This window comes from Eretmochelys imbricata, chromosome 3 (genome assembly GCF_965152235.1).
Source record: "Eretmochelys imbricata isolate rEreImb1 chromosome 3, rEreImb1.hap1, whole genome shotgun sequence".
NCBI classification, from domain to species: domain Eukaryota; kingdom Metazoa; phylum Chordata; order Testudines; family Cheloniidae; genus Eretmochelys; species Eretmochelys imbricata.
This window is the reverse complement of record NC_135574.1, coordinates 89,103,660-89,572,930: the sequence shown is the minus strand read 5'-3', so window position 1 is coordinate 89,572,930 and position 469,271 is coordinate 89,103,660. Positions and strand designations below refer to the sequence as shown.

General features: G+C 42.3%; 8 protein-coding genes and 1 pseudogene across 17 annotated transcripts; 2 read left to right on the top strand and 7 right to left on the bottom strand.

Annotated features, from left to right (window-relative positions):
• Positions 1-10,367: 10,367 nt before the first annotated feature.
• Positions 10,368-29,029, bottom strand: RWDD1 (RWD domain containing 1). Its single transcript, XM_077812982.1, has 7 exons — positions 28,888-29,029; positions 26,567-26,632; positions 23,373-23,503; positions 19,736-19,879; positions 18,055-18,187; positions 14,869-14,931; positions 10,368-10,720 (listed from the first exon to the last, which is right to left on the bottom strand). Exons 1-7 carry the CDS (start codon positions 28,958-28,960, stop codon positions 10,608-10,610), a joined length of 723 nt encoding a protein of 240 aa, XP_077669108.1. The 5' UTR covers positions 28,961-29,029; the 3' UTR covers positions 10,368-10,607.
• A 19,791-nt stretch (positions 29,030-48,820) lies between these two features.
• On the top strand, positions 48,821-91,538 carry TRAPPC3L (trafficking protein particle complex subunit 3L). 2 transcript variants are annotated; one of them, XM_077811713.1, is made up of 6 exons: positions 48,821-48,862; positions 50,753-50,800; positions 53,083-53,180; positions 56,804-56,903; positions 90,306-90,491; positions 91,419-91,538. In XM_077811713.1, the coding sequence occupies exons 1-6, from the start codon at positions 48,821-48,823 to the stop codon at positions 91,536-91,538; spliced, it is 594 nt and encodes a 197-aa protein (XP_077667839.1). The 2 variants fall into 2 exon arrangements, with proteins under 2 accessions (XP_077667839.1, XP_077667840.1); XM_077811714.1 differs by lacking the exon at positions 50,753-50,800.
• LOC144262079 (calcium homeostasis modulator protein 5-like) lies at positions 77,370-89,573 on the bottom strand. The gene is made up of 2 exons (XM_077811715.1): positions 89,034-89,573; positions 77,370-77,759 (listed from the first exon to the last, which is right to left on the bottom strand). Exons 1-2 carry the CDS (start codon positions 89,571-89,573, stop codon positions 77,370-77,372), a joined length of 930 nt encoding a protein of 309 aa, XP_077667841.1.
• A 2,133-nt stretch (positions 91,539-93,671) lies between the features above and the next one.
• Positions 93,672-95,960, bottom strand: LOC144262375 (calcium homeostasis modulator protein 5-like). The gene is made up of 2 exons (XM_077812136.1): positions 95,421-95,960; positions 93,672-94,064 (listed from the first exon to the last, which is right to left on the bottom strand). The coding sequence occupies exons 1-2, from the start codon at positions 95,958-95,960 to the stop codon at positions 93,672-93,674; spliced, it is 933 nt and encodes a 310-aa protein (XP_077668262.1).
• A 12,718-nt stretch (positions 95,961-108,678) lies between these two features.
• CALHM6 (calcium homeostasis modulator family member 6) lies at positions 108,679-112,561 on the bottom strand. Its single transcript, XM_077812981.1, has 2 exons — positions 111,991-112,561; positions 108,679-110,010 (listed from the first exon to the last, which is right to left on the bottom strand). The coding sequence occupies exons 1-2, from the start codon at positions 112,519-112,521 to the stop codon at positions 109,591-109,593; spliced, it is 951 nt and encodes a 316-aa protein (XP_077669107.1). The 5' UTR covers positions 112,522-112,561; the 3' UTR covers positions 108,679-109,590.
• A 33,345-nt stretch (positions 112,562-145,906) lies between these two features.
• Positions 145,907-211,955, bottom strand: DSE (dermatan sulfate epimerase). 5 transcript variants are annotated; one of them, XM_077812975.1, is made up of 6 exons: positions 211,698-211,955; positions 183,175-183,643; positions 163,955-164,208; positions 160,941-161,180; positions 152,556-152,763; positions 145,907-149,674 (listed from the first exon to the last, which is right to left on the bottom strand). In XM_077812975.1, exons 1-6 carry the CDS (start codon positions 211,705-211,707, stop codon positions 147,919-147,921), a joined length of 2,937 nt encoding a protein of 978 aa, XP_077669101.1. In that variant the 5' UTR covers positions 211,708-211,955; the 3' UTR covers positions 145,907-147,918. The 5 variants fall into 5 exon arrangements, with proteins under 5 accessions (XP_077669101.1, XP_077669102.1, XP_077669103.1 ...); XM_077812976.1 differs by lacking the exon at positions 211,698-211,955 and adding an exon at positions 205,399-205,563; XM_077812977.1 differs by lacking the exon at positions 211,698-211,955 and having other exon boundaries at positions 183,179-183,263.
• LOC144262077 (transmembrane protein 250 pseudogene) lies at positions 207,205-207,633 on the bottom strand (annotated as a pseudogene).
• Positions 211,956-219,017: 7,062 nt separating the features above from the next.
• NT5DC1 (5'-nucleotidase domain containing 1) lies at positions 219,018-464,002 on the bottom strand. Of its 5 annotated transcripts, none has more exons than XM_077812970.1 (13): positions 463,840-464,002; positions 460,199-460,290; positions 457,743-457,814; positions 454,124-454,230; positions 452,407-452,486; positions 447,446-447,527; positions 306,540-306,714; positions 299,965-300,062; positions 264,284-264,402; positions 262,959-263,117; positions 250,072-250,240; positions 223,775-223,870; positions 219,018-219,152 (listed from the first exon to the last, which is right to left on the bottom strand). In XM_077812970.1, the coding sequence occupies exons 1-13, from the start codon at positions 463,930-463,932 to the stop codon at positions 219,100-219,102; spliced, it is 1,395 nt and encodes a 464-aa protein (XP_077669096.1). In that variant the 5' UTR covers positions 463,933-464,002; the 3' UTR covers positions 219,018-219,099. The 5 variants fall into 5 exon arrangements, 4 of the variants coding, with proteins under 4 accessions (XP_077669096.1, XP_077669097.1, XP_077669098.1 ...); XR_013345618.1 differs by lacking the exon at positions 219,018-219,152 and adding an exon at positions 242,537-242,599 and having other exon boundaries at positions 223,764-223,870; XM_077812971.1 differs by lacking the exon at positions 219,018-219,152 and having other exon boundaries at positions 220,568-223,870.
• On the top strand, positions 424,415-438,581 carry COL10A1 (collagen type X alpha 1 chain). The gene is made up of 2 exons (XM_077811711.1): positions 424,415-424,553; positions 436,687-438,581. The coding sequence occupies exons 1-2, from the start codon at positions 424,415-424,417 to the stop codon at positions 438,579-438,581; spliced, it is 2,034 nt and encodes a 677-aa protein (XP_077667837.1).
• Positions 464,003-469,271: the final 5,269 nt, after the last annotated feature.

Genomic DNA, 469,271 nt, shown 5'->3' with positions numbered 1-469,271 from the left:
ACACTTTGTACAACTACAATAGGACCTCAGAGTTATAGTTCATATTTCTAGTTTCAGATACAAGAGTGATACATTTATACAAATAGGATGACCACACTCAGTAGATTATAAACTTTGTAATGATACCTTACAAGAGACCTTTTGCATGAAGCATATTCCAGTTACATTATATCCACACTCATTAGCATATTTTTATAAAATCATATAGAGTGCAATGTCACACCCACAACTCCCACTTTCTTTTGGTCTGGAATGACACTGAAAAGAAGCCATTTACTTAAGTCATCTGTAGGACTGGAGAATGTATTTCACATGATCTTACAGAACTAACATGGGAGTGTGTGGTCATAATTAGTCTATTCTATGTTCAGTCTATTCTAGTTTTTCTGAGCTTTTTCTTTAATTTTCTTGAAATATGGAATTTCCTTAAAGTTGCCAGAAATTAAGATGTTGGTTTTGGGTTTTTTTTGCTTTTTTCATAACTGCACTCAAAACCAAAACAATGTAAAACTTTAGAGCCTACATGTCCACTCTGTCCTACTTCTTGTTCAGCCAATCGCTCAAACAAGTTTGTTTACATTTTCAGGAGATAATGCTGACTGCTTTTTGTTTACAATGTCACCTAAATGTGAGAACAGGTGTTTGAATGGCACTGTTGTAGCTGGTGCTGCAAGATATTTACATGCCAGATGCGCTAAAGATTCATATGTCCCTTGATGCTTCTATCACCATTCCAGAGGACATGTGTCCATGCTGATGATGGGTTCTGCTTGATAACAATCCAAAGCACTGCTGACTGATGCATGTTCATTTTCATCATCATGAGTCAGATGCCACCAGCAGAAGGTTGGTTTTCTTTTTTGCTCATTCGGGTTCTGTAGTTTCTGCATCAAAGTGTTGCTCTTTTAAGACTTCTGAAAGTATGCTCCACACCTTGTCCCTCAGATTTTGGAAGGCACTTCAGATTCTTAAACCTTGTGTCGAGTGCTGTAGCTATCTTTAGAAATCTCACATTGGTATCTTCTTTGTGTTTTGTCAGATTTGCAGTGAAAGTGTTCTTAAAATGAACAACGTGCTGGATCATCATCCGAGACTGCGATAACATGAAATACATGGCAGAATGCAGGTAAAACAGAGCAGGAGATATACAATTCTCCCCCAAGGAGTTCAGTCACAAATTTAATTAACGCACTATTTTTTTTTTTTTTGAAGAGCATAATCAGCATGGAAGCATGTCCTCTGGAATGATGGCCAAAGCATGAAGGGACATATGAATCTTTAGCACATCTGGCATGTACATATCTTGCGATGCCAGCTACAACAGTGCCATGTGAACGTCTGTTTGCACTTTCGGGTGACATTGTAAACAAGAAGCAGGCAGTATTATCTTCTGCAAATGTAAACAAACTTGTTTGAGCGATTGGCTGAACGAGAAGTAGGACTGAGTGGACTTCTAGGGTATGTCTACACTACGGAATAAGGTCGAATTTATAAAAGTCGTTTTTTTAGAAATCGGTTTTATACATTCGAGTGTGTGTGTCCCCACAGAAAATGCTCTAAGTGCATTAAGTGCATTCACTCGGCGGAGTGCTTCCACAGTACCGAGGCTAGAGTCGACTTCCGGAGAGTTGCACTGTGGACAGCTATCCCACAGTTCCCGCAGTCTCCGCTGCCCATTGGAATTCTGGGTTGAGATCCCAATGCCTGATGGGGCTAAAACATTGTCGCGGGTGGTTCTGGGTACATATCGTCAGGCCCCCGTTCCCTCCCTCCCTCCATGAAAGCAAGGGCAGACAATCGTTTCGCGCCTTTTTTCCTGAGTTACCTGTGCAGACGCCATACCACGGCAAGCATGGAGCCCGCTCAGGTAACCGTCACCCTATGTCTCCTGGGTGCTGGCAGACGCGGTACGGCTTTGCTACACAGTAGCAGCAACCCCCTGCCTTGTGGCAGCAGATGGTACAGTACGACTGGTAGCCGTCATCGTCATGTCCAAGGTGCTCCTGGCCACGTCGGCTGGGAGCACCTGGACAGACATGGGTGCAGGGACTTAATTTGGAGTGACTTGACCAGGTCATTCTCTTTAGTCCTGCAGTCAGTCCTATTGAACCGTCTTATGGTGAGCAGGCAGGCGATACGGATTGCTAGCAGTCGTACTGTACCATCTTCTGCCGAGCAGCCATGAGATGTGGATGGCATGCAGTCCTTCTGCACCGTCTGCTGCCAGCCAAAAATGTAAACGATAGATGGAGTGGATCAAAACAAGAAATAGACCAGATTTGTTCTGTATTCATTTGCTTCCCCCCCTTCCCCGTCTAGGGGACTCATTCTTCTAGGTCACACTGCAGTCACTCACAGAGAAGGTTCAGCGAGGTAAATCTAGCCATGTATCAATCAGAGGCCAGGCTAACCTTCTTGTTCCAATAAGAACAATAACTTAGGTGCACCATTTCTTATTGGAACCCTCCGTGAAGTCCTGCCTGAAATACTCCTTGATGTAAAGACACCCCCTTTGTTGATTTTAGCTCCCTGAAGCCAACCCTGTAAGCCGTGTCGTCAGTCGCCCCTCCCTCTGTCAGAGCAACGGCAGACAATCATTCCACGCCTTTTTTCTGTGCGGACGCCATACCAAGGCAAGCATGGAGGCCGCTCAGCTCACTTTGGCAATTAGGAGCACATTAAACACCACACGCATTATCCAGCAGTATATGCAGCACCAGAACCTGGCAAAGCGATACCGGGCGAGGAGGCGACGTCAGCGCGGTCACATGAGTGATCAGGACATGGACACAGATTTCTCTGAAAGCATGGGCCCTGCCAATGCATGCATCATGGTGCTAATGGGGCAGGTTCATGCTGTGGAACGCCGATTCTGGGCTTGGGAAACAAGCACAGACTGGTGGGACCGCACAGTGTTGCAGGTCTGGGACGATTCCCAGTGGCTGCGAAACTTTCGCATGCGTAAGGGCACTTTCATGGAACTTTGTGACTTGCTTTCCTCTGCCCTGAGGCGCATGAATACCAAGATGAGAGCAGCCCTCACAGTTGAGAAGCGAGTGGCGATAGCCCTGTGGAAGCTTGCAACGCCAGACAGCTACCGGTCAGTTGGGAATCAATTTGGAGTGGGCAAATCTACTGTGGGGGCTGCTGTGATGCAAGTAGCCCACGCAATCAAAGATCTGCTGATATCAAGGGTAGTGACCCTGGGAAATGTGCAGGTCATAGTGGATGGCTTTGCTGCAATGGAATTCCCTAACTGTGGTGGGGCCATAGACGGAACCCATATCCCTATCTTGGCACCGGAGCACCAAGCCGCCGAGTACATAAACCGCAAGGGGTACTTTTCGATAGTGCTGCAAGCTCTGGTGGATCACAAGGGACGTTTCACCAACATCAACGTGGGATGGCCGGGAAAGGTACATGACGCTCGCATCTTCAGGAACTCTGGTCTGTTTCAAAAGCTGCAGGCCAGACCAGAAAATAACTGTTGGGGATGTTGAAATGCCTATATGTATCCTTGGGGACCCAGCCTACCCCTTAATGCCATGGCTCATGAAGCCGTACACAGGCAGCCTGGACAGTAGTCAGGAGCTGTTCAACTACAGGCTGAACAAGTGCAGAATGGTGGTAGAATGTGCATTTGGACGTTTAAAGGCGTGCTGGCGCAGTTTACTGACTCGCTTAGACCTCAGCGAAACCAATATTCCCACTGTTATTACTGCTTGCTGTGTGCTCCACAATATCTGTGAGAGTAAGGGGGAGACGTTTATGGCGGGGTGGGAGGTTGAGGCAAATCGCCTGGCTGCTGGTTACGCGCAGCCAGACACCAGGGCGGTTAGAAGAGCACAGGAGGGCGCGGTGCGCATCAGAGAAGCTTTGAAAACCAGTTTCATGACTGGCCAGGCTACGGTGTGAAAGTTCTGTTTGTTTCTCCTTGATGAAACCCCCCGCCCCTTGGTTCACTCTACTTCCCTGTAAGCTAACCACCCGCCCCTCCTCCCTTCAATCACCGCTTGCAGAGGCAATAAAGTCATTGTTGCTTCACATTCATGCATTCTTTATTCATTCATCACACAAATAGGGGGATGACTACCAAGGTAGCCCAGGAGGGGTGGTGGAGGAGGGAAGGAAAATGCCACACAGCACTTTAAGCACAGCACTTTAAAAGTTTACAACTTTAAAATTTATTGAATGACAGCCTTCTTTATTTTGGGCAATCCTCTGTGGTGGAGTGGCTGGTTGGCCGGAGGCCCCCCCACCGCGTTCTTGGGCGTCTGGGTGTGGAGGCTATGGAACTTGGGGAGGAGGGCGCTTGGTTACACAGGGGCTGTAGTGTCAGTCTGTGCTCCAGCTGCCTTTGCTGCAGCTCAACCATGCACTGGAGCATACTGGTTTGGTCCTCCAGCAGCCTCAGCATTGAATCCTGCCTCCTCTCATCACGCTGCCGCCACATTTGAGCTTCAGCCCTCTCTTCAGCCCGCCCCTTACTCTCTTCAGCCCGCCACCTCTCCTCCCAGTCATTTTGTGCTTTTCTGCACTCTGACATTATTTGCCTCCACGCATTCGTCTGTGCTCTGTCAGTGTGGGAGGACAGCATGAGCTCGGAGAACATTTCATCGCGAGTGCGTTTTTTTTTCTTTCTAAGCTTCACTAGCCTCTGGGAAGGAGAAGATCCTGTGATCATTGAAACACATGCAGCTGGTGGAGAAAAAAAAAGGGACAGCGGTATTTAAAAAGACACATTTTATAAAACAGTGGCTACACTCTTTCAGGGTAAACCTTGCTGTTAACATTACATACATAGCACATGTGCTTTCGTTACAAGGTCGCATTTTGCCTCCCCCCCACCGCGTGGCTACTCCCTCAACCTTCCCCCTCCCTGTGGCTAACAGCGGGGAACATTTCTGTTTAGCCACAGGCAAACAGCCCAGCAGGAATGGGCTCCTCTGAGTGTCCCCTGAAGAAAAGCACTCTATTTCAACCAGGTGACCATGAATTATATCTCACTCTCCTGAGGATAACACAGAGAGATAAAGAACGGATGTTGTTTGAATGCCAGCAAACATACACTGCAATGCTTTGTTCTACAATGATTCCCGAGTACGTGTTACTGGCCTGGAGTGGTAAAGTGTCCTACCATGAAGGACGCAATAAGGCTGCCCTCCCCAGAAACCTTTTGCAAAGGCTTTAGGAGTACATCTAGGAGAACCGCGAATGCCAGGGCAAAGTAATCCTTTCACATGCTTGCTTTTAAACCATGTATAGTATTTTAAAAGGTACACTCACCAGAGGTCCCTTCTCCACCTGCTGGGTCCAGGAGGCAGCCTTGGGTGGGTTCGGGGGGTACTGGCTCCAGGTCCAGGGTGAGAAACAGTTCCTGGCTGTCGGGAAAACCGGTTTCTCCGCTTGCTTGCCGTGAGCTATCTACAACTTCATCATCATCATCTTCTTCGTCCCCAAAACCTGCTTCGGTATTGCCTCCATCTCCATTGAAGGAGTCAAACAACACGGCTGGGGTAGTGGTGGCTGAACCCCCTAAAATGGCATGCAGCTCATCATAGAAGCGGCATGTTTGGGGCTCTGACCCGGAGCGGCCGTTCGCCTCTCTGGTTTTCTGGTAGGCTTGCCTCAGCTCCTTCAGTTTCACGCGGCACTGCTTCGGGTCCCTGTTATGGCCTCTGTCCTTCATGCCCTAGGAGATTTTGACAAAGATTTTGGCATTTCGAAAACTGGAACGGAGTTCTGATAGCACGGATTCCTCTCCCCAAACAGCGATCAGATCCCGTACCTCCCGTTCGGTCCATGCTGAGCTCTTTTGTGATTCTGGGACTCCATCATGGTCACCTGTGCTGATGAGCTCTGCATGGTCACCTGTAGCTTGCCACGCTGGCCAAACAGGAAATGAGATTCAAAAGTTCGCGGTTCTTTTCCTGTCTACCTGGCCAGTGCATCTGAGTTGAGAGTGCTCTCCAGAGCGGTCACAATGGAGCACTCTGGGATAGCTCCCGGAGGCCAATACCGTCGAATTGTGTCCACAGTACCCCAAATTCGAGCTGGCAAGGCCGATTTAAGCGCTAATCCACTTGTCAGGGGTGGAGTACGGAAATCGATTTTAAGAGCCCTTTAAGTCGAAATAAAGGGCTTCATCGTGTGGACGGGTGCAGGTTTACATCGATTTAATGCTGCTAAATTCGACCTAAAGTCCTAGTGTAGACCAGGGCCTAGGCTCTAAAGTTGTACATTGTTCTATTTTTGAACGCAGGGTATTTTTTGTACATAATTCTACATTTGTAAATTCAACTTTCATGATAAAGAGATTGCACTACAGTACTTGTATTAGGTGAATTGAAAAATACTATTTTGTTTTACAGTGCAAATATTTGTAATAAAAAATATAGTGAGTACTGTACACTTTATATTGTGTTGTAATTGAAATCAGTATATATGAAAATGTAGAAAACATCCAAAAATATTTAAATAAATGGTATTCTATTATTAACAGCATGATTAATCACAATTAATTTTTTTAATCGCTTGACAGCCCTAATGACTACCAAAATCTTTCTAAACAAGTAGTTGAGTCATCTGAAAGGATAATCTTGTTCTGTAACTGTGACCAAAAACACTCCTGTATTCACACCTTACATACTATTGTAATATATTTTTGTACAAAACATCTTTTGTGAGGTATCATCTGGAAACGAGTAACTTTCTGGCCAAAAATATCATGGTGAAATGTATGTAGTGTCATCAGATGTTTGGCTGCATGCATGTGTTCTGAGTACTGCACTGGCTCTGGCCAGATACCCAGTTTAGCAGGCTTCAATCGAACTGCCCAATAAGACCACAAGACTTGGTTTAGCAGCGAAGGCGCCCAGCCAGGTTTATTGTCGATGAAGCACAGGAATAGCACCTGGCAGACTCTACAAGGATACTAGCACATGTATGCTCATGACAATGGATGCAGCTCAGTCAGTGGCAGGACTTTCCACTGCTCCCTAGGCTGGCCAAAGACACTCCCTGTGAGATACCTCTTACACACCAATGCAAAAAATTATGTATTGACCCTGATGTACCAGGGTGCCACCAATTACCTTGTATGTGTTGGTTTGATCCAAACATCTCTATCCATCATACTATCATCCTGACCTTATCTTCAGGATGGGTCAGTGTGTTTCTGTTATCGTTGGGGAATGTGCTGGCATCAAGGTGTTCTGGTACCACCTTTCTGGAATGTGTTTGCATCTATATGCTTATGCCTAGCACTACTTAGGAATATGTGTTTCTGCAATATCAGCCCTGTTCTTGCCAGATTCTGTGATCTGGGCCTACCTTTTGCTCACAACTTAACTTTGCTTTATATTAGCAAGTTATGACCATTACTTTATCCCAGGCCTCTGATACAAGGCCTTATGTTTCAGGCCATCTTCTTACTACATGTAGCAACATTATATGTAAAGTTATAAATGCCCCCTGTATGATATTGTCAGCACATATTCAAACCCACCCAGCCCTGCCTTGGCAAAAGTTGTTCAACTGGTTTATCCTGCACAACAAAATGTGTGTTTCCCTCAATGTACATATAAGTAGTAAACAGGATCCTTGAGACAGCAAGACGGGAAATGGCAGGAGATAAGGCAAATCTGCATTTCAGCATACACAGGGAAGAAGAAAGAGCAAGGAACCACCTTCACCACCCAACTCCATGTTACCTTCTTTACTGTTTGAATAAACTTTGCTTTAAGGGGTAATCTTTAGAAGAATCCATTGCAAAGGGTGACTCGACTATAAAAGTGAGAGGCAAAAACACCCCCAACAGATCTCTCCCTGCCTCTGTGTCTCTTTCACCTAAGAGAGACACAGTAACCACCTCTGACTCTGAGGAAAAACCCTGAAGAGAGAATATGGTCATCTGTGTTGCTGAGAACCTGCGGTAAGGATTTTACCTTGAACCAAGTCTAGCTTGTTAAGTTTTAGCTACTAGAAAGCATTTTGTCTTTATTTCTCTTGTAACCATTCCTGACTTTAATACTTAACACTTGTACTCACTTAAAACCTATTTTAAGATTAAAAAATGAAATAAGTTTATCTAACTACAAACTAATCCAGTGTTGTGTTTAAACTGAACGGTTTGGTAACTCCAGGAGAATAGCAAACAGCTGAATTTTGACCCCTTACAGCTGCAAAGGACCTCTAATATCTGAACAGTCCAACATTTGGGAGCGTGTCGGGGTCATCCTGAAAGTAGTAACCAAGGTTGCTGGAAGTCAGTGTGGTGCTAGTATGCTGTTGAGAGGCTGCTGGGGTCAGAGTTGCTGGACCAAGCGTATAGCTATATGTGGACACTCAGAGTGTGACCTGGATGCTGGCAGGCTGTTTGGGGGTGGCCCAGACTGGGAGCTACAACAGTAAAGCACTGAGGCACACAAGGTTGCAGGGCAAGCAGTGACAAGCCCTCAGTTCTGAAATGCACCCCAGAATGTGACAGTATCATGCTACATAGGGGCTTCTGGGCTGAAGGTTCCCATTTCTAAATATGTAACTAAAAGTTAAATATTTCTAGTTCTCAGAGCAAATGCGGCAATAGCAGTAAACACTCCGCATACAAAAAAATTAACTTGCTTGAAGCCCTGATAGCTAAAATAGTCATACTAAAAATACATTAAAATTTAGAGTGCGCACACAAACCTCCATCATCTAGAGGCTTGGCAGCTCCCTGATCCCAATTTATTCAGAGACCTGTGTCTTGAAATTAGCTTTACGCCTAGTTATTGTTTGAACAATCACTCATACGATAACAAGGCATACCTGTACTTAGTTCCTTTTGTATACAGTATCCCAAACTACTTTATTCAAAAGAGCCTCAAGTCATCTTTGAAAAATATTATATTACATTATGAATATTTTTCCATCAGAGGAAGCGAGATCGTATCTTCATAAACAAGAAGTAAACCTGCTAAAATATTTAGCAACACGGAGATCCTTGGATTTTCATTTATAACTGATGATCAATAGCAAACATCTATTGCAGCTTGATCTATAATCACAGAGGAGTTACAATAGTGTCTTCTCCCCTCCCTCCATGTCTCACTAGCCTTCCCTCCCCAATTCAGTTATCCACTTTTGCTTATATTTCTTGCCTTGGTTTATTCACTTTCCTCTATTTCTCCATTTAAAATGTTTTCCTGTTCCTTCTTCTAAGGAAAATACAGCATCCTCCTTACTCTTAGACCCACACTCACATGCTACATCTTCCTCTCATTAGCAATAGTCTTCCATTTCGCACCTCTCTCCATAGCCTGTGATCTTCCAGCAATCCTACTGCTCTTCTCCTAGCTGTACTATTGTGGAACACAAAACAGTGCAGCAAAGCACAGAGCAAGCTGATGCCACTCTAACCCCAAGGAAACAGCTGAGCTAACATCTGCATGTTGGTTCCTGCAGCTTGGCTGGATCTTTTTGCTCTGTCTTGCACTAACAGACTTTTCACCACGGTTGACTTCAACGTAATGCCACACCTAGTAATTACAAGGTGCCATGGTATCTAAGAGAGAGTATTCTGAACTGTTACTCAAGTTTAACAACAATGGTGTGGTCTTGTACTCTGCTGATTGTAGAGAATAAGTCCCATTAATTAAATTATTGTTTTTATAACATTTTCAATAAAGGTTAACTACTGCACAAGTTCAAAATAGAAGTTGCCTTTCAAGCTGATCTATCAAACGTTTGAAAGTTATTTTAAGGCTTCCATGTCCTTTAGAACTTTTTTCCAAATTCTTGTCTGGATTATGGCCAAGAAAGTTAAAATTTGAAAATAAGAGCAATTAAAGGGTTTTTACTGCTCTGGTTTTACTTTTAAAAAAATCAGACCCAAGATGTCAATTTTAAACCCTATGTATCCTGCAATGGCCAAGTTATCAAATCACCTTTCTAATGCAGAAACTATTTTATCTTTAACATCAGCAGTGTTATTGGTGGTGCTGCTGTAGTATGGGGAAGAGGAAGGATATCATCTAACATGGAACTCTGAGGAGGTGGTGTGAAGTTGGAAGGTCACCACCAGTCAGTCTCTCTCTAGCCGTTAATGAATGAGAACGGTTACAAGCATCATTAATACATTGTATACGAAGCATTGTAGAGTCCCACAGATAGAGCAGGTTTATAGTAAGCACTCCCCATTTCTTCACCAGAACTTCCACACGTATCTCAGGCTGAAGAGAACAGAACAGGTGCTCAGCACACCTTTGTACTGCCGCCCATGCAGCATCTGCCCTAGCACCTTTCCACCTTGCATGTCTGATCTCTTCAAGGGCAGTTATTGAGGTGGGAAGGGAGAACAGAACAGATGTCTGGGTTTCTAGACTTCATACAGGTTAACAATATGCCTAACATTTCACATTTGAAATGTTAAAGCCAATTTATTAATTATGATGAAAGTCATCAGAAGAGTATTCTCCTGAAATTAAAAGAGTTTGGTTTTTTTCCTTCAAAAATGAAAACCAATACATGCTTGGTAGAGCCACAGATGCTGTGGCTTTCCTGACTGCCTCTTTCTCCCTACATGTGTCCAAGCATACCAATGAAACAGCCAGTTCAGCAATTTCAGTTTAGTCACTATCTAAATCAACAGCGTTGTAATCAGGATCATCCTCTTCATCGTCCAACTCCAAGTCATCCATTTCCTGGAACAAGGATTCATCCACTTCCACGCTGTTTCCAGCTGTAAGGGGGAAAAATAAAACAGTGTTTTATTATGGATTTTTATGGAAACAGGAAAAAGAAAATTAGGGGTTTTTCCTTCATTCTTCAGACAGAAAAGAAAGACGTGTTGCTCTGCTGCTTCTCCACCAGCTAACTCAGTGGTTTTCAACCTGTGGTCCGTGGACCCTTCGGGGTCCATAGATTGCGTCTAAGATTTCCAAAGGGGTCCGCACCTCCATTTGAAATTTGTCAGGGGTCCGCAAATGAAAAAAAAAAAAAGGTTGAAAACCTCTGAGCTAGCTGAAAAGATCAGATTGTCTAAGAACCTTTGAGTCCTCTGCTTCACCACAGAAAACAATTCCCCAGTACCAACTATTTACAGTTATTCCATGATGCTGGTCCAAATTTAATGAACTTTACTGTTTGGTTCACACATGTTGACTTGAACAGAATGGGGAGAGGTGGAGGAACAACCCCCACCCCTCATTTCTGATGAACTAGAATAACAATGCTTTCCCCACCCCAGTGTTTAACAGAGGTGATTGTGACATAGGTAAAATATCCACAGCCAATTGATGAACTGATGTTACCACTGCTAGTTCCAAGAGATGGCAACTATCCGATTCATTCCATTTAATCCATTTAATTTATCCGATTCATTTAATTCATTTAATAATCCAATTCCATTTAATTTATCCGATTCATTCCAAGATAAGTGCATCAATTCCTGGAAGCTGCAAGGTCTGTATGGCCCCAAACTTGCAAACACAAGTGTAAATAAGAAAATAAATTAAAAAAAAAAATCAAAAAATCAATGGGACACGTGTATGAAGATACTCTAGGCTTAAATGCAAAATATGGGCCTATGGGAATATTAGAAACACAACATCTCAAACACTACGTCTAACATGATAATGCCACACGTCGCTTTCAGGACAGCAACTACTGGAATGTTATTTGAGAACATCTGACCTACAGCAGTTTAGAAGAATGCTGGTTAGACCAACATAAGTTCTTTCCATATGCCTCAAACCTCCCTCTTCTCAGCACACCAAGCAACAGTCTGAAATTTTCCAAACAAATTTAGCTCCTGAAGCAGTATCAGTTACTTTACACAGAGGGAAAAATTGCAAAGCTATATGAGATTTACAAGGAAGCAACAAAACCTGACAAATTTTTCTTTAAAGCCAACCACCCTTTTTCATACGTCGATCCTTCTTATTGGTTACACACATGAAAAATAAAATTATATTTTAAGTAACTGCTAAGGCCAGACTTATGGGGAAAAAATCATGAAAAATATATTCAAGAGTTCTACATTTAAATCACTGATTATGTCTAATGGGAAAAAGCAGAGCAGATAAAATTTAAACACCTGTACTTTCACAAAAAAAAAAAAACAAAAAAACCAAACAAAAACCCCATCGTTTCAAGGTTTCAGTGGTGGTCATAGCAAGTTTTAGGGCTTGTCTACACTACAGGTTATGTTGGTATAACTTATGTCGCTCAGGGTTTGAATACCCCCCCCGAGCAATGTTAAGTTACACTGACTTAAGTGTCAGTGTGGACACAGCTACCACCTCTCGGAGGTGGTTTTATTATGCCGACAGGAGAGCTCTCTCCAGTCAGCATAGAAAAAGAGGTGGGCAAACTATGGCCTGGGGGCCACATCCGGCCCACAGGGCCGTCCTGCCTGACCCTTGAGCTACCGGCCAGGGAGGCTAGCTCCTGGCACCTCCCCTGCAGTCCCCCGCTGCAAACATGCCTCCGCGCGGGGAGTGTGGCTCGCTCCGGCTGGGCGGTGCGGCTTCCAGTTCTGCCGCTCTGAGCGGCATGGTAAGGGGGCGGGGAGGTTGGATAGCGGGCAGGAGGTCCCGGGGGGCAGTCAGGGGACATGGGACAGTTGGATGGGGCAGGGGGGCGGTCAGGGAACATGGAACAGGGGCGGGTTGGATAGGCGTGGGAGTCCTGGGGGGCCTGTCGGGGGACAGGGAGGGGGAGGCAGTTGGATGGCGTGGAGGTTCTGGGGAGTGGGGGGGGAGGGAGAAGGAGGCGGTCAAGGGACAAGGAGCAGGGGAGGCTGGATGTGTCGGGTGTTCTGAGGGGGGTAGTCGGGAGTGGGCGGATAGGGGCAGGGGGGACAAGCTGTTTGGGAGAGCACAGTCTTCCCTACCTGGCCGTCCATACAGTTTTGCAACCCAGATGTGGCAAAGAATTTGCCCACCCTTGGCAGAGAACATCTTCAGCAGACCCGGTGCAGCTGCACCACTTTAGCGCTTTAGTGTAGACTAGTCCAGAGAGATGCTGGAAGTGCAGCTTTGTACATTTTCATATTTCCTTCTGAGACAGCTAAAGAAATGACTGATAAAACCTGCAGTATGTCACAGCCGGGTCTGCATGGAACAATGGTGACATCTACTGGCCACGTAAAACAATCCCAGGCTTAGATTTCTCACCTGCAAGTATTTCACAGGAGGCATCTGTTTTCAATTAAAAGGTAATAATATAGAAAAGGTTTGAGATTTATCCACCCCCTTCCCATTGTGTATTAATGTCAGAATTACAATATGGCACTCTATTAAAGTGGAGTTATTTAAAACTAAACTGCAGTTTCTTACTCAGTCTCATGTTGTCATGCACACCTCAGTTGTGCCCGTGGTAGAGGACAGCAGAGCAACATCCTCATTTAGGGCCAGATCCTGTTCTTACTGAAGTCAGTTGGCGTTTGGTCACTGACAGGAGTAGGACCAGATGCACACTGAATTAGGGCCACCATATGGTTCAAAAGTTAATGCTTTAAAGTAAAGGTCATTTACATGGGGGGAAAAAAAAAAAAACTTGCTGAAGACCCGAACGCCTTTAAATAAACTGTACATAGCGGTCTATTCTTCTGCTATAAAAGTTGCTGATGATATCATCAACATGGCAGGACCTGCATAAAAATATACACTCCCCAATTCAACAGCCTCTTCTACTTGTGTGCATTCAGAGTTATCTGCCAATATCAGTGACAAAGTAAGATTTTACTGTTTTTTTACTTCCAAAAGACCTAAAGAGTCAAGAAAGCCAGGAGACAGCTAGTATCAGAAGGGTAGCCGTGTCAGTCTGAATCCTCAAAAACAATGTGGAGTCTGGTGGCACCTTAAAGACTAACAGATTTGGGCATAAGCTTTCATGGGTAAAAAACATGGAGTCCATGCATCTGAAGAAGTGGGTTTTTTACCCACAAAAGCTTATGTCCAAATAAATCTGTTAGTCTTTAAGGTGCCAAGAGACAGCTGAATTCTATTGCTTCTTGTGCATTAACTGACTGAGTTAATAAGGCCTTGGCTACATGAGAAAATTACATTGGTTTAACTTAAAACCCTTTTAAAGCTGGTTTAGAAGAAGACATATTTTGCTAATGCTCTAAGTGTTTTGGGTTTGTTTGTTTTTTGTTTTTGTTTTTTGTTTTTTTAAAAACACACTACTTTGCAATATTTCTGCTAAAGAAGTTCTCCCCACATTAAACAAACATTTAAGACAGCTTTTAACCATAATTAAGTCTCCGATTTAGTCACGGAGGTCACAGATCCGGTGACATTACGGGAACTCCATGACTTCTACGCTGGCGGAGACAGGACTGTACGCCCCTGCCCTTCAACTGGGGCTGGCTGGAATCAGGACCATGCAGCCCCAATCTCACAGCTTCCACTGGGGCCACACACCCCAGCCGCATGGCGTCCTGGGCTTGGCAGGGGCTGCAGCCAGGGCCACACGCCCCAGCCTGGTGGCTGCAGTGGGGGCCATACACCCCCATCCTCCACTGCAGCTGGGGCTTGGTGGTGGTTGCAGTCAGGGCTGCGCACCCTATCCTGCAGCTGTGGCCAGCTCCAGAGCGGGGGCTGAGTCCACCCCGTGGCTGCAACCCTGCTGCGGCCACAGGGACTCCATTCCTGCCCCCTTCCTTGCTCTGCCTGCCCAGTTATTTTTAGTAAAAGTCACGGACAGGTCATGGGCTCCGTGAATGTTCGTTTATCGCCCGTGACCTGTCCATGACTTTTACTAAAAATAACATGACAAAATCTTAGCTTTAACCATAACTTAGCTGCACAATTTGAAGTTTAGTCAGATTTCTAAACAAGTCTTTCAACAGTGCAAATAACGGAAAAAAAAACAGAAGTTTACCTTCTTCTAAGAACTGAATGTCAGACGTGTCAAGATTATGATCTGTTTCAAATAGTTGTTTTCCTAAAAGAAATAATAAATATTAAAATTAGTGATAGCTTGGAATGTAGTTACTAAAACCAGGCAACATGAAATTTTGTAAGAGTCTTTTAGAATTTTGATATTTAAATAACATTGAAGTAATATTTGATAATTTATGTACCCTTGGCATTTTCCTCAGACTATACTTGGACCAGTTACTTCTTTGCCTATCTCATCTATTAAATTTTAAGCTTTCTGGGCAGATGTTGTCCATCTTTCTGGGATTCCTTCCCTTGCAGGTGAGACAGGCTCTGCAAAAGAGCTCCATGCAAGAATTAATGCAGCCTCAGGTGAAATCAACGCTGAGAGAAAGGATATACCCCCACTGTCTCCTCTGGTTTTGCCTGGAGGCCACACACAATGCTCCTGAAGTGTCAAGGGGGAAGAATATAGTGCTGTGGATCCATCACATTTACGCACAACAGGTCAAATTGTCATCTCCATGAACTGACTTGGGCCATCAGGCCCATGTTTGCTGCATTCAACATGTATTTGACTCCCCTTCCTACCATGTGTCCATTTAAAGTAAAATGGAAGCTTTTGTAAAAATGGACATGAATCTTTCCATGCTCACATTACCTATCTTCCGCGAATTTAATGGAATTCATTTTATACTGATTCTACAGTCTACTCGAAAACCATTTAACATGCCTAACGTTCATATTAAGTTGCTTAAGTGTATATTTGTATTGCTACTACACGACTTCTAAAACATGTCAGATTTAGCAAAATCCTTTCAAACATACATTTCCATTAATTTAGCCTAATAAATTTTTAGAAAACATATATCCTCACAAGTTATATGTGTGGCTCGAAAGCTTGTCTCTCTCACCAATTGATGTTGGTTGAGTAAAAGATATTACCTCACCCATCCTGTCTCTCTAATATCCTGGGACCGACAAGGCTACAACTACACTGCAAAAAACTCTTTGACACTGCAGGGGCCAAATCCAGAGGTCCTTATTCAGTCAAACTCCCATCGAAGTCAATACCTCAGGATCTGAAGCTACATCTCTGATATCAATCTATTTCACACAAGCGTCACCGTTCGTATTTGCTTTGTGGGCACAATCCTGGTTCTCTTCATGCACGAGCAAATTGGCTTAAAATGCATCATTTTAATTGTGTTTAACTATGTGGAAGGTCAACCAGCAGAAAGTCTCTGTATTGTCTTCACCCTTTCTGTGCCATGGAGCCAAGCTCTGCAGCATTGCCCTGATTTTAAACATGGAGGGGATACTTTCAGTGGGCCAGCATGGTCCTAAAAAAAGAAGATATGGATCTACAAGGCTGTAATCCCATTGGAGGAAAGGGGTCAATGATAGGCCATAATCATGACTCCTCTCCAGCCACAACCAAGTTGTGCAGTTGTCTGGGAGTGAAAATTTCTTTCCGCATAGACCATTCCTACTGGTAACTCAGGCTTTGCTCATTTGATAGTCACTTTGCTCCCTCTTATGGCATATGGCCAGATCAAACTGAATTATATGGACAGTAAGAATACTGCATCACCACCTAACCCTGCTTCTAAACCTCTCAGAGGACAAGACATTGTGTCTTCCTTATACTGGTTACCTGTCTCATGCATTAACAAATATATCACCTATTTTGCAGTAACAAACCAGAAACAATACAAACATCTACATTCAACTAAATAATTTCATGAGGAGCTGGCAATCTACAGTAACTCCCCACTTAAAGTCGTCCTGGTTAATGATGTTTCGTTGCTGATCAATGCTCGTTTAAAGTTGTGCAATGCTCCCTTCTAACGTCGTTTGGCAGCCGCCTACTTTGTTCACTGCTTGCAGGACGAGCAGCCTGTTGGAGCTAGCTGGTGGGGGCTTGGAACCAGGGTGGACCGGCAGCCCCCCATCAGCTCCCCGCTCCCCTAAGTTCCCTGTGCAGCAGCCAGCCATCAGGCTATCAATTGCCGGCAGTTCAGCTGTCCCTCCCCCCACAGCCATGTGCTGCTCCTGCCCTCCCCAGAGCCTCCTGCTTGCTGTGTGTGTGTGGGGGGGGCGGCGGGGGGGGGACGGGACATGTCGGTGCGTGAGGGAGAGGCAGGCTAATGTCAGGGTGTCCTCCTCCCCCTTGCTCCTGCACCCCGCTTACACCATCTTCCATAGAGCAGGGGGATACACACAACAGGGCTCAGGACGGAGGGAGCTTCTCCATCTCAGTTCGCTGATTAACTTAAAAAGGCAGTGTATTTAGAGTGGGGTCAGCATCCTTAAAGGAGCAATGCGCATCTCTCTCTCACACAGGGTGTGTGTCTCTGTCTGCCATGCTATCTCTCCTCCCTCCATTCCTGCTGCCTTGTAGAGCATGAGGCTACATTAACAACGAGTTAACCCTTGAGGGCTCAGCCAATTGCTAGTTCATCATTTATCAGTAAGGCGTTCCCTGGGAAATAGCCCACCCTCTGACTTCACCACCTCGAACAAGCTTCACAATCATCATCGCTATGTTCCAGTGTTAAATTGTTTGTTTAAAACTTATAGTGTGTGTGTGTGTGTGTGTGTGTGGAGAGAGAGACACACACACAATAGTCTTTTGTCTGGTGAAAAAAATTTGCCTGGAACCTAACCCCCCTATTTCCATTAATTCTTCTGGGGAAATTGGATTCACTTTAACATTGTTTCACTTGAAGTCGCATTTGTCAGGATCTTAACTACAACGTTAAGTGAGGAGTTACTGTATATGTTCAAATAAATTGGTTAGTCTCTAAGGTGCCACAAGTACTCCTTTCTTTTTGTATATGTTCCAGCGCAACACAGACTATCTTATCATATCACTCTCCATTTTCCTCCCCTTTCCAATTTTCCTCACCATTCCTTGATGCTTGAATGGGTCTTGTGTGAGAAATGGACTACTCACACTTGCACCAACACAAATGCTCAAGCCTCCTTTCTAAGGCACAACAATGAGAAGTTAATGCTTAGTTTACAAGATAAATCTTCCCCGTTAACAATCAGACCTTGATTCGCATCTGACAATACTATACTAATCTTTTACTATAAAAAATAAAATTCTTGGACATGGTTTCATTATTTGACATACTGGTCTGATAAGTTGGCAAACTTGGAGAAAATTGCAAAGTCATACCACTTAATTTATTTTTGCCTGATTGCTCTTCTTCTTTCATCTTTTTTCTTTTAATTTCTAGGAGCTCTGCATCAAACTTTGCTTTCCAGCTTAGGAAATTCTCGATTGTAACAGGAGTGCCATGGAAACATAGCTGTAAAAGAAAAAAAAAAAGTTATGATTCCAGTGGCAAAGCAAAGAGTTAAGATTAATATTCTCTTTATGGTTGAAATTATTGTATGCCAAGAGGCAGTAACTACTAGGCACCAATTTTAACTAGGTTTCTTATAGCAAATTAACCCCCACTACAATAAGAAAGTGAAAAATGTGATATTCTTAGTCGTTTTTATGTGTGGCTTGCAAATTTATTCTCAGAAGACTATTGTAGAAAATTCCTGTTTTGATTTGGATCTATAATGCAATACCAATAAGATAAAGCAGCATATACACAGGTGGGTAGTGCACCTTGTTAGTGGTTTAGGTCAAGTCACAATGAAAAAGGGGTGTGTACATGAGCGCTAAGGATGGATTGGACAGATATGCTTTGTATATGAATATTTGTTATTAAAATTCCTAAAACCACAGAACACTTTATATTTAATATCTGTACCACACAGGGGGGTGACATATACGACCAGCAAGACTTCTCCTCTATCATGGAGGAAGAGGAGAATAACTGTTCCTTCCACCATGGCAACTACATAATGACCCTACTGTGCAATCACATTCCTCCATACGATAGGGCTTCCAGAGTGCTTTGTGCTTGTAAAAGCCCATGGCCAAAGCTCGTAATCTGGGATTTCAGAAATGCAGTGCACTCTGAGGTGTAAATATCTGGGAAACACCAAAGAGCATGAGTGTGTGAACAGACCTATAGTGATGGGATCCAAACTGAAAGGATATGGAGTCCTACAGCCCTCTAGCTGCTACCAAAAGAAGGAAGTGAAAACTCAGTGGTGGAGTTTCTTCTAACACATCTTGAGAAGGGGAAGAGCTACTTAGTGGTGGCAAACAAATACCAGGCTACAGTGAAGAGGCTAATGGGTCTGGCTGACTCTAGAGTTTGAGCCATCCAACTTCCTTTCCATCAAGTCAATTGACAGAGGAATGGAGTTGCCCCGCTTCTTGGTGGCATTCATGTTATAAAGGAGAGAGAGGAAGCATCAGAAAACTGTACAGGCTGTTCAAACCTTCAACAGCTGGCCACGGTCCTGCAGGGACTGTACAACATCTGAGAACAGTGTGAGGGTAATGCAATATACTCTAGTCCCTCCTGCTCCTCATCCCTTCCTTCCACTTAAAATGAAAGCCACACGGAGGATGGCATGGCGCTGGTAGCGCAGAGCTGGCGTTAAAGTGGGCACTCCCTCATTTCAGGGAAGAATATCTGGCTAGAGGGATGATGTCAGTGTCCACTCTCTGTGCTGTTTGGGGGTCCAAAGGGAGAGAAGTAGTCAGAGGACATCCCCAAACCTTTCAAAGCAATGCCAGAAAAGTTCAACCTGGAAAGTGCAATATTTATGATTTAATAAATCACGGAAGTTGTGCTCAATGTGTGGCTACTTCTGAAGTTTTAAATATTGCTTCTGCTTGTTGTGTGTGTCTGGGACAATACTACTGCTAATCAATCCTACCTCAACCACAGCACCTTTAGGAAGGAAAGCCAGAAAACTGTTAGCTGAAAATGGAATACTTCACCCACCTTTTCTGCCTCCTCTGCTTCTCTTTCCTTCTGTTTCTTTTCCTCCTCTTGTCTTGTTTTTATTTGATCCACTATTTCATTTAATTTCTCTTGTACAGCTGACACTAGAGTGAAGATCATTACCATCCCCAAGTTCTCTTCTGCCTGCAACATAAAAGGCGGCAGCCTCAGACAGGCAATTCACTAGGCAAACTTGTCATGGACAGAGAGGTTACACATTATGCCTGTTTGGAAAGTGCTTATGCTTAGTCTTGTAGGAATGCAAGTTTCACTGCTGAATTGCCTTGCACCAGTTTTGGAAATTAGTCAAATTTATTTCACTGGGTTTAAGCCACTTAAAAATGATCCCAGGTGAGAGAGGAGGGAAGAGCAGTAAACATCAACACTGTTCTCTCAGGTCACTATTAGAGATGTAAATAGGGTTTAAAAATAGTAATCGTTAAACCTATTAAAATTCTATTGGTTAAATGAGTAACCGTTTAGAAGTTCACATAGGTGGTGAACTAAGGGTGCAGGGGGTGCTGCAGCACCCCCACATTTTATGTGGGACCCCACTGCCTGCCACGTGGGGCCAGCAGTGGAGTTTAACCATTAACCAAAACTGATGCTTATCTGTTAACTGGTTCAACTTTTACATCCCTAGTCACTATCTTCACAACAGGTTACCAATACCATCTGATTACAGCCCGCACTCTTGGCAGGAAGGGGATACGGGGTGCTGCTAATTAACCAAAAAAACCCAAACACATTTGTTAAATTAAATAATTTTAAAGCAGGTGGGGATAGAACACCCTAGTCATGAATTTCTGGAGCCACACACTGCAGTTCACAGCAAGCCTTCCAGCCCAGTAGGCTGACTCGTGCTAAAGGAGCTTGAGCCAGCACACTAAAGATGGCGAAGTGGACAATGTGGCTCTGGAGGAGACTCAGGTTAGTACCTCAAGGCTCAGACCCAGGGGGTTGGGTGGGCTTGAGAGCCCAAGCTGTACCGTCTGTACAGTTATTTTTAGCAGGCTCGCTCCCAGCTGCAGGGTAGACATACCCACAGGTGCTTACTAATTGCCCGTACAAGCCATTATGGTAGCGAAGACCACATTTCTGCACTGTGTCCCCAGTCCTCACTGCTGTTACCAGTCCTACGAGAAACATGGATGCTAGGATCGTTCAGCTAGCTCAGGTAATAGCAAGGTCTTATCTTGATTTTAGTTTCTTTCTTAAGTGCCTTAATACTTCCTATACTCTAGTTGTCCAAAGACCTAGCGGATTTTCCTGTATTTTGGAAGTCTTAATACCTGGCAACTTATTTACACAAAACTGTTAAATACAATCAAAGGCATCTGTGCCAGGCAAAAGTTGTGGAGCAGGAGAGGTGTTAAACAATTTATTTAGAGCCTTCCCATTTCAGAGTTTTGTTGTTGTGTTTGTGAACCCTAACACAGGGGGCAATTGAACCTTACTTTGTCATACTCAAAGTTTAAGGCTAGAAGGGACCACTAGATCATCTCCTTTGATATACAGGAGATCACAGGCCACCACCACCACCCAACACTGACACACTAAACCCAACAACCAAAATTAGACCAAAGAATTACAGCCCAGAGTAGACTAAACTATTATGTGCCACTGGCAGAGAATAGGAGGGACCAGTGCTCCAGACCTCTGCAATGGCAGGGTATTCATTAAACGAAATATACGCAGATGATCCTGGCAAGCTACCTGCACCTACAATGCAGAGGAAAGCAAAAAGAAAAAAACCCAGTGTCAATGCCAATCTGAATTGGGGGAAAATTCTTTCCCAGTCCCACATTTGGTGATCAGTTAGACCTTGAATACGTGAACAACCAGCCAGCCAGACACCTGAGAGAAAGAATGCTTGATACCAGCTCCAAGCACCAGCCCATCCAATGTCCTATCTCCAGTCATAGCCATTTCTGATGCTTCAGAAAAAAAGAAAAGAAAAAGAAAAGAAAAAGAAAAAAAAGAAAAAGTGGGGTGGGGCGGGGCGGTAGGGGAATCCCTTCCTGATCTCAGCAAGTGACTGGCAGAAGTCCTTAAGCATGAGATTTTAGGAAATATCAGACAAGAACCAGAGAGAGGATCCCCAAGACTGCAGCTGCCAAGCCCTGCCTCCTCACAAACTCCTCTCTCATACAATCCCACTTGTAAATTTGTCCAGTTCTCTCTTAAAACTAAGTTGTTTGCCCCACATCTCCTATTGGGAGGCTGTTCCAGAACCTCACTTCTCTGACAGTTAGAAACCTTGTAATTACCAGCCTGCATTTGTTGATGGCCAGTTAATACCCAGTTGTTCTTGTGCTAACATACACTAAAGGACTAAATGGCTCTTCATCCTCCCTGGTGTTTACTCCCCTAATGTATTTAGAGAGAGCAATCAGATCCCATTGCAGACTTCATTTTCTTAGGGTATGTTTATACTAGAAACATAAGTCGACATACATTAGATCAACTTTACCGCAGTAATTACCATGGTGGTGCATGTTCACACTTCCCTCCTTGGGTTGGTGGTACATGTCCTCACCAGGAGCGCTTCCACCAATCTAAGACAGGCAGCATGGGGCGCTGAGAACCCGGTCTCTTAGCTCCGCTGGCAGCTCCCTGCTGGGACCCCAGCTACCGCCCAGGCTCCCAGCAGACTGCCCCCTCCTCCCCCTCTGGGAGCAGTGAGGTGAAGCCACCTGGAGCTTCTCGCTCCCAGGGAGCGGGGTCCAGTTGCTCCACTTCTTGCCCTCCCCTGGCCTGGAGCCAGGCAGCCTTGTCAATATCACAGCTCAGGAAGCCCTGAAACTGACAAGGCTGCCCATCTCCTGGCCAGGCGCAGACTCCCAGGGCCCAGGCTTCTGGCTTCAGCTCCCAGCAGGAAGCAGGCTCCTGCTGTTCAGGCTTCTCGCCCCAGCTCCCCAGGGAACAGCTGGGCTCTCGCTGCTCTGCTTTCTTGTCAATTTCAGGATTCCTGCCGTGAAACTGACTTGACAGCAAACAGCCAAAGTAAGTAATGCAATGTCTACACAGACACTGCTGTCACCCTAACTATACCGACATAAGCCCTGTGCCTCTCGTGGAGGTAGAGTTATTATGTTGGGGTAGTAGGGCACTTACATCGTCAAGAGCAAGGCTGTAGTGTAGACCTGACATAATTAGGTCAACATAAGCTGCCTTACATCAACCTGTGTAGCGTAGACCAAACCACAGGCTAAACAAGCCAAGCTCTTTTAGTATGCTCTCACAAGATAGGCCCTCCAATCCTCTGATTATCCTACTAGCTGTTCTTTGTACCTTGTTTAACACAGCCATTTCTAAAGCTAGATCATGCATCTTTACGTGGCTGATCACATGCATCTTTACGTGGCATTTAAAAAAAAAATCAGCATGTTTTGTTTTTGATATATACCACACAACTTTTTATAACGGTCAAAAAGCAAAGTCTTAGGGTTTGGAAAATTAAACTCAAGTTAATGTCAGTCACTCCCTACAGCAGAATGCACAAACCAATTCGTAAGACATATGCTCTTCTAAGTTTTGGTTAGCATCAGAATTTACTGTGCCTACTTCACCTCTCAAACCAATGAATTATGAAACAACATCAATAAGAGAGTCGATATAGTCTTAATTTCCTTACCTGTTGTGCTAGAAGGTTTAGTATGTCTGTGACATCATTATCTTCAAGGTTCTCCTGGGAGAATATTTCATAAAGTGGAGTTTCATCTGGATATTTTTCTCCATAGGTAAATTTAAGGGTTGCCTGGACAGCTACGGTACAAAAGGCAATCTTAGTGTGACAGCCTCAAACTTCATAAATATTAACTCTTAATGCTGAGGTTTATATTAGAGTAACAATCTTGTTTTGTTTAACAATCCACAACAACAACTATTTTAAAAATGGAACTAACACCTTACAATAATTATAACAGTTGGTTTGAATATAACATACGAATCTCAACTCATCATTAACCCTCAGATGTGCTATAAAAGTTACCCATGACACAGGAGACAATTCTTGGCACTTACTGGCTGTTTACACCTTCAATTCACATTAGAAACAGTAATTAGTCTATGTAATACTCCTCTGAGGTACTGCAGATCAGCAAGCAATATCCCCTTTTAAAGAGTAAAGTAAGAGAGAGATTAAGTGACTTGACCAGGGCTATAAAGTGGGTCAGCAGCAAAACCAAGATTAGAATCCAGGAGTCCCAGTACTGTGCCAATCCAGTACACCATGCCACCAAGAGTATTTCTTGCCACATTTGGTATGTAAATTTGTACCACAATATTTGGTACGTAAATACCTAGTCAGCATGTGATACGAAGACATACTGAACCACTATTGTGACTGACTGAGAGCTTCCTGCAGTTCTGAACTGCTATACACTTCAAATCTACACTTTCCATAGACTGTCATGTTTTTCTGATTAAGGACCCACTCTTATTGACTTCAACAGAAGCAGGACCAGACCCAGCAAACAACCAACTACATTTTTAGTGGTAGCAGTAAGCTATATTTTAAACATCACAAGGAATTGTTCTGATTGGGCAAGTCACAATCTACTGATCAGAACATATTAACAGTAGATTAAGAGTTCTTAAGTAACAGATCTAGGAAAAAAGAAAAGGAGTACTTGTGGCACCTTAGAGACTAACCAATTTATTTGAGCATAAGCTTTCGTGAGCTACAGCTCACTTCATCAGATGCATTCAGTGGAAAGTGTAGAAGATCTTTTTATACACACAAAGCATGAAAAAAAAAAACCTCCCACCACCCCACTCTCCTGCTGGTAATAGCTTATCTAAAGTGATCACTCTCCTTACAATGTGTATGATAATCAAAGTGGGCCATTTCCAGCACAAATCCAGGGTTTAACAAGAACATCTGAGGAGGGGAGGAAAAAACAAGGGGAAATAGGTTACCTTGCATAATGACTTAGCCACTCCCAGTTGCTATTCAAGCCTAAGGTAATTGTATCCAATTTGCAAATGAATTCCAATTCAACAGTTTCTCGCTGGAGTCTGGATTTGAAGGTTTTTTGTTGTAATATCGCAACTTTCATGTCTGTAATCGCGTGACCAGAGAGATTGAAGTGTTCTCCAACTGGTTTATGAATGTTATAATTCTTGACATCTGATTTGTGTCCATTTATTCTTTTATGTAGAGACTGTCCAGTTTGACCAATGTACATGGCAGAGGGGCATTGCTGGCACATGATGGCATATATCACATTGCTGGATGTGCAGGTGAAGGAGCCTCTGATAGTGTGGCTGATGTTATTAGGCCCTGTGATGGTGTCCCCTGAATAGATATGTGGGCACAGTTGGCAACAGGCTTTGTTGCAAGGATAGGTTCCTGGGTTAGTGGTTCTGTTGTGTGGTATGTGGTTGCTGGTGAGTATTTGCTTCAGGTTGGGGGGCTGTCTGTAGGCAAGGACTGGTCTGTCTCCCAAGATTTGTGAGAGCGTTGGGTCATCCTTCAGGATAGGTTGTAAATCCTTAATAATGCGTTGGAGGGGTTTTAGTTGGGGGCTGAAGGTGACGGCTAGTGGCGTTCTGTTATTTTCTTTGTTAGGCCTGTCCTGTAGTAGGTGACTTCTGGGAACTCTTCTGGCTCTATCAGTCTGTTTCTTCACTTCTGCAGGTGGGTATTGTAGTTGTAAGAATGCTTGATAGAAATCTTGATAGAGATCTACAACCTATCCTGAAGGATGACCCAACACTCTCACAAATCTTGGGAGACAGACCAGTCCTTGCCTACAGACAGCCCCCCAACCTGAAGCAAATACTCACCAGCAACCACATACCACACAACAGAACCACTAACCCAGGAACCTATCCTTGCAACAAAGCCTGTTGCCAACTGTGCCCACATATCTATTCAGGGGACACCATCACAGGGCCTAATAACATCAGCCACACTATCAGAGGCTCCTTCACCTGCACATCCACCAATGTGATATATGCCATCATGTGCCAGCAATGCCCCTCTGCCATGTACATTGGTCAAACTGGACAGTCTCTACATAAAAGAATAAATGGACACAAATCAGACGTCAAGAATTATAACATTCATAAACCAGTTGGAGAACACTTCAATCTCTCTGGTCACGCGATTACAGACATGAAAGTTGCGATATTACAACAAAAAACCTTCAAATCCAGACTCCAGCGAGAAACTGTTGAATTTGAATTCATTTGCAAATTGGATGCAATTACCTTAGGCTTGAATAGCGACTGGGAGTGGCTAAGTCATTATGCAAGGTAACCTATTTCCCCTTGTTTTTTCCTCCCCTCCTCAGATGTTCTTGTTAAACCCTGGATTTGTGCTGGAAATGGCCCACTTTGATTATCATACACATTGTAAGGAGAGTGATCACTTTAGATAAGCTATTACCAGCAGGAGAGTGGGGTGGGGGGAGGTATTTTTTTCATGCTTTGTGTGTATAAAAAGATCTTCTACACTTTCCACTGAATGCATCCGATGAAGTGAGCTGTAGCTCACGAAAGCTTATGCTCAAATAAATTGGTTAGTCTCTAAGGTGCCTCAAGTACTCCTTTTCTTTTTGTGAATACAGACTAACATGGCTCTTACTCTGAAACAGGTCTAGGAAAACATCATTGTAAACTATTCTGAAGCACCAACTACAGCTATAGACTTACCTGATATTCAGAGCCCATTCACAAGAGGACAACCAGATTTCCCACAACAGGTTATTTCACATTATATCTACTAGAGATAGACACAGATACTTGGAATAATATTTTAAAACAATCAGGCCTTATAATTTCAGAAGTTATAAAGAAAAGTTTTCCCCATGACCGACTTACTTTCATCGTTTTCTCCTGCTTCAGATGTCACTGTGATGGTGAAACTTGTTGGGTTTTCTGATAATACTGTAAAAAAGTAAAGAAATAGTACATAAATGAGAGATTCTTAAAGTCAGACACCTTTTCTTCACTAGCCTATGGGTGCTACCTTGCTTCTGTTATTTCATTAAACCGGAACATCTTTAGGTCTCTAACAAGAAGCCTCCAATCCATTAATTTTTTTCCCTAGATTAACAATTTTCTCTTCTTGATGATTTAATATCTGTTTTGTTCTTCTGCTATTACAGAGTGTACATATAGTACCAATCTCACACAAAATGTTTGTCCACCAAAAGGATATAGATACAGTGCAAATCTAATCTTGATTAAGTTTTTCTATGTGAGGATATAGGAGAACAAATCATTTGAGTAAAAAAAGGTTAAAATGTCTGTTTATGAATTAATTATATGCATACTGAATACCAGGCGCTTTCTTGGTCTAAATGCAGCTGCTCATTCACTACCTATTCATTACCAGTCTCACTGGTAAGCAGAAGAATAGCAACGGGTGCATTTCTATCTTTATTCTAAGAAGAACATGTAGTAACTCTACAAAAGAGAAATCAGCTCCTATTGATATTTTTAAAAAGGCACCAAAAAAGTGGGAAGTACTTTTCAGAGCAAACAGAAGTGCTTGGATCCTGCCTCAAAGAATCAGCAATCTAACTTTGGAAGTGACATGACAGGTGAAGGCAATTAATTGCTGACATGAACAATTTAGAGATGAAAGTTAAATTCACCCAAGACCTCAAAACAAGGTCCTAACCACCAGTTACTTTATGAGTACTATGTAGGGAGCCCCTAGAAGCGTGGCACCACAAGGTGGTTTCTGACAACTGTGCATAACCTGGGAAGATGGATGGGCACACGAGACCCACAATTTTGCAGATTAGTGGCTCCAGCTCATTGTATAGCTTTTTCAGAGGGGCTGTAGCACATTACCCCGAGTAATGGCCACAGGAGAACTCTATCTTCTCGTTGCAGATCCAGACTGTGGGCTGTCAGAGTGAATTTCACCTGATTATTCAGGAGTATAAACAAGTGAAAGATTTTCACCAAGAAGTCTGAAAATCTGACCTAAGCCCTGTTGTTGTTACAGACTACAATATACTTTTTTCTGGGCTTGAGGAAATCCTAGCAGTGAGCTGGCTCAGCTCAAATGGCATTTTACAGCTTTAATCTAGGACTTCATTTTGTTCTATGATTCTGCATCTTGAGTCACTGATAATAAATTCATACACCTTTGGCTTAACAAACTAAAATAACTTCAACACAGATTTTAAAAGGCTGAAATAAGCAGCAAGACAATTAAATAAGAATCTGAAAAAGAGCACCCCAGCGCTTGCAAATTTAATTGTCAAATAAGAGTTTGGATTTACCGCCACTTCCTTTACCTAACAGGTCATTACAAAGCAATAAGCAAAAATGAATTATTTTGGAAAAGCTCTGTGTTTTATGCTTTACAGGGATGACAGACGAGATGATCACAGTGCTCCATTCTGATGTTGGAAACTATGAAAAAAAGCCAGGCATTGGAAATGCAACAAGTATGGAGGCAAACTGAGCATCTGTTACCTACTCAGCAATGCCACACGCCTGGCGAGGATCAGAAACGAGAAAAGAAAACCAAGCAGGGCTCCAAGTTGCCTCGTTTTTGTCTTTAATTTCCACCCAGGTGTCTGCAAGAGCCCTGCTTGTAAAGGCTCACCCAAAGGCGCTCACCCTAGATCTTCGCCCACGTCCTGCTGGAGCAGGGTGAGCTAGGAGTGCTGGGGCCTAGCAGCAGCGAGGGGTGTCAGAGAAACCAGACTGACACACGCCACAAAAAGCAACTCAAGGTCAGGAACCTACGGAGGGGCTGGGAGGGAGCAGCCTGGGGCTAGCGAGAACTAACCCAGCGCAAGCCAGCCGCTCTGCTCAGCGGGGCAGGGGGCAGAGAAGCCAGCCCGGCTCTGCTGCCCCCAGCCCCGGGGGAAGCCTAGGGTAACGCCACAGGACTCCCGCAACCGGCGTATTTAAAGAGGAGCGGGGCCCCCGCACCCGCTGGACCCTGTTTAGACCGGCCCAGGTGGGGGGCCCCGCTGCTAGGTGCGTGGCGCTGCGACCCAAAGCGCGGCTCCGGCACCCCCAGCTCCCTGCCCGGGCACGCCGCAGCAGCAGCCGGGAGGCGCTCGGGGAGCTGCGCGCCATGCAAGGACTGGGGGGGGCGGGTCCACCCTCGCCCCGCTGCAGGGAAGCTCGCGCCAGCTCCCCGAGCCAGGCTCCCCCCCCCCGCGGCTGACCCGTGAACGAGTCCGGGTAGATGGACTCCAGCGCCTCCCGCTCGTTGCGCTGCTCCTCGCTGCAATCGGCCATGGTCCCGCGCCGCCGGCCATGGAACGCTCCGCCACGGCCCAGCCACCCCGGCGGCCTGCGCAGGCGCACCCCGGCAAGGGGGCGGAGCTGAAGCCGTGACACATCCGCAGCTCTCAGAGTAACAGCCGTGTTAGTCTGTATTCGCAAAAAGAAAAGGAGTACTTGTGGCACCTTAGAGACTAACCAATTTATTTGAGCATGAGCTTTCGTGAGCTACAGCTCACTTCATCAGATACATACCGTGGAAACTGCAGCAGACTTTATATATACACAGAGAATATGAAACAATACCTCCTCCCACCCCACTGTCCTGCTGGTAATAGCTTATCTAAAGTAATCGTCAGGTTAGGCCATTTCCAGCACAAATCCAGGTTTTCTCACGCAATCACAGACATGAAGGTCGCTATCTTAAAACAAAAAAACTTCAAATCCAGACTCCAGCGAGAAACTGCTGAATTGGAATTCATTTGCAAATTGGATACTATTAATTTAGGCTTAAATAGAGACTGGGAGTGGCTAAGTCATTATGCAAGGTAGCCTATTTCCTCTTGTTTTTCCCCCCCGAGATGTTCTGGTTTAACTTGGATTTAAACTTGGAGAGTGGTCAGTTTGGACGAGCTATTACCAGCAGGAGAGTGAGTCTGTGTGTGTATGGGGGTGGGTTTTTGGAGGGGGGTGAGGGAGTGAGAGAACCTGGATTTGTGCAGGAAATGGCCTAACTTCATTATCATGCACATTGTGTAAAGAGTTGTCACTTTGGATGGGCTATCACCAGCAGGAGAGTGAATTTGTGTGGGGGGGTGGAGGGTGAGAAAACCTGGATTTGTGCTGGAAATGGCCTAACCTGACGATTACTTTAGATAAGCTATTACCAGCAGGACAGTGGGGTGGGAGGAGGTATTGTTTCATATTCTCTGTGTATATATAAAGTCTGCTGCAGTTTCCACGGTATATATCTGATGAAGTGAGCTGTAGCTCACGAAAGCTCATGCTCAAATAAATTGGTTAGTCTCTAAGGTGCCACAAGTACTCCTTTTCTATCCGCAGCTCTGTTCTCGACCTGGGCCGCCAGCCGCACCCCCTCCACCCTTTGCGGTTTGTCTACATGTGGAGTGACTTCGGATTAGCTGTGACAGGCGCCCCGTGTGGACACTCGTTCTGGACTAAGAGCGTCTCACTCCGGTTCTTCTTAATCCACTTTTAAATGGGAAATTACTCGGGAAGAGCTATTGCTGATTCACTCCATGCGTTCACATAGTCAAGCATAAGAGTGTTTTAGTTTGAAGGACCTTAAACCAGTGTAAACCAGCGAGGCTCGTTGTCCGTTTTGGAGCCGGGTGCCAGCCCCCTGTTGAGGTGCTTTGTCCCTCCCCGACATGGACAAAACCTGACATGCTTTGTTCAATGCCAGACAAAACTTGGACAAAACCTGACCTGCTTTTGTCTGGCATTGGACAAAGCATGCTGCCCTTTCCAGTGTCAATGCAAAATCACTATGCAGGCAAAACCACATCTGTGGGGGCAGGAGGTGATGTGCTCTTAAAGAGGGCCACACACCCGCTGTGTGTACAAGCCCAGACTAGCAGGGGCGGCCCGTGCCTTTTCTGGAAGTACCAGCTCATCCCTTATGCAAGGAATGTCAGAGAGGCCACCCTACCATAAACTAACTCAGAATAAGGTATGTTTGTTCTGGAATAAAATTATCTGGCAAGGAGTTAATCCCAGAGTAGTAACCAGCCGAAAATTCACACCCTACATTAATCCGCATTAATGGTCAAGTGTAGACTAATTGTGATTGACAGCCCGCCCCACCCCGCCTTTCCCGTTCTACTTGTCCCTGCCCCGCCCTTGGGACGCAACCAGCGTTGCTTTTGGTGGGCATCGCTCGTCAGGGGATGTGTTAGGTCTGAGGCTTGGCTGTCATGTGTCGGGGTGGGGGCCGCTGAAGCGCGACAGGGGCTGCAGGCTACGCCGTGGGTCACATGATGCAGGAGTTGGGCTGCGTCCTTGGTGTCCTCATTTCCGCCTCTGCCGTCACGGTTGCCCGGTCGAGGAGGGGGCGAGCCTTGGCCTCCAGCCCCAGCGCTAGCCGAGATCTGCAGCAGGGGAAGGATCAGGGTTTGGGGTGGTCGGTGCTGCAAAATTCAGATATTCTGGCTCATAAGCTCTGCGATTGCAGAGACCAACCTGGGGGTTTGGCCGGGCCTGCGATGAGTACTGCACTGCGGTCTCACTGGCCTGCTCATAGGGCGAGCAGTTACTCTGTCAGCGCAGGGACGTGCAATGAGAGGAGCTGGCAGAGCCAAGGAATCTTTCTTGCAAAATTCCAAGATGGATTGCTGAATTTTCAATAAAAATCTTCATTTCCCCCATACTCTAATGAATTCTCACGGAGTCCGTTTTTTGCAACCTCCTTCACAGTGTGCAGGCTGTATAAAATTGTGTATGGGCAGAAAATCTTTCAGGCTAAATCATAAAAAGCAGCAGCACTGACCCACTTACTTAGGTCACCTTTATACACTTTGCCTCAGGTTAGCCACCTGTTCAATTGACATAAATACTTGCTTCTCTCATGGGGGAAGTGAGGTTTAGAAGGAACCCAATTTAAGTAAAAGCAGTCACAGGTACTAGAACTTTCAAACTCATTCTGCCAATGGTTTTGGTTTTGCAATCACATATTCCAGGTTTGAATAAATAACCTCTCCTCTATTACTGCATTACCCCCCCACACACACACACACACACACCCCACAAACAAAAGTGGACACTTAGCTGCAGAGAGAAAACAATTAAAATGACTAGATACAAATTACTATCAAGTACATGAAGTAAACACACCGAAAAAGATTTTCTCACTAATCTTCGGTTTTAGGAGATCTGGCGTAAATATGGTAGCTATTTTTTTTCCAGAAAGGAGTGAAATTTCTTTAAATTTAGTGCCCCTTCAATGTTTATGAAGAGCTTTGTGAGATTTAGCTTGGAGGAAATAACATTGCAAAGTCTTATTAGTGGACAATTTCATACCTTCTGTTTTTAATTAGAGCTTCAGAGCTGCAATTTTTTAGTGGAGATGTATGAATACAATATACAATTTTAAGTCCACGTTCTGAACACGGTTACTCTACACATTCATAACTTTAAGCATGTGGGTAGCCCAATTGAATGAATATGCTTAAAGTTTAGCACATGTATGTTTCTGAGATCTTAGTACAGGGTGAAGAATTTGGAACCATTTTGAAAGCACAAACCACCAAATACAACACAGCACCCTGTTTAGCAGAATGCTGAGCAGCTGAAAGATTTGATACTTTGGATGGTGGATGAAGCTATTGTTATATTGCCATAATAACCACAAGATCGTGATGGAAAACATTAGTAATTCACAAAATGTCAAGAAAATATGTTGGTCATGAAAATGGCTAATGTTATGAATTAAAGAATTTGGTGACTTTTCAGCAAAGGGAGGGGATATACTATTAAACTGGTTTAAATGCATTCTGCATTACTTCATTGAAAAAACCAATGACAATTTATAATCTTTTGGCTGCAGGGTTCCCAGGCATCTGGTTTTCGACCAGAACAGATGGTCCAAAAGGGACCCTGGTGGCTTCGATCAGCACTGCTGACCAGACTGTTAAAAGTTGGTTGATGGCGCAGCGGGGCAAAGGCAGGCTCCCTGCCTGCCCTGGCTCTGCGTGGCTTCCAGAGGCGGCTCGTATGTCTCTGTGGCCCCTAGGCGCAAGGGCGATTAGGGAAGCACCGCGTACTGCCCGAGTGGCAGTTCTGCAGCTCCTATTGGCTGGGAACCACAGCCAATGGGAACTGGGGCGGGGGAGGTGGTTCCTGCGGGTGCAAGCAGCGTGCACCATGCAGAGCTGCCTGGCTGCCCCTGCGCTTAGGAGCCAGACATGCCGGTCGCCTCCCGGACCAGCGTGGAGCTAGGGCAGGCAGGAAGCCTGCCTTAGCCCCATTGCTCTGCAGACTGGGAGCTGCCTGAGGTAAGTGCCACCCAGCTGGAGTCCACACCCCAAACCCCGTCCTGCACCCCAGTGCCAAGCACCCTCCCACACCCAAACTTCCTCCTGGAGCCCACACCCCTGCCCTCACCCCAGCCCTGAGCCTGCTGCCACAGTCCGAACCCTTTGGCTCCAGCCAGAAGCCCCCTTCTCCACCCCAAACCCCGCATCCGTGGCCCCACCCCAGAGCCCGCACCCCCAGCCAGAAACCCTCACGCCCTTCTGCATCCCAACTCCCTGCCCCAGCCTGGAGCCCCTTCCTGCACCTTGAACCCATCATTTCTGCTCCCCCCCCTCCAGAGCATGCAACCCCAGCCGGAGCCCTCATCCCCTCCTGCACCCCAACCCTCTTCCCCAGCCCAGTGAAAGTGAGTGAGGGTGGGGGAGAGTGAACGGTGGAGGGAGGAGGGATGAAGTGAGTGGGGTGGGGCCCCGGAGAATGTGTGGGGCAGGGCAAGGGTGTTTGTTTTTGTGCAATTAGCAAGTTGGCAACGCTATTTGGCAGCAATAATTTTGCTGCAAACTGGGTCAAATTTACAAAAACAAAACCAAAAAACCTCACATCCTTGATCCTTCTCTTTACAGGCAATGTGATGAAGAAGAGAGCTGCTCTTAAAAAAACTTTTAAATGAAAATACTGTCAGTTTTGAGATGTGTGTCATCACTAGAGTGTCAGGCAGTGCAAGAAGAATGGCAGCCCTAGTTATTGAAACAATTTCAAGCTAATCAGAACCTTATCATGTGTTATAAAATTAATGAAATAGTTATTGGACTCCATTTTCTATCTCTGTTGAAATCCATTAGTATCTCTACCTGTTCATGCTCTCCAATTATAACTGATTTCTATGAGGAGGACTATGAAGTGGTAAGAATTTTCACTTGGATTGTTGTTAGGGGGAAGAGTCCTGTTATTAGATATTTAAGGAAATGGGTCTTTTTCATTTAGTGGCAGCTGAAAGAACACAGTCTTCATTCAGCTATGGAACAAGATTATTTGTCTCACTAAAACAAAGATTGTTCCTAGAGGGAGAGGAATGAAGAAGGACAAATGCTAGACAATTTGACGCAGACCCATAAAGCTATTTATACCTTTGTAGATCTGGACCCATTGCATACTACATTATTCCAAGGAGTTCTGCTAGCACAATAATGAGCATGACTGAACTGAATAGTAGAGACACACCGAGCTGCACTCAAATGCTCTTTTCACGTCGTGTGAGGCAGGGAGTGTGCATTTTACATCTGTCCAAACTCAGGTAGTGCTCAAAAGGAGTCTATCCTCCCCCCAAAAGAGTGGATTATGATCTAATAGAGAACCTAGTTTCTAACAGAGATCTAATTCCACCAAACTGCGTTCTCTAGGTTGGGGTTCACTTATAGAATAACCAAGTTGAATAAGACAAGCTTTTTCTAAATAAGGAATGATACTAGATAGTATGTTCTGGTGGTGTCCAAACCAATGTTCTGGTTGGGCAGGGTTTGTCTGTTTGTTGGGGAGGAGACGGATTTTATAGCATGGCAGCAGCTTCCATTGACTGTACAACTACAGCTCTTCAGTGGGGTAGGAGAAGTACCTTGTGTCTTTGAACCACCTTGTAGCACCCCGAAAGCAGAGCTAATTAGAGAATTAACTGTTCTCTTGCTACTGTTCTTTGGCTGTCCATTTCTCCTTGCTGGGTTGATGTATAAGTAGGGGCATTGACAGCAGATCGAGGGAAGTGATGGTTCCCCTCTATTCGGACATTGGTGAGGCCTCATCTGGAGTACTGTGTCCAGTTTTGGGCCCCACACTACAAGAAGGATGTGGAAAAATTGGAAAAAGTCCAGCGGAGGGCAACAAAAATGATTAGGGGACTGGAACACATGACTTATGAGGAAAGGCTGAGGGAACTGGGATTGTTTAGTCTTCAGAAGAGAAGAATGAGGGGGGATTTGATAGCTGCTTTCAACTACCTGAGAGGTGGTTCCAGAGAGGATGGCTCTAGACTGTTCTCAGTGGTAGCAGATGATAGAACAAGGAGTAATGGTCTCAAGTTGCAGTGGGGGAGGTTTAGGTTGGCTATTAGGAAAAACTTTTTCACTAGGAGGGGGGTGAAACACTGGAATGTGTTACCTAGGGAGGTGGTGGAATCACCTTCCTTAGAAGTTTTTAAGGTCAGGCTTGACAAAGCTCTGGCTGGGATGATTTAATTGGGGATCGGTCCTGCTTTGAGCAGGGGGTTGGACTAGATGACCTCCTGAGGTCCCTTCCAACCCTTATATTCTATGATTCTATGATGGCATAGTGACACAGACCCACCTCTTACTGGATGCCATGGGGATCAGGGGTGTCCTTCTTGACCCTGTCCTCATCCCCTTGCTCCAGCTGCCTTCCTCTGTGTGGAGCCTTGAGCACACAGAGGGTGTTCTATGCAATCCTGGTCAAGGGAAGGATGAGGGGTTGGAGGGCAGGAAAGAAATGATGCCATGAAGTCAGTTGAATACCACTCTATACAGGAGGGCTGAGATCCAAAAGGGAGAGGATTCTCCACATTCAGATCATGGAGGGATGGCACCCTCCTTAGAGATGGTCAACATTTTAAAAAACTGAGCTTAGGAGGAAAGATTTTAAACAAACCCCTCAGGCATATTTAGTCTCGAGGGGGAAAAAACATGAAGGGGGAGCTGATAACAGTCCTCAGGCAGGGTAAGGGTTGTTAAAAAGAGAACAGGGATCAATTGTTCTCTATGTTAATTGAAAATAGGACAAGAAGTAATTGGTCTAATCTGCAGCAAGGGAGGTTTAAGTTAGATATTAGGAAAAACTTTCTAACTATAAGAATAGTTAAGCGCTGGAATAGGCTTCCAAGGGAAGTTGTTGAATCCCCATCATTGGAGGTTTTTAAGAATAGGATAAACAAACACCTGTCAGGGATGGTCTAAGTTTACTTGGTCCTGCCCTGGCGCAGGGGCTGGACTTGATGACCTCTTGTGGTTTCTTCCAGTCCTTCATTTCTATAATGCTAACAACTGAGATCCAATCATAAGACTACCCAGCAAGTTGGCAGGCAGGCTGGCTCCAGGGTGAAATAGCAGTTGTGCTAAAGGTGCATTGGCAAATATGCAAGTAAAAACTTCCACAGCAACCTCTCAAGTACCTTTGAATTACTTGGTCATATGTACCATATAAGTTACAAATGTAGAATGGGCCAAGACAAGGTCAGAGTTTACACAGAGAGTTAATACTGAATTACCTGGCTTAGACTGTGAATAGAATTTTAGCAATTGTATGTGGGAAAATAACCCCTGTCAATACCTGCAATACTGTATATAGAATGGTTTTAAGATAAATCAGTTTGCTGTGATTATGACAAGCACACTCTTCTCCATCTGTTTCACAAGCTCTAATTTTTCCAATAGCTGCATTTAGGAGAGATAAAAAATGGACAGTTTGAGTTCTAAAGTGAAACAGGTAAAGTATGAATTGATTTTGGATGTGACTCAGCCTTCAACAGACATATTTATTCTCCCCATGTCATCTTATTGATTTCTGATAGTCACAAGTTCTTTTGAAAGCTGTGCCTTACTCTGCACCAGTCTAAATATACTTAAGAATTGAAAAAACAGGCCATCTCAAACCAGCTAATTGCTTTTTTGTTAGCAACAGTACCATTCTCTCAGGAATACAGTCCTCTGTAAACTTTGGCAGATGGACTTCAGAGGCTAAGTAGTATTTGTAATGACTACTATATAAATAAATATATTATATTTGATATTATAAACAAATTTTAAATCCCAAAATATCAACCGTCTTTAAAAAGCAATCACTAATTTCAAATATTTGGACTTTCATTTGGGGAGGGGAGCGTACTTGTGGGAGACACTATCATGTTAATTTAGGGTTTTTAAACACAAGAGTTTATAAAACATAACATCGAGTAGAGATATCTCCATAAATTTAAAAAAAAATCTAATGAAAAATCTTTCACACCCAAATACAGCTTATTTTTAACCCTAAACATTGCATCATTTTGCCACTATGGTGCATGAGAGCCATGAAAGTAAAACTGACTAGCTTGGTTTTTATTGTCCAAACATAGAAAATGGAAAAATATATAGCGTATTGGTGGGATTTTTAAAAGGAGCATAAGAAAGTTAGGTACACAACTCCCATTGAAAATCCTAGCCTACACATTTAAAGTGGTAAGTTTTATTACTTGATGGTGTTATCTGTATAACTGCAGTAAGAACAGGACACTTGTTTTAAAAAAAAATGTTTTTAACATGACAGTCTCTCCCCTAAAGTGAAGTCAAATCAACTTTCCCTTGAACAGTTAAGGTACGAAACTAATAATGTAGTGCAGTTATGTTTATTTTTAAATTTGCCAAATTAGTCATGTAAATCACAGATACATTTACATTACAGCTAATTAATTCTTGGAAAAGCCAGAAGAAGTTTCTCATGCAGAATTATCAAGTGGTAACAAACTACATCTCCCCCACTGATTACGTCTTATATGCAAATCTTTGAGTCTGCAAAATGCCTGTTTTTGTTTGTTTACAGATTAAAAAAAACCACACACACACAAAGTCATGCTCACCTAGATTAATATTTTAGCACAATCCCTACTCCTGGCTCCTGTATACAGAGCAGAACATGGCTAAACAATAATCTATACATGACTGTTTATCAACACACAGAACAAGTGTTTTGGCTAGAGCCACAGTGATTCAGTGGTATAGATGTAAATATAATTCAGCTCTCCTGACTCCCAACCCAGTGTCTTATCCACTATTCCACACTTCTTCTTTACATTACAGGTCCTTGGCAGGAAGAATAGCCCCTGATCCTACAAATACTTACACACGTTTAACTTTAAGTATGTTGGGACACTAAGGCCTGGTCTACAGTACGCAGTTATTTCAGAATTAGCCGAGTTACCTCGAAATAAAACTGGTTCCGTCCACACAACCAAACCAGTTTTTTCGATTTAAAGGGCTCTTTACTCTGATTTCTGTATTCCACCTCGTCAAGTGGAGTAGCGCTAAAATGGAGATCGCAGTTCCAGGTTACAGGTACTGTGGATGCAATTCGACGATATTGGCCTCTGGGAACTATCCCAGAATGCTCCCTTGTGACCACTCTGGACAACACTCTGAACTCCAATGCGCTAGCCAGGTAGGCAGTAAAAGCCCCGGGAACTTTTGAATTTCCTGTTTAGTCACCATCAGCACAGGTGACCATCAGCAGAGTCCGCCATCACAGGTGACCATGCAGAGTCCGCCATCACAGGCGACCATGCAGAGTCCACCATCTCAAGAGACCACGCAGTCCTGGATTCATTGATGAGCTCCAGCATGGTCTGAACGGGAGGTACCGGATCTCATTGCATGTTGGGGAGACAAATCTGTTATGGCAGAACTACATTCCAAAAAAAGGAACGCAAATACGTATGCTAAAGTCTCCGGGGCCATGATGGAAAGAGGCTACTCCAGGGACACAGAACAGTGTTGTACAAAAATCAAGGAGCTCAGGCAAGCGTACCAAAAAGCCAGGGAGGTGAACGCGCGCTCTGGCTCACAACCCCATACATGCCGCTTCTACCGTGAGCTGCATGCAATTGTGGGGGGTGACACCACCACTACCCCACCATTGTCCCTGGACACCTGCGAGGGGGGAGTAGCACATAGTGGGGAGGATGAGTTTTTGGAGGACGAAGAGGAGGAGGAGAAAGAGGAGGACAGTGCACACGTGGCAAGTGGGGAATCTGTTTTCCTCCCTAGCCAGGAACTATTCTTAATGCTGGATCCAATAGCCTCCCGCTACTCCCAAAGCATGTTCCCGGACCATGACCCTGGAGAAGGTACTTCTGGTGAGTGAGAACTTGATCGGGCCACACGGTGGCGGGTGGGGGAAACGCAGCCTCACTGGGCTGTTCGCATTTAGTTTAAAGGGCTCATCCCTGCTCAGAGCCTCATCGGAGCCATGCTGGGCTGTTCGCGTTTAGTTTAAAGGGCTCATCCCTGCTCAGAACCTCATCGGAGCCCCGCGGTGTGTGGGTGTGGCGGGGGAGGGTGTTGTGTGAAGCGATCATCCCAGAGAGCCCACAGGCTGCCTGTAAACTGAATTCTGTTGCCCGGACTCATGTGATGTCTTACTCACACCAAAGTAGTAGGCACTTCCGTATAAGAGGCAAAGTGAGACCTTGTACAGAAAGAACATGTGCTGTGTACTATGAATTGCCTGTTTCACTGCGAAATGGTGTCCCCTTTGTTCTCTAAAATGTATCTTTTAAAATACTACCCTCTCTTTTCCTCCTCCTGCAGCAGGTGCAAATCTTTCAATGCAGCCCCATCTACTCCGTCCCAGAGGCTGGTCCAGATTAGAAGGCGGAAAAAACGAACTCGGGATGACATGTTTGCCATCTCTGTGGTAAATACACAGCTTGTGATATATGCAGCTCATGCAGTCCTCCTGCACTGATAGGGCCCAGCTGAATGCGTGGAGGCAAATAATTGCGGAGTCGCTTAAAGTGTTACATGAATACGAAGAGAGGAGGGACGTGAGCGATGAGAGCAGGCAGGATGCTTTGGTCAGCTCATGGGGGAGCAAACTGACATGCTCCACTGTATGGTGAATCTAATGCGGGAAAGGCAGCAAGACCACAGACTACCGCTGCAGCACCTGAATAACCGCCCTCCCTCCTCCCCAAGTCCATAGACTCCTCACCCAGATGCCCAAGAACACGGGCGGGGTGAGGGGGGAGGCTACGGGGACCCACACAGTCAACCCCAGAGGATTGCACAAGCAGCAGAAAGCTGGCATATCCTAAATTTTGATTTGGTTTCTGGACTTGTCCTTCCCTCCTCCTCCACCCCCCTAACCCAATCCCCCCCCCCCCCCCCATCTAGCGTCTGATTTCTCTCAATGTTTTGTGCAACAACTAATAAAGAACGATTTTTAAACAATTGTGACTTTATTTCCTTTCATATATATAGGGGGCAGGTAACTTTAAGAGAAACAAACACAACTCTCACACTGTACCCTGGCCAGTCATGAAACTGGCTTTCAAAGCTTCTCTGTTGTGCAGCACGCCCTGCTGCGCTCTTCTAATCATCCTATTGTCTGGCTGTGCGAAACTGGCTTCCAGGTGAGTTGCCTCAATCTTCCACCATGCCATAAACGTTTCCCCCTTACTTTCACAGATATTGTGGAGCACACAACAAGCAGCAATTACAATTGGAATATTGGTTGTGCTGAGATCTAACTGAGTCAGTAAACTGCGCCAGCGCCCTTTCAAATGTCCAAATGCACATTCCACCACCATTCTGCACTTGCTCAGCCTATAGTTGAACTGCTCCTTACTACTGTCCAGGGTGCCTGTGTACGGCTTCATGAGCCATGGCATTAAGGGGTAGGCTGGGTCCCTGAGGATAACTATAGGCATTTCAACATCCCTAACAGTAATTTTCTGGTCTGGGAAGTAAATTCCTTCCTGCAGCTGTTCAAATAGACCAGAGTTCCTGAAGATGTGAGTGTCATGTACCTTTCCCGGCCATCCCACATTGATTTGGTGAAACGTCCCTTGTGATCCACCAGTGCTTGCAGCACCATGGAAAAGTACCCCTTGCGGTTTATGTACTGGTTGCCCCGGTGTTCCGGGGCCAAGACAGGGATATGTGTTCCATCTATCGCTCCACCGCAATTAGGGAACCCCAGCACATAAAAGCCATCCACAATGGTCTGCACATTTCCCAAAGTCACTACTCTTGATAGCAGCTGGTCAATGATTGTGTTGGCTACTTGCAGCAGAGTAGCCCCCACAGTAGATTTCCCCACTCCAAACTGATTCCTGACCGACTGGTAGCTGTCTGGCATTTCAAGCTTCCACAGGGCTGTGGCCACTCGCTTCTCAACTGTGAAGGCTGCTCTCATTTTGGTGTCTTTGTGCTTCAGGGCAAGAGATAGCAAGTCACAAAGTTCCATGAAAGTGGCCCTACGCATACAAAAGTTTCTCAGTCACTGGGAATCATCCCAGACCTGCAACACTATGCGGTCCCACCAGTCTGTGCTTGTTTCCCGGGCCCAGAATCGGCGTTTCACGGCATGAACCAGGCCCAACAGCACCATGATCTCCCAATGGCCGCATGCCGTGCCGTCTGTGTCCATGTCCTCATCAGTATCGTAACTGCGTTGTCGTTGCTTCCTCACCCGGTTTTGCAGGTGCTGCACATGCTGTTGGATAATGTGCAAGGTATTAATAACAGAGATCTGATCAGGCTCTATGGCTATGGTGCCTGCACAGGCAATCCTGGAAAAAGGGCGTGAAACGTAGGAGAGCAGAGTGGCAGTGGAAGCTGTGCCGTTTGGTTCACGGTAGCCGAACAAAGGCTGAAAATGGCTGTCTTCTGTGGCTTTCACGGAGGTGGGAGCCCAGGACAGACAACATGGAGAAGCTCGGAAGCGCGGCAATAGCGGGAGAGCAGAGTTGGCGGTGGAAGCTGTGCTGCTTGGTTCACGATGGCCGAGCAGAGTTGAGTTGGAGAGGTGGATTCATAGTAGCAGGAGAGCAGCAGTGCACCGTCTGCTGAAAGCAGTATGGCGTCTGCACCCCAAAAAGGCACGAAACGATTGTCTGCCGTAGCTTTCTGACAACACACACCCAGAAACAACCATGAGAATGTTTTTGCCCCATTATGCACTGGGAGCTTAACCCAGAATGCCAATGGGTGGCAGGGACTGCGGGAACTGTGGGATAGCTACCCACAGTGCACCGCTCTGACATTTGATGCTAGTCTTGGTACTGTGGATGCAATCCGCCGAATTCACGCACTTTAGTGGGGACACAGAAGACCAAATGTATAAAATAGCTTCCGAAAATTCAAATAGAATAATTTTGAAATAATTTCATACTGTAGACGTACCCTAATATACTTAAACATGTTTAAGTCTTTACAGTATTGGGGCCATAGATTGTATACTTAGAGAAACAGTGTAGGAAACAATCTATGACACATGCAGGAAAGTGCTCTTATTATAACTGTAGTGTTCAGAGGCCACAATCAGGATAAGAGCTCCTTTGTAGTAGCAACTATACAAATGTATGAAGATACAAGTTCTGCCCTGAAGAGTTTACTACGCAAGGCCCTGTTCTTGCAATGCATTGTGCATGGGCAGATCTCTGAATAACTTGTGGTAAGGTCAGGGCCTAAAAATAATGCCCTTTCTAGGACTGTGATCCAGTGAAATGAAAAATCGTTAGCTAAAATTACCAGTGGTACAGAAATATACACTGAAACATTTGGGAGCATTCTGCTAGCACTATTCTCTGTGGTAAATACACAGCTTGTGGTATATGCAGCTCAGTGCTAATCAACACACAAACATAGACACTTCTTTAGTGCCATCTGCAGAACTTGTTGCCAGTACCTTTTGAAACTTTATTTTCTCCCAATATTGTTATGCCAATAAAATAAAAACCAGCAGGATCTTATTAGAGGGGAAAAGACAAAATACCACATTTATTATGGATACAGAAAGAATCATAGTAAGCAGTTAGTTATAGCTATAACATTCCATTCAATCTCATATTTATTCACACATTCATTCATACAAACACACACACACAGGTTCTGCAAGGTTGTTATCATAGTTACCAGCCTTAGAGTTGCTCATGCCAAGCCACTGGCCAGGTGGCCTGGACATGAGGAGGGAGCAGAGCCTTGTCAGATGCACAAGTTCTCCTGGAAGTTGGTTTGCAGAATCAGACCCCAAAGTTCTCACTTTCTAGAGTCCATTTTTATAGGAATTTCTTCCTACGCCAGTTTATGGGAATTGCTTCATCATGCTGTTGCTGAATCAATCAGCAGATGGCACATTCCTGACGGCTCCGTGCTGCTAGATGTTATCTTGTTCTTTGGTTCTCCCATTCTTGAGGCTTTGTTGGGTGGATTCCAGTCTGCCCTCTGGGGGTCCTCTGGTTATTTCCACTTGATGCCTTCTTCAGCCGATGGACACTGGATTCTTAGGCTGGCACCTCCCTGATCATTCAGTTATTATCCACACCAAGCATCCATCCTCTATCTCTATTTTAATCACAATTGTTAATACAACAAAAGGGCGGGGAGTCTCTGGGTACTGTTTCTGTTGTTACAGAGTATTGCTTTGAGTCTCTCTCTGTGTGAATTGCTCTGAGAACAGACTCTGTCTTAGAATGTACTAACGCAATTAGCAGCTTGCAAGTTTCACACAGAGAGGGAGAAAAACAGTACCAAAAACCAAGAGACCTCTTAATTAGTAATACCCTGGAATTTAAACTATGGGGAATCAAACTCATTTGTGATTTTAATACAGAACTTCTTTAATATGATCCAACAATATCACATGATTTTCCACCTATTTATACATGAAAGACAATTCATGCACCACTAAATTAAATTTCTACAGGGTTCCTCCCTCGCCCCCTTTGTGATTAGGAAGATCAAATCTCTCTGGCTTCTGCATTGTTATTTTATGACGATCTTCCATTAAGCTTCAGTTCACTTTAAAATCTTCCATTGATTTCATCTGAGCGCCCTTTGGACACACAATTTTCTGTTTTTTTTTTTTTAAGGTGAGGCAGGCTTTCCCAAGCCATCATTCTTTCACTCAAAAAATACATTTGATGTAAAATTGACAAGAGGTCAATCAAAAGGAAACTCAAGACTGTTGAGTTAGGCAATCTGTACATGCAAAAAGACAACTTTGTACTGCAGCATTGTTGCTGTGTGGATATTTTGTTTTTTCATTCCTTTCATGCTATTTCGTAAATAATATTGCTGGATCATCTTATTCAGGAATGACTTACAAAGCACAACTCAGCTCTGAAGCAAACCATTTCAATTATGGATGTTTTAACAGGTATTCATATTTCCCTATAAAAGTAAAAACGTTTTGCTTCCTTCAAAGTTTGCTTCCTTCTTGCTATTCTTCAAAGTTGTTCCCTAGTTAGGGGGTGGAGGGATTTTCCTTTTATACATCAGTTATGGCAATATGAGGATATTGGGTCATAAAATCACTAACAAACTCATCTGATGTCCCTACTCTCTGGTGTGTAGTGGAGGTACTGAGCATCATTGCTTCTGTGAGCTGCTAGAGTGGCAAGGGAGAGGAAGGATAGTCCAGAGCGCTACCCTAGGATTTGGGAGATCCATGTTAAAGTCTGTGCTCTACCACAACTTCCTGTGTGATCTTGGGCAAGTTTCTTAGGCCCAGATCCCCCAAAGTCTTTTAGACATTGCTCTTCTCGGCTTTGTAATGAGCAGCATTCCCTAACTGGACAATCTATTACAGTATCATTGGTGTGGGTGGATGGTGTGATGCATGACTCAACCATTTTTTGAGCTTCAGCAGACTTTTGGGGTGGGAGGGAATAGTTGTGGGGGGGGAAGGTTTGGACATAGTTTAGTGCTCATGAAGAGTGTTGGACTAGCAGACCTGGTGGCTGATGACTGAAATCCTCTGTTTATCCACAGACCACTACAGTATAGACACTGGGCAGTGCCAGCTTTCTCATACTGTCTTGCCAAATTGCTTCAACCCTGTTCTGGAGAGACCACACCTAAGAATTTGTATGTTCTCCATGCCAACCTTCACCTCTCTACCGGAACTGAACTCAAGGTGCCAGTTAAGGATCATTAATAGAGATGCTTTCATAATGCAAACACCTGGTCCCTAAGGACTGGCTTGAATCTACCTCACAAATCAGACAAACCTCTAACAACAGAGGATGAATACAAACCAGCAACCTAGAAGTGAAAGGTATCATTATCCTATTACCAATCACTTGAGTCATTTAGTTCCCAACCTGTTTACATAACGTCTTAGCTATTGTATTTCATGTAATGTCTGGAGAGCTTTCATAGACACAGTGAACTACTGCATCACGTATTTTTCAATTTCATACAACAGATTTTTCCAACAAAACAAAGATTTCTGCCATGTGTTATGCACTCCGGTGTATATTTTTCTCCTGCACAATTGCAAAATAAACAATGTAGATTGAAGTTATTCATCCTTTTATGTATAACTGGATATCGGCAATAGGATCCATTCACATGATGCTCCTGAGTATCTTGTGCTGATTCAGTTGCAGGATCTATTATATTTAGGATAATTTTTAGGACTAGCTTTTAAAATAAAATACAGTTCATTTTCTTTCTGAGGTTTGTGGTGGGAGAGAAGTTTTGAACTTGTGCCCAAAGATAAGGAGGCACAACAGGGAAACAGTTCCTTTCAGTAGTTGAGGTGGGATTCTACTACTGAAAAACAAGCAGTTTCATGAACAGTTTTAATGCCTGCCTTTATAACTTACTGAATGGATGGTTATCTAGTGTATTATCTGAGCCATCACATTCGCCTTTGACACTTTCATTTACATAATTCTAGGGCCATTGTGACAAAGCCCCACAAAACCATGGGAGTGCACAGTTAAAGATGGCAGAGACTTACTATCGCCTATGCTTTCCAACACCGGGCCATGATTTTGTGCAATATGCAAGCTGTTAAGGTGACTCTCATTTTGCATAGCAGGATTTAAAAGTCTGCTTTCACGGTTCCCCCTTATCTCTGCACATTCCTATTTTTGTTGGCTTGGGACATAATCTTAAATGCTTCTTGTAAGTAAATTATTTCCATCCCCTCCCTCCAGTAATTCACAGGCTTTTTTTTAAAAAACTGTGTGCGTTAAAACAAAGCGTCCACTGTCAGAAATCTTTAGCTGTAATTTTACTTTAGGTCCAGATCCAATAATGAATACAAATCGAATAGCACATCTGAGGCTGAAGTAGCTCTCTGAAACCAGTGCCAAAGTGTTTGCAGAAGTGGGAACTAAGTAATTTCCCCCTTTTCCTCTTCACAATCCCTGGCTTAGCAGCCCAAGTATCCCCTGAATCAGTCAAGCCAACCCAGAACCACCGTGCAGAGGAGTAAAGAGCCTGTATCTCCTTTATTTCCAACAACAGAGGATTGATTCATACATATTACCATCATTACAGTTTTACAACATAGTTCAATTTTAATAACATTTCAGATGTATTGTGTTATAACAGAGACTTAACAGATCATAAAATGATGAGTTTTGTAACTTAAATACATTTGATAGATTAAATGCAGATTTTCGTATCAGGTATATGTGCAGCAGATTTTATTAAGTATAACAATCATATAAGAGGATATTTTTCCCCAATGGAAATCCTCCCACCCCTTCTAAAAATAGTTCTGAACAATAGAAGGGAAATGCCTCTTGCAATTTATGAAATAACCTGATGTTCACATTCTGCTTTGTGGCTAAACATTGTAGATATTGGTTTTGCTGAATGCTGTCTACCCAGTGTATTCAACTAAACTGTTGCATAAAAGAGACAACTAGAAATGAATGGGTAATGATAAAATTAATGTGGATCTTTTAACTCATTGTTAACTTTACTGATTTCTAATCAAATGGAACATTTTTACTTATTTAGACCCCAATCCAGTCAAGCACCTAAGCATGTGCTTAACTTTAAGTACATGAACAGTCCCGCTGTCTTCAGCAGGATTATTTACCTGCTCAACTTTAAACATGTACTTAAACACTCTGCTGTATCAAGGCTTTGTGCACTGAAGCCTGCCAGATGAACCAAGTACATTCAGGTCATTTATCCCTATATCGTCTGAACTGGGGAAAAAGCTAATGTTGAGAGACACAAATAGTGCAGGTTTAAAGTAGATAGTCTATTAGTTCTTTGCTTTGTCACTTCTTACAAGCTTACTTTATTACAGCAGTTAACAGGAATTAAAGACAATGATATGTACATCAAATAAAAGTGCACTGTTAAAATAATAATATATTTGTAATGTATTTTTAAATGTATCTCTATGTGTTTCTCTGCATGGGAGGTAGGCTACTAAGCACCCATTAGATGCCTATCTGGATCTTTAGGTGCCCAAATTCTTTTAAAAATCCTGCCCTAGATCTGTTTTTAAGATGGAACTTAGACATTTTGAAAATTTTACCCCTACTTTACTTTGAATTATTTGTTGTTTTTTTAATGAACTTTCCCGCACATTTCCAACCCTGCAGGGGAATGTTTACTTGCCTCTTAACACTGGATTGAATATTTTAGAAAATGAATTTGTGAAAACATTTTCAGTCATAGTAGTTTAGATACCTCCACCCTTACCTGACTGGAGTCAATGGGACTATTCGTACAGCTAGATACTACTCACCATAAGTCCAGGTAGCAGAATCTGGCCCATTAAGGATTATAACCACCCTGCATATTTCTAAATTTATGTTTGGCCTTGACCTAAATTTGAGCCTAAACTAAGTTCACAAAGTGGACTAAATTCATCTCTTCTGCTGCAGGAGGATGCAAATTGCATGCCCCTCTATGCCAGGCAAGGGGCACCTGCTGCCCAGATGATAGGGAAATGCCCTGCTGCAAGGGGGGATATTGTTTAGAGAAGCGCTTTCCCCAGGGTTCCTCTGGAATGGTGCTTGAAGCATGAAGAGGAATACGAATGTTTCGCACATAAATACTTAAATCTGGCACATAAATACTTTGCCATAACAGTGCCATGTGAATGCCTGTTCTCACTTTCAGGTGACATTGTAAATAAGAAGTGGGCAGCATTATCTCTTGTCAATGTAAATGAACTTGTTTTTCTTAGTGACTGGCTGAGCAAGAAGTAGGACTGAGTGGACTTGTAGGCTCTGAAGTTTTACATTGTTTTGTTTTTGAATGCAGTTATGTAACAAAATATAATTCTACATTGTAAGTTTCACTTTCACGATAAAGAGATTGCACCACAGTACTTGTATGAAGTGAATTGAAAAATTCTGTTTCTTTTGTTTATCTTTTTTACCATGCAAATATTTGTAATAAAAATAATAATATAAAATGAGTAGTGTATGCTTTGTATTCTGTGTTGTCATTGAAATCAATATATTTGAACATGGAGAAAAACAGCCACAAATATTTATAATAAATTTCAATTGGGATTCTATTATTGTTTAACAGTGCAATTAAAAACTGCGATGAATCACGACTAATTTTTTTAATCTAGTTCATTTGTGTTAATCGCATGAGTTAACTGTGATTAATTGACAGCCCTATTTTAAATCTTATTAAAATATGTAAAATATGTTTGGCCCACACAAGGTTGTGCTTAGGTTTATATGGCCCTCCTGTGTAATAAGGTTGGGCACCACTGCTGTAAGCTATAGGAGAGGTGCTTTGGGAGCACCTGCATCTACCCTCTAGGCAGTCTTTCTAACTACCAGGCCCTGTCAATGGTAGCCCAGCAGAAGCTGATAGAGGCTGCAGCTGAATATAGCTCCTTGATTTTATCTTTGAAAAGAATCTAAAGACCAATTACTTTATGTTACAGTGTCTTGTATTTGGGTTTTTATTTTCCACTGTGGAAGCTTTTGTTTGGCTTTCCACTGCAAAAACTGGCATGAACAATAGACCACCTTTTTTATCCCTCAGAGCATAAGAATTTAGAATCATTTGGTGTTGCCTGGCCTGATTTCACACAGTGAGATCCTGCTGTTGTGTATTTGGATTGCAATTCATTCCTAGGGATGGAGCAGCTATTTATGTGGTTGTGCTCGGAAGCAGATCTGTTGCCAATCAAATTTCTCCTAAAAGGTTTAATGCTTGTAGTAAATAGGAGGAGCATCAGCAACAGCACAGAGTGCAGCAAGCAGATCTAACGCAAAGAGAGGAGAAAACTTTAGGAAGGGTGAAGAAAGAAATACAGTTACTGGAGGGGAAAATGCTTCTTAAAGGAAAAAAGATATAAACCAATGATCATACAGTTCATCATTATTCAAGCAACATGTCACGGCCAACGAACAGAAGACAAGATAATCACAAAATAGTAAGGCTTATTTAAATATATAAATATTACTTCACATGGACTTATAGCTAGCTATTGTTTTATTGAAGTGTATTGTTTTGTACAGTCATGATGGTGGACTAGCTAGAAAGTAGAAATGTGAACCAAATTTTAGTAGGTCTATGTACCGAGGGATGAATCTGTCAATTTTAGAATGGCTGCACTGAAGACATTTATGGCTTCAATGAAAATATTAACCCTCTTGTGAGCAGACAATGCTGTGACTTAAAAGAGAATGATTTTTTGTTTGAGTTTCTTACAAAATCAGATCTTGGAATGAAAAGTATTTGTGAAACAATTGACATTAACATTTGCTTTTGAAACATTCTAATTTCTCCTGACTGTGACTGTGATATGAAATGTTTTTCAGCCAGCTCCAGTCCGGAACATGATGAATCCAGATGGCTGAACTCTGCACTTAGCATGAGCCATTCTTCAGTTGCAGGGACAGATGGTTTAGGCAGGACTGCCGCATATGAGCTGCCCAGCTGGAGAACTAAATATGCCTCCTTGCTGGCGGACCACACCCTCTTGTTGCTGTGTGGTGCTAGGCCAGCACTGAGGCCAGTCCCCTCTCCTAGTGATCGGGAGCGATCCTACATTTCTGCTTGCATGAGAGGGACAGGAAATAGTGCACCTGCACTTCACAGGGTAGAAGCTGGTCCTTAAGGCCAAAATCTGCTCCCATTGAAAACAATGTTAAAACTCATACTGATCTGGATTTGTCCCATAATGAGGAACTATTGATTGCACAATACAGTATTACATCTAGTAGGGGATACCACAGACAAAAGGATGCCTTTTGCTGTTCCAACTATTATGTTTGCTCAGTATTTTGATCATATGCAGTATCTGTTAATATTCTCCTAATATTCCAAAGTCCACTTTAAAGACTTGGCGCGGGAAACTGTCCCCGAAGCATTTCTTACACTGCATGATCATTAAAAAAAAGAAGAAGAAGAAGAATATTCTGTCCCATTAAAGGGCTAGAAAACCAAGGTTGTCAATTATTCTCTAGTTCTCTGACTGTGGTTTTAAGGGGTAAAATAGCCAACTATTGGAAACCTAAGAACACTTGGCTCTAACTTTTTGTTCAGGAGCCTGCCAGCCAAATGTGCATGTACAAGGATGTTCATTTTTGGATCTTCCCATTCATTAACTTTGCCCAGAAGTATAGATTGGAAGTTTCCTTATTTCTGTTAGGAACTTAAGGTGAATTGCCTTCAATTCTACCAACCCATTTTATATATGATGTAGTTTTTAACTTCTATTCAAAATTACCCTCAATGGGTTCTAGTTGGCACAATGGTGTAGGGCACTAGCCTTCTATTTTAAAATAAGGCTTGGGTCATCAGTGAAAATGAATTTGTCAGTACTAGTCTAGTCTCCTGTGAAAAGGTCTGGATAACAGCTCATGCACCAAATCTATTGTTTTCAGGCACCACAAATATTTGTCTGTCTCCAAACCAGTGACGAAGTCTGTCTTAAAAGAGCTCCAGCCAGGGTTAATATTTTTTCTTGAAAAGAATGAACTAACCAACAATAAAAATGTGACATAGATATAAGGAACCTAAATAGCAGAGTAGGAAAAAAAGAGACTATTTCACCTTGGCTCCAAGTACTAGCTGAGATGTTTTAATTACTATTCTTCAGATAATTTGTATTGTGGTAGCAACTAAGAACCCTCGTCTGGGAACCCATTGTGCTAAGAGCTGAGGCTTATTCCTGCCAATGTGATTTAAATTTCTGTTTAAAGTTTGAACTGCATTTACATTTCAGTCCATCACATTTTTCTTCTTTCTTTCTTTCAGCAGCCACATAAAGAATTGTGTGAACCCTTATCATTTTTCTTTACTTCTTTTTATCTTGTAGGATTGGCATTTACCAAGCATCTCATCCTCTGCATCAGCACATCACATGGTATGCAGCAAATCTAGATTACTATATTTCCTACCATTCCTTTGGATTTTTCAGTAATTCACGTGGAGTGCAAGGTGTTTCAAATATAAACAAATATCATTTTCATTAAAAAAAGTCATCAGAACTTTTCCTCCAGGACAGAATTGTTCTGCTTTTTCTAAAAGTCCCAACAAAACATTACATTTGACATATTTCACAAAGTCCTCTACTAATGAAGGAACAATCCAGCAGGTGGAATTTCATTCTTGTCATAAAGGGCTCAATTGTGCTCCTGTTTTACTCAGCTGAGCAGGGTTGAGTAAGACCCTCAATTGAAGAAGGCCTACCCCAATTCGGGGTCTGGATCAGTTGTGATGCACTCATCCCTGCTCTCTGGATACTCCCCTCTATGAGCAAGTGGCTGGGAAGAGCTCAGCTCCACACTGCCCCTATTCACTGACTAGAGCAGAGAGCCAGTCAGAAGGGGGAAAATAAATGGCACCCTTTCAAGGATGGAAGTAAATTGCACCCCCTCCCCCAACCCAGAGCAAAGGAGGAATTGTGTCCCAAAGTCTCTGAGACACTTGGTCTTCTGGGGCTACTCACAGGTTGGTGCCATTTACTCACCAACCTGTACTCAGGACTGTGCCTAAGAGCACAATCCAATCCCTTGCCTACACACAAAAGTTGTACCACTTTAACAGCACTAGTATAGTTAAAAGGGGGGCAGCCCCTTACTGTGGACGCAGTTATATCAGTATAAATGTACTTATATCAGTATAGTTATTCCCATACTGGTAAGGGAATAAATTATACTGGTAAAGGCAGCTTTATACTGATATAACTGCATCCATACTAGGAGTATAACTATTTTGGTAAAAAAAAGCACACCCCTAGCCAAATTTGTTATACGGGTATAACTTTCAAATGTAGACCGGGCCTAACCCTTAATTTTCTCTTGTAATATGTACACTTAGATGTACAAGGTGGCAGGATCCCTTATACTTGACTTTACACGGCGTATTGTTCAGGTATATGTCTGAGCAATCCTGCTCTCTTCCTAAGAGCCCAGGTATGGTATTAATAGGGAAGTCTCACAGTCATGGAAGGCCCCTGGTGCGTTGGTGTAAACCAGCAAGCACAGAACCCAGTGCTTTGTAGAATTCTAAACATTCTATAGCGAACTGCATGGCTCCATGGAAACTGGGTGTTGGTGTCTCTGAGTTTGTCTACACTGGAAAAGTGGTCAAGGTTAGCTAGCATGTTGTAACTAACCTCAGCCTTTTCCCTAGTGCAGATGCAGGGTAACTCCTTCTACCTCAATTTAGTAGGTCAAGGTCCACTTTTCCTAATATACATAAATCATCTGGGAACAACCAGATCCCCTTGAATATACCATCTCTTCCTGGCCAGTTCATTCTTTTGCCTTCCTACATTGTTGATTTGACATAAGGATTTTAGAAGCAGGTAGCCTTAGCAGCAGGACAGACTTCTGGCTTAAAAGTGGAAAGTATTAGATATATTTATATGTGTGACAGAAACAGCGTCAGAATAAAACTCTTCAGTTCAGGAATCTGGAGGTGCAATAGCACTAAGAATGGAATAAGAGCTACTGATGAAAAGAATTTAAAATATTGGCCTCTTATTAGATATCTGAAAGAGAAGGAGAAGACTCTGGGACTGATTCTCATCCGCTTCTTCTTGTCATTTACACCTGTGCAGAACAAGTGCAAAGTGGGTGTAAAGTGCTTCTGTTCTGAACTGACCACTTTCTGTATCTATTTTGCATTCACTGTGCGCAGATGTAAATGACAAGACTCAGAACCATTGTGCCTTTTTTATTGCAATTGAATTTCACCATCCAGGTTGCTGCTACTCTTGTAAAAGACCTAATACTGTATTGCTTCAATAATCCTGAATGCCATTAGTCTTGGATTTACTTTTTTGCATTATAACTCTTCTTCCTTCCAAAATTCAAACGTGATGCTACAGTCATAAAAAAGAATGATATTAGAAATACCACAGTCTTGCAAATGGTACTCCATGCATGTGTAAGGGGTGTCTGCACAGACCCCTTTGCAATACTGGGGCCTAAGTGAGGGGTGATAATAAAGTAAGGTATACTGAATCCACACCCTGGATATCACTGGCTGTGTGTCCATAGACAGAAGGTTCCTATAAAAATAAATGTTGGGCTTTTTATTCCAAGACACTGTATGAAGTTAGGAGGAGCAATAAGAGTTTGATCCTAGTTTTTTCATTCTCAAACCATATCCACGCTCATTTTCCCCTTTGTTTGACAGAGCAGAGAACTCTTTGTGCTTACTTATGGAGCTTTGGTAGCCCAGCTGTGTAAGGACTACGAAAAGGATGAAGATGTGAACAAGTATCTAGACAGAATGTAAGTAACAAGTTTATTCTGCATTACACATCCAGTTTAGCATTAGTGATGTCCACCTACCTGTATATTTTCTTCCATCCTCTTATTGTCTATTATTTGTTGAATAACAGAATTGTATTTGGGACCATGCAAAGTACAAACGAAGACAGAGTCCTTGACACAAAGGCACTTACAATAAACTTTATCACAAGGTGGTTCAAGAGAAGAGCCCCGTGTCCTGTGCAAGCTCCTAGAACCCATCAGCCCGGTACAGACCCCCTTTGATGATTGTTTTCCATGGACATTCTAGAAGATAAGTGGAATGGCAGGAATGTTCACCATGGCAATGAATTTTAAACAAATAAGCTCTTTGGGGGCAGGGGTGGTCTTTTTGTTCTGTGTTTGTACAACACCCAGGAACAATGGGGTTCTGGTCCATGACTGGGGCTCCTAGGGATTACCATCATAGAAAACAATACATAATAATATTGTAGAAAATTTGCCAGAAGCAATTTTTGAATTAGTTATCAACAAAATCTGATTCTAAGAGTTAAGCTCATCCATTCGGAAAACAGAAACATACCATGTGACCGACACATCCAATCAAAACAACTAGAATTTTGAATATCAGACACACAATAAACTGCTTGCAAACAAGTTACAGGCCAATAGTTATTCACAATAACTATTCCAGACAGCACCTGCTTGAGAAAATCGTGATTTATTCACAAACAGAAAAAAAATCAATAAAACTCATTGAATCGATCACTTGATATTAATTCTTTGCCCAGCCCCAATGAGTATCACGTGTTTCAGCACATTTGATGTAGGTTCTTTGCAGGTTCTGTGGTAGAAATAGGAAAAGGTTCACACTGGGAGGTGTGGAGTCCTACTTTACTTCTCTCCTACTACATGAGCTTTTTCCTACCAAATTGTACTCTTTTCCATTTGATGAACAAACTCCTCCCTGGGTTAACACCGTTGGTTTAACATCATTAACACAATTATATACATTTAGCCCCTTGTGCTTTTACTCACGTTTTTGCCAGCAGGGCTATTTTGATTTACTTCTCTGCTTATGCAGCACTATCAGTGAACATGAAAGCAGCACAGCTTTGGAAGCAAAGTTTATAACCTAGGAGGTCCCATACGCATAGATATAATAATATGGCTGTTGCATTTCTGTTACACACAGGTTGTCAGACAGCAACTTGTCACTTCAGTTTACAGATTGTTTTATGGATCTAAAGGTTAAACTTAAAAATAACCTGAGCACTCTCTGGTATTGGTGAGGTACATATTTTAATAGCGGCTAATGAAATATTTACTAGGGCACCAGTAATGGTGATACTCAGCTAAATGTGCCAGCAATAAATAAATATTTCATGGCTTGCCGGTACAGCACACAGTGTTCTTCTGAACCTTAGTCTTCCGGAAAGCTTTTTGTTATAACATGGCATTGGCTACGGTATAGGCTTCTTGTTATAGGGCCCAATCTGAAATCAATGGAACCCTTTCCACTGACTTCAGTGGGCTTTGAATAAGGCCCATAATGAACAGTGAAAGAGATTCAGAAACAATTAAGTTTAAATGGATATAGAAAAAAATCAATGAAAGCATTTCTGAGCTTGGCCCAGGTGCTTGCATTTACATTCATTAACTTTTCCTTCTACAAAGCCTCCTGTACAATATTTGCCATAATTTAGGAATGGAAGGATTTTACAAGCTTTCATCCTTTTTATATTGTCCATCTCATTTCTCTGGAATTTCAGTTCTGTGTGAACAGTGTAACTGAATTTAAATCTAGTGAAATGGAAAATGCATTTTGCCGAACTGCAACTAATTTTGTGCAGAAGTAGCATAACAGAGACTGTGGCTATTCTTTTATGGTGATGGGAGATCAAGAGGAAGGAGCATATTACGAGGAGAAAAGAGAGACAAGAAAGTAGAGAAGGAATTTCAGAGGAGGAATGAGAGGAGAAGGAGAAGAGAAGGGAGGATAGAGAGAAGGGGAGCGGAAGATAATGGGGAGAAGGTATATAATGATAGAAGAAGGACAACGGAGGAGGGACAACAGAAGAGGAAGAGATGCAGGGGTGGGAGGACCTACTCATTTCTTGTGTGAGCCATTTCAGAGGGATTGCAGGGGACAAGACTTCTGCAACCTGCAATTTCTGTGGTAGGCAGGTGAGCCAAGATGCCCAAGACAAATTGGACTCTAGCCCCACCTGTTGGGCAACCCAAGTTATGTGACGTGATGGGGAAGAATCTTTTTTCTCAATAAGAGACTACTGAAACACCCTTGATAAATACATTAATACCACAGTCATGTCAGGACTCAGGGAGTTCCAAGTATAAGGGGTTGGTTTCTTCAATTATTATGTAATTATTTTTTGCTAACTAATCTGTTGTTTCACACATGCTTCAATGAACCTAAAATTGACAAATGTCACTGGAAGCAAATGTCAAGAAAAGCATGAGTCAGTCCCTCAGACTATGCATGGGTATGTCAAACCTCCATACTTAGAGCAATGAGACTACTACTAAATTCCCTCTAAGCTGTGGGGGGGGTGTGTGCGCGTCTCTCTCTCTCTCTCTCTCTCTCTCTCACACACACACACACACACACACACACTGTGTGTCTCTGGCTCACACACAAACTGTGTGTGCTTGTCTCTGTCTGTATCTCTCTCACACACATCCACACCCACCCACTGTGTGTGTCTGTCACACACACCCACACACACACAGAACGTGTTCTGTTTCTCTCTCTCTCTCTCTCTCTCACACACACACACACACACTGTCTTTCACACTCACCTCCCAACACATACTTGTATTATTATTGTTGTTACTTCTTAATACTTCTTTCAAAGTGTTATTTTAGTTTTTTGACTAGTTCAAAATTTTTATTTCTCTCTTACACTTAAATTTAATTATTTCAGTAGTGAAATCTAAAATGCCTAACCTGTCCTGGCTGGAGTAATTATCCCTATGGTAACTTTTTAAAAATATATATTATATCTAGTTTTTTTTGTTTCTACTGGTGGTGCACATGCGCACATTACCTTGATATGGTGCACATAACAAAATTCATTCTGCACATGGATAGAAAAAATTAGAGATAACATTGGTCTACCAGTGTCATCACATTCCCAACTGGCCAAGCTGTATGCTCAGTGTGTAATGGCCTTCTCAGAGGAATCCCTTTAGAGATCCTACTTCAGAGAATGACACGGGGAAAGATAGCACTAACCATGGTTAGGTTTTAGTAACGACTAGATAGTAGGACCTGATTCTCATTTACATTAAGGCCACTTTATACCACTCTAGTCATACACAGAGGCCCTAAAGTGAGCATAAATTATATCTGTGCAAACTTTAAGACCCCTTTTCATGACACATGAGGTACAGGCCTACTTTACACTGGCAGTGTGATGTACAGTGGCCTTAGTGTATATATGAATCAGGCCCAGTAAAATCTCCATGTCTCAGAATACTACCTCATCCAGGGGCCACAGCATTTTTCAGACCTAGTTCATGCAGCTGCTTTGCTCAGAGAAAGTGTGAGACTAGAGAGAAGAATGAGGGGAGGAAACAAAAATTGTTCAGCTTTGCATGTAACTTTCTTTTCTTTGCTTCAGGGGGTATGACATTGGTATAAGGCTGGTTGAAGACTTTTTGGCTCGCTCTGCTGTGAGGAAGTGCCGTAGCTATTCTGAAACTGTAGACGTGATTGCACAGGTAAATAAGATTAAAGTAGCTAGACTTTGGTAACCTTTGATGTCCTCAGCTTCTGGGAAGACAAGACTGGCCTCATCTCCTACCAATTCATTCCAAAGCAGAATTAGCCCGTCTACCAGTATGCTTAACTCTCCAGTCGGAAATGAAGGTGCTACAAAGCAGAAGAACAGGACAGTATGGTGTTCTTCATTTTAACACAAGCTCTCCTGGTGTTAACCAAATCAATTCCCTTATTTAGAACTTTTTACATCCAGCTAACAGCACACAAACTTAAGTCTGCTCAGAGCGACAGCAGCAGCAGTTCTGGGTCCTGGCCTGATGAGCTCTCAGTGTGCTGTGATACTGTGTGAATTGTCAGCCTTTGAGCTCTCCCACTACATTCAAAATACTAGCAGTAGGTCCACGCAGATAGGACAATGGAGTTCTAACCAAGAGCTCGATACAGCTAAATACTTAAGCATGTGCTTAACTTTCAGGAGCAACCTTCCCATAGCTCCCTTATGCAGCACTGGCTTTTACCTATATTGCGATGACTCAGTGGGACTACGTCTCTTGAGGAGACATTGGCTCTCGCTAACATAGAATCACTGATGTTTTATTTCAGCCCAGAAATGCTTGAAAACAGGACATTCAATATAGCAGGTCCATATTCAATCACTAACCCTTTTGCTGGATCCTAAAATGAAAAACACGTCTCCACAAATGAGTCATCATAACAAAATAGTGGTTCAAATAGATAAAATTCAAATATCTACACAGAGGGATGTTAACCATATGAGATTATGTGAGTAAGGCAAGCAGGACTTGACACCATGAATATGTTGTCTTTTATACCCCCACACTGAATGCAGTTGTTTTATTATAAGTTAACAGCTTTTTAAAATATATTTAACAACAACAACAAGCACAGAGACATCTGTCAAAGGTCATACTCTAAAACTCAGGTTTGCACAGATTGCTGAGTGTGTAAAACAATTATTTATGCAGGAGACACTCAATGTACATTAGTAATTACAAATATACTGTACTTATTTTTACTAATGCACTGGTATGCAGTCAACATGCATATAACTTCTCTGTCTCCTTCCAAATATTTTAGCTAGATATCACACCTCTTCTTTGTATCTGAATGAACAGTGTGTACAAGATGGCCAATGTATATTGCCTTGTGCTAAGTGCATTTCAAAAGAATCAGGTGATAAAGATATTTTATGATTCCTGTTCCTTTTTGAGGGATGTGTTTGAATTATTCAGCTGTATTTCTACTCTTGGAAGCAGCAGAAAGACACAAACTGAGACATCTTATTTTCCATGCATCTGAGGTACCAGTCACTGCATTGTCTGAGCACCTGGCAATCTTTTATATATTTATCCTCATAACACTTTTATGAGGAAGGGAAATGCTATTATCCCCCTTTTACAGATGGGGAACTGAGACTCAGAGAGGCTTACCGAGGGTCACACAGAAAATCTTTGATATAGTAGGAAATGGAGTCCCAGTCTCCTGCACCCCTGACTGGTGCCCTGAACTCTTGGACTACCCTTCCTGCTCACTGATTGTTGACTTAAATACATCCATCATATTATGCAAATTATTGTCAGGCATATTTGAACTTGTGAGAAGTAGAATCACATTTTCTAGGTGTTGACTGGAGTTTAACGTAGCTAATGTCCAGCATCAGTTTGAAAATTTACTGTAAGAAATATATTGGATCCTTGTTAAATATATACTGATTATACGTAGTGATTATTAAAAATGCTTGGATCATGCAGTAATGGTAAACAGCTTGGTACTAAGGCCTTGATCCTGCCGTCAGAGCCATGACAGTATATCTTTGTGCTTGTGTGGAATCTCACTGCTGTCAATGGGGTTCTGCACTATCACAATGGCCTGCTCACATACACCCAATTGTAGGGGTTGAGGCCCAGGTACTTATCCAAATGGTCGTCAAGACTGAAGCTCTTTTACTGGCTATTCTAAATGGAAGCAATCACAACGGATAGGGAGGACATGTCAGGCTGGAGGAATAAAGGGTCTGAAGTGAAGCCCAAAAATATTAAAATGAAAAGTAAAAAATGAAGTAGTTACCTTTTTATTTGTTGACAGATTAGTTCTCCCGTATATAGGGGTAATGCTGCCGGGAACAGGATCTGCCACCAAATGGTGCAAAGCAACCCGGGCAGACCTGCGACTCAGTCGCATTATGTGAAAAGTCATTTTAAATGGTCTCTATTGTAGTGAGAACACGTTGTAAAGAACAATATAAAGGGAGAGCTTGGCTTTTGGAACTTTAATGGGATGGCACATTCTAATGGCAAAATACATTCAAATAAAACCTTCATCCTTCACTCCTGTACTGTGCTTGGGAGGCGTTTGCTTGGTGAAAGCTGAAGAATTTCTTTGGCTTCGGACTAAGGCTCCTGTTCAGCAAGATACTTAAGCCCATGCCTAACTTCAAGTCCCGTCAACTTCAGTGGGACTGTCCAAATGCTTAAAAGAGTTAGGCATACGCTTATGTACTTTGCTAAATCAGGGCTTGACAGCACTTGTGCTGACAGGAAACGTGGAATAGTTTTGTCACGCAGTTTGAAAAATGTAACAGTTAAGCTATTTTAGATTGTTTTATTTGTTGACATGCTCTCATAGAAAAATAAATATTGGAAGAAATACCAGCCCCTTAGTTCATTTGATGCACAGCAGCTTCTGCCTTCCCCCACACATAACCCCAGTACTGCATTGGACCCATTATCCAATTACAAGATATTACAAAAGTTTTAGCAGAGTGCAAGGGCAAATGCTCTGAGTGCCAGAACTCTTGGGATGGAGACCTCTGCCTGTGCATATCATTTTTGTGTATTTTTAGACTTGATGAAAATTGCTATAATGTAACTTTAGGAAGAAACTGGGGTTTTCTGCAAAGGGAAGACTCCATGGAGGAAGACCCATCTGTAGTGGCTAAGGTTCCCAATTTTGGTTGGACATATTCCAGGAGGTTTCATCACATGACATAATCTTTAATTAAAGATTAATAAAAAGGGTCTAGAGGTAATCCCAGCAATTATAGACCAGCAAGTCTAACGTCAGTACCGAGCAAATTAGTTGAAACAATAGTAAAGAATAAAACTGTCAGACTCATAGAAGAACATAAATTGTTGCACAAAAGTCAACATGATTTCTGAAAAGGGAGATCATGTCTTACTAATCTATTAGAGTTCTCTGAAGGGGTCAACAGACATGTGGAGAAGGGGGATCCAGTGGACATAGTATACTTAGATTTCCAGAAAGCCTTTGACAAGGTCCCTCACCAAATGCTCTTACGTAAATTAAGTTGTCATGAGATAAGAGGGAAGATCCTTTCATGGATTGAGAACTGTTTAAAAGACAGGGAACAAAGGGTAAGAATAAATGGTAAATTTTCAGAATGGAGAGGGGTAATAGTGGTCAGTCCTAGAACCAATCCTATTCAACTTATTCATAAATGATCTGGAGAAAGTGGTAACGGTGAGGTGGAAAAGTTTGCAGATTATACTAAACTGTTCAAGATAGTTAAGACCAAAGCAGACTGTGAAGAACTTCAAAAAGATCTCACAAAACTAAGTGATTGGGCAACAAAATGGCAAATGAAATTTGTCCCTCGGCCCACGCCGCTTCCAGCAGCTCCCATTGGCCTGGAGCAGTGAACCACGGCCAGTGGGAGCCGCAATTGGCCAAACCTGCGGATGCGGCAGGTAAACAAATCGGCCCGGCCCCCCAGGGGCTTTCCCTGCACAAGCGGCAGAACAAGTTTGGGAACCACTGTATTACATTGTAATAGGAATAGATCAGTGAAAACAATACAAGTAACATTCCATTAGGTTTCATGATGTTCTAACACCTGAATATGCTCTCCCATTAACACACACTTTGATCTAGGGCATGCATACCGGGCATGCATAATGTAAATGTAAAGTAATAGTAAACAACAAGATTTAGATAGGTGACAACAGTATGATCAACATCTCCTCTGATCTCTGTTAACACACAAGTGAATTGGCCTGACAGTATGCTAATACACTGCACTCCTTTGATATTCACACATAAGTGAATTGGCGTATGGCACTGGCCTGAGCTGGTCTGTCAGCATCATAGCATCTCATAATTATAGGAAAAGAACAGGGTCTGACTAATGGTGTTTACCAGCTTGCAAAGAAAGGGACACTGTACCTACTCCTCACAAGCCCTCCTTATTGAACACTTTATCCAGTTCATGTGCTTTCCCCCTCCATGGTAGGTGATTCCATTTTAAGAGGTAGGGAGTCCAGGGTCGTTGACTGGAGAAGGACCCTCTAGCACTGCCGTGGGGATTGGCGAGGGTGAGGGAAAAGCTGGGAGGCAGTCCAGAGGTGCAGGCCCTTTGCACACATGGTTTATGTCTCCAAGGGCAAACCTCACCTCCCAAAGGAACCTATCCATTGGAAACTCCAGCAGAGGAAACACGTAGGGCTCCCTGTCCTTTGTATAGGTTTCCCCAGCCTAGAAGATGACCTAGCCCTTAGTTGTTAATATGCCTATGACTTATACTTTTCAGTACCAAATCAGATTCTTATTTTGTGAATGGTCTCTTTTAAATTCCTTTCATAGCCTTAAGAGAGATTTTCAGCTGTTGCATATTGTGATGCCTGCATGATCTTTTTTCAGAGAATAACAATTAAGCAGAATTTTAGAAGAAAAGATTGTTTACTAGGTGTTTTATTTCCATTTTATCATTTGGTGAGGTAAATTTATATGAGGCTTAGCACAATTATGACTGCTTGTAATGATCCATAATATACAGACAGTGATCAGCAGCTAAACTAATACTATAGATTTAGCAGCATAGCCTAGAACCCATTCATCTGTAAAACACCAGTTTCTTTCTACTCAGTGAGCTAACGTTGTTCCACTTGCTATCTACCCATCCAACAGGCATTGTCCTTTTCAATCCAGCAGAGGGCAATATACACAAATCATACAACCTAGTACATTAAATATGTGTAGGTGTCCAAGCAGTTGCAAAAGGAAACCCAAATATGCATTAAGAAAAGGTTGATCTAAATCATATTAAAAAAAACAACAAAACTCTGATGGACCTAATATAAGCAATATATTACAATATTTCAAACATACACATTCCCCAGACTTTTCTATGTCTGTGGCATGTAAGTGTTAAATCACTTACATTTTAACAGTCCTGAGGACCATCTGGTAGCTTTTGAGCCTCAGTTCAATTGACCCAGATGGCCACCACACAAAAATCACCTCTATAACTGGCACTAACTGGATCAATTTGGAAAACAAAATAATTCTCATACATACAAATAAAACAGTTAGGGAGACCCAGTGACAAATGAGAAGGGTGCAGCAGATGCTATTTCTGTATTTGCCTAAAGCTGGTATGCCTCTTGACAGTAACAATGTGTCCCCACCAAAGTAGCACTACCCATATTGCCATTTTACTTCCAGCCCAATCACACTGTGGTCTCCCCAGGCAGTTTTCAATTTGACAGGGTAGAAAATCTATAAACATTCAATTCAGAAAAAATACACAAACTCTGAGATTCTTTTATAGTCAAAGTTATGAGACTCCGTTACATTTTATAAGAAACAGGGGGAAAAGTAGTACGTTTCCATGACTGGGAGAAAGCAGTGGACCTGCAAGTTGTGCAGAGTTCCAGGAGAATACACCTGGATTCTCATATTACTGTCATGTCAAATGTTAAAAGGGCAAAAGAAAACAACCAAACAAAAACAATTGGTAAACAAAACACTCAAGTATTACTCAAGTTGAGTAAAGGTGGCAAAATCTCAGCCCAAATGTTTAGCTGAAGATACTGATTGTGCAACATGATAGAAACTAAATTATGTGACGTGTGATCCTTTCTGATATTTTGGCATCGAGGACAGTTCCTGAGCAATATCATAAATGATGTGACTGATATGGAAGGTCAAGAATCACTATATCTTTCATGTTTCAGAGTAGCAGCCATGTTAGTCTGTATTCGCAAAAAGAAAAGGAGTACTTGTGGCACCTTAGAGACTAACAAATTTATTTGAGCATAAATAAAGTGACTCATCGGATGCAGTGAGCTGTAGCTCACGAAAGCTTATGCTCAAATAAATTTGTTAGTCTCTAAGGTGCCACTAGTACTCTATATCTGTCATGTTGGCCATGAAGGGACTAAGGCCCAGATCCTTAAAGGTATTTAGGTACCTAAGCCCCATTGAATCAATGAGAGTTAGGTGCCTAAATACCTTTGAGCATTTTGGTATACCTGCTCAAATGGAAACACAGAGAGGATCTCTTTTGCATTCACTAGAGCTGATGTTGCCAAATACCCTCTAAAAAGTCATAGAGCCAAAGTCACTCACTGCACACACTTACTATGATCCGTTGCTGTCTGCAAACCATGTTACTAAAGCAACAAGCACACATCTCCCCTGTGATATAGTAGACAAAACAGACACCTTTATGTTGCATAAAGCAACTTCAGGTGGTCAGCACATGAAAAGAAGAGTGTTGTGAAGTCCCTCAAATCAGCCTCTGGGCCTGGTCACATTTTTCTTTGCTTGTTTTTCTTCTCTTCTTTTTTGTGTGATGCATTTCCCTTTGTTTTCGCTGTGTTTTCAAATATTAGTAACAGATGTGAGATGATTTTTCTGGTTTTACTGGGTATTTGAAGTTACCCAGAGTTCTGCCTATTTAAAAGGGCCTGATTTCTTCTTTCCCTGTTTTATTGTATAGTACAATTAACCAAACAACACAAATATAAGTAGAGAAAGGCTAACTTTAGGAATAAGGGAAAGGACTCTATTTTCCTCCTGTTACAGGGTCTACTATCAACTGCTATCAAGACTATTTAGCATACTAACAGAAGGAGTCTCTAGTAGCATAGTCTCAAGGAAGAAAATAAGATTAAGACACTGACAGACTTCTGAATCTTTGTTTACAAAATAGCAGTTTAATGTTCTTAAATGTCACTTTCAAACTTAATGTTCTGAAAATTCTGGAAAAAAGATACAATTATAACCAGCACAACAATCTGGGCACTGGTTTTCTACAGTGTTCTTGATGTATATATAATCAGGAATTTCTCCAAAATAACCAGTATGTAAATGGCAAGGAAAGGAATTATCTCAGGTAAATGCAATCAATCTGCTAGTTTAAGTTTACACAGCTTTTTGCATTAACTGTTTATATAATATGTTAATTCCTCAGGTCATTATCCAGGCTAAAAATAACAGGCCAGGTACTTACATTTTTAGCTGGTATATCTAAATGCACTGATTGACCCTGTAGATTAAATAAACTAAGTCAGGATCAATTATTATGATTGTTAGAGCCAGCAATCATTTGGGGACAACATTATGTAGCATTATAGCTCTGATCCTGCACTCTTTAAGAAAGTAAAACTGGAGCCTTCAGGATCAGGCCATAACTGTTAAATGCAAGTATAAATTGGGAAGAAATTAAACAAAAGAAGCAGCTTCAAATGAGATGCACCAAAACAACTTGCTGTGCCAACCCTATCATAACTGCTGACGGACAGAATTTAACACAGCCACTTAGTGTGAGTGGGGATTTAAAAACATTAGTCTAGCAATTCAGACACCAGTAGCTAGATATTACTGCTAATTTAAACTCAGTTGGTATGGGGCCAAAAGAAAGAGGTGATCAGCTAAAGTAAACCTTTCTTCCACCAATTTTCCATGCTGTGAAGTGAATCCCTATGTCATGGGGTTCTGTGACAGAACATATTTGCTACATGGCTACCACTGGAATGGAAAAAAGATGCAACGACCCTCAGAAAAGTAAAAGAATAACTCGCTTTCTTAAAAATCCAATGGATAGTCCAGTCACTGATTGGCCAGACAAGAAAGGGAAAAAAAAGGAAGAAATATATTGAAAATAGAGATGAGCCAAGGAGACGATGTGCAAGTCTGGATCCAGATCCACATTAGGTTCAGACTAAGGTTTATAATTTGGGTTTGAGGATGAACTAGGCCAAGTTCTGAAATCTGGTGAGCTCTTCTTGGGAGATTTTGCTCCATAAAATCAGATATCCTACAACTGATCCTGTAAGATTTCAAACACCACGGGTCGCATCCAAACCAGATCTAGAAAATAGGTGCCTGGTTTTAGATACAACCCAGATCAAAATTATAGGGCAATTTGGATGCTCAAATTTGACTCTAATCACGTTCCATAAAATTTCAGAGGGCTAGTACTTGACGTTCTGGTTTGGATCCATCCAATTCAAAGTAGAAGAGAAATAAGGAAGATTGCACTTCAAAACATTGCTAAAATTGTATTCTTTCTTTCCTTGACGGATAAAACAAACATGATGATTGTAACTATGTTGCAGGCAACTATGGGAAATCTGGAAGTCTAGCCAAGCTATGCTTGCCACAGGATATGAGGCGGGGCAAAGGTGACTTGAATCCACCTTAACACTTCTCAGATCTTGAGAACACGTAAGGGCCCAGTTAACCCCTGGTCAGAGTCAGAGCAGTCTTAGAGAGACTCTAATCTTCCCTGACTGCAATAGCTCCCTATTGGCAGTTTTGGTAACTCAGGCACTCTGGCGACACTCCCTCCTGCTCTTGACATTCCCCTTGAACCAGGGGTTCTAAACAGTGGTATGGGGTCTCCTATATCAGCACTATATAGTTGGCAAGTCTTCCATACAAAGTCTCATACTGGAAGATAGTTTGAAAATCACTTCTGATGGAATATTTCTTGCAGTAGCCTTCTGTAAGGTTGTTTCCTTGTATTCCCCTATCTATCTATATCCATCTGTTGACTCTTGTCTTATACTTAGATTATAAGCTCTGTGGGGCAGGAACTGTCTTTTTGTTCTGTGTTTGTACAGCACAGTGGGATTGTGGTCCATGACAGGTGTAATGGAATGCCAAAGTATTATACTGTTCTGCCACTAGGTGGAACTGTTTATAAAATACCTTATTTAAAGCTAACCTTAGCCTTAGACATACCTGGAAGAGCATTAAAAGATCTTATGATGAACACATCGGTTACAAATAAGCAAGTTCTATGACCAGTCCATATCTGGTACAGGAACATAAGATGGTGTCAGAAGTAAACTAAGAACAGAAATGGAAGGAACAAAACAACAAAGGTTGCAGGATCTCATTAACATGCCACTCTTCAATGCCTCAGAGAACTTCAGTTTTGGTAAACCTTCAGAATGGACAATCTGAAAACAATATTTTGTCAGATTTTGCATTGCTACCAAGCTGTGCAATGAAACTGGAGATATTCAGGTATCTTTAATTTATGCTATAGGGAAGCAGGCAGAGCATATCTTTAAATCCTTTGACTTTACAGAAGACTGTCACAAAGATGATTTGAAAGGGCTCTGGCTAATTTTGAGGCATACCTTATATCTCAGAGAAATGTGATTTATGAAAAAACATGTTTCCATCAGAGAATGTTGAATATTTTATAAGAGATCTGCATACAATGGCTGAAAACTGTGATTCTGGGAATGCAAAACATGAAAATATCAGAAAGGGGCTGGCTATTGGATTAATAGAAAAAAAACTTTTCACAGCTGCTACAATGGAAGAGAGATTTAACTCTAGCTACAGTTACATAGAGAGCAAAGCGGTGTGAGCTGGTGAGGCAGCAAAACCTAAAGCAACAGGACAAACTTGAAAAACCTAAAACTAGCTTAGTAACTGTAAACAGACACTTGAATGTTAAAAGTCATTATCATAAAACTGCTGAGGCAAGGAGAGAGAACTCCCAAGCTAAAAAGGACAAATTCCAGACTACATGTACAAGGTATGGAAAAAGCCATATCCCAAGATGTGATGAATGTCCAGACAAGGCACACAGTGCAATAAATGCATGAAATATGGACACTTTGCAGGAGTTTGCCACACCAAAGCCGTCAGAGAGTTGACTCACATTACAGACAATCAAGAACCAATTTTTCTGGGACCTATAACTTGTGATGACATAGAGGCTGCCTGGACAGTGAAACTGAATAGTCATTTCAAGACTATTGACTTTAAAATTGACTCAGGAGATGACGTTACAGTCATCTCAGAAGGGACTTACAATTACCTTCAGTCCCTCCCAGAGCTGAAGTCACCGGACACAGCTCTGACTAACCTTGGAGGTACTCTTGAACTGCATGGGTCAGTTCACCACAGAAACAACTTACAAAGATAAATGTCCCAACAACAATGAAGTGGGTGAAACCAGACAATCACTACTTCCCCAAATGAACTCACACAGGAAAATGATAAAAGATGAAAATGACCTATGGTCTGTGGTTGAACACTTTTCACCAAGTGATCACTCTATACTGCCACAAGTACGCCTATTCTTTTTGTATTATACTTTTTGCCACTAGGTTTCACTCTGTGTAAAATATCTTATTTAACGCTAATCTTTGAACAGGGGCTCCGAAACGCTACATAATAAATAAACAAATAAATTAAAAAATTATTGCTTTTCAGCCTCTGAGAAAGGGAAAAATGCACATGAACGGTTGTTTGCTAAGTAGTAAATTGCAAAGTGAAGTACTGTACTGCAAGCAGTAATGAGAATTGTATTAATCCAGGAAATCCGCATTGGCATGCCAAAGCCTTTCTAGTATCATATTGCATCCAAACAGTGCTTAAGGAAAAGTACTTGGGAAGAATGAAAAGTATACCAGCAAAATATGTTATTCTGGCAAGCAGCCTTTTCCCTTCTCAGCAGTTTATTTATTTATTTATGTATTTATTTATTTTTGGTCACTTATAGTCCTGCTTTCTGATCTGAATTCTAATGTCATTGTTTGAGCTTATTTATCGCTACCATTCTTCACTTTGGACCCATTATTCATATATATGGTCCAGTATGCAGTGTTAGTGAAAAGTCCCTACTAACATATATTGCAGGGATTCGCCGTCCCCTGGCCAATGGGGGCTGTGGGAAGCAGCGGCCAGCACATCCTTTGGCCTGTGCCGCTTCCTGCAGCCCCCATTGGCAGGGGACGGCAAACAGTGGCCAGTGGGAGCTGCTATCGGCCAAAGCTGCGGACTCTGCAGGTAAACAAACCGTCCTGGCCGCCAGCGGATTTCCCTGACAGGCCGCGTGCCAAAGGTTGCTGATCCCTGATATATTGGGATGTCAAAGCAAGCTATTTTTTATTTATAGGCATTTCTAAGGCTTAAGCTACACTACAGACTTCTGTCAGTATAACTATGTCACTCAGGGGTATGGAAAGTGACCCAGTTACATCAAACCTAACACCTGGTGTAGACAGCACTATGTTGAGAGGAGAGGTTTCTCTGTCAACATAGCTACTGCCTCTCATGGAGGTGGAATAACTATGCTGACAGGAGCTCTCCTCTGGTAGCGGCTTCACTAAAGCGTACTGTGGTGTTTTAAGTGTAGACCTGCCTTCAGCTACTCAGTACTGTATTTAGGCATCTTACAAATGTTAATGAAGTGAGTTTTCAACAGTTAGGAAGGGTCTTGTGGTTAAAGAATGGCCTGCTAGGTTGGTGTGTGTCTGTGTTCAATTCCTTGGTAATCCTGAACAAATCACAATCTCCATGTGAAAAATGGCACACTAATACCGTCCTATCTTACAAGGATGATAGCATGGTAAATTCATAAATATATGGGAGGTGGTCAGAGAGGTCCTATTATTTCTCCAATTTTGCATATGTGCAAACAGGCACAGGGAGGTTGAAGTTCAGTTTTGTAAAATATCCTCAATTTTGCGGAGTCAAAAACCTCTTCCTCATGAGGATGGCCTGGAAGCGAGCACTGTCCCAACCACAGGTTGCCTTATTTCACCCTGAAAGGAACTAGACAGGGTAGCTTTCATGAACATTGTGGCCAGACACACCCTGGAGTGAAAATATAAGGCTAATTCCTTAGCTATTAATTAGATTTCTTCAAATATTCTTATTCTAGCTCTCAGATTCCATCCACTTATTGTGAACTCCTAAGCTTCTCTCAGTTATTTGTTTATAGTTTTAATGTTTTACCTTTTTATTTTAATCCCCTTTACTAGTTAATAGCCACTGTCCTATCATAGTTTCCATGTGAGTTCTGCTTTGCATAGGAAATTTTAACAAAAGAATTTGGAAAGCCTCATATTGTTCTAATGTGAAATACAACTCAGACTAAATGAAAAGCATATGAGGCACTTAGCACATTTAACTAGTTACTTTCCTCAAGAACAGAAGCTTGGAGATTGATAGAGTAGAGCTAGATATAAAGCAGGGGAAGAGTTTAGCAGAACTCTAATAATTAAAGGAGCAAAATGTGTGGTTAGGGAGAAGGGTCTAGTAAACTGAGAGAAAGAGCAAACAGTAGCATTGCTTGGGATTTTTCTGTTGTTTTATTTGTTTGGGGTTTTTTGATGGAAAATATGGTTAATACAAAGGTGACATTTTCCATTTTCCATGGGAAAATATTGTTTTTTTCCTGAGATTATTTTTTTTCTTTTATTTTGGGTAGGGTTAACATTCATCTCTGCACCCATTTGAGCCACCACAGTACCTAATAGAAATAGTAGTTCAGATGCTGCAGCCCCCATCTCCTACATTTGCCAGACTCCCTCTCCCAGGATAAACCACAGTCTCTCTCATAGACTCATAGAATCTCAGGGTTGGAAGGGACCTCAGGAGGTCATCTAGTCCAATCCCCTGCTCAAAGCAGGGCCAACCCCCAGTTTTTGCCCCAGATTCCTAAATGGCCCCCTCAAGGATTGAACTCACAACCCTGGGTTTAGCAGGCCAATGCTCAAACCACTGAGCTGTCCCTCCCTCCGGCTGAGCTGCTGCAGTGTATCACGGGAGTCCCCTGGCCGCAATGCATCATGGGAAATGTAGGTTGACTGGGGAGCCCAGCCCATAGGAGAGAATGGGGGCCATGAGGCTGAGGCACCCGAATTATAATTCCCATGAGGCAGCGCAGGCAGATGTAGATTAACCTTGACCCAATGACCAGAAACAAAAGATTTTGTTTCCAGTCAACAAACTGAACCCAAATATACTGGCATATGCGCAAATCAACATTTTTCAGAACTTTTGGTTCCATGAAAGTTTTGATATTGACTTATTGTCCGGATTTGGGATAAAAACAAATATTGATCTATTATAATTTACTGTGGGGCAGAAATTCTGTTTTTGAGCAGCTTTAGCAAATAGGTATGGGTATTGGAGCTGTAAGTGTTATCACATCATTCCTCTGTTCTTAGGTCTTGTTTATTTTTTACCATCTTGATTTCAGAAAATGGAATCTTCATTCTAATCCACTTTAGAGAGAGTGGTTTAATAACCTAAGAGCCAGGAACTCCATAGTTCTGTTTGACTTTGCCATTGACTCTCTTTGGGTATGTCTACACTGCAAGTGCAGATTGTAGCATAGGCAGGCAGATGTGGTGGCATGGGCTTCAGCCAGGCTAGCCTCCCAAGTGCAAGTCTTCTGGGACCCTGGTATATACTTGTGTTGCTAGGCCTCAGCACCATTTGTTCACTACTACTACTGTTACCATGCCTACACATGCTATAATCACACCTTCACTTGCAATATAGACATACCCTTTACAAATCACTCACGGCTGGATTTTCACATGCTTTACTTCCATGCTCAGCTTTGGCTCAGATTGCTACTCTAGATGTTGAGGAGAGAGCAGGAGCTACTTACCCAGGGCTCTCCGTTCCACACTGGAAGGAGAGAGGGCTGAGAGAGACTAGAAGTGACCTGGCGGCCTGGCCCTGTTCTTCTTCTTCACCAGCCAAGCAGCCAGCCAGGCACACAGTGTGGGATACATAAGATACTTCATGAAAAAGGACAAAGTAACTGACTCCTTACCCAGAGCAAAGTGGGGGAGGAATTCTGACTCTCTGAGTCTGTTTTGTCTTTGGCCTGTTGCGGGGGTGGCTCAACTAGGCTTGCTAGGTGTCCAGTTTTTGACAGGAATGTCCGGTCTAAAAGGGACCCTGGCAGCTCCAGTCAGCACCGCTGACCGGGTTGTTAAAAGTCCAGTTGGCGCAGGGCTAGCAGGCTCCCTACCTGGCTCTGCATGGCTCCTGGAAGCAGTGACATGTCCCCCTGGCTCCGAGGTACAGGGGCAGCCTGGTGGACTCTACGTGCTGCCCCTGCCCCATGCACCAGCTCCACAGTTCCAATTGGCTGGGAAATGCTTGCACAGAGCCACCTGGCTGCCCCTACGACTAGGAGCCAAGGGACATGTCGCCACTTCCAGGAAGCCCCTCGAGATAAGCGCCACATGGAGCCCGCACCCCGATCCCCTGCCCCAGCCTGTAGCCCCCTCCTACACCCAAACTCCCTCCCAGAGCCTGCACCCTTCCCAATCCCTGCCCCAGCCTGGAGCCCCATCCCACATCCAAACTCCCTCCCAGAGCCTGCACCCCCTCCAAATCCCATGCCCAAGCCTGGAGCCCCCTCCCACACGCAAACTCCCTCCCAGAACCCACACCCCGCACCCCCTCCCACATCCCAACCCTCTGCCCCAGCCCTATGCCTCCTCCCGGACACTGACCCCCTCATTTCTGGCCTCACCCCAGAACCTGCACACCCAGCCCAGAGCCCATACCCCCTCCCACACCTCAACCCCCTGTCTCAGTCTGGAGCCCCCTCCCACACTCCAAACCCCTTGGCTCCACACATCCCCCAGCCCAGAGCCCCCTCCTGCACCTCCAAACCCTTTATCCCTGGCCCCACCCCAGAGCCCGCACCCCAACCCCCTGCTCCAGCCGAGAGCCCCCTCCCACACACTGAACCCCTCATTTCTAACCCCACCCTGGAGCCCGACCCCTCCAGCCAGAGCCCGAACCCCCTCCTGTACCTAACCCCCTGCCCCAGCCTGATAAAAATGAGCGAGTGAGGGTGAGGGAGAGTGAGTGACAGAGGGAAGGGGGGATGGCCTTAGTGCGGGGGCGGGGCCTCAGAGAAGGGAGACAGGGTCAGGGCCTTGGATAAGAAGTGGGGCAAGAGTGTTCGGTTTTGTGCGATTAGAAAGTTGGCAACCTAGACTCAGCTAAGAGCTGCCCTTTAGCCGGGGTATATTGTAAAGTTACATTCTAGCCCTTAACATCTCTGGTTCAGTTTTTGAATCTTTAAAAGGAAATGATGGCATACACCTGTCTCTCTGGGGTATTAATGAGGTTTTGCTAATTTTTCTAATATTACTTTGATCTCAAAATTATCTGTAAAAGTGGTAAGTCCTACTAACTTTCCGTGGATGAATTTTCAGTCTTCAGTCATCTTTTCTGCCCCTAAGGGCCAGCAAAGTGCATGCAGGGAGATGTTGCAACTGAAAGTTTATGTTAGAGACAATTTTCATAAAAACAGAGTTTGAGGCATCTGCTTGCAGGACTCTGTGGGCTGTGTGCCATAGTCAACTTTAATTGAACAAATATGCTTCAAACTGAGGGACACTCAACTGATTTTCTGCAGAAGGTTCCTGGTAGCCAAATAGCAATTTGTAATGAAACTAAAGATGTTTTGAGGAAAAAAAATAAAGTACAGAGAGAGAAGCAAAGGCTTGAGTAAAATTTTCAAAAGGGCCTAAGTGACTTAGGAGACTAAGTCCCAGTTTCAAAAGTGATTCAGGGACTAAGGCATTAAGGAGATTTTGACTCCTGAGTGTCTACATCACTTAGAAAAGTGGGATCATAGAATCATAGAAGTGTAGGACTGGAAGGGACTTCAAAACGTCATCTAGTCCAGTTCTCTACACTCAAGGCAGGACTATGTAATAACTAGACCTTTCCTGACGGGTGTTTGTTTAGCCTGTTCTTAAAACCTCCAATGACAGAGATTTCACAACCTCCCTAGGCAATTTATTCCAGTGCTTAACTACCCTGACAGTTAGCAAGTTTTTCTTAATGTCCAACCTAAACCTCCCTGGCTGCAATTTAAGCCCATTGCTTCTTGTCCAGGATGAGCCACTTCAGAAAATTTTACACCTAGTGAATTATATTTTGCTGAGTATCCATTTCTGTACATAGAATCATAGAATATTAGGGTTGGAAGAAACCTCAGGAGGTCATGTAGTCGAATCCCCTGCTCAAAGCAGGACCAACACCACCTAAATCATCCCAGCCAGGGCTTTGTCAAGCCGGGCGTTAAAAACCTCTAAGGATGGAGATTCGACCGCCTCCCTAGGTAACCCATGCCAGTGCTTCATCACCCTTCTAGTGAAATAGCGTTTCCTAATATTCAACCTAGATCATCCCCACTGCAACTTGAGACCATTGCTTCTTGGTCTGTCATCTGCCACTACTGAGAACAGCCTAGCTCCATCCTCTTTGGAACCCCCCTTCAGGTAGTTGAAGGCTGCTATCAAATCCCCCCTCACTCTTCTCTTCTGCAGACTAAATAAGCCCTGTTCCCTCAGCCTCGCCTCATAAGTCATGTGCCCCAGCCCCCTAATCATTTTTGTTGCTCTCCGCTGGACTCTCTCCAATTTGTCCACATCCCTTCTGTAGTGGGGGGCCCAAAACTGGATGCAACACTCCAGGTGTGGCCTCACCAGTGCTGAACAGAGGGGAATAATCACTTTCCTCGATCTGCTGGCAGTGCGCCTGCTAATACAGCCCAATATGCCTTTGGCCTTCTTGGCAATGAGAGCACACTGCTGACTCATATCCAGCTTCTCGTCCACTGTAATCCCTAGGTCCTTTTTTGCAGAACTGCTGCTTAGCCAGTTGGTCCCCAGCCTGTAGCGGTGCATGGGATTCTTCCTTCCTAAGTGCAGGACTCTGCACTTACCCTTGTTGAACCTCATCTGACTTCTTTTGGCCCAATCCTCCAATTTGTCTAGGTCACTCTGGACCCTATCCCTATCCTCCAACTTATCTACCTCTCCCCCAAGCTTAGTGTCATCTGCGAACTTGCTGAGGGTGCAATTAATCCCATCATCCAGATAATTGGTAAAGATGTTGAACAAAACTGGTCCCAGGACCGACCCCTGGGGCACTCTGCTTGATACGGCTGCCAACTAGACATCGAGCTGTTGATCACTACCCATTGAGCCTGACAATCTAGCCAGCTTTCAATCCACCTTGTAGTCCATTCATCCAATCCATTCTTTTTTAACTTTCTGGCAAGAATACTGTGGGAGACAGTATCAAAAGCTTTGCTAAAGTCAAGATATATCACATCCACCGCTTTCCCCATATCCACGGAGCCAGTTATCTCATCATAGAAGGCAATCAGGTTGGTCAGGCATGACTTGCCCTTGTTAAATGCTAAAAGAGAATCTGTTTGATGTAAAAAGAAAGCCCTTGAAGACAAAATTAATACATTTTTCTAATTAAGTGTTCATTCTTGATGTCCTTAATCAGTCTTTAGGCAACCTCTCCCCCATCCCCTGGAGTTCAGAGTAAACATTGAAGGACTGGATCTATAGTTGTAAAGGTTTGTTTACTGTGTGCTTTCTACAAGTCATTGTGCTCAATACAGGGATAGCTGGATGAAATTTAATGTCCTGTGATATATGGGAGGTCAGACTAAATGATTTAATGGTCCATTCTGGTCTTAAACCCTGTGGATTTTATGACTTTCAAGGAATGGCCAGTTTTTCAAAGATTAACACATTCTATATCTACCATTCCAGGTTAAATAATTGTAATCTAAAATTAGTGTAGTAAGACAAAATTCATTAATGTGTATCTGAATTTCTGGAAGTCTCTGTACTTCACCTACTTGTTAGAAAGTGAAAGAGCTCATCAGCATTTCCTGTCAAAACACAGATATGGTGTTTGGATGACAAATCAGTGCTTAGGCCTATTTGAAAAAGTACTTAAGTACATGCATGTGCTTAAATCTCATTTACTTCAATGAGACTTAAGCACATGTTTAAAGTTAAGTGCTTTCTTGAACAGGGATGCTTTCCTGAATCAGGGCAATAGCCCCAAAATTGATTTCTTTAAAGTACACATGCATTCCTTGCTTCCTCCACAAGTCTTGTAGGTGGTCTGAAGACTGTGTGAACCATCCATTATTTTGCTCACAGAACATCCAAAGCACAAAAGCCCACATTTGCTGTGGGTTTGACTGAGGATCTGTTTCAATATGGATTTCTCGCATAAGCACAAGCTTTAGGGCTGTACCCTGTAGTGCTTCCTTATGCAGAACTCATGTTGGTAACAGTTGAATTTTGCTTGAGCGAAGACTGAATAGAACTGGGTGAACTATTTTTAGCAAATAGTGTATTCAATGAATCTAAGCCCCTTTTCAACTCAGGAATTATCCACTAAGAGACTTCCGTTTGCACTAATTTGTTAACTGAAATTATTCAATGAATAGTTTATACAAATATAGTTCAACCTGTGAATTTCTCACACACTGTTAATATGACTGTTCCTTCACTTATTCACTGTTTACCATTTGCTGTTCACAAAGTAAGACGTGTCACCTAAGAAACAGGATATTGATTCTGCCTCCTGATTGGAAGATTCTCAAATCCCAAAAGAGCCTTGTAAAGAGATGCTCAGATACTATAGCAATGAAAGCCATATCTGTGCCTAGAAAGCTACAGACACTTTCAGTACTAATATAAAATATCCCAATATTTTCTCTTACCAGGAACAGTCTGGTAAATACAAAATTAATTGTGTGAATGTTTGTGGAAAGCAAATAAAAGGGACAAATCAGACATCAAGAATTATAACATTCAAAAACCAGTCGGAGAACACTTCAACCTCCCTGATCACTCAATAACAGACCTAAAAGTCGCAATTCTCCAACAAAAAAATCTTCAGAAACAGACTCCAATGAGAAACTGCAGAATTGGAATTAATTTGCAAACTGGACACCATTAAATTAGGCTTGAACAAAGACTGGGAGTGGATAGGTCATTACACAAAGTAAAAACCATTTCCCCATGCTAATTTTTTCCCCTACTGTTACTCACACCTTCTTGTCAACTGTTTGAAATGGGCCATCCTGATTATCACTACCCAAGATTTTTTTCTCCTACTGATAATAGCCTACCTTAATTGATTAGTCTTGTTACAGTGTGTATGGCAACACCCATTGTTTCATGTTCTCTGTGTATATATATCTTCCTACTGTATTTTCCATTGGATGCATCCGATGAAGTGAGCTGTAGCTCACGAAAGCTTATGCTCAAATAAATTTGTTAGTCTCTAAGGTGCCACAAGTCCTCCTCATTTTTTTTGCTGATACAGACTAACACGGCTACCACTTTGAAACCTGATTTAAAAACAGTTCATCTGTGCAGAAATATGATCTCTTTCATGATCGGGGAGATTGATGGCAACATGCTACATAAAAGCCTGCCAGTCACCCAAGGGAAACGAGCTTGATGGCTGCTTTGCATTCAGTTTTTACAATATTTCTAAAAACTCTGGAGAAGGGAAAAAATGGTTGTGACCCATGTTCTGAATTCAAAATCCTTATGAGAAATCACAGAGCTATGTGATTAATTCACTTATTAGGAACCTTGATACCACAGTCACCTCACCTGTACTCTGACTGCTAATTTATCTCACCCCAGATTTATTTTAATTTTCCAACATTTTAGCAGCTGCAGACTCTCAATAAAATCAGCCTACCACAAAAATATTTTGTTCTCTATATATGTGGAATTTCCTCTGTCCTCTTCAGTTTTCCACTGGACCAAGGCCAACGACAGACAAGATTCTACATTCCTGCACCAGAGACATGTTTAAGTCCCAACATTGCAGAACCCTCCAGAAGCAGAAATGGGAGCTTTCTACCATTACACAGGAAGGATTCCCAGACTTCCAATGGGAGAAAAATAAGAATAATGCATTATTTAAATTAAATAGCCACCTTTGGTATTTTCTTAATTTAAATGATATGAGATGCTATATGTTGTACACAAAGAACTATTGCATTTGTTGACGTTGAACAAATCATCTTATCAAAATCTATGCTGAATTCTTTGTGCTGTTGGGGCCTGGTCTAAAGCCCACTGAAGTCAACTGATAGATTCCCATTGACTCCAGTGAGGTTTGGATTAGGAGTCTGAAGCACAGAAGAACTTTCTTTCCCCCTTTCTTGAGCAGGCATATAGTTGGGAAGGATGGTGTGCCAGTACTGGTTTAGTATGGCATGATGCAGCAACTCATTTGCATGCCATAGGCAGTCCAAAATGGCATTCCTTATGCGCATGACCTCACATATATGGTGTGTGCAAGGCCACGGTGTGCAGAGGATGCCATTTTGGGGCCGGATCGGAATCATCCCACAGGTTGCATTTGCGTTGCCAGTTGGATGGCGCACAGTTGGTTGGGCATGCAATGTGTGCGATGCACTCATAGATGGCGCGGCACTGGTTGGGAGAGAAAGAAAGAATGGAGAAAGAGAGGCCACTATCAGCAAAATATAAAGATTAAGACTGTTAAAATTAAATCACATTAGCAAAATATTTAAAAAGACTGAACATGGCTGTTAGCTATACTCTTTCCCGTCCACCTACGAAGTCCAGCATTGTCTCTCTTTCCTCGCTGATGTCTTTCTTGCCATCTTCGACCAGTCTATGAAGGGTGCTGTAGTGTTGCTCACTGCTGTTGAAAGAGTAGAGTTGAGAAGCGTCTTCCCAGGCCTTGAAGGTTGGCATAGGAAAGGCGTCTGGTTCTTTGTTCTCAAAAAAGCTCATCAGGTTTCGTTCACTGAGTTTGGTAGAATATAGCTGGAAAAGTTGTTCCAATTGTTCTCTCTCCTTCTCTATGTAGATCCTCCAGAACTTCATTTGGAGGTGGCTGATTTTAGATTGGCACCTGGCACAACAGGTGGTTAACAGAGACAAAAGAGCTGTAGTGACTATGATGCACCACCCTAGAACCTGGAAAAGAAAATAAACAAGCCATGCACTTAAAAAAAAACAACCCTGAATCTAAATTTCACTTAGATCAGAAATAACTGACAGTCACAGTTCTTCATGTTGAGGATACAGTATTCTTTTCCCAGCCTCAGTATGGATCTCTTAGCCACAGTGTAGATCAATATTGCATATTTCTTTTTATTCATTTTGTACCCAAAACTCGCACTGATGTCAACAGGAGTTCTGTATTTTGAGAAAAAACAAATATATATATATATAGATAGATAGATATATAGATATATAGATATATAGATGCCATAAGTGAGGATCAAGAATACTGAATACCCTACATTTTTTATTTTGCCACAGATTTGTGTGGTTTTTAAATTATTATTTGTTATTTGTATTACTGTCGTGCCTAGAGGTCCCTACTGAGATAAGGGTTTCATTGAGCAAAGTGCTGTACGTGCACATAATAAGAGACAGTCCTTGCCTCAAACAGCTTACAGTCTAAATAGAGAAGACAGATAAAGGGTGGGAGAAAGGAACCATATTAATCCTATTTTGCCAATGGGGTACTGACGCACAGAATGATTAAGTGACTTGTTAACAGTTACAGGAAGTGAATCCAGATCATCCAAATCTACTGCCTTAACCACAAGACCATCCTGTGTCTTTTATAGTTTTCTTAACTGGCTGGTAGAAAAGTCAAAATGATCAGCCAAAGCATTTTAAAAATGCACAGCATTGTTTTAAAAATGAAGCTTCCCTCTTGCAGGAATGGTGTCGTATTTATATAAACCCATCTCACAAAATAGGTTAGAGAAGATGGTATCAAGGTCTCAGCTGCTCAGAGTTCAACACAGAAATATATGGGTGTATAACATGTTTGATATTGCTCAGTGTGTTTCATCACTCCAAAGAAAATGTATGTCTGGAGAAGAGGGCAAATTAGCACTACAGCTGGGTGGGGAACCGTTTTCCTGTCCCACAAGAATTTTTGAGATTTCAAAAAGTATTCCCATCCTGAATTGGGATGGAAAGTCAAAAGCTTACAAATTTTCACACATCAATAATATGGGAGGAGTGTGTATCAATCATCAATAATATGGGAGGAGGTTAAATCAAAATGTTTTATTTCAATTTTTTAATGATCTTTTTTAGTATAAGTTAACTAAAACTTCAAAACAAAAGCCATTTCAAACAAACAACCTAAAACTTCCTTCTAAAAATGTCAAAACAGGATGTTTTGACATTTTAAAAACTTTTGTTGTCAACATTTCTTTTATTGAGAAATTTGTAGAAACCAATCCTTTCCTGCAGGATTTCAACCAGCAGCTCACAGACCGGTGCTCTAACCACCAGCCCCACACAGACATACCGCAGCCTTTCCAAATTGAAATGCTCAGCTGACAGAATTCCATTGTGCAAAAATGTGTGTTTTCATAAATGTGAAGACCTCAAATGTTGCTGTAAAATGGAATTGTCATTCTCCAGAGAGCTGTAATAGTGATGATATGGAGATCTGCAACCTGTCATGTATAAATAATTACCAGGTAAAATCTATATTTACCTGAGAGAAATATATAAACAATTTCCTCACAGAAATATGTGAAACAGAGCATGCTGATGAATCATTTGTTTTTTTATTGACTAAAAAATTTGAGGGGAGGTGTTTAAAGAACAGCCTCATTTTGCTTATTTTCAAATCATGCTGGTACTACCTGGAAGAATTTTGACATGAATTTTTTCCCATATAATCCATCCTTTTACCACTTCAGTGCTCCCCTCTGACATGGGGAACTCTGTGCTTCTATGATCTAGCTGCTCATGCACAATCAGCTAGCTAGATAACTTTCACTGTTTCCCATATATGCAACTTAAGACCAATAGACACACGTCCAAGCTTTTAATTCTAATTTTCTGGACTCTGATTTTTGTGAACAATAAAATATCCCCCTGCACTGTTTGTAACCCATACATTGCAGGATTCTTCCAGTGCATGAGGACCTGAAAATTAACCTGTCTCCAGCATTGGCAACTGTTATACATTGATGTGACTGTTGTATGATGATAATTTTCTGACTCTGCAGGATATTTCTTCTGCTTGGGATGCAGTAACTTGACATGCATCTTTCCCTCCTTTCCTTTCTCTTTTTAATTTATTTAGTTCTTTTTCACCAAGTTTTCTTATATCACAAAGCAATGAACAAACATAAAATAGAATTGTGGGATATGAGTGGGTAATATGTCTTTACCTTTGTATGTTCTTTGTTATTTCATTGTAACTGTTATAGTTCTATTTTCCTTCCTATAATAAAAACATTTCATACAGATGTGAAACTAACTAGTCCATTTTCAATATCTGAGATGAGAGAAATGCAAAATGAAATAAGCCTTTGTGACAGGGTCAGGCCAGATGGCTATAAGAGAGTAATTTTTTTTTGAAGCAAAAAATGTTTTTATTTGCATAACACACTTACAAAGTAAAAACAGCAGCATATGCAATGTGTAACACAGCAACCAATCACAATTGTTTTCTCATTAGCTTCAGGAGAGGGAAGTGTTCAAGCTTGCCCGGGCCCAGAGCGGGGGGCTTCCTCGACTCTCGTGGTCTTCCACCCCCTCGAGTTACCTGGTGCCACGCCCGAGTGTCACCAACAATTCCCTCCTCTGAAAGCACCCAACAAGAGGGGCAGACTGTGGGGTGGACAATCCAGGGGGTGGGGGTCACATGCACCCACGTGTGAAAGAACCCCTCTAGGGTGGTGGTGTCTGCAGCAGCAATGGCTGGGGCCCCTTACTCTCTCCCCCAATCAAAGGGTCAGACAAAAGGACCCGGATGGGGACACCAAGCAGAGAATCTCGGACAGCGCCCACTGCTCCTCAAAAGCATCAAGGGAATCGGTGGACGCCGCCCAGAGGAACTCCGCCCGGATACGTGAACAGACCGAGGATCGGAAAATGGCCCCACAGTCACAGGAAACTCCATCGGCCAACCTCTTCCCTCTGGTTTTATAGATGGCCGTTTTAGCCAGGGCCAGGAGGAGGTTAACTAGGAGATCCCGCGACTTTGTGAGGCCACGGATAGGGAGTGCATAAATAAAAAGGTGAGGGGAAAAATGCAACCAAAAACGTAATAGGAGATTTGTGAGGAGCTGGAACAGGGGCTGCAGCCTGGCGCACTCCAGATATATGTGCGCCAGGGTTTACCTCACACCACAAAAGGGACAAATATCTGGGATGGGAGTGAAATGTGCCAAGTACGTGCCCGTGCTCACAGCTCCGTGAAGGAGCCGCCAACTGATGTCCCCGACGGGCCTTGGAACGAAGGTGGAATATAGGCTGGCCCACCGGGGCTGCTGACTCTCCAAAGGTGGCAGAAGGTCTCGCCACTTTGTGTCGGGGCAGGACACTAGGGTGAGGGCGTGAAGGGTATGGAGCGTGAGCGTGTATAGATGTTTCCTTGGCACGGTTTGGAAGCGTACCAGCTGCAGTTCATGCAGCCAGCTCGCAGTGAAGGGGTGGGGGGTCGACTGGATCTGCGGGGCAGGGATCCAATTAAAAAGTCCGGCAGGCCTGGGGTAGAGGGTGGGCAGGGCGTGCCCTCAAACAGGACCTGGTCGAGGTAAGCTCGAGCAGCGGGCGGCAAAGCAGCCTTCACCTCCTGAAGTACGCGCTGGGGGGTACAAGGTCTGGAGAGCCCCATGCGCCGGGCGAGCATCAGGAGATCCAGCCAGTCTCCCTGGTCGTAGTCCAGGAGGTCTCCGACTCTTGTGACTTCTGCCAGGATAAAGCTCTGGCACACCGAGCGGGACTCCGCCACCTCCACACAGAGCTGGGGGTTGTGTAGCAGGGGTTCCGCGAGGAGATCTGCCCCCTCAGTGGCCGCCACGGACCTGGTCGTTAAAAACAATTTCCAAGTCCGGAGAAGGTCCTGGTAGAAGACCAGCAGCCCGGAGAGGTCTCACGGAAGACCTCCCGGACGGAGATAAAAGAGCTGCCGGTCATATCGAAGTCCTCGGATGCGGTGCAGGATGGTGTGCGCCAGTGTGCTCCACGCCGAACTGCCTGCACCATAGAGGAGTCTCTGTAGGGCCTGGAGGCGGAAGACACGGACCTGAGTGTGTAGACACTTCAGGCCTTGTCCTCCTTCCTTCAGGGGTAGATGAAGAATCCCTACAGGGGCCCAGTGCATCCCTGACCAAAAGAACCCCAGAATCGATGTCCGGAGGTTGGTCAGGAAACCCGGGGCCGGGACCAGGGTGTTGAGCCGGTACCAGAGCATGGACAGGACTAGTTGATTAAGCACCAGCGCTCTCCCTTGGAGGGAGAGACATCGAAGTAGTCCCGTCCATTTCTGGAGCCGCTCTATCACGCCGCCTTCTAAATTTTCCCAGTTCTCCAGTGGAGAGGGATGCGTGGCGGAAAGGTAAACGCCGAGGTAGAGCAGCGGACCCGCGCTCCACCGGATGGTCTGAAGCGCGGGTGGGAGGGAGCTTGCCTGCCGCCAGTCTCCTACCACCAAGCCACAGCTCTTGATCCAGTTGACCCGGGTGGAGGAGGCTGCCGAATAGATGGCCTGGCAAGCCTCCACCCGCACCAAGTCGCCGGGGTCCTGGATCACAAGAAGCACGTCATCAGCGTATGCCGACAGGACCAGCCGCAGCTCTGGCTCCCGCAGCACCAACCCTGTCAACCTCCTGCAGAAGAGACAGAGGAAGGGCTTGATCACCAGAGCGTACAGCTGGCCTGAGAGGGGGCACCCCTGCCGTACTCCTCGCCTGAAGCTGACCGGTTCGGTCAGCGTCCAGTTGAGCTTAACCAGACACTCTGCGGAAGCGTACAGCACCCAGAGAAAACCCACAAACTGGGGTCCGAAGCCAAACGCCTGCAGAGTGCTCAGGAGGTACCCGTGGTCCACCCTATTGAACGCCTTCTCCTGATCTAGGGACAGGAGGGCGAACGACAGACCATCTCTACGCCCGAGTTCCAAAAGGTCCCAAACCAGAAATAGGTTATCAAAGATACTACGGTCCGGGACGATGTAGGTCTGGTCTGGGTGGATCACGTCCGCCAGCACAGACCCTAGCCGCAGCGAGATTGCTTTCACTACGATTTTGTAGTCCGTGCTGAGGAGCGAGATGGGACGCCAATTTCGTAAATCGCAGAGGTCCCCCTTCTTCTGCAATAAGGCGAGCACAGCTTGCCTGCACGAGAGAGAGAGGACCCCGCTCTGCAGAGACTCAGCCCAGATGGTGACTAGGTCGGGGCCGAGGACGTCCCAAAACACGCAGTAGAACTCCATGGTCAGCCCGTCCATGCCTGGAGACTTATTAGTGGGCATACAACGGAGGGCTTCCGAGAACTCGGCCAGAGTGAGAGGCAACTCTAGCTGGTCTCGGTTGCTCGCGCTGACCATAGGGAGCTCCTCCTAAAGCACTCTGCAAGCGCTAGGGTCGGTCGGATCCAGGGAGAAAAGACTTGCGTAGAAGGCTCGGGCCCTCCCGCACATCTCCGCCGGTTCCGTGAAGGGGGTGCCGTCTTCTGCCAGGAGGCAGGTGACGTGTTTCTTGGCCCCCCTTGTTTTCTCCAGGGCATAGAAGAAGCGGGAGCCGCGATGCATCTCCCGAAGGAGGTGGATGCGGGATCGAACAAAGGCGCCCCGGGCCCAATGGTCCTCGAGAGCCCGGAGCTCCTCCCGCTTCTCCCGGCACGCTCCGCAGAGGAGCGGGTCTTCGGGGTTGGCGGCCAGACGCCTCTCCATCTCCAAGACCTCCCGTTCCAACTGCTCTATTGCCGCATTTCTCCATCGGCTGGTGCCCCAGGTGTAGTCGCGGCAGAAAAGCCGGGCGCGCACATTCCCCAGGTTCCACCATCGCCGCGCTGAGGGAAAGGCACGCCGCTGCCCTCGTCAGGCCAGCCAGAATTCCCGGAAGGACATCACGAAGCCCTCGTCCTCCAACAGGCTGTTGTTAAAATGCCAGTAGGCCGGCCCGGCCTCTCTGCATAGAGGGAGGCTGTCATGGTGGCTAGGTGATGGTCAGAAAATGGGGCCAGCCGAATGCTGGAGGAGTGGGCTCGTGAGAGATGGAAGTGTGATAGATAAATGCGGTCCAACCAGGAGTGGCTCGACCGATGGGCTTCCACCCGGACAAAGGTGAACGTGGAAGTGTCATCCGGGTGGTGGTCACTCCAGATGTCCACTAGGGAGTGATGTTCAGCTATCTCCCAGAGGGTGTCTGCTGTGGCCGGGCACTGCTAGGTCCCCAAGCGGTCTGGCTCCTCGAGGGTGGTATTAAAATCCCCTCCCAGGACCAGGCACTCATGAGAATCTAAGGTGCCGAGGAAGGCGGACGCCTGCTGATAGAATTGCAGCCGCTCCGGGCTTGATGTCGGGGCATAGACGTTAACCACAAGCCCCTCTATACAGACCCGGAGTTGCAGCAGGCAACCCTGCACGGCCTCGGCGACCCCTAGCACCTCGGGCCGTAGGTCGGGAGAGAACAGGGTCGCCACTCCAGCCTGCCGAATCGTGGAATGGCTAAAATAGACCCTGTCCCCCCACTCCAGCCGCCAACTATCTTCGGCGGTCGGATCCGTATGGGTCTCCTGCAGGAAAATCACAGAGTACCCTCCCTCCCGAAGGAAGGAGAGCACCTGGGACCTGCAGAGAGCCATCCTACAACCCCGGGTGTTCAACGTTGCGATGGTGAGAAGGGTCATGGGGAGGGCCGGGGGGGATCCTCACTGGCAGGGATGCTTGCATCCCCCAGCGGGCCGCGCGACAGTCCCTGACCCATCCCGAAGGGGAGTAATTGGTCACGGAAGATGCGGACCCACCAGTAGGCCATGGCATCCTGCTTCCCTGTCCCTTTACCTTCTCCCATGAGGGCCCTTGTGGCCCGGAGGATTTGAAAAAAATCCCCCCATCGCTGGAGAGCAAGCTGTACCTTGTTGCGGGAGCCATGGACATCCTCTAAAAACTTCCGCAGCTCTCCTCACAGCTCATGGGAGGGGAGAGTTACGGTTTCCCGGTTGTTCCCCAGCGGGGCCCTTGGTGCAGCCCCGTGGCCCACTAAAATGGACAAGCAGGGTGCGGACCCCCGACGGAGTGCCTAATGGGCTGGAGCTTCTAGGCCCGTCTCAAACCCTGGGGCAGTAGGGGGCGGTGGATGGAAAATAGCAGCCCCTAATGGGTCGGTGCAGGAGAACGCAAAAGCTGCTCCCTGGGGGTCATCGGTTGGAAAAAGGAAGGAGACAGCCCAGGGGCAGCGATAACATTGCAGGAGGTAGACTGGATAGGGATAGGGGCAGGGGCAGGATCAGAGGCGAGGTTCTGGGTTTCGGGAAGCGAGCAGCTGGATGATGGTGCCTCCCGATCAGGCTCGAGGGTTAAGGGGTAGGGAGGGAGCTCTCAGTGATACCAGGCACAGACTCTATGGTGAATTTAGCAGCTACAGCATCAGGAGGTGGATTATCTTCTGTTGGTCCCCCGCCCGGAAAGTAAATCGATTGCTCCGCACTAACGGGGGGTGCCCCTGGCGGCTCGTGTCCCGGGCGCATGGCGCTGGCTGTCACCTGAGCAGGCTCAGTGGTCGTTAGCGGGGTGCCATCAGTGGCCGGGTCTATGGAGGAGTCCAGGGGCTCCTCGGAGGTGGGAGCAGAAACAGCAGTTAGGGGGAGGGAGCATGGGGAAAAGAGAGGTGGAGTGAGGTCGCCCAAATCGAGGTTTTCTGGCAAAAGGTCGTCCTCCCCCTCGGCGACCGGGGTCAGATCTAGGGCCTCGATCTCCTCGAACATGGAGGAGAGGACATTTACCATCGCCCCGGGGTTCTCCCCGCTGGCACCAGCCATGACGGTTGCCTTGGGGTTCACGGGGGCTTCGGGTAGGGTCTCGGAGGGGAGGGTCTCCCGTGGTGGGGAGACACTCCCTTACGATGCTACCACGACTTTCCTGGCTGACACTGGTGGATGGGACGCACTTGTGGGCAAAGCGGAAGGTTCGGCATCGGTTCCCCCCTTCCTGGTCTTCCGGGGGGCCTCCGCCTCGGGTAGAGGAGGCGGAGCTCAAGCCTTTCACTTGCCTCGCTTCCTCTGAACTAGGGCCCAGCCCTCCATCGCATCATCTGGCGGCTGGTTAGCAGGGGTCGTATCAGGGGGTAAAGGCGATGGCTCAGGGGCTTGGGCGGGGGACAGTGGGGCGGCATAAGGGAGGGAGGATTCTCTCTGGGGCAGGCTCTCTCCCATGCCTGGTGGTATCTCTGCCCCACCCTCCTCCATGGGCCCTGCCAGGTTGTCAGCAGCGAGGGCAGGGCTCTCCCGCTTGTCTGGGCGCTGTAGGGGAGGTGCCCCTTGGGCCTGAGCGGGAGAAGTGGTGGTCCGAAGAGGAGGGGGGGCAGGTTCGGGTATCGAGTGGCCATGGGCATCGGCAATGACGGGGCCGATGTCCTGCCGGGTCTCGGGTATCCCAGGTGCCCCTCCTTGCTGGGCTAAGGGGCAGTCCCTCCGGACATGCCCTGATGCCCGGCAGAGGTAGCACAGGGCTTCCCCCGTGGAGAAATACACCCAGTAACGGGCCTCCTGGTGGGGGACTAGGAAGGACCCCTCGAGCGCCTCTCTGTCACGCGCCGCCGACGGCAGTAGAAGCTGCACTTGCCGGCGGAAGGAAAAGATGTGACGGAGGGTGGGGTCCTTTCAGCCTAACGGGAGAGGGCTGATGACAGAAACAGGTTTCCCCAGGGTGGAAAGGGCAGGTAACAGGACAGCACTGGGGAGAAAAGGAGGGACAGAGGTCAGGACCAGGCGGACGCCCAGGTCCTCCAGCGGCTCTAGGGGGACAAACAGCCCCTCCCCCCCCCCCCCCCCGCCAGGCCCCTCTCCACCGCCTCCTGGGTGGCAGCCTCCGATGCTAAGAAGAAGACGACCTTCCCATACATTTTGGAGGCTGCCATAATGGCCGAGGGCCCCACCACCCTCGCCAATGCCCGCACGTAGGTCTCCACGTGGGGTGAGGCGGGCACCAAGAGGCATCGGAAACGGTGCTTCCTTGTCATGGTGGAAAAGGGGCCCTGGCCATTGTTGATGGTGGTGGAGGTGGTTGGCGGGAGAGATGACGAGGCGGCAGGCGGGGGGGCTGCGCTGCCTGGGCATACGTCGTGGGGGGGTGAGGGAGGGACACCCGCAGAGCCGGTGGAGGGGTCAGCGGTGAGGGACGCCATGGTCGGTGGCAGGGCCGCAGCAGTGGGGGTGGCCCCTGCCATGGAGGGCCTGGTGATTTTAGCAGGGCCTTTCCCCTTCTTCTTGCCCTGGCCTTTCCCGCGGGCTGCAGGGGCTCCCCTAGAGTCTGGGGAGGCGGTGGGCATAGCAGCGGCGGAGGTCACCCCAGTGCCCTCCATTGCCGATGCCCCAGTGGGGGCGGTGGCAGGTGGTTAACTGGAGTTGGGGTCAGGTAAAAAGGGACAGACTGTGGGATGGGCAGTTCAGAGGGGGGCACACGAATCACCATCCAGAGAGTCCTGTTTGGTTGGCTAGTGCTTCTGGCCCACACGGTGGAATCAGGGCGAGAAGCTAAGTCCAGAGGCAGATGTTAAACAGCCAGCAATGACGATGGAGGGGGCAGTGATGAGGATAGTAGTGTGGGGGGGGACACAGATGGATCGGGGGGCAGCTCCATGCCACACCCCCTGTGTCCCTACAAACACAGTCACGACACAGACAAGGCCTCCCACAACACGAGAGCACAGTTTGAAAGTTACTCAGTCTTGGGCCACCTCCACAGCGATTTGTAGATTCCCCGGGCGGTGTTCCTCTGGTAGACGGCTGTTTCCCTTCCTTGTCCAGGCTTTCTTTTTCACAGCTCCAACATTCCAGGGATGCCGGAGCAGGTGATAAGAAATTCTCTCAGCCGGAGACGGGTCCACAAACAAACAGCAAGCAGCTGGGTCTGGGAGCTGGGTCCTTCCACTCCCCCCCTCCAGGGAGCAGGTCAGCAGGCCCCCCCTCTCTCAGGGTGGGGGGTTTTAGCTGGAGCGGCAGCAGCGTCTAAGGGCGGGCGGGGGCTGGGGGACTAACAGCCGGCCGGCAGCCAGCCACCACTCTAGCAACAGCAGAGAAAGAAAGAAAAACAACAAAAAGAAAAAAAAAAGGGAGAGAGGTGGGGAAGCCGAAAGCAGGGGCAAAAAGCAAGAAAAGCCCAGGCCAGAGGGTAGCAGTAGGAGAGCAGGCTAAGTAGGTCCCTTTTCCCTGGGTAAGGTAACAGGGAAAGTTCCAAAACAATCAGGAACCTTCTGGACACAATTAAGACAGGCTGATTAGAACACCTGCAGCCAATCAAGAAGCTGCTAGAATCAATTAAGGCAGGCTAATCAGGGCCCCTGGGTTTTAAAAAGGAGCTCACTTCAGTTCGTGGTGTGCGTGTGAGGAGCTGGGAGCAAGGGGCACTAGGAGCTGAGAGTGGGAATGCAGAGTGTTGGTGGACTGAGGTGTACAAGCATTATCAGACACCAGGAGGAAGGTCCTAGGGTGAGGATAAAGAAGGTGTTGGGAGGAGGCCATGGGAGTTAGTAGCTGTTGCACAGCTGTTCCAGGAGGCAGTCTAGACAGCTGCATTCCACAGGGCCCTGGGCTGGAACCCGGAGTAGAGGATGGGCCCGGGTTCCCCCCAAATCCTCCCAACTCCTGGTCAGACACAGGAGTCGACCTGGACTGTGGGTTCAGAAGAACGGCCAAGCTGAGGGCTGCCGTGAAGCTCCAAGGTGAGCAAATCCGCCAATAAGCGCAAGACCCACCAAGGTAGAGCAGGAACTTTGTCACACCTTATAAACTGTTTACAGGAAATCAGCTGTTTAAAAATAGCTTTGGTTTTAACAATCTAAGATGCTATTTGTAACACAGTTAAAAATCTATCATTGAATTTTTTAAAAATCTGATAGTATCTCTTCAACTAAATGACATCCTAGAGATCTGACTTTTTAATTACTTCAGCCTTCTCTATCAATGCAATACATTCTTCTCCCAAGAGTCACTCTCCTCCACTAAAGAATAAACTTTCTGATTCCAATTTTCTTACTCGTGTTGATTTCAGTGATCTACTTGAGGAGTAAGACATTACTCAACTTGAGCAAGTGTATAGAATCTGCCCCTCACCAATTCGATATTGTTTTGTTGCATTGTACAGGCATTCTGATTTTAAATTACTATGTTAGCACCGATGTTAGGATCTCATGCTGTTAAATCCAAAGGTAATACAAAACTTTATTCTAAATAACAAAGCAATTATTCTGTATTTCTTACCTGAGACTGTGCTTGAAGCGTCAGTTTTAATTCCTCACTCTCCGAAGAGGACATGGTGGTTTTGCCACAAGCTACTTTGTTCAGCTCTTCCCAGCACCTGACAGATTTGTTATTGCAGAGTGTGTTTAAGTACCCTGGATATTTCAAGCCACTCATGGCACATTCATAAAAAGTTCCATTGAGCAAAGCCACAGAAAGCCACATCACAGGAGCTATCAGAACATTTAAGGTGATTTGTCCAAAGACATAAAAGAAACGGCAGCTGTTCCCTTTGGGGAATATTTTCCTGGGATTCAAACAGCAGCCTGTGAAAAGTTTCCACATCCTGCTATTCATGAAATACCCAATAACTAGCAACACCCAGGCTGGGGCAAAGAGAAATACCAAACCATAGATGAAGTTTTCATTGCTGCAGGGACACTTGAAAGCAATGAGAGAAAATAAACGTTCGCTTCCCACGGTCAGTAGAGCCATAAAACTGTAACCAATGGCAGTTTTCCGGTTCATAAGGAATTTCAGAATGGTTTGGATACCATCCATGTTTGATTTCCACAAAAGAGACAAAAAATGAGGCTTTGTTTATTGTGCAGCAGTTTATAGCAATGTATTAGGGAGGAGCTCTTGAGAAGAAAAATACCCAGCCAGTGTCTGGTTTAGTGCAGCCTAGATAAAGTGATGATGTCACTGTATATCCTTCCTCACAAATACACCCATATGGGACTAGCTACTGGTGAAGCAGATTTTGCATATCGACAGTATTATGAATCTGTATTGCTCTGTTGTCAAATAAAAACACAATCTCCATTATCATTCCTGGTATTTGACTGTAGCTTCACATGAGAATGAAACAGAAATACATAGTAGGTGATCATGGGAATTCTTGAGCAATGATCAGTATTTACAGAAATATACTTAAAAAGCCTGGATCCAATTTGGATTTCACATATATTAGCAAAAATGAAGTCTCACTCTGCTGAAGCCAATGGAATGACCCCAGAGTAAAACCCTGTATGTGGAGGGAATCAGTGCCCCTTTATTACACTATTTGGAATCCAATATAGGCCCACATTCTCTTCTGTGTCTAGCTTATGTGGGGTACAGCAGAGTGGGAAGCTGTCAGAGAGCCAGTCATAGCTCCCTGATTCTCTGTCTGGCCTCAGCCCTTACTGCTGTTCTCATTGGTAAACTGAACAATAGAATGTAGCATCTAAAAGCTTCTAGCCTGTTTTACACTCAGTAGTTTCAAGTGGCACATTTTTTGTTCCTTTACAGGTTGCGTTCAAGATGTACCTTGGGATTACCCCTAGTGTGAGCTGCAGTAACACAACAGAAAATGAATTCTTCTTAATGCTGGACAAGAACCCTTTAGTGGACTTTGTGGAGGAGCTCCCAGCAGGACGATGTTCACTTTGCTACTGTAACCTCCTTTGTGGTGTTATTAGAGGAGCCCTGGAAATGGTAAAGAACTGGACACTGAATTTTTGTATATCTGTTGTTACTTATAGATATAGGAAAGTGGAACTATAGGATAAGTAAATGTAATATCACTTATAAATATTTAATCTCAGTATCAGACTTAGCAATAGCAACTCCTGCACCCCACCAACTATACCAAGTGAAATTATGCTCTCAGTTTACACCACAGTAAGTTCAGAATTACTCTATCCAAATAAATGGAGTTGCTCCATTGTTACACTGGTGTAACAGAGAAGAATTTGGCTCAGTAAAATAATAATTAAATGATGGTACATCAAAAACATTACATATTTTATTTTCAAATCTCAGCTTTTAGAAAAGAATAAACAGAAAGAAGCCATAACTCACATCATGTTGAACTTGCAGGGCCAAATTCAACTCTGGTATCACTTTACTGAAGACAGTAGAACTGCACCAAGGATGAATTTTGTCCACAATCTTCTTTCCTACGAACAATACCTAATTTGCCACCTAATATATATTTCCTAGGTACCATAAGAATGGAAAGTTTTATGTATAGGGCTGTAAATCAATCTCAAGATTCTGATATTTTATAAGGGTATTAACGGAAGTGTTATTTCACGGTGGGGGGAAATTTGAGATTACAATATGAAGCTCACCTGTTTTATGTTTCATGTCCTCAGAAAAAAGCAAAAACACCATTCTGACATTAGGCACTACTAACCAAAATATTGGCATATTGTTAGCAGAATGAAATTTGTGTGTAAGGAGAATATAATTTTAACTCAAATGTGATGTGCAATTCTTAAGGGTCTCTGTAGAATTCCTATATAGTGAAACTTTAGAAAGGGGCCCCTCTTGTGGTGGGAATAAACAGCTGGATGAACTAAATGAAGAAAAGGAAGAAAAATTACTTTAAATGAAGTGACAAGCCCTGTTTCTCTCCAGGTTCACTTAGTGGCAGAAGTTACCTTCGTTCAGGACAGACTGAAGGGGGACGATGTGACAGAAATAGGAATTACATTTTTAAAGAAGCTCGAAGACAAAAAGCACAAAAGAAAGAAGTGAAGCTGATAGAAGGAATCCTCTCTAACTTACGGTTTGCCCATTTTTATCTATTTAGGAAGAAAATCCACATGGTGGTAGTGGCTTCATTGGTTCAGGTACAGTCACATCTTAGAGAGGTAAAGACATCCAGAGCATGTACTCAAAATGTACTGTCACCACCTTACAGAATTCAACATAAAATCTTAAAAAGGCCCAGTCCCTTACTCCTTTCATGGGAAAATCCCATTAATTTCATCAAAAGTTTTGCCTGAGTAACAAGCGTGTGACTGGGCCCCAAATCTCCATCCTAATTCCTGTTCTTTTTCATTAGAAATGTGACTATTTTCTAGTTTGCTCATTAGTGATGCTTCAAAGACATAAAGAACTGTATTCGTTCCAATATGTTTTTCATTCTAACCCTTAGGACTGTGAACAAGAAATTGTTTTGCTATAAATTGCGCAGTTTCTCATTTCAATGCATCTTCCTTTGTTTCACTTGTGATTACGGTTTTTCCTTCATTTTGCCCAATCTGTCCCACTGAAATCAAAGAGAGATGTGATTCCACTGGGAGCAGGTTTTTCTGTAGGCAAACATGACAACATGCAGTTTTGTTCAAGTGCATATAGCAGGCCTACAGAATTTTTCTGAATAAGGGAATACGGATGCTTTTTGAGACTAAGCACCTTATGCAGCTCTAAATTGCGTGTTCTTCTTGAGAATATAGAGATTGTTAGCAAACTGAAAAAGCATGATGTATTATAATGCACAATCATCTTAAATATGAGCCTCGCCCAAGTAAACTGTAATAAAACATGCAAACACTATTGTGTCACCAATTCTTCTCTGTCGAGGTACTTACATGGCCCACATCACCTCAGTTTCTGAGCACCTCACAACCTTTAATTGATTTTATCCTCACAAAATCCTAGTGAGGCGTGGTGGTAGTGACCTAATTTTACAGATGGGAAATTGAGGCACAGCGTAGGTTAAATGTTTTACCAAAATAACACAGGAAATCTGTGGCAGAGGTTGGAATTTAGCCCAGGTCTTGAGTTCTGGTCCATTGGCCTACCACTAGACCATCCTTTTTTATCCTCCCTCGGGGAGCCAGAATTCCCTATTTTTATTACAATGCAAAATAATCAATATTAATCAATCAATACAAATGCTGCCCATGGTAAACATATGACCCTGTTACTGAAACTCTCGTCTTCATCTCCCCTTCCCGCCTTCTTTTGTCCATTATGTGCTAAAGGCAGGACAAAGCAAAGCACAAAAAATGTTTATGCATAATTAAAAAAAGAGAGAAGTATCCATTAGAGTCCACATTTCATAAAGGATGGCATTCGTCTTTGTGCTGAGAGTCAGCACAAAACCTGTATATTGCTTAATTTAGTGGGACTTAAATGGTGCCGCGCCTAGGTCTCACCTAGCATGTGAAAAAATATTTACAGGTTCAAAAGAGGGAAAAGACCATTTCCTTTAAAAATCCCAGAGTATAAAAATTCAGCTAACCACAATCTGCTGGTTCCTCAGCCCAGTGAGCTCAATGGAATATTTGCCATCGACATCAGTGGTGCAGGATGAAGCCCAATGTACACTGGCTGCTCCACACATACAGCTCTTTAACTCCTTTCAAGATGTATGCGGAGGTAGAAAATGTATAAGGTAGTTAACAAAGTACAGCACATTCAAATTAGTAAGCTCTGGCCTCAGTACCAAGCATAACGAAGCTGAACAGTATCAAATTCTACGGTTTCACTGGTTTTCTGTTGCATACCCAATTCTGGGAAAGAAGAACAATGACAGAATTTAATTTATGCAAAACAGTAACATTATGGGTGTATTTGTTTTGTATAAATAACATGAGCACAGTAGATGCATATGAGAGAAGAGGGAACATCCCCTGGAAAGCTATTTGGTTGGTCTGTGTGGGACAATGTATCCCATGGAACTACACTGAGTCCTGGGTTGTGCTATTAGACAGTGGAAGACATTTGCCATCTTGCCTGAGGAGGTGCTATAGAAGTTTGATGAGAGAGAGAAATTATGGCAGAAAACAGGTCATTACCAGAAAAACAGAAATGAAGAATGAAAAGTGAAAAAAATATAATGAGTTAACAAATTGTAATGCTAATGAAAGCTGACATTAGCTAAACTGTTTCTCCCTCATCTAAGTTTACCATTGTATCTTGTACCTCATTGGAATCATTTTCTTTCATGCTATCTTCCACTAGTTTATGAAGTGTGCTGAAGATCTGCTGGTTAATGTTGAAAGAGTCCAAAGCAGAAGCTTCTTCCCAGGCCCGGAAACTTGGCATAGGAAAGGGTTCCAGTTTCTTGTTCTCAAAAAAGCTTTTCAGGTTTCGTTCGCTCAATTTGGTAGCATAGTCCTCAAAATATTTTTCAAATTGTTCCTTCTCCTTCTCAGTGTAGATCTTCCAAAACCTCTTTTGGAGATGGCTGGTATTAGATTGGCAGTGACCATAACAAGTGATCAACAAAGACAGAAAAGCAGCAGTAACTATCACACACCACCCTACGACCTGTTAAAGAAAGGATAATTTGGTATCGAAGCACAAACGAAAGGCTACAATAAAAAAACTGATTGAAAACTCAAATTAGATCAAGAATAACTAGTGTTATTCTGGTTCTTACTGTTGCATTGAGACTGTGTTCTTTAAATGCTCAGGAGAAAAAGCCTTGAAAAGTGGTAATAAAATACAAGATTTTGAAAATAAAGTGATTCCCCAAGTGTCAATTCTATTCACAAGCAGAGTCCCTAAGGAGAATTCCTAAGGACCGTCACTATAGGCAGAGATTAAATTGGATGTCATTTTCAGGATAATATGATCTATACAGTTATGTAAATATTATTTTTCTGTATACTGCACCTTTACATTTTGAACAGCTCTAACCAAAAATTAAGTCTGAGCACTTTAAAACTGGGATTATGGACTTGATCCACAGCCCACTGACGTCAAGAGAAAGACTCCCATTGACTTTAATGGACTTTGGATCAGGCCCTACTATTATAAATCCAGAATACATGGAATAAATCTTATTGTCTGAAGTATTACTGAATGTTTATGACACACTATTATATATTTTCAAATGATTATTGTATGTACACATGAACTAACTGACTGTCTACATTACTAAATGGTTGAAAGTGAGGTACAAAATTTAAAATAATTGCTGGGGTACTTCATGTCTTGCTATAAAAAAGAGAAAGTCTAAATGAGGTCTATTCAAAGGAATGAGCCCTCTAACAAGGTACCAATATGTTTTTCTTCCTAATTTTAAGCTCAATAAAGCTTTATTCCAAAAGAATTGTCTCCTGGTGTTTAACATTGTTGTTCTACTGTTGCCTTCAGGGTCAGCCCAAGGCTTGCACAAATCCTGAGGGCTGTACACTTTGGAGGAGCCTTGTTGTATTATGAACTCCCCTACAAAATGACCAACCACTGTCCCAAAACCCTTCAAGATGAACGGAAGGAGCTTTTCCACTCCCAATCTTTGAAACCCTGCCTTTACTTTGATTAAACCTTTTGCTCATCCCTCTTCTCAGAAACGTCAAACAACCTGAATTATCTAGCCACATTGCTAAAATTCTCCCACCTCCCTCTGTTGACAAACATCCTATCAAGCCCTTCTGAGCTGCCAAACCCTTCCACACCTTGGTGTGCTATGCCGCTTATAGAAAACTGCCTGAGGCAATGGATATTTCACTTCTCACACAGTCCCACAAATCGCAGTCTGAATCCTGCTTGCATTGCACTGAAATATGTATTTGAAATTTTTTAAAATTATAGTTAAACTCGCTGGACACTTGATTTTAAGGTCTCATGATAAACAAAAAGAATAACACAAAGCATGATTTAATTAAAATGATATCTTACCTGCGATTCTGCTTGAAGTGTTAGAATTATCTCCTCAGTCTCCCAAGAGGACAGGGAAGTTTGGCCACATGCTACTTTGGGAAGCTCTTCCAAGCACTTGTTGGATTTATTGTGGCAAAGCATCTCCAGGTACTTCAGATTTTTTGAGCCACTCATGGCACATTCATAAAAAGTCCCATTGAGCAAACCCACAGAAAGCCACATCACAGGGGCTATGAAAGCCTTTAAGGTGATCTGGCCAAAGGCATAAAAGAAATGGCAGCTCTTCCCTTTGGGAAATAGTTTCCTGGGGTTCACACAACAGCCTGTGAAGAGCTGCCAGGTACTGCCATTCAGTGCAAACCCAACAAACAGTAGTATCAAGGCTGGGACAAAGAGATACACCAACCCATAGGTGTAATTTTTGTTGCTGCAAGGACACTTAAAAGCAGAAAGAGAAAATAAATGCTCACTTCCCACTGTTAGCAGTCCCATCAAACTGTAACCAATTGCTTTCTTTTGGCGACTGAGGAATTTGAAAACTGTTTGGGAGATACCCATGTTTGAACTGATGAACCCCACAAAACAGGAGAAAAGTGAGGCATCGTTGCTGGGACAAGTGCTATTTCTAGTACTTGTTTGGGTGGAGCTTTTTATTAAGGAAAAAAGCAAGTCTCTCTGGTTTGGAGCAGCTCAGATGACGTGAACAGTCATTCATCATCATTAATACATCTTTTCTTCAAAGGGCACACATACAGCAGGCCCTTCGTTTGTCAGTGGGCAAGTAGGGCAATCCTGCCTCAGGCTCAATTTTGTCTTGTGCAATTTATAGTTGTCCACTAGTTCTGGCTATTTCCTTTGGATCACACTGAGCAATGTGTGCCTTAGTGTCTACTGAGAAGTTATATTAGTCATAGAATTTTTTTCTCATTTAAAATAGCTATGAAATAATAAACAATAATTAATAGAAAACTTGGTAGTTGAAATGATCCCCTCTGCAATGGAGTCTGCTACTCACCACTCAACTGCCCCTTCTGATAGGTCATCTGGGGAGTTAACTCGCCACTGTCCACACCCCAATCAGCCCATTGCCTCAGTCACTTGCTCTGCAGTGTCTCTCTCACTAGTCAGGAGCTGCAGCGTCTCTCCTTCATGGCTTAGCCCTCTGGCCAAGTCACAGTCATTCTCCGCTTCCAGGGTCTCATCAGAATCTCTTTCCACAAAGTCTCAGGCAGACTCCGTATCCATGCACTGACTGTGCCACTCCTTCAGTGGCTGGTAGGGGAACCTAGAGCCAACTTCTACTCTGGGTTCCAGTCCAGGGACCCTCAAACCAGCAGTTCAGGTCTATACTTTCTTAGACTTTGCTGCACCTTCCTTGGACTGCTTCTTACGCTGCCTTTTTTCAGGCTTCTAGTCTCCACCTTGTACCAGAGAGTGTGACTGCAGGCTCGCCTCACTGCCACCCCCTCTATCCTCAGCTCCTAGGCTTTATAGAAGTCCCCTTGCCTGTTCCTTCCCAGGTGAGCTTCATTCACAATACTATCATTGCCCCTTAGCTCCTCAGCAGGTGCAGCCTATGGCTAATTGGCCTCTCTTAACCCCTTCAGCACTGGGTGTGGGGTGAACACCCCATCACACCCTCCCTGCCACTCTCACACTGATTCTGAATTTATGACCGTTACAGAATTTTGGCTTGTTCATCTAACCAACATGCTGTGAATGTGTGCTGTGTATCACACAAACACAAGTGGTACTGACATTTTATCACACGTAAGACACATCCTATGAAAGGACAGAATGGAGAATTTTTGGGTGACATGACTTTGACCTCCCCAACAGACATGTGACAGGATTATTACTACTGTTATTATCGACTGTCTACTTTAATGCCTAGAGTTTTAGCTATTACAGCCTTGTAGGTCTGGATACTTCAGTGCTCAGCCTGACACTTCCACTTTGCTCAGTCATCCAAGTGATTTTTTTTAGGCATGAAAGTCCTGTCCGTACACGGGCGTGAAGCTGAGTTTGAAATCATAGTTGTAAAGCAGCTTGTGCTCACACTCAGTGAAGTTACAGGGTGCAGTAGAGCAGTGCTCAGAAACCACTCTACAGGGTATCTATCCTAAAGGCTATCCCCAGGAGCACATTTTCTCCTCTTTGCTCCTATTTAGCCTCCCAGCTCCACCTTCTGGACACCAGCCATTGTACTATTTCAGTGGTGACTGAGGCAGGTTTGGGGCTAATTTATTCATTTAACGAACAATAAGAAATAACTTTCAAGTGAAGCATAATGCTGATGCTGCTGGATGCAGATGCTGATGCTACCTCTGTCTCTGCAAGATCCCTGTCTGAGGGTCAGTCTACGAAAGCCAGGGGAATGGGCTTGTCTTCATTACAACTGTCACGCTGTCTGGAGTAGCTCACAACTAAGAGAACCAATCTCAGGTCAGACTGTCAGACAATAAGGCAAACACCCAAACTGGTAGTATATTCTATAATTAGATTTCACCTAGCCAGTAACCACTGTTCCCTCCTGGATCACTATAGTAGTCTTACCATGGAGGCACAAAGAGTCCTACTTAGGCTCTCCAGTGCATTTTACCAACTAGCCAAACTGGACTAAGTGATGAAAGGTTATTAAAACAAAGAATCACCAAAGGGCCAGTCACTTACTCCAGGTCAACGGATACTCCTGACCTCTCACCAAAGACAATGTTGTAGCCAATTTCTCTAGTAAACTAACTAAAGATTTATTAGCTAAGAAATGAGAATTATTGAGAGGTTAAAGCAGATGAAATACATTATAGGTGACTCAGAGTTTGTAAATCCAAATGATTAGCAGAGGTGTAGTAATCTGCTGGTTTTCCATAAGTCTGTCAGGGCTAACAGCTATGGGGATCTCTGTCTTGTATCTGGAACACCCCCTGAAAGTGTCCAAACAGCTCAGAATCACTCCCAGAGTTCATTCTTATAGCTGTCTTCCCCAGAAAGCAGTCTGGGGGTCATGTGTTCCCATCAAACCAAGGGTCTGTAGATTTCCCATTGCTGAAGGCAACAACCCATGCTTTGAAGTTAACATGCTTCTCATTTACAGTTCTAAGGCTTCAATCCTGGTTGTAGGGCAATTCAATTACAGAGACATGCACAATGCATTTAGTTACAGCCATCCAGACAATCTTTCATTAGTTTTCCTGAATGATGTAATAGCCGGAAACAATCCTTCATTAGTTTTCATGCAGTTTTACACATTAAGTAAATTCTTATCTAAACACTAATACATCCTTTGATCTAGGGCTAATTAAGTACAGGAATATATATATAATGTAATAAAATCCAACAGGATATAGATAAATGAAGACAATACCATCACATTTCCTTTGAATTATATTAACACACAAGTGAATTGGCCTGATCACATTACAATGCCTTTTGATATTCCTTTGATTTCTCTTAGCATGCAAGTGAATTAGCCTACTGCCTTGGTCTGAGCTGGCAGCCTGTTAGACAGCATCACAACAACATTTCTGCTTTTGAAGTGAAGAATCAAGTGAGCTGATGTCCAGAGCACTCCCCTTCTTTAGGCTGGCTCTCTCCATTGTTGGTATGTCTCATTTTACACCACAGGGAACAAAGTTCCTCACACCAACACACAGAAATGTCTGAACATTTAGTCTCTCTGCATGCATAAATAATGATACTTTGTGCTTACATATTGCCTTTCATCCAAGGATTTCACTTTATAAGCAATCATTAATAATCTTTATCAACCGCATGGAATCGATATAGTTATGTGAGATAGATACAGTTAATTCCTCTAGTTATAATGATGGGGAAAACTGTCCTACTTTAACAATGGAGACAAAGGAATTAAATTAAGGAATTAAGACAAGACCCAGTAGGGAACCTAAGAGTTTTGATTCTTATTTATTATTATTTGTATTACAATATATTTTGGAAGCCCCAGTCTGTGATTGTGTGAGTCCCTATATACACATATAACCAAAAGGCAGTTCTTGTCCCAACAATCTTACAACTTGAGTATTAAAATGAGAATCTAGGTAAGACAAGACAACTTACTGTAATTGTCTGTTCTAACCACTCCATTCCTCAGAAATGCAGAGGAAAATCACTGCATCTCATCACTGAAATATCTGCACCTTATTAAATGCTTAAAAGGGCAGATTAGTCTGTGAAACTACATACCAGTGTCAAACACAAGTGGTGACGGAACATGCCTTAATGATAAACCAGTTTCCATCAACGTTTAGGGACATGTTGGTACTCATCTTGGTACTCAGCCAGAGGTTTGTTCAGTATGTGATGCACAGGAATACATTCCTGCATTTATGAGAAAAAGCATGATATGATTTACCCTGCTGATGTATGAAATTACTTATCTTCAGCCCATGTTCTTTGTATGCTCCCAGTTCTAAAAGGCCCTGCTGCCTCAGACCTACCAGCTCCCCCGACTTCCTACCCCCACTGTGCTCTCCTTCTCCTCCACAGCTGGAAAGATACTGAGGGAGCTGGAAGGCTTTTCTCAGCCAGGCCTTGCCCCATGAGCTGCCAGTGCTTCCTCTTCCTTGCAATGTTCCTCTGGAGGTTGGAGCCTCAAATTCCACAAATGTTTCTCAGCCAGCAACTGATATTCCCTGTATCCACAATGAACATCAGTTCCCTTTTATATACATGCTACTGTCCTCTGCAAGGCAGTTTGATGGCAATAGCATATGTTCTTTGATGCCATGTGACTGGTTCTCAATCAAGGCAGGAAAAATAACCACTGGGTTACTCAATATTATCGATTTCCATTTGTTTTAATAATGAATTGCTTCCCCTTCTCTTTGTCCATCCAGAGCAGTTATAAGAAAAGAATATGTCTATGAAAGTGGTTGTATTACCCAGGGCACCATCTACATTCAAATTTATAGAGTCAGGATTGTCCAGATCATCAAGGGAGCTAGCTGGCTGAACATATCCTAGTGATTTGTGGTGATTCAGTGCTATTGCTGTAGCAAAGTCACTCCAAATTTCCTCTTGTCGTTAAGATCATTAGAACCTCCTCATTGAATTATAGCCTTATAGTAACCTGTTGTTCACATAATTTTATATGCTAATGCTTTAATTAATAAATAAAATAAAATAATAAATACAGATTAAGAGACTATTACAGCTTCATTGAAAGAGCTGCACGAGATGAATAATGGAGACAGTAAAGCAGTCAGAGTATTAAATATTTTCTGTACATATATGTAATGTTAATGTATATTTTCAAACCTAATACATTAGGATTTAAATGGTATTTCAAATAATTTAATGACATTTTAAAGCGGAATACTCCATAACAAATTAACGTCTGATAAATATTTTTCACAGAGACTTTTCTGGATATGATCTGATTTTTTTAAAAAAATCATTTCTGTCAGCTCTTTTGTTTTGGGTTTTGTTTTAATTTGAACATTTGAAGTTATTCTGATAATAGATAGATAGATAGATAGATAGATATTTTTAAACTAGACAAGTATGGTTCTTGAGGAGGTTTACAGCATTACATATATGTACAGAAAATATTTAATACTCTGACCGCTTTACCGTCTCCATTATTTATCCATTGTGGAGGAGAAAAAGCAGCTGAAAGATGTGTGTCTCAACAGTCACGAGAAAAATAAGGGGCATAATATGCAAATATCATTGATAACTAAAGGCCAAAGCCTTCATTGAAGTCACCTGGGGATCTGGTCTTAAGTATTTTGTTGAGGATTAAAATGGTATCATTCCATTACGAAGCATGAAAAATATCCATGCAGTTTGACAAATGATTCTCATTATCATCACGGTTAATCAATCAAACAAACAAAACAAGGCATGAAAATTCCTAGGGTAACACCAATCCTTCTTCAGTCTAAACTTGAAAAAAAATCCATAGGGCTGGTACCGTAGTGTAAACTGTGGTGGTATAGTACTGTATTACAAATACAAACAATTCTGTAATAAAATACCTTGTGAAGCTAACTAAATGGATGCTATTTATTCTAACTATCTGTGACTCTGAATAAAATAAATTATTTTGTTTTAAAATAATACTAGGGAGAAATTATCCTGTCTTGAAAGAACACTATGGAAGTAACACTAGGGATAAAATGGTTTGTCATTAAGTACTTTCTGTAGTTTTTCATTCTGAGCTAACAGATAACAGTTGTTTTCTTTACTCTGTTATTCCATAGCCCCCCTCCTGCATTTTATAAACCAAATGCCAACAGTGGGGGTGGAGATATACCTTTTACTGGTTTGAGGATAGACTCAATAACCTAGAAGAGTTTTCCAGCCTGCAATTACTGTGACCTTAAAATACAGCTGTGTGGGTTTTTTTAGCTGATGCCTCCATCAGAGTCACAGTTCTGAGTGAGAAACAGGCTTTTCTCTTCTGCTGGTAAGTTCCAAGTTATTTGTGGTACAGTGCTTTACAAAACCTCAGCTCATGTATATTGCATTTACAAATGAGAGCACCAGGTTCATAGTGGGAAACAGGTGTTTCATTCTGTCATGTGCTGAGTACTAAGATTCTGAGCTGTCAGTGTGTACTGGATGCAATGATAAAAGCACCAATACACAGTTGAATGTTTTCAAGGTAAACTGAATTAATGTTTTTACTGCAGTTAGTTACTTGGGATGTGAAATATAGCACAACATGTTCTTTGATATGTTCAGTTTCTACAGGTGCCAGCAAACAAATCTGTAAACAGGGGAGTATGAGTGGGAGTTCTGTTGGAGGAGAAGAGAGGAGACAAGCCCCTAGTCCTTAGAGGTGGTGAGTGAGTTTTTGTGGGTGTTGTGTGTCTAGTGGGATCACTAAGCACTGTGGATAGGGTGGAGATTAAAGAAAATCTAGGCATGGCTCAACACCTAAACAAAACTTTGCCTCCATTTTTAATGAGGCTAATGAAATGCTGTGGGGGAGTGGCAGGGTGCCTAATGGCAATGAGGATATGAAGGTAGAAATTACCACATCCAAGGTGGAAGTCAAACTCAAACAGCTTAATGGGACTAAAATGGGGGCCCCTGGATAATCTTCATCCAAGAATATTAAAGGAACTGATGCATGAAATTACAAACCCAATAGCAAGGATTTTTAATTAATCCTGTAAACTCAGGGGTCCTACCCTATGACTGGAGAATTGCTAATTGCTAATATAGTTCCCATTTTTAAGAAAGGGAAAAAGAGTGATCCAGGAAACCACAGGCCTGTTAGTTTGACCTCAGTTGTATGCAAGGCCTTGGAACAAATTTTGAAAGAGAAAGTAAAGGACATAGAGGTTAATGGTAATTGGGCTAAAATACAACATGGTTTTACAAAAGGTAGATCATGCTAGACCAGCCTGCTCTCCTTCTTTGAGAAGATAACTCATTTTGTAGACAAAGTAGATCTAATGTATCTGGATTTCAGTAAGGCATTTGATACATTTCCACATGGGAAATTATTAGTTAAATTGGAGAGGGTGAAGATTTAATATGAGAATTGAAAGGTGGATAAGGAATTGGTTAAAGGGGCGATTACAATGGGTCATACTGAAAGGTGAACTGTCAGGCTGGAGAGAGGTTACTGGTGGCTTTCCTCAGGTATTGGTCTTAGGACCAATCTTATTTAACATTTTTATTACTAACCTTGGCACAAAAAGTGGGAGTATGCTAAGAAAACTTGCGTATGACATAAAGTTGGGTGGTATTGCCAATAAGGAGGAGGACTGGAATATGATACAAGAAGATCTGGATGACTTTTTAAACTGGTGTAATAGAAATGGGATGAAATTTAATAATGCAAAGTGCAAGGTCATGCATTTAGGGACAAACAACAAGAATTTTTACTATAAGCTGGGGACGTCTCAGTTGGAAGTGGCGGAGGAGGAGAAAGACCTGGGTGTATTGGCTGATCACAGGATGACTATGAGCTGCCAATGTGATGTGGCTATGAAAAAGGCTAATGCAGTCCTAGGATGCATCAGGCGAGGTATTTCCAGTAGAAAGAAGGAAGTGTTAGTACCATTATACAAGGCACTGGTGAGACCTCATCTGGAATACAGTGTGCAATTCTGGTCTGCCATGTTTAAGAAAGATGAACTCAAACTGAATCAGGTACCAAGAAGGGCTACTAGTATGATCCTAAGCATGAAAAAGCTACCTTATGACAGGAAACTCCAAGAGCTTGGCTTGTTTAGCCTAACTAAAAGAAGGCTGAGGGGAGATATGTGATTACTCTCTATAACTACATCAGAGGGATAAATACCAGGGAAGGAGAGGAGTTATTTAAGTTAAGTACCAATGTGGACAGAAGAACAAATGGATATAAACTGGCCATCAACAAGTTTAGGCTTGAAATTAGATGAAGGTTTCTAACCATTAGAGGAGTGAAGTTCTGGAACAGCCTTCCAAGAGGAGCTGTGGGGGCAAACAACCTAACTGGCTTCAAGACTGAGCTTGATAAGTTTATGGAGGGGATGGTATGATGAGACTGCCTACAATGGCATGTCACTGATTAGTGACTGCTAGCAGCAAATATCTCCAACAGATGATGATTGGACACTAGACAAGGAGGGCTCTGAGTTACTACAGAGAATTCTCTCCCAGGTGTCTGGCTAGTGGGTCTTGCCCACATACTCTGGGTCTAACTGATCACCATATGTGGGGTTGGGAAGGAATTTTCCTTCAGGTCAGATTGGCAGAGATCCTGTGGATTTTCTGCCTTCCTCTACAGCATGGGGCACAGGTTACTTGCAGGTTTAAACTAGATTCTCTGTAATTTGAAGTCTTTAAACCATGATTTGAGGACTTAAGTTACTCAACCAGAGGTTAGGGGTCTATTACAGGAGTGGGTGGGTGAGGTTCTGTGGCCTGCAATGTGCAGGAGGTCAGACTTGATGACCATGCTGGTCTCTTCTGACCTTAAAGTCAATGAGTCTATGAGTGATTCTATTATATACTTCTTAGGTAAAATCTGGCCCCATTTAAGTCGATGTGCGTTTTGCCACTGACTTCAGTGGGACCAGGATTTCACCCTCTTCCAGGGTACAACCATCTATAATAGAATTACTCTTGTTAGTAGTCAATGAGCAAATGAACTCTTATATGTGAAAGATAAAGGTAGGACATTTGTAACTGAATGACATTTACTGGGCATCACAAACTAAAGGAATAATGAGAATACACTGTCTTGTGACTGTGCTGCTCTTTACCTGCTGAAAAGACCAAAGCATTAAGCAGAGTACTGAATCCATGGGAACATGCATTTTTGACTTCTCAACACACAAAATCACTATTTTGAGTTCTCTTTATTTACATTTTTATAGTTTTACTGTTTACAATAAGAATATAGTCTTCCAGGTCAGGCATCTCCAGGCCGTTATACTAGGCTCTTCTTTTCTGGCTTGTTTTTAAACTAACTGAAAAAGAAGTTCTATGGAGTTCAATATTTATTGTGTCTTAATGGTTTCCATGTTAAATTTGCCCAGTTTACAGATAAAAAAAAAATGGAGTAGGGGGTAGAGGATGGAGAGGCAACCTAGTAAACTAAACCTGGGATCTCAAAGTCAAACTGGGTTTTTCTGGCTCATGCACAGTCACCAGAAATGCAGTTTTGGAGGAACTTGAGTACCAATTCTGTTATTGATTAGGCAGGACCAGATTCCCAAAGCTAACAGGAGTAAAGAGCAGTAAAATCTTTTCTGTCACACAAGTAAGCAGACCTGACCCTCAATACGCACTCGGGCTTTTTTCTAATGAGCTAAGGACCATTTTTACAATGTAACTTTTCAGAGTAGAACTGAACTTTAAGGATCCGGAACATCACCTTCTACCCCTCAGTTCCAAAGCTGCTGATTAATTGCTAGAAAATGCCCTCCTAGTCAGCCATTATTATTTAGTTATAGTGACTGCATATTTTTAATCCCTTTATTATTACTGTGTGCCTATGCTAGGAATATTCATACATTCTTAGCATTAAAAAAACTTTACCCAGACTGTATAATAAGCAAAAATAATCAAGCATTGGATTGTCACCACTGGAAGTATATTTTCCCGAGTGTTGATTTCAGGTGTGTTGCTGGCTTAGGCCTAAATACACAAAACGAGTTAGATGTTTAGAAAATCACTGCAAAACCTAAGTTAGGTGCCTAAGCTCCTAGACAGTGAATGGGGAGAGAGAGGTGCCTTCGACTGCCATCCACAAAAGGCAGCCTGCTAGAAGGGGAGCTGCCCAAGCTAGTCAATAGAAGGTGCCAAGGAGAGAAGGATGCAATAAGCCTGGCCCCATCTTAGAGACAGGCACCTGAGTCTGGCCTGCAGGGTGGTGCCTATCGCTGTTTGGGATTCTCAGCAGCAAATGCTCTCCTGGCATTAGGCACCTATGCTGCTTGTAAGAAGCCTGGAGTAGGGGGAGGGAGGAGGACTCAGTAGTTAATATACATGTCTGAGGTGTGGGAGACCCTCAGTTCAAGTCCCCCCTCCACCTGAGGGGTAGAAGGGATTTGAACAGGAGTCTGTTACCTCACAGTGAGTGCCCTCGCCACTGGGCTATGGGATAGTCTGATGTGGAGCTCCCTCGGTCTCTCCCATTGAAGCTGTTGCATTCTAATTAAAGAGTCTCTGGAGCGGGGGCACTGGATCCTGCATCTGCCACCTGAGCACCCTAACCACCAGGCTACAGAGTCATTCTCATGCATGTGCTTTCTCTCTCTCTCTCTGGTCAAAATGACACTTTAACTCTTCCCCCCTGCTGTTCTGTGTGAACTCATCCGAGGGGCCTGATCCAGTTGGTTTGCTCAGAGGCTGCCTACTGGATTGGTCCCCACCCAGGATGATATAGGTGGACTAATGCCTATCTTCCCAGTTTGTGAATTGGTCTGGGGGTTAGAGGGTTTAGGCGGGAGGTAGACATCCAGGTGCCTAGAGGCAGGCAGCAGTGTGCATACTCAGAGGCAGAAACATAGGTGCCCAGGGAACTTTTATTGCAAAAACTTAGGCATCAAGTGAGTTTAGGCCTCTACAGGGTTCAGTGGGAGTTTTGTGCATCACAGTCATCCCAAAACTGGGGCTTAGGTGCCTAAAATGGACTCAGGCACCTAACTCATTTTGTGCATTCAGACCTTAGTGACCTTTGGGCAGCATGAGACTAGCAGTGGAGCAATTTAGTAGATTATGTTGCAATCTCTGACCAACTCAGACTACGGTAAAAGCAAACTGAAGTTACCACAAAGGAAGTTTTTAGTTTCATTATTATGACACAGTTCTGCTCATACACAAATAGTAATACTCGTATTTTGCAGTCCAGCCAACCAAACTCTGGGCCATCATTTATTGTTATTACTTACTGAATGTTTACAACATACTTGGCACTACATATTATTTGAAGGGATGACCCTTTCTGAGCTAGTTCACAGACTAAAGACAGAGACAGACACAGGTTAGTCCACAGCTTGCTTGAAGTTACCCTTTAAGAGGCATTTTCATGTCACTTCATTAGTAAACTAGGCTATATCTTCAGATTCATGCTCAGTATTTTCCTGCCTTTCTTTGGTTTCCTATAAGAACGGCCATACTAGGTCAAACTAATGGTCCATCTAGCCCAGTATCCAGTCTTCCGACAGTGGCCAATGCCAGGGCTTTCAGAGGGAATGAACAGAACAGGTAATCATCAAGTGGTCCATCCCCTGTTGTCCATTCCCAGCTTCTGGCAAACAGAGGCTAGGGACACCCTGACTGTCTTCAGTAAAAGCCACTGATGGCCCTATCCTCCACAAACTTATCTAATTCTTTTTTGAACCCCAGTATAACATTCACAACATTCCATGGCAATAAATTCCACAGGTTGACTGTGCGTTGTGTGAAGAAGTACTTCCTTATATTTCTTTAAAACCCGCTGCCAATTAATTTCATTGGGTGACCCATGATTTTTGTGTTATGTGAAGGGGTAAATAACACTTCCTTATTCACTCTCTCCATGCCAGACATGATTTTATAGCTCTCTGTCATATCCATCCTCAATAGTCTCTTTTCTAAACTGAAAAATCTCAGTCTTTTTAATCTCTCCTCATATGGAAGCTGTTCCATACCCTTAATCTGTTTTCTTGCCCTTCTCTGTACCTTCCCCAATTCTAATGTATCTTTCCTGAGATGGGGCGATGAGAACTGCATGTAGTATTTAAGGTGTGGGCATACCACAGATTTATACAGTAGCATTATGATATTTTCAGTCTTATTATCTATTGCAGAGGTTGGCAACCTGCGGCACGCATGCCAAAGGCGGCATATGAGCCGATTTTTACTGGCACGCTGCTGACAGGCGGGGTCCCGGCTGCCGCCCCCGCTCAGCCCGCTGCCGGCCTGGGGTTCTGTCCACCGGTGTGGTGTATTAAATTTCTCCCCGTAGGAATGTGATACTTGAGGAGCACCAGGACTAGCAGCCGTAAGTAGCACATTCCTACGGGGAGAAATTTAATACCCTAAACCAGGGTAGGGAAGGCTGTGCCTCCCCAAACAGCCAGCCCACTTCCCGCCGCCTGAGTGCCCCCCTCATAATCCCTGACCCATCCAACCCCCACACACTGCTTCTTGTCCCCTGACCACCCCCTCCCAGGTCCCCCTGCACCTGACTGCCCCCCTCAGAACCCTCCACCCATCCAGCCCCCGCTGCTCCTTGTCTCCTGACCGCCTCCTCCTGGGACCCCCCCACCCCCCTCTGTCACGCCCCGGGACCCCACCCTCCCATCCAAGCCCCCCTGCTCCCAGTCCCCTGGCTGCCCCAACCCCTATCCACACCCCTGACCCCTGACTGGCCCCCCGGGACTCCCACACCTATCCAACCATCCCTGTTCCGTATCCCCTTACCATGCCACTCAGAGCATCAGGACTGGCAGCCATAAGTAGTACACCATAAGTAGCACATTCCTATGGGGAGCAATTTAAAACACTACACCTAGCCCCGCTCAGCCTGTTGATGGTCTGGAGTTCTCAAAATATGTTCTCTCACCCCTTATCGAAAATTACACTACAATTAGCTTAAAAATTTGAAAACTTAAAAACTTTGTTTGTATATTACAATAATCGTTAAAAAATGTATAATGTTAATAAATACATAAGTTTGATGAAACAAAGTAGTTGTACTTATGTGCCTCTGCTTAATTTGTGTCTTCGATGATTTACCTTCTAAAAAAATCTCATATGTCTCGCACCCCCAGAAAGGGCATCTCGCGTGCACCCTAGGTTAAGAACCACAGCACTAAACTGATAAGATCTGCATTTTAATTTAATGTTAAACGAAGCTTCTTAAACATTTTAAAAACCTTGTTTACTTTACATACAACAACAGTTTAGTTACATAACAGACTTATAGAGAGAGACCTTCTAAAAACATTAAAATGTATTACTGGCACGCGGAACCTTAAATTAGAGAGAATAAATGAAGACTTGGCACACCACTTCTGAAAGGTTGCCGACCCCTGATCTATTGCTTTCCTAATGGCTCCTAACATTCCGTGAGCTTTTTTGACTGTTGCTTCACATCCTCTGTTTCAGTGCTAACAGCAAGCTTCTCAACAGTGAGTCATCAGAATGCATCAGTTCAATGATACAAAGACACACGCAACATTCCCTCTTTCTCTGCACGCTTGTGGGGAACTTGCTTATGGCTCAAAGTCTAGAAAGCTACTTCTTAAATTAAATTAATTTAATTTAAATTCTTCTTAAATTAAAAAAATATACAGTATTATTGTTTTTGATGGGCAAGCAACGCCAAGAGTAAAAGTCTGGTTTTGCAACTCTAATTGCCAAACGTTCTGAGCTGACAGGTTAGCTAATGTATATTTCTAGCAGGTGCTTTATAGCATTTCAAAACAGCACATATACTTCTCTTTGGTGTTGGGATTTAAGCTATTTAACATCGTAACTTGAAAGAGTTAAGGGGGCAAAAATATTGTAAAACTGCCATCCAGAAATATGGATTTTACTAAAGGCACTTAAGTAAAAGTAACAAAATTCATTAAAAATAATGCTGCAAACTTTATGGGCCATCTTCTCCTGAAGACTTTGCACATAACTCCCATTGATGTCAATAAGAGATCAGTGCATAGAACGAGACCCTTTTTATATGGCCATAATTATGTAACTGTCCATGCTACAAAAATAGAATTTCTTTATTTCATTACATTGTCCCCATTTCATTAAAATCAGTGCCATCCACAAATCCTAGAGCAGGAGAAAACACATCCTCTTTAGTAGATCTGATGCTGGTGCCTCTGTTTCCACTAATATATTTGTGTATCATGCTGTAATACTGTCCTTTAGTACTGAAAGCATACAAGGATGAGATCTGCTGCCAGTCTTTGTTGCTGGGAGTCTGAAATGGTTCTGGCTTAGTGGACTCAAAGAAGCACTTCAGGTTCCTTTCTGCCAGCTTGGTTGCATGCTCCTTGGCCTTCTTCTCAAAAACCTCCCGTTCCTTTTCCAAGTAGATTTTCCAGAACCTCAGCTGAAGAAAACTGACTGGAGAATGACAGTGGTTAATGCATGTGACAGCCAGTACTAGAATCATGATGCTTGCTATCAGTATCCATCCTAGCACCTGGGAAAACATACAGGTGGATTAATGAAGTTTGCGGATGATTAGGAGCATCAAAAGTTCCTGGCTAACAATATGTAATTTAACATTGTTTTAGACAGGAGATCAATAAGCGGTCATTGCTTGAAAAAGCCCATCATACTGTGGTGTCTGTGGAGAGTGGGTACCCCATGTATGTGAACAATCCCAGCAAAGTGTGCTAAACTTCAAGGGCTTGGGTTGAGATTTTGGGGTTGGAAGAGAATAATCCATCCTGACTGTGGGTAGGTTCAGGTTTCTATCCAACATTCTGTTGGAAATGGCTGGAAATACTGACTAGGGGAAAAGTGAATAGTGTCCACTTTCATATAAGACCTCCCACAGATTGAGTCTTACAAGTGAAAAAGCCAAGGTATTTTTATAATATTTAAAGTTGACCATCAAAGAAAAAATGGATTTGTATCCCTTTTTGCTTTTTAGTTATGTATAAAGACCCTGTTTAAAATAATAATAAATAATAAGAGTCTAACCTTTTTCCTGTTTTTTTCTTTACCTTAGAAATATCAGGAACAGCCTATCTTATCTCCCCTGGTTTTGCCAGGTTTTTTGCATGATTCACAAATATGGATTGGGACCTTTCCCATCCCAGCCTGTTACTTGAAGGAACAGTGTGCTAACTCTTTGACTAATTTTTCCAACTCTTTTCTCTGACATGTTTGAGTTAAACGGGTGCTGATAAAAAACAAAGAATGTTAAACTAAGTGAATAAAAATCTCTTCCCATCTCAACTAATCAGACTTCAATTACATGGTTTCCCTGATTTCACAAATCTTCTAGTTCTCTAGTCAACCACAGGCCGCATCTTCACTAGGGAAAAAAGGTGTGTTCTTAACTTGAGTTAGTTCATTCAAGGTTAAATCCTAATGAAGACAAGGCAGTCTGTAGTTTTCACACAAGTTGCCTCTGGGGCAGCTGAGTAATTAACTTGAACTGCTTACTCACAAGAAAACTACAAAATGCCACGTCTTCACTTGGATTTTACCTCCAGTTAGAAAACTCCAGTTAAGGATACACCCTTTTTTCTTAGTGAAGTCAAAGTCTTATAGTCTGATAGTGAAAAGAGGAGATGATCAGACCTGGATTTCTAATGGAAGAAAACAGGAGAAATTAAAACAAGAACAAACAAAAAAGTCCCAAAACTTTTTCGGACTCTTTTTTACAAAGAAAGGGGACGGGGGGAAACAAACATATTCTTCCTTTTCAGCTCTCCACAGTCTATAGCTACCTTGTTTTCAGGGAAACAAAAATTAAACCTTATTCCTGGAATATGAGTGTGAAATTGACAGTGATTTCAAACTTGGGGACCCACAGTCAGACTCTCAGTGCAACCTTTTTCACATGCTAATACTCTGCTGTTATTAAAGATTTTAAATAAACACCACCTTCCTCTTATGTATGGGAACTGAACTTAGAATCATTCATGATATAAAGAGAGGCAAGGAAATGGAAAAAGAGCAGAGAAATTCACAATACATCTCTTTTGAAACTGGTAGAAAATCTACGGATGGGAAAGCCTATTTATGTGATATCCAGTCAAGTTCCCTGCCCCTGCAGGCTTATTCTTAACTTGCCTCAAAGGAAAAGGCCTGAACATCGTTATGAAGCAATCTCCTCAAATATACAGCAGGCCAAAATGTTAGAGAGCAATATAGACTGCAGTGGGAGATGCAACTAACAATATATTACCTTTCTTTTAGCCGGTTTAGAATATTTTGCTAATTATATACGTGCAAGAATTTCTTTTTCATATTATAGTCTTGAGGCTGCATCCCTAGGCCATCACATCAGCACAAGTAAGCTAAGGCGGCACCTGTAGGGATAGCACCTAGGTTTAACTGAACTCCTTATGCTGCCCCTCCATCTCTCCAGAAATCACTCCGCATCCAATGCACCGCCATGGGGCTAAAGCCAATAGGATAAATCAAAGGACGGAAGAGACCATACCTGGGACTGAGCACGAAAGTTCACAGATACCTTTGCCTCTTGGGGGAGAGTCCCACCGCAGGGCATTTTGGCCACCTGCTCATGGCACTGGGTCCCTCTGCCTTGGCACAGGTGCCTCTGCAACAGGCTGCTCCCACTTGCTGCGCACTCATAGAAGTTGGCCCCAAGCAGGGCCACGGCGATCCAGGTGAACGGGGCCACAGAAGCGCTCACCGTCACCAGCCAGAACACACTAACGTAGCGCCGGCAGTGCTTCCTGTGGATGCAGCTGCAATGCGTGCCTGGGGCACAGCGGCCGGTGAACAGCCGCCAGGTCCTGACGTTCAGCAGGTAGCCAAGAAGGAAGAGGATCAGGGCAGGCACCAGCAGGAAGACAGAGCCGTAGAGCAGGTTCCAGGAGTTGCAGGGGCACTGGAATGCCACGGCTGAGAAGAGACGCTCGCTGCCTGCAGTCAGCAGGGACAAGGCGCTGTAACGGAGCACCTTCTGGTGCCTGAGGAAGAAATCAAACAAGGTGCGAAACTTCTCCATCTCCTGCCCCTGCTGCTGGACTCTGCCTAGCGCCCTTGCCTTTGAGGAGGATGAAACCTGACTTGGTTATGTGTACAAAAGGAAGAGGATGTGAGGTCTCTAGTTCCCACAACCCACACAAACAAACAGAAAGATTTCATTTTTTCCTGGTGTGGCGAAGATGGTGCAATGTAGGACAAAACATCTGAAAACACCCACTGAGCATTTTCTCTGTATTTTTGAAATGACAGGAAACAGCAGGCAGATAACACACGAAACCCACACTGCTGTTGTTATTTCCCCCCGCAGCCATCATTGCTTCTTTAAAGCTTACATATACTTTCCCAAAAATGCCTGAGTCTCACAACGGCTGATCAATTTGGTTGTGACCGATAAGTAGAGGAGTCTGCAACTTCCCCTCCCAAAATTGGATGTTTTTAGGAAGATTTCTGTCAAAAATCCAAATGTTAAGGAAAAAGGGAATAAAACAGAAACAAAAACATCATGAAATATTTTTTGCATTTTTGACCAACTCTAGTTATAGAATACTTTGATCTAGCCTATAGCTAGATGGAGCCAAACTGTTTCATAACCACCCTCACAATATGCTTTAGATCATGCAGAGATCTAAACTGAGGTGTTGCCCCTTTTGGCCCAGAGAGTCTGGCAGGTCAGTCAAAGTTCAGGGCCCTGGTAATATTCCAGCTGAGAGGAGAAATTGGTGATAGCCAAGTATTTCTTTGATGCAGTTTTGTGTATTTGCAAAGGATGTACACAGTCCTGTGACTCTGAATGCAGAAGGAATCAATAACAAAAGGAGCAATTTTTTAGCTTACAGCTCCAAGCCTCTTCAGCAAAACCAGACCCAAAAGGTCTCTCTCCAGCTTTTCCAGGGTTATACCTTATGCTCACAGGACACTGCTTGGCTTTCTTGCTTTGTTGCCTCTGCATCAGTCTGTGTGTTCTGCTTTTTCACCCACCCGCCTCACACACAATACTTAGTAAAACCCCTCCACCCATTCAGCCCAAACTCCTGGGCGCGTCCACAACCTTCTTTTGTCTTAAGTCCTGGTTTACTCATCTGACAGTTATGATAAATGAAAGGTGTGTTTACACTCAGACTCAAAGCAGTTTGTGATCGATGTAGTCGCCAGTAACTCTCAGCATGACAGAGGCCTACACTAAATATATAACTGGGCTGGGGGACCCAGTTATAATTGATATGATTGAAGTTCAGGTGGCTTGCAGTGGAGGCTGGATCTCTACTATGTCTCAGAAGTGTGCCAAAGCTTTACCAAGCTTGGTTTCGACATATGAGTTCACAGATCCTTATGTGTATTGTAGATGGCCCTAAAATATATTTTTAATTAAAAAAACAAAAACAAACAAAAAATGGTTAGAATTCAGATCCTGATTTAGCGATCATTTATTAATAGGGCTGCCAATTTTCTACTCGCACAAAACCGAACAACCTTGCCCCACCCCCTGCTCCACCCCTCCTCCGACGCCCCACCCATGCCCCACCCCTTATTGGAGGCCCTGCCCCCTGCTCATTCCATCCCCTCCCTCTGTCGCTCGCTCTCCCCACCCTCACTCACTCGCTCATTTTCACCAGGTTGGCTCAGGGGGCTGGGGTGTGGGGTGGGGGCTCCATCTGTGGGTGTGGGTTCCGGGGTGGAGTCAGAAATGAGGGGTTCAGGGTGCAGGAGGGAGCTCCGGGCTGAGGCAGTGGGTTGGGGTGTATGAGTGGGAGGTGAGGGCTCTGGCTGGGGATGCAGAATCTGGGGTGGGGCTGGGGATGAGGGGGTTGCAGTGTAGGAGGGTGCTGTGGGCTGGGACTGCGGGGTTTCGAAGGCGTGAGAGGGATCAGGGCTGGGGCAGGGGGTTGGGATGCTCGGGGAAGTGAGGGCTCCAGCTGGGGATGCGGGCTCTGGGGAGGGGCTGGGGATGAGGGGTTTGGAGTGTAGGACAATGCTTCAGATCAAGGGATTTGGAGAGCAGGAGGGGGATCAGGGCTGGGGCAGGGGGTTGGGGCCTACTAGGGGGTCGGGGTGCAGGCTCTGGGTGGCGCTTACGTCAAGCTGCTCCTGGAAGCATCCGGCATGTCCACCCTCTGACTCCTATGCATAGACTGGCCAGGCTGCTCTGTGCACTGCCCCATATGCAGGCGCCACCCCCACAGCTTCCGTTGGCCGCGGTTCCCAGCCAATGGGAGCTGCGGGGGCGGTGCTTGGGGTGGGAGCAGCATGTGGAGCCCCCTGGCTGCCCCTACCCATGAGAGCCAGAGGGGAGACATGCCGGCTGCTTCCCGGGAGCAGCACAGTGCAGAGGCTAGCAGGGAGCCTGCCTTAGCCCCGCTGTGTGGTGCCGCCAACCCAACAGTCAATGACCCAGTCAGCAATGCTGACCGGACCCACCAGGATTCGTTTTCGACTGGGTGTGTCTGGTCACCCTACTTATTAACAGGTTCGATGTCTTCTACTAGGACTAGTTGTGATTGCCTTATTACTACTCACAGTAGTGAGCTGTGTGCACAGCAGTAATATTTTTACAGAATTGGACCTGTAGTTTGGCCCAGGGCTGTTCTTAGCATGTTACAATCTGGTTTCATATCCACCAAGTTTAACAACTGCTTAACAGTATGGTTACTATACCGCAAGTGCTCTGAATTCTGCATAGCCTGCTGGGTTTGTCGCAAATTTCTGCTTCTCTGCTCAGACTGAGTCATAGAGTTTCTGTATTTTGTTCTCTGCCCTCTGCTCTTGTCTCCTCATCCCCTCCCATTAAAAGGGCAGACAAGAGCCTCTGATGGAGGAAGCCGAGCAACCCTTGTTTATGGCTGGAGCAATAAATGGAGTAAGCCCTCAACTACTTTTACTGCTCAGTTACCATCGTAGCCTCCAGGTGGCTCAGGCAGCTGAGCAGAGCAGACACAGCAGATGTGCCAGAGCTGCAATCAGCCAACTCAGCAAAACATCTGACCCTACGATTGCTCAAGCCAGTGCTTTCCTCTGAAGCTCCAGCTGCTGTGGTGTTATGTAGTGGGAGACCCATCTCCCAACTCCCCTGCACCACAAAAGGACCGGGGAGAAGCAGGTCAAGTGGGATGGGATGAAGGAAGAAGAGATCTGCAGAGTGGAGGAATAAGGGAGAAATCTGGAGGGGGGATTCTTAGATTTTGAGGAGAGGATGGTTCCTATGAAGACATGTTCCTACGCTCTCACCCCCGCAGAAGCACTGTTTCCATTTCCCTAGATCATTCCTCAGCCTCTTGACATCCCAAACATCAAAGGAGCTTGACAGACAGGAATCCTAATAGCCCCCTGGCTGCACAGTCCTTGTTTTGGATCTTTGCTGCAAACTTTGGAGGTCCTGGTTACACATTTGGTGTTTGGGAAGGAGAAACATTATGTGGGTGGTTTGTGTAGTGGGACGTAACACTGACTTCCCAGGAAGATACACTTTTGAAACTTAGCATAACATCTTACGATCAAAATTCCTGGCCGTGCCACTCAGCCTCCCAAGACCCTCATTATACAACACACGGTAGAACCAAAACCTAGCAATCGCTATGATCCTGCCTATCACAACCATTTGCCCATAATTTTAAGATCAAATTTAGCATCATCTCACATGAATTTGAAGCTCTTTACATCAGCAATATGACTCCATGCCATTCAGATCCTAACTGCTAATATTTATGCTGAAGTAATTATTTTCCCGGGCCATTTAAAACTTCCCGCCCTGTTATTTTTCTTGGACTGCTGGGTGAGGTGGTCTCACGCCTTATGAATGGGGCCAAGGTATTGGTGAGATGGTGTACAGCAATTTGGATCATCACTGCTCGTGCTGCACTTTTCCTGTGACTAATAAATGTAGGGTTTCAGTCTGCAAGTCTGTTTCAAAAGAAAAAAAGAGCATAAAATAAAAAAATATAAAATAGTAATGCTAGGACAAGAGAAGACCTCTCTCTTCATTTAGTTCTCTGAAGGTTAGTCCTTCTTTTCACTGTGGAGAGAGTGGGAGGTGCCACCTACAGTCTAAATTCATGCTTTGCAGATTAATTACCTCATTTAAAGTTTATTCCTTTGTTTTAACAAAGGTGCCAGAACACTGATTTCTGGTTCAATGATTTTTGGTTCAGTTTGGTTCTTTGGAAATTCTTTAAAACATGAGTCAGAACATCTGTGTGCTTCTGCTCTGGTTCACGTGACTATTAATGTTATTGGAGAATAGAGCTGTATGAAAGACTGCAAATACACCCTGATAGCTTATGCGGAGCAAGGCCTGCTGATACCATGTTGTTTTGCAATTGCCTCCCTAGACATTTAGTATTTCAAAGGTTGAGTACCAACCAATACTAAATAAACAGTACGCTGAACCAAATGGCTGGATTAATAGTACTGTGCTAGACAGAGTGACAAAATTTACCTACCTTAGAAGTGCCCTTTTTATTGACACTTTAACATTCTCAACAGTAAAATAATGTATCCACAAACTAGCTCTGTATTTGCATGAATGGAACATGGAAGGCAACAGGATATCAACCTCTGTACAAGGATCAAACTGTATTATGCAATCTTGATTCCAGCGTACTATATGATGCTAAAGCCTAAACTCACTACCAACATCATGTCATAGTGCTAGGTAACTTCCACAAGCCTGCTCCAAGTTTCAGGCTTATCCAATCCATGTTCCATGCAACAAGCCAAATAACCAACAAAGCTCTTGGCACTTCTGCAATACATGAATAATCTTCTGCCCTTTAGCAGCAAACAGACCTCTTTGGTGACGGTACTGAGATCATACAAACTCCTTACCACATGCCATTTCAGAAGGCTCAATTTTGTTCCCCATCACCTTTAACATGTTGTCTGTTAGGGTGATACCATGACCGTGAGATGGCACAGATTCAGGTGCCAACAATATGTATGAATGATAGCCAACTGTATATCTCTTTCTTCACTGACAGCCTCTGCCATCACTATACCCAAGACATCTCAGTGCCTGGGAGAAATCAGATTAATGAAAAACAAAGGGATGCTGGTAGAAGTTGCTGATAAGGATAACCTTACCAGTAATCTAGGACAGTAATCCACAAATCATTAATGCGGTGCAAAGCCTGTGGGTCTAGTCTTGCCTATTGACTTCAGTAGGATGAGAGACACTAAAACAAAGATAAGCCATAAAAAGGTGAAGCGAGTCTGTTTAAGGACCCTATTTGTGTTTGTATATTACTTACTGTAGTGGGGTCTTGTTTTAGGACTAGAGTGGCAATGCTAATTATTATATACAACTAGTTCTGCTCTCTTGAAGAGTCGGGGGGGAGGGATAGCTCAGGGTTTTGAGCACTGGCCTGTTAAACTCAGAGTTGCAAGTTCAGTCCTTGAGGGGGCCATTTAGGGATCTGGGGAAAAAATTGGGGATTGGTCCTGCTTTGAGCAGGGGGTTGGACTAGATGACTTCCTGAGGTCCCTTCCAGCCCTGATATTCTACGAAATAAGATGGTGAACAAAAGTTTGGGAGAATTAAGAATTGGCTTAAGATTTGGTGTTGCTCACTGCTAAAAGAGAAATACAAAACAGTCGTGAGGAAAATGTATGCTACACATATACACACATCTTAACTTGGGACCCTCTAACAGAGGTGCTACCCCTTACTTTTAAAACACATCCTGACACTACTGAATGACATAGTAAGCTTAGTAAAATATTAATTTTTAACAATAGTTAGCTTGAAAATGACTGTGATCCATTCATATTACTCATATGAATCCTTCATTCAGTGCAAAAAATATATATAAAAAGATTGTATATGAGCCTAAAGCTAAAATACATAAAGTACTTGCCAGTTATTTTTCATCTTTGGATAAGTGCTGTATGCTTAGAAAAGAAGCTAGATGGTGCTAGTGCATCACTTTGCAATCACTGCCATGCTCGGGTCTTGAAACAGAACAAAACAAAATGACAGGGAGCTTTAAAAAAAGCACCGAAAATATTAAATATACCATTAATTAAAAGATTTTTTAATTCTGAATTTGTTTATTGGATTATTTGCAATGAGCCAATAATATAATTGGATAATTCATTGATGATTGATTGACCTATTATTCCCTATTATTTAGTACCTTTCCAAGATAAACCTCTCCATATATCAAAACTAAGACTATCTCGGGGATTGTAGTCATTCCTGCACAACAGTATTAAATAATTTAAATACGCTCCAAAAAATGAAGAAAAGGATAGATCCATCAATCTCTGTTAGCCAGGACGGGCAGGGATGGTGTCCTTAGCCTCTGTCTGCCAGAAACCAGAAATGGGTGACAGGGGATGGATCTTTTGATGATTACCTGTTCTGTTCATTCACTCTGGGGCACCTGGCACTGGCCACTGTCGGAAGACAGGATACTGGGCTAGATGGACCTTTGGTCTGACCCAGTATGGCTGTTCTTATGTTAACAAAAAGCAAAGCTAAGTGTTAATGTAGCAAAAATCGTTACTTATATGTAGTTTTTACTTGTTCATTCCTGTTGACTGGGAATGGCCATCCTTTTATGTAGCTCTAGCCTTAGTTTTACCAGTGGTGGTGTACTCATTTTCATTTCACTTTAGAATTATACACTTTTAATAGAGCTAGTTGAATTTTTTCTGCAAAAATGGGGTTTGAGCAATGAAATTTAAACTCTGTCTGAACTCTAAACTTTTTTTTAAGAGCTTTTTTCAGGTTTGAAATGTTACACCCCCTTCCGCTCCCCCATGACATTGTGAAAAATGTTGAATGTAACAAAACCCGGGTTTTATATTTATTTTTCATTAAGCAAAAATAAAAACAAATTTTGACCTTGTCTAATTTTTAAACAATGTAGGTAAAATCCTGGCTCCATTGAAGTCAATGGCAAAACTCCCACTGACTTTAGCGGGACTAGGATTTCCTCTTATGTTTGTAGAAACTGTTTAAATAAAACAGGAGCTATTACCACCTTTAAACAAAAAAAAGCACAGCTAGGGAAAATGTTCCTGTAGGAATTGCACTCAATACAAGGACTTAGTGTTTTATTTGGGAATAAGATATAATGACTTCTAAAGGCCGGGTTGGATAGATATTTTTAATGGTTAAAATGTAAGTTCATTAGAACTTCTGAACTCTGGGATACGTGTTCATTTTTTAACTCCGCAATCAGACACTAGGCTCAGTCTTGGGCATTGCTCTGCTCCCCTTATGAAATGACAGCACCAGAAACTGGCTTGATCTCTGCTGAGGCCCTGGCACAGAGGGTGTGCTGGGCTTGTTCCTAAGAAAAAAGGGGTATGACTCATGTGACGCTGCACTCCGGCAATTCCCAGCTAGCAAGCAGCTCCTGTGGGTCATTCCTTCCTGACCACAGTTCAGAGTAGCCCTGGGCCAACCCCAAAAATGGGAAGGTGCAAACAATGCATCTCTCATCCCCACCCAGGGGATAATAGAGCTGAGGATTGAGGCCCATATTTGTAGAGGGAACCCATGACCCAATAGCTCTTTATTATTTACTGCATAATCTTTACCCACTGCTGTAAATTGGCTCTGGACCATGCACTGTATTTACATGATAGTTTTGTCACCCCACTTTGAGGTGTCATTAGCCTTCATGCCTGCCCTGGACCACATCTTCTTTTGGGCCTTTCTCAACATCTTACTGGCTATGGCTCTGCTAGTGGGATTTAGATTTGTGATCAGTGGTTTAGGAGGCCAGTGTGCTAACCTCTGTGTTATGGAGCCTGGGGTTACTGGTGTGTAAAGTAATCCTAATTAGAGAGACTGTTTCTTCCTTCCTACTCAGGGTTGGCCACTTCCTCCTCATTTACATGGGCTATTATGCCATAGTCGATGTTAAATTATAAGTAACTGTCAGTGCAGGGTGGAACCAGACCTCTGAATATCTGGAAGAGTGTTTGAGGGGGACCAGGAATGCCGGGAATAACAGTTGCACAGGACTTGCTTCTATTCCCATTGAAGACAATTAGAGTTTTGCAGTTAACTTTCTGGGGAGCAGGATCTCTTCATAGCGAACTCCATTTTAACACCATAGGCTTCTGGGAATGTGATGGGGGGAGTCAACTGCCCTCCCCCTTAATTCAAGAATAGGGCTAGTTTAAAACAGCTCTCGACACTTTTCATATCATGAGCCACATCTTAAAACAGGTTTCAGAGTAACAGCCGTGTTAGTCTGTATTCGCAAAAAGAAAAGGAGTACTTGTGGCACCTTAGAGACTAACCAATTTATTTGAGCATGAGCTTTCGTGAGCTACAGCTCACCTCATCAGATGCATTCCACGGTATGCATCTGATGAAGTGAGCTGTAGCTCACGAAAGCTCATGCTCAAATAAATTGGTTAGTCTCTAAGGTGCCACAAGTACTCCTTATCTTAAAACAGATGATCCACAAGAGAATCTACGAGCAAACCAATCCAGATTCTACTCTTTCCGTGCAGCCTCTAGATAACAGTGTAAAATAGACAAGGTGAAATTAACTACCCTTCAAAGTGATGGGTGAAGCTGCTTATGTTATGTTAACCTATTTTATACCTTTGCTCTTCCTGGTCACAGGGCTTTGCCTGTATTGTTATTGGCTCTCTCCGTATTGCCCGCAGCCTCTCCTGCTCTAATCTCCCCAGGTCACGCTGCAGTTTGGTTTTGTCCTCCTTGGTGTTTGCTATTCCTTCAGTCTAATTTTCATGCTGTCAGCACATTTGATCATGATTGAATTTACATTAAAGACAGACATGAAGCAGCAGGTAAGGATGTGGATTATCACTATTCTTTTTGTTTGTTTGTTCAGTTTAGTTGGCCAGACAGCTTCTGGAAACTCTGTGAGACTTGTTCAGACTTGTACAGCAGACTACGACAATCAGGAAGCATCACTGTTTGAAGACTGAAAGATACTTCATCACTGTGACAGATACAGTTGCACTGATTTAACACCTTTGGTATCTAAAAAATGGGAATTTCTACAGCACGTAATGTTCATGCGAGGGGGGATATTTATGGTCGTGGGATTAACATCACCATTTCAGGGCCTGACCTCAGCAATTTTTTTAAAGTTACAAAGAAACATGATCTCAGGACCAAGCTTTCTGGGAAAGGGGAAGTGAGCTCTCTAGTGAAAAAGATTAAAAAAACAAACCATATTTCCACTAAATACAGTAATGGTAGGAGTGGAGAGACCACCCTCATTGGAGAGAGAAGGAATTGCCATGCTCTGAGTCAAGCCAGGCTACACAGCAAGAACTAAGACTAGACTCTGCATTAGCAGTTGTAAAAGCTGTCTTCACTTTAACAGTATAAACAGATTGTTTTTATTCACAGCTTCCACCAGGACACCAAAAGGGACTAGAGCTGTGCAAATAATGGATTTTTTTGGTTCTCTGGAAGTTCCCGAACACAAAAATTGTTTCAGGTCGACTATTTTGAGCAAATAGAAAAGTCAAAAAATAATTTCATTTAATTGTTTTCCTTCATAAATTAAAAGAAAATGTACAGGTAATTTGAAAGCAAAAAGTTGTTTAAGCTCTGACTCCAGGAAGTAAAATCGGAGAACCTTACAGGATCAGATCTTAAGTGGGATCACAACATTTTTCAAATTTGTGTAAATTCTGGCAATTCGTTTTGGTTAAAAAAAAGTCTCTCTAATGTCCTGGGACCTACACAGCTACAACACCACTGCAAACCTTTAAAAAATGGTATTTTCACTCAGAGCAGGGGAAACACTGATATATTTGACTGTAATTAAATCTATCATTCTTGCTGACTGCTCTGGTCAAGTCACACTCCATCCCAAATTCCTATTTCAGCCCACTTCAAGTTCAAACCATCCTCACATTCATTCTAGGTAGTACTAATATGGCCATCATCAACAAAGAATCTGAGAGCCTCACAATCATTGATGGATTTTATGTTCACACTACCTGTGCAAGGTGAGGATGCATTCCCTCATTTTACAGATAAGGAATAGAAGCATAGGCACAGACTAAAGAACCAGACTGGCTTCCTCAGGCAGAAAGCTTGCAATCTATACTACCTGGTGCCTTGGTGGAGAAGTGATTCCTTCCAGGGCGAGTGGCTTTCAAATCTGTTTGTGGCCCATAACAACCCTGTTGGTGGAATCTGCTCAGAAGACTTGCTGAATCTTTGTATCTCCTGGCTGGGATCTAGCTAGATCCTGCCTACGTTCACAGCAGTGCAAAACTCCCCTTGTCTTCAATGTGCCTGAGTCAGCCAGGTTCTTGTCCCCCAGCAGCGCAAGAGTTGCAGGTGGCTTGTACCAGTGCACCTTCCATCCAGGTGGATTTACCTCTCCTAGGGGGCCACAAACCCAGCTAGTGCAATCTAGGGAGTTATTCTTATTTTGATTGAACCACTCGTCTTACATGTTTGTAAAGAATCATGCAGATCAATGGCACTATATAAATAATAAGTAACACTAATACTCAACAGAGCAGCAGCCTGAGAAATAGCACTATAACTGTGCATGTCTATCTTACATTTGTTGGTATTTTAGGCCATTAAGTGTATTAGCAGTTTTTAGTTTTAAAAGTGAATAGGAATTGTGTTTACAAAATCAAATGTAGGCCTGGAGGAAGGTTTCAGTGGTGAGCAAGAGCTCAGCTCTGCAAAAAGCGAGCTTGTTTTTTCACAGGAAAATAAAGGGCGCTAAACTAGTTATCTGACTATGCAAGCGATTCCACCAGATTTCCCCCTTCCCTTCCCTTTTCCTATTGCTCTTCAAGCATTACAAGTCAGCTCCAACAACAGCAAAGTAGCTGGGGTGGAGGGTGGGGACCGTGTAACAGAGTCCAGTAGTCCCACAGGGACCAACAATATAAGGTATTTACTGTATGATCTACACAGAATCCACATTTGACGTACGTAAGTCTGTGAGATTCTGAATGTGTTCTACATGATTGGGGTCTTTGTGAAAAATATTCACTAAGTATTTGAGAAAATCTAAGGTGTTTCTATGTGATTAGAATTGGTGAGGGGACACTAAGGTTTTATGAATGAGCCATATAACATCACTTTCTTCTCTTTGTTACGCCAAATCTTTATTTTCTCATGATGTCCTTTTAACATCATGCTCAATATATTCATATTACATTCCTCGTGATTGTTTTATGTCATTATGTCATGACTTCAGTGCAATTGAAAATCACCTATAGTTTCCAGTCTTGTGCTTTCCTCTTGTTCAGAAATTCACTACTTAAAGTAAGGACCATTGAAAAGGCTTTAACTCTGATCCTTCAAAAAATTACCCACATGCATACTTTAAGTCATGTGAATAGCTGTGTTGACTTCAATGGGACAGCTTGTATGAATAAAGTTATGCATGTATGATATGATTTGAGGAATCGGGGCCCAAAAGAAAATACAGCAACCAGAAGAAGAACAAAAAAGTAAAATTGCTCACATGGTTGAAAAGGAAAAGGAGTAAAATTCACCCTTGTGTAGTGGGCCACTTAAATCTCACTTTTAAGCTCAATTTTGAAAATTTACATGGGACTTAAGTGCTGCATATGCCTTGTAGTGGCTCTCTGCACAGGGATGAACTTCAGCATGAATAATAAGGGCTTCGAAAATACTAAACCTCCTGCTCTAATAGACAAAAATGACTGTCAGTTCACCCTCTGCCTTTCCTTAGTGAATTAATGTGGAGAGTCTGGGTGTTGATAAATCTGCAACCAACATGCAGCTGCTGTTTGATTTATAAAGGTCTTTGTCCCCTGCTAAAAGTAGTTGGTTTTCTCACTGAAAAGACATGAAGAAAATCCAAATTGAGGAAGTTTATCAGATTGCAAACATTTAAACTTTCTTTACACAAGAACGGCCATACTGGGTCAGACCGATAGTCCATCTAGCCCAGTATGAAGTCATCCAGGAGTGGCCAGTGCCAGATGCTTCAGAGAAAATGAACAGAACATGGCAATTATCGAGTGATCCATCCCTTGTTGTTCAGTTCCAGCTTCTGACAGTCAAACCTTCTGTGCCTCGGAAAAAGCTTTCAGTCCCTGACAAATTTTGTACGTGGACGTGTTGGCAGGAAGATCTTTCACCCAAACATTAATGTTAATTAGCACTAACAATCCAGCCTGGTTTATAGCCCCCATTATAATGCCAACGTCCAGACCAAGATGCAGGAAAGTATGGAGCGTCTGCTTCATAAAGCCTCATCTTCCTTATCCCAGCAGTAAGGGAGTTCCTATGGACATTCTAACATCCTCTAGTGTGAGAGCTGCCCACCAGTGCTGGGGAAACCTGGAAGGAACCCAGTCTCATGAATGACATTCAGTAGTGGCTGTGGGTTAATTATGCGTGAATTCTTGTTCCTTTGATGTAAAAGAGCTACTCCTTTGGCTAAAGGGTAAGGTTCTGACTCATTTGAAATACGTGTTGTAGCATTTCTCTCTGGTTCCCTCTGTTTCATTAAACTAATATATATCTGCCGTAAAGCACAAAGACGACGTCTGAAAGCCTCTCAATTGGTCTTTAAAACACAAAGGGGAAAACCACTACCCTTGGACCTATCCTAGTGACCATAAATGAAGCATTAGAGTTGCCCTTGAAGGGGTGAGTGTAGAGCTGCCAGTCATTTCTACTTGACAAGTTTAGAAGACTTGTAAATCTGACATTTAACCGCATGGAAGAAACTCCTAACTGAAGTTCTCCTGGAAAAAATTACATACAGCTTTGCCAGTAAAAGGAAATTAGCAGCAGCAGCAGCTGCTTTCCAGAGTAAACCCTGGGAGAAGATAACTTAACCAGGAAGCTCTTTTCATAGATTCATAGATATTAAGGTCAGAAGGGACCATTATGATCATCTAGTCTGACCTCCTGCACAATGCAGGCCACAGAATCTCACCCACCCACTCCTGCAATAAACCTCTCACCTATGTCTGAGCTACTGAAGTCCTCAAATCATGGTTTAAACACTTCAAGGTGCAGAGAATCCTCCAGCAAGTGACCTGTGCCCCATGCTACAGAGGAAGGTGAAAAACCTCCAGGGCCACTGCCAATCTGCCCTGGAGGAAAATTCCTTCCCGACCCCAAATATGGCGATCTGATGAACCCTGAGCATGTGGGCAAGATTCGCCAGCCAGATACCCAGGAAAGAATTCTCTGTAGTAACTCAGATCCCACCCCATCTAACATCCCATCACAGGCCATTGGGCCTATTTACCATGAATAGTTAAAGATCAATTAATTACCAAAATCATGTTATCCCATCATACCATCTCCTTCATAAACTTATCGAGTTTAATCTTGAGGCTCTGTCCATGCTTTCTCACATCACTTTGCAAATGTGTTTCATTCCTTGCCTGCAAATAACACTTGTTATTCCAGGCATGCACCATTCATTCTGAATGGTGTCAAATTTGTGATGGCTTTGTCTAGCTTGTATTAAGGTAAACAGAGACCAGCATGAGAACAACAAACTAAGGTTCAGTTTGAATCTAAAACAGGATTTGAACACTGGGATTCAGAAATCAGTAGGTAATGGGCTAACCCACTGGGTCACCATGCCCCTGAAATGCTTGCACTCCTTCAAAAAATACTTTTTATTTTGTCAAATGAAACTATCAAAAAACATAAAGGATTTTTTTTCTTGTGGACAGAAAAGAAAAATAATTCCATTTGAGCTCTGAAGCTGTTTGTTTTTTAAAATGAACTCCAGGTGATAGCTTAATGTTTACACTTATTTTAAAAATCTGATGTATAGGTGTGGGGAATCTCGCAAGGAAGGTTTACCTTGGAGATACATTTTTAGAAGAAACCTAAGATTACTAGAACTGAAAGAGATTTAAAAAAAAGACCAGAGAATTTTGTTTACTTTGTGTATTTGACAGCACTTTGTGTACAATTCCATTATTTCCCCCATATAGGTAGGCAGTCTGTCTGTGTCTCCTGGCATTAGATGCAGTGACTGGGGTAAAGAAAATCATTCTTAAAAACTATGAAAAGATATTAATCAAAATAGTTAGCAGGGCTTTAGGGACAGGTATAGCATAAGAACGGCCATACTGGGTCAGACCAAAGGTCCATCAAGCCCAGTATCCTGTCCTCTGACAGGTTTCAGAGTAGCAGCCGTGTTAGTCTGTATTCGTAAAAAGAAAAGGAGGACTTGTGGCACCTTAGAGACTAACCAATGTCTTTGAGCATAAGCTTTCATGAGCTACAGCTCACTTCATCGGATGCATTCAGTGGAAAATACAGTGAGGAGATTTATATACACACAAAACATGAAAAAATGGGTGTTTATCATGCACACTGTAAGGAGAGTGATCACTTAAGATGAGCTATTACCAGCAGGAGAGTGGGCGGTGGGGAAGAAAATCTTTTGTAGTGATAATCAAGGTGGGCCATTTCCAGCAGTTAACAAGAACGTCCGAGGAACAGTGGGGGCGGGGGGGAGGGGGGGGGGAATAAACAAGGGGAAATAGTTTTACTTTGTGTAATGACTCAACCACTCCCAGTCTCTATTCAAGCCTAAGTTAATTGTATCCAATTTGCAAATTAATTCCAATTCAGCAGTCTCTCTAGTCTGTTTTTGAAGTTTTTTTTGTTGAAGAATAGCCACTTTTAGGTCAGAAATCGAGTGACCAGAGAGATTGAAGTGTTTGATTGAAGTATTTCCCCTTGTTTATTCCCCCCCCCCCCCCCGCACTGTTCCTCAGACATTCTTGTTAACTGCTGGAAATGGCCCACCTTGATTATCACTACAAAAGGTTTTCTCCCCCCCCCCCCCCCACTCTCCTGCTGGTAATAGCTCATCTTAAGTGATCACTCTCCTTATAGTGTGCATGATAAACACCCATTTTTTCATGTTCTGTGTGTATATAAATCTCTTCACTGTATTTTCCACTGAATGCATCCAATGAAGTGAGCTGTAGCTCATGAAAGCTTATGCTCAAATAAATTGGTTAGTCTCTAAGGTGCCACAAGTACTCCTTTTCTTTTTGTCCTCTGACAGTGGCCAATGGTAGGTGCCCCAAAGGGAATGAACAGACAGGTTATCATCAAGTGATCCATGCCCTGTCACCCAATCCTGGCTAATAGAGAGGGTAGGGACACCATTCCTGACCATCCTGGCTAATAGTCATTGATGGAGCTATCTTCCATGAATTTATCTAGCTCCCTTTTGAACCCTGTTATAGTATTGGCCTTCACAACACCCTGTGGCAAGGAGTTCCAGAGGTTGACAGTGCATTCTGTGAAAAAATACTTTCTTGTATTTGTTTTAAAACTGCTACCTATTAATTTCATTTGGTGGCCCCTTGTTCTTGTATTATGAGAAGGAGTAAATAACACTTCCTTATTTACTTTCTCTATACCATTCATGATTTTATAGACCTCTATCATATCCCACCTTAGTCACCTCTTTTCCAAGCTGAAAAGTCTCAGTCTTATTAAACTCTCCTCAAATGGAAGCTATTCTATACCCTAATAATTTTTAATAATAATGTTTGTTGCCCTTTTCTGAACGTTTTCCAATTCCAATATATCTTTTTTGGAGGTGGGGCGACCACATCTGCACACAGTATTCAAGATGTGTCGTACCATGGATTTATAGAGAGGCAATATGATATTTTCTGTCTTATTATCTATGCCTTTCTTGATGATTTCCAGCATTCTGTTTGCTTTTTTGACTGTCACTGCAGATTGAGTGGATGATTTCAGAGAACTATCCACGATGACTCCAAGATCTCCTTCTTGAGTGGTAACAGCTAATTTAGACCCCATCATTGTAGATGTATAGTTGGGATTATGTTTTTCAATGTGCATTACTTTGCATTTATCAGCATTAAATTTCATCTGCCATTTTGTTGCCCAGTCACCCAGTTTTGTGAGATCCTTTTGTAGCTCTTCGCAGTCTGCTTGGGACTTAACTATCTTGAGTAGTTTTGTATCATCTGCAAATTTTGCCACCTCATAGTTTACCCCTTTTTCCAGATCATTTATGAATATGTTTAATAGGACTAGGCCCAGTACAGACCTCTGGGGGACACCACTATCCCTTTCTCCAGTCAGAAAACTTACCATTTATTCCTACCCTCTTTTCACCAGTTACCAATCCTTGAGAGAACCTTCCCTCTTATCCCATGACTGGTTATTTTGCTTAAGAGCCTTTGGTGAGGGACCTTGTCGAAAGCTTTCAGAAAATCTAAATACACTATATACACTGGATCTCTGTTGTCCACATGCTTGTTGACCCCTTCAAAGAATTCTAGTAGATTGGTGAGGCATGATTTCACTTTACAAAAAGCATGTTGTCTATTCCCAACAAATTATGTTTATCTGTGTGTCTGACAATTTTGTTCTTTACAATAGTTGCAACCAATTTGCCAGGTAAGCACTGGAAAGTATTCTTAATACATTTTTTTTAAATTGCTTAGACTAAGTTGGGTGGTGTCTTTCTAACGCTCCAAGTCTTTTTCTACCTCAGTTCTGTAATGTCCAGATACTATTGCATAAAGAATATATAATGTAACAGACCTAGACCAATGGGATACAGGAGTCTAGTAGAAGGCTAATATATTGGCCATTGGATGAAGAGTTTTCTGTTCCCTGAGTGACCAGAGCAGGGGCTCCCCTAGAGCAATCAGGAACCTGCCAGAACCAATTAAGACAGGTGTCATAAATATAAAGGGAAGGGTAAACCCCTTTGAAATCCCTCCTGGCCAGGGGAAAGCTCCTCTCACCTGTAAAGGGTTAAGAAGCTAAAGGTAACCTCGCTGGCACCTGACCAAAATGACCAATGAGGAGACAAGATACTTTCAAAAGCTGGGAGGAGAGAGAGAAACAAAGGGTCTGTGTGTCTGTCTATATGCTGGTTTTCTGCCGGGGATAGACCAGGAATGGAGTCTTAGAACTTTTAGTAAGTAATCTAGCTAGGTATGTGTTAGATTATGATTTCTTTAAATGGCTGAGAAAAGAATTGTGCTGAATAGAATAACTATTTCTATCTGTGTATCTTTTTTGTAACTTAAGGTTTTGCCTAGAGGGGTTCTCTATGTTTTTGAATCTAATTACCCTGTAAGATATCTACCATCCTGATTTTACAGGGGGGATTTCTTTATTTCTATTTACTTCTATTTTTATTAAAAGTCTTCTTGTAAGAAACTGAATGCTTTTTCATTGTTCTCAGATCCAAGGGTTTGAGTCTGTGGTCACCTATGCAAATTGGTGAGGCTTTTTATCCAACATTTCCCAGGAAAGGGGGGGGTGCAAGTGTTGGGAGGATTGTTCATTGTTCTTAAGATCCAAGGGTCTGGGTCTGTAGTCACCTAGGCAAATTGGTGAGGCTTTTACCAAACCTTGTCCAGGAAGTGGGGTGCAGGGTTTTGGGAAGTATTTTGGGGGGAAAGACGCGTGCAAACAGCTCTTCCCCAGTAACCAGTATTAGTTTGGTGGTGGTAGCGGCCAATCCGAGGACGACGGGTGGAATATTTTGTACCTTGGGGAAGTTTTGACCTAAGCTGGTAAAGATAAGCTTAGGAGGTTTTTCATGCAGGTCCCCACATCTGTACCCTAGAGTTCAGAGTGGGGGAGGAACCTTGACAACAGGCAAGCTAATCAAGACACCTGGAGCCAATTAAGAACTTTCTAGATTCAATTATGGCAGGCAGGCTAATCAGGACACCTGGTTTCAAAAGGACCTCCCATCAGTTAGTTACAGGGCATGCCAGGAGCAGGGAGTGAGAAGGCGTGCTGCTGGAGGAGTGAAGAGTTCAAGCGTGTTCAGGCTTCAGGAGGAAGATCCCGCAGTGAGGATAAAGAAGGTGCTGGGGGGAAGGCCATGGGAAGTAGCCCAGGGAGTTATAGCTGTCACACAGCTGATACAGGGAACATTGTGGACAGCTGCTCTCCACAGGGCCTTGGGCTGGAAACTGGGGTAGAGGGTGGGCCTGGGTTCCCCGCTATCCCCTCAACACCTGATCGGATGTAGGAGGAGTTGACCTGGTCTGTGAGAAACACCAGAAGGGAAGGTCTAAATTGGAAAGGGATCTGCCCTGTCCCCAACCCACTAGGTGGGACACAGAGACTGTGGGGATTGTTCTCTGTTTCCCCCATGCTGGCCAGTGATGAGGTTCGCTGAGTGGATGGCAGGTTTGAGCCACCAGCAAGAGTGGCCAAACTGAGGGCTACTGTGAATCTCTGAGGCAAGCAAATCCGCCAATAAGCGCAGGACCCACTGAGGCGGAGGAGGAACTTTGTCACACTGGTGTTAGGAGTGAGATCAGGTGCACCGCGTGACGGAAGGAGGGTGTTTTAAAAAAAAAGGAGAGGGTTTATTTTTTTTTCACCACAATGGAGGACGTAGTGCGGGCACTGATACAAACTACGGCTACCCAGCAGGAGGCTATCCGTGTCCAGGCAGCCGCCCAACAGGAGGCAGTGCGGCTGCAGCAGGAGTCCAATCGTTTGTTTATGGACCAGGCCGCTCAAGACCTGGCTATGTTGCAGGAACTGGTAAACCAGGTGAAAGCTCTTACAGAACTGAACCGCAGCCATGATGGGATGCTGGTCATACGGGCCAGCAATTGGCTGCAGAAAATGATGCGGGAGGATGACATAGAGGCATACCTCCTGGCCTTTGAGAGGACAGTCATAAGGGAGACTTGGCCCTGAGAATAGTGGTCTGGCATCCTCGCCCCATTCCTGTGGGGAGGCCCAGAAGGCCTATTATGATATGCCTGAAGAGGCTGCGGAAGACTACCCCCAGCTGAAAGCAAAGATCCTGGCTAGATCTGGGGTAACGACTGCAGTGCGGGCCCCACGGTATCACGAGTGGAGGTACCAGGACAACAGAACCCCGTGGTCCCCATTATATGACATCATCCATCTTGCATGAAAGTGGTTACAAACCGAATCTCGGAGTCCAGAAGAGACAGTAGAGATTCTGGTCATTGACTGGTACATGCAAGGACCACTGCCAGACCTTCACACCTGGGTAAGCCAGAACGACCCCTCCACCTATGACGAGGTTGTTGCACTGGTACAGAGGCAAAGGACAGCAAGGGAACTGACCCGAACAATTATGGTAGAGGCGCCCAGGGTTAAACTATTGACACCGACCCCCAGATCTCAGGCAACTGAGCCCCCAAGAAGGCCCAGGTGGAAAAAGAGAGGGACTGAAAGCCCACCGGGGCCACCAAAAGTCAAAGCACTGAGGGTGAAGAGGATCGTGACATTAGACTGCCCAAACCGAGAGACCGGGGAACGCCTAGGGCCCCATATAGATGTTACACTTGCGGGGAGTGGGGACACATAGCTGCACAGAGCCCCAATGCTGAGCAGTCTATGCAACATAAACTAGGCAACCAGGAAAACCCATGCTCCCTAACTCACATTGTGGGGGCTGCACTAACCCCACACAAAAATACCAGGCCATTGAGATTAAATGGAGTAGAGACCACAGCACTGATAGATTCAGGGAGCGCCATCATGCTCATCTCAGGAAAGCTCGTGAAATGTAGTCAGTTACTACAGGCAAAATGCACAGGGGTGACGTGCGTCCATGGGACAGTTAGTTACTATCCCACCATCCCTGTAAAAATTGAAATGCAAGGGAACGCTACAGAGGTAGCAACAGGTGTAGTGCCTAAACTCCCTTACCCAGTGCTTATAGGGAGGGACTTCCCAGGATTTGATGACTTACTCCCAGTAAGGGGATTGGAGAAAGAGGAGGACCCTGAAGCTAATGAGGCACCCAGAGTAGACTGTCAACTCCCAATTTTCTCCAAAATTTCCCCAGACGTTTTCTTCACTTCCAGGCGGGGCAGAAAGACAAAAAAGGAAAGAAGGGCAGCTAAGGCCTTGGGAACACGAATACTGATCCAAAGCCAGAGGGTTGCTCTCGTAGGTAGGTGGACCTGGGCAGCTGAAAAGGAGGCCATCCAGGAGAGAGAAGCACCTGAGCGAGACCCCAACCCTAATGCCTGAGAATCAGCAGAAGCAATAGAGACCCATCCCCTAGAACTCGGGCAGACCAGCCCCAGGAGGGAACATTTCGGATGGGACCAAGCTGAAGATCCAAGGTACGACAACATTAGGAAGGAGGTAACAGAGATAGATGGGGTCCCCATGGAAGGGAAAACTCAGGGACCCAGCCCCTACTTAATTATAAAAAAGGATCTCCTATACTGGGTTGCACCAATACAAGGACAGAAGGTAAAGTGCCTCACAAACACCAGAAGGCTGTATTAAGCCTCGCTTATAGCCATCTTTTTGGGGGGCATTTAGGGGTAGAGAAGACCCTGGCAAGGGTCCTATGAAGTTTTTTCTGGCCCAGGGTACACGAAGAAGTGTGGAGATACTGTGCCTCCTGTCCAGAGTGTCAGCTGCACAGTCCCCGTCCTCACTTGAGGGCACCTTTGGTACCCCTACCCATCATAGAGGTCCCGTTTGAGCAAATAGCCATGAACCTAGTGGGACCTCTAGAGAAGACTACCCGGGGCCACCAATATATACTTGTCATTCTGGACCATGCTACACGGTATCCAGAAGCTGTCCCCTTGCAGAACACAGCCTCTAAAACAATAGCCAAAGAGCTAGTGGGGATCTTTGCCCTAGTGGGGCTACCAAAGGAAATACTGATGGACCAAGGAATCCCATTTATGTCAAAACTAATGAGGGACCTATGTGACCTACTCCACATACATACCTTGAGGACTTCGGTCTATCATCCACAGACTGATGGGCTGGTAGAAAGGTTCAACCGAACCCTGAAGGCTCTGATAAGGAAGTTGTAAGTCAAGATGGGAAGGATTGGGATACCCTACTAACATACCTTACGTTTGCCATCTGGGAGGTACCTCAGGCCTCAACTGGGTTTTCTCCCTTTGAGCTATTATATTGGCGCCACCCTCGTGGCATCTTGGACATAGACAAGGAAATTTGGGAGGAGGAGCCCAATAAGGGGAAGAATGTAATTGAGCATATTTTACAAACGAGGGACCGGATAGCACGGGTCACTCCCATTGTGTGGGAACACCTAGAGAAGGTGCAAGAGGTCCAACGAGCTCAGTACAATCGCCAAGCCAAAGTTCGGCAGTTCCAGCCCAGAGACCGAGTAATGGTGTTGGTACCCACAACAAAGAGTAAACTTTTGGCCCAGTGGCAAAATATGAAATAGTTGAACCCGTAGGGGAAATAAATTACAAGGTGGGACAACTGGGATGTCGGAAACAAGAGCAAATATATCATGTCAACCTTCTGAAATCCTGGCATGCCCAAGAGGCATGCTCAGCTGTCCGAAAAAGACCTACCCCCGGAAAACAAACCCTCCGAACAGGTGAGGATGTCTCCTAATTTAATGCCAGACCAGAAGAATGAGGTGTCTGAGATGATCTTCCAGAACCAAGATGTTTCTCAACAAAACCGGGTCGAACAACCGAGATATATCACCACATCGTCACGAACCCTGGGGCCAGAGTAACAATGAGGCCTTACCGGGTGCCAGCAGCCAAAAGGGAGGAAATAAAAGTGGAAGTAAAAAAAATGCGGGAGTTGGGGATCATTGAAGAATCTCACAGTCAGTGGACCAGCCCAATCGTGTTAGTGCCCAAACCTGATAGCACCACAAGGTTTTGCAATGACTTCCGGTGACTAAACGAGGTATCCCAGTTCGACGCGTACCCCATACCTCGCATAGATGAACTAGTGGACCATTTGGGCAATGCCCGATACTTGACTACCCTAGACTTGACAAAGGAGTACTGGCAGATTCCCCTTGCCAAAGATGCAAAGGAAAAGACGGCATTCTCTACACCAGAGGGTCTTTTCCAATATACTGTTCTCCCTTTTGGACTACAGGGGGCCCCAGCTTCCTTCCAGCGCCTCATGGACAAGCTATTACGCCCCCATAATCATTATGTTGCTGCCTACCTAGGCGATGTGGTCATTCATACCCCAGACTGGGAAACCCACTTAGAGAAGGTGGAGGCAGTACTTGATACCTTCAGGCGAGCTGGCCTTACAGCAAACCCTGCCAAGTGCGCCATAGGATTTACAGAGGCCAAATATCTTGGCTACATTGTGGGGAAAGGTCTGGTAAAACCCCAGCTGAATAAGTTAGAGGCCATCCAAAGTTGGCCTCATCCAAGTCGCAAGAAACAAGTCTGGGCATTCCTAGCTGTGGTGGGGTATTACCGAAAATTTATCCCCCATTTTGCCACAAGGGCAAGCCCTCTGACAGATCTAGTGAAGGCCCATGGACCTGATCTGGTGAGATGGTCTGATGCAGCAGAGAGAGCATTCACAGACCTACGGACTGCCCTCTGCAGTAAACCCATACTGATAGCCCCAGATTTCAGCAAGAAATTTATTCTGCAGACGGATGCATTGGAAGTAGGGTTGGGGGCCGTCCTATCACAGATGGTCGGGGAGGAGGAACACCCAATTCTCTACCTCAGTAGGAAACTCCTTCCGAGGGAGCAAAAATATTCCGTGGTGGAGAGAGAGTGCCTCGCTGTAAAATGGGCCATGGAAACATTGCGCTACTACCTGCTCGGGCGCAGATTTGTCCTCGTGACCGACCCTGCCCCTCTTCAATGGATGCAGTGGAACAAAGAGAAGAACTCAAGGGGACCAGGTGGTTCTTATCCCTCCAACCTTTCCAGTTCCATGTGCAACACAGAGGAGGAAGCTGTCGCAGCAATGCCTATGGCTTGTCACGTGTGCACTGTCTGGTGTCCCAAGCTGCCCAACCCCTTGGTGTTGAACAGGGGAGAGGGATACATGACAGACCCAGACCAGTGGGATACAGGAGTCTGGTAGAAGGCAAATATATTGGCCACTGGATGAACAGTTTTCTGTTCCCTGAGTGACCAGAGCAGGGGCTGCCCTAGAGCAATCAGGAACCTGCCAGAACCAATTAAGACAGGCAAGCTAATCAAGACACCTGGAGCCAATTAAGAACTTTCTAGATTCAGTTATGGCAGGCAGGCTAATCAGGACACCTGGTTTCAAAAGGACCTCCCATCAGTTATTTGCTGGGCGTGCCAGGAGCAGGGAGTGAGAAGGCGTGCTGCTGGAGGAGTGAAGAGTTCAAGCATGTTCAGGCTTCAGGAGGAAGATCCCGCAGTGAGGATAAAGAAGGTGCTGGGGGGAAGGCCATGGGGAATTAGCCCAGGGAGTTATAGCTGTCACGCAGCTGATACAGGGAACATTGTGGACAGCTGCTATCCACAGGGCCCTGGGCTGGAACCCGGTGTAGAGGGTGGGCCTGGGTTCCCCCGCCATCCCCCCAACTCCTGATCAGACACAGGAGGAGTTGACTTGGTCTGTGAGAAACACCAGAAGGGAAGGTCTAAATTGGAAAGGGATCTGCCCTGTCCCCAACCCACTAGGTGGGACACAGAGACTGTGGGGATTGTTCTCCGTTTCCCCCATGCTGGCCAGTGATGAGGTTCGCTGAGTGAACGGCAGGTTTGAGCCACTAGCAAGAGTGGCCAAACTGAAGGCTGCTGTGAATCTCTGAGGCAAGCAAATCCGCCAATAAGCGCAGTACCCACTGGGGCAGATGAGGAACTTTGTCACACTAAATAAATGAAAACATGGAACATTTGCAATTCCATCTGAGGATCTCAAAAAGCGTTTCACGAGCATTAATTAGTTTTCACACTATTCTGGGTTAGGTATTATCCCTGTTTTACACATGAGGAAAAGGAGGCACAACTCTTTAAGTGACATACCCAGATCATGCAAGTCAGGGCCAGGGTAAGGAAGAAAACCCAGATTCTGTTTGTGCTCTCAACACCAGATTTCTCTGCCCCCAAAACAATGCTGAGCCCAGATGCCCCTGTAAAATCACAGCAAAATGGAGTGAAAGATGTCAGTAAGTGGATTTAAAAATTGCTTACATGCTAAAAACTTGTGCCAAGGCTCAATTTGGAGAAAATAGTAAATGCATCCATATTTACCCATGAAGTTAACAAGGGTTGGCATCATATAGAGTGCAGGTAAATATTAAACCCATAATCTTATTACAGAAGCACAAAATATACAACATAAATTCATTATCTCTGCTAATCCAGATAAGTCAGATATAGTCTGCAATGACAGACGAAGAATGTCACCAAAATCAATGGCAAGCCATAATGAATTAGACACGAGGGAACCAAATCTTTATACTTTGGCCCCAATTCTTCTCCTCCTGATGTCAGTATTGCTCCTACCAATATCAGCCCCTATTGACTTCAGTGGAAATAGGACTGGGCTGTCTCTGTACAGCACAGAAGACAAACAACTACCACAAATGAGTGCTCACATCTTCATGGTTCCTAAGACAGACATTCTGTTGATTAGGAGCAAACAAACACCTGTACAATTTCTATCCATTCCTTGCTGATTTTTAATACCAAAAGTTCTGTTTAAACGTCTTAAGAAAATAGTATTCTTTCAGAGCAGCTGTGATCATCCAATTGACTGGGTTGTAAAATAAAGGGTATTTATTGCTAATGCACTGGCAGACAGTAAAATCAGTGTATCTATTCATAGAAGGCTGATATGGGCACAAGGACTGTACAGAATCTCATGGGTTCTTTCTGAGTTAATGCACATCCGGAAAAGGAAACCTGTTGCTTCCCTCATCTCAAACTGCCCAGAGTGGTTTTGTGTTCTTTTTGACCATCAAATTACTTTCTTTAAGGCCTTAGCTCTGTTTTTTACTAGGCTCCCAAGGAACAGCCAAAACTCTACCCAGTGAACTCACAACACCTCTTTTGTGGTTAGCAGCTTCTTGGCTTGAATGGAGACACAAACGGATTAATCCAGTTAGAAGGCTGAAGGATGCAAAGCTTCATGACAAATAAATGATACTCAGTTTCAAAGAAACACTGAAGAAAAAGGACACTAAAACTACCCTATTGATCCAGTAGATTCCTCTTGCTTGGGACACCCCAGTTACCAGCCATTCTGTATTAAAAAGCAAGAAATTTCAATTTCACATCTATTTAATCCATGGCTAAGTGCTACTTAAATTGTTGGCCCTCTTTCAACAGAATTGATGCTAATATCATACAAAGTGAGCAGTAAGCACTGCCATTCAGTATGGTTAAGCCAAATCAGTTCCCTGAGTAGTGTCCCAATAAAGAGGCCATTCAAATAAAGAGTAGATTGTACGTTAACAGTTTTGTTCTAGCAAACTATTTCACCTGTTGATCCATTTTACACTGAATTTTCTATCATGCATGAAAGAAAAGAAAAAAAGGACTAGCCTGAGGACAAATGTGGTCATGAGAAATCTGTTCTGAAATAATATTCTAATACCTTAGGAACAAATTCTGAGTCTGCTAGTAAAGCTCAAGTAATATTATTTAACATTTGTATATAGTGTATTTGTATACAGTGGTGTCCACCTTACATAGCAAGTACAGAGAGAGGGGTGAAATCCTGGCTCCATTAAAATCAATGTCTAAACTCATATTGACTTCAATGGGACAAGGATTTCAGGATTTACCAATCCCTGCTTGCAAGAGCGTACAACATAAATTGATCACACAAGACAGGATTCTGAGGGAAATAAGAATTATAGGGGGATAGTGGAAAGAGGAGATGGAATAATGTTCTGGAGTTAGTTGGATGGTGCCATAAGCTAATTCCAGGATTGACTGACTGTTTTTTCCTCTAGTGATTTTTAAATAATAGATTGATGGGAAGTTGAAAATAGCTATTTGGGAACCTGTGATGAAAGGTCTGCTTTGAGGGAGAGTTTGAAGGAGTAGAGTAAGCTGCATGTTATATTGGATCAGGGAGGGCATTCCAAGCATAGGAATAAAAGTGCTGTGCCCACATGAACTGCTTGGAAGTAGGGCTTGCAATATCTGCACAGCTGGGCTGCATCCAGCCACTGCTGGATATGCATACTGCCCGGCACATCCTATTTTCCAACACACACTCCTCACTCACCCCCTTCTGCTTCTCTGGAGTAAAGCCCCACCACTGAGATCTTAGTGTTGCCTACTGGGGTCGCAACTGATTTTGTCTCCTCACACAGTGGCTCTGCAGCTTTTAGGCTGGTTTTAGTCTTTTACTTGGGTACTCAAAGCTCTATAGGATTTATCCACAATGACAGCAAAAATGGAGAAAAAGGGATAATTACAGTGTACAAACCATGAATGACTGTCAATCTACCATTAAGCACTCAACAATGGGGCAGACAGCTACAGGGGGAAGGCTGACTTTCAGGAAGGCTCCAGTCATGTCTATTTTACTATGCTAAAAAATGGTGGTTGTATGTTCTCTGGTACCTCTCAGCTCAGTCCTGCTCTGCAGCATTAAAGGAACTCTCTCTCTTTCTCTTTGTTAATATAGTATTTCTCTGTGAGAAGTTGAAACAAACTACCAGTATTCATGGAGGCTTTCTTGGAGGGTGACGGGGATCAACTGTAGTGCGATAAACTTTAAATCTGTCACATAAAACAGGCCTCAGTCCTTTATTCTCTTAAACGGAGTGTGTAATGACATCCTCTCAAGGGGCCCTCTACAAGAAAGGAGGGAAAATTAGTTCCTCAGAAGTCACTTTCTGGATTCCACATGTGGCTCAGGACACAATATTGAGAGACAGCTGCAACCGCCCGGTGCTCTCAGGGCCTGATTTCCCCCTCTCACTTACCCCTGGGTAAGTCAGGAGTAATGCCATTGAAATCACTGGAGTTCCACTGGCATAAGGACAGGAAAATCAGGTCATCAGAGTCACATTTATAATTTAACTCTGTAAAGCTTTGATTTCAAATGCTGGACAATTTATCAATGATTTTCAACAGAAACTTTCAGAAAACTTCATTAAGTAAAATGCAGCTCTGGGCAGGCTGCCATGCACGTAGGTGCAGAAATGAAGTACACATAAGAACGGCCATACTGGGTCAGACCAAAGGTCCATCTAGCCCAGTATCCTGTCTTCCGACAGTGGCCAATGCCAGGTGCCCCAGAGGGAATGAACAGAACAGGTAATCATCCCCTGTCACCCATTCCCAGCTTCTGGCAAACAGAGGCCAGGGACACCATCCCGGCTAATAGCCATTGATGGACCTACCCTCCATGAATTTATCTAGTTCTTCTACACACTGTGGTAATGCAGCAACATAACAACATCAGGGGTATCTGTTACATCACACATACACCTTGTACTCAACTCACCGTTGGTTGCTTGAAGTAAACTGCCATTACTCTCTTCACAGCATAAAAGTGGGTCAGAGTGTGTATGTACACCGAGGGGTTGGCCAGGTAGACGAAAAGACTAATTATCTCACTGAATTCGTCCACTTAGCTTTTCAACTGTGGCGATCTGGGCTCAAATTCTACTGTTACAAGTAAAAAGCTTACATCGGAATTGAAAAGGAGTTGACCAATTTCAGAGAGTCTAAGGCCAGAAGGGGCCACTATGATCATTTTCTAGTCTGACCTCCTAGATAACACAGGCCATAGAATTTCACCCAATCCTTCCAGCAGATTTTGGTGCATTCTCAAGGAAGGCACATATACTTGGAGCCATGCCTCTTTGCCTTTGCTTCTTTCCCTTCAGGAACAGCAACTGGGCAGCTGAAGAAGAAATCTGTGGAAATTATTGGTCATGTGAGCTCACTGGGAAAAGGAAAAAAATATTTTTCCTTCTGACCAGCTATAACCCCACAACCCATGAAACGCCAAACATGCAATTTGTTGAGGTCAGAAGGAGAGAAGAACAATACCACAGTCATTTCCTTCAATCCTCTCACAGAGTTTGGGCCATGTTAATTATTTTCCTGCTACTTGCATCCCTTTCATATGTAAAATCACAGAGAATAGGGGTTCATGTGTACGTGAATTCATGTGTGCCTTAATATCTCCTGGTGGTTAAAGTAGTTCTGAGCGTCACTGAGAATAGGTACTAGGGCTGTCAAGGGATTAAAAAAATCAATCACAATTAATCATGTGATTAATCACACTGTTAAACAATAATAGAATACCATTTATTTAAATATTTTTGGATGTTTTCTACATTTTTAAATATACTGATTTCAATTACAACACAGAATACAAAATGTACAGGGCTCACTTAATATTTATTTTTGATTACAAGTATTTGCACTGTAAAAAAACAAAAGTTAGTATTTTGCAATTCACCTAATACAAGTACTGTAGTGCGATCTCTTTACCATGAAAGTTGAACTTACAAATGTAGAATTATGTACAAAATAAACAAAAATGAAAAAATGTAGAATTTTAGAGCCGGCAAGTCCACTCAATCCTACTTCTTGTTCAGCCAATCGCTCAGACAAACAAGTTTGTTTACATTTGCAGGAGATAATGCTGCCTGCTTCTTGTTTGCAATGTCACTTGAAAGTGAGAACAGGTGTTCTCATGGCATCTCGTCGCTGGCATTGCAAGATATTTACGTGCCAGATGCGCTAAAGATTCATATGTCCCTTCATGCTTCAACCACCATTCCAGGGCACATGCATCCATTCTGATGATGGGTTCTACTTGGTAACAATCCAAAGCAGTGTGGACCGACGCATGTTCATTTTCATTATCTGAGTCAGATGTCACCAGCAGAAGGCTGATTTTCTTTTTGCTGGTTTGGGTTCTGTAGTTTCCACATCAGAGCGTTGCTCTTTTACGACTTCTGAAATCAAGCTTCAGACCCCGTCCCAATCAGATTTTGGAAAGCACCTGAGATTCTTAAACCTTGGGTCGAGTGCTGTAGTTATCTATAGAAATCTTACAATGGTACCTTCTTTAAAGAGGCTAGGACTTTTCAGCTTGGAAAAGAGGAGACTAAGGGGCGATATGATAGGGGTATATAAAATCATGAGTGGTGTGGAGGAAGTGAATAAGGAAAAGTTATTTACTTGTTCCCATAATATAAGAAGTAGGGGCCACCAAATGAAATTAATGGGCAGCAGGCTTAAAACAAATAAAAGGAAGTTCTTCACTCAGCGCACAGTCAACCTGTGGAACTCCTTGCCTGAGGAGGTTGTGAAGGCTAGGACTATAACAGGGTTTAAAAGAGAATGGATAAATTCATGGAGGCTAAGTCCATTAATGGCTATTAACCAGGATGCGTAAGGAATGGTGTCCCTAGCCTCTGTTTGTCAGAGGGTGGAGATGGAGGGCAGGAGAGAGATCACTCGATCATTATCTGTTAGGTTCACTCCCTCTGGGGCACCTGGAATTGGCCACTGTCAGTAGACAGGATACTGGGCTGGATGGATCTTTGGTCTGACCCAGTATGGCTATTCTTATGTTATGTTCTTTGCGTTTTGTCATATCTGCAGTGAAAGTGTTCTTAAAATGAACCACATGAACTGGGTCATCATCCAAGACTGCTATAACATGAAATATATGGCAGAAAGCAGGTAAAACAGAACAGGGGACAATTCTCCCCAAGGAGTTCCATCACAAATTTAATTAATGCATTATTTTTTTTTAACAAGCGTCATCAGCATGGAAGCATTTCCTCTGGAATGGTGGCTGAAGCACAAAGGGGCAAATGAACGTTTAGCATATCTGGCACATAAATACCTTGCAATGCTGGCTACAAAAGTAGCATTGCCAGCAGATCGAGAGAAGTGATTATTCCCCTCTATTTGGCAATGGTGAGGCCACATCTGGAGTATTGAGTCCAGTTTTGGGCCCTCCACTACAGAAAGGATGTGGACAAATTGGAGAGAGTCCAGTGGAGAGCAACAAAAATGATTAGGGGGCTGGGGCACATGACTTATGAGAGGCTGAGGGAACTGGGCTTATTTAGTCTACAGAAGAGAAGAGCGAGGGGGGATTTAATAGCAGACTTCAACTACCTGAAGGGGGGTTCCAAAGAGGATGGAGCTAGGCTTTTCTCAGGTGTGGGAGATGACAAAACAAGGAGCAATGGTCTCAAGTTGCAGTGGGGGAGGTCTAGGGTGGATATTAGGAAAAACTATTTCATTAGGAGAGTGGTTACCTAGGGAGGTAGGGTTACCTAGACTGGACTGGGTTACCTAGGGAGGTGTTGGAATCTCCATCCTTAGAGGTTTTTAAGGCCTGGCTTGACAAAGCCTTTGCTAGGATGATTTAGTTGGTGTTGGTCCTGCTTTGAGAAGGGGATTGGACTGGATGAGCTCCTGAGGTCTCTTCCAACCTTAATCTTCTATGATTCTAAGAAGAGGGCAGCGTTATCTCTTTTAAATGTAAACAAATTTGTCTTAGTGATTGGCTGAACAAAGAGGACTTGCGTGGACTTGTAGGCTCTGAAGTTTTACATTGTTTTGTTTTTGTACACTTTTTGATTTCAATTACAACACAGAATACAATATATATGAAAATGTCGAAAAACATCCAAAATATTTAATAAATTTCAATTGGTATTCAATTGTTTAATAGTGAGATTAAAACTGCGATTAATCGTGATTAATTTTTTTGAGTTAATCGTGAGTTAACTACGATTAATTGACAGCCCTAATAGGTACCAAATTCTCTGTGAAATCAATGGGAGTTATGCTACTGAGTTCAAAGGGGACAGGAATTACACCCTCTGGCTTACAACTCAAACACCCCTACTGACCTCTAAGAGTGGAACCAACTAGGATAGTGGAGGAGACCAGACGCACGTGTGTGATCCCAGCTAAGGGTATGTCTACACAGCAGCTGGGAGGTGTGATTCCCAACTTGGGTAGACATACATAGGCTAGCTAGGCTCGAGCTAGCATGCTAAAAATAGCAGTGTAGCCACAGTGACACGAGCAGCTACTCGGGCTAGCCTCCAAGTACAATCCCACCCGGCCCTCTGGGCATGTACTCAGGTGGCTATACTATGTCTAGCTAGCTCGGATAACAATAGCAGGGAAGCTGCAGCAGCAGGGGCTGTACACCCCAACTGGAATCCCGGGTAGGTACTTGAGTGGCTACCCTGTGCAGCCACCTGTTCTGCTGGAGCTTCGCTGCTATAGTTATTGGGGCTAGCTTTATCAAAACCAGCCCAGGTACGTCTACACAGGCAGCAGTCATGTCTCTGATTGCAGCGTACACATAACCTAAGACTCCTGCAGCCCCAATAAACATAATAGTCAACGGTCTCCATTTCTTTTTCCCCCCCAAACAGCATAATTTTTCAAATTCTGTCCTCAGGGATGCATACAACTCTCACTGAGTTGAGCTGCTTTTCCCACCATCTCAACACAAAGTTTTGACTCCATATTATATACATTTAGATCCTGGTGCTGGGTGGACCCCGGCATCTAGAAGGACTCTAATGAAGTCCATGTGAACACAGGTATATGGGTGTCGCTGCAGGATTGGGGCCCTAGAGAACAGAAAAAAATAGAAAGTTTACATTTATAGAAACCAACAAGAAGCAATTAAACAGAATGGCACATGCAGACATATTTCAGCTTGGTTTTCAGTGTTGTGGGAAACGAGACAAATCTTTGCTTACTTAATACCAAATAATGATTCAAAGAAATGAAAAAAAGTAACACTAAACATTGTCCATCACAAAAAGTCTAGGTGGAACCAGGAAGATGGCAACTGATGGTGCTGTGGACTTACAGGACCCTGCTGGGGGCTCTCTGTGGTATTTCATGCTAATGCCACAAAGATTAGAAAGAGCCCCACTCCCTAATTCAGTGACTAACATTGACCCAAGCTGTGTGTTACAAAAAGAAAATCGCCCTTATACCACCATCTTTTCCAACTATCACAAACACTTGAAATGACTCCAACAGATCCCAAATCTGGGAAATTTTAGGATAGTTACAGCACAGTTGTGTGAAAGAGTTGGAGGGGGTAAAAGAATTTCTGAAGTGTCCAGAACAAACATTTTCTATATGTCAAAGAGATAACTGACACCACATAGAAAGTCAGCTTGGTTTGGGAAACTGGCTTCTGCCTGAACAATTCACATCAGTTTTAAGTAGAGTCCAGTCTATCAGAAAACAACAGCCACGTTGAGACTTGAAGACAGATCTGAAACCTCAGAGGATACATGAGCTGTTTTACAGAGTTTTCTGAGGGTATCAGATCCAATCCAGGCAGTGAATGGAATGACTTAATTCATTTCCCTTTCATGCTGAAATGGGGGCTAACTCTCCTATTTGGGGTAAGGGCCTCGCTGAAATGCCTCTCCCTTTTAACCTTGGCGTCCTTGATTGTGGGGCTGTTTCTAAATAAAGCCACTTTTGTACCTGTCACTTTAAAGGGTGCATGTTGTATCTATACCCACTTTACACCATTCTGGCAATGTAAAGTGGCCTCAAAGCAACCTTAGGGCTTGTCTACATGACACAGTAAAGCACACTAACGTGCTGCGCTCTAACTGCCCTATATAGACACTCCTGGTGTGCTCTAAAAAGTACGTAATTCACGTTAACATTGTCCTATATGATGTGGGACCACATCAACATGAACTAGGTACCTTTTAGAATATGTCTGCCAGTTGGCACAGGGCAGTTAGTGTGTAACACATTACAGCACTCTACAAATCACATCCCTTTAGTGCATTTTGCCAGTACCACGTAGACAAGCCCTAAGAGATGAGAATCACCACCCCAAGTCTACATCTCATTTTTTAATCTCCTTTGTTCATGCTCTCTTTTAATCAGCAGTCCCATTTTGATAATACGATTGTCTGCTCACCTGCTAAATTAATTGACTATCTTACCAACTGAGGTACAGAAGAACCTCAGAGTACAAACGCCAGAGTTACGAACTGACCACACACCTCATTTGGAACCGGAAGTACGCAATCAGGCAGCAGCAGAGACAAAAACAAAAAACCAAAAACCAAATACGGTACAGAACTCTGTTAAACATAAACTACTAAAAATATAAAGGGAAAGTTTAAAAAAGAAACCTGACAAGGTAAGGAAACTGTTTCTGTGCTTCTTTCATTTAAATTAAGATGGTTAAAAGCAGCATTTTTTTCCTGCATAGTAAAGTTTCAAAGCTGTATTAAGGCAATGTTCAGTTGTAAATTTTTGAAAGAACAAGCATAACATTTTGCTCAGAGTTAGAAACATTTCAGAGGTACGAACAACCTCCATTCCCGAGATGTTTGTAACTCTGAGGTTCTGCTGTATCCTTGCATATGAACACATACATGCTGTCTCCAGCTTTTACTGACCTCTTGATAGGGGTCACGTAGCACATTCTATAACAGCTCAGGAAATACAAACTCTGCCCATTGGATTTCTGTATTACTCTCTAAATCCAGTCTCATTTCAATAAAACAATGGCCAGATTGTATCTAGTACTTACATAGGTGTGCAGGGGGTACAGTGCCTAAAGGCCAAGCAGAACTGGAACCCTTGCCTTGCTTCCACCAAGTAATGTATCTAGAGAGCAAAACTGAACCCCAAGTAACTAAGAAACAGAAAACACACATTTTCCTGAAGATTCAACATTTAATGAGCATTAATATTATACGAGAGTTAAAAATTAATCAACAGTCTCCAGGAAAATAAAAATAAAAATCACATGCCATTTTAAGCACTTTTATTGATCTATCATATGTTACCAGCTGCTTCGACACCCTATTATTGGACCAATTTATAATCCAACCTCAGAAGAAAGCAATATGCATAGTTATGAAGAATAATGTTGCGTGACAATTTATTTTGCTGCTCTCCAAGAGACTTCAATAGGGTTTCTGTACATGAGCAGAACTTGTCTCAGTATGGGAAACTGAAATTAAATAAGGGTTGTTATACATTTTCTGGATCTTATAAAGTGTTAGTTTGCACCTGAGGCTATTAATTTAAGATATTCACCTGTGTATTTTTATTTCATGAAAAGGTCCCCATCCGTGGCCAGATATACTTAAAGAAAAAAACATCAATATCAAGGGCCCAAGTGGTGAAATTCAGAGAGAGCCATCCCTTAATATTATATGTTGTGAATTAGGAGCTAATGAACACCACTCAATTGTTTAAATTATTGGGGGAAATATTCTAGTCAACAAAGCAAAAAAATCTATGCATCAGAGACAATTATAATTTGTTTATTTAAAAAATGTACGGGAAGAAATGCTTTTCTGTTTCTTAAAGACATACAGTAATATAACCAGTTCTATAGCCTCTCCATACTGAAAACCTCACAGACACCTATGATTTTTTAAATTCAGTTTAATGAATGCAGTGTAAGTAAGGGTGTCAAACTCATTGTCAGAAGCCACAGTTTTCTCCATATCAATGATTGCCAAATTAATGAGCCGTGTGCCTCTCATGATCTGCAGAACACTCGCTGGTGGTCTGTGAAGAACTGTCTGGTCACATGGTTCTGGCTCTTCTTTGTTTCCAGCTATATAATCACTCTGAGAGCTAAAAAAATATAAATACATCAAATACTTTCTTAATACAGCTTTTCCACATAAGCAATTGCTGGGGTTGCCACAGGGTGGTGGTGGTGATGGTAGTGGTTTTTTGCAATTGCAAACAGGAGAGGTGATCTAGGAGTCAATTTCCCTATTGAAATGTGCTCCCCATATGATAATGTTTGAGAAACCTTACCCTGTAAAATCAAAAGCAGATCATATCAGGGTTCATCCTCCAGTTTTCATCTGGTCTGGCGAATGGGAAGGGGATTTTTCATACTGAGAAATAATCCCTTATGCTTAAAGTTTGCTTCTTATTTGCCTCCAACTATAACTTGTTAATCTTTCCTATGCCCTTTCAATTTGAATAACTCTGTTGTAAGGTTATGTCTATAGGCATTAGAGCTGGTTGAGAATTCTTAACACCTTTTTTTCACTGAAAAATGCTGATTCGTCAAAACCTAAATTGTTTGTGAAACAGGGTTGGTTTCTACAAATATCCCCTGAAAGTTGAACAAATCTCAACTTGAAAAAATTTTGGGAAAAAAACACTATGAAATGGTCAAAATATCCTGTTTCCACATTTTCAAACCCCAAATTTTGGGAGGATGGATTTTTGATACATGGATAGTTTCAAGGTTTTGTCATTTTATGTCCCAATTTGGGACAGGAACATTTTTTGATATCTCAAACATTTTCATGGAGCAGGAAAACCATTTCCTGCTCAGCTCTCATAGGCATCTTTAGAAGCCTGAAAGTAATACTATGCAAAACCAATTGTGTATAAAACCAAGGAGCTTAGGAAACAAATAACCTCTTAAAGAAGGCTTTTTTTTTTTTTGGTAGAAATTAAGTACAGTTTCACATACTGTGCTTTGATGAACAAAGCATAATATCCTTCAGATGTCAAACGCAACCAAAGCACAGATGAGGAACACTTAGGTCTCTCAAAAATGCATTATTTTTCCCTCTTCCCTCATGGGGTGAAATCAACCTTTCCTCAGCTGTTTCCTGGAATATTTCAGAAAAGGAAAAAACAAACTATGGCCCTATTAGGGTTAATTCTTTTGCATAGACACATATGACCATAAACTGGTCAAGTAGTACATGATCTTTTGCTAACATTGTGACTGGGAACAAGAAGAATAGAGCCACAATAATATACAGCTGTCAACTAAAAGTATTGCATAAAGACATCTTTGGCCATGTAGGCTCTTGGCCTTTTGGAAATAGGTCATCTGCATTGCCAGCATAACAAAGAAAATAAAAATGTTTAGAATTAGGAAGAGGCGGGTATAAGAAGCCGATATTGATGGGGCACTGCTTCGAGCAGTGCTCACCATTTGTTCCAGTCCAGATTGGCCTTTGATTGATGCACCATTTTTGTGCTTCACGTAAGCAATATCTACAAAATCTAAAAGGTCTTTCATTTCCTCATCTTCATCTACAGGTAACTCTTTTTGTGCTTGAGTCTGTGCCTTCTGTCGCACTTTTCTTTCGTTTACTTCAATTTGTGCAAAGATGTCAGGAACAGCATCAACGAACTTGTAGCCTTTGGCTACCTTTTTGCTTTTCTTTGCCCTGCCTTGCTGCTGCTGCTGGGAGATAGCAAATAACCTATCAATGGCTTCTTCCGTCTGTCTCTTATCTGAAAATCTCAGCAGGCGTTCAGCAGTCTTTCTAAAGCTATCTGTGTTTCGCACACGGGACAGAATCTGTTTCTCAAGCTGCTGGAAGACAGGTTTGAAATGCTGAAGATTCTGCTCCACAATCTGAACATAATCTTTCACCTCTGACACAGCGGAGCTCCTTATGGTAGAGGTTCGGTCAAATAGAATTTTTTGGCGATCTGCAATAATCTGTGCAAAGACAGAACGGCCTCCATCCTCACCAGTCCACAGGTAAATGGCATAGGCATGATCACTGGTGGCTATGAAGACATCCAGTTGCTGAGAATCTCCATGGACACTGAAGCTCTGGACATCTATGGAAGGTCCTATGAAGAGGTAAACTGCTCTGGTGATTGGGTTCCGCAGGTGGGTTGTAACATTCACATAGTTTGTTCCATTGTATGGGTAGCCCTGGGGATACATTTTTGAGGCAACAGTAGCCTTCTCACTGTAGCCAGTATCATCCATCCAGTACATCTTATACATCCCATCGTGATGCCTAATAAAAGCCCCGTGGACATCATCAATAATAGTCTCTTCAAAAGGCACATCCACATTGTGGAAGAAGCTAGTGGCTGCCTCCAGGGGGCTGTCATCTTCAAGATGAATTAGGTCCACAAGCAACAAAAGCTGGGGATGCAGAAGTAAAAGGTTTCTTTGGAAGTTTTTCAACTTCAGTTTTGGGTTGTAAGCACCCACTCCTTCTCCCCTGATAAAAACCACTCCACTTCTCTCCATAGCGGCGACTACTCTCCCCTGGCAGTCTGCAGCCAGGTCATGTTTGTATTTCAACCACTTTGATGAACAGTCCTCTGTAACCTGCCCTTCCCATGGGGAGAAGCAGCTCTTTGACACCGCTGGGGAAAACATCAACACATTGTTGAAGAAGGTATACTTCGGTCCATACAGGGCTTCTGTTATGAAAGGTACACCATTGGGAGCAAAGGTAAAGGAGTTCTGATCAGGGTGCTCATGGCCAGCATTGAAGTTCCTCCACCCTTTGACCCACTCTTTGTACTTATTCTTATGGACAATATCATATATTGCACGACCTCCCAGTTTTCCAGATTTGAAGGAGAGGAAGGGCCTGTTGATTTCAGCTGGCAATGCACTTCCATATGTTACAACTCCCCAGTCCTCAAAATAATGCAGCTTTGGAATACCATAGTCGGGTGGAGGTACGGAGTGCAAGCTTGCATCATACCTGCCAAAAGACAAAGAACATGGTTTTACACTTAAACATTAAAATTAAAATTATTTTATTTATTTTGATTTTCCAGCACCTATCCAAAACTCAAGGTATTTTTCAATATTTAAAAGACAGAATTGTCTATAGTGTAACATTTTTACAAGGATAGGTTGTTGGCCCCTGCCTGGAGAAAAAGTGGACTGCATATTTTTTCATTTGGTCCCTATCCTTTGATCTGTCTGGCCTGAGTAGCCCTACTAGGAGATAAATTCCCACTGATATAGCTCTCGGGGTCACTGGAACATACTCGTCTCCCCCCCCCCCCCAATATCAAACTGCAGTCCTCTTAATTTTAATAACTAATGTAATGCTAGTCTGCAGATAAGAGTTTACATTTGCATCGGAGCACAGTCGTCTTAGTTAAAAGGAGACACTGGGCCTGAGCGGTTGAGTTGCTGGCTGGGTGAGGAAGGACTGGAAGGCTGTGAAACTCTCCAGGTGAGGAGGCCTGGGAGAGACCCTGCTCAGGCAGGGAACAGACAGAGAATGCAAGGGACATAACCCGTAGGTAACAAAGGTGATGGGACGGAGTGGGAAGCAGCCCAGGGAATGCAGCAGCAACAACTATTAAAGGAAGCAGGATGTGGCTGCTATTTGTAGGGTCCCTGGGTTAGGACCTGGAGTAGTGGGTGGGCCCAGCTCCCCCCACTGGCCAAAGGCAAAGTTGGCAAAGCCCCGAGAAGGGGCAAGTTTCGTTTTGGAACCCAAGCAAAGGGCTGGAATTTAAACAGGCCTGCAGATAGGCCTGAAGACACTGAAGAGGATCAACCATTTTGTTGAACTTTGTTACCCTGGGAAGGGATTGGACTTGAAGGAGTGGCCTGGTTGGAGAGGTGGGGCAATAAGAACCAGCAAAGGCAAAGAGTCTTCAGGGAGCAAGCCCTGGGGTTATTGCTGTATCCCAGAGCAGACGTAGACATAAAGCTAGCCCAGAAGGGGCTAAGAACTGAGCCCAGAGGCAGGGCTGCAGAAACTGACAAGGGCATAGTGATAGGCCCTGCTGAACCTTTTTCACCCTGGAAAGGGTTCATCTGTTTTAGACTGTGTGTGACTTAGCCAGAGGGCTGAGCCAGTGAAGACCTGCCTGATGAGGGCAACAGCTGACAGAAAAAAAAGAGAGAGTGCAGGTTTGCACTCAAATGACAGGAGGCGCTCAGGAGAGCTCAATATACCCCATCATATACTGTCTACTCAATTAAAAGAAACTCAATTCCTATCATGCACAAGATGTAATTTCCAGACTCCCCAGGTACTAGAAGATATGGAGAGTCTGAACTCTTCAAAAGGATTAGAAATAAGGTAAAAATGAATTATAATCCCACAGTTTTTTTTAAATGATAATTTTATCCTCTGCCTAGTCTAAAGACAAACTTGTAAGACAGTAGGTATATAAACTAAAGTAATACACTTCAGTTTAAAGAGAAATCATACCTAAATAAGGTTAATTATTTTTTATTTCCTTATATTTAATATGAGCAGCTATATACTATTTCAGATATTATTTAAAGGAACAAAACAAATAAAACCAACATCAAGCCGCAGCAAGAACTCCTCCCTAACATAACCAGATGAAGAGGTCTTTCCCCATCAGAATACAACTCTCTAATTAATGGCTATCCCCTTCAGGCCCTGACACAAAGATAGGCCTTGTAATATATCTGGTAGGACAACAACTCTGGCTGATTTTGACCAAAGATGGAAGCTTGTTCCACAGCCAATGGCCCCTCGTGGAGAATGCTCTACAACCACCCCCTTTCTTTATTAAATCCAGGAGACTTCCATGCAAGTGCCTCCACTGACTGCAATAGAAGCACTATGGCACAAGAAGAGAGGGAGTCTCTGAAGTAGGCAAGTCCCAGGACACTTAGGGCTTATTTCTGTGACTCAAATCCACTGAAACATCTCACTCCTGAATGTTAAGGTATCTTCCCAGGGGAAGGAGTCTCTTAACTACAGACTAGCCAGGGGTCCTTGAGTGCATGAGGAGGAGAAAGGGAGTTTGCACTAAATATATAACCAGCACAGCACCCAGAGGGATATTTGGGAGCAAACAAGCCATGAATTTTCTCAATGTGCATATCTTAATTACAAAAACATATGCATGAAATACACCTGTTGATCCACTGTGGGGGAAAAACATGATGCCAGTTAAACGTTGGATACGTACATACACTACTGACCAGCAAGAATTGGATGTAAAGGCCCTAAAAGATTTTCATTTCTTGTCTGCAGTGGAATGATCTAGTCTTACAAATTAGGGCTGAGTTGTAAGTTATGTGGAAAATGTGGCTCAAGTCCTGTTCCAGATTTTTTTTCCATTTTAACATTGCTTACTTGCTAATGTATATACCATTTTTAAAAGAATCTATGTTTCTCTCTTTCTTTAAGCATTGAAATTTACATTTAAATTGCATTTAAAAGAAGGAACTGGGTTTTAAATGAGCTTGTAACTAACAACCAAAACACAGAACAAGCTGTAACCTGAGTGGAAGAATTTTTTGTTTTTTGTTAAAGAACTCATGTGGGAACTTTGATATAAGAATTTCACTCCCTTTGAAAATGCTTGTCTACAACAATGCAACTAAAAGCATTGCCAACAAACAGATGGAAAACATGTGAAAACAAGTTCTGTGCAAGACCTGTGTTGTATGTGTCCATATATTATATGGCTTGAAGAAGTTCTGAGTCACTTTTTTTAGACTAGACACAGTTTAGGTTGCACATGACCAGCATAACATCCATTTGTACAGTTCATTACAAATCGGAAGTTAATGGCTTATCATTAATGTCAAGCAGCTGCCGTGTTTCTTTGAAGCCTACTCATTCTGTTTCATACCAGAGAAATTCAGTGTGAAGAGTGCACCACCGCTGCCCTTTGGATGGAGTCCCGGGGCCTTCCACCACTCGATTCCTTCTGATCTGATCTGCCAGCCAATTCCCACTGCCGTTGCGCATGACAAATTTGTCTAGAAACACCAACTGGCTCTCTGGCCCATAGAACCAGTTATAGTTGGAGTCTGCAATTGCCACCGTTCTCTGAAATCCTTGGGAAAAAGTTAAAAGGAACACAAGAACAAGCAAATAAATGAACAAAGACCTGTACTGTAAAGTAAGCATGATGAAGCCAAGCATTACAAATGGGCTTACCCTTTTAAAGTATTTATAGACATACTCTTGAATGACCCACAGTCAGGTTATACAGTAGCTATTTCCCATTGCTGTACCATACTTTAATACTTACCTTTCTTCTTAAACTAAAGACATCACAGGTGCTATAAAAATGTCAAGGAGAAAGGCCCCATCCACCTCCCTTTCATAGATTCATAGATACTAAGATCAGAAGGGACCATTATGATCATCTAGTCTGACCTCCTGCACAACGCAGGCCACAGAATCTCACCCACCCACTCCTACGAAAAACCTCTCACCTATGTCTGAGGTATTGAAGTCCTCAAATCATGATTTAAAGAGTTCACAGAGCAGAGAATCCTCCACCAAGTGACCCTTGACCCATGCTACAGAGGAAGGTGAAAAACCTCCAGGGCCTCTTCCAATCTGCCCTGGAGGAAAATTCCTTCGCAGCCCCAAATATGGCAATCAGCTAAACCCTGAGCATATGGGCAAGATTCAGCAGCCAGATACCCAGGAAAGAATTTTCTGTAGTAACTCAGATCCCACCCCATCTAACATCCCATCGCAGGCCATTGGGCCTATTTACCATGAATATTTAAAGATCAATTAATTACCAAAATCATGTTATCCCATCATACCATCTCCTCCATAAACTTATCGAGTTTAATCTTAAAGCCAGATAGCTCTTTTGCCCCCACTGCTTCCCTTGGAAGGCTATTCCAAAACTTCACTCCTCTGATGGTTAGAAACCTTCATCTAATTTCAAGTCTAAACTTCCCAATGACCAGTTTATATCCATTTGTTCTTGTGTCCACATTGGTACTGAGCTTAAATAATTCCTCTCTCTCTCCGGTATTTATCCCTCTGATATATTTATAGAGAGCAATCATATCTCCCCTCAACCTTCTTTTAATTAGGCTAAACAAGCCAAGCTCCTTGAGTCTCCTTTCATAAGACAGGTTTTCCATTCCTCGGATCATCCTAGTAGCCCTTCTCTGTACCTGTTCCAGTTTGAATCATCCTTCTTAAACATGGGAGACCAGAACTGCACACAGTATTCCAGGTGAGGTCTCACCAGTGCCTTGTATAACGGTACTAAAACCTCCTTATCTCTACTGGAAATACCTCGCCTGATGCATCCTAAGACTGCATTAGCTTTTTTCACGGCCATATCACATTGGCGGCTCATAGTCATCCCATGATCAACCAATAGTCCAAGGTCCTTCTCCTCTGTTACTTCTAATTGATGCGTCCCCAGCTTATAACTAAAATTCCTGTTATTAATCCCTAAATGCATAACCTTACAATTTCATCCTATTACTATTACACCAGTTTACAAGGTCATCCAAATCTTCCTGTATGATTTCCCGGTCCTTCTCTAAATTGGCAATACCTCCCAGCTTTGTATCATTGGCAAACTTTATTAGCACACTCCCACTTTTTGTGCCGAGGTCAGTAATAAAAAGATTAAATAAGATTGGTCCCAAAACTGATCCCTGAGGAACTCTACTGGTAACCTCCCTCCAGCCTGACAGTTCACCTTTCAGTAGGACCCACTGTAGCCTCCCTGTTAACCAATTCCTTATTCACCTTTCAATTTTCATATTGATCCCCATTTTTTCCAATTTAACTATTTAACTAATAATTCCCCATGTGGCACAGTATCAAACGCCTTGTTGAAATCTAGGTAAATTACATCCACTGCGTTTCCTTTGTTTAAAAAATCTGTTACTTTCTCAAAGAAGGAGATCAGGTTGGTTTGGCACGATCTACCTTTTGTAAAACTATGTTGTATTTTGTCCCATTTACCATTGACTTCAATGTCCTTAATTACTTTCTCCTTCAAGATTTTTTCCAAGACCTTGCATACTACAGATGTCAAACTAACAGGCCTGTAGTTATCCGGATCACTTTTTTTTCCTTTCTTAAAAATAGGAGCTATGTTAGCAATTTAATCTCTCACAAAGGATAGTATTCAGTTTAAAGATTTTCTTTTTTTTAAGTCAATCCATGCCCTTTAAAGTAACTACAGCTCACAGAGGCTCCTCAAGGTAAAATGAAACCTATGCCCTGAAAAAACTAAAACAAGCGTGCTTTGTTTTTTAAGTATCTTTCTGAAGCAGATGCCTCAGGTATCATGTGGCATCCATGCAACCCATTCTTCTAATGTGGGTGTGTACTGCTATGTGAAAGGTATTCTCGCCTTCTGGGTGGTATTCAGAATACACGGCCAAATCTTTAGCTGATGTAAATCAGCAAAGCTCCACTGACTGTATCAGAACTATGCCCATTTATGACTGCAGAGAACTGGCCCCTAAAATCCATCCTTGTTAGGATTTTGTACTTTCACCCATAGTTTGAGGTTAAACTTGTATTCTATGGCAGGCTGAACTGATGTGGATACAGAAAGAACCAATGTAAAGAGCCCAACTGGAACAAAAATCTTTTCTGAAGGTTGACAAAGTTTGGTTACATTTTTTACCATTAATTTTCATATTTACCTCTCTGCACTTTGATTCTAGCTGGGACTTCAAAACAAAAGTATGATTTGCAGCCTGATCAGAGGAGAAAGTACAAGAAAGTTTGGAACTGTGCTGCCTTTTATAAGATTTCCAGCCTAATTTTGCTAACTCAAGAAGTTACAATTACTCAGAAACAGTTCAGAGCAGGAACAGAATTTTGGACTACTTACCCAGTCTGAGGCAAACCTCAAACTTTTCATGTTCTCCCCACATTACTATATTTCCCACTTCCCCCTTTTAAATCTTTCCTCAGTTCACACTCCAATAGCTGCTTTGCAAAATACTTCACGAGTACTTCAACTTATGTCTCCCCATATCCAAGTTGTTTAAATGTCATGACTCGTCTGTTCCCAGAACATCTAAAATAGATGACCCTTCCTTTCCACCCATGTAGCTAAAATGCATGTCCATTCCTTAGTTCTGTCCCAATTTCATTACTGTAATTCCATTCTCATTTAATTCTTCTGCTGGCTTCCACTCACCTTCCATGTTATACTCGAGCATCTCATTCTCTGTGCAACTCTGTGCCTACCTAAGTCTGTGCTCTTAATCCTCTCTCATTTTGCTCTATCCAAGATATTCATTTCACCTCTACTTTTGTATTCTTCTCCCATTCTTGCCCTCATGCTCCCCCACCCCCGCAGCACCTTATTTCTGGAACGTCTTCCTTTTGCAGTTCGCAGGGCTCCAACTCTCCCCATTTAAATCCCTTAAAACACTCTTCATTAAACCTCCCAATGTTATTGCACCTATGTGAATGATGCTGTCACATACCTATCAAAATACAACTCATTGCTATAGTCAAAGATAGTGCCTTCCTCTGGGTCATCAAGAATATATGTCTTTTAGATTGGAAACTCCTTAGGGCAGGGACCCTGTCTCCTCCATTTCATACAGCGGTAAACACAGAAATTAACAGTAACTAAAAGAGGAGGTAGCATGGCCTAGTGCACAGAGCGGACTGGGACTCAGGAGACCTGGGTTCCACTCCCAGCTCTGCCACTAATTTATGGGGTGACCTTGGGCATAGAATCATAGAATATCAGGGTTGGAAGGGACCTCAGGAGGTCATATAGTCCAATCCCCTGCTCAAAGCAGGACCAATCCCCAACTAAATCATCCCAGCCAAGGCTTTGTCAAGCCTGACCTTAAAAACTTCTAAGGAAGGAGATTCTACCACCTCCCTAGGTAACGCATTCCAGTGTTTCACCACCCTCCTAGTGAAAAAGTTTTTCCTAATATCCAACCTAAACCTCCCCCACTGCAACTTGAGACCATTACTCCTTGTTCTGTCATCTGCTACCACTGAGAACAGTCTAGATCCATCCTCTTTGGAACCCCCTTTCAGGTAGTTGAAAGCAGCTATCAAATCCCCCCTCATTCTTCTCTTCTGCAGACTAAACAATCCCAGTTTCCTCAGCCTCTCCTCATAAGTCATGTGTTCCAGTCCCCTAATCATTTTTGTTGCCCTCCGCTGGACTCTCTCCAATTTTTCCACATCCTTCTTGTAGTGTGGGGCCCAAAACTGGACACAGTACTCCAGATGAGGCCTCACCAATGTCGAATAGAGGGGAATGATCACGTTCCTCGATCTGCTGGCTATGCCTCTACTTATACATTCCAAAATGCCATTGGCCTTCTTGGCAACAAGGGCACACTGTTGACTCATATCCAGCTTCTCGTCCACTGTAACCCCTAGGTCCTTTTCTGCTGAACTGCTGCCAAGCCATTGGGTCCCTAGTCTGTAGAGATGCATGGGATTCTTCCATCCTAAGTGCAGGACTCTGCACTTGTCCTCATTGAACCTCATCAGATTTCTTTTGGCCCAATCCTCTAATTTATCAAGGTCCCTCTGTATCCTATCCCTACCCTCCCTACCACTCCTCCCAGTTTAGTGTCATCTGCAAACTTGCTGAGGGTGCAATCCACACCATCCTCCAGATCATATATGAAGATATTGAACAAAACTGGCCCCAGGACCAACCCTTGGGGCACTCCACTTGATACCGACTGCCAACTAGACATGGAGCCATTGATCACTACCCGTTGAGCCTGACAATCTAGCCAACTTTCTATCCACCTTATAGTCCATTCATCCAGCCCATACTTCTTTAACTTGCTGGCAAGAATACTGTGAGACAGTGTCAAAAGCTTAGCTAAAGTCAAGGAACAACATATCCACTGCTTTCCCTTCATCCACAGAGCCACTTATCTCATCACAGAAGGCAATTAGATTAGTCACGCATGACTTGCCCTTGGTGAATCCATGCTGACTGTTCCGGATCACTTTCCTCTCCTCTAAGTGCTTCAGAATTGATTCCTTGAGGACCTGCTCCATGATTTTTCCAGGGACTGAGGTGACGCTGACTGGCCTGTAGCTCCCAGGATCCTCCTTCTTCCCTTTTTTAAAAATGGGCACTACATTAGCCTTTTTCCAGTCGTCCGAGTTTTCAAAGATAATGGCCAATGGCTCTGCAATCACATCCGCCAACTCCTTTAGCACTCTCGGAAGCAGCGCATCCGGCCCCAGGGACTTGTGCTCGTCCAGCTTTTCTAAATAGTCCCGAACCACTTCTTTCTCCACAGAGGGCTGGTCACCTCCTCCCCATGCTGTGCTGCCCAGTGCAGTAGTCTGGGAGCTGACCTTGTTTGTGAAGACAGAGGCAAAAAAAGCATCGAGTACATTAGCTTTTTCCACATCCTCTGTCACTAGGTTGCCTGCATCATTCAGTAAGGGGCCCACACTTTCCTCGACTTTCTTCTTGTTGCTAATATACCTGAAGAAACCCTTCTTGTTACTCTTAACATCTCTTGCTAGCTGCAACTCCAGGTGTGATTTGGCCTTCCTGATTTCACTCCTGCATCTCCGAGCAATATTTTTATACTCTTCCCTGGTCATTTGTCCAATCTTCCACTTCTTGTAAGCTTCTTTTTTGTGTTTAAGATCAGCAAGGATTTCACTGTTAAGCCAAGCTGGTCGCCTGCCATATTTACTATTCTTTCTACACATTGGGATGGTTTGTTCCTGTAACCTCAATAAGGATTCTTTAAAATACAGCCAGCTCTCCTGGACTCCTTTCCCCATCATGTTATTCTCCCAGAGGATCCTGCCCGTCAGTTCCCTGACGGAGTCAAAGTCTGCTTTTCTGAAGTCCAGGGTCTGTATTCTGCTGCTCTCCTTTCTTCCCTGTGTCAGGATCCTGAACTCGACCATCTCATGGTCACTGCCTCCCAGGTTCCCATCCCCTTTCCTTCCCCTACTAATTCTTCCCGGTTTGTGAGCAGCAGGTCAAGAAGAGCTCTGCCCCTAGTTGGTTCCTCCAGCACTTGCACCAGGAAATTGTCCCCTACACTTTCCAAAAACTTCCTGGATTGTCTGTGCACCGCTGTATTGCTCTCACAGCAGATATCAGGGTGATTGAAGTCTCCCATGAGAACCAGGGCCTGCGATCTAGTAACTTCCATGAGTTGCTGGAAGAAAGCCTCGTCCACCTCATCCCCCTGGTCTGGTGGTCTATAGCAGACTCCCACCACGACATCACCCTTGTTGCTCACACTTCTAAACTTAATCCAGAGACTCAGGTTTTTCTGCTCAGAGACTTGAGCTCTGAGCAGTCATACTGCTCCCTTCCATACAATGCAACTTCCCCACCTTTTCTGCCCTGCCTGTCCTTCCTGAACAGTTTATATCCATCCATGACAGTACTCCAGTCCTGTGAGTTATCCCACCAAGTCTCTGTTATTCCAATCACATCATAATTCCTTGACTGTGCCAGGACTTCCAGTTCTCCCTGCTTGTTTCCCAGGCTTCTTGCATTTGTGTATAGGCACTTGAGATAACTCACTGATCGTCCCTCTTTCTCAGTATGAGGCAGGAGCCCTCCCCTCTCGCGTGCTCCTGCTCGTGCTTCCTGCTGGTATCCCACTTCCCCACTTACCTCAGGGCTTTGGTCTCCTTCCCCCGGTAAACCTAGTTTAAAGCCCTCCTCACTAGGTTAGCCAGCCTGCTTGCTAAGATGTTCTTCCCTCTCTTCGTTCGGTGGAGCCCATCTCTGCCTAGCACTCCTCCTTCTTGGAACACCATCCCATGGTCAAAGAATCCAAAGCCTTCTCTCCGACACCACCTGTGTAGCCATTCTTTGACTTCCATGATTCGACGGTCTCTACCTGGGCCTTTTCCTTCCACAGGGAGGATGGATGAAAACACCACTTGCATCTCAAACTCCTTTATCCTTCTTCCCATGTCGCTTTGCATCTCTGTTCCTCACTAAAATGGGGATAATGCTACTGACCTTCTTTTGCAAAGCTCTTTGATATCTACTAAATTAAAAGCTAGTAACTATTATTTATTATTTATTGAACATAGTCATTGCCCACTGTGCTGTATGAAACAGAAGAAGACATAACCTACTCAAAGGATATTATAAGTCCCGTATTTTGGATGTTAAATAGCAATACAATTTATCACTAGAATACATGGAATACCTTAAAGACAGAAACCCATGGTCATACTACGTATACCAGATAATATATACACTGAACAGAAAACAAAGAACTTGATAGAGCATAGGAAGCAAATAATGTATGATTTAATAGAGATACAGAAGATAGTTACTCTTTTGCCCATCAGGCCTAATAATTTTCTTCTCCTGATACTTTCCCACAGAAAAATAAACTTCTCTTTCATGTATCTGGGGGACACCTCTCCTCATTTAACCTTTCCAAAATTTCAGCCAGCAGGGGTAGCTTTCCTTTCCACTACCTAACTCCAATAGTAGTTCTATGCCACAGTGACACAAGCTGAAATGCAGGCCCTTCACTGGTGCCTAAATAGTTATTTTTCTGTATAATCTTAGGCACTCACACTGGAACAATTTGGCCCATGTCTCCTTGGACTGCACTGAGAACCCTACCAATAGAGCTAGTTAATATTCTTCACATGAAAAATATTTTAATCAAAATTGCTTTTTCTTTAAATGAAACTTCTTGGGGAAAACTGATGTTATGAAACCTTTAAATTTTTGTGAAAATGCCTACAACATTTTTATCAATATTTTTATGCAAACTATCAGTTTTTTCCATTCCAAAAATCCCTCTGTTTTCACTGCGATGATTTTGGTAAGAGAAAAATTTCAGAAACAATTTTGAAAATGATTCTGACAGAATTCCAAGAAAAAATATCAAGACAAAATTCACACACGCAAAAAAACAAAACAGAAAATGAATCCATATCAAAGACAGAAGCAACTTTGAAATGTTAAACTTTTTCGTAAAATCATTTTCTTATTTTTTGACCAATTCTAAGGGCCAGCACTTAATAGACAACAATAGTGTCATTTTCATGCAGGTATATAAAAACATGCAGAATGCTGCACTATTTGAGCTATACAGAATTGTACTTTAACTGTTCCGATGAAGTGAGCTGTAGCTCACGAAAGCGTATGCTCAAATAAATTTGTTAGTCTCTAAGGTGCCACAAGTACTCCTTTTCTTTTTACTTTAACTGTGAAACTTGTAATTGATTTAGAAATTAGCAGATGTCCCCTTCATCAATCCAAGCTACCTACCCGGCAGGACAGTTCTATACATAAATGCAAAGTGCTCTTTAAGCCACGGGTGATTGAAGTGATTGATGTCAAAATGCCTTTGGACAAGAAACATATACTGAAAGAGAGATCTGGTGGTGTAGCTGCCATAAGCCACTCCTTCATAGAGGGATCCATCTGTAACTTCTCGCAGCAGGACTATAGACTTTTCCATGATTGACAGTACTTGCTTAGTCCACAAGTATGCTTCCTGAAGATAGCCTGAAAGAGGAAGATGTGGATAAAGCTGACAACTTCATAACATACTATGCCTTCAGGATATGATTTTTTTAAAACAGGGGTGCTCCAAAGTATGGCCTCTGCAGTCCTAAAATATGACCTAAGTCTGCCATCTCCTTGCAGTTGTAGGGTGAGAAGAAAACTGATTGCATGCAGATTTTAATTTCTGATGAACAAAGGAATTCAAGCTTAACTTAGTGAAGAAAATCTGCCAACACCTAATTGTTATTAACCAGGGACCACAAATAAAGGAAGCACACCTTGTACTTTCAAAGAAAGATGTCCCTATTATGCTCAATACACTCACATAGTGAGACTCATCTCTTGCCACATGGGATCATGCATTTGAAATTAAAACAAAATGCAAACAAATCCATGATCTCCACCAGAGGGCTCCAATAATGGAATTATCCAAGTCATTTATTTTTTAGCAATATGGTTGCCACAAGTGAAACATTCACAAAACACACACACTGATGGGTGGGTGCTTAATAGATACAAATGACAATTAACAATAAGAATATTGAATCAAGAAGTTTAAACTTAAAGTGCAATTAAATATTACATAGTAAAAGACGGTCCATACTATGTACATTTTTAGAATACTGTACTATCTAAACATGTACAAATTTCTTCTGAAGAAAAGATTATCAGAGATCTTACCATTCTGGTCCCTTTTGGCTTGTTCAACAAGTGGGGAGAAATTGAAGGAAGCCCCCACACAGCGCCATCTGCCCATCAGCTAGCCAAAATGTGCACCCAAGCACAAATATTGAGAGACTAATAGTGGCAGCAGTAGAGCGTCCAAAGAGAGCAAGGTATGTGGACGTGGCGCAGAGATCAACTGATGCAGGCAGCTGGCACATACTATACCATGCTAAAAGGTACATTAGTGACTGCTCTGTGAGAACTCCCTTCAATGATCTTAGAGACATTGTGCCACCGTAACACACATAATGCCTCCATTATAGTGGTGAACACCACCCTTACTATGGGCTGTGACATAAAAGCCATAATAAATATTTTGGTTGTTAATCCTTTAGCAATTCTAAGGTGTACCCTTACTGTTGATCTAAAATATCACACTAGAGAGAATTATTGTCTCATGGTTTAGCAGTGGCAGTGCATTTATCATCCTGAAACATACCGTAGGTAGCTATTACTTGGTTTACAGCTATTCCATCCCACCCATCTATTACACATCAATGTGTAATAAGGAACAAGTAGCCTATTTACTACCATCTCTAGTCGAATGTGAAAATGGTATTAATTAGTGTTTTCCTTTAGAGAACATTATGTACCAGCCTATTGATTATCCAAATATTTTTCAAAACAACTTGAGTTCTTATTTTAATTCAGGAGATCATAATTTACTGACTACTTAGACTGCACCTGGAACTGGGCTCAATTATCAGCTCTGCCGCAATCATCAAGTGTGACCTTGGGCAAGCCACTTAATCTCTCTGTGCGGCAATCCCTCCCGTCTATACAATGGAGATAATAATGCTTCCTTTGTCTATTTTGTCTATTAGGACTGTAAACTGTTTGGAGCAGGGCTCAACACAAGGTGTTTGTACTATGCCTAGCACAATGGGACCTTGATCTTAATTGAGGCCTCTAGACGTGACTGTAATACTCCTTACATCTGGTATGTTATTCATATTGTGTAAAGTCATAATATTAAAATAAATTAGTTATATATAATTATACGTTTTACCTCACCTATTTGTTTGCTCTATCATATGCTAAAAGAGAAATACATTTTTAAACAGCATTGTACTGCTGGAAAGACAATCTAAAACTATGCTGCAATATTATAATACAATTTATTTTTTACAGATATAAACTATAGAAATCAAAATTCTCCCTGAATGTTGATTTTAGTCACTATCAAGGACAGATTTATTCTGCTAATTTTAACTCAAAAGTAATATTTGTTTCATGTTACCAATTCCTAAAAGAATTGGAAGTTGCTAGAAGTAGATGAAGGTAGCCACAGGCTCACAACAAGTGTTCAACCCAAACTGCAAATTCTGATAGATTAATGATGCCAACCTTGTTGGATGCAAACCATAGTTTCTGCTCTTTACTCTCAGAGAAAGTGGGGACCAATCTCAGCTACCCAAAAGGGGAAAGATTAGATTATGAGGAACGGGTGAACATTTAGGGATCCTACCTAGATAAAGCCAACTTCCAGACTCCATATGTCTGGAAAAACGCCTTAGGTATATTACTATTGCTATTTACTATTGTAGGGAGGGTAAGGTACCCTAATCAGTGATCAGTTGCAGGCACAGTACAAACACTTAACAAAAAGTCGGCTCCCACCCCAAGGAGTTTCTAGGCTATGCGCTTGGTCTGCCTTAGAAAGACTTGAAGAGCCTACACTTAGATGCTTGGGGTGGTCACATTATGTACAATTTGTTTAATACCTGCAAGTGGTGATATGACAATTATTGATCTTCACCTTTACAACGGTCTGTACAATTTATACCTTGTGTAACTGATTATATATATATAATACGACAACCAGCAGAGTTATATGTTTACTCAACAATAAAAAAGAGATGCTGAATATGGCTGTGCTTTAGCGGATATATACACTTGCACATCTTTACACATGGCTGAATTCAAGGTTGAGTGCTAACACGTACAACATAGAATACATACTTCTATCAGTTCCTGAGCCTTTATTCATAACTTATAAACATGACTGACACACTTTAAAAAGAATGTCCCTATTGATTGGTGCATACCTTGATTCATCAGAACCAGGCTTCCTGCCAGCAGGGCCATGCAGTTGGTAGGCTGATGGTTATGTAGGTACTGGAAACCCCATCCACGCCTGTATGATGTTTCATACATATATCCTGAGGCATTGGCAATCACTTCAAGAAATCTTTCCTGTTCAGTCTTGCTAAGGTAGTTGTATAAGAAGTCATAAGCAGTGGCAAAAGCAACCAAAGAGTGAGCAAGAGGGACCTCATCCCATGGAGCATCCTTCACTAACCTGTCAAAGAAGAAAGAGGTCAATTAATAAATTGAGTTCCAAAGATTTTTCACCAGGCTTTGATGAGTAAGTGACTCAATATCTTTGAAATTAGGTACCTAATGTAAAGAGTTCAACAGCCTTCCAACAGGAAACAACCTAGCTAGTTTTAAAATGAAGCTTGATAAATTTATGAATGGGGTTTTATAGGACAGGGTTGCCTGAAATACCAGGGGACTGGACTTAATAACACAGATAGTCCTGATGTATGTTCTGAACACAGAGAACATGCTATCTATTAACTCTCTCTGGAACATTTCACTTGTTTCTAAATAGATACAGAAGTCATCCTTAAAAACTCACCAGTTGTGTTAGATAAATGAATTCCTTTTCCATAGATTCCATATCTTTACCTCAGTAGCTGCAATATTCTAGCTTTTGCTTCAGGAGTAGATATGTGGAAAATTAGATAATATTACATATATTGAGGTAATATCCATTCATCTGAAGTAAAACTGGTAAATTTCAAGGATGACCTCTAATCTGAAAGTAATAACATAAACTTAATATTCTTCTCAATGTTTGTTACAATCTTTTATTTTTAAGTGAATTTAATGCTGGTGAAAAATATCTGCGTGGCGGCCTTGGAATCTGGAGTCTTCTATGGTAGCACAGTATATCTTTCCAAGCCAAGTATTACATGGGCAGCAACAGTGCAAACTCCATGACACTGACCTGCTGTGATGGGGAATACAAACCCCACACTGGAGAGGAAGGAATTAAAAGCTTCTCTGGGCTCAGGTGGCCCCATCTTGCTACACCTGCAAAGCCTGCAGATGTTGGAGGATAGGGTTGTCAGGCATCCGGTTTTCGACCAGAATACCTGGTCAAAATGGGACCCTGGTGGCTCCAGTCAGCACCACTGACTGGGCTGTTAAAAGTCCAGTCATTGGCGCAGTGGGGCTAAGGCAGCCAGGCTCCCTGCCTGCCCTAGCTATGCATGGCTCCCGGAAGTGGCCAGCATGTCCCTGCGGCCCCTAGGTGCAGGGGTAGCCGGGAGGCTCCATCTGCTGCCCTCACCCTGAGCACTGGCTCCGCAGCTCCCATTAGCCAAGAACTGCGGCCAATGGGAGCTGCAGAGGCAGGGCCTGAGGGCGTGGACAGTGTGCAGAGCCACTTGTCTGCACCTCTGTCTAGGGGCCACAGAGACATATCGGCTGCTTCCAGGAGCAGCCTGAAGTAAGTGCCACCTGAAGCCCCCAGCCCTGAGCCCCACCCCCCATCCCCTCCTGTATTCCAAACCCCTTGGCCCCACCTCCCCCCAGCCTGGAGCCCCCTCCTGCATCCCACACCCCTCATCCTCAGCCCCACCCCAGAGCCCGTACCCCCAGCCGGAGCCCTGACTCCCTTCCACACCCCAACCCCTTGCCCCAGCCCGGTGAAAATGAGCGAGTGAACGAGGGTGGGGAGAGTGAGGGAGGGAGGGTGGGAGGGGGGATGGAGTGAGTGGGGCCGGGGCCTTGGAGAAGGGGCGTGGCCTTGGGGAAAGCATGGGGCAGCGGCAATCAGAAAGTTGGCAACCCTACTGGAGGAGATTAAAAAGGGAAACAAAGTAGCTCACTAGCAGGCAGACAGTGCAAGTGAGCTGACTTGCACTCTCAGCTCCTGGGAAGGAATTCCACAGGAACTCTTGCTGCCTGAGGCCTGGCTATGGTGGCCTAACCAAGCCTGCAAAGAGACCAATGATTCTCTGAGGGTTAGGAACTTTATCTTTATGTCCAATCCTTTACTTTACCCTATGGGAAGAGAGGGGACTAGTAGGAAGTGATCCAGAGAAAGAGCTGCACAACACCCCATGGTGCAGGACTTAACTGCCTATCATTGGGCTCTAATTTGGAGCCTGGTGGAGGATGTGGGCCTGGGCTCCCTGACCACACCCTAAAGAGGGATAATTGCAGGAATCTACCCCTCGATGGGGAACTTAGTTGGGGGAAGACCCTGAAGATAGAAAGTTCTGAACCGCAAGACCCTGAGCCAAGGGGGAAACCCTGAATCCTTCATTTGGTCCTGAAGACCTACCCGTTATTGGACTCTTTTTTTATACACCCCGATAGGGGTGGACTGAAAATGTGACCTGGCTGAAGGGCTGAGTCACTGAAAGGACAGATCACTGCAGGGTGGAGCCACAGTGGAAAAGGGGAATGCCTGGGAGGAAGTCAACCTGCCACACACTTGCCTGACCACTAAGCAGCACTGGCAGCGAGTGTTCCCCTTCACACCTCCCAATATTCCTTATCCCTGACCTAGAGGGGCCACTTCCAGAAGTCTCCATGCTCAATCAGTTCTAGGACTCTCTGTTAAGACTGCCAAGAAGAGTGCCAACTATGAATGAGGTTTTTGCAATATGGATACCTTGTCCACCAGGAAGTAGATTCAGAGCACTATTGTATTTTATGTAGGCCATCAAACAGCCATGGAATTGAGCTATGCCAGAGTAAGGAAGGGAGACTTTGGCCTATAAATATGAAAGCAAATTTACACATTTAGAATAATCAAAAATACAAAATTCAAACAAATACACGAAATACCTGGAATAAAATGCTATTATTCAAAAATCTGATAGACAATATTTGCTTGTGTGAACAATAATAATTGTGCTAAGCCTAACAAAGGAGTAAATCTGAACAGGGAAAAATTTGCAGAGCAAAGGATTCTCATAATCAATAGGATCATGTACATTTCAGACTTGTTTTGCAGAGCAGAGTTTGAAGGAATATATCCTGAATATCAATACTTGGTATGAGAAATAAGCAACTGCTTGCACAGCTTTCAGTTCTCTTTAACCTCTACTCATGCTTTTTATTATATGTTTTTTATTTATAAAAATACATTTTGAACACTGATGGGGCGGCAGGGGGATGAGTGGGGAAGAAGCAGGGGGTGAAACCTGGCTCCTCTGCAGCTAATGGGAGTTTTATCATTGACTTGCGGGGGCCAGGATTTCAACCTAAACTTTTATAAATAGCAGACTAAACAGGTATGCTAGAGTTCTGATGGAATATGATTAAAGAAGACTATACACTCATTCATTTATCAATACTGTGGAGTCACTAAGAACATAAAAGCTACCATACGGGGTCAGACCATGGTCCAATTTGCCCAGTATCCTGTCTCCAACAGCACCCTATATCAGAGCTTCAGAGGGATTGTACAAAACAGGGCAATTATGGAGTGATCCAGTCTTCCACTCCTGGTTCCTGGCAGTCAGAGGTTTAGGGTTGACCCAGAGCATGGGGTTGCATCCCTGATCATCTTGGCTAACAGCCATTGATGGACCTGTCCTCCATGAACCTATCCAGTCCTTTTTTGAATGAAATTATGCCTTTGGCCATCAAAACATCTCATGACAATGAGCTCCGCAGGATAACTGTGCATTGTGTGGAAAAAGTACTTCCTCTTGCTTTTTATTAAATCTGCTGCCTATTAATTTCATTGGGTGGTAACCCCGATTTTTTGTATGGTGTAAAAGTGTAAATAACACTTCTTTGTTCATTTTTTCCACACACATGATTTTATAGACCTCTGTCTATCATGTCCCTCCTTTAGTCATCTCTTTTCTAAGATGAACAGCCCTAATCTTTTAAATCTCTCTTCATATGGAAACCACTCCATACCCTTGATCATCTCTGTTGCTCTTCTCTGAACCTTTTCCAGTTTCACTATATCTATTTTGAGATGCGGCAACCAGAACTGGACACAGTATTCAAGGTGTGAGCACAGCATGGATTTATATAACGGAATTATATCCTGTCTTATTTTCTATCCCTTTCCTAAAATATAAAGATAGACAACTAAAGGTGTGGTGAAGCTGACTATCTTTAAGACGGTGCCTTTACTATTATCCTTTCCCAAATCCCTACATGTACATTCTGTTCCGCAACAACTTCTGTCATTTTCTGCCAAATCAAACTCTAAATCTAGTAATCAGGGCTTGTTGCCAGGTGCAACAAAGTTTCTCACTGGAGTCTGCAGTTGTTCGGTGTAGAAGAGCTGTAGCCCTTACAGCCAAAGGCTTTACACATTTTCCCTAGAAACTCATTATTTCCATTTGACAACAGCAAAACATTTCCAGATAAATTAACTGAGACACTAACTGACTTAGGTGAACAAGCCTGCACACATCCAGGGTACGGTTTTTTTAAAACTGTCTCCTTAGAGCCACAAAACTTGGAAAGTCTGGTTAATCCATTATATGTCAAGTCCAGCTCAGTGCCCACATTCCTTACTATTTCTGCTTTTGTATCTTTCTTTTGCACTAAAATGACTTTGAACTATGTGCTCTTATTCATGAAGAGGTTGATTTCTTTGTAGTTAAAATGTTACATTCTGCCTGACTTACAACCCCATGAAATACCATTGACTTTGATGGAATCGAATGATGTACAATTCAGGACAGAATTTAGACCCATTAATTCATTTTGGGTGCAGAATGCTTTTAAGAAAAATTAAACTTACACCACCAACAAAGCGTGGGAGCTCAGAAGGGAGAGTTCACCCCTGGATTCTTCTCTATCAAACACAGAAGGTGCCTCATGTGGCTATTAGACATTGTCTGTACTAGAAAATGCTATACCCAATTTCTAGCAATGGGGCACAACTGCATACAAAATCCTAGAGTTTTCACCTCTGTGTCATGAACTGCTAATCAGTGTACAGACCCTTGAACAAGTATTTGGAGACCCCTCATTTTCAAATAATGTTCTTTTGGTTCTCGCTAGACTTTTTCACATTCAGGTGGTATTCAGAAGGCAGAGGTGCCACTGTCAGTGCCTTATCCTGGAACAGCTTAAATGTGGCAGGGGCCAACTGGTGAACTACAGTCAATTAACTAGAATGGAACCATTTTAGAGCTAAGTTCAAAGCACAACTTCACTGTAAGTGGAAGCAGCTTTACAAACAATCACAGCCTGCATTCTGGAATGAATTTAAACAATTTGGCGATCTTTCGCCTTACTTCATCATAAATGGAATAGTTCTGTTAGAATTCACAGTATCTGGATTCTACTATGGTAATTTTAGGTTAGAATCAACATAAGAAACATAAGAATGGCTCATACTGGGTCAGACCAAAGGTCCATGTAGCCCAGTATCCTGTCTTCCGACAGTGGCCAATACCAGGTGCCCCAGAGGGAATGAACAGAATAGGTGATCATTAAGTGTTTCATCTCCTCGCCCATTCCCAGCTTCTGGCAAACAGAGGCTAGGGACACCATCCCTGCCCATCCTGGCTAATAGCCATTGATGAACCTATCCTCCATGAATTTATCTAGTTCTTTTTTGAACCCTGGTATAGTCTTGGCCTTCACAACATCCTCTGGCAAGGAGTTCCATAGGTTGACTGTGCACTGGGTGAAAAAATACTTCCTTTTGTTTGTTTTAAACTTGCTGCCTATTAATTTCATTTGGTGACCCCTAGTTCTTGTGTTATGAGGAGTAAATAACACTTCCTTATTTACTTTCTTCACACCAGTCATGATTTTATACACCTCTATATCCCCCCTTAGTTGTCTCTTTTCCAAGACCCAGTCTTATTAATCTCTCCTCATATGGCAGCCGTTCCATACCCCTAATCATTTTTGTAGCCCTTTTCTGAACCTTTTCCAAGTCCAATATATCTTTTTTGAGATGGGGCAACCACATATGCACACAGTATTCAAGATGTGGGCATACCATGGATTTATATAGAGGCAATATGATATTTTCTGTCTTATTATCTATCCCTCTCTTAATGATGCTGAACATTCTGTTCGCTTTTTTGACTGCCGCTGCACATTGAGTGGATGTTTTCAGAGAACTATCCACAATGACTCCAAGATCTCTTTCTTGAGTGGCAACAGCTAATCTATACCCCATCATTTTATATGTATAGTTGGGATTACGTTTTCCAATGTGCATTACTTTGCATCAAGTGTAGAGTACTACTAACTCAAATATTAAAACATTTTGAATGAATGTGAGTTAACTGCAGACATGGTTTTAATAAAATAAGGAATTTCAGCTACCCAGGAGAGGGTCAGATTTGCTCCCTTTTCAGTGAATTTAACTGGGCTTTTTGATATATAAAAGTCCTTGCCTTTCTGTCAGAAACCTCCTCTAGATTCTACAACTGAAGTAGACAACATTGACATAAGTAGTTACATGCCCAAGACAAACTTTACATCAGTAGAATACCTGCCCAAGCTTAAACTAAAGCATTCTGCAATACCACTAAATAGTAACCTCCCTGACAACAAGAATGAATCACTAACTTGTCTCCAACAGAAAGTATCAAATCAAAGAGGATCAAACTTAACACACAGCTTTAACAGTCATGGAAAAGAGCCAGTCTCTATACTTATGATGAAGCTTGTACTTCATGGGCCAGATTTTTAGCTGGTAAATCAGCATAGCTCCATTAATGTAATTAACTTCAATGAAGCTATTCTAATTTACACCACCTGAGTATCTGACCCACAGACTCTAACTTAGAAAGCAAGGTAGAAAAGCAGCACAGGAAATTTAAGCCTGCCCTGATACTCATGAAACTTCAACAAAGATGTGACTCACATTAACCAAAACTAAAACCTGAAAAATCTGTTAGCCAGGTGACACATTTCTTAAATGACAGCTGCAACTTCCAGGCCCACTGCCCAGATGGAACACTCAGCTCCTAAAGAAATGCACCAAGGGAGTTGCTGCTGACATACTGTAGAAATGAATGCACAAATATTTGTAATGATATATCTGGAGGTCAGGGTTCACGATGTACTCATTTAAAAGTGAATCTGTATCTGACTTTTTGGGGCGTGGGGGGGAGAAGAGTTAATTATTGTTAGAGACACTTAAAGAAGTCGGCATCCCATTCTAAGTAGTCAACCATAAAAACAGGATAATGGAAGATGGTGATGTCCATTCCAGGTGATTGTGGTGGGCACAGTAGAAGGGTGTTATTTTAAAAGGTTAGCGAATTGCTCCCTGTCATCTCCTGTACCCTTTAATTGCTGTTTCACATACCTGGCATGGCGAGAGCTACACTGAATATTAACTGGTATATCATTACTGGCAGGTATATCATCCCTTTGAAGTGTCAAGGTTCCAGTGGAACCCTATCATGTCAGAGAATACCATCACATGTTACTGCCTCACACAAGCTGCAGGAAAAAAATAATCCAAAGGTGTTACTGGGACTCATGTTGATCCGATTATCATGAGCTATGTGGTGCACATAGGCAGCTCCAAGTGTAGACATAGTCTTAGAGACCTATATAAATGAAGCCAGTTCTTGATGGACAAACGTACACATCACAACAACTGGAACCCTTGGAGCAAGTCACAGCAGAGAATATGGTCAACCATTATATGGTTCTGGAAACTGAACTCCCCTTTCACTCCTAGAGCGATTCTTTTAGGTCAGAGAAAGACCAAGTACAGGGTAGGACCGTTACTCAATGTGGAGGGGGAAATAATAACAGAAAATGTGGAAATGACAGAGGTGCTTAATGATTTTTTTGTTTCGGTTTTCACCAAGAAGGTTGGTGGTGATTGGACGTCTAACATAGTGAATGCCAGTGAAAACGATGTAGGATCAGAGACTAAAATAGGAAAAGAACAAGTTAAAAATTACTCAGACAAACCAGATATCTTCAAGTCACCAGAATATTCAAGGAGCTGACTGAGGAAATATTTGAGCCATTAGCCATCTTTGAAAAGTCATGGGAGATGGGAGAGATTCCAGAAGACTGGAAAAGGGAAAATATAGTGCCCATCTATAAAAAGGGAAATAAGGACAACCTTGGGGAATTATAGACCAGTCATCTTAACTTCTGTACATGGAAGGATAATGGAGCAAATAATTAAACAATCAATTTGCAAACATATAGAAGATAGTAAGGTGATAAGTAACCGTCAGCATGGATTTGTCAAGAACAAACTGTGTCAAACTAACCTGATAGCTTTCTTTGACAGGGTAACATGCCTTGTCGATGGGGGAAAGTGATAGACATGGTATATCTTGATTTTAATAAAGCTTTTGATACTGTCTCGCATGACCTTCTCATAAACAAGTTCAGGAAATGCAACCTAGATGGAGCTACTATAAGGTGGGTGCATAATTGGTTGGAAAACCATTCCCAGAGAGCGTAGTTATCAGTGGTACATAGTCATGCTGGAAGGGCAGAATGAGTGGGGTCCCGCCGGGATCAGTTCTGGGTCTGGTTCTGTTCAATATCTTCATCAATGATCTAGATAATGGCATAGAGAGTACACTTATAAAGTTTGCGGATGATACGAAGCTGGGAGGGGTTGCAAGTGCTTTGAAGGATAGGATTAAAATTCAAAATCATCTGGACAAACTGGAGAAATGGTCTGAAGTAAATATGATAAAATTCAATAAGGACAAATGCAAAGTACTCCACTTAGGGAGGAACAATAAGTTGCACACATACAAAATGGGAAATGCCTAGGAAGGAGTACTGTGAAAAGTGATCTGGGTGTCATAGGGGACTGTTGCAAAAAAAGTGAACATCATTCTGGGATGTATTAGCAGGAGTATTGTAAGCAAGACAGGAGAAGTAATTCTTCCACCCTACTCTGTGATGATTAAGCCTCAACTAGCATATGGAGTCCAGTTCTGGGAGCCACATTTCAGGAAAGATGAGGACAAATTGGAGAAAGTCTAGAGAAGAGCAACAAAAATGATTAAAGGCTCTAGAAAACATGACCTATAAGGGAAAATTGAAAAAATTGGGTTTGTTTAGTTTGGAAAAGAGAAGACTGAGAGGGGACATGATAACAGTTTTCAAGTACATAAAAGGTTGTTACAAGGAGGAGGGAGAAGAATTGTTCTTCTTAATCTATGAGGATAGGACAAGAAGCAATGGGCTTAAATTGCAGCAAGGGAGGTTTAGGTTGGACATTAGAAAAAAATTCCTGTCAGAGTGATTAACGCTCTGGAATAAATTGCCTATGGAGGTTGTGGAATCTCCATCACTGGAGATTTTAAGAGCAGGTTAGACAAATACCGGTCAGTAATGGTCTAGATAATACTTAGTCCTGCCATTAGTGCAGGGGACTGGACTAGGTAACCTCTCGAGGGCCTTCCGGTCCTATGATTCTATGATTTGGAAAACAAACTGCTGGTTAAGAATGGGGAAAGTTGTAATTACTTGTCTGTGCTGCACCGGATAAACCGATTTTGTTTCTTGGGCTGTCAATCTACCATCCAACACTAAAATATTAAAGAAGAAATGTTGGATGTATTTATATCTTCAGAAAGAGGTTAAAAATATTCCTCAGAGGGGATATCCCTGGATAACAGTAACTCTTTCATCTTCTCATGAATAAAAAGTGACAGCAAGCAGGATGAATCACTTAGTGACCATAATCTTACCGAGTATTTGGCTAAACAGAGTCGTCCACAGTTTTTGCTTGGGAGAAGGCTTACAAGAAAAACACAGAAGGAAGAGACATCTCTTAGAACTACTCTTGCTGCTCCAGAATCTGCCATTCAATTAGCACTTCCCAAAGAAAGGAGAAGAGACATTTTTTAGAGATGGCAACAGAAGGAAAACATGAAGGAAATCATGCAAACGCTAAAACTTATTCTAAGGATTTACCACTATTATAGTAAACTCTTTGTAAACTTTGGATAAGGCAAGATATGTATCCAAAATATACTAGAGTCCATGCAAGTAGGAAGGAAAGATTACTTGAATTTGTTGAACAGACTCAGGAACAGCTTTCATTCATAGGCCTTAAATGTATCCTTATAAATAAAGGCAAATGAAAAAAATATATACTTATGGTTTACATATGTAAATGATACTGTAGTACAAAAATGCATATCATTTAGAAGAGGCACCTATTGGGAGCTTGCCAAACTTTATAGGAAGAAAGAATTTATAATATCGTTCAATTATCGAACACAAGGTTCTTTATTTTCAGTTTATAACAAATCTTTGTTGCATTATTTTAAACAATGAGAAGTTGACACAATCAACTTTTTGATTTGGCTCCTACCTGAAGGGAAATACTGACAATCTTATACAAGTAGTATTGCTTGAGGCAACTTGCTTCTTAGATGCTTTTCAAGATTCTGGGCTGCTGCAAGATGGCATCTATTTTGGATTTGACACCTTTTAGGAGTCAATAAAACGTCAGGTAAAAAGTTAGAGCCTATTCCTGTAATCCCCTTGTGAGTACTGACATAAATGGGACCATTGGTTAATTCCATGCAGCACAATTTAATTAACTAGGTTCCGTGGGAGTAAACTGAAGGTGGCTCTTTAAGGGAAGTAGTGAAGATGGATTCCATATCCACTTAAAACATTAGAGGAAGTTTTAGATAGGCATAACTTAATTAGAATATGGGTAGGACACTGGCATTAATATTCTTACTCTTGTGAAAAGTCCCATGAGATCTTAAGCGACCATGAGTAGTCAAGAAGATCTCTGCTTCATTTCTTCACGGCATTTCCAGTGCCCATAATGGTGCCTTAAATTTACTCAAGGACAAAGTGTGCCAACTAATGTATTACCAAACACTACTTCCTCTTTACTAGGCTACCATCTTTTTTTCATATTTAGTTGGCTTCTGTTCTATTAAGCCACCATTTCTCTTTTCAGAAACTGTTTTCTTTAGTCTCTCCATCATTTTCTCTAATCTCTAGTGAGGCCAAAATTTAGCAGCACTAAGAAATATTAGCAGAGAAAAAGTAGATTAAAAACAACTCCTAACCTGAATTGCTATGGAATTATTTTATACCCTTCAAACATTTTGATGCATTTGCTCTAATTTAGAAAAACTCATTCTTTCACATTCATATACAGCTCTCTCATTGATGAAAATAGTTAAGGCACTATCAAGAGGAAACTTTTAGAAAAGATTGACTGAACAATCTTCATGCAGTGCACTTCTGTTTTTGAAACTAGGGCTTCACAAGACAGTCTCATACTATCTTATTGTCAACATCATTCTTCTGAAAACTAAGACAAAACATAATGGGTATTATCTAGACATTGTGATGTCTCTAGAAGTTCCCAAGGACTTGTGTGACTTGGGAGGTATCTGAGGAATGCTCTGACAGTACAAGAAGGGAAAGGGGGACAGGGTTAGAAAGAAGGGTTGGACCTGGGTTATCTAAGAGAATACCAAACTAAAAAAAAAAACTATCAGCGTTTGCATTAATCCCTGAATTATTAATTTTCACAGGCATTCCAAAATCCATTGAAGTATATGAAAAGATGCCTATTTATTTTTATAGGCTTCAGATCAGGCCTCTAAGAAATTACCCTTGTCATGTTAATACGCCCAATGTAAAACTGAATAGGGACATAACAATAAATCCCCCAAATTTGGCTGATCTTAGATATTTCTATATCTTGGTAGCAAGTGTCCTTTGGTGTTTAATTTAAAGAAATCACATTCCATAACTAAAGGAGTTAATCTTGCAAAGTGCTGAATACCTTTATCTCTCAATGTAGACAATGTGGTGTGAGAATTTTCAGCACCTCTCAGAGGGTGCTCAGTAGTTTGCTGGAGTGGCTTCTGAGAAAATAAAGAAGATCTACAAAAATTGCCCATCACTATTTCTGTGGGTCCTGGAAAAAAAGATGTGCCCATGCTCCTTTTCCTAGTTCTGCTGCAGCAGTCACAAGCCATTCCCAGAGGTGTTATTGATGGTGCTAGTACACAAAAGAGAAAGGAAGTACTCACAGCCATGTTCACTTCAGCTCACTTCAAAACGTGGCGGGTGGGAAATCAGCATTGGCCATATGTAAAGGGCAAAATTATTAAGGAAAGTTGTATTAAAACCACTTTCAAAAACACCCTCTTCTCCTTCTATATCTACACATGCAGGGAGATTCCATATTTTTGTCTTTCATTAGAAGAACGACTGTTTGGAAATTGTAGTTCTAATTAGTATTCATCATAATCCTTCTGTATTCATATGTTATAAAGCTTGTTTTACTCGTGCTGAATGCCATAACAAGGTACAGTGCCTTGCAGAAACAGATATTATATATATTTTATTATTTCAACAGACTTTCTGGTACTTTGCAGCAAATGTTTATACCAGACACGCCACAAAATGAGCTGTACTGTAAACTCTCAATATCAATTTAACCATTCTTTCTTAGTAAGCCAAGCTGAGCTTCCTGTTGCAAAGATATGAAGAAACACTTTGGCCTCATGATAAAATTTACTTTAAAAACAACCTACAGATTCTCTTTTTTTTTCGGATTTTTTTAAAAATTAAGAAATGGACTGGCCAAATGATTGCTGTATCCTCCATGCCTCTCTTACAGAAGTTTCCATGACACAATCTTATGAACAAAAACCCAGTTGACCATTATTTGAATATATCTGATGACAGTTACTTATGAGTCCAGGAGATAGTCCTGCTGTGAGACCTCCATAAACTGGTCATGGTGCAATCTCCTTTCAGCATACGTGAATTCTGTACTGAACCGTACCTGGACATTGATGGAAAGAGTGTGGTGGGCTCCCTAACTTTGAACAAGGTATCCCAAAAGGCTAACGGGTTGTGGGTTAACAAGGGATGAGATTTACAACACCATAATCTCTTGTTAGTCATTGCTTCATTCACTACTGTTTCGCTGGAAAGTTCGCATTTGCTTGACTACAGTTCTTTCACATATAAGGCCCATTGAGTAAGACTTATCTTCAGATTGTACTCCCTGCTAAGCAATGTGATGGCAAAACGTTTGCATTAACAAAGTGGCCTGTGGACAGAGAAAAAAATATTTTGACCTCTGCCACACAGATTTTGCCTTTCAGAATGGCCAATCTCACTGTAATAAGAACAGAGAACGTGTGAAAGTAAAGGGCATTGGATTGCACAGTTTGAAGGTTGGCTGGGTTAAAAAGAAATGCTTTAAAAGTTCTTTATCCAAAATATAAAACCTGATGAGACTCTTATGTCTACATGATGTGGGTCTCTGATTACATCACTCATTTCTGGAAAAGGCTTAGCAAGCATATGGAAATAATCGTTATTACATATCCCATCAGCCAAAAATGCACATTTGCTAGGGAAAATTCTCGAAGCTAATGACATATAAAATGCCAGGGAGCTAATCTATAACCTCCATAATTATCCTCTTTTCTTTAAGAAGCTCCCCAAACAACATACTATGACTTAAATAAAAGGACAAACTTTTCCTGAGATTTCAGACAAATTTCACGTGTCAAATCCCAGGAAAACCAAAACAAATTATTTGGATAAATGGGGTCTCTTTATCTTCTTAATGTTCCAGTGCAAGCATTTTTAAAATGTATCCTTTGATTAACTGTTAGAAAACTGCCTTTCTGTTGTGTGGGCTCTTTCTTCCTTACTAGATTCCAAAGGATCCCCTGCTTCCATATTATTTCTTTGACGATTGACTATGCTTCTCCATTAATAGTTGTTCTTTGTTTACTTTAAAAATAACCCTCATCAGGGTAGCAGTCAGTTATATGCTACCAACATTTCCTGTTGTAACCAACAGTTCAACTTTCTGCTTAGATCTTATGAATGGGAACTGAATTAAGGTTTCTCTTTATTACATATTATAAATTCACTACTGTAATAAAAAGATAAAATCACTTAGGTTTTCTGTAATTTATATAACAGCATCATAACTATACTATGGAAAAATTAAACTATATTCAAACAATGGAAAGCCTCATTCACACAAGAATGAAATTTTAAAATGACAAGTTTTACTCTCAGTGCACTCCATCATGCCCTGGAATAAAGCCTGTGGCACTTAGAATCACACTTATTTTATTTAAATATGGCCAAAGTCACCAAAACTCCTGTTTTGGTTTTATGGTAGATCTTAAACACTTAAGTGAAGTCATCTTCACTTACAATTATAAAAATTAAGGGTGTTAACTTTTAGATTCAGTGTCATCTTCACAGAAATCAAAGCAAAACCCAGATAAGACAGCAGAAGGAATCAAGCTGCTAACAACAAAACTTTGAGAAAGCCAGATTTGAAACATTCCAATCTATTGAGATGAATCCTGTCAATGACAGAATGCCATTTTAAATAAAACAATGTATCTACCCTCACACTTATTAAACCAGTGAGGTTGTACTAATATCAACAAGAAAGGTATTTTTCTTCCATAATTCCAGGCAATTTGGTATATTTAAATAAACTCTATAGCAAGACAGGTCCAAGTTTTCTGACGCTCCATTCCTGTGATACTGCATGGACTGTTCTATTCAGTATAGGTTCATCTACCAGGCTCCTCAGCATAGTATCTGAGCTCCATCTAGTAGTCCAATAGTATATTAAGCAATGTAACGAATATCTGTCAGGTGTTTGTTCTCTCATCCTCTCTCAAGGGGGGAAAAAGTATTTGCAGTGGAGCATGTGTTGCTATGTATTTATGTTTGAGAAAGCAAAGTCAAAGAAACGCGTCTTGCTCTTAGAGTGAAAGGTGGCAGATAAGCTTCACCCTTATTGTATAAAGTTCCTTTGTGCTAGAGGAGTGAAGTTGACAACTGGCATCTTCACTGTGGAGCTTTAGTTGATCTTGCGGATACACTGGAGTCTGAAGAGTTGTCTGCATAGCATCTCTGTGGCAATATGTGGCTATCCAACAGTTCCCAAGTTCACTTTGGAGAAGGAAGTCACAAGAAGGCATTTACTTTCCATGATTTGCTGGGTAGCAGAGAGACTGAAAGCTGGGACATCCTGAATAGCTCAAGAGCCAAATTCTCTCCCTGAGTGCAAGGCCGGAGAAAAAGGGTTTTGCGCAGCAAATTGCTACAGAAGTCAGGGAACGGAATCCTTTCCCAAGATTAAAAGTCAAAATGTGTGTTTTTTAATTGTTGATCCATGTATTTGGGGACCTAATTGCCATGCCACTATCTTTCTCCCCAAATCCCCTTTGTGTTGTGTGGCTAAAGCCTCTGTTCTGTGGCATTCTCCCACGATGCCCAGCCAGTGCAGAATCTCTGCATCCTACTCCCCCCCTCCCACTCTGTTCTATTCTAGTTCCTAGACCATCATGATAGGGTTTGTTGGGTTTTTTTAACCCCCTCACTTCATGATGCAGCAGTTCTGCTGCCTTTCAAGTCCTAGGATACCTATGTGGGAGGACTGGGGAAACAGTGAAACTAAATCCCTCCTGAGACTACCTTGCGTCTGTAAAGAGACCCAGAGGCCATCTCCAGGGTGACAGACTCTTAATAAGACTTCTTAGAAATAATACAAATTAAAAATAACTTGCTTGGTACTCTGAATAGTTTAGGTCAGGGCAGGCCAACGATAGATTTTGATAATGAACAGTCACTGCTTTTTATTAAAAAGCAATCTATGAAGAATTTTTCCTGTGTATGCAAATTCTAACAAAATGAATTTGCATATAATTCACCTCTTTCTCTATCTCACCTCTCCCAAGGGTTTTATCTGGGCTTGGAAGGATTATATTTTTAATCAGTAAATGTTGACAAACGTCGATTCTACCATACACACACAAACCAACGAAAAAATAATAATCATTATGTATAAAACGTAGGCAAAGAAAGAAAAACACTCCTTGAAAACGTATTAATTTGATTTGAAGACATTTTCGTTGTGTGTTTTGACCTGTGATATGATGCTGACAATCTGTATTTCAACAGTTAAAGCTTTCACTTTTTGAATTTCAACATCTACTATCATTAAATTAGTCTGACCCTTCCTCTCGCATAATTTTCCACAAAAGTGAAAATACAAATAGATAAAAATAGAAAAAAATGCTTAAAAATAAACATTAGAATTTTGATGGATATTACGGAATTCTGCCCAGCCTAGTTTTATAGAGCTGCAGCCCCAGTCCTGCATGCTGCTCCGTGTGGGCTCAGAGGCATTAGCAGATAGTTTGTACGTTAATCTTGAATAATCTTATTTGTCATTTTCTTTTATTCTGTGTCTGTCACTTGTAACTATAAGGAACGGTGATTAAAGAAAAGGGAAAGCGCTGACCTCAAAACACACTGCTATTGAAAGCACAGGAGACAAATGTTAACTCTGTGCAGTGTATGAAAACAAAAAACAGGGTTTAAGAGGCAATGTAAATCCATTACGTTTTCCCTCTAAAAGTTAAATCATGATCTAAAGCAGGGATCAACAACCTTTGGCATGCGGCCCGTCAGGGAAATCTGCTGGTGGGCCAGGATGGTTTATTTACCTGCAGCGTCCACAGGCACGGAGCCCCGCAGCCCTTGGCGAATGGAATGGCGAACTGCAGCCAGTGGGATTTGCGATCGGCCGAACCTGAGGACGCTGCAGGTAAACAAACCGTCCCGGCCCGCCAGTGGATTTCCCTGATGGGCTGCATGCCAAAGGTTGCCGACCCCTGATCTTAAGTGACACTTACTATTAAAATACAGGAAAATCAACAACTGCTCTACACTGCAGAGGTTGCATATTAAGTGTAGGATGCCTGTTAGAGACCAAGCACCAGGGTTGGCTTATAAAGAACAAAGATTTTCCAGTCCAGACAGCTTAAAAAGAAAATAGAATGGATTTAGTCCCCTCCCCCCACCTTGGGGAAAGAGATCAAACGAAAAAGTGTGCACAAAAACTACTATAAACTACAGCATAAGCAATGTAGTTCACAATAACATGGGATTCATTAGCCAACTCAGACCAAGATCTTCCCTGGCTAGTCCTCTTTCTCCTGATGTTGCTGGAGATTTGTTTCTTTCAATCCTGTTTCCTTTGCCCCAGGTTCTCATTTGCTAACCTGCTGCATCTTTGCCCTCAGCAGGGTTTGGCTAATCTGGCTGTCCCAACCATTAGTAGTCTAGCAACCACTACCACTAGCTGTTACAAAGGGGTGTACATTTGCCTATTTTTCCTTTACCTAGGTCTAGGATGAATGAATGCTGCAGATAATAATGAAAAGAAAACAAACAACAGAAGAATGCACTACCTTTCACACTACACTCATAGCACAGTTGCTCAGACATAAATACCACTCAAAACACAAAATCCCAGACTAGGAAAGATAAATGAATTTCAAAGGGAGAACAAGACCAGACAAACAAACAAAAACCCAAAGTTTCTTCAAGAGACACATTATCTTTTCACGATGCCTCATTAATTGAAAATCTGATGTGTACAAGATAGGTTCTATGTCAAATGGGTGCTGCAAATCAGGACTGAAAAGCTTTGACAAATTAGACATTTCATACAATATTTAATTAAGAGAGCAAATGCCATGTGTCATTCTGAATGACAGTTTGATTTAAGTCATCTGAAGAAGTGGGTTTTTTACCCATGAAAGCTTATGCCCAAATAAATCTGTTAGTCTTTAAGGTACCACCGGACTCCTTGTTGTTTTTATTTAAGTCAATGTTATGAAATTTGAAATTAAATACTGGAAAAGACATCTATATACAGTATTAAATCTTGCAGATGAAGAATGTCATCTCGCACTTCCTTTACCAGGGAGAACCCTACTAGGAAGGTAAGAAATTGTACCACCTTATAAGAGAGAGATACTTGGTTTAAAAAAAGTCTCACAAAAGAAGTAAGTGGCAGCACATACATTAATATTTCCTAAAGGCCAGAATCTGACACTGTTACTTATGCTGAAGGTAATCTTTTTTCTATCTTAGGGTATGTCTATACTAGAAACATAAATTGACCTTTATTAGGTCGACTTACAGCCACCGCAGTAAATTACTGCAGTGGCTGATGTCCACACTTCCCTCCTTGGGTCAGTGGAGCACGTCCTCACCAGGAGCGCTTCTACTGACCTAAGAGGGGCAGTGTGGGGAGCCTAGTCTCTCAGTTCCGCTTGCAGCTCCCTGCTGGGAGCCTGGCTACCCCACAGGCTCCCAGACACCTGGGGGCTGCCCCTCCCACCCCTTGCCAAGAACTGGGGGAAGCTGCCCAGGGCTTCTCGCCTCCCCGTTCCCTGCCGGGAGCAGAAGGGAAGCTGCCCAGGAATTCTCGCTTCCCCATTTCCCACCAGGAGTGGGGGCGGAGGAAGCTGCCCAGGGCTTCTTGCTTCTCCAGTCCCTGCCAGGAGCTGAGGGGGAAGCAGCCCGGGGCTTATCACCCCTGGGAAGCAGGGTCCAGCTGCCCCTGCTTCTTGCCCCCAACCCACTCCTGCTCCCTACCAGGAGCCAGGTAGCCATGTCAATTTCAGCTGGGAGTGGGGTCGAGCCAGATCCCTGCTGGGAGCAGGATCCATTCTTGTCCTGGCTCCAAGCAGGGAGCAAGGTCCAGCCTCACAGCTCTTTAGGGGAGTGGGGGGCAGCTGGGCTCTAACTGCCTGGCTTTCTTGTCAATTTCCCAGCTCCTGCCATGAAATTGAGAAGACATCCAACAACAGTATCTTCAGTGTCTACACAGCCACTGTTTTGCCCTAACTACATTGACATAAGACTTAGACCTCTCATGGAGGTGGAGTTATTATGTCAGTGTAGTATGGCACTTATATTGGTGGGAGGAATGCTGTAGTGTGGACACTGACATAAATAGGTTGATGTAAGCTGCTTTACCTCAACTTAACATTATAGTGTAGACCAACCCTTCATGCCTGGCAAAGATAAAAAGCCACCCAAACATCTCATGCACAAACCTGGGGTGAAACCCTGGCCCCACTGCAGTAAGTGGGAATTCCGCCATTGACTTCAATGGAGTCAGGCGGTTACTTCAGGATTGTAAACTGATGATTCTGTCACAATTAGAATTATTTGTAACAGCCAATGCTCAATGAAGATTTAAGAGTGGCTGGTGCACCATTTCTAATAGAGGGCAAATTAATTCTCAGTATTTGTTAACAAGTTAAGTATAGAGACAACTGAATTATGATTTGCATATCAAGCGAAATATAAAAGTCAGTACCTTATACTAACATACTCTCACACATTCGTTCACTCATTCAATTACAAGCAGAGTTTATGCAGTAAGAACAAAAAGACAAAAATCTACCAACTAGGCTGAGCCGCCATCCTTTCCATGTAATCCTTGGCCATATTTATGGCTTCGATATTCTTGGGGTACAGCACACAGAACATTGCCAGGGCACCCAGATTGTTGCCATAAATTTCATTCCACCGAGCACTGAACTCCTTGGGATCCCAGGGAGGAAGGTAGTCCAGGGGACTGGACAGCATGGTCTGAACTGCCTCAGTCAGACGAGCTGCAATGTGCTGATGCGTAGTGGCAGCCTTGATCCGCAAGTCCTCCACCTCTCCTTTAGAAAAGTACAGCATGGGGTAGCTGTCGTAGTTGGCATTGACAAAAGGAATCACAGCGCTTGGGTTCTCATCGGTGCTGGAGGCCAAAGCAAAGCAAACGACATGTATGAAAAACACGCTGGGAGCCCCCCGTGTGTGAGTCCTCATTGTGGCATCAGATCTCCAAGTCTCAATGGCAGCCAAACCATCTTTAACATATCCTAGGGATGACAAACAAGAGTGAAAAGGGGTCATTAGGTACAATTCATTGGACAACAGTTACCATCACAGCATATTTCACTAGAAATCTGATTCAGTCTGGAATTATAAGAAAACATGTGTGCTGTACAGGTGGCTTTTAAATCATTTTTACATTGATACTTCAGATAAAACCCATTCTGAGCAACCAACTTGAAAATCAGGGAAGCTACATTTTTGGGAAGAAAGGTCCTTTCCCACAAACACACCTTTACTCAGATTCCAGAGTGATGAGGATAGTATAATACACAGATAGATACAACTCAATATAGAGCTTAAACTCTTGACTTCCTAAGAATCAGAATAATTATGACTGTGCCTAATGTAAAACATCACTGACTGTGCTAGCTAAGGTGGGGGAGGGAAAGAGAAGCAGAGATTACATTAACAGCAGCCAAGACTGAGTGCTGGATTGGCTGATGTTACCAGCTGTGGAGTAAAGATTTTGGAATGCAAGAGGTTTGTGCTGGGGTCATTTTATGCTTTGTACAAGGCCTCTGGTTCTGACACGTCTTCGTTTAAAAAAGAAAAAAGCAGCAGAGTCCTGTCAAAGCACATGAAATAAATGGCCCGTAGGGTGTGTGGAGTTTTTTTCTTATTACTATTTTAAAGGGCCTTCCATTTTGCATGTGGAGATTTATAACCAGTCACTAAAGAAGCAAAGCTGAACAAAAGCACATTTTCCTAAATAAATGACTGTCTTAAAATGTGCTTAAATGACAAATCTATGCAGAGGTTAAATGTGTTTAAATATAGGTAGTTATTTTTTTAAAATTACTAGCTCTCTAGCTCCGGGTTTCAGACAAATCAAGGCTAGGATCCCCCGGAGGAAAGTCAGGGAATTCCTGAAATTCTTCGGCGGGGAAAGGTTACAGAAAGCAGACTGAAGAAAGACAGTTTTATGTAAATAATGAAGAGTAGTTTTCAATTATTAAAAAGAGACGTAGGCTGAGAGAAACCAGCAGCCAAAATCAAAGAGAAAATGAGTTTTCTAAGGAAAACGTGGTTCATAGATTCAGAAAGAAAAATCTTAAAAAGCTAAAGTACACAATTACCTCCTGCTTTCCCGCCAACCCCACATACACAGAGAGGCCAAGAGTTTCAAAACTGAAGTTAGGCTATGTCATGTCCATATCTAGGCACCCAGACCCTGATTCAAAAAGGTATTTAAGCACATACAAAGTCAATGGGACTACTTATGTGCTTAAAGTTACACATGTGCTTAAAGAAAAGGAGTACTTGTGGCACCTTAGAGACTAACCAATTTGAGCATAAGCTTTCGTGAGCTACAGCTCACTTCATCGGATGCATACTGTGGAAAGTGTAGAAGATCTTTTTATACACATAAAGCATGAAAAAATACCTCCTCCCACCCCACTCTCCTGCTGGTAATAGCTTATCTAAAGTGACCACTCTCCTTACAATGTGTATGATAATCAAAGTGGGCCATTTCCAGCACAAATCCAGGGTTTAACAAGAACGTCTGGGGGGGGGGGGTAGGAAAAAACAAGGGGAAATAGGTTACCTTGCATAATGACTTAGCCACTCCCAGTCTCTATTCAAGCCTAAGTTAATTGTATCCAATTTGCAAATGAATTCCAATTCAACAGTTTCTCGCTGGAGTCTGGATTTGAAGTTTTTTTGTTGTAATATAGCAACTTTCATGTCTGTAATCGCGTGACCAGAAAGATTTTCTTTTTGCGAATACAGACTAACAAGACTGTTACTCTGAAACATGTGCTTAAGTGCTTTGTTGGACTGGAGCCCTAAAGAAGAGGGAGCTGTTGGGTACTGGGCACTTTTGAAAAATCAAATCATGATTCAGGTGTCTAAATATGAACTTAGGAGCCTAACTTCAGGCACCCAGTTTTTAAGTTTTTGGCATGCTATGCGTCTTCTTTCATGTGTACCACCAGGATAAAAATAATATAAATATTCTAGATCAGACACCAGTTTCCAGCACAATAATTCTTTTAACACTGAGTAATAGGAGGAAAAAAATTGAATAGTGCATTTATAAGTGTTTTGTTACATTGGATGAATAAGTTCTGTGTCTTTTAGACAAAAGAATTATGATAGAGCAATTGTGTAGATTGCTGGGGAGTATTTCTATTATATCTAATACCTCTCTCACACACAAAGGTTTATCCGGCTATACTTAAAACTAATCCTATCAACCAGCTGTAAACAATGAATTCCTGCAACAGAATATTCTGACAGGAAGGAGGTAAGAACCAACCAAACCAGTACATCATGTTTCAAACATGATGTGGGTTTCCTAATAGTTCTGAAGGACTGTTTCCATAATAAAAGCCACAGTTTTCCAAAAGTCCCTTTAATCCTTTAGATCTGAAAAAAAAAAAAAAAGATTAAACAAGATAAACCAGAAAGGATTTCTAAAGAACAAGCAACAATTCCTGATTCTAGAATAGGAGGAAGAATGAAATGTTTTCTTCATGGTCATGCATTGCAAGAAATCACCCTGCTGCTCACAGAAGAAGCAAGACACAGACATTCAATAGGCAAATTCTTCATTCCTCTCTCTGGTTCCAGTTCAGGAAAGTACATTACAACAACAATGGGACTTAAGCATTTGCTTACATATAAGGATGCCTGCTTAAGTGCCTTCCCAATGAGAGTCTCTCTGAACAAACAACACAGAAAATACACCGAGCATTTCCTAGGATCTTTGCAAGGTAGATCACATCTTCCTAGTACCCCACCATTCCATTAACATCAGTCAATACAAGTGATGCATCATTTCCCCCCTTCATAAATTTCTCAATATGGAACTGAAATATAAATGCCAAATTCACCTTTTTTCCCCCTTCATACATTTACAGTAACCATCATACAAGACTGATTGACCTGAAGATAGGCTGTTGTAGGAATAAACCTCATCTTCTTTCATTATATTCAAAAATCAAGATCTTGAAGAAAGTCAGCAGATACTGGTAAAAACAGTACTTTAAAATCATTCCTGTTTATATTTCATGTATCTAGGCGTAAAATGTTAAATGATCATAAGGATCTTCATAAGCTGAAGACAACATACGATCTCTAAAGTTCAAAAAGGCCCAAATCATGTCCCCTTTTTCATTAGTATCTAGGGGCCCCAAATCAGCAACAGCTATGTAAGGGAGGAGGAAGATCACAGGGTATTCATATTCCTTCCTCTAGATTCTATTCTCTATGGAGGCACCATCCACAGCAGTATGGAGAGGGTCAATGGAGTAGGACCCTGGCAAGCCCACAGGATCACTGTCTCTGTGGACCCACTGTTCGAACTATTCTACATACAACAGGGAGGGACACAATTACTTTCCTTGGACTCTACAACCCGGGTAGGGGGCTGAACTATTCTTCACCAACCACCACAGAGGATCCTTGCCCAAAACCCACTAATTTGGGTTTTGTGAAGACAAGGAAGATGTGGGAGTAAGTGATTAAACAGTCAAAAGGCAAGACAAAAACTTTGGATCTTAGCAAGGTTCATTTGTGAATCCCTGGAAACCTTCATCTTTATAAAGAAGCAGCACCATTGATAATGATACTAATAATGGAAACAATCACACAGCTTTAAGGATCATGGAATATGAAAAGCTGCAATAATAAAATCATAAATAAAACTATAAATAATGATGATAATAAATAATGGTGAATAATTACAGGTTATGCAGCCCTATACACACTGGCGCCACCATTACAGACTGTGTCTCACCCCCAGGGAAGTCAGATAGCAGTACAACCATTGCCCTCTCTTGTAGGTTCTGATGGGGGGGGACAGCTTTCATTTAAGGCTCCAACAGAGGCTCTCCAGGAGATGTTCTACCTATTTGATAAGATTAGCACACTGGAAGTGGCTCAGCATATAAGACATGCACACGGTCAATTTCTTATCTCCAGTTCGGGGTTGAGATTCCCCAGTAGGAGCACAAAGTTAGGCCAAAATTGGGCCCCACTCCTCTTCTCCTTTCACTTTGGAAGGAGGTGTGTAGCTGCAGTTTTCCACATAACCCCACATAATCTGAGTTATGTTCCCATATCATGAAGTACAAATTCTCCTCATCCAGATACAATAGAGGCACTCATCTGAGAAGAATCTATGATAATGTAAGATGGTATTGTGAACAAAGAACAGGACAGGAAGTCAGGAGATCTGAATTTCATTCCTGTGTCTGCCACAGAGCTTCTTTCATCATCAGACAAATTATTTAACCACTCTGTCTATGATTCAGCAAAGCATTTAAGCCCATGATGAACCAAATCCATCCTTGTTCAGCAAAGCACTAAAATCCATGGTTAAGTCTCAGTTAAATCAATGCGACTTAAGTACATGGTCAATTCATACTTTGCTGATAGGGTGTCCAGGTGTCCAGTGTTCGACTGGATCTATTGACCGGACACCCAAAGTCCAGTTACTGCAAGCAGGGGAGGCACCGAGACATCACCCGCACCAGCCCCTAGTCAGCCCTGGCCACCTCCTACCTGCATTGGATGGCTGCAGCTCCCAGCCCTGGCTCTGTAGGTGAGTCCCTCCAGACCCACACAGGGAGTGAGGGAGAGGGGAAAAGCAGTGAGAGATGGAGGGAGGGGGAAAGAGGAGCGAATGGTAGGTTGGGCCTCGTGGGGAAGGGGTAGGCAGGAGTGGGGCCTTGGGGGAAGAGGCAGCATGGGGTGAGGCCTGGCAGAAGAGGCAGGGAAAGGGAGGTTCCGGCACTCCTGCTGGAGTGTCCAGTTTTTAAATATTACAAAGCTGGCAACCCTATTTGCTGAATAGGGATGGACTCAACCACTTGCCTAAGGGCTTTGCTAAATTGGGGCTTCTGTGCTTAGGAACACAATTAAAATGCACTTTGGGTCCATCCTACCTGAAAGAGTTAACACATTTTAGAATGTTCTCCATCTGTCTAATGGGCAAAATTTTCCCCCACCTTACATGGTTGTTTAAAGAGTAAATTCATTAATTTTTATATCTATCTTCAGATGCAAGGTGCTATGTAAGGGCAAAGGATAATATTTGGCCCCAAATAGTAACAATTATACTAAATAAATCCACATATGTTTTAGATTCACTACAATTGCATTAATGTATATAGTGAAATTCAATTATTGTAGTAGAATTCATTTATTTTGAAAATTAACTTCTGTAATGCTGAATAACCGTTAACAGGACAGTTAACTGATTTATATTGTTTGTGTATTGTTCTCTTATGTGTTTTTTTCCTAAGATACTGAACATTACAGAAATCAAATTATTTTGCAAAAGAACAAAAAACCTGATTTGAAAAGCTGGGGCAATTCCAAGTTTGTTCAGATAATTGGCAGCTCATACAATCAGATATCAGTGGCAAGAGAATCAATACACAGACATGCTGCCAGTTTGTTAGACAGAAAGGTTAGGATACAGGGCAGTCAGATCACTAAGATCCTATCATAGACTATTATTTAAATTAAGAGATTTCCCTTAATCTTCTCTCAAAAAAAGAAACCACACAGTAGCCACACACAACTTGGAAGCTAAGCTTTAGGAAGACACTCAACATCTTTGGGAAAGAATTTTCTTTGTCTAGTTAGGAGGAAACCACTCACTGATACAGTCAAGTGTAAAAAGAGGACAAATGTGCTACAAGTTTAACTGAGTAATGTGACAGGGTCAGGCCAGATGGCTACTGGAGAGTAATTTTTTTTTGAAGCAAAAGATGTTTTTATTTGCATAACACACTTACAATGTAAAAACAGCAGCATATGCAATGTGTAACACAGCAACCAATCACAATTGTTTTCTCATTAGCTTCAGGGGAGGCAAGTGTTCAAGCTTGCCTGGGCCCAGAGCGGGGGGCTTCCTCGACTCTCGTGGTCTTCCACCCTTCCGAGTCACCTGGTGGCCCAGAGCAAGGGGGCTTCATCTACTCTTATGGTCTTCCACCCCCTCGAGTTACCTGGCGCCACGCCTGAGTGTCACCAACAATTCCCTCCTCTGAAAGCACCCAACAAGAGGGGCAGGCTGTGGGGTGGACAATCCGGGGGGGGGGGGGGGGGGCACGCGTACCCATGTGTGGAATGACCTCTCTAAGGTGGTGGTGTTCGCAGCAGCAATGGCTGGGGCCTCTTACTCTCTCCCCCAATCAAAGGGTCAGACAAAGGGACCCGGACGGGGACACTGAGCAGAGAACCTCGGACAGCGCCCACCGCTCCTCAAAAGCATCAAGGGAGTCAGTGGACGCCGCCCAGAGGAACTCCGTCCGGATATGTAAACGGACCGAGGATCGGAAAATGGCCCCACAGTCACAGGAAACTCCATCGGCCAACCTCTTCCCTCTGGTTTTATAGATGGACGTTTTAGCCAGGGCCAGGAGGAGGTTAACTAGGAGATCCCGTCACTTTGTGAGGCCACAGATGGGGAGTGCATAAATAAAAAGGTGAGGGGAAAAATGCAACCAAAAACGTAATAGGAGATTTGTGAGGAGCTGGAACAGGGGCTGCAGCCTGGTGCACTCCAGATATACGTGCGCCAGGGTTTCCCTCACAAAAACAGCACCAACCCTGTCAACCCAGGGTTGTCCCACAAAAGGGACAAGTATCTGGGATGGGGGTGAAATGTGCCAAATACGTGCCCGTGCTCACAGCTCCGTGAAGGAGCCGCCAACTGATGTCCCCAACGGGCCTCGGAACCAAGGTGGAATATAGGCTGGCCCACCGGGGCTGCTCACCCTCCAAAGGTCTCACCACTTTGTGTCGGGGCGGGACACTAGGGTGAGGGCGTGAAAGGTGTGGAGCGCGAGCGTGTATAGATGTTGCCTTGGCGCGGTCTGGAAGCGTACCAGCTGCAGTTCATGCAGCCGGCTCGCAGTGAAGGGGTGAGGGGGTCGATCAGATCTGCGGGGCAGGGGTCCAATTAAAAAGTCGGGCGGGCATGGGGTAGAGGGTGGGCGGGGCGTGCCCTCGAGCAGGACCCGGTTGAGGTAAGCTCGAGCAGTGGGCGGCAAAGTGGCCTTCACCTCCTGAAGTACGAGCTGGGGGGTACAAGGTCTGGAGAGCCCCATGCGCCGGGCGAGCGTCAGGGGATCCAGCCAGTCTCCCTGGTCGTAGTCCAGAAGGTCTCCGACTCTCATGACTTCTGCCAGGATCAAGCTCTGGTGCACCGAGCGGGACTCCGCCACCTGCACACAGAGCTGGGGGTTGTGTAGCAGGGGCTCCGCGAGAAGAGCTACCCCCTCGGTGGCCGCCACTGTTAAAAACAGTTTCCAAGTCCGGAGGAGGTCCTGGTAGAAGATCGGCTGCCCAGAGAGGTCTCGCGGAAGACCTCCCGGACGGAGATAAAAGAGCTGCCGGTCGTATCGGAGACCTCGGATGCGGTGCAGGATGGCGTGCGCCAGTGTGCTCCACGCCGAACTGCCTGCACCATAGAGGAGCCTCTGTAGGGCCTGGAGGCGGAAGACACGGACCTGAGTGTGTAGACACTTCAGGCCTTGTCCTCCTTCCTTCGGGGTAGATGAAGAACCCTTACAGGGGCCCAGTGTGTTCCTGACCAAAAGAACCCCAGAATCGATGTCCGGAGGTTGGTCAGGAAACCTGGGGCCGGGACCAGGGTGTTGAGCCGGTACCAGAGCATGGACAGGACTAGTTGATTAAGCCCTAGCGCTCTCCCTCGGAGGGAGAGACATCGGAGTAGTCCTGTCCATTTCCAGAGCCGCTCTATCACCCCACCCTCTAAATTTTCCCAGTTCTCCAGCGGAGAGGGATGCGTGGTAGAAAGGTAAACGCCAAGGTAGAGCAGCGGACCCGCGCTCCACCGGATGGTCTGAAGCGCGGGTGGGAGGGAGCTCGCCTGCCGCCAGTCTCCTACCACCAAGCCAGAGCTCTTGACCCAGTTGACACGGGAGGAGGAGGCTGCCAAATAGATGGCCTGGCAAGCCTCCACCCGCGCCAAGTCGCCGGGGTCCTGGATCACAAGGAGCACATCATCAGCGTACGCCGACAGGACCAGCCACAGCTCCGGCTCCCGCAGCACCAACCCTGTCAACCTCCTGCAGAGGAGACAGGGGAAGGGCTCGATCGCCAGAGCATACAGCTGGCCTGAGAGGGGGCACCCCTGCCGTAATCCTCGCCCGATGTTGACTGGTTCAGTCAGGGTCCAGTTGAGCTTAACCAGACACTCTGCGGAAGCGTACAGCACCCAGAGAAAACCCACAAACTGGGGTCCGAAGCAAAACGCTTGCAGAGTGCTCAGGAGGTACCCGTGGTCCACCCTATTGAACGCCTTCTCCTGATCTAGGGACAGGAGGGCGAATGACAGACCGTCTCTACGCCCGAGTTCCAAAAGGTCCCAAACCAGAAATAGGTTATCAAAGATACTGCGGTCCGGGACGATGTAGGTCTGGTCTGGGTGGATCACGTCCGCCAGCACAGACCCTAGCCGCAGCAAGATTGCTTTCGCTACGATTTTGTAGTCCGTGCTGAGGAGCGAGATGGGACGCCAATTTCGTAAATCGCGGAGGTCCCCCTTCTTCTGCAATAAAGCTCGCCTGCACGAGAGAGGGAGGACCCCGCTCTGCAGAGACTCGGTCCAGACGGTGACTAGATCTGCGCCGAGGACGTCCCAAAACACGTGGTAGAGCTCCATGCCTGGAGACTTATTGGTGGGCATACGACGGAGGGCTTCCGAGAACTCGGCCAGAGTGAGAGGCAACTCTAGCCAGTCTCGGTCGCTTGCGCTGACCGTAGGGAGCTCCTCCCAAAGCACTCTGCAAGCGCTAGGGTCGGTCGGATCCGGGGAGAAAAGACTTGCGTAGAAGGCTTGGGCCCTCCTGCACATCTCCACCAGTTCCGTGAGGGGGGTGCCGTCTTCTGCCAGGAGGCAGGTGACGTGTTTCTTGGCCCCCCTCATTTTCTCCAGGACATAGAAGAAGCGGGAACCATGATCCATCTCCCGAAGGAGGTGGATGTGGGATCGAACAAAGGCGCCCCGGGCCCGATAGTCCTTGAGGGCCCGGAGCTCCTCCCGCTTCTCCTGGCACGCTCCGCAGAGGAGCGGGTCTTCGGGGCTGACGAGCAGACATCTCTCCATCTCTAAGACCTCCCGTTCCAACTGCTCTATCGCCGCATTTCTCCGTCGGCTTGTGCCCCAGGTGTAGTCGCGGCAGAAAAGCCAGGCGCGCACCTTCCCCAGGTCCCACCATCATTACGCCGAGGGAAAGGCGCGCCGCTGCCCTCGCCAGGCCAGCCAGAATTCCCGGAAGGACGTCATGAAGCCCTCATCCTCCAACAGGCTGTTGTTAAAATGCCAATAGGCCGGCCCCGGCCTCTCCGCACAGAGGGAGGCTGTCATGGTGGCTAGGTGATGGTCAGAAAATGGGGCCAGCCGAACGCTGGAGGAGTGGACTCAGGAGAGATGGAAGCGTGATGGATAAATGCGGTCCAACCAGGAGTGGCTCGACCGATGGGCTTCCACCCGGACAAAGGTGAATGTGGAAGTGTCATCCGGGTGGTGGTCACGCCAGATGTCCACTAGGGAGTGATGTTCAACTATCTCCCGGAAGGTGTCCACGGTGGCCGGGCACTGCTCGGTCCCCGAGCAGTCTCGCTCCTCGAGGGTGGTATTAAAATCCCCTCCCAGGACCAGGCACTCGTGAGAATCTAAGGTGCCGAGGAAGGCGGACGCCTGCTGATAGAATTGCAGCCGGTCCGGGCCCAATGTCGGGGCATAGACATTAACGAGGTTAACCACGAGCCCCTCTATACAGACCCGGAGATGCAGCAGGCAGCCCTGCACGGCCTCGGCGACCCCTAGCACCTCGGGCCGTAGGGCAGGGGAGAACAGGGTCGCCACTCCAGCCTGCCGAATCGTTGAATGGCTAAAGTAGACCCTGTCCCCGCACTCCAGCCGCCAACTATCTTTGGCGGTTGGATCCGTATGGGTCTCCTGCAGGAAAATCACAGAGTACCCTCCCTCCCGAAGGAAGGAGAGCACCTGGGACCTGCAGAGAGCCATCCTACAACCCCGGGTATTCAACGCTGGGATGGTGAGAGGTGTCATGGGGAGGGCCGGGGGGGATCCTCATTGGCAGGGATGCTCGCATCCCCCAGCGGGCCGCGCGACAGTCCCTGACCCATCCCATAGGGGAGTAATTGGTCACGGAAGACGTGGACCCGCCAGTAGGCCGCAGCATCCTGCTTCCCCGTCCCTTTACCTTCCCCCATGAGGGCCCTTGTGGCCCGGAAGATTTGAAAAAACCCCCCCCATTGCTGGAGAGCAAGCTGTACCTTGTTGCGGGAGCCACGGACATCCTCTAAAAACTTCCGCAGCTCTCCTCGCAGCTCATGGGGGGGTGGGGTTACGGTTTCCTGGTTGTTCCCCGGCAGAGCCGTTGGTGCAGCCCCGTGGCCTACTAAAACGGGCAAGCAGGGTGCGGACCCCCGATGGGGTGCCTGATGGGCTGCAGCTTCTAGGCCCGCCTCAAACCCTGGGGCGATAGGGGGCTGTGGAGGGAAAATAGTACCCCTAATGGGTCGGGGCAGGAGAACGCAAAGGCCGCTCCCTGGGGGTCATCGATTGGAAAAGGGAAGGAGACAGCCCCGGGGGCGGCGATAACATCGCAGGAGGTAGACTGGACAGGGGCAGGGTCAGAGGCGAGGTTCTGGGTTTCGGGAGAAGAGCAGCTGTATGGTGGCGCTTCCCGATCAGGCTCGAGGGTTAAGGGGGTGGGGAGGGAGCTCTCAGTGATACCGGGCGCGGGCTCCATGGTGGATTTAGCGGCTACAGCATCAGGTGGTGGATTATCTTCTGTTGGGCCCCCGCCCGGGAAGGAAATCAATTGCTCCGCACCAACAGGGTGTGCTCCTGGTGGCTCGTGTCCCGGTCGCGTGGCGCCAGCTGTCACCTGAGCAGGCTCGGTGGTCGTCATTGGGTTGCCATCAGCGGCCGGGTCGATGGAAGAGTCCAAGGGCTCCTCGGAGGTGGGAGCAGAAGCGGCAGTTAGGGGGAGGGAGCATGGGGAAAAGAGGGGTGGAGTGAGGTCGCCCAAATCGAGGTTTTCTGGCAAAAGGTCGTCCTCCCCCTGGCCGACCGGGGTCAGATCTAGGGCCTCGATCTCCTCGAACATGGAGAAGAGGACAGTTTCTGTCGCCCCGGGGTTCTCCCCGCTGGCACCCATCACGACGGTTGCCTCAGGGTTCACAGGGGCTTCGGGCAGTGTCAGCACAGAAAGGGCTTCCTCGAGGGTCTCAGAGGGGGGTTTCCTGTGGAGGAGAGACACTGCCCTCCGGTGCTACCACGTCTTTCCTGGCTGACACCGGTGGATGGGACACACTTGTGGGCAAAGCGGAAGGTTCGGCATCGGTTCCCCCCTTCCTGGTCTTCTGGGGGGCCTCCGCCTCGGGTAGATGAGGCAGAGCTCGAGCCTTCTGCTTGCCTCGCTTCCCCTGGACTAGGGCCCAGCCCTCCATGGCATCATCTGGGGGCTGGTTAGCAGGGGTCGTATCAGGGGGTAAAGGCGATGGCTCAGGGGCTTGCAGGGGGGACGGTGGGGCGGCATAAGGGAGGGAGGATTCTCCCTGGGGCAGGCTCTCTCCCATGCCTGGTGGTATCTCTGCCACACCCTCCTCCATAGGCCCCGCCAGATTGTCAGCAGCGAGGGCGGGGCTCTCCCGCTCATCTGGGCGTTGTAGGGGAGGTGCCCCATGGGCCTGAGCGGGAGAAGTGGTGGTCTGAATAGGAGGGGGGGGTGGGTTCGGCTATCGGGCGGCCAGGGGCGTCGCAAATGATGGGGCCAATGTCCTGCCAGGTCTTGGGGATCTTAGGTGCCCCTCTTTGCTGGGCTAAGGGGCAGTCCCTCCGGACATGCCCCGACGCCCAGCAGAGCTAGCACCGGGCTTCCCCCGTGGAAAAATACACCCGTAACGGGTCCCCTGGTGGGGCACTAGGAAGGACCCCTCGAGCGCCTCTCTGTCACGCGCCGCCGACGGCAGTAGAAGCTGCACTTGCCAGCAGAAGGAAAAGATGTGACGGAGTGCAGGGTCCTTGCAGCCTAACGGGAGAGGGCTGATGACAGAAACAGGTTTCCCCAGGGTGGAAAGGGCGGGTAACAGGGCAGCACTGGGGAGAAAAGGAGGGACAGAGGTCAGGACCAGGCGGACGTCCAGGTCCTCTAGCAGCTTTAGGGGGACAAACACCCCCCCCCACCGCCAGGCTCCTCTCTACTGCTTCCTGGGTGGTGCTAAGAAGAAGAGAACCTTCCCATACATTTTGGAGGCCGCCACAATGGCTGAGGGCCACACCACTGCTGCCCGGGCATATGTCCTGGGGGCTGAGGGAGGGACATCCGCAGAGCTGGTGGAGGGGGCAGCGGGGGAGGACGCCGTGGTCGGTGTCGGGGCCGCAGCAGTGGGGGTGGCCCTGCCATGGAGGGCCTGGTGGTTTTAGCGGGGCCCTTCCCCTTCTTCTTGCCCTGGCCTTTCCCGCCGGCGCTAACAGCCGGCCGGCAGCCGGCAAGCACTTTAGCAACAGCTGAGAAAGAAAAAAAAAAACAACAAAAGAAAAGAAAGGGAGAGAGCATCTGGCCCGGTCGGGGGTGGGGAGGAAGCCAAAAGCAGGGGCAAAAAGCAAGAAAAGCCCAAGCCAGAGGGTAGCAGTAGGAGAGCAGGCTCAGGCTCCTTTTTCCCTGGGTAAGGTAACAGGGAAGGTTCCAGAAAATCAGGAACCTTCTGGAGATAATTAAGACAGGCTGATTAGAACACCTGCAGCCAGTCAAGAAGCTGCTAGAATCAATTAAGGCAGGCTAATCAGGGCCCCTGGGTTTTAAAAAGGAGCTCACTTCAGTTTGTGGTGTGTGTATGAGGAGCTGGGAGCAAGAGGCACTAGGATCTGAGAGTGAGAATGTGGACTGTTGGAGGACTGAGGTGTACAACAATCATCAGACACCAAGAGGAAGGTCCTATGGTGAGGATAAAGAAGGCGTTGGGAGGAGGCCATGGGGAAGTAGCCCAGGGAGTTGTAGCTGTCGCACAGCTGTTCCAGGAGGCGCTCTAGACAGCTGCATTCCACAGGGCCCTGGGCTGGAACCCGGAGTAGAGGGCGGGCCCGGGTTCCCCCCAAATCCTCCCAACTCCTGGTCAGACACAGGAGGAGTCGACCTGGACTGTGGGTTCAGAAAAACAGCCAAGCTGAGGGCTGCCGTGAAGCTCCAAGGCGAGCAAATCCGCCAATAAGTGCAAGACCCATCAAGGTAGAGGAGGAACTTTGTCACAGTAAGAAAAAGGTTAATATACCAATTTCTCAATAGTTTGAAAGGGCAGTTTCCTGTGAATCACAATCAGTGGATGGATGTTCAACTGTAGCCAAAATGTATCATAAAATTGATCTCTGTTATGGAGCTGAATATTGCTGTATGCCAATTGTGAGTCCTCCAAATAAAGTTAGTTTGATACAGCATTTAAGGTAAAACAAGAGGTAGGCTTTACCCTAGTTAGAAGTGCATGCAAAGAAAATTCCAGCACTGAGCTCCACAAGATGGGGAGCGGGAGGGATGGAGACCTACAAGTTTCCCTGCCTAGACAATGTCACCTCATTTATGGTAAAACCCTTTAAATAATGTGACCTTCTAGATCCCTCATTGTGTCTTTACAAAATAGAAATTATTTGGAGTGTCCTGGAACTTACTTTGGGGACTGATTATACAGACATTGTGCTCAAAAAAAAACTTTACTAAACTTTAGTGGAAGTTTGGCTGGCATGACAACTGCAGAATAAAGCTCTACAAGTCCAAAAGCAGAAGCTACCTAAGACCTTGCTAGCACCCTCAACTCCATCGAGGCTCCTCTCTTATATGAGCAGATGTACATGATGGATACTAAGCACTAAGAAGAGTGATACAATTGAAACAGTACCAAAGTTTTAAATGAAGCTCTCTTCCATCATAATGAAAAATGTCAAGTTCTGCAAGAGAACTTGTCTTCTAAAAAGTGGCTCTGGAGTTTCAGGGATATTGTTTTTGTCATTCTGTTCTTTAATTGTAATAAAAACATAATTTCTTGATACATTATTCATAGTGATAGCTTCTACTACTCAAGTTAATATATTGTAGAATCACAGAATATTTGGGTTGGAAGAAACCTCAGGAGGTCATTAGTCCAACCCCTGCTCAAAGCAGGACTAACACCAACTAAATCATCCCAGCCAAGGCTTTGTCAAACCAAGCCTTAAAAACCTCTAAGGATGGAGATTCCACCACCACCCTAGGTAACGCATTCTAGTGCTTCACCATCCTCCTAGTGAAATAGTGTTTCCTAATATCCAACCTAGACCTCCCCCACTGCAATTTGAGACTATTGTGTTAGTCTGTCCCCAATCCTGTCTTGAATTACACAGTGACTACACTTCCCATGTAATAACTTAAACTGCATGATAATATCAGCCCATTAAAGCAACAATGTCAAAATACAAATCTTGAGAACACATACTCACAGCCAATCAGATAAAAGAGTTGTGCAAATCTGAGTGGGAAATTATCTAATACCAATAACAGCAGCTTTCTTGTGGTGGGCTGAACTGCAGTGTGTATCTTGTTCCCCTAAACAGACATGTATTCATATCCTTTTGCACAAGTGCTGATACTGCCAATAATATAGTTACCTCTCTCAAGTGGTGGTAGGCTAGGTCACAGATAAAGGAAATTTCCTGTAGGAAATTTCTTTTTTGGCACTTGGCCCACAGTCTTCAAAAAAATAAGCAAATCGTTCTATACATACATCTTGCAATTTAGTCTCATTGATGATAATGGAAATAACACTGGTTAAATCCTCCATATATTGACTGGAGATTCATTTAGCCTGCATAGCAAGCCCCCTCACTACTGTCCCATTAAAAAAGTAATTTAATTATTTAATATGGTTTAAAATATTTAAAATATTAAAATGGTTTAAATATTTCAGCAAAACAGATTTAAACGTGGAAGAGCAACCAATGCATTTGGTCCAAGATCAACAGAGTTTAAGAACTAAATACTGTAATACAGGTAAAGAGAACTCAGGGGGTGGGGGGGGCACTAATTCCTGGATATAAGTGTGTAGTTCCCACACGTGTTCATGTACCCCCATGGCAAATTAAGCAGGACGCAGAGGGCCCAGGAAAACTACCATCTGCTTCTATACAAATTATAACCTAACTATCCAGACTTCCCATAGGTATACAGTTCAAACAGTACTAGTATTTTCTGTTCCTTGCAGAACTTTAAGATGGGACAATAGGGCAGGAAATTCAGATGTTCCAGTAGAGTCAGCTGAATTCCTCTCTGTCATTCTCTCCCCTCCCCCATTTCAACCATGGAAAACCACTGACCAAACTCCAGTCCAGTGCCAAATAGGAGGATAAAATACTGGGAAGAGTTCAACAGCACCACTTCCTCATTCACAATGTATCTAACATGGCCTACTATGGGTCATTACTTCACTTATTTTATTGTAGAGTCCACTGGGTAGAAAAAATGTTAAACAGCAGTTAGAGAGAGAGAGAGAGAGAGATTGTATGTTAACAAAATTTAAAACAGTTAAAAGAAACACTGAGGGTTAGATATTTTGTGGGAAAGGTCCAGTTTGGGTATACATTGCTGGTATTGCACCTAGGTTTGTGAATATGCAGGGCAAAAGAAAAAAAACTCTCTCAAACAAATTGTGATTGTAAATTTTTACTTTGTGAGGTAAATGAATGCAACAAGCTCGCTACAAATGTTATTTATTTATTTATTGTTCTTTAAGAAAATAAATGACATCTTAAGAAAATAATCTGTATTGAAACACAGTACACACAATATGCAAACCCATAGTATTAAAGCCGAGAAGTCAAATGCAGGCACGCCATGTTTCCTGGGCACTAACATTCCAAAATTAGCAATTTATCGTCATGTCATCCTAGAGTTTTCAGATATGAAGAAGCATTTTGAACTTTGCTTTTAATTCATCTCCATTAACCTCAACTACAGCTAATATGTTTGCAATGGCATCTTACAAGACAATATTTTTCAATACTAAGGAAATAATACTAGACGTATATAATACTGAACATTTCACTGGCTAATTCAAATTAACTTTATACATGGCTTTAAGTTATGCACTGAGGTCTCTATGTATTTAGAGCAGTATACAGCCCTGCAAGAAATATCAACCTGTAAGAACCTGAGTTCCCTGTAAGCTGCGCAGCCACACAGCAGGCTATTAAGCGCCGCACAGGCGCTCAGGGAACTCGCCCGGCTGGGATCTTATACTGCCCCAACCCTGGACTTGCTGTGGCTGGGGAGAGGTGCCTCTCCCCCCCTACCCCCGAGCCCAGGTGCTGCTGCAGGAAGAAAGAACTGGGGGGAGTCCTCTCTCCCTGCTGTAGCCCCAGGGCAGCCTGCACCCCAAACCTCTCGTCCCTGGCCCTACCCCAGAGCCTGCACCCCCAACCGGAGCCCTCACACCCCTGCACACCAACCCTCTGCCTCAGTCCTGAGCCCCCTCCCACACTCCAAATCCCTCGACCCTACGCCCATCACATGAATTTTGTTATGTGCACCAATATGGAGGTGATGTGTCATACAACACCTCCATACTGGAGCACATAACAAAAGTCATTCCGCACATGTGTGGGAAAAATTAGATGGAACACTAATAAGAACTAAGGGTTGCAAAAATTTTGCAACATGCTACTGGTAAAATAGCTACCTCAAAGTACTTTAATCCATTTATTTTAGGCATTTTTAATCTGCCCATTCTCTCTGTATGTAGACTTCTTGCAGTTATTTTTCACATTTTATAATTTGTCACTTTTACAACCATTTATATAAAGCAATAAAAGCACAGTGCACTATATTAAAACAATTAACTGCAAAGTTTTGTCAATTTCAAAACAAGATTTAAATTGTTGGCACACCAAATAGAATCTCCATTGATTTTTTTTTTTCTAATTTAATATTTACTTAGCATTGAAATGCTCCTTCAGTAATCTCCTACTTGTGCTAACATTATTATCCTTAACTCCGTTTAGGCCCTTTTATCCCAAGTTCCATTGAGTGAATAAGAAAGTCATTGTGGGATACTCCTAAAGGCACTCATTCCCAACTAGTGCAGACTCGTTTGTTTAAATATTTGCATTCGTTGAATGAAACATCAATCAGTGTCACCAAAAAGAAATGTAAAACTACACAGACAGAGAAAGATGTCCTGAAGCACACAGCCTTAGTACTTTTTACTTCGGCCTCAACTGAAGTCACTTATTAAGGAACAGGTATGTAGTTCAGGATATAAAATATAGTTATTTTTATTTGTAAAATCTTTTCAGAGAAATTAAGATTAATAAAAGAAGAAAACTCTAGAACTTGTTTAGTCTTTCAGTTAGGATGGACCTGAAATATGTTTTAATTGTGTTCTCAAGCCGTGACAACGTTCAAGGCTATAATCTTGGAAACACATTCACACATTATTTATTAACTAGAAGCCAGTTATGGATTAGGACCCCGTCATGGTAGGCACTGTACAAACACATAACAAAAAATATAGTCCTAGCACCAAAGATCCTACAGTCTAAAGCAGTGGTTCTCAAACTTATTTGATTGGGCTCCCCTTCTTTGTGTCTGTAGTCATTTATGCTCGCTCCCACTCCCCCTCCCCCCCCCCCGGGCACACACACACAAGTACATATACTTCCACCCAGCTCTGAAGGCAGAGCAGAGAGCAGCAGATTCTGGCCAGAAGCCCAGCTCTGAAGGCAGCGCTGCACCAGCACAGATGGACACCAACATCAGCACCTGGACACAGAGACCAGATTGAGTGCTTAGAAATTTATGCAGTTCTAATTGCCATATAGGAGGTCAGACTGCTTGTTCTTAGGCCAGGCGTACATTAGGAGTACTTTGCCAGTATAGCTATACTGGTGTGCAATACAAGCAGAGTGCTCCTAACGTGGACTCATCTTGTACCAGCAAAACAGAGCTTTTGCCAGCATATCTCACACCTCATCACATCCCTACCAACACAGCTACACCAGCAAAAGGTTGTAGTGTAGATCTGCCCTTAGAAAGTTTGAATTGACAGGAGGGAATGAGCTGTAGTTGTTAGACTACATAAATAACAGTCAGGAATCTTGGGCTGGAATCCTGGATCCATTAATGTCAATAAGAGAGAGGAAGAGGAGTTATTTAAGTTCAGCGCCAATGTGGACACAAGAACAAATGGATATAAACTGGCCATCAACAAGTCTAGGCTTGAAATTAGATGAAGGCTTGTAACCATCAGAGGAGTGAAGTTCTGGAATAGTCGTCCAAGCAGAGCAGTGGGGGCAAAAACCTAACTGGCTTCAAGCCTGAGCTTGGTAAGTTTATGGAGGGGTTGGAATGATGAGACTGCCGACTGTGGTGTGGCCCATCGGCGACTGCCTGTAGCAAATATTCCTAGCCGCTGAAGATGGGGAGGGCTCTGAGTTACTACAGAGAATTCTTTCCTGGTGTCTGGCCGGTGGATCTTGCCCATATGCTCAGGGTCTAACTGACTGCCATATTTGGGATCAAGAAGGAATTTTCCTCTGGGTCAGATTGTCAGACACGCCTTCCTCTGCAGCATGGGTCACTTGCAGGTATAAACTAGAGTAAATAGTGGATTCTCTGTAACTTGCAGTCTTTAAATCATGATTTGAGGACTTCAGTAACTCAGCCAGAGGTTAGGGGTCTATTATAGGAGTGGATGGGTGAGGTTCTCTGACCTGCAATGTGCAGGTCAGACTAGGGAATCACGGTGGTTAGAGCCCTGCGCTGATACAAAATTTATATCTGCGATCCACAAACATGATCCACAGATATCCACATTCGCAGATGTGGATATCCACAGATTTTCAGGGCTCTAACGATGATTCCTCCTGGCCTTAAAGTCTATGAGTTTATGAGATTTCAGTGGAGTTACGATTTCATCTCTGGATTATATTCCTAGCTCAGCTATCGACTAGTGCTCAGGAAAACATCTGAAACAAAACTTAAATGCCCCATATTAATTTGGGTTGCTTTTAAGGAGTATTTAAAAAGAAATAACTTAGGGTACGTCTACACTACCCGCCGGATCGGCAGGTAGTGATCTATCTACTGGGGATCGATTTATCGCATCTAGTGTAGACGCAATACATCGATCCCCGATTGCTCTGCCATCGACTCCTGTCCTCCACTGCGGCGAGAGGCGGAAGTGGAGTCGATGTGGGAGCGGCGGCAGTTGACCCCGCACTATGAGGACGCAAGCTAAATCAACCTAAGTTACGTCGACTTCAGCTATGCTATTCTCGTAGCTGAAGTTGCATATCTTAGGTCAATCCCCCCCCACAGTGTAGACTAGACCAAAGACTCAGCCTGGTTACAAAATGCAGTTAAGTTCCGGAATACAGATGGTACCAAGTTTGTAACACAACACTGCTGTAACCTGGTTCTTGATATGGCTCTGCTTATAATGTAGACTGGGTAATTTTTTTAAAAAGGTTGGGACAAACTTGTTGCTGGAATATTACTTAAAAGGGATAAGAAAAAGTCTCCAACATAGATCAGTTTTTCTCAGTTAACCTTTTTTGTATTATCTAGGTTAAACCAACTAAAGTGGTTTGGGAACAGTGTTTTTTCTTTTTATAACCTTTAAAAATAGTTTTATTGCTAGTTAAAGGTGCCAGACTGACAGCAGTGGGGACGAAAATCTTTCTACTCAGTGCATGGATATATCATGGACACGAACTGTGCAAGTTTCTATATACAATCCTGGAAATGTGTCTCAATCTTGACCTAGAGGGATCACTTCTGCAGGGGGAGGAGATAATCTGTTTATAATCTCATTCAATAATTGTTCTCTCTGCTGAGACTACTAATTAGGCTTTGTCTACACTAGAACAGATTTGCATGTATAGCTAAGTAGGCATACCTAATCTGGCTAGTGGAGATGCAGTTTATACCAGCAAAAGAGTGATTTCACCAATATAGCTTATACCAATTTCCTGAACAATACATTTCCCCCATTCCTAGCTGGCAAAGTAATGCCGGCAAAACTTTTAAGTGTAGACCAGACCTAAGTAATAAATAAAAACATTTGTCCACTAAGAACTGAAACCATCATACTCAAGTCACCCAACCACCATTCCACAGTGGGAATGGTCTAAACTGGATTTATATCTTACATTCTGATTAAAGGCTTTCCATCCCATTATCATTCTCTTGAGCAAGTGAAATGGAATGCACAGAAGACTTCAATAGGTTTAGAGATCTGGATAAAATGCTATAAAGCACCAGGACTTCAGGATTAATATCTAAAACTCTAATTGTCTATTTTTATTCATATAGCATCTGAACTGTGCTTTGTGCACCCAACCAATGTGGTTTGCCCACAAGTAATTAATACTTATCTATTTCCTATGGCACTTAAACATTTTTGATAACAAGCAAAAATGGCAAGCCGGTTAACGTCAGGCAAATCATGGTCTTGCTCTGTGCCTTAGTTTCCCTAGCTTCAAAACAAGGATGCTCACCTTTCACACAGGCATTTTATGAGGCTTATTAGTGTCTGTAAAGAGCTTTGGGGCTCTTGGTGCTACAGAAGAGCACAAAGCTCCAAAGTTTAAAGTTTTTGTACTACTTTTAGTCATTTTGTCCCCACCTAACCACTCAACATTTCTCTAATACAGCCCAATTCTGTAAGGTTCTGAATGTCTCCAGTGGTAATGAGCAGCCATTGACTAGACCAGTGGTTTTTAACTCTGGGGGGGTCCACAGAGTATGTCTAAGATTTCCAAAGAACCCCGCACCTCCAGTTGAAAAATTTTAAGGGGACGCAAATGAAAAAAGGTTGAAAACCACTGGAGTAGACCACTGAGAGGACTCCAACCCTCAGGATCACTTCCCCAGTGGTTTGTTGCAAACTGATTTAGACAGGTAAGGAAAAATGACATTTCTACTCAAATTTCTACTGGCTTGATTCCCAAAGGTGATGAGCCCCATCAGAGCCAGTGGGCACTCTAGTAAAAAAACCAAACCAACCCATCCCTCTCTCTGGATGTGTCAATCCCCCCTTACATTTCCTGGTACAGCGAGATCACTGACTGGGACTTGTCAGAAAGAAAACATGCCACAGGACCTCTAGCTACAGAGCCATTCGGGAAACGCAATTGCTGCCTGCATGGGGAGGAAGGGGCGGGGGGGGGGCGGATTCAGCTCCAGGCTCGATGAGAATCAGAAGGATTCGGTCAGGCTCACCCCCACACGTGTCTTGGCAATACAGCCCATAACACGTCCCAAAGGAGCAGGGCTCAAGCACTTCGGGGAACTCTTCTCCCGATCCCCACAACAAGCCCCTCCCGGACTCACGGCCCGACGCTCCGGAGCAGCAGCAGCGGCGGGGTTAGCGCGGCTCGAGAGTCCCCGCACTTCTCCCGGGACAAGGGAGCCGGTCTTCTTCAGCCCCAGCCCCCCGCCCCCGACGGCGCCCCTCCAGTCTGCGCTCGCCCCCGCATTAGCCTGGGGCGCAGTCGGGACGGTCCCGCTGCCCCCGCAGCTGCACCGCGCATCATGCCGACGCTGCGAGGGGCACAGGGGGCAGGGCCCGGGAGACGAGCGGAGCCCCCGCCCGCAGCGGAGCCGGCCGCTTGGCTCCCCGAAAGTTTCCACTTCCAAGCCCAGGGGCGAGTTCCCGGACTGGGGAGAAGCGACCCCCACCCCCCTTCGCCCCTTACCTCGCCCCCGAGTCTCCTCAGCTCGGCCCCGGCGCGGCGGCAGCGCCCGGCAGCCGCAGGGGAAGCCGCTCCGGACGCCCCCAACTCATTGAGTCGGCCGGGCCATCCCCGCGGCGGGGCGGACGCAGGCGCCTGGAGCCGGGCGCGGAGCGGGGATGTGGAGGCGCCGCCGGGACACCCGAGCGCCGCCAGAGCAGAGGGAGGAAACCGCAACGTCACCGAATGCAGCTGGGGGAGGGGAGGGGAAGCGCCTGGGGAGCCCCCGAGCCCACCCCCTTTCCCCCGCCTGGGCCCGGACATCCTCCCTCCCGGCTGGAGAGCAGAGCACGACCCCACCCCTGCTGAGCCCTGCCGGGCGCTTCGCTCCCCGCGAGGTGCAGCACAAACAAGGCACATGCCGTGCCCAGGGCCAGCACGGGCTACAACGCCAGCTCCTTTGGATCTACCGGGCTCCTGCTGCTGCTGCTTGTACCCAATCCCCACACTACGCCGTCCACACAGAGAACAAATCTAGCTGTTCCTACTGACCCCCCCCCCCATCCAGACGCCCCCCCCAGGAATCCCCGGAGCCTAAGCCTTGCGAAATCCCATATGCAGCTCCTGTGTCCGTCTTGATTCAGGCAGTTTTTGGGCCTAGGCTTCCAGGCTCTAACTTCTAACACAAGTCTACACTCCTACTGCACCTAAAAATTCTGGACCCTGTTGCATTCTGATACATGAATGCCACAAAATCCCAGATCCAACACACAGCTCCTACTAGATCAAACCCTCATTCCCAAATTTAGCCCTCACTCCCCAATTCTATGGGACCAGCAGAAAACAAGTGTGGCCGCCCTTCCCCCTTACACCATAACATTCCAGAGTCTGATGGGTCCTGGAGCAGAAGCACCACAAAAACCTAGATTCAACTCCTGGATCACAGCAATTTGACTTGTTGCAGCCAAAATGTGAGATGTCAACACTGTGTTATTCATATGGAATTTCTGATCACTTCAATTTGATCGATGACACCTAACAACATAGATGTTAAACTGCAAAGTTCAATCCATTCATATTGAATATCATCTCTCCAGTTACCATACTGTATGGGTGAAGTAGAATTTCTCATCCAAAACCAAGAACCACCTCCCTTAGCCAACAAAGAATCAAACCAAAAGCCCACTCAAACAGGGCATTTTTTAAAACTCATATTCAGTGTTTGGACCACAAGTTATACATGTGTTCCCCAATGTATGACTGAAACTGTGCTATCTTAGTTGAATCAGACCTGCCTGGCATTGTGTGTATTGTGTACTATATGCTCATCATAAAATTGAGGATAAAATAAATACTTTGGAATTGTTGTCTTGCTTCTTTAGGCTGTGTTTGGTTGCAGATTCTCCAGTATTTCTCCACTCTGGAGGGCTGAACACATTTTATCACTCTCAGGCTCTTCTACTGGGATCAAGATCACATCATTTACTGTGCATGTGAAAAGACTGTGTCCTGACCACATTCTGGTAGGGTAACTGAATAAATAAATTCTGTTTACCTACATTTTCCCAGAGGATATTCTTCCAGAGAAATCTACTCTGTGATGTTGCTTGAAGAAGAATGATTGCTTAACTCCACCAAAGGTGGTTGCCTTTTAATAGTGGTTGAGTGACAGTGATCACTGCATACAATCTGTGTAGTATTTCTTAGGATTCTTGTTATAGAAATGAAAAAGCTGTAGTTTCTGAGGCTGATTTTAATCCGGTTGTTCATTTGGGGGGAGGGGGGGGTAGAGTAAGAGTTGCCTCCTGAGCCCACAGGTGCTCACTTTATTTACATATCCACAAACACCATGAAACACCAGCCCAGCCCCCCCACTAGTAGCATGGTCAAGTGAATTCCACAGATGAGCAGTTCATTCATGAGGCTGAAGTCCACCCACCTTCGCCCCAACAAGAGGAGGAGAATGGAGAGTTTGGACTGGAAATGCAGAAAGATCTGGATGCCCAGGTACTGAAGGCAAAACAAGATAGAGAGAGTGCCACCCAGAGGATGGAGGTAAACAGGCTGCAGCTGAAGTACAGCAGGAAACAAATGAATCCGTACATCCATCGGGATTTCAGGTAGATGTCGAAGTTGTTGTACTTGGTGTGCACCAAGCGAGTGGTCCTTACTGGGCCACAGGCTGAATGCAGACACGTTGTGTGGGGGCCGTGGAAAGAATGGACACGGCGGGGAATGGGGATTACAGGCATCAGGCACCCCACAGGTCACAGAGTCCCAGAGCAGGATTTGCAGTGCACATACCAAATATCAGCCATTAATATGGAAAAGATTCAGCAACCTATGAATGTAAACTTTCTGCTGAATTTCCAGGAAGGAACAGGCCGTGCTGCCCATGGCCCTGGGCTGAGTGGCCTCCACTACTGCGGGGCAGGTGTCCCGGGTCGCGCGGGGGGTGGGGATGGGGCAGGGGCAGGAGGGGGGGGGGGCCTGAGGTCAAACACTGCTATGCACATGTGCAGGCCAGCAGCACAGTGGGCAGTCTGATTCGCTGCTGTATTGAAAAGATTAGCTAACTTCTGGAAACAAAAATTTGTTTAGGTCCTGCAGCTCTGTTGGATTTCACAACACTATTAGCACAATGAAGAGGTTGGATATTAGGAATTTTAGGATTGATATTAGGAAAAACTTTTTCACTAGGAGGATGGTGAAGCACTGGAATGCGTTACCTAGGGAGGTGGTGGGAATCTCCACATCATCCTCCCATGTCATTTTCTGTAGGCAGTGGCTGGCCCGTATAGTCCGGGTTCTGTCGCAATTGTGGTTCTGCTCCATAAGGGCCTTCATCTGGTTTGCCAGCTCCTGTGGCAGAGCTCAGTCCTGGGCAGCCTGATTCATCAACAGCCGATTAGTCTCCTGCTGCACCGGAGTCGCCTCCTGTTGGGCGGTTGCTTGGATTCGGGTAGCCTCCTGCTGGGCCGCAGTGGCTTGTATTAGAGCCTTGACCACGTCGTCCAACTTGGGGACGGGATGGTTTTGGCTAACCCTGGTTTAAGTCCCAGTGTGGAAATCCCACCTCTAACACCACGTGTGGCAAATTGCTGGCACAATTATGATGGGTCCCGCACTTCCTCTTCTGGGGGGGAGGGGTGGTTCAGGGTGCAGTTTCCTGCCCCTGAACTAGGGTATCTACTGTCCCACTAGTAACCCAAAGAAGGGTAATGGAAAGGGAGGGACCCGGGCCCACCCTCTACTCCAGGTTCCGGCCCTAGGGATAGTAGCAAACCACTTGAACTAATGCTTCCTTCCCCTGGGCTACTTCCCTCTCCTGCTCTTCAGCTTGTGGGCTTCCTGCCCTCTCTCTGCACAAGCCTGGTTTTGCTTTACCAAGGGTCTTGGTCTTCTAGCCAGCCACGGCACTTCTCCAAACTCTCCTCTACTTCAACTCGTCCAAACTGCACTCTGCTCCAACTCCTTCCAACTGCTCTCTGCTCCAACTCCTTTCCCTGGCTGATTGAAGCAGGGGGGTTTTAACAGGTGACTGGCTTCAGGTGCTCTAATTGGCTTCAGGTGCTTTTAATTAATCTATAGAAACCTTTCTTCCCTCTACAGGGAATAAGGTTTCTCCTCATCCTGGGACTTACATATCTCTCCTATATCACTCTCCTGCTGCCTTCTAGCCATGCTGTATCACAGTAGTAAACAGGATCTTCGAGACAGCAGGGAGAGGAGATGGCAGGAGACAAAGCAAATTTACATTTCTGCAAACACAGATGAGAAGAAAGGACATGAAGCATCCTTCATCACCAGACTCCATATCACCTTTTTTGCTGTTTGAATAAACTTTGCTTTGAGGGGTAACCCTCAAAAGAATTCACTTCAAAGGGTGTCTGGAATATAAAGGAAAGGGGCAGAAAACCCTAAGATCTCTCTTTCTCACACACACACCTAAGAAGACAAAGGAACCCGCCATTTGGTCTTGGGGGAGGGGGACGGGGATCCTGACCTGAGAATTTGGTCAGCCTTGCTGCTGGGAAACTATAGTAAGGATTTTACCTTGAACCAATTCTAGCTCATTAAGTTTAGCTACTATAAAGCATTTTATTTCTTTTGTAACCATTTTTGACTTTAATGCCTTATATTTGAATTCAACTTAAAATCCTATCTTCTTTTGTTAATTAACTTGTTTTACTTTTAATCTAAACCAACCCAGTGCAGTGTTTAAACTGAACTCTTTGGGTAACTCCAGTTAAAGAAGCAAACTTTGAATATTGACCCTTTACAAGGCAATGGACCTTTAATCTCTGAACTGCCCAGGAGAAGGCTGGACAGTGCAGAACACACATTTTGGGGGAAATTCGGGACAGGGAGTGAATTGGGGTCACCCTGCAAGTAGTAACCAAGGCTGGTGGAAGTCAGACTGGTGAAGAATTACTGAGAGGCTGCTGGGGTCAGAGTTGTTGGACCAGGGCTGCAGCTATACACAGACATTCCGAGTGGGACCTTCATACTGGCGGGCTGTTTGCCCAGGTTGGAAGCTACACTAGTAAAGCACTTTGAGGCACTCAAGGCTGCAGGGCAGGCAGTGACGCAATTGCTCACTGCTCTGGATTGCACCCTGGAATGTGACAGGCTGCTGGATGGCTAGTGAGCTGCTGAAGTAGGAAAAAATTAGAGAAGCCTCTAGGGTTACTCTTCACTGGGAGCCAGTCTAGTCTCCAGCTATCTCCAGACTTGAAGAGATAAAAAGACAGCTCACAGCTGCTTTCCTACTTCCCTCAGCCAGGGGCTGCACCGCAGGAGAACAGCTCAGAATCTGAGCCATGTCTCCTTTGACTCCCCTTTGCCAGCACTGGCCTCTTCTCTGAGATTTGACACATTCTCGCCAAGCTCAGTGCAGGTGTCCTCCTCGGGGTGGCTCCTGTCACCTCTGACAGACTTTCTGAATCTCTCTGCATCACCCATCTCCCCCTCTACTTTCAAATTTCATTGGAATATGTCATTATTTCTCTCCCCCTCCGGTTATGTTGTTCTAGTTTACATTTGGAAAGGTCCTATTGAAATTTAATACATTTTGAGATACCACTTCCATAAACGATATTGTAGAAAACAAAACTGTATTGAACAGTGGGTTCCAGCCGAGGGCCCTGTACTGCCCAGCTAGGTCAGACCCTTTACCCATATTGAAGTTTTCCTTGAGCCATTTCCTACCTTGTCTCTGGGTCTCCAAGTCTCTTCTCTGGTTACCCAAGGTCCCTCCAAAGCCTCCCTGCCTGGAGAGCTTTCCTTCATGCTGGCAGCTGCCTTTCCTGCTCTGACTCTCCTCTGCTGAGCCAGGGTCCTGAAAGAGCCTTGTTGATCCTTACAGTCTCTTCCCTCCAGCTCTTTCCTCCACCTGGACCCCGTCAGCACTTAAACCTGGTTCTTTTTTCACAGGAAGGCCCTGATTCCTGAGAGATGGGGCTTGTTCTGTAATGAGGGTTGGCTTAGCCCCAGGCCCTCCTGCCCAAGGGCAAGTCACCCTGTTACACGTGTTATTGCTGCTGCCCACACCATACAACTACCCAGGCCTTTTGATTCTTTCTACTATTTGTGTCTTCTTCCAAGTACCTTCCTCTGCCTGGAACCCCCTTCCTGATGTGAGTTGCGTGGGCTCCACTTTCAGCTTAAAGCACGTCTACCATGAGGCCTATGAACAATATGGAAAAATAAAACAGAAAGGTACAAAAGCCTCCAGATACTCACATTAAGTAACCAAAGCAACTGTATATCTTTATGCTGTAACCCTTGTACCTCCTCCTCCTTCCCTTTCATAGGTGTGATCATTCCTTATAATATCTTAACTCATATTGCTAAATCCTGTCAGGAAGGGACACTGGGCCAGAGCTTTTTTTGCAACCAAATTGTAGAGTGCAAATCAGAGGGAGGGAGGTAAAGCCGGCTTAAAGGTCACCTTTACACTGCCATGATCCTGGTGCTAATGTGCATAGGCTATTCCCTCTGCATTGTGTTAGCACAACCTGAAGGCTGCTCTAATTTACAGCAAGCTATTCTAATCCTCAGCCTTATTAGGGGCATCTTGGCCAGACCCCCTTTCCCATGCTAGATCAGTAGAAGGAGGATGAGTAATGTTTGAGTCTCTGTAGGAGCTTGAGGTGATCTTCCCAGGACTGGTTAAGGCCAGATCTCACTAGCAGTGTGACACAAAGCAGCCATCCCACACAAGAGGACCGAGCCCCTGGATTTTTATTACTCTGTAGATTGCAGGCACACCGCTGGAGCTGTAAAAACGCATACATGAAAATAAATAAGTAATCACTTACCTTTCTCCATCTTCTCTGTCTCACACACTCTTCAAACTCTTCTCCTAGCTTAGCCTCTTGTTGCCTTATTCCATAGTGGCTGTTAGCTGGAAGAGGAAATACTAGAAACCTTTCCCGTTGGTTCTTCTTTTATCTGTAAATTGAGCCACTTCTCGGCTTTATGTTTCCCTCTTTTTCTTCCTGCTTGTTCTCTCAGATGGTTTAAGCTAAGGCCCGCAGATAGGTAGTAAGTCAGATGTAAAGATAAACTGCAGCAGATTTTGGCGTGAAGGAGGAAACTGCAACATCAGCAAGCTCAGTCACTGGAAAGTGAAAAAGCTGCTGAGTGAGGGCAGGGTGCCGTGGAGGCCCTCTTGTCCATACGTGGAGCAATGGTAAAGTGGGCACAGTAGCGCATCATGCCCTCAGCACAGCCGTTTGACACAAACCCCTGAAAAGGCTTCAAGCTACAGGAAGAGTGCGGGTGAATCAGCTAATCTGCATCCTGCCAGTTTCTCAAAGTTCTGTCAAGGCATGGTTAAGCCCAGCGGCGGCAGGTTTGTATAATTTTTGGTGGTGCCCAGAACGGGTCCAAGTCCCCCCCCCCCGCGACCTGCCTAAGGCTCTGGGAGGGAGTTTGGGTGCAGGACGGGGTTTGCAGTGCAGGGTCTGGGAGGAAGTTTGGGTGCAGGAGGGGTGTGGACTCTGGGCTGGAGTTTGGGTGCAGGGCATGGGGTTGGGGTGCAGGAGGGGGTGTGAAGTACAGGCTCCGGGAGGGAGTTGGGGTGCAGGAGGGGTACAGGCTCTGGAAGGGAGCTTGGATGCTGGGTGCAGGCTCTGGGCTGGGACAGATGGTTGAGGTGCAGGAGGGGGTATGGGAGGGGGCTTGGGTGCTGGGTGTGGGCTCTGGGAGGTGGTTTGGGTGCTGGGTGCAAGCTCAGGGCTGGGACAGAGGGTTGGGGTGCAGGAAGGGGTGCGGGGCATCGGACTGGACCAGGGATGAGGAGTTTGGGGTTCAGCAGACAGGCTGCCCCGGAGCTGGGGCAGGGGGCCAGAGAGGAGGACTCCCCCCAGCCCTCTCACCTAAGCCCCCCAGGCTGCTGCTCAGGACATCCAGCCAGGATAAGCCCCCACATCCCCCTGGCCACAGAGTCAACTCAGAGATGCCTGCCAAGGAGGGGGGAGGTTGCCATGCACCTCCTCCTCTCCTCCCCCTGCAGGTGCAGCAGCTGCCACAGCTTGCCCTCGGTGCCACTCCCTTGTAGCCAGCAGCAGCCGGGTAGGGAGCGCAGCACGGAGCTGCAGGGGACAGCCACCCACTGCCCAGACAGGCAGGGAGGCTCGGGGCAGAGACCCGGCCCCGAGCCTTGGTGGAGCCGGGTCCCATGGGCCCTGAGTTTGCTGGAGCCCGGGCACCACGGGCCCATACAACTCACCGCCTCTGGTCAAGCCATCTGAACACTTGCTAGTGACTTTTTCCTCCTGTGCTCAACACAGTCACTGTAAGTGGTCAGGTGCTGGTGCTGCTTTGATCCACAATGTGTGTCCTTCTCAAGAAAATATTGGTCATCAAGGTAATTTCTGTTCTTTTTGGTAATATAAAAGTGAAGTCTTGTGGCACCTTAGAGACTAACAAATTTATCTGAGTATAAGTTTTTATGAGCTACAGCTCACTTCATCGGATGCATTCAGTGGAAAAAAACGATGAAGTGAGCTGTAGCTCATGAAAGCTTATACTCAGATAAATTTGTTAGTCTCTAAGGTGCCACAAGTCCTCCTTTTCTTTTTGCAAATACAGACTAACATGGCTGCCACTCTGAAACCTTTTATATTATCGTGGACCACGCCTACATTTAGCCTTAATCTGCTCCTTGTTTCCCTGTATGACAGCTGTTGCAGCACTTAACTCTCTTGTGCCTGCTCTCCTGTTTCTTTCTCCCTCTTTCTCTTGGGATGGGTCTGTACTTGAAACCATAAAGTGCACTGTTTCTGCTTACAAGCATTACTCTAGGGTTTCCCCCTAGCTCCACAGGGAGAACATTTCCTGCTACAGCACAGAACTGATCTGTGTATGGCTTCCCACACTAGCACAACTTGATCATACCTTATTTTTTAAACTATGCCCTCGACTTTCTCTCCCCCCACCCAAACTATGATGGCTTTCACTGGGTACACTATCTTCCACCGGGAAGTGGAAACCGCACTCACACTCAGGCAAACTTTACAAGCTAACATTAATCAGTGCTCCCATTTAGCCATCACTTTCTCTTGCCCTGAATTTCCAAGATGTTTACAAAGTGAAAGCCTCACTGCAACATCTTGAAAATTCAGATGTTCACATACCCTCCTTTTCACAGAACATGACAGTGGAATCCACCTACCTTCTGGATGTATTTGACATGATGGACGTTGACTGTTCAGCTACAGAACTGCTGATGCTTCATGCAAATATCTGAAAGATGCCCACTTAGGAAATAATACATGCTCTATACTTTCTGTATTTCTCTCTGTTTATTTATATTATAGGGAATATGTGAATGAAAAGAGGCTGTGTTCTGGCAAATGTGTTTGGTCTTGCTGTTTACTCTCTATCTGAAGTCATAATCTTCTCATAGTGATATCATGACTATTTAGTATTGATAAGGTGGTAGGTGTGATGCTGTCTGATGGAATATGACCATTTATATAGCTGATATTACCACTATTATGCAATTGCAACAAATCTTGTACAAAGCGTATCATGTAAGGAGTCAATGGTAAAGTTACAGTATATCAAATATGATTAACCTGGTTAAATCCGTGGATAGTCTCTGTATCTCAAGTACTGGATATTGGCCTGGGACTTGTATCTTAGACATGTGTTCTCTGTTCTCTGAAAGCGGCACGGCTGGGCGGCCACCCAGGAGATATTCAAGTGCCGCCCAGTTGATTAGCAGAGGGTGCACATCCGGCAGCGTGTGTTCATGTGCCCCTTGTGTTAGTTGTATGAGGTGAATTGAAAAATACTATTTCTTTTGTTTATCATTTTTACAGTGGATATATTTGTAATAAAAAATAATAATATAAAGTGAGCAGTGTGCACTTTGTATTCTGTGTTGTAATTGAAAGCAATATTGAAAATGTAGAAAAATATCCAAAAATATTTAATAAATTTCAATTGGTAGTCTATTGGTATAAGTGCGATTAATCGCGATTAATTTTTTTAATCACAATTATTTTTTTTAGTTAATAGTTTGAGTTAACTGCAATTAATCGACAGCCTGAATAATTTTATTTCTCTTACACTTAAATTTAATTCTTTGAGTAGTGAGTTCTAAAATGCCTAACCTGTCCTGGCTGGAGTAATTAGCCCTATGGTAACTTTTAAAAAATATACATTATATCTAGGTTTTTGGTTTCTACTGGTGGTGCACAGCCACACATACCTCGGTGCACATAACAAAATTTATTCTTCACATAGATGAAAAAAATTAAAGGGAACATTTCATGTGTTGTATTCCTGGGTGACACCCACCAGATAGATTTACATCAAGGACAGACAACTATGTGTTGATGGCCAATTAAGGACACCACTCTAACTATGGGCCATAGAAGAAACTCATCCAAGCCAATAAGCCTTCCGGTGGACGCCTCAGCAAGAATATGGGCAATAGTTGCCCCTATGACTCATCAAACCATGTAAGGACCTGTGATATGTTCATGTGACCCTGGAGTCCATCTTGGGCCAGTAACTTTCCACAAACAGAGGTTGTGAATGTCATTTGAGACAGTAAAATTCCATGCACGTGGCAAACAATATAAAAGAACCCCCGAGATAGGTCCATTTTGTCTTTATTTCTCAGGACTGGATTTCTAACAAGGAAGCTTTGAACAAGGACTGATGATCCCCAATATGCTTGGGTAAGTTACACAGAGACTTTTGCAAGCAAGCAGTTTATTCCATCACTTCTATGATTTTGATCTACGAACACTGCAAAATCACTTGTATGTATATGATCTATTAACCATTTATAATGCTGCGTCTTTTCTTTTATCATTAAACCTTTAGTTTTTAGTTACTAAAGGATTGGCATCAATATGATTATTGGGTAAGATCTGAGTTATATATTGACCTGGCTAAGTGGCTGATCTCTTGGGATCGGAAGGACCCTATATCTGATTAAATTGGTTTTCAGCAACCATTTATCATATAGTCCAGTTTCTGGGTGGTGAGCCAAGGGCTGGAATGCCGAAGGAGACTGCATTTTTGACTTATTTTTAACCAGTGCGGTGAGACAGAAGTTCACTTTTGTTCCTGGCTTAGTATAATCTAATGATAGAATAACCTATTTCTCAGCAGTTTGTTCTGAATTTGGCACTCTCACTGTGCCTCATTGAGGCGTGGTGACAGTAGGGTCCACAGTGTGCTAGGTACTTTCCATACACAGAGGAAGACCCTTCCCCAAAAGCATGTGGTCTGTAAAAGGCAGAACAAAAGCTTGGGGAAAAGAGGCAAAACACACCCTCAAAGTGAGCAGGATTATGATAGGCATACATTGTCTTAATTATTTAAACCAAAATATATAAAAGCCATCCCCCTGCCCACCAATGTTATCTGTTGTTGGCCCTCAATCCTCAGTCACTTTTAAATGGTTGCCCACTTGCTAAGCCATGCTTCCATTCCATTTTCCAGCAGTGAGCAGGGCACACACACAATGACACAGGAGGCTGCTCTGTAGATGGTGAAGGTATGATCTTTCCCAATGCTGCTGCAGTCTCTGGGTTCTCAGGTGATGGGGGCCACTGCCCTATGTGGTTGCCCATGGTATGAGTGATTTGGGCCACATCAGCCTGGTTAGCTCCCTCCATCACTGCTGTAGCTGATCTGGCTGCTGCCCTGGAATCTGGCTGCCGTATTCTCGGTGTGATCTGCCCAATATAACTTAAAGAGGGTTTATCATCTCCGTATTCTGTGATAAAATGCCTCTGCCCACATAGCAAAAATGCCAATGCAGTTTTGAACTAGTGTTAATCTGATTTGCTGTTTGCTCTCACCTATGATGGCTCATTTTGAATGCTGTGCATGGTTCTGCATACTGGTTCAGGTTACGCTACAGTAAAGCAATAGTGGGTGGAAACTCCAGCTCTCAATTATCATTTTGAGGCACAGCAAGAGAAGAGTTAGAGTATACCGTCAGGGCTGGTGCAGAGACTGGTACATGAACCACTCATTGTATTCATAATAGCTGATGAAAGGAAGCTTTTCTTAGACTTTTAAAAACACCTCTGAAAATTTTACTATAATTTTGTTAGGCATGAAGGGTGGAATTTTCTGAATTGCACTAGTGATTTAGGAGAACATGTCCTATTGGAAGTCCATTCCTAAATCACATAGATGCTTTTGAAAATCTCATCCATAGAAGCTTTGGGCATAGGCACCTAATTTTTTTCCTCTCTGGCGAGGATAAACTATTTCATGATTGGTTACTTTGTACTTTAACTTATTAGGAGAAAAAGTCAATGTCACTGTTCTGTATAGAGATGAATATCAGGGCTAACCTCCAAAATAAGTAACTTTCTGACTGCCTGATGGAATCTGGTCTGGTCAGATCAGCTGAGAATTGTATACAACGTTTATAATTTGTATCTCCATTTGTGCCATTGCCATTTTGTGTGTTCCACCCTCTAATTTGGACAAGTGGACCAAAACCATAGCATCGTTTTGAAGTGGCTTTTATCCCCACAACAAGTATTTTAAACTGTGTCACAACAGCATTAGAGAAAACCATGTATGAACTTTGCGAGGGTGAGCAGGAAGCAGGTGGGATCACCCGGGTAGTTCTGATTAAAATAGCTTTGTTATAGTGCTGATACAGCTTCAGATGTTAGCCTCTATGTGAACAATAACATCTGGTCAACTCTGAAATCTTTGTGGCTTGCGGTTCTTGTCAAAGAGATGCCATGGGTACCCACCATATCCTCAACAGATTTCCCTCAGACCTCTGCCATAAACTCAAGCAAATGATCAGGCATGCTGGCAGTATTGCTTGCTTTAATACCTGGAGCTATGCATGGAGGATTCCTCAGCCTGTGCTATAAAGAAGCAATTAAACTGTACAATGGCAAGTTTTATAATGGCAATACCAGAGTCTGTCTAACTTCCTGGATTTCAACTTATTTTTCATGATCCTGTTTTTAATCACTATTCCTATTTATTTAGACTGTTTATGCTAAATGAAAATAAAAGCAATATTTGCTTCCTGCATTAGAGGGACATAAAATACAAACCTCTGTGTTTACATGGATTTTTCCTGTGGTTCACTGAAGTCTCAGATCTGCCTTCAGATGTTCCACTTACTCAGAAAAGCAGTTTATTACAGGCATCTGGATGGCTCCAGGGATTGGTAACAGAATGTAGAGCCTCTGACCCTTACGTGTGCAGGTCAGATCCAGCTCAGGTTGGCAGAGAGTGGTCCTCCTGAAGTTCTCACGGGCAGGTATACACCAAAATAACTGGCAGTCTACACAGAGAGAGGGTAAGGACTGGATGGGCCTTAATAACACGCAGTGTACTTCCCTTCCTAGAAGTTATCCCCCTAGGTTAGATGTGAGGCACATTGGCACGGTGCACAGAGAAGCCCGCACAGCTGCAGCTTGTCTGTAGCTGTTCTGCAGGAAAGAGAAGGCCTCAATGTCCGTGACTATCACTCTCACATCCTTCCGGCACCCCTAAATATTTTTCACAATTTGCCTGGGTTGCTTACCTGTGGGTGACAGTTCAAGATAACAATTTTGCAGATTCATTCCAACTTCCACCTTGAGTTTTTTCTCCAATCTCTTTTCTGAGCGCTGAAAAGGGGGTGGAGAAAGGTGGGGGCCAGCTAGCTGTAGACATCCTGATCTATTCTCCTTTCAGTTCTTAATGCCAACGGAGTTAAAATGAAATACAAGCTTCCCCCAAATATGTGTATAATAAGTAGATTATCCTGGTTGAAAAAATAAGGCATTTAATCTGCCAAGTGAGCAAAGCTATTTTAATATTAACACCATACTGTTCCTTCTGTAGGACTGAGTAGTAGCTGGCTGCCTTGAGCCACTGCTTTTACGCAAACTTCGCCAACATATGCAGTTTCCAAAGCACTGCACTTTGGAGTACTTCTGTAAATAAGGATTCCTTGCTTAGGGAAACAGCATCTTCATGTCAAATCAATAGCTGCTATGTTGTATTTTGTAGTCTATTTCCTTTTCTGTACCAGAGGTTAACTCCTTCTTTTTAAAAAGTGATATGAATGAAACTCATTAAATACAAGATACTGCAGAACATATAAACTATGCACAGAAGAAGTATATTTACACTTACTGCATTCCTCTCCTATGTGGTGACAGTTCAATATTGATGTTCAGGGTGGGAAACAGTTCGGCTCTGATTGCTGGCAGCTCTTTACTAACTTTGTTCTTTTAATCTCATGTGTTTTGACACATTATTTAATCTGAAACCTATGAAATGTAAAGCAACACTATTTAATTTACACATTATTGTTTGCAAAGATACTGCACATTATGGTTAAGTGCTTTTTGAATAAGGGTGTGGTGATGAAGGTAAAGTCCTCTCTCCCTGTTGGTGGTACAAGGGGTACAAATTGGCTAACAGTTTTATAAAACCCAGGACATGTAACTGCATTCCCAGGGTGGAGAGAAACTTCACGAAAAGACCAGCCATGGAAGCTCCTTTTCTCCTTATTATTTTTTTATAGCTCAGCGGGAAGTTATCATCCCCTGTGCTAGTTTCAGGGTCCCTGAGATTAGAACTCCTAGAAAGAAGAGCCGGGGTTTCTTTATGACATTGCTTATAGAAGAAGTGCTGTTTCCCGACGGAAAAGGCAGGCTAATCACTTTGAATTACTGCCATCTCATTAACTGGTGACCTAGTCTTAGCCAATGATTACATGGTGGGTAAAGTGGCTGTAGGCTGGGCTGATTCAGCCTGTGCCAGGACCAGAGACTAGAAGTCAGAACAGAGTTCCTTTAAATTTTATTACAAATAAGGAGCAACGTTATGTGGTCAAGGTGAAAAGATTAACATTTCTCTCGTCCATTTCTCCCTGAATGCAATGGAGAGGTAGTACTATCAGCCTGATTAAGACTCACCTCCTGGCTCCCCAGTTTTTGAGCTATTAGCTAGAAATACATCTTTGGACTATGCAACATGTTCATCAATGGATAGAAACCCAACACCACTGGGACATGGACAGACCCTGATCATATGCTATAGTCCCATCACATCATAGCCCATAGCCCAATTCCCAAGTATAAGAGATGGGCTGGGCAGAGGTGATGGGTCAATTTCAGCTTTGACTTGCATTGCTAAATTCTAGATTTATACGCTTGCAATTGAGCATTTGGGCCACAGGCTCTGCCCCTGGAAATTCCCCTAGGAGTTGGTCTGGATGCGGCTTCCTTAGGGCATGCTTCCCCACGCAAGTTGCAGGGCAAACTCTATAGCTGGGGAACTCAGGAGCTCTCAACAACCAAAGAATCTGTTGTGCCCAGGAATGGACGTGGAGGAAAAACAAACGAGGAGCAAGCCAGCTAAAATGTTTATCTGAATACATTTTAGTGACTAGGGATTTGAAAGGTTTTCTCCGATAAAACTTTAGTTTCCAGAAACAAGTCTTAATTCAATAAGCAATAATGAGTGGGTTCCATTTATGAAGTTAAAACTGACTTCTCCTAGGTATTATTTTGCATTGGTGGCCACTGGGCTTTGGTCACTGACTCATCCAGATATTCATTTTGAGCATGACAATTTGTGCCATGTTAGGGTTGTAGCATTTAAATTGACTTGCACTTTTTTTAACGATTTCATCTTTCTTTTGTTGTTGCTAGGTTATCAAGTACCATGAATGCTGAGAAAATTGATCAGAAATAAATTGTCTTTATTTTAAAATTCAAACAGACATGGTTTATACCAAAACAAAGGTTGACAGAGGTTTTATTTAGCAAAGCTGTTACTTTCAAGTTTATACAACCAGATACTTTAATTAATTTTAATTAGCTATTAAAACATATCACCCTGGGGTCCACGTGCAGATACTGAGGACAGTAATGTGGACACTGCATTTTAGAACATTCTGCAGTATTCTTTCAAACTGGATTCCACAGAAATTAGACAAGTTATAGGTTAACAAAATACCCTGTAATAGAAGAGAAATTCTCCGAAGTGCATCACTGGGTCCAATGACTCTCTTCTTCCCATCTCACATATCACTCCCTCAAGAATTCTCTATTCTCCAGAGCTTCCCTTGTCCTTCCCAAGGTTCATCTGCTCAGAGTATTTCCTTCCTATTCCCAGAACATTAGCCTTGAAGGCAGTATGGTGCTCTCTCTTTTCTCCATGTAACCACAGCTGAAGCCATACTCAGCAGCAATTCTCTGTTGTTTCACCACTGCTTCTGCTATTGTGTACATCTGCTCATCTCCAGCAGGAGGCAAGGGTGAATGGGTGTTGACAGTCTTCATCATTAGCCACCACTACCTCTCTTTCTAAACAGGTCCACATTTGCATAGAAGTGTGTGTTTCTTAGGGTAAAGTCTACACTTAGGTTGTTTGGAATGTGGCACATACTATTTTCTAGATGAGGAGATACTACTTATCCGTTGAGACACTGAGACCCAATGATTGTTTTAAGGATTATAACTCTATACACTTAAAACCCAAGAGAGGGAACCATGCAACAAAATTCAAATCAGAACATAGAAAGCTTGAAGGTGCTAGCATATTGGTTTGGCCCATAAAATTAGAAATCATTTGCAAAATCAGTATCTGGATCCAGATTTGGATTTCAAACAATCACATAGTTCTGAATCTGAGATTTTATCTTGAGTCCATCTCTACTTAATACAGACATTTTGTAGACTTGGGGCCAGATTCTCAACGCAAAGGAACTATGCCAGTTTACAGCATCTGAAAATCTGACCCCTTGGAGGGGGAGAGGGGGAGTGGGGGAAGAAGACTGAACATCATTGTTCTTCCCTTTACTGGGATTATTAGGTGCTAAAGAGAAACGAATAAAATCCCAGCCTTGCTAGCAAAATCCCAGCCTTGCTAGCTTTTTAGCTTATAGGTTACAGGGAGCAGCAGGGCACTTTTAGAGACCAGAACTCTCTTATCCCACTTTTAGTTATAACCGATATTTCCTGTCAGGGATACATTTCTTGTTTTCTGTATTTTTTAAACTTTTTTTGTTTCTTTTCTTTATAGGTATGACTTGCGGTAACCCACCAGTGCTAAGCACACAGCCAACTGAAAAGGCGCAGGTATCTTGTGGGTACACTGGAGTCGATAAATTTAAAACAAATGTCTCTATGTTATAGAAACAAGATAGTTCAGGCTGATTTTTGTGTAACAAAGATTTAATGCTTCTTTTTGTGTTCTGACTTCTGCATATGAACTGTCCTACCCTGTGGGAATGCGATCATGCAGTGAACTGGAGTCAAGCTACTAATTTATTTCATGTAGACCGTCAGGCAGACATAAGATAACAACGACAGTTTGTTTCAAACCGGAAGTCTAGAAGTGAAAGATTATTGCTAATTGAAATAGCATCCAGTCCTCTAAGGAAGTTTATCTGATATTCTGCTACTGCCTTGTGCCCGGGAGTTATAGATAGTCAGACATGTTGCTTTTGAAATAAATGGCCAAATTCTGGTCTATTAAACCAGGGTAAATTTGGAGTAACTTCACTCTTATCAACTAGTTACTCTGGACTGAGATGGATGGTCCAGTGGCTAGCCTAGCACCCGGCCTGCATTTAAAAGTTTTGCCAGCATGGTTATATCCATTAGGAGTGTGAAAAAAATTACACCCATGACCAACACAGTTATACTGGCAAAACCTCTAGTATAAATGCAGTTATACTAGCAAACAAATCCTATTGCTGGGGCGGCTTATTTCATTAGGGGAACTGGTATAATCTATACTGGTTGTTTTTGAGATAAATGGGAGTTAGGTGCCAATGTGCATTTGAAAATCCCACTAGGCACCTACCTGCATCTTTAGATGCCTAAATACCTTTAAAAATCTGGTCAAAAGGGTATGTCTACACTGCAATTAAAAACCCACTGCTGGCCCATGCAAGCTGACTCAGGCTCACACTAAGGTGCTGTTTAATTGCTGTGTACATGTTCAGGATTGGGCTGGAGGCTGGGATCTGGGCCCTGTGCGGTGGGAGGGTCCCAGAGCTTGGACCGCAGCCTGAGCCTGAATGTCTGCACTACAATTAAACAGGTCTTTAGCCTGAGCCCTGAGAGCCTGATCAGTTGGCACAGGGCAGCTGCAGGTGTCTAACTGCAGCATAGACATGCCCTAAGTGACTTAGGAGACTAATTCTCATTGAAAGTCAATGGAATTTAGGCTAAGTGCCTAAGTCACCTTTGAAAATAAAACTTAGGCTCTTAAATCATGTAGGCTTGCAACACTGAGCAGAGCAATATCTAAATACCTTAAAAATTTAGACCTTAGTCTTGCTGTGCCTCAGTTCCCCATCTGTAAATGGGGATAATAGCACTGCCTTCTCTCCCAGGGGTGTTGAGACAATAAATGTATTACAGATTGTATTATATCACTCAGGTACTGTGATAATGGGGGGACTTATGTAAAGATAAAATGTAACTTATACATAAGATAACTTTAACTGTAAATATAATCCTAAACAGCATTTGATACTGTGTGTTGTCCTATTTTTATGCCCTCCTTAATCAGCTCTCTCACACGCTGCTGTAGCAGTGGAGGTTGCTGTGGCCTTAAATAGGGAATGTAGACAGTGTCCTTCAAAATGGTGTGAATTTAGCATGTAATTTGGGATGAATTAGTTTCAATGCACTTCTGAGAGGTAGCTTGGTAGGAAGATGTATAGATAAGTACTCAGTGCTCCTCTGTTCCAGTTGTACTATAGTAAAACACAAGTCTGCATGTGGGTCCATTTTTTAATTCATCACTTGATTTTATGGAGCATTGCATGGTATTTTCACCAATTAGCATCTGACAGCAGTTAGTTAAGGACTACAAGGGTATGTGAGGAAAAAGGGGGATATGATCTATTTTGTAGTCACTGGCTCACCATTTGATAGTAATACCCTCGGAGGTTTCGGATAGTAACCAGCAGTTTCCAAGCTATTTGAGGAAAATCGGGTAAATCTATAATCCAGTGGTAAATCTGAAAGAAAGAAACATACCACATTCTGATTAGTTACACAGCCCCTATCACATCCAAAAAAAGCCTGTGATGAATAGCAGTACATATCTTTTTCTTAAATCTTTGAGCTTGTGTGTTCATTGGTATTAGAACGGAATCAGACAGCATGACTACACACTTGTTTGACGTCTTCAGCCACCTTACACATTGGCATTAAGGAGTTTACTTAACTTAAGTTTGATACTGGTAGCTTTGTTCCTTGATCACTGCGGTAATATACAGTCACAAGAATGCTGAAAATTATTTTAAAACAGAACCAAACATTTGCAGCATCTACCATTTAGGAACAATTACAAATTCATGTTTGAAATCACCACTCCTTTGTCTTCTTTCAACAGTCTGAGCCTCAGAAAGTTACCATTCCAAACAAGTGAGAAGAAATTGTGAAGTCCATCAGTTTTTGTTTCACAGCTATTGTTGTAAGACTCTCAAAATGCAGCCAAACTTAGATAGGGTTGCACAGAGGTTTTGGGGGCCCTGGGCAAAATCTTAAATTGAGGCCCTCACCCTTCTAAAAACTATTACCATTGAGACAAAAGAGTTTAAAAAGAGGGGAGGGCCCAGGCCTGTAGGGTTGCTACCTTCCCTGTGGGGATAGGGGAAAGCTGCCCTGCGGACAGCTGGGAGGCCACACCTGGTCCTGCCTCTCCTGGAGCTCTGGTCCCACTGTTAGTTGGAGTGGTATCCCTGATCCAGCTCCTACCTTTCATTATTTTGGGGGCCCTCTCGGGGGGGGGGGGGACGACTAAGGGCAAACTGCCCTTTTTGCTCTGCTCCCTCATCATTCTCCTCCTCCTCCCCCACAGCAGCCTTGACCTTAGATATTCTTTCAGTCTGATTTAATAAAACTTTCATTTTCTATCAGGGCTTCCTAGGAATCCGAATTTCTGACTGGGAAGGGGTTAATCATCATTCTTATTGTATGAAGAATGTTGAATAAATGAAAATCTCTCTCTAATCTGTAAAAGCTCTCTTTTGTGCATCCTTGCTATTTAACCCTACTGCTAGCTAAGTCCTTCTCAGCGGTGTTCATATTTAATTAGAAACAGAAAAATAAATAGGAAAAGGTACAATGTCCACTTCTATTAACAAGAAAATGGTGCTTTCCTACCATTCAAAATTAAAGAAACCAGAGCTAAATTTTAGCTCTTCAGTGTATTGGCTGGTAAGGAAAAGAGTTACCAGTTAAGCTTATCTCTGAACAGTTGAGTTACAAGACTCACAAGTCTTATTCTGGAGTGCGGTAGAGTGCCAATGTGCATTTGAAAATCCCACTAAGCACTTATCTGCATCTATAACCAGATACAGAGGCAGCATTCAGAGCTACAGCTTTAAGGTTATACTCAACCACAGGTAAAATTAACACATTAGTATTTTAATCCATTCTAGAAACTATTAATAAAATCATATGTATCAGGTTACATAGTGGAAACATAGTAGTACCCCACATTTTGAGAGCGCAAGACCAAATTCTGCCTTCACTGACAACCCATGTACTCTTAATAAGTACCTAGCAGAGAATACAAAAGAGTCAGTGAAGGCAGATATTGATCTAGTATGTGTAACAGATGTCTAGAAAAGTAAACTTTTTATAAATATTTTACTGAAGAATAATTAACTTTACAGAGATCTTTATTGCACACATACCACAAAATTCAGGTTCAGAATTATATACTGGAGTTACAGTTAAACCATATAAATAGGAGAAAACAACTATAGAAAATAATAGAGAATTATAAAAGCAGTAGCAGAAGGAGAAAAAAAGGAGCATAGGTAAAGCAGAAAAGAAATATAGGTTTTAAGATGAGACTGAATTGTAATTAAACTGTATTACTGAGAACAGTTTTGTTGTTTTGATGGAACAGTCATGATGGCAAGATACTTCGGACAAGATTTCCTCCAGAAAGGGGAAAGTATTTACAGTAATAGTAAGTATTAAATACATTTTGTGCCTTTAATTATAAAGGAATGCTTTGTCAAGGATTAAATAATTAGGTCCAACTGTTGCCTTAATTTGCAATACATGCCATACGATCCCTCCACACTTCCTGACTGGGGCTGCTGATACTGACAACAATCCTGCTTTGGAAAGCAGAATTCTTACACATTTCAATATCTTGTTGCTCCTAGGACCAGAGCAGTCAGAGTGGAGGATATGTGTCATCCAAATGTGCAGAGGCAAACAAACCTGGTGTACTCTTGTTTAGGTTGGGCAGGGAGTTCCAAAGGGTGGATGGGTTTTTCTTTATGTTCCAGTCTTTATTTCATACAGGATGATAGAGTTGCTTTTATTTTTTTAGGCTCTGGTATCCTGGCCCAATTCCAACTCAGGTATTTAATTCTGTCTTTCTGTGTTCACCCTACAGATGGATATAATTGTGATTGCTTCCTGTCCCTAAACTGTTGCTCTGCCATATATTTACTTTTTGTATTTACAATGAATTTCATCAAAAATTGTTCCCTCTGTCACCCTGAATGTCTTTAACAATCAATCATCTAATCAACCAATCAATCATTGAGATACCCATTCCCTGTGTGTCCTTCTCTTCTGTCCCTTTTTCCTCTGCACTCTTTACTATAGTGTATTCTTTTTTTTAGTTTGCCTTCATTTTCATTGGCCTGTTTTCCTTCCAGCTGTGAAACCACCCTTGTAACATGGGTTGGTAACACAAGATGTAGCTCTCATAGAATCACAGAGCTGGAAGGGACCTAGAGAGGTCATCTAGTCCAGTCCCCTGCACTCATGGCAGGACTAAGTATTACCTAGACCAGTGGTTCTCAAAGCTGGACCGCTGCTTGTTCAGGGAAAGCCCCTGGCAGGCCGGACCGGTTTGTTTACCTGCCGCGTCTGCAGATTCGGCCGATCGCGGCTCCCACTGGCCGCGGTTCGCCACTCCAGGCCACTGGGGGCTGCGGGAAGCGGCGTGGGCCAAGGGACGTGCTGGCGGCCCTTCCCGCAGGCCCCATTGGCCTGGAGCAGTGAACCGCGGCCAGTGGGAGCCGCGATCGGCCGAACCAGCGGACGCGGCAGGTAAACAAACCGGTCCGGCCCGCCAGGGGCTTTCCCTGAACAAGCGGAAGACCGGCTTTGAGAACCACTGATCCAGACTATTCCTGACAAGTGTTTTTTAAGAGCAGGTTAGACAATCTCCAATGATGGTGATCCCACCACCTCCGCAGGCAATTTATTCCAGTGCTTAACCACTCTTGACAGTTAGGAAGTTTTTCCTAATGTCCAACCTAAACATCCCTCACTGCAATTTAAGCCCATTGCTTCTTGTCCTATCCTCAGAGGTTAAGAAAAACAATTTTTCTTCCTCCTCCTTGTAATAACCTTTTATGTACTTGAAAACTGTTATCATGTCCCCTTCTATCAGTCTTCTCTTTTCCAGACTAAACAAACCCAATTTTTTCCATTTACATACTTGAAGACTGTTATCATGTCCCCCCTCAGTCTTCACTTTTCCTAACTAAATAAGATTTATTTTATTTTTGTGCCTAGCTTAAATTCTAGACAAATTCATTTACAAATACATGTGGTCAAAAATTTCAAATCGGCGTGCCTTAAGTTAGGCTCCTCAATCCATATTTAGGTTTCTATATATAAATGTCATGAATTTCAACGATATTGAGTTTCTGCAGCTCCTACTGGCTTCAAAGGGATATGTAGATGCTTAGCAATTCTGAAAATAAGGCCAAATGTATATTTAGGTGCCTAACTATGGAATTTTAGGAGTCTTACTTCTGGCAGTCAGGTTTGAACATTTTGGCCAAAATCCAACTTATAATAAATAAACAATTACAGATGAATGCCCTTATAAATCATAGAGATTATAATCAGAGACACACATGAATAAATACATAATGAAATAAAGCCCTGAGACGGCCTCACAAACTTCAACCCCCTCTCTTCTCAAAGAACTCAGGTGAAAAGGTGGGATTTTTTTTTTTTTTTGTAGACTATACTGAGCTATCCCAGACCAGAGGAGGGAGTAAATTCCAGAATCAAGGGGCCTGGTGTAATAACTTCAAATTTACCCTAATTGTGAGCTCAACTATGAAAAGTGAGTTGAAGTTCATAAAATGTCACAATAACCTATAACAATGAATGTGGAGAAAAGGTGCAAAAGGGAGACAAAAAGACTAGGTTAATCCAAACAAAAAAGCCTACTGATATAATTCAAGGACTGTGTTAAAATCATGCCTAGTAAACAAGAGAAGTGTGGGACCAGAAATCAGTGACTCAAAATCAGTGTGTTGGAAATGACATCTAATTGGTGGACAAAATAGTGAGGAAGCGGGCTATTCTACTCATCACTTCCTTTTGGGGTCCTTAAAAAGACACTTTGGGGATGAGGAAATAAGGACAGGTGGAGGCAAAACATAGGGGTGCTCTGGCTGACTGAAAGACAAGAGAAGGGGAAGGAGCAAGTCTCATCATCATGGCTGTTACCCCCACCTTCTCCTGGGGCCTTGGACCTTCACTGTTATAATCCTGAGAGATGTACTGACCAGACGGGGCCAGAGAGAGGACTCAGATGACACTGCCACCTCAACTGGCTTTGGCTAAATCCCAAACATCACCTGGGATGTGAAACTTTGTTTCTCTGTCACTGCTGCCACGTGTCCATTTTCTTCCTCACCTTATTTCTTCTTTTTCCTATCCCTCTCCTATTTGCCTTTCTATAAGAGTCTCGATTAGGCTGCCAAGACTGTATATTTTGCAACACTGCTGAAAGCCTGAGATCAGAAAGGCAGCAAAATGTAATGCCCTAAATAGATCGATGCTGGTACAAATTTGCCAGATTTCAGAGTAGCTAATAAGACTGTGTGCTGTGCACGTGTTCTTCCAGGCTTCAAGTGAAAATCAACACTAGAAACAGAGGCTGCATATTCTCTCTTTGCTGTTCTTTTCTTTCCCGTTGTGTGTGTATGTTTTTGTCTTGTCTTTTAGGAAACAGGATTGGACTTTAACAATAGCAACAGTTATAGCTGCAGCCCATCTCAACTAACTTCTTCTCTTTTCCCCAAAAGAACAGTTATTACCATCTTTTCTACTATCAAAGAGACTGTCAAATATGGAGGGGGTGAGAACAGGGGGAAGTTCCTTCTAAAAACTCACTCCAGCTACAGGGAGAGGGAACAAGGGATGGTGTTGAAATGAAAGCCTTACTTAACATTTTACATTTCACGTTTTAACTGTTTTCCCCCTTATTTTTCTGTATCTTTAATAAGAGATAAAAATGATGTTTAATGGTGTGTTTGCCATGGCACTAAGTGGGCTGAGGTCTCTGTCAGTTGGAAGACAGGATATTGGGCCATATGGACCCTTGGTCTGACCCAGTAGGGCCCTTACCAATCGTAAGCAAGCCAATACTACACAGGACAAAAAGCTGCCTCGGGTAAGCAGCTCCCAGACCCACAGATAATTATAGGAAAGGACATAAGCTGACAAAACCAGAGAGAACGAAAATGAAGGCAAACAACACCACACACTGTAGTACAAATATAGCAAAGAGTACAGGGGGAGAAGAGAAGGGAAACTATTATGAATGAATTCCACAGTGACTATTTTATTGTATGAATAACTGTGAACACTCAGGGATATACATTTTCCCACTTTGTCTGAGGCAACAAATCTCTAGAGCCACCCCTGAGAACAGCTGAAGGACAGATGGGTTGAATTTCTAGTCTGCTGATGGCCCAGATTAAATTACTGCCTCTTGGCTCTACTTTTGATAGCTTCCAAAATAACAACAAGTAAAAAAACAAAAAGCAGGAATTTCTCAGCATCTTTATAATCTACCAGAAATGAAGGATTATAGAGAATTTTTTGACATGTTTACCCTTTGCTCCTTTATCTCCTTCACTTTGGCTGTCAACTTTGAGTCTCTCCCAAGAGTAAAATTGACAAGGAGCAACATGAATGTGACCTGTGTGTGTGTGTGTGAGGGGGATTATTTTTGGCAGGAAATTTTTTTTTATCAGCAGGCTCAACCTTATAACTTTGCTGAGATTTGTTGATAAATTAGTTTTTAGAAACAAACACTGAACGCAAAAACTTCTTCAAAAGGTAACAAGATGTATAATGGCTTGCAACAATGTGATATCATGCATGCCATACCAAAAACAATGTATTTTGTGAAAAGTCTACGAGTTAAGGGTAGGATTGTCTATCTACTGCTCACCCAAACACTGGACCAACTTCTCACATGAGGTCACCTACTTGACACAAATAATTTTTGTTCATGCACCCACTGCATGTGTAAAACTTATTTTTGTGTATGAAAATGAACATTTGCTTGCACTAAGCATGAACAAGTACTAACCACAGGATAATCTATTCTGCACATTCAAAAACGATCATTCATTCATGCAAATATAGGTTTTGCCTGGGCAACAAATGGAAAGTAAATTTTTGGAGGTGAAAAAAAGGTACCCACATTTGAAAACATAGCCCTTTGTGTTAATGAAAGTTATACTATGCATAAATGGGATAGTCTTACCCATTACCACTAGTATAAAAACCATCAATTTATGTATAGCAAAAACAGGAGGGAACTTGCAGTTCTATTCCTGCCACTTCTTCCTCTCCCTCCCCCCCATTATGCAATATTTTAGTATTTCCTTGTTTGGGTAAATTATGTATTTGTGAAAAAGGCCTGGATTGAGTGTTTTACAAAGTGAAATCTACTTTTTCTCTAAGAAACAGATTTCTCCATAGATTGAGCAGTGAGAGTGAATCTTTCTACATATTGCCCTGCCAACATGTCTCAACCCTGTCCCGATACACAGGTATTGGGCGTAGAAAAAGACCTTATCCCTATCCAGTTAATCTCCCTGCCACTGCAATCTACAATTTGTTGTCTAACATTTTGTAGTCTTTAAGTTCCCAAGTAATAGATTTTCCACTTCTTTTCTTGGAAGACTATTCTACAGCTTTACAGTGTATCTATCATAATCAGAAGTTTTTCCAGCTATTCAGTTATTTTTCATTAAACTAGGCCAGTATACATTTGTGCACCACACTAAATAATTTCTCATCCTTAGTGATGTCTACACCTTTGGGAGAAAATACACAAATACACAGACTCTTTTAGCCAAATTACACATATTTAGCTTTTTAAACCTTTTTTAACATAAATCAGTCTTTTCCATTTCCCATTACCATCTGCTGTCCTCTGAACTCTCTCTCCAATGTAATAAATCTCTTTCTTGTAATGTATCCAAAACCAAATGCAGCATTCCATGTGTTGTAACACCAGGACCATACTGAGAGTGGTTATTATTATATCACCTTGTACCATAACATCATGTGTTCATGTGCAAACCCCAAAATTTTAATGGACTTTTCATAGCCATGTAATACTACAAACTGGTCATTACTATCCACGTGTCTCTCAACATTTTTCTCCCATTGATTATATATGTTTCAGATTATTTGAATATTTGAATCAGTTGCCAAATTTGAATCAGTTGCCATTTTTTCAATTAAAACTCATTTCGTAATTTTTTTTGCTAATGTTTCCAATTTTTTTATGTCCCTTTGCATCAGGTCTGCTTCCTGACTGGTGTTTGCAACTCTTCCATCTTAGCATGATTTGAGAATTTCATTTGTGTGCTGTTTATTCACTTTATTAATGAAGCTATCAAATAAGACCAAACCTAGCACCAATCCCTGCAGTATCCCAGCTGACAGCTCCCACAATGAATCCCAATCCACATGCTGCTATTGCTATTCGGAGCAACTGCAATTTATTTTTAAACAAGATTTCACAGGACTCAGGATAAAATAATTTACGACAGTCTAAATCTATTACATTGACTATATTTCTTTGGTCGATGAATTTTGCATTTCTATTTTTTAAAAAAAAGCCATCCCCCCCACCTATTTTGTACACTATATTTGCCAACTATATTTTCATAGGTCACCAGGTTTGTCAGATGAGATGCTCATTGTTCATGTGTGCACTACCCTCTAGATATCCACTCATTTTTCTCATATTATTTGTTCCATTATTTTACAAGGGGTAAAAGTAAGATGTAAAAGGGATGGTAACAGCCAGGGTGACTTAATTCCTATATTTATTTATTGTTTAAAATCAGCACTGCTTTTGCATTATGTAAGAGAGAGAGAGAGAGAGTCAGGAAATCTGGCTTCAGTTTCTGACTGCCACCCACCCACTTGCTGGATGGCACTGAGAAAATCACAACATCTCCATCCCTCATCTTCCTCCTGAGGTTAATGGTTAGTAAGAAGTAGATCCGGCAGAGACTAATTTTTGTCCTTTCAGCTTAGATTGCCCAAAGGATGCCAGTTAGTGCCAACTGTGATGGTGGTTTGTGCAATGTGAACTAGGAACTGGACTGCAATTTACTTCCATTTTATTATTTATCCAGACGAGGGTTGAGCTAATGAAATCCTCTTTCATCTCACTGTGTTTGCTTAATTGAGAAAAGGGGATAAATTTCTGGGCAAACCAAGAGAAGATATTTTATCATGACTCTACATGTCTCTCTTCTTTGCTCCCAAATCAGCTGTGGTAAGTGCAAAGTGCAAGTGAACTGTGAAGAACACTGCTTACTCTGTAAGTAACTGTTGCAACTTGATCATTACCATGAACCAACTAACTAACCAATGGCAGCATTCACACATTTTAAGGTCAAATTGTGATAACCTAGTCTGACCTCCTGAATAACACAGGCCACAGAACCTCACCCAGTCATTTCCACATTTCTCATACTTAGTTTACTTAGAGAACATGGAGTATCATAGTAAAAGTACTGCAAATCCCATGGTAATGATGAAGTTTTGAATTGTGATCACTATAAGTGAAATTCCACTTATTAAGATGGAAAGGTTCATGACAGTGCCTAGGCTCCGCTGCTAATATATTTTAGATCAGTGTTTTTCAAACCGTGGGTCGCGACCCAGTACTAGGTCACGGCATGTAAAGCACTGGGTTGCCTTGCTCTGGTCAGCACTGCCGACTGGGATGTTAAAAGTCCCGTCGGCGGTGCTCCCAGCTAAGGCAGGCTCGTGCTTACCTTTTCCGACACCTTGCTGCACCCTGGAAGTGGCCAGCAGCGGGTCCGGCTTCTAGACAGGAGGGCCACGGGGCTCCGCACGCTGCCCCCGCCCCAAGCACTGGCTCCGCACTCCCACTGGCCAGTTCCTGGGAACCGGCCAATGGGAACTGGGGGGAGGAGGGTGCGCCTGTGGGTGCGCGGTCCGCAGTGCCAGGAGAGGCACAAAATCTGCCTTTGCACTCCTGCTGCACCCCTGACCAGGAGCTGCCCGAAGTAAGCCAGTGTCCCAATCCCCTGCCCCAGCCCTGAGCTCCCCCAAACCCGGAGACCCCTCCTGCACCCCAAACCGTTCATTCTTGTCCCCAGCCCAGATCCCACAGCCCCAGCCCAGAGCCCACACCCCCAGCCTCTGCCCCAGCCCTGAGCTCCCCCAACCCAAAAGCCCTTCCTGCACTCCAAACTCCTCATCCCCGGCCCCTGCCCAGAGCCTGCACCCCCAAGCCCAGACCCCCTCCCACATCCCAACCCTCTGCCCCAGCCCTGAGCTCCCTCCCACACCCTGAACCCCTCATTCCCAGCTCCATTGGGTTGTGAGCATCAACAATTTTCTTCAATTGGGTCCCCAGGAAAAAAATTTGAAACCCACTGTTTTAGATGATGCCAATGAATACCACATTTATTAAGAGGCTGATAGTGATCTCTGAATCCTTATCAGTCACTGTGTGCCGGTACATCTTACAAACCAGTCAGATCAGAGTCACAGGCTGTTTATTTATTTATTTTTTAAAGTTGTTGGAGTTGCAATCCCATACCCACAGAGAACGAATGAGTATTATTCTGAGTGATTAGTAAAAGATTCAAGTAAATGCATAGAAGACAATTATAACCTAATCTAGACACAAGGCCTACTTGGGTAAACTTAAGTATTAAGTCTCAATCCTTTCTGAGATTTCCTCGGAACAACCTGGTATATTAAACCAAAATAATCTTAAATAAGCTCTGCAGATAGGAAGGTATTTTTCCAATAAAAAACTCAGTCCGAGACAAAAACAGACTTCTTCTGAAGTATACAGAGGAAAGTTATGCATCATTTTGCACTATTGCCCCATATAAGCAAAGCCAACATTTTTTTAACCCTGATACTACAGCAGCGTTCCTCATGGGGAATAGGAAGCAGTGAAGAAAACAGAACTTCCTTCTCCTTTCCTTTTCTGAGGTCAATGCCATTCCAGTCAACAGGGCAAACAAAACTGTCACAATATTAAATCGTCAACAGCAGGGGGAATTTGTAACTCCACCCAAAAATATCCTCCAGATTATTATACAGAAATCCCCATCAACTATATAGCTACTCCAAAGTACCCTGTCACTGTGGACTTCATTTTGAAAAAACTAAAAATCCTGTCACTCTAACATACACAGGGAATTATTAAATGAGGCAATCACTCAGTAAGGCCTTAGAAAGGTTAATCAAAATGCTGAATAGTGGCAAGTCCTGAAACCATTTACCCATACCGTAAGGTTTTATTTCCATTAGTATAGTATTATACAGATAGGGACAAATCCTCAGATGATGTAAAGGGTCACAGTTCTAATGGAGCTATGATGAAGGTTTACAACAGTTGACAATCTGCGCCATACAGTGCCAGCTTTGCTTAGATTTAAACGTCGTTGAAGAAAAATGTGGAAAATATTCCATTTTTAAATAAAAATGAGTTTGAAGACAAAAGTAGTAAACAGTGTTACTGGAATAAGAACTCTCATGCTTAGCTGAACTGTCACGGCTAACCTGGTGGCTGAACTTTGTGACTTTGTCCTTACCCATAACTATTTCACATTTGGGGACAATGTATACCTTCAGATCAGCGGCACTGCTATGGGTACCCGCATGGCCCCACAGTATGCCAACATTTTTATGGCTGATTTAGAACAACGCTTCCTCAGCTCTCGTCCCCTAAAGCCCCTACTCTACTTGCGCTATATTGATGACATCTTCATCATCTGGACCCATGGAAAAGAAGCCCTTGAGGAATTCCACCATGATTTCAACAATTTCCATCCCACCACCAACCTCAGCCTGGTCCAGTCCACACAAGAGATCCACTTCCTGGACACTACAGTGCTAATAAACAATGGTCACATAAACACCACCCTATACCGGAAACCTACTGACCGCTATTCCTACCTGCATGCCTCCAGTTTTCACCCAGACCACACCACACGATCCAACGTCTACAGCCAAGCTCTGCGATACAACCGCATTTGCTCCAACCCCTCAGACAGAGACAAACACCTACAAGATCTCTGTCAAGCTTTCTTACAACTACAATACCCACCTGCGGAAGTAAAGAAACAGATTGATAGAGCCAGAAGAGTTCCCAGAAGTTACCTACTACAGGACAGGCCTAACAAAGAAAATAACAGAACGCCACTAGCCGTCACCTTCAGCCCCCAACTAAAACCCCTCCAACGCATTATTAAGGATCTACAACCTATCCTAAAGGATGACCCAACACTCTCACAAATCTTGGGAGACAGGCCAGTCCTTGCCTACAGACAGCCCCGCAACCTGAAGCAAATACTCACCAACAACCACATACCACACAACAGAACCACTAACCCAGGAACTTATCCTTGCAACAAAGCCCGTTGCCAATTGTGCCCACATATCTATTCAGGGGACACCATCACAGGGCCTAATAACATCAGCCACACTATCAGAGGCTCGTTCACCTGCACATCCACCAATGTGATTTATGCCATCATGTGCCAGCAATGCCCCTCTGCCATGTACATTGGTCAAACTGGACAGTCTCTACGTAAAAGAATAAATGGACACAAATCAGATGTCAAGAATTATAACATTCATAAACCAGTCGGAGAACACTTCAATCTCTCTGGTCACGCAATCACAGACATGAAGGTCGCTATCTTAAAACAAAAAAACTTCAAATCCAGACTCCAGCGAGAAACTGCTGAATTGGAATTCATTTGCAAATTGGATACTATTAATTTAGGCTTAAATAGAGACTGGGAGTGGCTAAGTCATTATGCAAGGTAGCCTATTTCCTCTTGTTTTTTCCTACCACCCCCCCCCCCCCCGATGTTCTGGTTTAACTTGGATTTAAACTTGGAGAGTGGTCAGTTTGGATGAGCTATTACCAGCAGGAGAGTGAGTTTGTGTGTGTATGGGGGTGGGTTTTTGGAGGGGGGTGAGGGAGTGAGAGAACCTGGATTTGTGCAGGAAATGGCCTAACTTGATTATCATGCACATTATGTAAAGAGTTGTCACTTTGGATGGGCTATCACCAGCAGGAGAGTGAATTTGTGTGGGGGGGTGGAGGGTGAGAAAACCTGGATTTGTGCTGGAAATGGCCTAACCTGAAGATTACTTTAGATAAGCTATTACCAGCAGGACAGTGGGGTGGGAGGAGGTATTGTTTCATATTCTCTGTGTATATATAAAGTCTGCTGCAGTTTCCATGGTATGCATCTGATGAAGTGAGCTGTAGCTCACGAAAGCTCATGCTCAAATAAATTGGTTAGTCTCTAAGGTGCCACAAGTCCTCCTTTTCTTTTTGTCATTGCAGAATGAGGGAACTTCCAAATGATCTACTGGGAGCTGTATGCAGTGTTGCTGTTGCTGTGTTGATCCCAAGATATTAGAGACAAGGTGGGTGAAGTTATATCTTTTATTGGACCAACAAAATTAGTCCAATAAAAGATGTTACTTCACCCTCCTTCTCGCTCTACTGGAAGTAGTCTTTCTACATGTAAAATATAGCATTGATGGGTCTTTTCAAACACCAAAAGTCTTCACTGCCATGAATTAGAGGAGCTACTTCTGTTTCATGACACTCACAGAACTGTAGCACTCCAGTGGCAAAAAGCAAAACCAAAACCAGAAATGGATTTATCTGATGTCAATTATTTTTCATCAGCAGGTTCCAGTGCTGATTTTTAAACAGGAGATCAGGTGTCTGCCCTGTTAAAACAAAGCTTCTGAAACACTGAAGTCAGCAAGAGTGACTGTCTATCAGCTATGACAGTCCCCAGTGCTGCATACTCACCCTTATATTGAAAAGTAAAAAAGGAGGGGGAGAGAGGACAAGGGGGGAAGCAAATCAAGTTTCCTAGCAGTTTAAGGAAAAACATGCCAGGTGCAAATGAAGTACTTCCTAATTGTTTAATGAATCAAAACACAAAGAAATTGAAGAAAAAATGTTTTGTCACCCTCCCTGAAGCGATATGCAGGCTCGAAAATATCACTGTGGATTTTCATAATCAATGTGTAAGTATCCTTTGAAAGATATCTCTCTGTGCTACTTATATGGCTCTCATCACCTCAGTATTGAATGTCTCACAATAAGTAATAGATTATATCCTCAACATCCCTATTACGTACAGAAGTGCTGTTATCCCCATTTTACAGATGGGGAAATGAGGCCCAGAGTAGATTAAGGTCCAGATCCTAAGTGCCTAAATCCTTTTGAAAATTAGATGTAGGTTCCTAAATCAGTTAGGCATTCCAACACTGCCTAAATACCTTTAAAAATCTGAGTCCAAAGGCAGGTCCACGCTACCACTGAAGTCTATCTAACTTACATCGCTCAGGGGTGTGAAAAAGACACTCTCCCCCGAGCAATGCAAGTTACAGCAACCAAAGCGCTGTCCACACCAGTGCTATGTCGGCAGGAGATGCTCTCCCGCCAACATAGCTTCTGCCTCTCATGGAGGCGGAGAAATTATGCCGATGGGAGAGCGCTTTCCCGACAGCATACAGTGTCTCCACCAGGCGCACAATAGTGGCGCAGTTGCATTTATGTAGCTGTGCCGATGTAGCGTTTCTAGCGTAGACCTGCCCTAAGTCACACTAGAAAGTCTATAGCTGAGGTGGAAATCAAACAGGTCACATGAGTCCCATTACCTACTAGACCATTACTCCGAAATTTGCTGAACACAATGGAAATATTTGAAACTCTGCCTAGAGTCACCTGGGTTGGACAGAGAGCAGGATGGTATGCTTAAAGCACAGGTGATAGCAGAAATGCCTGCTTCCCATTGAAATTATCTGCAACCACCATCCTCACAGCAGAGACACTCTTCTCCAGAACCCTAACTATGCACTTCCCCAATGCAGACCCCACAGTTTAGACACCCATTTACTCACCTTTCCATCCCAGGCAGATACCCCCCATTTTGTCTCCTCCAATTTGAGCAGACAAGCGTTCAACCTTATTTTCCCCACTTAAGTGCTGGTCCTGGGTGCAGGTATGTTCCTCATGCAGTTGCATTTGCTGGTGTGTTCCCTATTCAGGGCAAGTATCCCAAGGCTCGTCCCAAATATGCCTCGCTGTCTGCTGCTCCTCTCTGAAATGCTGATGCCAGACATGTTTTGGCTATCGGATGCTCCACAATCCATAGTACAGTATTATGCTAGGTTCTCACACTTCAAGGAGAAGACAACGACCAGCCAGCAGCAGAAAGGTAGAATTGCACGGGAGTGCAGTCAAGTGGCAGGAGATTATTAAAATGTATACCAGCCAGGCAAAAATACAGACTATCAGTCAGGACAGGATATCTTCAGCATTCAAAGCACACTGGGTGAGTCCAGCCTGAACATGATACCATGTTTTGGTTTGGATGTCTCCTTTTGACATGGAATGCAAGACAACAAAACACGGAAATGGCCTCGTGATGGGATATGGAAATAAGACTGACAGCTAAGCAGAATGCCCTATCCACCATATGTAGCTTCTGTTTTTCTCTCCAAAGATGTACTGTGGGGAAAAAGGTGGAATGGCCAAGGAGCAGGCTGGTCCAAAAGGAACATTCTCCCTCACGCTTTCCATCTCCTATGTAATTCAAATTCTGTGCAAATGAGGAGGTTTAGTTAAGAGATAAATTTCTTCAGTAAATTTCTTGTTTGGGATATATACCAATAAAAAGAGGAATTGAAATTAACTAAAACAACTAAATATAGAATAAAATGAGTCAAATGAAAATGATAAAATAGCATTCTCTTAATGATCTGTATCATAAAAAAAAAGCATGGAGAGAGGAAAGTTCTTTTAAAATCTTGCGTTTTTCTATCTTTATATGGCTTTAAATACTTGAATGAGTCAGCCTATAGAACTGCCTAACAAGGTTTTAATGGCACACACTAAAAACTCAACTGCAGTCATGAAAGCAGTGTCTGAGTGTCGAGAAAGTGGGGGAAAATGAAGTTGCAGGTTTGAAACCTAAGGCCAGGTCTACACTTGGGAGGCTTTGCAAGAACACGACACTGGCACAGTGCTCCTTGTATGGTTTTCCAACTCATACCAGCAAAAGAGTGATATAGATTATTTCAGCCCACCCCCAAGGAAAATAACCTATACCAGCAAATGCACTGTTTGTCAGTAGAACTGCATCTATGCTAGGACCTTTTGCCAGCACACCTCATTGCACCCCTGACTGACATATGAATGCTACAAAAGACTATAACCCCCTGCTGCAAAAGACTATAACCTGGCCTAAGTAAGAGTTTCACTCTTCCATGGGATTGTTAGTGGACTTTGTCCTGCTGTATCAAATGCTGGAGATGGATGAAGCTGGAGAAACTGCAAGCAGACAATCTGTAAACTTCAGGTAGGATGCTGTGCAGATGCAGATTGATAGTCAACTTCTGTTCAAGGGCCGGAGCACAGGTAGATGGCAAAGTGGTATACAGGAATGAATGTCCAGGGGGCTTGCGGGAAAGAACTGGAGGACCATAACATCTAGATTGCTGTGACTGCCTGTGACTGTATATTTTTATTGCGGTTACCTCAGAGTATCAATACATGTTAAAAGGTACCTTGGGTTCTTCCCTTCAGCTCAGGGATGCCTTGCCTTGCAGCATCAATAGAGGCTGTGGATATGTGAACACAGTGCATGTTAAGGGGAAAAACTGTAACTGAGCATGAGTTAAGTCTGCAGTGAAGACTTAATTGTAGAAAGTAATTGTAACAGAATGGCAGACCCTGTCAGCAGGAATTGGGACCGGGCAGGTGAATGCTGATTGATTCTTATTCACTGATTGGGGCAGATGTGGTTCATTTATGCTACCCTGGATATAAAAGAAGTAGGAGTAGACTGCTAGGTTGGGACTGAGAAGCCATAAAGGGAGAAATCCTAGACAAGAGCCATGACTGGGAGAAGCTTTGTCCTGGAGTTATTTTGTGTTATCTTGTTAATCAAGGAGGGGTGGGCTGCACACCAACCCACAGTATGTATGTTCTATGATAGGACAGGATAAAGGCTTGTAACCATTCCCAGTAACATTTTAGGATACTGAGAAAAACAATTCTTCAAGTCTGGTTAAAAAGATATGCACCATCCTACAGCTCTGGGATCCAGTCAGGACCCACAGCCTGAAAATGAAATTATATTGACTGAGTTGAAGGATAACATTAACGTGGAAATGACTGAGTGGTTCTCCCTCCTTAATGATTTGCCCATATGTTTACCCCTTTTATCTTTTAGAGGTGGCTATGCCTTGACATGTCACAGTGCAGGAGAAAGATTACAGGAACATTTCTGTTAGTTGGCGAGGAAGTAATCTTTAGGGATATGCATGATTTTACAAGACCTCCAGGGGCACAAGTCAATACATCTATATGGGGCCAAAAGGATTTAATAAATCATAATACAAACAAAAGGAAACCTACTGTTTATGTTCAAAGTAATTCTCAAAGAATCATACCACTAGCTCAACAATTTTCTTTAATAAGGTGACCCAAAGACTCTTTACAAGCCAGTTTTAATTTACATTTGCTTTTATGAAAAAGCAGTTTCTTGTGGTTTTCAGCACTAGTTTTCATTTGAGGAAACATTTATTTTCTTTTAAATAGTAATCTTCAGTTTTGGCACTCTTTATATCTCTCAAATCAAGACTACAACTAGATTCCTGCCAATTCTAAACAGCTATACATCACAGCTGATGTTTTTCAGTTCAGATGCATGCAAACAATGCTTCAGAGCAAGATATTGGCAATATATTTAAAACACTCATCCTCTCTTAATCTTAAGATCTATCTTGCTTTAAGATTAAACTCGATAAGTTTATGGAGGAGATGGTATGATGGGATAACATGGTTTTGGTAATTAAATATTCATGGTAAATAGGCCCAATGGCCTGTGATGGGTTTTAGATGGGGTAAGGTCCAAGTTACCTGGGAAAGAATTTTCTGTAGTATCTGGCTGATGAATCTTGCCCATATGCTCAGGGTTTAGCTGATCGCCATATTTGGGGTCGGGAAGGAATTTTCCTCCAGGGCAGATTGGAAGAGGCCCTGGAGGTTTTTCGCCTTCCTCTGTAGCATGGGGCACGGGTCACTTGCTGGAGGATTCTCTGCTCCTTGAGGTCTTTAAACTACAATTTGAGGACTTCAATAGCACAGATATAGGTGTGAGGTTTTTTTTGTAAGAGTGGTGGGTGAAATTCTGTGGCCTGCGTTGTGCAGGAGGTCAGACTAGATGATCATAATGGTCCCTTCTGACCTAAATATCTATGAATCTATGAATCTATGAATCTGCGGCAATGTCTCTTTGATGCCAATTTATCCACTTGTAGGAAAACCCGCACAGAAACATCAGAAATTTGAAATGATCCTGTTCACTCAGCATATCATGTAATTTATTTAAAAAAGGCCTTTCTTCCCTCAGTGCTTCCATTATAAAAAATAATCTTTCAGAATTTTCCGTGGAAAATACTACTGTAGCATTCAAACATAAGAAAGGTCTAAATTTGCACAACCTTTTTTGAAAGTTAGGTACAAGGCAATACTGTAGAGAAGCAGTCTATCTTTGTACTTGGAGACTAAAAAATATACAGCTGAACTTCACTAATCTGCACTAATGACTGGGAAATACTTCAGATTAATGGATTCTGCCAATAAACGAGCAATATATTTATCTAAGTATTTACAGGGCCTTCACATTGTAGTAGCTGAGCAAGTACAGGATTGTAGCCCCACTCCAGGCACTGGAAAGACTCTCATTAATTTCAATGGACCTTAAGTGAAGAAATTTAATTGAAAAACATAGAACGAATGCCTCATAATATGTACTTTGTTTATCTGTTTAACTGTAATTTAGTCTTAATTATTCATGATAAATTTCTGAGTATACCAGTAAATAAATGGTAAAATTAATGACTTCTTAGCAATATGAGATCTCTCTAGAGTACTCAGCTATTAAATATTTTCTGAAGGAGAGATGTGGTTACTTTTTGATGCAAAATATAGAATTGTGCAGATGTATGAGGTGCAATTTAGAATAGTTCCACTATACCAGGCACATCTGCCTTTCATTTCCTATCTCACCCATAATTTGCAGCTGTAAGCAGAAACATGAGCTTCTCTGACACGGTTCAGTGGTAATTTTATCATCACATTTATACAATAAGCAGAGTGACCCCCCCTAAACCGCTTGCATATTTTGGGAGACAGAATATACACCCTTCAGCATCTTTAAAGAGATGGCTTTGACAAATTATACCACCAACTGTGATCTTGCTCTTCCATCAGTTAATTGCAATAATGATAAGACATGAAGGAATACTTATGCACTTACATGGGCACAGCATGACTGGATTTTAGATGGTTTGTTAGATTTCCAAACATATGCATTATCCTCCTAAACCCAAATGAGAATGGATTTGAAATGTGTGTCTGAATATAAAATAATGTTTGCATTTCAAAAGAACAGCTATAAAAGGTAAAATAAAGGTTACACCCAGAAAATATCTAGATTTTCCACTAATTTTTCTTTAAACCACACCTATTTTAAAGCTTCCAGGTGGCTCACTCTCTTGTTCCTTGTCTGTAGCAGTACTCCCAACCTCAAACATTCAAAAGTTATAAGACAGGCTCCAAAATCTTGAGATTGGCCTAAATTCTGAGATTTTGTAAAAACTAATAAATGTTCAGTTCTTTTTATTTGGCTTCTAGGCTTGGGGCCTTTAGGTTTCACATTTTCAAGCTTTTCTCTGCAACCATGAGAGCTAGACATTTTTTAAAAAGAGTGAGTGAGAGGACTCAGTCTCAGATTCTTATATAATCACAGGATTCCAGGAGCTGGAGCTATAAGAAAAACATCAAATATAGGGAGATTCACAATGAAATCATGACAGTTTAACACACTGCTGTAGACCTTGGGACCAAGAAAAATATTAGTCTCCTGATCAACTTAAAAACAGTGGCATTGGCACAACTCATGGTTTGGCATTTAGTGGCTTTTTGAAATAAGAAAATACTTCACTTGAAAGTAATATATTGTTTAGATCTGACATCCTCCATATATCATACCGGCTATTGTTGATGGACTAGCTACACGGAACAGGACATGTATATATTTAAATGGATAATGGGTAACAATCAAAAGACAACAGCAAAAAGTGAGAATGAGAGACCACTCAAACCACACAGGATGTCATAGCCATATTTTCTAAGTGACTGAAACACAGCCTCTGAAAAAGGAGGTGATATTTTACACACCCAGGTTTATGCAAAACCTCAGATGTGCAAACCCTCTAATCTGTATGTACAAACCGGCATGCAAAGCTGTACATATAATTCTGGAGGCTGCTTTTGAAAATATGGCCTGCACCATTCTTCTATTTGGAGACTGTGAACAGAAACTGAGGGAGATTGAAACTGAAACAGAGCACTGACTGGAGAGTTGGCCTCCTGGTTAAGGGACTTGACTGTAAGTCAAGGTATCCAGCTCCTATTTTTTTCCCAGCCTCTCACTTTCTGTGAGACCACAGGCAAGTCACTTAACCTCTGTGTGATTCAGTTTCCACATCTTCAGAATACTTCCCTACCTACTAGGGAAGCAAGTGAGAATTAGCTCATAGAAGTGATTTCAGCCCCTTTGATCTGAGCTGCTATATAAATATAATTATTTTTGATCTCAGATCCCGTTTACTTTATCAAAGGTACAATTCAGAATGTTACTCGCCTATTTAGTTAAGACTTCCTTAAAAATGCTTAAAAGTCAAGATGATAATATCTTAAAATAACTCTTATTTGGCCTTTCACAGTTTAAGTTTCATTGCAAATTGAAGTAGATATATGGGGCTCACCACATAATACGGGTTTTTTTTGTCCTCTGGACAATTCTAACAATAGGCAAAGTGTTCTTTGTTTTATGATTAAGGAATAATAAGACACGTGTCCTATTTTAAGAGGCAATGATCATATCAGCTAAAACCAAAGGCAGAGAATATTTTCTTTTTTAACCAATGAGCAATCCAGATTATCGCTGAAGAGAATGGGATGTTCATACTATTATCTGCTGTCATTTTCAGCCAGATGATTGGAGGAGCAACCAAAGATGCTCCACATTGAAGCTGGTACAAATGGTTGGAGACAGAATGGAAAAAACCAAAAGTTAACTTGATTAATTAAAGTTAACATCGTAAAAAGCTAGTCTGAAAAAAAGGGAAGAGTTGAAGGAAGAGGAAACAAGGATGGGAGGTATCTGAATCTGGAAGGAAATGTTTTAAGTAACATTTTATTTATACATAATAAAAATACCTAGCAATTCCTTCTTTACAGCTGGGGAAACTGAGGGTAAATGCTACTGAGTCAGTGGGTGTGTCTACACCACGGTAAAAACCACATGGTACCAAGTCTCAGAGCCCAAGTCAGCTGACTTGGGCTTGCAGAGCTCTGGCAGTAGGGCTATAAAATTGCAGCACAGATGTTCAGGCTCAGGTTGGAGCCTGGACTCTGAGACCTTCTCCCCTTGCGGGGTCTTAGGTATGTCTATTGTGATTAAACACCTGCAGCTGGCCTGTGCGAGCTGACTTGAGCTAAGGGGCTGTTTAACTGAGGTGTAGATGTTTGGGATTGTGCTGGAGCCTGGGCTCTGGGACCCTGTGAGGGGAGCAGGTCCCAGAGCTTGGGTCCAGCTCAAGCCCGAACGTCTACACCACAATTCAACACCCTCTTAGCCCGAGTGCTGTAATACCAAGTCAGCTGGTACGGGCCAACTGCTGTTTTTTAATTGCAGTGTAGTCAGGCGTTTAGACCTTAGGCTCTAGCCTGAGCCCGAAAGTCTACCCTGCAATTTTATAGCCTCGCAGCCCAAGCCCTGTGAGCTGAGTCAGCTGACCTGGGCCAGCCATGGCCATGCCATGGGTCTTTTATCGCAGTGTAGACATACTCAGTATCACAGCCAAGCTTAGAGTTTAGAATTTCTGTCCCCATTGTTGAACTCACACCATGTCTGTCATTTAAAACCTCAGTATCTCTGAAAGTGAGGATAGTGAAGTAAAAAGAACAATGATTTTTATTTATATAGAAAGACAGTATTATTATTATAAAATGGGGATAGAGATGAAGCAAAACTCTTTTTGAAGGAGATATAATGACACCATCACTGAAAGATGCCACCAGACTATTTTCTTCAGCAAAGTACTCATTTTACCCATTAAAACATACAACTAGCTTTATATTTTGATTGTATGGGATAAAGCAAAAGCTCTCACAGCAGCACCTACTTTAAAAGACCTTTCCTATAAACACTCTTTGATAAATGGCTCTTATAATGTAGCTATTTTGCTAACTGAGTACTGAACCGTTTACTTTGACATGTGTGAAATTTTTAGGTGTAACTCCTAAAAGGCATAGTAGAGCTGGTCAAAAACTGAAAACCTATTTTGATGAGAAAAATTGAAATTTCAAAATTGGTGTGTTTGGAAAACTTTGAAACAACAGCCACATTTTTTTTCCAATTTTTTCGTCGTTTGTCCAATTATTTTAAAAATTAAAAATGAAAAAACACATTATGGAAAATTTTCATTTACAAAAACCCTGTTATCGATAACATATTCAATAGGGTTTTTGATGAAAATTTAGAACTCCAATGGCTTTTGTGATAAAATGTAAAATTTCAACAATGCTGACAATTTTTGATGGAAAATTTTGTTTTGGTAAAAAAGGTCATTTTTTAAAAGAAAAAAATTGTTTAAAAGTATCAAACAATTCTACTAAAATATTGTCCCTGTTCTGGATATAATACTCAATATTATTTTTAAAACAGTACACAAGTTTCTGGCAGGGTTGCCACTTCAGTTTGCCCTCTACTGGCCCGATGTAGTATTGCAGAATCCTTACCTCAGTTTTCCCCAGACTTTTGGCCTACTCCAGCTGCAAGTGTCCTGTCCCTCCAACCAGACCACTCTAGAAAGCCCTGCTCCTTCCAGGGAGGCAAAATTCTTTATCGAAATCCAGCCAAAAATGTAAAAACTAAATCTTTAGCCCCACCAGGCTCAGCAGGCCTTGTCTTCCTCACAGGCACAGTTAAGCTTTCATGGTCTTTCCTCGTGACTCAGCATTTGCTCTTGTGCCTCAAACAACCTCAGTGTCCAGGGGCTGGCCCACTCCTCCCCTCCCATAGGAGTTCAGGCAGGCTGCAGCTCATCAGGGTAACTGCCTTCAGTCAGGCTTCCAGCTCACCCTGTCTGCTCTTCCCTCCTTTCTGCTTCTCAGCCTTCCCCCAGGCTGCTTCTCAGAGAGAAGAAACTCTCCCTCTCCTCTCTTCTGGGTCTCTTGACTCCAGCTAAACTCCCCTTGCTCTTTATGGAAATCTCCAGCTCTCCCCCAGCAGCTGGGTCTGATATCCAAGTTGAGCCAAATGATCTCCAGCTGATTAGGATCAGCTGGCGGGTGAAGGAGGGTAGCTGATCTGTCACAGGCTGAACCCTTAAAGGCCAGCCAGCCTGTGACAGAGTCATTCTTTGGATTTCCCTGAACATTTCTGTCAGATCTTTGCTTTTCAAATGATAATGTCCTTCAGGCATGGCCGATGTGTTTGTGACATGACAGGACCAAGCATACTGTTGGCACTTAGAATACCTGAGGGGAAAAAGAAAGCACTCCAGAGCACATCAACCTCATATAGCTGGTTGTGAATGTTGTCTAGCTAGTTATTTCAAAACAAATGCAGCAAAGCCAGAACTTACAATATCTGCCAAAAAATCAAGGTTAGGCCAGCCAGGACAAACAAGACTTACACAGCTTGTCATAAAGCCAGTCAGACAAGGCACTGCAGTGGGGTCAGGACTACCTCAACATCAAATAATGAATGGACCTTTTAAAAACTCTTTGAAGAAGTGTATAAAGTTCTTATACAGTTCTACTTATCCTCTACTATAATGTACACAGTTACAAGTTTAAAAATGTTAGTTCTGATCTTTCCCTTAGCTCATGTGCATGGGTTACATCTTAGCCTCCAGGGCCATCATCCCCTAACATTTATCCCACAGAGGGAACACTCCATGACACACAATCCTTCCTCCCCACGTGGCCAGGATCCAGGAACCATGGAGAGCCCTCTGCAGTGTTGAGAATCCACAGCTGGAGAAGGACTAGGAGAGGGAGTGTCAGTGTCACTGCTCTCTAAGACCTGGAAAGCAGCCTTAACCTTTGTGCTGTCCCCCACCATCTGAAGTGAAAAGAAAAGGAGGACTTGTGGCACCTTAGAGACTAACCAATTTATTTGAGCATGAGCTTTCATGAGCTACAACTCACTTCATCGGATGCATACCGTGGAAACTGCAGCAGACTTTATATACACACAGAGATCATGAAACAATACCTCCTCCCACCCCACTGTCCTGCTGGTAATAGCTTATCTAAAGTGATCACTCTCCTTACAATGTGTATGATAATCAAGGTGGGCCATTTCCAGCACAAATCCAGGGATTAACAAGAACGTCTGGGGGGCGGGGGGTAGGAAAAAACAAGGGGAAATAGGTTACCTTGCATAATGACTTAGCCACTCCCAGTCTCTATTCAAGCTTAAGTTAATTGTATCAATTTTGGAAATGAATTCCAATTCAACAGTTCCTCGCTGGAGTCTGAATTTGAAGTTTTTCTGTTGTAATATCGCAACTTTCATGTCTGTAATCGCGTGACCAGAGAGATTGAAGTGTTCTCCGACTGGTTTATGAATGTTATAATTCTTGACATCTGATTTGTGTCCATTTATTCTTTTACGTAGAGACTGTCCAGTTTGACCAATGTACATGGCAGAGGGGCATTGCTGGCACATGATGGCATATATCACATTGGTGGATGTGCAGGTGAACGAGCCCTGATGGGCCTAATAACACCATCACAGGGCCTAATAACATCAGCCACACTATCAGAGGCTCGTTCACCTGCACATCCACCAATGTGATAGATGCCATCATGTGCCAGCAATGCCCCTCTGCCATTTACATTGGTCAAACTGGACAGTCTCTACGTAAAAGAATAAATGGACACAAATCAGTTGTCAAGAATTATAACATTCATAAACCAGTCGGAGAACACTTCAATCTCTCTGGTCACGCGATTACAGACATGAAAGTTGCGATATTACAACAAAAAAACTTCAAATTCAGACTCCAGCGAGAAACTGTTGAATTGGAATTCATTTTCAAATTGGATACAATTAACTTAGGCTTGAATAGAGACTGGGAGTGGCTAAGTCATTATGCAAGGTAACCTATTTCCCCTTGTTTTTTCCTACCCCCCCCCCCGACGTTCTTATTAAACCCTGGATTTGTGCTGGAAATGGCCCACCTTGATTATCATACACATTGTAAGGAGAGTGGTCACTTTAGATAAGCTATTACCAGCAGGAGAGTGGGTTTGTGTGTGTGTGTGGCGGGGGTTGAGAAAACCTGGATTTGTGCTAGAAATGGCCCAACTTGATTATCATACACATTGTAAGGAGAATGATCACTTTAGATAAGCTATTACCAGCAGGAGAGTGGGGTGGGAGGAGGTATTTTTTCATGCTTTGTGTGTATATAAAAAGATCTTCTACACTTTCCACAGTATGCATCTGATGAAGTGAGCTGTAGCTCATGAAAGCTTATGCTCAAATAAATTGGTTAGTCTCTAAGGTGCCACAAGTACTCCTTTTCTTTTTGCGAATATAGACTAACATGGCTGTTACTTTGAAACCTGTCATCTGAAGTGGGAAATCTCCCTTCAAGACTTTGCCAGCCCAGGAAAAAGAGCTGTGTTTTCAGGGAACTGGAGTGGGGGAAGTAGCCCCAAAACAGGGCCGACCCTGCAGATTTCTCCTGGACCCATGGCACCCAAAGGCAAAAATGCTGTCAAAGGGTACGCAAATCCTACCCACCAGAATGAATCAGGAAAAACTCTGTGAGGGGATCTTCACAGAGGTTATCCTTCCCCTAGTTCTTTTCATGGCGAGAGGTAAATGGGCCACTTATCTTTGGAATGATAGAAACTTTGCCATGCAGCAAAAGATAGAATATAATTAAGTTACGTTATATTAGGTTAATTGTTTTGTGATATCCTTATAATGTAGCTGCTTTCTCAGAATATAGTGGCACAGAATAGAACTATTCAGTGGTATCTTTAGCTGATTCCTAAACATTATCGCCCTTTGTAAGTGTGAGCAGTAATTCAGCCTATATGCTGGCAATGGCTGTAGAATTAACTTTGTTTGGCAACTCTGGAATTCTCTCTCAGACTAAAGGAGTACTTGTGGCACCTTAGAGACTAACCATTGGATGAAGTGAGTTTTAGCTCACGAAAGCTTATGCTCAAATAAATTGGTTAGTCTCTAAGGTGCCACAAGTACTCCTTTTCTTTTTGCGAATACAGACTAACACGGCTGTTACTCTGAAATCTCTCAGATTAGTTATTCTTTCGTTTTGTACATGAAATAGACTCAACACTGAACCAAGAGGCTGGTAAATGGTACACTTTTGGAATTAATCATAGCACTCATTCAATGCAAAAGTAGCAAAATTCTGTGAGAAAGACCAGGCAAAGACCAAGAAGTAGAAGAAACCCTATGGTAAATTTCCAGCCCCATTGTCAAACCAAAGAGAATCAGATAAAAGTCTGAATATTTAAGGCACTCATGAAAACCAAACTTGTCCAGCCTACAACTATTATGAGAATAACCATAAAAATAATGAATAGTGACTGGCAGTTTACTGTTGAGTGTTAACAGGAGAATTAGTTTTGATGAGTTTTGAAAATAGATTTTCTCTCAAGGTAGTATCTATAATTTGAAAGCATTACTTCTGGACACTTTACATATTCACTAATAAGAACAGTCTTCCTTACCTGCTATTGCTTCAATACTTGGAATTGCAATAGTGCTATAAGCACTGATACATTTGCAAGACCATGTGTCAGTTAAGGTTTCCTCTGTACTTTCCAATCCTGAGATGCTGTCCACAAAGAAAGAACCCCACTGTTTAGATACTGAATAAGGAGCTTTTGGGTGATGTCCCTGAAATAAAATAAATAAATAAAATTAGAAACCCCAACATAAACTCAATCATTATAATTAGTCAATACTGTATCTTCCTTCTCTATTTAGCCCACAAACATTATTTTAAGAAGTTCTGAAGCTATCCACTGTTTCCTTAATAAAACTATTATTTCTTATAAGCAATATGACTGAAAAAGCAAACTGGGAAAAAACACCAAAACCTTTCAGTTTTTCTCTTAACTGATTCTCTATGACATATAAAGTCTGCTTTAAACATTGTTTTCTTCAATTTGTTTTTCCATCTAAGGTAATAGGAATACCTCACTTCCCTCTCTTTGCTGGAGGACCTGAGACATCATGATGCATGAGGCTGTAACCTCAGCTACCATTCTGCCTTCTCTCACCTTTAGGAGAGAGTGTATGCTGAATGTCAGAGTAACCATAGGGAAAATATTACTTTGATTGTCTAAGATTCAGCATCCTTCTCTGCTCTTGGGAATTACTATTCAGGTCCCCACGCAAAAAGTGAAGATCTGATATATAATACACACAACATCTTAAAGACTTAACATGTATTAAAGAAACAATGTTGGGCAAAGCATTTTTTCTGATTTTATTGTTGTTATTGTTGCTCTGCAATCCATCTTTAGAACTGCTATATACTATCCACAGCAGTCAGAAAAAGCTCCAGCAGGCCTCTGCAAAAAGATAAGCAAAATTGCAAACCACACTATAGAAAATCTGCAAATGCCATTTGTGCACAAAGTATAATTTCAGACCATCATAGCAGAGAACAGCAGACAACCCTCCATAAGCCTCCAGATTTGTGAACTTTTGCACCTTGTTTTCCACTCAACTGCTTTCTTACAATCTTCAGAACATGTTGGAATAACTGTTGACCACAATAGGAGTCATGTCAGATACATTTATGTCACGTCCCCTGTTAATCTCCCGTTGCAACTAACCATGAGAAAGAAGAAATTTGACAATACACACTGAAACCACAACAGAAGACAGACTCAGGATATATCTACACTGTGATTAGACACCCACAGCTGGCCTGTGCCAGCTGACACAGGTATTTAAGGCTCAACCTGAGGGGCTGTTTAACAGCAGTGTAGACATTTGGGCTCAGGCTACAGCCTGAGCTCTAGGACCCACTTTGCAAGGTCCTAGAGCCTGGGCTCCAGCCTGAGCCGGAACGAGCCTGAGTCAGCTGGCACAGGCCAGCTGAGGGTGTCTACAATCTTTGACCAATACAAATCTATTGATTCAACAGCTTGAACTGACTCAGCAAACCATGATAATTTTTTAGCACTTCTTGGTGCTACTTTCTCTAAGAGCATCTATTTTGCAGGAAAAAAAATGAGTTTGATTGGCATGTTCAGATCCAGATATTTGTTTCTCTCCAGTGCTGAGAACAGACTGAGATAGCTAACAACTTTAGTTTTCAAGTACAGAATGTCACCCAGGAGCTGAGCTCTTCTTTTGTTCACTCATTAAGACAGCTATTTTGGTTTGCTTTGTACACAAATAATACCTTTCCAAGAAAATCTTTAAGGGCAATTTAGATTATCTATCAAATGAAAATTCACTTTCCAGTTGGAGGAGAGCTGCAAAAAGCACATGAGGGCCATACCAATTATCCAGCTGATTATTCAAAAAAGCACACACAAGCCTTTGTATACAGGTCAGGGCCTACTTATTGGCAGGGGGATAAGTTCAGACTCCTGTCTCTGTGGATCTTTACGCCAGATTCACTCAGCAATTTAAATTGTAATCTGAGGAAATGCACTGACATTCTTCAAATGAGACAACTGCTCCATCTTGAAGCTGGAATGTCTCCCTTGTACTGCTCTACAGGGAGAGAATGAGGTTTAGGGGTTAGAGCCCAAACTTCTTAACAGAACTAAGAACAAACAAAACAAAACAAAAATTGTTAAATAAAATAGCTGCCTCCATGCCATGTATTAGGGGATTTTCTGTCCTCATATTTTATTATATTCCCATTGCGGTAGTCTCCAAATGAAAAGGGTTCCTTGATTGTAAAACCAAACCTTGATCTCAAATTTGAGAATTCCCAAACTTTGTCCTTCAGTTGTACCCCTTTAAAAAGATACCAGGGTTACTCTGTGAGTATGCTTAAGAAGTTCCCAATTTCATTCCCAAATGCCTGATTACCAGAGTTCCATATCTGACTAGGAAGAGACTCAGCCTGCAGTTAAGGAAAGGTCAATGCTATTGATCTTACATGTTACTGAAACCACAGAGATATTCCTTGGCTATGGATTCAAATTGCACCCGCCTAAAGTTTCTATTAGCGAATAACAATGAAGCCTTTAAAAATAATTTGTGCTTGTGAAGAGTGCCAGATTGGCAATCCTGGAAAGAGAAATCCTCTAGCTGTAGAACAGGAAAGCAGAAAGCAACAGAGAGACAGGATTCCACATCACCAGTGCGCCTTCGCAAGTCTGACCTAGAGTGACCACCAACAGGGGGTGAAAGTAGTTAAGTCTCTGTGCTTCAGTCTTTTACTTGGGACTGCCAACAAACATTTTCATTAATACTAGACCTGGAAGTATTTTTTGTGATAGACACACCTGCACATCCTTTACTAGAGTGATGGCAGCAATGCATTTCAAACAAACCAGACCACAGAGCAGCAATGGGATAAGAGAAGAGACAGGTGTCTGCAATGCCTAATTACAAGCCTCTTCAGCAACAGGTTGTGGGTTAAATATTGGAGTCATTCTTCACATTTAATTTCTCTCTGGTCCAGTATGAGTAGAATAAAAATGTCAGCTTTTTCTCCAGAGACAATCCCAGACTTTTTGTTTTTTGTGTGTGCAAAGTTACTGATATTCCCTGTAAACCCTACAGTAAGAACAACAAGAACATCTGAAAGCTACATCTTGAATGAACAAAAAATCCTGAGGTAAAAACAAAATTAATTAAAACTGATAAAAATTTTTTTGTGGCAAAAGGATTAAAAAAAAATAAAAATAAAAAGTCAGCCAGCTCGAGTAGATTTTGTCAGGCTTCCACACGAATGCAAAAGGGAGGAAGGCCCAAGAGCCTCCAACATGGCTGTGTCTGTTGCACAGGTGGGACACAATCACAATCCCTGCACTCTCCTGAACATAAGGACTGCTTCTTGCTAGCACACACTAGCACCAGCACCTGGCAGTGGAGCTAGCTAGCCATGCTAAGCTGTGTAAGCTGCACACCCTTACAGAATGTAGGCACTGGGTTTGCTCCCCTTATATGGCACCAAACTCTGGAAGGCATTGTACCTTCCTAAAGTACAATGCCTTCCAGAGCACGAGACAGGGCTGTGATTAAGTCACATTTGAACTTTTAATTGCTAAGCGAATCTGGGACACCCTTTAGTAATTAATACCCCCACATATGGTTCAAAAAATTGGAGGCAAAACCCAGCATTAGAATGCACCCATACTCTGGCCTGCTGCAGCCCCACACACAGCCTCATCGTATAGACAGTCTTAGCACGATCATGAGTAATGTGTGTGGTTATTGTGGACTGGATCAACGCCCAGCCAATGGATTAATTGTAAAAAGATTTGGCCTGCATGCCTTGTTCTTAGGCCCCCTGCCCAGGAATAGTTCTTCCCAGCAGTCTTTTTTGGGGGGGTGTGGGGAAAGGTGGGGGACTACGAATGGGGTAGAAATTTTTTTGCTCCACACATGCCCCCTGCAGAGGGAAAGATTTCTGCTTGATATCCATGGGCTGTACTCTTCAGAACCTGGCTAACAGTTTGCAGTCCTGTCACTCATTACCATCATATATTCTTCATGCAGTAAAACAGAGGATTCTTCAGGAAAATACTCACCCATTTATTCCTCCCCCCCCCCCCCCAAAAAAAAAAAAGTGTTTAGGAAAGATTGACAGTGAAGAGTTGCCACTTGAGCAATTTATACACACCCCTCATTTATCCCAGATAAATCAACATTATAAGATGTTTTTCTGCAGTAGAAAGATTTGCTCATTCACTTTTGCTGTTAAATGTATTAGTAAACCACTGACAGGAATTTAGATGTTGTTTATGTCAATTCGGGCAGCAAAAATCCCACAGCCTCTAAGAACCAGTGTCTGACCTCCAAAGCCATATGGATGATAACAGTTTGCCTCAGATCCTAAGAAGAAGCAGCAGATTCACTTGGCTATGGTGTAACCAGGGTGGCACGTAGAAAGGATTTCCATCTTGAACCATCCCTTGCAAGTCTTCTTCCTTCAGCAAGAGTCAATATGGGAGGTTTTAGGGGTCTTAAAACTCTCAAAATTGCATTTCCAACTGCATTCATGGTCAGCCTTGTGCTCTACTTCCTTCCACCTCACCTCCATAAACATACTGTAAAAGCATACCTTCTTCTGCACGTTGGCCATGACCCTACCATTGCTGTCTACTTGTTCTCAACTGGTGCAAGACTGCAACTTTCTGGGATCATCTAAGTATCTCCTCATTTGTAACAAAATCAAACCAATGGATGTTAAGAATAATCATAACTTTTGAACTGAAAACTGTTCAGTTTCCTCTCCTTGGCTGTTTTTTATGGCCGTTTTTCTGCTCTTTATAACAGGGTTGTCATCAATACTGCATTGAACACTCGTATCTTAGTTATCACGCAGACAACCTGCCAGCCACACAGATGCCTGTGAAGACGCTGAACTGTCATTGATGCAAGACTGATCTGACATGTGACTTCTTCAGTTATAGAGCCTTCTAATGTAATCTGATTACCCAGATAGATAAAACTATTCATCCATTCAATGTTATTGCCAACTACATGCACGTCAGCAGATCATTCATTTCTGTTTTATAAGAGGCATCCACAGCTTTTATTTTATCACCACTGATCTTAAGTCCTAAGGATTCTGTCAGGGAATCAGGCCGCAGGTGATCAGGCCTATTGACTGGAACAGGAGTCTGGCCTAGTGCTCAGAGTCCAAAGGCCAGAGCCCAAACTCAAAGCAGAATCAGAGCTGGGGTTCAGAACTGAAGATCAGAACATCAGTCAGACTTCGAATGCCAGAGCCAAGGGTCGAGACAGAGTCTAAGCCAGGAATCAGAGCTGAGGGACACAGCCAGATTACCTGGACTCAGGGAAGGCAGGAGCAGGGCTGGGAGAGAATGGGAACAAGGCTGGGTGCAGAGTAGGATCTGGGCTGGAGCACTGAAGGAGCAAAGCAGGAGCAGGCTTGGAGTGAGGAGAGCACAGGGAGGCAGAGAGTCTATGTACATATGCATTGAGCAGCCAACGATCTACTGCTGCTGCTGGGCTTAAGAACCACCCTGCTGGCTTCCTCAGCCAATCAGGCAGGGCATCAGTCAGGCAGCCTAGCTGACTCGTTAGGTTATGGAGACTCAGCAGGCACAGCTGCAGGGACCTAATTTTTTCTCAGCTCTTCCAGCCTTAGCTGTAGTTGGTCAGTAATCTCTCCAAGTAAGGCAATATTATCTGCATACTTGATATCCTCTAAAGAATCTTTAACTTTCCACCTCCTACTTTAGCTTCAATCAACTTTGTGGTCACATAGTCTCTTAGAAACAGGAAATAAGTTTGGTGAGTGAATGCATCCCTGACGTACCCCTGATTCTACTGAAAACAAGTCTATAATGCAAGCGTGATATAGTTCCTCCACTAGGTACACTCAGTCCTGAGGCACCCCAGACTGGTGCAGCAATATACACACTACTGGTTGATGCCCTGAGTCTATAAATGCCATGTTAACTTCCTTTTGTCAGTCTGGCTTGCCAATAACATTTCACAGAGCGTATGTAGCGTGGTTTGTATGGAAACCACAGCAGTCGTCTCTCATTTTTGGGTTGGGACAGTATTTCAGTCAGTTCAGTATCATAGAATCATAGGGTTGGAAGAGACCTCAGGAGGTTATCTAGTCCAACCCCCTGCTCAAAGCAGGACCAATCCCCAATTTTTGCCCCAGATCCCAAATGGCCCCCTCAAGGATTGAACTCACAACCCTGGGTTTAGCAGGCCAATGCTCAAACCACCGAGCTATCCCTCCCCCCCTCATCAGTAGTATGATTATAAACCCTTTCCCTTGGACTGACAGCAGCATTATTCCTATATTGTTTGAGGAAGCTGATCACTCTTTTTTGAAAAAAGGATGATGTAGCTGCTTTCCAAACCTTCTGGAAAGTGATCAGTTTCCCAAGCTGTTAGGGCAACTTGATAAAACCAGTGAACTAAATCTGGACCTCCACTCTGCAGCTGTTTTGAGGTAATTTTGTCCAGACCAGGAGCTTTATCATTCTGTAACTGTTTGAAATATCACTTCCTCTAATGTTACCAGTCTGTTTTCATTTGGGTTCATTTTTGGACTAGCTTGTAGTTTACATATTGGTGGGGATTTATTTATTAATTCACAAGAATGCTCATGCCAATGCTCAAGTTGTGCATCAATATCCTATTAGTATTTTCCATTTTTGTCCTCAACTGGCAGAAGCCATGAGAATGAATATCCAGCTAGGATCTTCAAAGTCTCAAATACAGATTTCTGGTCATGTCTTTCAGAGGCTTCCTCAAAATACTGTGCCATACTATTCCACCACTGATTACAATAATTCTGACAGGCCCTCTTGACTGCTTATTCGAGACATTTCTTTTCCCCTAACGTCTGAAAAGCTTCCTGAATGGTTACTATCACTTTTGCCTTTATTAACTGCAGTTACAAAGTACAGCTCTTTCTACAATCTATATATTAAAATGAAAAGAGTAAATGGAGAGGCCTTTGGATTAGATTCTTACCATGCCAAGATCCGCTTGGAATCTGAAAGTTGTTTACAGATCTCTGATTCTGAAGCCACAGCTACTCCAGCCCCAGCCTTGAGCTGAAGCAGCCCAGGGTCTGCTCAAACTTATATCAGCTCTGTATGGTCCCTAAGGAATCATATGTTAGCCAAAAACTGGTGGAATGCTGCTGTTCTCTGCCCTGCTCCCCTCCTCTCCAAACATGCCCTCTGTACTGGGGGCTAAGAGCAGTTGGTGTAGGTGCAAACTCTACCTGCTGTATTCCAGCTGAGAGCACCTCACTGCTGGGGGGATTCTCATTTGACTAGTCATGGCTGTTTTGCATCAACTGAGTAGTCAAAAGGGAAAAATGGCAGATGAGATTCTGGCCCTACATTTAGTAAGATGTCTTTAGCCCATGATGAACATGGCCAAAAGTCTGAGTGACATGAAAGACCTGAATGGGAACCAGCCCTAAAACCTGAATGAAACATTAATTTATCAATCTGTAATTGGTAGATTAGCAAATAAAAAAGTAAGGGAGCAGAGTTGTAGGGTTTTTTGGTCAGTATAGTGAAGAGTTAAAGAAAACAGATATAAACACTCAAAAAGGAGAATGGGGATGATAGAAAAAATCAAACTGAAAATCAAACGTTTTGAAAAGCAAAATCTATAGGTGTCTTGTTTACACACCGTGATTACATCTTTTAGTAGCATTATTTCCCAGCAGTGTCAATTTTTTGGTTAACAAATATAGAATCCATGTTTATGCCACACCATTGTCTTTTACCCATCATAGGGCCTGGTCCCATTAACACTTGCTACTGAGCATAGTGGTTACTATTGTGAATAGTCCCATTGCCCTCAAAGTACAGTGCAAAGAGCCAGATTCTCAGCTGGTGTAAAGTGTCAGAGCTCCATTGACTTCAATGGAGTTCTGACAATTTACACCAGCTGAACGGGTTAAGTGTCTGCAGGATCAGGTCCATACTCTGTAAGTCTAAAGACATCAGTAGAACATTACAATCCTTGATTAAGCCTTACAGTACCTTTAAAAGGCTTGATACTCCAGACGCTTAGTACCAAGTTTAGGGCTCACTAAAGACACGTGGATGTGTTCTTACTGAGGGTAGGGATGAGAGAACAGGAGGCAGGCCCAAGGCCTTGCCTGAAACAGGTAGGCCTGCTCTTGGTCTCTCTCAGGCTGATCCTGCAGGCCAGACCATTGAGATCAGCAGTGGGATGTGAGCCTAGAAAACATCAGAGATGACAGGATAAAGCCCATAATATTGTGTAAATGTCAGGTGTTTGACTAGTGACCACTATAACTAAAACAAAATTCCCATTCAGTTCAATAATTCATTAGCGATGCACTAATATAATAATTCCTTTCACCCAAGGACATCATATTGCTTCACAGACACAAATTCATTAAGCCTCACAAGATCCCACACAGGTGGTTACTGTAAATATTATTATACTCATTTTAAAGATGGGTAAACAGGCACAGAAAGGTTAAGTGATTTTTCCAAGGTCATTCAGAGGGAGTTTTGGGAATAAAACTCATGGGACCTGACTTGCAACCCCAACTAACTATTAGACAACCTCTCTGTAAAATGAGTGTTTCCAGGGTCCTGCTCACTGCCAGGGTCCACAATATCTGTCTGTAATTGCCTAAATTTCACTACATCTTCCTATAGTCAGAGTTTTTACACACAGAGGAACTGCTGTGAATTCATTTCTTTCAAAATTCTAGGACAGATTCTAACTGTCTTTAGAGTTTTCACAGATGGGAGTCTGCCACACCTTTAAAATGGAGGAGGAGGAAAAAAGTCTCAAACCAACCAACCAACCAAACTCCCAAACTTAGGGACATTCAATTTTACACACTAGTTATTTGCCATATGCTGTAACTGACTGAGGAGCTGTATAAAGAATGCCTATAGTTAGCTGCTGAACTGCTCATTTTGTTATGACACATACTTGTAAAAAACTACAACTATTACCATAACTTCACAGCTGATTTGCGTGACGAATTTAGTTATGAGCATAAAGACAAAAATAACTAATGAAAATGGAAGTTATTAGCTGCTGAGGTTGTGAGTGACGGGTATTTTTTGTTTAATTTTCTCACTCTTTTAATGATGAAACATTATATATAACTGGAAACAAAAGAACACTCATTAAATTTATATTTTCTTTGTGAAGGACATACTTGCAGCTGGTGTTTTCCCTAGGATTTCAGTAGGAGCCAGCCTTTTCCACCAGAGTATATGGGTCAGAAAAGGAGAAGACAGAAAGAAGAAAGAATGGGAAATAAATAAAGCATTATTTACAAAGTTTCTAAAAAGAATATAAGGGGAGTGAATCAAGATGAAAAGAAGATGTAACATTAAAATAATAATTTCCTTAATCACATGAATCCTGATCCTGCAAGGCGCTGATCAGTTGCAAAAAAGACACTGAAGACAACAGGCATTTTCTGTAAACTACTTTGGTCCAAAAACACGTTAGTAATTTGAGAGCAGAAAAAAAGAGGCCAGGGAATAAGTTTTTGTTCTCATTCCCTAAGGAAGTGGCTTTGTAAATTCCTTGCATTAACTTCCTCATCCCTTTAAGAAGCCGTGACAGTCTTAGATCAAAACCTCGGATTTAGAAAAAGCATTGTCCCTCAACTATACACACTTCATGTAAACACTTAAACATTAGGAAAAGTCACCAACTTTATTTAAATTGGAGGTAAGTTCATTTTTATTTTGTAAAGATTATTAGCTCTTAGCCACAGGGTATGCACCTTCCGTTATGTGTTTATATAACACGTAGCACACTGTGGGTACTACTCCGAAATTATTATTAATTATTATTATTATTATTAATTATAAGACACAATGTATTTGAACACAAAAAGCTTTGAATCAGCTTTTCTCCCCATTTCACCTGAAGGTTAATAGAAAAGGTTGATTAGGACAATTAAAAAAAAAACAAAACAAAAAAACAAACCTTTGTAGGAGTCTGAGGGGAATCATTTTGAACTAGTCCTGTTAAGTTAGTGCTGTGCAGTCAATTGCAGAGATATGGATGTGATCTGTTGTTCAGACCCCCGTGAACAGTACGGCAATACAATAATACCACTGACCTTCCACGGACCCCCTCAGTTCAGATTCCTTTAATCAACACAATTCATTTTGCCTTTACTTACTTGCTGTCACCAGCAGTGGATATAAGTTGAACATAGATTCGGTGTGGGAGAGATGGCATTTGACTGAGACTCTGCATTTTATTATCACAGATACTACGCCTTTAGCAAAACATAAAAGTCTGAATTTCCTACTTGATAATTGCAACTACCCAGAAAGTGCTTCTTCTGAAAAACAAACCAGATATTAGGTCAGATGCCTTTTATCCAGTGCAACTAAATAAGAGCCAGTAATCAGACAATTCTAGGAAATCTGCATACTAAGAGTTTTTGCTATGCTATGGTTCCTAGAAACTTACAGGAAGAGAAACTGTGAATAAGTGTTGGCTTTTTGTTTTAATGAAGTAAATGTACAATCTCTGATTCATCACAACTACATATTTAACATACTTGAGAAGACTTGGTTGAATCACTAGTAATTTCCATTTACAGCAGTTACTGTCTCAGTTATGGTGAATTTTTTTAAAAAAAAGCTGGAAATATTAGTTTGAAAAACTAGTGTAATCACAGTTTCCACTTACGTGACAGATGGAATTTGTGCAGTACAGCTTGTAGATTTTGTAAAACTTTATTAATATAAATTTAATCCATATTTTCCTAACAACCTATACAAAGATCTATTACTTTTTTCTTTTTCCTCTTTTTACTAAGTAATGCATCCCTCTTGCTAGAAGATTTAAGGTTGTGTTTGCCTTCTTTCCTGCCCCTCTGTGACACAGGAAAGAACCTGAACTTTAATGACTTGTTTTATTTATTCACTGACTTTGATGCCCTTCTTTGATCTTAGTTTAGAAAACAGTGTAGTTCAGAGGAATATATTTGATATTTATAATAAAAGGGGGGCAGGTGGAGAAATAATCCTTATTTTTACTCCATTTCACTCAAACTCATATTTCAATATCTACTTTTCACATTACCCCCTTCCCACCCCCACCCCCCAGTTCTCCCTCCAAAATGTAACAAAAATGGGGGTGGATGGGTGTTTGAATATGCAACATGGCCAGATTAAAAACAAAAAGCTATCTGAACTGGTATAAATTCCCATCTCAAATTATATTTTTAATAGCAAGAAATACTTCTCTCTACAAAATAAACAGTTTCAAAAAGTAACAAAACATTATTTATCCTCAGTCAGATGGGTATCACTGATGTATTTAGGAACACATCAAAGGAAGAAACATTCAAAACTGAACAGGTTGAAATTTTTTGCAAAAAAAGATTTTTAATTTAAAATGGCCTTTTTCAAAAAGGAAACTGATTATGAAAAACCACTGATATTATCAATATTTTTTTAATTTTTTTTGTTTTCCGTGAAATTTATTAAAAAATTGGAATTGTTCTTGAAATGTTTTGTTTAGTGAAAACTGGGTTTCAGGCAGGTAAACAAATCATATAAAAAACTATTTAGATGAAAATATCCCTCCACAAATGAGAAGGTGTTTCATTTTTGAACTCTGAAATGGAAACACTTTTAAAATTTCACTATTTTTTGTGAAATTAATTCCCCATTTTCTGACAGTTCTAATTCCAAAATCTGAGCTCAAGACAGAGAAGCACTGTCTTCCCATTCGCTAGAGGTTATAACATGAGACGCTAAACAGTTCTAACCACACCAATTTCTAAGGAAGACATAAGAGAATATTAGAACGGTACGACATGTCTACACTGCAGCTGGGAGGGTGCCTCCCATTCTGGACATAGATACAAGCTAGCTCTGTTGGAGTTAGAGCACTAAAAATAGCGTGTGGACATTGTGGTACAGGCAGTGGCAAAATAAATAAATAAAGACGCAGGGGGTTGGGAGGGCTTGAATTCAAGAGGCTAATCTGTGCTGCCATCTGTGTGGCTGCAACATCCACTCTGCTGTTTTTAGTGTGCAACATCCACTCTGCTGTTTTTAGTGTGCTAGTTCGAGCAGAGCTAGGGTATGTCTGTCTACCCAGGCTAGGAGGCAAACTCCCAGTTACAGTGTAGGGCTAGGTTGTGCCTGTGTTCAGGAAGGGTAGATAGACAGAGGAGCCTTGCTGCAGCAGACTCCTGCAGTTCCATGGGGATGTATGCTGCAGGTGCAGCTCTGCCACCCTTTACATAGGTTCGGTATGCTCTTTTCTTTCTTCCCTGGCAGTTCTGCTGATCAATGGAAAGAAGAAAGGGGCCACAGCCCAATCCTCCCCGCAATTCTTTGGATGAGTTTTGGGCTGACAGCAGTGCTGGCATAGATCAATGGCCCTTCTTCCCAGCTACCTTTAACTTAAAGTGTTTTTTAAATTATTTATTTAAGGTGATTGTCAAAGGGGCTGTAGCTGACCTACCTCAGAGAAGCTTCCCTTTGTGAATAGGAGACATCAGCGTCTGTGAGCATACACAATGGAATACACCTGAATTCATTTCAGATGACTGGCTTCCACTGCAGGAGCGGAAGGTAAGCAGGTTTAGAGATTTGGCTCATGGGAGCAGGGAAGGTTCATGTGAATGAAAATCTAAAGCCCAGGTTTCTTGAACCAAGGTTTAGCTAGCTTAGTATCAGGAAATGGCAGCCCATAGGGCACTAGTGCTGCCTTGCTGTAAATAGAGCCCTTATGATGTCAAGTTGTCACATGATGGCATAATTTTGATTCAGCCATGAATGGGTATGAAAAATGTAGGCACTGCCAAAAGACGTGCATAACTAGTAGGTTTCTTCTGATTCTACTTAGTGCAGGAGTACAGTTATTTCTAACCTTATCTTTTTTTTTTTAGTTCAAGGAAACAGCTGCAAGGAACCCTTACCTCATATTTTCCTTTCTTCTCCAAGGGCTCAGGCTCAGTCTCCACAAGCATCATAACTTCATCCCCTCTAAGCTCCTCTAAGATGAAGACCGTCTCCCAGTTGCTATAGTGACGGGCTGGGAAAATATCTGAATGCATGCTGTCACCAAAATAAACAACCTAAAAGTGAAACCGCAAATTAAAAGTGTTATGTGTGTGAGGAAAAGACAAACAAGTGTGTTTCAGAGATAGAGAAAGAGAGCTTCAGAAACAACCAAATAAAAATTCCTCTAGGTTTATCTGGACACAACAAATGGATGTTTTATTAAAATCATGGTTTCTTTTTATTAAAAAGCCTCCTCACTGCTGGCCTTTCACTCCATTTTGGTTTGCCTCTGAATACCTTCCATGCCCTGGCTTCCACTGACATTACAAAAGAACACTGCAATATGAGTGGCACATAGGACAACACTGCTAGGGCATTTTGGTTGATAAAACTAGCATATTAGACAGCAGTGAAGTAAAATTGACAAACAGATAAAACAGAATTTTAAAAAATGTAATAAATTTGGGAAATATTTGAAACAAAGGAAAACTCTTATAATCTCTCTTTATTTCTAAACAGAACTTTCTGTCATGTTGTACTTACGTGTATAGCCTATATATTGGGTAAATATTGGCCCTACTGAAGTCAATGGCAAAACTCCCATTGACTTCAAAGGGATCAGGATTTCACCCACTGAATGGGGTGACACAATGGTCCAAGTTTTTATTTACACTACCTTGTTCATCAGGTTTCTCTACAGGAAAAGATTACACAGATTTTATTACACACAGAGTAGATATATACACACACATGCATAACCAGATATACATTCTGTACCACAATTATTTTTCCTTTTTGAGAAAGGCAGTAAATATCTATAATTCCTAGAAATGGAATGTAACTAGTCAACTTCTCCCTTCCTGTTCTGTATTAATAAATACAAGAACAACTATTTTATCCCCAATACCGGATTCCCCAGTGCATATCTGTCTTTTACACTGCCTGTTCTCCAGGAAGGAACTGTAAATAAACAAATAATCATGCAGATAACAACAGCACTAGGAGAGTTATGGTCTAAATTAACTAATAGGATCCATTTTTAATATCTGCTGGGCATTTTCTTCAAACATTTACTACTAGGCGGAGCACAAAGTACTGCAAGTAATCTCCATGGAAATTCAACGGTACTGCTCAGCCTACATTCAATAATAAGGTTCTAATTCACGCTCATGTTGTGATAAATAGATCAATGGTGGTAAGTGGATCTACTAAGATAACTTTTCCCTCTCTTGCTGAATACCTTAGGTTCTGGCTTGCCCGTCATCTTCTTCAGCAGTTCATAAAGATGGGTAGCATTACCTTGGGAATACCAGCCAGGCTTGTCCAAGGATGGCAGAGCCTCCTGCTCCTCATCATTCTCTGAAATCATAAAACAAGATTTCCCACTGTTAGTGAGAGCAATAAGAAAACTCACTACTCTTCTGGTGCTGTTTTGAGAGACGCATGACAAGATGCACCTATTTACCCGTGATAATTCTAATTTGACACTAAAGACTTGTCTACACTTACCGGAGGATTGACAAGCGACTGATGCATCGGCGGTCAATTTAGCGGGTCTAGTGAAGACCGCAGATCACTCTCCCGTCAACTCCTGTACTCCACTGGATCGAGAATAGTAGGGGGAGTTGACAGGAGAGCGTCTCTCATTGACATCACGTAGTGTAGACCCCATAGTAAGTAGATCTAAGCTACGTCTCTCATTGACATCACGTAGTGTAGACCCCATAGTAAGTAGATCTAAGCTACGTCGATTTGAGGTATGCTATTTACGTAATTCAAATTGTGTAGCTTAGATCGAATTTCCCCTTTAGTGTAGACAAGGCCTAAGAAGAAGGACATGTCCAGGCAGCAGCAGGTTCAAGTTATGTTACTAATCAGAAGTTATTAATCAGAAGTTTCAGGTTAGGTCAGGTTGTAGTATAGGACCTGATGAAAGTTTGGGGAGCATGGCTCATTGTCACTGCTGTGCATGGTGGTTTCAATAAACACACACAAGAGATATTTGAGATTTAAAGGCCTCAGGCAGCAACTGTATTGATTTTCACTCAGACTTAATGTTATCCATAATCTGTAATGCCTGATGTTATGCTCAATTATCCACAAATGCCCTGAAGCCTACAGAACAGTCCCCAACCTCTTTTCCCATCAAACGAGGGGTTGCAAATATGTAGCCAAATTCTCTCTCCGAGAGATCAAACCATATCTGACAGAAGTCCGTTCCCACAACAATTATTCTCCTCCTTTCTCTGTCATGCCTTAGCTCCACCAGCTTCCAAAATGGTACCCAAATTTTGGGATAGAGATTAGGCCCATCTAAACATACCACAAGACGCTTCAACAAAAGTTGCACTGAAGGAGGTAGAAAACCACACAAACAATATTGAGGAGGTCATCAGCTACCCTATGGCAGATGCTACAGCATTCCAGGGAAAGATAACAGCAACACCTACCTATGGAGACAGAACTTTTACTGCCAGCCTTAAACACTGACTCTATATACCACGGTCAATATGCTGTGTAGGAAAAAAAATCTTTCCTGAGCTCAAATAAAGTTATAAACTATTGTGCATACAGGGGAGCATCATCAATCTCATATCTAAAATCTGCACTAATGCCTGATGTTCCACTATCATCCTGTTCAAGGGAGAGAGTGTGTAGAAACAAACTGATGCTAATACTATAGGTGATATGTGCTTCCTATCCAGGCAGCCATCTATGCACCCTGCATTCACAGTAAGACGCCAACCAGGAGTCTTAGTAGAGTATAAAAGTCACCATCCCCTAGCTGATCTGACTGTAAGGCCAGCCTCCAGCCACTCTGGACACCTGCTCTGGTGTCTGTACAGCTAAACTTATGTAAATCTCTGTCAGGTAGCATTTCATTACCAACTGTATCTTTTTGCTTCTTGTTGGAGCCAACTTGCTGACCTTTGCAAAACTGTAAATGGGAATCTCATCACAAGGTGAACTTGTCTAAAACAATGCATGTGCATTGGGTACTGAAGTGATTAAGCAAAGAGGTTATTTTGTTTCTCAGCCCCAATACAATATTTTTATACAATAAAGAGAGAGAAGAAAAGAGGCCAATATAGTGTTTTGATCTGGTTTATCTAGAACATCAGTAATTCCATACAGTCTATTACTACAGTATTGGTCGAGAATTACAAAATACTTTAGAGAGGGAGAGAGAGAGAGAGAGAGAGAGAAGGCTAGAACAGAGAGAGCAAACATTATGGAGTTATAGGGTGCAGCAATTCCCACAGAGACAGAGTGAAGTGAAACTTTGGGGACAGAGTAGAGCATTAGGAAGGAAAGCTGTTTAAAAGAACAGTAAAGGTGCATACAACAGGATAATATGTACACTGAGGGGAGAACAAAACAAGGTAGTAATGGGGAAAAGAGAAACATGAGGGGCTGCAAATCTTTTTCATACGTTGTGGGTCCAGAAATCTGACTAAAACCAGGATTATTCCCAGACAAAACAATTGTATAGTAGGGATGTTCTAGAAACTGGGATGAGCAAGGAAATCCAAAATTAAGAACATTATTCTTTCTCTAACTCATGCAGAAACAGTTTCCCTCTCATCCCTCCTACAAAACCAAAGACATATAACAATATGTATTAAAGGTGGAATGTTATCCTTCACTTTGCATTTCCTGGCTTCTGATTGTTGGTTTGTGGCTCAACCTTAATGTTGTTGAAACAATTTGTCTTAATTTCCTCATTTGTTTTTGCTGTTTTAAAACTTTCATACATCCACCTTTCCCCCTGACCTGCCCCCACAGTTTCCTGGAAGAGTTTAAACACTTTTAAAATTAGACACACTATCTTGTTGTCATGCTTATGGAAATTTGTTTTTTTTTCCTGCATATTTTTAGACATATTTGCAGGGATGGCTGAATGGGTAGCCAGGGGTTTTAGATTTTTCCCCAAAAGTGTTTCTCAGATTGACAACAACAAAATGCATATCTATGAAAACTACTCATAAAACAGTCTGCAAATACAGACCCATCAAACAGATTAATATTTTGTTAAATGCACATTTTTTGAAATGGCAAAATCAATGAACAATCTCATTTTTAACGAGATAATATGGTTCTCCTTCTTCTATATACTGTAAATATCCAAAAAGCAATTGATTATGTTCTCTGTAAGACAGTGGTGGGCAACCTGCGGCCCAGAGGCTGCCCATCGGGGTAATCTGCTGGTGGGCCGCGAGACAGTTTGTTTACATTGACCGTCTGCCGGCATGGCTGCCCGCAGCTCCCAGTGGCCGCGGTTCATGGTGGCCGTGCCTGCGGATGTTCGATGTAAACAAACTGTCTTGCAGCGGATTACCCTGACTGGCCATGTGCATCCTGCGGGTTGCCCACCATTACTCTAAGACATATTTGCTTTCCATGAATTGCTTTAAGTCATGGACACATTTCTGCAAATATTCTTCTCTTTCTCCAGGAACGTTTCAAAATAATCCATGTGCATGTTAATGTTCTGGCTAGTTCAATCAAGTACCTACAGCAGTCGATGAAGTAGGCTCTCCCACACCTTCCCATGTAAAACTAAAGCGAACTACATAATTGTATCTCAGTGACAGGAAGCAAAGAGGAAATAGGTAGCCATTTTTCAAAATGGAAAGCTTAACAGAAAAGTGGCCAAGTGACTGGTATTAAGATTGGTGAGGCTCAGTGTATAATGACCTGGAAAATGAGGTGGACAGCAGAGTGGTTAACAGCAATGATGCCAATGTTTTCAGTTATCATTATCATTGTGGAGAATTCTTAGAAACTCCAGAAGGCTCGAAGTAACTTATGTTCCTATTCAGAAACTATAAGAGGTGGATCAGTCTAGTGTCTCTCTGTCAGCTGAATCATTAAAACACTGGATGAAAAAATCCAGAGACGTAACTACGCTTATCAAATACAGCAGTGTCACACCAATAATTATTACTGTTTGGAGCAAGTATTATCATTATTAATTATATGTATTAAAGAGCACCTAGAGGCTCCTACCAAGATCAGGGCTCCACTGTGTTGAGCACTATACAAGCACGGTGATGGACAGTCCTTGCCCTGAAGAGTTTATGTTGGTTAAAAGACAAGCCTGGAAGGTAAGAGACCAGGGTTCTTTTCCTCACTCTGCCACTGACCCATTCTGACACCTCTGGAAAGGAACTTAATTCCAAGTCTCAGTTTCCCCATCTGTAAAATGGGGATAACAGCACTTATCCACTTTAAAGGAGTGTTGTGATGCTTAATTCATTCACAGTTATGTGTCACTGTGAAATCCTTGAATTTGGAAGGGACTGCAGAAATCTGAAGTATCATGAAAATGTCTCTCTGATGCTGTTTCAGGAATCAGAGATCTGAATCTGAAATGCTTAAACAGATTAATTACACAAATGCCTCTTACAGTGGGACTGTGCTCCTTTAGATAGTTGCTTCAACTTGATGATGCTCGAGAATGTTGCCCATTTTCTGGAGGCTTAAAAAATGAAGTATTCTAGCTTTTTGTTATTGTAACTGTCTCCTTTCTATCTTGTTGTGAATATGCAGCAGCTAACTCATCCCAAGATGAGAAGAGAGGAAAACTCCTTATTTAGGGGCTACTAACACCTGGGAGTTCACCCAAAGGTTAGAAATGCTATAAATATTACCTCAGCAGGAAGCAAGACATCTAAAGAAGGGGATGCTAATGCTGCTAAAGCATTCTTACAACCTGGAGGGGTGAAGCTCTGACAGTTTCAAATAGTCCAGATAACTCAGAAAGAATTTCTCAGGTGATTTAGATGGAACAACTCACTTCTGTTTGAAGTCTCTAATATATCATTGCTACCTAAATTCCTAGCTCCATATTACAATACGTGCCATGACAAGTAGTGTAAAGGTATCCAGTCTAGCAAAATAACTAGAGAAGAAGAAACAATGTTTGTAAATTGTAACTACCACATCCCCACAAAGATCATTAGAGGAATATCATTTCAGTGGAAATTTTCTATAGGAAAGTCACTTTTTTTCTACAGAAAAACCTTAACTGCAATAGCAATGCAGATTGCAGTGCATTGTAACAACTGTGGAAGTTCATTTTGATTCACTTGAAATAGAATTTTACTAAATTCACTGTAAGCAGGTACTTGGGTATTTGAAATAATCAAATTCACTCACAAAATCAGTATTCTTAGTTTATTTTTAACATCTTTCTCACAAGAGACTTCTATGCCTTCTCTAGTTTGCCTTGAAATTTGAGTTGCAGGTTTATGACATTGCATGAGGAACATCTGGCATTATTTCTCCAGCTGAGAACGGACGGAAAGGAATCAGCAAAACTTTTTCTTTGTCTGACTTAAGTGACTGCTATTGTTGTTTTACTTTTGTAAAATACTATCTTATGCTCTCTAGGAAAGTATTACATCTTGCTTTTTAGGTGTAGGTAGCATGCTGGTCAGCTGTTTATTGGTCATGAGTAAAGACTCTGGAGGTATGTCTACACTGAAAATAAAAGGTGTGTTCTTAACTCAGATTAGCTAATCCGTGTCAGCTAATCTGGTTTAAAATAGTGGTGAAGACAGGACAACTCTGCTTTTAACTCAGGTTAGCAGCTCAAGTTTAAGCCTACAGGGGATCCTGAAGTTGGACTTGAGCAGCCAGTGTGAGTTAAAAGCCAAGTTGCCCTGTCTTCATTGCTATTCAAATCTGATTTAGCTAATGTGGGTTTACCTAACTCACCCAAATGCCTTCCATCAAAATTTTCAAAAAAAAGGGGTCTTAAGCACCTACAGTTTGCCATATTTAGGCTCATAAATCAGTGGCTTGATTTTTAAGAGTGCAGAGTACACACATGTCCCATTTTGGTTCTTAATGCTTCAGGCCTACAGGACAAGTGAGAGGCAAACTCTTGGGCCTGCACAGAGCTACACTGGAGTCTCAAATTAGACTGTAAAGCAACTCTTTCCTCCTTCAAATCTCTCCTGGAAATGCTCTGCTGCTGTGCAGTTTATGGGAAAAGTCACATAAAAATGGCTAGGTAGATGACCACTAGGGATTACTGATATTTATTTTGTTTGTTTGTATATTACAGTTAAAATCAGTAGATAACTCTAAATGATCAAATTGTGCCTGCAGTTAGTTCTGTAACACAATGTTCCTATCACTGCTACAGCTATCTTTCCTCCCTCCCCCTCAATGATTCTGAGCTATTCAGTGTAGGAACACTCTCTTCCTACATGTTTGTAAAGTGCTTAGCACAATGAGGCCCCGACTGAGGACTCTGGGTGCTGTTGTAAAACAAATAATAAAAAGTCTGGTTCATAATAATAAGGGGAAAGGAACACAAGACAGAACTGGAAAAGAAGAAGTTAAAGAATATTTAGATAAGCTAGATGTAGTTAAGTGGGCAGGACCTAATGAATTTCACCCTCGGATACTTAAGGAACTAGCTGAAGCAACCTCGGAACCACTGGCAATAATCTTTGAGAACTCAGGGAGGATGGGTGAGATCCCAGAGGACTGGAAAAAGGCAAAATTACTACCTATATTTAAAGAGGGGAACAAAGAGCCTCTGGGGAATTATAAACCAGTCAACCTAACTTCAATACCTGGAAAGATACTGGAACAAATTATTAAACAATCAATTTGTAAGCACCTCGGGTGCTTACATAATAGGGCAATGAGTAATAGCCAACACGGATTTGTCAAAGCAACCTAATTTCCAACCTTGACAGAGTTATTGGCCTAGTGGACAGGGGGGGGAAGATGTACACGTGCTATATCTTTTAGTAAGATTTTAGTAAGGTTTAGTAAGGTTTTTGATACAGTCCCATATGATATTTTCGTAAATGAAGAAGGGAAACATGGTCTACATGGAATTACTATAAGGGGGGAGGAGCACAACTGGTTAAAAAATGCACTTAAAGAGTATTCAAAAGTTCTCTGTCAAACTGGGAAGACGTACTTAGTGGGTCCTAGAGGGGTCTGTCTTGGATCTGGGAGTATTCAATAATTTAATTAATGACCTGGACAATGGAGTTCATAGTATGCTCATAAATTTTGCGGATGACACCAAGCTAAGAGGGGTTGCAAGCTCTTTGGAGGAGAGGATTACAATTCAAAAGGAGCTTGACAAATTGGAAAACTGTTCTGAAATCAACAAGATCAAATTCAATAAAGACAAGTGAAAAGTACTAGACTTAGGAAGGAAAAATCAAATGCACAACTACAAAATGGGGAATAACTGGCTAGCGGGTAGTACTGCTGAAAAGGATCTGTGGGTTATAAAGGATCACAGATTGAATATGAGCCAACAATGTGATGCAGTTGTGAAAAAGGCTATAATTCTGGGGTGTATTAACTGGGATGTCCTATGTAAGTCATGGGAGGTAAATGTCCTGCTCTATGTGGAACTGGTGAGGCCTCAGCTATAGTACTGTGTCCAGTTCTGGATGCCACATTTTAAGAAGAGGCCAGAGGAGAACTACAAAAATGATAAAAGGTTTAGAAAACATGACCTGTGTGGAAAGGTTAAAAAAACTGGACATGTTTTAGTTTTGTAAAAAGAAGACTGAAAGGGGACCAGATAACAGTCTTCAAATATGTCAACTGCTGTTATGAAAAGGACAGTGATAGGTTGTTCTCCATGTCCACTGAAGGGAGGACAAGAAATAATGAGCTTAATCTGCAACAAGAGGGATTTAGATTAGATATTAGGAAAATCTTTCTAAATAGAAGGGTAGTTAAACTCTGGAATAGGTTTCCAACGGAGACTGTGGAATCCCTACCACAGAGGTTTTAAACAACAGGTTAGACAAACACCAGTCAGGAACGGTCTAGGTTTACTTGTTCCTGCCTCGGTGCAGGAAGCTGGATGAGATGACCTTCCAAGGTCCCCTCCAGCCCTAAATGTCTATGATTCTATAACAGTAATAATAATACACATTTGCTATGCTGCAGACTGAATTTCCCAGTGTTCCTTCTCTCCAGGCAGAATCTAGATCTAATTTTCAGTTCCCTTAAAAGTGGGGAGGAGAGCAGGGGAGGAAGAAATCACAGGAACACAGCATACATTTTTAAAGTGGTGAATGGCACATATGCACATATACAGCATAAGCAAAAACTTTGGGGTCAACTACTCCTTCCCATTGATAAAGCCATGGGAGGGAACCTGAAAGGCAGGCAATTTTTGTGAGGTTTCTTTGGTAGAACTTCCTAAAAAACATCTCATGAGGGAGGGGTGTAGACCTCTTATTAGTCTGCAGAGGGTGAGACTTCGTAGCCCAGAGGAGCAACTAGGCAGACATTATCCTTACATATAGAAACCACTTTTCCTGGCCTCTCCTCAACAAGCAGCATCTTTTCTCCAAAGCTATGTTGTCATTGGCTGGGTCCAGCAGCAGCGGTGGAGGACAGAGAGATGAAATGAATACTGCTCAGAAATCTGAGATCTAGTGCATAATAGAGTCTCAGAATGCCCTGCACCAAAATGCCATGGAACCTTTTCCATACGGCTGCAATGAAGGGGCTTCTGATGGGTCTGAGTGGAAGTGGAGAAGTCACCCCTTTTTGAATGAGCAGGTGAACATCCTCCTGTGGAGGGGCTGTCTGGGTCCCTGACTCCATCATGTGCTTCAGAATGTACCTGCTATACTTTAGCTTTCATCCAAGTCACAGATCTCCCACCTGATAAACATTTGAAGCCTCTTGCCCAAAGGAATTCTTAGTGAGGTCATGAGTATTAACATAGCTGCAGTTAGTATGCTTTAATTCAGAGCTATATCCCAAAAACGTTTTACAGAGTTAATAATAGCACATAATGTTAACATTCAAAGTGAAAGCAGTTAAAAGGTATCACACAATGGAGAAAAAGTGTTTTCAGATGAGACATTTCTTCACGCTAGCTGCTCTCTTAATCGGATTTATAATCTTTGCACTCTAATTTTCAGCTCAACTGCCATCTGAGCAAATTGTGACTTTATTTTTAGTTGATTGGGAATTGATTCCTGATAAACTGATTTTTGGATTGAGGTTCTACACAATCCCCCTATAAAGAAGCATTTATTTATATTTTACAAAGATATTTTGCAATTACTAGTGGATAATATAAACATGATGTCAAATCTAGTCTCTACAGAGCCTAAAACAGCTTCACAACAAAGCTCAGCTCTGAAGCTATGGCACTTCTAAGAATCCCTCGGGGCATCCCTAACCCAAGACGTGGCCATGTAGCCAACCCTCTCCCCAATCCTGGGTTGAGGCCACATAACTCCATCTCTTTAGCTGCTACAGATGGCAGCCAGAACACTTGGAGGTATCGAGGAAAATGATGCCTCCCAGTAGGGTATGAATGTTTTTCCTTTCCAACTGAGTGAGGCCACTGAGATTGAGGACCATGAGCCATTCAATGTATACCTGGCTGACAAGGACAAAACATCTCAACCCCAGGAATGAAGATGGGGCTAAAAATCCCATTTGGAGGAAGAAAGACCCACAGGTTGCATCATTCAGCCAACCCCATGGATTGGAAAAGTGTATGGGTAACATTCATAACACTAAGAGGACCCCACTCGGGTCCCTCTTCATGCCCCTTACCGAAACTGTAGGACTTCACTAACCCAAAAATTGATTGCAACCAAAATCACTAGTCACTTGTGCACATTTTTAATTTTAGATTTGCTGTCATGCACCTTTAGCACTCTCCTAAAAGCTAAACAAGGCACCCATGAATGCTCATCAGTAAGAAAACATACATAACAGCAACATACACTGATGTAAAAACATACACTGATATAACACCTGTCACCCCAAATTTCACAAAAGATTTTTCACACTCTGATGCACTATTGAAATGCAGCTACCATCATGTAAAAAATGACAACCATTTAATAACACAAAGCAACACTACACAACAGGACAGGAAATAAAGAAAAATGTATCCAGTTGAGATGGGAAGAAACAGGGCTGTTCATATAGGTTAGCAGAATGTATTTATATTACTTGGACTGAATTTTAGCTAGGATGCCTATTATAGACAATGTACTCTTTGATAAAGTGCCACAGAATCTTTGACCACAAGTCATCAGTTGTCAGTTTAATTTCTCGTGTAGAAGATGGCATCTCCAAGAGTCAAATGCCCCCTTTCATTAGGGTAGGACAGTGGTTCAGTACTGATATAGAAAGAAGAATGCTATCTACTAAAATTAACAGCAGCATTTCTTGCAGCTCCTATATGTTTTTTGGAGGTCTCTAAGGTAATGATCTAATGTAACTTTGCTCAGTTGGGAGATCTGATGGTACACCACCACAAAGTGTCAAGTATCAGAAGGGTAGCCGTGTTAGTCTGGATATGTAAAAGCGGCAAAGAGTCCTGTGGCACCTTATAGACTAACAAACATATTGGAGCATAAGCTTCCGTGAGTGAATACCCACTTCTTCAGATGCATGTAGTGGAAATTTCCAGAGGCAGGTATAAATATGCAAGCAAGAATCAGGCTAGGAATAACGAGGTTAGTTCAATCAGGGAGGATGAGGCCCTCTTCTAGCAGTTGAGGAGAAACTGCTTTTGTAGCTGGCTAGCCATTCACAGTCTTTGTTTAATCCCGAGCTGATGGTATCAAATTTGCAAATGAACTGAAACTCAGCAGTTTCTCTTTGAAGTCTGGTCCTGAAGTTTTTTTGCTGCAGGATGGCTACCTTTAAATCTGCTATCGTGTGTCCAGGGAGATTGAAATGTTCTCCTACAGGTTTTTGTATATTGCCATTCCTAATATCTGATTTGTGTCCATTTATCCTTTTATGTAGGGACCGTCCAGTTTGGCCGACGTACATAGCAGAGGGGCATTGCTGGCACATGATGGCGTAGATTACATTGGTGGACGTGCAGGTGAATGAACCAGTGATGGTGTGGCTGATCTGGTTAGGTCCTGTGATGGTGTCACTGGTGTAGATACGTGGGCAGAGTTGGCATCGAGGTTTGTTGCATGGATCGGTTCCTGAGTTAGAGTTACTATGGTGCGGTGTGTCGTTGCTGGTGAGAATATGCTTCAGGTTGGCGGGTTGTCTGTGGGTGAGGACTGTCCTGCCTCCCCAGGCCTGTGAAAGTGAGGCATCGTTGTCCAGGATGGGTTGTAGATCACTGATGATGTGTTGGAGAGTTTTAGCTGAGGACTGTATGTGATGGCCAGTGGAGTTCTGTTGGTTTTTTTCTTGGGCTTGTCTCGCAGCAGGAGGCTTTTGGGTACATGTCTGGCTCTGTTGATCTGTTTCCTTATTTCCTCATGCAGGTATCGTAGTTTTGAGAATGCTTGGTGAAGATCTTGTAGGTGTTGGTCTCTGTCTGAGGGGTTGGAGCAAATGAGGTTGTACCTCAGCAAATGCGGTTGTACCTTGGCTGTAGACAATGGATCGTATGCTGTGTCCGGGATGGAAGCTGGAGGCATGAAGGTAGGCATAGTGATTGGTGGGTTTTCGGTACAGGGTGGTGTTAATGTGACCATCACTTATTTGCACCGTGGTGTCTAGGAAGCGGACCTCCTGTGTAGATTGGTCCAGGCTGAGGTTGATGGTGGGGTGGAAGCTGTTGAAATCATGGTGTGGCTACAAACTGCTCTGGGATTAGAAGAAAAGACAGTTACCTTTTCCATACCTGGTGTACTTCAAGATGTGTTGCTCATGTCCATTCCATGTTACGTGTGATTGCTCGCCACATGCACCAGTGCTGCAAGTTTTTCCCTCAGCAGTATCTGTAGGAGACCAGCTCTGGCACCCCCTGGAGTGGCGCACACATGCTGCGGTATAAAGGGTGCTGCCGGCTCCCCCGATCCTCAGTACTTCTTGCCGGAAACTCCGACAGTGGGGAAGGAGGGCAGGTCATGGAATGGACATGAGCAGCACATCTCAAAGAACACCAATTATGGAAAAGGTAACTGTCTTTTCTTCTTTGAGTGCTTGTTCATGTCCATTCCATATTAGGTGACTCCCAAGCAGTACCAACGGAGGTGGGTAGGAGTACACAGACGTGCAGATTGCAACACAGCTCTGCCGAACCCCGCATCATCCCTGGTTTGGTGCGTAATGGCATAATGTGCAGTGAATATGTGAACAGAGGACCATGTTGCGGCCTTGCAAATGTCCTGGATGGGGATGTGTGCCAGGAAGGTAGCAAGGACACCTGAGTTCTAGCTGAGTGGGCTCTGAGTATTGGCAGCGATGAAACCCCCACCAGTTCATAACAGGTGCGTATGCAAGAGGTTGTCCAGTTGGAAATCCTCTGCAAGGACACTGGGAGGCCCTTCATCCTTTCTGCTGTGGTGATGAAAAGTTGAGTTGATTTCCGGAAGGGCTTGGTACGCTCTAGGCAGAAGGCCAACGCCCTTTGGATGTCCAGCGCGTGGAGACTCCTCTCTTCGCAGGTCTTGTGTGGTTTGGGACAGTTCCGGAAGGAAGATGTCCTGGTTCATATGGAAGATAGATACCACCTTCAGCAGGAAGTCCTTGTAAAAGACTGTGTACGGTGCTCCGAGGTCAAGGCTTTAATCTCAGAAACTCATCTCACTGACGTCACTGCCACCAGGAAAGCGACTTTCCATGACAGGTGGGAAAGGGAGCAGGAGCCCAGAGGCTCGAAGGGCGGGCCCGTGAGCCTGGAGAGGACCAAGTTAAGATCCAACTGTGGGAGAGGGGTCTGCACCTGTGGGAAGAGTCTCTCAAGGCCTGTCAAGAATCTGACTGCCATGTCATGAGAAAATACCATTTGGCCCAGGATCAGAGGATGGAAAGTGGAGATGGCCGTGAGGTGTACTCTAATGGAGGAGTGTGCCAGACCTTGGTTCCTCAGGTGAAGCAGGTAATCCAGGATAGATTGAACGGCAGAATGCGAGGGAGAGATGCCATGCTCGGAAGCCCAGCAGGAAAACCTTGTCCACTTGGCCAGGTAAGTCAGTCTGGTTGAGGGCTTCCTACTCTCCAGGAGGACCTGTTGGATTACATCCGAACAGGTCCATTCCTCAGGGTTTAGCCACGCAGCATCCAGGCTGAGAGGTGCTGGGAGGCAAGGTTGGGATGAAATAGCTGACTGTGGTCTGGATGGGCAGGGGCCAGGGAAGGGCTGCTGCCCGGCTCATGAGCATGCCGAACCAGAGTTGACAACGAGGGCACACTGCTGACTCATATCCAGCTTCTCATCCACTGTAATCTCCAGGTCCTTTTTTGCAGAACTGCTGCTTAGCCAGTCAGTCCCCAGCCTGTAGCGGTGAATGGGATTCTTCCTTCCTAAGTGCAGGACTCTGCACTTGTCCTTGTTGAACCTCATCAGATTTCTTTTGGCCCAATCCTCCAATTTGTCTGTCACTCTGGACCCTATCACTACCCTCCCACATATCTACCTCTCCCCCATGATAACCTGCGCCTTGTCTCTCTTGATCTTTGTCACCACCTTGCTGATGAGCAGGATCGGCGGGAACATATACATCAGGCCCCCCAACTATGACAGAAAGAAGGTGTTGCAGAGGGATCCCCTGCTCAGACCTTGCCAAGAACAGAACCGATGGCACTTCCTGTTCTGTCTGGTGGTGAACAGGTCCACTTGGGGAGTTCCCCACCTCTGGAAGATCATGCAGGCTACCTCTGGGTGGAGTGACCACTCGTGAGAGGAGAAGTCCCTGCTGAGCTAGTCCGCCAGCATATTCTTGACGTTGGGAAGGTGACAAGCTTCCAGGTGGATTTCGTGGCTGATTCAGAAGTCCCATAGACGGAGTGCCTCTTGACAGAGAACTGATGAGTGCACTTCCCCTTGCCTGTTGATGTAGAACATTGAGGCTGTGTTGTCCATCAGGACTCACACCACCTTGACTGACAGGTGGGGTAGGAAGACTCCGCACACCAACCGGACCGCTCTGAGCTCTTTGACGTTTATGTGCAACTTCGCCTCCCCCGGGGACCACATCCTCATGTCTGGAGGTCGCCGAGATGCGCCCCCAACCCGAGGTCCAAGACGTCAGGCACCAACACGATGGAGTGAGGGGGTTGTTGAACCGAACTCCCTCCAGGACTGATCTGCAGTTGGTCCACCATCGCAGCGAGATAAGTATCGCCTGGGGAATGGTAACAATCTTTTTCAGGGGGTCCCGGGACTGGAAATAGACCATCCCCATCCATTGCTGCATGGGACGCATCTGGAGCCTGGCATGGTGGACAACGCACGTGCATGCTGCCATGTGACCCAGCACATGCAGACAAACCCTGGCTGTAGTCAGGGGGAACGCGGAGAGTTCTGCGATGAGGTCTGTCAATGTCTGGAATACTCTACCCTCTACTCTGGCACTAACACCGACTTTTTGTCATTTACCAGGAGGCCCAGGGAGCATTATGTGGCTCGAAGCACCACAACATCCCTTTGGACTTGAGATCTGGAGCTGCCCTTGACCAGACAGTCATCAAGGTAAGGGTAGATCTGGATACCCCGGCGCCTGAGGTAAGCAGCTACCACCAACATGCACTTGGTAAACACTCTTGGTGCTGTCGCCAGACCGAATGGGAGGACCACAAACTGGTAGTAGTAGGGCCCCACCGTAAATCAGGGGAAGCGTCTGTGTACTTGAAAGATCGCTATATGGAAGTATATGTCCTTCAAGTCGAGGGTGGCATACCAGTCTCCTGGATCCAGGGTGGGGATGATAGAAGCCAGGGAGACCATGCAGAACTTTAGCTTCTTTAGGTACTTGCTGAGGTCTTGCAGGTCCAGGATGGGCCGTAGACTGCCCTTGGCCTTTGGGATAAAAAAGTACCAGGAATAGAACTCCTTGTTCCTGTACTTGAGAGGAACGTCTTCCACTGCACCCAGCTGTAGTAACCCCTTTACCTCCTGCGTGAGGATACTCTTGTGAGAAGGGTCCCTGAAGAGGGATGGGGAAGGCAGGTGGGAAGGGAAGGGTATAAAGGAACTGGAGGGTATAACCCTGTTCCACTGTGCTGAGGACCTAGTGGTCTGAAGTTATAGCAGTCCAAGGAGGGAAGAAAAGGGAAAGGTGGTTGGAGAACATTAGGAAAGATGGATCCGGGGAATAGGCTAGTAGGTCACCCTGGGGCACACCCTCAGAACAACCGTTTGGCCCCTTGCTTGGAACGGGTTGAGCACGACTGGGCAGAGGATGGAGACAGGTGGCTCGGGCAGCGCTTGTAGCCCTTGGCTCATTTATGGGTCTGGTCCTGCCGAGGCTGGCTCCCCTGGCCCTGAGGCTGCTGTGGTTTGAACCACTTACACACCAGGGCTGGGATGTAGAGACCCAGGGTTTTCAGAGTGTTGTGGGAGTCCTTGAGGCCATGCAACTTGCTGCCTGTTTGCGCCACAAGTAGGGCTTGGCCGTCGAAGGGCAAGTCCTGCACTGACTGCTGGGCCTCAATGGATAACCCAGAGAGGAGCAGCCAGGAGTCTTGCTGCATGGAGACAGCGGAAGCCGTGGTGCGGGGAGAAGCATCAGTGGCATCTGACGCAGCCTGGAGGGCCACCCTGGCTGTGATCATGCCCTCATTGAGGATAGCTCGGAACTCCTTCTTGGAAGCCTTGGGGAGCGACCCTTCGAACTTGGCCCTGGCTTGCCACATATTGAAGTCATATCAGCAAACGAGGGCTTGGTGGTTGGCCACTCTCAGCTGAAGGCTGGAAGACGAATAAACCTTAGGTCCAAAGAGATCCAGCCTCCTCAAGTCTTTATTTTTGGGGGTGGCCCTGGGTTTTCCTTGTCTCTCCTTGTAGTTAACTGCATCGACCCAAGGGAATTGGAGGCTGGGTGAGAGTATGAGTACTCATGCCCTTTGGTTGGCAAAAAGTACTTGTATTCGGCCCTCTTAGAGACAGGGGACTGGGAAGAGGGGGTCTGCCACAGGGCATTAGTGATTTTGGAAACCCGTTCATGAAGGGGTAGAGACACACTGGAAGGAGCCGAGGAACAGAGGACATCAAACAGAGAGTCTGAGGGCTCTTCCAATTCCTCTGCCTGAAGCCCCAAGTTGGAAGTGACCCTCTTCAAAGTTCCTGGTGCGCTTTGGCATCATCCTGAGGAACTTGGTGAGGGTCCCCATGATAGCCTCATTTGGCATTGATGAGGACGATGCTGGTGCCGCAGGAACCTCCACATCCATTGGTGGTCCAGCAGCTTGCTCCCCTGGGTCCTACTGGACCTGTGGGGTCTTACCCCCTGAAGCCTCAAGCACTGGAGGAGGATGGGATACCGAGGCTGCTGGCCTCTCTGAGGCTCCCCACACTGACCGGGCAGCCTGAGAAGGTTGAGTAAACCCCCAAGGGTTCCACAGGTACCATGGCACCGGCTACTGCACTTGGGGCCATGGGAACTGGTTACATGATGTAGGCAGCACGGCAGATACCGGGGCTTGTCCTGCAGTCAGGGAACCTTGCTCCATGACGGAACTATAAGCAGAGTGGGCAGTAGTGGGCGACTAGTATCGGGCGGAGTGGTGGCTCTTGTCTGACTGGTGCCGGTTGCTGCGTCCTAAAGCCGACTTGATCAAGTGAGAGGGGTGTCTTGGTCAGGGTCCTGGGGACTGACAGCGTTTGGCAGATGTGCAATCCACACATCATGCTACTCCACTGGTAATGGGATATTGAACGGGACTGGGAGCTACTATGGGCTGGTTGCTGGAAGGATCTTCCTGAGTAGGGCTACCTCCTTCTTGTAGACAGGTGATGTTGGCCAGCGATCGGCAGTCTCTGATCCCCCATTGGTCCCATGATCAGAACCGGGCCCTTGGAGATGGTCGGGGCCAGGCCCGGAGTTCTTGCCGGGTGGCACGTGCCTCAGAGGGTCTGTGCCAATCTACTAGTGAGGTACGCCTTGAGTCTCTCGATCGGTGCTCCTGGTGTGGGGACTGAAGTGGGCTCTGCTGAGCCTGCTTCTCTTGTCCTGAGGCACGATGGCTTTGGGAGGGTGAGTGATGGCAGGATGTCCCTCTTGATGGGGAACGGTGCCGTTGAGGTGGGGACACAGGCATAGGTCTCAACATGGGTTTTTCCCCCGAGACTGGGATACCGCAGGAGCCGGTGTGGATAGCACCGGGAGTGTCAGGAACTCCTGAGCTGCTTGAAGGGCTTTGGGCCTCAATGGCACCTGAAGCTGGCCGGGACCTGCACCACTATTAGGAGTTGCCAGCAAAGTATGGGATGGGCCGCACTGCTCGACTTCCTGAGAGGGTGTTGAGCTCCCCGGCACAGGTCTTGGCTCGCCCCTGACCCTCTCCTTTGCCTTGTGGGAGGTAGGAGATCTTCCCCTCTTTTTCGACTTCTTGACCAGAGCCATGGAGGGAGGCCAGTGCCGGCTCGTTGACGGCACTGGCAGAGCACTGCACATGGAGGCCACAGTGCTCAGTGCCGAGTCGGACCACTGCTCCGGTGCTGGACTGAGCGCCAACTCCATTAGGAGCACTTTTAGATGGATATTGTGCTCCTTCTTCATCCTAGGTTTGAATGACTTGCAGATACGACACTTGTTGCTTCTGTGCCCCTTGCCTAAGCACTCTAGGCAGCTGGTATATGGATCGCTGACGGGCATAGGCCATTTGCAGTGATTGCAGGATTTAAAAGGTCATGCCCTTTCCCCCAGCTGAGTCCCACTCAGGACTACGAAAACTTCAAGAACTACTACTAAGGGTAACTAACTATTACAACAACTATCTACAACTATACTACAAGTTCTACAGAGTTCGTACGAAAAGAGAACGAGACAATCCTAGCTGAAGTAGCAGACGTACCAGCACCATCAGTGGCGGCAAGAAGGAACTGAGGGTGGAGGGAGTCGGTAGCGCCCCTTATACTGCAGCATGTGCGTGCCGCTCAAGGGGGTGCCAGAGCCGGTCCCCGACAGACATTGCTGAGGGAAAAACTTCCAGCACCGGTGCATGTGGAGAGCACACACACACCTAATATGGAATGGACATGAGCAAGCACTCGAAGAAGGAACTCAGGTTTCCTATGCAAATCTGCCTTGTTAACAAGGATCAGATGCACAAGACACTAGGAAATATAAATACAAGACTGAGTTTTATCTGTTCATAAGAAAATAAGCATTTCCTCTATCAAAGTCAGCAAGTCGTTTCCCTAGAATCTTCCCCAACTCCTGTATTACAGGAATGCAAATGTATATTTTATCCCTTTTCTTGAAAGTTCCTTAATTCAAATGTTACTTCAATGCATGAATTTGCTAACGTCTCAGGAATAGCTTGGTTAATGAAAAATACGTTTCCAAAATGCTTTTAGTTATCGGAAAAAGTGATGTCCTGAAAAATGAGGAAGGCCTATTGTGCAATTTTTACTGCAAAATGAATTCATTTAAGAAATTCCTTCTTCAGCCTGGTGGACACACAGGTTTGGTGTGGTCCCTCCTCTTCCACCCCCCCACAATCATTTTCCTTTTGCGACTCTAACTTTTCCAAACTCCCCCAACTTTGGCAAAGTTGCAGAATGGCAAAATGAGAGACTTTTCTTATTCTTTTAATTGCCAGTCTGTAACTTTTTGAAAGTTGAAAGAGGAGAAGGAGGAGGGTGGGAACTACAAACACCACATATGTGGATATGTCTACACTTGGAGCTAGGGGTGTAATTCCCAGGTTCAGCAGACATACTCGCCCTGGCTCTCATTAACCTCCCATGTTAAAAGTAGTAGTGTAGCCATGGTAACACAGGCAGCAGCGAGCAGGGGCAAGGACTCGCCATTCCGAGTACATACTTTTCTGCCCCCTGGGTACGTGCCTGGGGTGGCTAGCCTATACTGCTGCCCATATTACGGCAGCTAAGCCACTATTTCTAGCGTGCTCCCTTGATGAGAGCTAGTGTGAGCTGGGAATCAGAGCCCTACCCCCAAGTGTAGATGGGCCTTTGTTTGAAAGATTAACAATGACACGTATGAAGGAAAAGCTTCAAAAGAAGAATCTGCAAACAACTCTTGTTCCCTTGCAGTTTATTTTTGCAAGGAACATGAATCATCAGTGCACACGGGGGCAAAGGGAAGGTGGTGCATACTCGATACACAGAAATGTGCAGACATGTTCCCTCACCCATAGGCCATCCCACCCCCATCCTCAACCCCAATCATCTTTCAACTGCTCTGTCAGAAAGAGCATGCAGTGTAACTTATGGGAGTTTATTGAGGAGCCAAAAGCTGAGTGAAAATCTCTCCCCTGTTCACCTTGGGATAGAGCACCTATCACTGTAGTATCTAAACAGTGATTTTTTGGTATCCACCTAAGCACAGTGGGCAACCAGCACAGCCATTAACTCAAAAAGTGGCAGCAGAGAGTTTACTGAAGAGAAAGGAAACAGCATTTCAAAGTGGTTTAAGTAAAATATCTCTCAGCAGAAGGAGGAAGATCACACCCGAACACATAATAGTGCACTTAAAGTACTACCGCTGCTGATTCTAGCAAGTTAGGCAAACAGAATGCTGGAGTATCATTGAAGAATGCTCAGAGTCTAAAAACAAGGCTACTGAGGGAATGTGGGAAATGCTTCTTTCCTTCTATCTGGAAAATTTGTGGGATCAAAGCAGCTGAGGTATCAAAGGTAGACAACTTTGCTGTTTTAACTGTTCGTAAATGAAGACTTGGAACTGATTTTTAAAGAACTCTTCCTCGTCCACTTAAAAAAAAAAAAAAAAAAGGAAGAGAGAAAATTCTAAAAGAGTAACAACCGGAAAGTTTGGCTAATTCCCTAAACCTTTGGTTAGATATTTATAGGTTGTGAAGTATGCTTGTTCCCAGTTCTTTCAAACAAACTAGGAAACCCGATCATTGTTGATACTTGCACAACTGAAAACTAACATCTGGGACTACTGAGAGAGGTTACTGCCCTCCACCTCATGAAGACATTAATGCTTGTCAGTTAACCACTTATTGGTGAATTTTCTTGCCACAGTGCACACAGGAAATCTCATTAAATAGTACAGAGAGCCTAAAATGCAAGTGGAGATAAAAGAGTTTGGCTTGATTAGCCTAACCAAAAAGAAGGCTAAGGGGAGATGTGATTGCTTTCTATAAATACATCAATAGCTAAAACTCCAGGGAGAGCGAAGAGTTATTTATGCTAAAGGACAATGTTGGCACAAGAACAGATGGGTGTAAACTGGCCATGAATAGATTTAGGCTAGAAATTTGAAGAAAATTTCTATCTATCAGTGGAGTGAGGTTCTCAAATGGCCTTCCAAGAAGAGTAGTGGGGGGAAAACCTCTGACTAGTGCTAAGATGAAGTTTGATACATTTATGAACAGGATTATGAGATGGGATTGACTGTGATAGCAGGAGACTGAAATTGGTGGCCCAGGAGGTCCCTTCCAGTCCTGTGTTCCTATACATTGTATAAAAATACATTTTAAGTGGCTCATTCATCGTCAAGACTGTTTATAATAGCGAAAAACAGAAAAAGCCACAATTTTAGTTCAAAATTGGAATCGTAGTGGCACATAATATTTAGTAAAATACATTTTCTATTAGGAAACATTAAAAAGCTATCACTAACAGTATAACAGCACATACACGTAGCAAAATATCACACACACAAGAACCAAATGCACACTCACAATCTTGCCTGTATACACAGCATTGGTAAGACCGCATCTAGAATATAGCATCCAGTTCTGGTGTCCCACGCTTCAAGAAAATTGTGGAAATAATGAAAAGAGTTCAAAGGAGAGACACAAAAATGATCCAGAGGCTGTAACAGAAGCCTTATGATGTGAGGCTTTAGGAGCTTTACTTACTGAAGAGAAGGGTGACTTGGTTACTTGCATATAAAAACTACACCTGGAAAAGATATCTCATAGTTGGGGGCTTTTCAACCCTGCTGACAAAGGCTTAACAAGAAGTTGAAGTTAGACAAATTTAAACAAGATGCAATTTCCTAGTAGTGAGGGTAATTACATATCTGAACATCTTAACAGGGAAGGTGATGGACTTGCCATCACTTGGAGACTTTAAAACAAGATTAGATAGCTTTCTAAAAATATGGATTTAATCCATCTTCTGAAAGTAATTATAAAGCACGTGGGTGGGACTGAGGAATATGGCTGGATGCTTGTGGTGGTCTTGGCCCTTTTGGCCTTGGAATCTGAGAGTCTGAATCCCCCTGTTCGTCCCCTTCCTTCATGGGCCATGGAGACCACAGGATTGCCTACATTACCCTCAGTGTGCTCCTAACCCTTACAGCTCTGTATAAAGACAGTAATTATGATCAAATCTCATGTGTCTGGGCTTCAGCTGGTCACCTGCGGGGGCCAGGAAGGAATCCCTCCTCCCGTCCCCGATCCATAGCTAGTCAGATTTATACTGTTTTTTTCCCCTTCACCTTCCTCTGAAATGTCAGGGGACTAGCCACAACTGGTGATGGGACACTGGAGGGGTAGACCAGTGCTCTGTGATGGTACAGAAAATCCTCTCTTAGTTGCCTGGCTGGTGAGTCTTGTTTACATGGTCAGAGTCAAATTGATCACCAATATGGAGTCAGGAAGGAATTTTCTCCCAGGTCAGATTGGGAGGGACCTTGTGGGGGTTTCACCTACCTCTGCAGCATAGTGTGTGGAACACCTTCTAGGATCATCTGAGCATATCTCACTTAATCAATTCCCTGATTGGCCAGATCTCTGCTATGGGTGTCACCTCAGTCTGTCCTGTTTCTACCTGTAGCATAAAACAGTTTAGTCTGTTGAGGACTAAAATGCATTAGTGCAACTAAAGTCTTTGGGGTATCTGAGTAAAATTTAGTAGCCTGTGACAGACAGGAGGTCAGATAAGATTATTTAATAGTCCCCTTTGGCCTTAAACTTAGTCTATGAAACTATGCATCAAGGAAGACAGTGTTGTTCCATAGTAGGCAGACAACTTTTAACTTATAAGTTGACGGGCTTTACTATCTGTCTGTCTTATCTATTCATTTTTGTAGGGAGAGATTTTCAAAGGCACAGATGGCAGTTAGGCATCTGTCTCCCTTTTGTTCCCCTGAAAATTTCTCCATAAGCTCTCCGGAGCAGAGAACATGTTTTTCTATGGGTCTGTAGCTAACACAATGGGCCATCGTTCTGACTGGGGCCTTTGGATATTATTGCAATAAAAATATAAAATAAATTACTGTATTATATTATTATTATTAGGGGCAAAAGTCAGTTTTTGTCTTGGGAATCATTGCCTTGACAAACATACAACTTCAGTCACACACACCCTCAATCATCCTGTTTCCTTATGTGACCACAGAGGAATATGAACTCTGATGTCACAGGAATGATGCTAGTGATTCACTGGATAGCAGCTTTCCTTTTGAGTGACTACAAGATAGAGGGGAGAGAAAGAGGTGTGACTGGAGGATGTTTCTCTTCCTCAGGGCCGTGTCTAAAGGCACAATTAACCTTAAATTAATGGAACAAACTCATTGGGATACCACTGTTGCTTCTCATCAGACCTAATTAACACGGTGGGTAAAAAACACAAGAAGCCAGTACAGTTTTGTTTCTAGGTGGGCTCCCACCCAACAGATATTTTTTCTAAGATTCAGCAATGTAGACATGGACTAAAGGAGACAAAATAGATAAAGGGCGGGGGAAAGGTGTAGTCATTGTGATAAGTGGCCACATTTTGATCATGCAATGCTTAAAAACTTTGTTGTGAAGCTGTGTGTATGGTCTGATTATGGTTTGCCTGGCATGTGGTAGACTTGGATTCGATTCCCTGCTCTGCCACAGAGTTCCTGTGTGACCTTGGGGAAGTCACTTAGGTATGTGAGGCATGAGGGAGCCTATCTGTTCCATGGGGATGATAACATTTCCCTACTTCACAGGATCAACAAGGAGTCCGGTACCACTGGACTCCTTGTTGTTTTTGTGGATACTGACTAACACGCTACCTCCTGATACTCTACTTCACAGGGGATCTGTGAGGATAAATACATTAAAGATTCTGAAATGCTCAAATACCATGGTAATAGGGACCACATAAGTACCTAAGATGGAGTCAGAAAGAGGCAGGGAGGGGTAGAATTATGTAGAACTTTGAGTAAAAGGACAAGAAGCTTGAATCTGACATGGTGCGGGAGCCATTGGATGGATTCAAAGGAGAGGGAGAATGTGACATGGTCAGGGCAATGGGCAAGGAAGACAGAGTACTTTTAAGGTCAGTTGGAGAGCAAAATGGGTATCAGGGAGACCAGAGAGGAGGAAGTTCAAGTAATCAGGATGGGAAGTGAGGACAAACTCTATTGCTAAAGTATATGATAAATCTTTAAGATTAATACCTATGGTTTTGAGATTTAGTAAATTAAATGGAAGAGCAATAGGAAATCAATCATCAAAGGACATTAAAGGCTTTTCTGTGTCGGAACAATCATTGGACATCTCAAAACAATGTTACCAGATGTGAACTAGATAAATTAAAAAAGGTGAAAGCTAATTTCTGGCAAGGGTTGAAGTTAGTTTTTAGTTGGCATGAATGTGCTCCTAACTGTGATTTATTTGAAAGGGTAAGATTCAAGATAGGGAAATTCTTCCCCATTTCCCAAAATAATTTCCTATCAAACAATGCATTTTTCCAATTCCTTATCTATATATTTTTGGGTGGTTTGCATGATCATTTCCTAAATATATTAGGTCATGCTATTTACCTGGTTTTGCAGAATCAAGAACATTGTGTGACTTTCCCCTCCCCAGAAGAATTTTACAGATAAAAAAAAAACCCTAACTAGCAGTGTTTCAGAAATAAATCTACTTGGAACATGGAGTAGTAATTTGTCAGTCCCATGGAAACACCTGGAACCAGTGGACAGAATGGTAATTTTTTTCCATAGAAAATACAAAGGATTATATCTTTAGAGTAAATGTGTCAATAGTATGTACCAGCTTTGGGCTGAACCTTCCAAAGTGTTGACCTCTGTGGCTCCTATCCAGCAAAGCATTTAAACTCTACATAAGTTTAAGCACATATTTAGTCCCATTGGAATCAATGGTCGGGGGATAGAGAATGGAGTGTGGAGGAAGGTGCAGTAAACCACTTTTGTATTTTCCCCAACTCTTGGTTTGCAAGGAGCCAATTCATCCCAGATGCAAGGTACAGCAGTATTAGGACTGACTTAATAATGCAGTCTCCTGTAATGTTTATGCCAGTGGGGTGCGGGGGTCACCGAAGAATCAACTACGCCAGTTCTACACCAGCTGGGGATTCTCTTATGCTCAGGAAATTCTCACCTGCCATTTTGACCAACTTCATGGCATTTGTGTGCTTCTGGCCATATCACAGCCCAGAATCTGACCCCTTTTCTTAAGCACTTTACAAACATTCGCTAATTCTCAATTTTAGAGATGGGGAAACTGAGAGAGAGATTCAGTGACTTGACCAAGGGCATTAAGGCAGGTAGTGTCATAGCCAGAAGTAGACACCAGGCTTTCCTCATGATTCCTAATTGTGTACTCAGATCACTACAATACAGCTCTCTTCCTCATAGGTTACTTTCACTCCAAGAAAAATGACAAGAGACTGTAATTATAGCTTGCTTTAAGTAACAGACCTGTTGCCTACAGTGTTAAAAGCAGGATGTGCTTTTGGTGAAAAATAATTTATTTTAATGAATAAAAGCCTAACATTTTTGGAAGAACACACAAGAGAACTTTGAAGCTTTTTAAAGAAAACCAACACTTGCAGATTCATGGAAACTCTGTCAAAAAGAAGCTTTTTGCAGTTGTTGCCAATCTTGAATCTTCCAGGAATGTATCATATATAACCCTTTACTCTTGCCTTATTATAAATGGCTATGGCCCCAGTTTTGAAATGAATTAAATATAATTAAATAGTGATTTGACTGTTTATCAGTATCTTTGCCAAATAACCCAGTCATTGTTGGTCATTGGCGTAGTAATACTTACACAATAAAGTAAAATCATAACCCCAAACTTTCCCCATTAATTGTTATCTGAAATTTTGTCCACGTCAAAGCAGTATTTTCCTCTTACAAAGCATGGTATTTTTCTCCCTTATGAAGTAAATAATTTGTTTCTCTTCCAAGGAATCTTTTCATGTGGAATTTGGCAGTTGTTCAAGGATTATTATATGAGGTGTTAAAAAAAAAAAAAGAGCCATCAAGGCCAATCTGTACAGATTTTCTCTGTATTATGAGTCTTGGTATGGTGACTAAATCTGTAAACTTATCCTTGCTATACAATAGTAATGCAACAGTGCACTTTTTTTTTTCCAGGAAGCATCCAGTCCTCCATCTTCTAAATATGACCTACATTATTTTTTCTGAGATGTGTCTAAAATGAGCCTGGGAGCTTAAATTCATTACTCTGTAAGACACTGAAAATCACAGACTGAAGGGAGACACTGGATTTATGGCTTATTACAACAATCTGTAACCCACTAACCTCCTCTTTTTATCCTATGACTGCAGAAGCGCTAACAAGCCACACTACCTTGAATGGACCCTTACAATATGTCATTTTAGACCCCTTACAATATGTGCTAACTACTTATGCTAAACTATCTGTTCCTCCTTGCATTTTGCTGTGATGCTGGAAGGACCCTTCCCAGAGCTGAAGAAGAGCTCTGTGTAGCTTGAAAGCTTGTCTCGCTCACCAAGAGAAGTTGGTCCAACAAAAGATATTACCTTGTCTCTCTAATATCGTAGGACGACACGGCTACAACTACTCTGCATATCACACTGAAGACTCATTTACTCTGAGCCACTCTAACCCCCAGATCCTCTTCAGCAGTACTACTGTCTAGCCATTCCCAATTTTGTAGTTGTGCATTTGATCTTTTTCTTCCTACGTGCAGTACTTTGCACTTGTCTTTACTGAATTTCATGTTGTTGACTGAAGACCAGATCTCCAATTTGTCAAGGTCGTTTTGAATTTTAATCATGCCCTTCAAAGTTATTGCAACCCCTCTCAGCTTCGGGTCATCTGCAAATTGACAGCAAACCTTTGATAACTACTCTTTGAGCATGGTTTTTCAACTAATATTGCACTCACCTCATAGTAATTCCATTTGGCTATATTTCCCTAGTTTCCTTATGAGAATGTCATGTGGGACTGTCAAGAGTGTGACTAAATTTAAAATACATCATGTCTAGTGCTTCTCTGCTTCCATTAGGCTAGTAAGCCTGCCAAAGAAGGCTATTACCTTCAAATTAATTCAGGTTAAATAATTCTAGTACAGAACAGGTAATCTTTTGTAGATACATTTTTGAAATGGTAGAGAAGTGTAAAGAAAATAATGATCCATAGCTTCATTATAGAAAGAAGATCTTAGGGATGTAATTGCTATTATATTTTCTTTATTTACCCCAGCATCAAATATATTCTTTTTTAGCCATTTCATATATAAATCTGGAGGGAGAAAAGGAGAGAAAACATATTTCACTTCAATAGAACGGTGCTTTCATGTCAAAGGATAGTCTTGTGGTTAAGGCTCTGGACTGGGACACAGGAGAACTGAGTTAAATTTCGAGACCTGCCACAGGATTTCCTATGTGACTTTGGGTATGTCACTTAATTTATGTGCCTCAGTTTCCGACCTGTAAGAAGGGTAATAATTAGAGCTGCCCAGAAAACAATAACTCCATTTTGCAAAAAAAAATGTTGAGGTATCAGTGGTTTCAGTGCAGAAAACAGAGAGACCCTCCCCCAAAATAGCGAATAGCTCTAACTGCTGGGCTATAGCATAACCCCTCCCCCCTCCTTCTCTCTCTCTTTCTCTCAATCTCTCCCACTGGAGCTGTTCCACTCTGTATAAATAATTAAGTATTTATTGGGCCAGAGACACTGACTCTATATCCTGGTGGTTAAGGCACTCATCTGGGATGTGAGTTAGACTAGCCTGAGTTGGAGCAGGGACTTAAAAACCTGGGTATTGACTTAAACCAGTCTACTGACTATTGTGAGGGTCTGTTAGTCTCTGTTCTTTCTTCCCCCTGTGCCTCCCAGAAATTCCATCCTGGACCAGAGAAACTTTCCCAGTTTCAGTGAATCGGCATTCTCCACCTTTTTTCTGTCTTGTCTATTTGAATTTGTGAATTCTTTGGGGACAGAGACTGCCTCTTGTCATGTATTTGTACAGCACCTAGCACAATGGGGTTCTCACTTTGACAGGGGCCTCTAGGAGCTAGTGTAATACAAATAATGCATAATAATAAACAGGATTTTGCTATAGTGATGATTTGATCCTGCAGATTCTTTCAGTATAGAAATACATTTTTCAGGGGGAACTAATGTTATTTTCAGAGCACTTGGCAATTTATGCTAAAAATGTTTTCCAGCCTTAACAAAAGGAATATTGTGTATATCCAGCCTTTGAAAGCAGCAGTTTTAGTTTTCTTTGAAATCAGCCTTGAGTAATTTTCTTATCAGTTTAGTGCCAAACACGGTATTAATATCAAAGGTAATCAGCAGCAAACCCTGCTGTCTTTATGCAGAAATACTGTACTATTTTTTCACTGCTTGGATTTTTGGATGAAGAACCTTTTATCTTCGCGGACATTTTGAACACTATACAAAAATATAAAACACTCGGCTTGGCACATTTACTTGAATTTTCCCTTCGATGGAAGAATAAGCATAGGAGAATGCCATCTATGGGTCAGTTTATAATATCAATTTTGATACTGACAACTAAACCCTAAAACATGACATCTGTTTTTTAAAGACTATGCATATTCTCTAATAAAAAACACTGGACGTTCTTTGATTAAAAAAAAGTTGGTGACTTTAAAAAAATTGAATTTAGTACGTATAAGATGGCAGAGTAACAGCACTGGAAACTAAACTGATCCAGAGAATAGGTAGATTAGAGGCAGTGAAACTCCAACCTTCCAATACTGCTGAAACAATGTTCCTCTATCCCATTCTAGAAGAAATATACGAGGGGTGTTCTCAATGTGCATTAGTATTTCTTTGAGATGGCCAAAAGAGTGCCAGTTAGTACATATTGTGATAGAAAGTTTCCCTACCACATAACATAACTATTAGGTCTTGTCTACATACAAGACTTGCACCAATTTAACTAAAACTAGTTTTAAAATGGAGTTACTTAAACTGATGCAAAAGCCCTGTATGGAAACTCTTATTTTACAACTGGCTTAAATTGATTTAGCTGAATTTGTTAATCTACAGTTATTCTTTATATTCATAGTGTATCTCGTTTCTTTCACCCTCTCCTCTCCTCCACGTCCACAAACATCTACAGCAGAACCTCAGAGTTATGAACACCAGAGTTACAAACTGACCAGTCAACCACACATCTCATTTGGAACTGGAAATTCTCAATCAGGCAGCAGCTGAGCCAACAAACAAACCAAAGCAAATACAGTACAGTACTGTGTTAAACGTAAACTACTAAAAAATACAGGGAAAGCTTAAAAAAAGATTTTACAAGATAAGGAAACTGTTTCTGTGCTTGTTTCAATTAAAGTAAGATGGTTAAAAGCAGCATTTTTCTTCTGCATAGTAAAATTTCAAAGCTGAATTAAGTCAATGTTCAGTTGTAAACTTTTGAAAGACCAACCATAACATTTTGTTCAAAGTTACAAACATTTCAGAGTTATGAAGATCCTCTATTCCTGAGGTGTTTATAACTCTGAGGTTCTACTGTAACTAGTTTGTTATCTACACAATGTAAACAAAGTATTCAATAAGTACTTTTTATTTTTATAAACCATGGCCAACAACCATGTTCCATGATCATGTATGACACACAAGTTTTGGATCATTTGTTCAAACAACTAAAGCTTCAGGGCGCACAGGAAAAACTTTCTCCTAACACCTTCTCTTAAAAGCTAGGTTGTGTTTCTGTATAGTATTTTAGCAAACAATTCTATATAAGAATGCAAGGACTTGCCGATCCAGCTCTATTTCACCCAGTTGAAAATGTTTTAAATGCCTACACTGTATATGTATAAACAGACTTCAAAGTAGAATAATATTGTAACTAGGGCAATTTTTACTTGACAAGCAATAAAACATAAGGATTTAACTTTCATTGACAATGCACCCTCCCCTCTCACCTACCCCATGGTTATTTGCAAGGATGCACTGACCATCATCACTGACCAAACATACAGTGGAAAGACTTTTGTCAATTTCCAGTTCTCATTTCCCAAACATCTATTGATTTCCACAATTTTACTATCCTGGAACATCAAACAAGTTTAAACAAATATTTGTTGGGCAAATGTCCTCAATCATCAGGCAATACATACCTTGTCTTTTACTGTTTGTCTGCAATACAGACTGTATTATGTTGTGGTGTGCTTTAAAGGCTTTATGGGCACTTGTTTAGGATGACCTATATAAAATACCAATGTATTCTCTTTAAATATGTATTGCTTGTTACATGATCACACAGTGTGTTAATTGGTGGGCCAACACAAACCGTCCTAATCCCCAGAGAAGTGACAGTGAAAACAATTCTATTAAACAAAAGAAGGGACTTTACATGAGCCTCATGTCCTGCTGCTGGTGTTGCTATTCGTTTCTGCCTTTCTGAGAGGCAGAAAAAACAGACATTTTTTACTTCCCCTCAAAATTACTTCCTTCTGATAAGGCCAGATGCACATTCTTTGGGGCTGCCCCAATGTGTGCTGAGAAACACTCATTCCTCCAGCCAGCACAGTTACTCTGGTGCAGCATTAAGTTCTGTTTAAGGTTTCTCTGAATAATATAATACTTTCCCCAAACCCCACGTACATCAAAAGAACATAAAGGTTGAAAATCAAGTGTTCAAAAGATAGGAAATGCCAGAATTAAGGTTACCTGTGCAACCCATCTTCCCTCTGCATCTGCATCCCTTCCCCCACCCCATTCCCTGGCTCCTTCCCCCTTGGTGTGCCATCCTCTTCTGCACAGCCCTACATACACTGGTCCCTGCAGTTCCTTTACCTCCCTGATTTTATTTCCCCCCTATTCCACCCTACACACACTTCCTCAGCTCTCTGCATTCTTCTCAGTTTTTTCCTCTTCCTCCCTGCTTGGATGCCAGCAGGGGGAACACTGAGAGCATAGGAGAGACAGTAAGCCTGCTCTCACTTCCACTGCCCAGTGACCAAGCAGCCAGGAGCAGCAACTGTAGAGAATATCCTGCTCAGTCCCTGCAATTCTGGAGCATGCTCAGTACAGCTGGGTGGAAAATGGTTTTCCCAACCCATGGATATTTTAGAGATTCAAAGTAATCCTCTGTTACAGGATGAGTCCAAGACTTTTCACAGAGAGATCCGAACTCACCTGGGTTTGAATCCCTGCTCTGAATCAAGAAGAGCAGGGATCCAAAGCTGGGTCTTCCCCTAACTCATGGGCTAGTCTGGGGCCTCATACACCACACACACTTATGTTTAGACAAATTTGACCCTTTCCCATGAAAATATTTGCTTTCAACAAATTGACATTTTTCTGATGAAAAAACATTTTGTCAAGATTACCCAACCAGCTCTCAGAGTAGCAGCCGTGTTAGTCTGTATCCGCAAAAAGAAAAGGAGTACTTGTGGTACCTTAGAGACTAACAAATTTATTTGAGCATAAGCTTTTGTGAGCTACAGCTCACTTCATCAGATGCATGTTAGTCTCTAAGGTGCCACAAGTACTCCTTTTCTTCTTCCAACCAGCTCTAATGCTCAGTACAGACAGAATGTTTGGATAATTTAGCTGCCAAACTCTAAGAACAGTTTCTATTGAGTGTGTGCAAACGGATTTTTTTTAAGAGTAACTTGGCTGAATTTGGGCAAATTTTTACAGGGATAGTAAAAGGCACATCCCTAACACTTCAGGAGCCCTTTCAAGCTCCTGTGCCAAAGCATGGAGATGCTAGAGCTTGTCAATGCGTTGATTGTAAGATTTATCAAACTATATATATATTTTTAACATGGGCAAAACAACACACTTTTCCCTAATCTCATTCTTTGAAATGGCTGAACCATTTTAGCTAAAACTTTCCAGGAAAAAAAAAAAATCAACGTGAGGCAGACACACAAGAAGGAAAATTTCAGCCTCAATGGTTAAAGTTTGACAAAGTTATAAGCAACTGAAAAGAGGATCTTACAATGGAATGGCAACTTTAACTATGTAAGTCTCTACACCACTTCCTATAATGGAGAAGGAATATATAGTGTCGTGGTTGAAGGTTTTATCAGCACTCGCTAGAGATGGTCTCATTCTCATAGGTGGTGAAGCTAGGAGCGAGTTATGCAGTTTATCTCAAATTATAAAACTTTTACACCATGCTGCACCACCAGGTATTCTGCATGTTCTATATATGTCACGAGGGGGTGGGGGTGGGGTGGAGGATCTATAACTATTGGCTTAACAGTCTTTTAAAACAATTAGGTTTTTTTAATTCTTCTGTTAGTAAAAATAGGAATCTCAATTACCATATGTGCAACTGTATCAAAGTCATAAATGAGCCATAAAAACATAATGAAAACCTAAAAGAGGTTACCTTATCTAAAATATTTCTTATTTAGAATTTTTTTTTCAGGCCCTTCCAGATCTACGAGTGTGCGATTGGACCCACTGGAAAACTGAGTCAACGCTTTCCATTGATAGAAAGCTTCCATGTCTAGTCCTGAAAGGCTACATGAACATAAAAACCTAAGAATTGTCAAACTGGATCAGAACCAGGGTCCATCTAGTCCAGCATCCTGTCTCTGACAGTGTCCAGCACCAGATGGTCACCTTGCAGAGGAAGGCAAGGTATATGAGGGGTAATCTGCTTCCCAAGAAAGTCTCATCCTAATTTCTAATAGTTAGAGACTGATTTAAACAATGAAACATGGTTTTATATCCCTTCTCCATTTTTTGCTATTGACCTTTGAATTTGTGACATTTTTATGTACAGAAAAACTGTTACTTTCCCAAGAAAGTGTCTTTTCAGTCCTGGCCTTTAGGACCTTTAAATTTTTTGAAAGATGGTGATAATAGTGGGATCAACGAGAGCAATTCCACATTTGGGGGAGAAAAAAAGTTTCTTTGATGATGGTCTGTTAGAAAATGGCAGCTGTTTGAAGATGCTCAGAGGTTTGGAGAGCTAGAAAAAGTCATGGTTGACACGGATTGGTTGGAGGAGAGCAGGATAGTCAAAGATGCATGATTAATAATCTATCACAGGATGATTCCATAATATGTCACATAAATATCATCTCATTTTTGTATAGTAAGATTTTAAAAATGAAACATTTTTCCAAAGCCAGTATGTACCACACCCTTTATACCTACCCACACCATATTACTTTTAGTCACACAATTGCCTGATAAACAGAAAAACTGAGAGCTAAAACTGCAAGAATTCTGCAAACTGAGTGTAAATACATAATGGCAGTATTTAGGTCCACAAACAAGATGCCCGCTAGCACAAACTTTTCAAAGTTACTCAGGGAGGTCAGCGTTATCTGTGACTTTTTTAATTTAAGAGAAAAATAAAGATTCTGTCGGGCTCATGCACACTTGGTTCAAGAATAAGTGCTAGACACATATTAATTGGCAACATTCTAATATTATAAATTTGTGGTTCAATGTTATTGCAGTAATATGACATCATAAATTATCAGGTGAGACCGAACTATATTTGCTCCATGTTTTTCTTCAATTCATAGAACTACAAAATCTTTAAAAAAATTAATTTAAGCTGACTTTAGTTGTTCAAAAAGATGGAAAACTCTTATATCCCATTTTTAGAAGACGGGCGCGCTGACATGGCAGACGTTGCTTTACATGAACATATTGGGACAAATCCTTAGATGCTGTAAATCAAGCTACTTATAATGATTTAAAGGAGATTATGTCAATTTATACCAATTGAGGATCTGATCTCATTTATAAGATTAATGTCAAAATGTATGAATTTCATGTACTAATCAAGCAATTTCTTTCCTATATAAAGAAAAACAGATGTGTGAGTCAGATTTACGTGAGATCCTTGAAGAGGTATTCTGGAGTTGAAGCTGCATGGCAATATAAGCCTGTTTATTTAAACTATTTGATTTTTGTTTGTTGTTTGTCCATATTTTGTTAGGTATAGTTTAGTATAGATGCTTTAAAATCAATACAGAAGAGAATTGTTTAAAGATTTTAATTTTCATAAGAAAATTCCATTAATATCTTTTTTTTAATTATTACCAGATTTATAGCACAGTTCTTTGAAGAAGTACTATATAAACAAAAATGTATTGTTATAACAACAATTAGTACCTTGGTTCTAACAAAAAAACCAAAAACGTAAAACTTGCAATGATGCATACAAAATGCTGGTTGCTTTGATTGATGCATGTTTTGAAACTCACACAAATGAGGTAATGATACATGTTTAGCACAATCAAAATTAACTTTCATGGTTCCAAATGGATTAGTTCCAAAATTACTTTCTACTGAAAAATCATTCTTGCAGCTCATACAGTATTGTATTACTGCCGACAATAACTTCTTTGTCATGTTCTCTTCCTTCAAATATTTATAGACCACAGTGGTTCCTCCAGAATGAAAGACTGACAGATTTAAAACTTTTCTTCAAAGATTTCCCTCCAGAGTTTGAAGCAACAACTACTACAACCAACACCACATGTAAATGAGATAGGGGCTCACTCCAGAACCCGATTCACCACCCCTGAATTTTTTGAGGGGGGTGGGAGGGAGAGTTTGAAATCAAGAAAAGGACCCCCATTTTGTAATTTGAGCCCACCTTGAGTGGAAACCCACTGAAACAGGACAAACCTATTGACTCAATCATATTAGGAAACTGGGCCAAATGTAGACTTTCTGATGGGTGGGGAAATGTAGCTGAAATCCAGCCCCACTGAACCAGCAGCTTTGGGCATAGGGTAGACAGGCAGTTATCTAGGCTACCAAATTTAGGAGGGTCACTGAGAAGTCCACGTTTTATTGCAGGAACAAGCTGTTGGCCAGAAGCCACCTGAGCTCAAGCAGCCCCTGCAAGGAGCACAAGCAGAGGGAAAGGGGTTGTAAGGCCCAACAGACTTCCACTGCAGCTTTTCAGAAAGGGTTCTTTTTCCCCACAGAAAATTTTGACTTTTTAATCAGAAAACCAAAAAACATTATATTTTTGGCCAGAACCTAAATGTTTCCAGGTTTGTTTGGGGGCTTTTTTGAACAAAAAGTCAAAATTTTCCACAAAAAGAAATGTCTACATAAGATGCCCACATCATTTTTTTCTACTCATTATTTAGGTGATTAACACTACAGAGTATCTTAAATTGTTCACAGTTTACTACATCAGAATATGCTTTATTAAAATTTCCAAAGTTGTTTTTAGAAATATTTGTCTCTGTTATAGTATCGTCAATACTCTGGTTGGTCTTTCAGAAGATAAGCTCATTTTGCTCTTATTTGAGATCAAATAAAATAAATAAATAAATAAAAACACTAGTAAAGCAAAGCAAACAAAAGTTGGAGAAAGTGTACCTAGGAACTTCTGTAGTTTGGGCACATTACTCATGTGTTGATTGTCTATTTTCTTTTGGCTCCCCTGCCTTTTTTAGATTGAAAGCACTTCCGAACATGAGCCATCTCTTATTCTGTGTTCATATAATGCCTACTGCCATGAGGCCCAGATCCTGACAGGAGCCTGTTGGCACTACAATAACATAAACAAATACCACCACCACCAGAGACTCAGGGAATGAACCCCCCATTTGAAGACATGAGAAGTCTGATGATTTTAAAAGCATCTGAAGTGAGTTACACTTTATTTTCAATTTCCATCAAGATAAATTAGCAAAAACGCTTTTAAACTTGACAGTTTACCGCTTATAATGTCTTTGCTTATTCATTCATATTGTATTTGATTTCCTTTCTGTGCTATTCTACATCAAACTGTCAAATTGACAGCTTCCTATTTGACCTCATTCTTTTAAATATATATATATATATATATATATTTAAGATACTTTTTATTACTCTTCTAAATAAATAAATACAGCATTAGAAAGTATTTCCCATGTATTGCCACTCTGCCATTGCAGTTTTTAGTTTAAGTGTTCAAAAGGTAAAATTACTTTGGGTCTGGAATGACAGTCTTTTCCAAAATGAGATGCTAAAATACAGTTACTAAAAATACAGTTCTATATGCCTTTCCCCGCCCTTTGCCGCCCCTGCCATTTGCACTGCATTAGAAGTTGGGCCAATCTGCTATTTTGCATGTAAGCTTAATTTTCAGATTGTTACTTAATCATGAGGATGCTTATGAAAAGCTGTCAAAACTGTTTGACTTGTTGTACGTCTATTCACATTTGTTTATTAACAAGCACTTCCTTTATTGTATACCCCATTCCTTAATGCTTTGATTTAATAACCTAATTCACTACATTGCTACAACATTTGGATTTGTTTTTATTTTTTTTAAGTGAATGGTATGCCCATTGTGAGTCAATAATGGAGCCAAATTATGCATATTAGACACTTTCAAACTTTTCCCGTGAATCATTTCCTCCAAACTTGTAAGTGTATTTGTTTCGGTTTTCTGAATTTCCTCTGATTTGTTTAAATGTTTTTGTAATTGATTTTCCCAGAACTGTATGAAGTCTTCTATGTATGATCTTGTCTATGCAACACAGAGAAATCAGTCACCATTGTGCTCAATCATGCAATACCTCAATATATGTAGCCGGGAATTATATTGACATTTTTTCCTCTGTTTTAAACCAAAAGCTTACTTCATTTTTCATTATATTTGCAGGTTGTTTCCAGCATTACAACTTCTACTTCCTCCTTCTCTCCCTCAGTATCCTTTCCAAATAGCCTGCCTCGGGAACTGAACCAATCTAGAATCTCTTATCTCTTCCACTTGTTATCTGAATGCTTGATTATGTCACAGAGTTTTAACCTACAGGGCTACTAGACTGGATCCCCCATTTCCTAGATCTAAGTGTGTAAGAAACAGATGTATACATTACTGAGTCTTACCAAGAGTTCGGAAAGGTCTTTGGTTTGGCGTATGAGAGAAGAAACCAGGTTTCAATGCATTTGTGATCACAATGTCAAAAAGCTCTGCAAAATCATTCCTGAAATAACAAAACAAAACAAGTCAAATAACCTTGAAACACTTAAAAAAACAAACAAAAAAGGAAATAAACCCATGTAAATAAGACTGACTGTCAAAACAGTTTTCTATAAAGAATTTTTTCATGCCACTTTACTTAGAGATTTTTATGCTATTTCCCCACACCCATTTTCTTCCATTTTTAAGTTCATATATCACTGGTGAAAGCATATTAGAAAGACAGCCTATCAGACTGGAGCCTTCTATTAATTATATTAATTATTATTAATTTGTATTACCATAGCACCTAAGAGTTCTGGTTCACAACTAGGCTCCACTGCGCGAGGCACACACTGGGGTTTTCAAAGCACCCAGGTGCCTATTGCATTGATATCACTAACTGCTTTTGAAAATCCCAATAAGTGCCTATCTGCATCTTTAGGCATCATAATACATTTGAAAATCTGGCCATTAGTAGGCACATTTTCCCCTCTCTGATGTGTTTTCCCCCACCAATTAGGACAGGTATCATATTAAATTAAATATTTGCTATTTCTAGCTGTGTACTTGTACTTATACCACCTCCATGCAAAACTCACTATTTGTTATTAGCGCTATTGGTCCCATACTTCTCATGTTTATTAAGGATGGATATTTATTTCAAGGTGAAAGTGATGAAAGGAGAATGTAGTCTAATGGTCTTAGTCCAAGACTGGGAGCCATATATTTCTAAGTAATACTCCCAACTCCAAGCATGGCTCCCTCCACAACCCTGACCAAGTCATTTCACCTCACTCTCTAAATTATCTCCAGCTGTAAAATGGAGTTAAAAATTCTTCTCTACAAGTCTCTGAGGAGGTTATAAAAATATAAATTAGTCTGAAGTAGTACATACGTGGAAACATTTTGCCAAACCTAGTTATATCTTAATGCTGGAATATAGTAGCAAATTAAAAAATTGCATATACATGCTATATATTTTTATTAGAAGTGCTTCTTTGAGGTGCTTATGTATTATACTGCACGAACTGGGACCATCTAGTAAAATTCTTGGATAGCCTTATTCTGGAAGGAGAAAGTAGAAAGTACAGCAAGGGTATAATGAGCTGAAATGCTAACAAATATAAAAGCAGAATCAGACAGATTGTATACCAGATGTACAGATCTGAATAAAAATATGCATTACTGACCCTTGACATGTATTATAAGAGGCCTTCCAAAAGTAAATTTGCATTCCAGTAGTTATGAGACATATGCTTTAGATTATTAACTATCAGTGGAGTTTATCAGATAGGTGATTGGATTTGATAAATGACTATAGAGAGTTGCAATAGAAATATGTAAAGGTTTCTTTTGAAGTTAAAATCTGACAGTCCTTTCTGCTCTCTGACTTATTGACAAACATGACAGTGTAGTGTCCCAGATACATGAGATCAAGTGTAGAAGGCGAAGAAAGGCATCTGGAACAGATTTAGGAAGAACCACTGTTTTGAATATAACTCAAAGGTTTTTTAAAAAAAGAAGACAGAACTGAAACTGAAGTTCTGACTAGGTCAGTGTGCTGCAGAAATGACCAAGAGAAAAGTAACGTGATGATTTCTTCCCATTTTTCTTTTTTTTACACATTTAAACAGAACTTATTAATTAAGTTCAATCAGAAGACTTGAACTACAGTGAACACTACAGATAAAATAATAATGTATTGGCAATAATAAAACCAGTTTTAATCTTTAGTTTCCTATAAAACCGATCTATCCTAATTCAAATATAGAGGTTAAACATCTCAGTTTAATTAGAAGTGTCATTTATGCTTTTGTTTACTTCTCCATTTCCAACCTTAAAAAATAATCAGCCAATAACTTGATTATTGCATGTCCAAGATGTAAACCTCCTGCAGGAAATACTGTCACTGTTGAAAATCTTTCATCTGTAGCTTGTGACTGTCTCTATAAAGCATTTTAATCTCTCTTTTTGTGAGTTCAATTCAACATCACATAACACAATGGACACAGTTAAATTTTTTCTTCTATTTTCAAAGATTTTAGTGGCTTGAGATATGTTTCCTGTACTTAAAAATGGGGAATGCTGGTAGAACTACCTATCTCTTAAAATGAAAGAAACTTTGAGGGAAGTCACTATACTTGATTTGCAAATGCAGTGAGGTATAGTACTTACTGGTAGATGTCTGAATGACACTTGTACTCACAACTTGACAGGTGCCACTAAAGAGTAAGATGAGGGCTTGTCTACACTACCTGCTGGATCGGTGGGCAGTGATCGATCCAGCGGGGGTTGATTTATCAGATCTAGTATAGACATGATAAATCGACCAGTGAGCACTCTTCCGTTGACTCCGGTACTCCACCAGAATGAGAAGCGCATGCGGAGTTGACAGGAGAGCATCAGCTGTCGACTTACTGCAGTGAAGGCACTGTGGTAAGTAGATCTAAGTACGATGACTTCAGCTATGCTATTCATGTAGCTGAAGTTGCATATCTTAGATCGACCCCGCGCGGTAGTGTAGACAAGCCCTAAGGTGAGGTTGCGCTCAAGATCACGCTAACTGTGTATTAAGGCTCTCATATGATACATACTACACACAGTTCTGGATACTTGAAAACTAGAAAAGTATTGATAAACCGAAGGGGAAGTCAGAGAAAATCAAGAGAAATAAGCGTTGGGGAGGATCAATTTACGAGAACAGAAGCCAAGAACAGATATGCTTCATATCATAACTAAGGGGGTGACATGGTAACCATTTATAAATACTTTGTTTCTACAGTGCAAGCAACAACAAGGGAACTGAAAAGCCAAAGAGTATAACCAGGAGTTATGCAGTGAACTAGTGCGAGGGAACATTTCAGATGAACACGAGGAAAAAATTCTTAACAGTAGCATCGAGTAGATTGTGGAACAGGCAGACTCTCAAGGGAAGTGGTGAAAGCCACATTCCCTGACTCATTTAAAATAGGATTGTGCTGAACACTGAAGGCCACAATCCTACATAGGCATGGAAATGGACAAGCTGACCTAGTAAGGTTCTTCTATTTCTAATCTCCACCTTTTCAAGAGAGCTGTGCTTAACAAGGGAAATCATCCCTATTGACAAAGTAAGATATGTCTATACTGCACGCATCTTTCAATGGGGTGTGTACAGTACATACATGCATAGCCTCTGCTAGCATGGGTATAAATAGAATTTTAGCTGGTGAGGCATTGTTCAGGCGAATAAAGACATGCCTGACGGGTGAGGGTAAGCACCCAAGTACATACATTTCACAGCTCTCTACTCGGCCAAGCCATGGCTCTCCATCTCCCCTGCTACTTTTAGCAGCACAGCATCCTGCTGCTGCAGCATTTCCCATCCCCAGGAAAAGACTCCAGCAGCAGAGAAAGGCTCCGGCAGCTCCCAACTGTCGTAGCCTTACCCTGCTGCAGGGAAAGATTCCAGCAATGGGGAGCTACCGAAGCTTTTCCTGGCTGTCTCCCCCCGCCAGAGCCTTTCACTGACACATACAGCTATCAGAGTGGTAGCCATGTTAGTCTGTATCAGCAAAAACAATAAGGAGTCCTTGTGGCACCTTAGAGACTAACAAATTTATTTGAGCATAAGCTTTCTTGAACTACAGCTCACTTCATTGGATGATGAAGTGAGCTGTAGTTCAAGAAAGCTTATGCTCAAATAAATTTGTTAGTCTCTAAGGTGCCACAAGGACTCCTTTTCTTTTTGCTGATACAGACAAACATGGCTGCTACTCTGAAACCCAGTTTTGGAATGTTATGATTCCTGATGTTAGATTTGTGTCCATTTATTCTTTTGCACAGAGACTGTCTGGTTTGGCCAATGTACATGGCAGAGCGGCATTGCTGGCACATGATGGCATATATCACACGAGTAGATGTGCAGGTGAATGAGCCCCTGATGGTGTGGCTGATGTGGTTAGGTCCTATGATGGTGTGCCTTGAATAGATATGTGGACAGAGTTGGCACCGGGGTTTGTTGCAGGATTTGGTTCTTGGGTTGGTGTTTTTGTTGTGTGGTGTGTAGTTGCTGGTGAGTATTTGCTTCAGGTTGTGGGGCTGTCTGTAAGCGAGGACTGGCCTGTCTCCCAAGGTTTGTGAGAGTGAGGGATCGTCCTTCAGGATAGATTGTAGATCCATGATGATGCTCTGGAGAGGTTTTAGTTGGGGGCTGTAGGTGACGGCTAGTGGCCTATCATTACAAAACCTAAACCTATGCCACAAGAACATATAGCTATATATGAGAGTGTGGATGTAGCAGGCTTTTCACTCTGCCATGTAGCCATAGTCTTTAAGATCTCTTGCACACCAGCAGAGAACTATTAGAGCATTACATACCCAACTAAAGGGAGGCACAGGTATCAATGCATGGATGGGAGTGCTTGCAATGATATAAATGTCTACAGAAAGTCCATGGCAGTAGAGAATCAGTCCCTGGGTGTACTACTCATTTCAGTATAACTTTTTTTTTGGTTTTGAGGGGTGGTAGGAGGAAACAGATTCCACCTTAGTGGCAGCAGGTGCAAGTCTCACCAAAGATAGTAGAGTTGTAGCTGCTGCTGCCAGGATTCTGTCTGGATCTGGGAGCACTGGGAATGGTATGGCATGAGTTGTGCTCTTGTTGGGATGCAGCTGTGTCTTACACTTTGATATCAGTTGTGCTTTTCCTGCTGCATCATCCCTTTTCTACCCAATTTCTATACGTAATACACTCACTAGGCATTCACCCACTGACAGCCAGAATAGTTACAATATGCTGCCACCTAAAACTGTTTTATGAATGAAGTTACCCTCAGTGTGTAACCTACACCGTTATTAACGTCATGGATTTGTCCCAAAGATTTCAGTGGGAGTTAAGCCCACAAACTTTGGGTTGCATTTGGTTTAGCCAGCCAAATTCTCAATATTATGAGCTTGAAAAATCTGTGGATACAAATAGGTGCCGTCATTGGCAGCTGTAGATCTCAGATGAATTGCAGTGAACCATCTGTCTGTGAAATTATCTATTCTGCCCACGTACTGTAAATATATGTTTTCTGTGCACAATTATCTTTTTGGCAACCATGCATTAAGAGCAATGATAAGTTATTTATAGGCTCTTCTCTGAGGGTTATTGTATAGTATCTGAGCAGCTCACATACATTCATCAGCACAACAACCCTCTAAGGTAAGACATAGTGTTACAACTTTACACCTGGGGAACGGAGGCACAAAGATTGAAGGAATTATTACGGTAACTCAGGAAGTCTGTGGTAGAGCTGTGATCTAGATTGGACAGTGGATTGAGAGTTGGGAGACCTGGGTTGTATTCTAAGGAAAAGAGTAAAGCAATCTGGTCCTCTGGATATATCATGATATGGGGTCCCCTGTGGCCTCATCCCCATGCTGTGGCCCTGCACGCCACATGGAATGATGATGACAAAGGGTCCTATAAACTCCCAGAGAGGCAGGAGAATGGCAAGAGGTCCCCATCTTAACTTCAAAAGTGGCAACAAGGGAACTTCTCTCCTCAGGCGCAACAGGGGCCCCTCCCCGAGAGAGAGAGAGAGATGGCAGCAGGGGGTGGCCTTACTACATACCTCAGCAACTGGTAAATACTTGCTTGGGAGGGTGAGCCGGCCAGGGCCGGCCACTACAATCTAGTTCTCTTGCCATATACAGAATCCTCTGCTAGGGTGATGTTGGTGGGGCCTACAAGAGCAGTGGGCTTTAGAATTAACAACCTACTGAGATGCATGGGGTCACTCACACTTCTCAGAACTATATTTCTAAGTTGTCTGCAGATTCAAACAGACATCACTGCACCTGTTAATCCTTGGTCACATTTTCAACCTTTTCTTCACAACTGCAAAGGCTAGAAACTTACTTTTTATTTAAAAAATGGAAGTCTAGATTCTGATACAATCGCAAGATATCAGCAGACAGGGGGCTCTTGGCGTAGCCCTGTAGGCCTATGCACTCATCTGGCTCCACTTGTCTGTGTCAATGACCTACTGTGTGACCTTGGGCAAGTTGCTTCACATCTCTCTGCATCTCAGTTTCTTCTCCCTTCTCTTTGTCTATCTTGTCTATTTAGATTGTAAGAGCTTCAGGGCAGAAATTGCCTCTCACCATATGTTTGTACAGTGCCTACCATAACAGGGCCCCTATCTAGATTTGGGCATCTAAGGTCATTCATAATACAATTAAGAAAGAAATAAAGACCAGTGCCTTAGCCACAAGGCTATCTTTCTGCTCCTTACAAGGCCCATCTTTTGAAAAACTGGTTAGTCAATGTGAAATACTACTTATACAAATGTATAGTTTTAAGGACAGCCCATAACTACTGGTCTCCCAGTTCTGAGATAATGTGAAACAGTAACTAGAAACAGACCCAAACCTCGAGCTTTACTGCTCAGGGCCATCTCCAAATCTAACCACGGTTACTGCTCTCTGGGAGGTCTAATCGGAAATGAACTGAGATCAGCAGTACACTTACCCAAGGATGTGTTCACACAGGAGTCTGCAGTAGTCACTGTGAGAGCTGGTAATCAATAGCAGGACCTTCCCAGCATTTTTCAGTTGCCTCAGCCACTTTTTTACAGACTCAGGGCAACTTTGTAAATATTTGGCTGGATCATTTTTCACTTCTGGGAAATATGCCCCACCGTTTTCTGAAAAATAAAAACGTTAATTATTTTCTACCACCCAATCATATTTGCAAACTATGCTATAAACACAGCAATTTTTCCTTTCCTCCATAGACAAAAGTAAATAAATAAAAAGATAAAAAAATAAAATGTAAAAGACTGATATAAAAAAAGCAGAGAAATCTTAAAAGTTGCACAGGGCTATAATTCTTGATTTACATAAAAAAGGAAAAGAAAACAATGTGACATATAATAGCAGAAAATTGTATGTAATTATCTCTCTCCAGTATTACATACATTTCACAGCTATTGCCCCAATTATTTTTTTGTTTTCTCACAATATTTTAAATCATCAATTATTGTCCTGAAAAGCACTGTAGGGTTTTGTGTATGATATATCACTTTATTGATTTTCAGTTTTTGGATATTCAATTTGAGATTACTTAAATAGGCCTGGTCTCCAGAAAGTGCTGAGCACCTGCCTCCTGACGATCAGAGATCTCTAAGATATCTCAAAAAATGGAGGCACCCAAAATTAGTAGTTACTTTTGAAACTTTTGGTCAGCATCAACTGATCTGTAGCAGCATTCCTATATCAATGCCATTATTTCTCAGATCAGTTTTTTTAATGCATGTCACCATTTTATCTGATAAAGGTTGATGTAATAATAATTAGGGCTGTCAAATGATTAAAACAATTAATTGTGATTAGTCACAGTTTTAATCACACTGTTAAACAATAACAGAATGCCACTTGTTTAAATATTTTGGATGTTTCTCTACATTTCCAATATATAAATTTCAATTACAACATGGAATACAAAGCATACAGTGCTCACATTATATTACTATTTTTGATTACAAATATTTGCAACGTAAAAAAGAAAACTCACTCCCACCCCCGCTGTATTTTTCAATTCACTGCGAACAAGTACTGTAGTGCAATCTCTTATTGTGAAAGTGCAACTTACAAATGTAGAATTTTTTTTTATACATAACTGCACTCAAAAACAAAACAATGTAAAACTTTAGAGCCTACAGGACCATGGAGTCCTACTTCTTGTTCACCAAACCACTAAGACAAACAAGTTTGTTTACATTTACGGGAGATACTGCTGCCCAATTTTCATTTACGTCTCCTGAAAGTGAGAACAGGCATTCGCATGGCACTTTTATAGCCAGCGTTGCAGGGTATTTACGTGCCAGATATGCTAAACATTTGTATGCCCTTTCATGCTTTGACCACCATTCCAGAGGACATGCTTCCATGCTGGTGATGCTTGTTTAAAAAAATAATGCATTAATTAAATTTGTGACTGAACTCCTTTGGGGAGAATTGTATACTACTATTTCTTTTATCTTTTCTACATTGCAAAATATTTGTAATAAAAAATAATATTAAGTGACCACTGTATTTCAAAGAATTCCTATTGAGGTTACAGGGACAAACCATCCCGATGTGTCGAAAGAATAGTAAATATGGCAGGCGACCAGCTTGGCTTAACAGTGAAATCCTTGCGGATCTTAAACATAAAAAAGAAGCTTACAAGATGTGGAAGATTGGACAAATGACCAGGGAAGAGTAAAAAAATGTTGCTCGGGCATGTAGGAATGAAATCAGGAGGGCCAAATCGCACCCGGAGCTGCAGTTAGCAAGAGATGTTAAGAGTAACAAGAAGGGTTTCTTCAGGTATGTTGGCAACAAGAAGAAAGCCAAGGAAAGTGTGGGCCCCTTACTGAATGAGGGAGGCAACCTAGTGACAGAGGATGTGGAAAAAGCTAATGTACTCAATGCTTTTTTTGCCTCTGTCTTCACGAACAAGGTCAGCTCCCAGACTGCTGCGCTGGACAACACAGAATGGGGAGTAGGTGGCCAGCTCTCTGTGGAGAAAGAAGTGGTTAGGGACTATTTAGAAAAGCTGGACGTGCACAAGTCCATGGGGCCAGATGCGTTGCATCCGAGAGTGCTAAAGGAGTAGGCGGCTGTGATTGCCGAGCCATTGGCTATTATCTCTGAAAACTCATGGCGATCGGGGGAAGTCCTGGACGAGTGGAAAAAGGCTAATGTAGTGCCCATCTTTAAAAAAGGGAAGAAGGAGGATCCTGGGAACTACAGGCCAGTCAGCCTCACCTCAGTCCCTGGAAAAATCATGGAGCAGGTCCTCAAGGAATCAATCCTGAAGCACTTACATGAGAGGAAAGTGATCAGGAACAGTCAGCATGGATACACCAAGGGAAGGTCATGCCTGACTAATCTAATCACCTTCTATGATGAGATTACTGGTGCTGTGGATGAAGGGAAAGCAGTGGATGTATTGTTTCTTGACTTTAGCAAAGCTTTTGACACGGTCTCCCACAGTATTCTTGCCAGCAAGTTAAAGAAGTATGGGCTGGATGAATGCACTATAAGGTGGGTAGAAAGTTGGCTAGATTGTTGGGCTCAACGGATAGTGATCAATGACTCCATGTCTAGATGGCAGCCAGTATCAAGTGGAGTGCCCCAAGGGTCGGTCCTGGGGCCGGTTTTGTTCAACATCTTCATAAATGATCTGGAGGATGGTGTGGATTGCACTCTCAGCAAATTTGCAGATGATACTAAACTAGGAGGAGTGGTAGATATGGTGGCAGGTAGGGATAGGATACAGAGGGACCTAGACAAATTGGAGGATTGGGCCAAAGAAATCTGATGAGGTTCAACAAGGATAAGTGCAGGGTCCTGCACTTAGGACGGAAGAATCCAATGCACCGCTACAGACTAGGGACCGAATGGCTAGGCAGCAGTTCTGCGGAAAAGGACCTAGGGGTGACAGTGGACGAGAAGCTGGATACGAGTCAACAGTGTGCCCTTGTTGCCAAGAAGGCCAATGGCATTTTGGGATGTATAGTTAGGGGCATAGCCAGCAGATCGAGGGACGTGATCGTTCCCCTCTATTCAACATTGGTGAGGCCACATCTGAAGTACTGTGTCCAGTTTTGGGCCCCACACTACAAGAAGGATGTGGAAAAATTGGAGAGAGTCCAGCGAAGGGCAACAAAAATGATTAGGGGTCTGGAACACATGACTTATGAGGAGAGGCTGAGGGAACTGGGATTGTTTAGTCTGCAGAAGAGAAGAATGAGGGGGGATTTGATAGCTGCTTTCAACTACCTGAGAGGTGGTTCCAAAGAGGATGGTTCTAGATTATTCTCAGTGGTAGAAGATGACAGGACAAGGAGTAATGGTCTCAAGCTGCAGTGGAGGAGATTTAGGTTGGATATTAGGAAAAGCTTTTTCACTAGGAGGGTGGTGAAACACTGGAATGCATTACCTAGGGAGGTGGTAGAATCTCCTCCCTTAGAAGTTTTTAAGGTCAGGCTTGACAAAGCCCTGGCTGGGGTGATTTAATTGGGGATTGGTCCTGCTTTGAGCAGGGGGTTGGACTAGATGACCTCCTGAGGTCCCTTCCAACCCTGATATTCTATGATTCTATGACTGTGCACTTTATATTCTGTATTGTAACTGAAATCAATATATTTGAAAATGTAGATAAACATCCAAAAATACTTATAATAATTTTCAGTAGGTATTCTATTATTACCAGTGCGATTAAAACAGTGATTAATAGTAATTCATTTTTTTAATAGTTTCAATTTGTTTTGAGTTAATTGCTGGAGTTAACTGTGATTTACAGCCCTAATAATATTTAATAATAATAATAAAATAATTCCATTGTGCTCTCATGTAGCACATTTTCAGTTCAGAAAATCTCAAAGATTTTTACAAAGAAAGGCCAGTATCATTATCCTCATTTTACAAATGGGGAAACTGAGGCACTGGGAGATGATGTGACATGACCAAGGTCACCCAGCAGGCCAATGGCAAAATTAAGAACAGAACCCAGGTCCCCTAAGTCCAGTCTAGTGAGAGCTACTCAGCTGATGTACTGCACACTGATTGGAGGCGTAAAACAAACAAATCCAACCTCTGCTCTCAGTAGAGCCATTAATGCCCATTTTGTGGGTGTAACAGAAACAGAATTTGGCCTTTACAGGTAAACATATTCTTCTGAACATATGCCTCAAAGCATACTGGACTCTGAAGAATAACACTAATCAGTTATTAAGAATTAGTCCATTCATTAATGTGACTGACTGACAAAGACTTCTCTTGGTTTATGTCAATTTACCATTATCATTAATCTGTTTTATTCTTTACTACAGTTTCCTAAAACAATATATTGTCTATATGCTCATGCACTGCAGACACAAGTTATTACCAAAAAACCCGAAAGCTAGTTTTCTAAGAGAGAAATGTTTACGAAAAGAGGCATGAATGAGACAAAGTTTAACACACAATTTGTATGTCTCATGGAGTCATCATCAATACAAGAATATTTTTTGTCCATCATTTTGTTCTATATGGAACTATCTGTAGTCAACGTCACTGAATGATGTAATAAATCCCAGACACTATTTAGACTTGCATGTGAGTAATGCTGTTTTTTCATTTAAAAAAAAAGATTTAAACCACTTGAACTTGAGTTTTTAACGAGAGAGGAAATATGTATAACTAAAACAGTAGTCTCAAACAAAGATAAAATATTAAATATAACACTTTCATAACTGCTGTGTACTCAAACCTTCTACAGACTTTTTTTTCCTTTTTAAAGCAACAGATCTGGATTAGGTTTAGCTAGCACAGCAACTAGAGAAGAGACAGAATGACTTAATTTAGTTTCAAGTTATAAGTAGGTTACCACTCTGATTCTCCATGGAATCTGGGTCAGAAAGCACAGTGGGCTTTGCCATGGGTATACGAGTACATTCCAGCAGTCTGTATTATGTATTGTTTTAAGAACCATCCAAGATCATGATTTTTTGATGAAACAAAGATTTACCAAGGAATGTTTCTTTTCTTTAGTGTGGATGCTGTTGGGGACAAGAAACTTGAGGTTTCTATTGCAGAAGATGAAGTAATTTTTTTGGACTTTCATTAGTAATATGTACTGTATGCTGTGCTCTATATGACAGCTCAGCCGCTCCCAACCCATTTCATTTTTATTTAGAAAGCATCATTAGGCAAGAACTGATGGGGACCCAAGAGAAACGCTTGTATGACATTCCGCTCCCTACTGGCTCAGTCTATTGAGAAAGAGGCAGGTCAGGTTTTCTATATGAACAGTAGTTTATTACCTTCTCACCCTAAGGTAAATAGGCCTGTTTTATCACATGTTGTTGGCACATATTTTCTTTGGCTCTTACCAAATCCTTTTTTGTCTTTTGAGGACAATTCTGTGATGTGTAGTTAATCTGTGGATTTGCTATTAGGCTGCTAGTATGAAAAAGAAGTTCCTTGCTTCTATGTCAGAAATATATGGTGATGAAAAAGAGAGACTGTTAAACATGACACTCTTTTTCACAGTACACTAATAAGTAGTTACTGCATGATAAATCCTTTGTAGACTACTCTATGTAGTCTGATGGCTATCTCTGAAATTAAAAGTTTAATCAACACTCAGTTCAGCTGCTATCCAAGAACTTCTTAATGCTAACTGACAAAGAGGTAGAGAGGGGTATCTCCTCATTAAAAATGGATACACTTGGACTGAGGTTGAGATGGAAATAGGAGACAGACTTGTTGAAAGTCTCTGGGTAAGGATAAAAGGGGTAAAAAACAAGGGAGATGTCATGGTAGGGGTCTACTACAGACCACCTAACCAGGAAGAAGAGGTGGTTAAGGCTTTTATAAAAACAACTAACAAAATCATCCAAAGCAAGGGCTTGGTGGTGATGGGGGACTTCAGTGACTCAGATATCTGTTGGGAAGATAACACAGCAGGGCACAGATTATCCAATAAGTTCTTGGAACGTATTGGAGACCATTTTTTATTTCAGAAAGTGGAGAAAGCTACTAGGGGAGAGGCTGTTCTAGATTTGATTTTGACAAATAGGGAGGAACTGGTTGAGAATTTGAAAGTGGAAAGCAGCTTGCGTGAAAGTGATCATGAAATGATAGAGTTCATGATTCTAAGGAATGGTAGGAGGGAGAACAGCAAAATAAAGACAATGGATTTCTAGAAGGTAGACTTTAGCAAACTCAGGGACTGAGTGGGTCAGATCCCTTGGGAAGCAAGTCAAAGGGGAAAAACAACTGAAGACAGTTGGCAGTTTTTCAAAGAGACATTATTAAGGGCACAAGAGCAAACTATTCCAGTGCGTGGGAAAGACAAGAAGTATGGCAGGAAACTACCCTGGCTTACCCAGGAGATCTTCAATGATCTAAAAATTAAAAAAAGAGTTCTACAAAAAGTGGAAAATAGGTAAAATTACAAAGGATGAATATAAACAAATAACACAAGTATGTAGGGACAAAATTAGAAAGGCCAAGGCACAAAACAAGATCAAACTAGCTAGAGACATAAAGGGTAACAAGAAAAAATTCTACAAATACATTAGAAGCAAGAGGAAGACTAAGGACAGGGTAGGAGGAAAAATAACAGAAAATGTGGAAATGGCATAGGTGCTTAATGACTTCTTTGTTTTGGTTTTCACCAAGAAGGTTGATGGTGACTGGACATCTAACATAGTGAATATCAGTGAAAATGAGGTAGGATCAGAGGCTAAAATAGGAAAAGAACAAGTTAAAAATTACTTAGACAAGTTAGATGTCTTCAAGTCACCAGGGCCTGATGAAATGCATCCCAGAATACTCAAAGAGCTGACTGAGGAGATATCTGAGCCATTAGTGATTATCTTTGGAAAGTCATGGAAGACAGGAGAAGACTGGAAAAGGGCAAATCTCTAAAAAGTGAAATAAGGACAACCCGGGGAATTACAGACCAGTCAGCTTAACTTCTGTACCTGGAAAGATAATGGAGCAAAAAATTAAGTAATCAATTTGCAATCATCTAGAGGATAATAAGGTGATAAGTAACAGCCAGCCTGGATTTGTCAAGAACAAATTGTGTCAAGCCAACCTGATAGTTTTCTTTGACAGGGTAACAAGCCTTGTGGATAGGGGGAAGTGATAGACGTGGTATATCTTGATTTTAGTAAAGCTTTTGATAGTGTCTCACATGACTTTCTCATAAACAAACTAGAGAAATGCAACATAGATAGAGCTACTATAAGGTGGGTGCAAAACTGGTTGGAAAACTATTCCCAGAGAGTAGTTGTGAGTGGTTCACAGTCATGCTGGAAGGGCATAACGAGTGGGGTCCCGCAGGGATCAGTTCTGGGTCTGCGTCTGTTCAATATCTTCATCAGTGATTTAGATAATGGTATAGAGAGTACACTTATAAAGTTTGCAGACAATACCAAGCTGGGAGGGGTTGCAAGTGCTTTGGAGAATAGGATTAAAATTCAAAATGATCTGGACAAACTGTAGAAATGGTCTGAAGTAAACAGGATGAAATTCAATAAGGACAAATGCAAAGTATTCCATTTAGGAAGGAACAATCAGTTGCACACATACAAAATGGGAAATGACTGCCTAGGAAGGAGTCTTGCAGAAAGAGATCTGGTGGTCATAGTGGACCATAAGTGAAATATGAGCCAACAGTGTAACACTGTTGCAAAAAAAATCGAACATCATTCTGGAATGTATTAGCAGGAGTGTTGTAAGAAAGACGTGAGAAGTAATTCTTCTGCTCTAATTAGGCCTCAACTGGAGAATTGTGTCCAGTTCTGGGCGCCACATTTCAGAAAAGATGTGGACAAATTGGAGAGAGTCCAGAGAAGAGCAAAAAGATGATTAAAGGTCTAGAAAACATGACCTATGAGGGAAGGCTGAAAAAAATGGGTTTGTTTAGTCTGGAAAAGAAGACTGAGAGGGGACACGATAACAGTTTTCAAGCACATAAAAGGTTGTTACAAGGAGGAGAGAGAGAAAAAGATTTTCTTAACCTCTGAGGATAGGACAAGAAGCAATGGGCTTAAATTGCAGTAAGGGATGTTTAGGTTGGACATTAGGAAAAACTTCCTAACTGTCAGAGTGATTAAGCACTGGAATAAATTATCTAGGGAGGTTGTGGAATCTCCATCATCGGAGATTTTTAAGAGCAGGTTAGACAAACACTTGTCAGGAATGGTCTAGATAATACTTAGCCCTGCCATGAGTGCAGGGGACTGGACTAGATGACCTCTCGAGGTCCCTTCCAGTCCTATGATTCCAATAGGTACATTGTGATTCACCAAAGAATGTTATGTGTGGTCTGAAATGAAAGCCAGTCTCTCAATAGTTATTAACATCACTGTGAAATGTATATACAGGTACAATGTAAAAAGTTATGTTTGTGTGTGTGTGTAACATAACTCCTTACATAGTACCTGTATATACACACACACACACAGAGTACCTGTGTGTAATATACACACACACTGAAAATATGTTCTTAAGAGTCTGTATCAAGTTATCAGCAGAGGTGAAAACCAGGTTTTCTGTTAGACAGGAAATGTTTATTCACCTCTCTCTCTGTTGGGATATAAATTAAGCACTGTAAGCAAACACAATGGATCCCCATTTACACACAAAGTCAGGTGTTAATAAAGAGATGTGAAATCAGCAAGAAGGGAGCACACAGGGGGGAAAAACACATACATTTTAGCATCTTCTAAGGAAGCAAAGCTCAAAAACAAAAAAAGGTACTACTTCAAAATGGGTGACCCGTGGCTGCCAGCAGCTCTGCAGATGGTGGCTCTCACCTGTATGGTTTCTAAAATACAAAACAATCTATTTATTTTCTATTATATCCCTCCTAAAACTTCCAGTCCAACATATGTCAATGTCAGAGGGGAACGGGGGTGGGAACAACAACCATAAAAGATGTGTCCCAACTTTTCACCCCATATGTCTATTTATAGCTTTAACATGTCTGTAAATATGCCCAAACCCCCACTGATAATCCTTGGCTCTTTAACAGAACAAAAACTTTCACAAAAAATGATAAAAACATTTTTTTTAATATAACACAAAATGGAATCAAGTAAGAAGTATCAATCAATCAAGTCTGCAGCTCTTCATCTTTTGATGGTTGGAGAAAGCATAACCCAACAAAGACATCAGAGTTTTGTGAAAGCCTCTGTTAAATGTGTGTTTCCATGAAACAAAGGCAGATTTTCAATTTCCACTCCGGTCTCTAAACAAGTTTATCTAACTTCCTGAAATACAGCCTATGCTAACAAACAGGCAGTCAGTCTCTCAATAATTTTTCCCAACAACCTTTTTTAAAAGAACAAGAAGACAGAACTGTAACTAAATAAAAGGGCTGTTGTTTAGTACAATAGAATATTAATACTTTGTCAGGATATTCGAAAGTACTTAGACATTTCTTATTTGTATTGTTTCACATTGCGTTTCCAAAGTTATACAAAGCACTCCTTCTACACATTCAAATCTTTCCTTCAGGTCTAGGTTCTTTTGGGGTTTTTTTGCCTAACTTTTCACTGACAATTAAGGCAAATTCCATGATTTCCAAAGACCTCCGTGACTTCAGCCAGCCCCGGCTGGGAGCTGCAGGGTCCCGTCGGCAGGTGGACCTCCCGCAGCTCCCAGCCACTCCGGGCGGCAGGGGGGACCCCCGCAGCTCCCTGCTGCCTTCGGTGGCAAGGATGATCCCTGCAGCTCCCACCGCCGCGGGCAGCAGGGGGACCCCCAACGCTTGTGGCTTCTGTGGGCAGCAGGGGGGACCCCTGGACCACCCAGATGCCATGGGTGGCAATGGCCAGATCCCCACAGCTCTCTGCCTCAATGGGCAACAGGAGGGGCCCACGGAGCTCCCAGCCTCCATGGCAGCAAGGGGAACCTCCGGAGTTTGGAGCCACTAGCAGAAGGGGACCCTGGAGCTCCCAGACCACTCACAGCTGCCCAGGCTCCTTGTTTTAGCATGGATATTTTTAGTAAAAGTCAGGGACAGGTCATAGGCTTCCATGGATTTTTCATTATTGCCCGTGATCTGTCCATGACTTTTACTAAAAATATCCATGACAAAATCTTCATGCCTCATCTTTTAATTGCTTGTGCTACGGCTCCTTAATGCAGAGACCTTTCTAAAGGGTATATATTTTTATGAAGCACCATGCATTCCTATATTACTATATAATTAATAATGAGTGTTCCTGAAACCTTTATATATGCAAACCTCCCATTACAGTCAAAAGGAGATGTGTATGCACCATGACTGTAGCTTTGTCAATTCTTCCCAAACACAGTAATACAAACATCGTCTTAAGTCTATTCTCCATCTCCAACAAGCATGACACCAAGTACCCAGTTTATTCTGCAGGTACCCAGTTCAATGAGCTAATACTGTACAGTACTTCTGTTGGGAAGGAGGGAGGAAAAACTGTCATTTCCCTCAGAGTTCCGGGTTATGCCACTTCCCTCTCAGGGTCTAATCAAAAGCCCACAGAAATGAATGGGAAAAAACTGGTAGTGATTTCAATGGGCTTTGGATCAGGCCAGCTGAGCCACAATACTTGTCTCCCAGCTATATCTGGATCTTCAGTGCACGTGTCCATGTTTTTAAGGAGATTTATTTTTGGCAGGATGTCTGTCAGTCCAATATGTTATAATGCTGTTAATGAATCAATATGTTATAATGCTGTTAATGCTTCTTAAAGGTTAGCTACTTGATTGAATTATAAGGAATGTACCAACCATTTGTATGGTTTGACTGAGAGGAAATGTATTCTAGAACTCAACCAAATACCACAAGCTATGAACTGCCAGTTTACAGCTTGTATCAGGTGGCTTTTGAGACAGTAATCATTTCTTGCAATTAAAAGTAGTATTTAGGAATGTGATTTAAACCCCTTTTCAATTCATAAAACATATAATTTAGCTATCAACATATCTTCCCTGAGGGCTCTTTTTTAAACTCTAAAGCAACTAAGATCTCATACAATTTATCTAATTTTTACTTACAAAGAGGTTTGCAGATGCTATTTGTATATTTGAGAAAAAAGATAGAGTTTAAATAAAAGTCTTCATATAATAATGAATAATAACAATACCCACCTGAAAATCTCAAAGAACTTTTGTATTCAGATTGAAAAAGAAAGAGGCCTCTTTGCTAATCACCTAAAGGTCACCCTATCCCTCTGTGGCAGATCGGTCTCTCTTGTATGAACAGCTAGAATGAACTTGGAGCAGAAACAGATGACATATTTCTGCCCTAAGAGTTTACAATCTAATTTGAGATCTGATACCACAAATGAAAGGAAGCGAGGGAGAAAGGAGATAGAAAAGGGAAGAGGCAAGGATCATCATAATAAGATCAGGAGTACTTGTGGCACCTTAGAGACTAACAAATTTATTTGAGCATAAGTTGCATCCAATGAAGTGAGCTGTAGTTCAAGAAAGCTTATGCTCAAATAAATTTGTTAGTCTCTAAGGTGCCACAAGTACTCCCTTTCTTTTTGTGGATACAGACTAACACGGCTGCGACTCTGAAACCTATAATAAGATCAGTTTATTATGTGCAAGTCTTACTGGTATTTCTCATTTTCTTATTTTAAGCTAGAATGGGCATTCCAGAAAGAACAGAAGAAGGCAAGTGGGAAGGAAGGAAATATCAGCATAATGACGGATGAGGGAGAAAGGGGAAGCAGAGGAAAGTGTGGTTATATGTTGGAAGCCTGGGTTAGGACAGATATCACTAACGGGAGAGAAGGGGATTGATAATGATGACAGACTAGGAGAAAAGGTTGTGAAAGTAGAAGGATGGGAAGCTTGGAACAGGTAGAAGTAATGTTGGCAGAATAGAGGATTCACAGATTATTAGGCCAGAAGGGACCACTGGGATAATCTAGTCTGACCTCATGTATAAAACAGGTCATAAAGCTTCCCTGAATTAATTCCTGTTTGAAATAGAGCATATCATAAAAACAACCAGTACCATCCAATCTTGATTTAAAAAATATCTAGGTTTGGATAATCCACCATAACCCTTGGTAAATTGTTCCAATTACCCTCACTGTGAAATTACTTGTTAATTACCCTCACTGTGAAAAAATGTGCACTTTATTTTGAGTCGGAATTTGACTAGTTTCAACTTCCAGTCATTGGACCACGTCATACCTTTGTCTGCTAGACTGAAGAGCCCTCTATTATCAAATTTCTGTACCCAGTGTAGGTACTTCTAGACAGATCAAGTCACCTATTTAGTTTAACAAAAAAAAAAGATTAAGTGATTCAGCTCCTTGAGTCTATCACTATAAGTCTATCACAGCAAGTTAAAAAAGTATGGATTGGATGAATAGACTATAAGGTGGATAGAAAGCTGGCTAGATTGTCAGGCTCAATGGGTAGTGATCAACAGCTCGATGTCTAGTTGGCAGCCGGTATCAAACAGAGTGCCCTAGGGGTTGGTCCTGGGGCTGGTTTTGTTCAACACCGTTATCAGTTATCTGGATGATGGGATTAATTCCACCCTCAGCAAGTTTGCAGATGACACTAAGCTTGGAGGAGAGATAGATAAGCTGGAGGATAGGGTCCAGAGTGACTTAGACAAATTGGAGGATTGGGCCAAAAGAAGTCCGATGAGGTTCAACAAGGATAAGTGCAGAGTCCTGCACTTAGGAAGGAAGAATCTCATGCACTGCTTCAGGCTGGGGACCGACTGGCTAAGCAGCAGTTCCACAGAAAAGGACTTGGGGATTACAGTGGAAGAGAAGCTGGATATGAGTCAACAGCATGCCTTTATTTCCAAGAAGGCTAATGGCATATTGGGCTGCATTAGTAGGAGCATTGCCAGCAGATCTTGGGAAGTGATTATTACCCTCTATTGGGCACTGGTGAGGCCACATCTGGAGTACTGCATCCAGTTTTGCCCCCCCTCCACCCCCCACTATAGAAAAGATGTGAATGAATTGGAGAGAGGCAAGCGGAGTCCAATGAAAATTATTAGGGGGCTGAGGAACATGACTTATGAGGAGATGTTGAGGGACCTGGGCTTATTTAGTCTGCAGAAGAGAAGAGAAGTGAAGAGTGAGGGGGGATTTGATAGCAGCCTTCAACTACCTGAAGGGGGGTTCCAAAGAGGATGGAGCTAGGCAGTTCTCAGTGGTGGCAGGTGACAGACCAAGAAGCAATGGTCTCAAGTTGCAGTGGGGGAGGTCTAGGTTGGATATTAGGAAAATCTATTTCACTAGGAGGGAGGTGAAGCACTGGAATGGGTTACCTAGGCAGGTAGTGGAATCTCTATCCTTACAGGATTTTAAGGCCCGGCTTGACAAAGCCCTGGCTGGCATGATTTAGTTGGGGTTGGTCCTGCTTTGAGCAGGGTGTTGGACTAGATGACCTCCTGAAGTCTCTTCCAACCCTGATATTGGGTGATTCTAAGAGTGAAATTTCCTAATGAGACCTTTAAATCTCCCTATGTCTGGTGCATTTATCTTCAGTTGCTAGCGATCAGCTAAGAGGTCCATCAAGTACAAAACTGGCACAACCAAAAATATGTAGGCATACATCTTTAGATCAAAGTTGAACATTCTTGATTTCTGTCCATTTGAGCTATAGTCATATCCTTTTCAACCTATTCTACTATTTCTTCTGTGTGTATTCTGACATCATTGCACAGCATGTGATTCTAAAACATTTAACATGCAAGATTGTACCTATGCAACGTTTTGTCTGCTGCTCACCCAGTCCTGTGATGTATTATAGGAAACAGGAACCTCAATTTCCCAAGCACAAGCTATTTGAAAGTGAATTTCAGAATCTCATCTTTTATCTGCAATGGGGTGTTACCGCCACCTACTGAGCAGTATATAAATTTCACTAGGAAAAACTGACTTTAAATGTAATCATCTAAGGAGGGAAAAAGTCTCCCAGGAATGAGGAGTCCTGACTATCCCAAGGACTTCCACTCTCTCTGTGGCCTTCCACAACAGCTGAATTAATCCGGGCCTACGGGGCTAAGAGTGTTCAAGTGAAGCTCATGGGGATTCTTATGAAAAAGCCCTAAAGAATGTAATAATGTTGAAACTAACAGAGTTATATAGACATTACTCTAAAAAGAACTACGTAACAAAATAGTGAATGTTACCCTTTAAAAATTACACTGGCTGTTTATTATTCAGTATTAAGTTCTACAGGATATTTCCCTAACAGGAGTCTGGGTGGTCTCACAGGCAGCCCCACCGCAGAGGAATTCCTTTCCATTAGAAATCAGACAGCCCTGCCCGTGTTCACTGTGAAATGCAGAACCCTACTCTTCGCTAGAGCCGTCCCACAAAATTAGTAACATCCTCACATACACTCACAGTGTGACATCAGGGAGGGGGCAAAGAATATAAGTATGCCGATTCATGTAATTTTGAGCTAAACTGGCCCGAGCCCTACTGTGGACATACAGGGTGGTAGGGAGAGGAAGGGCTCCCCCCTCATGACCAAATTATAGCTGCCTGGATTGCTGCTCTGAGTATAGGAGGGAAATGGGGGCTACGTACCTGGTACTCTCAACTGAGAGCACGTGAATAGAGAGTGGGCAGAGCTGAGCTTCATACTTAAAAGGTATGAAGTAACTTGGTGTATGGCGAAGCAAAGCTAGCAGTATATAGGCTTTGACATGAACAGTTCAGTATGTTTTAAATTACAATCGTTTTGTCTCATCATTAGAAGCAAACTCCCCACAGATCAGGACACACCAAATCAAAGGGGAACCTGACCTGCCAGAAGAACAGATGCAAAACCTGCAGACATTTATCCACTGCTACAATGATCAACACCCCACACAATACACCTTTCAACATCCATGGGTCCTACACATGCCTGTCACAACATGTTCTGTACCTCATCCAGTGCACTAAATGCCCCAACAGCAACAAAGTGATTCCTCTATATCTGACCTCTCAGGTCCATCCTCAAAGGAAACCTGCACAACACCTTCAAAAGAGGAGCCTGAGAGCTAAAATTCATAACTTTACTAGACACTAAAAAACAATCTGTAACCCATTAATCCCTCTTTTTGTCATATGACTACAGGGGCCACTTCACTTTGAATGGTCCCTTAGAACATTTGCTAACTATTTATTCTAAACTCTCTGTTCAATCTTTTATTTAGCTGTGACACCCTTAGAATCTTCCCCAGACCTGAAGAAGAGCTCTGTGTAGCTGAAAAGCTTGTCTTTCTCACCAAGTGAAAGTGGTCCAATAAAAGATATTACCTCACCCACCTTGTCTCGCAAGTGGTAACTAGGTAATATGGTGTCTTATGCTGAAAAGTCTGAGCAGGAATATCTGTTTACATAAATACCTTTCATGCTTTGACAATCATGCTATTATTCATTTTCAGTAACAATACAAGTTAAGTAGAAATTTCAACTTGGTTGCTCATCGATAACTCTATTAATAGGGCCAGCTTGCCTTACCTGGATGACAGACAACTGAAGTCTTCAGCACTTTCTGTTGAAATGGTAGTTATAGCCATATTTCTGATAATTTTGCATCAAGTTGTGAGGGAAAGATTTATTTAATTTAAAGATTTCTGTATCAATAGCTTCCATCCATCTTTCTAAGGAATCTGTCATTGGGAATGTGTATCTTACCCAAAGAGTAATACAAACAGGGACATTGTTCATCTGAACCATCTGTATTTTCATCTTACATCACCTATATTACAGCCTGTAGTATTAGTTCAGTAATGGCCCAGCCCTGATCCTGTAAGTGTGAATGAGATCTCTGCCCTTCTTTTCAATGGGAGCAGGATCAGCCCCTAAACTGGAATGCATTTAAAGGTAGATAGATTTACTCTGCCATGCCAGATTCAAGTGGAAAACTGCTACATCAGCAAGACCACCCACTCACTGCCTTGGATCTTCAAGTATAACTTTCACTGATATTGAAAGTATCATATGACCCTAAATTATATATATTCTGGAGTTAGTCTGAATAATTTACTGTTTACAAATGTATAAATATAAAGGACAGAAAGGTAGGTTGAGCTTCAGTTCTGCTAATTCCTCTGGTTAACCTGAGGAATTGTTATGACAGGAGATAGATGCTAAGTATTCCAAAATAAGATTCTGTCAATGGTCACCATTCTCCAGGAATAACAGTGGCAATCCTGGTTTGATTCTATAAACAGAAGACTTGGAAAACTGCGGGGATAACGAGAGTGGGGGTTAATCATAGGGAATGCAAAAATGGTTTCTAGAATATGGATTAATTCTGAGTGATCTGGGGAACTAAGTTTAATATAAAGTATGTACTTTACCCATCACAACAGCATCTCAGTGTTCCACTTAAAATACTGCTGTTTACATGGGGTAATCAAAACACACAATTTTGCATGCAAACAGTACATTACTCACAAACAAGGAGCTGTCTCGCTGTCATATAAAGATTCAGTTAAAACCTTGGATTAAAAGTTTTACCACAACAAAGGTACTTTGCCTTGAGCCCTGAAGTCTGTCAAACTCTGGCCTGATGAACCACCAGAGGGAGCAAGTTCCACAGCAGAGACAATGCTTCGACTGAAAAAAACACCCTACTTACTAACGGAATGTTATCTTCTTTAATCCAAGATGAGAGTTCAGACCCGAATTGTGTGAGCCAAATCTGAAATCACTTGGGAAGGTGCAATGACATGAGTCCCTGCACTTTGAAAGGAATAAGGAAATGCTTAAATGAGAAGGCCTGCAGCTCTAGAATAAGTTAAGATGTGCTCCAATGCGAACCGTATAGGTGAACTGTTATTTTTTAAACAGTGTTTAGATGACCTGTTGCTCATGCTAATATCCAGACTAAATTTAAAACCACAATTCACTCAGGTCCAATGTGGGCCTATATTTCTACACACTCCATTGCCCCTTTCTTCTCTCTAGTGGGAAAAAATGAAAATAAAGTGTGAGAGAATAGGATTTTTCCCACCAAAATGAAATATGGAAAAAAATAAAAAAATGTTTCAAGTGTTTTGTTGAAAAGTTAGAAATTTCAAGTGAAATGAAAAAAATAATTTCTTTAAAATATTTTTCATGAAACACTCTCTTTTTTGGATCAAATTACCTAGAAAAGTAAGCCATATGAAATCCTGTGTGGTTCACAGAGAACAACATAGTGAAAAATGTAAAGTCTTTGGTGGCCTCAAATTTGTTACAGTCCTCAAACCTGAGCTCCAGAACTTTAGGTTTAATTGCCAGCCTATTATTATAAATTCTAAAAGCGTTGGCCAGAAGAGGGTTCAATACGTCTAATAAATAGTTACACAGATGTCTTGTGCTTGACAGCTAAAAATCTCATGTTAGCAATATATTAAGTAACTGAAAAGTGTCAAAACATATACTCTTGTAGAGTCCGTGATATACTACACACTTTGTAACTTCACCGAAAAATAAAATATTTTAAAAATAAAACTTCTCTGTCCACTGTTGATCTCTGTACGTCCTCCCAAAATCTTAAAAGCAAGATTTACCCATCTGTGTCTTGTTAAACTGGAGTTATACTTTTCTTTATCTAATTTTCCAGAAAGTCAAACACCAGCAAAACCAGCAAATATCTGGAGGAAATTCATTCAGATGTCCTTACATTGTTTATAACAATGAATACTTATGACAGGATAAAAGAATTACTCTGCACACCATCTGTACTACTCTGTGCTCCAGCCTGTGCATAACGTCTGATTAAAGTTGAAGACAGGCCACCCACATCCATGAAAACTACTGTACCATATATAAAATACAGTACGGAAATGAAGGAGATTTAACAGTGTTCCAAACAGAAGCAATTGACTAGTAGTGTTATTGATATGATAGTAGCAGACAGAAGCCCCTATTAGGATCATAGAATGGCTTTGATAGCCACTGTATGAACTCATAGAAAAACAACAGTCCCTGCCCCAAAGGAATTTATCAAATGTGAGAGGAGAAGCAAAACATGAGTGTCAGAAACCAATAGAAATAATGAGGGAAGAGAACAAGGTTAACAATGAAAGACAACATATGATACAGTATACATCCAGGTGCACAGCCAGATGGATTGAGTCAATTAAGAATTTATAACATTTAATAAAATAATCAGAATTCCCTATTGGCCATTACCTAGTTTCAGGTATTATGCCTGAATTCTTACTGTCTAAAGACCAAATCAATTTCTCTCTCAAAGTAATGCAGAAGAAAATAATGCTGGCATATAAGTACACCACCCAATGCTGTAATAGGTTCAGTGATTCAAGTACAGGCTAATGTCTAGGAGAGTGCACAAGATGGGCAATAAATAAATAAAAACATAAATTTGAACAGAGGCAAACACTGCATGGCCTTCTGGGAAACGCTGCACTCGATATTATTATTATTTATTAGGAATCTGCTGCTGGCGGCAGAGGCCCAAATCCCAGTATGTGTCTCACTATTTCTAGCCCCTTCTCCAAAATCATCCATACACATAATGGTTACAAACAGCACCTGTTTTCCTTTCAGGATGCAGGACGATTGGATAGGCTGCATTGCTAAACTGCCCAGACTTCTGTGCACAAGTTAGGGCAGCCCTTAAACTAGCAATGAGATTGCTGTTGTCTGCTACGAAGCCTTATAAGGGGAACACAGAGCATAAATCAGGAGTTCTCAGACTCTTCCCATAGACCACATATCTATTCTTCCTATCTGTGGTTCCATGATTTAAGTGTTCTGTAGGACCACTGTTGAAGGTCATGCTATGTTATGGCAGACTGACATTTTTCACTTTCACTTGGCCTGATCAGACTCCTCTGTATTAGTTTGTTAAACTGTTCTTCACTACATGCAGGTCACAGGAACACAACTCTAATTTCCAGGTTCTTATTACGCACTCAGTAATGACAATGTCTCAACAGTCCTAATTCATCTCCTTCGGTCTCTCTCTATGCTCTATCTTCTCTTCAGCCTTGTGACTTATTCAGCAGTACCTAAATATTAGTTTTCTATTTACCCCTCTTTTTCTCAGCCATCAACTGGACATATTCCCAAGCATGCACTCATTGGACAGATTATCCGAACAAGTACGTCTGGAGGGAATTGCCTAGAAGGGAAACCAACTAATAAGATTTCCTTTTTCTTTGTATCTTTAATACTACATTGTCTTACAAGTCTGTGGACTCCTCTTTCAAAGTTTACTAAACTCATGGTTCACTCTCTTAGGAGTGCTTTGATTCAGCGCTCTCAGTCTACTCAACCCTCTCCCCAAATGCCTTCCACAGAGAGGAAATGCAGAACACGGAAACTGTCGCCTGTTCATCTACCTACAATAAATGTAATTCTCTCCTGCCTTACAGCTCAAGACATGACGGCAGGGTCTGCAGTCTAGGGCTAGTTTAATTCCACTCAAACCAGGTATTGTGGGTTTTTGCAAGAAAAGCAGATTTTAAGGATATGGCAGTAAATGGAAGAAATGCCACCCTGATTTTTCAAAACGCAGTGACATTTTTTTCCAGTGTTAGTCCCTCAGAGGTCATTGTAATTAAGAATCTCATACTTTACCTGACCTTACTGGATCAACTTATTAGATGTCAGATCACTGCATGTGCTCCTTTTAAGCTTTCAGAAACAGGCTCTTTGGAATCTGCACACACTGTTCAGATCCAGCAGTGCCGTCACTGGCTCCTTAGTGGAACAATTCTTTCCAGCAGTTTCACATACCAGATAGGTCTAGTAGTTCAACTGTCAAACTCCCAGAGACCACTGAATTGTTGGCAGCTTCAAAGGTCTAAGATCTTTCCTGTTTGGTTTTATTCAAAGCCCAATAAAGCAAATAGTTTGTGCAAAGACACAGGCGACTTAAAAGAATTTAAATTTTGGTGTTCTCCCCATCCTCCTTGTTTTTGTTTTCCTCCTCTCCCTCCATCTGATGGTTGTTATCTTCAGCTGTTTGGAAGTAACCATTTCCCTCTGGAATAGGCACTAATGCCATTTATTGGCTTTCAGGATGGAAACAAGAGGCATCGCATATTCAAAAGGACTTATTTCATGCTGTTTCAAAATTTACCAGCAGAGCAGGTCAAATCATTTTCTACAGCCTGATCTGAGTTATCAACTTGATATTCTTTTATAACATTACTGATCTGGCTTCACTACAGATTTTTTTTTTTACAATTATTACTATCCATAAAACAAGTGATTATATTCTATTGTAATGATAAGCTGGGAGATCTATTGTCAGGAAATTAATCATTTTTATCACAAATTTTCCACATTTTAAAAACATCAGAAAAGTATACATTCCTAACACATGTTTAGATCCTACATATACCACTGAGGTCCTTTTAGTCTTCCATGTCCTCCTAATTTTTCTGAGAGCTAATAATATGAAACCAGAGTTGATCCCTTTACTTTGAAATACAACTAGAGTAATACAGCAGCAGGAACACTGAAAAAAGGGGATAAAGACAACTGCCTCAGTTTCCCCAGATCCTGTTTTATTTCAATGCACTTTGTTTACCCACTAATATAGTTAACAGGAATCTGGTGTTCCGGCTAAAGTAAGCTCTGTTCTGGTCAGCCTTAACATGACAGATGATGGTACCCAAGAACTGTGGTTACCCTCAGGACTCCATTTGGGGCCTGGAAAATATCCTCGAAACACAAATATGAAATACTATTGATAGATTTCTTGGTTTTAGCCATGAAAAGAAAATCCCTAGCATCCCTGGTAATGTAGAAAAAGCTCCAGTTACTGAAAATAAACCCTTTTTATATTAATGAAATCGGCACCAAACAAAAACCCATTTGAATGCCGCTTCAGACAGGAACAAAGGCCTCAGTTCTTTCTTCCTTCTCTCGCCCCGAACATACACACACCCTGAAGAGAAGCAGAGACTCCTCACAAATTAATGTTGTATGAACCCTTGGTCAGATAACCACTGGGAGGGGTGTGTGGAAGCATCCTTCAGAGAGTTGCTGGTGAATGGCTCCTCTCCCAAATTTCCCTGGAACATTAGGAGGAGTTCTGTGTGATATGGAAGCAGGAAGGAGTTCACTTCCTTCCATAACCCTACTTCTCACCCCATCTGTCCCTCCCATATTTTCATCCCCTCCTTTCCTGTTTACAAAGGGGAGAATAAACGTCTATATTTAATTAGCAAACTTCCAAAACCTCTCTGGCTAAACATTTGAATGAACCAATTAAATGACTCCCTCTCCTCACCATTTAGTGTAAGGGAGAAACAACAAATTTCAGCAGCGTGCCACCAATGGAAACTTTTCCCAGACGTGAAAGGTGTTTTGATTTCACAGGAAAATAAGAAGGTGTTATATTCTTAGTAACTAGATCCACTTATTTATAGAGTTACTTGGTCTGCTAGGATTGTGATACAATTAGTTTGGAGAAACAAAAGAAAGAGCAAGTGGAATAATTTTGGTTCTTGTTAGTCAAAATGATTATAATCTATTTTATATCTTTTCTCCCTTCTTACAAAGTAAATGGGTCAACAAGTTGGCCTGTGAAGACCCTTTTCAAGAAGGATAAAAAAGCCATCACACTTCCAAGTGAAATCATCATCTGCTACGTGTGGGACACCAAACAGCCAAAGAAAATAAAAATGAATGACGTCCTCCTAGACAGATGAAATCTCGGTTGCTCTGTAATTGTTACTGAACTGTGTCATGCTATTACATTACAATATTTTCTTACAGTGACTTTGCTGACAGCCTGTTGTCTCTTTATGACTCAGAACAGCATATGTATATTATTTAAAATACCAGTCTTACTAGTTTGGTCATAAATTCCACACCAAAACCCAAACCTTCTTCTTTAAGAGGTGAATGGTTGATTGAAACTAGGCTTTGGCTATGCAGAACACCTAGAATATTTCTCAAGTATTGCAAGCTTTTAAATTTGTACTGCAGAGCACCATCTATTGTTTAACAGATACAGCTACCACTTTGAGGCTATGTCTATACTAGAGAGCTTACAGCAGCGCAGCTGCACCGATGCGTACCCACTTTATGCCGACGGGAGAGAGCTCTCCCGTCAACATAATTAATCCATCCCATGAACAGCAGTAGCTATGTCTGTGGGAGAAGTTTTCCCACCAACCTAGTGCTGTCCACACTGGCGCTTATGTTGGAAAAACTTATGTCGTTCAGGCGGGTGGAATATTCACACCCATGAGCAACGTCAGTTTTGCCAACTTAAGTTGTGTAGACATAGCCTTTGCTAGTTAACTAGATTTCAGTTTAAAAGAAGGGCACCCATTCAAATCTCTAGACCACCCTTTATATATATTTTAAAATATTAGTCCTCTAGGAAATATAAAACATTGGTAAAGAAATCAGTGTATTATTTTGGACAACAATTATAATTGCAGTATAGTAGGCTTAGACCACAGATAAAATTTCCCAAAGCTCCTAAGTTACTTAGGAGCCTAAATCCCATGTCCAAAAATGATGTAGGTACTTAGGGACCCATGTCTCATCATACTTAGGAGCCTAAATCCCATGTCCAAAAATGATGTAGGTATTTAGGGACCCATGTCTCATCATACTTAGGATCCTAAATGCCTATAGGACAGATTTTTGAAGACATTTAGGCACCTAGTGGGATTTTCAAAAGCACTAGGTCCCTAAAACTCATTCATTTAAATCGGAGTTAGGTGCCTAGGCGCTTTTGACAATCCCACTACGTGCCAAAATACCTTTAAAATTTTGGCTCTAAATGTCTTTTTGAAAGTCTTAATCGCTTTGGAAAATTTTACCCTTTTTAAAAAAAAAAAAAATCCCATCTGTAACACATATTTCAAACATACTTCCCCAAGATATCTAATGTTATTTGTACAGGTTATCTGTCAGAAAGAGTAGATTTATCAATTCTGATTAACAGAGCCATCCCTGGGGTAGGGCGAATGGGGGCGACCACTTGGGGCCCTGTGCGATTGGCCGCTGCGGTTGGTCCCGGAAGAGATAAATCTGTCACTTCCACGCCAGGCTCCCCCACTCCAGGCCCCGTGCTTTTGCGGGCTGGTGCGACTAGCTGATGTGGTTGGTCCTGGAAGAGATGAATCCATCACTTCCGCCTCGGGCGCCACACCTCCCCTAGGAACAGCCCTGCTGCTGAAAATAACAGAATCAATCAGGAATATGAGGCCCTAGGTATTGTTTTTATTTATGGGGGGATGTTAATCTAAGCAAATCCAATATTTGATTTTCTCTTCTGATTTTACATTTATTTTTACAAAAATGTGATTTTAATAAATACTATTTCAAAAATATACTATTGTTTCTTTGGAATATGATCAGACGTCTTATTTCTTTACAACTTTTCATTTTTGAAAGATCAAATCCATTGTATTTTCCTCCTTTATTAATAGTTTCTTATTTCTTTTTCTCAAGCTTTACTGGCACATTCATATTGCTGGACATTTTTAATTCACTGTTGCAAACACTGAGCCCTGAATTTCATGATTAAAATAAATACTGGAACCTATACTTTAATTTATGTTTCAGAAATTAGCCATCCTTTTACAATTAAATATGAAATAAAAGTTTTTAAACCATTCATGAGACAAATACTTACTTCTGATGTCCTTATTTCAACTTGAGGCACAGTTTAGCGAGTTTCAGACAAGGATTAAATTCATAAACGCCCAATAACTCAACATAACTGCCAAATAATTATATAGAATTTCCAGTGTAAGTAAATTCAATATAAATTAAGAATTGCCGGTTATAAATAAAAAAAATTATTTTTGCCTTTAGAACATTAAATCCCACTAATGACATTTTACCATATGCCATTCAGAATTACAGTGGCACCTGCTGGCTAAGGAAGTTAGCATGTTGTTGTGTCTATGTTCTCATTATAAATGCATCTTTCCACAGGATTATATGTTGGCTGTGACATGCAGATCCAGGCAGAACATTGGCAAAGTTTCAAAATAAGAGAGTAAGTTTAGGTACTTAAACATATTTCCTTTTAGCATTTGGTCATTTGAAAGTCACAGGGATAAAAACAAAATGGAAGATTTATCGTTGGACATACTTGTTCATGCGCCTATAAAAAAAATTACAGATATTGGTCCATAATAAGGATTGCTACCTCACTGGGCAAAGGAGGGTAGTCAATGTAAAAATTATAGACAACTTATTGCACTTACACAGAATCTTTTCCTTATTTTATCCCTGCAAAGACCCATCAAGGCAGCCAAGTGTTATTACCATTTTACAGGTAAGTACACTGAGGAACAGAGAAGTTAAGTGGTTTATATAAGGTCACTCAGAAAATTGGTTGGAAAGCCAAAAATAAAACCTGGGTGTCTTTTGCGCTAGCCCTGTGCCTTAGCCACAACATTTAAGAACATAAGAATGGCCACACTGGGTCAGACCAAAGGTCCATCTAGCTGAATATCTTCTTTCCAACAGTGGCCGGTGCCAGATGCTTCAGAAGGAATGAACGGAACAAGGTAAGTATTGAGTGATCCTCCCCGTCATCCAGTCTTAGTTTCTAACAGTCAGAGGTGTAGGGACACACAGAGCATGGTCCCTGACCATTTTAGCTAATAGCCATTGATGGACTTATCCTCCATAAATTTAACTGGCTCTTGAGTCCAGTTATACTTTTGGCCTTCACAACATCCCATGGCAATGAGTTCTATAGGTTGACTGTGAGTTTTATGAAGAAGTACTTTATGTTTGTTTTAAACCTGCTGCCTATTAATTCACATTGTGTGAATTAATTTCATTGTGGTTCTTGTGTTATGTGAAGGGGTAAATAAAACTTCCTTAGTCATTTTCTCCACAAAATTCATGATTTTATAGACCTCTGTCATATCCCTCATTAGTCATCTCTTTTCTAAGATGAACTATCCCAGTCTTTTTACTCTTTCCTTGTATGGAAGCAGTTCAATACCGCTAATCTTTTTTGTGGTCCTTCTCTGTAACTTTTCCACTTCTAATATGGGGCAACTTGAATTGCATGCAGTATTCAAGGTGTGGGCATACTATGGATTTATATAATGGCATTATGATATTTTCTGTCTTATGATCTATCCCTTTCCTAATGGTTTCTAACATTCTGTTAGCTTCCATTAATAGCAGATACTTTATTTATTTTTTTTACAATAGGTTTCATCACTCAACTGAGCACCCATTTAAGGTAAGGTCAGTAACTTAAAAAAGTTATTAAAAGCATTAACATTTTTGGATTGACTGAAGATGGAATTTAAAAATAAATACAAATTGGGCATCCAATCCCCTCAGCACATTTAAGAATCTGAGTCTAAGAATATTTATTACAGTTTTAAGTTGGGTATTAAAACCTGTTTTGATTTCAATCAAATGCTTGAAATGTGCACTTAGATTCTGAATGATAATCATGAACAAGTTGTAAAGAATAATTTTGAGACTGGCTTACAAGTGCACCTTGAAATTCATGATTTTAGCAAACTGTTCTACAGCATATTGTCATTTGGCAATATGAAAAAATCCAATTAGTTTAAGCTTGTTCCTACCAACAAGGCAGGAAGAAAGAAATTTGTTTACTTTGAGTAGAAGACACTGAGATATCATGATAATAGCAGCCTTATAAAACCTAGAGAGAGAGAGACCTGTCTAGACTTCACCACAAATCTGGATTCCAAAAATATAATAATGATGGTGTAAATAATTAACTTGTATAATTGGAGAATCTTAAAATACAGTATATGTAATACAGATAGAGCTTATACTATTATCTTGAAAAATGCATATTCCATTTTAATTTCTTTATAAATGAGCCATAAAATAATTTTCAATTAAACAAGTGATAAATTAAGGAAAAGATACTTGGCTTTCAGAATGATATATGATCTCAATAGAAGAATAATAGTGAATAATGACTGATAAATCATTACACCGCAAGAGGATAACAGATATTGTTTCCAGATTGATTTATTTTTAATAGAAACATACAGAAGGATAAACAGACAGCTGTATAAATACTATAGGAGGATAATGAGAATGAGGATAAAATAATGAATAATATGGAGAAATGGAATAGAAAAGCTTTCTTTGCCCCTTCACATAACACAACACCTAGGGTCACCTGATGAAATTAACATGCAGCAGGTTCAAAAGAAACATTAAAAAGTACTTTTTCATACAACACAGAGTTAACCCGTAGAACTCGTTGCCATAGGACACTGTAGAGGCCAAAAGTATAACTGGGGTTCAAAAAAGAATTAGATAAGTTCATGGAGGATAGGTCCATCAATGGCTATTAGCTAAGATGGCCAAGGACACAAACTCATGCTTTGGGTTTCCCTAAACCTCCAACTGCCAGCTGAAGCTGGGACTGGACGACAGGGAATGGATCACTAAAACACTATTATATTCATTCCCTCTGCAGCATCTGGCACTGGGCACTTTTAGGGCATGTCTACACTACAAAATAAAGTTGACTTTATGTAATTTGACCTTGAGCCTCCGAATTCATTTTGTCAATTGTGCGTGACTACACCGTGCTCATTGTCTCAATGGAGTGCATCCTCCCTAGCAGCGCCTGCATCGATGCACAAAGCAGTGCATCGTGGGTAGCTATCCCAAAGTACAACTTGCTGCAGTGTGTTTTGAGAAGTTTGTGCAATGCCTCATGGGACCAAAACATTGTCACAGAGGAGAATGGGAACATTGCGTTGGCCTCCCATGATGCACTGTCCTCCCTCCCTCATATCAATGGCAAACAACCCAATGATTTTTGCGCCTTATTATGAAACCAACGCACGGACACCATAGCCCAAGAAGCATGGAGCTTGCTCAGTTCTGCACTCTTGCTGTGAGCATCTGAAACACCTTGCACCTTCTCCTGCAGTATTTCCAGAGCTGAGATAGGGGGCCGCCACGTGGAATATTGCAATGTCCTGCAAGCAGCCCTGCTGCAAGCCATTGAAAAAAACAATTCACAGTTCCTGCTGGCAGTCTTGGAGCAGTTGCACATGGTTGAACGCCATTTCTGGTCCTGTGAAACAAGCACTGACTGCTGGGACTGCATTGTTTTGCAGGTATGGGATGATGAGCAGTGGCTGCAGAACTTTTGAATGCAGAAGGCCACTTTTCAGGAACTTTGTGCAGAGCTTCCCCCTGCCCTGAAGTTTAGCAACACAAAAATGAGAGCTGCTCTGACAGTGGAGAAGCAAATGGGAACCGCTGTATGGAAGCTTGCAATCCTAGACAATTACTGATCAGTGGGGAATCAACCGTGGAAGCTGCTGTTTGCCAAGTTTGAAGGGCCATCAATCGACTTCTGCTATGAAGGGTAGCGAGTCTGCGAAACATGTTGGACATAGTAGATGGTTTTGCTGTGACGGGGTTCCCTAATTACAGTGGGGCGATAGATAGCATACATATCCTCATCTTGGCACCAAACCACCTTGCCAAAGAGTACATAAACCAAAAGGGATACTTTTCAATAGTGTTGCAAGTGCTGGTGGATCATAGGGGGTCATCAACGTGGGATGGTAGGGAAAGGTGCATGACGCGTGCATCTTTAGGAACTTGGGTCTGTTCAAAAAGCTGCAATCAGGAACTTTCTTTCCAGAACACTAAATGAACATTGACAACGTTGAGATGCCTATTGTGATCCGGGGGAAACCCAGCCTGCCCCTTGCTCCCATGGCTCATGAAGCCATACACTGGCCATCTGGACAGCAGTAAGGACTGGTTCAACTAGAGTCTCAGCAAGCGCAGAATGGTGGTTGAATGTGCTTTTGGCCATTTAAAAGGGTGCTGGAGAAGTTTACTAACAAGGTTGGACCTTAGTGAAGACAAAATCCCCATGGTTATAGCTGCCTGCTGTGCGCTCCATAATGTCTGTGAGGCAAAGAGAGAAAAGTTTCCGCCAGGGTGGAGCATGGAGGCAGATAGGTTGGCAGCTCTCTTCGAGCAGTCAGATACTAGGGCAATAAGAAGAGCACAGCCAAGGGCTCTGCATATCCGCGAGGCTTTGAAAAAACATTTCAGTAATGAGTCACAGTAATGTGAGCTGCTCGTCTTCATTGTGCTTTCCCAAAGCTTCACCTGGCTTGTATCACTGTCCCTGTAAAGCCAAACTCCCTCCCCCAACTCCCTGATTCTACTCAATAAAGAACATTTATTTCTCAAATCCATTTATTTTATTTAACTCAGACAAGTAAACTGAGAGAATAGAAAAAAAAAGTTAACCTTGGGGAAAAGGGGTTATAAACTTGGGAGGGGAGAAACAACATCAGCTGTGTAACATAACTCCGCATTCTTGACTATCAAAGGGTGTGAATGGGCACCTTCTGCTCCTTGTACCCTCCCCCTGAGTTGAGTGCAAGGGATAATGGACTTTTCTCCTATGCCTCATGGAACCTTTGAGGGAGGGAGGTTGCGAGCTGGGCAATGCTGGCTAGCTGTTCAGCAGGGGTTGCAGAGGGACTCTACCCTCCTGCTGCTGTTCCTGCAGCTCAACCAGACGCCTCAACATGTCTGATTTGTCCTTCATAAACCAAAGTATCTCATCATGTGTTGCAGGCTCATGCTCCTGAGATACTTTCCTGCTCTTCATGTCCATGTCTAACTTCTCAGATAGTGAAATCCTTCAGGCTCTGAGCTCTGTGTCAGCTGTCCCTGAGCCGTTCATTATCTCAGTGAACATGTCCTCCCGCATTCTCTTTCTCCTCCTAATCAGCTAAAGTCTCCATACGGGTGTTGATGACATGCCAAAGGACATATTTCCAGCTTTAAGACATGGAAAAGAGCAAAGCAACCATTGTAAATACATACAATGTTTCCAGAGCAAGGTTGTTTTTATTAAAAAAAAATTTAAAAAAAATCCAAACCCCTTATTACACTAGGTACAAGCCATAACATAATCAGAATCCCTACCCATTCAATGAGCTTTTTTGCTATTCCAGTCATGGGGAGTAGGCCCCCTGAGTCAGGGGTGACTGCACTTTTCCTGAAGTTTATGGCAGACTTGTGTCAGTAGCTAGTTCAACAATCGCCCTTCCCCCCAGCAACACAGTATATTGTTTAAGAATGGGCCACAGGGGGGCCTCTGGGAGGGTGGGAGAAAAACAGAGGAAGCCCACCCCCAGTCCCCTATCAGCCACTTGAATTACATGCTGATCCATGCCGAGCACATTAAAGGTACATTAGCAGCAGTGTGGTTTGGCAATCCGAAATTGGGGTGTATGTGTGTCTACATGCTCTATTGTTTGTTGTATGAGCACTTTTAATAAAAACTTCCCGTTTCCCCTAGGTGACCCTATGTGATATCAGTCTTCTGAGGATAACAGAGGCAGAAAGGAAGGAGATGCATCGAGCATCTGGGTATAGACCTGATCCTTTTGCTGCTATGCTGTGTGCCGCAATGATGCCAGCAGAATTAATTCAGAAGTTGCGTGGGAAAGTGTCCCACCATGGTGGAATAAATAAGACTGCCCTCCCAGAAACCTTCTGCAAAGGATTGCAGAGTACCTCCATGAAAAGTTTCCTAGAGATCTCCATGAAGGATTCCTGGGCTATTCCAGTCCACATAAACAGTCTTTTCCAGGGGCCAGCTTCTGCATAGCTGGAGCGGCCTCAGGGAAGCAGAGACCCACAGCATCTCACTTTTTCTTCACAGTAAACATGCAATACTACCAAATGTGTGTGCTTACTAAAGTTTCACTGGAATTTGATTGGAACTGTATACTCACCAGAAGTCCCTTCCCCGGCATCACGATCAGCCACCATGATGTCCTGAGACCCACAGGGTTAAAAATATTTCCTGGCTCATGGGGAGAATGGATCCACCACTTGCCTATCTCCCATTCTCCTCCTCCTCCTTTTCCTCATCCACCGTATTGTCCTCCTTGTTCTCCCTAGACTCATACAGTTGAGATGTGTTCCTGTTGCTTTTGGGGGTGCTGGTAGGGTCACCCCCCAAGAATTGCATGCAGCTCGTTGTAGAATCAGCATTTTGTGGGGGTCAGAACCAGAACAACTGCTTACCTCTCTTGCCTTATGGTACGCTTGGCAAAGTTCTTTTATTTTCACACAGCACTGCTGTGTGCCCTCATGTAGCCCTTCTCCCCCATTCCATGAGCGATCTTTGCATAGATGTCAGTGCTTCTTCTGCTGATCGGCGCTCTGCCTGCGCAGACTCTTCTCCCCACACAGTGATGAGATCCACCACCTCCTGTGCAGACCAGGCTGGAGCGCGTTTGTGGCGTGGAGTCTCCATGGTCAGCTGTGCTGGCATGCTCCCAATGCTGATCAAACAGGAAATAGGAATTCAAAACTTCTTGGGGCTTTAGCAGGAGAGGGGCTGTTTCCTGTGTACCTGGCTGCAGTGCAGCAGAGTTGAGAATGATCTCCAGAGTGGTCACAGATGAGCATTGTGGGACACCACCTGGAGGCCACTGAAGTCAAATTACACAACGCTGCGTCTGCACTACCTCGCTGTCGACCCATGCAGGACGTCCTTACCCATACACAAAGTACGCAGCTGTGTGAGGCACCAGGAAATTTGGGGCACCAAATTTCCTGGTGCCCTGCACTGCTGCGTGCTGCTCCAGCCCCTGCTTTGCCTCTTCCCCATGTCCCTGCTCTGCTCCAGCCCTGCCTCTTCCCGCCCCTGCTCTGCCCCAGCCCTGCCCCCCTCTCCACTCCTTCCCCAAAGCCCCTGCGCCTGCTCCACCCCTCCCCGCCCCACCACAGCCCTGCCCCCACTCCCCTGAGGAGTGCAGCAGGGCTGGGCCTGCACTCACCGGCAGCGGGAAGTGCAGCGGCCCAGCCCCAGCCGTGCTGCTGGTGAGGCTGGGGGGTGGTTACCCCCTGTCCCCCAAGCCAGCCCCACCCCCTCCCCACGGAGCCCTGGGGCCAGCCCCCCCCCCGACCACCACCACGGAGGCCTGCTCCCCCTCCCCCCACTGGGGGGGCTGCGTAGGGCCCCAGAATAGCTAGGGACAGGCCTGGACCCATCAAAATCGAATTAAGAGCCACACCTCTCACAGACCTGGAATACAGAAGTCGACATTAGAGGCAACTTAGGTCGGCGTAAAGGACCCGGTAGTGTAGACACATACATTGCCTAATCTAATTGCCTCTATGACAAGATAACTGGCTCTGTGGATGAGGGGAAAGCAGTGGACGTGTTGTTCCTTGACTTTAGCAAAGCTTTTGACACGGTCTCCCACAGTATTCTTGCCAGCAAGTTAAAGAAGTATGGGCTGGATGAATGGACTATAAGGTGGATAGAAAGTTGGCTAGGTTGTCGGGCTCAATGGGTAGTGATCAGTGGCTCCATAGTCTAGTTGGCAGCCGGTATCAAGTGGAGTGGCCCAAGGGTCGGTCCTCGGGACGGTTTTGTTCAATATCTTCCTTAATGATCTGGAGTTTGCACCCTCAGCAAGTTTGCAGATGACACTAAACTGGGAGGAGAGGTAGATATGCTGGAGGGTAGGGATAGGATACAGAGGGCCCTAGACAAATTAGAGGATTGGGCCAAAAGAAATCTGATGAGGTTCAACAAGGACAAGTGCAGAGTCCTGCACTTAGGATGAAAGAATCCCATGCACCGCTACAGACTAGGGACCGAATGGCTTGGCAGCAATTCTGCAGAAAAGGACCTAGGGATTACAGTGGACGAGAAGCTGGATATGAGTCAACAGTGTGCCCTTGTTGCCAAGAAGGCCAATAGCATTTTGGGATGTATAAGTAGGGGCATTGCCAGCAGATCGAGGGACGTGATCATTCCCCTCTATTCGACATTGGTGAGGCCTCATCTGGAGTACTGCGTCCAGTTTTGAGCCCCACACTACAAGAAGGATGTGGAAAAATTGGAGAGAGTCCAGCGGAGGGCAACAAAAATGATTAGGGGGCTTGAACACATGACTTATGAGGAGAGGCTGAGGGAACTGGGATTGTTTAGTCTGCGGAAGAGAAGAATGAGGGGGGATTTGATAGCTGCTTTCAACTACCTGAAAGGGGATTCCAAAGAGGATGGCTCTAGGCTGTTCTCCGTAGTAGCAGATGACAGAACAAGGAATAATGGTCTCAAGTTGCAGTGGGGGAGGTTTAGGTTGGATATTAGGAAAAACTTTTTCACTAGGAGGGTGGTGAAACACTGGAATGCGTTACCTAGGGAGGTGGTGGAATCTCCTTCCCTAGAAGTTTTTAAGGTCAGGCTTGACAAAGCCCTGCCTGGGATGATTTAGTTGGGGATTGGTCCTGCTTTGAGCAGGGGGTTGGACTAAATGACCTCCTGAGGTCCCTTCCAACTCTGATATTCTATGATTCTGTGATTCTACATTAACAGGTCAACTTAAGGCAGCTTCCATCGACCTAATTCTGTAATGCAGACCAGGCCTCAGAGGCAGGATACTGGGTTAGATGCACTATTGGTTTGACCCAGTATGGCTGTTCTTATGTAACATGAACAAGAATTCATACTCCGATGTACTTTCTATTTTGTAATATATTGGTACTGGGCAATAGCTTGATTAATGAAATCAAAAGAATTAGATTTGAATCACTTCTCTTTTCCTCATTATAATTTTTTGATGGTATTTAAATACTTTGTTAAAAAAAAGGAAAGGAAGAAACTGCAGTCATGAAACATAAGCAATCTGACAAGTGAACATACCACAGACCAAAGCTAATTCACATGGCATATTTTGGCAAGAATTTTCTAACAGGCAAAAAGGTTTAGAATGGAAAATTCTTACTATCCTTAAAACACTGAAGAAAAACTTGCTAAAGTGCATAAGCTTTCCAACTTGTATGAATACAAGAAAAAGTTTCCCATGTTATATTGTACTGTTTCAGTAAAGGATTTTAAACAGAGCAGATATCTGGAAACATTTTGCATTTTCACACTTCCTGAATAAACTTTCCCACTTTTTTTTATTCTGTCATTTCCAAACTGAAAGTGAAGAGATATTCCCATGAAACTAAGAATGAATTAATTTTACCTTCCTTAACTCAGGTTAAAAAGCTACATATTGCTGCTTCAATCTACACCCTTCTACAACCTCCTGATATCCTACCCATCCCCTGTTTCACTCATATTTTTCAGAATTTGTTTGCAGTTTTATGTGGTGTAAAGCCTGAAAGCAGATTGAACCAATCTAAAGCCTTGGATCAGCCTAACCCATTTTATGAAGGTCTAAGATTGTCTACAGACTCTGAGATATGCTTAAATTGCATAAAACATTTTCACAAGATAGAATCTCTCCTGAATTTCCCTCTTGGTGCTCTTTGGAATGAAACAGGTGGTGGTGGTACTGCCCACTGCCGGCAGACAGGATACTGGGCTAGATGGACCATTGGTCCGACCCCGTATGGCTGTTTTTATGATGCATGGAGCAAAATGAGGAAATAAGGACATCTAGGAGGGAAATGAGTAGGGAGATAAGGGGTTGTAGCAACAGCCTTGAGAGGGGCAGAGGGGGAGGTAAGGGGTTCTGGAGTGGCTGACAGAAGTTGAGGACGGCTGAGTGAAGTGTAGGGCTGGAGGTGCAGTCTGCATGTGACAACAGAGGGTGTTGGGTTCTACCCCAGTTGGGTAGACAGAAGAAGCACCAAGAGTGCTGAAAGCAGGAAGAATGAGCATGTGTGTGTACGCACACAACTACATACACTGCGGGGGACGGGTCAGATTAAGCAGAGTTCAGGGGGGTTTCGGCTTGGCTAGTTGAACGAGGGAAGGAGCAGAAGAGTGGTGGGTCAGAGGGAGCAGAAGCAGATCTCAGTTGGAAAAAGAATGGAGGCTGGCTGGTTTGGATGTGGTGTCAGAAAGGAGGAGCAAGGAGAGAGTGTCAGTGATGGTGGGCCCAGAGGTGGGTTGAGCTAGAGAAGGAATGGGGGAAGTGCAATGGACTCAGAGGGCACTGTGTTCCACAGCTGCAATGGTGACCGGAGGTGATGTCTGCTTTGCAACCCTTTGATCTAAGGAGAGTTTCTATGCAAATCAGAGTACATGGATGAGGTGAGATCCCAGTAGTACTGTAACACACTTTGAGTTAAATGATTGAGCACATAAAGCAGGGGTGGGCAAACTGCGGCCTGCAGGCCGGATCCGGCCCGTCAGGGCTTTGGATCTGGCCCTCGGGATTGCCTCGCGTGGTGGCGCAGGCCCCAAACCACTGTCAGAAGTGGCCAGCACCACGTCCCTGGGGCCCCGGGGGGCAGAGGGCTCCGTGAGTTGCCCTTGCCTCCAGGCACCACCCCACTCCCTCCCCCCGCCGCAGCTCCCATTGGCCGGGAACCGCGGCCAATGGGAGCTCCGGGGGAGGTACCTGGAGGCATGGCAAGAGCAGCGCGCGGAGCCCTGTGCCCCACCCCTCTTCCCCAGGAGCAGAGCGGCGTGGGGCCAGGGCAGGCAGGCAGGGAGCCTGTCCTGTCCCTGGTGTGTGCTGCTGCCTCTCCGGAGCCTGAACCCTCCTTAACCCCGCCCCCCAACTCCCTGCCCTGAGCCCCCTGCTGCCCCCTGCCCCCCAACCCCCTGCCCTGAGCTCCCTCCCGCAGTCTGCACCCCTCCTGCACCCCTGCCCTGAGCCCCCTCCTGCACCCCGCCTGCTCCCCTTCCCTGAGACCCCTCATGCATCCGATGAAGTGAGCTGTAGCTCACGAAACCTCATGCTCAAATAAATTGGTTAGTCTCTAAGGTGCCACAAGTACTCCTTTTCTTTTTGCGAATACAGACTAGCACGGCTGTTACTCTGAAACCTCTCATACACCCTGCACCTCTCCTCTGCACCAATCCCTTGCCCTGAGCCCGTTCCTGCACATTGCACCCCCTCCCACACCCTGCACTCCCTCCCGCACCCTAACCCCCTGCCCCGACCCTGCATACAATTTCCCCACCCAGATGTGGCCCTCGGCCCAAAAAGTTTTCCCAGCCCTGACACAAAGTTATGAAGTCCTGGCCCTGATTCTGAGCTGAGCCCAGAGCAGCTGTGGAGGTATCAAGCAAAGGGGCTATAACTTACACTATGTTGCAATGACTCCGTATGAGCTGTTCAGCAGCACAAAACAGCCAGAGATGTGTTTTTCTTTTAAGGTGAACACCAGAATTTGTTCAACTGAGAAATTAAAGCCAAGGCTTGTTTTTGGCTACGTTTACCAATTTATTTAGTTGCTGGCTGTAATTCCTACATTCCTATAGTATATCAAACAATCTCTTGGTATAAAGATGGTATTCTTTAAGTTTGCTTTAAGGAAAGTGTTCTCTACTTTCATATTGAAACAGAAAGACCACACAGAAGAAACACATGTCTTTTGAGTCAAAGATTTTGCAAGATGATTACAGTATTAGGCCTTTTCCATGGTGTTCCAAAGTAAGCCAGTGTTTTTTAAAAAAATTAGCTATGGTCTAAGCATATTACTGGTGAAATGGTGTATTTAAATATGAAAAATCTGACATATTTTAGAAGAACAATTTTCCCCTTGCTTCTTCTGGAATCAAGGAAAATACAGAAGTTTTGGAGTAAAAGAATGAGAGAGAGAGAGACAGACATTGTCTGGGTACACTGCAAGGAGGACAGACTTGTTACAGGTTTTAATCAGGCCACAACTTTATTATATAGATATCTGGGACTACCTGGGAGATAAAGTGTACAGTGCAGGCAAATCCATGTTTATTCAAATCAGTTCTCCGGCGCTTCCACCAGTCCCCCTTTGTTTCCATCCAGGTCCCCCAGCCGACGCATGGCTTGGACCTTACCATCCACCACCCTTGTAAGAGGGTTAAGGATGGCTATGAGAACGGGGGAGGTTGGCTCCCAATCATACCAATCCTTGGAGTCCCCAACCCCCTCCCCCGTTTTGTTTCATTATCTAGTGCCTCGTTTTAAGTCCTTTACCAGTCCATTTATCTGGTCACTGGCTGCTCTCCCTATGCTCCGCCCAACTGTACAAAATAAGGTGCGACATATGGTCTACCACCTTTTCTTCTCACCAGAAAAGGTCTTCCTTCACACCTACTGTGGGGAAGGCAAAAAAAACACACCCCACTGAAGCCAATTGTGGTGGGGTGGGAAAAATTCCTTCCCAGCCCCCCTTTAAAAGGGGCGACTAGCGTGAAGACCACAGCAGATCCAGCCCAGCCTGCCAGTCACATCCACTAGGGGAGGGAGGCAGCTTCCTTGCTGCATGGAGCAAAGAGACTTGCTCCACCCGGGTTTTGTACCTTTATGCACATTCCTGGGGGTGGGGTGAGGGGGAGAGTCACTGCTGTGACCACCAAGCACCTGTTTAACATCATTTTCTGACCTTCTTCCTCCTCCCCCCCCCCCAAAAAAAAACAACAAAAAAACAACAGAGCTGCCTTTCTTTGGGTAAGCCCCAGAAAAAATCTGCCCCACTTTAGTTGTGGTGCAGTCAGTATTCAGTTTTCTATATAGCATGGTGATACAAAAGTTCGTAAAATATTACCTTCTTAAGATTATTTTGTGACTAAAACATTAGATTTGAGCCAGAGAACAAAGCCATCATGATTATTCTGATGATTTTCACCTACGACTAAACAAGAATTTAAGAAATCTCGAATATCCTGATCCAGAGCCAGATGCTCCAGTTTCTCTGTAAAGGGACTGGATACTCTAGCAATTATAAGTATATGGGAAAATATCTGTACGTGGAATGATTATCTAAAACTGATGTAAGAGCTACAATAGTTAGACTATTAAACTTAATTTTTAATTTTTACAATATGTTTACAACTGAAAATGAGAAGTCTTTCTCCAAATATAAATGAAATATTTTGAATCAATATTTAATGTCCAAGACTATCTTAATTTCAATCAAATGTGTAAAATAATAAGAGTGCATGGCCCCCTCTGGCCAGAGGAATTAATATTTTAAACTAGAAAAAAAGGGCCTACTATGTACACCAGGATAGATCTTCAGCTGCGTCAAATTTATGCTTGGCACATCTGGGATGACTGTGGGAGAAGGTGGTTCTAACTCATCTTTCCATTCCTTCCTTTCTGGGGCCACTGGGAGTTAAATCAGTGCCCAGCCCGTAAGTCTTTTCTAAGTTATGCTGGCTGGAAAAGTCCCACAGCCAAGGATCAGCCAGAGTACTGTGCACTGGCTCTAGCTCTGCTTCTTCTATCCCTGGCTGACCTCCTCTCCACTCCTGAAGGGGTGGAGAGGCGGAAAGCAGGCAGAATAAAGCCAATTGGGAATCCTTAGCTGCCTATTTGAGATAGCTTTAAGTTCCCTTAGGGAAGCTGGACCAGTGCAAAAAGGATGGGGGCAGTGCTGAGGATATGGCCCAATGTATCCAGAGAAAGATAACTTTACAAATACTGCGTAGTGCAAACATTGTCGCCTAACCACTATGACTCAGAATATAAATAACTGATTTAAGAAGTGTGGGATACGAAAATATACAAGTAAGGACGCTCAGAGTTAATGGAAGTAAAGTGGCATGCATGTATCGAAAGGAGAATATGAAGTACACCTGTATCACTAACCTGGACTTTCAATTATAATTTTATTATTTGTATTACAGTAGCGACTAGGGGTCCCCAAGAAGACTGGGGCTCCATTGTGCTAGGACAGGGGTTCCCAAACTTGGTTCGCGTCTTGTTCAGGGTAAGCCCCTGGCAGGCCGCAAGACACTTTGTTTACCTGAGCGGCCGCAGGTACGGCCACTCACAGCTCCCAGTGGTCGTGGTTCTCGGCCAATGGGAGCTGCAGGAAGTGGTGGCCCAGCCCACGCCACTTCCCGCAGCTCCCATTGGCTGGGAACAGCGAACCATGGCCACTGGGAGCTGAGAGCGGCCGTACCTGCGTCCGCTCAGGTAAACAAAGCGTCTCACAGCCAGCCATGGGGCTTACCCTGAACAAGACGCGAACCAAGTTTGGGAACCCCTGTGCTAGGTTAATCCCCGCCACCCCAAAGCCACTTCTTTACAATGGAATAGAGAAGATACCCAAAAATCACTGATCTGAAGCGATGTCATGGCACGTATGGCCAGGATGTGTGGCACTCTAGTCCCTCCTTTCTGGAAGGTGAAAAGAAAAAAATATATTTTAAGTGAAGGAAAGGGCTAACAATCACGTTTATCTGGTGGCAAGAGGTACTGAGCCTTCAATACTATTGAAACTAAAGGAGATGGCCCGCAATGTGGTTCTAGAGGGCAGAAAGCTTCCATTGCCACAAAGACAGCCAAACTACTCTGTAATAATACAGATGACAGAACATGTAGCAGTCAGGGTCAAAACAGTATCAGTCAAGAGTGCTCAGTTTTGGGAACAAGTTTCCAGAGGTCAGATTAATCCAGTTCACATGCTGCAAAAATGTTCCTTTTGACAAAGATTTATTGCAGTAGCCAAATTAATGAGGGAGGTGTGACAGAAAGCTGAAAAAAAAAAAAAGAAAAAAGAAAAAGAACTGAACTGATAAGAGGAAAGCTCCTGAATACAGCAGAGGAATGGCATTCTGCTACTTACAATATTTAACAAAGTTGTAAATTTCAGTCACAGATATCTTAATAATCTAATGAAGTTCGGTTCTTACAAATGGTGCCTGTTTATGGATATATCCTGTTAGATCTTTTACCAGGAACAGACTTTTTGTAGATATAAGATGAGTCATTAGGAGGTCTAATGTTTTCTAATGTTAACGTACATCAATACTTATTAAAGCTCACTGAAAAATCATGAATTTAACATCTTACAAATCCACAAATGATCTAATTTGTTTTTAACAAAAATTTAAACTTCAAAAATTGCTATGTCAAAGTAGCATTAAGGGCCCAATATAAACCAACAAAAGGAAGTGCCGAGACTGAAGGCTGAAAAGCAATTCTTAACTCAGCATGATGTGAAAGACATATGGTAAGTAAGATCTTCAATAACAGTAACTTAAGCATAGCAAAACGAGCAAAGGACACCATTTCAGCCTTAATTTTGAACTGCTTTGCCTGTACAAGTTAAAGTTATATCCTTAGAGTGCAATGCTGAACTGTTATATGAGACAAAACCCCCACTGACAATCAATGGGGGTTTTGTTTGTTTGATGACTCCAGGGTTAAGACCTGCAATAGTTTTCAGTACAGTGGAACGAGACAGGAAACACCCTGAAAATGTGCCTTTTAATGTTACTTTCATGTAGACGTTTGCTGTTTGCTATCCACTAGGAAATGAAGACTCTTTTTTGTAAAACAGTGTGCAAGTGATCCCATGAAACAAAGTGATTTTATTGGCACATCTTCTACAACTACTTCGCACCCCTCACTATGTTTTTCTCTGTTTGGCTCATCTTACAAATTAATTTCCTGTGCAAATATTATTTTAAAGATATACTACTTTAAAATAAAAATCTGTCTGGTATTGAGCCTACTGTTGTTTCCAAAAATGCCACACAAATAAACTCTTCACAAAGGAAAAAACAACACCGTTATAAAGAGAAATTGGAAGACTTTTGCCTCACGAATTATATAATCCTATTCATATTGTGGAAGAAACAGAGCCTTCACTCTTATGTTGGTTGCAGCAAGTCAGAAACAGTCTTTATTCTCAAGCAATTGCAAGGAGGGAGAGAGTACACCCGGAACAGGGATTCCCCCTTCCTCAGCAAGTCTCTCAAAAGATAAACAATTAGGGCAAGCATTTATACCTTTTGTTATGTACAATAATAATCAACAGCTGCATTTTGTTTATACATATTCCTTCCTGATATCTTATTTTTCTCAGCAATTTCTGCTATAGTCTGCATTCCATTCTTATCTTACACAAGGTCAAAACAACCTCTCTTACAGTTTTTCCCACTCGCCCAGGCCCTGCCTTAAAGTCTCGCGTTAGTACGGTTAGAGTTAGCCTGACTCCTGCTCATTCTGGAAAGAAGAGGTCTGCATCCAAATTCCCTTTATCCCTTTTTCCACTTCCACAATATTTAGGCCAAGATTTTCAAAATTAGCTAGTGACATTGGATGGCCAACTTGAGACACCTTAAAAAGGCTAAATTTTCAAAAGAGGGTGTTCAGCACTTCCTGAAAATTAGGTCCTTTTAAAGTTTCTCAAGCTGGGTAACCAAAACTTGAGGTCCAAAAGTCAATAGTCACTTTTGAAAATTATGAGAAAGATACTTTGTGGAAGCAAGTAAAGTGTTGATTACACTGACTGAACAGCCATTCAAGTGTTTCCTCTCAAAAATCACGTAGATAGGCTCAGTCTCTCAGGTTCATGACAGAGAAATAGGCCCTTGGTAACAGATCTTGTCTTGTGAGGCAGAAACATAGCAGGCACTGGCTGCTTGCTAAATTAGAGAATCATGTGTCTCAAGAAGGAGTCACTATAAGCACTGGTTTCAGAGTAGCAGCCATGTTAGTCTGTTTCCGCAAAAAGAAAAGGAGTACTAGTGGCACCTTAGAGACTAACAAATTTATTTGAGCATAAGCTTTTGTGAGCTCACAAAAGCTTATGCTCAAATAAATTTGTTAATCTCTACTGTACTATAAGCACTGTTGCACTTTTTTGCTGGAGTTTCCAAATGGTACAGGACAATAATGGGAAGGTGTTTGGGATAAGTGCACCTCTCCTCCTGAAGAAGTATATATAAATGTTTTGCTGTTGTGCTTGCATGCGAAGAGTCTCCTAGCTAAAATGACTAAAGTTTTTGGTAGGCTTATGAAGTTCTCAAAGAAGCAGTGAGAGATAAAAAGGCATCTTTTAAAAAGTGGAAGTCAAATCCTAGTGAGGTAAATAGGAAGGAACATAAACACTGCCAAATTAAGTATAAAAATGTAGTAAGAAAAGCCAAAAAGGAGTTTGAAGAACAGCTAGCCAAAAACTCAAAAGGTAATAACAAAATGGTAGAACAGAAGCAGGAAGCCTGCTAAACAACCAGTGGGGCTCCTGGACGATCGAGATACAAAAGGAGCACTTAAAGACGATAAAGTCATTGCGGAGAAACTAAATGAATTCTTTGCTTCAGTCTTCCTGGCTGAGGATGTTAGGGAGATTCCCAAACTTGAGCCATCTTTTGTAGGTGACAAATCTGAGGAATTGTCACAGATTGAAGTGTTATTAGAAGAGGTTTTGGAATTGATAAACTTAACAGTAACAAGTCACCGGGACCAGATGGCATTCGCCCAATAGTTCTGAAAGAACTCAAATGTGAAATTGTGGAATTAATAACTATGGTTTGTAACCTGTCCTTTAAATCAGCTACTGTACCCAATGACTGGAAGATAGCTAACGTAACGCCAATATTTAAGAAGGGCTCTAGAGGTGATCCTGGCAATTACAGACTGGTAAGTCTAACATCAGCAACAGGCAAATTAATTGAAACAACAGTAAAGAATAAAATTCTCAGACACATAGAAGAACATAAATTGTTGCGCAAAAGTCAGCATGGTTTCTGTAAAGGGAGATCATGTCTTACTAATCTATTAGAGTTCTCTGAAGGGGTCAACAGACATGTGGAGAAGGGGGATCCAGTGGACAAAGTGTACTTAGATTTCCAGAAAGCCTTTGACAAAGTCCCTCACCAAAGGCTCTTACGTAAATTAAGTTGTCATGGGATAAGAGGGAAGATCCTTTCATGGATTGAGAACTGTTTAAAAGACAGGGAACAAAGGGTAGGAATAAATGGTAAATTTTCAGAATGGAGAGGGGTAACTAGTGGTCAGTCCTAAAACCAATCCTATTCAACTTATTCATAAATGATCTGGAGAAAGTGGTAACGGTGAGATGGCAAAGTTTGCAGATGATACTAAACTGTTCAAGATAGTTAAGACCAAAGCATACTGTGAACAACTTCAAAAAGATCTCACAAAACTAAGTGATTGGGCAACAAAATGGCAAATGAAATTTAATGTGGATAAATGTAAAGTAATGCACATTGGAAAAAATAACCCCAACTACACATACAATATGATGGGGGCTAATTTAGCTACAACTAATCAGGAGAAAGATCTTGGAGTCATCGTGGATAGTTCTCTGAAGACATCCACGCAGTGCGCTGCGGCAGTCAAAAAAGCAAACGGGATGTTAGGAATCATTAAAAAAGGGAAAGAGAATAAGTCTGAGAATATCTTATTGCCCTTATATAAATCCATGGTATGCCCACATCTTGAATACTGCATACAGATATGGTCTCCTCATCTCAAAAAAGATATACTGGCATTAGAAAAGGTTCTGAAAAGGGCAATTAAAATGATTAGGGGTTTGGAACAGGTCCCATATGAGGAGAGATTAAAGAGGCTAGGACTTTTCATCTTGGAAAAGAGGAGACTAAGGGGGGGTATGAGAGAGGTATATAAAATCATGAGTGGTGTGGAGAGAGTGAATAAGGAAAAGTTATTTATTTGTTCCCATAATATAAGAAGTAGGGGCCACCAAATGAAATTAATGGGCAGCAGGTTTAAAACAAAGAAAAGGAAGTTCTTCACACAGCGCACAACCTGTGGAACCTGTGGAACTCCTTGCCTGAGGAGGTTGTGAAGGCTAGGACTATAACAGGGTTTAAAAGAGAACTGGATAAAATCATGGAGGTTAAGTCCATTAATAGCTATTAGCCAGGATGGGTAAGGAATGGGGTCCCTAGTCTCTGTTTGTCAGAGGGTGGAGATGGATGGCAGGAGAGAGATCACTTGATCATTAGCTGTTAGGTTCACTCCCTCTGGGGCACCTGGCACATTGGCCATTGTTGGTAGACAGGATATTGGGCTGGATGGACCTTTGGTCTGACCCAGTATGACCATTCTTATGTTCTTATGACTTCCACTCTTCTGTCCACTCAAACAATCCACTTTGGACTCTTGGATGTTAAAAAATCTTACAACTGTTTCACTGGGAAGCTCTAGCACTGGTATGCTTTGGAGAGAGACTTGAAATCTGGCAGAGGCATTACCCTGGTGTTAAGAATTGCCCTTTCTGACATCCCAGTGAAAATCTGTCCTAATTTTCAGTTTGCACAGGTGCAGTAGAGGCTTCTTAGGGTTCAGCAGCTAAATTCTCCAAAGATTCCATCTGTAATGAGCGTAGTCCATCCTCACAAAGCTCCTATGTATCAACCAGACTAGACATTTGAAATCACCACAGAGCAACCGAGCAAACTCCATCCCAAGGCTCCAGGGCCGAGCAAAACTTTCATAAGTGATCCATCCCATCCCCTGTCGCCCATTCCCAGCTAACAGCCACTGATGGAATTATCCTCCATGAATTTATCTAGTTCTTTTTTGAGCCCTGTTATAGACTTGGCCTTCACAACACCTTCTGGCAAAGAGTTACACAGGTTGACTGTGTGTTGTAAGAAGAAATACTTCCTTTTGTTTGTTTTATACCTGCTGCCTATTAATTTCATTTTGTGACACCTAGTTCTTGTGTTATGAGGAGTAAATAACACTTCCTTATTTACTTTCTCTCCACCAGTCATGATTTTATAGACCTCTATCATATCCCCCTTAGTCGTCTCTTTTCCAAGCTGAAAAGTCCCGGCAATTCCTCCTCCCTGTGGCTTAAGTGGCATGAGGCACCAGAATTGAAAGACAGATTATCTTTCAAATGCTCTCAATGCTCTAATTTTTTGCTGGCACCCAATCAACCTGGAGGAGAAGAAAATAACCTGGAATGCAGTGGACAGAGAAGACACATGGAAGTCAGGGAGGCATGAGAGCGGACAGAAGCCAGGGGAGGGTGGCGGAGGAGGAGGACAAGAGCCAGGTGATGGGAGGGAGTGGACAGAGGCATGCTAGAGGGGGCAGACTAGAAGGAGCCAGGCTTGGGAATGGGAGCAGAGGGGTCTGTAACCACCAGACCTGGGAACTGAAATCAGGATTCCTGAGTCTCAACATTCGTTTGCTGTCAGGAAATACCTATGGATCCTGCTGGCAAATAGCACATTCATCTCCATTTATGGCTGGTCCACGTATAAAATAATAATCAATTGCTCCATTAGTTCCAGTGGCAGAGATCTGTGCTATGGATGTAAAAGTTCCAGTCCTGCTGATGACACAATGTGGGAGTCAATGTGTTCCTACATGATGGAAATTTTATTTTTTCAGTTTGCCTTTTAAAAAGTTTAGTAAATAAATTAAATAAGAAAAAAGAAGAAACCTACATTAAAAGAACATTAAGGTTACAAAGTCAAGCACTGAAAAGGTAGGAAATGTCAGTATTAAGGTTTCCTGTGCATCTGCATTATGATACAGATTTTAATTACCAAATCACACACTATTTTTTCCAAAAGACCCCTGCCTCATTCAGTGCATACAACAGACAGTGCTTACCAAATAGGCAGCTATTCAATGTTTCATTTTATCCTCATCATTCAGTATGTTGACCGATGCCTTATTTCTGCATACCCGGCACACATTGCTCTGAATATAGAATTATCAATTTACTCATTAGCTTTTCTGTGACACTAATTACTGTAATATACGTGTGTGCCTGGCAAACATTAAATGAATTTATCTGCACCCTAATCCTGTGAGACGAGGTGGTATTATCATCCCCATTTTATAAGGTCAAAAACTGAGGCACAGAGACACTAGGGTCAGAAGTGTCCACTCATTTTGGCAGGTTTCAGAGTAGCAGCCGTGTTAGTCTGTGTCTGCAAAAAGAAAACAAGGACCTGTGACACCTTAGAGACCAACAAATTTATTTGAGCATAAACTTTCGTGAGCTACAGCTCACTTCATCGGATGTATCCAATGAAGTGCGCTGTAGCTCACGAAAGCTTATGCTCAAATAAATTTATTGGTCTCTACGGTGCCACAAGTACTTCTTTTCTTTTCACTCATTTTGCTTGACCGTTTGAAGGCCTAGGACCTTATTTTTCAGAATACTTAGCATTTAATGGCACTTTCTATGCTCAGGGCAGAGTTCTCACTTACTTCAATTGCACCTGTGAGTGCTCAGTACTTCTGCAACTCAGGACCTAACATGTGTCAATATGAAGCACTTAGAAAATGAGGAGCATACAATTAGCTGCTACCTGCAACACGTTTGACTTAAAGGATTTGGAGCCTCATCTTGCACCATTGATGTTACTGGGAGTTTTGCCACTGAACTCAAGTGGATCAGAAGCAAAGTCTTGTTCTGCATAGGAATTCTGTGGCAGAAGCAGGGACAGAATCCTTCATCTGCTTTATCCAGGAGACAATTCCTTCTCTTCCTCCAAACCCCCCCCCCCCCCCCGCAACGTTTACTACAAACCTTCCAACTTCTTCAACAAATGAGGCAAAGGTGCTGTAGATACCAGCCTCACTAACCAACCCTGATTCATTCCCTGAAAACCATGTGAATAAAAATAGTAGGTGATCATGTGATTAAAGATTTTGCCACAATATATATGCAAAAGAGGACCAGAGTTTGTATAGCAAAACTTCCAAAGACTTCAGTGGGGCCAGGATTGCACCCATTATCTTCAAAACAGTCTTGTTACAAATTGACAATCCCACTTAGATTCATCCATAGTATTGAATTAGAATAATTTTCCAAGGAAACTCAAATGAAGGTGAGTAGAAAGGCAGGGTTCCAAGCCATGTCTAGATTGCAGTAAGTACAGAGTTCAAGTTCTAGGCAGAATTAGGGCTAGAGTTTGGGTTCAAAGTAGATGGCATCATACTGACGGGGCAATCAGGCAGATCAATAGCTCTTAAAGAATTTCTTCCATCTGAGGACAAAAAAATTTCTACAGAACTATTCTGACAAAATTTTGGCTAAATGTGAACCAGAAATGGAAAGCGAACCCTTCCTATTTTGGATCCAACATAAAACTAAAACCATACGGACAGGTTTGAATTTGGGGATCTAAATCCAAAACTATCTGAAATTCCCAAGTATTCTGATCTGAAGTTCCAGTTTTGGCCCATCTCTAAGAACGTACTGTAGGAAATATTCTCCACTGGCAAAAGAATGGTATCTTTCATCTGCAATTTCTATGATTCATTTGTAATACTACATAAAAGCAACCACGATGGTGTTTGGTTCATTTTTGTATCAGCACTCACTTAAAGATGCAGTATTTCATGAGGCCCACTTCATCACATTATAAAAATGTGAAAATTAAATAGTAACTTTAAAGACTTCTAAACCACCTCAGTGATCCACAGTTAACACACACCACTGCACTGCCATTCACAAGATTTAAGTTTGATTTTCTGGTCCTATTCTTTCTCCCAGGGTCAGAGCCTGAAAATACTCCAGAGGCAAAGCTCTCTTTCTCTGACGATAAAGAAGTATCTTGTGTTATATGACTATGCATTCCTCCAGCTAATTAAGGAGCAAAAGTGATGGACTTACAATGGAACCCAGTGTAATATTCTTTGATCATAAAACTAACAGCTGTGACCTGGGCTTCGGAGGAGTGTATGACAAATGGAGATACTCAGGGTTCCAAAATGGACAGCACAAATGGGGAAGAGTGAGGAAAGAGGGGCTGGAGAGAAGATTATTCCATGGGTCCCAGCCTAAAACCTACAGTCAATTGTCTTAAACCCCTATTCATCAGTCCATACTCAGGCAAAGCTCCTGTATGTCCTAAATCTGGCTTACGTTGTACCTATAGCACTCATAGTAGCACAAAGATAGAAAACAGATGTAGAATCAGTATTAAGACCTCCCAGAAATTATCCAAACAATTCTGAAATCTGAACTTTGATACCATAGCATGAACAGAGCAATAAACATGGGAAGACACCATAATGACAGAATGTTTTTTTTTCCTTAAAGTATACAAATAATTTTGATTAATTAGAAACACTAGAGATTTTGCTTTTCAAGTCATACTAATCTCACCCCAGTACAGAGATGTATGCCAAAATAAATGTCATACCCATCTTTAAATTAACACATGTGATCAGATGAATCAGAATCCTCAATCCCCTTCCACCTCTCATACAGAGCCATTTAACTGCTGGGAAACAGAAAATTATTCTCTCCTGGAACTGACTCAGAAGGCAGATCCATCATTCAGTAGCCAGCACATGATTCAGCTTAGCTTTGGATAAAAAGTTAAAAGGTCCAAAAGCTACCAAAAAAGGGCTCTTGAATTAGCAAGCTGCTTCACTTTAACCCTCCTGAAATGCCTGCTGAAAGATTCTGTGAATCATGACTGCTGCAAGAGGAGCACCCTTGCATCCAGAAAGTGGCAACTTTCAGTGACATCCAGCAAGCAGGCATTCCCCTCTATCTAAAGACATCTTTCACTCAGCTAAAAGGTAAGATGAGAATGTAGTAATGTAGTCAGACATCCAGAAAGATTTTTTTTTTTGGGGGGGGGGGGGTGTTACTAAAATACATGGCAGTTACCAAAAAAAAAAAAAAAAAAGGCAGTTGTGTTGTTTTCAGATGAAATGAATGTAAACCAGCATAATACATTTTAAAAGAAAAAATATTTGATCTTAAGTTTATTATATAAAACAAGATGTCTCTTAAAATAGGCTGATTTATGCTCCCATTTTATTATCTTTACTAGCAAGCGCTGAATAAGAAGCAATAAACGTTACTGCAAGTAGGAAAAAGACATTCCATTCTTTTCAAGTCTTGAAATAGGATACAAAATGTAAAAATACTAGCAAATATTCCACTTATCTGAAATTCAGTGTCTGAATAGCAAAATGATTTACTGAGCCTTCATATGCCTTTAATATTTCTTCATGTGATGTACACACACAGAATGAAAAACCCCTGCTGTGTAATCCCCTCGTGTTTCCAAAGGGGAACATTTCAAATTGATAAAGGGTTATGATCTAGTTGTCAAACCATTTGAAAACAGTGCTACTTTCCTTTCAGTTTAATCACATGCTAGATTTTTAATAGCCTAATTATTTGCTGAGTTATTAACATGGGGTAATTCCTGTGAATTCAAAAGACTTAGGTTCAAAATATTCCAGAGACCCTCAGTGATGCTTGTTACATAAAGTGTCTTTGTACAACACTGTTAACAAAAAAGAGGGATGAACCTGCAACACTGAACGATTTAATTGAAAACATATTATTCAATTTCCTTTATGTGTCAATGTGTTTGCAAGTCATTTCATTTAAATGCTTCAACAATGCTAATACTCCAAAAGGGGTAAAACTGAATAGATAAAAGTCTTTAGAAAAAAACTGCACCAGTTATGGCACAAAGTTAAGGATGCACCAACCATGAATTACAAGCTCCTTTTATAAAGGGTTTATTATTTTACCTTAAAAATGGTTTGAACTGACAATTGGTATTTAAGCTTCTTTCCGCCCCCCTTTCAATTTTTCTTCTACACGAGTTTGGCTGGTTTTTTATTACAGAAGGACGAAAGGGGGAGGGAGGAACTTTCTGTGGCTTCAGATGCTTTTGCCATCACGCTCTACTGAAAAACAGCAACTTTTTAAAAAAACTTAATTTTACATACCACTTAATCCTTAGTTTGGAGTGGAAACTTTTCAGCAAATGATTTAGGGTCACTCTATTTAAAAATCTGTTGTGTTTTAAGATTTGAAAATTGGCTAATGAAAAGAAAAAATACATTTTCAATGCAAATTCCAGAGCACCCTCACAAGAACACTGTTACAGCTTTACAATACGGATTGAAATTATAACGTGTAACATTTCTGAGGGAATCATCACAACTCACCCAAAAATCATTTTAACAGTGTCTCCATAATATGTACTACCTCAGGAAGGCTTAAACTTTGTACTACAAGAGATGCTGACAGTTTGCACATTTGCAGTGTGAAGGCCAGATTTAATTTACACTAAGTCAAGCAAACTGTAGCCATACTTATTCTTAATAGAGTGATGCAAGTAACGGAATCCTACAGGTCAGAACACACGATTCCCTTCTCTCTGATCAGGTGGAGGAGCATTGCACTCTGGGAACTGTTGTCCAATGGCCTCATCTTTATATTAAAAAGTGAGAGAGTGGTCATTAGCTGTATCGAAGGCCACATTTTGGTGAACAGTCTGTACCTTCTCCACCTCTGAGACAAAACATTTTATTGTGACAGCTTTGAAGAACTTATTAGAATGTTTGATATCAACAATCACACTTCATCATCCTACAAACTGAATGGCTCATATAAATGGCTTCTTTATACTGTTATGTCTATACATTTCATTTAAAAAAAATATATTGTTTTGAGGCACCTCTTTTTCAATCCTTGCTATAGGGATTTCAAGATGGGTCAGAGTTTAATACACTGACTCTGAAGTGCTGGGACATGGACTGAAATTGAGATACCTGGAAAAAGCCCAGAAAGCAGAGTAATTAAGTAGAGTTTGGAGAGCAATTATACACATTGAAAAATAAAATAAAACAGCTATGAGAGTTACAGCTCTCAGCTGTACTCCATTGCATTTCAGTATAATGCAGCAGGGATCTCTGAATGTGAACACGATGCCATATTAATGGGGGGAAAGGCAGACAGAGGAAGGAACAAGAGCCATAACTTGGGGTTTCCTTTAGCTGGAAACGTTAAGGTCATGATTTGTTTGACATTTGTTTTTTAAATGTACTTGATTCAAATCACTTATCACACTCACTAACTCAGTAAAAGTGAGCGATATGATGACGTAGAATGTAAATAAATTGAAACACTCAAAAATTAAGCTGGCCTAGGGACTCAGAGGCAATAAATTGTGCTACCACAAGGGAGATCCAAGGGCCCAGTTCAGCCACATGCTTAAGCACACACTAACAAAAAATCTTAGTAGTCTCAATGATTTCAATAGGACAATTTATATGCATAAAGATAGGCACAGTTTAAGTACCTCATTGAACTGGAGCTCCAGTTGGGATCCTGGATTTTGTCTCTTATTTAAAACAAGTAATCCCGTAATGATCCAAAATAATACATTTCATGCTTAGTGTTATTACACTGATTGGACCATTGCAATAGTATTTCTTTTTATAAGGTCTGACCCTTGTCCTAGGAGAGGGACCACATCAGATGACCCATCCTAGCTAATCCCTTAAGATTAACAGGATCTGGAGGAAGCATCATCTGTTCTTCCTTTGTCACAAAGAGGCATCAAAGACTCATAGAGAAGAGAATCTATGAGACAGAGAATTCCAGAAATACTCAGCCCACCATAGTAATAAGCATAATATAAGTCTCTGAATAGATAGATGGAGACCTGCACCAAGAATAGTGACCTTAAAAACAGACACCAAAAATTCACTCCTGCAATTCATGACTTCATAATCAAGTAAAAAGGAAAACCTATAAGAAAATGTAAAGACAGCAACACTCTTCAGTAAGAGTGGCGACACTACAGTCCCAATTCAGCAAAGCACTTAAATATGTTAGGTTCATCCCTTCCACCTCATGCTTAAATCCCCCAACTTCCTATGCCAACTTCCTATGCCATTCCATGCCTATGCCAACCTGTATTTTTTAAAAAAACCTCTTTGTAATAAGGAAAGTAGCATACTGTAATCTTTAGCAGACAGTTTTAACTTGTGCAGGAATATTGAAAATAAACATGGAGTCCCATCCAGATTGTCATGAAGGCCAGAATTGCCCTTTTCATTTTAAACAGGATGGGCCAGCAATTTCTCTTTGATGTGGCATGCAGCCTTGCTAAATTCTAAACCCCAAGACTCTGTGGTTGGTGAAGTTGTTTAGCATGGCTTGTCTTGCAAAGTTGATGGTTCTGCTTTTGCTGTCAGCTTTGTCATATTTTAAAAACAGTCCACAAAAAACAAATAGTGTCAGATAGGGAGATGGGAGGGGAGAAGACACACCATCATGGAAACAACGTATATTTGTTTCTTACAACACAGTTGCCACTCATATCGCTTAATTTTCTGCAAAACCATTTCACTGAACACAGAAGCCCTAAAATTCAGTTTATCCTGTATCTGTAACCTAATACACTGTAACCTAATATTGGCCCTCATACCAAAATAAAGATAAATATGCAATTTCTTGTCCAGGCCACTGCGTCTTCTTTGATGTACGCTGTCACCTGCACATATTTAAAGTTATATGACAATTTTAATTCAAGGTCACATGAGACACACACTATACCTTGTTTCAGAGTAGCAGCCGTGTTAGTCTGTATTCGCAAAAAGAAAAGGAGTACTTGTGGCACCTTAGAGACTAACAAATTTATTTGAGCATAAGCTTTCGTGAGCTACAGCTCACTTCATCAGATGCATTCGGTGGAAAAAACAGTGGGGAGATTTATATACACAGAGAACATGAAACAATGGGTGTTACCATACACACTGTAAAGAGAGTGATCACTTAAAGTGAGCTATTATCAGCAGGAGAGCGGGGGAGGGGGAAGCTTTTTTGGATATTTATAAAAATATATTAAGAGATATTACACATAGACCCATGTCCAAGAATCATTTGTAAATTGTGAACATAACACATCAAATCGTTGTTCAACTTTGAGGAAGCTGCAACCCCTTTCTACTGGGGAACTCAGATATGGTACAGATTCAGTTCATTGATCTTTTAGTACCCTAATTAGCTCTCAACCTCTCTTAGAGCTCTGGGTCATTTCAAAACCTCCAGTCATTTGATTTCCTAGTTTTGACCCTTTTCCATTGGCCTCTGGCAGTGGTCCCATATTGATTTTCTGCTCGTGTACTCTTTTGGTGATGAACTGTTTGATTCTTCATGATTATTTCATTTTCTATCATATTTAGGATCCCAAATGTTGAATTCCCATTGTGGAAAGGGAAAGAATCTAGATTTAAAGTAAAGTCATTACTTTACATAAATATCCTTCAAACTTTTCCTCTAAGTCTATTAACATTTAATTATTTTTCTTACTTCAATTGCTCGGTTCAAATCTGATTAAGCATGTAATATTTTGTTAATTATTGCTGTTCTTTGGTACACAGATTTAGGTTGACTTGTTGAGCTTTCCCTTTTGTAATTTTGGGTATTGTTCTACCAAAAGTCATGGTTATTATTTTGTAAGAGCTTGTAGACACTGAAGGTATGTCTACATTGCAATGAGAGCTCGAGCTTAGACTTGGGCTCAAGTCCAAATCCCACTTCCATCTACACGCAATTCTGTCTAACTTGGGCCCAAGCCTGGGCTGCAGGACCCAGCAGGAATAGAGCATTCAAGCCCAACACCCAAGGGCGGGCTCAGACCCAAACCATCATTTTGTAATTCGCACACAGCTCAGTCCCAGACTGAGTCCCACAGACTCAGGTCCTGAGGTCCGACAACCCTATCCCACAATCCCAAGGGACAATGTCCTTTGACCCTTCTATCCTAAGATTGGTCAATCAACTTCCAGGAAACGGAAGCAACCTCCTCGTTCAAACACATTCTGGGTCCCTATTCAGAGGAGCTTTTTGATGCCATCCCAAGAGAGCTGCCTGCCATGGAACCAGCATTTAACCCTTCCATTTTGTTCTAACCACTGAGCTGCAGGCAGAGTGAATGTTCTCCTGCATTTGTAAGGCCACGGACATGAAGAAATCCTTTTACCAAGCATGCTGCTAGCTGGTCACAGGAGCAGACAGATTTTGGTTAACCTCTGGCACAACGCAAGCAAACGATTTGACTTTAGCAGTAGTTCCAGGAATGGCCATGTGTACCAGCTGGCAGCATTGGGGATTCACTGGACTGGTGACCAGTGCACGGAGAGGATTAAGTGGCTCATGACCAACTACTGGAAAGCCAGAGATGAGAACTGTACCTCTGGGAACTCGCCATCCTCCTGTCCCTTTTATGAGGAGTTTGACCAGGTGCTGGGTACTGTACTGAGCCACCAGCACATCATAATAGCCTGGTCAGCTGGGATGGTGACCTTCTCACCTGTGAAACCACTATTGGATTGGAGAGGTGCCGGCAAGTGCCAGATGAGGCTGCCAAAGTGACTCTTGTACTCAAACTGGTCCCCAGGGAGACTTTGCTGCTGGAGCAGTTACAACACATTTTGAGTCCCTACTCAAAGAGCTTTCTGATGCCATCCCGAGGGGGGCTGTCTGCCACGGAACCAGCCTCAGAAACACAAAAGGCAGAAGTAGTCCCTGAGCCTGGTAAGTTTCTGGCTCCATGTTTGTTGTTATTAATATAGGCATGGGAGCGATTTTCGATTTATTACCCAAAATTTATTGCAAGCCTTAGGCAACAATGATATCCAGTAATGGTGGATTGCATGCCAGGACCCCGGCATCAACCCTCCTTTATTCCCCCCCCACCACCAATCTGTGAAATTCAAAATGGAGACTGGGAAGCACAAACAACAGCAAAACAAGCATTTAAAATTAGTTTTTTACTAAACACTTGAACATTCTTACAGAAATGTGCTGGGGTGTTTATAGTAGGACCCTTATACTGTCTTCCCTTTTAGTATGCCATGCCATACAAATGAGGCATGCCACAACATAACGAGTCGCCAGTGAACAAAAAACTGTCTGGGGGTGGGGTTGGAAGGTTTAATGTTGTCCACAAGTGATTAAATCAATGTCCAGAGTATGACCTGAGGTTTGTATGCAGTCCAGAAATGTGCTGGGGCAGGAGAAGGTGGCTGTGTAGTTCTCTGAGTGTCCGTATTATTGTGTGTTTGCATGTGGTTCCTGGTAGATGCATTAAGAGTAGCTTACACTGGGGGCCATACAAAGCCATAGAGAGGCAGGCAGTCATATCATGTGGACCCGAATGCATCATCTTGTTGATTCTCCCATGAATTTTGATCCAATCCTGGGTGTTGATAACCAAAAACTTTTCCCATAGTAGAACTCCAGATAGGAAGTCAAATTTCAGGGAAGGGCCCACCGCTGTAGGTCACCAGCCCATTCCATTCGTAGATGTGCTGCTCTGTCACCATAAATTTGATAATGCGGCTGGCTTGCCACTGGCAGCTTGGAATAAAATCTCCCTTTGCCATTCTGAAACCTCTAGGATTGTAATGTCCTCAATAATGTGGAATGCCTGAAAGTATAGAAAAGGTTTATATCGTAAACCACGACTCCCCTCTCCCACCAAAGGGCCAAGGAGCTCTCAAATTTTTCAACAATTTTAACTTGTTACTCATCACTGTGCAGTCTTTTCACTGTGATTGACTGAGTTTTGCCCCAGGAGTTTCTGAGAGCTGAGGTTCTCCTCTCAGAACATACTGAAATTCAATTTTACAAAGTATCAATTTTGGGCCTTGAGATTCCAAAAGGCACTTTTGCCTGGGGAGGTAATGCACCTATTGTGAAGCACTGAAACAATATCCTGCCCCAGCTGTGGTAAGTGCATTGTTTCGTGTCTTCTTTTAAGCCCTTTGACCTCTGCTGACCCTTCAACCTCTGCTGCTCCTTCCACTTCAGCAGTGCAGGCTCACTGCAGCAGGTTACAGGGATGCAGAACTGTCACGGACAGTGTTTCTGTGACGAACTTATGGTGGACATTCTGGACAGGGTTAAAAAGCAGGTGAAGTACCAGAGGGAGGAGGATTCATGATAAATGCAAAAGGCATAGACAGGTTGCACAGCAAGAGAATAGAGTTTCAGTGCGTGAAGAGAGCTTTGCAGAGCAGTTTCTGAAACAGGAATGTCAGCTGAAAGAGGAAAATAGAGCCCAGCAGAAAGACCTGTTCGAGAGGCTGCTAACACTCCTGGCCACCAGAGTACAAGGTCCTGCTCCACCTGCACCATGTCCTGAGTCCCCTTCATGGTTCCAGGTGCTGCAGACCAGGAACACTTTGGACAACTCCATGGTTGAGTGGCCCATGCATTTGGGATGTACTAGCAGCTGGACAGGTCAAATCTACCCCATGAAGTCCTCCACCCTGTGCAGGCACACTCCCCTCTGCATACCTTTGCCCCATGTAGGCCTACCTCCATGCAGACCACAGCCCCATCCCTGTGCAGCAGCACCAAGTGCATGCTAAAGATGGAAGAAAGAGAAAGGAGAACAGGAGACCAGAGGACACGCAACAGTAGGGGTTTATTCTTTGGAACTAGTTTGATTGTTTACATTTGTGCATTTTGTTTTTGTTAAAGGTTTTGGTGTTGGTTTATTACTGGTGTTCTGGTACGCTAATGGCAGCTGGCCTACCTGGCAATGCTTTAATACTGTGCTTTTCTAATATATGTTGAAAATAAAGGTTTTCATTTTATTATGACATTTTATTTTCATCACAGTATCACATCATACAATGTGCATTTCAATAATAAAGGTGATAAGGGACAACTGGGAAGTTGTATGCAAAAACTATTTCTCAATACATTTCCCTACATCAAGCTATACTGTAAATCCACAGTTCTTGCCATTCAACCCCGACCTCTATTTCATAAGCGGTAATGCCATTCATAGCTACAAAGCACAACAATCCATCCCCACCCGCCCCCAACATTTCATTGCATGATATGATAGAATCCCATTTACTGTAAAGATTGTACAAGCACATTCATAAACTTACTATTCTCCCCCTTCCATTGGCCCATGCATGGGCATAATGTGGGCGCATAGAGCATCCCTTATTTGTGTTGCCCAGGTATATCCTCTCCCAACTGTGGTAGGTGCACTTTCTGGTCAAGTCTACCAGTTCACCAATCCATTACTGTCACTACTCCATTCAGGGTCACATGTCTGACTTTTGGCTTCAGAAAGATTACAAAGAGCACAACAAGCCACAATAATGCAGTCAGCATTGATGACACAGGCATCCAAATGTGTCTGTAAACAGCATCAGTGGGATTTCAGTCTGCCAAATGCATATTCAACCATTCTGTGCCTGCTGAGAATGGAATTAAACTTTCTTTTTCCAGGCCCTCTGAAATCAGGTTATGGTTTCACAAGCCAAGGAAAAAGTGATACACCACGTCCCCCAGGATAACATTGGGGACAATAACTCCATTTATGACATCATTTGGTGGCAATAGTGTCCCAGACTGCCCATGAATGTGGACTCCTGATCATTGGAACACCCTGGCATCATGAACTTTTCCAGTGCAGCCCACACTGGTATTCATAAATCCGCCTCTGTGGTCCACATAGTCTGCATAATAAAAGAGTCGTAGCCATTGAGATTTATGTATTCAGGTGCTCCTTGATGGGAGCATACTATTGGCATACGAGTCCCATCAATGGCCCCACCACAGTTTGGAAACCCCATTTTTTTCAAAATCAACAATTACTTCAGAGATATTGTTTCTGCTCACTGCCTTTGGGTAAATCACACACCCTATTGCCTCCAAAACCTCCATGACTACTTTACCTATGGTTGACTTTCCAATGCTGAACTCATTGACAATGGACTTGCAGTAGTCTGAGGTAGCCAGTTTCCAGATGGTTATAGCAACCTGCTTCTGGACCAGTATGGATGCCTTCATGAATGTTATGAATGCTGGAGAACAAGCTGTTCACAAAGCTCTAGAAATGAAGCTTTCTTCATGTGGAAGTTCTGGACCCACTGCTGGTCATCTCAGATCTGCATGATGATATGGTCCCACCAGTCTGTGCTTGTGGCTTCAGAAGAGCCGATGGATATAGGGGGCACCAGCAGCTATCCAGAGAGTCACGAGCAGCATCAGCCAGTTCAATTCTTCCATGTCTGTATCATCCTCACCCTTCTCCATCAGGCACCTTTGATACATCAGAAACTGCCACCACAATGTCTACCAGCATCTCATTGATGCTCTGCCCGTTTGCTTAAACAGGACTGAAAATGCAAGCAAGAGATACTCTTCAAATGGTGACTCCTCCATGTTCCTGGCTCCAGTTGCTAGAAGTGTACAGATTCATGAGACTGCTTGGCAAGATCTGTTGGTAACTTGGCAGGCTGCCACAACTTTCTGTAATGTGCGAGGTGAACAGTCAAATTTTCCCATACTGTACCAGGAACCGAGGCCTAGAGCAGCCAGAGCTGAGTAGGGTGCTAAGAAACTTGGGATATGGTGGTTTGACTCAGGTCAGGGTACTGCAGTGTGGATGCTGGAACCCTGGATTTGGGGCCCAAGTCCAGAAATTCTAAACCTAGGGTCAATACACAGTGTAGATGCACAAGATCTGGGCTTACGAACCCAGAGTCCATGGACTCGAGTTCCACTAACCCTGGGCAGTGTACATTGCAGTGTAGACATACCTTAATGCTAGATTTACTCCACCAGTTTTGTAACAATTTACAAATACATCAGAATGACATTTCTAGTTGTCTCCCCAATGGAGATTTTTAGGTCTTTTCTAATTCATTTTTTATAAATCAACTATGAACAGTGAAAAACTGTTCACGATAGCAAATAATTTCTTCAAATTTTTTATTATATTCTGGAGTGCTTTTCTTAATCCATATATATTAAGTATTAATGATCATAGTTTTGATTTGTTTTCCCTCCACATCTAATACTCTACAAACTCTCTCGTGTCCCCCCCCCCCCCCCACAGCTCACAAATTCAAATATTTTCCTTCTCCGCCATTATGTTTGTACTTGAATAACTCAGGTATTAGTCCCACTTCTTGTATTAATTCATTAAACTTTTTTTTTAAGTATTATGAATCAGTAGCCACACATACTACTCTTCCTAGAAAACAGAATGCACCCACCAATTTGATTATTTCGTTAATTATTGCCTTTGAGTGACGTAACATAAAAGCTCTTATTTGTATTACTGTGATCTTTTGAATTATATTTTACCAATCAATGTACACTTCCAAGTGGAAGTATGAACTCATCTTCTGGAACAATATATATTTAAAAATTATTATATTCTGTATGTCTATTCAAACAGTGTCATATTCCTAAGTCCATGGCAACTATTAATCACTAGTGTAATAACTAATCTGTGTAATATTCCATGGCATTTTTAACCATTTGTTTTAACACCTCTTCTTTTGCCTGTTGTTTTACAAAATAATTAGGCCCCAATTTAGCAAAAAGTTTACACATGTACTTAACTTGATACATTTTCAAGACTGCACTTAAGCATGGGCTTTAAATTAACCACACTGGGATGCTTTCATGAAATAATGTCCTCAAACATTTTTTGAAGAGCTGGTCAATTCTCCCCCGCCACCTTGTATATCCCTCACCCACCCACATTCCGATAGGAAATGTCTATTTTTCAGCAGAAATTCAAATATTGAAAATTTTCAACCAAAATCAGAAATATTTTGGCTCAAAACTATATTTCAATTTGGAAATGCTGGTATGGTGCTTGCTGGGAGTTGTACTTCCGGAGCTTCATACTCCCATTCTTTCCATAGGCTGGGCTCCTTGGTTGCAGTATATCTCCATGATGCACCATAGTCTCCCCAACATTGGAGTTCCTAGCAATGGTGCATCATGGGAAATCTAGTCCAGGCAGGAAGCCTGGCCCAGAGAAGAGAATGGAAACTTCAGGCTACTCAACTATAACTCCCATGAGGTTACCACTGCAGTTTTCCAGAACAAAATATTTTGGGTTTTAACCAAAATATTTCTGTTTTTGAATGTTCTGTTGTCAAAGAAAAACTGAAATTTTCCATGGAAATCAGACACTTTTCAGGGTCCCCCTCCAAAAAATCCCTAATTTTGTACCTATTTTTCATTTGTTTGCTTTTATAGGTCATTATATAGAATCTATGTTGTGTCATCTTTTCTGCATTTCTATATATCTATATTTGTAAACTTTCACAAAAATTCTTTGCTATTGAAACCTAGGAATCCAAACATAACTTCAGCTTCTTTCATAATTCACATATATAACAATGGTAGAGCTAAATTTGTACCACTTTAGTTTACATCTCTATTGATTGTTTTTTAAACCAGGAGTTATGTTACGGACACCGCTTTCATTTTCCAAAGGAATAAAGAGATGTTTTGGAAAATAGAGGTTATTTTATGAATTTTAATGAAAAGAAAACATTTTAGTTCTATGATGACACCTTCCACATTTTTACTATTCAACATACAGTTCAATACATATGAAAGGCAAATATAAGGAAATACAGTCTCCAAAACTAAATGTGCTTGTTAATCTTACGTTAAATAAATGTTTACGTTTCTAACTGCGACATTAAGCATTGACTCCATAAAAGCTGGAATTCAATAACCAATTAGTAAAACTTCCAAGTCCCTGGGACAAAAACCCAACCACATAATTGTCTTAAATACATATGAATTATCATTGTCAGCCATTGTAAGTTAGTCAAATGGAAAAAGTTGTATTAGCTCCAAAATGCCAAAAATATTCAGTGAGTGAGGTAATATCTTTTACTGGACCAACTTCTGTTGGTTAGAGCAGTGGCTCTCAACCTTTGCAGACTACTGTACCCCTTTCAGGAGTCTGACTTGTTTTGTGTACCCCCACGTTTCACCTCACTTAAAAGCTACTTGCTTACAAAATCAGACATAAAAAGACAAAAGTGTCATAGTGCACTATTACTGAAAAATTGCTTCCTATCTTATTTTTACCATATAATTATAAAATTAATCAACCGGAATATAAACATTGTACTTACATTTCAGTGTATAGTATATAGAGCAGTACAAACAAGTCATTGTCTGTATGAAATTTTAGTTTGTACTGACTTAGCTAGTGCTTTTTATGTAGCCTGTTGTAAAACTAGGCAAATATCTAAATGATATCTACCCCCTGGAAAACCTTTGCCTATCCCAAAGGTTAGGCGTACCCCTGGTTGAGAACCGCTGTGTTAGAGAGACAAGCTTTCAAGCTACAAAGCTCTTCTTCAGGTCTGGTAAAGGTACTCAGAATGTCACAGCTAAATAAAAGGCCCATTCGGGGAAGTGGCCCATTAATACCCTTGTAGTCCTAGGTCAAAAAGGGGGGTTAGTGGGTTACAGATTGTTGTAAGAATGATAAACGACAAAAACACCCTATCACCTGTGGGTGAATATTTTTCACAAAGCAATCACTCTAAATCTGACCTATCCTCAAAGGAAACCTGCACAACACTTTCAAAAGAGGAGCCTTGGAACTAAAATACATAACTTTGCTAGACACTAAAAATCATGCTCTTAATAAAGACACTGGATTTATGGCTTACAACAACAATCTGTAACCCACTAACCCCCCTTTTTGTCCTAGGACTATACAGGTCTAACGGGCCCCTTCTCCTTGAATGGTCCCTTAGAATATGTGCTAACTACTTATGCTAAACTATCTGTTTGACCTTGTATTTAGCTGTGATACTTTGAGTACCTTTCCCAGACCTGAGGAAGAGCTCCGTGTAGCTAGAACACTTGTCTCTCTCACCAACAGAAGTTGGTCCAATAAAAGACATTACCTTGTCCACTTTGTCTCTCTCTTATCCTGGGACCAACACAGCTACAACACTACACACAAAAATATTCAATGATGATTCTTATATGTTTTGCATCATAGATGATTGAGATGATGTTCAAGCGTTTCCAGAGGGGACAAAAGATTCAACAACAGTTTCCAACAATCACTTCAATATCAGTATTGCTATGACATCCTATGCTCTGCAAGTTAAGATCATTGACATTTGGAAGTCCATTTATTTATATATATTTTTCATCATCTCAGATGCAGATTAGAAAATATCTCAAAAGAATTAGATATTTATGATGAGTACAACCAAATTATAATCACCAGAATAATAAATGAGAAATATAGACATAGACATGTAGCATGGATAGATTTCAGTTTTACCAATCTGGTAGAACAACCAAGAGTCACAACTATTTGTACATTTATATATATTCTGTATATTTACATAAAATTCTGTGAAATTGATCAGGTACAAAATGTGCTAAAAGTAGTAGATTCAACATTCTCATTGATCAGATTTTAAACAACCACTAATTAACAGAAATTATCAAAAAAGCAAAAGCAAAACTCCAGGAAGAATTGAGTGGCTGTCACAAAGAAGCAAGTACAACTGCACTGGGAAAACTTACTCAACAGTTGTTGCAAAAGACTAATTCCAAAAAGACAAATGCCCCTCTCCCACAATCAACTTTGGGTGACTTCATGGAAAGGACACAGCACCCAGGTGCTGGGGAAAACTGACAGAGCGTGCACTTTCGTATCTGCCCCGTTCCCATTGACAGAAGGTGGAGGAATGGCTTAGTTTAATGGCTTTCCTTTTGACTCCCTTACCCCCTTACACCTTTGTCTATTTAAGCTTGCTTGGGCTTTTCGAAAAGCCTCTTGCTCTGGACAGCTACCTCTCCTCCCACCCTTAATATATTCATGACAATGTGGATGTGACTGATTATCCACTCCGGAAGGAATTTTTCCCATTGAACCAAAATTGCCAAGTCTGGTGGTTTTATTTTCCCAACTTCCTCACAGCATCATGGAAGCACCGTTAGATTATAGCATTAAGACTTAAAAAAGCATAATATTAGGAAAAGCAAAACCATTTTAGCTTGTCGCAACTTGCAGCCAGCATCCATTGCAGATAAAGATAAATGGGAACAGATCCCAGAGGTATATATGAGACCCGGGTTTGTAGTAGTGGCCCTTTTGCCTATGGAAAAAGGGGAGACCTAAAGTATTCATGGGCTTAGGTCCTCCCTTGAGAACTTCTCCCCTCCCTAAGTGTGGGAAGTGGATAGGATTCTGTAATAAGTGGAGTCCTATATGTTAGCCTAAGTTATTGGTTGTACAGTCGGAGTCCTGAACACTGAACTGGACACAATTAGAGGCCTGGAATGAGAGAGTGGGAGGCAGGGCACATAACGCCTTACCCAGCATTAAATAAAGTTGAGACTTGTGTCTGTCATTCCTTCACCTACGTATCCTGTTCAATGAAGAAAGAATCTGCTCAGGTCTCAGACTAGAAGTCTTAGTGCTTGGGCTCGTCAGTGCTAAGTGATTTTGCAAGCACTGCTTCTGAGAACTACCTTCTTTGGACATCTAAAAGAATGGACACACCAAATCCTTTGAATACTGGTGCACTGTGTTTCCCAGTAAAGTAGTTGTGATTTAAAAAAAAAAAAACCCACAGAAAAAGCTTGTGAATCTTGGGTCTTGGAAACATCTGCCTCAGGGGAAACAGGAGAAAAAAAGAAAAAAAAGAGGAATTTGGCATACTACAGTATGTGCTGGCTAAGTGCTAACTCCAAAGTAGACTGTACCAGTCAAGCCAAAAGGAACTTGAAGTATTTCTATTTTAGCCTGTCCTAACAGATAGTTTATTGTTTTTATACAGTACAGTATTCACTAGTTATAATCTTAATAACTGCATGTTACATGTAAAACAAGCTTGGTACTTGACTGCCCTGGACATACCAATTTTATTCTTATTAATCTGCAATGCTCTGCTCAATTTGAAACAGAAACACAAAACAAGAACAGCTCAGTAGGAAAGGCAGAGCAGTAATTTGCAAGACACTTAATTTTCCTAAGAGTAAAAAAAAACGAGGAGTACTTGTGGCACCTTAGAGATTAACAAATTTATTTGGGCGTAAACTTTCATGGGCTTAAAACCCACTTCATCGAAAGCTTATGCCCAAATAAATTTGTTAGTCTCTAAGGTGACACAAGTACTCCTCGTTTTTTTTGCTGATAGAGACTAACACAGCTACCACTCTGAAACCTCTTTCCTGAGAGTGTCGTCTCATACAGCAAAAGAACCTGCAATGAGTTCCCTTTTGAAAATCATTCTGTTTCTATTTTTTCCCCTAAGAAACATATTTCAGCTGAAACAAATTCCATATGGTGACTCAATATTTTAGCTTGTTGCAATACTTAGCAAAACTGATAGTTAATAGTAGGGCTTCAGTTCCAAGTGGTTTTTTTTTAATGTTTGTTTTTTAAATAAATTCTTCCTCCATTATTGATGAATGCCAGAAGCTGGGAATGGGTGACAGGGGATGGATCACTTGGTGACTACCTGTTCTGTTCATTCCCTCTGAAGCACCTGGCATTGGCCACTCTCAGAAGACAGGATACTGGGCTAGATGGACCATTGGTCTGACCCAGTATGGCAGTTCTTATGTATTCTTTATTTCATCTATCAAATCAAAGAATTCTCCATGAGAACTCCAGTAAGCAAGGAGTGCTAAAAGGGAACCTTACCCTCACATTATTCAGTCTGCCTGCAACCAGTGGTGAGCTGGAGCCGGTTCACACCAGTTCACTAGAACCGGTTGTTAAATTTAGAAGCCCTTTTAGAACCGGTTGTTCCACGAGGGACAACCAGTTCTAAAAGGGCTTCTAAATTTAACTGGCCAAAAGTGGCGCCTTAGGCGAAGACTCCACGGATGCTCCAGCCCTGGAGCACCCAAGGGGAAAATCTGGTGGGTGCAGAGCACCCACCAGCAGCTCCCCGCCCCACCCCAGCCCCAGCTCACCTCACCTCTGCTCCACCTCCACCTCCCCCCTGAACACGCCGCCCTGCTCTGCTTCTCTGCCCCCCCAGGCTTCCCGCGAATCAGCTGTTCGCGCGGGAAGCCAGGGCAGGCTGACAAGCAAGCAGCGGTTTCCCGCTCAGGCCCAGGAAGGCAGAGGTGAGCTCAGGGGGTGGGGGGGAGGCGGAGCACGAGGAGGGCCGCCCATGCCACAGCAGGTAACCCGGGGGGGGGGGGAGGGGGCGCAGGGGAACCACTCCCCGCCCCAGCTCACCTCTGCCACCCTCGGACTGCTTCTCAGTCCTCCCCAGCTTCCCACCAAACAGCTGATTCACGGGAAGCTGGGGGGGGTGGGGGGGGCGGCGTGGAGAAGCAGACTGGGGCGGCGCATTCAGGGGAGGAGGTGGACCGGAGGTGAGGTGAGCTGGGGCAGGGCGTGGGGCGGGGAGCTGCCGGTGGGGGCTCTGCACCCACCAATTTTCCCCGTGGGTCCTCCAGCCCCAGAGCACCCAGGGAGTCGGCGTCTAAGGCGCCACTTTTGATGTGATCAGTGGGGGAGCGACCGCTCCCCCTGCTCCCCCCCAGCTACACTCCTCCGCCCCTAGGAGCCAGAGGGACCTGCCGGATGCTTCCTGGGAGCTGCCCTAGGTAAGCACCGCCGGGACTCCCCACCTCGCCCCCCAGCAGGTGCCTCTGGCTCTTACGGATGGGGTGGGCACCCACTACGGTGGCCCATGAGACCCTCCTGCCCGGTTCTGGGGGCAGTCAGGGGACAGGGGAGGGGGGTGGATGGGGCAGGGATACTGGAGGGGGGCGTCAAGGAACGTGGGGGCGGGGGGTTGGATGGGGCAGGAGTCCCGGGGGGCGGGGGTGGGCAACGACCCCCTCGTGGGGTGAGGGGGGAACCCGTTGTTAAGATTTTGGCAGCTCATCACTGCCTGCAACCACTGGTTAAACACCATTCTCTATGGGCTTGTCTTCATGGGGTAGCTATTGAGAATAAGGTAGGGTGTGAATTAAAGTGCAACAGCTATTCAGTGCTAGCTCTGCATGTGGACACTTTTATTCTGAATTAACAGTGCTTTGTGTGGCTTAGTTTAATCCACTTCCAGTAGTTATTCTGCAGTACCCATTTTGGGCTAGTAAATGCACCAGAATCGGGGGTGGGAAGATAACTGGACCAGTGCTGGCTGTTTATTCTTACAAAAACCTCCAGTTGCATGCGAGGATGAAGTAGTATAGTCACTCAGGATGTACTGCATATCGCAGGATATGTGCTACTGGTCTGGGAGCCTTGCAATACATGCTAACTTGCAGACCATGCACTCTTGGAATTATGGTGCATGACTATAGTTCTAGCTTGCCCCCACTTTTAATGTGAGCATTACTTAGGAATCATATCCTACCAAGAAAATATAGTAGGAAGTGAAGGAAAATATTCTCCCCAGTGTAATGCCTAAATGGGTTAATAAATACTTTCTATTTTAATTTGACTTTTCTAAATTAACTAGAATGGGATTCACAAAACCTTCCTGGTTACATATTAGCTGCACTCTGTTGTCCAAGTTGTATCAGCTCTCCTTCAATAACTGCCCAGGAAAGCTCTCTAACAGTACTTTATTTTTCCTTCTGAATTGAAGTTGATTAAACTTTCTTCCAGAAAGAGACGAGAAGCTAGATCATCCATATTTTCGAATTACGAGGCTCAGGAAAAATGTCTGAAGACAACAAATGGCTTCTCTATCAGCACTGAAGCATTCTGGACTTCTTGTCATGAGAAAAATGCTAATTCTTTTCTTCAGTTTTTCAAAAATCACTTCTTTAGTTTTTGCTCAGACAATTAAGACTTCTTAAAAGTTATCTCCAGTTTATCTTAACTAGTTGTTCTAACAAAAAGTAATATAGATCATGAAAAGGTCAGATTAATATTTCAGGCCACTAAAGAGAAAGGTGACAAAGACAAAAGGCAGACATAGCAACAGGAGAACTGCCAACCTCAAATGCTCCAAAACTATCAATGAGACCCCAAAATTTATGAGATTAAAAAAAAAGCAAATAAACAAACAAACAAACACCTTTTTTGATTGTATCACCTTCAATCGGAAGTAGCCCAATGTTTGTGTGATCATTTCAGGGGCAAAATTCAATCTTAAATACAGAAACAAAAATGTTTCCTTTTTGTTCGCTGATTGACAGGAACTCCATTTACCCTCTGATGTCTCTTGGGGTGTGGAAAGCTGCCATTCTGTCCCTCTCAATCTTGCTCCTAGCTAGCTAGACAGCATAGGCACAGCTGTCTCACTTAGGATTGTGTACACATACAGAGCTAGCTACGCTGAGCTTCTCCCATTGACATAGGTCAGGGGTCGGCAACCTTTGGCATGCAGCCCATCAGGGTAATCCGCTGGCAGGCCGCGAGACATTGTGTTTACATTGACTGTCCACAGGCACGGCCACCCACAGCTCCCATTGGCCAGGAACGGCGAACTGCGGCCACTGGGAGCTGTGCTGGGCCAAAGTAAACAAAATGTCTTGCAGCCCACCAGTGGATTTACCCTGATGGGCCGCATGCCAAAGGTTGCCGACCCCTGATGTAGGTACTCCACCTCCCTGAGAGGCTTTAGCTGTGTCAACAGGAGACGCCCTCCCATTGACATAACAACGTTTACACCAGGGGTTAGTTTGGTATAACTATGTTGCTCAGGAGGGTGGAGCAACAAAATTATACAGACATAAGTCTATATTATAGATCAAGGTGCAGATTCTCCCTGTCTACTCCTCAACAGTCTCTGGTGCCTCATTTGTACTCTGTATTCACTTGCCTTTCCCACATATTTCCCCCTCCTTTTCCTCTCACAGTCATCCCATCACAGTCATCCCCACACTCCCCTACACCCCTCTCAGTTTATCTCCTGCATCCCTCATTCCTTTCTCTTTCTGCCTCTACAATCACACTCCCAGCACCTCCACATTCCCGTCTCCTGCCTGACCCTCCTATAGTGAATAAAGGTAGGTCTAAACTGGAGCTGGAGATGTAATATCCTGTTTTGGAAGACATAACCATGCTAGTTTTTATCAAGCTAGCTCACTAAAAATAGTGGTGTAGCCACGGCTAGGTTCATACTTAGGGCAGGTAGCCCGTCCCACCTCTTATGCAGCCACTGCTACTCTTAGCACACTAGCTTGATGAAAGCTAGTGCAGTTATGTCTACCCAAGCTGGAAATTTCATCTCCAGCTCCAGTGTAGATTTATCTCCCTTGGAGCCAAATAACTTCTCTGTAAGCCCAGTTTCAGTCCTCTGAGAAAAAGTTAAAAAAATGTGCATGTTCATGATTGAAGGGTGACATGTTCTGGAAAGGCAAAGGCTTTCTTAATAATTTTTAAAAACTGAATGGTTTACATTTCCAAAAGAGCTCAGTGATTTTGAGTGCCTCAGTTTCTATGGGCCTAATCTGAGAGATGCCTTGCAGAGGTCTGATTTTTTCAGAAAGTGCTTAGCCCCAGCCCTCTGAAAAATGTGACTATTGTAAGTGAAATTTTGGGTGAATATAAAGGGACAACCACTGGAAATGGTTTTCATCCAGGCTTCGATCTGAAGCACCCGACCATCATTTTGATGGTGGTTGATAGTATGTGAAGTGGAATGTTCACAATTGGATCACCATGAGTATGGGTGTAAGAATCAGGCCCTAGGCAAGCAGGTGCAAATTTTCAAAATATGTCCTCTACTTTTGCAAACACATGACATAATTTCCGCACTACTTTGTATATTCAAACACATGCACAAATGTGTGTCTTGCCTGTAAAATAACAGGCCAGGTTATTATACATCATAAGGTAATTATAATGTTTTTACATCAGTGAGCATTACAGACCGTCAGAGAAGAACACACCTTTCACTTCACTTTTAAATAGAAAGAGTTGAGTATTTTTACTAGCGTGATTAAATAAACCTTCAAATGCGAGCGGTGTTTCAACTCTGGAATAAAAAGGCTATCCTGTTGGCAAACATTTCCCTTACTATTTCATTTCCCTTGTGATAGTGAAACAATATAGGTGCATTAAAATGCTATAAAGAACTATTTCTTCTGTTTATTATTTAAAGGGGGGATACTTGACAGAACACATGGCTCTGCGACGGAAAAGGGTTTCTTTTAGACTATAAGAAAACAGTTACCACTTCATTACCCAACCTACAACATTAGATTATTAACAACAAATTTTCTAAGAAGCTACACAGAGATATATTCTTGTTATGGCACATTAACTTCTGTACAGTAGTTATTAAATGATATCATGTGCTCAACTACAACCCTCTTCCAGTTTTGGGAGCCTATAAGAGTCAAGGCTAACCCTATGTTTTTAATTTAAGAATAAATGTTCATCACAGAGACAGCACTGACAAAGAAAATCAATGCAATGTAATACCACAGCACAAAGTTTGTACTCACTTTTCTAAAAAGTCACATGCTATTCATGGTTTTCCCTCACCCCATTTAGCCACCTAGGGCTAAACTTTATAATCAATGAAATTCATGGCCTCAATTTGTTTAGTTTGGGGCGGGGGAGTGTGTGGAAATTTCACTCTAATTCATTAATGGCACTTAATAGGAGTCACTCATCGGCATCAGGGTTGCCACAAATTCTTTCTTGACTAGCAGCCAGCTTACAGTTAACCTGTTGCTCTGATAAACAGAATGATGTGGTCTCTGGTCACAAAGCACAGGGTGGGTCTATAGCATACTTAATTTCTCTGCCTCCATTTCTCCCATCTATAAAACGGGATAATACTTCCTTGCCTCACGGTGGTGTCACGACTATTTGGTACTGTTAATAGAGTGCTGTAAGTGCTATGCGTTCGCATTAAAGCGAGAGATATTTGAATACAGGTATCACTGAATCCAGGCTCTTCTTAATCAACTTGTTTTACTTTTGCTATAAACCAATTCAGTGTTGTGTCTGAAGTGAGGAATTATACTTACCCAGTTAAATTAATTAGCTGTGATGTATGGACCCTTTAAAGAGCAGTAAATTTAATATCTTCCATGAATACACAGCGGCAGGGTCTGTGCATTGCAGAGAAACTCCTCTGATGAGCTCGGGGACTGGAGTTCACTGAGTGGGCTGCGAGAGCCTCAAGGAGTTTGCTGGTGAGGAAAACAGACTGGAGTGGCAGGGAGCTGGCACAGAACTTGCGCTTGCTGAGGCAGAGAGGTAACACAATGACTCACAGCTCTGGGTATCCTCAGAAGCGTGTTGCAAGCTCATGAAGTTGCCATGAGAGAGAGGTTATTAACAGTGCTGTTAAATTAGTTGAGCTGCCTACTCAGGATCCACCAGTTAAATAACTGGAGAAAAATAATAACCTAACCTTCATCAGACTGCACTCTCACACCCTTTAGTGACCCCCAAGCTTACATGGAGATTAACCCATGAAACCATTTCAAGGGACATTTCATAATTGCTGACAACTCTGTACAAATTCCATCTGGGTTTTAGTTCTCCCGTGGCACAGGAGGCTTGTGATGGTATATTTGGAGAGGGAAAGAGAAAGGAAGGAGAAGCAAAGAATCATCTCAATAAACATTCCCAAAATTTAAGCCTCATCCTGTGCGTAATGGGGGACGTTGGGCGGGGGTGAATTGTTTCACAGGTACAACTCAAAATGCTGAGGCTGGCTCTGAATGTCCACAGCATGTTGGAGTAAATACATAGTATTAATAGAAAGAGACAACACAAATGGCCCTGTAGCAGTGCTTTCCATTGCCATGGGTTCTTCCATTTCTAATCCAACTCTCTTAATCTCTAGGCCAGTAGGGGCTAGCGTAACCGTGCAAATTTGGAGAGTAGTGAGGGGGATACAAGAAACACTATTCATCAGCAACCTTGCAGACAACTAAGGAGCAACAACTTGGATTCGATGAGGTGATCCAGCCAATCCTCACTTGCAAGGATTGTGATCCTAATAAAGAGCTTCAACATGTATTGAATAAATACACATGGCAATACAAATTCAATGAAATTAAAGTGGGTGGAACTGGGGAGATCCTCAGTGCTTTGGACTGAACTCCACTCCTCTGTACCTCTTCCCCTCCATTTATACATTCCACCTGTCAGTGACTTCACAAACACCTTTGTGTGATCCCCATTTCTACCCCTCAAAATTTATTTTGTGCATTCCACTTTACTGCTCAATATCCACAACAGCAATCTGCCAGTGTCTACATCATCACTGCATTACCACTCTGCATCATCACTAGCCACTGCCTGTCCTATTGTTTTGAAGAACAGTACTTCACTGGACATGTTTAACATGCTAAAGATTAGTAACCTATTAAAATGCTTAGACTAGATTTATCTGGTGGAGGGTTCAGAGGTAGATTACAATTTGTATGTGGCAGCTAATGTCACAATTAGACCATTCTCCATACCTAAATTTTGGAATGAGGAGTGGTCAGAGCCACAACTAGACCATCCAGCAGTGAACTGCCTTAGAGCTTAATGTGGACATCATATAAAATCCAGCTATGAATTGCTAGAACCTATATATAGAAGATATATAAAGGATTATTAAAGAGGGAGAGAGAGAGAGAGAGAGACACACACACACACACCATTTAATAGTCCTTAGCCTCATGTTTAGGGTGATTATAGACTTCAGTCCACTTCAGAATATTGAAAAGAAAAATAATTGGTTTCCATTCAAGGTGCCATTCTCAAACAGATTTTAAAGGTAATAGTTGCATTTGGATATAAATCCCAAGCCAAAAATCCCCAACCAAATATAAATATTAGCCAACATGCAAATAACAGGCCTGATGTTTAGTGACCATATTTAGTGTGCAAACAGTTCTATTCTGAGTACCAAAAATAGATTTTCCTCACCTTCCCGTGTGAAGATCCCCTGAGCACCCAAAAGCATGTTGTGGCACTGACAGCTGGTCAGAGGTTTCAGCATTAAGTAGCACAGGAGCAAAATGTTGATGTACATAATGTAATTTTATATATAATTTTAACATGTATAATACATATCTATGATACATATGTTAATACAGGTAAGTATGTAAGTATTATCACATGCACACACAAAAAATAAATGTAGACATTATCTGTCAGAACACAAGGGCAATATGGACTGTGAACTGGACTGCTGAAAGTTCCAATCTGAACACATTCTTTTAACCTCAAAAGAACTGAGAGATTTATGAAAAAGAACAGTAAAGAAAACCTAAATTAATTTCTTTCAAAGCTCAGAAATAAAAATATCAGCTCAGGTTAGGTTTGCGCCTGTTGTTTTGTGGGGGGGGCGGGCGGGGGGGTGTTGTTTGTTTTAAACCAGTCTGTACATCTGCAATGTTCATACCACTTCTGCTTCACCAACTGAGAAATGAACTAAAAGTCAAGAGAAATTAATTTAAGAAGATGATAGATTAAAATTATTCTATTTGATGTTGAATATTTTATATTTGTTAAATAAAGCAGTAATTCTAGGCACTGATCCTTGAAAACACCTATGCACATGCTTAACTTTACACTTCTGAATAGTCTCACTGAAGTCAGGCTACTGATGTGCATAAAAAGTTAAGCTCATGCATAAGCGTTCCCAGGATTGAGGACTGAATGAATACATGATACAAACTGTCAACATCCCCCAGTGGTGAGGTCTTAATATCATCAAATAAGTATAAGATTCATGTATCTTCTCTGTATTATCATAGGAAACTATCAAAATGTCATACTTCTAATTTAAAAAGCATAAGCAGCACTCTATATTTGTAGTTTTGTTTCCTACTGTAAAGACACACTTAACAGTTTAATACATATATTCAGCTAGCTTGGCACTGTCTATCTATCCTGTCTGTCTCTCCACTGTCTACCATATCCTTTTAAAGCTCCTGCAACCAAAATAAGCATGTTATATTTCATAAGCAAAGGCCAGTTGGAAAGAAACATTTACTAGTTTTTCTAAATAAAAGTGACTATATTAGTGGTGGGAAAATATTTATAATTCTTCCTAGGTTGAAGGGCAGGGTTTTGTTTGTTTTGTTTTTTAAATTGGCATCTGATTTGAGTAGGAAAAAAACAGGTAACATTCAATATAGGAATGACAGCAACTGCACAACGCCAAAGGCTTCTTGAGGTTTCATGATGATTTTTGGAGGTCAAAGGGCTTCACTAACAATAGACATGATTGACATTTTTCCATCAAAGGAAAACAATTAAAAAATAAAGCATGGAGAAAAGGCCTTTTTTCCCAAAAAGAAATGTTTCACAAGTCTCATTTCATTGGAAGCTGTTCAGTTTTTCCAATGACAAGAAAAAACGTTCTCCTACCAGCTCTAATTAACAGAGACATTTCTTTTTTTACCACTTGACATTTAATAAGTCTATTTTTAAACATTTCAAAAGGAATTGCTATGCTATGAAGGCATATAGTAAACACTAGCTTTACTATTATTATTATAAATGATATTTTCTGCATCTCCACCACACTATTCTGGAAAACTCAGCCCTTTGCTGATACCACAAGGGTTACAGACCGATGTACAGGAAATGAAGGAACATTTATAATAAAAATCAAGCATCAGAAACACTGGAGTATCTGGGTAGTGGATACTCTGTGACTTGTTCGTAATGTAGCTTTATTCAGCTCTATTATATGTCTGGTCCAAAGTCCAGTGAGTTCAGTGCGCTCTGAATTAGGCCTTATACAAAACACAAATGTAGCAAACCCTGCAGACACGAGAGCTCTAGTCACACTCAGACAAAAGACACTTTTGTAGAATTTTCTATTCCTGTTTTTCTTTGATATAGTACCATTCATATTTTAAAAACAAATCAAAACACACCTTTCTGTATTTTTTTTTAAACTGTGAAACCTGAAGATTGTATCAATGTAGAGAGTGTCGGGGTTTGTTTGGTTTGGTTTTTTCTTTGTCTCTTGATCATGCAAGTAGCTTCACTGATTTAACTGGTTCAGCATTTAAAAGCATGAGCCTCTACCACAGGGGTGGGCAAACTTTTTGGCCCGAGGGCCACGTCTGAGTATGGAAATTGTATGGCGGGCCATGAACGCTCATGAAATTGAGGGTTGGGGTGGGGGGGGGGGGTGAGGGCTCCGGCTGGGGGTGCGGGCTCTGGGGTGGAGCTGGGGATGAGGGGTTGGGGGTGCAGGAGGGTGCTCCAGGCTGGGACTGAGGGCTTCAGAGGGCAGGAGGGGGATCAGGGCTGGGGCAGGGGGTTGGGACATGCGAGGGGGCCAGGGGTGCAGGCTCTGGGGGGCGCTTACCTCAAGCAGCTCCCAGAAGCAGTGGCATGTCCCCTCTCCAGTTCCTACATGGAGGCGCAGCCAGGTGGCAGCCAATGGGAGCTGCGGGGGCAGCGCTTGGGTCTAGGGCAGCATGTGGAATCCTCTGGCTGCCCCTATGTGTAGGAGCTGGAGGGGGGACATGCTGCTGATTCTGGGAGCCACACAAAGTGGAGCAAGCCCCAGACCCTGCTCTCCAGCAGGAGCTTCAGGGCCAGATTAAAATACCTGGAGGCCAGATGCGGCCCCTGGGCCGTAGTTTGCCCACCCTTGCTCTACCACATGAACTAAAAGAGTAACTCTGTTAACTGGCAGCTTTAGTAATCTCTTATCCATTTATCAGGATTAGCCACCAGAGGATGACAAAATCCAATACTCGCCCGGTATGGGTGACAATCACATTGCCACTGTTTATGGCGTTTTATGTAGACAGAAATTCAATCTCAATGGCTTTCAGCATACCCATGTTTTAAGAACACTAACACCAGGCTAAAGATTTTAAAAATAAGGAATTAGCAAGTCACTGTGGACACAGAGGCAGCACTAAAACTCCACAGTGAAGGGAATGTGTACACTTGCATGGGTGCGCTCACTTTCTTCTTTCTTTCTGTCTATAAAAGCTGGAGTAACTCTGCGTCTGCCAGAAAGGAATTCAATTTTTAAGAGTGACCACAGGGTACACAGTATGTCCTTTCATAGAAAGGAAAATCTATTGTTGCAATGGCTCTGTGGAGCAAATATCAGAAGGCAGGATTTAGTGGGAGGGACACATAACCAGAGTATAGGAAATGCCCTAAGGGGCATTACTACTCAGGGGTGGCAGGTTTGTAAGAATTTTGGTGGTGCCCAGAACACCCAGCACCTGCCTAAGGATCTGGGAGGGAATTTGGTTGTGGGAGGGAGTCTGGGTTGCAGGCTCTGGGACAGAGTTTGGGTAGAGGCTCTGGGCTGGGGCAGGGGATTGGGGTGCAGGAGGGGTGTAAGGTGCAGGCTCTGAGAGGGAGTTTGTGTGCAGGAGGGGTGAGAGGTCAGGCTCTGGGAGGGAGTTTGGATGCAGGCTCTGGGCTGGGGAAGGGGATTGGGGTGCAGGGTCTGGGACAGGGGTGGGCAAACTTTTTGGTCCGAGGGCCACATCGGGGTTGAGAAAGTGTATGGAGGGCCACGTAGGGAAGGCTGCGCCTTCCCAAACAGCCTGGCCCCTGCCCCCTATCTGCTCCCTTCCACTTCCCGCCACCTGACTGCCCCCCTCAGAACCCCCGACCCATCCAATCCCCCCTGCTCCTTGTCCTCTGACCGCCCCCTCCCAGGACCCCCACTCCAACCGCCCCCCAGGACCCCACCCCCTATCCAACCCCCCTGCTCCCTATCCACAACCCCGCCCCCGACAGGCATCCCCGGGACTCCTACGCCTATCCAACCCCCTCTGTTTCCTGTCCCCTGACTGCCTCCCACCCCCAGAACCTCTGCCCCATCCAACCGCCCCCTGCTCCCTGTCCCCTTATCCAACCCCCACCCCCCTACCTGCCTGCTCACTTGCTCCCCTCTCACCCGCTTACCATGCCACTCAGAGCAGCAGGAGCTCACAGCCCCGCAGCCTGGCTGAAGCCAGCCACGCCGCCGCGCTGCCCGGCAGGAACTGTGGGCCAGAGCACTGGTGGCGCGGCGAGGTGAGGCTGCAAGGTAGGGGGGACAGCAGGGGAGGGGCCATGGGCTAACCTCCCTGGACGGGAGCTCAAGGACCGGGCAGGACGGTCCCATGGCCATAGTTTGCCCACCTCTGCTCTGGGAGGTAGTTTGGGTGCAGGCTCTGGGCTGGGGCAGGGGGTGAGAGTGGAGAAGGGGGTGAGGGGTGCAAGCTCTGGGAGGGAGTTTGGGGGTGAGATAGGGTGCGGGGGGTGGAGGTGCGGAAGGAAATCTGGGGGTTGGAGGGTGTGTTGGGGAGGGGCTGTGGGTGCAGGCTCTGGAAGTGGATGGGGGGTTCAGTGTGGAGCACCCCCTCCGGCAGCGGCTCCTAGGCGGGGAAGACCGGGGGGTGTCCGCACGCTACTGTCCCCAGGCACTGCCCCTGCAGGGGCATTCAGGGCAGAGGCAGCGCACAGCAGCACAGCCCCCCAGGCTGCAAGGACGTGCCAGCAACGACGTGGAACAAGCACGCAGGAAGCCGCTCAGTCCCGCTGCATTGCCAGGTGGCGGCAGGAGCCCCCTGACTGTTTTAAACCGCCTAGGGGCAACAGGCGGGGCAGGGGAATGTGCACGGGGGAAGGGGGACGGGCAAGAAACTTTGCTGGAGCTGGGCCCCTGGGCCAGGAATATTCCTGGTGCCCAGTCACCATGGGCCCATAGAACTCGCCGCCCATGTTACTACTGTGATGCGACAATTACTAGGGAACAAAATGGCCTCACAGTAACTGCAATAAAATTAGATTTCAGAGTAGCAGCCGTGTTAATCTGTATTCGCAAAAAGAAAAGGAGTACTTGTGGCACCTTAGAGACTAACCAATTTATTTGAGCATAAGCTTTCGTGAGCTACAGCCGAAGTGAGCTGTAGCTCACAAAAGCTTATGCTCAAATAAATTGGTTAGTCTCTAAGGTGCCACTAGTACTCCTTTTCTTTTTGCAATAAAATTGCAACAGACCAGAAAGTCCACTGGAAATTATCATTGCAAGCAGGGCCAGATTTATGGGCAAGTGACCCAGACGACTACCTGAGGTGCCAAGCTTGGGGGGCTGTTTTTGTTGTTAGCAACAAAAGGGAAAAGAATGTTTGAAGTAACATATTTCAGGTATTCCATATGTTGATTCATTTTTCTCTAACCTCCTAGAATGTTCTGGGCCTTTGTAGACTCTCATAAAACCTTCCAGACTTTCCGAGAACTACATTTTCCTTCAATGTCCTAATGTTGTCAGCCATGTTGCTGAGGATATATAAGGGCGTCACCAGTCAGTCAGCAAGATATAAGAACAAACTGAAGTGAAATGAGAGCCCAGCTGCGATACTGTGAACCTTGTTTTATTGTGTATTTGTGAAAATGTACTTGGGTTTTAAGACTTGAAGAGTATAAGTAGTGACCAAGGGACATATTGAATGAGACACCAGAGATATCTATCGAACCCCTATCTACACATAAAAGATATACTGTTACTTCTTTTGCCATGCTTAACATGTAATCCTTGATATCTTTCTAAGACTGCAGAACATAGACTCTCTAATACTGTCTGTTTTCCCCCTTAGAAAATAAAAGATGCCCCCAAAAAAGCCTTCAGGAGTTCAGTATAGGAAGTGAAAAGCTCAACTGCAGTCTAGTTTGCAGCCAGGGGCAAATTTAATGGGAAAATATCTGAAACAGAACAACATAGACCAGGCTGAGGCAGTAGCGATTGTTCCAGTGCAGAAGAAATTGAGGAGCAAAGCGAAAAAGATGGAAGTCCTATTACTGAGGAATTAGCAGATTTGCCTGAAGAGAAGGAATGGAAATGTGAAGAAAGTGATGGAGTATTGTCCATTTTTCCTGGCAGCATAAAGGAGAGTGATAAGAAAGAATATGGCTCACATGACAAGGAGAGAAATTATAAAGAAGAATCAGCTTTCCATGGTGACAGAAACAACAGCAAGAAAAATTGCACACCACAAATTGATACTTCATATCCTGCTTTATTGCTGGTGATCCTAAACTCTGCCAACATTGGCTGTACAATTTTGAACGGGCCAGGAAAAATCGAGGATATGACATTTCCAGTAAATGAGCAGAAGCAACACTTCACAAAGTAACAATGCAAAAGAGTGCTCGAGAATGATGAGAAACCAAATCAGCATTGGCTATTTTACTCAAAATCAAATGACAAAATTGTTCCATTTTTGTTGCAAAATATTTCACAAGAATGCCAAATTGTTACTTGTGCTTTCTGGGTACAATTACTGGCATAACTTAGCTGATGCTCTAGAGCAGCATGAAAAGTCACCCAGGCATTTTACGATCCACTCCAAAGGGATGGAGGTCAAGTCCAGGCTCAATCTGAATATATGCACAGGTGCAGAAAACCAGCATGTTATTTATGTAGAAACCCAGCATTGGATGAACTTGCTTGAGTGTCTGATCTCAATTATCCTCTTCCTTGCAAAGAATAATTTGGCTTTCCAGGACTTGTTGGATAAGTCGTTCACCGAATGTAATGGTAATTTCCTCGGCTTGATAGAGCTCCTTGGGAAATGCGATGATGTAATGCGTGAACACCTACATTGAGTAGTTTGTAAAGAAGCTATGGACCATTACTGCAGCAAAACAATTCAAAATGAATTGATCGACCTCATGGCAAGGAAGGTGCTTGATAACATATTTAGCCACTCAGCAAAGTGAAATATTATGCTGTAATAATGGACTGTACTCCCATCATTAGTCACAGTGAAAGGTATCATTTACAGCAAGATTTGTTGACAATGAGGATGGCTGTATCCAAGCAAAGGAACAGACTATCTGTTTTTGCTCTGTGAACGACTCTACTGGAAAAGGCCTAACAGAACTGTTTATGAATGTTTTGAATGAGAATAAAATAAATCTTCAGGACTGCTGCGGCCAAGGCTACGACAATGGCGCGAACGTGAAGGGAAGAAACAGTGATGTCCAGGTAAGAATCCTTGTACTGAATCCAAGAGCTTTCTTCAGGCCTTGTGGCTGCCATTCCCTCAACCTGGTTTTGTCAGATGCAGCATCATCTTCTTTAGATTCATTATCTCTCTTCAGAGTACTGCAAAGAATATACACCCTGTTTTCAACATCAACTATCAGGTGGAAGATCCTCATGGACAATGTTACCAATCTGACCGTGAAGCCGCTAAGTGACATTCACTGGGAGAGCCGCATTGACAGCGCATTTGCTTCAACCCCTCAGACAGAGACAAACACCTACAAGATCTCTATCAAGCATTCTTACAACTACATAACACAACTGCTGAAGTGAAGAAACAGATTGACAGAGCCAGAAGAGTACCCAGAAGTCACCTGCTACAGGACAGGCCCAACAAAGAAAACAACAGAATGCCATTAGCCATCACCTTCAGCCCCCAACTAAAACCTCTCCAACGCATCATCAAGGATCTACAACCTACCCTGAAGGACGACCCAACACTCTCACAAATCTTGGGAGACAGGCCAGTCCTTGCCTACAGACAGCCCCCCAACCTGAAGCAAATACTCACCAGCAACCACACACCACGCAACAGAACCACTAACCCAGGAACCTATCCTTGCAACAAAGCCCGTTGCCAACTGTGTCCACATACCTATTCAGGGGACACCATAATAGGGCTTAATCACATCAGCCACACTATCAGAGGCTCATTCACCTGCACATCTACCAATGTGATATATGCCATCATGTGCCAGCAATGCCCCTCTGCCATGTACATTGGTCAAACTGGACAGTCTCTACGTAAAAGAATAAAAGGACACAAATCAGACGTCAAGAATTATAACATTCATAAACCAGTCGGAGAACACTTCAATCTCTCTGGTCACTCGATCTCTGACCTAAAAGTCGTAATATTACAACAAAAAGACTTCAAAAACAGACTCCAACGAGAGACTGCTGAATTGGAATTAATTTCCAAACTGGATACAATTAACTCAGGCTTGAATAGAGACTGGGAGTGGATGAGTCATTACACAAAGTAAAACTATTTCCCCATGTTTATTCCTCCTCTCCCCACTGTTCCTCAGACGTTCTTGTTAACTGCTTGAAATGGCCCACCTTGATTATCACTACAAAAGGTTTTCTTCCTCCCTCCCCATTCTCCTGCTGGTAATAGCTCACCTTAAGTGATCACTCTCCTTACAGTGTGTATGATAACACCCATTTTTTCATGTTCTCTGTGTATATAAATCTCCCCACTGTATTTTCCACTGAATGCATCTGATGAAGTGAGCTGTAGCTCACGAAAGCTTATGCTCAGATAAATTGGTTAGTCTCTAAGGTGCCACAATTACTCCTCTTCTTTTAGCGTAAGACCAGTGAGGTACCAGGTGACTAAGGTTTATGATGCCAGGATGGAACTGGCGCAGTCAAGTAAAGCCGAGGCCTGAATCGAAAAAGAGGCATAAAGGCAAATCAGATCACTGACTTCAAATTTCTGGTCTCAGTTGTGGTTTGGCATAATATCCTGTTCCAAGTAAACACAGTAAGCAAGGCATCTCGTCGATGGAAATCGTGACTGCACTAATTTTGGTGAGAAGCTGCCTTGATTTCATTGTGGCCTACAGATACAATGGATTTGAAGATGCTATCACTGCTCTCAAAGAAATGGCAGAAAACGTAGGAGTTGTGCCTGTCTTCAAGGAAACTCATATTCATCAGGAGACAACTTGGTTACGAGGGCAGAGATGAGATGATGGGAAGCTCGAAAGAAAAAATCAAGAGGGAGTTTTTTTGCTCACTTGCTGACACTGCTTGAGTGTCCATCGAAGAAAGTGGACAGATGAAGCACCATGAAAAGATCTGGGTTTTTTGTATGATCTTAGTAAGCTGCCAGCAGATAGGAAAACACTCTTGAACAGAACCTTCACTGAATGCTGACACATGGGAAACATTTGGACATCAATGATAAAGACCTCTGTGTTGAATTGGACAACATCCAACACATCTTGCAACATGGGAAGTACTCTCAACCCCAAAGTCTACAATTCATTCATGATGTAGAGCTGAAGGTTACTTTTCCTAATGTGTGAATAGCTTTGAGGAGTCTGCTCACACTGCTGGTCATAGTCACGATTGGTGAGCGCAGATTTTTGAAACTCGGGCTCATTAAAACATATCTTTGATCAATGATAGCTGATGAAGACTGACATCGCTTGCAATTTTATTGCTTGAAAATGTCATTGACCAGTATTTGGTTCTCTCTGATGCTATGCTTCAGTTTGCAAGGACAAAGGTGAGAAAAGTGACATTTTGAACTAAAGGACTAGCGTTCACATTCTAAGGCTGTCACCGACTAGAACGCTATTTAATACTGGTGCACAGTTCAATTTCTTGATATTAGTATTTCAATAATACTTAAAGTTTAAAAGTTTCTATAAGCTTAGAGGAAACACATTTTTTTATTTGTTTACATATGGCATGAATAAATACAGATTTATAGTTCCTAGTGTGCAAATTTATCACCTTATCATATCAGGGATAAATCATGCATGCAAATTGTGCATCCAAGTTGTGAAATGGGCTACAAATGCAATAAAGAATAAAGCATTCAACTATTTAACAAATGGAGGGGAGGGTGCCAAAGATGCTCCTTGCCTAGGGCGCCCTTTGGTCTACGGCTGGATCTGGTTGCAAGCAATGCAATGAAAAGTTTATGAAAAGGTGCACATGAGTGTGGGCGAGGGAAGTGTTACCCCTATCACAAACAGAACTTGCATTTGGATTTATTTGTGTATTTGTTGGCAACCCACAGAAGAGGTTTTATTTCCACTTTTGAAAAACTGTTTTGATTGCTTTGAGAAAAATTTCCCAGTGCCATGTCAGTCAACATTGTGGATAGAAATACTGTGCAACACCTAATGCAGGTCAAGTTTTAGGCTTAGTAATCTTGACAATGGTCCTTTAATGACTCATTTTTGTTACCACAGTTTTATTTCTGCCACAGACTGTACTATATAAATTCACTTTCCAGTTTGAAAACATACACTTTAGACTCTTTTAGCTTCTTTATTTCAACAAGAAACCTTTGATTATGGAAAGGCTTTTGTCAATAAGAGCAGAGTAATGATTAAGTAGACCATACTCTCAAACATAAAGGTCAGTCTAGACATTCTGTGTGGGGGAAAGCACAGGGTGTCTGCCATTTTATTTCCTGTCAATTGTTGAGGGGATGATTTGTCTCTGTAAATAGCCTGGAATAATTCTGAAACAACTTTTCCTCCTCTTTCTGGAAAATCTTGTTTGGGGGAAAAACAAATGGGTTAACGGAGACTGTGTATTTAAAAGAATATATAAATTAATATTTTTTTTAAAAAAATTATTTAGAACTTTTTATATTGGCTAAAAATGTTTTTCTCTGTTTTCAAACTCTGAACCAAATATGTAATTAAAACAAGATGTCCTGCCAGGGAAGATATATTTTGAAAATGGTTTTGGCTTGTTGTACAGCTGTGGTTATCCATCAAAGATTACTTGCTTGCCTTCTAAAGAAAAAAAAAGCAAGAAAATATTTGAAAATGCAAAAATTTGAGGAAGTCCAAAAGTAAAGTCTTATGAACAGCACAAAACAGAATATTTCTCTTCCCAAACAAAGATGTACAGGGTATTTTTCAGTGAGTGATGCAGATAAATAATTTATCTGTAAAAAGCAAAATAAATTTAAGCAAATCATTCAACTATATGTTTCTTTTCAATGTTTTAAAGTGCAAATTACTCCAAGAGATAAGTTTTTAAGTCTTGTGCAGGAACTAAATGAATTTACCAAATGAAGATGAATGCATATATACTTTCTAGTTTGCTATTCTCTCAGAATTTCACCTGAATTCTAACACTTCATGTTATATCTCTCTTCTAAAAGTGTTGGCCATTTCACAATAAGAACCCAGAATTTATAACCTTAAGTACATGGTCTGAAACTGTTGTTGGAACTAAATACTGCAAATGAGGTGTACTGGATAATTTTCCTTCTTTTACACACAATATATATTGGCTCTGAGAACATCCTATTATTTTAGCTAGACAAACAGATTTTCTAATAGTTGTACATATGCTGTATCTAAAAGGAGGAATAAATGTATTTTATAAATATAGCATACAAGTGTGAACAACAGGACAGAACACCTGGAAAAGAGAAGCTTTTTTAAAAAGCCATGTTCATCTGACCTTAAAAACAAGTCTTGAGAGATACACTGGTGACATAAGAGGATTTTTTAAAAATATACCAAACTAAAAAATAAAGTTACTCTCCTGCTACATGCTTCAGAGAGCCTTTTTTTTCTAGTCAGTGTGTCTGAAGATACAGAGTAGATATCTTATAGCACAATGGACAAGTCATAGTGTGGAATTTTCTAAAGTGCTGAGGTTTGGGTTAACTCTGCTCCCATTAACATCAATGGTGAATCTCAGATTAACCCCTGAGCACTTTTGAACATCCCACCCAGATTGTCTATAGTCAGCATCAAGGCTGTATCATACATCTCTCTCTCTCTCAGCCCCACCTGGGAAAGAGCTGATGCCATGCATGTTCACTCAAAGGCATCACCAATAAAAACTCCTATAAGATTACAAAATATTTATGTAACATTATTCATTTGCCCATCTTAATAAAAGCATAAATAAAGACATAGTCCATGCCTAAAGAGCTTGCGCTAATACAAAGACAAAATATTTTTTTGAAGGATGACATCACAGCATGAGAGGAAGAGTGAGGGATTTTATTAAGGATATGAAGGAAAAGAGTAATTGTTAGCAGAGAGGTTTCAGAGTAACAGCCGTGTTAGTCTGTATTCGCAAAAAGAAAAGGAGTACTTGTGGCATCTTAGAGACTAACCAATTTATTTGAGCATAAGCTTTCGTGAGCTACAGCTCACTTCATCGGATGCATACTGTGGAAAGTGTAGAAGATCTTTTTATATACACACAAAGCATGAAACAATACCTCCTCCCACCCCACTCTCCTGCTGGTAATAGCTTATCTAAAGTGATCACTCTCCTTACAATGTGTATGATAATCAAGTAGGGCCATTTCCAGCACAAATCCAGGTTTTCTCCCCCCCCCCCCCCCCACACACACAAACCCACTCTCCTGCTGGTAATAGCTTATCTAAAGTGACCACTCTCCTTACAATGTGTATGATAATCAAGGTGGGCCATTTCCAGCACAAATCCAGGGTTTAACAGGAAAGTCAGGGGCGGGGGGGGGGGGGAGTGGTAGGAAAAAACAAGGGGAAATAGGTTACCTTGCATAATGACTTAGCCACTCCCAGTCTCTATTCAAGCCTAAGTTAATTGTATCCAATTTGCAAATGAATTCCAATTCAACAGTTTCTGGCTGGAGTCTGGATTTGAAGTTTTTTTGTTGTAATATAGTAACTTTCATGTCTGTAATCACGTGACCAGAGAGATTGAAGTGTTCTCCGACTGGTTTATGAATGTTATAATTCTTGACGTCTGATTTGTGTCCATTTATTCTTTTATGTAGAGACTGTCCAGTTTGACCAATATACATGGCAGAGGGGCATTGCTGGCACATGATGGCATATATCACATTGGTGGATGTGCAGGTGAACGAGCCTCTGATAGTGTGGCTGATGTTATTAGGCCCTGTGATGGTGTCCCCTGAATAGATATGTGGACACAGTTGGCAACGGGCTTTGTTGCAAGGATAGGTTCCTGGGTTAGTGGTTCTGTTGTGTGGTATGTGGTTGCTGGTGAATATTTGCTTCAGATTGGGGGGCTGTCTGTAGGCAAGGACTGGCCTGTCTCCCAAGATTGTGAGACTGTTGGGTCATCCTTCAGGATAGGTTGTAGATCCTTAATAATGCGTTGGAGGGGTTTTAGTTGGGGGCTGAAGGTGACGGCTCTACATAAAAGAATAAATGGACACAAATCAGATGTCAAGAATTATAACATTCATAAACCAGTCGGAGAACACTTCAATCTCTCTGGTCACGCGATTACAGACATGAAAGACTTCAATCTCCAGACTCCAGCGAGAAACTGTTGAATTGGAATTCATTTGCAAATTGGATACAATTAATTTAGGCTTGAATAGAGACTGGGAGTGGCTAAGTCATTATGCAAGGTAACCTATACCCCCTTGTTTTTTCCTATCCCTCCCCACCCCCACCCCCGACGTTCCTGTTAAACCCTGGATTTGTGCTGGAAATGGCCCACCTTGATTATCATACACATTGTAAGGAGAGCGGTCACTTTAGATAAGCTATTATGAGCAGGAGAGTGGGTTTGTGTGTGTGGGGGGGGGGGGGGAGAAAACCTGGATTTGTGCTGGAAATGGCCCTACTTGATTATCATACACATTGTAAGGAGAGTGATCACTTTAGATAAGCTATTACCAGCAGGAGAGTGGGGTGGGAGGAGGTATTGTTTCATGCTTTGTGTGTATATAAAAAGATCTTCTACACTTTCCACAGTATGCATCCGATGAAGTGAGCTGTAGCTCACGAAAGCTTATGCTCAAATAAATTGGTTAGTTTCTAAGGTGCCACAAGTACTCCTTTTCTTTCTGTTAGAAGAGAGTGGTTATAAGAAATGACTTTAGGAATAAGAAGGAGAAGGAGGTTGCTTGGTGAATGAGCACAAGGAAACTGTACCAGACATAGCTGACAGCAAGAAGCTAAGAATAAATGAATGGAGAATGAAGGAGAAAGGACTAGGAAACAGTAGACTAGGGGGAAATGAAAGTAGATAGATGGGCAAGCATATGGAGGATGTTGTAGATAAGGATGTACTAGAAAAGCATCTTTCATTACATAGCGACAGATGTGGACCATTTGACACTCCATCTGGAAAGTAATATAACAGAATTTATATTATATAAATTTTGTCTTCTAATATTCTACTTTAGAAATAATGATAGTGACTTCACATTTCTAGGGCAGCTTTCATCCCAGAGGATCTATGAAACTGAATACATAGGCTAAAACTTGCCAAGAAATGGCCTGATTTTCAGAGATGGCAAGCAGCCACAACTCCTAATGCCTTACTAGGAACAAATGTACATACTCACCACTTCTGAAAATCAGGCATTATTTACATGGAAGTGTTTAAGGAAGGATTTAGGTATCTAACTTATAAAGCTCAATTTTGATTATATGGGTCATAAATTTTACCAGGGTTCACTTCAATCCATCAGTGAAGTACCAACACCTCTGAGGCTGAAATTGTGGAACACAGCTACTACTTAAATTTCACACAGCAGCATAACAGGAGACACAAAATGAAGAGTTTCAGAGTAGCAGCCATGTTAGTCTGTATTCGCAAAAGAAAAGGAGTACTTGTGGCACCTTAGAGACTAACAAATTTATTTGCTCCCCGCTGTATTTTCCACAGAATGCATCCAATGAAGTGAGCTGTAGCTCACGAAAGCTTATGCTCAAATAAATTTGTTAGTCTCTAAGGTGCCACAAGTACTCCTTTTCTTTTACAAAATGAAGAATAGCTTTTCCAGCTGAAAGTGGAGGAAGAATTTTACCTTAGTGACTTATGTTTATGTATGTAGCTTTTTTCTGTTGTTTTAGATATTTGTAGCATTTTGTATTATTGCATTTTTGCATAGTTACCTAATGAAAAAATGTACACATACACAAGAGGCCAGAGTTGATATATATTTAGTGTGGCCAACTTTCTAATCACACAAAACCGAACACACTTGCCCCTCCCTGAGACCCTGCCCGTTCTCTGAGGTCCCACCCCCACTCACTCCATTCCTCGCTCCCCACCCCTGCTGCTCACTCTCTGCCACTTTCACTTGCTTTCACTGGGCTGGGACAGGGGGTTCGGGTGTGGGATGTGGGGAGCGCTATGGCTGGAGGTGGGCTCCGAGGTGAGACCAGAAATGAGGAATTCAGGGTGCGGGAGGGGAGTCCAGGCTGGGGCAGCAGGTTGAGGTATGAGGGGGGTGAGGGCTTCAGTTGGGGGTGCAGGCTCTAGAGTGGAGCTGAGGATGAGGAGTTTGGGGTGTAGGAGGAGGCTCAGGGCTGGGTCCAATCGATTCAGAGTGCAGGAAGGGGCTCAGGGCTAGGGCAGGGGGTTCAGGTGCAGAAGAGGATGCGGTCTCTGGCTGGGGGTGTGGGCTCTGTGGTGGGGTTGGGGATGAGGGGTTTGGGGTGCAGGAGTGGACTCAGGGTTGGGACAGGGGTTGGGGTGCTGGAGGGGGTGTCGGGTGCGGGCTCCAGGACGGAGCGAAGGGTGCAGGCTTCAGTGAGGCGGAACTTACCTTAGGTGGCTCCCAGAAGTGGCCAGCATGTCTGGCTCCTAGGCAGAGAAGTGGCCAGGAGGCTCTGCATGCTGCCTGCAACCACAGGCACCGCCCCCGCAGCTACCATTGGTTGTGGTTCCCAGCCTCGGGGCGGGGGCAGTGCGCAGAGCCCCCATGGCTGCCCCTCCGCCTAGGAGCCGGACATGCCAGCTGCTTCCAGGAGCCTGCCTTAGCCCTGCTGCATTACCGACCAGACTTTTAGTGGCCCAGTCAGTGGTACTGACTGGAGCCACCAGGGTCACTTTTCAACCAGGCGTTCCGATCAAAAACTGGACGCCTGGCAACCCTAAATATATTTATATATCTATTTTTAAAATTATTTTTCTGATAAAGTGCCCTTTGATTGGACTAATTTTTAACATTAGTTCCCCCTCTCCCACTTCCTCCCCGGTAACATTTAGAAGGGCCATTGGCAGACTAAAGAGTAACAACAGAAATATGTTCAAGACCATCCCTCTTTTCCCATGCCCTTTCTCTCCATACAGTCCTTCCAGCTGCCTCTTAAATTTCACTTTCACTTTCAGGATCACAGCTTCTTTTACTGATAAATACTCTCATTCAGACATTGGAGAAGGACATATATGATCCGCAAATCAGTGAAACTTATAATACACAGTCCCAAGTCAAATTTGCAACATAAAGCTGAAAAAATGAGAAGAGAATACTTTCTCTAATCTTTCAGGACAATCATCTTTATGATTACATGCAATACACACATGTATAAAATTACCACATAGAAATGTAATTTTGATTTGGATGGTGGTCCTTTAACTTCCTGTCATTTTGTGCAATTTAAATTTGAGCCTAAACACTGAATAAAACTATGGCTAGCATCTTGTAAATTTTGGTGCACATGAATTATATAATGTGGTTTGCTTGTACAGAGATCATTTATAAAGGAAAAGCATGTTCAATCATTTTTATCCACATATTGTGCATTTTGATTACGATTACTTAAATATGCAAGAATGAGAAATACTCTGCTACAAAGAAGAGTTGTTATCCAAAGAGACAATTAACTGATAACATAAGTTTCTATTTTAAATGCTCCACTTAGGACCACTCCAACCTGAAATGGGTTTCTTACAAAATGGTTGTCTAGCTGAACACTGTCAGGAAATACAGTCAGTATCGTGAGGGAGAAAAAAATTAATTAATTCACCAGCGTGAAGTACCAATGATTACATATAAACTCTGGAGGATTATTAGTGGATAGAAAGAAGAAAAGAGGAAAGGGGGTGCATTTTAAAGATAATTCAACACGTTTCATTCTAAATATTCAGCCCTTTTGCATATTTAGAGTATTCATCCATTACTGGTTATGTAATGGAAAATAAGCAGCTGTGACTTGCTTAATAGTATATATAAATAGAACAAACAAACAGGTCTTTATACTTTATTCCCTTCAAACACCACCATATAAGTTAAACATGTCTGATCATTGGCATGGCATGCAGTATATACAAATATGAAAAAAATATTATTGTCTGAATAAGGTATGTTATGGTTAATAAAGAATCACACAGTTTTTTCCCCAAACCCAAATGTGTGATGATAAATGCAGCAACCTGCAGTCTCTTTGTCTGTATTTCAAACATACAGTCCTTTTGTATCTCTGATAGAATGGGTTGGCCTAGGATGCTTCCTGCTTAAGGGAAAAAATGTTAAATAAGAACAACAAATTATATGTACTTCTTTCCTCGGTATTTCAAAAGACATGTTTTCAGTGAATGGAAAAGAACAAAGATGCTGCCCAATTACATATTGGTAAAACTAGGCAGTATTTTGTTGTTCTTATTTAACTTTTTTTCTCTCAGATGGGCAACATCCACGCTACCATATACCAAAGGACTGAATGCTGTGTAATGCAAGGGACACCCGATTGCTCAGCACAAACAGAGTGAAATACTGGCCCCCTTGAAGTCAATGGTAAAACACACACTAACATCTTAAGAATCAAGATTTCATCCTCCATATATTTTTTTTATTTGTATCCATCATCTAAAATGGTTTTGAAGTAAAACCTAAATTTTTACAATGCAGTATACGCTAATCCATTAACCTTTGAATGGTGATGTATAGCAACACATTTCATCTATTCCAAGGCCAGAAGGGACCATTGTGATCATCTTGTCTGACCTCCTGTTCAACACAGGCCAGAGAACTTCCCCAAAATAATTCCTAGATCACATCTTTTAGAAAAACATCCAAACTTCATTTAAAAATGGTCAGTGATGGAGAACCAAAACAACGACCCACATTAAATTGTTCCAGTGGTTAATTATCTTTATTATAAGGCAAATTTTATGCCTTATTTCCAATCTGAATTTGTCTAGCTTTGACTTCCAGCCATTGGATTGTGTAATACATTCACTCTGCTAGACTGAAGAGCCCATTATCAAATATTTGTTCCTCATGTAATACTTATAGATTGTAATCAAATCACACCATAACCTTCTCTTTGTTAAACTAAATAGATTGAGATCTTTCAGTCTATTGCTATAAAGCATGCTTTCTAATCCTTTAATCATTGTCATGGCTCTTCTCTGACCCCTCTTCACCCCCCTTCTTAAATTGTGAACACAAGAACTGGACACAGTATTCCAGCTGTTGTTGAGTGCCAGGTAAAATAACCTCTCTAGTCCTACTCATATTCCCCTGTTTATGCATCCCAGGCCCTCATCTGCTGTTTTGGCCACAACATCCCATTCAGAGCTCATGTTCACCCATCCACCGAGTCCCCCAAATCATTTTCAGAGTCATTTCTTCCTAAGATATAGTATCTCATGCTGTAAATATGGCCTAATTCTTTGTTCCTAGATATATGCATTTATATTTAGCTATATTAAAATAAATATTATTTGCTTGTGCCATGACCTATCCTCATTATTACTGACCACTGCCCCAATTTTTGTGTCATGTGCAAACTTCATCATTGATGATTATATGTTTTCTTCCAGGTCATTGATAAAATATTGAATAGAGTAGGGCCAAGAATCAATCCCCAGGGGACCCCACCCAAAACACACTCAATGGCAATTCACCATTTCCTATTATATTTGGAGACCTATCAGTTAGCCAATTTTTAATCTAATTAATATGTGCCACATTAATTTTAATGTCTTTCCAATTTTTTAATCAAAATGTCAGAAGTTTAAGTATTTTACATCAACACTATTACCTTTATCAACCAAACTTGTGATCACATAAAACAGACATCAAGTTATTTGGATGTACTCTGCATAAACCCTTGTTGATTTCCTTTAATTCTTTATTAATCTACTCCTGTATTAGCTGCACCATTATCTTGCCTGGGATTGATGTCAGACTGACAAACCTATTATTACCTGGGCCATCCAGCTTATCAGTTTTAAAAAGTGATACATTAACTTTCTACCAGTCTTCTAGAACTTCCCCAGTGTTCAAAGACTTATTGAAAATCAATATTAATGGTCCAGTGAGCTCCTCAGACAGCTTTTTTAAAACTCCTGGATGCAAATTATTTGGACTTACTGATTAAAAATGTCCAACTTAAGTAGTTTCTGTTTAACATCCTCCAGAGATCCAGAAAGGAATGGAAAGAGTGTTATCACCATATGAGAGCATAAAATCTGTTTTTCCCCCCAAATACAGAACAGATATATTTATTGAACTCGTCTGTCTTTTCTGCATTATTATTGATAATTCTACAATTTAAATCTTGTAATGGATCAATACAATTGTCAGGATTCTTTTTGTTTCAAATAAATCTAAAAAACGTATTGCCTTATGCCCCTTGGCTTCCAGTATCAATTTTCTATAATTCTTAACTTTTAATTTATATTCATTAAAATCAATCCCCACTTTGTTTTATATATATATATATATATATATATATATATATATAAATTACAGTTACCTTCACTTCTCCTCTAAACCACATGGGTTTTTTGATCAGCATGGCCTTCCTCTATTGCAGGATTGTTCAGTTTGGGGAATCTGGTAAGGTATTCTTAAAAGACTGTCAGTTATTCAAATTTTTCTGATAAATTCTTCCTCCCAGTTTATCTGGCTCATGATTGTTTTCAGCTTTGTGTAACTGGCCCTATTAAAACACTAAGTACATATATTACTAGTCTGGACTTAATTCTGCTAGTACATTATAAATGTGATCAAGTCATGATCACTCGTACCCAAGCTACCAGTAATTTATAGTTCCGTGATCAGTTCCTCTTTAACTGTTAGGACAAGGTCTAATAAAGAATTCCCCCATGTTGGCTGCAACACTTTTTGAGTTAAGAAATTGTCATCTATTATGTCTAGAAAGCTCAAGGAAATTTTAGTACTGGCAGCATGAGAACTCCAGCATATGTCACTCAGACTGAAGCCCCCCATGATCATGCCGCTTTTTGTCCTATACATTATAGATAGGTATGTAAGGAAGTCGTCACTCTGCTCCCTAATGTGATTTGCTGGCCTGTAGCAGATGCCAACTAGTACCCCATCTCATGCTTTATATGTTAGAAGATTAATCCATAAGCATCCAAGATAATTTTCTTCTGAGTTATCAGTGACTCGGAAATAGGTAATGCCATCTTTGAAAGGGTATCTCTACACCTGCCTTTTTGCCCACTCTGTCCTTCCTAAATAAGTTATTCAGAAGATGTAATTAAACTTTTAACTGTATAAATGTAAATTTATATGCAGAAAAGAATCCAAAATGCAGGAGCAAGTTAACAAAAATGGTGGATAAACTCAACTCGAAAGAAAAGCTGTTCACTGCAAAATATCTTGCAACTAATATATATGACAAAGACCTCCTCGTTGTCCATCATATATAGCAGTTAAACATACTAGAAATTTCACAAGCTGCAGCAAAATCAATAAATAATGAAAAAGGAAAAAACAAAAATCCATTCTGAATCAGCTGAGTTAGGATTTTTAATATCCTGTCACTGCTCTCTATTCTATACATTTTCTGATGCCTAATAAGTTTGCCAGTTGTCAGTACCACCAGTATGCCATTTCCTGAAATATAAAATTGTCAGGCTGTGTAAATCAAAACATTTCAGTGTAAGCACTTATATACTCACAAAAAAGTTATTAGACTCAGAATCATAAACTCTAGTGGTGCTTAAGGTCAGAATCATGAAATTTTGTGCCTCATGGAAGTAACTGAGATCACGAAGGCTTTGCATTGCTTTCGACTTGCTCTTCCACACTGGAAAGTCTGCTATACCACCTTGCTCAAGCTACTAAAAATTGAAAGAACATGGGTTCAAATTCTGCCAGAGAAACCCAAGGAACTCAGGGCAGAATTTGGATTTGTGGGATTTAAAATTATTGTAATAAACTTGTATTACCAGGCAAACAATTCCTACCAACACAGACACCAATCCTGCAAGGACCTGCGTACCCTCAACTCCCATTAATTTCAGAAGAATGTGTTAACATTTCGTTTTACAGCCCCTATTTTTCTTTTAGTGAGAATGGAAGATCTAGGACTTTAATGTACCTGTTACACAACTAACAAAGATATGTTGGATCATACTCAGCCTTGCAGGAAGATCCATTTAATGAAATGAAGTTTTTGCCCATTTACAAAAAGAATGGATTTATCCCAATGTCTCCACATTTTACTTAAGGTAGTTACCTTTTTCACTCATCAAATCCAGTTTCTAAGACACACTTTAGGAACTAAGGAAGAAATAGATTATGGGAAATTAGACAATTTAGAACATTTCATGGGTTGTCCATAAAAGAAAGCATCACTGACATGTGCTATGAGCGCTCCTTTCTTCTAAAATCATAGCTTCTTAAACCGCTCTAGGGTGATACATTCGTTTATAAATTTAGACAACTAACAGTGTGCTCCCTTGTTCACAAGTTACTGTTTTTCTCAGTATAGGTATTTTAATACTTCAAGTCTAATTCTGACAGAGTCTAAACTTGTTGCAATACTTTGCATGTGTGAAAACAAAACTGGTAAGTTAGGAAGGAATAAAGGGCACCGGCCACCACAGTCTTTGCTGGATTCGAGGGTGGAGGACCGTATTCCTGGAGGGTGATCACAGCACCCACAAGCCAATTGGCATCCTTCCCTTGTAAGCATGCTGCCCATAAAAGGTGGCACCAAGAAGATGTGCATTCCTTTCTTCCCAAACATCACTCCCTGCCCCCCACAAGGTGAATATTTCACCCTTCCTTCTATTTCTTTCAATCTATTATGTCTAAGAGGGAGATGGAAAGGTGTTAACTCTCTTATTACTCTGTATGTAGCTGTGTTGTGTAAAAAATTCTAAATCATCTTTTTTCCTCCTACGCCCTCTCCCTTTCACAATGGTGCACCCTGGTGTTTGGAGAGGATGATGATTGGGTGACCTTTTGAATTAAGCTCTACATTTCAGACTTATAGCATTTTGACAGATTGCAGATGCATGTTGGTTCAATTATGCCCTCTTTGCACCTCATCCAAACAAATAACTGTAATGGTATTGCATGATGTGTAAGTGCAGAATCTGGCTAAGAAAAGAAAAGAAAAGAAAAAAGAAAAGAAACTGCTGCCAAACAAGAGAAAGATGTCACTGCAACAGCAAATGGTCTTATGGGATCTCCTCCTCTGTGTGGAATTAATTACAGACTCTCCTGCCAAGAATAATTCTGGAACTTATAACCACAGTGTTGAGCAGTCAGAGCAGCACTTGACTAAATCCAGGTAAACAAACAACTTAACTTACCCAGGTATGTGATGGATCCTCCATCACTTGCAGTCTTTAAGTCAAGACTCATTATCTGTCTAAAATATATACTATGGCTCAAAATGGAAGTTATGGATTTGATGCAGAAATTACGGGGGGAGGTCCTTCGGCCTGCATTATGCAGGTCAGACTAGATAATCAGACTGGTGCCCTCAGGCCTTAAAAATTATGAATCCTGAATCTATGAATTGTGCAGGGGTGCACAACTTGGAGGCCCATATAAAGTGTTTTGGGAGCCAATTGGAAATCTTGTATTAGTTTATCAAACAGTAAAAAGAATCTTCAGTCCCACTGAAGTCAAGTCCAGTTGAAGAAATCAAGTTACTGCCCAACTGCAGACAAGTTTGAAATTTGTGGCAGATCATAAAACGTCTGTTTTGGGGCCTGAGGGAAGGAACTGCCTGTGAAGTTCAAGGACTTTAATTAATTAAAAATTGCCTGATTCCTGATTCTGTAAGTCAGAATTCCAATGATGACCTCATCAGTGCAGAGAACAATCTTGACTGTCATCCCTGCAGGGTCATTTCATCACAATCCTGAGTCACATAGCAACTATGAAAATGACAGAGTTAAGATCCAAGGCACAGGTTTTATTTTGTATGAAAAGTGAAAAGAGTGTCAAATATAAAGAATATTGAAAACTCTATTTTTAATCAAAGATGTCAGGAGTAAAATGCAAGCTCAAAGATGAGCTGCAATGCCTCTGAGTTGGCAAAGTGTTATTATGCCATTAGACTGAGAATGCTGTTCCCAGGGGAGGAAACTAACAGAAATAAGATAAAATTAGAAAATACAAAACTTGCACTCAAATTAGATGTTGGCTCTGCCTGAAGTTTGAGGATTGTTTGCCTTTTTTCCTCAAACAGCCTTTTTATAGGAGCTCATTCTAATGTAAGTCAATAGACAGTCCAATAGGTTCTGTGGTCTAACACTAAAATGTTGGTTTAATTTGCTGGCTGTATCATTTTAAAAAGGTCTTATTCTATTCTATTTAAATATTCCAAATTAATTCTATTTAAATTATTCTCTTTAAAGGTTAGTTCTCAAATTGGTTTGGAATATTAACTGTTGTCAGGCATTTTACAGTGAGAACGAAGTATGCAAAACAACTATTTACACCTGTTGTCAACATCACTTCACATGAGGATATCCAAATTTGGAAATACTAGAAAGGCACATCTTTATTTTCATTCTCTCATTGAGCCTGATTTTCGGAAGATGGCCTCTTTTCATTCATTTTTGTTTTGGGGAACTCCAGCAGACACATTCATCAATTATTAACATCTGCACATGCAGCTGACAAAATCTAACAGTTGCAAGACATGAGCTGCGTTTTGCACATGTACATTCTCTTGCCTGCATTGTGTGGCATAGAGTTCTGCTACACGGTCTTGGAATAAAAGATTGTGAAGGAGGAAGGAGTACATGGAGGGATATAGTGTGTGGGAGGTCACAGATGAGGAAGGAGACATAGGGGGTGCAGAGGTTATGGGACAGTGCACTGAATGGACAGTGAAAGAAAGACATTTATCTATGTTCAGAGTTTAATGCTTAAAATTTTCTACAGATGAAACTAAATGCTTAAACTTCCTCAGGATAAGGGTCTTCCCTTTTCTACCCTCTTGCCAGACACTTCACTCTTTCACCATGCTATAAAATCTGCAAGAAGGAAGCCTTGTTTTAACAAGCTACTGATGATGGGATAACCCTGAACAGAAAATGGGACTTTAGGATTGCTTCACAATTTTGTATTTTGAACTTTGCAAGTTCTAGAGAGCAACATTAAGGATGGGTGGGCAGGGTAAGTCAGAAGACTTCACAGTGAGAAAACAGAGATTATGTGGCAATGGGGAACATTTCTAGGCATTCTTACTTGTGGGTGTTTAAAAGTGAACAATTTCTGTGAAGAGTTTAATGTTTTGGGTGATTAGCTGGATTCCACTGAAACATACTTTCAACCTTGAAAAATAAGTAAACAGTTTGTCTGCAAAATGTATACATTACATATATGCATCTCCAAAGAATTGTAAGAAAAATATGCAAGTATTATTTTAAAGTTTCCACAGATGGATTAAGCGGGAGGAAGAGATTCCCTGATTCCTCCTACCCTTTTATAGAATCCCTTAGCTACAAGAACCTAGAGCTATAAAAGGTATTAAAAGGTCATCATCCCTGTGTCCGACCTGCATTAAAACTATTTCTAAAAATAGTGAGGTTTGGCCACATAAAGCTACGGAGCCTGAATTAAATTTATATTCATTGTTGTTCATATTCAGTCTGAAGCATTTAAGCCCTGATTCAGCAAGATACCTAAACACATGCTTAACTTTCAGAACACACAAAGAGTCCCACTAACAAACTTAAGCTTGTTCCTAGGTACCCTGCTGATGTCGGGGCAGTGAAAAATAATGTTTTTTCTGTGGAAAAATGTACCAGTAAAAACATCTGAGCTATAAATGCAGAATGAGTTTCAGAGTACTCACAAGAGACAGTATGCAGCTCCCCTTAAAAATCAAGATTACAGAGAGCAGATTTAAAGGCTGCAATGTTAATGTTCTAAATTTACCAGTAAAAGTATCTTCTTTTTGGGGGCTTATGTAACAGCAAAAGTTCAACTCTCTTTAAATCCTTCATTATTTTCCAGAATACCATTTTTATAATTGTCTCATTATTGTTATTTTTAATCCCATAGCACCCAAAAGCCTCATTCAGGTTCTAGGCCCCACAGTGGAAACATCTAGTAAGTGACTGCCCCAGCCCTGAGGAGTTTATAATCTAAGATGCAACAAGTGGACATAAATAAAAAAGAGGGAGTGCAGGGAGGGAGGATCAGAGTAACAATGACAAGAACATATGGTTACAAAATAAGTAGGTTGAGTTTAAGTTATAAACTAACAAACAATATTAATGAGAGTAGTAATTCATACTGGTCACATACCTAGCCGTTGGCAGTTTACCATAGGCAACATAATAGAACTGGGTCTTAATGATGGATCTGAAGGAAAAACAAGGAGTGGCTTTATAGATTAATTTGGGGAGAATATTGTATATACAAGGGTCAGTAGAAAGCGTGCAGGTGCTTGCTCAAGCAGTGGACAGACAATGAGAATGGTACTGTTGGCTGAGCAAAAGACAATGTAAGAGGTTATAAGCCTTGTTCAACTCTTAAATATTTCAGCTTCCTTACTTTTGTGTCGGTTTTTGAGTTATGTAGGCAATTTAAAAGGATGAACATACTTGAAGCTCACAAAGCAAGTACTGGGGAAAATTCATCTGTGGTATTCTCCAGCATTTGCTAAAGCAGTGCAATTGCAGCATAAATAAAGAACTAATGAATTTCAGAGCTGAGTTTATATCTCTTGAAATTACGTCTGTAGTATCATTTCTCACAAAGCTACACCTTGTGACTAATCAGAAAAAAAGGGTTCTAATACAATGGCACCATATGTTTTTAATACATTAATTAAGTAGTAAAAAAGGGGGACTTGACAGATGACGATTTGAACAGTTATGTGGAATAATTATTTAAATTTCTTCAGTTTCAAAGGGCTGTTTTCAAGCTTGACTGCTCTTGACATATCTTAATGGTGGACATTGCACACCAACATAACTCTCTAAAAGTTAGAATGTGTTGTCTGTTTACTGAGTTCTCCAGCTGTTGAATACATCTACTCTTAAATAATTCAGGGTGCCTTTTTTTTTTTTTTTTTTTTTTTGAGGACTTACCCAACAAATCTGTTTCTCTTTAAAATCAATTTTATATTTGAAAAGCTTATTTAATTAAAATCAGTCATATTATTTGTGATGTAACTGAGAAAATATAAAGGCAGCTATATTTGTGTTTATACTCTTACTATGTACTATGCTGCACAATTTTCATTTATATATATATACACACACACACACAATCACTATATAATGAAAATCATGAAACACAGTATAGTAAGACTATAAACACATAATAGGCAAATCATGTCAAATAGATTTAAACTTGTGGTGGATTTTTTGTTTGAAAAGATCATCATAAACTGCCTTACTATCTTATTATTACATAAATATAAATATGTTACTATTTTATTTGTTCAACAAGATTTCCAATAACTAAGTTATCATGTTCATGTATCAGTGTATCTGTGCTACAGCATTTTAAAGTCTTTGGCATTTTTTTCTACAGGAAAACAGAAAGTATCTGAAGAATACATGTTTAAATCACATTACAAAAGTCTCACAGAATTTAGGAATCTTAAAAAGGAATTTAGGGAAAAAACAGAATTCTTCCAATAAAACATTTGTTCTCCATTTTGTTGAACACTTCCAATCATATACAGTATGCTCAATAGTCCATCATTAAAAACAAATAATTTCAACATTAATACTAATTGTTTACCATTTTAAGATTAAAAAACATATCACTTCTCTTTCAAAAATCTACAGAATACTGGATGAGATATATATTTCTGTTCTTATTATACATACAAGTTCTGTCTTGTTATACGTACACCCAGATAACTGGCTTTATCACCATTTTGTGCTCTCTTTAGTCAGATTACATAAAATCCTAATCAAATGCTTGTATTACAGAATAAGCTATCACAAAGGTGCCATCAACATGGGATTTTAGCCAAAATACTTCCACTAAAGTAACTGGGAATCAAGTATTAAAACCCCATAAACCATTTTGAAAATGTAGAGGAACTGCGTGTGTGTACACAGAAAGCTTTTCTTATTTTATTATTTTTATAAAATAATTTCATATTATGGCAAGTATTAGCGACTTGTCAACTCTGCTAAAGTAGAGTTTGGCTGTTTTAAACATGGCAAAGCATTAGCAATTTAAGAGCCAGGCCAAATTTTAGAAGAGGCTTTAGACTGTGAGACTCTCTCTCACCACAAACTCACTGAATAGAAGAAAAAAAACCAAGATTTTGTACTAGACTCTGGTTTATATATGTACTATATATAGTCTCAGAATCTTTATAGGCAGCTTCCTTAACTCTTACTACATATCACTCAAGATGATATGTGAGGTACTTGAAAAGGTGCAAGACTTAATAATTTTAAAAAAATATATTAATTCCAGCGCTTCCTGCATGCTTATTCTCAAATCCATGTTGTTCTTGGGATCCAAATATGTAATTTAGAGCAAACCACAGGCTACAAAGTGAATGTATTCTAACAACTGCAACTGGATACCAACCAAACCAACCTTAAACATTTCAGTGCTTATCAATGAGAAGAGCAATATTTTCAGGATCTTGTGGCGCCTACATGTGTATATCATATACATCCATTTGATGAGAAGCCTCAGATACATGGCCTGAAATTCATTGTGTGACCTGCCTCAAATGCTTCTGGCAGGCCAGCTGTGGAAGATCTGGGGTTATTTCAGTTCTCAAGATGGGCAGACAAGACATTGGTTATAGAACTGCTGCATACACATTTGTGGAAGCAGTTAGAAGGAAAGGCTGCCACAGAAGGGGAGACATGCTCATTTTTCCGGAGTATCAAGTGATCACCACAGTGCTCACAGCCAGCTTGAAGCTGCACATAAATCAGCAACATACAGCACTGGAGTGAACATTAAATATTACACTACCACTGATGGGGCCTCCTTGACTGGGCAGAGAGGGTGACTGCCTGTGCATGTCTGAGAAATCCTGTGGCTATGGGTTTATAGGCCTCTCTAAACTGGCCCTGAATAGAGTCCAAAAGAGAGAAGGTTCCCACCAATCTTGTATACAAGTGTTTCCCTAAGGAATCAGCCACATATTGCAGCATCTCAGCAACAGTTTATTCCAAGTTTTCTTGCTGAACACAAAATGAAAAGCAAAATATTTCCATCAGTAAGGAGAAATGCACAGTGTGCCTTTCCCCGCAAGGAATCCATCTGATGATGTGCTGTAAGTGAGCCATGAATCACAGTTAGAAGTATGTGGATTTATGTTCTGCATTTGTTTTTCAAATTCTAAGTTGACGTTACTGGTGATGCTGTATGAAGAATGAAATTCAAAAGCTTAAAAGTATGAGAAATTCGACAACAAAAAATTGCTATATAAAACTAAGTGTAACAGTAGGCCCTTTTTTACCTACGCATTTGGATGTTTTGTGCATCCATCCAAGTGGTGAATAAATTTTATTTAATAATTCCTTTTTTGATGTGCAGTACAAAGATAAAAATTCCTGCTGCCTACCCTGAAGCCAGTGATATACCTTTTGCCGGTCCCATGAAAAAACATACAAATTTCACCAAGTTCTAAGCCTTTGAAAAATCTCAGTTTGCACAAGATCAGTAGAGACTTGCTCGAGTTTTTCAGAGAATTTAGGTGATGAGTCCATCTGTACTGAGTACGCTCCAATCGCTCATATCTCCTACATGTGACAAATATGCATGCACCACCCACACAGAGTGACTGAGCATGCGCCATCCATCGGATGCAGAGGCTGAGTATGATTCCCGGCAATTTCTGCTCCCAGCTGCCGAAGACTGCTTGGCACCAAAATTGAGAGCAGGGAGCCTGTTTTGCCAGAGCTCTGAATGCACCCTCTGGGGTCCAGACAGTGTAGAGGAGGATGCCACCTGACTCAAATACAGAGGGGACAAGAGCTGGGCCGGAAAGATTGATGGAAGGGGTCTGTGAGGCAGGGACTGGTTGACCAAGGAGATTGGGACAAGAAACTAGGGTTGGGAGGACAAGGACAGAGACACTGGATAGGCAAAGAGCCTGAGGGAAGAGAATGGGAGCTAAGGGTGAGGAGAAAATGGACTCAGAGAGGCTCACGGGGGACAGTAGGACTGGCCTGACCAGGAACCTGGGTTAAGAAGTTAGAGGTGGGTCAGGGACTGGGTTAAGAAGTTAGAGGTGGATCAAGCGAGAAAATGACAGGGTCAAGCGGGATGGGACAACAACAAAAAAACAAGGTCAGATTTGCAGGGGAAATAGGGGAAAGAAGGGTCTTTGACCCTCCAGAACCCAGAAAAGTGCCTTTGCTTACAGCAGATAGCTGTGAACCCCCTAGAAAAATAGGTGTCTCAACCACCTCTAATGATGCTCCATAGAGAGGATAAATAACCTACTACTGCTATCAGTTAGCTCATATGGCAGAGGTCTATGCTGTGGATCTACACGGTTGCAACCCCGCTGGTGAGCCACAGGATGTCAACATGATTCCAAATGAAGAAATTTCTGTTTTTTTCAGTTGATTTTTTAAAACCTAGGAAATTACATACAAAAAGTTACATTAAAAGAAAATTATTAAGGTTGCAAAGTCAAGCACTCAGAAGTTAGGAAATGCCAGAATTAAAGTTGCTTGTGCAACCTTAATTAACCCATGCCTCTCCTTGTATGCACCCACTGTGATACAGTCTTAAATTACACGCTCACATACTATTTTTTCCATGGGACCCCTCCTCACTCAGTGCATTAGATCACTGAATGGGCAGTTATTCAGTATTTTGCTTTCTCCTCACTATTCAAAGTGTGGCCATAGGCCTTATTTACCGCACACTACTCAACCTGTGCTCAGAGGACAAAATGATTAATTTCCTCATGAATTTTTTAGGGTGCTCATCACTACAGAATCTGAGTATTTTACAAATGTTAGTAGGATTGCCAGATGTCCAGTTTTCGACTAGAATGCCCGGTCAAAAAAAGACTCTGGCAGCTGTGGTCAGCACTGCCATCCGGTCAGCGGTGCTGCGGGTCTAAGGCAGGCTTGTCCTTACCTGTCCTGGGACACCGTGCTGTGCCCCAGAAGCGGGCAGCAGGTCCAGCTCCTAAGCGGGGAGGCCACGGTGCTCCGCACGCTGCCCCGCGCTGAGCACCACGGCCAGGAACCATGGCCAATAGAAGCTGCAGGAGCGGTGCCTGTGGGCGAGAGCCACACGTGGAGTCTCCTGGCCCTCTCACCTAGGAACCGTATCTGCTGGCTGCTTCGTAGCCCAGCGCAGTGCCAGGACAGGCAGGGAGCCTGCATTAGACCTGCTATGCCACTGACCGAGAGCCGCCCAAGGTAAGCCCATGCTCCAACTCCATGCCGCAACCCCCTGCCCCAGCCCTGAGCCCCCTTCTGCACCCCAAACCCCTCGATCCCAGCCCAGAGAACCCTTCTGCACCCCAAATCCCTCATCCCCGAACCCCCACCAGAGCGCGGAGCTCTCACCCCAAACCCCTGCCCCAGCCCGAAGCCCCCTCCCACACCCTGAACCCCTCATTTCTGGCCCCACCCCAGAACCCATATCCCAAGCCCAGAGCCTTGGAGTAGGGACAGGGCAGGGGATGGGGCAAGGGTGTTAGGTTTGGGACAAATAAAAAGTTGGCAATCCAAAATGTTAGTTGATTTATTTTCGCAACACTTCAGTGAAGAGAGGTGGCATTATTATATCCATAGGAAAATTAGGCACAGAGAGATTAAAGTCAAACGTGTCCACTAATTTTGAGTTTGCAGTTTGAGATGCCTACGGCCTGATATGCAAACTACATAACACTATATAGCACTTTATATGTACAAAGCAGAGCTCCCACTGACAAGTTGCAGTTAGTGCTCAACATTTCTGCAAATCAGACCCCAGGAGTCTCAAGTCAGGCACCCAGAAACTAAGGAACACCCAATTAGCGGACATCTGTGAGAAGCATGGGTGAAGCAACTTGCCCAGCATCACACTGGAATTCTGTGGCACAGGTAGGAACAGAATCTAGTTCTCCATGGCAGCATTCAACTGCTTTCACCATGAGACCATCTTTTCTCTTCCCACAGTCCCCTGCTTCATTCACCGAACACCTGCAACATCTGCAACAAATAAGGTAGGGATTCTACAGAGAACAGCTGAATTCAATACACAACCCTGATTCCCAGAATAACTTTTAAGTACTTGCCTTTGCAAGATTAATGTTCTTTTCACAAACCTGTTTCTCTAAATTCTGAACATTCCGGGTCAGATTCTTTGCTTGTGTAAATCAGTGCAGGTTTACTGACTTCAATACAGCTATTTTACATTTACGCTGACTGTACAGTACACAAATTAATTGCATCCCATTCATCATATATTGAAAGAGTTGTTTATGCAGTGACTCAGATGCTACAGTCCTTACCCACACCTAACTTTCACTGCAGTCAGGAGACTGTTTGCTTCAATAAATTCTTTGGGACATAGGTAATAAAACTGCAAGTACACTACACAAGCATTTTTGTTGCCAGCAGCCTTTTTAGTTTTATGCATTAAGAGTTGCAACAAAGAAATAACCTAGAGGCAAATAATACAGATTCATCTGATGACTAATATGGCAAAATGGCCTCAAAAATAGCACTGTCACCTTTGAGTCAGGCCTTGAGCTTGAAAATCCACATTAGGGGCCTGATTAACCTGGGCTGGCATGCGTTTTCAACATGCACTCAAAGCTGGTGATTAACCCAAGCAGAAAGCAGCAGTGTTTGCACGACTATCATCCCATAGAGGGGGTTCAGCTACAGAAAGACAAGGGCAGCTTTAAAATATGCAGCCTGAGTTTCACAAGTGCACTCGTTGGAAGATGTTACCCACAAGATGAACTGAATCAACTGATCTTCCAAACACCTTGGCCTTGCCCACTGCCTGGATAGTACCACTCAAGTTTTGTAACTACCCTAGACAGCTCAAGACCCCTGGCAAAACTGGGGTTCCAAGAACCATGCATCACTGGGACCTTCTTCAGGTGGCCTTTCCACTACCAGGAACAAGCATCCTGGGTTTTCATTGGCAGAAATCAACAGAGCCAGAAGTCCACAGAGCCCTAAAGCATGGATTCATATCCAGGGCTCTCTCTGTAATGCAACGTTTCTTTAAGCAGTATGGACTGGATTGTTATAGAAAAATGAAGCTTTACAGCAAAGTCCACTCTGTCCATCTCTGCAAGTTTAAGATCAAATGCCAGTTTCAGAAAGAGGAAAAAAATATATAAGATAATTGCCCATCATTCCTTTTCCTCAGCAAATTTCTACAGCCAAAGCTGTGTGCATGCTACTGCAAAGGGCAGAACAGCTGATCCATTTGTCTACACACAACTATTTCATTAGCAAGGTTTATCTTATCTCTTGGTAATGCATTTTGAGAATGGAAAAAGCTGTAGAAAAAACAAAAGCTCTATTCTTCTAGCATGAGTTATTTTCAGGTACCTGAAGTACTCTCCAGATGGTGTACGGCAGGGGTTCTCAACCGGTGATACACATACCCCTGGGGGTACATAGAGATCTTCGGGGGATACATCTACTCATCTAGATATTTGATATTAGATATTTTACAACAGACTACATAAAAAGGATATGCTGATGATGCTCATTAAAAAAATAATGTGTTAATTAAATTTGTGACTGAACTCCATGGGGGAGAATTGTATGTCTCCTGCTCTATTTTACCTGCATTCTGCCATATATTTCATGTTATAGCAGTCTTGTATGATGATCCAGCACATGTTCATTTTAAGAACACTTTCACTGCAGATTTGACAAAATGCAAATAAGGTACCAATGTGAAATTTATAAAAATAGCTACAGCACTGGACCCAAGGTTTAAGAACCTGAAGTACCTTCCAATATCTGATTAGGATGTGGTGTCCCATGCTTTCAGAAGTATTAAAAGAGCAACATTCTGATGAGGAAATTACAGAACCCGAACCAGCAAAAAAGAAAATCAACCTTCTGCTGGTGGCATCTGACTCAGATGATGAACGTCAAAGTGCGTCAGTCTGCAGAACCCATCATCAGCATGGACACAGGTCTGCTGGAATGGTTGAAGCATGAAGGGGCACAGAATGTTTAGCATATCTGGCAGATAAATATCTTGCCATGCCAGCTGCAACAGTGCCATGCGAACGCTTGTTCTCACTTTCAGGTGACATTGTAAACAAGAAGCAGGAAAGATTATCACCTGCAAATGTAAACAAACTTGTTTGTCTGAGCGATTGGCTAAACAAGAAGTAGGACTGGGTAGACTTGCAGGCTCTAGAGTTTTACATTGTTTTATTTTTGAATGCAGGGGTTTTTTTGTACATAATTCCACATTTTTAAACTTTCATGATAAAGAGACTACACTACAGAACCTGCATTAGGTGAATTGAAAAATACCAATTCTTTTGTTTTTTTACAGTGCAAATATTTGTAATTAAAATAATATAAAGTGAGCACTGTACACTTTGTATTCTGTGTTGTAACTGAAATCAATATATTTGAAAATGTAGAAAACATCAAAAAATATTTAAATAAATGGTATTCTAATATTGTTTAACAGCGTGATTAATCACAATTTATTTTTTTAATCGCTTGACAACCCTAATGAACATATATTCCAGATGCTTTGAAAGGATAAGTTACCCAGTGAAAAACAGGATAGGTAAAGTTTGTGTTTAAATAACATGATGGTGTTTAACGACATTCAGTTTGGTATAAAAATATTTCAGACAAGGTAAATAAATATGTTCTCAACACTAAAACCTAATAGCAATGGAGGCCAAATCCTTATGCAGTAGTCATAGCACACACTACACTTAAAATAAATAGTAATTACAATATCAATTTTTATTCTGCAGTATTCAAATCCTATCATTCATTTTAATTATATATAATTAAATCCATAATTTCTAAATGTATCATGGTCAATTCACAATACTGATACTGCAACCAGCATAAATAAAATCCATCAACAAGCCAAGCACCCAACACAGATTGCTCATTTCAAGGAATGTTATTCATTTTTAGTCCCAAAGTTACCGAAATTCCGCACTTATTTCCTATAGTCTTCACTTTTATCATTGACAATTATTTATATCTGTCATAAAGAATCATTAAACTTTAGAGTTATTTACACTAAAAGAATTAATCCCACAGTGTATCAAGTTTCCCAAATAAATTCCATATCCCTCATTTTGGGTCGTTGTTATGCATTGCTTACCATATTTGAGAGGTATGTCCCCAACAATAAATCGTATATCCCAAAAAGCAAATTAAACAGGAAATTAAGTCCTTAGCCTTGCTCAGGAGAGATCATCAATGTACTTTGTCACTGCAGATTAAGAGAGAGGAGCACTCTCAATTCCTGGGCCCTTCATGAATAAAACTAATAGCCCTCCATCCTCAAAAGTATTCAGAGGCTGGCTATCTCAAGAGCTGCAAGGGAAAGGTTAAGGAACTTCATTTAATGACATACGAGACTATGGAGTGAAGTGAGAGGTATCACAGACACACAGCAAAACAAGTATTAGCTAAAACACTTATTCCTCTTGAATGCATATAAGAGTAGCCACTGGAGTTGATGAATATCCATCTCTCAATAAGGGCCTAACTTTTTGTATTCCTGCTGTGTATCATGTAATTGGAACCAGGAAATATAGATCAGTCTCTTACAGGCTCTCTCGTGTTTTACATTCTCATTACATGGTATCAGAAGTAAACTGCTGAACAAATAGAAAAGGAGTACTTGTGGCACCTTAGAGACTAACCAATTTATTTGAGTATGAGCTTTCGTGAGCTACAGCTCACTTCATCGGATGCATACCGTGGAAACTGCAGCAGACTTTATATACACACAGAGAATATGAAACAATACCTCCTCCCACCCCACTGTCCTGCTGGTAATAGCTTATCTAAAGTGATCATCAAGTTGGGCCATTTCCAGCACAAATCCAGGTTTTCTCACCCTCCACCCCCCAACACAAATTCACTCTCCTGCTGGTGATAGCCCATCCAAAGTGACAACTCTCTACACAATGTGCATGATAATCAAGTTGGCCCCTTCCTGCACAAATCCAGGTTCTCTCACCCCCTCACCCCCCTCCCAAAAACCACACACACAAACTTTTTTTGTGGGGGGGTGGAGGGTGAGAAAACCTGGATTTGTGCTGGAAATGGCCCAACCTGATGATCACTTTAGATAAGCTATTACCAGCAGGACAGTGGGGTGGGAGGAGGTATTGTTTCATATTCTCTGTGTGTATATAAAGTCTGCTGCAGTTTCCACGGTATGCATCCAATGAAGTGAGCTGTAGCTCACGAAAGCTCATGCTCAAATAAATTGGTTAGTCTCTAAGGTGCCACAAGTACTCCTTTTCTTTTTGCGAATACAGACTAACACGGCTGTTACTCTGAATGCTGAACAAATGAAACCACCTGAATCCCTCAGGCTGGAATGGACCTGTCTAGGCACTACCTAGGCCTCAGAAAATCATCATAACATTACAAAAATGTCTGTCAAATACCTATAAGCAGATTCTCATAACATACATACATCTACTGTATAAATAAGAAAAGCAAAAAGCTATAGGCGGAAGAGTCTGACATAAATATGGCTCAAATGCTAACTACTTCTCAAACAACAATTGAAAAGATCAAGCAAAAAACACATATGACTCATCCTTACAATGCACTGACAGAGTAGTTCTACATGGTGGTCTCACAGAAAAACTCTAGGCAGAAACCAAAACCAAACTTCATCTCATTGGTACTATGGAGAGAAAAGTACTTCATAATGATGAGATTTTGTGTCATATTCTATTTGCTTTTTTATAGTTTGTATACTGCCCTCATCACAGTTCCAGTGGTGCATTAAGTGACATGCTTACATCTGTCACCTGTGGTTCGTTCTTTCTCTCCTCCTTTCCCCAAGGGAGATTTCTTTGTGCATTATAAAGTGTCTCCAACTCTTATGATCTTATTGGGAGTCTAATGCTACTTGGTGTTTTTCTTAAAGCTCCACACCCTGGAATCATGTCAATGAAACAAACTCAGCTTTCCTTTAAAACAAACAAACAAATAAAAAAACATGTTTCTCACCTTCCTAGTCTCAGACAAATGCTTGAAAACTTAACCCCCAAAGGCGCTAAATTTGGAGGGCAAATGAAAAGATCTCCAAATATATTTTTGAAATCTCATGATTTTTAATCCAGCCTCATGAGTTTTGGGGTTCAACTCATGATTTTTGACTACTTGGAGTTGGGAATGCTGAGAGAGTAGGGGTGTTTTTGTTTGTTAGTCACACTTCTATTTCAAAATGCAGCATACACACAGGACTAGCACTGGTGGTGTAAGGTTACACCACTCTCATTAAACTTACTGGAGAATTTTCCATAAGTAAATTCCATGTTTGAACTCACAATGCATTAGGAACAGAAAATATAGAAAGCTGCACAAAAAAACAAAAATAAAAAAGTGAAGTTCTTCAAAATATTTTAATGTACATAAGAAAATAAACAGTATTAAAAATGTCTGACTTTTCTGTTTTAAAAACTCTATTTTTAAAATAAACTCAGACAACATTTATTTGTTCTGGCTCTAAAAGAAAGTCTTGAACCCACGATGTTTTTACTTCAGCACCTGTTTTTAAGTATGAAGCTCTCCTCAGACTTGTGCCAGCTGACAAAACCACAGCAGGTAACAAATCCAATGAATGTAACTATTCAGCAGGCTTGATACCTGCTATGATAGGTACACTTTGCAAAATGATTCATTTTTAACTACCAGGTTTTCAGACAACTCATGTGAAAGAGTCCCCTAGTTATGTGGTGCATAAGGAAGTAGGTTGAACTTTTTTCACCTAGAGGTGTAGGTTTAGATATTGTCTCTCCTGCAGCATTTCTTCCATTTTAAGACCTCACTGGAGGGTGGGGAATGAATGTAAGAACTCAGCCTAACAGCCAGAGAAGAATGACAAACTAAATCTCCGATTCCCTTGGGGAAAATTGGAGAGTAAATAAACCTAAAATGCAGGAACATGTTTTCCTGATATCTTTTCACATCCTGTTTCTGACAATACTGATCAAATTAGTGGTGCTAGACTGGTAAAGCAAGTCAAGCTAGACAGGTAAAGCTAGACAGCAAGTCTCTGAATCTGAGGGGGCAGGGCTGTCTAAAATTTTAAAATGCACCTAAGGCTATGTCTACACTATGGCACAACAGCTGCACAGCAGTGCCTCTGTAAGATCTCTCATGTAGCTGGCCTTTGCCGGCAGAAGAGAGCTCTCCTGCTGGCATAATGACACCTCTTCCAATGAGCAGCATTAGCTATGTCAGCAGGAGAGCCTCTCCTGCAGACATAGTGCTGTTCACACCATCACTTTTGCCGGTGAAACTTATGTCAGTCGGAGCGGGGTGCTTTTTCACACCTCTGACTGACAAAAGTGGTAGTGTAGACAAAGCCAAAGTGACTCAGGAGGGGCCGGCGGCCGGGACCCGGCAGGCAGCAGCATGCCATTAAAAATCCTGCCCGCCCTGGCCCGCTCTTCTCCGCCCCCCCGCAGGGGCAGGGTGAAGAAGCTTGGTCCTGCCGGCTGCTGCTGCAGAGCAGGCAAGCTGCCCCTCCCCAGCCTCTTCCCCCAGCGTGCTGGGGTTCCTGCCCCTCCTCCACTCCATCCCTGCCACCGATCAGCTGATGGCCCTTGCGAGGGAGGGGGAGAAGCGGAGCCACAGCGCGCTCGCTGCTCCGGGGAGGAGGCAGAGAACAGGTGGGGATGGGGGGTGGAATCAGGGCATATCTCCTCCAGCCCCCTGCCGTGAGCCACTCTGGGCAGGGGGCTGGGATCACCCTCACGACCCTAGCCCACACCCCCCAGCCCTAACCCCTGCACCCCCGCTCACACACTTCCAGCCCTCTGCCCTGACCCCTGCACCCCCCACCCCATGCCCTGACTCTTGCACCCCCTCACACGCCCCCAGCCCCCTGCCCTGACTCCTTCACCCCCCCCACAAAGCCAGCCCCCCACACCCCATGCCCTGACTCTTGTACCCCCCACATTTCCACCTGCACCCCTCACACCAAATGGGAGCTGCCCAGGTAAGCACTCCACACCCAAACCTCCTGCCCCAATCCTGAGCCCCCCCAACTCCCAGCCTGCTCTTTCACCCCCAGCTCAGTGCACTCCCACCCTCAGCTCAGTGCAGAGAGAGAGGAAGAGAATGGGCTAGAACCAGGGAGAAGGTAGGTACCTACTCTCTGTGGGCAGAGCCGGGACCCCAGATCAGCAGCGGGCTGAGCGGGGCCAGCAGCCGGGACCCTGGCTGGCAGGAGCCAGCGGACGGAACCCCAGACCGGCAGCAGGCTGAGTCGCTCAGCCTACTGCTGGTCTGGGGTCCCGGCCACCAGCCCCGCTCAGCCCACTGCAGGTCTGGCTGCCAGCCCCTTGCCAGCCGGGGTCCCGGCCACAGGCCCCGCTCAGCCTGCTGCTGGCCTAGGTGAACGGAACGCCAGGCTGGCAGCGGGCTGAGCGGGCCAGCGAAGTAAAATCAGCATTTTAATTTAATTTTAAATGAAGCTGCTTAAACATTTTGAAAACCTTGTTTACTTTACATGCGACAATAGTTTAGTTATATAATATATAGACTTATAGAGAGAGACCTTCTAAAAAACGTTAAAATGTATTACTGGCATGAGAAACCTTAAATTAAAGTGAATAAATGAAGACTCAGCACACCACTTCTGAAAGGTTGCCAACCCCTGGTTTATGGCATCAAATCACGGCCTTATTGTGGGAGTGAGGGCCAGAGTAACAGTAACAAAAACCCAGGGCTTATGTAGACTAGCTACCTGAACAATGTGCATGTTTTTAACTCTTATTTAAAAAAAAAACCAAAAACTCAAAAATGAAAAATTTTCACTGAGATCAAGAAATTTGATATTAACTCCCACCCCAGTCACAAACTCGATCAGCATTGCCAGAAAAGAAGAAGAAAAAGAAAAAGAAAAGAAACAGCTTGCAAGCAGTGTGTCTAAAGATACTGAAAAGCATGTTCCTGAATGTAGTTTCCTCCACCCACTTGCTGCACTGTACCTAATTTATGATTATAAACTCTTTTGGGATAGTAACTGTCTCATATCATATGTCTGTACAATCCTCAGCACAATGGGGTTAGAAACTTCACAGGGGGCTCTGGGCACTGTTACAATAATTAAATAATAATACAATCCTCCTCAGATTCATACAGAACAGTAAACTCAGGTCACTGAGTTAAATTTATAGGACTATCAAGTATTTCCTAAAGCCGCATACTGGTTATTTGGCACAGCTGACGGTAAACAGACTTAGCAGAAATATTGTTATAAATATAAAATTGGGTGGTGCCTGGTTAAAAATAATCTTATGCTAAAAAGGAACATTATGGTCAAAAGTTACCTTACATGACCAAATAACCGACCACTAGCCAAATACCTAGTGCCAAAATAAACACCTACCACCCTTCCATGTGAGCTTGAATGAAGGACATTTATTCCACCACCATTACAACTGTTAAAGTAGGGCTGTAAAGTGATTTTAAAAATTAATCATGATTTATTGCGCTGTTAATATTAGAATACCATTTATTTAAATATTTTTGGATGTTTTCTACATTTTCAAATATATTGATTTTAATTACAATGCAGATGTCATAAATATAAAGGGAAGGGTAAACCCCTTTGAAATCCCTCCTGGCCAGGGGAAAGCTCCTCTCACCTGTAAAGGGTTAAGAAGCTAAAGGTAACCTCGCTGGCACCTGACCAAAATGACCAATGAGGGGACAAGATACTTTCAAAAGCTGGGAGGAGGGAGAGAAACAAAGGGTCTGTGTCTGTCTATATGCTGGTTTCTGCAGGGGATAGACCAGGAATGGAGTCTTAGAACTTTTAGTAAGTAATCTAGCTAGGTATGTGTTAGATTATGATTTCTTTAAATGGCTGAGAAAAGAATTGTGCTGAATAGAATAACTATTTCTGTCTGTGTATCTTTTTTGTAACTTAAGGTTTTGCCTAGAGGGGTTCTCTATGTTTTTGAATCTAATTACCCTGTAAGATATCTACCATCCTGATTTTACAGGGGGGATTTCTTTATTTCTATTTACTTCTATTTTTTATTAAAAGTCTTCTTGTAAAAAACTGATTGTTTTTTCATTGTTCTCAGATCCAAGGGTTTGGGTCTGTGGTCACCTATGCAAATTGGTGAGGCTTTTTATCCAATATTTCCCAGGAAAGGGGGGGTGCAAGTGTTGGGAGGATTGTTCATTGTTCTTAAGATCCAAGGGTCTGGGTCTGTAGTCACCTAGGCAAATTGGTGAGGCTTTTTACCAAACCTTGTCCAGGAAGTGGGGTGCAGGGTTTTGGGAAGTATTTTGGGGGGAAAGACGCGTCCAAACAGCTCTTCCCCAGTAACCAGTATTAGTTTGGTGGTGGTAGCGGCCATTCCAAGGACCACGGGTGGAATACTTTGTACCTTGGGGAAGTTTTGACCTAAGCTGGTAAAGATAAGCTTAGGAGGTTTTTCATGCAGGTCCCCACATCTGTACCCTAGAGTTCAGAGTGGGGGAGGAACCTTGACAGCAGAATACAAAGTGTACAGTGCTCACTTTATATTTATTTTTATTACAAATATTTGCATGGTAAAAAACAAAAGAAATAGTATTTTTCAGTTCACCTAATGCAAGTACTGTAGTGCAATCTCTGTATCATGAAAGTTGAACTTACAAATGTAGAATTATGTACAAAAAAACAGCATTCAAAAATAAAACAATGTAAAACTTTAGAGCCTACAAGTCCACTCAGTCCTACTTCTTGGTCAGCCAATCTCTCAGACAAATAAGTTTGTTTACATTTGCAGGAGATAATGCTGCCTGATTCTTGTTTACAACGTCACCTGAAAGTGAGAACAGGTGTCCACATGGCACTGTCGTAGCCGACGTCGCAAGATATTGACGCTCCAGATGCGCTAAAGATTCATGCTTCAACCACCATTCCAGACGACATGCATCCATGCTGATAACAGATTCTGCTCGATAATGATTCAAAACTGTGTGGATCAATGCATGTTCATTTTCACCAGTCAGATGCCACCAGCAGAAGGTTGATTTTCTTTTTTGGTGGTTCGGGTTCTGTAGTTTCCGCATTGGAGTGTTGCTCTTCTAAGACACCTGAAAGTATGCTCCACACCTCGTCCCACTCAGATTTTGGAAGGCACTTCAGATTTTTAAAACTTGGGTTGAGTATTGTGTCTATTCTTAGAAATATCACATTGGTACCTTATTTGCATTTTGTTAAATCTGCAGTGAAATTGTTCTTAAAATGAACAACATGTGCTGGGACATCATCTGAGACTGCTATAACATGAAATATACGGCAGAATGTGGGTAAAACAGAGCAGGAGGTATACAATTCTCCCCCAAGGAGTTCACTCACAAATTTAATTAACGCATTATATTTTTAACGAGTGTTATCAGCATGGAAGCATGTCCTCTGGAATGGTGGCCAAAGCATGAAGGGGCATATGAATGTTTAGCATATCTGGCACATAAATACCTTGCAATGCCAGCTACAAAAGTGCCATGCGAATGCCAGTTCTGTTCTCACTTTCAGGTGACATTGCAAAATGAGAAACAGACAGCATTATCTCCCGCAAATGTGAACAAACTTGTTTGTCTTAGTGGTTGGCTGAACAAGAAGTAGGACTGAGTGGACTTGTAGGGTCTAAAGTTTTACACTGTTTTGTTTTTGAGTGCAGTTATATAACAAAAAAATCTACATTTGTAAATTACACTTTCACAATAAAGAGATTGCACTACAGTACTTGTATGTGGTGAACTGAAAAATAGTTTCTTTTATCATTTTTACAAATATTATTTTGCAAATATTTGTAATAAAAAATAATAATATAAGGTGAGCACTATACACTTCGTATTCTGTGTTGTAATTGAAGTCAATATATTAGAAAATGTAGAAAAACATCCAAAAATATTTAATAAATTTCAATTGGGATTCCATTGTTTAACAGTGCGATTAAATCTGTGATTAATCGTAATTAATTTTTTTTGAGTTAATTACATGAGTTAACTGCAATTAATTGACAGCCCTAGTTCAAAGTATAAGTGACATGAATCTAAAAAATGACAAATACCAAGCTATATGGCAATACAGTCTCACAATTTTTTTAACAGCCTCTCTCTGGTATTCTGGGGTGAGTTCTGCTTTTAAAATGGATGAGACAGTATTTCCCTGCAAGACTAACTTAACCAAGCATCCATTAATTACTAGTCTGCAAAAGACGACAGCGGAAAAAATCCTATTTATTTTACAATTAGGTAAATAAATTCTCCCCATGGATTATATATACACACACACTTTCTAAGTTGCTAATCTGCATTTTAAATTAGAAGATATGACAAAAAAGTAAAAAGTATTATCAAAGTAAGAGAAGCAGTACTACAAAGTACTTCAAGTCCTTAACTTATCCACAGCTATTTCATGCCATCTGCATGGCCTCAACATTCCCTCAAGCTTTGGCCAGCAATGTGCTTTCAATATTTTAACAAGAAACTTCCACATTTTCTTCCCTTTTCCTTATGGTAAACTCTATACCAGTGTACAGATAGGACGAGTGAGTGACTGAGGAATCCAGAAGTATGTGTTCCTGTTTTAAAAAGACTTTCTAATATCTTTAACCAAGGAAAGGGCTTCAACACTTTGTGACAAAAAGAACCCTTGGCTGAAAATATTTATATTTTGTTAGTTAAATATTGAATATATTGACAGTCTAGCATAGGAGTAGTCAAGAGGCCGCCACTTGCTCTGGCCCAGGGCTCCACAAAATGGCAATCCGCCTCTGGTCATGCTAATCCTGCAGTAGATCAAACACACACATACACCATGCCCTTGTGGAACTCTGTTCAAGTTAACGGGCAGTCGGGTCCATCCATACAGAGTAATTTGCAGGATCAGGGCCAAAGCCACACCATTTTTCTAACTATGACTCTGAGCCTGTGAAGATTTACACATGGGCTTAGGTTTATGGATTGTGAGGGGATTCCACGAAGGTCATTTCTTTAAATAAACGTGTGTATTTAATTATGAATAATGTCATTCATTCAGGAAACAAACATCATATAACTATAACAAAGTGTATATGCCCAGTTAAAAAGAAACTGCAACTCTCTGATAATTACTTCTTCTTATCCGGGAAATTCAAATTTTATTCTTACTTAGAACAGGGAATATTATATTGCAGTAAAATTATTTACTTTTCAAACTTTTCAATTGCTATTTTAAAGACTTCTTTGTTAATGAAAAAGATACCTGTATTTGAATGCAAATTTTCAAATACACATTAAGTGTATTTAAGTGGCCAGTCCCCATGATCAGGTGTTCAAATAAACACAGGTGTGTTTATTTAATGTTCTGTTACTGGATATAGACATACACAAGTATGTGTGTACATATGGAATCTCACACGTCACATTTATGCTTACAGCTAAATCTTGGCATGATAGTGCACCCAGAAAAAGCCCACAGCAGTAGGGGGAACATGAGGAAGAAGAAAACCACAAGCCCACCTCAGCTTCCCACCACCATAAAAAACAAAACTAAACCCTAAACCAAACCACCCCATGAAACAGCATTCCAGGGTGGAGTCTGGCATAAATCTAGAGTCAACAGATGTGTGTGTATGTATGTCTCCTGACCCAACAATTGTCCTTATTCACACGTGTGTTCACACAGAGATTATTCATCCTCCTGGCAGTAAAGTGGGATGAGAGGAAACAAGACTATCAGCTAAATATGGGTGTACGTTACTATTGTAGCAGGAGTGTACCTATTTGGGGAGGTATAATACATTGGTCTAGAAATTAGCATGGAATGTAAGAAGTTTTATGTGTACAGGATTATAGTCAGATGTTCCTAACTTTATTTCTTAACCCAATATTGTCAGATTGGCAACATTTTCCATGGAGGGCTTCCTACTTATTACAGCTGAAATTTTAAAAAACAAAACTATTTTTGGAATTACCTGGGAAAAAAACAAAAGACTTTTAGGTTTTGCTCAGTTTTAACATCTGAAAAATAAATTCTTAATGCTTGTGCTTTGGGCGTGTAACTCAAGCAATGGCTGAGTGGATTCTCATGGGAATTTACAATGACACTAACTTCCAAACTAAGCAGCATAAGAAACTTAAATGGTCAACTTCAGTCCAAAATTTAGTTTTTCTGAAAATTATAAGCAACTGAAAATAGGTGGCTCACCAAGGAAGTGACAACTCAGTTATGTAAGCCTTCTCGAAAAATCACCAACCTACTTATACACACAAGCTTAGTAAGGAATATAAGAACAATTCTGAAGGACATATTCCAGAGTAGAGTTTCTTTATGAACATGGAACATAAAATTATCGGAGGCCATGAAGAAGAATGGCCATGAAGAAGAATGGAGAAAGAACACCACATAATGCTACATCAGTTAACCTACTGCATCAACCATGACCTTTGCTCACAACAACAGTATATGTTCAGAAGAGTATCGGCACAGTCGGCAACCCGATACCAGACTTGACAATCCACTGGTTTTTTTCAGCACAATAAGTTATGTTTCAGGATATTTGTCATAAAGCCCTATTTTTTTCCAGGACTGCAAGTCACCTGGGCAGAGAACAATGATTTAAATAAAAGCACATTGTGGGTGAGTTTCAGTAGAGTGTATGCCAGGCAGCTGTGCTGCAGCCTGTTTACAGACATTTCATCCAATCTTTGGGATGGTGGTTGCAGCCCTTCTGTGCCTACCAGGCATGAGATCCCTCCTCACTGAATCTGTTTGTTATTAGTATTAATAGTACATCATAGACATAGATCTAGTAGTTATTGCCCAGGCTGGCACAGAACACTCCTCTATGCCAGCATGGAGAAGGTGCTAATGGGGAAGATGGCACAGCGGGGATGCCCAGCTGTGCAGCCCCAATGAAAGGCTATCAGAGAGCTTCCACTCTCTCCACAAAAGGGATGAAGTTAATCAAATGAGGAATGTGTGGCTCCAGTTAACAATAGTGCAGTTACTTTTATTTGCATTTGTTTTTCAATAACCTCCACAGTTTTAGAGAGCTACATTCCATAGAAACATAAGCAGTACCTGGTATACTCATGAATCAGGCCTTGAATCCATGACTCTACTGCCTACTTACATTTGCATTAACATAAGGATCAACCAACATTGTAATATAATGCAAAAACCTGATCATTTATAAATGTATAGCTCTTTTAGAAATGTTCATATTTAACTTTTATTGAGAATGCTTTTAAAAAGTAACATGCATGCTATGTTTAGCCTTGAAAATTCACAGTAAATTCAGAAGGTCATTTTCTTTATGTCCGTATTATTTCTGCTTTTATGTCATGTTTTAGAACCAGGGATATGAATGATTCCGGAACTGAAATTTACTACATGATATCTAGAATTGATTAATGATGACAATGGGGCTGAAATATTGTGAGACCATCTGTCACTGTTTACCAAGTAGAAAAGTCATAATAGGCAGAAATAGTCAATATAGCGAAATTTATTTCAATGGGCTTAGTATGGCCAGTGCTAATCTATACTTTGAATAAACAGAGAGATTTGCTAAGCACGGACTAAACTGTAATGGAGTTTGACCCAATACAATAAATTAATGGTGGTTTAAACATAATGAGTCAATGCTATTGAATAGGAACTTGTGGAACTCTCTATAATGCACCATAAACAACATTGCATCGAACCAGAACCTGAAACAAAAGTCATTTACTGCATATAGAAAAATTCTGAAAAAAATAAATGCAAGCTTGTATTACATCTGTCTGATTTTTCAATATGCAATAAAATCAATTATTTCAATAAAGCAATAAGACTGAATGTAACAAATAGAAATAGTAGTATTACATTGTATAACTCAAGTTTCTTTATGAATGAATACTTCATTGCATATAAACAGTCTCTATATATGGACTATTTATTTGATGTGTTGTATATCTAAGACAACATAACAGAAACACACATGTAGATACTTTCTCCCTAATTTACTTCTTCAATTTCATTTTTATGCACAAGCACAATAAGGGGTTCAGATGGCTTCAGAACTGTACAAATCCCTAATTAACACAAAAGAGACATATTATAAGCCCCTTACATCACACACTGGTGAGCAGTTACTCACTCAAGTAACCTCCATTGACTTCAATGGAGCTAACGCCTGAAAGTAGCTGCTCAAAGATCGTTAAAAGTTCACAATCTATGAAACTACATTTCCTTGAAAATGTATGCAGAAAATCCTTTTAAAAAAAGTAACACGTATCTACCCACTTACAAGTTTAAGCTTTTTCCAATGCTAACTCGCTCAATCCTGAAAACAAAAGGGATATAAAGTAATTTAAGAAAATGTTCATCACGACGAGTATAGTTTCACCAAAATCACATGAAACACAATATAGTAAGAAAAACTCCAACCTGTTCTAGGATGCCTGCCCAAGATCCCTCCCCCTAATTAGTGCTTATGACTTTTAGGGAGGAGCTTAAACACAGTGCAACTTGACTTAACAAGGGAACAAACAGTATAAATACCTCAGAAGGATACTTGAAATAGCAGCTTCTGTTCTGCACACCTGTGGCGGAAGAGCACCTCAGTAGGCTACTGAAAGGCTACTACATATTTGGAACTCTACGATATTCTGGTATGCTATGGTTTCATTCCTTTTCATTTCACTTCCAATTTAACTTAACCATAGGTCTGACAGAATTCAATTTTAATTATTTTTTGATAAATTTTGATAGATAGATAGATATTATCTCTGTTCATTTTTTCTATTTTTATTTATTTAAATTTTCAGTTGGGCAAAATTAGGGGTTTTAAGGAATTTTTTTCAGTTGTTATTGATTTAAACGTTCACAGTTGCAGGAAAGTATGGGGGGTGTAAGGCAATAGTAGAGTCAGACAGTAATTTAACGATAGATGTTGAGATTCAAAAAAATAAAGCTTTATAACCATTAAAATAAAAATTGTCAGTATCACATGTCAAAATATACAAAGTTAATATTCCTAACTCAAACTTCGATAAGTTTTCAAACAGCATTTTTATTATCTTGCCTATCTACAAATTTCGACTGTTATCGACGGGAATATGTTTTCATCAATTTGTGTACGTATGGCGAAATCAACACTGATCACTACAAAGCTAATCCTTCCTTACAGAGAACAGAAGTTTTCTGGGGCTTTTTTTAAGAGCAAGTGCCTGTATCGCTGCTGCCACAAGGGAAATTACTTCCAAAGGCTAAGGGTGAAATCTTGGCCCCAGTGAAGTCAGTGGGGGTTTCACTACTGATGTCAATGGGGTCGGGATTTTACTCTTTATAGATACAGTGTTGATTAGAAGGAGGCGATGCTGCCATGTTGCAATGCATATGAGAGAGGCTTTTTCCTGAGTCTAGAGGATTCAAGCTATGCTGGTCCTACACCTAGTTTTGGAAGCCTCAAGAGGCTGGCATGCCCACGACATTATAGGACCGAATAGCAAACTTACACTTTTGTTCTGAAAGGAATTTAAATTGGTATATATTTTATATATTTAATAAAACAAAACAAAACTGTGGATTGGAAGAGTATGGGACAGAATCTGATCTGGTACGATTACAGATTTTATATATTTATAATTAAAAAAATTGATTTAAAACATTTAACCACTTTCTCTAACTAAAACTAGTATACTTTAAGAAATCCACTAGAAATATATAGATTTGGGAGCAGTTTTGTATAAAGCAGTACTGAACCGGTAATGTTAATTATTTTAAATACAACGTATTTGTTCATTGCTGCGAAACCTAAACTGATCAACTTATTTTTTTTAAAAAGAACAATCATTTGCATAAGTATTTTTCCTCTTTAATGCAGAACAGATTGGGGAATATGCAGGTACAAATATCCTTTCTGCTGCTGCTTTCTCTGAACATTGTCCATGGCGGTGATGGGTTTTTTTCTGAACGATACCAAAAACAAGCCAGCATGAAGGGGCCACATTTCTTACCATTTAACGTAAAAAGTCAAGGTAAGGTATCTTTCTAAAAATATTATAAGCAGTTATATCCTACATGTGTTCATTACAGTACAGATAATCTCTCTTGCTGTTTTATAGTTGTTCACTGTCAGTAATAACTGTTTAGTTTCATAAATGGCTATACAGGATTGACCAAGATTATCACTGCAGACAGAAATGGGACAGGTTCTGACAGTAATGTCTAGAGAGAGAGAAGATGCTACTCTCTTGGCAGAGAGAAAGAGGGAAACTCCCATCTTATAGTACAACTAAATAAGAAGAGGCATGCAAGCAGCAGTGATTTTGAATTTTGCCATTACCATTTAGAATAGTCTTGAAGCATATATATTTATATATAAAGACTTGCTCAGTGCTCATCAGTGCTCTTGACCTGGGAAATGACTTTCAAAATAAGCAATCAAACTAGACATATCAATAAAAAAATAACTGGGGATTACATTAATAAATCAGCTGGCTGTAATATTCAGTCAAAAATGTAGGTGTCCAATCATATTCTACTGTTACATTAGTTTCCTTACTTAAAATTCAACGATGGTAAAAGCTAGTAATGTTGAATATTAATCCAGTATATATGGACCAAATTTAGAACTCTGTTCCACATTTGTAAGCATAGAGTAACTTCCCTGAACTAATCTGAGTTGCAGTGATGGTCATGAGATAAGAAAATAACCCTAATAACCCTGCTAGAGAATAATACACCTTTATTAAAACAGACTAATTTAAACACCTGAAATATAAATTGGTTTTACAAATATGCTTCTGAAACATGCTTAATTATAGTTACTTTATACAAATATTTCTTTTGAACAAGTCATATATTTCTGAATTCATTTCATACACACTTTGAGGGTATTATAAGTATGTATTTTCCTCTCTTCCTCTGTCCTGTGTATAAAGTGTGTGACTATAGATAATATATATTAAAACCACTATAGGTTTTATGGTATATGAAAGCCCTCTTTTTAAAGTGTCTGTTAGTACTGAACGCTTGTTTCAACTTAACAAATCAGAACAACTTTCTTGAGTCATCTCTAGCATGCAGAAAATAATCTATTAATGCTCTCCAAATCATTGACAAATTTCACATCAGATAACTAGGTATAGAGTATAACTGGTTTCTATAAATCTTGATTTCTGAAAAAATGAAATTATGAGTGCACTGCACTGAACACCATTAATACATCTGGGTCTGCTACTACAGGTGTGTGTTTTATATAAAACAGCAAGTTCAGTCAATGCAGCTGGGAGCCATGCACAAAGATCCAGTACTTTTTAAATCATGTCAAAATGTTTTGTGTCCTCGCTGCATACACGACATACAAATAGTTTTGAAGAATAAGACTGAAATGAGCATGATATTTAAAAAACACAATGGATCATCAGAATCCAATAAATCAAGTTTTATAATTGATTCTACATATTACCCACTGGTATTTTCTCCTCAGTGGAGATTTTTGCTAAAAATTAACTGATGAAATAAAAGAGTAGCTTTCTTGTATCAACATGACCATTTAGGACCCAGTCCTGATCAGTACCATCAACTCAAATCCTATTATCCTCAACGTGCATTGAAAGTACTGAACACCTCCTGTCAAAGCATTTAGAACCTGTCTGGATCTTCAATTCTGCAGCCAGAAAATGCCCAAAAAGACAGAAGTGCCCATTCTTTTCTTTCCTACAGTACCAAAGGTCGCATTCAGAATAGTTTTTATCTTTGTTATAGCTCACCTACATGTAGCTGTATACTTGTGCAGGAACGTGGCAGTTGCAAAGAAGAGTCGTTTTGAGATGAGGAAAGCAATCTTGATCATAAATCATTCCTCCTATCAGTAAAAAAGTTGTCTTATAGTCTGTGTCTTCGGCTTGAGTATTGACTGGTGTCCTGTCTGCTACCTCTGTCTGAGCATTGACTTGTTTTTGTTTTGTTTTTTCCAAGTGGCTTACACATTTTATTTTTAAAAATTCATTTTTTAAATAATTTAAATGCAAAACACACCAAGTTGTTTGCCCTGTGACCAAAAAAAATGTTGCTCCTGACTTTTAAATTTTTGTACATACAGCTGATGATTTAACTTTCACTAACAGACACACCCACTCTGCTATGTTTACAGTCAAGATTTGCACTGACTTGTCATTGGGTTTTCTCTAGAATTTACTTACCAAGTAATAATGCCCCTCAAGAAAATGAAATACACAGTCTATCATTCAATTTGCTGTTTGTTTCATGAACAGAGTCTCGCTAGTTACCCTCATTGGGAAGGACTTACTTCACAGAACCTGAGATACACTTATGTTTTAACTTATCCCAGTAGCTGTCCAGTAGCAGAAACTCTCAATTCTGTGATCTTTATAGTCTCTCCCTGTAAAAGCAAGACAGATAAAAGACAGGACAAGACCACCGTCTTCAATTCCTCAAGTGGAGGGCACTCATTCGAACAGATTTGTCATGATGGACAAAGAGAACTGCCTCTGTAACCCATGGGGTAGGGAGAGTCCCAGGGCAGAAAGGGGTGGAAGAAGGGACCAGCTGCTGTCCATGGCATCTTCCCTTACTCACTTTTTTGTATGAAAATATTACAGATTTTTGTATGAAAATACTGCTTGATATGGGATTTTAAGCAGCCCTTTGGAATGTATTTCCCCATCTTCCCTACTTGCAAACATGAATTATTCCTGTCCACTTTCCTCACCACTATGCAGACAGTCAACCTCAGGATTTTGAGCAGAGTCAGAGACGTGGTTCTTTCGAAACACCCCAAATTTTACCTATTAATTTACATAAAGAAATGATGGGAGAAGGTAGGGAGTGGAAAAGAAGGCGGCAAATGTTTAGGTCCCTCCCAACTTCTAGGAGACAGAAGTAGAACCTAGATAATTCTTCCTTCCCAACGTATCACTCTGTTAATCTTAATTTATATTTCCCAGTCTTTCTTTTTTTTAAATCCACAGCTCTAGCTTTCCTTCACTGGATCCAAAGGGCAGTGAAATCTGTTAACAAGGGGCATGTGTAAACCCGCATCTGCTCATTGGTGACAAATAACTATTTTTCTCCATAATTGTATTGTAGTAGTGGATTCTAATAACGATGGGCGGGATTCTGAAAAAGAACTCTGTTGTCACCGTAACTCTGGTCCCACTGAAGTCAATGGAAGTTTTACCACACACTTCAATAGGAGCAGAGTTGGGCAATGTTAGAAATTCTTTTCCAAATCCCACTCATAACAACTTCCCAGGTAAAGAACATAATTTTCTCCTCTTTTGCATGTGTTTAGCATTATCGTTTGCTAAATAGATTATGATACTATTTGCAGCACTTTGGTTCACAGCTTTGAAGTCTGCAAAATTCCTGGCTGAGGACAACCACACAACTAATTCTAAAAAAAAAAAAAAAAAACAACAACTTAGTCTTGCTGGTTGTGCTTTCTCCTCCCACTGAACTTGGTATGTAAACAAGGTCTGGCTAGAGTCAGAGTACATAGGCCACGTTGTGTGTCAAAAAATACATGCCAAGAATTTTTTTTATTTAAGTGGCCAACCAACACTTCAGTTATCCCGATTAAAGCTACTGCTTCCAGTAATCTTTTCACCTGCCCTGTTCTACCATGGCTTAATATACCTTCCCTATACAAAACAGAAGGACTGGGATTTTGAACAGACACATTAACTTGGAAATCAGATTTAAGAAGAGGTCCTGACCTGGCAATGTTACATGTTCCAAACTCCAAATGCAAAGAGATGGGTAACACATAACATCCTAACAAGCATAAATGAGAGAAGTAACTGCACACACTGCTTCCTTCTAGGTTCTTAGTGGGTAGGATTTTCTCTACCCTTCGAAACCTCTGGTGTAAAAAAATATCAACCTTCTCAGGTCCACAAATATGCCTCCTTTAACTATTGCATTGCCATTTGCAGCTACATTCTGTGAGGGGTTAACAGGGCTTCAATTCTCACAGAGTATTTCCCGGAGCCCCAGGGCTTCAACCCTGCAAGATGTGCCAGAGCTTCCGCGGGTTTGAAAATATTCACCAGGGCTATGCTCCAGACAGCACTGGTTAAATTTAAACCCTGGGTGGTAGCATTCCATTGGCAAGTCTATACAAGAGCCAAATGTTGCCATCAGCCAGTGCGCTGAGCATCACTGGAAATGTATTTTGGTCACCATTCAAAAAGTCAATAATTGCCAACAGATGCCCTACAGTTATCCCAGTTTTCCCCCATACTATACTTGGAGTAGAAGTAAGATACTTGAATGATATCTGCTGGCAAAATGCTGATTTTTTTTCAAAACACTTTGTGCTTAAGGCAACAAATCCCTTCCCTTTCCCTAGAGGATACACTTAACCAATTTTTAGATACATGTGTCTATCGTTCCTAAGGATTTGTACAGAACTTACCGAGGGAGGGATAGCTCAGTTGTTTGAGCATTGGCCTGCTAAACCAAGGGTTGTGAGTTCAATCCTTTAGGGGGCCATTTAGGGATCTGGGGCACAAATTGGGGATTGGTCCTGCTTTGAGCAGGGGGTTGGACTAGATGACCTCCTACGGTCCCTTCCAACCCTGATATTCTTTGCTACTGACCTGAATTTGTTACTGGGAATGGCAATGCTCCCAAGTAAACTATCATCTAACATGGCCCTCTAGAGGAGTGAGTGGTGGAAAAATCCTATGTTCTGATTCACATCAGCAAACCAAGTAACATTCCACTAAGGGGTGTGGAGAGCCTGCTCTGAGTGTTAAATGAAGACAAGGTCTATTTCATCTAACTTATACAAATAACGGAGAATTAGAACAGAACCAAAGTGATTTCACGGTATGAAAGTATAGCACAGTGAACTGAGTATTGACCCTTTATGGGAATTAAATTCACTTGGCTCGGCTCTTAAGATAGAGTATACATTTCACCTGGTGGGCCTGCACTGAGCTTCCTTGAATTACAGAGTCATTTGGAGAGCAGACTTGGCCAGGGTCACATAGTCCACGCTGCCAAACTGCCCTCTTTATATACCTTATTTACTCTTTTGGGATTCTACTGCATTTAAAAGTAGAATTCATGCAGTTAGAAGGGAGGTTTATTTCTAATTTTTTTCCCCTGTGGTTGCACAACAATGATTTGAACACAATATATATCACTTTAAGAAAGTTTCAATTATTTGTATTATTCTTTGTTTGAAATTATTTTAACTGCAACAGCAATATTTTAAACTGTGTATGTTGCTGTGCCTCAGGTATTCTGCTTTGGCACTCTAGGTAACTGCATAAAACTCCCATACTAACAACAGTTCATATTTTATTCTTTGGCCTCAGTTTTTCACACACCTGGTTATGAATAATTTGCATAATTCTAAAGGGTCCCGATCACTGGCAGATTAGCTACTGGTCCAACAGGGCCCATGCCCAGGGGCCCGAGCCAACTGGGGGGCCCCCCAAAAATGGGCATCCCGAGCACCCCGACAGGAGCACCGTACCCTGACCTCGCTCCCCGGCAGGAGTGCCAGGTGGGCAGGGGAAACCCGTGCACCCTGACCAAGTTCCCTGGCAGGAACCGGGGGGGGTCTGAAGGCAGAAGGGGTGGGGATGGGCCCTCACTTGCTCTGCCCCACAAACCCTTAATCCGCCTCTGGTCCTGATGCAACTACTGTGCAAATTGTGTGCTAAATTCCGTGCACCAAATTCTGTGCACCAGAAGGCCACTGTTAGAAGCTGCAGTCACAGCAAGGTTTGTACACTGAACATATGAAAGGAAGACAGCATGATGTATGAGTTTGAAAGTATGGGTGGAAAGGAGAAAAGAACAGCAGCCTGGGCATGCCTTGCAGTTACATTCCCTACAGAGAGGTGAGACACCAAAGTAAAACGGAAAGAATCTGAAGTTCCAAATTAAGCTTCTAATGCTCAACCTCACTCCGCTTACTTGTTTTAGAGAATTTAAGATGCATTCTAGCTGACAGTTTGTTATACTTTAGAACAAAGAAATCTGAAATGGCTAAAATTATAGAATCTCCAAACCAAAAGTAATATAAATATTAACTTAGAGTAGCAATGAGTGTTAGATCCTCAAATTTCTATGGTTACTTAAAAAAAGAAACCAAAACACCTCTCGTAGGTTTTAATTAATTTACCACTCATGAAAGGTGACAGATTGACAGCCTTATTCACAGAACACATAGAGCATGGGCAGCAGCGGGGCGAGCTTCCCCCTTTCTGTCTTGCCAATGTGCCCTAAACGTTAATCTTGAAGGATCATCTTTATAGGTGAAAAGATAATTCACTCTCCATATCCCCTCTGCTGAGGCTATTGCTTCACAAGGTAAGTGTGTTTTCAATGTGGATACGTCCACTAGAAGCTAGGCCGTAACCGCAAATAGATCATAGAGGCCATTAGTGAGGAGTCTGGCCTGAGTTAGTACAGATGACCTATAACGGACGGGCACTGTATCTCTCTTCTAATCGCTCAAGCCACTCATATATTTTAAGATTTTTTTTTTTAAAAAAAAAAAAAGAGAAAAGAAGATGGAACTAACCAATTAAGACTGTGATACAAGCAGGCCTGGAAAATATCTTATTGCTCAATAGCATAAGAAATACTTTTGGGATCATTAAAAATTTTTCGCCAGGTGGACTACCACAATTTTTCAGAGCAGTCTAAAAGACTAAACTTTACATTACATTTGTCTTACATGCTCTTTCTGAACGCAGGATTTAATTACTGTAACGGAACTCATGGGTGGCATACTTGTGATGTATCGAATTCACGTTAACTAAGTCAGTATGTTGCATCCACTGGTCCCATCTGTGTTTAAGCCATGATTAAAAGAAACTGTAAACGTTTAAAAAATAACCACATACATAACTTACATTGAAGGTTATTTCTTATTCTTGTATGACTTAAGTCTTCCTGGTTTTTCCATGCCATGTAGTTCTTCTTAGAACTGCTTCTTCAGTTATCACTTGATTATGTTCCAAAACACAAAGCTACCACTGTCCCCTACTGGATATCATAGTTCAGTAGTAAGCAATCCCGAGAGCAGCAGCATGCTAGAACTGCACTGGGCAATTAAAATATACACTCCACACACAGTGACAGGTTCCAAGTACCTCATCCCAGTGAAGACCAACACTTGTGTCAGTTTATAATATTTTTGCTGCATGCAGTAATGAGGTTGCTTTCTATTTGTAGGATTTAAAACATTAGCCTTATTTTAATTAAGTTAATGGATGATGAGGTGGTAACATGGGCAAACTAACATGATCTTTTCAGGAGTACACTGTAATTATGTAGAAGCAGAAATTGTACTTTTACATTTGGCAGCTAAAAACTATTTTCCAGGCAGCACATGAAGCCAAAGCCCAGTGAATACCAAAAACACTGTACACAGACCAGATTTTTCTTCTCCCTACATGTCTCTTACAAATAAGTATAGCCATATATTTTTAGAGAAGAAAAACTGAACTATTTATCTGTACTTTCTGGTTAAGAGAGTGTTATGCAGAGGTCTGGAGGTTCAAAATAATTAATAAGTGGATGGGAAGGAAGCCTTGCTCAAACTCAAATTGGGAAACGAAAAAAAAACCTAATCTACCACTAATTAGGATTCATATTTAATACATCAAGCACTCATCAAAACAGTTACGCTAGAGGTATACAACATCCAGTGATGCAAGCGATCCATATTACAACATAACCTCAGAGGACTAGTTATTCTAACCTGATTGGAGAAGGATAGAATAGAAGAGCAACAGTTTGTCAAGATATGAAACAATCTGTGTAAAGAGCCAACAAAAATTAAATTTCTGGCTTTAGCCACAAGAAAAGGGGTGAAAGAAAATAGGTAAAAGTCTGTTGTGTACTCTTAAAATAACATCATTAGGAATAGTAAAGAGAGTCTGAGAACAATTCTTGAAAGCTGCTAAGCAGCTCCAGAAAGTTGTTGATAACCTTTTCTTACCCTTTTCTCAGTCCACAATTACAGCTAAGCAGATGCATGTAATATGAATGAGAACTGGACATAAAGTTGCTGATGTCACTCCTGATTACATTATAGGTGTACAGGAGGGTAACATCAGCAAAGAAGCACCAACAGCCAGTCAGAATTCAGCTGTAAAGTTATATGTAAATGTTACAAGTGCTCTGCAGGCTCTTGCTATGTGACTTTCATTTATGTCAATGGAAGTTGCTGGCAAAATTCTTGAAAAAAAAGTGTACCCCTTAGTTGTAATATAACTAGGGTAACCATCTGACTATTCATTCACTAGCAATATCCTGTTATATATTGTTCTGCCAATAGGATTCATACTTTACCATCTATATTTTTTAAGATGCCCCAGTTGTGTACTGGAATGAAGGATTTTATTTTAAAACTAAGCAGTGCTGAACACCTTCACTTCACATTACTAAATAAGAGAAAACATTTATACACAAACTAGCACAAAATATCTTCTAAACAGTATAATGCTTTCCCCTCCTATTTCCTATTCTTGGCACATAAAATTCTAAACCACATTTAATTTCTCTAGTCTTTCTAGTCTGACACCGGACAAACTTATGTGTGTCACTTGTGCAGCAGTTTATTCTAGAAGGCTGCAGTACTACAGTATCACACACATTCCAGGTAAAGTTTACACACAGACACACCTCAGAGGCTGAAATTTAAGCCGCATTTGGTTTATAGCTATTGAGCAACCACCATTGTCAAACAGAAAATATTCTGATTCACAGCGGAACTCAGACTTCTTTCCATCGATCTCTTCAAACATGCACCATCCAGCAGCATCTTCCAAATCAAATGTTAATGTTCTTACCCAAGTGACAGGTCCTTTCTGCTCTGCTCAGTGGACTTTAGTATTCTACTTGCACATCTTCTTTAACTATTCCTAACAACTTTTGCCATAAAGCAGTATTCTGTATCTACAGATCCATCAACTGAAGAGTATGGCATATACATGCAAACTGTGGGGTTTCACATTGCAGTATCCTCTTGACATTTATATTATTTCTAGTGCTATAGGTATTCCACAAAAATCAGCATCCAAAGTCCCAAAGGATTCTGCAACTTCCCAAACAGCACCTTGGGAAGTCAACATTTAAGCACACAACTCTTTATTTCTATATTTATATCTGACACAAGGTGGAGTGACTCCATCTGCTGCTTTATTCTTACACACCAAACCATTTTCTGTAGAAAAGCATAATGCTAAGGAACTAAAATAAAGAAAAGCAATGCTACATTATGCATGACAGTACAGTGAAATTAACCTTTTCAGTGTTGTTATAGCTGTGTTGGTCTAGGATAGTAGAGAGACAAGGTGTTTGAAGGCCAGAAGAGGGGATTCAGGAAAGATTTATTTCAGGATGTGGTCTCCATGAAGTACAACAGTGTTGTAACTGTTTAATAATACCCCATATGGGTTCCAGTGTGGGGTGGCAGGTGGCAACTAGGGGTGTGCGATCTGAGGGTTTTCTCCCTTCAAAACAACTCCCCAACATTGCCATGCTCATCATCAGAAGCAAGCTCCCCACAGACCAGGGCACACCAACTCAAACCAGCACTAGACCCTGCCAGAGCAACAGATAAAAAACCTGGGCACATCTCCACTACTACAATGATCAATCCCCTGCCCCACATACGTTTCAAGACTCATGGGTCCTACGCATGCCTATCACAACATGTGACGTACCCCACCCCGTGCACTAAATTTCCCCATAACAACTATGTGGCAAAAAAGAGACAATCATTATGCTCTCGGATGAACTTGCACAGAAAAATGATAAAAGAAAAAAATCTTGTATCACATCACTATGGGCAAAAACACTTCTCACAAAACAATCACTCCCTATCTGACCTCTCAGCCCTCGTCCTCAAAAGAAACCGGCTCCACACTTTCAAAAGACAAGCCTCGGAGCTTAAATTCATAACTTTGCTGGGCACTAAAAAAATCGTCATCTTAATAAAAACACTGGATTTATGGCTATTACAACAATTTGTAACCCACTCACCTCCCTTTTTTGTCCTATGACTGTAGAGGTGTTAATGGGCCACTTCCCTTGAATGGTCTGTTGGAATATTTGTTAACTACTTATACTAAACAATCTGGGACACTTTGGGTATGTCCACACTGCAATTAAACACCCATGGCTGGCCCAGGTCAAGGGGCTATAAAACTGTCAGCCATTAGTGTTGAATTACAGTGTACACACTCTTAGAGTAACTTTCCCAGATCCGAAGAAAAGCTCTGTGTAGCTTGAAAGCTTGTCTCGCTCACCAACAGAAGTGGGTCCAATGAAAGATATTACCTCACCCAATTGTCTCTCTAGTGAAATTAATGGCCATCATTTGCCCAACTGTGTATAAAGTGAAAGTAACCACTACAAATAAATGATGTTATTTAGAGACATGCTATGTGATTTAGTTACTAAGAAACAAAACCATGATTCAGCCTTGCAGGAGGGAAGGAGGAGGGAAAGGCTGAAATCTTAAGAGTTGTAGTTTTAGTAAAATAATTGATATGACAGCTGTTCAGGCATTAGGAAGCTTCTTTAATTTTGCAAATTTTCAAATATGCAATTGAGCAGACACCACTAATTAATTGAATTCATTGATCATGGTATCATGACCTAGTACTACAAATTTCAAAATTTCAAATCAATGAACTTTGACATTAAAGTACTGTAGACTGTTTTGGGAAAAGATTGTCCATTGTTTGAATGAAATCAAGAACTGTGTAGAAATAAGATAATTACTTATGCCTTATCTGAGGTTGACTTACGTAAGAGAACTTAAATTAAATTTTAAATAAGAATTGCCCACAGACAAGACAGTGGTTTTATTAAAATATATATTTGCAATATTGTAAAAATCAAAATATTCTCCCCTACTATTCCTACCTGATTTTGTTAATTGGGAACTATCAAAATCTTTAAAGAAAGGTAATATTTTTTCATAGGATATGAAGATCCTTACAAGGAGCAAACTCAGCCTTCATATGTGATTTGTAACTTCTCTTTAACACCGTTGGTTCCATTCATTCCACCAAGAAATTGTTTTCTGTACAGCACACAGACTTCAACCTACAATGACAGGTTTCAGAGGGGTAGCCTTGTTAGTCTGTATCAGCAAAAACAACAAGGAGTCCTTGTGGTACCTTAGAGACTAACAAATTTATTTGGGCATTAGCTTTCGTGGGCTAAAACCCACTTCATCAGACTCATGGAGTGAAAAATACAGTAGGCAGGTATAAATATTACAGCACATGAAAAGATAGGAGTTGCTTTACCAAGTGGGAGGTCAGTGCTAACAGAGTAACAATGTCTGTTTAGATAGTTCAGTATGTTTTAGCAAGGCAGAAACCACCAAAAAAACCACCTCTCTTAGCTAGAAATCAGGGCTCGTGGTGCACACAAGTTTAATCTGTGGTGTTAAACGCCCAGGCCACACACTGAATCCAGATTGCTCAATATATGTTCAGAGCACACCTGACGTATTCAGATTCTGCAGAATTTAAGCTTTCATTTAAAAAAATGAATGAATGAATATATTCTTACTCCATACAGTTGGGGAGATAAACTTCCAAATGTAAACCACTGTGGAAGTCTTTCTGAATCTGCAAATAGATAGGCTTAAACAAAGAGTCAGTAGGGAACTCCCGTGTGCCTTCCTCCCATTCATCTCATTGCAGCATTAGCTGTCCTAGCTAATAAGCGAGCCCTCCAGTGGAGGAAGGAATGATATATTAACTATTTCAGTGCTGATCACTATAGTAGTCAATTGGTGGAAGAGGGAAAAGGGAATGTTAGGTAAATATTTATCTAGACTCTATACTACTGTGCCTTACGTATTTTATGCTTCTTTTATAAATGGGTCAACTGAAGCACAGAGACTTTAAGTGACTTGCCCAAGTTCACACCAAATGATTGGTTCTGCAGGGGACAGAACCCAGCAGTCTTATCCCCAGTTCTCTGTTCTAACCACTAGAACTTGCAGTAATTTAAAGACCCTGATCTTTGTAGATGTTATACTAATTAGTATTTTCGTTTTTATTTTGTTTCATCTCTAAGCGTCAGCCAAAATGCTGACAAGCTATGAACCCTCTACCATTGCACTAATGATTGTATTGCGTGTCTTAGGTTTACAGGGAAGGGGAGAACAAGGACCTCCTGGTCTACCAGGTCCTGCTGGCCCAAGAGGACAACCAGGCCCAGCAGGGCCACCAGGCTATGGAAGTCCAGGTCCTCAAGGTCCACCAGGCCCCCCAGGTCCACCCGGATTTTCTGCTGTTGGAAAGCCAGGCTTACCTGGTTTACCAGGAAAACCAGGGGAGAGAGGATTAAATGGTGAAAAAGGAAATATTGGACCTGCTGGTCTCCCAGGATCAAGAGGGCCACAGGGGCCTCCTGGAATTCCTGGTCCTGCTGGAATCTCTGTTGCTGGCAAGACAGGAGAACAAGGGCCACCAGGAGCACAAGGGCCACGGGGTGTCCCTGGAGAAAAGGGTGAGACAGGTATTCCTGGTATAAATGGACTAAAGGGAGAAAATGGATATGGAGTTCCAGGTCGCCCAGGTGACAGAGGGCTCCCAGGTCCCCAGGGCCCCCCAGGTCCCCCTGGACTTGCTGGGATAGGGAAGCCTGGTGAAAACGGGTTTCCAGGTCAGCCAGGTGTGAAAGGTGATCGTGGTTTACCAGGTGCACCAGGACCAGCAGGCATCCCAGGTTCCCAAGGTCTTCCTGGGGAACCTGGAGCAGCAGGAATTGGAAAGCCTGGAGCAAATGGACCCCCAGGATTGCCAGGGATTCCTGGAGCAAAAGGACTGCCTGGACCCCCAGGCATGCCTGGATCCCCAGGTCTTCCAGGGTTTGGAAAGCCAGGTTTGCCAGGGATGAAAGGACATAGAGGACCTGAAGGCCTTCCCGGTGTTCCAGGGATCAAAGGAGATGAAGGTCCAGCTGGAGTTCCAGGAGAACCAGGGCCATCTGGACCACCTGGAAATGTGGGTCCTCAAGGACTTAGAGGAATACCAGGTGAAAATGGCCTACCTGGGCCTAAAGGTGAAGCAGGACCTGCAGGCCTTGCAGGATACCCAGGAGCTAAAGGTGACAGAGGCCTACCAGGATTAGACGGAAAACCAGGATATCCAGGGGAGCAGGGTCTTGCTGGTCCTAAAGGACCTCCAGGTTTACCAGGCCCGAAAGGGGACAATGGTCATGCAGGGCCACCTGGCCTACCTGGTCCAATGGGTGCACCAGGACCTAAAGGAGGACCAGGATTTAATGGTGAGCCAGGCCCAAGAGGACCTTCTGGAATACCTGGTATAAGAGGTCCAATTGGGCCACCAGGCATTCCAGGATTTCCAGGCACTAAAGGGGAACCAGGGGCACCAGGATTACCAGGTCCAGCTGGCATTGCTACAAAAGGTTTAAATGGACCCATGGGGCCACCTGGGCTCCCAGGCCCAAGAGGCAACAATGGAGAGCCTGGGTTACCAGGCCCTCCGGGTCCACCTGGTCCTCCTGGTCAAGCAATACTCCCACAGATGCCAGATGGTTACATAAAAGCAGGAGAGAGTCAAGGCCTCACAGGAATGCCTCTTATGAAAGCAGGAGTAAACCAAGGTCTAATTGGAATGCCAGTATCAGCTTTCTCTGCCATTCTCTCCAAAGCCTACCCTGGGGCCACTATGCCCATCAAATTTGATAAAATCTTGTACAACCGACAGCAACATTATGACCCCAGAACAGGAATCTTTACGTGTAGGATCCCAGGACTTTACTATTTTTCTTACCATGTACATGTAAAAGGAACAAATGTTTGGGTCGCACTCTACAAAAATGGCTCACCAATCATGTACACCTATGATGAGTACAAGAAAGGATACCTTGACCAAGCTTCTGGAAGTGCTGTCATTGATCTCATGGAAAACGATCAAGTCTGGTTGCAGTTGCCCAATGCAGAATCTAATGGCTTGTATTCCTCTGATTACGTTCACTCCTCTTTCTCAGGATTCTTGTTTGCTCATATGTGATAGTATCCTACCTTAGCAGTCCCAATATTGTCTCTTTCAGACAATTTTAATTGGACTATGATGTGAGACCTATGACTGGTCATACAAATTATTTGCAACAAAGGGGAAGGGAGGATGATAGGGTAGGGGAGTTTGTTTCAAAATTAAGCTTCAGAGTAACTTTGTGTGTTTTTGGAAGTCTGTCAGAGATTTATTTGCAAAAACTTTGTAGTAAGGGCAAGACAGCTGTCCTGCTGAATACAACATTAAACATTATGGTAATACATGATGCAGCTCTTCTCCATTTTACATTTTCTTAATTAGTATTTCTAAGTTGATTTTATATTTTAAATGTACTCTTAAGCCTTCATAAAGTAATCATTCCAGATTACTACATATTTAACTCACTGAAACAAAGACATTATTTTAAATTAATCAGTCACAGAAGTTTAGTGTGTTCATAACAATGTTCAAGAGATTGCTTTTAGAAAAAGGGAACACTAATTTACTTTGTTATAATAACAATAGACATGTTTATGAAGTTTCATCAACTTAAAAAAATATGTTTCCAAAGATTTTAGGCATAACAGGATTTTATATCTTACTAAGGTACTGATTTCGCTGGAGGGATCTCTTAAAACTGGTTCATCAAATAGTCAGAAGTAAAGAAAGAGAAACTCACTTGTTCAGCCATCTGCAAGAAAAGGGGTGTTGTCCTTTTAAGGGCTCTCTTCAACGGGGGTGAAGGGAAAAAGTTACAGAGATGGACAGAAAGGACAGGAAGACTTTGGAAGCAAGTCTTTTGTATTATAATAATTAAATTTAAATGTCTATTTTAGATAAGGGTCGTCTTTTGAAGGATTTATTTAAAAAAAACTATACATCTGAAAAGCCAAGCATTTAAGGTTAAAGATGAATACTCAGATTGTGCATCTAAAAATCTATGCAATGATTTTTTAGAAATGTGGTTTTATAATCTGCAGCAACACACTAATGCAGTATTTTGAAAACAAATTTTAAACTAAGGTGCTGTAGACTAACTAATGTTCTGAGTAAATGTTACAACTGTTTTTGTCAGTAAATTTAGAAACTGGCAGTATAGATCTATAACAAAACACAGATATTCATGTATATACTGTTGTACTCCAAATTTAAAATAGCTTTATCACCTACAATCATTAGAAGCAGTCTCTTACCCACACTGTTTTTCATGAACAGTAAGTTTATTTCTTTAAAAAGCATATATCTTTATTAGTTCCCAATTAATGAAAATTGGGAATGTGCATTATTCAATAACATATCTGATAAATTCCCGGCAGAGCTAATTAAATCAGCCAACAGATCACACTGTCGGATTTACTGTTCACACATATATTTAATGTTTCATTAATTTGTTGGATACAGCATTCATCTAATATATAGTACTCAGCACTGAAGTTAGTGGTACATAGATAAGCAAATCAACTAAGTAAATATTTTTAATTGTATATTTTTTTTGTCAAATGTACAAAATAGCAATGTAACAGTGTAATCAGGCTTTTGTTCATATAAGATTCTTCTGTCCATGCATGGCTCTCAAAGAAGAGTATGCATCAGAGAGGCTTGTCAAATAAACCTGAAAAACTGATTTTATTGTTTATTTTAAGCTGAAAGTTGCTTTTACACAGATGCTTTGTCAGTGTTACCCTTACTAAAAGCTAAAAATCCATGTTTTACCATTTTTTTGATTATACTATTTCTTTATGAAACCCAAGCCAATGACTGTATTAATTTGAAACCAGCATTTTTTTTTCTTTTCTAAACACTTCTATTTTGTTTTCCAATTTGATAAAACTTTGGTATTAATAAAAAAGTGAAGCTCATCTTTAAATTGGTCTATTATTAAGTCAATATGTATTCTTTTAAAAATTGTAATAAATTATTATGCAACAGCTTTGCAAAATTCTAGTCATTTCTTTGCCTACAATGAACAATGCTTTCTGGGGGAGCCAAATAAGATTTATGCTACTGCGGCCAAGTAGATTTACTGAGTGGGTTGGTAAATTTTCATGATAGTTTTGCAAGGCTGACTGGCAACATAATAGGCACTAAACACAATATCCAAACACCACATAAATTCTCCTTCCTCTTGAGCCAAACTGAAAATTCCAGGCACATTGGCCTTTTTGATTATCAGCCTGGTCTTTTCTCCTCATATCCCAATATAATTCATGAATTAGGATCACTAATTTATTGTACAACAAATTATTTTAATATGCAATCATCTTGTGATAGATCATTAATCCGTTTGACTGCCCAAAGCATCTTTCCAGTATTTCAGGATGATATACTTTGCTGCCAATACATTCAATTTATTTGGCACTTCCATTTGGAAAGTGCTAACAGCCACAGGGTAGTGGATGTAGGAAACCTTCCATTGGCAAGTACAACTGATCTTCTGATAATGTTTTCACAATTACTTTATACTGAAGACAATCCAAAAACGTGCTAAATTTGCCAACATGTACCGAGCATCAGACAGATTGATGCCTCACAAATCTTTATTAGTTACAGTACCTTTTTTTTAAGCAGGAGGAAGAAGGGTATTAACTAATACTACTGAGAGTACATTTTATGAAATCTTAATCTGCATCAATGTTAGAACAGACATCCCTAAGAGATGAATAACTTGTTACCCACTTACCTCTTCATTCATCTAATGAACAGAAACACTTAGGCTTGCTTTATAGGAGTTTAGACAAACAGTACAACAAGACAGTGACTTATTAATGAACTTTTCATATTGTTGTATCAGAGACTATCTAGCCATAAGTATAATCAGATTTTAAATAACCTCAAAAAACTTTGGATGGCTAGAGAGGGATTTTGGTGGTAAATCTGGATTTCAGTCATCCAGTTTTAATTTTGCAAGTCCAAGCTGCAAACCAAGCTGTTTTTAGTTTTGGATTCACAATCTACGTTTACAGAAAGCAGTGACAGACCCCAATTCTTCTTAGGCAGGTACTACAAAGGTTATTGGACTTCCAAGAAACACCAGACATAGGAATGCAATTAACGGAAAAAATGTCAAATCAGAAGTGAATTAAATGCAGCCAGAGAAAAAAATAAGGAAAAATCAGAACAAAAAGTCATGGATGCTGAGCTCAGAATGAAGATTCATTTTCTTTCAAAAAATTTTCACCATTTTTAAAAACAAACAACCATATTTTAAAAATACTCTATAAACAAAACAAATAATTTACTCCTACTCACAGAGGAAGAAAAATATATTTAATTAAAACAACAGTGTAAAGTACCAGAAGTCTAGTCCTCCTTTGCCAGTACAAATTCTGTAATGACCATTAGCTGTGAGCAGGAAAAGAAAGTTTCAGAAAGTTTTCTGGTTTCAAATAATCTTCCTTCCTGAATTTAACGTTTAGTATACATAAAAAATGACAGTTGATTAAGAATTGCTATCAATTTCACTATAATACAAAATAGATAGGAAAATCTGAAGTTATTTCAGCTTTTGAATATGTTGGCATTTAGGTTCAATAACCATGACCTGTAGTGTTTCTTAAAATGTTTAAAAAGACAATCAAGAAAGAAAAAATTAGAAGTGTGTCCTTTAAACATGAGGTCCTGAAACTATGGTCTATAGAGTGCTTACTGGTAATACTTGGAGAATTAGTGCATACTCTGCTTATCTCCAATGGAACTACATGAACAGACAGCTAAAAATACTCTACATACATTCATAATATCAACTGTCTATATGCCCAATTGCTTTCGTTACTGCAGAAACATAAAGAGAATGCAAATGGGGGAGGCAGCGTCTTGGAAGATGAATGGGAAGGAAATCAGTCCTCAAAGCGCTCTCTGAATTAAACTGTGGTCCACATTAGGGCTGGTGGAAAGTTTTCCATCAAAATCAGGTTTTCAGTTCAACAAAAGTGTTCACAAAATGTCTGCTTCCCACAGAAATTTACTTTTTCCCATTAAAAAAAACAAAAACTGAACTGCTGTAAATGCGGCCACAATGCCCCATGGGATTTGTAGTACAGTTGTCTTATGTCCTCATTCTCCTCTGTGGGCTAGATTTCCCTCCAGACTACATCTCCTATGATACACAATGGTCAGGGATTCCTGCAATACATCTCCCCCCTTTTCTAAAAGCAGGGGGCATGGTGCAGCATGGCAGATTATAGTCCTATCAGAAAAGGATGGGATGTGAGGCACCCAAACAGCATCTTAGAATTGAAATATTTTGGATTTTGGCCAAAATAAAAATAAAAATTTACCATGAAAAATGTAGACAAAAGTGATTTTTTTTTTCATTTTTCTGTGGAAGAAAACCCATTTTCAACCATTGTTAGTTCACACTGTGTAAATGTTCACAAATTCCTGCCGTAAGCTTTAGAAAGCATAATGTTAAAATAAAATGTGCTTTAACTTTTTAATTTTGCTCACTTCTACAAGATGAGAAATATTACAATGAAATATCTCACATAAATTAATCTGAAGGATATTGAACTAGCAAAACGGCCAGAAATACTTTTAAACTAGTCATGAGTTTTGTAATAATGATTCTTACAGAACACACTATTAAATATATTCTATGAAGTAATTTTAAAAGGGATTCTTTCAGATACTGCTGGCAAACTATCAAAAACTTACCATTTTGCAAATGATACAAAAAGGAGACAGAACAACTCAATCAGTTTACACAAAAAGGGCCTACTGATATGGATCAACTATATTAAAATCATACTTGGTAATAAAACAGAAAATGTGGAACCAGAAATTAATGAACCAAAATTGTTGTGTCAGATATAAGGCCTAGTTTGTGAACAAAATAATGAGGGTGGGCTTTTCCAACCACCCTTCCCTGTGAGGGTCCTTAAAAAACAAACACACACTTTTTTCTGTGAGGGGTGGGGAACAGGGAAGAACAGACGAAGACAACTGGAACGTCACCATCATGGCTGCCATCCCTATTACCTCCTGGAACCCCAGACCTTCTTCATTCTAATCCTGAGGGATGTCCTGACCAAACTGGGCCAGAAAAGGATCCAGATGACATTACCCCCCACACACACCCGATCAGCTCCAGCTAAATCCCAGACATCACCTGAGATTAAACAAGATTGGATTTTTACAGCAGCAGCAACAGCTCCAGCTCATTTCAACTAACCTCTTCTCTTCTAACCAAAAAAACCCCAACAACAGCTACTACCATCTTTGATACCATCTAAGAGACTGTCAAACCGGGGGGAGAGCGGTCCCTGCTACAGGGAGAGGGAACAAGAAATGTTGTTAAAACAAAAGCTTTACTTAATACTTTACATTTCAAATGCTTTAACAGTTTTTCCTTCTTCTCTGTATCTTTAATAAAAGGTTAAAAATATTTTAATGGTGCGTTTGCCATGGTACTAAGCAGCTAAGGTCCCTGTATACCAATCCCTGGACCTTGTTTAACACTACTTAATGCTAGACAGTGACTGGGTTATGTTAATACCTTCGACCCATTCCATAGAATCATAGAAGATTAGAGTTGGAAGAGACCTCAGGAGGTCATCTTATCCAACCCTCTGCTCAAAGCAGGACCAACCCCAACTAAATCATCCCAGCCAGGGCTTTGTCAAGCCTGACCTTAAAAACTTCTAAGGATGGAGATTCCACCACCTCCCTAGGTAACCCATTCCAGTGCTTCACCTAGTGAAATAGTTTTTCCTAATATCCAACCTAGACCTCCCACACTGCAACTTGAGACCACTTCTCCTTGTTCTGTCATCTGACACCACTGAGAACAGTCTAGCTCCATCCTCTTTGGAACCTCCCTTCAGGTAGTTGAAGGCTGCTATCAAATCCCCCCTCACTCTTCTCTTCTGCAGACTAAATAACCCCAGTTCCCTCAGCCTCTCCTCATAAGTCATGTGCACCAGCCTCCTAATCATTTTTGTTGCCCTCCACTGGACTCTTTCCAATTTGTCCACATCCTTTCTGTAGCGGGGGCCCCAAAACTGGACACAATACTCCAGATGTGGCCTCAGCACTGCCGAATAGAGGGGAATAATCACTTCCCAAGATCTGCTAGCAATGATCCTACCTATACAGCCCAATATGCTGTTAGCCTTCTTGGCAACAAGGGCACACTGTTGACTCATATCCAGCTTCTCATCCACTGTAATAATCCCCAGGTTCTTTTCTGCAGAATTGCCACTTAGCCAGTCAGTCCCCAGCCTGTAGCAGTGCCTGGGATTCTTCCATCCTAAATGCAGGACTCTGCACTTGTCCTTGTTGAACCTCATCAAATTTCTTTTGGCCCAATCATCCAATTTGTCTAGGTCACTCTGGACCCTATCCCTACCTTCCAGAGTATCTACCTCTCCCCTCAGCTTAGTGTCATCGGCAAATTTGCTGAGGGTGCAATCCATCCCATCATCCAGATCATTAATGAAGATGTTGAACAAAACCAGCCCCAGGACCAATCCCTGGGACACTCTGCTTGATACTGGCTGCCAACTAGACATTGAGCTGTTGATCACTACCCATTGAGCCCAACAATCTAGCCAGCTTTCTATCCACCTTATAGTCCATTCATCTAATCCATACTTTTTTAAGACCGTATCAAAAGCTTTGCTAAAGTTATGATATATCACATCCACCGCTTTTCCCATATCCACAGAGCCAGTTATCTCATCATAGAAGGCAATCAGGTTGGTCAGGCATGACTTGCCCTTGGTAAATCCATGTTGACTGTTCCTGATCACCTTCCTCTCCTCCAAGGGTTTCAGAATGAATTCCTTGAGGACCTTAAATTTATTTCATTTAAATTAATACATCAGTCCTCCTTGGACTGTTGTAAAAGAGAAGTATTTGTGTACTAAAATAAACACTGCCACTGACAGGATTATGAAGGATCAAGCTTTCGGACACAAATTATGTGCATTCATCTGTTTGTACACATACCCCCCCCCCCACTTTCATATACAAATAGCTATTTGCACACGCAAACATGTAACTTGCAGGCACAATTCTGGAGATCAAGTTGGAAATTTGGCCTTATGTGTACAGCTCAATGCTATCTAGAGAAGTTCTACAGCACAGAAATGTACATAATCAATATGCTTTAGAAGCAAAGCCTTGTTCAGTTCAAGGGTCTTAATGCAAATTCCACAGAAGAACGACAGCTAATGAAAAATGTATTTTTCTTCCTATGTGTTAGCAAGCTCATTCATTGCAGAAAAATACGTATTTGAATGAAGATTTCCTTGATTTCCTAAAGATTCTCACAAATTTCCAATATCACACTTTGCACCCAATGGAAAATAGAAGACAGATGATATAGAAAGGTATGTTTATGAATATCTGGTCATTATTTGTGAAATACATTCTGGTATCATCCACTTGCAACACTAAGTAGTTGTTTTACTTAGAACCTCTTTACCACAAACAATTTTGCTGATTTCTTTTTTAAAAATATATTTTAAAAACTTGTTGAGAATATTTTAAAATAAAGTACATCTCTAATAAACCCCTACATGGTCTGACAAACACTAAGACACATCTCTACCCAGCAAATACTGAACATAAAAGTATCAACAAAGAATCAAAACTATTATATTTTCAATGTATAATTTAATTTTATGCAATCCTTAAAAAAGTTACATTAAACCAAAATATTTTCAATTAAATGTATGTACCCATTCAAGAGACTCAAGAAATGTATTCTTAGCAGATATAGTCACACACATTAATAGAAAGTCAGTAGAAAAACGTTATCTACCTCATTTCACAAATCAAACTGTCTATACTATGGAACCACATACCTTGCAATTCCAATAAATATGAACCACGGTGTTATAGTGTTTGTAATTAATAATAAAAACCATCATCTCAACCTCTTATTTAAAAAAGGAGGTCACAGAATAATGTTTCAGAGAAACAGCATCATCGTACAAGTAATTCTAGGCAAAATTAGAGGGGTAGGAATGTTCAGTGTTCAATCAATGACACAACTTGATTTGCTAAATACTCCCGTAATATTTTGTCTTTTTTTTTTTTTTTGGTCTTACTAAAAATAATAGTTAATGCAGGATCATATTTGTACACAATGTGCATGCATAAATTACAGTATTTCATTCTACCTTTCACCCCTACTCCTCCAATCTTGAGAAAGAGTCAACTGTTTTCTTCTTTTAAGTCACAGTAATTCAGTAAGGTAGCACCCGAAAAGTGTTATGAAATCCATCAAAATGCTTAAACTGAAGGCAGGTAGAGTGTCCAGAGTTACACTGATATGGTTAACATGCACAGAGTACATTTTTAATTCTAATGATGACCAATTTTAGTAACAAAGCAAATGTAGAAGTTTCTGCTTCAGTAAATATATAAATAGGCTTGGACAGATTAGATTTTTATTGGTAAATATCAGGAAACATCGATTTCCCATACAAACACAAACCTATGAAAAAATATTTCCATCGATGAAAATCAAAATGTATAGATAGGCAAAGTAAGTAAAATGCTGCTTGAGAATTTAGAGACTGATTAAGAATATTTACTTTGTATATTTTTCCATGTGATGTTGACAATTTGTGATGTAATGGTTATAAAGTTTTAACTTTAACTCAACATCTACTGTCATTAAATAATTATTGTCTGATTCCCCATAATTTCCTGCAACTATGAAAATTTAAACAGATATGAATAAAAATGCTTAAAACCCACAATTCTGCACAACTGTGAAAATTTAGATCAATCAAAATTTTAAGAAAAAATCTTAAAAATAAACATTGATATTATCTGGTGAAATTATTAACAAAAATAAACATTGATTTCTGCCAAGCCTACATATATTTTCAGCCTACTGTAGTAAGCATGTCTTGAATTAACTTGCCTACCTTTAAAAGCTGAGGTTTTATAGTTATGCTGTATAGCAGCAATCACATCCTTCCAAAAGTCGTATTTTGTCTGTCTGTCATGCTGTAAGAGTAATAAATAAATAAATAAATAAATAAACAAACACACACACACCCGTGAGCATGTCAGGTATCAATTTTTACATGCGCAAATAAAGTGAACGTCATTAATAAATAACAACGATTATTTGAAAGCAAAGTGTTACGGCCTGGGACTCAAGAGATCAAGGTTCAGCAGCTGGCTCTGCTACAGACTGTGTGCCATCTTAGACAAGTCACTCAGGTCCAGATTTTTAAAGGTATTTTAGGCATTGCTCAGCTCAGCACTGCCACACCTTTCTGACTTAGGTGTGGTCTGCAGTACAGACCTATAATCGGTAACACTACATCGCTCGGGGGGGTGAAAAATCCACACACCTCAGCAACATAGTTACACTGACCTAACACCCCGATGTAGACAGCGCTATGTCAGTGGGAGCTGACACAGCTACCCCCTCTTGGGAAGGTGGATTAAGTAGCCAACAGGAGAGCTCTCTCCCATGGGTTTACAGCATTTTCATTAAAGTGCTATATCAGTGCAGCTGCACCTATTCAGCATTTTAAGTGTAGGCTTGCCTTCACGAGCCTGAGTCATATTTTCAAACATGACTTAGGCACTTAGGAGTCAGTGAAAGTCAATGAAATTTGGGTTCCTAGGTCTGTTAAGCATTGCAACGCTGAGCAGTGCAATGGCTAAATACCTTTAAAAATCTGGGCTTTAATCTCTCAAGGCATCTGTTCCCAGTCTGTCACCAGAAGATGCTTCCCTTCCTCACAAGGATACTGGGAGGAAAAAAAATTAAATGTTTGGCTTTGTCTACACTAGCACTTATCTTGGTAAAATTTTTGTCAGTCAGGGGTGTGAAAAAAAACACCCTCGACTGACAGAAGTCTCACTGACAGAAGCACCAGTGTGGACAGCACTATGTTGGTGGGAGATGCTCTCCTGCCAACACAGCTACCACTGCTCATTGGGGATGGTTTAATAATGCCAACAGGAGAGCTCTCTCCCACCAGCATAGAGTGGTTACACAGGAGACTTTACAGCGGAGCAGCTGCAGCAGTACAGCTGTGCCACTGTAAGGTCAGTAGTGTAGACACAGCCTTTGTGCAGCGCTCAGAAACATTATGGTGAAGAGGGCCATATAAGTACTTAGAACAACAACCGCGGATAATATATTGGATTACTGATATATGAAATTCAGTTCCTGAGGATGTAGATTTTGTTTTTAAACTGGTAGGTTGATATTATTTACCTATATAGTCATTTTTATGGCATTTTTAACGTATTTATGGTGCCCACATTCTGCCCTTAAAACTGGCAAAAATAACTACTAGGACTTAGTGATCTTGCCAATAACTCCTCCCCAATGCCAGATAAAAGCCAAAAGCCGGGCTTAGCAGAAATGCTTTACATCACACTTGGAAGCCTGTTAAACCTGGCTCTGGCAAAAAGATCGAGGAAAGCATTTCTACAGACAGGAACCTTCTATAAAAAACACACATTCTCATCATTCCTAGAAGGATCTATCTAAGAACTGACAGCAGAAGTGTCTCTGCTGATCTCAATTGCCATGTTAGGATATATGGAGAGAAGCAATTTCCCAAATACCTGAATCCCAGAACAGATTGTAATTAGTCCCTTGAAATACACCCAAAAATCAAACAAGCAATCAGTACACACCACAGAGTAAAGGTGTTCCCATGCTCATAATGACCAGTCACAGAAGGTAAACGGCAGTAGTATGCATGCAATATAGTCTGAAATAGTTTTATTTCTTTAAGCTAGCCAATAAAGCTTAAAGTTTGATATGTAATGTTGCTGTATTATAAAAATGAATTGTTGTAGCAGTGTTGGAACCTCTCAATACGCTTGTTAGCACGGCTTTTGGTGTAATGGTTAACATGATTTCATGGGACTGCCTTTGAGATCTTTACCCCCACCCCAAATTTGTATTCAGATAGGAATAAAGACCCATTCATTAATGCTACAGGGCTGTATAGAGCTACAAAAATCAATACTGTGGCTAATACTAACTTAATGTCTACTACTCCAAATATGGATTTGCATAAGGGCCCTATATATGGTCTGCTTCTGGGTCTTGGGGGATGAAGGATTTTTTATTTTATTTCTTTTTTTTGCTCTGATAGCTATGAGGGTATCCTTCATGCATCACTTCCAAGTTGTATACCAGCAGCTGAGCAGTGCTGCTGTAGAGTGTTCATTATCGTACACTGGCTTTGTTTTCCAGAGATTGGAAAGTTTCAGCGCCGTCGTTTTTGAACTTGAATTTTATTGACTTTTTCAGCAAGTTGACCCAATAATGATATAGAATATGAAAACATGATCCAGTAGCCACGTAACATAATTTCAAATCCTAAATAATCACCACCAATTCAATTATACATAGCAGGTTCCCTGGAATACAGTGAACAGATACAGTGAGAGGAAGAATGATCCAAAAGTTAGGGCACTAGACTGGGACTTGCAAAATCTGGGTTCAGTTACCTGGTCTGCTACAGCTTGCCTGTGTGACCTAGGGCAAGTCATTTATTCTCTGGTTTCAGAGTAACAGCCATGTTAGTCTGTATTCACAAAAAGAAAAGGAGGACTTGTGGCACCTTAGAGACTAACCAATTTATTTGAGCATGAGCTTTCGTGAGCTACAGCTCACTTCATCGGATGCATACCATGGAAACTGCAAAAGACATTATATACACTGACCATGAAACAATACCTCCTCCCACCCCACTCTCCTGCTGGTAATAGCTTATCTAAAGTGATCATCAAGTTGGGCCATTTCCAGCACAAATCCAGGTTTTCTCACCCTCCGTCCCCCTACTCACAAACTCACTCTCCTGCTGGTAATAGGTCATGCAATCACAGACATGAAGGTCGCTATCTTACAACAAAAAAACTTCAAATCCAGACTCCAGCGAAAAACTGCTGAATTGGAATTCATTTGCAAATTGGATACCATTAATTTAGGCTTAAATAGAGACTGGGAGTGGCTAAGTCATTATGCAAGGTAGCCTATTTCCCCTTGTTTTTTTCTTACCCCCCTCCCCGACGTTCTGGTTAAACTTGGATTTATGCTGGAAATGGCCCACCTTGATTATCATGCACACTGTAGGGAGAGTGGTCGCTTTGGATAAGCTATTACCAGCAGGAGAGTGAGTTTTTGTGTGTGTGTTTTTTTGGAAAAAAAAAAAAGGGGGGGGGGGGTGAGAAAACCTGTATTTGTGCTGGAAATGGCCCACCTTGATTTTCATACACATTGTGAGGAGAGTGGTCACCTTGGATAAGCTATCACCAGCAGGAGAGTGAGTTTGTGTGTGTGGTTTTTGGAGGGGGGTGGGGGGGTGAGAAAACCTGGATTTGTGCTGGAAATGGCCCACCTTGATTATCATACACATTTTAAAGAGAGTGGTCACTTTGGATGGGCTATTACCAGCAGGAGAGTGAGTTTGTGTGTGGGGGGACGGAGGGTGAGAAAACCTGGATTTGTGCTGGAAATGGCCCAACTTGATGATCACTTTAGATAAGCTATTACCAGCAGGAGAGTGGGGTGGGAGGAGGTATTGTTTCATGGTCTCTGTGTATATAATGTCTTCTGCAGTTTCCACAGTATGCATCCGATGAAGTGAGCTGTAGCTCACGAAAGCTCATGCTCAAATAAATTGGTTAGTCTCTAAGGTGCCACAAGTACTCCTTTTCATTTATTCTCTGTGCTTCAGTACTTCCCTACTTAACACGGATGTTGTGAGGCTAAATACATCAAAGATTGTAAGGCACTCAGATACTATGATAGACAGTCTGATAATAAGTACTCTTCCTTTAAACAGAGCTAAAGCTTAGAAGAGATTAAGTATTGCAGTGTCATTAACCAGCACAGAGACTTAAACTATAGCAATAGAGGGATACCACAGTACTCTACTGTTGAAAGGATCTGTCCTTTATTAAAACAAAAAAATCTATAAGTTTCAACCTCCATGTGCTCATCAATGAAAATGAAATCTGAGAGCATTACCTTCCCAAAGAATTTAAGATATACTGTCTTATACTCGTCTGAGCAAAAAAGCTCTAAATATTCATGTGACTGCAGTAGAGATATTGGCATCTAAAATTTAACCAGTGGTTATGTTTAGCACCTGAAAACTTCAAAAAGGATTCCACCTCTAGAAGTGTATTCCTAGTTATACACATATCTGTAGCATGTAGAGTGAATGTTTATTGAAAGTTTTCGATTTGAAGATTTAACTTCTGAACTCACTTAACTTTCTACCTGCATTAACAAGTCACTTGTAAGAGTTACACTATATCATATTTCAATTTCCAATTAGTTTTTAAGAATACCATTCTAAGACTAAGGCAGACAAGCACTTAACTATTCATATGCTAGCTATTTGTGCCCTCTGGTGGAGACAGTGTATATTGTGACCACACCATTTATCCTGACAGGTTTCAGAGTATCAGCCGTGTTAGTCTGTATTTGCAAAAAGAAAAGGAGTACTTGTGGCACCTTAGAGACTAACCAATTTATTTGAGCATAAGCTTTCGTGAGCTACAGCATCCGATGAAGTGAGCTGTAGCTCACGAAAGCTTATGCTCAAATAAATTGGTTAGTCTCTAAGGTGCCACAAGTACTCCTTTTCTTTTTACCATTTATCCTGATTGTTTTAGTAGAAGACCTATATATATACACTGTAGAATTGGAATGCAAAGCTCCAACCCAATTTATATTTCACTTTTTAGGATAAGTGTCAAGACAATTAATTACTCCATATGGTACTTTGTGTGCTTAGGGAGGAGAGAGAGAGATGAGCAGAGAAAGGAAAAGAATAAAACAAGTTGCAATATTTTTTTCTTCTATCAATTGAGCTTGAAATTATGTAGCTCTTACCTTATCTAAACAATCCACAATCCTTGCACAAAGAAGGGCTCCTGGCAGGTCAAAATAATTATCATAGTAATAATATTTAGCTGCAAAGGAAAGAAAAAGAAAAGTTGTTTTAAACTATGGTGTATATTTTAATTGGGAAAAAAGTGTGTGTTTAAATGGTTAATTTTAAAGTTCCCACTGTGTTTTTACTGGGATTAGATATTGAACATTGGCAAATCTACTATCATGTTACATATTTTGTGCGACTCTTTTTCTTTTTCTGGCCATAATTCTATTGGTAATAGAAAATTGCTACTCAGTAGTAAATTACTGACATTTTAAAAATAAACATTAAGCCTCTGGATGAGATCCTCACCAGCTCAGGCAGAAAGGGCCAGAGTCTTGTAACGGGGCTCAAAAAATATTGATGAGACCTGCTGGGGGAAGATTCCCACAGTGCAGAACTGAGGAAGACAGTGACAAGGCTGCCTTTTGTGAACATCCTCACAAGTCCTGGTGTAGGGACACGTTAGGGGCAAGACTATGGGCTACAGAGCTTTGGATATTTTAGGCAGCACTGTGACCTATAGGCCAGCCTGCTGTAACTCAGACAGGCATCTGGGTCTAAGTATACTGGGGGCCTCTCCAGCCCCCAGAGCAGCCCAGAATATGCAAGGTGTAAATGTGGCTTGTAGACAGCAAAATCCCATTTTTGGGGCTGAGAGGTCCATGCTGTGCCTTGTAGAGGAGCTGGTCTCTACTCCTACAGACATATAAGACATAACTACCCATGTTGGGTAGTTATCTGTATACTTCAATGGAAGTACCCAAGAGTAAAGCTATGGATAAGATAATGACCTTCATCCTGCAAACCTTATATTTTATTGACTTAAGCATTTTTAAATCCTTATATATTTTGTGTGAAATCAGTGCTCCCAAAAGAGGCCAAGTTTATTTTGTTTTAGTTAATAAAAAATTTAGCCTACCATCAAACCTCTGTGTATGTTATAGACAACTGTAAAGGCCAAAGTCCCTTATTTATCCACTGAATAGATAAGGGTAGAGATGCAAGTTTCCCTCCTGAAATGGAAAAAATGCATCCCCCAACAGAGGAGAGAGTAGTTCAGTCTCCAGGTCCATTCAGTCCTTCACATTTATTCATTTTTGGCTGTCAATGACAGAGAGTCCAGAGTAGCGAGTCAGCAATAAGAAAAACTTGTAATGATCTGCAGACTGTTTGCCTTAAATAATCAAGATGGTGGTCTCAGTGTATTTCTCCAGTAGGGTGACCAGATAGCAAGTGTGAAAAATCGGGATGGGGGGGGTGGGGTAGAACAGGTGCCTATATAAGAAAAAGCCCCAAAAATCGGGACTGTCACTATAAAATCGGGACATCTGGTCACCCTATTCTCCAAGGAATACCTACCCATCCCAAAGGAAAGCTTTACAACCAAAACTAGACTAAGACCACCAACTTGTTTTACATGCAGCAAACAGCAGTCAATCTTAACAACTTCTGTTCATTGCTGATGTGGACTCAGTATGAACCTGAGAATTAAAGGTGAAAAACTACATATCTTTTTAGCAATCCCCAAGACACCCAGTCCCATACATTTTCCTAATTTAAAAACATTTTAAGTGTTTAAAGGAAAAACTACATAACAGCAGCAAGTATTGCAGTACCCAAAACAGTTTCTAAGTTCATGAAGTCTAAGGTAAACAAATTATTTATATTTACCTGAGCGGGAAACCATTCCACTGAATGTTTTAAAGTGTTTCCATTCCCTCCTGCCATAAATTTCCAAGATCTCTTCAGGAGTCATACTCTTCGTACCGTGGCTTGCCCTAATTGATGCATAGTGTGAAAAAGGTTAAAAATATTTAAAATCATTCAAATTTTCTACAGTGCACATAAGTGTGTAATAAATAATCAAATACTGAGCTAGGCCATGTGATTGCTCTGTCTCCCATTTCCTGGCCACTCAGTAATCCGTTCTTGGGGAAAAGGGAGAGGTCTCTCTCAAATATCAGTCTTGATTCTCTCATAACCCAGAAGATACAGAATTTCTCTGATAAACCAATAGTGCCTTGCTGAAAATAAGATCACCAAATCTACTCTTTCATCTAAGGACATTTTCTTTAATGATACAAATGGGATTTTCCTCTGGTCTGACTAAAAGGAATAAGATCTGGGAAAATTTGTATTTTTCTGCCATTAACATCAGTATCTTTTGCAGCAAGTAGTATGCCCCTCCAAACTGAGATCATAACCACTAGTCTTTCCCTTGTAAGGAAAAAGTGCACTGAGCGCTCCCGTAGGCCCTTGGTCAAAAGGACCATCTTTTATATTAATTTCAAACATATATGGATATCTTCTATAATAGATCCAGTCACATTATTTTCAGGAGTGGAAAGAATCCATGTTTTGTGCCCAATTAACATATCTGGGGGAAAATATGTAATTTCTTCCTTCTGCAGCATGTCAGCATTTTTTTCTGGACAGTATTGTGTGATTAGCCATTGTGGACTCTAATCCATGATGAGCTAAGCGCAGAAAGGTCCCTATATCCACGTAGAGTTCATTATAGGAGCACTGCTTCTTTTACAGTCAGCTTCTGATCCTCATCAGTTGTACGTAAAAGCTTTGTCCTGATTAGTTAGCTTATGAAAAACCTCAATTTTTCCCCATGAGAGGCTAAGGTACATTCAGAAAAATCACTTCTCTTTGTTGTGATCTCAAACACGCCACTGTCTTTCCTAGCATCTTCTCCCACAGTGCCAGAAGAGTCATGCTCCCATATAACTAGGGCCCTAACAAATTCACGGTCCATTTTGGTCAATTTCATGGTCATAGGATTTTAAAAATCATAAATTCCATGATTTCACATATTTAAATCTGAAATTTCAAGGTGTTGTAACTGTAGCGGTCCTGACCCAAAAGGGGCGTGGAGGATTGCAAGGTTATTGTAGGAGGGTTGTGGTATTGCCACCCTTACTTCGGCTCTGCAGCTGGCGGCGGCACTGCCCTCAGAACTGGATGGCCAGAGAGTGGCGACTGCTAGGCAGGTGTCCAGCTCTGAAGACAGCATAACCTTCAGCAGCAGCACAGAAGTAAGGATGGCATGGTATGATGTTACTACCCTTGCTTCTGCGTGGCTGCCTTCAGAGCTGGGCCCTTGGCCAGCAGCTGCCACTCTCCGGCTAGCCAGATCTGAAGGCAGCAGCACAGAAGTAAGGGTGGCATGGTATGGTATTGCCACCCTTACTTCTGCACTGTTGCTGGCAGTGCTGCCTTCAGAGCTGGGTGCCTGGCCAGAAGCCGCTGCTCTCCAGCCACCCAGCTCTGAAGGTAGTGCAGAAGTAACAGTAGCAGTTCCATGACCCCCTACAATAACCTTACAAACTCCCCTCTCCTCCCCCTTCCCCCCCACAATCCCCTTTTGACTTGGGACAACCAGTTTCAAAAATGCTGGTCTTCCCTGTGAAATCTGTATGGTATAGGGTAAAAGTACATAAAAGACCAGCTTTTGTGGGGAGACCAGATTTCATGGTCCGTGATGCATTTTTCACAGCGTGAATTTGCTAAGGCCTTACATATGACAGTCTTTTACAAATTTTCTTTGTCTTGACTTTTATATATTGTGCTAAAATCACTGATTAAATTCCTCCCTTCACTTGTTTAGCATACAACATACACCTCAGACCCTGAACTATTTAGGCACAGTGGAGCAAAGAATAAATCAATCATGAATGGTATGGAGAAAGAGAATAGGGAAGTGTTATTTATCCCTTCACATAACACAAGAACTAGGTGGGTCATTAAATTCATTAGGTAGCAGGTTTAAAACAAACAAAAGGAAATACTTCACACGACACACAATCAACCTGTGGAATTCATTGCCAGAGGATATTGTAAAGGCCAAAAATATAACTGGGTTCAAAAAAGAATTAGAGAAGTTCATGGAGGATAGGTCCATCAATGGTATTAGCAAAGATGATCGGGGACACAACTCCATGCTTTGGGTGTCCGTAAACCTCCAACTGCCTGAAGCTGCGACTGGAGGACAGTGGATGGATCACAAAATTGATCATTCTATTGATTCCTTCTGAAGCATCTGGCCACTGTGAGAAGACAGGATGCTGAGCAATGTGGACCATTGGTCTGATCCAGTATGGCCGTTTTTATGTTCTTGTAATATCTGTGTTAACTTTGAATTATCTGCATTTTGTTACTGTGTATGTGTGTGTGTGTGTGTATAGAGAGAGAGAGAGCTTAACATTATATAAGACACCTTGTTTCTGAATTTGGAAAACAGTAGAGTTTTGCAACATTTTATTTTTTACCACCTCAAATTACAAACTTTCCTATGTCTTGTTTAGCTAGTAATGACAAATGGCTTTGTCCACCAGCTACCTAATGCTACTGTTTTTTAGACTCCAGTCCTGCAAAGACATAAGCATGCACTTAACTTTGCATACTGTGATTAGTCTTATTGAAGTCAATGACAATATTTCGAGTGCATAAAGGTAAGTACAGGATCAGGGTCTATGAATACAGTGGCTTGACACATTGGGTGAACGAAGCAAAATTAGTTTCAATAACTGTACCCACTCTAAGGATTCTGTCTGGAAAAGCAAGTAGTACATCAATTTCTACTGACAGCATCAACTAACACAGCATGAAAATCATGAAGGAGTACAGTAGCAAAAGCATTAAGCAGTTATTACGAAAGAGAGAGATGTTCCAAACTAGCAACTAAAAGCAACTTTTATTGTGCCATTATTTATAAAATGGATAGGTCACCAAAAAGTTACATACGTACATTTAAAACAGATTGTGCACAAAGTTACATATGTTGCACTTAGCTTCTAATGACAGGTTTCAGAGTAACAGCCATGTTAGTCTGTATTTGCAAAAAGAAAAGGAGGACTTGTGGCACCTTAGAGACTAACCAATTTATTTGAGCATAAGCTTTCGTGAGCTACAGCTCACTTCATCGGATGCATACTGTGGAAAATACAGAAGATGTTTGTTTTTATACACACAAATCATGAAAAAATGGGTGTTTATCACTACAAAAGAAAGAGAACAAAACAAAATCTTTCTCAGGTATTTTCCACAGTATGCATCCGATGAAGTGAGCTGTAGCTCACGAAAGCTTACGCTCAAATAAATTGGTTAGTCTCTAAGGTGCCACAAGTACTCCTTTTCTTTTAGCTTCTAATGTAAAAAATAAATACATATGGTGATTAGTGTTCTAAATATTTAATAACTGTCCCAATTATCAGATGCTGGCATTTAAAAAAAGTATGCAATCTTTTTTATCTGTCTAGCCATAAAAATTAATCAGTATTACCTCAAAATTGTTCCATCTCCAGCAAGCTTAAAAAAGTTTCCATCTTCCAGATCCAATGCCAACCCTTTACAGCTAAAATTCATTTTATTTAAAAGACGAAACAAGAAAAGTAGTAATTAGATAAGAAATGATACCTGAGAGATAATGAAGCACATATCAGACTGTCCAAATGATATACAGTTATAACAAGTATGCGACTTTGCCACACAAAGAGAGGCCTTGATCTTCCAGACACTTCCATATGTGAATAACTTTATATATGTAAGTAAACAATGAGGTGAAATCCTAGCCACACTGAAATCAATAGCAAAACTCCCACTGACTTCACTGGGGCCAGGATTCCTATGAGTTCAATGAGATTATTACTCACATGAACCAACTTATTATAAGTGTTTGGAGGATGAGGGCCTACATTTCTACAGGCAGGTTGTGTGCATTTTAGCCAGCTTTTAATATTAAGGAAAAACAACATCTAATTGATTAATATTCGGTAGTAACTTGAGCTCACTACTAGCTAAACTGGACAAATGAAGTCCTATCAACCCAAACATTACTGTTGTTTTACTGTAGTTCAACATAAAGGTGAAACTACAGTGCAACCTCTTTTATCTGAAACGTTTCAGACACATTTGGATAGAGGTTCACATAATCAGGACAAGAAACTGAGTAACGATTTACATTGTTCAAAGAAGCAAGGAATGGAAAACACCACCCATGATTCCAGTGAGAAGGGACAGTTAACTGCAGTCACACAGCATGAACCCTGGAATTTTTAGAGCTTAGCAAACAGAATGGGCTCATATTATTTTTTTTAAACCAAACATAGTCACATTTTCAACTTTATTATCAGATACCCAGAGTGATGATAGAATGATCCAGGTGAGGGAGGCAATGAGTTCAGAGCCTTGAATATGTAATGTATGTTAGCACTATGCGTAGGTAACACACGCAAACACACACGACCCAGTCCTGATGGCTATACATGAGGTCAACCCCTGTGTCTACAAAAAGCTCCATTGACCTCAGTGGGGCTCCATGAAGGTTCAGGGGTCAGCCAGCACAGATCAGATTACATAACAGAGACCTAGGCATATGGTTCTACCAGATATCTTTATGCTTCAGATGACCTGTAAGGCATGAGAAGTACCAGTCTGGTATTAATATAATTTCAATATATACTCTTCAAGCAGTGTATAGGGAGCCCAACACACCCAGCCCTCTCTTATCCACATTGTTGGTATATTCATACTGCTATGTTTCAGTATATGAAAGTAACTTGGGACTTGCTTTTATCTAAAAAGTTGCCAAACTGTCAAATTGAGACCTCTGCTCAACTTCTGGGAAAAAAAACCTACTCCAGATATAGATTCTCACTCCAAATGCTAATATTGTAGATGAATAAACCAAACAGAATTTTAGCTGGAATAGGATTATATTTTTAAAAATCACATTGAAAACACTATCAAGGCTTTTAGGCCTCAAATGAAAACTACTGTATTAGCTATTGTTTTGATTCACGAACATGTGCATCCGTATTACACTTCATCTATCTTTGGAACTGGAATGGGTTTTAAATGGCAAATCTAGTGCCCAGAGACCAATGTTTTTGTAGAAGTCAATATCTTGCCTGTTCACTAATGAAAAATATTAGAGTGGAAGGAATTTATGACATGCACATGTGATGACATTGACACAACAACTCATGTGCAGGGTTCTAGGACGCCAATTTACTTGCTGCAAGACTCTGAGAAAGTCACTTAACCTCTATGCAGTTCAGTTCCCCCCGCCTACCATAAAATGAGGATAATGATATTTACCAACCTTTGTAAAATACTTTGGGATCTATGAATGCAAATCTATATGTAAGGGCTAGGGCAGTGGTTCCCAAACTTGTTCCGCCGCTTGTGCAGGGAAAGCCCCTGGTGTGCTGAGCCGGTTTGTTTACCTGCTCCGTCCGCAGGGTCAGCCGATCGCGGCTCCCAGTGGCCAATGGGAGCTGCTGGAAGTGGCGGCCAGCACATCCCTCGGCCCGCGCCGCTTCCAGCAGCTCCCATTGGCCTGGAGCAGCGACCTACGGCCACCGGGAGCCGCGATCGGCCGAACCTGCTGACGCAGCAGGTAAACAAACCGTCCCGTCCCACCAGGGGCTTTCCCTGCACAATCGGCAGAATAAGTTTGGGAACCACTGGGCTAGATATTTATTAGAGTTGGTTGAAGAATCTCAACATTTTCAAGAGTAGAGAATTCTAATTAAAAAAAAAAATTTTGACAATTTCTTTTTTGAAAGCCTGAAATTAAGCAAATTTCAACCAGCGCTACTATTTATTATTTTGGAAGGCTGTTGTTTCAATATAATTTGACTTTTTAAACTATTATTTAGGAATAAGACAAGTTATTTTCTCAGCCCCATAAAAACTGAGGCCTCAAGGAAGTAAGACATTTTTAAAAATACTTACCAAAAGTCCCAGCTTTCTGGAGTTACAGTCAGCAATTCTTTATCATAACCCTTCTCGGTTACCAGGTAGTGGGCAAAACTATCATATATAAGCTACAAATGAGAAAAATAATGAGAGAAAAAAAACGTTATTATATCAAGTAAGAGAAACTGTCCCTACCTACACAAGTATCTTAATAAGTAAAATGGGCAGTTAACATAAGAAGAGCACAACTTATCCCTGTACACATTGAATGTTAATTTTAATTAATTTCTAAATCATTGTGATTATGAGTCACAGCAACATTTAAAATACTGTTCATTATTATTTCTGCATTTCGGTGACATTTCCAGAAATAAGTAAATAAGCTTTATATCAAGCTCTACTAAGTACAAGAGATTAAATTCTAACAATAGATCTTCCACAGCAAGTATTTACAGTTTTAGTCCGGCAAAAGTATATTAAAGTCAAAACACTGCAGAGTTGAATCTCTGTAAAGAACAGTTAGTGAAAGCTGTATGCTACATCTGTGTTATATGTAACATGAAAAAAAACTGTCAACTAGTCATTCCCCAGAGCCAGAAAAGATTTAGTTCAGACTAATCTTGTTGAGAGTGGAAGTAGGGCTGTTGAAAAGTTGCCATCTAAACTGTTCTTCGAAAGACATTGGGTTTTCAATTAAATTAATTTTTTCGCAAAAAGTGTCTTTGCTCCATGGAAAACTTTGATATTTCATTGCAAATTTCAGGTCCAAAATCCAAAAATGGCTGTTCATCATGGGAGCATAATGAACTGTGCCTATCATAGCTGACATACCAGTAACAGCCAGAGTCATCACAAATATTAATTACTGAAAATTATCCTGCAACATTTTGTGGATGAAATAGGAACCAATGTAGACATTATAGATGGAAGGAAGAAAGAAAAGAAAAGGGGACAGGGCGCATGCAAGCTTTGCAACACATCTAGAGTGTAAACTTGCAACCACCTGGTATTTAGTGAAGAAACAAGAATTGGTGAAAAACATGGGGAAAGCATCCAGGATACCTGGGTGGGCATATATTAGAAGCCAAGAGGTGACCATCCTACACTAATGACAGGTTTCAGAGTAGCAGCCGTGTTAGTCTGTATTGGCAAAAAGAAAAGGAGTACTTGCGGCACCTTAAATAATTTGTTAGTCTTGTTAGTCTATAAGGTGCCACAAGTACTCCTTTTCTTTTTGCATCCTACACTAGGAGAATGTTTATACTGCAAACTGAAGTCGAACTATGTTAGGTCGACTTACAGCCATCACAGTAATTATTGCAGTGGCTCATGTCCACACTAGCCTTCTGTCAGTGCTGTGCATCCTCATAAGGAACACTTCCACTGATTTAAGGGGGACAGTGTAAGGTCTGAGAGTCTGAGCTTTCAGCTCCATGCACAGCTCCCTGCCAGAAGCCAGGCTGCCCCCCTGGTTCTTGGTTCCATGCCAGAGCATGGAAGACACCTGGGCTCCTTGCGGGGAGTAAATAGCCCAGATGTAGGGAGTCTGGGCAGCAGTCCCGCTCCAAGTGGGAAGCCAGGACCACAGTGGCAGCCTGGCTCTGAGCTAGGAGCCCGAGCAGGAGCCTGGCTGGGAGCGGGGATCTGAAAGCCAGGGGGCAGCAGGGCGGTAGCTGAAGCCTCCACATGCCCTGACATGACAGCCTGATCTGTGACCGGCTTTCCTGTCCATTTCCTGGCTCTAGCATGGAGCCAGGAAATTGACAAGAATGACAGCCAACAGGTGATATAAGTAACCTGCAATGTCTGTTTCGACACTGCATCAGTCTATCGACACTCACACAAGCCCTACGCCTCTCATGGAGGTGGAATTATTATGTCAGCATAATAGGGCACTTACATCAACGGGAGCAAAGCTGTAGTGTGTACACTGACATTATTAGATTGACATAAGCTGCCCTACATCAACCTAACTCTGTAGTGTAGGCCAGGCCTAAATTTTACAATGAGTGTTTCCAGCACATATAATTCACCCTCAAAAAAATTGCATTAATTGAGGCAATGTGAAACAGAGATGAAAATAAATAATTCCTTCCACCTACCCCTTCCAGTAAGCAAGCACAACGGATTCTGAAGCTAAAAATCAGAAAGATGCCTCATGCTCATATGCTAAGCGCCTAAGAATTCACCAGTATATAAGCAGATAAGTCATCAAAAAATATGAAAGGTCTGAATTTCAAAGATACTAAGCTCTTAAACTCTCACTTCCTTTAGTAGGAGCAGACACTGCATTCAACACCTATAAAAATCAGGCCCTCAGAGCGTTATAGCTATAAGGGCAAAAAACAGCCAACCTTTGTCTGAGGGCTTGTCTACACTTGAACTGCTGCAGCTTTAGCACTTCAAGGTAGACACTACTTACACTGATGGGAGGTTTCAGAGTAGCAGCCATGCTAGTCTGTATTCGCAAAAAGAAAAGGAGGACTTGGGGCACTTTAGAGACTAACCAAGTCTCTAAGGTGCCACAAGTACTCCTTTTCTACTGAGGGAGGGGTTCTCCTGTTCTGTAGTTAATCCATCTTCCCTAGAGATGGTAAGAATTCTTCTGTCACCCTAGCACTGTCTACACCAGGGGTTAAGTTGAAATAACTACGTCGCTTGGGGTGTGGATTTTTCACTCCCCTGAACAACACAGCCAGGTCAACCTAACTTTTGAATGTAGACCAGGTTTTCATTCACTTTGCTTGGGTAAAAATTTCCACTGAATTAGAACAGGGCAGGGCCCAAAATTGGTTGTTTTGTTTCAAGCTTCCAAGATGATATAAATAATAGCACACCGACATATAGCAAATTTAATCTAAACAAAAAGAAAAGGAGTACTTTTGGCACCTTAGAGTCTAACAAATTTATTTGAGCATAAGATTTTGTTCAAATAAATTTGTTAGACTCTAAGGTGCCACAAGTCCTCCTTTTCTTTTTGCAGATACAGACTAACAGGGCTGCTACTCTTAATCTAAACAAGATTGCAAAGTACATCCCGCCTATGGATGGGTCACTATTATGCTTTCAGAACCTATCAGGGATAAAATGCCCCCTGCTTCCTTCAAGTACTGGTAAATCATAGTATAATTTTGCCTAGCTGGTCACAATTTAAAATGCAGGGCTATTTAACAGCGGATGTCTACGGCCTCCTGAACCCCCTGCACGAAAGTAGCTCTGGACTGGAGCCACCTCTGGGCTGAAGGTGGCAGCTCAGAGTCCTACACAAGAATGAATGGGCAGGGCCTCGCTTCTCTCCCCCGGGCGTTACTCAGAGGCGGGAGGAGGAGTGGGAGACGTAGTAGCAACCCCCGCCTCTTTGAACGCGCCGCTGCAGCGGACGCGGGGCTGGGCTCCCGGGGGAAGCCAAACCCACCAGCTCCCGCTTGGGCGGGCAGCAGGCGGCCGCGGCAGCACAGCGAGGGACGTGGTAACACCCCGCTGAGGAAGTCAGAGCCCCGCCACGAACCCGGAGCGCTCCTGAGAGCCGGGCGACGGCTCTGCCTAGCGCTGCAGTGCCCGGGTTGGCCTGGCAGAGTCGCCAGGGCTTCCCCGGGCGCGGGGCTTGCAGCCGCCAGACCAGCGACGTCTGGCAGGCGAGGAAGCCGCTGGGCTGGAGCCCGGCCCCCGCCACTCACCCGGGCGCTCTCGGGGAGGTTGTAGCGACACAGCGTGTGGTCCAGATCGAAGCCGAGCGCGTCACACTCGGCCAGGGAGAAGGGCCGGGTCATGGCTGCGCAGGCGGCGGCGGCGGCTCCGGGCGCTGGCGGGGGGAAAGGAAAGTGGCGCTGCGGCGGCCGCTTCCTGCGGCGGCTGCTCTCACTCGCTGCTGCCACCAGGCCGCCCCAGCGCTGGCTGTGCCTTTCCCCGCCCCCTCGTCTTCTCTGTGGCGCTCACCTGCCCCTGGCCCTGACCGCTGGCTGCTCAGACGGGTAAGCTCAGAAGACTGGCCATACTGGGTCAGGCCAAAGGTCCATCCAGCCCAGTATCCCCTCTTCTGACAGTGGCCAATGCCAGGTGCCCCAGAGGGAGGGAACCTAACAGGTAATGATGATAATAATAATGTCTTCTGCAGTTTCCACGGTATGCATCTGATGAAGTGAGGTGTAGCTCACGAAAGCTTATGCTCAAATAAATTGGTTAGTCTCTAAGGTGCCACAAGTACTCCTTTTCTTTTTGCGAATACAGACTAACACGGCTGTTACTCTGAAACCTGTCAAAATGATCAAGTGATCTCTCTCCTGCGGTCCATCTCTGCCCTCTGACAACCAGAGGCTAGGGACGCCATTCCCTTACCCATCCTGGTTAATAGCCATTAATGGACTTAACCTCCATAAATTTATCTAGTTCTCTTTAAAACCCTGTTATAGTCCTAGCCTCCACAACCTCCGCAGGCAAGGAGTTGCACAGGTTGACTGTGCGCTGAGTGAAGAAGAACTTCCTTTTATTTGTTTTTAAATCTGCTGCCCATTAATTTCATTTGGTGGCCCCTAGTTCTTATATTATGGGAACAAGTAAATAACTTTTCCTTATTTACTTCCTCCTCACTACTCATGATGTTATATACCTCTATCATATTCTCCCTTAGTCTCCTCTTTTCCAAGATGAGAAGTCCTAGCCTCTTTAATCTCTCCTCATATGGGACCCGTTCCAAACACTTAATAATTTTAGTAGCTCTTTTTTGAAGCTTTTCTAATGCCAGTATATCTTTTTTGAGATGAGGAGACCACATCTATATGCAGTATTCAAGATGGGGGGCGTACCATGAATTTATATAAGGGCAATAAGATATTCTCAGACTTATTATCTATCCCTTTTTTAATGATTCCTAACATCCCGTTTGCTTTTTTGACTGCCGCAGCACACTGCGTTGACGTCTTCCGAGAACTATCCACAATGACTCCAAGCTCTTTCTCCTGATTAGTTGTAGCTAAATTAGCCCCCATCATATTGTATGTGTAGTTGGGGTTATTTTTTCCAGTGTGTATATCTTTACATTTATCCATATTAAATTTCATTTGCCATTTTGTTGTCCAATCACTTAGTTTTGTGAGATCTTTTTGAAGTTCTTCACAGTCTTGGTGGTGTTTATGCTCATTTCTATTTACCTCACTAGGATTTGACTTCCACTTTTTAAAAGACGCCTTTTTATCTCTCACTGCTTCTTTTACATGGTTGTTAAGCCACGCAGCTTGAGGTGGCGATGGCTGATGGGGGCTGTTAGGAAGGGGTGTAAGGGTCCAGGCCCTAGTGAGACACTAGAGACTGCTTACCATAAGGTAAGGAATGCTGTTGGGCCGGCCCTTCCTCCCCCTGCACTGTGCAGGAGAGTTTACTCCTCTCTGCCAACACTGGTGATGGTCCCAGTGCCCCCAGGAATTCGGAGACACTCCTCACCCCAAACTGTGCAGTTCCCGAACAAAGACTGACTATGATTCTTGCTAACGCCTGTTATTTTATCATGAGTCTTGTAATATTCTGTGTTTTTTCTTAAACCCCCAGCTGCTGGAGTTATGGGATTAGATGACACTCTCGGCTTTCATTTTTTTTAAAAGCAAGCTTCTAGCTCTGACTGTTGCAAATGCTTGAAAAGTGTCATCTAAATGCAACCTCAAACACTCAGAAACCAGAAGGCAAATAAAATGAGCCCAAGCTTTATTAATTTTTTTAAACCTTGTGTTTTTTAAATCAGGATTAAACTGTTTCCTCAGGACAGATCTTGCAATTTGAATTAAGCTACATGTATTGAACAGGTACATCTTCATTTCATGAATGCTCATTCACGGCGAAGTTATATTTCACCAAAACTTCAAATGCACTTTCCCCTAGGAACACAAGACAAAAACGCAAAGGTGGAGGATGGTGAAATACGCCACTGAGACTTGATCAGCAGGACATTGAATGTATATAGTAGGGGTGACCAAACTGCATCTTGCAAGCTGCATGCAGCTCTTTTACAGTTAAAATGTGGCTTGCAGAGCCCACCACTCCCTTTCCCCCCATTCTCCATCTATAAGACTTGAGGGGGGGGGGGCTCAGGGCTCTCAAGCCCCATCAGGTGCCTCCCGCTGAGCTGAAGCCCCAAGCCCTGGCAGGTGTGTCTGACTCTTGAACTTCTGAAGATTATCATATGTGGCTCTAAGGGTTAAAATTTGGCCACCCCTGAGGGCTGACAAGCAACTGATACCAGAACAGTCCCTCAAAACACCGCACCACCCAAACAGCCAAGTGCCACTCATCACAAGAAAGACTATCATAAGAAAGACTCACATGCTCCAACATCATACTTCCTGGAGGGTATATACAAGAACTTTATACAATAACGAAGCATGGAAGATCAATCTTCCTAAAACCAAAGGAAAGTACCTTAGTTGCCAAGCAAGATAAATGTTGGCTTTAAAAAAAAAATTGGGTGTTAAATTATATATAGGATGGTTTAGCCATTTAGGGGGGGTAGGTGGGAGGTCTCCCCCCCCCCCCCGAGTTTCATACAGGAGGTGTGCAAGTTCCCAAGTGGAGCTCTTAACTACAGCACAGCATTAGGTCTTGTCTACACTGGTACTTTACAGCACTGCAACTGTCTCAGAGGTGTGAAAAAACACCCTCCTGAGTGCTGCAAGTTTCAGCACTGTAAAGTGGCAGTGTAGACAGTGCCCCAACGCAGCGCTGGTAGCTACACCCCACGTGGAGGTGGGTTTTTTAGAGCTCTCCCAGTGGGGGGGAACCTTTTGAAGTGATAATCAAGGTGGGCCATTTCCAGCAGTTAACAAGAACGTCTGAGGAACAGTGGGGGGGAGGGTGGCAATAAACATGGGGAAATAGTTTTACTTTGTGTAATGACCCACCCACTCCCAGTCTCTATTCAAGCCTAAGTTAATTGTATCCACTTTGCAAATTAATTCCAATTCAGCAGTCTCTCGTTGGAGTCTGTTTTTGAAGTCTTTTTGTTGTAATATTGCGACCTTTAGGTCTGTAATCGAGTGACCAGAGAGATTGAAGTGTTCTCCGACTGGTTTATGAATGTTATAATTCTTAACATCTGATTTGTGTCCACTTATTCTTTTATGTAGAGACTGTCCAGTTTGACCAATGTACATGGCAGAGGGGCATTGCTGGCACATGATGGCATATATCACGTTGGTAGATGTGCAGGTGAACGAGCCTCTGATAGTGTGGCTGATGTGATTAAGCCCTATGATGGTGTCCCCTGAATAGATATGTGGACACAGTTGGCAAAGGGCTTTGTTGCAAGGATAGGTTCCTGGGTTAGTGGTTCTGTTGTGTGGTGTGTGGTTGCTGGTGAGTATTTGCTTCAGGTTGTGGGGCTGTCTGTAAGCAAGGACTGGCCTGTCTCCCAAGATTTGTGAGAGTGATGGGTCGTCCTTCAGGATAGGTTGTAGATCCTTGATGATGCGTTGGAGAGGTTTTAGTTGGGGGCTGAAGGTGATGGCTAGTGGCGTTCTGTTATTTTCTTTGTTGGGCCTGTCCTGTAGTAGGTGACTTCTGAGTACTCTTCTGGCTCTGTCAATTTGTTTCTTCACTTCAGCAGGTGAGTATTGTAGTTGTAAGAATGCTTGATAGAGATCTTGTAGGTGTTTGTCTCTGTCTGAGAGGTTAGAGCAAATGCGGTTGTATCGTAGAGCTTCGCTGTAGACGGTGGATCGTGTGGTGTGGTCTGGGTGAAAGCTGGAGGCATGCAGGTAGGAATAGCGGTCAGTAGGTTTCCGGTATAGCGTGGTGTTTATGTGACCATCGCTTATTAGCACTGTTGTGTCCAGGAAGTGGATCTCTTGTGTGGACTGATCCAGGCTGAGGTTGACAGTGGGATGGAAATTGTTGAAATCATGGTGGAATTCCTCAAGGGCTTCTTTTCCATGGATCCAGATGATGAAGATGTCATCAATGTAGCGCGAGTAGAATAGGTGCATTAGGGGACGAGAGCTGAGGAAGCGTTGTGGGGGTGCTATGGCGGCTTCCTGCCTGTCCTGGCACCACAGACCACGCTGTGCCCTGGAGCAGCCAGCAGCAGGTCCGGCTTCTAGGTAGAGGTACGCAAGAGGCTCCGCACGCCTCTTGGGCAGCACTTCGCCCCCCCCTCCCCCAGCTCCCATTGGCCGGTTCCTGGCCAATGGGAGTGCAGAGCCGGTGCTCAGGGTGGGGGCAGCACCAGGAGCCCTGTGGCCCCCTCAGCTAGGGGCTCAGCATGGTGTCAGAACAGGAAAGAATTAGACTGCCTTAGCTGGGCAGCACTGCCAATGGGACTTTTAAGGGCCCAGTCAGTGGTGCTGACCAGAGCTGCCATGACCCAGTACTGAGTCACGACCCACAGTTTGAAAACCACTGGTTTAGAGTGAACATAGGGGACTCAGAAAAAATACAGCCAACCCCTCTGAGCCAAGGTTATATTCAGAAAAGGGGGAGATTCAGAAAAGGGGCATAAGTGAAAAGAAGGGCCCAAAACCAGGGGAAGGGATAGCAGTGGCCCCATTATCGTAGTATTTGAGTAGTATTTGAGTGCCTCACAAGGTCTAATCTGTTTCTCCTCACAGCCCCTCAGTGAGATAGAGCAGGGCTGTTATCCCCATTGTACAGATGGGGCACTGAGGGGGACACAGGCTAAAGGCCAGATTTTCAAAGGCATTTAGGCACCTAGTGGAATTTTCAAGTGCCTACAAGTTTAGGTGCTTTGTAAACCCCACTAGATGCCTAGGTGCCTAAAAGGTTTTGAAACTCAGTCGTTAAAGCACTGGCCTGAAGTATAGGAAGTCCATGGGGGGGAGTAGAACCCAGGGCCAGCTCCCTATCCAGCAGACTAGCCTGCTGCATGCTGCAAAAAAAGTCAGCACTGATAGAGGGGCGTAAAAGCAAGGCAGCCAGTTCTCTAAGACTCCAACATAGTCTCAGGAGATTGGGACGGATGTCATGGTTGACAGCATGAAAAACAGCACAAAGGTTATGAAGGATGGAGAAGGAGAATCAGATGAGAGAAGATTACTTAACTCCCAAGGGGTGGCTGGTTCTGCCCCATGCTGGGTTTTCGAGCTGTTGTGCAATTTTACATTTTAACTGA

Coding starts and splice junctions, on each gene's coding strand:
- COL10A1 (XM_077811711.1), top strand. CDS start 424,415: ATGCAGGTACAAATATCCTTTCTGCTGCTGCTTTCTCTGAACATTGTC. Junction 424,554..436,686: donor ATTTAACGTAAAAAGTCAAG/GTAAGGTATCTT, acceptor TGCGTGTCTTAG/GTTTACAGGGAAGGGGAGAA.
- RWDD1 (XM_077812982.1), bottom strand. CDS start 28,960: ATGGCCGATTGCAGCGAGGAGCAGCGCAACGAGCGGGAGGCGCTGGAG. Junction 19,880..23,372: donor TAAACCTTCTAGCACAACAG/GTAAGGAAATTA, acceptor TTTATGTTGCAG/GCAGAAGAGAACTTGGGGAT. Junction 10,721..14,868: donor CATTCAGTTCTTAGAAGAAG/GTAAACTTCTGT, acceptor TCCCCCTTACAG/CTGGAAACAGCGTGGAAGTG.
- LOC144262079 (XM_077811715.1), bottom strand. CDS start 89,573: ATGGATGGTATCCAAACCATTCTGAAATTCCTTATGAACCGGAAAACT. Junction 77,760..89,033: donor CGCTTCAAGCACAGTCTCAG/GTAAGAAATACA, acceptor TTTCTTTTCCAG/GTTCTAGGGTGGTGCATCAT.
- NT5DC1 (XM_077812970.1), bottom strand. CDS start 463,932: ATGACCCGGCCCTTCTCCCTGGCCGAGTGTGACGCGCTCGGCTTCGAT. Junction 460,291..463,839: donor ACCTCCCCGAGAGCGCCCGG/GTGAGTGGCGGG, acceptor TCTCATTTGTAG/CTTATATATGATAGTTTTGC. Junction 454,231..457,742: donor GGAGATGGAACAATTTTGAG/GTAATACTGATT, acceptor TGCATCAATTAG/GGCAAGCCACGGTACGAAGA.
- LOC144262375 (XM_077812136.1), bottom strand. CDS start 95,960: ATGGGTATCTCCCAAACAGTTTTCAAATTCCTCAGTCGCCAAAAGAAA. Junction 94,065..95,420: donor CACTTCAAGCAGAATCGCAG/GTAAGATATCAT, acceptor TTTCTTTAACAG/GTCGTAGGGTGGTGTGTGAT.
- CALHM6 (XM_077812981.1), bottom strand. CDS start 112,521: ATGGAGAAGTTTCGCACCTTGTTTGATTTCTTCCTCAGGCACCAGAAG. Junction 110,011..111,990: donor ACTTTCGTGCTCAGTCCCAG/GTATGGTCTCTT, acceptor ATGTTTTCCCAG/GTGCTAGGATGGATACTGAT.
- DSE (XM_077812975.1), bottom strand. Junction 164,209..183,174: donor ATGGCGGCTCAGCCTAGTTG/GTAGATTTTTGT, acceptor CTTCTTTGACAG/GTTAGTGAAGGATGCTCCAT. Junction 152,764..160,940: donor GTATAGAACTGTCCTGCCGG/GTAGGTAGCTTG, acceptor CTTTTTCCCAAG/GATTTCAGAGAACGGTGGCA.
- TRAPPC3L (XM_077811713.1), top strand. CDS start 48,821: ATGTCACGGCCAACGAACAGAAGACAAGATAATCACAAAATA. Junction 50,801..53,082: donor CTGCATCAGCACATCACATG/GTATGCAGCAAA, acceptor TTTGTTTGACAG/AGCAGAGAACTCTTTGTGCT. Junction 56,904..90,305: donor CTGTAGACGTGATTGCACAG/GTAAATAAGATT, acceptor GTTCCTTTACAG/GTTGCGTTCAAGATGTACCT.